We start from the raw sequence: 563,279 nt of genomic DNA, 5'->3' as shown, positions 1-563,279 counted from the left end.
CTTGTGTCGACTTATGTCGCTAAATGGAAAGCACCAATTAAGGTGCGGCCTCATTGACGCTAAAAAGTAGCGTCAACCATTGGTTGAACAATGAAGCAACTATACTTACCTCCTTGTTCAACCAATGGTTGACGCTACTTTTTAGCGTCAATGAGGCCGCACCTTTAAGGTGCAATTTCATTGACGCTAAAAAGTAGCGTCAACCATTGGTTGAACAAAGAAGTAAGTAGTTGCTTCTTTGTTCAACCAATGATTGACGCTACTTTTTAGCGTCAATGAAATTGCACCTTTACTATAGAGTTTTCGACTTGTCAAGTTGGGAGCGTCCCGTTTGACCACGTTGCGATTAACCACAACCAATTATATCGACCTGTGCCTAGGGTAACCAGCAACGATTAACCAATCAGAGAGTCCTATTTTGAATTGGCCAATTGGCGACGTGGTCAATCGGGTGCCACCCGTCAAGTTCAATCGCTCTGGATAGTTTACTAGATGTTATTTAGTGCGTTCGAAAATATGTTTGGTCGGTGTTGGGAAAAAAGATAAAGTTGGCAGTATTGAAAACTCCTAGTGCTGCATTTCGTTTCTCCTACTGGGACAAGTCGAAAACGTTGCTAGATTTTCCGATGTAACCCAGTGTTCCGATTAGGGATTCCGTGCGCGCGCATGTGCGGCTCTGCACTTGCGCGACCGTGAAAGTACAATGTAATTTCAAAAGTCACGCATGCGCAGAACCGCATATGCGCGCACACGGAATCCCTGATCGGACATTGATGTAACCCGACACTGATTGGTCGGATCTGAAAGTAGGAGCCAATCATGTCTTGCACCAGGCAGTCGGTAATTTGGCATTGCTGCGTCTGGTCTTGTAATTGAGCGTATCGTGTTTGACAAACCTATTCATGCAGCAACGAAAACGCTAAAATTTTAAAAAATTATAAAACGCGAATATAATAATTATTTTTTTCATCGCCCATCTGTACGAGGGACAATGTACTCGGCGAACATACGTACCGGCATCGCACGCGCGTTTTGCGTGGAATCACGCGCAGAGATACGCAATAATGCGAAATCGATCGAGACATGCCAGAAGGTTGTGAATCGGAATCCGCGAAATTTAGAACGACTGAGAATAGCGAGGAAACCCTCGGGATATAGTCTCGAGGAACCCGGGCGCACGTTTTGGCACAAGTAAGACAAACATCTCGATTCTCTTGTCAGATTGATAGAAACAATTCTGAGAATTTAATTGATTTATCAAAAGACCGAATGGAAATATTGATTAATATTAATTTGTAATGATTATGTACACGCGCAAATACATAGTTTATTTGTACATTATGTTATATGGATAGCATAATCGTCAGAGTATTCCAAATATCAGTGTGTAATCATCAGAGTTATCCCAAGTTTTATTTCAAGTATATACGCTCTTCGACTAATATGATAATAATTTTAATTAATTCTAATTATTTATCTCATTCGATTTATAGAGTGTATCTGACTAAGAAATCTCGTTACATTATTGCGGAAGTCCGCCACTTTGAAAATGGACCGGTCATTACAGCCTCCAGCACAGAATGGGCATTAAAGAAGCAGTTATATCGGTACAGATATTTGCTTGAATCTAGATCATCTGTTGTTTCTTCTCAGCCAGTTACGCCAATAAATAATAAGTGACTTATGAATGTTCTCAGGAGTGTCGATTGTTCAGCTTATATTAATGTGGGACGTGTATTAGCTCAACGTTGTTTGGAGGCTGGGATTTGTGAAATGCAAGTTGACTCTAAACTAAAAGTTGGAGAAAAATATAAATTATTCATTAATGAATTACAGAAGGCTAACATTTATCTGAATGAACCACTAGTATATAAATATCCTAATTCTTGGAGCAGAAATCGACCAGAGAAGCCATGGGAGATCCATGAATAATATATTATCCTTTTTCACACAATAATGTAAATAAATATAAGGAATAGTGTTTACTACACAAGTGGTGCAGTATATCCTTAACAGTGCTTCTTGTGAGAGGTATAATAAAATTAAACTTGATCTGTGTGATCTGTGTGTATATTATATTGTAGTATCTAAACCTCTGCAAGAAATGGCAAGTTTTGTACACTACAATATTTATAAGAGACATAAATAAATAATTATATCACTGTTAAAAAAAAGCCTAGCTACTAGAGATATAATGCTATTTAACTTGTAAATATCATATCATTATCTAAGGCAAGTACACTTTCCGTTATACATAATGATAAGATTTATAATATAAATGGAATGTTATTACATTTACTTATCATAGTGACTATACACAATAGAAAATTTAAGTTAGATACATGTACATATACAGATTGATACAGAAAGAATTCTGAAAATTTAATAAATTTATCAAAAGACAATATAAATATTGATAAATATTAATTATAATTAATGGATATTAATTTATAATGATTATATACACACGCAAATACATAGTTTATGCATTATTATGTATTATAATATATATAGAGGGTGTCCCATTTTAAAGTTTCTATTAGAATATCTCTTTAAGAAAGCATTTTAGGAAAAAATATTTCAGAAAAAAGTTGTAGGGTTTTAAAAGTTCTATTGTCATATAAGTTTTACTGGGAGTTCCATTTAAGAAAACAAAGTTGAACTCCATATGACCTCTTCCACTCAAGGTAAAACTGATATGACTATTCAATAGAACTTTTAAAACCCTACAATTTTTATTTGAAACATTTTTTCCTAAAATGCTCTCCTGAAGAAATATTCTAGTAAAAACTTTAAAAAAATGAGACACCTTGTATAATATATAATACATAGCTTATTATGTTATATGGGTAACATATGTATAATCATCAGAGTTATTCCCATGTCATTCTGTACATGTATACTTAGAAAAATAATTTTCGATTTTTCTTTTTAAGTGTCTAGACTATTGTTTTCTCGACGATATATTCCACATTAAAACTTAATTTTAGTATTTTTATCCATTGAAATCTACATAGAGTACTCGGTTATGCGCACTATTTCGCGAATCATTAAATTAAATTACATGCTCGAAACAAATAAATAAAAACGCAGTAAACATTTTAAATAATTTGTAACTAACATTCTAAAGTAAAATTATAAAGTTATATATATAAAATAAAAAAATTTATTTATATATTATGAGTGTGTTTGTATGTGGAATATATAACTGGATTGCTAGTAAATATTTATACGCATAAAAAGAAACAAAATAAAACAATAAATTAGAGATATACATTTGGATCCGCTATCATAAAATTTAAAATTTTGTGATTATTAATTTAATACAATTTACTGTTAAAAAATATTGCAGTCAGTTTGATGATATAAATCATTTGCATTCAATTTCTATTAACACATAATTAAAAGTCGAATTTTTTAATATTTACTTTAGTTTTTTATAGGCCGCAATTAGAACAATGAGGTAAATTAATAATAGGATACAAATAAACAAAAACTGATATTTTATAAAATTATTTTCTTGATTTAAAAACTAATTGCAGTAAAATAATGTTGCATGGACATTCATATATGAAGAAGTCATGAAGAAATAACTTTATTGTGGAATGCATATACAGGGTGAAGAAAAAGTATGAAAACTCTAAAAAATTTCGAAAAATGTAAAATGATTTAAAATGATATTTTATTGATTTTATCAATTTGACTTTGGTTAGCATTGTCAAGATTAGGATCACCTTGAATGTATAAAATTATATATATATATGCATCCCAGATCTATATAATATAGTTTTTTATAATGTATCATATAATATATATAAATATATATAATGTATATAATGTAAAATATATGTATATATATATGTAATTAAATATATATAAAATATATATATATATAAATATATATATATATATATATTTTATTATATAGTTTTTATAAATATAAAAAATATATAATACATTATATTAATGTATATATTTTTATATATAAATGTGTGTGTTATAGATATATAGAGAGTACTTTTAAAGAAAGAGTATAATATACAAAAATTCATTGACTGCACGAAACAATAATGCCACTGTTATGAGAATATGACACCGTTAATTACACGTATATATATATGTATATACCTTCGATAATACGAAGATAAGTCAAAAAAAGGATCATAAAAAAAAGAATAAATAGTAAGAAAGTAGCACTCTACTTGCAAGTATGGATATCGATATTTTTCACGCAAGTCTTGCATTCGACGTAACAACACCAGTGAAATTTACATTCGCATCTCTCCCTGATGGTCGACTTTTGTGTATTGTACCCTCTGCCACAACAAAGAAGATTGCAACCATCCATGCCGGAGGAAGTTCTATTGCATAGTCTGCCCTGTGTACCTATTATAAGATAATTTTCTATGAAAGGTATCACATCCAAAAAGTAATCTCAAAAATATTTTTTTTCGACATTAGCTGAACAAAAAAATTTAATTAAAAAATACAACATCCATGAGAAAGAAAGAGATACGACATCATTACCTAACGATCCTAAGGTATCATTTGGAAGGCAATAGTTTGGCGAGTCATCCAGATAGACCAAGTCATTGGCAGTAGGCACGGAAAATCTTGGATCGCGCATCGACAAGCGACCCCGCCGATTGACCTTGACCTCAGTTGCACCGTCATATTTGTCCAACAGAAAATCGCCTGAAAATATTAATTATATAATGCTATTTATACAGGTATCCAAAAACTGTTCTAAATAATGTTATTTGAAGTATGTGACCATGCATGATTATTTTGAATGATCTTTTAGATATTTTTGTGGTCGCAAAAAATATCGTAAGATGGTGATAAGAAGCGTTAATCGCACGCATCGAGACTTACCGATCTCGCGAAACGATGTGAGTTGCTGCCAGCAAGTAATCAGACTGCAGCTTCCGGAAACGCCATGACATTTGCACGTCACCTTGGACCTTTTGATGACGGCCTGCAGATGAACGACATATTAGTTTCGTGACACGGCGGCTTTAGTTGAGCGAATTCGTGTTAAAATTGCGAAAAATCGATAAGAGCACCTTCGTGCATTTAACGATGCGACATTTAAGAGACATTTCTCACACGTGTAGGCTAAGAAAAGAACGAACTTTACCCTGCGACCGGCTTCATTATTGTGTAAATTCATCAAGCTTCTGCCCTGTTCCCGGCTGCCTTTCTTAAAGCTACCTTCGCGCTCTCGCACGTCAACGAATGATTGCGTGAATCTGAAACACATGGACGACACATTTGTCGTTTACTTTTGATATTATTCGAGTATTCCACGCAAAAATTAAAGGTGAATAAAATAATAACTAGAGAAAAATCATGTAACTAATATGATGTTAATAATCTACATATTTTTGATCTTTATATCTATCGATGAATCGTTTATCTAATACGCGCACTTACTTGTAGCCGTACTCGAGATTATCCCCGCATCCGCCCCAGATCCAATCGCGATTCAAATCTCTGGGCCTGCTACTCCTGGAACAGCCACATGACGATAGTTGACCATCTCGGCAAGAGCGACTGATGGAGTAAACTACACCAGCAGCGGTGATGGCGTGAACAAATGCAGTTTCCCTACTCGCTGTAAACGAACAAATGCAATATATATGCGTATTTGATAAATTTAATTCAAAAAACAAATACATTTGGACGCTGATTATAATTCTCGAAAAAATAATCGAAGATTCTGACCTATTCTAAGTATCGGCCCAAACACGTTCTCGTCGTGAACGGTGGAACAATTCCACCTTCTGTCTCTGAACTGATGCTGACACTCTGCGATGCCGTATTTTGCACCTTTGGTCACGCTGGACATGTGATCCACGGATAATTGACAAAGCTTCCCTTGACCTTGAGACAATCCCCTCAAGCTGGTGCAGATCTCGGAGGCACTCGCGTCGAACGTCTCCATCGACTGCGCCGCTTCCAATTGTGGGAAGTGTCGTAGACCCAGATTTCTATCAAATTATATACAAAATAGAATCGTATAGTTTTATATCAGTATAGTTTTATAATATCGTATTAAAAAAGAACATCTCTACATATTTTTTTTCTTTTTTCAGAAAAAAATGCTGGCATAGCTTTCATCGCGGTTATTTTTCATAAAAGAAAAAGAAAAAACAAGTCTGATTTTATTGCGCAAAACTTTATCGATTCGCAAGCACGGATTTTGTTTCGACATGCCACACACAACGTGGGATCCCCAACTCCTGGGGATTTGTTACGCCGATTATACAAATTCGGTGCAGGATGAACCACGCTCGTGGGCACGGAGGCAACCCTTGGATTTTCTCCATAATGGCGGCATTTGTGAGTCAACCGAGCGAGATGATGGAACGGTACCGTCAAAGACAGAAGCCGAGGCCGGCGGGGTGAGATGTCGGAGGAAAGACCCACCAATCTGTAATTCGAAACGGGCGACCGTCGCGAGAGCATAGGTTCCAATAGCGTCTCCACCGCTCGATCGTTCTCCATATTTATTCCTGTGAGATTCATCGAGAAAAATCCCCGCGAAATCATTAGCGCGAATCATTCTCTCGCATCAGGCCGACTCTACATCTGTATATTTTATATATGTATATGAGATTTAATTAATTTGCGTAGCTTCTCTCTCATGGGAGCGATGAAAATATACATAGGGTGTCTTCGAAAAAGGCATCTTGTGTAAACTTAAGTATTGTGTGTGATATTCAGGTACAGTGTTTGCTGTAGATAATTTCAAAATTATCTAGATAAAGATAAAGATAAAAATCCGTAAATTTATCTTAGATGAAATAAAAATGATTTTGCTTTTACTTAATCTAGATAAAAGATGAGATAATTATTGCGATAATCTAGATAATTATCTAGATATTTTTGTTTATTTTAGAAGACTATAAATATTTGTAAAAAATGTGGCGCAGATTATAAATGGGATATTAAAATCATAAACACATATTCTTTCTCTTTTGCTAAAGAATATTTAAATAATAAGTAAAAAGGTATATAAATGATATGATAAATATTTATTTATTAATTTATATTTATAATATATTTATAATATATTAATAATATAATAATAATACATTTATAATATATTAATAATAATAATATAAAAAATATATTTTAGATATTTTAAGTAGATTTTTAGAAGCTTGCCTGGAAAACTTTTTTGCATAATGAAAACGTCATCTTAGACAATTTTTAGATAAGATGACATATATTTTTCATCTAAGATAAAGATAAAGATACTTTGTATTTCTTCATCTAGTTAAAGATAAAGATGATCCATTTCTTTATCTAGATGATTAGCTACATAATTTTATCTAGATACCAGCAAACACTGTTCATGTATAATTAGATAAGACCAAATTCTGAAGGCTAAGTTTCGAGAAGATAGACTCTTCCTCTATTATATTCCGTAGCTTCCATCCATACAGCACAGAACATTGCAGTAACATTCCGCCAATATTGCAATGTTACAACAATATTAATAACATCGCTGCAATATTCCGCGCTGTATGGGCATCGTCGGGACCAAACGACGGTCTTTCTCGATCGCAGTCCGACCGCGATTTACGCGGTAAGCCGCGACAACCTGTACGGCGACTCGGTGCAGCTCGGAGGACCTGTCCGAGCGTGACTCAGGTGAATACTTGCCGGGGTTGTCGGCAACGTGACGCGCCCGCTTGAGATGTATCAATAGCGTGCATTACTTGGAAATTTCTAGAATTAATAGTGCAATTAAAATTCACTTATTTGCACATGTACAAGCCAGCGTTAAAACTTAGCAAAAATTTCGTTGAAAATATTCGAGATATACGTGAAGATTTAAGATGCATGTAAATTTGCGACGAAAAGAGGGAGAAAATATTAGTGTCGTTAGTATCGAAAAAAAAGCCGTTCCGAGGTATCGTAAGCTGTCCCCAAGTATTACCGCGATCGAGCGAAGAGTCGTAAAAGCCCGCGCGAGCGTCTAGGGAGAGTGTGTAATAGACGACATTAATATTCTGGAACACGCTCCAGCGGCGATATATCATTGGCTTTACACTCCCCTAAAACAATGGCGCGGACAATCGCGAACCCGAGGGGGACGAGAGGGGGAATAGAAAGAACGATAATATTTCGACGGGGTACGGCCCACGCACGGGGGGCTCGCTCGCGTCGTGGGCCGCGGGTCCGAAAAATAATGCCCCGCGTCTCCGAAGAGATTGCAGCTACACGCGTCCATATATATATGGGGTGTCCCGAGACAATCGGCCGTAGACACGAGATAAACGAAATCGTGTATAAAAGACCGAGCCTAATAATCAAAGGACGATTGATTGAATCAATAAGATCCGCGTCGATATAAATATCTCGAAATGAATAATCCAATGTAATAATAATCCGATGTAATAATAATCCAATAATAATCCAATGAACATTATTTGTTACAATGACGTAATACGTGGTTTATAAGCGCATTCCGACGAAAGAGGATTTTCTCGCGAGAGAGATGCGGAGATAATAGAGGTGAATTCGACGCGAAGGAAGTCTGGAGCGACCCGGCTGGCTGACAAAGGAGCGCGGGCGTCCGGGACCATTCGGTGATTGGTCATGCTCACGCGGGGTAGAACACAGGGGCGAGAATGGCAATTCAAAGATTAGACACACTCTGAGCGAGGCGGGGTATAAACGACATGGGGAACGATCTCTTTCGCGGAGAGATTTTCGAGGGCACCCAAGATTCCCACGATATTGTGCCCATGCCCCGGTACAAAGGCTCATAAATTAGAAAACCCGTGAAAAATCGCCTGCTCTCGATTATCGCGTATCTTTGTAACGTATTCATTTAATTGATTTAGCTGATCACTCATTCGATCGACGCGTTAACGAAAAGTTTGCGAAACAATCGACAAGTATATAACTGAAGAAACATTTTTATGTAATTTTGATGAAGGCGAATCAGTCGCAAGATTATGCTTCACGATCCTCTTTAATGAGGAACGATTAAAAATAAAAATTATTTTCCAGATAAATGACTCGTCGGATAATTCGGGAAATTAAATTAGCCCTCAAATTCATTTATTTTAATACGCGACATAATCTCAATTATTCGAGCTGATATTGAAGATTACAGTGTAATAATGTGGATATAATCGAAAGTTCAGTGAAACCACGTTCGGATAATGGAGCTTCCACCGTAAGAACGATAACCACCCCACAGCCGTTAGTTTATCCTTTGATCGGCGATATGTAGGGCACCCCTTGTCCTTCGACGTCGGCTTATTTTAAGAATCACGCGAGCCTAATGAAAAAAATAGTCGTGTCCCGTCTAACTATAAATATGCGGGTGAGACCGCGTTTAACAACTCTTTAACTCGCGCGATTGAAGAAAGAAAAAAAAAGATCGTGATGCGAAGAGATACTCACATCCAGGTCCCCGGTACCGTGGAAGCGGTGGCGACGACGACGACGATCAACAATGATCGCAGTATCACTAGTAGACCATCGCCGCGTATCGTCATGTTTTCCCCCTGGAAGCAAAGAAAATGTTACAATCGAAAAAAAAATGTTACAATTTTGTTATGAATATTCGCAGAGCATGTGTGATCCTCAACAGCTTGCGCGTGCGTATTAATTGCTTCATTAGGAAAGATCGTTGTACTTTGGTACGCGGTAAATCGGGTTTAGCGGCGGAAAGGCAAAAAGAAGACGATGATAACGGCGAGACGGTGAAATCAAGGTTAAATCGATGCATCACGGCCGCTACAATTCACGACGGCGCGGGAAAAAATCGCCTTTTAATTAAACGCCTCGACTTGGCCGCAATTTGTGATTACATGTTTTGCTCCAGAGACTCGACAATTCGGAATATTTATGTGCGCATTTTAACGTGCAAAGAGGCAACGCGATAAAAATTAAAAATGTTACAATAACTTAATATTAATTATTAATATTATTATATTCATATTAATATTAATAATTAATATTATTATATTAATATTATTTTAATAGTGCGATAAATAATAATTCTTCTAGACTTAAAAGTGTTTGAATAAAAAAATATCTTTACATACAAGTTTCTCTAAAATTTAATTAAAAATAATCTAATAAAAAAGAGATTTAAAGCGTAATAAAAAATCTATATCTACGATTGGATCAATCGCTATCTGTTCATTGACAGTACATTTGATGATTTAGGACAGAGGGGATAATTTATACATGCTCGATTTGATCAGATTCAATAATGTACACAAAGATATCTCGACGAAGGAAGAGAGAACTCTCGTCCAGTTCTTCTCGGCGTCCAGATAAGACGTGTTTCAAAGACTAAAAGGCGCAACACACACAGAGTGTGACGCGGGTTAAGCGATAGACTTTGTCGAATCGTAACTCGACTCTGGGACTTGTATCAACAGTTTGTGCAACGTGAGAACATAGAATGGAGCGCCGCGTCCAGGTCTTCGCAAGGTGTAATGTCGAACCGATGTACCATAATCGTCCTGGACTCGGGTGTCTTTCCGTTCCGAGGTCAGCCCGTGGCGATGCTGGCACTGCTACCCACACGGGAACAGTGACGTAGCTGAAACGTGCGAGCCCGATGAGCAGAACTAATAAGATGCATTTACTTTCGTCTATTTTCGACAACATCAAGTGTCACGTCAAGTTACAACTGTATTGTAAATAATGATCGTAAACTCGAGCTCTCTCTTTAAGTAACGGTTTGCGGCAATAGCGTTACTTTAAAGCGTTTTAATTAAACCGAATGGTTCATATATTTGATTTAATACAGGATGTTTTTAAACATATGCGAAAAACTTTGGAGGATGATTCCTTGGATAATTTTTTGGAGAACAATTTTTATGTTTTAAATGGTATAATTTTCGAATAATAAAATGTTCAAGATTAAGAAAAATGAGATCTCGAAAAATATATTTTGACCAAAATTAAAGTCAATAAAATTATAAGAATTGTTAAAGTCAAACCTCCATAAGCCTATTCTCTTTCTTATTGATTAGCAAATACGTTCAAGAATATCAAGTATATGATGAATTTTACACGATGAAATTATGCGATTTTTAAAATTTTAAATATTTTAATCAATATACTGTATCTAAAGAAAAAAATCCAAAGGATTCAATTTTGAGAATCGAGAGGGTCAAGCTCGAGGTTCTGCTTCTTGAAACTTTAATACTCTGTATAACAACAATCGAGTCATTTAGAACATTGATGTACATAAACTTTTCTTCGAGAAATTATCCAAGGAATCATCTCTCGAAATTTTTCATACATGTTTGTAGAAAAACATCCTGCATATTTAAAAAATATTTCGAAATAATTTTTAAAAATTCCCTTTGACATTTATGAATCTTTTCTATATATGAGGGGGGGAAAGAGAAGAAACAACAAGGTTCTATTTCTCGAAACTTTAACACTCTGCATAAACTTTCCTTCAAAAAATTACCCAAGGAATCATCTTTCGAAATTTTTCGCACATGTTTATAGAGAAACATCCTGCATATTTAAAAAATATTTCGAAATGATAATTTTTAAAAATTCCCTTTGACATTTATGAATCTTTTCTATATATGAGGGGGAGAAAGAGAAGAAACAACAAGGTTCTATTTCTTGAAACTTTAACACTCTGCATAAACTTTCCTTCAAAAAATTACCCAAGGAATCATCTTTCGAAATTTTTCGCACATGTTTATAGAGAAACATTCTGCATATTTTAAAAATTTCGAAATGATAATTTTAAAAAATTCCCTTTGACATTTATGAATCTTTTCCACATATGAGAGAGAAGGAGAAGAAACACCAGGGTTCTTAAAACTTTAACACTCTGTATAGCATTGTCCCATACAGCACAGACCATTGTTGGTTTGCTGTATGGGACAATCGAGTCATTTAGAACATTGATGCATATAAACTTTCCTTCGAGAAATTACCCAAGGAATCATCTCGAAATTTTTCGCACATGTTTGTAGAGAAACATGTATATTTAAAATATATCTCGAAATGATAATTTTTAAAAATTCCTTTTGACATTTATGAACCTTTTTCACCTATGAGAGGAAAAGAGAAGAAATAACATAGTTCTTGAAGATAAATATCTTGTATAATTAAAAATATTTTGAAATGATAATTTTTCAAAATATTTCGAAATGATAATTTTTCAAAATTCCCTTTGACATTTACGATACTTTTCCACATATATGAGGGGAAAGGAGAAGAAACAACAGGGTTTCCTGTATTCATAAAATAACTCGCACCATAACACGGTAGCTATACACGTCCCTGCCCCGCGGAACTGGTATACACACGTATATACACGTGTGCACACGCGCGTGCTTATATAGAGTACATCGTCGTCTATCTAGCCCACGCGATCTGCGGGTCGGCGATATTAGTCGGCGTATAAAATGCATTTGTGATCACGGTGGGAATGTAAACGGCGCATTGGGAATCGTGGACCGGGCGCGAGTTATCAGCGTCCATAAAGTATCTCGCGCTAAAGGCTCGCGCTGAACAAGACACGACCAAGCGATATAAGATGCAATAAGCGCCGCGTGCGTTTGTTACGAAATGAGCTAATCGCCGATTCCGTATGACTGCACGCGCAGTTATAATGAGCGCGATATGCGAGAGGGAAGCGGATGGAGAAAGAGAGATATTTGATATTAGGTGCACATGCCTAACGATGTGCACTTGGCTACTCGAGCATTCGCTTGCATAATCCCTGAGACGGGAGCCGGCAACACATTGGCTGCCGAATCATAAAATGCGATCGTAACGCATGAAGGTACGCATAAGTATGAGGACTCGCGTTTAAAACAAACTTATTCAAGTAGACTCGCTTTTTATTAGCGAGAGATGCCGAATGATAGTCTTGGAGCAAGAAGAGGGAGGACAAAATTTGCGTATCATTTCAGAATCTCGGACGCGACGTGTGCCGATTAGAATCGTCGGTGTAGGCCCTTAATTGCACCTCCTAGATGAGACGAGGCGAGAAAGTCGCGTCAAACGATCCCCGAAGAGGCAATCGGCTCTAGATTTTCACGAAGAGCGCCAAGACGACGGCTCGAGCCCTCTTAACGAAGCTGGGAGCTAAGGACGGTATACACACTCGAGATACACGTACGCAGAAGAAAACGAGAGCCTACGAGGCCACGAGAGAGCGGCGAGAGAAAAGGACAGGAGGAGAGGGGGTGGGGGAGAAAGGGATCTCCGGCAGAAGAAGCTGCGGTAGAAAAGAGAGGACGAAGGGAGGCGGCGGAGGAAGAGGAAAGCAGAGAAGATGGAAGATCCGAGAGGATCTCTGGACCAGGGGAAGCAAGGGGTACGCACGGAGTACAGTGGGACCGGTCGACGATTGTCAATACAACCTGCACGAGGATACGACTTATACTAGAACAATCTAGCGAGGAACCGAGGAGAAAAACCAGTTAACTTTAGAAATGCAAACTGTTGGAGAAACCGTTCTGCTCTTCCTTTACCAGTACAAGTAATAACGACGAAGCTTTGTGTAAAGTGTAAGACTCTTTGTACTTTAACGTATAAAATATTATTATTATTATTACTTTTTGGGATATTCCTAAAATATCTGGATAATTTTTATCAGGGTATTTTTGTTCAAAATTACATCATTGATTCTATGATATTATATTTTCCAAAAATAATGGAAAATATATTTGCTAAAATCTCGGTCGATTAAATGAGCGAAAGCGACCGAGATGAGTGGAGAGTTCTCAAAAAGAATTACAACGACACTGAAGAGTAATTACGTACGTCAAGAGAGCGAGAGAGAGCCCCTTTTTTAAAGGAACATAAAAGGAATACAAAAGCCATTTCGTCGGACATTGTAATCGTTGATTATACTCATATTATACACTATACATGCGTAGGACACTATCCGGTACTCTCCATCCAATCGTAACTCATAACTTTTATGACGCTTTCGTAAAGATACCTTATTAACATATACAGCCGCGCTAATTTATCCCGAGAGAACTGACTTTTTAATTGGGAGGTATCAGAGAAACGACGTCTTACCTTCTCGAGAGGATTGTTATTACGAATATAACGGCAGTCATGATGCGTCTTATGAACTTATCAACTTAAAAGTTAAGCGACAATTTGATAATTTAATAATTTCAGCGCATATTTTGAACTTGAAGACCACGAGTGTAATAAAAGATTCTAGATGTATATTATAATATAATTTTAATTAAATAATGTAATGCAATTATAATTTTATCAAAGTTCAAAAATGGACTATTAATGGATTGAGACGACATATCAATTTTTTGCAATTTGTTTTCTAAATCAAGCAGTACAGAAATTTCTTAATGCATCAGGTTCATATGTAAGGGTGTTTCTTAATAAGTGTGAACAATTTTAGATTTTTTCTCAAATTTGAAACAAGTTAAAAAATGAAACAAATTTGAAACAAATTAAAAAATGAAATTACGTGGATATTTTCTACTAATAAAAAGGTTATTTATTAATATTTTTTTCAGCCTTCCGTATTAATGAAACTAGCAACCCCTATTCAATTTTTTATTAGAACTTTTTAATGGGCTGAAATATGATCATCTAAAAAAATATGCATTAAAAAGTTTGATTTATTTAAAAACTTGTTTATTTCCTTTATTTTTTTCATAAAATTAGTAGTTTTCAAGAAAAAAATAAAATACGTTATCGTGCACAACACGATGCTAAATAGCATAGGTTTCGAATTAGGAGAAGTTAAATTTTAAAATAAAAATAAAATTAGAGTAAATGTTGGGAAAATTGGGACAAAAATAAAATTATAATAAAAACCTAATTTTTACCCCATTTTTGGAGGAGTAAATGTAATTCCACAGGGAGGGATGCAAGAGTACATATTTATATGAAAAACCCCCCTTAATTTTCAACAAGGAATCTCCTAGAATTTTTCGCACTTATTAAGAAACACCCTGTCTATATAGTATGAGTATATATTTGATAACACAATCGAATTAATGCTCGATAATGAACAGAAAAAATCTAATAATGAACAGAATGAAATAAAACATTGCCGATTGATTTCAGGAACACGGAAATAAAAATCTGAACTATCTCCATCGAGTCCTCATTCGTTCGTGAAATCGAACGGTAATCGTTCCGATAATGGCAACTGCTCCGATTTAAGATAATGGAACAACACCCGGCCACATTGTCGATCGTGGCAAAGTCTGGATTGTGAACCGTCATTATCCCACGCGTCTCATCCCTAAACGCGAAGAAATGATCCTCGCTGATTACACCTCTCTTCGGAGCAAGTTGAATGCTCGTCGTCGTACGATGGAAAAGCAAATCGTCGATGATGCATCGCGTAAAATATCTCATCCGAGGACTATTTCCCGCTAAATGGACGGCGCGTAAATGATCGTAAAACGCGACGGTTTTAAAACGCACTCTTTTCACCTCGTTTAAAAGGCGTCGAGCAAAACTCGGAGCAGAGAGAAACGGCGGCTACCAACGTTGCGATGCGATATTATTCACCCGATAACGACCGGACCGCGTCATTAAACGCAACAATCTCGAAACGACGAGATTGAGTTTCTCTCGAGTTTTCCCGCATCTCATTGAATCGTCTTGATTTTTCAACAAACCGAAAAATATTAACTACTTTTGCAACAGGATTTATCTGCTCAATCTTGTAAAAAAAGCTTCCTTATCTTCCAGATATTTTCGTTCAAAATTCCAGGTAAAGAAATTATTTTCAATTTTACAATTTTCTAAAGCGAAATTTTTGATTGTGTGCGTTTTCCAATGTTTTTCATTCATATAAAAAATATAAAATTTCATTTAAAAATATAAAATTATAAATATAAAATTAAATATTTTTAAATTTAAAAAAATATAAAATCATTTAAATGTCAAGTGCAATTATAATTGAGTAACTTTCAAGATAAACATTTTTCGTTTGCTTAACATTTTTTCTTCATCAATAAAAATTATAATAAAAATATCTACTGTATATTTTATATTTTTTAAGACATTGAACATATAAATGGATTATAAATTTTTTCTAGTTTCTTAGGTCCCAATAAAAATCCACAAAAATTCTGATTTAAAAAAAAGTATCTGAAAACTTTATCTTCCATATCTTCCATATTTGCTTATAGAACAGATATTTTATCATCTAAAAGAACTATCAATGTCGATGTTACAAGATTCAAGGTACAACAAATCTTGGCGCGTTTACATTTGTATACTTGATATTCTAAAATGTATTACTGAATGTATTACTCTTGCGATTGCTCGAAAAATTATTTTTTTATCCCGTGAGAAATATTATAATTTGCAATTTCTACACAAAAGTGAGCGATACGCTTCCCGGAGCGTGCCTATTGTTCATGACAGTCGCGAAGTGGAGCAAAGTCGAGGCATAACGGAATGGTCATTTGCGAGATGAGCTACGGGCGAGTCGCGGCGAGCCGTTAAAAGGGGGCTGCTGCCTATTAATCTGCCGAGACATCGGTAAATCATTGCCGGTTCAACGACTATCAGGCGGAAATCCTCGGCTCGGCACGGTTTGGCATCTCGAATCGACTTTACAGACTCTACAGCTTACGATACAACGACGACGATGTATATTTATCTAATGCAATCATTCTCGAAGGAAGAGCACGAATTCTCACGTCAATTATATATCGGGTGTAACTAAACAAGAAAACATATTAGTTTTATAAAATTGGGTAGAAAATTTAGAACAGAAAAATTAGGATTGCACGAGATAGAAGACTAGTTTAGATATTGTCTTGTTTTGTCTCGAAATTTGATTAAGATTGTCAAGATTAAGATTGTCAAAATTGTCAATCTTGTTAATTATTTTTAAACAAAACGAAAATATATATATTTTTAAATTAAATGCGAAAAAAATATTATATTATACAAATTTGAAAAATTTTATTTATAATAAGAAATAAAAATATATTTATATTAATAAATTGATATATATAGAAAAAATTAAAATATACTAAATAAAATAAATAACAAAATTTTGCACAATTATATAACTTTTAATTCTCTGCAATAACATTATAAAAATTATGTGAAACATTTTAAACAGTTGTCCAATATTAGATAAAAATTGCTAATAAAATCGAGACAAAATTTTTGCTACAAAAATTCACTCAAGACAAGAGAATTAAATTTTCGAAAATTTTCAATACTAATATAATATTTTAACGAATATTGTCTATGTGTAACCCTATATTCGATAATGTTACAAAAATACACGTTTTACACGAGGACCTACTCTCTCACTGTCGCGTGTGTCATCGACGAGTGACGTGTTCCTTCGTCGAGCGTGAACATCAGACGGGGATGATTTCGAAGCACCCGAGGCCGAGAGATAGAAATAGGTACATCTAAAAATTATATACTTGATGCAACATGAAATTCAACTAGAAATCTCAAATATTCTGCGAACGATGGAAAGTGAAAGGATCGGTCCTTTCCTTAAAGTCGCGTCCGGGTCACGATCCGATTGCTCGGTTCGCGAACGATCGCGCCGATGAAACGCTTATCTCGACTTAGTAAGTCACCTTTATCGAGACCGCCACCGTACACCATCATCGTTTATATCGATTGCCCGCTAACGAGATCCTGTTACAATGCTTGACAGACCTGTATACGCGTGCAATTGTATTTAGATTTTTTATTATTTTTATTATTTTTTTATTATTTTTTATTTCATTATTTTATACATATTCTTAATTTAATTTTTTAATTCTTTTGATCTTTGGTAAATTTTGCAGAGTTTTGTGCGGCAGATTCTCCAAATATATTTACCATATTGTTATTATTAAAAATGTTATGCAGCGATTGAAACAATTAACGTGACAATTAAAATGCGACAATTATTTTCAATGTACGATAGATTTGAAGTAATCATGCAAAATTGAGGAGCACGATTTCTGGAATGAATTCGAGATAAATCGGTAACGAGAAAGCGTCGTGAACCGCCGCTCATCAATCGACGAATGGTCAATTATTCTAAATGTCACAGTGACCCCCGACACACAAGTTGCCGTTTAATTGAATAATTACTCACCGGAACGGAACGAGCCGTGGTCGTTAAGTATCCAAGATAATTGCGTCTCGGTTCAGTTCGACTCGGCGGGATGATCCTCGCTTATCGCTCCTCCCGATCCTACCGAATGCGAATCGATTATTGTCGTTCTTCCTTCCCTTGATTTTTTTCATCGAAAATCTCCGCGACAAGTCCTCGTCCCTTCCGCGAGTAGAGTCTCCGAAAACGTTCCTCTTCCTCTTGTTCCTCGCTTGACACGACGCGCCGTTTCACGTCTCATTTTGCGGCCCATAAGACCCACCGACTCGCATAATTAGTCCGCCCTATCTCTCGGATCCGACCGTGCGACCACTCTCGAGGATCTTTCTCCAGCGGAGAACGCGAAGCCAGGTTTCTTTCGCGGGGCGAAACCTGATCGCCTGGGCGAGCTGCTCGCGCTCCGGCGATTGCGATCTTGACGGAATAATTTCCGCCGCTGCTGGAGCCTCGTAAAAGAACCGCGCCGATTGGAAATGCCGCCGTTAATTCTCGTTTCAACCTCGAAGAAGAATCGACTTATTCGTGCCGTCCAATCGCCGAGATCAATCTCCGCGATCTCTTCAATGCATGGTCTTCCTCGCGTGAATCGTTGCTCCGAATGCTGATGAATTTATATCTCGCTGCTCGCGAATGCGCGACGCCCGTAAAACTGTTCTTGTTCCGTTCGGAAACCTGTCTCTCGATCAAACGTCCGAGATAAAAGCGAACCACCGACATACATCATTCGTTGGTCCCTCGAGCACTCGCTTTCGCGTTAAAGTTGTCAGCATTCGCACGATTTTTCTTCATAATAATACCGAGTTTCTTTTCAATCTACGATAGGACTGACCGGTGGCAGGAAGATGAAACTTTCTTCAGGTTAAATCTATCCGCGAATCGCCGGGGAACCCAAGATCACCTTTCCCGAATGATGTCGCAATTCTCTCTGGAGAGATGCTTTTTGCTCAGATATCCCCTCGAGGATCGCAGCAATAGTTGCGGTTCTTCACTAGGTATTCGGATGAGGAAGTCTGGTCCCGACGAGATCAGTTCTCGAAAAAAAAAGACGACAAGACTCTCGCTACACCTTTCACCGGGACACTTCCCGAGTCTCGTCCTGCGGCATCCTGTCGTCACGGGACGCGCGGCTCGTATCTCGGCGAGGAGAGGAGGTCGAGAAGATGTCGCTGAAGAGATGAAAATCTAACGACACTGAGCAGGATCTTCCCTCTGAAAGCGATCTCGTTGGAGAACGGCTGTTCCTCGTGTTATTGCGGGGGGTTCCCAGGAACGCTGCGAAACCGATCAGCGCGGCGTGTTGGTACAGAATGAACGCAGCAGGGTCCACGAGCCCATGGTCCCTCTCTTTTCGCTCTCCCTCTCCCCTCGTTCTATCATTCTTTCTCTCTCTCCCGCTCCCTCTGCTGTTTACGTACCCCTACTCTCCTTCTCTGTCTCTCCAAGCAGTGCCTCCCTCTTTCTCCTTGTTTCTCTCCCGCTATCATCCTCTCGCTCTCTCTTATCCACGGCTCTTTCTCTGGAGAGGGAACCCCTCGATGGTCGCACGAAAGCCGCCGGCTGCTTCTCTCCCCTGCTACTTTTCTGCCTTTCCGTTCGTCTCTCTTCCGTTGCTCCGCTCGCGCTTTTTCCTTCTCTCTCCTTTCCTTCTGGCCGCGCGGTGGCTGGTTCATTGGTTTCATCGGTGCATCGGCCCGGGCTCTTCGTATTCTTTTCTCTAATTATACCGTTACATGCAATCGTCCGTGTCAATTAGCAACTCCTTTCTTTCATTCCTCCTCTGCGCTTCTTTTTTCTCCTCCTGCCACTCGCCGTGCCCGCGGTATCCGGCGTGGCGTGCAACCCCTTCGAAGGGATCACTGCGAGAAGAAAAAGGGGGAGGCAGAGCGAAGGGTGGCAGCGTGCGCGATCGGACCCGCCAATTAATCCTTCGTATCCTTCGAGTCTGCCGCTCGTGTAACAAGACTACCACTCGACAGGCGACACCTCAAAATCGTAATCCTACAAAGATCAATCGAAATTAATATACGGCAAATATATATTCAAAGTATTTGTTATATAATTCTCTTTAATACAATTAATAAAAAGTAATTAATTAATAAAAATTTCAGGATTAAATACATATATAAATAACAAATGAAAATACAATTCGCGAGAGAATGTTGAGGAAAGAAATTTTATTTTCACCTTCCAAGTGAAAATTAATCGCTATATAATGTTGGAAATCAAACAAGTCAATTTTTTCTTTCAAAATTTGAAAGAATAAAATTCTTTCATTTCATGTGTAAAATTAATATAAGATTGTTTCTCTTCAATTTTTCAAAAAACTTATATCGTAAAACATCTTGTCCTTCCTATATATAATTATATATAATTATATAATTATATAATTATATAATATACATATAATATATAATATATATAATATATGTGTATAATATATATAATATATAACATATAATATTTAATACATATAAAATATAATTATAATTTATAATATATAATTATGTAATTATATAATATATTTGACACTGCATTCAATCATGAGCCATCGCGTCATTTTTTTATTCGTCTTTTTTTTACCAGTATTTCCCTCTCTCTCTCTCTCTCCCTTTCTCGTCCAGATTCGTGAAATGATATGAGTGTGGACAGAGGCACACATACATGGGCACTTAAGATAATCTAATAAAAAAATCATACTCTCGATGTTAATCTGACACGTGCTAAAATGTACGACGAGAAACAAACCCTTGACACGTTTGTCTTCCTCTTTCTTTTCTTTCCTCATTAAAAATGCAGCTGTTTCGTTCTATCGCCCGAAGATCGCATTCGATGTTTATGCACGATAAAGACCAAGGGACCGGGAACGGTTAACGCTAAATGCGCTAAAGGCGTACGGGGCCCTTGTAATCGGCATTTTACGCGCTGACGATAAACATCCAGCATTTATAATCCCCTGCTCGTTAGAGTCAGCGATGAAGAGATACGGCTTATTCATCTCAGCGCTTTGATATACCTTCTTCCCTTTAATTATACCGTTACGTGTGCAATCGCCCTCGTTAATTAACATCGGCTGCGCCTCCACCTTCAATTTGTATCTTGTACCGGAACCGCGCGTCGATCCTTTGGTGCGCGCTATCTTTTGAAGAAATCGTGCAATTTTTTCCCGTTGATCTCGAATCATCTCCGATTACATGTAATCTCAACATAATCGATAATTTTTCAAAAATCATGATCATAGCGTGCTATGCATTGAAAACTGAAATTTGACTAATCAAAACAAAAGGACAAACATTTTTTTGCCCTGATTGATCAACTTTCTTTATCTCTTAATTTTTGGCGCATAGTCTGATATGGGCTTTGCAGACGATGATTGCTTCATTTTTTAAATACGAACAGTAAAGATCTTTAAGGGATATTTTTATTAAATTTTTAAGAAAAATATCCTGATATTCCTGTATTTAAATTCAACTTGATTCTTTGTTTGCGATAAAATAAAATTATAAACTTACTCTTCATCAAGATTTTTTGCTTTATATACTTTGATATGCTTTATTTTTATTTCTAAAACATTCGCCAACAAGTTGGACATTATCTTTATCAATTTTGGGCAGAAATTGTCGCTTATAAATTTATTAATAATTTACAAGAATATTTTTTTATTAAATTCCTTCGAAAGCTTCCTTCTAATTAACAATATTTTCTTTTGATATAGAAGCTGCAAATATGTTTGTCGCGCTATTGTGATATTTTATCAAGATACTCATTAAGTACATTTGTCTCTCCGAGCGCGGTGATACGATAATCGCCACCGATTAATCTACCCCTCGTCTCTAATCAAAGGGACACGCGCACGATCGATCACCTTAATTACAGTAGATTCTGTTCCCTTTTCTCGACCACCGCTTAACCGGGTAACATTAATCGAAGGCTTTTTTACACGTCGAAACGTCCGAGAAAAATGTTAGATTCGATTCGATCGTTATCACGTTTCTTGTACATTTTTCTTCCCAGAACAAATCGTCTCTTTCCATTATTGTATGTTGGATACTTTTTATTAATCAAATATACAAGATATAAAAAAAAAATATTCATTTTGCACAAAGATTGAAGCAACAATCTTTTATCAACTTAAAAGTAGGCTACAATTATCGGTTAAATATAATACTAACTAGTAAAATATCAACGCGCATGTTTTTTTATTATAGATGTTTCTTTTTTATTATAGATTCATATAGATATTCCTTTTTCGATATTCGCCAATACAGAAAAGTTTACAATGTTTCCTCCATTAAATATCTTTTTCCATTATAAATGCTTTAATATAAATTTAATATAATCTTATAGATATATGAAATATCTTTACTTATTACACTAGTGATATATAATTTAGGAATTTAGGAATTTAACTTTGACAATTGTTTATTGCAATGAACAATTGTTTACTGCAATGAACAATTTGTTTACTGCAAGAATGACTTATTATAATGACTTACTATATGAGATATAATTTAATTACATAGAAAAAATGTACAATTGATTAACAAAGTGATTAAGTATCCTAAATTATACAATTCTTCGTACCTCAAAAAATCTCTTCAAATAAAAGATTTGCCCTACTGTCACACATACTAATACCATGGCTTCGAAAAATGCCCACACTACAACTCGAAAGTTTGTACTTTCGTTGATCGCTCTGTGATTGCGATCGCGAACCTAAAAAGGTAACATCTTATGAAATCTTTACTGTTCATATATATAAAATTTCTTTGTTCAAATACCTGCATATATTCCTGTTCATTCTTTACACCCCATAAACTGGTGCTCAAATCTTTAATCATGTCATCTAATTTTCCATGATTACTATCTCCTTCTTGAGCTTCCCCGACAGCATTTTCATCATTCTGTTTTCGATTTTCATCAATATCCATATTGAACATCACTACTTTCGGTGTCATTGTACTTTTTTGATTACTAAAGCAGTAGGTATAAACACCTGTGGTATGCGCAGCAAATGTATATTTTCCACTGCTCTCTCGCTCACCTTGATAAATTATTCTACCATCGGGACCAACTATCTTTACATCTATATCTAAGAATCCACCTTCTGCTATTTCAAACGTAAGACCTGTAAATATCACATATAAAATATATCCATTAATGTATTACAATTATAAATATATTATAATAATAATTTTGAAGAAATGATCAAAAATCTTAAATTGATAAAAACTATATTATCCTAAATATTTATTATTATTATATTTTCATATATCATTAAAACATAAACTGGAATAAAATCAAATCAAATGTATTATACAAAATATGTAGATAAATTTTAGAAAATTAAATAATAAAAATTATTTATTACAAAAGAATCAAAATCTGTCAAATGAATAATATGGATACATAATAATAAATGCATACACATATAAAACAAATAAAAATAAATACATACAAGAAATAAACATCAGCAAGAGTGTGTGTAAAAATTACCAGTGCTCGATAAGATAAACGACAAAATTAATTAAAATTATGCTGGTTTAAATTTTTGTCAAAAAAAAAAAAAAAAACAAGGAGAAACGCAATATGTAAGAACTAACCCATCTTGGTGCCGAAATCGACCTTATCAAAAAAACATTCCTCTGCATGCGCGTCCACAGTGATAAAGTAACAACGCGCGTTGACGATAAATATGACGAGGAACATGCAGAAAATGAGCCACTTCATTTTTTCTAACGGATGTTAATTATACAATCATAAAAATGACATATGCTTTCTCTCCTTTTCAATCAGTCACCACCTCACAGCGGCATGTTGCTACCACAGCGCCACGTATGCAATTCACCACGGATGCTGCGATCGGAGAGAAATCTGTGAGAGGCTGTTTTTCGTAGAACGTGTATGGGCTCCTGCACACAGGACGCGGCAACACTTGCCGTACGGCGGAAGCCGACGCGATACCCAATCAGCAGATACGTAACATCTACCGCGCATCAAAGTTGAACTCAATCCAACTTTTGTATTGGCTATCGCGTCGGCTTCCGCCGTACGGCAAGTTTTGCCGCGTCCTGTGTGCAGGAGCCCTAAGGGCCTATCCAGACAAACTTGCATAGGTGCATATGCATAACATAAGACCATATGGACCAATGAGCATCGAGTATTATGTTATGTAAGTCAATATAGCGATTTAATACTCGATGCTCATTGGTCCATATGGTCTTATGTTATGCATATGCACCTATGCAAGTTTGTCTGGATAGGCCCTTATTAAAGCTAAAATAACGTTGGTGCAACCGAGCCTTATAAGCTTTCTGATTGGCTACAAGCCACTTTTAAGGCCCAATTCCACGATCCAGTTAATCCGAGTTTAAGTAGTGAATGGATCAATCAGGACCCAGTTTAACGTATTAAACTCCGATTAACTCGAGTTGTGGAACTGGGCCTAAAAGCACTTTTATCGATAAAAGAGGATTCATAATATGGACCCTATAGTTCAATGCAGTTCCCATTCCAGGTTATATATAGTTCAGTGACTATACTGTATGTATGTACAATATATACATATATATCTACTTCTTATCTATATATGCATACATATGCATATATATCAATTCATCTGATAAAGCCAAAAGAAAATTAAGACAATTTTTTTTTATAAGTTACAATCTCTTGCAACGCGCAAAGAACAGTTTTTACGGCCAATAAAATTCTATAAATAGTAACTATGCGGGCGATTAGGGGTCTCTATAGTTGTTAGACAGATATATCGGACAAATTATTCAAGTACATTAACCATCAAGTTCATAATGATAGGTCGAAATTTGCCAGTATTTTTCACTTGGAGAAAAGGCTTGTCTCGATCGATTAAAAATTTACATTCTTCCTGTTGTCAATGTTTGGTTAATAATCTCTTATTGTAGGTATTCATTGAATGTATCTTTAATTTTTTTGTTTTTTCTCATATATATTCTTTATCTTTAACTTTTTGTTTTCAGATCGGCTCCGGTAAAACTCTCTTATGCTTCGTACGAATCGGTAAAGGAAAATGATCAAAATGCAGAACAACCTATTATAATAATGCACGGTCTCTTTGGCTCGAAAAGCAACTGGAATACGCTATCAAAATCAATTCATCGAAAAACCAAGCGCAAAGTAATTAGCTTTGGTATTTTATGAATTAAAATTTATAATTTTAAAATCAGGTGAAAATTTTTTGATATTTCTTTTGAAGGTACAATATATTTTTTTTACATTGTTAATTATATCTGCAAAAGATACAGCTATCTTATATATTTTGTACTTAAACAAATTAATATATAACAGGTCATAGTAGTAGATGCCAGAAATCATGGTGATTCTCCACATTCGTCAAACATGTCATACAAGGATATGGCGGAAGATGTAATCCATCTTTTGAATGATCTAGGCTTTGAAAAGGCTATTCTAGTTGGCCATAGTATGGGTGGCTCAGCCATGATGTATACAGCTTTAAATTTTCCACAACATGTTGAAAAATTAGCAGTTGTCGATATGTCTCCCGTAAAAACCAGTCCTAGTCTTATGGAGATAAAGAAAATCTTTAAAGCAATGGATTTAGTAACGGCAGATGGAAGTCCTACCTTATCAAAAGCACGTAAAATAGTGGACCAACAACTTGAAAAGTCTATTAAATCTAGCGCATTACGTCAGGTAATATTATCTTACCTCCCGTTTTAAGCTTAAAATAAAAGTCACATCTGTAGCACATTTTTTTATAGTTTTTAATAGCAAATTTGGTAGAAGAGGACTCGGGAAAGTACAAGTGGCGAGTGAATTTACCAGTATTGGAGCAAGTATTCTCAACTCAGATAGCTGTATTTCCCAAGATAGAGTCAAAGATCTATGAAAATCCGACGTTATTCATAGGTGGTGGAAACAGTGATTATATTCGAGTAGAAGATCATGACGCGATCAGGAAGCTATTCCCTTTAGCAGAATTTCATTATATAGATGGAGCAAATCATTGGGTTCACGCAGACAAACCTATCGAATTCGTCGATCTTTTAACGAATTTTATAAACCGTACAGTTTCGTGATGCTTGTAAATATATTTAAAAAAATAATCGTAAATTGTTTGTAAATATATACATGTATTTCAAATGAATTCCACGTTGCAGAACAATGTGAAAAATATTCAAACAATATGTAGTGTAAAAGTGAAAAGAAACCGTATATTATGCAATTGTGATCAAAAGCGCCATTAAGCGTCAAAAAGCGCCGTCATTAATTTCTCTCAGTTTTTCGCATATATTAATGTGAGAACTATATAGACTTTACTTAAAAAATTAGAGAGCAGACTTAATGGAATCAGATACAATTCCATTCCAAAGGCCATATATTAATATGTATTTGAATAATGACTCATTAATATATCAAGAAGAAATATTAGTCAATATATTCTATAAAACTACGTATTTTACCTCAATAGTAACTTATAAATAAATATTTTGCATAAAAAAAAAATAGGAACTATAATGTTTTTCAACAAATCAAACAGTTTTAGATTAAAGCACTTCTATTGCAACAACATTCGCGTATTCAGACTTAATTGCCAATCCGCGAAATTCTAAGCTCGTTTCTGTGCCGAAAGTGACAAAACGTCAAACACTAACCCAAGTGCAGTCTTGATCGTCATTATCTCGCTGTAACATGTGATGATGTGTATAATTCTATATACAAAATATCCCGCAGCACTATATACAAACATTCGTAAGAAGGTAAAGCACTGTAAACTGAATAGATAAGTCTTATACCGTTTGACGATTTTCGCAATAATAACAGAAATATTAAATATTGTCGGATGAATGGGAGAAACGTTCAAGTAGTCGTTCAAGCTATAGCACTGCTCGTGTCAGGTATTGTTTGTTCGCGACGAGAAGAAAGACAGCGCTCCGCTACCGATGGTTATATCGCTTATCCATCAGGGCGGCTGAGCGCTTCTCCCATTCGTCCGATTTTAATATTTAATATTTCTGTTATTATTGCGAAAATCGTAAAATGGTATAAGACTTTTCTCTTCAGTTTACTGCGCTCTATCTCCTCTGAACGTTTGTATATAGTCCGGCGAGACATCCTGTATATATACATATATATATATATATATATATATATCACTTGCAATAATATTAATCAACAAATCGCGCACACTACAATATATCATGTGTGTGTCCACCATTGTATGCATAGTCGGCCTTATTGTGCATCACAAGCTGATTGTCGACGAAATAAAATGAGTCGGATCGCGTTTCAAATGGATTCGCAATCATTTCAGAAACTGGAAAGATATATGCATTGTTTATCAAACATGAAATTTTTTGCTTATAGATGATTGAGTATATTATTGTTGATTTGCTGGAAACATTCTTCAACTCACCTAGTTCCGCAGGCAATGTCGGAAACTCGTAAATATGCTCGCATGTATTTTTGCTGTTTGGTATGCAAAATCCAAATTGGAAATCAAAGGTTTTCAGCAATCTATCTCGGAAAAAGTGTCGTTCTATCATTCGGAAATTATTGATTGGCTTAGGCCCTACGAGAAACTCGATTGTCGCTCCGACCGTTTTTAATTTGAGAAATTGTGGTGTGAATTGATATCGCACAAAACGTCCTGTGTTTGTATCCTCAGATCCGAGCTCTTCGCAATCTGGTTCTGGTTCTTGATGGACATCGCATTCTGATAGATATAAGTGATTAAAAATGATTATTTCGTATGTGCAACATTAACATTTAAATTTCGATTTGTATTTAATATTTATATTCACAATCACACATAAGATTGTTTAATCTTTCTCTTCTGAATTATATATGTTTTAGTTTATTAACTGTATTAACTGTACGTTGCATAAATAATTTTGATGAATAATGTTCATAAATAATGTTGATAAATAATTTCCTTTATACATTTAATTGATGGTTACAGTCATTATATATACATTACATTCATCAACATTTAAAAATTAGTATTAAATTATATAATTATAAATTTATTGAAAATATTAAATAATTAATTTATATAAATATAAAAATTAATTATAAACTTAATACCTAAGCTACATATATATATTACATACCACTAGCAGGAGGCTTTGTTATCTCAAACAATACAGCGCCAGTTTCTAAATCTCTAATCTGAAATCTTGTGAAGTCTATATCGTAGACATTGGCCTCCGGAGAGCAGAGATACTCTGGAAACAATTATCCATATGTGAAAATAATTCGTTATATATAAGAGATTACCCAGACAGCACGAAAAGGCCAAAAGATGTCTTAAAGATGTCTAAAGGACTTTAAGACGTTTTTAAGTCGTCTTTCAGATGTCTTTTGGACATGTGTGCTGTCTGGGTAGTAAGGTGCGACACAGTGTTTAATCGAACGGAAACAAATCGTTCGTACTATCTGTAATAGTAGGTAATCGTAGCACCATTTCTGGAGTCACCGGGCCACCCTCGATCCCGTCGACGGCGTTCTTCGGATCCACTGTTGACGAGGTGTACGACGCAATTGCCTCGTTCGACTTGTTTTCGCTGTCCACGCTCATAATTTATTCACGGGACCGAACATAAGAGAATCAAGTGCGACATTCGATTAAAACGACGATCAGAAATGGCAATCACGATTATGATTGTTAACAATGTCGATCGGCGAATGTCGTGATGTTATATTGCACGTCTACCGAGTCGTCGCCGGCACGTTTGTCGCGACAATCACTGTACGATTTATCATTTTATGTAGATCAGTCGTCATTATACGTATGTCACTTGGTGTTGGTTTGCGTCTCGCGTCTGCGACCGTTTCCAAGGTGTAAACATCCTGTGACAGGAAACTTATAGAGGCGGATTTCGACTGAAAAAAATGCCGTTGATGTTTTATGTACACTGCGCGACAACGATTCGTTCCATGGTCCCTCTCGCGAGGCAAGGGGAGCGTAGCTTCTAACCAATCAGCCATTGCCACGCTGCCAGCTAATTGGTCACTTCTACGCTCCCCTTGCTCCGCGAGAGAGGGGTCACGGAACGAATCGTTGTCGCACAGTGTACGTATATACTCGATAGATGATAGCTGTGTTCCGATATTGACTCCGGAAACTTGTCATCCTCATTTTGACTTTTTTTTAATCGTTTTGAAATCGTCTGAAGAAATATCCTTAGAAATTATCAAATATGGTTTTGGTTTTTATTTAAAAAAACAATTATCTCACAAACGTTTTGATTAGTATATTCGTGACTTACAAACAATTTTGCGTCAATTGACCCTCTACAAAATATATAATTTAAATAGAAATATTTAAATAGAAAAATATATAATTTAAATAGAAATATTTAAATAGAGAAATATATAATTTAAATAGAAATATTTATATAATTATTTAAATTTAAATGATAATTTAAATTTAAATAATAATTTAAATAGAATTGAAATTAAACGGAAGAGCTAACTTTACATCATTTCCCTAGAAATTACTAAATAAATGATTTTTGGCTTTTGTTTAAGGAACAACGATCTCACAAATGTTTTAATTAAGTTTAGTCATGACTCACAAATAATTCTGCATCGAGACCTTCTGCAGAACTTAAATAGAATTAAAATTAAAAACGATGACGCTGACTTAATGATGGCAGTTACTTTTATTTTTATTTTATAACGAAAGGTTGATCTCATATTTGAATTAATCTCAATATTATATTCTAATTATTTACAAACGAATCTAATAATTATCTAATCATTTACAAACTAATCACGAACGATAAAAAAAAAATCGAAAAGTCAAAATGGGGGTGCCAAATTTCCTTTGTTCCATCCTTCACTTCCCTAGGATTTCTATCTAGTGAAAAGTGAGCTAAACAATCTATTCTTATTTATGTATCTATGGCTACGACGCTATTAAACGTGGTGGATGGTGATGTGATTTCCTGTGGTTTTATATATTATGGTTCACTGCGATCATATGATTGCTTTACATTTGATAGTGACATAAGTCACGCGAAAATGATAAAAGAGAAATAATGTCCGATTTAATACGAAAACGCGTTGCTGTCTTATTTGTTATACGAAATGAAAATTAAGAGACACGATATGAAAAGTAAGAGATATGAGTTGTGAATAAAATAATTAGAAAGATCAAAGATACACACATGTTTATATAAAGTTCAAGTAGTTATGTACGTGTGGATAAATTACAGAACTCTTTTTAGCTGGAAGAAATGAATCGCATTTGCATTGCTAGGAATAATATTGCGCTGTAGCAAGGAATTTATATAATGACAAGTAGGTAACAAAAATTATGTATAATTCTTTGGGTACTTTATCTCCTATTTTGCTATAAACAAGATAGAATAATCGAATTTTGCTTTTTAGGCCATTAAATAGATGAGATACATCTAATGAAATCATAAGTGTTATGTTTTACACCTTGATTTATGCATCCAATTCTAAAACAATGTCGAGTATATTAATGCAACAGTTTGTCCAAAGACTGAAGTCGAGAAATGAGGAGGCACGTAACAAAGCGGCACGCGACTTGTGCCTGTACGTCAAGAGGGAACTGCGAGAAGCGTCGCAGGAGGAAATCACAGCCTTTATGGATGAATTTAATCATCACATATTTGAAATGGTGTCCGCCTCCGATATAAATGAGAAGAAGGGCGGTATATTAGCCATAGTTTGTCTTATAGGAGCAGACGTAGGTAATTTTAATACACGAACAGTACGATTTGCCAATTATCTTAGAAACTTGATACCTTCCAACGATGTGGGCGTTATGCAATTAGCCGCGAAGACTGTCGGAAAGTTAGCGCTAGTTTCGGGTACTTATACAGCCGAGTATGTCGAGTTTGAAGTGAAACGTGCCTTCGAATGGCTTGGTGCAGACAGACACGATGGTAGAAGACATGCTGCTGTGCTCGTGCTGAGAGAACTCGCCGTCTCTGTGCCAACATACTTTTTTCAACAAGTTACACCGTTTTTCGAATTGATATTTAACGCTATACATGATCCTAAACCGGCTATACGAGAAGGTGCTGTGGAAGCTTTGAGAGCAGCGTTGGTAGTCACTGCTCAGAGAGAAACTGCGAAACAAATGCACAAGTCTCAATGGTACAAACAGTGTTACGACGAAGTAGTAGATGGATTCGAAGAAGTTCATACGAAAGAGAAGGGCATTAACAGAGACGATAGGATACACGGCTCGTTATTGGTGTTAAACGAGTTGCTGAGATGTAGCAATGTTCAATGGGAAAGAAACTATGAGGCTTTAATGGAGAGATTAAATGGTTCTACGCAAAATGAAAATGATATTCTTTCTTTGATGCCACGCTTGAAGACAACGATAGTGTCGAAGTGGGCTAGGTCCAGTCAGAACGCCTCCACGTCCCAACACACATTATATCCGGCACACGAGTCGACTGTTTGCAGATGTTTAATGCAAGAGAGATTGGATGATATGTACAATGACATTATGAATCAAAAAATATCTAGAAGTCCGCACATTCAACATGCTCTTATGATGCTGTTGCCGAGACTTGCCGCTTTCAACAAGGAGAAATTTATAAGGGATCATCTGAAAGAATCCTTGGCATATCTTCTGCTGATCTTACGCAGTCGCGAGAAAGATCGCTATGCCGCTTTCACGTCAATTGGTTTTATAGCCGTAGCAGTGGAGGACGCGATAAATCCATACTTACCGAAGATCATGGAAGTGATCAAGAGTCTGCTACCGTCTAAGGAAACGCCGAGTAAGAAACGTACCTCCCTAGAACCCGCAGTATTTGTTTGTATCACTCTGCTCGGTCATGCAGTCAAACAGGTCATAGCTTCCGACGTTAGGGATTTATTGGAGCCCATGTTCCAAACTGGATTGAGTCCAATTTTGACCACGGCTCTCAGAGAACTGGCGCACAGTATCCCATCCCTGCAGGTAGATATATCTCAAGGTCTTTTGCGAATGTTATCTCAGGTTTTGATGCAAAAGCCATTGAGACATCCTGGAGCCCCGTGGACAGTGACCAGTCCCAATTCCACGGCAGATGACGTTTCGTCGACGGTACTCGCGCTAAAGACTTTAGGCACATTCAATTTTGATAATAATCCGCTGTTACAATTTGTAAAGAGATGCGCGGATCATTTTTTAACATCGGAACAGGCGGAAGTCCGATTGGAGGCTGTGAAAACGTGTTCCAGATTGTTGAGATTGACGCTGAATCAATCTGGTCCCACGGTAATCACTACTGTCTCCACTGTTCTTGGTAAATTGCTAGTGGTGGGAATAACCGACACCGATCCCGATGTTCGACTGTGGGTATTGGCATCATTGGACGATTCCTTTGACGTTCAATTGGCGCAAGCAGAGAATTTATCCGCGCTATTCATCGCTATGAACGACGAAATGTTCGAGATAAGAGAACTGGCGGTTCGTACTGTCGGGCGACTTAGCACGCTGAATCCCGCTTACGTTATGCCGTCGTTGAGAAAGACTCTGGTGCAATTTCTCACGGAATTGGAGCATTCGGGAATGGGTCGTAACAAGGAGCAAGCCGCCCGAATGTTGGATCACCTGGTCGTCACCGCGCCGAGACTCGTTCGACCGTACATGGAACCAATCTTAAAAGTTCTCGTTCCAAAGTTAAAGGAATCCGACCCGAACCCTGGAGTAATATTGGCCGTTCTACGTGCAATCGGTGATCTGGCGGAAGTCAACGGTGCCGAGATGCAACAATGGATGCCTGAACTCTCATCGATATTGCTGGAAATGTTGGTAGATGCCAGCTCGCCTGAGAAAAGAGGCGTGGCATTGTGGGTCTTTGGTCAGTTGGTCGGCAGTACCGGCCACGTAGTGAAACCATACATGCAATATCCGACCTTGCTGGACGTTCTTATCAATTTCCTCAAGACCGAACAACAACCAATCATCAGAAGAGAGACTATCCGAGTACTCGGATTGTTGGGCGCGTTGGATCCGTATAAACACAAGATGAATCTCGGGCAAATCGACTGCCAGTTAGACACGCTCAGCTCTATGGCAGATACCAAGAGCGATGTAGAGAATACTCAAGACTTGACCACTAGCGAAATGCTGGTGAATATGTCACCATCTACATTGGAGGAGTTTTATCCAGCGATTGCTATCACGACACTTATGCGAATTATTCGCGAACCAACCTTGTCTCAACATCATACTATGGTGGTACAAGCGGTGACCTTTATATTCAAGAGTCTCGGAATAAAATGCGTGCCATATATCTCGCAGGTGATGCCGAGCTTTCTGAATGTCGTGCATACGGCGGATATAAATTTTCGAGAATTCTTGTTTCAACAATTGGCCGTTCTCATTGCGATCGTGAAGCAACATATACGAAATTACTTGGACGATATATTCACCTTGATCAAAGAATTCTGGACCGTGAACAGCCCGTTACAGACTACACTGATACTCTTGGTCGAGCAGATTGCAGTGGCCCTGGGCGCAGAGTTCAAAATCTATCTGCCGCAACTGATGCCTCCGATACTGAGAGTACTGACACACGACACGAGCAAAGATCGCGCGGTGACGGTAAAATTGCTTCTGGCACTACAGACATTCGGAAATAATCTGGATAATTATCTGCACCTCGTTCTACCGCCAATCGTAAAGTTGTTTTACGCGAACGATTGTCCGATAGCCGTCAATAAGGTCGCTCTTGAGACGGTCGATCTCTTGGCAGATACGCTAGATTTCACGGATTTCGCATCGCGAATTGTTCACACTTTAGTGCGTACGTTAGATCAATGTCCGGAGCTAAGAAACACGGCCATGGACACGCTTTGCGCCGTCGTGATGCAGTTGGGCAAGAAGTATCAAATTTTCATTGTGTTGGTGCAGAAAGTTATGACAAAACACAAGATTGTCAATTCCCGATACGACATTCTAGTAGATAAGATCCTCACCGACACGACTGCGACGGACGGTGAAGATTTCTTGCTGATGAGACTGCGACACTCGCGCAATAAGAATCGCGAGCTCTCCTTGACGCCCTCGGAAACGACTACGATCAAAAAATTACATGTATCAGCTTCTAATTTGCAGAAAGCATGGACGGCGACGCGGCGAGTGTCCAAGGACGATTGGCTCGAGTGGCTGCGGTGCTTTTCCATTGGTCTGCTTAAAGAGTCCCCGTCTCCAGCTCTAAGATCTTGCTGGGCGTTGGCACAAACGTACGCCGTATTACCGCGAGATCTATTCAACGCAGCCTTCGTCTCATGCTGGACTGAATTAAACGAGAATTACCGGACAGAATTAATACAAACGCTGCATCAAGCATTAATGGTTCCCGATCTACCTACTGAAGTGACACAGACCATTTTGAATTTGGCCGAGTTCATGGAGCACTGCGATAAGGGCCCACTGCCGTTGGATAACAAGATTCTGGGGGATACAGCGATGCATTGTCGCGCGTACGCCAAGGCCTTGCACTATAAGGAAGACGAGTTTCACAAAAGCAGAAGCAGTAACGTATTCGAATCTCTGATCTCCATCAATAATAAGCTTCAACAGAAGGAAGCGGCCGAGGGCTTGTTGGAGTATGTGATGAATCAACACAGTCAACAGGATCTCAAAGTACAGATACGTTGGTACGAGAAACTTCACAACTGGGACAAAGCGCTGCAACTATACCAGGAACGTCTGGAGAGCGATTCTGCGGATGTAGAATCCATCTTGGGCGAGATGCGTTGTCTGGAGGCTCTCGGCGAGTGGGGCCAACTGCACGAAGTTGCAACGAAACAATGGTCGTCGAATCAATGCGATGACATCAAACAAAGAATGTCGAGAATGGCAGCGGCTGCCGCGTGGGGTTTAGGTCAGTGGGAAAGTATGCAAAAGTATGTCTCGCTAATACCAAAGGATAGTCAAGACGGAGCATTTTACAGAGCGGTATTGGCGATCCATGACGAGCAATACAATGTCGCGCATCAGCTCATCGATAGCGCAAGGGATCTATTGGATACCGAACTGACCGCTATGGCTGGTGAGAGCTATCAACGAGCGTACAATGCTATGGTGGAGGTACAAAAGTTGGCAGAATTGGAGGAAGTGATACAGTTCAAGCTTGTACCTGAACGCAGAACAGCTATCAAGGCCATGTGGTGGGAGAGACTTCAAGGTGGACAAAAAATAGTGGAGGACTGGCAGAAGATTATACAGGTCCATACGTTGGTGGTCTCGCCGCAGGATGACATGTACACGTGGCTCAAGTACGCCAGTCTCTGCCGAAAGAGCGGCAGTTTGATGCTGTGTCACAAAACATTGGTGATGTTGATGGGTACAGACCCATCCTTGACTCCAGATCAGCCGTTACCGACCACTCATCCCCAGGTGACTTTTGCTTACTGCAAGCACCTGTGGGTCGGGAATAAACGCGAGGAGGCTTACAATCAATTGCAGCGGTTCGTGCAAACTTATTTGCATCCAACGACGGCGGCAGTAACAACGAATCAAGATGACGAAAAGCAACACGAGAGCAAAAAGAGAGTGCTCGCCAGATGCTATCTCAAGCTTGGCGAGTGGGTGGAAGCCTTGCAGGGCATAAACGAGCGTTCTATTCCCGCGGTATTATCTTATTATGCCGCGGCAACTGAACATGATCCTACATGGTACAAGGCATGGCACGCCTTTGCCTATACCAATTATGAAACTGTACTGTTTTATAAGCATCAACAGGGCAACGATTCCACGCCCGCAGAAGCAGTTGTACCCGGGAACGGAACGCGCAATAATCTTTCGCAATATATATCTCAATTTACTGTGCCAGCTGTGGAAGGATTTTTCAGATCCATCAATTTGTCGGATGGCAATTCCCTGCAGGACACTCTCCGTCTGCTGACACTCTGGTTCGACTATGGTCAATGGCCGGAAGTATACGACGCTGTCGTCGAGGGTATAAGATTGATAGAAATAAACACTTGGCTGCAAGTAATCCCACAACTCATAGCCAGGATCGACACACCCAGAGCGTTAGTTGGCCGTTGCATACATCATCTTCTTATAGATATAGGAAAAACGCATCCTCAGGCTTTGGTTTATCCGTTGACGGTAGCTTCAAAGAGCGCTAGTCATGCGAGAAAAACCGCGGCTAATAAAATTTTGAAAAGCATGTGCGAACATAGTCCAACATTGGTCCAACAAGCCATGATGGCGAGCGATGAGCTCATCAGAGTCGCGATTTTATGGCACGAATTATGGCACGAAGGTTTGGAGGAGGCCAGTAGATTGTACTTTGGTGAAAGAAATGTCAGAGGCATGTTCGATACTCTGGAGCCGTTGCACGCTATGCTCGAAAGGGGGCCGCAGACTTTGAAAGAAACTTCCTTCAATCAAGCTTATGGAAGGGACTTGATGGAAGCGCAAGAATGGTGTCATAGATATAAAGCGTCACGAAACGTTCGAGATTTGAATCAAGCTTGGGATTTGTATTATCACGTATTTCGAAGGATATCTCGACAATTGCCGCAATTGACTAGTTTAGAATTGCAATACGTTAGTCCGAAATTGCTACTCTGTCGAGACTTGGAGTTGGCTGTACCAGGAAGTTACAGTCCTGGCCAGGCTATAGTGAGAATAGCCAGTATTCATAGCTCTATGCAAGTAATAACCAGCAAACAGAGACCAAGGAAGCTATGCATTAAAGGTTGGTTACAATTTAAAATTAAATTGCAATAGAAAAAATATATTTTTTTAATTAGAGAAATTTTCAAATAATATTAATATATTTTAATATATATATATATATTTTTTTTTGTAGGTAGCAACGGTAAGGATTACATGTTCTTATTAAAAGGTCATGAAGATTTAAGGCAAGATGAAAGAGTGATGCAATTATTTGGTCTAGTTAATACTCTCTTGTTGGGAGATCCGGATACTTTCCGAAGAAATCTTACTATTCAGGTAAGGTTTAATTTGAAATTGACATAAATGTAGATGTATTGTGCGAATTGTATAAGATTTTATATTAATTAGATTATATATGTTTAGAGATACGCCGTGATTCCATTATCCACAAACAGTGGATTAATCGGTTGGGTACCGTATTGCGATACTCTTCATACTCTTATTAGAGATTATAGAGAAAAGAAAAAGATATTACTCAATATCGAACATAGGATAATGTTGCGAGTAAGTATGATAAATTTTCTAAACTTTACAATTATACTATATATTTTATATTTATACTATAACTTTTTTTATGTTTTTAGATGGCACCTGACTATGATCATCTTATGCTCATGCAGAAGGTCGAGGTGTTTGAACACGCGCTCGAACATACACATGGAGACGACTTGGCGCGTCTTTTGTGGCTAAAATCGCCATCGAGCGAGATATGGTTCGATCGCAGAACAAATTACACGCGTTCTTTAGCCGTGATGTCTATGGTGGGATACATACTTGGTCTCGGCGATCGTCATCCTTCTAATCTAATGCTGGATCGTCTCAGCGGTAAGATATTACACATCGACTTCGGAGATTGCTTCGAGGTGGCGATGACGCGCGAAAAGTTCCCGGAAAAGATACCGTTCCGTCTGACGCGAATGCTGATTAACGCGATGGAAGTGACCGGCATCGAAGGAACGTACAGGAGAACCTGTGAATCCGTGATGTCTGTACTGCATCGAAACAAGGATAGTTTAATGGCAGTCCTGGAAGCGTTCGTGTACGACCCTCTTCTCAATTGGAGATTGATGGACAACGCAGTACCTAAGAGTAAACGATCGGACGCACAGAGCATGAGCGCGAGTAGCAGCCAGGAACAGGGCGATATGCTCGATTCTCTTACTGCTACGTTACCAAAGAAGGGTGTACCGTGTAGCATTGAAAATGGAGGTAAAGGTAAAGGCATTTTTTTCTAAATTCATTAACTTAGCATTGAGTCGAATGATAAATAATTAAATCGATCGTTTCTAAAGCTTTACGAATGCTTAAAATTTATACTTTTATATATAGATATTAATAAAAATTTGTTTCCAATTCAAAACATTGACAAAGAATGACATGTACATATATAAAAATCTTTTTGATTATAATTGATTTATAGAAATCCAAGCATTGTTGAAAGTAAATTGTAATAAAATTATTACACATGTCTGTCTTTCCCAAGTATATGTAGGCTCTGCTTTCAATATTTTTGCAGCTGATAATAATCAACCAGAAGCATTGAATAAGAAAGCCCTGACGATTATAACCAGAGTCAGAGATAAATTAACAGGACGCGATTTTTCGCACGAGGAAAGTCTCAGCGTTCGACGACAAGTCGATCTACTAATTCAGCAGGCTACAAATAATGAAAACCTTTGTCAGTGTTACATTGGATGGTACGTAATTATTTATAGTTATATATTTTTATAGTTATATATTTTTATTTATAGTTATATATTTTTATTATTTACAACATATGCATTTATTTTGTTTGATATATATGTGCATATAAATAATTTGTTCAGATCTTGTCTGATTTTATATAAAGAGAATTATGTATAAGTTATATAAAAAGCATGGACATATAAAGGTTTTAACATTACATATTGTTACAGGTGTCCATTTTGGTAAAAATGAGACAAAACTTCTAGTCAAGATGAAGTCTCATATGTAAGCAATTACCCGCTTTTGTATTTATAACTTTACAAAGTTATTAGATTTAATTCGATAATAATATGGGGTGTACATATATATTATTATATGATATATTATTATATATGATTTATATGTAATAAAATAACGATCATAGATATAACAAATATATATTAGCGTATCATATACGTTATAAACTTGATTAACAATCAATAATAATCTTAACAAATCATTTTTCTCTTTTTAAACGTCACAACAATAATACTTTTGTTTCAGTGCTACATCGTAATATATCATATTTTAAACAATCGATAAGTATATTTACGTCACTGTAAATAATACTTCGGCATCGATTAATTTCTTCGAAATAAAACATTAAATCATATATAACATAAGATTATATAATATTCGAATCGAGGAGCAGCATTAGAAAAATTTAGTCATAGCCTTTATGATGATCGAGCGTCACCTCCGAATAGAGATAGATTAGGAAGTTTTCGTGTCACTTGTGTGAAACGGCGAGAACGGGAACAATTCGCTCGTTTTAGTCCGTAGAACCTGTTTCATGTCGCTTCTCGTCAGGTAGATGGGTATGTTATCGCCGAAGAATTCGGAGATGACTTGCCTGCATACTCCGCACGGAGTGGTGAACTTGACGTTCTCCTGGTCGGCGACCACGGTCAACGCTGTGAATTTCTTCTTCCCCTCCGAGACAGCGTGAACGATCGCCGCGGTCTCGGCGCAGACAGACGCGGGGAATGACGCGTTCTCCACGTTGCAGCCCCGGGAGATGCTACCATCGGTGCATCGCACCGCGGCGCCGACCTTGAATTTGCTGTACGGCGAGTATGACTTCTCCCGCACCGCCGCGCTCTCCCTTATCAGCTCTTGAATGTCCTTGTCTGCAAAACATACGTGTTTGTCAAGTGAAGTGATTCTGGATTATCAACGCGAATCCAGAGGTCCGTGATTAATTTTAGAATTATTAAATTTAAAAAATAAATTTAGAATCGCAATATAAAATATAAATTTAGAATCGCAATATAAAATCATGTATAATATATATATATATATATATATATATATATATAATTTTTAAGAATATATAAGAATATATATTGTATATATAATTTTTAAGAGTAAGGAGATTTAAAAATGTTTTCTAATTTTTCTAATTTTTTAAAATTTCTTTATATCAAAAAGCGTTCTTCTTTTTCTCGCGGAGAGAATTTTGAGTAATCATTAATATAATTTAATAATGCGAAGTAATAATACGATTATCCCGCGCTTTGTGACTCATACGATTTGATTGGTAGCCGCTTTTTCGTGCGAAATATTGATTATATCGATATAACAATTATTCGCGTACATTCTCAAGATATAGATAAAAAAATACATGACATATAGATAAAAATATAGATAAAACATATAGATAAATATATATATATATAATATATATTAATATATATTATTTACATATATATTAATATACATAATAATATTCATAGATATTATAACTAACAATATTGGCTCATATCTTTGCACTTTGGTCAACTACATATGTTTGTGATTTAATTATATTTATATTGTGATAATCATGCATTGATAAGACTACTGATAAAATTGATAAAATCCTACCTTAATTTGCTGTTGAAATTATATAATACGCCTTCTTATCTACATTGATTCAATTATATATAATTTTTTTGTGAAGTAATAAACTTTGATGTATATGCAATTAATTGATATTATGTAATTTAGAAAACATTATTCAGTTTCCTTTGATTATTACCAAAAGATGATAACTTTTGTATTAAGTTTGCAAAGATATATCATTGTAAAAAAATTGACAAATATTTCTAAATGACATTATGAAATTTTTTATCAACTTTTTGGTATTTCTAAAAATTAAAAGTTTCATTAATTTTTATATAAATGCATTTAATTATTATTGATATCATTGTTAATATGTTAAATATTGTAATGATGTATTTCTTTCTCTTTCAATAAGTTATTTGCATAAATGACACAGTTCTGGTACAAACAAGCTACATATACAATAGAGTAATTTAAACAAAATAAGTACATACAATATAAAAAATAAATAATTTATAAATTATCAAACAAGCAATAAATTAAATCAAATTTTTCAGTAGCAGTCCTATAAGACCCAACATTTCTAGAATATTGTATAAATATTATTAACAGTTAATACCAGGAATATTGTCTAAATAATATTAATTTATAGGGAGGAATCGAAGACATTCAACGTGTTGAGATATAATTCTTTTCAGTCGCGTGCGATAAAAAAAACATGAATGCAATAATCGAAAACAAAGCGGTAAAAAATTAAAGAATATAAAATATGGATGACACAATGTTACGTGACGATCGGATTGAAATGCATCGACAATATGCGCCGACAATGACAAAAATAAGGATGACGAGAGTTGAAGAGAGAAACGAGAACGCGCTTGGACAAGTGGCTCGACTTTTGAAGAAACGAGCGTTTACCAAGCGTCGTGAAATCCACTATTTCTCCGGTATACATCCTGTCGAGAATCGTAAGATCCGCCAATCGGACTAATCAGGTCGAATACGAGCTCGATGAAGCCCTCGGCAACAATGACGTCTCACTCGACGCAACCTCGGAATCGCCGGTTTTTAGCATGTATTATTTGCCCACAAAGCTGCCAGATCTCGGCCGCAAGCAACATGCAACACCTTGTGGAGGGGATAACGGGGATGTGAGCGTAACGTACGGCGCATCTCCGAGCTCACACGTACGTTACGTTCACATCCCCGTTATCCCCTCCACAAGGTGTTGCATGTTGCTTGCGACGGAGATCCGGCAGCTTTGCTTGCCCACCAATTTCCTCCGTCTAACCTTACCTGGCCTAATTTTGATCTAACGTAACTCTAACGCTAATCACGTGAGACAGTCGAATTAAAAGCTTCGAATCTAACATTTACGCGATATAATTCAGCACGATAATAAACGCGATTGCTTGCAATCGTACCATCCGCCAATTATCTCTTCCATCTCTTCGTACTTGTTGATATTGTTGACCAATACATTTTTCAAAAAATACCACAGATGTTCGCGACAATCGAAAAGAATTGATCGATGTATTGCGCGGGAAAATTCAAAGTAGCTAAAGAGAAAAGAGAGGGGAAAAAAATAATAAAAGGAATAGAAGGAAAAGAAGCTAATATATAAATATTTTATAAATATTTAAGTATTTACGAGTTACTGTTCTATGAAATAATAATAACGCGAGCAAGGGAAAGCTTTTATACAAAAATTATTATCAATTCTTATATAAGAATTTTTTTCTTATTACAAATTTATTATTATAATTATATACCATGTGTTATATGTATGTATGCAGCAATTTTATTTTATTTTTTTTTTCCATTCAGATATCAATAAATTTTTAGCTCTAAATTCTATCACGCATAAATTCTAGATTGCCAATTGTCGAGAACTCGAAATTGATTTACATCGTGGATTTATCGCATTTCAAATTACAATAGAATGAGATCGCAAAATTTACGGCGAGATATAAATCGCTGAAAATGGATTTGTGTCACGTATCATTGCTCGCTGCGTATCAAATTATACGAGGAATTTGACTGTCCCGAATTATAGGTCGTCTAAAATGGACTTAACTCGCTTCCATCGATACGATATGCGACGCGGAGGAGGGGGGCGCGGAGGGGGAGGGAGGGTTGAGGAGAGGGGGAGAGAGAGAGAGGTAGAGAGCGCGTGGCGACACGCTTGTTGGTTGCTCAGCTGTTTTGAAGAGTCGAGGACGCAGCGAACGACTGGCCGTGACTCGGCGCCAGATCACTGCATTCACGTCCAAACGCAAACAGATGTGGAGTGACTGTCGTAATTTCTGACACATCTCGGCCGCGAGTGCTGTGTCGCGCGACGAGGAGCACGGTCTGTTTTTTTTTTCGCGTACACGCGCGCGACGAGTGCGACGAGTGCGAGAGTCCTCCTCGAGAGCCCCCGAGGTCTTGGATCGAGCTCCAGTTTTCTTGACAGAACGACGGACGGGATAAAGCGATCGCCATGAGCGAGCTGAGCCAGGAAGAGGTGAGAGCGCGAAATAAGGATCGTGCTTCCTTCCCAACGATTATTACTTACGCCGCGAAATCTGCGCGCTTTACAGCTGCCTGCCCGATTAATACGTCCCGTTGCCTCTCGACGAGAGTTTGCCTGCCTCCTTTTCCCTCCAATAGTTGAATATATGTTTGTCACGCGGGTGCAAAGAGTGTAACACTCGTGTATGTCACAGACGGGCCTTCGATTTGTTGTCATACCAGGAAGATCCAGTCTTTTCATAACTGCACTCTCTATATGTCTCTGCAATTTTTCTTTATCTTCGCTCCCCTCTCTCTCTCTCTCTCTCTCTCTTTGTCTCTTTGTCTCGCTCTTTTTATCTCTTCCGCGAAATCTTGGGCATATACCTTTTTTTTTCTTTATTTTGAACGCGAGGAAGGGTAACGTGATGCAGTCGAAAAGAACAGACTCATTGTTCTCATACTCGCTTTCTCGAAATCGGTTTTTCCTCGTCAAAAAAAAAATTGTTTATTTCGCATTGGTCGTAAATGAAATGGCCTACACGCGCGCATAAGGAAACTAATTATGTAATGAACGCGCGATATAAATCAACCTCTTACATTTTAATAAAGGAAACCTTTTACAGAGCATTCAACAACACATTTCAAGATCATATGATTTTATCATGGCAAATTTCACTTTTTAATAATTTCATCATTCTTCATCCTACCTTTCTCCATGAGATTATGTTCTCATATATATATTTATTCCTTTGTTGAAAAATTGCAATAGCATATATAAAAGTAATAATCTTGCATTTTTATTAGCAAGTCTATTACAATTTTTCATTTTATTCTCTTCAAGATTTATACTTATGCAATTAAAAAAAACAATTTCAAACGATTATATTTAAGATATGATATAGACTACATCTTGTTGTCTTCTTTGTCATAAACTGTTACATACTGATAAAAATAGCTCAACAAAGACAATGAGTGACTGTGCTTTTCCAATGTTTCAGGCATCTTCTGGCAGAGTTCTAAAAAGAGTACTCAGTTCTTTGTTTTACTTTATTCTAGATGAGGAGAAGGCGGTTAGCCCGCTTAGCGGGCTTAAACACTAATAATGTAGCTGCCACTTCATCCAATACTACTGCTCCAATTTCTCCAAGTACCCCAGGCCCATCGAAAACATTTGTAGAACCAATGATACCTCCATCTATTCAACAACAGCGCGCTGATATTCCAATGGAAGTGGAAGAAAGCAGCGATAAGCAGTATAATACTTCCGGACTAGACGTTGATTCTGGAATTGAAACTATGGAGGTTGAGGAATCCGATAGAAAAGATTCAATACCGAGATCACGTGTGAGTATTTTAATATTGAAAAAAAATATATAAATGAGTAGAAAAAACTTTTTGATACAATAAGAGAATAATTTATTATATATCTCTTATTTATTTCTACTTTTGTTACATTTTAGACAACAAGTTCTAGCATAGAAGTTACAACAGATCACATATATGTTGTCATATCACGTGTCTTATGCATATCGTGGAAAAGTCCTATAGAGGGAAGTATATTTCTGCCGCAAACAGCAGCGTACATGCAAACACAGAGACAACTGGATTTTAACGATATTATCAATCAGGCCTTGATGGAGGTTTTATGCATATTTTCGAGAGGAGAAGAAGATCCTTTAAAAGACATCACGGTAGACATGTCATCCGACCGTGAAGACAGTCCAAATAGCCAAGCGAGTCCTCTGTTAAGTCCTGTAGTGGCTCTTCCATCTTATCAATTACCAGCCATACCATTACCCATAGGCGACAAATCATCACAACCGAAAAGTTTAACTTATTTATTAGATTGTTATTCAAGAATTGCCATCGAAGAAAGAAATCACCCAAAGGTATGCGTTTACACATACACATAATACACTTAAAAATTAGACAAGATTTTGTTAAATCAATTAATTCTTATTTATATATTTTATAGCGATCCAGCGTACCTCCTCTTTCCGACGTATTGACGATTTTAAGAGCGCAATGTGTTCAGTATTCCAGCCTTGTTCTACAAGGGTTGGTCGGCATTTGCCAAGCTGCTGTTATACCTATGTGCACCACTCATCTTCTCTATCCGATATTATCCCAGACTTTACCTCGTGGTTATCTTCATGAGCTCGTGGCTAGGACACATACGAGTTCCAGCACATTCAATAAAATATTCACACCAGTCTTGCAAGGCCTGTATCTCGCGATGCAGCAAGCGAGCTTGGTCGGCAATACGCATAGAAGACCGATCGAGGCACTAGACGAACTAATTGAGATTCGCTGTGGACCAAGCGGCAATATACGCCCGATTTGTCGTCTGATCACGAATCAAATTCAATTCTTGCCTGATGTTATGACATCGGCAGCCGGTAGAGAGCTCACGAGGACCTCGTTCTTAGGACCGTTCCTTTCGGTATCGGTATTTGCCGAGGAGCAACCGAAAGTAGCGGAGAAATTCTTCAGTGGAAATCCTATCACGGACAAATCGGTGAATCTCACGCTACAACAAGAATTGGAAAGTACCAGAACGTCGTTGCACAAGATGTTCCACGCAATACTCGCGAATAGCAACTGTCGTGATGCCACTCTGGCATATTTGGCGGCGTTGTTACGTCACAACGAGAAACGCGCGCAAATACAGACGGAGGAATTCTCCTTGGCCGGGGATGGATTTATGTTGAATCTATTGTCAGTTTTACAAATGCTCTCTGTAAAGATCAAGCTGGACACGGTAGACCCGTTGTATCCGTTCCATCCCTCCAGTTTTGTCGAGATAAAAAACGACACAAGACTGAAACTCACTTCGCAAGAGGTCGCGGAATGGCAGAAACACTTGGAGAATACACATAAATGGACGGAACCGAAGTTTCCGACACAATGTTGGTTCCTCACGTTACATTGTCATCATATCGCGTTGTTACCGGCGTTGCAAAAATATCAGAGAAAATTGCGGGCCTTACGGGATTTACAAAAAATGCTCGACGAACTACAAGCCACAGAACCCCAATGGAAAGATAGTCCTTTTGCGGAACACAACAAAGACTTAATCAAACAATGGAAGCAACAATTGAAACGATTAGTTAAATCCAAATCGTGCGCGGATGCAGGTCTCATAGATCCAGTCTTATTGAGAAGATGCTTACATTTTTATATATCGGTCGCCGAGGTTCTGCTAAGTCTTCTGACACAGACTGCTCCAGGTAATCCTCTTCCCGAACTTCCGTTACCTCAGGAAGTTACATGCAAATTCACCGCATTACCAGAATGGTATGTGGAAGACATAGCAGAATTCTTGTTATTCACACTCCAGTAAGTTTTTATTAAATTATCAAATTTGATACAATTATACATAATACTGTGACTTATTAATAATCATAACTCTTTACATTTTTATTTGCAGATTTTGCCCTGGAGTAGTGGCAAGTAATATGGATAACTCACTTATCACTTGGCTACTCGTCGTTGTGTGTACGCCACATTGTATACGAAATCCGTATCTAATCGCAAAAATCATCGAGGTCCTCTTTGTAATAAATCCTAGTGTTCAGGTAAAGGACCTCTTGAAATATGTTCAGTCAATTTGACCGAAATCACTTTTTTTATATAAAATGTGTGAGGTCCTTTGTACATATGAAACAAACTCTCCTATATTTTGTATTACATTGTATTACATTACAGTCTTATATTTAACAGGGTAGAACAGAAACTCTTCACGATAAAGTCATGGCACATCCTATATCCAAGACATTTCTGGCGTCGTATCTCATGAAATTTTATACCGACGTTGAAACTACTGGCTCTAGTTCCGAATTTTATGACAAGTTTTCAATACGTTATCACATAAGTCTGATCTTAAAATCGATGTGGGATAGTCCGGTACATCGAGCATCTATCATCAATGAGAGCAATAACGGCAAGCAATTCGTCAAGTTTATCAATATGCTGATGAACGACACTACCTTCTTACTCGACGAGAGCCTGGAATCTCTGAAGCGCATACATGAGGTGCAGGAACTCATGTCTGATACTAGCGCATGGAGCGCGCTTTCACAGGAGCAACAGCAATCGAGAACGAGACAGCTGACGGCAGACGAGAGACAAGCCAGATCCTATCTTACGTTAGCCAAGGAAACAGTTGCCATGTTTCATTATTTGACAGTCGACATTAAGGAACCGTTTTTACGACCGGAATTAGTTGGACGATTGTGTGCCATGCTGAATTTTAATTTGCAACAGTTGTGCGGACCTAAGTGTAAAAATTTAAGAGTGAGGAAACCGCAAAAATATGGATGGCAACCGAGGACGTTACTTAGCCAATTGGTTGATATATATTTGCATCTTGACTGTGATAATTTCGCGGCTGCTTTAGCCAGTGACGAAGTGAGTGTGTCTTTTATAATATATCATACATATAACACATATAAATATACATCAAAAATTTATATTTGCAGCGTTCGTTCTGTAAGGAGTTGTTCACCGACGCTGCGAGCAGATTGGAGAGATCCGCTATCAAGACTACGACGGAAATCGAGAGGTTCATAGCTCTTGCTGAGCGTGCGGCGGTAATCGCGAGAGACAATCGCGCGCGTGATGCTGATTACGGCGATGCTCCTGAGGAATTTCGGGATCCATTAATGGACACTCTTATGGAAGATCCAGTCAAACTACCGTCTGGTATTGTTATGGACAAAGCAGTTATCATTAGACATTTACTCAATAGTGCCACGGATCCTTTCAGTCGGCAACCACTTAGCGAAGATATGCTTACGCCAAGTAAGTAATGTACTACTCATATTTTCTCTTTTCTGATAGATTTTTTTTAAATCTAAAAGTTGATAGAGTTTCATATGCATTTCGAATGTGTATATATATATATATATATATATATATATATATATATATATATATAATTTATAAAAATATTTGACATCAAATAACATAGTTTTTGATTGTTTTTTATAGTCTATCATTTTGTAATATTCTATACCAATTTTAAAATATGTATATAATTATTAGAAGTTTTGATCCACATAGCATGCATCTCAAATCGATGATTTTCGAAATTGCAGTGCTCGATCTGAAAGAAAGAATATCTATATGGAAACAACAAAAGAAAAAGCCAACAAATATATAAACGGTGCTAACGTGACAAGGATTATGCACTTATAAAAATAAGAATGTAGACAAGGAGAGAAAGAGATAAATAATCCAATATAATTGTCAATAATGCATGATACATTTTATTGTATCGATTGCCCGACAAATGTATTGATCCAGTGCAGTTGATGAATATAGTGCAATGATCTCGCTATTTTGTGCAACAATTGCGCTCAATAAATTTACAAGTTTTTATACAACAAAACATTAACAGACTGCAGCTAAGCGAACTGCCAATATTGCTCCAAATATAGAAACTTTAGAAACTTGTAAATAGTTTTGCTGGCTATATGTCAGTATCCAAAATTATACTATTCATAGATAAGCTTCTTTACTTTTTACGTCCTTTGATGTATGTGGCGGCGGGTAAGATATTTCGAGAGAATATTCCGCACGAAAATAATTACTATGAAATATATTATAAAATATAGTATAAACTAATATAAATAATTACTCTATATATACTTCCACAAACTCGATATTTAAAAATAAAACTACATTGACGTAAAATCTCTATGCAGATATAAGTTTTGTAATTCAATTATTTCAACAGTACTGCTACTTGAATATATCATACAACAAATCATTGGTGATGTTTAAAACAAAAAATAAGTCCATGGTAATTATTTAACAATTGACAATTTAAAATCATGGTTTGCATTCTTTTGTTAAAAAATATATGAAAAAAATCAATCTAAGAGTCGGTCATTTAATATATGTACAGATGTTACTAATTTCTTTTGGCTTTACATTGTAAAAAAGATTAAGTTCTTACATATAAATGTTATAGCAAATTTATGTTAGAGTGAACACACTTTGAGTTAAACTGATTGCTTTTAATATACCGGAAATATTATCTCATTTTGCATATATAATAAGACATAAGCATTTTTATTATATATTTCTATGGCCTAGCTGTTTTATTATACACATATATCGTATATACAAACACATTTTTTATTTCACTTGTTGATTTCTATCAATCAAATTATATATACATATCTTTTTTTATATATTATATGGTTAAAATTTTAAAATTTCTTCATTTCTAAATTTCATAAATCTTTGTACATATCATTCTCTAATTAATCATTATTTTATGTATCCTGTACAGATATGGATGTGTATAACATTCCAAAGAAATTACAATATTTAAAGAATAATATTTCAAAATTATACATTCTTTCTCTCTGCAAAAAATTCTAAACTTATAAAAATATTTGCCAATTGAAAAGATTTTTATATTTTGGCTTATGACTTGCAGTCTTTTTTTTAGAAATAATAGTTGCATTTATTTAGTGTCATTTATTTTAATTATAAATTTTCTGATTTAATATAGTGCCACAGTTTGTTACTTTGACAACATGAATATGTTTGGTTATTAATTGTAAATATAAATTTTATGTATATCACATTTCATGTATACATTACGCCAATTAATGATGCCATCCCCACATACAAATATTAATATTTAAAAAAATATAAATTAAACAGTTTTTTAAGTATCAAAATTATTTAATGTAATTATAAATTTTTAAATAATTGTATTTAAAGATATGATTATCATTCAATAAGAATTCTACATTATTTGTTATATTCTTTCATGCAATGCATCTTTCTATATAGGAAGACAAAAGACTAAATATTGAATTTAGGAAGGTCATATAGGATCAGAATTATATTAGGTAGCAATTTTTGGTACATTTTGTGAAATAATTAAATTAAAAAACAAAAATAGGACAATTTGAAATGTTTAATAAAGTATTAATAAAATAAAAATGTATACATATTTGTATATATAGATTCAAAAATAAATTTGTCCCTCTGATTGACATTTGATATTGTTTTCTATATGTATACTAATGTGTAACATAAATTTGTTCATGGGAAACTTATTTGAAATATAATACATTTGTAAATATTAAGATTAATGTAAAGTATAAAAATAAACAAAACTGATGCGAAAAAATGAAAGCATAAAATGATAAAACTTCTTTGGTAAGAGAAAACTTACTCGTTAATAATATAAGAAAATCATTTGTGAAACATACAATTAATGAAAATAGTATTTTTATTTCTATTTCATTTTTAAAAAAGTAGTTTTTTTATTACTATTTTTGTCAAATTAATCTACCACTCTCCTATATCTACCACATGTTTCTTCTGTTAATTTTGTCTTATGTTAATTTTAAGAAATATTATAATTTATTTCTTTCCTTCTCTCATCTTGAATCTCCTATGATAATCGGTATTAGACATTCTACCTTGTCCAATTGAACTAGCAATTGATTCCATGTCATCTCCGATAGCTTCATCATTGAGATTATCATAACGATGCATTAAACTACTTTGTCCAATGTTCATTGTGTTAATAAATGACTCTACGTGTCCTTTAATGAATCCATTGGTTTGGTTTCTTAATTTGGAGTTGAAAGAAATCTTTGATAAATTTTCCATTTCCTCTTGACTTTCAGAGAATACATCACTATTAATCTCACTTGTATACTTATATTTCTCTGATAACATATCATAAGTTCTTGCTGCATAAAATTCATACATTTATATTAGTGGCCAATATTTTTTAACGAATAAATTTACATACATATGATTTTTATAATAAAATTTCGAGCACACTTACGTGGAATATAACTTGCTTCAACAGTGTTTCTCATAGGGCATGTATTGATATGTTCTTCGATCTCGCTTTTGCTTAAGCGATGCGTTGCATTGTAAGGACAAAGGACCTTGTAATCCGGTGGGTAATTCTGTAAGAATTTTCGTATAATATCAATATGCGTTTCTACGCATAAAAAAGCATGAATGTAATTCATAAAATTCATTGTTACTTTTTCGCATTTTACAAGATGCCGCTGGAATTTCAATCTGGGTACAGTGTGATGTTTATTGTAAGGGCATCGAACAACATCGCTATCAGAACTAAACATTGTTTACGTGTATGTATATATATCGGTGTATATATGTATAATTATAAAAAAGAACACTCAATATGATATAAATAAAATAAATGTTATATTAAATTCTTGGCGCTTCTTGGCTTAGCTTGGTTGAAAATGTATATACGTAGCTCTAATCACCATCTTTAGAGAACCTCTAGAAAAGGGAGAGAGAGAGATGTCAAGTGTTCATAAAAACCAACCATGAAAATCTATTTAAAGGCCTTTGTACACTGCGCGACAATGATTCGTTCCACGATCCCTCTCGCGGGGCAAGGGGAGCGTAGAAGTGACCAATCAGCTGGCAGCGTGGCAGTGGCTGATTGGTTAGAGGCTACGCTCCCCTTGCCCCGCGAAAGGGATCATGGAACGAATCGTTGTCGCGCAGTGTACGTACAAAAATTTTAGTCGTAATCGTAAGGTCGTAAGAAAACTGACCAATCACAGTTGATTATTCTTTTAGCGCAGAAAGAATACTCGACTATGATTTGTCAGTTTTCTTACGACCTTACGGTTACGACTAAAATTTTTGTACGTGCAAAGGCCTTAAATGAAAATATCCATTTAAAAAAATAACGAATTGGTGTCTTTATTTTTAGTCACGTGATATCTTTTAACGCTGAAAAATGAATGTCAAGTGAAACTACCCTAAAAAGTAGCGTCAATGAAAAGGCCGCTTAAGAATTTCGACCATTGAGGATGACACATGCTGGTCCATCATTGGACAAAATGAAGAAAGAAAAAAAGGAGGAGAAACCGGAGCTTATTTATCAACATTATTTATCAGCATGATTTATCAGCCATTCCAGGTATAATATAATGTTACAAACTTATATAAATTAAAATAAATTCAAAAATTTTAAGAATAAATGGTATAAATGCAAGTAAAAACACTACAAATTTCTTACTTTCTAGGTTGTAGAAACGTCGAGGAATCTCAGTATTTAAATTAAATCGAATACAAGGGGCTGTTTTTTTAGCTGCACTGCTGCACTAGTGCAATTAGTTAGAGTGAAAGAAAGTATGTTTGTCTTTTTTTAATTTATTGCATTAGTGCAGCAGTGCATGTAAAAAGTACAGATCCAGGATCATATAGAGCACACGATAAACGCACAGAAGAAATAATAGCGAAACGATTAAAAATGGAAAAAGAGGAAGGTTTTCCAATTACAAGTCTGAGGCAGATCAATATTTTATTGGAGAGGCAACATCAGAACATTATCTGCGTTCAGCAGAAAAAGCTGCTTTGCAACTGTTGTAAAATTTGTAAGCCTGATTGGTGTATGCTCTTAATTTTGATTGAATCTAAGAGCATACATCAATTAGGCTCACGAATTTTATAACAGTTGTAAAGCAGCTTTTTCTGCTGAATGCATCTATTGTCACCAATTGTCACTGTTTGGGAAATAGTCCACGGTAACAATGTGAATAAGATTATTCATTGTTATGTGGAACATAATTTAAAATTTCTTATATAGAAACTATGAAGTAAAGAAAACAAGTTTTTATATCTAGTGAGTATATTCTCATATTACAGACCACACATCTAATGGATCATACATCTAATAGAAAAAAATTAATAATTAAAAAATTACGAAACAATAGTGCAAATAAAAAATAGAAAACAATTTTAACAATAATTTAACAATAATTTATCCAATGTTAAAGATTTATAATGATTGCAACAATGAGTATGTCTAAATATAAATTAGATAATACATTACTGTATTATTAAATATATAAATATCATATTATTTTTTTAGATGTATTTTTGCCAAGCTTCTAACAATGGAACTACTGTTTTCTGGACATTCAGAAATCAAACAATTGAACAAAATATTTAAAGAGCTGGAGGACTATTATGTATCTTGAATGAAGTGAAAATATGAAAAGTGAACAAATTTACTAAATGTTGACTAATGAAATTATAAATATTCTAATAAATTTGCACTTTTCACATTTTCACTCCTTTCGAGATACATAGATAGGTCTTCTGAGAAATCCAGAGAAAGAATTTGACCAAATTTTGTTAAATTATACATTCTGATTCAAAAGATAATGTTTTTTCATTATCTTGTAAACAATTTGAAACAAAGATTTAATTTATCATTGTCTGATTTAGGAATTAAATTATTGAACAGGTAAATAATTAGTCTTATATTAAAGAATAATATGAGCATTGAATATCTAAATAAGTCACATTTCAAGAATTATTATTGTTTTACAGATTTCTAACATATGACTCTCATTGCCAAACTGTGAAAAACATTCTCATTTATTTATACCTCCAGCTAATTAATCCGTAAATCTCTACATAGCTCGCAAAATCGGAATACAAAACTAGAAACGAAATTAGAACAATTAGACAACAGTGATAATGCTGATTTAAGCAACTCCTTTTTATATGGGTTTAATAGAAGGTAATAGAATACTGCTCATCAGAAATGATTTTCATTTGAAATTCTAATTGTGAGAAACTTTTTTCTCATTCTCTGTAAGATTTTCTTCTAAATAAATCTTTATATGATATACAATATATATATATATATATATATATATATATATATATATATATATATATTCCATATAATGTCTGAATGTTAATTTTTAATTATATATATTTTATTTGTATTATAGAAATTTTTTTTTACATTTTTGTACATATAAGTAGAATAATACAATCTTATTTTGCAAAATGAAATTTTTTGCACATTATCAAACAATATGAGTTATTTATTAAAATCAAAATAATAGATCTTTGTATTTTGTGATTAACAGTTACATATTTTGATATATATATATATATATATAATTTTTTTTTATCATAAAAAATATAATCCTAATATGACTTTTAAACGCTTTAAATCGTATAAATTAAGAGGAAGCAAATATTACATTTTGATAAAAATCTTAACTCTAAATAATATATAATAATATAATATATATTATGCACATTTTGCAATATTTTAATATATGTAATTATGTAAAGGAAAGATGTAAAATAGAAAAAAATTATGTTTTTATATTTTTATTAGTATTGTTTTTACATTTTGTATACGATTGGTATTTTTTTACATATATATATTTAGGACATTATTAACATAATTTTGATATTTTTTTAACTGCTGTGTTCTAATTAATTTTTGCCAATTTTACGACGAGCAAATTTTAAGCTTTGCGCTGTTATCTTTTAGAGTCAGATTACTTTCATTTCCCAGCATTGTGCATATTTTTCGGTAGACCCAGTAGCGAGTTTATAAGCTCGGAATTGCGTTTGGGATGACAAAATCGCGGAGCTGCCAACATCAATCTAGCCAATTGCAATTCACTATCCTAGAACAAAATATTGCAACGTATGTGAATTTTCGAATAATGAATGATGCATTATTATTTAATTTCTTTCGTAAGCCATATTATCGTTTAAAAAATTATATTTTTTTAGTTCTATATAAATTCTATATAAATCTATATTCTATATAAATCAATTCTTATAAAGCGCTTGATATATTTTTTATTATATTTAATTTTATTATATTTAATTTTGAAATATGATATGTACGATACATTGTGCTAATCAAGCGTTAAATATTTTTCAACTATTATTCCGGCTAAATTCTAACTTACCAAACCTCTACCATAGGGAAGATTCAGTTCTAGAAGATTTCTATCGACATCCTCGACACTCAATGCTTGTCCACAAACAATCCCGACAATAATAGCGATAGTGATGTAGTTAGCCATTGATAAATGCTGTATCAACAAGGATAAAAAAATATAAAATTTTATAATATAAATTACATGAAAATTATATTCCCTTTTATAGCATTTATCATAAAGTTGGAATATAATAAAGTTTTAAACTTTGTTATTATAAAAATTATAACGTATTCATTTGTTCTATTGTTTATTAATGATTATGCATTTCTTTGTCACCAAAATATTTTAATAATTACAATCCCTGTTTGTAAAATGTACAAAATATTATCAAAGAAAAATATAATTTTTCTTAACACTCATGAAACATACATTTAGTATGTTTCACAAAAATTTGTATAAATTATAAAATTATAATTTTTACTACAATATTTTCTCCATTTTTAATATGCATAGTCATTTAATTATAAAATGTAATACAATTTTATAATAATTTTTGTTTATTTGACAGAAACCGTAACACATAATAATGTTTAATATCTATACAAGAAAAAAAGAAATGTATGATTGCAACGAAAGAGAAAATTTAGTAGAAAATTTATCAGGTATAATATGAATATGCTTCGATTCCTATCGTATAATTTAATTTTATTGATTACTTACAATTATTGTTAATCTGCTGCAGTTGTCGATCGCACTAGCTAAATGTACCACGGTATATATCCACGAACACGATGTGAGTTTACGACCTGAAGACGCTGTTCTTTTATACCGCGACCATTCTTTGCTAAAATCTGCTTCTGACAGGTAAAGTGTAGGTTGACACTAGCTCTGCGAACGACAGGTGTCATTCCTCCTATTGGAGAAAAAGATTATCATGGAAATTGTTCGGAAATATTGTTTCGTTTATTAAATCATGTAAAAAAATTCTTCGCGAAGTATCCTGCGAATCCTACGTATCCTGCGTTTGATTATCTGAAGAATTACGAAAGTATTATCTATAATTTATGAGGTTTTTTTAGATATTCGTAGAATATAAGGTTTTTTTTTAAATATTTTTAAATATTAAATATTTTTTATAAATATATATTTATATATTATTTATAATAATGTAAAAGAGGGAAAAATTCGCACATATAAATTATGTGTACATATATATTTCCTATATCTTAATTATGGTAACACTTATATTATGCAGCGGATCCGAAAGATCCTCGTTGTATTTGCTTACACGTTAAATTGCTCGCACAACGCCCCGTTTATCAAGACAACTATCATTAAGGAAAAGCTACGAGCACCTGTCTCGTACTCGTTGTGAATGCGAGTCTCGTCAGGGTCAGTATCGTATTTAATCTCGCGAGATGCCTTCCGCGCGAGGAGACCCGACTTTGCGAAGGTTGTGCGGTTCTCGCTCTCGATCGGCCCGTCCTTTTTCAAAAAGCACTCGCGAAGATATATGTATATACATCATCTGGCTATTTGTATTACTCATTCGCAGAACGAGCGAGCGACATGTGTCAATGGACGAATGAATCGTGAGTCGCGACACATTGTCATCCTTCGAGAAAACGAACAGAGAAATACATCGCTTAGCTATTCGGGGGCGAAGAGAGAGAGGACAAAACCTGTCGGAGGATGTAGAATACAGTATGGTAAAAGAATAACGCTCATAATGAAAACACGAGCTCCTCTAAATAATACTATATTAAACGTCAAAATGTACACGTTGATTCGGTAATTAATTTTTTTTCTCTCTTTTTTTCTATAATTTATTATATAGAATTGATGCAATAATACATGATATTAAGTGATACATTTGTTTTTTATCGCGTCTTTCTTTAAAATACACACACAGGCACACATTTTTTTCTCGAAAATATCTATAAATAATTCATCTGGTAAATATAAAAACATTTCTTTCCATCTAATGTATTCTAAATTAAATATAAGAAATCAAAGCGAATTAATACATATTGTGCAAGCTAAATTAACACACGTTATTAATTTTTTTCTCGTTCTCAAGAAGTCAAATAAGAAGAAACAGAATAGAAAAGAGGGCAAAACGAATGGTAGAGCGAAGAAGAAGAGGAACGGATCAGCGATGCCTAAATCTTCGACTGTTCCTTGGGATGGGCGCCGAGGTCACTAACCGGCAACTATAAAAGCGGCCTGGGACCGGTGGCACGGCCTTGATTCTCTCTTAAGACCCTTAGTAGCCAACAGTGTCGATCAAGACCTGAAAGAATTGATCATCTTCGATGCCTTTGCGTCATTTTCTTTCCGCGATGGAGTCTGAAGATGAATGATGTAAAAGAACCGCTTTTTGGAATTTTGATTCGCCACCGATTGCGATTAATATTATGCGAAACCTTGTAGCAAGAAGTCAATCAGTTATGAACGAGGTGTAAGAGAAAAAAAAAGTACGTAATATTTTTTTAAATTGACAAAATTCAGATACGATGACTGATTTTTAATCGATATGCGAAATGAACCTCCGATAAATTGAAAGAAATCGACAACAGCATGTTAGATTTTTTACTCGTTTTATTTTATTATCATGAATCATCTTGTTATCGCCGGATCACTATATCACATTATCTGTTGTGTTTCGTAATGCTTGAGTGTTTTTTCAGTTTTTTCGGATGATTAAAGCGACATTTCATATTCGCCGTGATTGCTCATTTTCATCAATCCATTTGATTTATATTCGTTTCCAGAAGCCGTTTAAAAAATTATCATGTCATTCAGAGATAACATAGATATACATACATAAACAGCAATCGAATCCTAATGTATAGTTTTAAAAAGAGAGAAAGAGAAAGTGTCTCATGGCCTCTATTATCGTGAGAAATTTATTGCAGAATCAATCTATCATTTATTTACACATTAATAGGCTTCTCGTGTAACAATTTGTTGTGAAAAATCAGGAGATAATTATCCTGCGAGATGCATTAATGGCTGATTAACAAATGTGTTACTATGATGTAACACAATCTCTTTGTCAAATTTATGACGACAAATAAGCACTACGTAATCCGTCCTATTATTTTCTTGGAAATAGAATCAAAAATCTGCGCGAATATAAACTCTTAATGGTGTTTATAAATATGCGATGAAATAAAAAAAACAACCACTTTGATGTTAGTTAATAAGTGAATAGCCCACAGTTATAAATAATGAATATTTGAAAAAATAAATAATTACATGAATTTTTTATAGATAAGTTATAAATGTTTGCAGATAAAAGGCCATAAATTTATATCGCCAGAGAATCTCGTTTGTAGATAAAAAGCCATAAATTTATATCGAAAGCAGGAACCTCGAGTGAGATCGCTTATCAACAAATAATCCGTTAATTTCAATCAGCGTAGCTTTTAACGTAACATAGTTGGTATTATTATCGATATTTAAATTAAAAAGAGAGAGAGAGAGAAAGAGAACACAGAACTCATTTGCATCCCGACTCACAATCGGCTCTGTACAGATCGTGTTTCACCTCGCCCGCGGTAGAGGCCCATTAACGACCCATAGATTACGGGTTTCGATTTATTTCTTTTTTTTGCGTGGGCCCGTGACGCATAAAATTCAGATCTCTGCGCCATTAACGTTACTCCACCTCGCTACGAAATGGCATTGAACTCGATGCAGCATTTAAGCGCCACGTACCTCTTACCTGTAATCCTGATCTATTAATCGCACTTGAGAGACGAAATTTGAATGCGTCAAGAACCGAGCGTTGAATCTGTTTCAAACATACGAGCGTGCGGTAATGCAATTAACTTCGGGCCTGGGGACCGCTACGCTCGAATTTGAATACTCGTCTAACTCTCGGACGAGATCTTTGTTCTCTCGCTGAACTCTACTTTGAACTGTCGATGTATCGATTAAGCCGCTCGCCTTCTCGCTCATCTTTACAGCTTGCAACGGTACTATTCGGTCAAACATTCTCATCAAGTTTTCTCTTCTTCCTATCTTACATGTTACGTTGTACAAAGTGTCAATGATCCTTGGATCCCTCCCCGAAAATGTACAAACAATCTTTATTCAATTAATTTTTAATTAGCTGCGTAAGATAGTCCTTGTATTGAATGAAGAGATAACGTTTATTGCTTATTATTAATAACTTTTTTGTTGCAATTTTTTAAATATTCTTTAAATTGTTTAAAATAAATATGATTGCTCTTATTAAATTAATAATCATGTCGGATTATTAGCTTTTAATTTGGCGACTGTGATGTAGTATTACCTGGAACTGGAATGATAATTATTTAGCTAAAAATTGATAAATTTATTAATATATATTTTTTATTAATTGCAGTGAAAACAGCTACATCCTAATGTCTACATAATGCAGCGATAACAATCTTGCAGTCGAAGTTATTATTAAAACGCAAAAGACAGCCTGTCCCTTTCACCGACGATGCGAATTTTTTTCTTCAGAAAAGAGAAAACAAATGACCGATAGATCGACCACTCGTAAGTTCAAGGCGAATCCCGTTGCCACTCCCTAAGATAGGGTGCCTTATTTTTGGAAGTTCCCGAAGAGAAGGCTCGTTCAATTTGCGTAGACTTGTATCATTATTGTGAGTATAAGATTCTCCGGCGAGGAACTAACCGTATCTTCTCCCGTTTCCTTCCCCACGTTCTTTCATTTGCTAGCTGTAATATTTGTAAATGCAAAATCTCGCAACGTCTGTTGGTTCATATCGCGTAGGTTTCCCTTGAATCCCTTCTTAAATCCGCGTATCTATTACTATCTCGCGTGTGGGTAAATTGCAGAGATTCAGAAGGAAATATTACCATATATATGCAATGATCCGTTGATCGCTTCGTAAATCGTTTAAACAGACGATCCATTGGGATTGGGTTTAACCACACGTTGCGAACGACAATAACGTATATTTCTTATAGTATGCAATCGCTAATGATCCGTTTCGTCGACCATCAAGGACGTAAATTCTTGATTGACCGTATGCATTTCTTTCTTTCTTGTCGTTGTAACTTCTGTCATTGTCAGCTGTTTTCTGTCATCCATCATTTCGCGTCAAATTTCGATGCACTATTTCGATAGTAATGAATGTATGTTCGTTTTTTAATTATGTATATACAGTATATATAATTATGGAAGCTTTTATCTGTAAATATATAAGAGAGACTTCTTGATTAGAGTTGTTTTGATTAATAATTTAAAACAATTGTCAACATATGTTATGTGAAGAATCATACATAATGATGATAAAGTCTACAAATTTAATTCTTTAATTCGTACAAATTTAATTCTTAAAATTTAAGCTGTTGAAAGTTTGACGGAATGATTGATCTAATTGCACGACATTTTTTCTAATCTACATACATATATTTCTGTAACAAATACATATATGTATGTTGTTTTCAGATGTAATCCATGGATAGACAATGCATGTTTAGCGATAAGAAGCGGTGACACTTTAATTAAAAATATCATCGAGCGACGTCCTAAACAGATCCCTTGAGAGATCCCAGTACATCCCACATGGCAATTTATATCGCAAACGATCAAGAGGGTAGGAGCGCTCGAAACCGAAGAGAGATTTCGTCTTGGGCGTCCAAGTCCAGGGCGTTTACGTGTACGAAGTCGTGCTCCTCTTGTGGTCAAGGTCACCGCAGAGCGGGGGACTTAGTAGGCAGGATGTTGGACCCCCTTCCCCCGGAATGGAGGAGTAGGTATATATATGCGTCCTCACGCATCCGGAATACCAGATTGTTGGCCCTCTCCGTTGGCCGCTCCATCGGTGGTGGTGGTCTTTTAAAATTCATCGCGGTGTCCAAGGAGAGCACGCACCTGGAGGAGACCTAGAAAAAAGCCCTTGCGAATCGATCAGTGTGGTCAGATCGCGTGCCGTTAACAGGTGTCTTCATTCAGTCTAGTCCATCTTCTAGTGACAGTTTAATTTCGATACGCGTATCGGTGTAACGTAACAGAAAGAAAAAGGAAGGTCCGTTTTTGTAATATTTAGAATATTACAAACTGTGCATCACTTATTTCTTTTATTTAATAAATTTTTGCCATGATTTAATTTAAAAAGAAGAATTTTTGCCAATGTATACCCATAAAAATATAACATTATTCAGTCTATAGAATTGTAATTTAAGATAATTTATTAAAATAAGAGCATTAAAGAAAGATTTACATCGATAGCTGTTTGCCAAGTACAGTGCAAGCCTCGCACAATACAATACATCGTGAACCATTCGTATCGTATCGTCTCATCTTCCTATGACGGTATTCGCATTTATAATAAGTGTACGCACACATCAGCAAAAAATAATCGCAATACACATACATATATGCCATTGAGTCTTTATCTTCGAATAATTCAGATTAAACACGGTATAAAGAATTTCGAATTTATCATTGCTTCTTGAAACTCACGCATTTAAATTCGCGATAGAGAATCTAATATAGGAAAAGGCTAATTATAAATTCAGAAAATAAAAAGTTTCTAAAAAAACTATTTTGTTTCAAATAATAAAAATAAATACTTTATTATAAGTGTAATTGAAAATACATCTTATTTAAATTTTGCATTTGTTTTTAATTTTATTCAAAATTTTTATAAGTAAAATCGATAATCTTAAACTTGTTAATTTTAACTTGTTGCATGCCATATAAATTAAAAAGGACAATAAATAAAATATGCATGCGGACAGAAAGAATAATAAAGCAATATAAACAAGTAAGAAGTTCCCTTCAAGGCTGTCTTTTTTTGATTTCTTGTACTTGTCTCGAAACGAATGAGACGATCGAAATATCTTGAAGGCATAGTAAACAAACTGACGTACCTCAGTCGCATATGAAATGCACTCCAAAACACACTACTTCTAGTCTGAGTCCTCGCTACTTAAATCTGTGGTTGTGTCACTTAAATTCACATAAAAATAGCGGTATTTCGAGATCGCAGGGGGGGATTCTATATAAGCGTTTTCTCGAAGAGAAAGAAAGAAAAATATCAATGCTTATCATTTCAGCCAGTCATGGTGGCTTGGATTATCCTCTTGACGCTGGTGAGCTTATCGTCAGCTGTCCCTTCGAAACGACAAGTATCAATTGAAGAAATCCTGCCTTTCACACCATCACGGAATGAACAACGTGGTTCCGTTCGCTCGTTCCGGAGAGATGCCATCGAGAGGCCACCGACTCCGACATTCGATCGCCTGTCAAATTATTTTGATTATGGTAATGAGTTTGGCTCGCATAGATATCCTCTGCGTGATGCAGTCGAATCGTTACCAGCCAACGTCCTTTACGCTGAATCGAGTCACAAATTTCGAGATGACTTTGAGAGGTGAATATTTAATATTTTTTTTCACGATTAATTTTATGCAATCGTAATTTTTGCATATCAATTTTAATCCTTATATATAGTTGCATTAGGATTCTAATTTATTCTTTTTTATGATATTTTCTTCAGCATTCTTGATTAGGTCTCTTTTCCTTCTTTTAAATAATTTTTAGAGAAATCTCAAAAATTACCTATTAAATCTGATATTCTATTGAAATTTATTAAAATCATCTTTCTGAGGAATTTTTTTTGGATTTCTGTAATTTTTATTAGATGTATACATAAGGTATGTTTAAGAGTTAAAAATTTTTAAATTATTGGGGTTAAAAGACTTTTTTTGGATTTCATTTTTCTATATTTACTTTGATTTTACTTAACTTGAGTACTTTACTCATTGATATATATATATATATATATATATATATATATATATATAATAAAGAAAAAGAGAACATATCTTAATTTAATCTCTTACTAAATTTAATGTAAAATATAGTATATATGTATATATATATATATATATATATATATATATATGTATATTATATTTAGCGAAAACAGAAGATTACCTTTGAGAGATGCAGTGGAACATCGCGAATCACCTTTTATCAGTGTCGATGTGGATTACGAGTCGATTTGGATCGAACCTGTGGCACCGCCAATCCTGCGAGGAACGCAAAATTTTGAACCTAAAATTGTCTGCCGCTTTAATTCCAAAGCTGTTCATAGAACGGAACCGTTCTCTTTGCTTCCAGAAAATGTGCCAGATCACAAGTGTACTCATCTGATATACGATGCTGCCATTTTGGGTAAACAATTTTTTTAATATAGATATAAAAATGTATTTTATTTGTCAATATTTTCATTAATTATTAATTTTTTATTTTTTTATTATTTACAGAGAAAGACAATATCTTCCTTAGAGATCCATATGATCAAGGTAAAAATATTATACAGTTTTTATTAAAAAAATAGAAATAGTTATTCAAAATATATAAGTATTATTAGAGATAATAATGATATAATAATTAATTTTTTGTTATTCAATCTCAATTTAATCTCAATTTTAATTTTTTGTTATTTAATCTCAATTTAATCTTAATTATTAATTTTCATTATTTTATATTATTATGTAGACGGTTATAATGCTATTATAAAACTTCGTTCGCGGGATCCAACACTACGTGTGCTCATATCAATCACAAATCTGAATTTACACGACGGTCTATTCATCCAATATTTCTCCCACACGACTCTATTTCGGCAAAAGTCTATTCTCGAGTTCCTCGAGGAATATCCCTTCGATGGCATCGAGCTCGACTGGCCGGCTGCTGCCGAGGATTGGCAAAGCTTCAAGAGTATGCTCAAAATAATCGGCGCTTTATTGAGTAGAAAAGGATATACTTTGGCGGTGGCATTGAGACCGGAAGATCCTGTGGATCCAGAGCTCCTGTCAATCGTCGATTTGTTAATTTTAAGAAGCTGGCAAGATATGTCATTTTGTCAAGACAGCAGTTGCAAAATGAAAAATGAAATAATGGAGAAAATTGCCCTTCATCCGGGTCCCTTAAGTTTTGTCGCGCAAAATATGAGTGAATGGATCAGACAAGTCAGCATCGAACAAAGATCAAAGATCGTTCTCGCTTTACCAATCTTTGGTCAGGGATACACCCTGAAATATGATAATCTTACTGACACCGGCGCGCCCATTTTGGGACCTGGCAGAGAGGGTGATTATACTAAACAGCAAGATGGAAAATTAGCTTATTACGAGGTCAAGTATCACCGTTAAATAAAACTTGATAAAGATATTCGTCAAGTGAATTAAAAGAAAATGTTTCTATTCTCATAGATATGTGATAAATTGGAGAAAGGATTGTGGTTCTCAGGCAGGGATGAGGAAGGACCGTACATAAAGCGTGGCGATCAGTGGATCGGCTATGACGACCCTATATCGGTTAAAGTTAAAATAGCATATGTTCGGGCGACGGGACTTGGCGGGGTTGCCTTATGGTCGCTGGATCTAGACGATTTTCAAGTAATTAACGACAATAATTGTTTCTTTTCTTTTTGTTCAAACTTTCAATTCCGTTACAACTTTAGATTTTGATATATCACGCGATGAGAACGTTAATTAGAATTAATTAAAATTAAAAGACATAAAATAGGGAATAATTTTAATAATATCAATTTACAATATAAAGCTTTGCTTTATATCTTACTATTAATTATTTTATTTACTTTACAATTATATTTTTTTACTATTATTTATCATTTTTGGGATAAAAACTGGAGATTGAGTAAGAACATATATTACTTTATATGCTTCGTTTTTAGATTCTTTTTCGCTGCTTTAAATTTACCGTTGAGTGAATTTTATTTCTTAATGATGCGATCATTATTCAATATGAGATAAGCGATTTATCTTTCGCTTGTACAAGACGCGTCGTATTTTCTTAATGCGGTGTGAAAACTAAATACCAGTTTTGTGATTTATGTATTAGATCGCGATATGATAATATATACATATGTAATTTTGCAATGTAATACGTGTCGATATAAATGTATTTTTATCGCACAACTTGATAGGCTTTTATAGTAATGAATCAATAATTTGATTCATTGAATCCTTTTATTCGTGTTATTTTGAGATGTACAGGTTTTATTTAATATGCATAGATGTTATAAATTGATTCCAGGGTATTTGTGGAAATCCTTGGCCGATGCTAAACACAGCTGTGGAAGCTTTAGGATATTATAAGGATACGCTGGCAGTAAATTGTCTACATGAGTATTACCTCTTCGGAGTGGATCAAGAAGATTGTTCGAGATTTTATTCTTGCATCAAAGGTTTATAATAATTTCGTGTTAATCAAAAATCGTTAAAGCCGAATTTATGTCATTCAAAAATCTAGAAATTTGATGTTAATTTCTTTATTTCTAGGAAAGCTGCATCATGGTCACTGTGGACATAATCGGCATTTTAATTTACTCGAGGAACGCTGTCTGATGAATACTCCGGAGAAACTTTCGACATTGTACGGAAAAAAAACTTGCAAATTCAATGTTTTCGAACCAATCCGTCAAGACCTTTCATCAGGAATATCGTCGAAGCAGAAAAATATGTTGCTGCGACAGAAAGGACCAAGAGTGGTGTGTTATGTAACTTCTTGGGCTCTGTACCGTAAAGAAGATGGCAAATTTGTGCCGGAACATTTAGATTCACAGCTTTGCACCGACATTGTCTACGCTTTCGCCGGATTGAATCCTGAAACCTTACTGATGCAGTCATTCGATCCTTGGGCTGACATCGAAAATAGTGAGTGGTTTATCTGATATAATCGTTAATATATTTGGATATTATCTAAGATATTATAATCATCAATTTGTGAAATTTGCTTGAAATACAACTTTTTATCTCAAGTGAATTTTACAAATTATGGAATCTCTTTCAACATCTTCTTCTGCTTGCAATATTTCAATAAGAAACACGCGATTGAATAATTATTTGAATAATTCGTCCCAGATTTGTATCAACGAGTAACTTCTATCAGAGGATCGAGAATTTTACTAGCACTGGGCGGATGGACAGATAGTTCTGGCGATAAATATTCTCGATTGGTCAGCAATGACGCGGCTCGTCGTAAGTTTGTCGCGGCCACAGTGAATTATTTGAAAGAGCACAACTTTGATGGGCTGTCATTTGAGTGGAGTTATCCAAAGTGCTGGCAGAGCGATTGTAAAAAGGGTCCGGATTCTGACAAACCCAATTTGACCAAACTCATACAAGAACTAAGAGAGGAATTCGACAAACAGGAACCACCTCTTCTCTTAGCCATTGCGTTATCAGGATATAAGGAAGTTATCGATAGAGCATATGAAGTGCGCGAGATCTCGCGAGCCGTAGACTTCATGTCGGTTATGGCCTATGACTATCACGGCGCCTGGGAATCCAAATCAGGACATATAGCACCCTTGTTCGGCTCACCTAGTGATAGCAATCCTTATTATAATGTCGTAAGTTTGAATTTTATTTGTGCAAAAGTGCATATTATAAGTCCTGAAATATAACACAAGCCTGAATACAACACATTCGAAAATATTACAGAATTTTACCATGAGCTACCTCGTTAGGCTCGGTGCTGAAAAATCTAAACTTCTAGTCGGCATTCCATTGTACGGTCAATCTTACCGACTTTCTACTGCGAGCCAAGCTGGTTTGGGTGATCCTACGACCGGTCCCGGTAAGCCAGGAGAGTTCACCAAACAACCTGGAATGTTGGCTTATTATGAGATTTGCGATAGGATTAAACAGTATGGTTGGAAAACAAAACCCGGTGAGTATTCTTCTTCATCTGTGTGATTTTTATTTTGAATATTATATCGAAAAAATTTAAATCACACACGGACAAATGTTAAGAATTAATTTAATAATAAATATACGCTATATATGATTATCAAATCTTCAGGACCAAGTGCTCAGTTTGAGGATCAATGGGTAGGTTTCGAAGATCGAGAAAGTGTCTACGCTAAAGGTAAATATATAGCAGCTAACGGCTATGGTGGAGCTACAATGTGGACCGTTGACCTAGACGATTTTCAAAATCGTTGCTGCTCAGAGTCATATCCTCTATTGAAATCTATTAATCGTGCACTAGGTTCGTATTAAAATAGTCATTTTATTATTATTAATTGATATTATGTTATAATATTACTTCTTATATTATAAAAAAGTATTTTTTATATTAAAAAATACATATAAATATATAAAATTCTCTTTTTATATATATTAACTTCTTATATTAAATTATTCTCTTTTACATTGCATATTTTTTATTATTATATTATTATTATGTTATATTATTATATTTATTATATTTATTATATTATTATTCAATATTATATATATTAATATTATTTATTTAATTTCATATTTAATATTAGTAATTAATTTTATCATTACCACTGCTCCGATTAATACTATAGATCGTTTATCGACGCCAATCTCGGAAGACTGCCAACGTCCACCGCAACCGGTAACACCACAAGCACCAACATTGACCACTCATAGCGATGCTGCGAACAACGGTAATTCACATCATACTACGCCGATGACAACATCCAGCACTCAAACTACAACATGGCCCACATGGACGGAAAGACCAAGCACTGCCACCCAGCAGACGACCAAAACTACGTGGCCTATGTGGACATGGACCACTCAGAAACCATCTAGCAAGATTCCAGAGGAAACGACAAAACCTAGTTGGATACAAGAACCAAGTACAACCAGTAGCACTACGAGCTGGACTACATCGAGGTAAAGAAATCTTGGAAAAAGATTTTTACGTTTTTTTAGATAATTTTCCCAATTTTATTCTCTTCTTTCTTCTTGTTTCATTAAAAATAACTCGAAATGTTTAACATTTTTGTACAGTGGAAAAATATCGATATTTGCAGTACATAATAATTTTAAATGCGCTTAAGCTTTTACTTTTTCCTATTGAAAAAATTATTTTAATATTTTAATATTTTAAGAGCACCTACTACACGGCCTACCACGACAACTACCACAACACAGGAATCAATTATCACCACGCCAGGAACGACCTGCACTGACGGCGAATACTACAGTGATCCCGCGAGTTGCAGCAATTATTACAGATGCGTTCGCGGCGAGTTAAAGCGCGAGCAGTGCGCACCAGGGTTGCATTGGGACGCGAAACGACATCTCTGCGATTGGCCATCGGCAGCGAAATGTCAAACAGAAACTGGTTATTATGGCTACTACTTATTGAAGCTGTTTACCGAAATCTCATTAACTGGATACTTCATTTCTCTCTCTTTCTTCCTATATTTTTAATATTTCCTCTTTTTATCCTTTTCTTTCTTTATGAGAAAAGCGTTTTGCAATTAAACGGCTTGAATTAAATAACTTAGCGAGACAACGATGTGAACAATAATCAACATGATGATTGGCACCTTGGTGCAGGATCGCACACGATCGTCGAGAAAAATGAGTCGTACTTGATGAAATTAATGAGAAAATTAACTATAATTTTCATGACAACATACATATTTTTTATATTTTTAAAAAATAAGATACCGACTCTTTCTTCTCTTTCGGTAATTCGATAAACGAGCACATCAGTAGATATATAAATGCAAACCTGTTTGCGAATCGCGCGCGTGCAAATATCTTTGCGTATGCATACCTTCTTGTAACTGTCGCCTGCGGCCAAGAAGGCACTCTTGCATCCTCCCTCTTTATTAACTGCTGAAGAGAAGCGAAGATGCCCGATGCAGCGGCAAGGGTATAAACAGCACCGACTTGCTTGTTAGCGCTTTGTTCGTTGCTATCATCCGTGAAAACCATGGCTTTTCTATTTCAATGTCTTTACATAATATTGATTCTCTTTTCTTTAAACTGCATCGCACAGAGAGTGCATAAAATATCTCAACAAGGTGCCGATTAATATTTGATTAATTATAGTACGATTATAATATATAGCAATTCGTTTCACGAATTATTATGTCTTCCTTTCAGGTTCGACACACATATATACTTCGACAACAAATCGACGTCCTTTGTTAAGTTCAACCAGAAGACCACCTTCTTTCACAACCACCGTTAAAATCACGTCGACGATGACAACAACAACGACGACGCCAACAACAACGACGACGCCAACAACAACGACGCCAACAACGACCACAAAATTCACCACGTCAAAACCTATTATTTTCGTGACATCGACGCAAAAACCATTAAAACCATGCCAACACGGACAATACTACCCTTATCCGAATTCATGTACGAGCTTCCTAGTCTGCGTAAACGGCGAACTCGTCTCGCGACAATGCGGCCCGGGTTTAAACTGGAATGTTGAAAAGAACATGTGTGATTGGGCCTTTAAAAACCCCTGTGTCGAGACCTCACCTCATAAAAACGCTCTGCTTGTGGGAAAAGATAACGTAAGTAAATTATTATAATATTATAATAATTAAGAAATAATTAATAGTATTGATGAGTTAAATAAATGCTCGCTGAACATTAATAAACATCAGTAATCGCTCAGAAATTAATACACGTGCTCGTGCACGTTTCTAGTTTGTTATGTCTTTTCTCGATATATCCGGTTCATTCATCATTGCATCTCCGCGATTTCTATTTATCGCATGACAGTCTGAGATAATTGATATTGATATCGCAATATTATTATTGCAATTACTTTAGACCTGCATCTCCGGCAGCTACAGTAGCGTACCAGGTGACTGCGGAAGCTACCAAGCATGTCTTTGGGGTCATCAAGAAGTGTTTAGTTGCGCGCCAGGTTTACATTTCAACAAAGAGACCCGTATTTGTGACTGGCCGGCTCGGGCAAAATGCGCGAACGATGACAAGGAAGCCACCACGCAGATAACAATACCCACGACGAATTTACCAGTTCAACCATCTTCGACTTCGCAGAAACCGGTCACGCAACCTACGGCTACGGAACAAACACTCGTTACGTCAACCACGAGCCAGCCTACATCGACCCTGCCTTCTGCAATTATAGATCCTGACAAAGTGTCCCCTCTATCTGGCGACTTTAAAGTAGTGTGTTATTTTACTAATTGGTCGTGGTACCGTCGCGGAATTGGCCGTTATCTTCCGGAACATATCGATCACACCTTGTGCACACACATCGTGTACGGTTTCGCGGTGCTAGATTATTCCGAGCTAGTGATTAAAGCTCATGATTCTTGGGCGGATTACGACAATCGTTTCTACGAGCGGGTAGTGGCTTACAAGAAACGGGGTCTTAAAGTACTTCTCGCGTTAGGCGGCTGGAATGATTCGGCTGGTGACAAGTACAGTCGATTGATACACAGTCTGTCTGCCAGAAACAAGTTTATCGATCATGCTATTCAATTCATAGAGAAATACGGCTTTGATGGCTTGGATCTTGATTGGGAATATCCTGTTTGTTGGCAGGTGAATTTATTTTTATTTAGTTTAATAATATATGCAGCTCTCGAATTTTTATTCCTTATTATTTTCTTTTTAATGACTTCGGAAATATTTGATCAATTTTGAATAACATGTAAAAGAAAGTCAAATGTAAAATTTAAATTTAATTATGTAATCTAATTGCCTTTATAAATTTTATAAATTTTTGTGTAAAATGTATACAGCTTTAATATTATATAATATGTAAATTATAGACATATTTATAATTGTCTTTTATATAATTCTTTATTAATTTTTTTAAATTTTTACAACAGGTGGATTGCAACAAGGGCCCAGATTCGGACAAAGAAAGATTCGCGACTTTATTGCAGGAATTGAGCGCAAAGTTCAAACCGAAAGGACTTTTACTCTCAGCAGCAGTCTCGCCGAGCAAGAAGGTAATCGACAAGGGCTACGATGTGCCGGCGCTGGCCAGATATTTAGATTGGATCGCCGTTATGGCATACGATTATCACGGACAATGGGATAAAAAAACTGGTCATGTGGCGCCCATGTATTATCATCCAGACGATGACTACTCTTATTTCAACGTTAATTATTCTATCAATTACTGGATTTCGAAGGGTGCGCCACCCAAGAGTATCGTTATGGGTATGCCATTGTACGGACAGTCCTTCACAATTAACGATCCGAGAGCGGGAACTGGTCTGAATTCCCCCGCTAGCGCTGGAAATGCCGGTGAATTCACCAGAGCTGCAGGTTTTCTATCTTATTACGAGATCTGTGATCGCGTGCGCAATCGCGGCTGGACAGTAGTGCAGGATCAAGAATACAGAATGGGCCCATATGCTTACAAAGGCAGCCAATGGGTCGGTTTCGATGACCCAGAAATGATTCGGCGGAAAGCGCAATTCATACGCGACATGGGCTTAGGTGGAGGCATGGTATGGGCTTTAGATTTGGACGATTTTCGCGGACGATGCGGCAACGGACCTCATCCGCTAATGCACGTGATCCAACAAGTGTTGGCGAAACCGCGAAGCGACATGTACATATGGTCCGAAAATCAGAAGCCAACAACAACGACGATGTCGGTCACCATCAAACCCACACAAACGATACAACCGACTATGTCAGTAGATCATACTACGCTTAATACTCCCAGAAACGAATTGAAAGTCATTTGCTACTTTTGCAATTGGGCCTGGTATCGACAGGAGGGCGGTAGATTCATGCCAGAAGACATAGATCCCGACCTCTGCACCCATGTGCTTTACGGATTTGCTGTTCTCGATGGTAGCAGCTTGACAATTAAGTCTCACGATCCTTGGGCTGACATAGACAACAAGTTTTACGAAAGGGTGGCGGCATTCAAGTCGAAGGGCCTGAAAGTACTAATGGCATTGGGCGGTTGGAATGATTCAGCTGGCGATAAATACAGCAGACTTGTAAACTCACCTACTGCTAGACAGAAATTTGTTGCGCAAGCTTTGCACTTTATCGAAAAATATGGTTTTGAAGGCCTAGACTTAGACTGGGAATATCCAGTGTGCTGGCAAGTGGATTGCAACAAAGGCCCAGAGTCTGATAAAGAAGGTTTCAGCCAGCTGGTAAAAGAACTGAGCGATGAATTCAAGCCGAGGGGGCTGCTTCTGTCCGCAGCTGTCTCACCGAGTAAAAGGGTAATCGACGCAGGATATGATGTTCCTGTTTTGTCAAAATATTTAGACTGGATATCTGTAATGACCTATGATTTCCATGGGCAATGGGACAAAAAGACAGGTCACGTGGCACCGTTATATCATCTTCCAAGCGACTGGGAGCCAACATTTAATGCCGTAAGTTTTATTCAAAGAATTAGTGATTATATAAGAATTATAGATAAGATAATTATTCAAAAATTATTTGTTTGTTATGACTAGAATTTTTCGATCCATTATTGGATAGAGAAAGGTGCGAATCCACAGAAGCTAGTCATGGGCGCTCCATTATACGGACAATCATTTTCATTGGCGGAAATAAATGTGCACGGATTAAATGCGCCAACTTATGGTGGTGGTGAGGCTGGAGAGGCAACCAGAGCAAGAGGCTTCTTATCATATTATGAGGTCATATATTTTTCATGAAATATAAAATAAAAGTATATCGTAATAAATTTCAATTATATAAGAAATATATATAAGATATATATAAGAATTATATATAAGAAAATATCAGTTTTTTGGAGAATGTTTATTCCGGCAATAAATAAATATTTATTCTTCTGTTCTGATTATGACAGATATGCGAAAGAACATTAAAAAGAGGCTGGACGGTTATTCAAGACAAAGAAAGGAGAATCGGTCCTTATGCTTACAAAGGTGATCAATGGGTGAGCTTCGACGACGCTCAACAAATTAAATTAAAAGCAGAATTTATTAAGAAACTTGGTCTTGCTGGTGGGATGGTCTGGGCTTTAGACCTGGACGATTTTAAGAACAGATGTGGCTGCGAACCTAGCCCGCTATTGAGAACGATGAATCGAGTGTTGAGAAACTATCCGGAGGGCCCGCTGTGTCCTGTTACGGAAGGTAAATTTTTTAATATTATTTTTAAAAAATTGATCAACCTATAATTGCATATACATGGGGAAAATTTAGATGAGAGAGAGAGATTTTATGCAAAATTAATTAATAATTTTTTTTAAATATATAAATATTAATATTTTTCTCTCACAAATATTAATATTTTTTCTTATTTTATAGTATTTATAATTTTTCTCACGTAATGTTTTTGAAATGTCATCTCTTTGGATTCAGGTACGGAAACTATCATAATCGATATTGACCAGACTGATATGGAGTCTACAACTGTCAGTGAACGTCCGATATATGAATCTACAACGTCGCCGAGGCCAACGTATACACCATCAATCACAACAACGACAGTGACAACGACGATAGAATCAGATACGGACGACACCATTGAGATCGAAGCGAGTTCGCCACCACCGATTGATTGCGGAGGACTTTTGTTCCTACCGCACCAAAGCGATTGCACCAAATATTATTTATGTAACTTCGGCAAGATCTCGGAACAGTCCTGTCCAACTGGACTGTTTTGGAATAAAAACCGATGTGATTGGCCGGAGAATACCAAGTGTACTCAGACTGCTCAGCGTCAAGTATGTAGCACTACTAATAGAACGATGAGTCTTTAATCTGAGATATAAATAGCCGTTTTAATAAAATTTTAAACGATTAGTCGCAAAGTTTACTTTTTCTATTTTATAGATAAGCATGTCGCCAAGACTGACAACAGTCGAAAATGCGAGCGATAAGAAGGTGGTTTGCTATTATACTTCTTGGTCTTCGAAACGGATGAGCTTTGGCAAATTTTTGCCAGAGGACATCGATGGAGAACTGTGCACGCATATCGTTTATGCCTTTGCTACGCTAAATATCAAGGAGTCGGAAAATAGGAGAAATACACCGACATTTACATTGAATGTCGACGATTCTACTGATATTTATAGACACTTTCTCAATAAAGCAGCAGAAGTTAGAAAAAAAAACGGCGTTAAAATATTACTCGGTTTAGGAGGATGGAACGACTCGAAGGACAACAAGTACAGCAGGTTGGCTGATTCGTCAACGATTGGACAGTTTGCACAATATACGGCGCAATTTGTTCAGAAGCACGGTTTCGATGGTTTGCATCTTAATTGGCAATTTCCGGTATGCTGGCAGGTAAATCAAAACATATGTCTTCTTGTTCTTAGTATGTTTTCAACAATGTTCTTATTATGTATTTTAAGAAAGATTTTTAGAAATCTTGTTGATTATATAAAAACATATAATTATGAGAATAATGCCCGATCATGTCTACTGCTCTCAAATTGAATATCTATTGATTTATTCTTGCCTTTAATTTATATATTAAATAATTTAAGTGAAGCAATCGATAGTCAACTACTGTCTAATATTCTGAAGCTAATAAAAATTCTGAATTACATATAAGATGAAAAATACATATAATAATATTATCTTCTAATATAAAATATCTAACATATTTAAGAAATATTATAATTTTAATTTTAATTCAGGAAATATTGAGCAAACAAATATTTTAATGTACATGTAAAATTGTGTTTTCTTTTCTTGCAGGCCGATTGTAATAACGGTCTTCAGCGCGATAGTTTCAACTTTTATCGCCTGCTTCATAAATTCAACGAAACTTTTAAATCTAAAGAACTTCTATTATCCATCGAGGTCTCAGCGAGCAAGATCGTCATTGATAACGCTTATATCGCGATTCCGTCCTTGGTACAATATGTGGATTGGATCGGCATAATGACATACGACTATCATAACTCCTGGGAACGCGAAACCGGTCATGTTGCACCGCTCTATTATTATCCTAGCGATGATACGGTATTTCTAAACGTCAACTTTTCCGTGAGATACTGGCTCGACAAGGGTGTACCGGCCAATAAGATTATCATGGGTATTCCCGCTTACGGATCGAGCTTCACTTTGGCCGTACCGCAAAATTATACCGTTGCATCCCCAGGCTTCCATGCAGAAGTCTCCGGACCTGGAGAACCTGGAAAATTCACGAAATCGTCCGGTTTCCTAGCTTATTATGAAATATGTGATAATGTGAGAAATGATGGCTGGTCCGTGACGAAAGATCCGGAAGGACGTGTGGGACCCTACGCATCGAAACGCTATCAGTGGGTCAGTTATGACGATATATCCGATATAGCGAGAAAGGTACGTGTAACAAAGATTATATAATAACGCTGTTTGTGCACAAATTGCATAGATGTTACATGATCGCATTTATAAAATTCAAGTCGCATATATCTAATGATGAAATAGCGCAGTTGCAAATTCATAAAAATCCAATTTGTATTTTTTGCAACGTCATATTGCGCGTTTAAGTTAACATGACATACATATATATGTACTTTTAGGCCGATCTGATAAAAGAACTAAACCTTGGCGGCGGTATGATCTGGTCTATTGATCTGGACGACTTCAAAAACCTATGCGGCTGCGGAAAGTATCCATTGCTGACGACCCTGAATCGCAAACTCGGAAGAAGGCAGCCCGGTCACGCGACCGATTGCACTTGAACTGCATAAGAGCGATAACGTGTATATCAAAGAATGTTGTTTTTATCGCGGTCATGACCCTTTATTTGATAATGTCGAGTGATCTTTTTATCTCTACTCTACCATGGAGCATGGAGATTCTAATCAAAATATTTACTATCATGAATATATAAATGTTGTGATTTCCAGTGGCTGATTTTTCTTTTAGTTTAAAAAGTGACGTAAATCAGCTTCTTTTACGTTGCCTAATACTTGTAATAATCATAAATATTTCTCGGAATTCTCTATCGAATAAAGGGTTAATCGAATGCAATCAATAAATGCATTATCAAGTGACACAAGTTGCTCAATACGAATACGAAAAATCGTAGCGAACTCTTTCTCAAATATTGGACACTGAGAAAAAGTCATTTCGAGTGTCGCTTAAATCCATTGTAAAAGTGTGATATCCTAATATTACATATTCATGCTTATGTGTTATTTTATTTTCTATATAGAGAAAATCAATTAATCCAGCCAAATTTTCGGGTGATTACATAAAAATCTCGGACGATTCGCGATCGCGAAATTGAAAATTCTCACAATAAATATGATACTACGTACTATACTATACTAATGCATTATAAGACGTACGTATATGCTTAATAATGTATATTGTGACACTCTTCCGGATGACGTGAATGAAAGTTTCGTAAATAAAGAAAAATAAGAAGAACATATGCATCGAAGATTGTCTCTTTTTCTGGCATATGCATCTTCACGTCACCTGAGAAGATTAATCTAAGAAGATTATCGTTTTAGTGTAAGTCTTATAATTAAGATTTTTATCTCACACGCGTTTATTAAATACATGATTGATTTTCTCGAGATTAAAGATTTAAAAATTAGTGAAATATGACTGAAAAAACAATAAATTACATATGACTGTTGTTTATAAACAACATACATAATATTATGATACATCATGATATTGCACATATTCGATTCTTGATGCGAAAAATGTAATAAAATAGTTATAAACTGATTATAATTCAAGATCATACAAAATAAAGGATAGAACCGAGCAAATTTGCATCATACAAAATAAAAGGACAAAAATCGAAAAAATTGCATATTACATGATCGCCAATTTAAAGTAGAACCAAAGTTCTTCGATTGAATTATATATCATGGAAATGTGTAACATTTATTGCAATATTAAACGATACATTTTAAAAGATATCTGCGATCATTTCCAAGTATACTATTAAATTTTCGTACAATCGAGTCTTTCTATCATATAAATATTTTCCACGAATATTCGATAAATCTATGATCAATTGCTGCATTAATTTACCTCGAGCGCATGAAAGCCGTCTTTAATATATTAATCCTAAGTTCGAATCTCGCGATTTTAATTAATCGCTTTTTATATCCCTCAATGAAAAGTTAATGAAATATTTCTATTAGCAAATATGCAGATTATCGATGAACTATAAAAACAGAGCCGAACACGCAATTAAGCTTAGTGCGTATAATTTTAATAATTAAATAAAATCACATTTGCCACAAGATTCATTTATTTCTCTTACAATCCTTGTGTGGTATCATTATCTCTATGTCCCTGAAACTTGTGTTGCGCAATAAAATAAAAACGCACTTGCTTTTACATAACAATATTAATAATTATTTATTGCGAGTATTAATTATATACTTGATTCAATTTCCGCGCGTGTCTGTTTCTGAATTAGATTCAAAACACGTGTTACCAGTCTCGTAAATTCCTGTCTAAAACCGCCGACGAGGCCGACTGCTGCTGACGCCAACCGTTGCACACAACTGTGACAACATCGGTAATAATGTTTGTGCCAAAGGAGTGGAAAGAAATGCCGTTAGTCGGATCGCAGGTTGCGTCGATGTTAGTTGGTATTCGAGAGTCACGATTGTAGCGACTTTTGTTTACGCACCGAACGATGAAAGACTCGATGGAAGAAAATCAAGGTACGTGCGTCTACGTCGAAGTAAAATACAGGAATTTGGTGGAGAATCCCGAAAAATCGGAGTTTTTCCAAGAATTTCTGTACAAAATTATAAATTATAAAAAAGGACTCTCTCTCTCTCTCTCTCTCTCTCTCTTGACAATTATATATATGTTGGATATTTTAAAATTAAAAATCTCTTTCCAATTTATTTTAATCGATTCATATATGTGGCTAATGTATCAAGAATGGAATTTTAATATATATTATTGTATTAAGATATAGATTTGCTTGTATATAAATAATCTTTATATACACTTATAAATTATTTGAATTTTAATAATTTTATATTTAATTTTATTTATATTTAATTTTATATTATTTTTAAATAATCTTAATCTAAATAATCTTTATGTACTCTAAAATTATTACAAGATTCTCTTACCAGAATTGAAATTATAAATTCCAATTCTTATAAATTCCAGTTCTTTGCTCAAGTTTATTTAAAGCCCACTATGCGGTTTAACAAGTGTCACCATTCCTGTTTGCAATGATGCAGCGATAATGATAAAATGAAGGAAGCACCTTTTAATCGAAAAATAATGATAAAATGAAGTAGCCACCTATTAATCGAAAACTTTAATTGCATTAACGAAAAATATATTTCGATGAGAGCGGTTAATTTTGTTAGAAAAAATGGAATAATACAATTAAAAATAATTAAAATATCATCATCTGTTATATACGGATTATATAAGTATACATACTCATTTTATTTGTTGTTACAAATTTTGTTATTATTTTCACGTGTGTCCGTTCAAAAATTAATACTACATATGTCGCAATTTTTTGCGTGAAAAATATATTAATAAATGCTCGTCACGTCTGCACCGATATCAGCTATTAATATACATAACACACACACATATATATATTAATAAACGCAGCTGATATCAGCGCAGACGAGACAAGCGTTCCACCTGTTAGGAACTTTTTCACACAAAAATTATAACATAGTAGTAAAAATTGTAACATAGTAAAAATTGTAACATAGTATTAATTCTTGAATGGACACACGTGAAAATAACAATATTATATCTGTTTTTTATTTGTTATTTATCGATATATACTAACGAATTGTGCATTGCACACGAGTCGCATAGCTTCACCTAATCCAATATTTTTGCGATAATGAGGAGGCTTTATATATAAAAATAGGCGAGTTGTGTACGTGATAAAAGAGTAAACTTTGCGATTGGTCATTAAATACCTCCACTTTCTTTTATGCCCGCCATTGTTTGCATTTCCTGGAATGAAATAGGAAGAGAAAGAAATAAGTAGAAAATATAATTAAGAAATGCATTTGTGTACATGTGTGTTTATTTTGTGTGCATGTGTGTGTGCGCGATAATGGAAATGGAAATGTAAATTTCAACATTTTCTTGTTTCGTTTATTTTCATAAATTAGCATTAATTACATATATTCACAAGTCACACGAATGCTGATGAAACGCTCGTATGCATGAAAATATGATCATATAAAATGTCTAAAAAGAACAAAGTCTGATTTATCTAAATATATGTAAATTAGAAAAAATAGTCGTTTTGTTGACGAAACGACTATTTTTGCTCCTGGAATATTTCATCTTTTTTATCAAAATTAAATAAATTTCTTTTAACGCTATATTAAAAATTCTTTTGCGCTTAAAATATGTATATTTGAAATTCGGAAAAATACAAAAAAAAGAAGAAAAATAACGAGAGAAAAATAATAAAACCTAAAAAGATAGATTTGACAAACACATTCGACATTTTACATTCAGTGATTTCGTTTTATTTAAATTTAAATTCTCAATTTTTATTCGACTCATATTTTTAATTATTCCACCATGCAATTCCGATTAAAATTTTATTAGCGCATCTGTTTTCACCACAATATTTATTTACACAATGGAAAGTAAAATAAAATTTGTCATAATATTTTGAAAAATGCGTGAGAAATGACAGGTAAAGAAAAGCGAGTTCAATTTCGTATCCTTTATCTGTTTGTATTTTTTGTACATATATTATTTTTTCTATCACAATTGCAAAAGTACGAAAGAAAAATTATAAAATAAAAAAGATATACCTGCTCGTTCAAGCTTGGCAAATATATCGCGAAATATTCCGCCTGCGAAACTCTCGATTCAAGTTACCTCGAAGTCTTCGATTGATAAATAAATGAAAGGGGAAATCATAGATTCGTAAACGAACGAGATAGGTAGCTTTCCACGTAAAGTAAAACATCTGACTCAATGTCACTCGGTTTGGCAAATTTCCTAGGGCTTTAAAAATCCTCTATTCGATAGCCAATTGCATGGCATGTGGTGTCTACCTGCGTTTTCTCGCGGGAAGACTCCCCTTATTGATGTTGCATTCACCATGCATGAAAGATCATATGTCAACACCGCGTTTAATCTCTTGCATCACGATATCCTCGACCCCGGTCACCTCGACGCACATTATACGACATGACAATAGGTATAAACAAGCTCTTTTCTAGTCTGAGAAAGATGAATCACGTGCTCAGGTTCCTCGGAGAAGAGAAAAAAAAAAAGAAAATCGAAAGAGCACCCTGGAATTATTATTGATCGTCATTAACACAACTGAAGTTTGAAATTTCTCTTTTGTAGAAACCGATGTCTCCGCGCTGTGCATCGACGTGTCAAAGGTGAAATCATTGTCCGGAGAATCACGGAAATCCGTAAGTTTTTCCTTATTTTCGTTCATTGATTGAAGTGCGCATTTTAATTGGTTCTTGCAGTCGTTACTAGTTATTTTTGGATCCTAATCTAAAAAGATATGATATCTTTTATTTCTATTATTATTTCTTAATATTATGTATATATTTATTTTATTTTTTTTTTTTTCAAATTAAGATACTTTTTAATTTTTAAATATTATAGTCTTATTAAGAATTTATTTTTAATAATTCTTTCTAGATAGCTTACGAGATTACTGTTATGTTGACGACAATTGTTGAAAGTACAACAATATAATTAATCATATTATCAACATGACAGTAATATAATCAATCGATATGATTAATCATGCTTGGTTATCTAGGAGTGAAGGTTTCTAATATGACATTTTTTACATTATTAATTTGATTTTGTCATATTATATAATATGTCACAAAATCAAATTATTGGCAATTAACATCAATATTAACAAATTGAAAAAAATATAAGCTGTAAACTCATTTGAATACATATATATAAAATATCATATATTACATTATATTAGCAATTATTCCATTTAAATCTAACTTTATTCAATCGAAAAAATAATGCATATCTCAATTATCACGTATCATTTTCATCTTTAATGTAATTTTCTGTCTTTAATCATTTGCAGTCCTACCATTAAAGATGTGTGATTTGCTAATTTTTTTATGTATATATTTAAGTAATTTTGTTTAATATTATAATCTCTATAATAATCTTAAAAATGTTTTTTTCTCATTATATATTTTTCATTATATATTATACAATATTTTAACATACTAATAAAATATTTTTTCATTAATTTAAAATTTGTTTTGATCTATTAAAAACATTTAATAAAATTTTTAAGTCATTATACATAAGAAAATTCTCTAAATTATTGAGATATGCTATTAATATCTGCTAGAGATATGCATTTAATATCTCTTTTCAATAACAAAATTTTAAAAAAGTAACAGGATTTTTAGAGAAATATATGAAAGAAATATTTTAAGAAAATGTTGAGATTAAAATATTAAAATATTGCAAATAAGAGAATGTTTTGCTAATACAATATTTGTAATATCGATTTTATATCAATGCATGTTTTTTAATAGTAATAATTCTGCAAATAATAACTCAGAAAATATCATGTATATTTATAGGAGTATTATAATTTAGAATTGGAGATATTTTGACATATATATGCAAATACATATATACATACATACATACATACATACATACATACATACATACATACATACATACATACATACATACATACATACATACATACATACATATTACATACATAATTATGGTGCATTTAATTCTCAATTAAAAAACAAAGAATATTGTGGATATATATGTGAATATATGTGTACACACAAGTGTTTGAGTGCTCTAAGATAAACAACCTGAGAGTTATAACTGTATTCTCTATGATAAATTCATAATAATGCATGGTTGGCTATCTGAACAGTTTACAGGTATGCCCACGGTGTGTGGTTTTATTGAGTTTTGTTCCATCATTCCTGGCTTTCCCATGTTATCACTGATTGGTCTACGAGGGTGCAACACTTCATATTGCTTACGATGCTTAATTATATAAGCGGTATGGTCTTCTGTTTTTTTTCATATCATTATTTTTTAAGAGATTGGTGAAGACTCTTACCATTTATAGGTACAGATTAGATATCAGGTATAATCTCTATTTGATACTTACTGACGAAAATCCGAAATTATCGCGTGATTTTTTTGTATTTCTTTTTTTCTCTTCTTTTTTAATCTTATTCTACAAGATCAGCAAAAAGAAGTAAATATAGTTACAGTATTTGTTAAATTATTCTAAGATATTTGTTTCACAATATGGAAATAATTTAATGCATATTTACATTCTGCATTAAACAATTTTTTATTGTTATATAAAGCGGATGTCTGAAGATTCCACTGTGTAATTGGATCATGATATGAAACTGTCAGAATTCAGCTCTTCATCGCCATATTAAGAATTGTACCAACAGATGCTGCAAGTTATGTTCATCTGCAGATTATGTTGATATAACTCTTGTTATTAATTAAATTCATTCATTCATTTCTTGTGATTATTAAGCGTGTTAAGTATAACTCATTGGACATTAATAACATCTGCTATTTATAAGAATTAATAAAAATTTCTCCAAGTTATATTGTTTTTGTTACGCAAAACAAATATTTATTATACGTAATGAACCATTCACCTTTCGCTTAAAAGGGATAAGATAGATATGGACTTTTTTGTAATATAAATATTAATCTATATAATTTCTTTTATAGGATTGTAACAATGTGCGCTATGCCGATCCAGGAGGTTGGACCCCACTGCTGGTACTGGGTGGTGCCACTTGCTGTCTGGGATCAGCACTACCAGCAGGATATAACATAGGTGTTATGAACAATCCTGCTGATGTTTGTAACATTTCAATTTGTTGATTTCTATTGAGTATATAATAGTATCGGAAACTATTTATACTAACTATTTTTGGCTTGTAGCTTATGAAATCTTTCTGCAATGATAGCATCAGAGAGAACTATAATATACAATTGTCCAACCATGAGCTGCAAATACTCTGGTCCGCTATAGTATCCATCTTTCTAATCGGTGGTGTATCTGGATCTTTAATTGCTAGCTGGCTAAGTGATCGATATGGACGGAAAGGTGCGCTGATTATGGGCAATATATGCGGAATTGTAGGAGCTATCCTATTTTTGCTTGTACGAAGCGTGAACTCGGTCGAATTTTTCCTGATTGCTCGAGTGATCGTTGGTGAGTCAAAAAATTATAATTGAACTTTTTTTTGTTACTAGAAATTAATTGATGCGAGAATACAATATCTGTAGATTGAAATAATGCGAGAGTAAATATAAGAAAATAATTTATATAATAAATTTTTATAATATTTTTATAATAAATATATTTTTATAATTTTATAATTTATATAATAAATTTTATTTCTTTAATTTGAGTTGTGAGTGTTCAAGATTTAAGTCTTCTAAATGTCCATAGGACTTTCCGGCGGTCTAGCCACTTCCTTACTGCCGATGTACATGACAGAAATAGCACCTTTAAAGTTACGAGGTGCTGTCGGAGTTTTATGTCAATTAGGCATCACCTGCGGCGTACTGATGGGTCAAATTGCCGGATTAAAGACCGTCCTAGGTACTCCTGAATCGTGGCATATTATGTTAGCATCTTTCTCACCACTATGTATCGCTGCACTGTTAGTGACTATCGCTTTGCCAGAAAGTCCAAAGTATTTGTACATAATCAAAGGAGAACAGGGAAAGGCTCTTAAAGGTACATATAACTTTTATAAACGATTATTCGAGTAGATTTGTACGCAAGTATTCTGACTTTCCCATGAGAGTTTTTTTAAATTTTTTATTACTCCACCAAATTACCTGTAAGATGTTGAGTTTTCTGAATTTCAATTTCTTTTAGAACTCAAGCGTTTGCGCAATATGGATATAATGCTCTTGCAAAACGAGATCACCAGTTTGCAACAAGAACTGGCAATGAGATCGACAAGTGAGAAATGGAGTATCCAGCGCGTATTGAAAGAGCCGACTGTGAGACTGCCATTGTTCCTAGTGTGCCTAATGCAAGCCGGTCAGCAACTCTCCGGCATTAATGCAATTTTTTATTACTCGAATTCGATATTTCTTGAAGCTGGTCTTGGAATTACCGGTGCTCAATATGCGACTTTAGGCACAGGCGTCGCCAACATTCTCATGGCAATTATCTCTGTGCCAATAATGTCGTTTTTTAGTAGGAGGACAGTATTATTTCTGAGCTGTTACTTGTGCGCGGGATGCCTTACAGCCCTGTGTGTCTTTATTATACTAATCGTAAGTATATGGAAAATTATTTTTATTATATATTATAATTTTAACAATACAAATGGTAATTCAAAGCAATTTAAAATAATATGAAATTTCAATTTGGTGAGATAGTGTCTTAAAATGATTCGTCTCTTTACAGCACACAGCTTCGTTCATGCCAGTGTTTTGTACCATTGCGTTACTCGCATATGTCGTATTTTACGGTATCGGTCTCGGCCCGATACCCTTTTTCATCGGTTCCGAACTATTCGACGTTGGTCCTAGACCTGCCGCTATGTCGTTAGGCAGCGTATTTAATTGGGGAGGAAATTTCGTCGTCGGAATGTTATTTCCTTCATTACAAGCCGCGATTGGCCCGTATGTTTTCCTAATCTTCGCCGTAATCACATTGATTTTGGCGCAAGTCAATCGGTGCGTAGCTAAGCAATTGTATCGTAGATTAAACCCGCAATTTTTCTACTCATAATGCAATAAATTATTGTAAAATATTTATTTCAGAGTTTATCTACCTGAAACACAAGGTCGAAGCACGACGGATATAGCGGCAGTCATGACTCGAGGTTTTAAATCAAGACCGAATGCAATGCTGGCTACATAAATCTCTAACATATAATTTAAATATTTTTACGTAATGATTAGGTACTTTTTATATGGCTTTTTAACGGAATCGACAAACCATTAGCACAATGATGCGCGAATAATAATTCGCGCATTATTCTCACTCAGTCGCACGCTAAACAATTTGTAAATAATTCTTCCCGATACATATATAATATTTGGGTAAGAGCCAAGTATGCGCTTCGCAGGAAAATTTTATACTATTATACATGACTATTTGTGTATATTTGCGAATATTGGAATTAATGACGCAGAATGATATTCACATGTGATGAGACGATTAGAATATGTGGTTAAGATTTTTACATTTGTACATTTCAACATGTCTAATTATAAATTTTATATCGCAATCACGATATTAAAAGAAATCACTGCCGATATATGACATTCGATTTATTCCAAACAGATCTGCAATATTTAACATTCAGTGTTCTTGAAAAATTTTTTTTACAAAATTTTATTTCTACTATATATATATAAATTTAATTAATTTAATTATATAAAATTTACTTTTTCAAGTTACAAACTAACTCGATTGATTTCGTATTCTAAATTTGTTGTACAATTGATCTAATTTCTCGTAAAATACCAAGCATAAAACTGTATGCGGTGCTATTCTCAACCATGTTGGGAACGTTCCTTTGTATAGGCCAGTCAAACCCTCCGCGCGAAATATCTTGATGAGCGCGTCTCCGAGTCCTTTGTACAAGGTGCCCTTCCCGCTTGCGTCTGTCTCTATATTTAGATAACAATTTGCAGTTTAAAATTAATAATAAACGTATCAGCGTGCTTTGTAATGTTATTCAAATATTAATATAAATATAGTTAAAAATATAAATAGAATATTAATATAGATATACGCGATATACTAATTCTTCAACTTTTAAACATTTTCTCTCTCTATAATCAAATCTCTTTTATATTAAGATTCTAAAAGCTTTACGACTGCGGAATATTTATAGAAACACGTATTAAGATCGTATTTATAGTACACGCGTATACGTATTTATTTATAGTTGCGCATACCAAGTTATAAATATAGTTATTAATATAATGTTATTGTAATTTATGCAAATGCGAATGCGTTTTCTGATCGTCAGTATAATACGAAAAAGTATTTTATTAGTGGGTAAGAGATACGTAGAATCTATTTTGCGAATAGATTTTACGTTCTTTAGGAACAAATCTATGATTCGAGCGTTTTTACTATCTTGAGATTCTGCGTATTGTTCATTGACATAGTAGTAGTTGTACTTAAAACATAATCGTGGCCTTTGTTAATATAACACAATTTAAACACGCGAGTACTCTCGCGTAGTGTACTTACTTTGATTGTACAACCGCGTTGCCAGAACGTCAAACGGCTGCATGGCAACGGCTACGCAGCTGCCTCCGATCGCGGAGGCCAAAAAGGTCAACAATATCGGACGATCTGGAAATATCTGAGAGAAATTAAGAACGTCTCGTTGCCTCGAATATCACACTGGAGACCTACTCTTTAATCTCTTCTCTACCCAAGATTGGGATATCTTTTATCGTACATTTTTTATTCATGAAATTTGTAATATTGTCGAGGATTTCTCATGTGATCGTTCCCTTCCAGATGCTCGTCAAGTTGTTGCACGAGCGAGCAATGGAAAATTTTCTTTTTCCTCCAGTGTGAGGAAGATGATATTTAATAGCGATGTTACTTACATCCAGCGAGCGTAACCAGTCGAACGCTATTCCGAATGTGGTCAACTGCGTCGCCGAGCCGACGAACAGGCGCGGCAATCCGGCGTACCATCCTCGATACAGGCCCGCGACGCCGCCTTCCGCCCACAGAGACTTGTAAGCGTCCCATGATCCCGAGTGACTGTGCTGATAACCCACGGCAATGGATTTCGCGGATTGCGCTTGTAACTGCGTCTTGACCTATAAGATAATTAAACCATGTAATTCACATGTACAAACATGCGTCCTGATTAGCTACATTTTTAGACACAGGGATATTTATAATCCTATATATCTTTATTAAATCACTTTTTGCTATGTATATGTATCTGTCGATACTCCTGCGAGAGCCTTTGCGTCGTCTTTAATCATACTTTAAATTGTATACAATTAACATTGTTAATTGTACACCTTAATCTTTTATCTATTAATTAAGAACGTTATAGTTTTAGTGGAAGGGAAGAGGATTACCAAGTAGAATGGACTGCCGAGCGCGGCGCCAACGCAACCGGCGATGCCGGACACCAAGGCGGTCCGCAGGACATCGGTGTTGCCCTGTGCATCGACGATCAACTCGTACCTCTGTGCGGACTTGTAGGCGCCCAAACGAATACCGTTGAGCACGACTTGAAAGATGAGGGCAGGCACAAGACCGGCCTGCAAAGCGAGAGCACCCTCGTGCTTGGCTATGAGATACCCCACGTGCAGAGTGTTTTTGTATATCCTCTTGTACGAACCGCGCGCTTCCAGTTCACCCTGCAACTGCAATCGTACCTTCACCACGTCCACGGGATTCGTGAAGAAGCCGGCGCCTACAGCTGCCAAGCCGCCGATCGCGAATTCCACGCCCGGTCTGATAAACAAACAAAGAAGATTAATAGAATCATAAATGCGATAATTTAAAGTAAACATTACACACGCGATTTAATCTTATCTTTATTTTCATCGGTTTAGGAAAGTAGTTGTCCTAATAATGTTTAAGTATCAAAAAATTTATTCACATAATTTTTAACGCCATATAATTTTTATGTAATTATATTTACATAATTTTATATTATTTTATAGAATTATATGTAGATATTTATCTCATTATATTTTTTTATATTTATATATTTTTATTTATATAATTATATTTCTTTGTAATTTTTATATTTTTTATAATTTTATTTTCATGGAATTATTAACAATTGATTAATTTCATGGAATTATAATTATTAATATATATATTGATTAATTCATTTATTTAAGGAGACAATTTTATATAAAATAATGAATCATGATTTTTACAGGTCAAATATTTTTCATTCATTTGTCTTTGGATTTTCCGCGCGTTCATAATCAATTTTAGTTATCAACTTTACATACGGATCCAAATCAATCTTCCATAAATTTTTAATCACATTTATATTCTCGGAAAGCATCGGACATAGATACATACAATTATAAAAATACCTATTGCGTTGTTCACATATTATCACAATCTTAAAATAAAATAATCGGCCTTTAAATTATAAATCCATGAAATTAAACTTGAAATTAGAAATAAAAGATTTTTTTAAGTTTCGAATTTTTTTATATTTTTATTATGAAAACAGCGACTCTAAGTTGATCAAAAGGAGAATCTAAATAAATTTAATACACATCGCACTTTGCGTATTCACGTCGAGATTCGAGATGACTGGCCAGTTTTAATCTTCTCTTTCACAATTTCAACTACACTGGTTGGACAACCTTACCAGTTCCCATTCTTACGTAACAATCGTGTATCACGCGTCTCACCGGTGTAACGAGTTACAAGTTGGACAACAAACTGAGCCGAGAACAGCGAATGAACCGCGACGCTCGGAAGACTCGCACGCAAAACTCACGGTTTTCTATTGCTGTTGGACGTGGTGTTCATTTCTCGGAAGGAAACTGACAGAACGGATATCCAGCTTTTGCGCTATGTATACCACGCACGATCAACATCTGACATATATCGGACGCGGCGCCGGCGCGACGTCGAGCTCAAATCATGACTATGCTCTAACTCTGTCGAATCTTACATCATTTTCCCCATATGTCTGTCATGTGATTATTACTGATTACATACATTTATCGTTATTATATATTGTTATCATTGTTTGAATGAAATATCCATAATAATCTTGACATGTACAGATAAAGGCACTTTTTTAATGCTTTATGTATTTCTCAAGACAAAAAATATAAAACTATTTGAAGAAATAAGTCAATTCAGACAAAAGTTAATAGAAATTAAGCATTGAGACTATTTCATGAGATTGAGGAATTATTCCAATAGTTTTTAAACTTCATAAGCTTTTTAAACAATTATTTTTTTGTTAATTTAAAGAATAAATTATAGCTAATCTCTCTCAAATTTCTCTTTATATTACATTAAATATACATTTTATTTTAAATTTTTTGCAAACAAAATGAAATTATGTATTGAAAAAATTATGTATAGAAATTATGTATTGAAAATAATTTTCTTTTATTAATAATGTAGATGTAACAAGAATTTTACTAGGTAAAAATAACTTTTATTACATACTTTAATGCGATAAGATATATTGATGAGTCATAAATTTTATTAATTTGAAATTTTATCATTAGTGGATTGCTTTTCACAGCCTATTTGCAACTTTACAAATGCAATTATAGTTGAATTAAAATTAAATTTACTGTTATAATTAAGAAGTTATATACACTTTATACAAATGTAGGAAAAAAGATAATTCTGTATTCCTTGGAATAATCAATATGAATTTAGTTGTTTAATTTCAATTTTGAAACAATATTCTTATGCAACGGACAAACTTCCACCAGCTTTAGAGATCTTTGCAATTTCTTCCTTGAATTTTGCAATTGTTTCTTTTGCTAATGTTAATTTTTCTTTGAGATCTATCACTTCTAATCTTATCTTGTTGCGTGCTTCCAAAATGTCTTTCATTGTAGACTCTTTCTTTGCTTCGACTGTAAAAGTAAATATAAAAAATTTATTCAATTCATTCAATTATATTTAAAAATTATTGGAAATAATATATACTGTTATACAAACAGTCTGTATTATGCCGCCAAACGCCAAGTGTCATAGGTCTACTGGCATTTAACAAATGTTGCATCAACGCTGTTGGATCTTGAAAGACTATTTCTTCATAAAATTCAGAAACTAGACTTTCTTTTCCCAACTGTATCTCAGGTGTTGATTGAAACAATTTTAACACATGATATATTGTTACCTAAAATTATAGCATTTCTATTTAGTTGATGAAATAGTGATAGTTTACGAGGCATATTTTTCTAATCTCATGGTAAGCTTTTCACTTACGGGACGTTCATTCGGATCATGAAAATAGATCTTAATGACTATTTCGAATTCTCCCCAACCAGTTTCTGTTAATTCGTACGGTGGCTTGGTCACAATTCGATTAGGATTATTATAGCTCTCGTGTAGTTTAAAATGCACCTTCTTCACATAAACAGACATTTCCTCATTATGATATGGTTTGACATATACAGTCCATTGATGGGTATGACCATCCTCCTCTCTCTTTTTATCAAAGTAACGTGCCACATTGCCATAAACTATAGGCTTAACAATGGTAATTCCCTGTTGACAAACAACTAGTGATATAAAAATAACGTTAAATTAATTTCTCTATCATTCTTAAGTCCATATTCTGAATCCTCTTTTATCGATAAAAGGGCTTTTAAAAGTGGCTTGTAGCCAATCAGAAGGCTTATATGCCACTTTTATTATAAAAGAGGATTCAGAATATGGGCCTTAGCGTCAAAATGTCATAGGTTAAACCGTTAAAACGTTCCAATGAAAAGCTTGATCACCTTCATTCTACCACCAGAATCCGGACCGAATTCATTTGTAGATGCCATCATGTTCGATAGAATTGAAATCGCATATTTTTTAGACGAAGAGTTAATATATTAAAATAATTATATCTAATTCAAACAGCACATCTCTCTCTCGAGATTCCTTGAGCTCTCACACTCTCATGTTTGTTTTACTTTTTGAGCGCTCTCTGACGGACGATGAAACTACTAAAAATCAGAGGAATTACTTATCTTTATTAACAGAGGAATTACTTATATTTAAGAATATAAAACAAATATAGATTTTTATAGTATTTTATAGAATAATTAATATGTAGATACTTTAATATCAGTAATATATAATATAATTTTATTAGTGTATAAATATTACATATTAATATTTTAGAATTATGTGATGGCAAAAGTTCTTTTTTGCGAAAGAAAAAATTAAAAATACATAAGATGATGGATAATTTTGTTTCTCAAATTTTATTATTCAGGATATTTTTGCTCATAATAAGAAAGTTCTACTAATTTAGATTATATTAATATTTATTTTACATGTGTATTAAGAAAAAATGTATATATTTACAGAATGTATATATTTTCAGAATAACAAAAAGATCAGAATATCGAAAAATGTGAGTTGTACAAAAAAATTCAGATGTTTCAGATAAAAGTTGTAGGGCTTGAAATGATCTATTTACTGATCTTATCAGGTTGAACTTGAATGGCGTCGCCAAGATCAGAATAAGATAATCTTAAATTAATATTTTGGAAAGCTCTCGAGATAAGCTATAATAAGCAATAAAAAATAAGGAGTTCTGTTTAAAAAAATAAAGGTTACCTTCAAACGACTATCCAAAGTCAAATTGATAAGATCAGTAAATAAATCATTTCAAGCCCTACAACTTTTATCTGAAACATTTTTTTGTATAACTCATATTTTTCGAGATAATCCAGTGTCCCGACCTTTTTATTACATCCTGTATATTTATATAAAAATAGGACTGCAACAGAACAAATATATAATTTGTCGAATAGGTTTTAAATCAGTAGATGGATTCATAAAATTGTATTATTTATTATAAGTCAAGTTTCTCATTGATTAAGAGATACATACGTATCGGGCGTAATTGAAATTGATAGCTATTTAATATACGAGAGATTGCGACGCGTATAGATATATGACATACGTATATTAGATAAAACGGACTGAAAATTGTACGTATCCAGTAGTTTATTTGGAAGTGTATTATCGCACAATATACTTGTACTATACCTTGATAGTTTTTTTACATAGTCGAGTATTATTATCAACGTCACAGTTTTACAATATTTGGCTCGAATCGCTCTATGTATTCGATTGATTCAAAGATAATTCCAAAGAAATAATGTCTCAAACGATATATACGTATACAAAAGGATATTTGTTTTTTTTTAACTTCAAATTCGTAAACAATTCGTGCTTTGAAATATTCACCAGGCGCGAGAATAAGATGTCTCGGAATTATATTATGTGTATATATACACACATACGGTATATATTGTCTCGTGGATGTTTCCAGCAAGAGGCAAATACTTCAAAGCAAGCTCAAAGTACGCGTACGAGTTACGCTTACGTCGCATGCCAATAATAACAGTTCAGAAAAAATTCAATATCTGAACTAATATCACTTAAGAGAGATGCACGTCTACAGGTATATAATCGTCAAATTTTTCATCGACGATTACCTCGATATCACATTCTTGCTACTTACCTAGACACGCGCCAATCAAAAAATATAAAAATCACAAAATACTCGCGTACTTTCTCTCTCTTTCTCTTTCTTTCTTTTCCTGCAGAACTTGCATTGTCACACAGAATCTTCCATCTGTGCCTATTTGTTTCTCATAAGAGGATACAATTGTCAGTTGTGTTGATTAGCATCTCGTCTTTAGGTTGTCTGACACATAGGAAGAAAGGATTCGGATGTGCGTGCTGATTTGACGTACACGGAGGGGTAAGTGGCAGCCAGCTGCCGGAATCTATGTTCTGCTTCAGCGTTCCGGTATATCAACGTAGATAGATAGGAAATGGTTGCGCCATGCTTATATAAAAGCTTGTCGTTATCACGTGCGTAATACTTTCTCTTTTCCTCTGAATCGTTCCTCCAGATATCCCGGGATCTGAAAATTGAAAGTTTTACAATGGGCAGCTTTTTTAGCGTTCATTAATATGTTCCACAAAAGAAAATGATCTACTCATGTAGAGAAGAATATTATCTTCTATTGTAGATACACATGTTCTGTTATGTACAACTTTATTGCAAGATTTTATTGGCAAGCTAAAACAAAATTACATTGGTGCTACAGCTTTAAATTTTGATCTTTAATGAATAATTTTATGTTGCAATCTCATTATTACGTAATATCTGATGCGCAAGTATATTTAAATATATTGCATATTTTTTATAATATTTTTTATAAAATATTATTTTATCTTATCTTATCTTTAAATTTTATTTAATCCACACTTTATAAGCAAAATTTATTTCCTAAGATATTTTATCTTCTTCTTAAGCTGTCTTATAAGATAAGATACGTTCCTAAGATATTTTATAAGAAAAAAAGCATTAAAGGAACATTGTTATTTAGTTTTATCATCATTATTACAATTTACTTGTTACTGCTATTAATTGAATTGTAAAATGTTTAATAATCTTTGCATAATTCTGCAATTACATAGTAATAAGTAGAAATTAAATATAATTGCTGACTCACTGTGAGTAAACAAGCTTTAAACATATGTCATATCATGCTCTTTAACAAAATTATTCATGATGATTTAACAAAATCAATGCTTATACTATTCTGAAAAAAATGGCATAGTTAATTAGAAATACATATTAACAATTTTCTACTAAAAGTATGATTATAAACAATATTATTTAAAATTTAAAAGAGAATAGTGTTGCACAATTTACACAACATAATTTCATATAATATAATATATGAAATTTGAAGTATTAGTGTGCAAATGCATTGTGCTTATCTTACAATTAGATCTATATTAAAAAATGCATGCGTCGGATCTATAATTCATGAAAGCAATTTGATTTGGACGAGGATGTAGATGATTCTAGGATGACGTTTTGATTAGATATAAGAAAATGGTCCATTTTTCCACTACAGCTAATAGTATCAGGTACTCTGAGAACATCAAAACATAAGGAACGCATAAGAATTAAAATCTTTTATTGATACAGTGTGTTGGAGAAAGATTGGCAAGCAAAGGAGAGTATATTTGCTTCCGCGATCTCTTTTAGTAAGTAAAGCGAGGGTAGAAAAGTAAATCACAATTATTAGGATTTTACGATTATTTCTACCTTTGGTTTTGGCCGATGAGTGTCCACAGCTTCTATCGGTAATCGAATGTTTTCCACCTTACAACCGTAAGCGACTGGTGTTAATTTCATAATGGTGTGCAAAGGCACTTCCAAATACGGTAGTTCATCTGCAATGGAAGCAAAATAATTTGAGAAATTAATTATACATGACTTCCTTGGAAGAAAAAAAAGTTTGAGACATCTTACATATGCAGGTTTCCCGCATAAATCAATATCAGTGTTTTATATTAGAAATCATACAACGCCGATAACAAGATTTGACGAGTGAAAACAAACTATTCGAGAACGCGATGGCACAAATAATTACATTGTTATAATTCGTTTTTGCATGCATGAGTATTTATCATTTATTTTCTCGGCACGTTTCAATATGAAGGTCAAAAGTTGCGCGCAGCATCTCGTATATCAACATCTGAATTCTCGGAAGTGAGTCTATGAATCATACAAGTGTTAGCGATTATACTTGGTGGATTATACCGTTTTCTTTGCATGCATAAACGATAGGAAGGACAAGTTTCATGAAATATCTCGCAAAATATACTGACCTGCGCTTTTGTCCAGGAAATAAGCGAGCAAACATCGTAGAACGGCTTGATGACTTACGACCAAAACGTTACCCTGACGTTCCAATTCCATTATCACAGGCTCTAGCCGTGCAACAAGATCCTCGTAACTTTCCCCTCTCGGATACCGATATGAGAACTTGTTTTGATCTCTGGCAGCGAAATCGGTTGGATACTTCCCGGATATTTCTTCGTAAGTCATTTCCTCGCAAATACCCTGAGGTAATTCACAGAAAAACACAAAGGTAAGAAATTGATTGATTAAAACTAATTTATTCGATGCGCTTCAACTTACGGCATCAATCTCGTTGAGAGCCTTCCACCTTTCTTGCGGTGCCTCTACATCAGCCGCGGTCTGAATGGTCCTCTTCAGCCAGCTAGTCCAAACTCTTAAACCCTATAAATAAACGTACAAGTAAAAACACTTTGATAATATATATATGTGAAAGATTTTATTGCTTATATAACAAATTGTTATTTTCCTAGATGATATATCTTCGTATTGTCGAAAAAACTGGTACCACGTAAGACTCTAGAACGATCAGAATAAAAACACTCGACAAGGAAAAGAATATGATGATTATAAAATTATTTACACAAGTATAATATTAATAAATTAATAAAAAATATATGTTAAAAAATTCGCGGAAAGATTACCTGTATGTTTTGACCGGTAATGTATTCTGCCAGTGCCTTGCTATATTCATGTCCCCGCTCGGTCAAGTTCGAATCACCGCCTATCCTGCCCTCGAGGTTCATCAGGCTCTCACCGTGCCTGGTCAAGTAAATGGTGCGTGGCACAATATGAATGTTCATAAGATAGTAAACTATTCTACTTTGTATATGGCCTTCGTGCTTATGGACCAGCACCTTCTCGCCGGTGTTGTATATTTTCATAAACGACAGGTCGCTCTCGCGCTCCTCGTCCAACGGCTCGTACTGCTCCTGATAATGCTCGATTCGCAGCATGAAGTCGGCAAGTACATCCTCCTTCTTCATATTCGCGTAATCCGGACTGCTGACCTTCACCTGAATAGAAAAAATATCATGTTTAGATTCATGACTTGTCAGTACTAAAGCTTTTAATCTTCACGAAGAGGAATATTAGCGGCGCAATCTCTATCTTTGAAACATACTTCCATGATGTTCTGCTCGACGATCTCCGGGTCGTTGCACACCGACTCGACGAAGAAGAGCTTGAAGCCCTTGCGGACAACGATGTCTCGTATGAGCTGGCGTCTCTCGACCGTGGAGTTGGTGGCGTCGAAGACGGCCACTTCGCCATCGCTTCTCTCCAACCACCTGCAGACGTCGTTCAGAGCATCCTTGGCGCACTGCGTCCGGATCGCCATGGCTTTTATGTTATCGGGACGGAAAAACTCGTGGCATTGATAGGCCGTGGTGGCGTGTCGTCTGTATTCGCCCAAGTTGAAGACCTTGGTGCTGATGCCGATCCAGTTGAGGTATCGGCACAGTTTCTTGGATATGTAAGTCTTGCCACGAGCCGGCAAACCCACCATCGCGATCACGTGAGGCTTGTTCACGAAATTCGCACGTTCACCTGCAAAAAAAAGTATCGAAGCCTGATGAAATGCATCGAGATAGACGCGAATTGTCGCGGAATAGTCGTAATCGATGATGTAATACATGTCGTATCACGTGGATTCTCAATCTTTTAATCGACAGAGCGTCTCATCCGTTTGAAAATAGATTCAATGCATCGTATTGGTTTTAATGTCAATTTTCAACGCGCCAAATTCCACGCTCTGACGTGCAACCAGTGTTCATCAAGCGTATAATTATAATATTGTTTATCAATTTGCCTGCAATTAATCTGTATAATTTATCTATCAATCATTATCTGTATGATATATATGAATTTGATACAAGGCATATGCATTTTAAATTTGCAATTTTTTTCAAAAACGTTACATCGCGTTATAAATGACTTAAATTTGCGAAATGCGGTTCTTATAACTCTTTTACTAAACTGGATTTAATCAGGCACTAAAAGACTCGATAAACTGTTTTTCATTCTATTTGACGCTTTTTATCATAATTAAGTGAGACACGAGCATAATGTTTCATCGCTATTTCTATTTATCTTAATCGTATGTAGTTATTTCAGTCCCATCGAGGAAAATCTGACGCTGCGAGATATGTTTCGATAATGATAAGATATTCTGGAATATTTGCCTCAAGTGCTTCTGTTTCCTTCAAATTATCTCTGAAAAATTATTACATAAATAATTAGATATATAATATAATATTTATATAATATGTATATAACATTTATATAAATAATTAGAATTATCATTAAAAACGATATGTCATAGCTGTCTCGACGATAATCTATCAAAAAATAATCATATCGGAAGAATCCAAGCGCCCCCGCAACCGTACTTTTTTTTTTGCTAAGGTCGAGCCAAGATTGAATAGAGCGATATAATAATTTATGTCTGAACCAATAATCTTATCAGTGCCGGAATGTGTCGCTTTTGACGACATTGCTTCTCTTGACCGGATATCCATGTATTTTTTTTTATTTTATTTCGAAACACTTCTGTCGAATAGACTTGGCATTTTATCTATCTCGGAACAATTTAGCTATCTCGTTTCCTTGAACGCGATAATATTTATACGATAATATGCATTTATCGTACAATATTAAATGGCCGTGCACATAAATGCAAAAGAAACTGTTCTGGCTCTGTCACGTGCTCGGAAATAAAAGAGATTTTATTTTTATTAAACGACCATTGAAGGTTATTGCTGTGGAACAAACGGAGATAATTATCACGTGCGCGTCAGGTCTGCTTTGGTTCCGGCCGATTTAAAGTTTTTCCTCCGGAAGAATAACTTAATTTTATCGCTTTCATTTTTTTCCTCCTTGCTTAAACGCTTTATTATCTAAAGTAAGCAATGTATCGAGACATATTGAAGGAGGTGATTTAAAAAAAACAGATCTCCCTCTCTCTCCCATTCAGCACAGAACATTGCAGCAATATTGCAGCAATATTCTGTGCTGTATGGGTCTCTCCGACGAGAAATCGAATAGATTGATCTTTGAATTTTGGTTTTTCGTCACGATAATGAAATAAAAAAACGCCAGGTAAACAGGACTATCGGTCCTCGAGAGATAAATGTACGAAGCTCTTTCGCGTTTCGTTGGGAAATCCCGTACAGCGCAGAACATTGCAGCAATATATTGCGGTAATATTACAACAATAATAATAATATTGCCGCAATATTTTGAGCTGCACGGGGCCCCAGACATGCGCTTCCCGTTCGGAACTTTTCGCGGACGGAGCTCGGTGGAGATGCACGTATTAATCGTGTCAGGGAGAAGACACCCGGTACATTGACCGCGAGATCGAAGACCTTGAACTTCCTCCGAAACGCGCAACCACGAGCTCACGTTCGTCGCACGTGTCCGATCGCGCGAGATCGAGGGGGAGAAGGACAGGGGGGCGGGGGGGAAGACAGAGAGAGCGAGAGAGAGAGAGAGAGAAAGAGAGAGAGAGAAAGATTCCAATCGGGGATTCGCGCGCACAAGACTGAAAATACCTTACCTCGGATCGGGAACGGCTTCGTCTGAATGGTGTCCGACGTCGGCGGGGTGTAATGCATCTCGATTTCGGAGTCGGTCATCCTACGCGGGGACGATTGATGCGGCCGTCGAGATGGAGAAGAGAGAGAGAGAGAGAAAGAGGGAACGCCAGAGAGAATCGCGTGCGTCCACGCGCGAATCGCACGGACCGTGTCGACGTACTGGCGCTGGCGCCGCCGACAAGGAACGGGCACGAACGACGAAAGCACGGTGGCGAGACAACCGTCGCCGTCGCCGCCGTCGTAGATACGTCATCACCTATCGGAGCGGTGGGAACGGACGGGTGAAGAGGCGGGGCGGGGAGAGGCGGGGAGACGTCTGGCTCGGCCGGGGTGAGGTCCGCGGGAATCGGAGCTGTCAGCTGTCACATGGGGTCGTGCGCGCGCGCAACAGTCACTTGACAGTTGACGTGGTCGTCGCGACGATTAGGAGTCTGTCCTGGTCTGTCCACATCGCGATCAAGAACTATCCCATACGTTGCAGCAATATCGCAATGTTAATAATATTGCTGCGATATTCAGTGCTGTCTGGGATAATTTCGATGATTTGAGATTCGAATTTTTCCACGTCGAGGTATTTTCCAGGGTGACGGACTGACCTGTCATCGAAATGTCATCTCTTTCGAGTTTTCTTTCTAGTTTATTCCATCTCTAAAGAAAGGTGTAAGATTTTTTTATGGATCGAGAATAAGTATAATATTAATAAAATTCTATTCTCTATTTACTCTTTTGATATCTCTCTCTCTCGCTCTTGCAGATTTTAAAGATAATCGATCGATTATAAAGATAATCAGTGCAATGTTATAAGAAATGAATTCTCTCTCTCTAGTGATTTTAAAACATCTCTAGCGTTCCCCCAATCGCAGTCTAAGAAATCAGTCTTTCTATTGGATTTCAGATGTTGGAATCCAACGCGCTGATTGGTTGTCAGCTAAAAAGTTCTCGACAGCAGCCAATCAGCATATTTGATAAAATAGATTTGTAATATATATATGCACAGCAAATTTAGAGTAAGTTTACGTTCATGCAATAGAATATTTATGGGACGTGTACGATTGGCTAGAAGATTTCTAGAAGATTCTAGAACTGTAAAAAATCTGATAGCCAATCAGTACGTCCTACAAACATTTTGCCCCACGCATGCAATCGTGCCTTTAGGCTTATAACGCATTTCCGGTGGCGTCGAGGCATATATGCCATATATTTGTAGTGTGCGCCTCTTTCCTTCGTCAGTTGATCTCGAGACGGGTAGTATAGGTAAGTGATGTATTCCGCTTGGTGTTTCAAAAATCGCCAAATTAATTAATTATTCATACGATATGTCATTAAACGTACTGTTTCTTGCATGTTAAGTCAAAATATCGCGGCAATGAGCTATTTTTATTTCGACGATACCGGCAAGGTAACGATCGATCATGCATGCACACACACAAATATAAAAGCACGTTTGAGCGCGTAAAGGACGATTAAAATTATTCCTTTATGTTTATCTCTTTTAATTTTAATGATTATTTTTTCAAATAAAATTACACATGTAGATGGAATATTCCGGTAAATTCATTATATATATATATATATATATTTTTTTTTTACGGTAAATATATATTTAGCATGTGTACTAAATATATAATATTAAATATAAACAATACACTTGTACTGAATAAAATCAGCCTTTGTCACGTAACCGCATATTATGCAACAAATGCTAATCGCGTTTTGTATTTGATAAAAATAATCGCGAGAAGAGAACTGTATTCTTTCATTTTCGTAAACTATGCAAAAAGGATTCCTTTAATTATGGATATACTTTGTCTCGATGACGTGAAATAATGTGTAATGTTGAATTAATTAAATTCAGTTATTTCACTCTACAAAAAAAATAGATGCGAAAACAATTTTGGAACAATTCTATTGTAATCTTCATAAAAATCCACACGTGCTATCTTTAAGCAATTGTATAGGTTATGTTACACCAGATACCTATGCATGCGCTTACGTTTTTATTTATTTTTTTTCTATAAAAGTCTTCTCTCTTTCCTTAATATAATTATAGAATTTATATTTTTTTTAGATTTTAGATTTAATATTTTATAATATAATCGAGAATTATATTTAATACATTTGTCGCAGTAAAATTTTTAGCTACTTCTTAAATTTCAAGGCTTATTTTTCCCAAATTGCTTAATTTTTTTAGTGCTCATTAAACATATTTTAGAGGAATCTTATCTAAAACATTTCGGAAATAAATACGGTAACCCTCATGAAGGCTCAATGCCAAACTTCCGAAATATTACACAGAATAGAATTTTGGATGTTATATATGGTTTAAGAGCGCATTATTTAACCTTCTCGTCTCCTTCGACTCAACACGTGGATTGCGAATGATATATTTTCCTGCATTCGTTTCAGGATAAATCAAAAATGGATTTGCGTCGAGATAATAACGACACAATTGTTGATTTGTCGATAATTTTATCGATAATTAAATCGTATCGTGTGCGATGTGTGTTGCATAACGAAAAGGTGAAAACTAATCTGGTCTGTGAGACGAAAAGTTAAACGAATCTAATTTAAGCTTTCATTCATTTTCAGTGCCTCTAGAGAGCCTTCACGCTTCTCTTTATCAGTACGCGTTTAAATATAACCATATTTTTTAGTCATGGAATGCAATGATATTTTTGTGTGCGTTCAGATTCATTCTCTTCGTGATACATCATGATATAGACAGTATTTAATATTGATAACAATGTTTTAGGCAAGAAGGATCATCATTATCTTTCAAATCGTATCGCTTCCGTATTCTCTTTTTATGATAAAGCTAATTTTACTCATCGCTGAATTAATGTTGCTTATACAGGGCAATCTTTTCTCTTAAAAAAAAACCCCTTGTAGCTTACCTCGAGAGTTTTTCAAAACACTATAATAAAGTATTTCAAGTACTTTTCGAGTTACGAGACTTGAAATAATTTTTTAATTTACGTAAACTAAAATATCTAGTAAAATATTCATTTTTCGACTATTTTATCTTAATACTTTTATGTACAAAATAATGAGAGGAATCAATTGGTGTAAAGAAAACACATAATTGTTTCGAAGAAAAAATATGTAATTTGCAATTAATTTTTTTTATGTGTTTTCTTTACACCAATTAATTCCTCTCATTATTTTGTACATAAAAGTATTAAGATAAGATAATCGAAAAATAAATATTTTACTAGATATTTTATAGTTCATGTAAAAATTAAGAAATTATTTCAAGCCTCGTAAAGTACTTGATAAAAAAATACTTTATTATAGTGTTTTGAAAAGCTCTCGAGATAAGCTACAAGAGCTTTTTTGGGGAAGAGATTGCCTTGATTCTCTGTATATGAAAGAAGCGATTGTGTACTTGACAATTATTGAAACAAAATATACTTGTTAAATAAAATAATTTAGCAGCCGCAGATTTTTTCCGCGTTATTTGCAAGAATTATTAAACTGAATAAATTATAAATCAGTGACGCATTACATGAAATCAAAAAGCGAGATCGGTCGACTAATCTAGTTCAATAGTTCAAGTTTCGATATCTTTTATGACGCGAGAAAATAATTTTTTAATTATTGTTTATGGGTGAATATGTAGGTGAATACCCTCCTTTCATTAATATGCTGGAAAAACCGTCTTGGTACATAATTTAATCTTCATATATCTTCATTGATAAATATTTGTTGATTTTTTATACGATATGAGCTCACGCAAAGAGAGATTTAGATATTCATATAATAGCTTGTTTGGTACTTGACTTTATGTACATATTCTCGACAGTTGCTATTTTATCATGTTTTTATTCAACTATATTATACGTGATTATGTTTTTAAAAAATCATTAAAATTATTTATTTTAGAATTTATAAGAGAATAATTTTGATCAGATAATTTTAAGATACTATTCTTTTATACCTACTTTTTATATAATAATCATTTTGCTAAATGTACGTAGCATTCTCACATTTTTAATTATATGTAAAAAATGCTAAAAATTCAAAAATATCACGAGCGTCTTTATTTACAAAATAGGCATTTTATCTATTTATCTATTTATTATTTATTATCTGTTTAGAACAAATGTTTCGGCGTTGACGTCATGAATTTATTCGTGATGATAAAAATGTGTTTTACGTGAAGGATTTTTTTAGTTTGCTGTTATATTACACTTTGCAGTCTCGCTGCTTCGTTATATTTACGTGAAGGATTTTTTTAGTTTGCTGTTATATTACACTTTGCAGTCTCGCTGCTTCGTTATATTTCCTATGCATGGTAATATATGTATGTATCATTCAAAGTCGATGCCTAGGTTAAACTGAATTAAATGTGTTTTTCCACGTGACGCATCAATAAAAAGGAAATAGTACGTTTTTCATGACATTTATTCTTTACTTTGCGAAGAAAATAAAACAAAGTTGAAACTTAATTTTGAAGTATTTTTAATAAAATCGCGTGTGTGTTTCTTGAATAATTTGGTGATAAAATCAAGTGAGTTAACGAATAAATCTGTTTTTCTTTTTTCAGGACACAAACGAAATTGTATTAACGATGCATCCGACTCATTTTTTTCTATACGCTTACCGCTTATCAGTGACTCAGGTAAGACTTTTGGTTTTAATTAATTTAATTCACGCTCCCATCTATTTATTACAAATAAAAATTTTTTCCAAAATTTCTAGCAATTTTATCGAGAAGTTAGAATTTTGGAATGCAGTTCACAAAAAATTTTAATCTAATAATAAAATATAAATTAGAATATATGTAATACATATATACTTTATGTAATATAATGTAATTTTATATAATATTTTACATATTTCATACTATATTGTTTTATTTTACTATACATTATTTTTATTTCTTGCTTTTGTTTATGATTTCATTTTATATTTTTTAAAATTTATACATACATATATACATATATATATATATATATATGTGTGTGTGTGTGTGTGTGTGTGTGCGCGCGCGCGCGCGCGCGCATGTGTGTGTGTAGAGTATATATGTAGAGTAAATGGTAATTATAAAGCAAAATAAATATATAATTATTGTTATAAAAAAACAATATTTCGTGCGAAAAAAAAATTTCTCCCCTCAAATACATAACATTTTTATAACGTTTCTTGCTTTCAGAGAGGAGGCTCAGCAATCTATAAGAGCAGAAACCTTGATCGCGGCGCACAAACAACCGCGATCTTCCTCGCGACCATTGGACTCTCTATAAGTATGTTCTCCTTGAAGCAGATGCAATTGACGCACCAGCGCCGTTTGCGAGGAGTCTAAAAATTGGGATCGTAATAATAATTCGATCGAAATCAACTGTCATTTGATCAAAATCAACAGTCCATTTAAAACAAAATTCAATTACTCACGAAATATACACCTCCCTTTATTGTAAACGATGTCGTCCTAAAAGTAGCAAGATGTATGTCGAGTCGAGCTTTCCGCATATAAAACGAGAAGTTGCACGTATAAGGTCTTAGATTTTTAATGGATGTATTAGGCGAACTGAAGACATTTCGCAGCATGTTCCTTTCTTAGAACGTGATTGATAGATTCTTGCACGGGTCGAATCTAAAAGTTATGTCCTCGATTCGCAGACGCGCGCACAAGATGGTGCGCTTTAGTTACATTGAATTCAGCACTTGGTACAGGCATTTGGTGAATGCGATTGATGGCGATTTTATCTGAAAATGTGTTTGATGATTTTGAACAAGGGAAACGTTTACGCTGCCTGATGCAATACTTTTTTTTTGGATATTTGGGATGTTTTGTCACGTTAGGAAAGAGACGGTATTCTAGTCTTGTGAGCAAATAATGTCACTTGTAGATGTGGCTTTGCAAAAGACTATTTTCTTGATCCGAGAGAAGAACTTTCGTAACCGATATATTAGAAGATTGCGTTACTTTTCATCACGACTTATCCTAACTTATTTTAGTCATTTTCAAAATGGTTGTGCCTTTCGATGCATTTGTTGATGCAATGATGGTACCTCATTTGGCGATATACCGTATGCAATCTTTCTTTATATCGAACAAGATTATTCTAATGAGAAGTAATAGAATGTCGGAAAATATATTATTTAACTTGATTTCGTCAACGTTGATTACCACCAAATTTGCATAATTGATTAAAGTTTTTACTAAGATTATACAATTTTTATTTTTCTGTCTATAAAATTGCTTATCTACAATCGTCCATTATATTAAAAAAATTTTAGAACTCATTCTCAATTAATCAAAAGTTCTTCTCAACGAGATAGCAAACAAGCTCGATCCAAAGAGTTTCATGGAACAGACATCGATCTGTCCACGCTTCTAGTAACTAAAGATTTAATGTTATTAAGTAGATCAAATTGCAATTTAACGTACAGTTTATCGATCGAATATTGTTGATAATACTTCTTATTCCCTTTTCATTGTAAAATTACGATAAAAGAGGTATTATCGTCGTATAACAAGATATTATGTAGATTGCGGATATTACTCATGGATTTCCACATATGATTATCTGAAAAATAATTAAAAATTTCCATTTCTCTTTTTATTCTACCACTACTGCATGTTCACTAAATTAAAGAATTTTAATAAAAAACTTATTCCCAATTGATATCACTTTTGATCTTATATAACAAATTTACCGCACTATAATTGACAGAATCACATATGTGTGTATCATTATATAAATTTATATTTGTATAATCGTATTATGTGCCATCTCTGAGCATTTGTAAGATTAAATCATTTTTTAATAAAATATTGAATAAATTAACGAAGGCTTATCTTTAAATGCAAAATTTATGTTTAGATCTTGCAAAGAAAAAAAAAATTACGAAATATTATATAACAAGAAAGCAAAATCTATCTCTCTCTTAGATATATAACATCATGTAACGAGAATTATTAATATAAGAAAGTATTATTAATATAATTTAAATAATATAAAACGTTGGGAGATCTCTTTCCCTCTTTTGGTCTCTTAACGTGTACATTTATTTATAATTATTATACAGTCTCTCAGGCTCGATATTCCATTTCCCTATAACGTCTTGTTCATTCTCTCTTTCGCTCTTTCGTTTTCATTTCTCGTATTTTCATAAAAAGCCACGTCCATGTCGTAAAAAAAAAAACGAAAAAGAGAAACATGAAACAAGAGGCAAATTTTGATACGCGCTAGTGATATACAACTGTTTTCTCTTTGTATTTTTGTCGCACAAAATTGTTCATGCCTATTTCAATTCACAACATGGACACGACTATTCATACACACACATACACAAGAAATATATAAGTAGTTTATATATGTTTATATATAGAATTAAAAACCCGTGATCGTCGGGCCGCTCGATTCAAAGCTTTGTATGCGTGTTAAGTAGACGATGATATATATTACATTTTGGAACAGTTGATCCCGCCAAAGATACATGAAAAACGAACAAAAAAAAAGGATTCGCGAGAGAATGATCAAAATGTCTCTCTTTCTACTCACGATGATATACATTTGGTTTTGAGGAGGAGGAAAGGACTAGAATTCTCGAAATTTAACCTCCTGAAGAAGAAATTCAATTATCCGCCAATTCTGCTGTCTTATACAAGTAGAAACAATTTACAGAAGGCAAGTGGTTTATTTAAACGAGACACACCTTTGGCAACAAATGATCTTAATCTTGATAAGATTAAACGAAAGATACATCTCTAAGCAAAACAGTTTCTCTCGAGATATTATACTTACGTTGTATCTCTCTATCATCATTACATGACTCGTCAAATGAAAATGAAAACAATGGATCCAAGCGTGTACACGTGACGTGCTCCTTCTCGAAGCTGAGCGCGGCTCTCTATCACAGTTATCTCTCTCTTAAACAGTCCCCATACAACGAACGATATCATTGCACAATGATCGCTTGCCATCTGTAATATTGCGCGAAGGTAATTGATATGTCATAATATGCACACCCAGCAAACACCAAATAACAGTTGCATAACTGTTAATTATAATTTCTCAATCAACAATATAGCTGTTACATAACATGTAACAGCTATATTATTGAGTGAGAAATTATAATTAACAATTATATAAATTATATAAATATTACTTGGTGTTTGCAGGGTGTATTAAACTTTTATCACAAGTCACTTTTCAAATATTAGAAGAGGATTTTCGTGGATGAAAAGTGACCGGATAACGCTTCGAGTCATCCCGAGTACATTGATGCGATATTACAAATTGCGGGATTATGATGCGATAATATCGAATGATATGGCTTTAGCACGGGAATCTTGTTCCATCGAATATCTGAATAATCGAATAGAACACTAGTCGCAAGGAAAGAATAAGCGAGTCTTTTTCGGCTTTCCTAAATTTGTAATTATTCTTTTAAATATTCTAATGGCAGTCTATATATGTGCGAGGAGGTATCTGTCACAAGTTAGCTCTTGACAGTTATAAACGTGACATCAATTCCATAGTGTTCTTTATCTGTCACGAAATCGAAACCGGCTAAGGCTCGTTGAATGATGGCGCGAGCAAGGAGACTGTGTATGCTAATTTTTTGCAGAAATGAGAAAATAAACAATCAGACACTGGTATGATTCGAGCTGCCCAACGATTGAGATATTCGTAGTGGGCTTTCACGAATGTGCACTTTCTTCTCGCTTCCGTATAAAAAATACACTAGCACTTATAAATATTCACCTATCAATATTTTTTCATTCTTTTCAAGAGACAAAAAGATTTTAAAAAAGTTTTTTATCATAAAGTATATGGGTCAACACATAAAATAAATTTAATAAAATTGATTCATCTTGAGCTTCTCTGAAATAGAAATACCTGGAGTTGAAGAGAAGACTTTAAATTTTGTAAATTCTATCAGCAAGTGAATATTTATAAGCGGAATAAATCGATCATACGTGAGAATAAATTGTAAGAAAATAAACTTTGACTCTCTCCATTTTTTTAATAATTGTTCTCCGCGCTGTCAATCTAATGAATTTCGCGAATTTCGCAATGTCGAAAGATGTTCTGTGAAAGCCCAGCACGCTTATTTAAGGAATTAAACTACAAAGTACGCGATATAATCTAGATAATCACTCTCTTACTGTTCTTTCCTGTCTCTCTTTCATTCTCTTATTCTGTATACGCTTTTTCTTTCCTTCAATACTTTTTTTTTTTTTTTTTATCTCACTACAAGTCATACATCGCTTCTTCTCCTTTCGTATATATATAAATTCTTACTGGAGCGCAGGACTGGACAGCTCGAATACAAACGATTCAAACGATATGAATATCTTATTGTTAGATACAAAATATCTTGTTGATATTTCATATTCTGTATCCAATACACTCGAAAATACGCGTGATCTTGTTACTCAGCATATATGAGTATCTCACATATAATCCGATATTTAAAATTATTGTTAAAGTTACTTGCGTTATTTCCAAATATCATATATTTGTTTAAAATATTACGTCCAGCCCTGGCGACAATAGGTAACATAATGCAATTATTCCTTAACATTTATCTCGTTTTTTCACTCTCATCGAAAAGTTTGATCGACGTAAATTTACACATCGTCGTCATCACTTTAGCAATATATCTAAGATCATCAACACGTATCAACGCATTATTCACATAAAATAATGACTCGCAAAGTTAAAGTAATTCGCGATGCAAAATTCATGTCGCATATTTTATAATTAAAAAAAAAGAATCGCTTCTTACGTGTAAAATGGCATTCGCACAAAAAAAATCTTCGGCTAAAATTTACTACAAAAGAGATACGAATCGAACGGGATAACTGAGATCTTTGATTAATTGGGAAGCTATAACATGAAAATTATCAACACGACAAAATTAATATAATAATGTAATAATCTAAATATTATTTTGTAGATTTCATGTCATTTCATTAATAATTACTCCAACGCTTTCGATTTTAAAATAATTATGTGAATACAGAAATACTTGAAGTAATTAGTATACAGTAAATATCATTGTAATAAATATATGTCAAAGAAACAAGGTAAACGTAAACTATTAAACAAAAGTTTTTCTTTGAAATGTTCGTGTGAACGACATTTCCATTTCATGATAATTTAAGGATTTATCGCTATGCATTTTATATTCCTTATCGAAGATTATGATCGATTACTATAGCTGATAAGAAAACTTGAACGTGTTTCGCATAAGATATTCCTGTGTTACAATAACGCATTAATTTCACTATTTAAAGTCAGTTTTTATGGTCGATATCACTTTGAAATTATTATATATTATTATTTATATTAGCCTTTTGCTTTTTATTCCATTCGTTAGAATATGATAACTCGCCTTTCCACATTTGTTTCTTTGATAGACTTCATATCTTTAAAATGTTCAGAATTTCTTAACATAATTTGTGCATTTTTTTTAATCGTCAATTTCTTTCATGGATTTTTTTTTGTTCCTGAAGTTGTGCTTCGTTTTTTAAGATATTGAAAACCCATCAACAAAAATACAGAAAAATAGTAAATGTAAAAAAAAAAATTTAAAAAAAGAATTTAAAAATTCAAACTTTTATGACTTTTAAAATATTTATATTTTGAAAGACGAAATGTATGTGTATATATGTATATGAAAATGATTTATAGTAGTTTTTATTATTAATAATAATATAAGAGGATTGTAAATCAATCAATATAACAATATCTAAATAAGTATATGAATGGTAGAGTTTTGTCCGCAACAATAAGACAAAACTATAAGGATGAGTCTTATATGAAAAGGTGAGAAAAATATAAGAAGACATTTTAGTACAACCTCATAATTTGGGCAACAAATGAGGCTGGACGCGGTAGAACGAAATTCCTGGAAAAAAATAGTTATAAAATATTTTTACACAAAATATTTATACAAAACTAATCAATTGTTTGCATTTCCAGAATGTAATGAAATATTGCTATGCGCATCGACATGTAATCTACTTATTATAACACAAAGATGTCAAAATATTAGCATCAATGAAAATATATGTGGAAAGAGAAGAAATATTAGGAATAGTAAAGTTACGCATAGCTTAGAGAGGTCCTACTATACTTGCAACAGTTTAGATACACCAGTACCTTTATTGTTAAACAAAGCAAAATTTATTTCTCGAATCCAAAGAAATGTTAAAAGAGAGTATATATAAAAAAATACAACATAAATTAAATATATTAAATATATATATTAAATATATATATATATATATTAAAAGTTTCTTCATGCACATAAATCTTGCATTTTTTAAATGTTTACGTTTGTCATTAAAGAAAACATACATAACAATCAAATAAATGTACTCATTATGCTAAAATGTCATAAGCAATCGCATTAAATGTACATTCGAGAGTGAGTCATATAGAATACATTTTTAATTCACTAGAAAAAATATATATCATTGATATATATGTCAATTTGGCACGATTCCCACAACTTTGGCGCCATAATGTAAAAATAATGCCGATAGTATTTTTAGCGGAGAGTATCGGAAAAATATTTAAAGAATTCTACGACTAATAAATATCATTAATAAATAAAATTCTTGAAAAGTTCATGCCTAAACAGCATCTTTCTTCAAGTATTTTCAAAGTCGTAAAAAAAATCAAAAACATAGAAGTCAATCATTGTTCCATCTGATTTCAATATAAGGAAGGTCAAACGAAAACGTATAATATATACAGTTATGAAATTACATATTCATAATATATATTAGCGTTAATATTGTTTAAATATAATGTTTATAAACAATATTTATTGATCGTAGAATTTTTTAACTATTTTTCCATATTTTCCGCTAAAAATACTATTGAAATTTTACATTATGGCTTCAAAGATATGGGAATCTAACCGTCAATTTTATAAACACACAGATAACGTTATGTTACCACTGGAAAATCTTATGCACGCAATAAATTTTAAACCTTACTTTCTTACCGGTATATGCTATCATGCTATCGTGATCTTCCATAACAAATATGAAATGAGACATATATATATATACACATGTGTGCATGCACGCATATGTGTGTGTGTGTGTATGTACTTGGGTGTACTTTGAGCGAATATATAAAATATTCAAGTTCTTTCCAGATTCAAGTAGTAGTGAAATCTCAACACACACATGCATACACACACATACACACGCGCACATACATATAATATATTAATGTATATTATATCTCGTAAAGATCTGACGTATACTGTAATACAACGACTGTAATAGTTGTGTCTGCTTTAATAAGCAATAAAAATATGTAAAAGACTGAGCTCTGTATTAGCGCGGTACATATATACATATATTTATAATATATAAATATCACTCTCGTTTTTTTTTATTACTTATACACGAATCGACTAAACTCGGATTATGATCACCCTGGATATATCTTGTACGCCAATTGCGGTGCACATGCACGCGATATAAGTGAGCCGAGGCAAAGATCCGCGTCTTTTCGCGTCCTCACGTGTTTCCGTCTTCACATATTTCCTCCTTTCTCGATCACAATGAACTCTGTGTGTGTGTGTGTGTGTGTGTATGTGTGTACGCACGCGCGCGTCTGTGTATGTATATGTGTTAAAACCAAGCTTCAATATATTTACTATGATATTTATACTGTCGCGCGCCAGCGATCGTCGTCGTTTTTCAATTTCGCACTTTTTTGCTTGCGCGTTTACGCCGTGGTCGCCCCGTTGTTGCTCAATTGCACGGTATTTGAAAGAAAGCCACTGCTACGATGCGAAAAACTTGGTATCGTTGCGCCTGAACGTTTCTTTTTTCGCCAACTAGCGTCTTCGTATGGCAAGATTATATGCCTTTTTCTTTTCGTATGCGTCACTATGCAGTGTGTTTGTTCGAGAAAATGTAAACAAGTTATATTTTCGTGTATTGTACGACGAAAGGACAAGCCAATCGATGACGGCGACGACGACGACGACAACGCACAAAAGATACTCTCACGTGTTCCATCGCGAACGAACAATTTTGAGGAGGATGCAAAGACTTAGGACATCGAGGAGCAGGGTAAACGAGGTGAGCCCATTTGTGTGAGTACCCTGTCGAGCCATTGGAGCGGCCCGTTTAAATGCAGCTCGATCCAACAAGGGGTCGAGGTAACCGTTTGCCGGCGATATTCCGCACCCCAGCCCTTCACGAAGCTCATCCGGATCGTGCACATACGCGTCAGCTGGTACACTGCCTCGAAGCCTTGCGACACCGACTGTGATAGTAATGCCGCAAATTCCTGGTTGTTGAAGATCTTCAAATTACATCCTGAGAAGGAATAGATAAAATAAATTTGAATATTGTTCTGAGAACGATATGACAAACGAATGAATAAAGATTTAGTTCGAGCAGCAATTGCTTCGTTATTTTTCGTTGGGACGGCTTATGTAACTTGGGGTATTTTAAAGAATTTCAATTATTAATTTGCATCCAAGAGGGATTGAAAAATATATTGAAAAATGATGGAAAGAAAATATAGAAATTTAAATATGATTTATTAATTTTCAACCATCCTAATGCAATAGAATACGAAAAAGGAGATTCGAACTTTGAAATAATTCGCCAACATGCAGATAATTATAAAAAAATTATCTTCAACGATAAGAAAAAAATAAGAAGTAAATCGTGTACATCTCAGAAAGAATATCAATTAAAATAGAAAGAATATCAATAAAATGTCTTCCCTCACCTGGCGGTATTTTGCAAACGGTGGCCGGATGCCAGCCGTAACGTTGATTGCAATTGGGACTTTGCACAAAGATACTCGAATCGGATAAACATTCGGCAAATACCTCGCCGCCAATGTAGTAAAGCCTGACGCCTTTTCCGATATGTCGCCTGGTTTGCTCGACTACCGTATTGCGATTCACGTTGGACAACAAGCCGAGGCAGAAGCGCTCCGAGTTGCTTGGATCGGTGAAGCCGTCCACTGTTATACTCGGCTGCGATGCATGAAACGTTTCGCCCACTCTGGTATTCAACTCGTAGTAACTAATTGAACACCTGACAAAACAGTAAAACAGAAGTTGATAGAAGCGGCATAAATATGACGTGATAAAGAAGATTAAGAAAAAGGGATGAATGGCAATTAATTCATTTCCGTTCCTTGACATTTTTCTATCTTTATATCGATCTTATCCACAGTTATCTTGCATCAATATCAATCAGATTTATAAAAGGATCCTCTCTGGACGTTTTTACCATTAATTTTGTCTCGTGTATGAAATATGAGAGTAACAGTGTTTAGTCTTTCGCCATTTCTGAAGGGAAGGCGGTATGCAATGTTGTTCATTAATCATCCCTGGCACTCACCAAAACGCGGGCTCGCAATACATAACCGGCTGCGCGTCCACGGGACTGGGCGACAGGCGTGACAGAGACATGTTATCGTTATGGTCCATATTGTCGCCGTCCTCGCTGATATATCCCGGTGGCGGTGTATCCGCCGGTGGATCCATGGAACCCGGAGCAGGATGGGGCGAGCCCTGCACGCTTCCCAGGCTTCCGACACTCGCCGGACTCGTCGCCTGCATACTCTAAATAATCCGCGACATTGTTTATCATGTATTAGAATTCATAATAGAGAGTAATTCAGATCTCACATTTTAATTAATCGTCCGCATTTTATTGTAATCGGTGTATAAATAATTTACCCAGCTACTAACCTGCATTCCTTGGTAGGGATTATTTGGTTGCTGTTGCTGTTGCGGGGACTGCGGTATGCTCTGCTGTTGATTATGCTGGTGATTTAACGTCGCGTGGAAGCTCGTGTTCTCCGGCACGCTGACGCTAAGCTCCTCGAGGGAGGTGTTGTAGAGGACGGTGTTCTCGTCGCTGGCTAGATTGTGCCGCGGCACGAGAATGGCCGGCAAAACTGCAAAGTTTCGTGTGCCACGATAAAGTCACGCGATTCTACTAGCCTTGCTATGCTTATGATTGTAACGGCCGATTAACAGCCCTTTCCAGGGAAAGAGGAACGGAAATAGGGAGAGAAAGAGCGAGACAGAGAGAATGTAATTTAAGCAAACCGAATATATATGTACCGATGATCGCTATTTCTCTCTTATAAAGACAAGTTGACGTATGAATTTCACCTTCGCTATAAATATAAGTACAGGGTGTCCGCATTCAAGTCTTGTAAAAAATTTTCTAAAAATTTCTTGATATTCCAGGTATTTTTGTTCAAAATTCCAGATTAAAAGAATATTTTAAAAATTTCTTGGTGCAACACTTTCTAAGATAAGTTTTCTTTATTATATGCGTTTTTTAATGTAAAAAATTCTCTGAAAACTTCTTGATCTTCCTATTTTTGTTCAAAATTCCAGATTAAAAGAATATTTTAAAAATTTCTTGATACAACACTTTTTAAAATAAGTTTTTTTTATTGTATGCGTTTTTTAATGTTTCTCACATTTAAAGAAAAAATATAGACTTAAATTTCAAATGCTAGATTTGGAAATGTACTGAAGAAGTTTCGTAAACATTTTTATTAAAAATTACAATAAAGAATATATACTATATATTCAATATTTTGGCGAGACACTGAATATAAATAGAAATATGTATATTTATATTTTAAATCCTGAATTCACTTGGCTTGCCTTCTGCAATATAAGAGCAACATTATCAAAGAGAGAATTTTCTTAAAAGATAAAACTCCACGAGAATCCCCTAATTTTCAGATACAAAACAAATCTTCGAAAATTCCTTGTCCTTTTCTAAGGAGCGGACACCCTGTAAGTGATAACATCGTTTTTCGCACGTAAATTTTATTTAAATTAATCATATGCAAAAGGATGAAAGGTAAAAAATAAAGGAGCAATGCGTTTCAACGATGCAGATGGGCGTATTTATCTACCTGGCGTTTGTATTCGTTGATAATGGTAAGGATTCACGCAGACCTCGTCGCGTTTTTGGGTGAAGGCGTACTCGCAGTGCTCGATCGCCCTCAGCTCGTGGTGCGACTGCAAGTCCGGCCAACGCCAGAGCCGACAGTAAATCACGTGCGGGAGACCCTTGCCGCGGACACCTTGAACGCCGTTGTCGCCGACACCGCCCGGACTAGGCCTGCAAAGATTTTACAGATGTAAGTCACGCACTTTTGAAATTTAGTAAAAGAAGATTTTCAAAATCTCAGAGGTTCAAAGATCTAATCTAATGTATATTATTATTATTATTGACCGCTAATCCTTGCCTTTCGGCTTAGGATAGACTTCCTGTTCAATACATCGATCTTTACAACATTTATACTCATTTTATCATGTAATTAAATTATGAATTCAAAGTCTTTATTCCTTTATATCTTTAAAATCTTGAAACTTAAACTTTTATTTTATTTTAACTTTTAAAATTTGTGAGAGAGAGAGAGAGAGAGAACATAAAAACTTAAAATAACTAAAAATCTCATAAACTCAAAAGCTCTAAAAACTCAAAAAACGTAAAATCTTGCAAATTTAAAAACTCAAAAACTTAAAGTCTTTTAACTTTACATCACTTTATAGATTTCAATCTCAAAAAATCTGACATCTTTTTGCTTCGAAGCATCACACATATAAATTCCTAAAAAATTCTTTAATAAATTTATATAATTCATATATTTTAATTTATTAAAAGATCTCTCTTTTTTAAGCTTGGGAGATTATTTCTTCGACATTTTTATGCGTCTCTCTCTGTTTCTCTCTCTCTCTCTATTTGCGTCATGTCGTGCAACTGCATCCTGCGCCGGAAATGTCCGCGAGGAAGGAGAATCCAGGTGGAATTCGCTGCGTAAAGCCTTTAGGGCGGAGAAATTTCGCGAGATTACGTATTTCGCTGGTGTAAGGCGCGCAGACAAAACAAACTATATAGCACGTAGCCGATTGTAATAGTCTATTCAGCTTGTCAATATTATCCGGCGGGCGTACGTCGAATACATGAATGCCTTGCAACTACGGAATAATCAATGTGCCGTTCTGTAATTCGTGCGATAAGAAAGGAAATGTCGTGCATTCAGGACGAGGACGTGCGTCCTTCCTCGAGCGTAAAAAAGGAAAGAAATAGATTGAACAGATTAATTTATGAAAGACTCGAAAGACACATCTCTACTTATTTTTAAAAAAATGAATACAACGAAAATAAGATTTATACACCCAATTTCTCGAAATGCGGATAACGTCACGAAACGACCATTACATCAACTTCCGGGACGTTGATGTATTTCGATCGATATTGAGTTTAAAGCTCGAGCAACGCTCAATCATAGAGAGGGATAACTGTAAAAGTAACTATATTATTATGCGAATAAAAGGAAATCGTGGGCAAGAGAGAAAGATTGCGAGATCCTTTAAGCTGTATAAAATTAATGACAAGCCGCACGAGGACGAAGAGCGTACATATTTACGGAGAGGATAATCGCTGGTATTCTTCCGCACCATCGTGTGGAATTAAACGGTATTTAATTCTCTCGCAGGCTCACGATTCGCTGCTCATTCCTGTTTCGCGAAATTCCGCCAACCAAGGAACAACGACTAACGCGACTTTCGTAATTACGCTCGCGTAATTACGACTCGCGTGCTCATTAGGGGACCTCGAGGGATAAGAATTGTCACTTCCGGATCGCGGATTTACTACTATGATGGCGTCCGCCAAGTAAATCCTCTTTCTTTTCCGGATCGTCGAGAATGAAACACCGATAAAATATGCCAACGAAATTACATCGTCGTGCAAATATTTTCCGTTCGGCAGGAATGAAAATATGCGGAGTGTTTCGCCTCTAATCGAATCTCAATTTTCGCTAATCGTAATATTTGTCTTCCCCGAGCAAAATTTTTCGCTTGACGTGCGGAAATATAAAAAAAAATAGCGAAATTATATACATCAAATAATGACAAAAATTGAGAAATATTCCTCGTCTATTCGCCTCTCTCTCTCTAAGGTGACTGGAGGTGAGAAAAGACGGCGGAAATTATGCTTGGGAAAATTATAATAAGATTAGATGTGTAACATTTCCGTCGATGCATAATGTAGCCTTGAGCTCATCTCGTTTTCTATGTGTATGTGTATCTGCATCGCCTCTCGATCGTTCGTTCCCTGTTGCATTTTTTCTCTCTCTCTCTCGCTCGTTTTTTCCGCGTTTTTACACTCTCAATTATCGTTCTTGCATGACACCGCACTTTGTTATATAATAATTTAGGAACGTTCGCTCGAGATTTATATGATTGTCTTGTTATCGCTATCTTATCTGTTAATCGCAATAGAACATGTACCCGCCACGAAGATTTTACTATAGTCTATAAGATAAGATAAAGAACAATCGTGAATATTAGTACAATTAAAGAGTTTATTTTTACTTCTCTGGAACATATAAATCATATATATAAGACTCATCATATAATTTTTTATATAATTTTTTTTTATAATATATAATTTAAAAAAAATATTGATAGACAAATTTAAAAATAAATTTTACATTTATGAAATTAGAGAATATGAATTTAGAGAATATGAATTTAGAGAAAACATTACGAGAAAAATAGCTTTTTATTCCGTTGCTTTATTTCATTTTTTCAGATATACCAAGAGTAAGGGGCAAAAAGAAGAAAATAGATAGAATAAGCGCGATAAAAGCGTTTAAAGGTTAAGAAAAATCGAAAGAATCGAAGAATAGAAAGAATAAAAAGAATTCTTAGATTATCTATTCAACTATTCATTCGATGATGTAATAGCGCGTGTTCAATATCACGATTTCCTCGTCACCAAGTTTTGCGTTGCAACTGGTCAGTTTAACCACAATCATGTAATCATTACCGATCACAATTCTCCTTTCCAAGTATTTCTATATTTATTTTTTATATTCTTCCACGTACACACATATCAATATTTAATGTACAATACTTAAGAAAAGCTCTCCTCTTATCTTCTCGATCAACAAAGACATTATTATGTGATTGTATAGGACTCATGATATTAATTTTCATTTTTATATTAAATTTAAGTTATATTTTTAATTATTAAATTATATATTTAATTATTATATTTAATTTTAATTAAATTATTATATTTAATTTAATTTATTTTCATTATATTTTAATTTATTTTTAATATATTTATATTTTTTATTATATTCATATTTTTATTATATTTTTATTCCCTTTTAATGTTTTTGTGCCTTTCAACTTCGAGCCTTTCCTTTCTCTTCTCTCTTATATATAATTGATTTTCTTATATATAATTGATTTCTCTGATATATAATTGATTTTCTTATATATCGTGCTAAATAAATAATGATATAAATGAATAAACATAAATGAATAAATAAATGATGATGAATATATTATTTCCATCGAAATGCGCGCTCGCTTATTCGCACACGCGATAAATCGATTTAGCGATCGTGCGAACTGTAAATATCGAGATACTTTTCTTGCTTCCACGCAAAATAAACATTCCCGAAGCAATTTTCTCGGTCTCGTGAAAATTTGAAGAATCAATTATCAGGTAGCTCAAGGTTCTTCCCCCCCTAGGGTCATTTCGTATGTGTGTCTTGCTCCAAAGATTACAAGATTATTAATATATATCTCGATCACGCCATCATCTATCATCAAAACGAGATAAAATAGAAAATCCCGTTTTCAGAAGCTCATTCGTAAAAACGAGAGGAGGAAAAGTTTGCCAAGTATACACGGTGTATCTTAATAAGTGTGAAAAATTTAGGAGATGATTCTTTGTCGAAAATTAAGAGAGATTTTTCATATAAATATTAAAAAGTTCTAATAAAAAATTGAATGGGGCTTACTAGTTTCATCCTCTTATAACAATACAGGAGACTGCCAAAAATTTTAATAAATAATCTTTTTTATTAGTAGAAAATCCATCTAATTTCATTTCTTTAACTTGTTCCAAATTTGAGAAAAAAATAAAAACCTAATTTTTACCCTCATTTTTGGAGCAGTCTAACTCCATAGGAAGGGATGTAGGAGTATATGTTTATATGAAAAACCTCCCTTAATTTTCGACAAAGAATCATCTCCTAAAATTTTTCGCACTTATTAAGAAATATCCTGTATATCACGTATAACGAGCTCGAAAGGTCGTTATCAATAAATTTCATACACAAATAAAATTCGGGACATCCGAAATAATCCCATCTATTTTAATATACAAATTAGAGCCATGTGGATATCTTTATTTAAGCCTGCTTCTTTTCATAGACACGTAACGAATGCTCCAAAATTGTCCGTAACTTTATTTCTATTGCATTGTTGGTTTCGCACAGACCTTTTATATTCTCGTTATCCTCGAAACTGACGAAAACGAAATAGCATAATTCTCCGCTTCGCGACCTCAAGGAGATATAACTTATCGGGGCCGATTACGTTACGTTGGCTTGTCTTATCGATCCAGCCTTTTTTTCTAAGACCTCTTTCTTCCTCCGGTTCTCTTATCGGTCCGTTGCTGCCGGCTGTGCTGATAGTCTCCATTCCAACTCTACTCGCTTTATGCACGCCAAGAGAGTCTTCCAATCGAAAAGATGTCCGACTATTTAAATCTACAATTGCTATTGCTTAGTACTGTACTTTACTCTAGACAAATAATTAATGAAACATTCAAGTCTGTTTAATTATTCATTGTACATCATTTAAAAAAAAATAGATATAAAATAGATATATCGTATTAAACATTATTATATTATGCATATACTATTAATAATGATGTGTAAAATTTACATGCATCATAACTTTGCTTTAAATGAGAGCAAAAAATAAAAATTATATTTCTTACAACGTGTCCTTGTGTACTTGACAGCTTTTTATATCGATCAAGAGAGAGATCTCGATTTCTATTCCTGTAAATTTCTCGGCTTCTTGGACTTTTGACGTTCTGTTACAATGTGTAAGTGTCGATTATTCATGGAATCATGAAGTGCTCTCGTAAACTTGAATGTTGTTTAAAATTTTTAAAACGCATACTCGTGCAATGAATAAAACCAAAGATATCGCCCATCAAGATTTATTATTCAAGCATCTATCGAATGTCATATCATTAAATCGAATAAAATAGAGATTAATCCAACAATGTGATAACAATCTAATATTATCCATCGATTGATGAATGAAATTTCATACATACTTTCAGGATTCCAAGCATGCACGTATACGTCTTTATTAAGGTATATCTCAGATAAAATTGTACCGTTTCCATTCATCCAAAAAAAGATAGCTTCTCTCACACAATGAAATATTGACACACACGTCAATATATATGTATATATATATATATATATATATATATATATATATATATATATCGCGAGGAAACTAATGAAAAAGTTTTGTGTATCTCTGTATTTCTTCCATTTATTCTCCGCCAGGAAACGTATTATATGCGGACAGTTACAGGCGGAAAACGTTTGAGGAAAAACGTTTTTTGTCGTTAATAAAAATCGTTTGTATTGCTTTTCAATTCCCGGTAACTTTTCGATGTGCGCGAATTTTATGTGATAAAAAAATATATCGAAAATTCAAGAGATACCGAAAAACTGAAATGCAAAACAGATTAATTCGCTCTCTCCTCCTTCCATTTCCAGCGACTTGTCGTTAACGTTTACCATTGCAACGTGTAATTAAATGAAAAGTTTCATCGACAATCCGTAATAAAATTCGACGGATTCGTTATCTCGGTTCAAAGAGCATTTCTACTACTACTGTCAGAATGTAATGCGAAGCGTTTTTTAATTTTGTTCGTGTGTTCGTTTTCCATGCTTTTTGCTTGCCGACATTACGTTTAATAAACGACTATATATCGATGCAACCTTGTGTCTAAAACAACCAATATAACATTCTATGGCACGCGAGTAGAAGGAAGGAAACGACGTGTATTCAGATATAGGACATTCGTCTTTTTACCTTCAAGCCGCACATATATAATGAAATTGATTATTTCGTATTCAAGAAATCGAAAGACATCAAGAGAAAGACAGAGAGAAATATTGCGATTTAAATTAAAAGTTGTAATAAAATTTAAAACGAAAAGAAAAAACGTTTATACATAATTATATATAACTGTATATAATTAAGTAAGATCTATTTTTATTATCATTTATATGTTGTTATATCAATATTTTTATAATTATGCAGAATTATATTAGATTTTCTTTCCCGAATTAATTCGATATTTTTGCATAATTCGATATAGAGTTAGAAATATTTTAATATAATTATATTTTTTCTTAAAAACAACTGTTTGTTTTCTGTACACTAATTTATTTCTCTCATTATTTTGTACATAAAAATATCAAGGTAAGATAATCGAAAAATAAATATTTCACTAGATATTTTATGGTTTATGTAAAATTAAGAAATTATTTCCAGTCTCATAACTCGAAAAGTACTGAATGAAAAAATACTTTATTATAGTGTTTTGAAAAGCTCTCGAGGTAAGCTATAAAAATATGCAACGAAAAATGGGGGTTTCCATTTAAGAAATTGAAGGTGACCTTCATGTGATCTTTAAACGACTGTCCAAGGCCAAATAATTGCCACTATCTTATGCCCCTCTTGAAACTATACAACTTTTGTTTAAAATATTTTTTTCTAAAATCTCGTGGAATTAAGATATTTTGATCCGAAAGTTAAAATGAGACATCCTGTATATTTTTCTAATAATATGCAAGCTATAAAAGTTTAGTTTTACACGCGTCTTTTAAATTTCTTCGTTTTCTGACGAAATATTTCGCCTTAAAATTCTATTTTTTCTTGCTCCGATAGTTGGATTCTCCTTCCTTTCTTACTTTCTTATCATATTACAAAGTACTATGAAAGTTTTAAAGCACCTGTTCAATTTCGCGAAGAGTTCAACCAACAAGGCACGCGTAAAATTGTTCTTTTCTCCAAAATATAATCCACAATCGAATATATATATATATATATATATATATATATATATATATATATATAGAGGGAAAGTAAAATTATATCTCTTCGTTTCCCGACGATATATTTCACCTGAAAATTCCATTTTCTTTCCGTTCTTCCAACTTGTTCGTGATTCCTTTCACTGAAATCGACATAAAACAAGCAACCGGGATAATCAGTCGTAGTGTGAACGAAGTGCGAAATAAACTTTTACCGCGGATAATGCATTAACATCAGCATCGCTAATGCCATTATGCACGTTTTATACCGTTATTACGATGCGACCGCGACAATAGGATACGATCCTTTACGTAATTTCTATCTCTCCTTCGCAAATCACACCCTTCTCTTCTTACCAGGCGAGACACTCGGCGAAATCGGTGCCATTAATTTTCCCCACGAATTATTATCCGCGTCAATTGTCTTGCGTCAATCGACTAGCCTCGAGTGCCAGCAGCTAAGCGAATCGAGTTTTAACCAATCACGTTCTCCAAGCGATATTAGCTGTATTGGAAATGCCCTAAATTTCATTTAAACGAGAAAAAATAAAATTTCTTCTTTAATTATTTTTTTACACGTATTTAAAATATTTAAGACATTTAAAAAATATATTTAAATATTTAAGACATTTTCTTTGATTAAATAAAATTTTTTCTTTAATTAATTTTTTTTACACGTATTTAAAATATTTAAGACATTCAAAATATATATATTTAATTTTCCAACGTCTAAATACATATTTAATATCGGAGAGAAATATGTAGACCTATAATAAATAGATATGTTTAAGGGATATTAATAATCTTTTCGTCAAATTGTCTTACGCTTGAAAACAAGCGACAAATAATATATACAGGATGTCCCAAAACTCATAATCAATCTTTCAAAGACAGATTCCTGGGATCATCTGAAGACGATTTTTCCTCAATGAAAATGTCGAGGCACTAATAATTTTCGAATTATAAGTGATTGGAAATAAGGGGTTTTTAGTAAACTAAGCTTTGTAGAAATAAAATATTAACAAAGCCACATTCTTCGATTAATTTTAAATAGAGTTTACTTTAGTTGAGTTTTAATTTAAGGCTTAATTGCAAAGATATATGATGATAAAAATCGGGAACATGCAAAAAATAATGGTCTTCATCGACATTTTCGCTGAGGAAGAATCGTCTCCAAATGATCCCAGGAATCTGTCTTTGAAAGATTAATTATGAGTTTTGGGACACCCTGTATAAGAGACAATAGCTCCTAAGTCGTCGTGACGTAAAAGACTTTTTATAAAATTATAGACGCCATAAGAGCAAGCAAGACGAGCCACTTGGGTGACAAACCGGATAAATCCGCCGTCGATTGAAACTCGGCTCGCTACGATTTGCAAAGTGTGTCTGAAGAGAAGAGGTCGGTCGGGGAGAGAGGCAGGGAAGGGGGGAGAGATGTTTTAATTAATCTCTACAAGATTTTGCGACAAGGGTCGCGAGAAGGGTCATGCAAAGTCTCCACCTTGTCTCTCTTCGTCGATTTCTTTTTTGCGTCAAATTAAAAAAAAAATCTAGCATTGACACGTAGACCGAGAGATAGATCAAGGTGCGCTTTTTTTGTCTTCCAATCGGCCAATTAAATCGCGCGATACGAGATTTTTCTCGCGATATATGAAATATATACGTCAGCGATATTTTTTTCATTTTTTAAGTCAAGTTGAATAAGCAAGTTTGAATAAGCAAGTTTGATTAAGCAAGTTGAATATGACTGGATGAAACTTTAATATCGAATGGATTGACCTTAATAATGTTGAAGGCGAATTAGATTCTCGTCAATTATGTACATAAATAAATTATAAATTAAAAAAAAATTGAATAACGTGAAATTCGACGTGTCCCACTTTTGCGGATTTATTGTTAGACGAAATGACATTTGCGATTACATTTGATCGAAGAACGCATCGCACGTGCATAAATCGTAGAATCTTTCATTCATCTTTGACACACGATGCCGATAGATCGATATCCCCGACGTGCGCTTTCGGATGCATCGGATGCACGCGACGGGATATTTCAAGTTTTATTTCGGATAATGCGAAAATCGTGTTCAATGTCAATGCGAGAGGCTCAGATGGCCGTAAAGTACACGCTAAAATATGAAAATACGTCGGGAGACGGAATTTTATCTCTAACAATACTCGAAAATAGACGAGAATTAAAATAAAAAAAGGAGAAAAAAATGCAAACGTGTTTTTTTCGCAGTCGATGCTTTCTCGTGCAATTTTGCAAATTTGTATTTCCAGAATGATTTGTCCATCCGAGGGAGATGCAACAAATATCGATGGCTACCTTTTCCGAAGCGTATCGGAAACCTTAAAATTGCTGGCAGACGAGCCAAAATTATCAATTACCTCGAAACTTTGAAAATGGGGTGTCAATTTCACAGAGGTTTATTCCTGCGGTTCGGGGATAACGTCGTGGAAATGGAGGGGGTGGGTGCGGGGGTGGGAACTTAATTTATCTTCTAACGGGTATTGAATCAACGTCGCGAACTATACGAGAACACAATGCAAGTAATGCACATTTTGCATACGTGCATATAACGCACGTTATTTAGTAGACAATAATATAACGCGCATAATGTAACATATTCGAGAAGTGGAACAAAGTTTAATTTCCTCGATAGCGAAACATTCGCGGCGTTGTATTTTGTTGATTTTGCAAGCGAAGCGCACGTTACGTGCTCAGAAATACACGAGTCTCATTCATATAGCTTTACACACACGCACACACGCACACACACACTCGGAAAATCGAAATTAAATATTTTACAAAAACTCCATAAATTTTCGCTTAATATGCCAAGAGGAGGAGAAAAACACGGAAAGCAAGATATATATAAATTGAAAGTTTTTATAGATCATATGATGTTCAAAAGATACAAAAATTTTTAGTATATTTTAATTCCTTTTTTTTTTTAATTGAAGGATTTATTTAAGTAAAACCATCTTTTCGATCTTTAAAAGAATGGCAAATATATTACGCTTTAGAATTTTCTCACTCGTAGCTTTTTATATCTTTACGATCTTTATCTCGTCATAAAAAAATAGCATCTTAATTGAAAAGCTTCAATTTAATATATATAGTTTTAAAAAACTATTTTAATATAGCTTTATAAAACTATTTTACATTATATAATTATAACCAACGATAATTATTTTAATCGTCAAACATGTCTAGATACGTTGCTATATTTTTATCGCTTGGAGATTCACGTAATCAACGGGTTGATTAGGGGAGACACGCAAACAATAGCCGCGCATTATTATATCTCGATATGTATCGACACGGGAGTGCGTAAAACCGCGAAGTGCAACGAGGAGGATGAAACGCAGCGCACGCGTTTCAACCGAGAAGAATCTCTGCTGCTGTACGTCGTTGCAACGTGCAGGTAGTCAAATATATCGAAATCCGTGGGACGTGCTGACGCACTTCGCGCATTATCTGCACGCGCGCCTCGCTCGCACGTGCCCCGTTGTGCCCTCCCGGACATGTGCGCGATGGGCCGAGGATCGTTAGAAAGGTAGACATGCATGTGTACGTACACATGCACACACGTGCGATACAATCGCACGAAATTTCGTTTCCTCGTGGAACCCTATTGTCGCGATGTCCAATAACGCTGCTTTAAATACGCGCCATCGCATATCAATGGATATCGAGTGTTTCGATGATTTTACGCCCTTTTATTTATTCTTGTTTTTATTTCCAAAAAAATAAACGCGACCAGAGGGGTCAACGGGTCATTTCTCCCATATTTTGGAATTTTAAAATTGGAATTTAAGGAGAAATGAATACGAATTGGAGATGAGATTAATTATATTAAAATCTAAGTAAAAACCTAGTAAAGTTTCTTTATGTATAATGAAGAGATTAGGCAATGTATGAGGAAAAAAGTATGTCGTTATAGAGTTAATGGTCGCAAAAATGGAAATTGCTTAGCGGTTCCTAGTCTTCGAGTTGCATCAAGAGTCTAAGCCGACCGTGGTTAGTCGTGTTTCTTCCTAGCCTATAATCCTGTCCCCCCAAGCTATCTCGGTTTCGCGAAAAAAACGAGCTCTAGTAATAAATAATTTAATAAATTAATAACTTTAATAAATAATTTTATTCACACATCTATTATAATTATTTATTTTATTAAACCTGACATTTTGCGCGATCTAATATCATTAAAAAAAGACGCGAAATTTTATTCCCACAGGAAATGAACACGCTGCAACGTACATATATTTTTACGTCGTGCAAAGGAAGAAAAAAAACCTTAATAGGAACGCGATCGATAGACGCACGGTCGTAACAAAATAACTATATAATTGCGCGGAGAACATCAGCAAAAATCTTTTTTACGAACTCTATTCGCGATAAACGTTGATGAGCTCTGACTTGGCTCTTCACTCCCGAACAATTCGTCGCTTTTTGAGACGTAACGACGTACAAGGGTTCGACTCACGCACGTGTAGCACTTCACCGTGTTGGCTGCGGAACAAATTGCTGCGAAATCACTCGATCGCCTTATTTGACAGCTCGCCTCTTCTGACCCTTTCCCTTCCTGTCGTCTCGACCCAACATCTTCGCATCATCGGAAACACCAGTCGCAAGATCCTTGCGATTTTTTTCTTCCTCGCGCATTCAAGATTTTTTTTCACGGGTTTTTCTCACGCTCGTCCCTCGCGAAATCGCGACAGCTCGCGAAAAGTCTCGGAAGAGACGGAAACGCGCGCGTTCCGTTCGCGCGGCCTCGCGCGACTCGACTCGGTGAAAAGGATTCGCTCGCGGCTCTCCCTCTCCCGCTACCGGATATCCTTGGCCGAGGAGAGGCTCGTCATCGCGCCTCGGCCGGCCAGGACTACTAACTATTAATAAAGTTGTCATGCGGCACGCACGCCGCAATCGATTCCCGTATAATGGCTACGACTGTATAGATATATATACGATGTACACGAGTGAAGCGCCACATATATCATTCCGATGTGTACGGGATCCTTCGAGAGAGAGTCTGGATCTAATCCTCCTTAACGAGAATTGCTTAAAAATTCAGCCGAGAAATTAATCAAATCGTCGATGAATTCTAATTCAGTACTGAAGACTGCAAGATAGATCAAGACTTGGCCAATAAATATTGAAAATATGAAAAAGTAATAATAATAATAAATAATAATAAATAATAAATTTAAATAAATAAATAATAATAATAATTTAAATAAATAAATAATAATAATTTAAATAAACGAATAATAATCATAATAAATAAATTAATAATAATAATAAATAAATAATAATAATAAATAATAATAGTAATAATAAAAATAACAATAATAATAATTTAAATAAATAATAATAAATTTCCTCGTGTTCGAGGATTGGAAATGTCAAAGAAGAACAAAGGATTCTGACTTATCAAGTATATCTATATAAATTATCTTATGCTCGTTCGCAAGGATGCGTATACGTGACAGAACAGAATCCTTATTTATAATGAGACGATATATCGAATAATCTAATCGATTTGCAGTTATGATTATTTGCGTAGATGTGTAATTATTGTAATAATCTGTGCGCGGACACACGCGCAAATAAAACTTGTAATAATAATTACAAGTTATAATTTATAGATATTTTTTCAACCTCGAGTCCTAGTTAGATCGTAAGGAGATGCGTCGTGAAATAATATTAGATTTTTTTAAACAAAATCAATTTTTAATAATGCCTTTTGTAATAGAGATTTATATCAATGTACATGGAAATTAAATATTCTGCAATCATCAATAATTGGTGACAATTATAATGACATAAGCTCGTAATTATTCATATTTCATAATTATATTTCAAATTTAACGTTAACGTTCAGGATATACCAGTGAATATTTCATGTAATCAGTAATAATATAAAGTGTAATTGCAACAATTAAATACTGTGAGATACGATATTAATTTTGTATTATTGTGCTTTTCATATTCCCTGCACATTTTATAGTATATTCCGCAGGGATAAACGAAGCTACGTTTAATTTTTGCAAACGTATATGATACCGCTGGTATGTTTACTTGATTTAAAATTGAAGTTTTTTTGCGTGTATATAAGATAAAATAATAAATAATAAATACTACGTGATTTATCGATTAGGGAAATTCAGAGAAAATAAAAATCGTTAAAATCTATTACGCACTATTAGAAAATAGACAACGCAATTTGCAAAGAAACACATTTCACGAGATAAGATATCGCAGTTAAATATCTCGTCGCTATTAGTTGATTATCACTCCTTGTCTTGTTACGCTTTGTTTCGCGCAAAAAATAACGAAACTGACTACTAATCAAGATTCTTATCTCGATAATTGAGTTTGCGACAATTCCATTTTTTCACACTCCATGATCAGTTAGTAGGAGGGCATTTTACACCTGGCTAACTTCACCTGGCATCTTTTTTATTCCAACTGTCCATCATTTTACTACACGATAGTTTCATAATTATCTTTAATTAATCAAAACTCATATCTGCTGATCCGTAAAAAAATTCTTTATTTTTTAATTATCGGCTTATTTGTTCTTCTAAGAGTTTTAAATTAATATTAATTAGAATTATTAAATTTTTCATTGATTTTTCATTTATTTATGCAAAAAGTAGCTTTTTATTTTTTTAAATATTTTAAAAAGATTATTTTTTTACTTTATATAAAATTTTATTTAATAAAAGTAATAAAAAGTAATAAAAGTTTCTTTTCAAACAACTGAGGTAATGTCGATTAATTTTTCATTAATTTCTTGATTTGACAAAGCTGTGTATTTTCTGAATAATTCTCTTGTTAATATTTTCTCTTGTTAATATTTGTCTGTTGTTAATGATTTACTTTTTTGCCGGAAAGCTGAGGGAGAAAAAGCACGTATGATCGTTCGTCTGCAACACGAGGCCTGACGGAATTAAAACGACTGTTGCGTGAATTAATTACTATTTATCCCGTGACGTGAAACGAACTGGGAAAAGCGCGCTGAAGAGCCTGATCATTTATACGCTTCGTTGTCCCGAACAATGTACTAATATACCGCCCACTTACTTTTACAGGACAGTATCTCTCTCTCTGTTTGCGTTTGAAAAGCCTGACCAAGCGAATACAAATACAAATATCTGGTAAAGAGAAACTTTATTTAATTAATAGCCGTATTACTCTTGAATTTTATTAGAAATTATCTGGAAAGAACTTTAAAAAGATGTTTAATTAATAAGAAAAACGCACATTATTTAATTAATAATCGTAATTTAATGAATAATTAATATTTGAATTTTAAAAAATTATCTGTAAAAAAACTTTAAAAACATTAATTAGCGTCTTTTACAGCAGCTTTCCGGCACTCAGGATGCACCAGAGGATGGAAGATAATATTAATCGAATACTAGGAAAGAGCGCAATCGAGTTCGTTAAAACTTATTCACCGGGGATTAAAAGATTACTCGGCGCACGTGATTATTTCAACTTCGAAAACATTCTTAGAGAGCGAGGAAAAGAAAACACTTCGCGCTTCTCGTACACACGATTATAACATTTCGCGAGCGATTGATAAATGCCTCTTCGCCTACGCAACGACGAACGCATTTGGAGTTCCTTTGAATGCGAACTAAGGAGATCGCATTTGCGTCATCGTCGCACTCGGAACGATTCCTAATCGAATTGAATAGAACGAATCTTTATCGATAACAAGCATATGTATAGTACGCAATAATCACGTGCTGACATAAGATTTGAATTTTTTTCATTCGATGTATGTCGTTATAATATATTAATATAATATAAATATATTAAATATATTAAATATATTAATCAAATATACGCAATTAATTATATTAAATTGTGTTACTAATTTATTATTGCTATTATTGATATTTTATCAGTGCGCTGGTTCCGTCTGTTGTTAGTATACTATTGTCAAGTATTATCTTTTGTGCAAGGAAAAAGTATTATTATTATTATTATTAAATTTCTGTATACAAATGGAGGATGTACGAACAAATTCGATGGAATTAAACGTCAAAGATAGAAATTAAATGAATCGATGCTCCACTTTTGAGTGCTGAATTTAAGAAAATTAATTAGTAACATCTCGCAAAATCGCGGAGCAGACTAAAAATCATTCCTGAGTTATTATCGAGATTGGATATTTTATCAATGCGCTAGTTCCGTCTATTCTTAGTACACTATTGTCAAATACTGTATTTTGTAACAAAAACTAGTATTATTACTATTATTATTATTAGCATCAAATTTATTATTATTTATTTTTATCAAATTATTTCTATTACTATTATTATTATATTACTACTACTACTATCATTATTATTATTACTATTATTACTATTACTATTATTATTATATTACTACTACTACTATTATTATTATTACTATTACTATTACTATTATTATTGTCATAAATTATTATATTATTATTATTATCATTTCTACATAAACAAAGAATATACGAGCAAATTAAATGCTTGACGAAAACAATATTAAAAATAGAATTAAACTAGACATTGTTCTCCATTTTCGATTGAATTGAAGAAAATGAATTCGATCGCGCGAAAATCCCGGAGTAGAGACTGACACAAACTGAACAAACACATTCTCGAATTTTGATATTCCCCGTATCTTGTTATACTCACGAGAACGCAACTCGTAACCCTTGCTCGCGTGTTCCACATATGCTCCCCGCACGTGGCCGCGGGGGCGATGTTTACCTGTGGCCGCGTTATCGCCTCGACCGGCCTAAACGTGACGTTGTCTCACGCGCATCCATCCGTGGCCCATCGTAGATAGAGGAATATACGCGACGACCTCTCACGTGCGTGTCACGTACCGAGCATCTCGCCGCTTATCATCTCAATAGCAAACGCGCGCGTACACACACACGCACACACACATATATATATATATATATATATATATATATATATATTGTATATATATGTATATGAATCCCGGCACGCACGGGTTACGTGTGTGAGAGCGGCGATCTCTAATAAGAACGGACAAGTGCCAACGTCATACGCGCGATGAACGTGCGTCTTTACAGATGCGGGGCGACGCACACATAAACACGATGCACACACGCACACACACATGCGGGGCGCGTACGCGACCCGCGCGCGCGCGCGAGCTTTCTTTTCTTCTCCCGCTCATCTCGCTCCTTCTTTCTCTCTCATTCCCTATCGGAGGTGCTCTACCTCTCGCACGCTTTTCCTAAAAATTCTAAAAATTGCGTACAACGTATATCGCGAACGCCCCAGGTACGTCAGGTGCAGGTATTTGTGCAGGCATACCTCGGTATAGTGATGCACTTGGTGTTGCAACTTTGCGTAGTGATGGCCTTCTCGAGCTCCTCGAGGCCCGCCGACTTCTTGAGCTTCTTCACCAGGCTCTTAACGGCCTTCTCGCTCCATTTGTCCTCGCTCTCGGCCTTCTTCCAGCCCAGCAGCCGCTTGACGATAGGCGGGTTAAAGCTGGGCAACATCGAAGTCATCATTTGCCCTGAGACGAGCGCGCGCGACCCGCATCGGGGCCGCCGTTGCCGTCGCGGAACGCGTACGAATTCGTGACGTTACTTGACTTTCGGTTTCCCCCTCGACGAAGCCTGCTCCCCGGAGAAGTCTCGCGGATCGGCGACCGCGCCAAATACCGATCGCGACTCGCGACAACGAGATCGCTCTCTTTCTTTCTCTCTCTCTACCTTTCTTTCTCTCTTTCTCTCTCTCTTTCTTTCTCTGTTTCACGCAGACGGCGAAAATTTCACCACAGCCGCCATAGTGCGCCCTCGGCACCGCACTTCGTCACGACTCGTTCGACATCGGCAATCTCCGTGACGACGACCACGAAACGAGAAATACCTAGAGACGCATCCGTATCCGTGAAATCGTTGAAATTTGACGAAACAGCATAGTAACATTTTTTCAGCTTCTTTTAGGCCTGGTTCCACAACTCGAGTTAATCGGAGTTTAATACGTTAAACTGGGTCCTGATTGGTCCATTCACTACTTAAACTCGGATTAACTGGATTGTGGAACTGGGCCTTATTCCGGATAATCAAATTTTATAAAACAGCTTATTTAATATTGCCGCAATATTGCTGCTATGTAAGAACAATGGTCTGTGCTGTATGAGATGTCTTAAAATAAACACTTTCCATAAAAAAATAAAATAATAATTGTTAATAATAATATAACAATTTAATAAATAATTATGTAGATAATAAAAGTATTTTAAAATATATACTTTCCTAGAAAAATAAAATTACAATTGCTAATAATAATTTAATAAATAATCATGTAGAGAATGAAATAACATTTTTTAATAAATTTTTGTTAAAAATTTAAACATTTTAAATAATTTTAATTCTCCAAAATTGTGATATTTCAGATTTGAAGACAAAATTATATCGAAATATATTATATATATATATATATATATATATATATATATATATATATATATATATTTTACGAATTTTGTAAACAAAAAAGAAACAATAACTTTAACATTTGTAATTTTTTAAATATTTAACCAATTCCAACACTTTCAAAATTGCTAGCTTTTTATGAATCATCAATATGACAGTAAATTATTAGAAATGCTGTGAGATATGATTATAAATATAAAATTTTTCTTCCTTACGCATGCGCATTCGTATGATTCTCTCGACTGTACATGTACGAAAAAAAATGCTTAACCCCATTTATCTATCTATATTTAATAAATTTATGGTCTAATTTTAATTCTGATTGGCTGATCGGGATATCCAATGTGTTCGTAAAAATTAAATGTATGTAGTGACTTTCTAGTGACTAAACGCTGTTAAAATATACCGAACATTCCAGAACAGTGATGCGTTGAATGAATTCTCTTCTATAACTGAAAAGCGTGTATTACTCGTAATTTATCAAATATCTTAAAAAAGAAGTTGTTTGTGCGAAAAAACACAGTATTATATATCAAATTAGTATAATATAAAGTATAACATAAAGAAGGAAACATAAATTACGTTTTTGTGCAATTTAAGCGATATTAAGATACTTGTTATAAATAGAGAAACATGTTTATTTGATGATTATTACGATATTATTATTAGCCATAGTGATAATAGCTAGACTTTAGGATATATTTAAATATAGATGCCATGGCTTTTGAAGGTGAGGGAATCATTGTTTATATTGCCTTTTTCTAGTATTATTAGTATTATTCCAGACATTTTTTGTTTACTATTAAATATATACAAAAAAAATATTAAAAAATAAAATATAAAGACATCTAATGTCCAAATATATTTTTGTAATTTAGATATATCTATATTTTATACAATTTATATTCTCTTTATTCAATATATAATATTTAAATCACAGGATTAAAAAATATAGTACTTATGTAGTATATATTGTGTAGTATATTATGTAGTATATTATGTAGTATATATTATGTGGTATATATTATGTAATACATTATTTTGCATATTGGAGATTCTATAAATCTAGAATGTTTTTTTTTTTAAGACGAAAGAAGCGACTCGGAAGAAGAACAAGATAAGTCTAGAAGTGCTACTCCGGATTCACAAAAGTCAGGTAGTAATATAGCAAGAAGCAGATCGAAATCAAATTCTGCTAGTCCCAAATCTTCAGCAGCTAGGTAATAACTAATTTTGATCATACTTTATATTTAATCTTATATCTATATTTAATCTCTATATTTAATCTCTTTTATTTTTTTCTATTAACTACAACTAAATATTTTAGATCTAATCTGTCATCCCCAATACGGAATGGATCGCCAGCTTCTGTTCGTTCCAATGCAAGCTCTAGAAAATCTTATTCTAGATCACCATCCAGATCACCTTCACCAAGCAGATCTATTTCACCAGCGGGAAATAGAAAAAGCACATCAAGATCACGCTCTAAATCTCATTCTCCTGCACTTAGAGAAACGAGAAATAGCTCACAGTCACCAACGCATTCGCATCACTCTGCAAAATCAGGTTCAAGATCTCGAAGTTCTTCTCACTCTTCATCCAGAAGTTCTCGAGCAGCATCGAGGAATAATTCACGTTCTAGATCTAGATCAAATTCGATAAGACCCAATGACACTTCATCTAAGTGTGACTCGCCCAAAACAAACTTTCGATCATCTTCCAGGTCTCCTTCGCCCCAAGCAATTTCTAAATCGCGATCTCGTTCAAGATCATTTTCTCGATCGCGTTCTGGTTCCCCGAAAGTGTCGATCCATTCACGTTCTCGATCAGCTACTCCCAAGTCTTTCCAGTCAAGATCTCGTTCAAGATCTAGATCAGGTAGTCCAAAAGAAGCCAAAGCTGATTCAAGATCGAGATCAAGATCTCCAGCTGCATCGAAAAAGGGTTCTCGTTCACCTTCAGCATCGCCAAATCGATCACCAATCACTGCTAGACAATCGCGATCAAGATCAAAGTCACGTTCCGTAAATGGTTCCAGGCCAGGTTCTCCTGATTTAAGAAAAAGTTCTCGTTCTAGATCTCATTCCAATTCAATAGATAGAAAATCTAGATCTAGATCAAGATCTGCTTCCGGATCCAGGAAAACATCGACATCACCGTTGCAAGAGGGACGAGCTTTATCGCGTTCGAAATCTAGATCCTTATCGGGTTCAAGGAAAGGTTCTCGTTCGAGATCACGATCACGATCAGGATCGCACAAATCTGGATCGAGATGTAAATCGCGATCTGTGTCGGGATCACGTAAAGGTTCCGTATCTCCAGCACATTCGAGAAAAAATTCACGTTCTAGATCTAGATCCAGCTCGCGTTCCAGTAAATCAAGATCCCGTTCAGTTTCAAGAGCCTCTCGTTCGAGATCTCGCTCGGGTTCCAGAAAATCTGTATCAAGATCAAGATCAAGATCGCGATCTCGTTCAAGATCAAAGTCTGGCTCGAGATCGCGTTCAGGTTCACGTTCAAGGTCAAGATCAGGTTCCAGAAAATCTGTATCAAGATCGCGATCGCGGTCGAGATCACATTCTAGATCACATTCAAGATCAAGATCTAGATCGGCCGTTGGATCCAGACATTCATCACGTTCGAAATCCCGATCTAGATCGAGATCTAGGTCGGGTTCCGGATCTAGAAAATCTAGAAGTCCTAGTAGAGATTCGGAAGGAGTAGCTAAAAAACGAAATAGAGTATTATCAGATTCTGAAGAAGAGACTGATGAAGCTAGAATAAAGAAACGTACGAGACACGGGTTATCAGATTCTGAGCATGAAGATGAAAACGAAAAGAAAAAAGACAATGATGCACACGAAGAGGGAGTGGGTGAAAATCAGGAAAATAAACAATTACATGGTGAAATTATTAATGAGCAGCAGGATAACGAAGAGTCTGATGATGAAATTATTGGTGGTGGGATGTAAGCATATATATAAATCTATATCTAAATTTTTTTTGGTTTTTATATAATATTTAATTTAAAATTAATATTTTGTAATGCATGACAAGAGGTATAGCTTATTTCCAAAGTTTTTATTATTAAAAATAAAAAGCAAAGAAACAAAAATCGTCAAAAATAAGAAACATGAAAGCATAAAAACCAAAAAGTTTTTAAAGATTTTATGAAAACAATGAAATTAAATTTTTGATATTTTCAGAGATGATACATTGTCTGACTTCGACCGCATGTTAGCACGAAAAAAGGAAGGGCAATTCCGTAGACGTAAACGAAAAGACATTGGTATTATTAATGATAACGATGATATTATAGCGCAATTATTATCAGACATGAAGGATGCGGCTGAGGAGGATAGAAAATTGAATCAACAAAATAAACCTGCCACAAATAAAATTGCCATGTTATCAAAAGTATTGTCGCAATTGAAGAAACACGATTTACAATTGGCCTTTTTGGAACACAATGTACTAGCGGTTCTCACTGATTGGTTAGCGCCAATGCCTGACCGTTCCTTACCGTCTCTCAAAATCAGAGACAATCTCCTGAAATTATTATGGGAGGCAAGATTATATAAAATAAATTTTTGTATGCTAGATGAAAAGAATACTTTTAATATACTATTGCTTATTTATTTATTTATTTATTATATACTATAAATTTATAGTTTCCAAAAATCGATCAATCTTCGTTGAAGCAATCTGGTATTGGGAAGGCCGTAATGTATCTATATAAGCATCCAAAAGAAACAAAAGAGAACAAAGAGCGTGCTGGTAAATTGATAAATGAATGGGCGCGGCCTATTTTCAATTTATCTGCCGATTTTAAGGCATTATCAAAGGAAGAGAGAATGCAGAGGGACCTGGAGCAAACACCTCATAAACGAAGAAAAACCGAAGATGGAGGATCCTTTCAAAAATCGCAAGATATTAATAAGGCCTTAAAAGGAGATGCTAAGTACGTCATTGATGTATATAACAATTACTAATAATTGTTTATTTAGTGGTACATTAATTGTTATAAATAATTTTTTCTACTTTATATTTGCAGACCATTAAGACCAGGAGATCCTGGGTGGGTGGGAAGAGCTAGAGTTCCTAGACCATCTAATAAAGATTATGTTATACGACCTGACTGGAAATCAGACATTGACATTAGTAGGGTAGGTGCCTCTATTTATCTTCTTCTTTTCTCTTTTTTTCTGTTCTTCAGATTGCAAAGTGTATACAATGTTTAACATACATACAATATTACATTAAAACTTGTAATTTTAATATTTCAACAGATATACAAGCATTCTATAATTGCTATAAATCATAAGTACAAATGAGATTGATTTATATGTTTCATTTATAACATATACTTCTGATGAAATTATTCATTTTTAAGTTCATTTTTGTAAAATGTTTCATGTTATTATATCCAAATCTTTAATTACTGATTCTCTATATATAATTATCATATTTTGTTACTTTGCACAGAGTACTAAGAAGCAAATGAGTCGATTCGAGAGACATATGAAGAACTACATGGATACCAAGCGTATGAAATCAACGAGAAGAGCAGTCAATATATCTATAGAGGGTCGTAAAATGTCTTTATAATATCTATAAATTTCTTATAGTTTATACAAGGAAATAAAACTTGTAACAATATTTGTTATTTTCTAAATCGTGATTGTACGGGAAAAGTTATATGATCCAATTTAGACCCAATATGACCAGATTTAGATCTTGCACATGTCTTTCTAACTATTATCGTTACTTGTTTATTTGAAGACATAGAGAGAACGTTAGTATATAATAGCTTCATATTTTGTAGAAAGTTAATTGAAATTATGCAGTTTAATTTTAAGTTATGACAAAAAGAATTTTTGATTCCTATCAGATTGTATTGATTAATTTTTACAAAAGGAAGAAGAGAGACGTTATTCCCCAACAATGCATTGATAATGTGTTAAGTAATGTATTATTTGCAGCTTTTCTGTGTCTATAGAATCAAATAAAAGCAATGTATTTAAATCCACTTCTCATTCTCCAATTGACCGATATAATATTAATAATTAGATAATATATAATACATATCAAATTGTAAGTATATATGACCATAAGTTATATCAAATTTTTATTTTCTGCTGAATAATACATATTTAGTGTTACAATGTAAAACATTATTGTAACATAATATTTATAGGAAGTAAGTGCGCGGTTTTCGTACACTGAATAGCGGCATACGGCTTCTGTGATGGATTCGTTTAGGCAATGGAAATTTGATCTTGGAATCATGAAATTGTTTTACTTGAGGTCTGCGGCAATTTGCAGCCTTTACAATCTCCACCTTGATGATTTGTATGGAATGAGCTCGCGCGCGATGACGGGCGCCCATGTCCCTGTAACATTGTGTTACAGCTCCGCTGACAGAAAGATCCCTGTATTCCCTGTACATATTATGTGTACCGGATCGAGAATCGTATCTTAGCCAAATTCCGAAGTTTTTTATCTTTATAGGTGTCTTCTCTGGAATCTAAAATAATTTAAATCAGCCATGTGTAGTATACTTTTAAAAAGATAAACGCATGTTTACGATGACACATTGTGTATCACGAGACAAATACCTGTTTGAGAGATACTATTTCTCCGGTAGATTTCTTGAACTTTTTCAACTGACGCAAGAAGTACCAAAATCTGGATTTGGCCACTATAGCATCAGGCGCGAATATTCTCATTTTGTAGAGAGGAGTTGTTTTCTCCTTCTCGGTAGGAAGCTTGCGTCCTATCACTTCGAATTCCTTCAACTAAAAGAAAAATGAAAAACAAAATTATTATTTTCTAATTCGATTTATTTAGACTATATCTATGGTACAATATATAAATTTGCAGGTTATGTCATGTCGCATATCTAGATTTAATCTTTTATTTTTTATTCTTAGGTAAATTCTAGATAAACATTTGATGCTTTGAATGAGAGAAAATCAATTTTGTTTATAAAATTTATGTGAAATTTGCCAAAATCACTCACATCCCCCTTGGCCTTCATTGTAACACGTGGTTTCGTACGTCGCGTGTCAGAAACCAAAAGGATAAACCGGAAGAAGTAAAGACTGCCATCTTGTGTACAAACCAATCGCTGCTAAAAAATATACTTATTCTGCGCTTGCGCACTAAAGGCCTTTGCACGTACAAAAGTTTAAGGTGCCTTTCCTTGTAGCGAATTTTTTGCTGCGAATGGTATTTAGCGAGTAGCGAATAATTCTCCGTGAAATAGCGAATTATTCGTCGCGAATAGTAAATAGCATACGAATGAATGTCGAGGGTATCTGTTATTTTAAAAATACTGTTATTTTTGCATATACTAGAGTTAAACATTAATAAAAGATTTTGCATAAATTAATATCGTTAAGAAACTGTAAATAAAAAATCTATTTTATCTTCTATAAATGGAAGAAGATTTAATTATAATATTTTTAATAGCTAAATTAACAAAAGCATTTATAAAATAGAAACATGCAAAATAAATTCAATTTCTTATTATTCAACATTATTAAGTGATTTTGCATAAATTGATACCGTTAAAAAGCTGCTAATAAATTAAAAAATCTATTTCATCTTCTGTAATGGAAGAAGATTCAATTATATTTTTAATAGCTAAATTAACAAAAGCATTTATAAAATATAGAATCATGCAAAATAAATTTAATTTCTTATTATTCAACATTATTAAGTGACTTTGCATAAATTGATACCGTTAATAAATAAAAAAATCTATTTCATCTATTTTTGATATTTCGATTTCTTTATTAAAAAATAAATATTATTTTTAAACGACACTTTTTAATAAATTTCGATTTATATTTTGATTTGACAATTCGTTTATTCAAAATAAACGACTTTGATTAATTTTACACATATCTTATAGATAAATTTTGCTCGACTTATAATAAATATATGCTCGAATATAAATAAATATATAGATTAAATTATGTCGTCATGTTACAGGAAATTGTCCATGTCCACCCGGAAATCCCATACTAACGTACTCATAATAATAACAAACTCGCGATCCGGCAACTTGATGTGACTCCGAAAAACATTGCGCCTTATGACGTGCGAGAAATTACATTGTAAAGTTTCTGTAAGTAATATAACAGGAGCGAGGCTCGCGAGGATGATACATTATGATTCCTCGAAAACGCCCTGATCCATCTAACGTCAAACAATGACGGCATTGACATTGATGTTGCAAGTCCAGTATAGTAACGACGTATGAGTAACGACTGAGTCACTTCGTTGACAGCAGCTGGGAGATAACAATGGGACAATCTCAGGACACAATCCAAACTCTCGCTACTTCTCGCGTAATATTCGACGAGAAGGGTAACAATGGATTCACGATATGTGGCAGAGACATACCAGCCGAATTACTGGCCGAAATCTTTTGTCGCGCCGATCTTAAGACCCTGTTGAATTGCCAATTGGTATGTAAGCGGTGGTGGATAGTCATACAAAATTACATCTGGCGCAAGAAGGCGGAACTGACACTCGGCAAGCCGTTCCCACGCCACGAGGAGATGCCCTGGCATGTATTCTACTTGATATGTAAGAGGAAACCTTTCGAGAGGAACCTGTTAAAGAACCATTCCGGCGAGCAAAAGATGAAGCATTGGGAGATTTGCAGCAACGGCGGTGATTCTTGGATGGTCGAGCATCCGCCTGCCGGAGTGCCAGAAATGCCATTGACGATATTTGAGGGAAAACAAATCTGTTTTGTAACGTCTTACCACAGTTGTACCAAGAGACAATTGGTGGATTTAGTGGCCGAAGGATTACATCCGTATGTTTTGGATGTTCTGCAGCCACCTATAATGGTATCGTAATCATAAATTATGAATGATTTAATTCAAAATCCTCTAAATATAAAATTCCAAAAGAATAAAATACATAAAAGTTATATTGTATATATTATAGGTCAGCGAATGGTATAGTTGTCGATGGGATTGCCCAGCAGTGTATGAGGTCCATGTTGAATTATTAGCAAGTGAGGAAAAGGATAATAGAATCTTAGACAGGTTTCAATTTCGTGACACCATAGAAGGCGAAAGACAGAATCAATGGCTATATGTGAGTATTCAAAATAATTCATAGCTTTATTCAATGACCTTAAAGTCAACTTATCTTCAACTTGTAATGTTTTTATATGCTTTTTATGTGTGTGAATAGAAATCACATGTATTTGAAAACTATGGAGCTGGCTTGAGGAAGATTAACTTTTTGCATGGTGGAATGGACAAATCATTTTGGGCAGGACATTATGGTAGCAAAATGGCAGGTGCGTGTATCAGTGTAAAGATTCCTCCAGTTTCTACATATACTTATGATGATGAATCAGATACACCATCAATTTTAGATGAATAGAGATGTAAAATAATTATGTTATATTATTCTAAATAAAATTAATATACTAAATGTTAATGTATATATAAAATTTTATAAAAAAGAAATATTAATTAATAAAAATTAATTTTTGCATAGAATTTATCTGTTACAGATTATTAAATACCAATATGTAATGTATAAAATATAAATATTATGAATGTAATTGGAAAGCTATTTCGATCAAATTTTGCGGCGCAGAGTCTTGATGGCACACATACAATTCCTTTGGATGGGGACTCATATAGAGGCGTCCAATTACCCAAAATGTTGCATTTTCCCATTCAAATAGTACACCATGCTCTTTTACGGCAATTAAACTTCTGTTGATAGCAGTTTTTTCTATATCTTGATTCAACATTTTAAATCTCACTGTATTATGTAACAATCTGTGAATAACTTGTACACATTTATTGAAGTTGACAAGAATCCTATTGTCTTTTGATATACTTTGAATTGGTATCGATGATAATAGAATCCCTTCTACTGTGTCTAAGTGAACATAGTGATATAGATAATTCTTATCACCAGCAGTTAACTTTTTCGGTATCAAATATTCTACTTGATTTAATAAATTCTCTCGTATGTTGGATATATCCATTGTGAGTACGTGACTATCATTCTGTAACAACATCAACAGATATATCTGCTTTTGTATAATATATATGACAAATTTATTGTTCTTAATGCAATTTTGTTTAAATTACTTGAAAGTTATCAGCTGTTATTACTATTTTAACTGGAAAGATAATTACCTTATATATGTCAATATCCGAATCGCTATCATCGGAATATCTCGAGGCCGAATTGATCTTTTCTCTAGTTGCTCGTCTTCCAAGTATAGGCATTGCCTCGTCACTCATTTCACTAACTCCACCTGTTCCTTGACTGAGTGAATCCTCAGAAGTGTGTAAAGAATACACTAAATATAGAAACATAAAATAATTCCATTATAACATATATACTATTTTATATACATAATGTAAAAATTTACAAAAGGAGAGAAAATAAGTAAAATAAAGGAGAGAAAGTAAATTTTTGAATTAATTTTATATTATGCTTCTACGTGTATTGTAACTTACCAGAACCTGAGATCATAGGACTTTCTTCAGGACTACGTTTTTTCAAAATAGAAGGCAGTTCTTGTGGTTTTTTATTAATAGTAAGATTGACATTTTGCTTAGGCGGTATAATTTGCGTGTCGGATGATTTTATCAAACCAAGTAGATTCTCCGTTATACTAGACGACGCTTTTGTCATCGTGTGTTCCTCATATGGTATTACTTCCGGTCTGGCATTAGATGTAATCCATTTTGAGGCCAAGATTGTGACTCCTATTTTTTGTATATGCTTTAGCGTTTCTTGAGCTTCTTCTACATAAAATACATCCGGGCCTATTGCGTCATTGTACCTGGATGAGAATAATAAAGACTTAAGTAATAGTAATATCATATACATTATATATACACATATATATATATATATATATATATATATATATATACACATATATATATATATATATATATATATATATATATATATATATTTACCTTGCAGTACATCCTCCGGATTCCAACAGGACTGCTAATAAATCATGTCCGTATCCGACAACCAATAAAAACCATTTTCCATTAGGTATTAAAAATTGATCGCTACTGCCACCATCAATGATCCCACGATTGCAAGACGAAGGATAAATCTGCTTCCATAAAACGAGACATTTCACTTGTTCCTGATTCACTAGATTCAATAAACCATTGTGTCTCAGAAATGAATGCACATCGATCATGTCTTCATGAGATAAATGAGATCCCAAAAGATAGCATTTATGATAAATGCAACTCCCTAATATAGTATATAATCTCTGACAATCCATAGGATCTTCGTTCTACGAAAATATACGTGTTTATTAAACTTCCAATATAATATAAATAATTTTTAACATATGTATATCTTCTAAATTATTTAAATTATTCAATTTTAAATATACCCAATCTCTATAATCCATAGCTTCCATTTCACTTAATGCTGCATCTATTTGAATCTGCGCATCTCTCGGTAGCTGTATAAAACTTGCAACCGAGAAGGCGCTTCTGAATTTAAAATTTTCAATATTTTCTGTACTGTTTTCCGATTTTAATAAATTTTTTTTTGCGTCGGTATCTTTGAAAGAATCTTTGATATTTATTAATCTGTGTATAAATAGAATGAAGAAATGATCCAAGGAGGAGTGATTTTCCATAGGAGTAAAACACTTTGTCAATGATTGATAAGTAAATTCTAATGTTCTGACAATATCCTCCATAATTTTGACAGCTTCTTGAGAAGTACAACTAAAAGGTAGTAAGATTTACATTATAGATTCTTCATGTATCACATTTTTTTATACGATATATTATGTTCTCAATCAAAACTTACCATTCATCGGGCAAAGTTATTAAAAGCAATTCATCATCGCGAGATGTGTATACAACATGTGTTTCTTTTTCACCGATGCGGATAGTCGTGCTAGAAAATATAAGCTATTATCATTTTTTAATTTATAATATATATATTATATTATATGCAAATGTGTGTACCTGACAGGTTGTAGATTCACTATACTGGGTAATAAATGATTAAGAGTTATAAAAGCTCCCCTTGCAGTACATAAAGAAGAATTTACATTTTTAATTTCGGATCGTGGAAATGTGTACAATACACCTTGCAATTCTTGTCCAACTTCCGAGAGATCTGTAGTTTTTAAATATATTACGCCCAATGGATAATCCAACAACGATTCCATCAAGGAATTATTATTTTCTCTATTTACTAGATATTGGGCTAATATCGATTGCTAAAAGATATGATGTAATTGATAAATTTGTTTATCATAAATATCTCCTTATAACTGCTGCATTTATGTAAAGACTAATTACCTTTGGCTCATTTATTCTTGATAGTTTCCCAGCAACATCAACACCAGCTACTCTTTGCAGTTCTAATATTACCTGGAAAAATAAAAAATTTTAGAATTTTTAAAAAATTTAAGAGATGAAAAAAATACACAAATTTACAACTTAATAATATGTATTTAAAGATAATATGTATTTAAATATGTATTTAAATAATTGGATTTTTAACAAATTTATTAGGTTTTTATTGTCTTTTATTTATTAATCTTACATTTGATGGTGTGATGATTTCAGATAATATCTGATCTAGATTTTGAAAAGTAATATCGTTTGAATTAATTCTGCGTAACCAATCCCCAATTTTAATATTTTTATTCTTCATAGCTTCACCATCAGGTATAAATCCTGCTACCATAACTCTCACTTTATCCGAAAATGCCTTTGGTATGATACCAAAGTAAGCTTCGCATAAGGTTGCTCTTCTTCCCAACTTATGTCTTCTTTCAGGATCAATCCACAATGTAACTTTGCGAATTTCTCCTGCCTTATATGTTTAAAAACCATTTGTTTTTATGTTTTTGCAATATATTTTTCTTATTACCATCCAGTATTCTCATTACCTGGAAATCTCGAAATGTGACTTCCTTGCTTCCACTGCCATCTCCTTTTTCTTGTTCTACTGTGTTAGTTGACGCAGTGCTATTGTTAATCCTCTTATTTCTTGTGCTCCATCTCTTACTCTCCTTACGTCTAATCAGACGAAATAGTTTACCAGCTCTCGTACTACGACGACGTGTCAACTCAGGTTGAGGACTGTCATTCTTATCATCCAAAGTTGCATGATCAGACTCGAACAAACTCTCCTCTATGGATTCTATGTAAAATACTTCTCCATTGGGTCCAATTTCTGATTCCCATTCAACCGCAGAACTGCAATTATATCCCAAATTAGGAAGAGTATATCTTATCGAATCTTTGACAAATATACCTTAATCTAAACTTGTTAAGTTAAAATTTTGGTTTACCTGTCGGTATCCGAATAATACGATCCGGTGCTGGAACCGCTATCACTTGCCCACCAATCGTGATCATCTTCGTTGCAAGCATCCGTAGAGTACGATTGATTAGAATGTTTACATTTTGATTTTAATGGAACGCTCTTGTTTTCTATTTCGCTCATGATTTATTAAAAATTATTGTAACAAATGCAAATTTTACAATTTTGGAACTCTGTTGGAGTATTAAAAAATATTATACAATATCATACTTCTTTGTATCTCCAACATTATAATACATATGATTATTACTATTAATACATGTAATAATTATTATTAACTTCATGTGTATTCATTGTAACTTATTCATTGTAACTGTAGCAAGGTAGGCTCAAAGCTTGACTTTAACTACCTGAATGCACCTGTAGCATAAAAGCCTGAACATGGCTCACATAGGTAAAAGAAAGAGAGAGAAAGAGAAAAAGAGTGGGGATTCTACAAACACCTTTCATTTCAATATATAAAGGAGATTCATACAATATATGGATACAAATATAGTATATATAAAACTTAAATAAATTTATAAGGAATTCTATTAATAATTTTTCAAGATTAATGATAAGATAATGATAAATAAAAAATTTATTATTAGAAGAATTAGAAGAATTTATTAATTAGAAGATAACATAAAAAAATGAATTTTTATTTAATATATATAAAAAGAATTTATTTATTTCTATATCTATAATTATCATGCCAGATATTATATTCTGCGTAAAAAACATAATGTCCGCGTTATACAATTTGCAGATTCAATAATTCAATGTTAATAAGAGTTTCTTTATATTTTATTTAAGAATATTCATTTATGTCTAATTTCATTAATTGTACATGTAGCCGAATGTAAGCTGGAACTTTCTGATATCAAATGTTAACATTAATCTATATATTTTTATACAAAATAGATATGCGTCAAAGTTTTTATATCCAACAATGTGTTCGACGTCAATATTTCTCTTTACGTTACATACCCCAATCATACATATACAATTAATTATTGAAAATAAATACTGAAAAATAATCGCGTGCTTTGCAATACGTTAATTTTATCGAATCGATTGCTTCAGTCTAGACGCAACCGATTTTATGTCACTAGATTCTTTCTTTTTATGTGGATCCATTTGAAAGCATTTCCATAATCTCAGGGTTTCATCGGCACCGGCGCTAAGCACCGTAGTTCCATCCGGAGACATGGCCAAGTGCAAAACGCGACTCGTGTGCCCTATAAGATCCGTGACTTTTGTCATCGAAGGATATTTCCAAATTGTTACTTGATTTTGTGCATATCCATGTCCTGAGATAATCTCTTTATAATTTCCAGACCACAATAGAGCACAGACTTGAGATTTTGTGTCTATTGCATTTAAACAAGCACCTGCAATAAATAAAAAATCAACTTATAACTTTCTCATGTTATTCTATTTATTATCTTGTTTTATATATTCATTATTTTTCTTTTACTCATTAATATATCTCTGTTGGATTTACTATATTTTACATATACTATAATTTACAAAATGTGCTTTCAAATGTGCTTGCCTGTGCTGACATTCCAAAATCTAATAGTCCGGTCAGCGGTACCGCCACCACTTGCGAGAACGTTATTTTGCCAGGGGCACCAAGCAAGCGCTTTTACAGCAGCTTGATGCTGGTTAAAAGAATAAATAGGTTGAGAAGAATTTCGCCCGGTAATCGACTGCCAAATGTGCAACATGTTGTCGTTGCCACCGCTAGCCAAATACTGTCCATCGAGTGACCATTTTAAGCCACATACTTCCTGAGCGTGTGCGTTTATAGTCGAGATCAAGTGATCCCGTTGTCTAACATCGTGATGCACTATTTTACCTAATCTTTAAAATAATAAGAGAATTTTAATTATTAAAATAAGATCTAACTTCACAGTTACAATTTTAATTTCGATTATAATTCACTTCCACTACTTTAATGATATGCTTTAATGATATTTTCTAAGAGATTTTGAATACTTAATCTTGAAAATATTCATCATATCTATCAATATAATTAATGATTCTACAGAATCACTGTTGATTTTTACAAAAATTGATTTATTTTCGGAAATCGATCAATTATTTGGAATGTAATCTTCAAAACGACAGTCATGTATACTTATTTCATGTATTTCATCTGTATTACCTGGATCCACTTGTCAATATGTGAGAGTTCCAGGCGAGAGAACCGACTCTGGATGTGTGTCCGTTCATAACGCGCATTCTCCTCATCTGACTACAGTCCCATAGTTCTGTATTTCCTTCTGTGGTGCCTACTGCAAGGCACGGACCTTCTTGAATCCACGCAACGGAACATACATAATCATTTGCATCCAATTCGAATAATTGTTCTATGGTTCCAGTCCCAGCATTCCACAAATATACATCAGCACCCAACCCAACAGCCAAAATATTAGAGGTTGACCAGTCCACTAAATTTAAATCTATAAGACATCAAATCTTTATTCTTTAATTCTCTTTTGTATTAGATAAGAAATTCTGCACCAAACTACTTACAATAATCATCAATGATTTCTGGAGCATCTAATATCCTATCGGCAGCTTGCGGGATATATCTTGTGGAAGCTCTAGCACTAGCTGGTGTTTTAGTTTGACTATACAAAACTTTGAGAGGATTTTGATATCCCTCTGGTGGTGCTGGTGCTTTAACCTGATAAGATAAAACTCTTATATTATTTATATCACCTCCATGAAGATTTTCTCCCATGAGACGCTGCATCTCTCGTTTTGTAGGACTTATGTTTGCCTTATCTCCATTCTGTTCATTCTGTTGCTGAAGAATCTGGAATATAAAAAGAGAAGAAATCATAAATTCAGAACAAATGTATTACAATGTATTCAGAAATGTTCAAATTCAATCATTCAATACTTTTTTATACCTTATAATGGCTCAATTCAAAATTAGTTGTAGCTCTTGAAGGAATAAATCTATCACCACCATTAGGTGTTTTAGCTGGCGTAACACGACCTGTTTTATTAAGTGATTTAAAAATCTTATTCTGTTTATTATATTTGTTGCATAGAGATACTATCTTACTTGGAGATTTCCTTGTGCTTTTAGAGGGAGTTTTCTTGGTTTTGCAATCACTTCTCTTCGTCGGAGTTTTTCCTGTTGCACTACTCGTGAAAGAATTGCTTGTAATTTTCTTTGATGAATTCAAACTAAGATTGATACTGAAATATATGACATATATATATTAAAATAATATTTATTAATGAACAGAGTAAATAATTTTACATCTCCGAAAAAAATTTCGATATTCTATCAACGTAAACCATACCACCAACAAATCCACATTTACCTTAAATTCGACGTCTCCATGCATTTTTTCTGCCATCGCGGGGTGGGACCCTTGATGGTTTCGTCCATTCGAGTCAAATTGTTGAGTTCTTTCATAAATCTCAGATGCGACATGATTTATATGCGAGCAATCTCGAGTGTTATATTGCTGAAAAAAGTTGCATCAAAATAAAGCGAAAGTCGCAGAAGATGCCGTGGTCAATATATGAAAAAATATATTGAATAAAATTGCCGTACCTTTTCATGCACGTGCTTTTCCAGCAAATTTCCAACGTATGTGTCGCTTAGGGTCAAAGCTTCAAATATTCAGCGATTCCGAGGAAAACGTACGAAGCTTCAATTGTGATTTAAATGGCTTAGAGAAAGGGAAAGGGAGAAAGAAGAATTTTTAAAAAGATCGTTAGCTTTTAAACGCTGCCGTTTTTTCCTCTTCACAGATGTCACTGAATACCTCCGCGCGAATTTAAATACCTAAGGTCGAGTCTACAATAGATAATTTAAGCCTTAAGGTGCAATTTCATTGACACTAAAAAGTAGCGTCAATGAAATTGCACCTTTAAGCTTTAAGAAATTAACCAATCACAGCCGAGTTCTCTTCATACTTGACTGTGATTGGTTAATATCTTAAGCTTAAAGGCCTGACAAACTTGCATAGGTGCATATGCATAACATAAGACCATATGGACCAATGAGCATCGAGTATTAAGTCGCCATATTGACTTACATAACAATACTCGATGCTCATTGGTCCATATGGTCTTATGTTATGCATATGCACCTATGCAAGTTTGTCTGGATAGGCCCTTAAGGTGACATTGGCATTGTAGTTCATGTCCACGTTTTCCATGTCCATAGAGGGAGTATCGCTTTCAGGGATCACCTAAAAGCAGGCCATGACATCTCTCAGTCTTCTCTCTGATATAGCGTATGCACAGTGAGGCTAGGTTAAAATTGATTTCGTTAATCAATTATTTGTGTGGTTTGATGCAGGAAACGATGAAATTAGCTCCCACGTTCCTACGATAAAGTTTTGTAGAATTGCTCAAAATGACAGATTTATTCGACATCGCCAACCTTATAACAACTGTCGGCGTCGACGGCGTCAAGATCAAATCGGAGCCTGGATTACCCGAGAAATCGTCCAACGAGATTCTGACGGAGCTCTTCAGCACTTTTGATGCTCCAGATGACGGCGTCGCCTCGCCTGAAAATCAGCAAATCCCAAATGACATCAAATCCAAGTTGGATAAACTTTTAGCGAAAAAGAAAAAGAAAAAGCACAAGCACAAGGAGAAGAAGCACAAGAAAAGATCGAGACACAACTCCTCGGATAGCAACAGCGATGTAGAAGGTAATAATATATGTAATAATAATAATGTATGTATTCAGTATTACATATCACTGTAATTGTGTATCTCTGTTCACATCAGGCACCAAGAAAAAGAAGAAACATAAGAAGAAATCCAAACGAAGACGCGAATCTGTTTCGAGTAAGTCGTCAGACTCAGGTCAGACCAAAGTCAAATTGGCAAAATTTGATGATGATGACAATTTTGGAATTCTGAAAAACGATGAATCAAAGTTATTTGACATTATGTCAAAACAAGAGAGTATGAATGATATGACAAAATTTGAGGATCAGCTATCTATAAACAAAGATTCAAATATCATTGATAAAATTATGGATGGTTCTGCTAGTCCTTTATTACCACCTATATCAAAGAAAACGGATGATGAATCTGATGACCCAATAATACCTAAAGTTCTTGGTTTGTATATGTTAATTTGCTAATCTTTATAGTCTCTACTATTCATAATATCTATAAAAATTGATTTTTAATGTGTATTCAGTATTATTGGTAAAATAAGAATGTATAAAGAAAAACAAGAGCATATAATATAAATAATGTATTTTTTCATAAATAGAAAAGCCAAAGCAGTCTTCTCAAGGAAAAATATTAATAAAGGATCTCAAGAACAGTACTGTTTATAATGAAATGGTTAAAGCAATAGAAAATAAGCAAAAAGCAAAAGGACTAATGGAAGATGGCGAGTATATAATGGAAGATGGCGAGCTATCTGATAGTAGTAGCAATGACAATGGGACACTTACTCTAAGTCCTACTCCACCTCAAGACAGATCACCATCATTTAGCCCAAGTAGAGAAAAGATGAGGGACAAAATGTTTAGCCCATCAAGAAAATCAGTCTCTTCAAAAACTGATCTTAGATTGGTTTTGAAAAAAAAGGAGAAGAAAAGGTTAGAAATAATTAAAAAGTAAGATTTGTATGAACAATAATCTCACAAAAAAATCTCAATTACAGAGACATAAAAGAAAGGGATAGTAAAAGAAATAGGAGTTGTCATTCTCAAGATAGAAAAAGATCGAGATCACGAATGCGACACGATTCGCGTCGCAGTAGGAGTGGTGGAAGAGAAAAACAGAGAGGCAGAAGCAGAGAAAGGCGTGACAGTGATAAAAATTATGAAAAACGAGATTCGGGTAGGAGTAGAGAAAGATACAGACATAGAAGTCGCAGTGAAAACAGAAATAAAGATAAGCATGTGCGAGGCCGAAGTAGAAGCAGAGAAAGAAAGTTAGAGTTGCATTAAATTACCTGAGAATAAATAGTATACAGGGTATTCAGAAATTCAACCGACAAATTTTCAGAGATTGTCGAGCCATAAGAATTATTTTTTGCAAATAAACCTAGAGTCAGAATCTATGTTCATTTGCAAAAACTTCTGATTTTTATGATATCCTCGACAATCTCTGAAAATTTATCGGTTGAACATTCCGAACATTCTATATATTATTTGTATTACAATCTCGAATTTATATGATTAATTATTAAATTTTTATTAGGGAACGGATAGAGATTGATAAAAAGAAGTTATTAGAAATTGCCAGAAGAAATGCTATAAATATGATTAAGCAAGGAACTCTCCCACTAGCTCAGCAGGATAAAGCTATTGCTGCTATACAATCTGGTGGAAAAACCGTAGATGAACTTACAGGTAATTTTTTTCCATTTAATTTAAAATCTTATTATTATAGCAATTATTTTAACTATTATGTTAACTGTAATTGAATTATATATTTTATAGATTTTTGTAAATCATTGTCAAAATCTGAAGCATTAGGTGAATTATCCAGTATATCTTCTGAAGGTGAAGAAAGTGAATCTGAAAAGGGTTTTCATCATCCTTTTCTTCTAAAAGAAAGGCCTAGTTCTATTATAATGAATATTAGAGTTAGTATAAATTCATACATACCTTTTTTCATTGATTATCTCATTTCACAAATATGTATTTACAAAGATTTTATTTTTCTATTCAGGATGCAAAACAATTGCCAACAAAAACGTTCCAAGAAAAAACAGCCGAGACTTCGAATCAATTACGACTGCAATTTCCTGTTTCTAGTGGACAACATCATAGAAGGAGTGGTAAAGACGTTTTTAAAATATAGTTTATAATTTTGTTAAGTATATATTTTTAATGTATTTATTTGATATATTCATCTAATATATTGTTTTTAGAAAATGAATGGGTGCCTGTTACACCAAAGAAACCCGAACCAAAAAAAGTATTTGTACCGGCTTCTACAACAAACGAGCCACCAGCAATAATGCCACCACCTCCTGTATCAGAACAACCTCCTCCTGTGCAACCTGCACAAACTGTTTTTCCCTCAATAACAAAGGTAAACTAGAAGATCATATTACATGAAACACAATTAATTTTGAATGAAATAATTTTATAAACAACGATTTTAATGATTATAGACTGTGGATATTGGTTCCATAGTATCTGAAAGACTAGCAGCTATGAGAAAATTAACAGAAAATCCAAATGATGTGGTTGCTTTGAATGCAATGCATCGAGCACAAAATGAGGTAAAAGAAACATACAGAAATAATATAGAAATTGTTTTAAAATAGCATAATTTTCATATATATATATATACATATATATGTACATGTATGTGTGTCAAACTATTTATAATATTATAAATATATATATATATATATAATAGATAAGAACTTATATATAATAGATGAGAACTTGGGCTGAAAGTAAGCAGATACCAGGTCAGTTTACTGGTAGTACAGGAGTTAGAGTACTCACACCAGCTGAACTATCTTCAGGTTATCAAGCCTGGGCACGTAAGGTAAAATTATTATTATGTTTAATCTTATTTCACAAAGAACCTATTCCTTCTAATCATACCAAAATAATGCCAAAATCTCCTGATGCATTTTCAAATCAAATTTATTATATTCTGCAAAAATTTCTTTTATATATTTGTAAAATATGACATAACATTAATTAAATATATAATTTTAAAGTTGTTAATTGAAATTATTGTTAGAAACATAATATTTTGTTGTACTATGATATGTAAATGCATCTTAAATCCATTAGATTTCCTCTTTCTCTCTAAACAATGTGAAACAGGTCTAATATATATTATAATAATATAAATCAAGAATGAATTAAAAATATTTGACTATTATGTATGTTCAGAATTTTGACCTGACATTGTTTAGTAATACATTAACACTGATATTGCCTGTAACAAGTTTTCAGGCACAGTTTCTGCTATGATCAATAAAGAGTTAATGTTGATTTTAACGGAGACTGTGTTGTAGGCACAGACTATTTCTTATGTAGAAGTGGATTCTGTGCCTGCATGGAACACAGGAGCATTATTATATCAATATAAATCGCAGAATCTGCAGGATTATATTTAATTTTAGATAAGAATCCTGTTGTATGTGTAATAAATTTATCTCATTTTAAAAACAAAAGTATTATAATGAATAATATGACAAAAAAGTTTATATTTTACATATTAAACTAGAAAATATGTAATTGATAATAATAATTAGACCAAACTGATAATAATATTACATCAACCAATGAATTTTTGATATAGATTTTGAAGTATTGGGATAATGAGCTCTTGTGAGATTACTGCTAATTATCATCAGCTTCCTAGGATTTCATCAGAAGCCGATATATTGCCTCTTAATCATAAAGCTGGGATATTTAGCATTAGTCTGCATCCACCTGAGGGTTTGTTACAGGCACATAGCTACATCAGAAACGAAACAACTTCGGCAGCCTGATGCAGAGATTATTATTCACTTGGTAAGTATTCCTATGCAAGTTGTATAATAATACAGATTATTATATTTCTAACATTCTATATATATTTATATACAGATAATTTTAAATCACTAAAAAAACGTAATGGGATATATCCATCTTCTCATCTTGGGACTTTATTTAAAATGCCACATCTAATGTGCACGTTCTTCATAGCAATTATATTGAATATATTCCCAAAGAACGTGGACTATAACTTTCACAAAATTATATTTAGATATTGTATATATATTCATGCAAGGATGTAATAGATATGTTCTTTTACTTCAATAAACTATTTAGGATCAATTAGTATCAGCACAGCCTGTGTCAGGTGGAATGGGTATGGCATTGCTGCAAAAGATGGGTTGGCGACCAGGTGAGGGTCTTGGCAAAAACAAAGAAGGAGCCTTGGAACCGTTACAACTAGAAGTTAAACTGGACAAGCGAGGGCTAGTCTCCGAGCAAGATATCGGGCAGAAAATTGGCAAAACTGTAAAGCCTGTAGTGCCAGCTGTTAAAACATTGGAAGGTAATAATTTAAAACATATCTGATGACTTATGATATATTATTCATACTTTAGAGAAACAGAATGTATATTTTTATTTCTTTATGAAAGTAACATAAAGTATACTTTTGGTAAAAATGCGTATTTAAATTAAATATAACCATTTGCAACAATTTTATTCTAGGCAAACATCCAGTGTCACTTTTGGGTGAATATTGTTCCAAGAAAAAACTTGGAGCACCAGTTTATGAGCTATGTTTTGAATGTGGACCAGATCACAGAAAAAATTTCCTCTTCAAAGTGTGTAATGTTATTACAAGTTTTTACTCGTATTTCACAAGAATATATTTTAATTTATCAATATATTAATTTAATATATTATAGGTAAAAGTAAATGGCATCGAATATAAACCGAGTGTTGCAAGCCCTAACAAAAAACAAGCAAAAGCGGAAGCAGCACAAATATGTCTACAAAGTTTAGGTTTATTACCTTCTTAATATCATGCATTATAATGATTCAAAGAAATTGTAAATTAAACGCATATCTTCATTTTTCATCAAGAAAGTAACATATAATGCCTTACAAAGAATATAATTTTCTATATTGATACTCTAAGAATAATTTCGCACACAAAAAACTAAATAATAATTATTATTATTTACAATCAATCATTAAATTTATTAGTTTAATATTTAATGTTTACATTTTAGTGCAATAAAAATATGAAAATTAAACTTTCCAATTACATTAATGAAATTACAAATATAGTGCCAAAACAAGACATATTATAAATTATTAAAATATTCATTGCATCAGTATTTCAACAATTATACATATTGTAATATACTTTTATGATTCTATCTAAAGTTTTAGGATTTTAATAAGACAAGTCACTATTATGTTCGATATACATCTATATATTATCTATATATTATAAACAACCATGATTTATTTTAAAATATCAAGCTGCATGTTGTAAATAATAGAATTTTAAAAAAATTAATTGTATGAATTATTTTCTATATTATATTCCATATAACATATTCTTTTCTCTGAAAAATCTAGCAACGTTCTACACAATTCTACATTGCAACAAAAAGAAATTTGTGTGTGTGTGTGTATGAATTGCGCGCGTAATAGGGTTTGTTCTTTTTAGTTGCACTATTGCACTAGTGCAGTAAGTTTGAAAGAGATAAACATACTTTCTTTCACTCTAACTAATTGCACTAGTGCAGCTAAAAAAAAACAGGCCCATAGGCCGGTCTTATATTTAAATCATCTTAAGAACTCATTCAACCAATCAAATAGCTACAATGCAGCTATTGATTGGTGGAATGAGTTCTTAAGATGATCTTAAATGTAAGACCGGACTATGAAGGGAGCGTCCCATTTGACCACGTTGCGATTGACCACAGCCAATTATATCGACCTGTGCCTAGGGTAACCAGCAACGATTAACCAATCAGAGAGTCCTATTTTGAATTGGCCAATTGGCGACGTGGTCAATCGGGTGTCACCCACTATGAATACCGGCCATCGTCTGCTAGAATCTGCGCATGCGCGAGTTTTCTCGCGTTTGCCGTAAAGATAAACAAGCATCGCAATACGTCAACATGGCCTCGGTCTCGTTAAATACGCGGAGTAAAAAGCACTTTTTGGGTGTACCAGCACCTCTGGGATATGTTGCTGGTGTTGGCCGAGGGTAAATTTTTTCCATACATAATATATAATTATAAATATCCATGCAACTACCGAGTGTAATTATAATAATCCGAATGCAACATATAGTTAACCTCTCCTTTTCCTCACAGAGCTACAGGATTTACAACACGATCTGATATCGGTCCCGCTCGAGATGCTAATGACGTTTCGTAAGTAAAAAAATACACTCCTTGCAAGAATAACTTGATTAATGTGATATTTTTTTACAAGTCATTATCATTTGTATTTTGAATGTAGGGATGATAGACACGCTCCACCCACGAAACGTGCAAAGAAAAAGGAGGAGGAGGAAGAGGATGAAGAAGACTTAAATGATTCAAATTACGATGAATTTTCAGGATATGGAGGTTCTCTATTTAGTAAGGTGAGTAAAATTATTATTTTTTTTCTCATGAAATATTAGAAATAATAATATTTCAATAATATCAGGATCCTTATGATAAAGATGATGAAGAAGCAGATGCAATTTATGAAGCTATTGATAAACGTATGGATGAGAAACGTAAGGAATACAGAGAAAAACGGCTCAGGGAAGAACTGGAACGCTATCGTCAAGAACGTCCGAAAATTCAGCAGCAATTCTCAGACTTGAAGAGAGAATTGGTTAATGTATCTGAAGATGAATGGAGAAACGTCCCTGAAGTGGGAGATGCTAGAAATCGCAAACAGCGTAATCCAAGAGCAGAAAAATTTACCCCATTGCCAGACTCAGTCCTAGCAAGAAATTTAGGGGGTGAAACATCCACTAGTATTGATCCATCTAGTGGTTTGGCCTCCATGATGCCAGGTGTAGCGACACCAGGTATGTTAACTCCTACAGGAGATCTCGATCTCAGGAAGATTGGACAGGCCAGAAATACATTGATGAATGTCAAGCTGAATCAAGTTTCCGATTCAGTAGAGGGCCAAACTGTAGTTGATCCAAAAGGATATCTTACAGATTTGCAGAGCATGATACCTACTTATGGTGGTGACATAAAGTAAGTATGATTATTGCATATTTAATTTTAAAATTATATATTCTTATCACAATTTTCTTTTATTTTGATAGCGACATAAAAAAGGCCAGATTACTGTTAAAATCCGTCAGAGAGACCAATCCTAATCATCCCCCTGCGTGGATCGCGTCCGCGCGTTTAGAAGAGGTGACGGGAAAGGTTCAAGCAGCAAGAAATCTGATAATGAAAGGCTGCGAAGTAAATCCCACTTCTGAAGATCTATGGTTGGAAGCTGCGAGACTGCAGCCGCCAGATACGGCAAAGGCAGTGATAGCACAATCGGTGCGACATATTCCGACATCTGTTAGAATCTGGATAAAGGCCGCGGATTTGGAGATGGAGGTAAAAGCGAAAAGAAGAGTGTATCGAAAGGCTCTGGAACATATCCCGAATTCAGTGAGATTGTGGAAAGCGGCCGTCGAATTGGAGGAGCCCGAAGACGCACGTATCTTGCTTAGTCGTGCGGTTGAATGCTGTCCAACTAGTGTGGATTTATGGCTGGCTCTCGCAAGATTAGAGACCTATGATAATGCGAGAAAAGTCTTGAACAAGGCCCGAGAAAATATCCCGACAGATAGACAGATTTGGACCACCGCCGCGAAATTGGAAGAGGCAAACGGCAATAAGCACATGGTAGAGAAAATCATCGATCGCGCTATATCCTCGTTGAGCGCCAATGGGGTAGAGATCAACAGGGAACATTGGTTTAAGGAAGCTATGGAAGCTGAGAAAGCGGGAGCAGTGCATTGTTGTCAAGTTATCGTCAAAGCTATTATTAGTTTTGGAGTAGAAGAAGAGGATAGGAAGCATACATGGATGGAAGATGCGGAAACTGTAAGGCACAGTCTATTGTTTGTCTATCTAATAAAAATAATACAGATGAAAATTAATGTCTATACCAAATAAATATGTATATTTTGTTGCAGTGCGCTCAACAAGGAGCATTGGAATGCGCGAGAGCTGTTTATGCATATGCATTAACGACATTTCCTAGTAAGAAATCAATCTGGTTACGCGCGGCTTATTTCGAAAAGACATACGGTACACGAGAATCTTTGGAAGCTTTGCTACAAAGAGCAGTCGCTCATTGTCCCAAGAGTGAAGTGCTCTGGCTGATGGGTGCTAAATCCAAGTGGTTGGCTGTGAGTAGAGATTTACGTGTAAAACTTTAATTCTAATAGAGAATCTTTACTTATCTTTTTCCTTCAACCTCTTTTTTCATTTCAGGGCGATGTGCCAGCAGCCAGAGGTATCTTGTCTCTAGCGTTCCAAGCTAATCCAAATTCCGAAGAAATTTGGCTGGCGGCAGTGAAGCTCGAGTCCGAAAATTCAGAATACGAGAGAGCGCGACGTTTATTGGCCAAGGCTAGAGCATCCGCTCCGACGCCGAGAGTAATGATGAAAAGCGCTAAACTGGAATGGGCTCTTAATAATTTGGATGCGGCATTACGTTTACTGAAAGAAGCTCTCGACGCTTTCGATGACTTCCCTAAATTGTGGCTAATGAAGGGCCAAATTGAGGAACAGCAGGGTTATTTAGACAAAGCGATAGAGACATATAATCAAGCGGTGAGTGAATGATTTTTTTACTAACTTAAGATACACAAATGTATACATAAGAAAAGTATCATCTTCTTTTATATTCATACAGATCAAGAAATGTCCAAATTCGATACCCTTATGGCGTCTGCTGGCGCAATTGGAGCACAGGAAGAACCAAGTGACTAAGGCACGTTCAGTTTTGGAGAAAGCTCGGCTCAAGAATCCTAAAAATGCAGAATTATGGTTAGAAGCTGTACGGAATGAATTAAAAAGCGGCGGCGCGCGCGATATGGCAAATACGCTAATGGCTAAGGCGTTACAAGAATGCCCTACCTCGGGTCTCCTTTGGGCGGAGGCAATTTTCATGGAACCACGACCTCAACGAAAAACTAAGAGTGTAGATGCTCTTAAAAAATGCGAACACGATCCACACGTTCTTCTAGCAGTATCAAAGTGAGTTAACGTCTATTTGAAATATATAAAAATTTATATCAACAATTATATAGAATAAAAACAAGAATTGCAAAGATTATGCAAATGTAATTAATCTGTTACAGATTATTTTGGTGTGAACATAAGATTTCAAAATGCAGAGATTGGTTTAATCGAACGGTAAAGATAGATCCGGATTTAGGAGACGCGTGGGCGTATTTCTACAAGTTTGAATTACTAAATGGCACCGAAGAACAGCAAGAAGATGTAAAGAAGAGATGCATTGTCGCGGAGCCTCATCATGGTGAAAATTGGTGTAAGGTTTCCAAAAATATAGTAAACTGGTGTCTGAGTATAGATCAGATCCTAGTATTGGTTGCAAAAGAATTGCCCATTCCCATATAAAATAATATAAATAATTACTTTTGACATCAATTAAAAACGATTACAAAATATTCATTAATGTATGTTAGTAATGGGTAAGTTTGTAAATAAAGCTCAGAGAATCGATTAATTTTAATATTTGTATATTTGTTTTTTCATATTATATGTTAAAAGAATATGTTTATAATAGATTAATGCCATATATAAAAAAATATATATTTATTAATATTCTGTAACATGATTAAATATTGCAACATTTTATCAATGCACATAGAATTATTATTTTATTTATGATTATATATATTTCTGACACATGAGAATATGTACATAGAAAAATTAGAAATTGTATAGTCATATATGATCTATATATATTGGATGAAGAATTATTTAATATAATAATATATATAATTAATATCTATTTACATCTATAATTAATTAATTAAAAAAATATTTATATATTGAATAGAGATATATTGAATCATTATCTCGCATGACATCAACATAATAGCGTTTTCGAATGGTCGGGTTTGATTCGACGATTCGACCTATGAATGTATGGTTACATTCTTCAGAAGAATGGCTGTGATTGGTCAATGATGTCTAGTAAAGTACCCCGGGTCGGATAATCTAAACATCGACATCCAATAGGAGAGTTGGTTTTCTAGAAATAAAATAAAAGTGTCACTAGTTATCTAGTGACTCTACATCTAGTGACTAGTTATCTAGTCACTAATTTCTATTGGATATTACTCTACCTATAGGTTGACTGGTAAAGCCGATCTTGAATATTGCATAATCAGTGGCTGAAGATAGGGGAAAAAAAAGAGAGAAAAATGCAGAAACGTAGACCAGAAACAGCGCCATCATCGCGGTCAGTTCCGTCCAGTTCCGTCGGTTCTACAGGCGCGGCGCGATCTCCTAATTTGATTATCACGATCCCCCTGCACCTGGGTGTCCGCGTTCGTGTCCGAGCGTGACCGAAGCAACGCCGAAGTAGAGCCCCGTCCCGATAATCGGCATTCCCGCCGATCGCGCGCGCGTCCCGCGATGGCGTCCGCCAAGAGAAAGCAGGACGAGAGGAACCTGAAGACGCTGCGGGAATTCGTTTCGCAGCCGGGCAACAAGCAATGCTTCGATTGCAACCAGCGCGGGCCGACTTACGTCAACATGACGATCGGCTCGTTCGTCTGCACTTCTTGCTCTGGTATGCTGTAAGTAACTCTCTGCCAGCTCTCGCTTCGGGGTCACCCTTTCGGAGGAGAAGCGTTTCCCTCTGGTCCCGGTCGAGTCCGAGGCCAGACGTGCCCTCTCCTTCCTCGTCGAGCCTGCACTCGGAATCCGGGACACCGTGTTGCGTACTCGATTGTACCCCATCCTCGCGTCACCGAGCGTGTGTGACATTGAGCTGACAAATGTCAACGGCTCGATGGGAAGAGGGAAGTAACATCGCAGTTGTCATCCCAGGGCTTTAACTCTGATTCGAGTTTCCCCGCAAAAAGGAGCAAACTGGAACGGCCTAAACACAATGGCCAAGTCTTACGGGATCGAGCGCGATAGCGAAATGGTCGAGTCAGCATTCAAATTGTTGAAATCGCGAGTCGGTTTGTCTATAGCGTTCGTTTCGCGTTCTAAATCGTAGTCCTGGCCACTGTTGATGTAGGAGCTATAAATAGAAAGAGAGGGAGAAAATTTTCTGACCGTCAAACGCGATCGACGATATACGTGCGATCCTTGGAGAGAGAGTCTCTTATGTAGGACATATATAGTCTTTATACGAAAATCGCTTTGGGCGACGTACACGTGTATAAGCTTCTTTACATTTCATTATATATTGTTGCGATGCGGAGAAGAATAAAGAGAAAGAGAGAGAGAGAAAAGATGAGAATGCTCTCGCTCCAGTGAGTCATCGCGCTAAAGGTCCGCGTATCCACCAGTCAGGAAGTTGTCGCTATCAGCAGCCGTTGACGTTCTCTCTTTGTGCGTAATCTTAAGTTTATCAATGGTCAAAACGTTACACACACGCATCAATCCGTGCGTGAATCGCGCGAGAGCGGAAAACATGAAATGTATCATTTTTCTTTCTCTCTTTCTTTCTGTCTCTTTATTTTTTCTTTTTTCATTTTTTCCTTTTATCTCTAGAAGAAATCAAGATCGTTGATCGCGTGATACGAATGCGATTATCGACTCGCGCTCTTAATCGGCGCGTCGCACGAGGTGGTCGCACGCGTCCGCGCGCGCGCGCGCACGTGCGAATTTTTAAATCTCGTTACTGCATCGGCTTTAAGTAGGTATGCGTCCTACGCCGCAGAGGCACGCGAGCCGTTATTACGCGTCACGAAATATTTTAATCATTTGGAACGTTAAGGGAATTATAGAATTAAATTATATATATATATATATATATATATATATATATATATGTATATATATAAAATAGAGAATTGTAAGCTGAACAACGTTGGGATCAATTTTATGTCGCAGTTAATTAAACGCGAGCATGCGCTCATGGATTTTCCGTATATTCCTTTCCCTTCTTTTCGTCTTTTTTTTTCTTTGCATATTTTTTCTAATAAATTCAGATGAGATTTAAATAAAAAAATTATGTATGTATGTATATATATATATATATATATATATATATATATATATATATATAAAATAGAGGATTATGGGCTGAACAAAGTTTGGATCAATTTTATTGTCGCAATGGTAATTAAATGCGGGCATGCGCTCATCGATTTTCCATATATTTCTTTCTCTTTTTTTCGTATATTTTTTCTAATAAATTTAAATGATTTAGATAATAAGAAAATTATATATATATATATATATATATATATATATATATATTATATATATATATATTATATATAACATCAGATATGAAGTACTTGACATTTTGAAATCTTTAAGAATTTTTTTTTCTAATTTTAAATCAAGATTATCACGGTACAAAAATATCTTCGTAAGAAAAATATTGTCGGGAATTTAATTGAAAAATTATAGATACTCAGAGTTGGATGAAAGCATTATTGCTTTCTGTATACATATTACATCAGACATGTGAAATACGTGACGTTTTCAAGGCTTTAAAATCTTTAAAGATCTTTTTATAATTATTCAGATCATTGTAAAGATTATTATAAAAACATATTTATATATTACTATAAAATAAAATATTTTTATATTATTATAAAAATATATTTTTATTAAAAATATTACCGAAAATTTAATTAAAAATTATTATATATTGCATATTCATAATTAGTTGAAATCATGTTGCTATTGTGTATGATTATATTTACATGGGTGTGTTTGTCCATTTAAAATTCTTATTCGTGATATCACGACGAGAAATCTACGATCTCTACAAGTTCTTCTTTGTATTTTTCAGACGAGGCTTGACTCCACCTCATAGAGTGAAATCAATTTCCATGGCAACATTCAGTCAGGAAGAAATAGATTTTATAAAAGAGCACGGTAACGACTATTGCCGAAGAGTATGGCTAGGCCTAATGAACATGAACCCACCGCAAAACTTGGACACCAAGGACGAACAAAAGATGAAGGACCTAATGAGTGCCAAGTACGAGCTCAAGAGATATTACCTGGACCCGTCGATCGCGAATCAAAATAATACAACGCAACAAAAATCATCTTCGAGCAACAGTAGCAGTATCCCGAGAGTCCCAAACTCGGGGACGCTGCCTGCGCCAGTCAGTCAGAAATCAATCGATAATGCGGAATCGAGAAACAACTTGAACAACTCCAATAATTTCTCCACGGATTTCGTCGCCGATTTCAGCAAGGTTCCTTCCGATCCCTTTTGTCCTGCGACAACCAATCACTTTAGCCAGCAGCCGATCGCGCCGCAGCCGACCTTCTTCGCCAACTTTGACAATAATCCAATCTTCAATAATTCGAATAGTGAGTATAATTGGCGTTATTTTCTTGTCGGAATCGAATTTAAATCGATCGTTTAATCTGATCAAACGCTTGTCTTATAATGAACAATTTTATTATTGAGGTGTGGAAACGTCCGCAATGTTTAATCAGGTCGGTTCCACGATGAATGGGGCGCACGCGCCACCCTCCGAGGATCGTTACGCGGCACTCAAAGACTTAGACTCGCTGATGAAGCAAACGCAATTGAAAGAGGAGACGGCAGGAATGCAATCTACGTGGAATGCAAATAATACAAATGGTGAATATTACCTTGCGACAAGAAATAAAACGCTGAGTAAAGTTTCAATCAATTATCATCAATTTGTACACTTAACATTATATAATCGGCTTCGAAGAATATAAAAACTAATTAATTGCAGCATCGAACGCTACGTGGAGTATAGGAGTAGGTAATAATCATCATGTCATTTCGAACCCGTTCACGGGTGGAGATTTATGGCGGCCGTCTGCGAACGTAATCAACAATAATAATACTCAATCCGTCGATAATTCTCTGTGTAATTCTGCGAATCCGTTTAAATCAACTCAGTTTGCTGTAAATAATGGTAAGGGTTTTAACATAATAAAACACGCATGTACATACGCATTTTTTTACGTTAAAATTCCGTTAAAAATACAAATGCTACATAACTTTTATGTAGCGAGTTTATTAACGTGTGTATGTTTATTTAATATGTTTCGTACAATTTTCTATACATTTTTTATATTTAATTTGTAAAATATGCACTTCATTTTTAAAGCAAAAATAGCTTGGAGATCAAAAGGCATTAGAGATAAGAAATGCCGTGTGTTACAAAGTTATATCCCTGTCATTGCAAAGTAATTTTAGTTTTGCAGTTTTAGTTTTTGATTTAATAAACTTGAAAAATAAATTTTCAGATTCACAATGGACAACTACAGCTAGTAACAGGGATGTACTCCAATTGAGTCAACTTATGACACCGTTAGCAAACAAAGTATGGCAACCGACAGTTCCAGCCTATCATGCGAATCCATTCATGGTAAATGAGTTTAATAAAAAAATCAAGAAATTTTCATTCCATATATTCATATCCATTTTTGGTTTCAGGTGGGCACGGGAGTAAGTAATATGACGAGGAATTCAAACAATCCTTTCTTATGATTATGTACGCTAATAAGCTTTTAACGGAGTTACGAACAAACTAAATGCAAAACTAAAATATTTTAGATTTAGGCAAATTGTTATATATATATATATATATATATATATATATATATATATATATGTATATATATGTATATATATATATATACACATTTATATATATGTATGTACATATGTATACATATATATATCTATGTGACCTTATTGGCAATTAGTGCCATTAACTTCTATCCCCAGGAGCACCAATCTCATCTCTATATAAATAAAATAATACTTTTATTTATGAATATAATATACACGTTAATAAAGAGATTAATATTTGTTACTAAATGCGTAAATATTACTTATTGTAGCAGTAGTTTTTTCACTCCAGTTTCCTGAGAGATACTTTCAAATAAACTAGACAAATTTTTTTCTTTTTGAGTATTATTCCTAAAAATAGAAATATATATCTAGAAAAAAAATGTAAAAAAAAAAATAAAATGATTATCATAATATAATCTTAGTCCTAAGAGAGAAATGTATATTACAGATATCTGTTATATCAAAAATGAATAATGAAAGTAAAATCGAGGATATATTCTATCTCTTTTTTTATGCACACTTACATACAGTTTATTTACTTAAAAACTTCTAATAAATACAAAATCACAAATGAACACTTAGTCTTTGTTATAATTGAATACCGATAGATCTAGAGTAAGGATCGACTTAATCGTTTCATAATTGCATGATAATTAATTATTACTTGATCATTACACTTGCGCAGTCTATATTATATGCAGTTGTAATATATTATTAATTGTAATAACATGGTCGGTTCGCGTATTACAATTACATATGAATATAAAGATATAAGCCTTGTTGTGTTGTCAATTAGTTTCACATAGTTGCCATATTTATGTTTCCTTGTTCGTTTGCTGAGTAGTCTGGAAGCTCCGAGGAGAATGTGTGTGTAAAAGATTCACTTAGAGTAATAAATTATATTTATATATAGATATATGTCACTGTATAAATGGAAAAAACAATCGAGAAACACTAATATATGAGTGTAGACCAATTATATTAATTGTTATGTATAAACGTACGAGATGTGTATGATGATATTGATATTACTAGGCAGGCGTCGCGTATCTTAGCGATACATCTGAAAGCGCATGGACTGTCTTCTTCTTCTTCTTCATGGCACGAATTCATCTAGCAACCGTTGCTACTGGCATTGCCTTTTGGTAATGGGCGTACCAAGTACAACTTTTCACCTTGCTTATTGGTGTAAATTGGCGCCCTCTGGTAATGATCTACAAGCTGGTCTAATGTGTGGAATTTCCTTTGACCGATGCAATATAGCGCTCCTTCCACGTGTACCCTAAAGTGCTTATTACGTCCTGGTGCTTTCAAGGATACCGAATAATCGCCCATCTAAAAATTGACAATAATGAGCAAGCTTATAATGGGAAACAATCTCATATGTTTTTATTACATATATATTTTATATTTTTATATTATATCCATTCTTTATGGGGTATAATAAACTAGAGCAATTATATTTCTAAATTTTTAGTAAATTTCCAAACATTAAATTTTCCTTATACAAATATTCTTTAAGCAGAACTTGACTTTTAATTATTTATACATAAAGTAGCAAAATAAGATAAATAGAAGGACACAATGTAAATATACACAGATTAGCTCTTAAAATGTAAACTTTCGACTGGGATATAATTTATTTCGGCAAGACGTTACTAGAGTTGACTTAAACGTGAAATATTTTGATTTAAAATATTTCATTTGCGACAACAATCGCATTCATCTTTTACTCACGTTGGTTTCGCTATCCCTGATTAGGAAATCTCCATCGTGGCCATGTTGATTGAGCAGTGTATCGCATTGCGAACGTGTAATACTACCATAGTACCAGGGTTTACCGACGAGATGCGGCCGATCACCTGGATCCGGCCTCCGTTCGAGGGAATCTCCTTGACTTATCTCACTGCTCGTCATACCGCGTTCGCGATACGGTTGCGTCAAGTATTCGCTGAGCTCTTGAAGATAATTGCGCGGCACCAATCCGACCTGGCCCTGGCTGTTTCTCGCCTTGTACCATTCCGGATCCGCCGGTGGACGATCGAGGATCTCGAGACGGTCGCCTTTCTCGAACGATAACTCCTGATCATTGTTGGACGAGAACGAATAAAGAGCCACCACGATATCGAGTACATTCTCGGCCATCGCATACGTGTGCAGCGTGTCGTCGGCATCGCCCTCCTCCTGGGTGTAATTCGACGGAAACCAGCCAGCTTGGGTGCCGCTTTGGCCTCGCCACCAACCATCGTTGCTCTTCTCGAGTATCAAAATTCTAGTGCCCTTCACGAGGGATAGCTCGTCAGCTTGCTGTGCCTGATAATTATACTTGACAACCGCGGTGCCGATCGCTTCGCTCGGATCGGCCGGTAGACGTCGCGCCATGATGGGTGACTCAACCGCACGAGACGGCGAGTTACTGGATGGCAATGTCTTAGAGCCGGAACCCTTCTTAACTTTCTTCTTAATACTGTCGAACAACGAAGGCTTCTCCTTCTTAACATAGTTGCTCGGCACGTATCCCGCCTGTCCCCTCGCACTTTGCACTCGCCACCAATGTTTCGAATCGTCCAGTAATAGATAACGATCATTCTTACGTAAATCTAGTTCCTGGGCGCCCTGTGCACCGTAATCATATTTGGCGACAACGTAACATACGTCGTCTTGACTCGTCTTGCCTGAAATATATCATGATTATTATAACACATATTGGTAAAAAAGCTGCATGAGTAAGAAATCATTGTGTTCAATTAATTTCTTCTCTTCTTAACGCCAATAATATGTATAAATTCAATCATCACTTTCATTGCGCCTTATTTCATTTATATAATTTGTAAATATTAAGAATAATTTATATGTATTGTATAACTTAGTGAAATCATTATAACAAAAGATCATCAGGTTGATGTACTACTTTTGATAACAGAAGAAATAAAATCAAACTTACTATTCTTAATTTCATCACTCTACTTACACACACACACACATACACGCACAAGTACTATAATTGTTTGTATAGAAACAGTAACATGTACTTTATAATTTTATGTAACAAATATCACGATCGATATAAAATCAATAATTTATACAGTAATCAATTATGTAAATTAAGTATAAAATTAGATGCAAATGAATAAAAGTCTCGATATGTCTTTCGAAAAGTTTGTAAAATATGCATAGGACTAAAATTATAAATTTATAAAATATATACATGAATTAAAAATTAAACAAATTATCATCAAGGTAATAGACTTATATAGACCTGATGAACTTTATCGATACCTTGAATAAAAAGAAATTTACATACAAAGCAAAGCATACGAAAAAATAAAACGTACCATGCTTCATGGCTGCCATGTGCGAAAAAATAAATACATATATATGTATATATGTATGTATATATATATATATATGTATATATATGATGTGTATATATATATATATAGATATATATATACGACGATATATTATATATATATGTATTTAAATTTATATGTACAGCTGAGAGTGTGGCGTGAGTAGCTGCTACTCACGTACTACTTCAATAAATCTTAAGTCTTGTACAGAGTCGATGGCGTGAGTGCAGCAGGCATTGATTACTTTATTTTTGCTTTTTTTTGTTCAGTGCTGATGCACCTGCTGATTTCTTTGGTCAGAATCCATTGTTCTCAAGGGTAGCGCAAGCAAGTGCATTACCAACACTTTGGAAAAAATAAAATAACAGTCATTAGCATAAGATTATTAGACAAGTTTGATAAAATTTTATTTTTTTATCATATTATATTTAAAATACATGTTAATATGCACATTAATAGAGTGAGATCATTTAACTTTTCACAGAATGTAACATTTGTAAGTTTTATAAAGATCCATAATAATTCTATGATTTCACTTATATTAGTAACAAATATTCAGAGATATTTGAATGTGAAGTCACATAGTGAATATTAAACAGATTTCTATTTTGATAAAAATGACAAAAATAATGACAGATTGTTACACTAAGCGACTCACCCTATATATATGCCTATTTATTTCTCAAAAATCTTTATCTCCCTAAATGTGCAATATATTTCACGATTGGAATAATAATAACATTTGTTTGTGATAAATATATATTCTAATACCAAAATTAGTTGAACTTATATACATAACTCAAATTAATAATTAATAACATTGAAAACCAACTGGGAAACTATCATTAAGCAATGCATAAATCAATAGCTACATCTTAGTGCTTATCTTTCATTCATAAATTAAATAAGTTAATGTAAAGATATCCTTTATACAAAGTACATGTGATCTGTATTCTAGTATTATATTACATATATGCATGCAATATAACAAATATACAACTACATATATATACAACTCAAGCTAAATATAATCTGCGTGAAAAATATGTAACTCATATACTTGTCAATATTCAGTAAAACTTTTGTAAGAGCTTTATTGAAGCAAACCTGTCATGAGCAATCAATTAAGATTTAGAATACAAGTGCATTTCTTGGACTAAATAAAAGTACACTCGTATACACAATAATGTGAACATTTCCCGGCCTCCTTCTCCTCTTTTCTATCTTGTACGTCGAGAAAATTTTCTCAATATCCCGAGAGGAAGATGTACGATCCAAACAATTTAATATCGATTGAGAGAGGAGAAAGCAATTCGGCATCGAAAAAAAAACCAAATGTCCTATATAAGACTGAGTGCATGAAATAAACCGATGACGCTAAAACCCCAGCTGACTCGAATTTTGTCCCTCGTAAACACCGGACACATAATCCAAGAAAACGCGACGAAGAGACTCGAGGAAAAATATGAAATCATCGGTGCGAATACGAGGCTCGTGTCGCATATGCGCATATCGAAGTCACTTCCACGTTCGTGTCAACGAAAGCGCCGGCGATTCTCTCGGAAAGGGACAATACCGCCGAGCGAAATTCATAGACATGGCACAAATGACTCTAAGCGAACGAGCGATCGCTGCTCTAAAAGGCTCGTCTGCTCCTCTCTCTCTCTCTTTCTCTCCCTCTCTCTCGAGAGAAAGAGAAACAGGCGAGAGACGTGACACAACCTATGCGCTACGGATCGTGCGAGGAGCGCAAAAAGCGGGGAAACGTACACATACGAGGGTCGGCCGGACTTACCGATTTTTAAACTTGACATATTCCTGCATAAAGCTTTTGGGATCTTACGTCGTTACAGGGCTTGTTTTCCCCCACCCCGAGCCGCAGCCATGAACGACCGGAGCGGTACCTACGTACCGGGGGGGCTCGTGTGCGTTTCTCCGTCACTCTCTCTTTCTCACTCTCTATCTCTCTCTCTCTTTCTCTATTACTGACAGAAGCGGGGGAATCAGGAAAGCAGGAAAGCGCCACGTTCCATCCGCCTTCGATCGTGCTCGTTGTCGGCGAGAAGAGGCGACCGCGCACCAAGAGACCATGCACCGGGTGGCCCACGAGCGATCGGATGGTGTATCGCACGCGGATCACCGCCCTTGCAACTCGCGCGAGAGCAGACCCGAACCCGAAGCGTTCACGGCACTGATTTGCGGCCGCGCGACCCCTCCCGCACGAAGGACAGACCCACCCTTAGGCCGAAGATGCATGTATGTATGTGTGCGTATGCATGTACCGGGGGTACGCGGCGTATCCATCGGTTGGCGTCACGAGCCCTCCGTCCGGCCGGGCCGCCCGCCGCGCCATCTCGCGACGAGGACTCGATACTCTTTCGGGTAGAGACCCTCTAATAAGAGACTGGTCATCGAGGGACCACTTTTGATTGGTCCGCCATTTTTAGGTAATTCACATTCAAATTTTAATTGCTCTATTTTGAATATAAATGATATTTATTAATAATAAATATTATGGATAAATGGTGAAATTTTAATAATGATCTATATATATAATATTCATTATTATAACAATGAAATTTTAATTATAATAATGAATATTATATATAGATAATATAAGAAAATATATATATATATATATATATATAAATTATAATAATAAATTTTATTTAAATTTAAATATTAATAATATTAAGATTATAAATAATAATAATTAAATTATAATGATAAATTTTATTTTATTTAATTATTAAGTATGACAAATTATTTTGACACATATTTTTTAGAAAAATTTTAAAATTAGTATTTTTAAATATTTCTATAGTAATATAAATATTATAGAAATACTAAAAACTAATTTTTTTTAAATTTTATAAATAATGTATGTCAAAATAATTTTTTCGAGTACATTCGGCGTTCTTCCTTTCCGTCGTTTTCCCCTTTTTTTCCGATGCCATCTAGGTACTCGGGATATACACCGTGACTGTTTGTTCCGCATCGTTGGCAGCTCTGCCGTCAGTGCTGCCCCCCGCGGAAAGATAAATTTGAATTCGAGATAACAGGTAACGTATCGTCCGATTTGTTTTTCACCTGTTGCGCTCGCCGGATTTTCGCGTGTGACAGTTTGTTCGTTCTCAGAATGATTGACGCGGCTGACGTTTCGACGGAGGATGGAAAAGGTGAGGAAACTGTCATCTGAAGTCTCGTTTCGTTATATTAATAGTAAATATGTATCTCCGCGTTCTCTTGTGCGAACAAATCACGGAATCTCTATAAATACTCGTTAGTTTCCGAGGGTCAGTAAATATTATAAATAAATTAATAAATTTTACACTTATGCACGTATAATTAATTATAATATGCACGTGTATGTATGTGTGTGTTGGCTATTTAGAAATAGCAGAGATAAATAGTGCTTTGGCACAAACATTTCTGTGACATTGACATTACAAAGAGACAATTTAAATGGACGATCCATATTTATCTTGTATGATGTATTCTGAATACTTACGTTTGCACAAATGCATTTTAGAAGAGGATGTGGGAAAATCTGTGGAGAAGATAGATGAACAACGCAGAAAAACACTGGCATACGAGTATCTCTGTTATCTGGAAGGAGCAAAGAAGTAATATATTAGTACAATAAAGATATATTTTAAGTATAATTTTTCTAAAGTAAAATGAAATGAGTAATTAAATGAAAATTTCCATTTGCAGATGGATGGAAGCTTGCTTGAGAGAATCGCTACCACCGACAACTGAGTTGGAGGAAAATCTCCGTAATGGAGTATATCTGGCTAAGCTCGCTCATTTTATTGCACCTAATGTTTTATCATTGAATAAAATCTATGATATTGAACAGCGTAGATACAAAGCTGTAGGATTACAATTTCGTCACACTGATAATATAAATCATTTTCTGAAATGCTTGGCATCTATGCAGTTACCATTGGTATGTAATATTTAATATATAAAGACCATATAAGTAGAGAGTTTAACATTATTAGTATAATACAAATATATATTCTGCTTATATTGATATATTTATTGATGTAATTGCCTTTTACAGACATTCTTACCGGAAACAACAGATATATATGACAAGAAGAATATGCCACGAGTGATATATTGCCTTCATGCCCTTAGCACACATTTATTTAAATTGGGAAAAGCACCACCAATGCAAGATTTGTATGGAAAAGTAAATTTCTCTGGTATGTATTCTCTTCTTTGTTCTCTGCAATATTATTTAGAAAATCCAAGGATATTAACACAAAATAAATACTAAATTGTGTGAAAGACAAGAAGATATTTATAATTATATTCTTATATAATTTTATAACAATTATTGTTTTTTTTTTTAGATGAAGAAATAGATGCAGTCAGTAAAGAATTGCAGAAATATGGCATTCAACTACCTCCTTTCCAAAAAATAGGAGGTTTATTGACAAACAGTATTGCTACAGACACAGCTGCTCTTCATGCTGCTGTGATTGCAATTAATCAAGTTCTAATAGATAATGTAAGCTCGTTTTATTTTATTTATAAAGTAATTCTTTTATACAAAATAAATTGCATGATATCAATTAATTTGTATTTCCAGGATAATGATAAAGTTCTCTACACACTTCAAAGTGCAGAGGCACAATTAAATAACATCAAACCTGTTTATATCAAAGAATATATCGAAGCATTATTGGCTGCTAAAATTGCAAAAACAGAGACATCGCTAAACAGAGTATGTGATTGTACACTTGCATAATTTTATATGTTTATATTCACATTTAATACTTTTTATTAATCTTTCATTAATTTCTCTATTGTTGCAATGCTACTCAGTCCCTCAATGACAGTTATGTAGCAGATGTATATGATGAGCTATTAACACAAGCAGAAATACAAGGACACATTAATTATGTGAATGGTGAATAAATATTATGAGATTTAAATTTTGATAATTATTGCAAAATTGTATTTGACTTAGTTTGTTATGATAAAATATATTTCAGCTTCCTGTGCCCTGAAAGTCATTATTTCATCTGTATTGCATAATGATGCTGACTTAATAGCTGCTTTAAGGGCACTAGTATTACCCTTTAAGGTATAGGAAGATTATATTGTATATTTTCGAATATAACTATATTTGTATACAGACCTTTAATTAATGTTATAAGTATTATTTCGCAGAATATAGCTTCTGAGAATGTTGAAGATTACAAGGAACAACTCATGCTGGTATTGAGGGAAGAGCCGTGCAATGACATATGTGCATCTGAAAATATTCAATACTGGATGGATACATTTCAGAGTGCGATTGACAAAGGAAACGAAAACGCGCAGCGACGCCGCAAACGTTAATATTATTTAACAAAATTTCTATAAATAATTTCTTTTAAATGGATATTGAATAGAATCCCAATTTATATTACAGGAGAAAACACTGTAAAACTGCTGAACATGGCTTTAGAATCTGCAGATCAAGAGAAGTTTTATGAAATTTTGCAAAGTCCATATTTGGAAATATCTCATTACATTGACGAATATGCGTTTCCATTGTATTATCAGGAGATGAAAGACGATCGTATAGAATCTCATGTAAGTTTATACATATGTAATCTTTCTTAGAAATAAGCAGTGCAAAAATCTTATGCAATATGAAATTACATTTATTTTATATGAAAAGCTTCTATTTTTTTTTTTGTTAATTGTTTTAAATCTATTTAATTACAAATTAAGTATTGATTAATTTTTTGTCCACAATTGAGCGAATACAGAATATTAAGAAGCTCATATAATAAATTAATTTATGTATTTAAAAGTGTTTCAATTTTGATTTTTTGTAAAATCTAAAAATTCGAAAATTGAAATCATTTTTCTCAAAATTCAACAATATAAATAAATACTATTATTTTTTTATTTATACTGTGATGGCAATTAAATTTTCCACTAATAATAACGATTTTGTTTCTGACAGACTGATCTCACTTATAATGACATAGTGACTAGTGTACGTTTGCTACCCCTTATAGCTGCTATTACCAAAGCAGTAGACATGGAAAATCCAGATTTCGTGTATGAGAAGCTGTCGAATCCTGATGTATATTTGCCTGTAAGTATACATAAAACTATTATTATCTTTACTAATATATATTGAAACAAGCTATATTTTAACATAGTACTATAATGTCACAGGGATTGGACGAATTTAATAAGATAAAATATGCTCAGACACTAGCGACGCTTCGGCAGGTAAAGCTTAAGACGTTCCAAGAATGTTCTTTATTAACATATAGCGATATTCAACAATGTATCTATTCAGTGAATACAGAATGCGACGAGGATTTCGAAGGTACAATAAAAATATTGCACTAATGATATATATGCGACAACATTTTTATATATTAATAGAAATTAATATAACTTTCTTTGAACAGTTATAAAGATTTTACAGCAGATAAATCAAGCTGTAGCAGCAAACGATCATGAGACCATGATGAGAGCCTTGGAAATGATAACCGATAAGTGTAATATACCCAAATTTTCGCACGATCCTTTTCTTTGTTTGAATAGGTTGAAGAAACGTTTAATTGAAAAGAAATCTGATGGATCTGAATTATGGTTGGATGATATTGAAACTGTAGCAAAGACAGTTGCATCAGAAATGGAACAAATCGAAAACAGTACGTCGAAATCGATCACAATCGTCGATTACTAAATTTATCATGTAATAGATAGACATTATTTTAATTTATTTGATTATATATATTTATAGTGACTAAATTTCTGTACAATATCAACACTTATGTACAAGACGATAATATGACTGAAGCTCTTGAGTGCTGCAAAAATTTTGATGGGATTAAAAATTTTAAAGATCTTTCCAAAGAATATCAAAAGAGATGTTTTCTAGCATTGCAACAATTACAAAAGCGGAAGGTATAGGATACTTTTTTTTTATAGAAAATACAATATATATTTTAATACATAATTATAATACTACTAAATATATTTTAATCATAGCACAATATGTATAATTGTCCATACACGACCAACGAGAAAAATGAAATCTTGAAAGATAAAAATTATGCATGTTATTATCCTGCAGATATTAAGAAAATTCATCATCTCACCATAAATGACATAAATGTATGTATGTGTTCTTTCTGAGTTTTATGCTTAATTAAAAATATACATCGCTAATAATCCTCCGTTTTATGCTTATAGGAAACAATTGAATCTATTATAATGGAAACAGGTCAGAAAAATTATACGGCATATGATGAAAAATTATTTATTAGACTTCAAGCTGGGATTAGAGGATATTTATTACGTAAAAAGATTGTTGACAGATATGCTTATATTAATGATAATATAAGAAGTATAATCATGATACAAGCATGGTGGAGAGGCATCAGACAACGTAAACAATATCATAAATTGCTGAAAGAAAAAGAATTAAATGCATTACATCACAATCAATTATTAAGTGCAAAAACGAATCATAAAAATAATAAATTACATCAGAATAAGTTATCAAATATTAAAGAAAATAATAAAAATGATAAATTAAATCGATATAAGAAACAGGTATATAACCACATTCAATATAGAAACACAGACTTTTCTTAGAATTTAATTTTTGACCAAGTATTTTAATAAATTGCATTTGTTATCATAAATTACAATTTATTTTTATAAAATGCTTTTAAATTATAGGAAGACAAAATAATAAAGATACAAGCTTTATGGCGTGGCCGAGCATCCAGAAAAGCTTTTCACTCGTTACTGCGCTCAGAGAAACCGTCATTTCCTGTAGTCAGGCATTTTTCGACAGTATTAGGTTTCAGTGCAGAGGATTACGACAAGGATCTAGAATTACAAGTATATTTTCACATTAATTATACATATTACTGTATTAAATTTGCTTTCATGACTGTTTGTTTTAGAAATTGAAACACGAGGTCGTTCAATGTATAAGGCACAATCAGAATTTATCAGAGCATTTGAATAACATGTATATTAAAATAGGATTATTAATACAGAACAGAATAGCATTACAGGTATATTTCCTCCAGAATCAGGTCCATTTAATCAATTATATAATCAGAATTTTAACTAAAACATCTTCCATATATTTATGTAGGATGTAGTAGCGCATGGAAAGAGTCTGGATACTCTTGCGAAAGAACAAAACGTGAACAAAAATCAAAACACATGCGATCCCGCCGCAACACCACAGAAGGGTCTTAAATCGTTAACGAAAGAAGGTCGTAAGATGTTGGAGGGTTATCAACATCTGTTTTATGCATTGCAAACAAATCCGCAATATTTGTCCAAGCTGTTATATTTACCGCCTAGTAACAAATCCAACAAATTATTCTTGAAGAACATTATTTGGACACTATTTAATTTTGGGTCGAACACAAGAGAAGACTATTTGTTATTGAAACTCTTCGGTTATGCATTGAAGGAGGAAATCAAGTGCAATTGTCATCAGCCTTCCGACGTATTGACTGGCAAGCCGCTGGTTCGCGAGATGGTGGTTAACTATGCGAAACAGTTTAATGGTCAGGCATCATTGAAGCAAATTGTTGGTCCATTGATCGAGAAGGTTTTGGAGGAAAAGGATTTATGTATGGAGACAAATCCAGTAGATATATACAAACTCTGGCGAAATCAGCTGGAAATGGAGTCTGGCAAGTCTCTGGATATGCCTCACACGGTGTCTCAGGAGCAGGCGCTGAAACATATCCCGGTCCAGGAATTGCTCACAAGAGCGATAAATCAATTGAAAAAGATCTCTCTCGAGTTTCTCAACAGAATAACAAAGTCCCGTGATTTGATCCCTTATGGGATGTTATATGTATCAAAGATCCTCTACGGTTCACTGATGGAGAAGTTTCCGTTTGCTCCCGAAAAAGATATCTTGAAGGCTGTTGGTAATTTGATTTATTACCATTTCATTAATGCTGCAATTGTAGCGCCGGATACCTTCGATATCGTTACGTTGCCGGTTGATAGATCCTTGTCCTCCTGCCAAAGGAAGAATCTAGCCAGTATAGCTAAGGTATTGCAATTCTCCACTTCGAAGAAGGGTTTCGGTGAGGAGGCACCGCACTTGGAATGTTTGAACCCCTTTATAATTGCCTGCCATGAAAAATTTAAAGACTTCTTTCGATATTGTTGTCAAGTGGAGGATCTCGAGGACCACTTCAACATTCATGAATATACGGAGGCCACACTTATACAAAGTCCAGAGATATGCGTATCTTTGCAGGAAATATGCGAAATACACGCCTTGATGTTGAGATACGAAGACATGATAGCGCCGGATCCATCCGATTCTTTGCACGATTTGTTGGATGATCTTGGTCCGGTACCGACTGTAGCATCGTTACTAGGAATATCTAATGCAGTGTACGAGACAAATTTAGCGCGATATAGTAAGCAAGAAGTATGCCTGGTATTGACGAATAAATTTCAAGTACCACGAAATGACGACACGAATCTGAACAATCTCTTCGTGAAGACAAAAGAGTTGCTCGTCTCGGTTATTTCATTTTTAAAAAAATCAACTCTGATAGAATCTTTGGAGATCACTTCTTCTCCAATGTGCGCGAGATTCGATCATTCATCCATGTCGGCGACATTTCGTGAGAGTTCGTCTATAAATGATTGCAAGATGCAATTGCGTGCATATCTCAACAAACTCGAGCTAGAAGGATGGGTAACTCGCGCGGACGGTTATCAAACAATCGTGACCGCGATAGCGAGGGATATTTGCAACAAGAACAAGTATCGCGTCGCAAGAGACAAGGAATTGCAGACGCTGCGCGCAACCAAGATGCGATTGGATGAGAAGACGAGATATTATCAGGAGCAAGTCGAATTCTATAACGAGTACATAAGAGGTTGCCTTCAGAATCTGCACAGAGGGAAGAGTTCACTTCGCGCATATCGAGCGATGCAGAAGGATACTCATACTTTGAGCAAACTGCGAACCAAAATGATGGTCAAGTATTCTGCCTGGAAGCTGCAAGAGAAGGGCGTGCTGATGGAAATCGATCAGACACTGAGTCCAACGGAAATGAAAAACGTAATATTTGAGATAAGCCCGACAGAGCGCAACGGCGTTTTCTCTGTGCGCTGCAAGTTTATGGGGGTTGAGATGGAAAAGCTCGACATTAGTATACAAGAATTGCTCGAGTTGCAATACGAGGGTCGCTCCTGCATGGATATGTTTGGCAGAGCGAAAGTCAACGTAAACCTACTCTTGTATTTATTAAATCGGAAATTTTATGGCAAGAAAAATTGAAGGAATTACTTTCATCGTCGGCGCGTCCTTCTGTAACATCGCCAAAATTCAGAAGAAAACGCGCATTAAAACGTGCAATTAATTGCCAGCACGTGTTCAGAATGCGGGGATAGTATTTTATCATCATGACAAATAATTAAAAGTATTCTTTTATATTTCCAGATTATTTCCGTGGTCGTCAATACACTTTAATACGCAAAATATATACATATAATATGTGAGATATAGAAGTTTATATGATAAGTTTTATTTTTCCATCAAAATGAGGCAATTCAAATTGTTTCCTCTTCGCGATTCTGCGAGCACAAGTGTTATTTACGATGAATAGAATAAGAGAAATTGATATATTTTATAATTTTATATATCTTCTAGATATTATTTGAAAGATATATATATATATATATTAGCTTATCACACCGTTTGTATCTATTTTTTATTTCACGCGATGTTTTTCTATTAATCGAATAGTTTATGAACACTGCTAATGTGGTATTTTTATAGAATAATTTCACAAATCATATAAATTCTTTATATAATGTGTGTCTCTCTTTTTAAGAGCAATCTATCTAGTCTGTGACACAGCATGCATTTTGTAAATAATTGTATACGTGAATGTTCAAAATATCGATACAAAATCGAATATTCACAAATACAGTTATAGTATTCGAAATATCAATGCAACGGAAATTTGACAATGATTGTTTAACATCATGTATATAGAGTCTGAGTAAATTTATTCAACTCTTGATTGTGAGTATGTGACTCTGCAATGTAGATGTAAGAAGCTATTATTTCAAATTAAACTTTTGATCGATATTGTAATATACGGTTTTAAGTCTTGGCAATAGAGAAAGAATAAGTTATTAATTGTAATAAATATGCGTTTTATGCTTTATTTTAACCATATTACGCGTATTTTTTCCATATGAATTTGAATTCGATTATTAATCAAAATATTTGAACAAACATTCAAAGATAATTAAAAATTAATGGAGAATAATTTAGCTTGTTAATACATATATCGACAGACAATAAATTAGTATTAATTTTAAATAATAGATAGAGAGCTACTAAAAAAACCTACAATTTCTCTAAAGATGCTATTTATGTAAAAAAACTTTAAAAGTTTAAAATTTTTTTCAAAAAAATAACATGCTGTAATTCAATGTTTTTTAACGAAATAGTTTTTAAATTTCTATAAATAAAACAAATTCTTTTTTAATTCTTTTTTAATTTTGATTTATATCTTCGTCATTTATCAACAGATGTCTAATGTCAACTAGTACGTGTATTTCAAGTGCATAAAGTGCAAGTGAAGATACCTCTCTAGTCGATAACTAAAGATCTATTCGTGATGTTTACACCTTCTACACTTAAATTCGTCGCTCTAGTATATTTTCAATAGCAAACAAACACGAATTAATACAAAAATGTCCGAGACCTCTGCTTAGCGGAAAGTTTACATCGATATTTTTGTTACAGACAAACTAAAACTCTTTGGCAGCTTCTTTCTCATTGCACATAGGTTTTTATTTATTTTTAAATTCAAAGCTGGTGAGTAAAAATCTCGTTATTAATACAGATGTACAAAAAGCAAAGCAGATTGCGTAAAATTGGTTAGGGAGAACAAAAGCGCTCGCTTAAAATTGTATGTTTTCACGTTAAGAACGAACAAGGTTGTTTGAAATGTACTTTCAGATTTTTTTACTCCGAATTATGCATAGTTATTTTTTCCCTATTATGACATAAAGTTTTTAAATGCTAACATACGAGATAATCGTTATTGATTGGAAACATTTAAAAAAACATACAAAAATACATACAGATACATATGTTGCATATCTTTGACTAAATAAGTAACTAAATTTTTTAAACTAAATGTATTCTTTAATTTAAAAAAAGTTTTAAGTATGCGAAATAATTGTTATACATGATGTTTTTTCTGATTATGATTTACATATTGAAATTGTGGATTATTTACATATTAAAAGTTTTATTTAGAAAGGATGTGTTAACCTGTTCATTTATTTAAGAAATATTTATTCATCATTTACATGTGTCAATATGAAATATAATATTCTTGAATATTTTTGATGTTGAAAAATTACTGTACTTATGCATATATTTATTATTTCAAAATAAAATCTTTTAAGATATATATAACTAATATATGCATGCAAATTTAATATTTTAGAGAATGGCTAGCTCAACAGCTGTAAGTATAGAAAATAATTCAACTAAAAATGGTAGCACAGATATGGAAGTACAACTTAAAGAACGAGCTGAAAGGAATCGTCAGAGAGCACTTTTGTTAAAAAAATCTAAAATCGTAACTCATCCATATGCAAGGTAATATACATCAAACATATGACAGAATTATCATATGATAGTATAATAGAACCGTTTTTCTTTTTCAACAAGTTCTTTATAAAAATTTTATATAAAATTAATTTATTATCTTCAAAAAAGTATGTTTGAACAATATTCTTATTGTAATTAATTACATGGTAATTAGTAACATGGTTGCTATAGAGAAAATAGTGAGTCTATAAAAGGAAGATTACTAAAAGTTCAAGGGCAGCGTGTTATTGATAGCGGTGGAGGTTTCCTGATAGAAGAAAATGATGAATTGGAACAACAATTGGTATTTACATTATATAAATATGTATATCTTTGTACATGATCATACATCATTCTTGTAGTGCTTATAATATTGCATATTTAATTAGCTAAAAATTAGAACCGAGCCAGAACCTGTTATTGGTAAATTTAACGAGTGTGAAGAATGTCAACAAAAATTTGGGGATTCGTATCTTTTGCAAACGTTTGATCTGGCTGTTTGTGATAATTGCAGGTAAGATAATAGAGAATATTTAAGAGAGACGGAGATAAATAATTCTCTTAAATCATAACTACTTTTTCTGCATATCTATTAATAATCCCCAAAAATCGTAATTATTATATCATTGTTCTAGAGATAAAGAGGGAAAGCATTCTTTAATAACCAAGACAGAAGCTAAACAAGAGTACTTACTGAAGGATTGTGATCTCGATAAGCGAGAGCCAGTGCTGAAATATATCATACGAAAGAATCCTCACAATGTGAATTGGGGCGAGATGAAGTTGTATCTTCATTTGCAAATAGAGCAAAGGGCTTTAGAAGTCTGGGGTTCAGAAGAGAACCTGCTAAAAGAAAAAGAAATCCGCGATATAAAACGGGAGGGAGCCAAGATTAAAAAATTCAACAAAAAGGTACCTTATCCTTATGGATTATGAGATTTTAATGTATATTACATCTTTTTATGCTAAAAAAAGGTTTATCTTTCATGGAAATAAAGATCAAGCAGCTGCGAATGCAAGTGAGAAGCTCATTATACGATAAGACGACAAAAGCATCTCATACTCATAAGTTTGGGGAGGATACATACAATGAAGAGGATGATACGTATACACATACTTGTACAACGTGCGGTTATGAAGAAACATACGAAAAAATGTGAACATTCGAATATTGTACGCTATAGAGAGTTTGCGAATTAATGTATATTTAATCAATTTATACAAAGATATCATTTTTCGAATACGAACTTATAGAATAAGTCTCTCAAAATCAATTTTTCTTTCGAAAACTTGTTTACGGCTGTGCATGTGATATTTATATCTTATTGAGGAATATTTGATTCATACATTTCTTATTTTACAAAATAAAGTTCAATAAAGCAGTTTATCTTACATACAATTATGTTTTTTTTTACCATTAAGAATTTTTATTACATGCTTTATGAACATCAAGATAATTAATATTTTTCAAGTTAATTTTTTTTACACTTCATCAAGTCACCTATGCATATTCATCAAATTTTTAAATTAGTTTTCCAACGAACAATCAATTTTTTTCACAAATTACAATATATATTAAATAAGTTATTTTGTAATGATTTTGTATAAAATAGGAAAAAAAAACATTCAACATTACTATAAATGAAAGTAAAATATATAATTTTCTTACATTTAAACATTTTCTATATATTTATTAAACACAATTTTACTTGTTTTTTTCTTCAATGAGTAAGTTGATGTATAATTTGTAAGATTTCAATATCGAAACCAAAAAGTAATAAATTAGAGCATTAAATAATTAATTTTTATGTACTATCCCGATAAAATATTATAAATTATGATTATTATAAAGTATAACGAGTTACAATAAATCAGAAAATGGGTCAAGTTGTTAGAAATCTGGTCAAACATTTGAAAAATGTTGATTGAGAAAATACAGAGTTAGTAATATTGCACATAAAACAAGAAATAAAGAACATTATGATATTAATTAGGATCTTTTAATTAAAGAATCTTTTCTTATACAAAGCGATAGTTATATCCTTCTGGCTTTTGAAAATTTGTAATATATATTTTTTTGAAGATTCCAATATATATATATATATATATATATATATATATATATATATATATATATAATTTATTTTTTCTTTTTTTTTAAACTTAAAGTAAAGAACGAATTTCTTTAAAATTACATCGCAAATGGATACAACAATATAGTAGAATATTCTAAATTAATTTAAAAAGTTTTATATGATTTGTTATATAAAATATCATTTATTAATAAAACAATATCATATTCAAACAAAATTCGATAATTTTTTTGATACACAAAAAATAAATCTTATTGTACACAGATTTTTGTATATTATCTATAATATTATTTATAATATATAGAAGTCTGTGTATAGAAGATAATATATAGAAGTTTATGTATAGAAGTCTTCGTATTCATAATAGCTTCTTTATTGTACACTATGTTTAAAGTTTATTCATAATTATTGTATATGATTAATTTCTTCTTGTTTTACAAATGATTTTCGACACATATTTGTCATTTTTTTATGTTAATATTATAATACAAAGTGTGAAATCTTAAAATTAAATCTTAGGAGTAGATTTTAAATAGATCTCTTTTTAATACAAAGCAATGACCTTTCATAACAAAGATTTAATGATTATGTACATCTTGGAAGCTTATAGGTTCTAATGAAAAATTAATAAAAAAGAAGATATCGTTTCGAAAATTGTATTTATCTTGTCTATCATATATATTATCATATATATATATATATATATATATATATATATATATATATATATATATTTATCTATCATATAAATTATATAATTGAACATATAATTCTTAATTAAGTATTTGATAACATTCGGTGTATAACATAACACATATATTAAACACAATAATTAAATTTACGAGGTATTTAAAGTAAGAAGCCTACAGATTCAGTTCTTTTCAGCGCATTTCTACTTTATTAGTTTTAATGATTGCATAAAAACCATTATTTCGTACATATCGACTTTAGATCTTTATTTTCTTGAAACAGTCGCGCGCGTTACATCTTTACTTATGCACATCTTTACACGCATAAAAATATAATAATTACGCATAACTTATCTAACAATTCTATCTAATTCTATCTAATTATATCTATTTCCAGTTTTTCAATTTTCTCTCATGTATTTGAATTTTTTTTTATATTTTATATTTCCTCTATTAACTTTATTAATCAAAATTCTATGCTACTTTTCAGAAGACATTACTTAAGCGATACTTGCGACGTTATATCAAAGGTTAGTATTTGAATTAAATTTTATTTAATTCTCTTATTCTCTTTGTCTTGCTATTCATTATCGCAATATAAGTGAATATAACTGAGCATGTTTGGTTCTTCAAGTAAAAGTCGAAATAATAATTCAAGAAAAGTCTGAAGATAGACGATTTACGTAACTTTTAATCGAGACCCAAAACAGCTTGGAAAATATGTTATCGTTATTGTACAAATCTTTGAAGTCTATCAAGATAAATATGATCTCGTTTGGGATCCTACATTATATACAATGAAATGAATGATTTGAAAATTTCAATTGAAGCATTATTATAATATAAAAATAATAAATATATGCAATTTTTTTATATAATTGATTTTTCTATATATATATATCTCTTTTAGCTTTTACGATCGGTTTTTCAAATTGTATATTTTATTCATGATTAAATTTTGAATTTTGAATTCACTGGAGATTTCGAAATATAATTAGAAGATTATTATTTACATTAAATCATTTAGAGTTGATCATCTTTATCGGAACACTGACATTTCTCTTTTCACACATAAACATACATACAAACATACATATATACATACATACGTACATACATACATACGTACATACATACGTACATACATACATACATACATACATACACACACACATATATATACATATATATACATATATATATATATATATATATATATATATATATATATATATTGTATATGTATGTAATATAATAGATATTACAATATGTATATATGCATATGTATATATGTATATATACATATTATAATATCTATTATAGTTCGACCTACATCTTATCGTGTACAGCAGAACATGCATTCTTAAATAATTTCTTTGGGATACTAATGAGGCAGATGCGAAACAATGCGCGGATCATAGTTTGTTTTAGTTTGAAATTACGGGAACACACAGTCTACTTAACGTTAAGATTTATGGGCGAAGTCAGTGCAAAGATCTTGCGACGATGATAAAACACTTGGCACAGTTAATCTTACACCGTTGTCATTTCTGTGAGTTGTAGTCACCGAGGATTTTACATCGTTATTATTACTGTGAGTTGTAGTTATCGAGTCATTAACTTGTATGTTTGACCTGGAAACAGAGGAAAATATGCAACTCATTTGCGAAACAAGATTTGAAGAAATTAGTAATAATTCTATATTTACAACAGATAAAAAGAAAAGGAAGGGCATATATTTAGTATTTCACTAATAAATTAACCTATAGTTGCGTTCAAAATCCAATAGTTCATTTTATCATCTAACTTTTGTATTAAACTTCTCTATTAATGTTGTCGAATTTGAAAAACATTGTTGACGCCTGTAAAAAGACTTCTAAGACGAGAAATGAGACAAAATTTTGTATTACAATAATCTTAATAACTCAAAAACTAATTAAACATTTAACAATAAAACATTCCCGGACCTATGTTGATTAACTTTTTTTTATTCTCTAAGCATGAGGAATCCATTCCTGAAATTTTGCCCACTTATGAAACACCCTACATAATATCTCGGGTAGATAATCATAATCGGTAATAGTAATCGGCTTTGCCGGCAAAAATCGGCTATACCGCATTTCAATTCCTATATTCTATAAACTACATACCTGTTATGCTTTAAATGGCTCTTGACCAATTGTCCAGCTGCTAATGCGGCTATTAAGGATAACTCGCCAGCTAGTACAGTAGCGCAAATGATTCGGGCGAGTTTGCTGGCATTCTCACCAGGTTCCTCAAGATGCGCGCCTTTTACTCCCAACATCGCTAAACATGCGCCTTGTGCTGGCAGACCAGTACCACCGCCCACCGTGCCGATCTCTATGCTGGGCATCGTGCAGGATACGTACAGATCTTGACCCTCGGGACCCGACGGTTCCATCAACGTCATGCAGTTACTGCTACCAACAGTCTGTGCAGGATCTTGCCCGGTAGCGATAAAGATCGCGGTAACGACATTAGCGGCATGAGCGTTGAAACCGCCTATACTACCTGCCATGGCAGAGCCGATCATATTTTTGCTGATGTTGACGTCGACCATTGAATGCACCGACGTTTTTAACACCTTAGTCACGATATCCGCGGGTACGGTCGCTTCGCATACCACACTTTTGCCTCTACCTTCTATCCAATTTACAGCTGCGGGTTTCTTGTCCGTGCAAAAGTTCCCGCTGAGGGAGACTATCTCCATGTCCGGAAAGTAAGTCTGCACCGTATGCAAGGATTTCTCTGTACCTTTTGACAACATGTTCATACCCATTGCATCACCAGTTTTAGCGACAAAACGTATAAACAAATGTCGGCCCGCAATTAGCACATGGATCTTCGTCAAACGAGCGAAGCGACTGGTCTGATCAAAGCTCCTCTTCATCTCCTGAAAGTTCTCTGATTGTTGCATCCATATCATCGCTTCACTTGCGCGTACAATGTTTGGGAATCGCACCACCGGTCCGCGCGTCATGCCATCAGCAACTATGCGACTGGTCACGCCGCATTTGATGAGTGCGCGGCTACCACGATTCGTGGATGCTACTAGACAACCCTCAGTCGTAGCCATCGGGACATAATATAGTTGACCATCTATCAGTAATGGCCCGGCGATACCAACTGGCACCGGCAAATAACCGATTACGTTCTCACAACAAGAACCCAGTACTTTATTATAATCGTAATTCTTGTATGGCAAATCGTCCATCTCTTTGGTGAACTTGCCGGCGGCGTTTATAATAAGACGTCTGATGCCAACACCGCGTTCCATGTCTCCTACTGCTTTTTCCAACTGATACGCAGCTATGTGCTTGTGTTTTACTAGTTGTATCACCTCTTCGTCCGTTAACGCGTTAGCTCCGAGCTGCAAATGAAAACGTGAAAACGTTGAAATGAATAATAAATTTGATCTGTAATGAATAAGTAAATGAAGATGCACTGCAAACTACTTTTAACATTTTGAGTTGCTTATATTTATTATAATGAAATAAAGGCCTGTTAGATAAAATCAATAAAAATTAATTAAAAGGCTTCAAGGATCAACGCAATAGTGAAATATATGCAAAAATAGAACGCAGCGTTTGTGGTGTTTAAATTAAATAAACATTTTCATATTTATTAAATTATTTCAATTTAATAAATATGAAAATGTTTATTTAATTTAAACACCACAAACGCTGCGTTTCAATCCAATTCGAATCCTTTTCAATGTCGAATAACAAAGTGAGTAATAAACATAAAAATAAAAATAAAATTAACAGTAATTGGTAAAATGTAAATAAGATTCGAAAAAACGCAAACCAAAATAAATGGTAATTAAAAAGTTAAAAAAGTCGGAAGCAAAAATATGCAAAATAATGGATAATTCAAACAAAATTGTTGGTGTTTAAATTAAATAAACATTTTCATATGGTTTATTAAATTAAAATAACCGTTCTATTTTTGTATATATTTCACCATTGCGTTGGTCCTTGAAGCCTTTTAATTAATTTTTATTACTCATCTTTTTTTCCCCAGCAAAATAGTGCATTCAGTCAGCATTACAGAATTATATGATATAATAATAATAATATGAGAGAATATAAAAATATTATTCTCTTACCTCAGACTTATATATTTCGAGACAGTCTTCTATACTTCTAGGAACTTTAAATCTTTGCAGTAATAAATCTTTCTCGTCAATCGACTCGTCGTGATACGTCATATCAGTTTGCACCTCCCTGTCAATACATTCGACATTGGTATCGTTGTCGACCTCGATCCATCCGCCGCCCACGCCAGATAAAGGAAAGATCGGCTGTTGGATCGTCGATAGCGTTGGAATGCCGAATCGTTGTTGCAGCGACATGTTCATAGTTGTAGTATCTGGACTGTTAGAGCCATCATGAATTTCTCTTTCTTCCGCTGTCCCTTCTGTTTCTTCCTCCTGGAATCTTAATCGTCTAGCAACTATGTCGCTTCTATCTTCGCAAAAGATGAACTTTATGGTCAGCGCCAGTAACAGAATTAATATCACAACGTATTCTGCACTGGGCAACAACCAACTCATCAGAGATTCATCTTCTGTGGAGTTTTCGTTATGATCGGAACCGTTTAACACATTTGAATTTGCGGATGTCGTCGTCATTTCCGCCATGTATTCACCTTTCTCAGCCTTAAGAGACCAGCGGCTGTAACACAAGATAGTAACAAGATATATTAATTAGTACATAATTCAATTTAAATAATTATATATATATATATATATATATATATATATATATATATAATCACATATATAAAAAAATAAATTCTTTTTATAAAATTCTTTTCATAAAATAAAATAACAAAATTGCATGATCATGTCATTTAATGCATAGTTAGTTACGAAAATGTAGAAATTTACCATTATATATTCCTATATTATTTTTGTCCATCCAATATGAAAATTGTAAATAAAATTCTAAAGAAATGACAATTAAAATTATATAGATGATATTGTAAATATTTGTAATTAAAATTATTAAAAATTTGAGATAAAAACTATTTTATATGTACCACGATTAGTAATTACATTATGTTAATCACATTATTAATTAATTATAGTAAATAAATAAAAACAACTATTTTTTAATTGAAATCAACACGAAGTGATCACAACAACGTCTTTTCTTAAACTAAAATATCAATCTGACGAATAATAACGGAAAGAAACGTAAAGCATTCATCACTTCTTCTCCACAGTACCACTTATTTTTGGACTCTCATTTTACTTTGTATAGACGCTTGTCGATCTTATGTATACATCTTTTTATTATTAACATTCATGAAATATTAAAATGCATAAACACGTCATCATTCATACACACTGCATATGACAGCGTAACATTTGTACCATTTGTATATGTATTGTAACATTTGCTACAACATTTAGAAAAATAGATTGCATAATTAATTATGTAAAATATTATTGTACCGCATAAAAAGTATCATTATTATAAAAAGTATAATTATTATGAAAAAGTACAATTATTATGAAAAATAAACAGACTTATTTTTTTCTTTTTGTGCCGGTGCAAAAAATGTAGAATTGCAAGAAATTAGAATTGTATTAGTACACATATAATTATACACATATAATATAATATAATTAGTACATACGAAAATATGAGATTTTATTCTTTCAACGCAATTTTTATAAGTCTTATGTTTACAATTTCGTTGGCACCAAACAAAGAATTTAACAAATGCCCTTTTGCCCAAAAACATGATAAATAATAATACTCATATGTCGGTGCTATTGATTTCATTGTATCTCCACACAAATATTCATTTAAAATTTAACGAGAAAACAGATGAAAGTATTTGTGACATTTCCGGGTAAGCAAGCTCACATTTTATTCATACCGACAACTCTTTGAAGACGTTCAAACTTTGGATAAGATCCACCCACGGAAAGTTTCATTGAAATAGACTTTTCATTGAATAGAGATGTATATGTATGCTAACGTAGCAGATGAACCTGACCCCCAAAGTCCAAATTAACCATTACAAACGCGACAAAAGCAACGCAAACATAAAAAAGAAATGGGGTCAGATTTTATGATAGCTTCTTCTGCCACGGTTTCCTGCTTCGCCGAGTGTATATATACATATATATATATACGACATTACATTGTTGTATATACACAGTCGCCTTTTTAAAGTTTTTAAAGCTCGTGCATTGAGGATTGAAAAAAATCATTCATTGCATTTCATTTTAGTCAGATATAATGTATAAATGTACCTATTGGCGTGCACTATAAATAGACCACCTATCATGATCATCTTGACTCGTTCCACTACGGGATTCGGCTTCTGATCTTCTTCGTTTAACGACTGCATTATGAATATCCTGTCTGCGCCCAGTCGGCCCATATTGTTATTTCGAGAAAGCTATAAGAGCAAAAAGAAAAAAAATGAGATGTCCTTTTTCATATGTGAGACAAAATAGTTTCTATCGTTTGTATAATTTCGGATAATTTGCCTTTGATCTGATTTTGAAATCTTTTTTCAAACCTTAATAATACTTTTAATCTAAATCTTTTTGTAAATTTTTATATTTAAATATATAAACTTGATATTTGTTAAAATTTTGAATATCAGGAAAATTTATTGTATATAAAAATTAAAATTAATAGTTAGGAATTTGGCTTAAATAAATTTTGATTTAATTATAAAAATTAACATTTATATTAATATATATTTTGCAATTATTTTTCATTTCATTGGATTTTTGTCGAATAATGAGCGTAGTTCATTGGATTTTTGTCGAATAATGAGTGAGTAGTTTACAAATCTCTTTTATAAAGCTCTTCAATTTTACAATATTACGTTTTCTGCGTTTAAAATGGGGTACGTATATACATACGGAATGATTTAGAGAAAAATTCCAAACAAAGAAGAGAATATAATTTCGATATATATAGAGAGAATTCTTTCTTAAAATCGAAAAATCTTCAAATCAAACTATATTTACCTCTAATATAAGTGACAAACATGCCGGATAAAATGTCATAAAGACGATATAGTTGACTATCACCCCAAGACACGCGATGGTGCAAAGAATTTCCAATCTCCTGACACCTGATAGAGATCCTATACTAATCAGAAGGGTTTCCACAAGAGTGTCCAAGGTGATGGTCGGTCCCAGCAAAGACATACCACGTGCAATGTTCGCTTTAACTTCTTCTTGATTTCGCGAGTTTAGTGCGCATTGCGCCAACGTTGCAGCCTTGGAAAGGTCAATGAGAAGTAGAAAGAAGAATAAGGCGTCTCTGAAAAAAAATAATGTTGCATACAATCATGAAGATGCGTTATATTTATCTTATGTAAAGAGAGATATATATGATAAGTACATGATAATACTCACTTCAAATCCGCGACGTCGCTGCGGCTGAAATTTACCACGCTGGTAGTAAATACCACGCTAGAAAATACACTAAATAGGCCGGCGATACCTACAATAGAAAAATCTGTTGAATATGACGTATGTCTCCGACGAGTGAGTCATATGCAAAACATGACGTTATTGTTATCTCGTAGGAAGCGAGCGAATCGATCATGCGCATTAGAAAATTTTATTAATTTTTAGTTTGATTGAAACTACTAATTCGAAACAATTACTACAAAATAAATGAATTGTTTTTCTTTGGAAGAACAGAAAATTGATTTCTATTAATTTAATATTTCAAATATTTCAAATATATCTAATATTTCAATATAAATATAAAAATAGATTATTATAAAATATTTTAATTAAAATATTTTACAAATATTTTGATGACATATTTGCAATAAAATATTTCACAATAATTTTTTTATATAATATATAATATGTATACATACATACATACATACATACATACATACATATATACATACATACATATATATATATATATATGTATATATATATATATATATATATATATATATATATATATATATATACAGAGTGTTCGATAACAAAGGGGACAAAATTTAAGGAGATTTTTCATGATAAAGGCAAAAATAAAAAATAAGAAAATTTCGATAGAGGCTTCCTTTTTTAGTTGTAAATATTGGAAAATTCGCATAAAAGGTGTCTCAACGATAATTCCGGTTTCGAGCATACGTTACGTCGATCGCATTATGTATGATCATATTACATAGAGTCGTCAAAATATGACCGTGATATATAAGTAGAATCTTATCTCATAACAGCTGATATAAAAATCTACGACATCCGGCGCAATAAGCTTGTGTAAAGAAAAATATTATCTGATCTTTATAACTAAAAAAAGGAAGTCTGTCGAAATTTTCTTATTCTAATTTTCGTCTTATCATAAAGAATTAAAGTCGTCATAAAGAATTCGTTTATCATAAAGAATCACTCCTTAAATTTTGACCCCTTTGTTGCCGAACACTCTATTTATAAAATAAATTACTAATATATAAATTAATAAAAAAAATAATAAATTAATAAATTTATTATTTATCGCGGGATATTGTTGTGGCGCGATTCCGTTACGAATTAAAACGTCAGCAAATTAGCGTGCGCGGAATCACGTTAATTATGTGCAATTAAGTATTAACTCGCGTGTGCGAATTCAGTAATCGAATTCGAATAATTGAATGCGCGATGCGGAGAACTGTATGCTATCACTTTCCACGAGACTTTCACTGGTCGCAACGCCGAAGGCTTTCACGGATTGCTTGGGAAGATCCGGTTTAAGAATGATCCTGATATGCATAATTGTATTACGTTATTTTCTCTCGCGAATTTCAGTCTCTAACATATGGAAATTTGACTGGCGTAAAATAAACGAAAGAACGTTTGTAAAATGAAATAATTAAAGAAATAAAAAATTAAAGTTCAATCAAAGTTCGTTAACACACTTAAATTAAATCTCCGTATTTATAATTATATAGATGTATGTAAAATTTAATTATACAAATTGTATACATATTATTAGCATTCTACAGATTAATTCATTTTAATAATAATTTAATAGACGTGAAAATAATAGGAAGAATTTTATATAAGTATAGTATATTTTTATCTTTACCTAAAATGTATTTAGATCCCATTCTTTGTAAATTGCGGAAATGATAATAAGTGAATAGTATCGCCAAGCAACGTATTATCGTCATCAATACAATGTCTGCTGCTTTTAGGTCCTGCTGGATAACATACACATACATTATAAATTTTCTCTATTAAAATCATAAAAACAGTAGTTCACATAAAATTATTATATTAACAACTTCGTCAAAAATATATATCTTTAACTAATAATTTTTTAATACAATATTTAATATACTCTATAAATATACTCTATAAATTATATAATCAATGCACACTACAACTTATATTCAATATAATTTAATATTTCTATTAATTTCGAATCAAGTATAAAAATAAGTTTGGTATAAAAGGAAGATACAAGAATGATCGAAACCTAGGAAATACTTACCGTGGTGTTGCATTTGTTGTGCGTACAATGCATGGCATCGGATAGGCCTTCTTCGTTCGCCCGTCCAATTCCGGTCTCCATGTTGAGCATGCATGCAGTCAAAGTGAAGGTCGCCACGATCACCTCCAAGGGATGAGTGGCGCAGAACCGGCCGTGCAACTCGAATATAGACGTTAACATTATGTCTCCTTTTGTTTTGCCGTGCAAAACCTGCAACATATTTTTATAATACTTTAAGTGTCTACTCAAACCTTGTAAAAAAATTCTCAATATTTTTACTTAAAATTCTAGGTAAAAAAGAATATCTTACAAATTTCTTGGTAAATTTTTTATTATATGCATTTGTTAATGTTTTTCACTTATACAGAAAAACACAGAGTCGTTTAAGTTTCAAGTAGATTAAATAATTTGCAAATATATTAAAAAAAATCTGAATAAATTAAATCTGAATAAATTATCATAAAATAAACTTTGTTTACTTGCATAACATGTTTTTATTACTAAAAATTACAATAAAAAATACACTAAAAATTACAATATAAAATATACTAAATATTAAATAGTTTTTTAAGACATTGAACATATAAATCGACTACATATAAGTCGACTACATTTTTTCAATAATCCTTTGATTATTCGACTAGCGATATTAAGATATTTATTAATATAAATAAATATATGTATATATATATATATGTATATATGTATATATAAATATATGTATATATATATATATATATATATATATATATATATAATTCTAAAAGGGCCAATTTCTTTTACAAGTGCTGTAAAATGAATATCTTTTATTCAGACTGAATCCCAGTAAAATTCCATAAATTATATATATGTAATATTTATAATATGTAATATTATATATGTAATATTTATTTAAAAAATAATTCATTTAAATAATTCATTTAAATAAGTTGATTGTGAAAATACTTTCGAAATAGAAAAGTATATGCATAACCATGCGCGATTTACATGTAGCGTGAAGATGATAAAGTTTGGGGAAAGTGATTGTTATGTCACTTCTCGCAAATGTCATATAATAAATGTCGTATGTATAATTATCGAATTAACAATTATTTATCTATCTAACTCTCTATCACCTATACGTACATATATATTTTATATTTAGATTATTTTATATTTACATTTTATATTTAGATTATAAATATTCAATTTTAAAGATTTTGAAATTATTTAATGCGACATCTTCAAATTACTGTGAACATACATGGTCTGGCTGTAAAGTTTTAGGACTATCTCTACCAAAAATAAGGAAGTCGTTATATCTTTAATATTATTATTTATTTTCCAATATATATTTCTTCTAATCCTACATAGAACTTGGCGCGTTCTTCCAGGTTGTATAAGGCGTTCTAAAAATCCGGAACTAGAACGCTATTTAATTGTCTTTTAATGTTCGTTGCTTTGAATCTGCTTTACAAAATTTGCTTCGTCAGATCGGTTTCCTGTTGACTTTAGTTTAAATTTGAAGGAGAAAGAAAATAGTCAGCTGAGGCCAAATTGGGAGAGATGACAAGGAGAGGAGATAATAAAGCAGTCATGTTTTTAGCTGTTAAAAAAGTGATCATAGCGTTATGCATCAGGGCGTTGTCGTGGAGCAGAAATCAATTATCATTCCTTTTCGTCTCAGGTCGCACATGGCTGATTCTTGTAAGCAACTTTTCCACGGTTTATAAAATTCAATTAATTGTTGTCCCTTGGAACAAATTCTGTGTTGATCATGCCTTTTGCATCAAAAAAAGCAATGAGCATTCTTTTAGAATCAGAATATCAGTTCTTAGTGAATTTTTTCCAACTCATACTGCTTTTTTTGTTTCTATAGTAATTTTACCCGATTTTATACAAAACTTGATCGCGTATCGTTGCTTGATAAACACTTCCATGGTAAAACAAATTCGTCACATAAAACAAGTTCGAATATAAACTGTACTGAATTAATATTGAAAACTTAATAGTGGCGTAGTTAAAGATTAAGATGAAAGATTTCAAGTGGCGAAAGATAAGTTCTGGTATTTGAATTACATTAAATATAATTTAATTAATTTAATTTAACTTATTTATCTTTAATCATTGTGATTTAATTAATTCTATCTATGAAAAAATAATTAATTTTATATAAAAAGAATGTTGTGTGTGTATATATATACACACATGCTCTGATACGAAAAACATTGTAATTGTACAATTAAATAAAAGCTATGCAGAAAAAATCTAAAAAAAATTTTAGGAGATATCTTCCTTTTATAGAATAATTTTGTTTTTCCTAAAAAATCTGCCGTTTATCTGTTATGAGAGATATTAAATAGATACAAAACAACAATCGTAATGCTATTTTAGAAAAATGTTCGAAAATATAACGATATAAAATGAAAAAAAAATCTTGACTGAAAATATCTGTATATAAATATATAAAGTATACTACATACTTTTGATTGATATTCTCGAATTTATAAATTAAATCGAAATTGGCAAATACGAGCCAGGTAGCTAGAGCGCAGGAGAGAAACAACACTTCTTCCTTTCTGATTACTCGTTCATTGAAAAATAAAAATAAAACCGCACTGTAATTCTTATTTACTAATTTCAATTTAATTTTTAATTATTTGAGCCAAATTTCAAATTATTTAATCTCCAATTAATACTCTGACGATTAATCCTTTCATACCCTCAGCACATACATGTGCCACCTACGAAAAAAATCATAACTTTTAAATAAACAATCTTATCGACTTTTACCTTGGCTTATTTTAAAGAAAGTTCTGACAGTCTCAATTCTGAATATCTATATCCAATATTGTCAAATAATTCGTGATCATATAATGCGAAAATTTTCATTTGTCGAAAATACATTTTGTTCTATTGCTAAATGATTTTTTCTCGAAAGTTGAATAATCGAGGTGTTACCTTCTTTCACCGATGTATGTTCGACTGTAAAAAATTCACTGCGCGTTAATGCTATTGCAACATCCCATCCGCTCCTGAATATATACTCGAACAATTTGCTTCTCTTACGCTTTCTAGTCGAGCTACATTGGTTACTAAAAAAAATTGCTCGAAAAAAATCGAATAGATTTTATTTCGCTTTATAAATGTCGAAATGTCAATTAAGGTAAATTTCCGAAGTTAATAAGATTGTAAATATTTCACACATGTATAGGATATCCCTTTTAATGATGAATTATTGTCAAGTTCTAGGGTCAAGCTTTGTATATACTCATAAAACAGGATAGCTTTTTATGCATAGGGTAAATATTATCGGCATTCAAGAAAAAAAAAATTAATTCACTGGCATGGGACTTGAAATATCTGTCAAGGTCGGTGACTTTCCAAGAGTCGAGTACTCGTAAGTATATCTACGCATTCTATACCCAACACTGTATTTTCTTACTGTCTCTAACAGATGCTATCTTAAATAAACACCTATTCTTACAAGAGCTCTTAAGTAAACCCTTCGATTATAATTTCCAAACCCTTTGAAAATGCTTTTATGAAACGAAATATTTGCGGGACACCATAATGAATTGTTGAGCAATTGCTTAAAAAAATACTTGGGTAATAATCTAAATTATTCTCTTAAAATTATGTACCATAATATTTTATTTAAAAAATTTACAACTAAAAATGATCATCATTATATTTTAAATATTAATAACAATATTATTATACTATTGTTATTTTATTTATAAGAAAAAATTAATTTTAACCTTTATTTCTTATACGAGGGTCATTTCTGCTTTCATAGCGATGCACTTTAAGCTTCATATATTTGCAATAAAAATTACTAAAACAAATTTTGCAAATTATCATTTTAGCTTTTATTTAGAAAAAGATCAAAAAAGGCGTTTGAATTGTTTCAAATTTTTTGAACTTTTAAAAAATAAAAATGAATTCCCTGTACATTTCCAACGTGCTAAAAATAACAATACGATGTAAGAGTTAAATTAACACTATTTCCTCGAAAACTTTTTACTTTTATAAAATGGTAAATTTTGTTAATAACAGTTTGATTTAATATGTATATTAATATATATGTGTATAATATATATGTGTATATTAACACATTTATGTATTATATTAATAAATTTATTTTAGAATTTCGGTTGGTGAAATTGTCATATGCAATATTTCTTTTATTTTCTTTAATACGCGAGGGGCAGTGACCTGTGAAAGAATAATGGTACCGATCTAACAATGGCAAATGATTTACGATAAATCACTCGACTGTAGGAAGGACATGCCAGGTTAAACAGCGCACATCACCAATCGTTGAAAAATGTAATGCTCTTGAATCGTATGCATCGATAAGTATGCAGGAATATATCAGTCTGGAATTTTTTTGAATGGATATATGAGTTTCAATATTTTCGGTTGAATAATATTATACAATTTATTGAAATTCGACTCTTACGCATAAAAAACTATGAGGAAAAACAAGAAATTGGCCAACAATTGGCAACAATAATTTATAAATATTCCTCAAAAGTAAAAAGGTAAAAAAGATAAATATTCCTCAAAAGTAAAAAGGTAAAAAAGATCCAGGTTTTTCCTTTTTTGTAACAAAATATGAAATTATTCTCGCACTTTAAAACGAGTCACACACATAATATTCTTATAAAAATTGTCATTAATATCTATTATTCAACGTTTGTAATAATTCATTACTTTAAATAATATTATCGTTCATAATAAATATTTATCTTATTCTATCATTAGCATATATATCTATTGCATAAACAGCATATCTTCATCATGCAAATAAGAAATAACCTGACTGATGTAAATCGTCTCAATTATATAGCTCAAGAATTATACAAAAAAAATATATTTTTTCATATACAAAGAAAAATATGTTTGTTCTTACATAAGTATACAATGTTTTTCTTGATCGAATTAGATAAAATGAAATCATATAAACAAGTTTTTCTTAATTAACGCAATACGATCTCATTTCAAGATTTCCATGTTTGTTGAAACTAAAAATTTTCAAAACAAAAATATTTTCTTTTTCTGTGTATCGACATCTCGGTTAAGATTCTCTGACAAAAAATTAGCATTCTTTTTAATTTAATTTCTTCCAATATCGCAATCGAGAGAGAAAGTGCGCGATGTGTTTCGGGCATCCTGTGCACATCCCATTCTCCTTTTTTCGTATTTTGTATCTCTGTCGATTTTCGTCAACTATGCTATGCATTTGAAAATAAAGTGTCTACATTTTTCCAAACGCATCGAGGACGTGTCGCTACTTTCTTTATTTCTTCAAGGAACGTTCATTTCTCTTCACGTATTAATACAACTTCGGTCGCGTCGCTTCCTCGTGTTGTGTTCATTTTTTCCATACTCTAACGTTTCTCTCTCGAACCGAGTAACCATCAAGTAAATGAAATTTACTTTCTTCATCGATATATAATGTGTTTCAAGATTTGAAGAAGAATCTGCTATTCCTTTCTTATATCAAATTGATTGATGCTACAGCGGCTAATAAATAATGTATTAAAGATCGACTCGCAATGCGAAATGTGTATAAGTGATTCAAAGGCGTATCTTTGGATCGTAATGAAAGTTCTATGAATCTCACATGTGTGTGCGTGTTTAAGAGAGAAGCGGATAATATATTAAAATAGCATATGTTCAGTAAACTTTTAGCGAGCTTTTCTAATAGATTGGCGCACAGAAAAAAGAACATTTTTGTTTTGAAAATATCTTTAATTTCATCATGAAAATTTTAAAATAAGATTGATATTGCGTTAGCTGAAGAAAACTTACTTGAAATGAGATTGTATTGCGTCAACTGAAGATAAAAATTTGCTTCATTTTATATAGTTCAAAATTATATTTTATATGTATTTATGTAAATTTTATAGAATATATTTTTCTTAATTGAGCTATAAAACGACTTCATTCAAACAAGTTTTCTTCAATTGATGCAATATCAATCTCATTTTAAGATTTCCATGTTGAATTAAAGATATTTTCAAAATGCTCTTTTTTTCTGTGCGCAAAATTTAAGTTTTAAACTTGAACTCAAAGAGACGTATCTTTTTATAAGATACTTATTTGTTTGCACAAATTCAAAAAGAATGTTACATCACAAATTGTAAAATTTCCATTAATACTAATTTTGCAAATTGTCTAATTAATTTCCAAACCTTCATGATTAACTTGGTAATTATAAAAGCTAATAACATCATTTTTTTCGACTTGTGTATATTAGATCAGTTATATAATTTCAGAAGTGATCATTGGATCTTAACGAGAAAGCGACGTTTTTAACTACAAATGGATGATACTCGAGAAAAAAATAAAATTAAAATGTTTCTTATGCCATGATAAATTTTTTGCATCTTTTTCCGTCATATTTTTATTAATAGTATTATTAATGAGTATTAATTAAAAAAGGAGTTGTTTTATTATTATAAGCTCTTTTTCTATTCATTAATTAAAGATCCACTATATAACTTAAAAAATCTCTCAAGAGAAAAAAATTAAATATAATTATTCATCATACTACATACTTTTATTTTTTTCCATGATAAATTTTTAGCATCTTTTGTCATCATTTTTCATTATTTTTTCATAATTTTTTTATTAATAGTATTATTAATGGTTATTAATTGATAAAGAGAGTCGTTCCATTATTAATTATTATATTTATTATTATAAGCTCCTTTTCTACTTATTAATTTAATTAAAGATTTATCCTTTACATAATTTAAAATTATCTCTTAAGAAAGAAAAATTAAATATAATTATTCATCATATTACATACTTTCATTTTCTTATAAAATGTTTTTATTGTCTAATTTCAATTTAAAGTAAATATCCAAATTAATTATAAAAGTTACAACGTAAAATGCTGCAAAAACAGATACTTAAAAATTTTGTACTGTCCAAATAAAACTGTAACATACATTTAAATTTTAATTGGAGCTACATCTAACATTAAAATTAAGAAATCTAAATGAATGGTGCGACATCAAACTTTTTCTAAAAAAAATTATCTTCGCATGCGAATATTTTCATTTAGTTTTGATTTAACGGAATTTTTCTTATTGGATATATGGTTTAATTCATAATTTGATTAAATTTCTTATTTAATTATTAAAGATAAACTGCATTAAGTTGCTGATATAAAAACTGATTTCTCTCTAATTTCTATTTTTAGGTATAAGAACATATCAATTTTATTTCTGGAAGTATCGGATGATAGGCAATAGTTTTGCTTTGCAAAATAAAATTAATTTTAATAAATGTTTAATTATCATTTAAATGATTAATTATATATATATATATATATATATATATATATATATTTATATATTAACACAACCTTAAATGAATAAACAATTTAAAAGAATAAAATTGATTTCCCTTCATACCATATCTTTTTAATAATGTATCGAGTAATATATCGAGTAATGTATCGAGTAATGTATCGAGTAATATATTTTTAACAATGTATCGAATAATATATACGATATTATACGTACAATTTATATTAGAATATTGATTAAAACAGATGTGTTTGAAAATATCGGATAAATATCAATCAGGAAATATATCAAATAGAATAGAATAATAATCACAATAAAATTCAACATACCCGATTTGAAAATAGATGTTTGTGAAATTGATATTGATGATGTGAACAAATGATGAAACTTCACGCAGGTATCGTTATAGTAGCTATTTGACGATGTCAAAAAATTAGTTTCAGTTTTTAGAAATGCTTTTCCTCGTTTCCTTGTTTCTCAGAATTTTCCTTTTATGATCTTTCGCGTTAACGAGAGATTAGCACCGCACACATCAACATTCTTCTAAATATATCAGAACAATGCTCATGTGTAAGGGAGCACGCAAATATATCAACGAGACGAATAATCGTCAGATATATAAATCCAATAAACAATTTAACGTATATACATGTATATGAAGAAAATAAAATAGATAATAAAATATTAATCACCGGCAATAAACACGTGGTAAGATTGATCGATAGTTCGTTGCTCTGAGATTTGACGTTCTGTGTGCGGGACGCTCACACCCCCTCCGTATGACACGACGCGCGCCGATCGACTGACTGTGGTTCGCCGCGAGCGGCACTTTTTACTTGTCGCTGCCGGCGCTGCCTCCTCGGCCATTTCCGTCAGTGCTCGACCGCGTTCGCCGAATTGTACTCGGTCGCGTTCGGTTGTGTTCGAACCTCTAGCGCGCGTATCTAAAGCTGGTGGAACAATCTACGAATTTTAAAAGAATACTAAAAATTCTGACAGCACTCTTCCTAATTCTACAGTTATTAATAAAAATTAAAAAAAGTTCCTTTATATTATATTGTCATAAGAGCCAACGCGCGGTAGTTGGAGCGCAGAGAAGCAACAATACTTTTTTCTTTTTTCAATATTAGTTTATTAAAAAACATTATAATAACAAAAAGCGAATGTTTCGAATCATCTTTTGATCCTTCTTCCGCTGACGTCGTCATCATGACGAACGATTCGAATTGGATGCAATTTAGGGTCATCTATACATCGAAAATAAATTCGTTTAATATAACGCGTCACTATCTGTAATATACAGGGTGTCCCATTTTAAAAGTTGACCCTCATAACTTTTTTAATTTTGATTGTAGAAAAAAATGTTTTAGACAAAAGTTGTATAGTTTTAAGGGGCACATAAGACGGTCACCTACGTCGAGAATAAATTCGTTTAATGAGAAGAAGAATCAAAAGGTGATCCGAAACGTTCGCTTTTTGTATTATAATGTGTTTTTTAATAAACTAATATTGAAAAAAGAAAGAAGTGTTGTTGCTTCTCTGCGTACCGCACCTTGGCTCTTATAACATTTTCTTTTTGATTTCTTGATTACTTGAGCCAAGTCTCTAATTATTAAATATTATATTGTATTAAATGAAATATATTATATTATATTAAAAAATAGAAATCAAAACAAACTTCTAAAGGGAAACGAATATTACCATTTTTGGCAAAAGTTCCCAATAGATTTGTTCAAGTTCAGTTCATGTGCAATTTTAGATCGATATTCCAACAATTAATAATTTTTAATATCCTCGATCAACACGACATTTAACGAAAATGTGTCGTGCTGATAATTTTCCACAGTTTTAACGATAATTTTTGACAGTTCTATAAGAATATGTTTTAGAAAAATTTTTATGCGGAATTCTGATTGTTTACTATTTTTTAAACAATTTTTTATAATTACGTCCAGCACGACACTTATTGAAAGAGAAATGTTTTATTCATGTATACACACTCACAGATTTCGAACTCTGTATAAAAATGTTTTTAATAAATAGAACTTTTATAGAACTATCAAAAACTATCATTAGAGCTGCAAACCTCACCAGCACGACGCATTTTCATTGTGTCCGTGCTAGGCAAGAATATTAAAAAGTCTTTAAAAATGTACAATTGCTGAAATATCGATCTAACATTGAATATATGAGCTGAACTTGAAGAGAACTATCGAGAACTTTTGCCAAAAATGATAATATACAGATAATATACAAAATGATAATATAATAACAGCGCGTTCTGGTAGGTGCAAATAATACTTTAATATGAAATTTATCGCATTTGGACCAATAATAACTAAACATTTACATCAAGCTATTCATGCATGATTGTCGGGGCTCGCACATGAAATTGCATAAATGCATAAACATAATATAAGACCGTGAACCAACGAGGATCGAAGATCTCATGTTATGTTATGTAAATTTTATCGACTTAATGTCAATGCTCATTTATTCGGGCTTATGTTATGTTTATGCAGTTATGTAATTTCATGTGAAGCCTCTTAATTCGAAAAGGAACCGGCAACATTATTTTGGAATTGTGCCCACACACGTCTGTTTAACAATTCCAAATGCAATTTATAAAAAATTGTAGACATAATTTCAGAACAAATATTGTCGGTTCCTGCTCTAACTAACAATCATGAGACTGTCGTGCTGGATAATTGTCAAAAATTGTTTAGAAAATAGTAAATAGTTGGAACTCTTTATAAAAATGTTTCTAAAACATAACTCTTATAGAACTACCGGAAACTATCGTTAGAACTGCGGAAAATTATCAACACGACACATTTTTATTAAATGTTTTTATGTCGTGTTGGATGAAGATCTTAAAAATTATTAATTGTCGAAATATCGATCTAAAATTGCATGTATGCACTAAACTTGAATAGAACTATCGGAAACTTTTGCGAAAAATAATAATATTCAACGCGTTTTGGTTTAGAAGGAAGGATGTCGTGCTAGATTCGCGAAGTTAGCATATCTTTTCGATCTTGAATTTTTTAATATAAGGAATGCGAAATCCTTTTTGATTTTTATCAGAAACTATAGAACTATGAAAATGCTATTAGAACTCTTAGTTTTTTTTTAATTTGTAGATGCTTCACAGACATCTAGATTAATTTCGTATCCTTAAATATCTCTAGGCGTATTTTTATTCCAAAAATATTCAGAGACCTATCATTTTTAATATACTTTGATGCATGTTTCTTGTTAAAACATTCCGAGCATGTAATGTAAAATTCTAAAACGCACATTTGATCCAACTAACACGAGACAATGAGATATATATCATATGAGATAATGAGATATATAATCGGCTAGAAAAGAAAATTTGCAATATGTTTCTAATAGTTTACATAAATAATTGACGACTTTGTTTACACTTGTTTAGACTTTGCATTTCTATTCTAACCATAATTTATCCTGCTATAGTTTTAAATACCAATAATTACATATATAATGGTGTTTTCTATTGAAATGCAATAGATAAACTTATCTAGTAACATAAAAATGTAATCTAAAATATATTTGTTTCACATTTAAAATACCAGGAATCGCGCAATGATATTAACATAAATATAAATTTGCAGATAATTAAAATATTATCTTAGAATATATTTTTAAGATTAGAATATATTTTTGGAATTAAATAAATAATGTATTCAAAAAATGCAAATTTCTAGCTCGAAACTTGTTCTTTTTTCATTATATAGCAATTTTTAACAAGATATTGTTACTCATTTGACTTCGGTATATTTTATTTATATACTATTGAGAAAAAATTCGAAATTAATATATTTATTTTGAAGATTATAGAAAAAATTCATAATTCTTATGTCATAATTGAATTGTAACATATATTTTTATATATTTTTTTTAAGTACTTTACCTGCCGTTTTAAACATTTCAATCTACACATTATAATCTGCTTTTTTAATACTTTAAATGTTAACTTAATTTAAATGTTTAAATTAAATTCATCTTAAATTATTACTTAGTATTTAAATTAAATATTTTAATATTTTAAAAAGCAGATATATCGAAATATGTAAAAAACAGATATATTCAATATAACATAAGAGTTGTGAATTTTTTTCGAAACCAATCGATGTGTATCTGTCATGAAAGTCGATCGCACTTTAGTAAAGGTTGATTAGGCTTGACATATGCGATTTACCACAAAGTACCGACATTCGATCGTCACGGTTAGCATGGGCTTTTGCAATTTGCAAGCACCGTTAGAAAAGTAGAAACATAATCGAGCGTTGACAGAAACACGTGCAATTTTTTAGTTTGCTCAAAAAAGTTGGAAAAAATATACAATGTCGACCGAAGCATCAGATCAAATTTAAAAAATTTCATTTAAAATATCAGACAAAAAAGATAAATTTCATAAAAATCAAAAATCTTGAAAATCAAACGACGGAAAAATTCACTTAGAGACATGAATTTGCACGTCTCATTCTGCAATCATGCAAATTACACGTGTGTTCTCTTTAATCTAATCTCAAATTTTTAAATTGAATCGAAAATCAATTTCATCCTGTCTGCATTTATGCATATCATGCGGATCCAAGTACTTTCGCACGCTGTACTTCTTATTTTTGATTTTATCTCGGCTTTCCAGATTGTGTGTTCGCTCGATGATCGAAATTCGTTTTGTGAATATACTCTACAAGAGAAAAACACTTCAAATCTCTTGAAAACTTTCTCATACACATATGCTTTCGCGCTTCTACGAGGATTCGGGCGCTCTTCTCAGTTTGCCCTTCTCAGAATCCGTAATTTGTTTTGAACAGATAATGAAATACTTTCCCCATGATACGCATGTGCGTCACTTAAACTGTCTTTTCAATAGAGGATATTGCTTATGATGCATTGCTTCAGATAATTAGAGGAACACTCTAACTACGTATGACGTATACGCGAGTAACGTATATGATGCATATTCTATCTAATAGATATTAAATTTTTAACATCCCTTGTGATATTTGAATGTTTAATAAATATGCAATGTTTCAATTTTCCTTAAGTGTTAACATTCGATCAATTTCTCGTCCGGTAATCCATTTGCAAAATTAAAAATATGCTATCCTTTAATTCGATTCGAATAATCGAAAGTATTCAATATGCATATTAATATATTTGACTACCTAATATTATTAATAAAATATGTATAAAATTTGTTGCAACATTGCTAGAAACGGATATATGTTTGTATATTATGTATTAATAGATAATAATTTTTTTTTATATAATTTTTATTTATATCGATCGAAAAATATGAAAAGGAAAATTTTTTCAAATGAAGATGTTTAATATGAGAACAAATGTTTACGAGGTACAAATGTTAACGATATTCTTTGTTTTACACCACTAGTGTTCTCAGAATTCATTCTTAGCGAAGAATTTTCTGCTTGCCACTGCGTCTTTACAAAATTCAGATACACATTTCGATGCAATAACATCGAAAAAAACGTGTCAATTTATTATTACTCTTTTTTAAATTATGATATTTTTCTACCTTCTCTCTTTAATAAAAAAATATACTGATAATAACAAAGGCACATATCACCCATGCCCTCCCAAGGCTAAAAAAATCGACAACATTGTAACAGTGTTTGTTTGTTTCATTCAAGTACTACGTACGATCGTAAAATGCAGCATGGTAATGGAAAGCGAGAGAAATCCGTCGTCGTACAAATAACGAATAAAATCAGCGACCATTTTGCACGTTTACACAATGATTGCGGAACTTATATTCGGCGGACATGCATCCTCGAAAACGCTGTTCTCGATCAATTTCTTGTTTAAACAATGTTATCGAATAAACAATGTAATCACCGACGTCGGAAAAGATATTGCGTGTGTAGATTGTCTATAATGTCTCGTTACTCGTGCGTTCCAAGTAGAAATCGCTACTTCGCTTTCTACCGCGTTGTATATCACGATACTATCGGACGTCGCGCGCTGCAAATAATTCTTTATATGTACGCACGATTTATGTTACTGTAAAAATAATAATGTTGTTATAGTAAGATGCCTGCTCAAATTTCGTAAAAAAAAATTTCCAGATTTTTCAGATATTTTATTCAAAATTTTAGATAAAGAGAATTTTTTTAAAGATTTTTTTACGCAGCTTTATAAAACAAGCAGCTTTAATTTTTTTATTGTATACGTATTTTGTATGCGTGTTTTAAATGCTTTTCATCCGTACGAAGAAAAAAGAGAGCCATTTATATTTCAAAGTTAAATTTAAAAATGTACTATGAAAATGCTAATTAGCTCTTGATAATATTTAAAGATAAATATTTTTCGTATACAACACTTATATGTATTGCATATTCAATAACATAATATTTTGTAATAATATGTAATACATATTCTACAAAATGTAATACATATTCTACAAAATGTAATACATATTCTACAATATATATTGTAAAAAATACGCATATATATTGTAAAAAATATTGCAAATTCTATATTCTATTAAGACATTAAATATATGATATAAGATATAAATAAAAAGATAGACATATATATTTATAACATATTTTAAATACATATAATTCACAAAATTAAAACTAAACTAACAGTCAATCAATAAATTGCCAATTTCTTTCAATATAAGAGCAAAATGATTAAAAAATGGTTTTTTAAATAATTTCCTTAATTCTAATAAAATTTAACGAGTATTCTCTGATTTTTTCGGATATAAAAAAAATTCATGAAAATTTCAAGTTCTCCATTTCCAAGGGAAATAGGTATCCCATATATCTAATCGTCGCACAAGTCTGGAGAGAATTACAAAATTCCCAAATAGCAAGCATACGTCATTTTAACGTTTCAAATTGGTCATTCACTTCTATTCTTGACGTCACGAATTGACGTTAAGTGACGTCAAGTGACGTCAAGTGACGTTAAGTGACGTTAAATGATGGATTCTTGACGTCATAACATGTACCGCATTTTGACGTCATAAAATGTACTATATTTTGATGTCTTTTTCTTAGCATAATAATATATAATAGTGTTATCGAATAAAGCACTCTCTAAAAGTGAATCTAAAAGTGTATTATCACTGAAAAACAGTAAATAGCCACTGATTACAGCAGTTGTAAGTACAGCACTGTAAATCAGTGATATTTTATTGAAAGAATCAGTTAATAATTTTGATTATTTCAATCAGTAATATCTCAGTAATATTTCTCAATATCAGTAATATTTCTTTCGTTATTGCCAGTAATATTAAACTACAATTCATCTCTCTATCTATTTCATAAATATAATATAAATATAATAAATATAAAAATAAATAAATATATATAGATATAAATAAATATATATAAAATTAAATAAATATATATAGATATAAATAAATATATATAAAATTAAATAAATATATATAAAATTTTATTTTATTTATATTAATTTAATTACATGTATATTGAACTTGTTATTTTAAAAAGATAACAAACGAATAATTTTCATTAAATAGCCAGACATTTATTTGTCCGACTTATAAGATCGATTTAATCTCTGAAGCCTCTCTATTGAGATTGTATCAGAAATTAAATCGAAGTAATATTTCTAATTTTATCTGTCACTCTTTGTGAACTTTATATAATTTTTATGACTAAAATTAAATACGAAAGAGATAGCGATTATAGCAGTAAACAAACGAACTAGCAATTACTGTGAAGCTTTTACAGTGAATTTTACTTTAATAATTGTTAAAGTCTGATCGCGAAAGTCATGTTATATAAAAAATTTTAAAAGATTTTTTTATGGGATCAATGTACTAATGACATTAATAATAAAATAATCACTTCATAACTGAAAAATGATGTCAAAATAATGTTATATCAAGATATATCAATATAAAGTCAACAAATGTAACAAATCAGTCATTTTGATGACATATGACCAAAAATGACCAGGAACATCAAAATAATGTGTGCTTGCTACCTAGATTGAACTATTCAGCGAGACTGCAGAGAAAATATTATTACAGATAATAACAACTTGTTTCGCAATCAGTCTCACTTAGATGCTAAAATTAAATCAATGAGAAAGAGAAAAATGTGCTCTTGTTCGCCAAATCTATCTATAATCGTTTTTCTCGATCTCAAAAATTTCATAAATCATTAATGCATTTCTACAGTAAGTTTACGTTTCGTACGTGCCATCTATTCACGTTCATTCTTATGTTCTTTGAAGCCGAATATATTTTTGTCGGAAATTTCTGCTTCGTCGAGCATTTGATTGGAATATAAGTAGGAAGTCATAATAAAGCGAATGAAAGTATATAGATACGTTTGATGAAATCACAATTGTTCGTGCTGCTCGTGTCATCATTCATTCCGATCATTCGCTGCTCTCTTTTTTAGATTATATATTAACGATGCAGTACGTCATTGTATAATTTCGATTGTAAAAAAATAATAATTCAATTGTTTGTGGTGATCATTTCGCAATCATTTTCAAAAGAAAAAGATGTTAATTTTTAACTTTTATCGTAAACAAATCTTTATAATTTTTTTTTACTCTGAGAACAAACGTCATATATTGACAATCGTTCTAAAGAGTAAAAAAGATTATAAAATTTTATTGTCAATTGTTTTAAAGGAGCAAAAAAGATTATAAAATTGGAATGCTTATAATAAAAGTTAAAAACACCTTTTTCTGTTTAAAGTAATTCGAAGATATACTGATGACATTAATATATTAATATAATTTATATAACTTATATTACAAATATATTTAAAATCAATTTTGCAAGTCATGGTTCAAAGTATTTACAAGTCATGGTCAAAAGTATTTATAATTTTCATTTTTAATTTTAATTTATTCTATCAGATTATTTATGGTTTAAAAATAATATATTTCAAGATATATTAAAAAAATTCCTGAAGATATATTCATTAAATATAAATTTAAAAAAATTATTGTTAATTAATATTGATTTTCTGGTTGATTCTTTTTATCAATCATTTCTTTAACTTAAAAATTGAAATTGTAAAGAAACCTATTTAGTTTTCTTTATAATTTTTTTTTATTTATGTATTTATATATTCGTTATTTATGTATTTATATATAAGTTTTGATAACATCTTATATATCTATTTAAGTTTTTCATGAGCAACATCTACATAGATAAATATATATCACAAATTGCTGAATTAAGTAAGTTGATTACATAAAACGCATCTGATTTCTTTAAAGATTACATGTATTATATATTATTACTAAAATATTTAAATTTATAAAACTTTTTCAGGGATTTTCCAGATATTTTTGTTCACATTTTCGAGCAAAGTTAGAATATATTGAAATTAAAATTTAAAATTAATTTAATCCTTTTTTAATCGTATTAGATTTTTATCTACTATATATATTTATTATATTATTATCTACTATAAATATTTTTTTATTCGTATTTTACTCGATATTGAAAAAATTCAAAACTTCCCAAAGTTTCAAACATTTAAAAAAAGAGATTAACATGGCTAATCGGCGGATTCCTGAGCGTTCATAAAATAAAGGAAATATTGAATAAAATAAAATAAATATTTAAACAAAAATTCTCCAAGAAAAAATCTATCCTGCATATTTCTTGATTTTTTCAGATGAAAAAATTCTCTGGCAATTTTAGATTCTGTCAGATTTTTTCATTTAATGTGAAAAGACATAAAATATCACAAAATTACTATTTTGATGTTTTCAAAAGTCTGCAGTTTTTAAAATAATTGTATATGAGCAATGCCGATGTATGTTGTAATCATAAATTATAATCATTATTTATATTCAATATTACTTGTTAAATATTTCGCTTTTTTTCGCTTTTATTTAGTTTATATATATTTGAGGGAGATAAATCACTTATGTATTCTGAAATCGTTATTATACGTGTGCGTATTTAATTTAAATAGTGACAGGGAAAAAATAGCTAAACGTAAATGTCAAACAAATCAAGCTGATAAATTTATCCGTTGTACACGAAAATTACTCAATTTTGTGCAATCAATTCTTTCCGTGAAAATAAGGAGAAAGAAACGTTACATACTTGAATGTTACATCGAGATAAAGGTCAGAGTAATAAAATGTAATAAGTGCATTATAGAGGAAACAATCAATGTATACATGTATGTACAATGTCAAAATAAAAATTTGTATACGTGAAAATACTATACATCTTCCAAAAGTCCAAGAACAATCAAATATCTCAAAAACAAAAAATTTTTGAAAAAAATGTTTCAGACAAAAGTTTCAAGATTTTAAAAGTTCTATTGAATGGTCCCCGGGTAGATTGTCATGATGAGTCCCTAGTCAAGCCCGAATGAAGGAGGAGGGCGCCAATCTTAGGCTAACAATCCAGTTCCGTAAAAAACTACTTGTTGAGAAGACCAAAGAAAATGTAGCTGAACAGTCATAGCGGCAACGATTTGGCAAGAATAGGGACGAATGATTTAGTAGTAACGCGTTGGAAGAAGGATGTCGAGCGAAATCTGTGCTGTTTGCAGATTTCCAACTAGAGACGGAAGACTTGACACTAAGGCCGGAATTCATATCCGATCTTATATTTAAGATTGTCTTAAGCTTTCATTCCACCAATCAATGGCTGCATTGTAGCTATTTGATTGGTTAAATGAATTCTTAAGATGATCTTAAATATAAGACCGGACTATGAATTCCGGCCTAAAGATTCCTGGGAGCGTATTCCATGACAAGCCAAGACCCATTCCGGGTTTTAGCGCTATAATGATGATGATTAAATGGTTATATCTGTTTTATCTTGAGTGGAGAGATCAAAGTCATTTGACAAAGTCAATTCGACTTTGTTTTTTTTAAATAGAACTCCCTATTTTTCATTGCATAAGCTTAAAGAGCTTTCAAAGTACTATAAGAAAGTATTTTTTTTGTTAATTTCTTATTTTTACAAACCATAAAATATCTATAAAATCTCATATATCTAAAATATCATAAACCGTAAAATACTCATTTTTCGATAATATTACCTCAATACTTTTATGCACAAAATAATGAAACGAATCAATTGGTGTCCACATAGTAACAAACCACATAATTATTTTCAGAAAAATATCTATAACTGTTAATGCAAATTACATACTTTTTTTAAAACTAGAATTTTTTTTCTTGAAACTATAATTTAAGCTCGTTACATAATAAAACTTTTTTTCACGGGAAGAATTATGCGAAATTTATATATATACATACACATTATCATATAGTAAATTTATCTAATATAATGATTACGAACAAAATTAAAATGATTATATAATTTAGGATCAGTCTCCTTCATCCATGTGTGTGTAAGACGTTAACATTCTTGCAATGCAGTGCGATTTCTTCCGCAAGACGCATGCAGCATACTTATTGGATGCAAAAAAATTTCATGGAAATCCCAGAGCGAGAACGAGAGAAAAAATTCTAAGAAAAGATTTGGGCCGCGGATGACGCAACATATTCTCATATTCACTTCATATTGACAATAATGGAGTGATTCACTTGTGTACTGACGTCGTTAGATCATAGCCTGTGCACGTAAATGATTTAACGTAAATGATAACACGAAAACAGGGTTAAATGGTAGTAAATTTGTTTCTGGTCATATTTATGTATCGCTTCCTTCGTAACAAAAATAAAAGTCGCGTTAAAAAAATTTCACAGGTCATTGTTATTTTTCCAATATCCCGGTTCTTTCTATCACTATTTAAATAGCATGAATTTATATACCTAGATATTTATTGCATCTTAAATTAGTTGATTAATTTTTATTTTTAATTATTTTGGTTATATTTTTTTCGTGTAAATTCCTAAACACAGAGTTTTTTGTACCTTTATCATCGGTTTAAACGTTGTCTTTTCATTTACGCATACGTGACGAAAGTGTGTTTGCCCAATTGCTTCCCGTCACACTTTCTAGAGAACACAAATTAGTAACGTACCATTAAAGTTATGCATGAAAAATATATGTATATGCGTATGTAATCGAATCGGTGAGCAGCGTAATAATAGATGCGATACGTTCAACGAAATTTCTATTGTTAGTTAACACGTGACTAGACTCATATCTAGAATCGGTTATTATGGTCACTTCAAACATCACGAAAATTGCAGAGCTACGAATTAATTCAAGCACGAACTGTTGAAATTTGTTTGATGGAAACATAATAAAGATGAATAAACATGAATAAAGATAAATTAATTAACTTCATTACTTTGTAAAATAAAATTTCGAGAAAAAAACCAATTATACAATTATCAATTTCAATCTTTGTTAATAAAATAAAAATAATAAAAACTGTTCCAAATAAATTTATGCGTGTGCAATGACATTTAATAAATAAAATGATTTCAAAAAATCAAAAAACATATATATATATATATATATATATATATCATGTAGAAAATCATGTAGAAAAATGTCAGAAAGCTGCACGATGATACTTGCATCATTATTAATCATTACATAATTATTAATCATTAAGACGCGAGAAAAAATTATTTTTAAATTTGAGCGTCATGCCACTAGTAAGTGACGAATCTAAATTTGTATCAGGAAGGCTCGAAAAAGGAAATGCGAATGCGCTTCGAGAGATACCTGTCAAAATATGCACCTATCGAAAAATTTAAAAAACTATAACCGTGCGAACATATTTCGCGTTTGCCGCACGCATTAGCGCGTGAATCATATCTTTACAAAATGCATAAAGTGGATAAATGGACCCTCTGATGACCCGTATCACACATATATCATTCGCAAGAACATAACCTATATAAGTGAAAGCGAGCATGTCATAGATAACTTACTGTTTAATACGGTAAATGCGGATGATACCACCAAGAAGACATCGTCCTCGCCACCCCTTTGATACATTGATTAAATTAACCTTTATATCATTTCGGCGTCACTCGATTACACCTTTGTTGCACGCACACTACTACATAATGCAGAACCAATGCAGACGATGGACTATGTGGTGCACTGGTGCACAGCTTCCTCGCGACATCTGCAGGACATTTTGGAAATACGTTGCGTTATTTATTGACCGCGAATCTCTGTTGTACCGAATATAATTACCTTTGTCACAATTGATCTCGATTTTAAATCACTCGCAGGTGATTAATAATGTCATAATTCTATCTTCAATTGCACATAATTATATATCTCTAGTCCATGAAAAATTTGCTTCGATCAAAAGGCCGTATTTAAAAATTATAAATTACACATTCATTGTCATTTTTAAAATTTTTTTACACCAATGATCATTTTCTGAAAAATTGTATGATCCTTTTTTTTATATAATCTAAAAGTGAAATAAAATATTATTTATAAAATATTTGAGGTAATATATGTAGAAAAAAAAACTGCAGTATTGTCAATTACTGATATGATAATTTTTCATTATTTAATATTAATTCAAATATATTTAAAATATTAAAATTGAAATATACACATATATATATATATATATATATATATATATATATATATCCATAAGATCCAAAAAGATTGCAAAAACATTGCATGGAAACATTGCAATGCAATGTTAATACAAGCTTCTGTGTTATATAGGTAAATATAAATTCATGAAAAGTAAATATATATATATATATATATATTCGTATATATAATAGTAAATATATCATACAGTTGTAAGACTGAAAGAATCATTGCAATTATAATAACAAAATAAGAAGTTGAGAATATTTATATTGTTATACTTATATATTATACACATTATATTACTGTAGCATTTCATACGTATATATATCCAATTATATATGTGTAATTATGTATAAAACTCGTGTATTATAGCGAATGGAATATCACAGAAAACTAAACGTCGTTATAGTAACGTATACTTTTAATTATGAATGGTAGCCGATTTTTGTACTTCACCAGAATGTCTGGCATGATTCATCATCGACTCTACGCGATTCGCTGTCTCACGCACGACATCGGATATCTCGTCCGGCAAATGATCCAATGTTGGGATATGTGCTGATAATCGTTTATAGACAGAATCTCTGTTGCCATCTTTTTTGTGTCGTCTCTGTTCCTCATACTTGAGCTGTTGCTTGAAGAATATCGCATTTTTTATAAACTCCAGAGTATTCTCAAAGCTTTTCCCAGCACCTTGCATGGTCTTGATGGCACTGACAGCATATTCCACATCGTAGCATCTGCCTAGTAATTGTTGTTGCAATGCTAACACTTCCACTCGTTTCTCCACCATTGGCGGCAACGCTTTCCTCACATGTTCCTGTAGCCTGTAAAAAGCGAGTGACGGCTCGTTGGCGACAATGTGCATGTTCTCTGATATGCGTTCAGTCGCTGTAACACAAAACAAAATAAATATATCAAAAAGAGCATGTAAAGTAAATTTAAAAATTTTCTAAATACAATGCTAACCTTTTTTAACTTTTGTCTCCAATTCTTGATCAGGTTGATATACTTTTGCCGCCATTATTTCTACTGTTGTATTAAATAATGCCACAATTTTAAGCGTTACAGAGGATTAATTTGACATTTTATAACATAAAAATTACTTCAATTTATCAATCGCCGGTATTTTTGTCACATTCCTCTCAAATATATTATATTTCTTCTTTTTATAATACAGTGCATTATTCTCCCCTTCTTTTATCCCAATTGTTTTTCTGATTCTGATAAATTCAAGCTTTAAACACAGATGAAAATATCGTTTCGTACTTTCCTTTCGCATGAATCAAACAGCTGTCACGACGATCAGCTGATCGTTGACAGCTTTGGCTACGTTCCAGCTGACGATCGTAACACTCGCGAGTAGTATCTCTGTCTTTGGTTAACTTTCGATGAACAACAAGGATGAAATAATCTCAAGAACATTGCGATGGCCAAGTGGAACATAATCTTTGATGGTTACCGCCATCTCGGCTTTTACAGCGCGTACCGGAAATAGCGGTATGTGTACGCGGATTTATCATTCGTGTCGGAAACGTGGCAGCGAATGGAGCGCTGTTGGCACTTATCGCGTGTATTTCCCCTTCTCCCGAGCTTTTTCATATGGATTCGAGAAACACGAGACACGATTTTGTACGTCGAAGATTGTGAAGACGAGTGACGATAATAATCATCGCGGTCACATCGGGCATTCCTCGTACAAAAAAACGTGAGTTTTTCATTTATTTCTCATACAATTGTAAACATATTCTCACATTCGTGGTACGTAAATACAAGTGCTTTTCTGTGAACTGGGCAAATCACTTGGTAATGTAATTTTCAAAATTGATGGATAAATTAACATAAGGTTGACATAAAGTAACGATTATAAATTAACCGGTCGATTCATATGCGTTAATAGTGTCGTATAACGAAAATTGATAATGAGTAATAATTAATGAAGTCTTTTTTAATCTTGCAGAAAATGAAGTGGCACATCTTACTTGCAGCTTTCGCTATGTTATGCATAGCTGCATATGCAGAGGAGGAGGAAAAGGCCGCTAGATTATTAGTCTCTAAACAGATACTCAACAAATATCTAGTAGAAAATATGGATATAGTTATTAAGGTAAAGAAAAATATTATTATATCATATAAGTATTGTATCTCTCATATTTGACATTTCAAATATTCATAGAAAGTATCTTATTAATATTCTTTTAATTCCTTCAAATATTTATAGAAAGTATCTTATTAATATTCTTTTAATGACTTTTCTATAATAGAGATTTTTTGTATCATTAAAATATATTACACATACTCAATGGTTATTCTATATCCTTCATTGAAACATTGGATAAATCTTTTTTTATAAAAACAAAATTTACAGTATACTATTTACAATACTGGTAATGTGGCTGCATCTGAAGTCGAGATCACGGATAATTCATTTCACCCAGACCACTTTACTCACGTGAGCGGCGAATTAAATGCTAGGATCGATAATGTGCCACCTTACACAAATGTGAGCCACACTGTGGTTGTGAGGCCACGTAAATCTGGATATTTCAATTTTACCTCGGCTGAAGTTTTGTATCGCCGCTTTCAAGAGGCTCCTAGATTACAAGTGGCTGTAAGCAGCGAACCTGGCGAAGGACTCATTGTGGCATACAGAGACTATGATAAGCAGTTTTCATCTCATGTGGTAAGTACAATGTACATTGCAAGTACAGATTCTTATAATGAAGGATTATAAAATTCTGTGAAGGAATAATAACTATTCTTCTAACTATTCTTACTTTAAATTTGAAAGAAAAAAAATTTATTAGAAAGTAATAAAGTAGAAAACTTTTATATATTGCAGTATATGTATAGATTATATGTTCTAGATGATTTACATTTCTATATTTTATTCTTCATCATTTTATAAGCCTTGATTCTTAACTTTATTTCCTTTCCATTAAGATTATTATAAATTATTTCTACATTATATAGAGCGCTTGTCACATATACATGTATATATATATAGTTGCATTGTTTTCTTTGTAACTTACAATAATTATATTCGATAGAAAATCTTATGCAATCTAAATTAAATAGATCCATCCATTTTTTCATTTATGTACCTTAATTAAAAAGTCATTTTGTCAACATAATCATGTTCTGTTGTATCTCGTTGTAGGTCGATTGGGCCGCATTCGCTGTAATGACTCTACCTTCTCTGCTTATTCCATTTGCCTTATGGTACTCGAGTAAATGTAAATACGAGAAATTATTGAAGAACACAAAGAAGCACTAATCATATTTTAAATATTAGTTTTTTTCAAGAATACTTCTAGGTTATTTTATATAAATTATATAAATTTTCCCATGTCATTGTAAGGAACACGACTGTTTCGCGCTACGTACATCTACTTTTGTAATAAATGCTATTGTTTATCAAAAATCGCGTTTTTTTAATTCAACATGAAATATATCCTTAATTATTAGACTATACATGTATCCTATGAATATTCATATATCACAGTTTCTAATAGAATATATGTAAAAAAATAAGATTTTTCTAAGATGACGTGTACGTCAAACAATAATGAGTTTACTGTTATTTTATTTATAAAATAAACAAAAATATAGCTTTTTGTAGGACTAGAAACTGTACATATCATTACTAAAATGAACGTGGCACACTTAAATTGTATACTGTGATAATGTTAACAAACGGATAATTACAAATACAAATAATTATATTCGTATTATACGCACGCACGCATAATTATTACTGAATCATACAATTATATATGTACATCGTATGTATATCGTCACTGTACATATATATATGTATATACAATATTATTGTATTATCATACAATATTATACAATACTAATATATATGTAGATATTATATAATCTGCTGCACTAAGCAACAATACAAATTTTATGAAAAATTGAAAAATTTCTTTTTTACGAGAAGCCAAAAAATTTGTATAATTTTGTATAATAAATAAACGATTTTTTATAACAAAACAATAGTTTTGATTTTAAGGCACGATTTTGCGACGATTGCGCATTTATTACGAATGAAGATAATTTAACTGAAATATCAAATCTTACGTGTAATCGTCAGCCGTTTTATGTTTTAATGAATGTAACAAATTAAGTATTTTAATTGAAATATTGAACGTTTCTTAATATCGGAGCAGACGTTTTTTTAACGAATCTTTGTCGATAATTTAACTATCTAGTATATATTCGTTTTTACGCCAAATAGTATAATACTATTCGATTCTTTCATATATCTCTTCTTTTTACGTATAGCATGTCGAAAAAACGCGGATTCATGTTTTAATGAATCTAACGAATTAAGTATTCTAATTGAAATATTGAACATTTCTTAATATCGGTGCAAATATTTTTTTAACGAATCTTTGTCAATAATTTAAACATTTAATATACATTCGTTTTATGCCGAATAGCATAATACTATTTGATTCTTTCTGGCATATACGTCCTTCTAGCGTATGCCGAAGGCGTGCCGAAACAACGCGGATCACCGTAAACAGGCGATTCGAATGCTGAGAATGGTCTCAATGGCGAAGTTGACGGTCTGCCAGTCGAAGTGGGAGTCGTACATGGACCACTAATCGTCTTCTTCAACATTGGTGGAGATTTATCAGCTGTAAAAAGAACATATTGTCATTGTTACAAATATTGTAAAGATACTAAAGCAAACATTGGATAGAGTTAAGTGCGCATTTGAAAAAACACATACCAAAAATGCTTCTGTTCCTGACTGCTAAATCAATACTCGCCACTCTATGTTTCCACACTGAAAAACATACAAATCACGTTATTAATATTGATATTTTTTACTAAATTAATCATATACGAATTGAAGAATTTAATCTTACTATAGAAAATTGTAATCACAATAATAGCGAACGTTCCGAGTGTATATCTGTGGAAATATATATAATTCACCCATTGCACTCCAGACATAGGGATAAAGTGATATCTCGACACGCGAATATGCAGCTAAAAAGAAATAATATCATAATAATAATTATATCTTTGCGATATAAAAAATATATTTATAAATATATACGTGCAGCGTTTACTTACAGATACATTTTGTTTGGTCAAATCATTTGCAATGAACACTCTTTGTCCTTGAATTTCATCCTGATTATTCATTAAACGTAGTTTATATTGTATTGTAGATTTGAAGACATATTGTTGCGAGATGACAACTACACCATCTGGTACATCAATCTAATGAAAAAAAATAATATCTCATAAAATACACAGAGACGAGACACAAATTTTAAGTTTTTCTTAACAAGCATAATCTCGATTAAAAATGAGAAATGAGATTACAAGATTTACCAATAATTGTTGTATAAGGCATTATTTAATTATGTACAAGCTTTAGCAAAGTAAATACATGCTTTCACATAAAAATTACTTACAGTGAGATGTTGTAACACTGATGGCAATCCATATACTTCAAACGTCGTTAATGGCGCGCTGTGACTTTGAGCGGTAACGAATACGATTTCCTTGGCATCAACATATACAGGTGGTAAATAAATGAGTTCTAAAGCCACCGATTCGATATCTCGACTTCGAGCACTAATTTGGATACGGCTATCTAATACACTAGCAGCTATAGTAGGAGAGGCCATCGATACGATGTCGCAGTAATAAAAGCCTGATGATGAGAGAAAGAGAGATAAAGTTATTATAACCGTTGCTTATTTTTTATTACTATAAAAATAATTGAACAACCAACCTGTCACGATATCGAAACGTGGCTTCACGAGGAACAGATCACGTACGTCGAACGACAAAGACGAGACAAATTGCACGTTGCATGTATAGGGAAACGCGTTCAACGCGAATGATGATAATGTACGGCAACCACCTAGACCTCTCGCCAACACATTATTCTCCTTGATCTCCTCATCTTTGTTCTTCAACACGAGCGGTACGCTAAAAACTTCTGTACCAGTGATATTCCTTCCTCTCAGAGGAACGATAGATACCTATATGTGTAAAAAAATCAATGTTACAATTTCTTTTTTCTCTTTCATACGTAAAAAAAACATAATGTTTCAAAACTATTATACTTTTCTGTCATTTATAATTACCCGTGAAATTGGTAAAATATTGACTTCTATCTCACTCTGCACGTGCGTTGCGAGGCTGTGCTTTATAATGGCCTGACCGACATTTCGCGCACGACCTATACCAGTGATAGGATCCACCAATAATACTTCAGGCGCGGATGACTGCCAATATCCCGGATCCCCGTCGGCCGAGAGAAGCGGCATAGAAAAGCATACTACATCGCCAACGGTCAAAGTCGTCCTTGTCGGGAACACGACGTCGCCGATCATCATGTGAACGTAATCGAACATTCCGTTAGGATATTTCTCGTTAAAGACTTTTACAATCAGCTCGCCATTCTCCAGGAAATTCGCGGTGATGATGCTGTCGCTCGACGTGGAGAACGATGCTAAATCGGCGCGATTCAGCGTAGCCTTGACATTGACCTCGGCGGCGTGAAATCTATTCCCTACATTATCGTAGTACTCGACGATGTACTCCAGTTTCATTCCCTTCGGTAACATATTCAGCTCCTCGCCGTTCCGTATACGCAGCTTGGACTTCAAAGAGAGCATCATGTAGTGAATAGGCTTGACCTCGACGAGAACCGTCAACGACTGTCTCAAGCTGTACGCTTCCGTATTCGTAACGGTGACGATCGTATCTCGACCGAGATTCTCGCCGGATCTCACGACTCCATTTTTGTCCACGGTCACGGTGGACTTGGAGGTGGACGTTAAGGCGCGTGATGCGACATTTTCCGTGAATCTATCATCATGGGTACTTGACAGAATCTCGTAAGTTGTCGTACCATGTTTGTCCCGATTCGTTTGCAGTCGCAGGGCGGAATTCGGCGACATTAATATCGGCGAGCTCGCCGTTGCTGGGTCAATCAAGCGCAATTCCTCAAAGATCTCGATCTTTACAAACGTGGTGTAAGTGATGTCGCTCTTGCTGGAAAGTACGTTGCACGGTACGGTGACATTCAGGTGGATCGTCGCCACGCCCGGATTCACGGCACGTGCCCTCAGGGACACTTGATTCTGATATCGGACGTTGATGCCGGTTCCTTCGTACATGTTGTGTAAAGTAAGCAGACTAGGATCGCTCGACGACCAGGCGAAGCTCAACGGCAGATGCATAGAACCGATGATGAGCGGCGTCAAATAATCGGGAATACCAAACGCCCAAATGGGAAACATCGCTCCCACTTTCACTCGGTTCACAGGAGTTGAGATCTTCACTCCCTCGAGATGTAGTACATGTATGTCGGCGCGAGCCTCCGAATAGACTACCACGTTGCCCTTGGCGTCAAGTCCGATGGCGCGGACGCGAATCCGCGTCCGACCCGCCGACTTCCCCTCGAGGATCCCGTTGTGAGGATCGACGCGTAGAATATCGCCGCTTTCCGTCGAATATTCAATCTCGGCGTTTGGCGGACCGCCGATGGTCTGCAGCTGATAAATGGTGCCGATTAATATCGTCAGATTTCTCGGTTGTATTCGAAGCGGCAGAAACACCTGCACGGTGATTGTTTCGCTTCGTATTTCGCGATCGCCTTTCTTCACGAAGGTCAGCTGACTCTCGCCCTCTGATACACCATGAATTTTGTAGAATATTTGCTCGTAAGGCGCAGTAACCTGTTCGTTGACGGGCAACTGCTCGACCAAGATGTACTCGTTGTCGAGCTCTACGCGAAAATCTAGCGCGTCAAGAGACGGCAGCCTCACGACGTGGTCGTTGGTATCGTACAGCCTCAGTGTGGCTGTCACGCACTTTCCCTTCTCGATCTTATTGACGATTTCGACTTCAATCGTCGCAAGTTGTTGCACCTCCAAGTACACCTCCGCCGTTTTCGAGGGTAGGCAGAGGTCTACCAACGTCATGTGAAGCACGCCTGGTCTCCTCGGCGTCACGCTAATCGTTCTTGTCGCGTCCATGTACCGGACATCCGCTATTTCCTTTGAACTGAGGACGAATTCATAATAACCAGAGCCTTGGCTGACTTGCAAGTACGATTTCATGCTTGAATCATTCAGAATCATCAATTTGTTGGGGCTAACGATAGTGTCATTCACCAGAACTGTCTCTATAGAAGCCTCTATCAGCGGAGTCTCCACCCCACCTCTCTCGTTTTCAATGGAAAACGGTGGCCATTCCGGTGTGATCTTGAATCTATTAAGAACGAATTTTTGATAACCAGTGACAGTTGCGAATATCGTAAGAGTACCGTGATGCTTCTTGAAGATGATATTCTGATAGTGAGCCTTTGGCAAAACCACATTCGCATCCGTCCAAATCTCCTCTATCGTGCCGGAGGGATATTCCACGAGGCCACTACCAGATGGCTTCAGGTTCCACTCGACGTTCAAGCTCGTGATATTGTCAAATTGCTTGCCGTCCTCGTCCTTGACGATTACGGAGATTGTTAGGAGTTTGTCACTGTGTGCGATTATCTTATCTGTACTTTGGCTAATCGGACAGTTTTCATTGTCCATGAATGTCGGCCGCAAATAGATGTATCTAGGCTTGCCGCAAACAATTACGATTGTTCCCGACGCGTGAGTACGTCGACAGTTTGCAAGCAAAGGCACATTCGATACCGTATATGTCAGCGTCGTTTCGCCCAATGCCTTGCAAATTACCTTGAAGACAGCTCTATCGAATGGCTCGTTTAACGAATCCTCGTACTCCGCTACTTCGACAATCTGCTCATTTGAGAGATGTATCTCCCGCGAATAATCTTGAGATTTATTCGTCCATGGGAGCGGTCCGCCTTTAAACACCACGTTCCTCGAGGATCCCACGGACAGTAGAGTTTCCTTACTGTCCGGATGTATCGCTACGAGAGGCTCATATGCTGATATAGTAACATTATCCATCAATAAACGATCGATCGCATTATTGTCGTTCATATTGTAGGCCACGGTCACGTCAGACGTCCCGATACAGCGATAATTGACAACAGTTATCACGGCACACGCAGCACCAATTGGCTGCACGTTTTTATCGTATGTCCGTACAAAATTCTCATCCGGAATATAAATCTCGAAATTGACATCCTTGCAATCGCTGAAGGGTATTTCTTTAACATCGGTCCCGTTGATCAGTTTCCCGAATAACGCGACATGCAGGTGAATCGGCTCTCCTATAGCCGCTTCCATGTTATATTCGATAATTTTCAATCTCGAAGGAGATAATACATATATCTTTGCTGTGTCCCTATTGTATTGATTCCTCGCCATCGCGACAGCCACTTCCGCTGTACCCGCCGATAGTATTCTAATACCGCCGTTTTGTGAGACAGTAACTATTGATGGTTGTCTGCTGGACCAGACATATGAGCCATCTCCTCCATTCGCTCTTAACATTATATCAAACCTAGAATAAGAAATAATAATAAAGTAAAGGCCACTTTTTCTGCTGTAATTTACAATTACAAATTAACAGTTTTAGAAATATATTTATTAAATAAGCATTTTTTAAATATTAATGTTTGAACAATATCAAAGTATTAGCTCACCTGGATTTGTTAACGACGTCCCATGGAACAGCTAAGACTCGAGGTTGAATTACAACCGGTGTATGTATCGTGAGTTCGGTTTTAGTAGATGGTTGCAGTACGAACTCGATCCTCTTCCCACGTTTGTCGATTATACCTCGCAACGTCGCTTCCACGATCGTTATTCCGCAAGTGATTGGTACTACGACGGCATAAGTGCCATTTTGCGTGATCGATTTTGGTTCCAAATACTGCTCGTCAATTTTGATGGAAACTTCCACACCCTTCCCAATATGAAATTTGTGATCTTTGTTATCATATAGATCAACAATAATTTCGTGAGTGTGACCTAATACTAATCCCCAGTTTCTGTTTGGCAGAACAGAAAGAGAAATATAAGCCACCTCTTGTACGTTAACTGTAGCGGAAGGTAGAATGACGGGATATTCCTCGCGAACATTCTTATCATGTAAGTATACCTTCGTACGACCAGTATTAACACCATAAGCGAAATCACGATCGCTATCAATCTCCAATATATCGAAATTCTCGGCTTCCAGGTAATACTGGTTCGAGGGCAGACTAATTTCCTCCAAACGTCCTTGACGAGTATGCATTATTTTGTATTTAAAGGTGTCATAAGTCATTATCGTTATTTCCGACGGAATAATGATTAAATTAGCAATGACAATTAGTTCAAGTTCTATAGAAGGAACGTGCTTGTATTCAGAATGTGGCAATTTAACAGATACTTTGGCAGTACCAGTCCTAACACCTTCTATCAGAACAATATGACCCCTCTTGCCGATACTATCTAATGCAGCTACACTAGCGGGTCTTTCATATTGCGACTCTTCATATGTCATAAAGCGTAGCACATTACTTGATTTGTTATCAGATAATATACGTTTGTCAGCATCACCAATAGCCCATAGAAATTCTATACCAGCTAGAGTTGTAAATTCATTTCCCTGTTCATCATAAGCTCGTACCTCGAATGCTTCAGGTATATCTTCAATGTATAATTCTTTGGTGGTAGTAGTGAGATTTAAGGAAAAAATTGCATCCACTATAACATCGCATCTTAGAAAGTGACGGGTACTGACATCTTCTGCCAAAACAATCACGGTATTCCTCGTTAACTCTCTCGTTATGGTTTGAATCAGCACCGCTGATGAACATGTTCTGTCAAAATTCTCATTTATGGGAATCAGTTGTATAACATCCAGACGTGAGGTTGACCTGAGGATGATATAAATGAAAAGTTGTGATATTAATAAAATAATTTCAAAGTAATCTTCTCGCAACACGTAATTTATTGTTCGTAAACATGTATATTTTACTAAAGTGACTTGAAAATTCTCGAAAACGCAAGCATTTGGAATTAATCGATGGGGTTATGGTGTCACCGGTAACGTACCATGAAGAATAAAAAATTTACACTCCCTAACTAAGATAAAGACCTCGTACAAGCTTCGCACGATGAAAATCTAGCGATGGTGAGTCGCAGCATCGCTCGTTAACGTATAAAGAAAAAATAATTACCATTTATAGCAACCACCATCGGTCACCTCCAGAGTGAAATTTACCGCAAAGTTGTTGAAGACGGGTAACAAAACTCGGGGCACATTTAGTTTATGTGTCGCAGAAGTTGTTGCGGAGCGAATTAGAGTGATGAAGCCGACGAGTAACACGATTCTCGCGAATGTTTTCGTTTCGAGAAGCATGTTGTCCGCGTGTTGGCGCAATTTTGTGGTCGCTGGCCGCTGGTCACTCTTGAACCACATGACATTTTCAAATGGTCGGGTTTAATTCATCCGGGATAATTTATTAGACGTTATGGACCAATCACAGCCATTCTTCTGAAGAATAAATAGTTACATTCTTCAAAAGAATAGCTGGGATTGGTCAATGACGTCTAGTAAACTATTCCGGAGCCATTAAAAAAAAACGCCAATAGAATTGTTTCAAATGTGAGAAACATCGATGTATCGACCGAATGGGAGTGTCTCGTTTGACCACGTTGCGATTGACCACAGCCAATTATATCGACCTGTGCCTAGGGTAACCAGCAACGATTAACCAACCAGGGAGTTCTATTTTGAATTGGCCAATTGGCGACGTGGTCAATCGGGTGCCACCCGACCGAATGTATGCCTATCGATATTCTATGGCTTGAAATAATTGTGTTGCATAAATGACAAATAACAAATAGAAATGAAAAATAAATAATTCAATTATTTCGCTGTTAAAATTTATAAATAAAACATTTCCTGAATGATATATATATGAATCGCTTTTTTATTGCTGAATATTTGATGAGAAATGTTTTTAGTCCAGATGACATAAAATAAAAGGAGACAGAAATCCACTCAAGAATATATGCGTCTTTTTCTAATTTTGACTTTTATAAAATAGTGGATTTTGTTCTTTTCTTGCACCAACATTATTTTGGATTTAAACGAGACTTAAATATATGTCTATCTTTATCTTTCTTTCTAAATAAATAGAGGGCATTTTCCAGCTAGCGACACAGTGAATCATTTCATCCTTGTTTACATTCGGCAACCAACAAAGATGAAATGATAAGGTGCAATTTCATTGTCGCTAAAAAGTAGCGTCAACCATTGGTTAAACAATGAAGGTGCAATTTCATTGACGCTAAAAAGTAGCGTCAACCATTGGTTCTTTGTTCAACCAATGGTTGACGCTACTTTTTAGCGTCAATGAAATTGCACCTTGAAGCAACTACTTAAAGGTGCCTTTACATGGGAGCGTTTTAGCGTCGAGCGTTAAAGCGTCAAAAAGTGTGACATGCGCAGTGTGCCTAGTGATTTGTTGAAACGCTGGAGCAGTCAGTAAATCATCTAAATTGCGGAATATTATCAAATATTATCATTATTATCAATATTATCAATATTATCATTATTATCAAATATTATCAATAAAATGTCAGTTAATTATCGTTATCATCAATGATTACACAGGCCCACAAAAAAAAGTGAAGTTTAATGTCCATAAAAGAAACCATTGTATTCCTAAGTAATTTTTCCCGCTGAATCCGAATCTGAAATCGGTTTGACCGTATCACGTCAAGTTTAAGGTCATTTCAAGGTCAAATTGCGAAAAAATCACATGCGTAAAAGAACAATGTGTATGTCTATATTTTTGGGGTCGCTGAATTCGAATCCGTAGTCCGTTTGGTCCGACAAGGTTCAGATCAAAGTCAGTTCAAGGTCAAATGTATTAATTTTGCTTAAAATGAATTTTTGACTGCAGATTCTGAAAGAACGGAAAATTTTACGTTCACATATGTATTTTAATTTTTTTTTTTTTGTATCATAACATATCAAGACAAACAGCCACAACACTTATGATCTTTTGCTTTTTCTCACTCTTTTGTCTTCAAATGATCTGTGTACGGGAACACGGATGCGCACTCACATGCACATATTTACAAAAAAAGATGTACGCAAACGTACACAGACGTATACAAAAATGCGTGTATGCTTGAAAGAGCCAACGCAAGGCTGTACATATATTTCCATTAAGAAATCTCAATAATTCACTCACAGCACAGTGAGGACGATTGCGAGCCCGCTTGCTCGCCGAAACTCATCGCCGATACTCGGGTTCTGAATCCCTGGATCGTAACCGATTTCTGTGTGCCTACCATGACGGCAAAGTAAAGTCTTCATATCTGCCGAATTTATCTCTGAGGTACACCGATTTACTTGCAGTTTTTATGATTTTAGTGGTAGTCATCTGGTGGTCGACTACCAAACTTACACTTGGAACACTTCCCGAGTAGTAACTTAACTTATTTCCTATGATGAAAAGAGAAAGTACTGTGGATGGAAAGAAGAGAAAGCGAAATCCACTACACAGATCATTTGAAGACAAAAGAGTGAGAAAAAGCAAAAGATCATAAGTGTTGTGGCTGTTTGTCTTGATATATTATGATACAAAAAAAAAAATTAAAATACATATGTGAACGTAAAATTTTCCGTTCTTTCAGATTCTGCAGTCAAAAATTCATTTTAAGCAAAATTAACACATTTGACCTTGAACTGACCTTGATCTGAACCTTGTCGGACCAAACGGACTACGGATTCGAATTCAGCGACCCCAAAAATATAGACATACACATTGTTCTTTTACGCATGCGATTTTTTCGCAATTTGACCTTGAAATGACCTTAAACTCGACGTGATACGGTCAAACCGATTTCAGATTCGGATTCAGCGGGAAAAATTACTTAGGAATACAATGGTTTCTTTTATGGACATTAAACTTCACTTTTTTTTGTGGGCCTGTGTTATTAGAATGCAGCAGCATTATTAATCATGAATATAAGAAACAAAAAAAAGTTACGTGCACACTCCACACGTTATATCCTATACAAAGAATACATTGTAATAAATAATATTCATGTTGTATTTAGAAAACATATATTTATGCCAATTATTCCTTCTGTTTGGTTATGTTGTAATATGCTACTAATCGCGCAATTCTATAATATATATTGTATAATGATATCTATTATATCTATTATATCTATTATATTTATTATATATTATATATATTAATACATTTTCTATTAAGAATATACAATCTACTTACCTCTACCGTATTTATTAAAATTTTGTTACTAGACATTGTTTTAGCGGTTTTAGCGTCAAGATGCTGGAATCTGCCTGTTCAGAATTATGCGCAAGGGTGCTGCGCACGTGTTTTTGACGCTCGACGCTTGACGCTAAACGCTTCCATCTAAAGACGCCTTAAGGTGCGGCCTCATTGACGCTAAAAAGTAGCGTCAACCATTGGTTGAACAAAGAGGTAAGTATACTTACCTCTTTGTTCAACCAATGGTTGACGCTACTTTTTAGCGTCAATGAGGCCGCACCTTTACTTCTTTGTTCAACCAATGGTTGACGCTACTTTTTAGCGTCAATGAAATTGCACCTATACACTGTCCTCTGTATCGCTAGCTGAAAAACGCCCAGAGACAGTCGCATACTTAAGTTTCACTCGAGGCAAAAATAATAAATATATTATAGAGTTCAATACGAAATGAAATTGTTCAAGCGTATCTCATGACATCACACGTCACACGTGGTACATACGATGCCATCTATGCTTGCACACGTACACATATGCGTATAACACTAGTTCGACGTATACGTGATTAGCGGCCAATGTCGCCATGATTTATTTGGCTTGACATCCGTGATACGACGTTTCGTCGCGATGCTTCCACCTTCCGATGGCGTTCATTGACGGCGGTTATGAGAATTGCGGAAAGGAACGAGCGAGGAGATTGTTCGCGATGCGAGATCAGTGTTCTCGTCGTGAGCATGGGCGTCTAATACGCGTGACAGTGTTATCGGTGTACATACCTGTATATAACGTAGATTTTTCATTTCCCCGCAATGCGTACCTGATTTAATTAGCACGCTTGATCGCTGTATGCTTGTCAAATCCACGTCGAAATATACGCGCGATGTCCTCTCTGCGGAAGAAGGCGAACAAAAAGTCAATGACCAGGAAAAGCGAAAGCCTTGTAGGAGGTTAAGTACGCTCTTATTACGTATATATGCGTATTATACGCATTTAAGTAAATCCATATATCGTTGCAAAATTAACGTCAGATAATGAGCGATAAATAACACTTTATGATACATTATGATACATTATACACGGCTGTAAATTGTAAACGCATTTATTCATATTAATTAAATAAAATTTGGTAAAATTATGTAAAGGATATGTCATATATATGCATGTAAATATTAATTTATATATATTATGAAATTTTGAAACAGGAGCCGGATAAATGTTTAACACGAAAGTAATTTATGAAATTAATTTTTGAAAATTCACTTTTATCTTTTATCAGGAAATTTATCAGAGTATAAATAATATTTATAGTTAGATTCAATGATATAGTAGTATAATTATTCAGAACAAGGACTATTCTGTTGATTAAAAAATTAGAATTTATTCTATTTATAAATAAATTACTTTATATATAAATATATCACAGGTTTATAATTTTGTATTTATAATTATTTTAATATTTGACAGCGTAGATGTGACCATTGATGACTTTGCTAATACTTTACGAATTCGTGCAAGACTCAAGAAATCGATTACAAATGTCTCCAATGAAGGTTAGAGAACAATCTGATTTATTTTTTATCTCTACACTATTGTTGAGAAAAAGCATACATATAAAGATTATAGCTATTTGAAATTAATCTCAGTATATTGCATTCTCTTGCTTCTCCAATATGATAAACATATATTTATTTTATTACATAAATTTTATTTAGTGAAACAAGAAGCAACGATACAATTGGAAAAATCTACATGGGACAATATGGACGAGGAGAATTTATTGCAAGATAATCTAATAGAAAGCGATCACAAAGGTGAGTATAATAAATGTGATAAGTGTGTTACAATAAATGCATATAGTAAATTACATTAATTTTTTTTTTAGCTGTGTCTGGTAATGCAAGAAGGAATAGAAGAAAGTTAAAATGTCAAGAGGCTAAAGATAAAGAGGAAGGTAAATAAAATATTTTGTAATACTAAAAAAAAGAGAATTTCTGAGACATGAATATGAATATATATACATCATTTGCAATATATAAAATATGAGATATAATATTTTACATGATAAATTTTCAATAAATATAAATTTCATCTTTGTAACAAAAATTTTATTTGTTGAAAAGGGATTGATTATCCATTGGACATATGGTTTATTATCTCAGAATATATACGACCTGAAGCAGTAGGAAAGTTTGCACGGATTTGCAAAAGTTCTCGCTATGTTACCACCACTGCAAAATTTTGGTTTCATTTATATAAATCGTAAGTTTTTTTTATTATCTACCATTTTATAACATTGAATTAATCGTATTATTTATCACATGCAATATTAATACATATGTAATATATTTAATATTTGATATTTGATATTTATTTAATATACTTGATTTAATTATAATTACGTTAATATGATTTAATTATAATTACGTTAAAATGTAGCAGTATATTATGCAACAATATAATGATTACTCTTTGCTATTTTAGATATTACAAATTTGTACCAAATTTACCTGAACATTTGCAGCCACAATGTATGAGATTACATGGATTAAGAGCTTATGTTATCAGGGCATTACATTACAGTTATTTTACATCATTGTTGCAACGGGAAGTAGACAATATGTCTTATTTACGACAAGAGGAACCACATTCTCTCGTGAAAAGAAAATGCATTCTTATGTGGCACAAAGTAAGTTGTGAATAATTCTCAAGTCACACTTATTCTCTAAGTAAATGTCGTATTTTTCGTACGTATTTTTTTACATGTATCTTTAATTATTAAGTTTTTAAATATTTTTAATTATTAATTTTGTAACTATATTGGATTTAGTTCTTTTTACTTTCCACTTTGTAATAAATTTAAACATTCAGGAAGGAAAAGTACGATGGTATTTCTACTTTAAACTGAAGGAAATTTCCAAAACACGTAATAATCCATTAAAACAAAATATACAACAATGTGATACTGAATTTCTCGAAATGTTGGAAGATGTGGCCGTTAATCCTGAAGAGGGTTGCAAAGTGCTTAGGGTGTGTGGCATTGTAAAATTTATATTTGTACTATAAAATCTCGAATAGAAAATATTTTTTATTCGTAATAATATAATAACTAAGTATTTTTTATTCATAATATAATTTTAATATATTTAACAATTTATAGGTAACTTGCTTAAAATATAGTATGTTACCGCCGGTAATTGGATTAGTTTTACAAACAGTGTCTATGAATTTAATGCCTGGCTTTAGAGAACACCGACTTCAACTTGGATTCGGAACGTCGGATGTTCCTAGTACATTAACGAACCAAGTAATACTTCGTGATGTTACCGAATACCGCATCTTAGATTGGTGGGATCCCACCTATCCTCATCAGGACGCGAATTACACAATCGAATTATTGACAAGTGACTCTTGGGATTAGAGCTTATTGTACAGATTGTTCTTATATTTTGTGTATGGAAAAATAGAGAAACTTTTAAATTTTGTAAGACAAATATATCTCAACATGATGAATGCAAAACAGTTCAAATTGACATCTTTTCTCTTCCCTAATACGTTATTTACGTAAATAATTTTATTATTATAACAATGATACAAGAAACAAATAATGCAAAAATCACATAAAACTTTTTATATATATAATGTAGGGAAAATAGTTACTAAATAGGGATAAAATGAAGTCTTTTTAGAAATATAAATAATAAATATTCAATCAATTAAAACTTGATTATAACAGTTCAGATTTGAGACATCTTGACTTTAAAACTTTCACGCTTAGAGAGATTTATAATTTATGAAATAACAAGATATTTAAGTCATTGTTGATCAGCATATTTTGATACAATTAAATTATTATGAAAATCTTATTTCTTAACAGCTGCTTCTACAGCATCCATCAATTCTTGCAAATGATGTATGTTGGTTATCGAGATATTAAGATCTTTGATCTAAAAGATCAAATGAGACATGGAAATTTATTTTAACAAAAATGTGGGCATATATTTATGATTTCCTTACCATGTTTGCATATCCATCCACATCCACCTTAAGTTGAATACGTATCTTCTCGTCGTCGCTAATACCCTGTGATTCTGAAGGCAGAATTCCAGTAGATTTATCACGAATCTTTTTCAATCTTCGTAAACTTTCTTCAGTCTTTTGTACAGACGTCAATACATCAGTAACAAATAACAAATAGCTAAAATAAAAATTAATATTAATATTGTACCATTCAATATTTTTGTTTATATAAATTATAGTTTATATGTATATAGTTTTTACATCTTTCCAAATCTATTCCACAATATTATATTAAAATAATTTATTATTATTTACCTTTCCGTTAGTGAAGACAAAGTTAACTCCAACCAAAGAATAACAATTTCAGGAATGATTTTGTTATAATCTATATGGAAATTAGTAAGTGGAACTATTGCACTCTTTACATAAGAACAAGGTTTAGTTGGCACATCTCGCTTTGTCCTTCTAAACAATCTAGGAATGTCACTAACTTGTTTCAAATATGTTACACATTGCTCTGAAAGCTCATTCACGATTTCTTTTGTAACTAAAGGCAACAAATTTGCTAAATTTTTGGCTGTTTCACCTAGAGAATCTGTAATACATATAAATTGATAAAATCAATTAAATAATTATAATATTTTATGATATATCATTTTTCACGTATTTGTTATGCAATATTATACCTTCTAATAATTTTGATATAGTAACATTATCATTTTTAATTTTTGATTGCACCATTTGTAGAAAAGATGGCAATGCATTTATCAGTTTATTTATATCAGTGTACAGATATACTAGAAAATTTAATCTTGTAGAATGCTCTGAGTCATTTGAATTGTTGGTTTCATTTATTATTGGCCATACCTTTAATTAAAATAAAGTTGGAGTTATTTTTTCTATATATATTTTTTTTATCTAATTCTCAATTTGCATTATAAAAATCGTCAAATATATAAATATTAATAAAATATAAAATAAATGTATAAAGAAACTTACTTGTTTCATTGCACTTTGACACCAAGTTTGATACCTTGAGCATATTTGAAGACTGAGTTTCCAAAACCTAGTAATAATAACAATGCATTAGTTTTATAAGAAAACATTTTAAGATTGCAATAAAAAAATTATTATTACAAAGAAATACTCACTTGTGGAATAATTGATATAAATAAATATTTTCTGCCCAAATCCTTAGCAGATTATCCCAAACCACATTAGTCGCATGAAGCGAAAAATTTTCTTGTGCCAAGGAAATCAAACTACCTGTGATTGAATCTGGTGACACTGGCTCAACTAATACTGTCTCTACGTGACCAGCTATCTCTTGAAATCGAATTTGAAAATATACTGGCAAATTCCATTTCTTAAGAAAACTTTTATACTGTGGATGATTCCTCAATGTCATTAAGATTTCAGATGTAATGCACTCTGCTTCCAACTTTGTTAAAAATTCCAATGTAGCTGTATATCTCTAAAATTTTTGCAGAAACTTGAAACATCTTTTTTTATCTTTTTAAATATTTTTAATATATCTTTTTGTATTTTAAATTATAGTAATTTTTATATATTTCCAAATTATTAGTTTTACTTACTTTATGAAATAACACTGGATCTCCTGGAGCAAAAATAGACTTTATATATTGCTCAATCTTTTCTTCAACTTCGGCCCAAAAGCTATTTACTAGAAAATTAAATCCTTTCACAGATATTCTGCAACAATTTATTAAGAAAATTTATGTATTTATAAATATAAATTAATGATATATTGAACCATATAAACAATATAAATACCTTTCAGGATGTAATGTGATATCTAATAATTGTTTTAATTCCACATTTAAAATATTTAATAATTTATGATAAATACTTTGCAGACCAAGTGGATCAGATTGAAGATTCTCCTCATTAACAATATTGTAAATTAATGGCCTTACAAGTTCATGCCTTACCAATTCTTCAGCATTTGTTATTTTATCAAGGGTAAGATAAATTCTGAGGCAACGGATTGCCAAATTTGAATTCTTTTCATGTATGCATGCTAAGAATAACTCATTCAAACAATTTAGATACAAGTTTTCCAATTCTATACTTTCCTATTGTGAAATAATGATTTTAAAGTGATTAAGTTGATTCATTTGGGGCACTTAATTGCCATTTTTTTCTACAAAAAATACATACTTTTCCTTGATCAATTGAAATGTCCAATTTACATCTAGACATGTGAAATTTTAACTGATTCAATTCGATTGCAGCTTGCTCCAAAATGTCGATTTTTGTAGGATTTTCCATGAATGTTTTCATAGACAATATAGAAGAAAGCTTCTTGAGTGACTTGTATACATGTTGTAAACTATACAAACTTTGTTTACGTTCTCTTATCTTCAAATTGTTGTTTAAATTAGTTGAAATGGATACAATTTCATCATCCAAAGCTTGTCGTACTTGCTGCCAATAAAAAAAATCGATTGCATATTGTAATTTCATATTGCAGCTATATATAAAATAAAATTTTTATAATTATCTTACTGTAGAACACATTTTATTAAATTTTTAATCTTATATTTTTTCCAAATATAATTTTCCATTTTACCATAACTTCTTCTCTCAATTGTCCAAGTGGCGCTTGCAAATCATTGATGGCTTTATCCAGCCCGATTAAATTACTGGATAGATTTACAAAATCCGTATAATCCCTATTAATTAAATCAATCATAGCAGATCTCAGTAATTTCAAGTATACACCAAGATCGTCACGCATTGTCTCCAGTTTATCATTTTTTCTGTGATCTTGTAAAAAATTATCTACATCAAAATTATCCTATAAACAGAGTATAAAGACATAATAAAAAAGAATATTAATATCTATCTCTTCCAAAACTATATATAAAAGTAAAAAACTTTGACAAACCTGTATAAAATCAAGCTCAGAGAAACATAAATCCTTTGGTGCTTTTGGCAAAGTGGCATTATTTATAGACATAATTATATATATTTATGTATTTGCAGTCGAATAATAAATTCCTTTCGTTTCTCAATATTCCAAGATTTGTCGTCAATTCTTATTGTGACGTGCAACACTTGACATCTCGATTAAGGCCTGATCCATATAATACCACAGTATAAGGCTGCGTTCCGAAATAAACTGAAAATCAATAGTATACGTGACGTAAACTGATTGGTTAATCTATTTTACCATATGAGTAAAATTTTTGAACACATTCGACGCATCGAAGATTGAATCGTTTGGGATTAATACCAATCAAAATTTTGTCCAGTAATCACATGTTTTCTCACAATTCCCCACCTGTGGACACTGTGGGTCTGTCCTTTTCAGCTGTACTGCTGCACTAGTGCAATAAGTTAGAAAGAGACAAACATACTTTCTTTCACTCTAACTAATTGCACTAGTGCAGCAGTGCAGCTGAAAAGAACAGACCGTGTGTAAACAGTTTTTTCTTAACCTAAGATAAAGCGCAGAAAAACAAAACGATTTATTTGATTTATTAGACAGTTTTCTTCGAATTTTCCCAAAGACTGAGTAAATTTATCGATCGGAGATATCCGGAAGATTTCTTTTCGAGAAACGCCTGCGATAAATAAAAATGAGCGTAAACGAAGATTGGGATGTGGAACAACACAAAGTGGAATACGAATCCGACGAACACTGGGAATTGAGACGTAATTTCTTGTTGGCTCACAAAAACAAGTTCTCGGAAGATGCGCTTGTTTGTTTAGCTCAAGTCTTTGTTAACGTTGAACTATTAGGATGCAGGTATAGATACCAATACTGTTTGTGTTTCACCGCGATATTTAATAAACTGCTGTATATTTGTCTCTTTAGAGTAGAATATATCACAGTATAAATTTAATTAGAAATATATAAAAATATCACAATATAAATTTAGAATCCAAATTTTGCATCTTATATGTATGTATATATATATATATATATATATATATATATATATATATATATAAATTTCTTAGATATCCACAAGAAACAATGGATTTAGTAAAAGAATTATCAGAGAATATCGCAGCAAAGTATAGAGAAAAGCAAAAGAAAAAGTTACAAAGAACATTTGTGGAAGCTTCACAAGCAGCTAGCTCTAAGGTTAAAGGTATAAAAAAAAATTGTGAGTTGTACCATTTTTTTTTAATCTTTCCAATGTTCTATTATTTACAGTATATTTTATGTGTTATATTTAAGGGAACTTTTTATATGTTTATATAATGCATATATCTTGACAAATGCATAACTATGTTTCATAATGGGTATAATAATCTTGAATTTTTGTTTTTTATGTAGGATGCGTTGCTAGTACATCTACTGTCACAGAAGAACGTATATTAAGTACACCTAATAATATATCAAATACAACCAAGCATATAGATCAACTTCATCAAAACTGTAACTCCAAAAAGAGATCATTTCGTAATATAAATAAATCAGGAAAATTAAGTACAACCAATTGCAACTATGAATCTTGCGAAAAATCTAATATCAAAAGGTCATTTCCTAAAAAATTAAAAACAGAGAAAAATATACTGAGAGATAATCCATATAGAGATATTATTTTATGGGAAAGATCAGATGACATACCACAAAGTACACTAGGAAATTCAGCCAGTATATCTGGTGTTAACCTTGACTGGAAATATTCTATGACGGAAGGAATCTGGTGAGGTTTCTTGTAATAAAGAAATTGCTAAGATATGGTAATTAAAATTTGTAAATTTATAGTCGCAAACACATCATAAGATATTTCTTGATTTCTATTTTAGGGAATGTTCCATTTACATCAATTCAAAAAAAGTTGCATGTTACACCAATTCCAATAAAAAAACTGCCAAAAATGAAGCAGCCATTGCTGCATTAAACGAATTACGAAAGCATTGCTATACTATTAAGGTAAAGGATAAAATGTACTTAACTAAAATTAACTTAAGGATAAAATGAAATTTACTGGAATATAGAGATATTTATGAATATATGTTACATATTTTCGTGTTGTTTATATATTTATTCTATAATAAATAATGATTAGAAATAATAGAATATGAAACATTTTTAAATATCTAACATTTTAAAATGTCATTAAATTTTATACATTTTAAAATTCAGGTTAAACAAAACTTAGACTCTAAATCGAACGTAACTGTAACGACAAAAGAAATGAAGCCGCAAGAATGCATGCCTGACAACGATTGGAAAGCATCCAGTAGTTGTATCGGAGAAGAGTTAATGAGAAGAATGGGTTGGACTGGTGGTGGTCTCGGAAAATCGGAGCAGGGTGTTATAGAACCCATGTCTGCAATGTTAGTATACACATGTGTAACAATACTTCAGATGGCAATACACATGTGTAACAATACTTCATGGCAAACAACAGTCACGGTCACTATTAACACATAATAGAATGCAGAGAATATCCTTTATTAATTTCTAGAAAAATTTTACATTTTTTATTGCTTTTTCTTTTTTTATTTTTACACATATTTAATATCTTTTATTTTTAGAGTAAAACCACAAATAAGCCGAAAAGGTCTCGGCTTGAAATCCAATTCGTGCACAGCGAACGAAATGAAAGCGAAATGTCGGAATTTGTTTAAAGATTTTTTGCAGACCGATATGCAAAACGATATTGTGTTCTTAGATTTTACCAATGAGGAAAGATCGGTGATCCATCAGTATGTATAGCTTAAGTTACATGAAAATTCGCAAAAAGCTTTACTTAAGAGAGGAAGTTTTTGATATAAAAAGATTTTAATTTATTCCAGAATTGCACGAACAATGGGCCTTAAATCGCGTAGCTACGGTTCTACAGATCAACGGAAACTGATAGTTTCGCGTAAAATCGATGTACGAACTTTAGTTAGAGAATTAAAGAGCCTCGGTGGAATCACTGAAAAGTACGAATTAATGGAACCGACTGACGAAAAATTCATCTCGTCCACTTCAATGGACAGTTGAGCGAAATATTGTTTTATGTTTAAATAATATCTTCTGTGACATACTGATGTAGCAACTTGGACTGTTAAATAAATAGAGAATTTTTTCAGAAGTCTTTCTGAAAAATTAATATTTTATTAATATTTAATTAATATTTAAATAATCCAAAAACAAGCTATTTTTTAAGTAATCGCTTCAATCGATACTCTTAGCACACGATCCGAAATATCGCGATTCGTTCAACTACTATTCACAAATACATTTGTGCCGAATAAAAAGCAAATGCATGTATACAGATCAGAATCCCGCACATTATACATTGCTGATAAAATAGTATAAATAAATCCATAAATGCAAGATATAGTGAAACGTAATCTTTTTAAATAGTCGATACACAGGCGCTAAGTATCTGCAAAGATTCGTGACTATTCGTATATCTAGCTTGAATAATATTAATGCAATATACATTACATTCGCACGCACAATGAAATCATGATGCATGTGGCATGGTGTTTATATATAATTTGAAGTCTAACAGTTAAAACTGAAGAAATGTTTCGCTTTATTAATAGTCACTATCGCGCGACAAAATATTTAAGAACGCTGTATTCAATAAATAGAAAAAGAGTACATAAAAGATTGAACAAGCAGAAAAGGGGAAGAATTAATTACTTATTACAGTATAACGTCGCAATTTGCCGTATAATAAGAAAACACTTTGGCAGTAGAACAATTAAAAAATCAAAAAGTAACGTATATATATATGTGTATATGTATAGATAATATGACAGTGCGTGACACATTTTAATATATTATCACATGATTAAATCTCGACAATTAAAGTGGTCATTTTTATACGTATATGTCTTGTATCTATACATATGTTATATATATATATATATATATATATATATATATATGTATATATATATATATATATATATATATATATATATAAAATATGTGTTGATACACGCTGCGTATATTATTCCATCAGTTTGAAATGACAAGGTTGAAGATTTTACACACTGTATATAATATTACTTATATAATATTACTTTAGTTTATTGATTAACTTAACTTTAAGAGAGCGCAATGTGTATATAATAATTATATAACGCAAAATACGCACATATTATAAGTCATAAGACTAATAAAACAATAACGAATAAAACAATATATACAATATGTATACATATATGTGTATGTATAATCGCATATACATACTTGCAAAAAAACCACATATCCTTCTCACATTAATCAATTAATCGTGCGATTATTGCGCGCGCGCATAATTTCCGAGTGAGATATTTTCGCAAGAGCAGCTGTCGCAACATTTCGATACAGTTTCCAAGAAATGACAGGGAAGAATTTTCCATTTAATTATTTTCTCTCCCGTTAATATATAATTTCCAGGTTTTATTATACTTTATATTATATTACTTTTTTGTAGAGAGAATGTTTCAATAAATCAAGTATGAGGAGACTTTAATTTGTCAAATTGGAAATTGGGTCAATTACATATGGCGTAGAATCTACGTATACTTTCAAATGTGGTGCACAGTTAAATAATTACGTTATGGAATTATATTATTAGATATTCCAGTATTCTCGATATAAATTATACATTCTACGCATACAGATTAATATCGTCGTATCCTCGTATAAGACAAGGAAATATAACATGTTATAATCTCTATATGCAATACAAAAAAAATCATGTTTTTGCATTTCTTTTATAATCCAGCTGTCGATATTTGTTTTTGAACTTTTTGTTAGGATAATAATGTTAAAAAGATACATAGTAAGATAACAAACAACAATATATATTTATTAACCGAAATGCTATGGACGGATCGACGATTTTTTTCTGGAACGATTAAAATATTATTTTAATTGTAATTGTTGCTTTTTAAATTAAGATTAAGTAAACGGTCTATACACAAAAAGCTTCAACAAGATTAATTTTGATTAAATGAACTTAAAATTGCTATTCTTAAGAAATAATATATATTTTAAAATTAATTAAAATAAAATAAAATCTAATTACTTCATAATAAAAGTATTAATTTTTATAAATACTTGCTAATTATTTGCTTTAAAAAAAAGGCATATATCGCTAGACATATATTGGCTAAATATATTTAATTAAATTACGAGAAACTCAGGATATTATTAATATAAAGATTGATGAAGAAGTTCTTATATAAATATAAGAATAGAAAATAATTAGAAAATCTGAATAACAATTGTTTTTTTGAAACACATCCGCAATAAAAATTTAATATAGATTTATAGAATAAATTTCTATTAATTTTTCTCGCTCACAGTATCAGAAAAATTACAAAATCATCAAAATTTTGTAATTCATCTTTGTTTATTCTTCATAAGAAAGAGAATGTAAACAAAAGTGTGAAAATATAAATGAAATAAATAAAGAATAGCAGAAGAAAAAGAGTACGACCTCTTATCATTCCAAGACGATGGATAACGCGCCTTCGAAAAATGGTATATTTACGTATATGTATATCAGAGGTTGCATTGTGTCGGAATTCCGGTCTGCTTTTCTCGGAAGGGAGAAATAGATTTGACCTTATAACTTACGATTCGAAATTGGGGCCAAAGAGTCAAGGCACGAAGCGGAGAGGCGGAGAGAGTGAGAGTGAAAGAGAGAAAGAACTACAGAGAGAGAGAAAGAGAGAGAGAGAGAAGTATCGCGGCGCGCCATGACCCCTCGGCCTGATATTCCGCTCGATTGTTCACTAACACATACAAGTTCCCTCGGATTTTGCCCTCGGTCCAGGCCCTACTTTGGACCGTAATTGACATCTGGAGGGAATATTACACTTTTTTTCTTCTTTATATACCAAAATATTATCTACCATCTGATAAAAGTGATTTCTTTGTTGATATGTATTTTCGCTATGTATATATAGTATATATATCTTTAAATTCGCTTACATTATATTAATTAGAAGATATGTCTTAATTATTTTCTATTAGAAGATACGCTTAAGAAATAAATACGTCATTAATCATCTCGACGGCTATTCTCTCGAGGTAAATAAAGCCTCGTCAGACTCGCACCCGTCTGCCATTTCTCGATTGTCACGAATGGTAAAATTTTATAAGTATATATATATATATAAATTTATAACTCGTAATGTATACGTGTTAATTTACTCTCTTCAAAGTGAAAGAAAAGCGCGACGGAAAGCGCTACCTCGAGAGAATCTGCGGTACATTGTTATACTTTATTATATATAATATATATATTTTTTTAATATATATATATAATTTTTATTGATATGTATGTGTATTGATATGTATCGTGTTGCCGTAATGAAAATATCAATAATCGTTAGCATTATATATATAATATATATCTTGCTTTGTTTCCTGTAGTGAATAAAATACGCGTCATACCCTGAAAGAACGCGACGCGATGCTCCATATTTCTTCTTTTGTACCCATTTTCTCTTTAAAACGCACACGTTCGACACTGTCGTGTGATTTTACGTTACGACTACGTGACGTTCGATTGCACTGAGAAAAATTAAGAGCATCTAAATCCTTAGATTCGAAAGATGATATTTTCACCGCATGTTTGACACATTAAATACTACTTGCGTCATTTCGTCTTACACTCGAATGCCACCTTGATCAAGGCAAAAATTTCACCCGTCAAATGCGGTGAAAATATAAATCGAAGAGTTTCTCGATATGACATTTATCTATGCTATAATTTTATTTCTTTTTATATACTTGATATGTTATAGAGTTGCGTCGTGAAACTTATCGCGAATAGAAGCGATTTTTGCGATAATAAAGCTAAGTTAAAAAATATACACATAAAGAGAGAACATCGACTTAAATCAATATACTGTTCCAGCAGTAATCGTCTAAATTCGAATAAAATCGTCTATCATCTCTTAATACATACTACTCTATAATTAATATAACAAAAAATTCACAGCATGTTCGTTTGGTTTAAAAGTACGTTAGAAAGGTATCTCGAGAGAATAATAATCGTTGCGTGAAATTTCTTTACGATGCGCAGAAATAACTGTAAGAATATATATAAATCTCTAAGTGCGACTTCTCCCCCGCTCTCGCCTCTCTAGCTCACCATCAAGAAACGCAACTTCAATAACAATACACAGAGAAAAATATCATTCTACTGTCAAGAAAAGCGATTACTCAGTTTATTTTTCTTTTTTAAATTTAAGTAATAGTTTTTTTCAACAAGAATATATTCTTAATAATAGTTTTAAAATACTTATCACAAGTGTTAAAAAAATCTCATTGTCATGAATAAAACACTTATCACAAGTGTTAAAAAAATCTCATTGTCATGTACTCAAAAGAAGAATTTATTTTCTCTTTAAAAATATTGTAAAGTTGTGTCAAAAAAAATCGAACTTATTTTATATATTAAGCAAACCAAATTTATGTTTTAATTTAATATCCTTGATTAAAATACCGCAATTACTAAAATTCAGAATATATTCAATTAAATTTAATGTGGTGAATTTATGATATATTTGCAGATATAAACTTATGATATATACTTAAAATAAATAATATTTACTTGAATGCAGTATACATTTTTCTCTGTGTAGGTTCGATAGTTGTGTAATTTTTAAAAAATAACTATATTAAATTATATACAATGAGCTATTATAACATTGGATTTCTAAAGAATTTATTCTATTAAGAATTTTGTTCCACATAATCTTCTTCAAAGAAGAGTGATGCAATTTTCATAAAAAACCACTTTGCCATCTCTGAACGCAATTATTTTCCTCTTACAAAGTTTCTTCTGTGAAATTTAAAGATGGCAATCTCGTCGCAAATGTTTCAGAAGCGGCTTATTAAATTTCAGAAGATTACATTAATAAATGGGATTAAATTTAGACAAGAAACTTTTCTACTAATTCATTAATATTTCAAGTGATAATTTTGGAAAGAGAAAAGAAGAGCTGTATATAACGTGACTTGTGTAAATTTTAAGTAATTTAAATGTACAATAAATTAAATAATTATATGGCTACCAATCACGAACGATTCGCCACACATCACTTATGTAAGATGATGTATGTGCTAGCAATATCGAAGATAAAGTTAGAATAAAACCGGGGCATACAGCAGCACATATGCATCAGTTATAGTGTAGTCGTTATAAACAACATGAGGAAGCTCAATATTTTAAAAATAGGTCAACTGAAAGAGAGCTTATTATTCGGTTTATATGAAAAAAATTACGTTGCGCAACCAATAATAAAAGAAGAGAGTAAACGTTAAAAGCTTCCGAAACATTCACGAAAATTTTAACACGTGATATTATTATTAATAATGTAGAAAACAGTAGAAAAAAGGTAAGATAAAAATATTGCAAATTGTAAATAAGTTAACATAGTATTTTTTCAGTGCTGGTATTTTCATGCAGATTTGCGTAAAATTGCAATACTCAACACTAATAAAAAATCGCAATGATAAACCCTCCATAAGCGTACACGATATGACGATTGGTTACTAACCATGTCTCTTAATAATTATATTCTTTCCTAAACAAATTGATAATAACGCGATTATAACGCGAGTATAACAAGATTAGAGTTATCTATGATTGCCATACAAAATATGCGAAACGAAGATCTGCCTGATCGCTCGTCACGCAAATCATCTCGATGATCATCTCGATGCTCGGTGATTGCGTTCATCACGTTGAAGCAAGAGCAGAGGATTCGCGAGAGAAATAGGGGAAGAAAGAAAAGTAACGGTCTACATTCTGCATGCGAGAACTCGTGAAAAAAAGAGGTGTTCACGAAAAGAACGAGATTTAGGCTTCATCAAACAAAGGGTCTGCTGATGCGACGACAACGGCGGCGACTCGTCATCGACGGTGGCGGATGTGATTGTCGTTCAATCGAGAAAGCCCGTTTTAACGAGCTTCTCAAGGAAGAATTTGACGTCGCCCAGCTCGGAGTCCTTGATACCGATCGATTTCAGCATACCCAAGTCGCCGTTCTCCACTGCCATGAAGACTGAGCGCAGATGCTCGAGATCCGAGCGCATCAGGTGCAACGCTGCGCCAAAATCCTCGATCGTTTGCGATTCTGACGGCCGAAATAGATTGTTAAAAACCAGATTGCAAAACTAAATAGCAAATTCGAGAGTAAAATAATAATAAAAGAAATGAGGACACGAGTTTTTCTGGACATAAGCTCGGAAAGTTTGTGTATATCTGATTTGTCATACGATTTAAACGAAGTGTATTAAACCGATCATTAATTTTAATACGACGGTTCTTGCTTGTTTTAGATTTCTAATACATAGTCTAAATTTATATTATATTATTACCTTCATAACGACGTTAAGACTTAATGACGAAGAGCAAGTCGAATAATTTGATATCTTATTTGTACTAAACAAGTCTTGCGTTGTAAAATTCTTACTCTTATTTGACCTAATATTTTATTTAATTGCGAAAACTTACCAGACAGCGCGATGGCCACTTTTTCCACACCACCGAGAGGCTTCAGCGTATCACGCGCTTTATTTCCGAACAGCTTCTCCAAATAATTGGGACCGTGGCTTGCCAGCAGAGACTGCAGAAAAGTGGCGGTTTCTTCTACGGGTGGTCGTTTGGCTGCAACAGAGAAGTTAAATATAAAAAAAAGAATAAATAAACAATAAATAGAGTTAAAATAAATAGAGTTTTTACAATAACTTATCCTCATAAACATTGTAATTAAAATTAATATAATTTTCTTTACACCTCGGAAAAGAGACAAGGAAGCAATTATATCTTAATTAATCGATACTTACAAGACCGGTCCATAGAAAGAGAAAAGCAGGTGCGATAATAACTCTCGGTGTAAACGCACCGAACGAGTACAGTAATCCCCCCCTTATTATGATGTTCGGTGCAGCTGCACGGAACATCATCAGGTGCATCAATACCGAGCGGTAGTGTTTATACAACGAGATACATTGATATTGTGTTTGCAACATAATATAATGTTTACAACAATATAATGTTTATAATTTGTTGTTGTATAATTTGTAACATAATATGATGATCAGTATTTAAACAGAGATTATTTATATCTAAATTTATATTATTTATATTTAAAAAATTAAATATTAAAAATTAAATATTAAAAATATTTATATAAGTATATATTTAGTATTTTTATATAAATTATCTTTTATATACAACATAATATAATAGATATTTAGATTAAATCGCATAATAATTCTACGTGAAAAAATCACGAATGGAATGAATATACATATAAAGAAAAATCAGATATTGTTCATATTATTATTGGCACGAGCTAATTTATTTACTTTAACAAAAAATTGAATAAAAAAAGCTGCAAAAAAATTGAATAAAAAAATTTAACTTCTTATGCGTGTAATTAAATTGGCTTACTCATTGCTTAATATTGCGCATTGATTCAATTAAATTAATTATCTCACCTGCGGTACACAATCTGGAGTCCTCGTCGTATCCGTCTTGACAATCGGGTGCGCCGTCACAAAGATACTGTATCGAGATGCAGAGACCGTCGCCCGGACACTTGAAGGGTTCGTACGGGTGACAAGCATCTGAAAAGTATACACAGATAAAGGCATCTGGATCTGAGCAACGAGAGAAAAATCTAACGCATACATTTTCCGAGCAAAATCCGAGACGAAAATAGAAACGCGTGCGTATATACACGGGGTGATTTAATTACCCGCGGAAATGAAAGTTCAAAAGGGCGCGACATGTTCTCATCGGTGTCGCGCGATTAAATTACGACGACAAAGCTAGGGATCTCTGAAACGGAATAATGCGTTAGCACCCTTTTGCACGAGAAGCTTTCGAGATAATTGGAAGGACATGCAATCGCATTAAATTATAGAGATTAGGATCGATTAATGGTCATAATAAATCGTCACAATTTTACTCTTACATTTTTTTACAACTGGCCAAATCTTTTCATCAATTTTTTTTATATAAAAAAATTAATTTTCTCGTATTTCTTTCTATTTAATCAAAATAAAAAAAAAACGTGCACGTTTTAAAATAAAATTAGATTTCATGAAAGCTTTTCAAAAACGTAAACGTAAACGATCGTATGTCTCCTAAGGAAATAAAAGAGTCTTAAAGGGTCTTTTTCTTGGGAATCCTATTTCCGTGGAGGTCACAAGTACGGATATATTACATATAAAAAATCCAGCAAAAAGGAACTCTCATCTCTGATAATTTCAAGAGGGAATATATTCTGTAATATTACGTGAGACCTTTTTTTATCTCTTTGTATATACGTGTATACTATATATACGTATATACTATATATACGTATATCCTATTCAACGAAGTAAATATTGTAACGTTTAATTTTTAATATCCGTACATTTGTCTCTTAATTCGTATTTTTATTTAAAAAAAGAATCCTGTTTTATCGAAAAAAAGAAAATAATTTTTCATCTCAATTGCTGTGTTGATAAAAAAAAATGTCAATTGCATATGCTATCGCCAGCAGGTACTTAACAATCGATTGTGTAATATTGTGTCACATTTGTTATATATACATGATCGCCCACGCGATAATTTCAACGCACTGAAACGCAATTTGTAAAATACGAATGACGTCATACTCACTCAAAGCCCCTACGGTCAATTTTGTGTGTGTGTGACCGTATATTTGATTAATTCAATATCCCTCCACCAAACATAAAAACCTACATCGAACCGTCATATGTGCCGATGTAGCTCCATTTCAACGCTGTTAAATTATTCTGTGTGAATATATTACAAGAGTTTTTTTCTCAAATGTTTACATAAAACGCCTACGCATTCATAATCCGAAAAAATACTTTTTCAAAAATTTGTCGCATCAAACATATCAAAAAATGCTATTGCATTTTTTAGAAGCATTAAATATTCTCGACAGCACCAGAAAAATAAAAGATATTAAATTATGCAAGTATTTATAATTCTTTTCACGTGTTTAGATGAGACAGTTACGTACTTTAATAAGCGCTTAACAATATTACAGGTAAATATTTCAGCGATCAACAAGAAGCGTTGATTCCCCAGAGAGGATATATGTAGTCATTACTCCTATGGGATCAATTCTCGATGTTTATTTCGAATAAAATGGTCGTAGAGGGAATATTTAAAACAATTTATCACGTAAATATATACTTTTTACAGCTAACGAATATTTATGACGATAGATATGAGAAATTTTTAATATCGATGATTATCACATCGCTTAGACTTCCCCCTAGATGCATTTTATTTGAATAAGTAAATTTATTAATACTTTGTATCTTGTTTCTCAGTTTTTCACATTTGATACGAATTTCAATTAATGTTTTCTTTGATAAAAGCATGTCTGAATTTATTTTTCAGAGATGATTTGTATTTTGCTCTTTCAGTTACAATTATTTTGTTCAAAAATAAATAAAAGATAGAAAAATATAAAAAATATTTAAAATATTGCCTGAATTTTTCAAAATGAAATTTCTCTTCATTTTATTCCTTTTTTATTTTTAATTTTTCTTTTATTTTAATTAAAATAAATTTGCCGTAGAAAAAGAAACTCGATAATAAAAAAGTAAATAATTTATTTTTGATAAGATTCAAAAAATATATTTTTTATTTCTTATTTCTCATTTGATCACCGATAAAATGGTGAATTTCCGCAAATTAAAAATTCCAAAAAAATAGAGAAGGGTATAGATAAATATGAAAGATAAGAACTCTTTATCAGAACAGAATGTCGTATGAATCTTGACACGTTTGACTCGCTTCGCGACAATTCCGACCCTGGATGACAGGGACATTGAATAAAAAAAAACGCGTTTTTCTAAATGTCATCAGCGAATATAAATGCGACTATATACGACTCGGTATGCCAAGTACGCGCGTTATTGACCGTCCGTGTAACTATATCCGCCAGAGAGCACACTCCCACATGGTCGGGAGTTTCAGCGAAACATAGTTCTGTCATATAATCGTGCCCTCCGCACCCGTCAACTTTAATAGCTGTTAGGAGGAGCGTGATAACGCAAAAGGGACAATATCGTTTCCTAGAAGCTTCCTTTACTTCGTATCCCTATAAACGCCGTGCGTGGGCATGATATAAAATATTTATCCATTGAAGTATGTAAGCTAAAGCTTCTACATGACATATGCTTCTAACTCCTTTGCCTCATTTTATTTTTTTAAAATAATCTCTGACATGATCTTCAGTTAATCTCAAATGAACTTTACATAATTACAGAATTTTCATTTATAAAACGGTGTTTAGTTACATTAATAACGTAACGCTAAAAATTAAATTTTGCTATAAATAAATCTCCTTGATTTTCGCGAAAAAAATTATATCATCAAGAAATTATATTATTTAAATAATGATAAAGAGAAGTGAAACAGTCTATATATAATCTGGCAAGAGCGAAGAAATTAAACAGATTTATAAATAAGTTTTCTCTGTTAAAAAACTCAATTTATTTCATTTATATATCTATTTAATAATCTTGTTGTTTTCTCAATTAGAGAATTTCATAATCACGCAAGCTACAAATTAAATTTCTCATAATCTTACGTAAAACATTTCTGCAGTTACAATTACAGTAGTAGATATCATGTTTGAGTAGATAGGGATAAAGATATGGTACACATTCACGAGTCTTATATCTACAAGATACTATTTATATTATTTGTTTGTATGTATATCATTGATAATTACAATTTGTCGTTGTTAGAAAGCTGAGACGATTAAAGAAGCTTTGTTAAATACTAATATGATATGTACTATTGTAACTGTAGAAATGTTTTACGTAAGAGTATGAGAAAATTAATTTGTAGTTTGCGTGATTATAAAATTCTCTAATGTGTATTTCTAAAAATATATATATGTGTATATATATATATATATATATATATATATATATATATATTTTTTAGCATCATAGGCAGATTTTTCGTAAAATATTTTTGATGAAATTTTTATTTTAATTTTAGGCAAGATATTAAAATGAAAAGCTGGCATAAAAACATCTAAGAATAATTAATAAAAATTGATAATATTTGATCATTTCTTTTGTAACTTCATGTATATATAATATATATTGTAACGTTTATATATATAATAAAAAGATGAAAAATGAAATTTTATAAAAACATGCACATATTGATATATCGATTATATTAGTAAGACATAAAATAAACTATACAGAGATAGAAAGAAATATTTTCAAAGTATAAAATGTAAATTTTTCACATGAAATTGTATAAATTTTTTACGATAAAGAAAGATTATAATAGATGTTTATAAGTTTGGAAAATCTAATGTGTATGTGTGTATTTTATTTTCATTTAAACATTCTCTCTTTGCAAAAATAAAAATTTGCGTATTAAATTTCATTCGTAATTGAAGTTTCATCAAAATATTTCTGTCTATATAAATGTATTCCATTTCCATGTTTTTTAAAAAGGCAATTTTAAAGACCTATGTTTTTTTAAAAGATCTGATTTAAATTTTGTATTTATATCATTATATATGCGTGATTTCCCTTTCGCGCTCTCATCTAGAACTCTTTTGTCGCTAGCGCGGATCTCGGAGTCGTGCTTTTTCGAAGTCTGCGACGTCTGCGAGACTTCTACATGCCATCATCGTCGTCTCTGTGATGTCTCTCCTTTTCGTTCCTGCTGTCAATCTCATTGATGATCACTTACCCGAGCGTTTCGTGTTGATGTGGCCGTAGAAGCGGCTGAGGTCGATCGCCATGATGGCGCGCGGAAAAGCGGCGCAAGCCGTCAGGGCGATGCCAAGTGCAACCGCGCCGTTGCAGAATCTCCGTACCATACTCTCTCTTCACGGATGCTCGATGAGTGCTCGATGCGACTTCCGCTCCGACTTGCTGCTGGCGAGTCCCTGCGCGTGTCCGAATTCCCTTTTTCTCACCAGGACCTCTTCTTTCTAAGAAACTCTAAATTCCTCCTCGCGAACGCGAACGAAGAGGGTGATGTATCGTCACCCTGCGAGAATCACCTACTCGCTCGCTTGCCCGCTGGTACCTGTGCACCACCAAGGTTCGAGGTTCGTAACTCCTCGGGGAGGGTGGCTCGTGCAAGGTTCCTCGCCCCGAGAGGACTCCGCTTCGGTTATACGCGTGTGGGGATGAGAATGTTACGGCGGGGTCGCTCCCACCACTTGATCTCACCCTTTCTTCGGAATCTTTCCGAACAGGATTTCCCTCTTTCTTTCGCTCGCCAAGTCTCTCTCTCTCGAACTGTTTCCCCTTGGTCCGCTCACCCTTCCTGCTCTCGCCACTTCCTTTTTCTTCTTATGCCCGTAAGGGAAGAGACACCCCGCTGGCGCGTGACAGTGGGTGCACAGCCACACTGCGAACGCACCTGCTACGTACACTCGTCGAGCGGCAGATCTCACCTGAGGCGCTGGCTCATGGAGGGGGTGTATGTGGGAGGCCAGCCGGCCAATCGGGCAGCGCGAGATCGCGACTCTACCCTGGAACACCCACGCTCGCTCGGTCACATCGATTTCAACCTCTCATTATTCAATGGCGTAATGAAAGCTATGTGTATAAATCGACTATATTTTTACCTTTTCCGTCCCATGTTTTATCGTTTTATTAAATTTTAACGTAACTCGCCGCTATTTCTCTCTTTCTCGCTTCACAAGCAAAATGACATATGTTATCTTTATCCGATGTTCCGCAATTCGTCGTTATGCTCATATCACACAAGCGGCTCACGGCTGCGACTATGACTCAAAAAAAATAGGTCGAAAGCTAAATGGCAGTCGTCAGTCGCTGACCATTGCTTTCTGATTAGTTCTAAAATTTGTAATATTCTCGTTAACTAACTATTGCTCTATGATATTCAAAACTGATTTAAAAAATGAAAGACGAGCAAATACCACGTGTTTTCGAGAAAACTCTGATATTCAAATCATATGTTTATTCCTTCTGTCAAATAATTTGCGCGGCAATCACAAAAGGCGCTACTATCCACAAATTAGTTTGCGAATGCTGCCGGCTACAGCCGGCGCTCATCTTTGCGACTCACATCCTGGATGTGGGTTATAGCCGGCGTTAGAAGCGAAAGAGTTAAATAAATTATGAAATATTTTATAATATTTTAGCTTTTGCTGCATTTTCTACTTAAATATGTATATATATATATATAAAATATAAATTTATATATATATATATATATATATATATATATATAAATTTTTTAAATTTGGAAAATCTACATAATATAAAAGCAGCATTTTTTCATTATAATTTCTACAGAATGCATATTCAATTAAAGTTGTTGAAAATATAGAAAAGAAATATACCATGCATTTATCGCAATCACAAATTTATCAGAAACACTTCAAATAAACATTGAATACGGTGAAATAAACACTGCAAATAAACTCCAGATAAACAAATGTTGACATTAGTATTTACATTAATAAGAAATGTGACATATTATAACAAAACCGCGTCAAAACATAAATCGTTAATTGAACAATCTTTAAATATTGTGTATATTAAATATTGTCCTGACATGATGATAGATCAAATCGAAAATGGATTAATCCTCAGGGATCAATATGTTCCACATTTAATATAAAAAATTTTATGCAATGTAGATAGTGAAACACTATTAAGTTGTCAAGCGGTGCAATGCGAAACAATGGAAAGAAATGACAAAGAAATACAAAATTACATATGGCACAAAAAGACAAAACTAAAATTTGGGAAATTTGCATTCAATAAAAATATACCATGGAGTGCTTTATATCTGATCTGCAAAATGGATCCTTTATAGAGAAATTTAGTAAGAAATTCGTCCGGTAAACTTGGACATAAATATTGGAACAATTCTTTCATAAACTGGAAAAGAAAATTAATAATTGAAAAGTCTCCAATAGATATTTCACCAATACCTAATATCCTTGAAGGAGAAGAATCCACTTGTTTCGTCATCATGTTCTATGTCAAAGTACCAAGATATAGATCTCATTAAAAAGGACTGCATCCATATATTCTAGATAAGTTACAACCAGATATTATTGTGTGTTAATTCCCTAACAACACACATGTCCAAAAAATGTCCAGAGGTCATCGAGAGGGATACGGTCGATAAAAAAAATTGACATTTATGTACCGATCAATTTATTATACAGTCGATAATCTCCCGCATGATAAAAAGATTGACACACGAAATAAAACTCACCCTGTATATATAAATATATATATAAATATATATATATATATATATATATATATATATATATATATAATATAAGAAGTATTATGTAAATCATAATAATAAATTTTATTTTAATTAAAATATCAATATTATAAATAATAATAATTATAATGATATAAAATTATAATGATAAATTTTATTTTATTTAAATAATAAATATGAAAAATTATTTTATCATCAGAGGGTCATTATTAGAAAGTCTAATCTACTCATTCAATATCTCTCTCTTTCTCTACAGCGGGCGCTCGCCTGTCGCGATGCAGTCCATTTTATAAGTCGATGATGTATGTATATCAGTGGTGTATACGTGGGATAAGGATGCGTCTGGTTTGACGATCGCAATGCAATCTGAAATCATGGAAGATTTAAAGCTAAAATTTCTCGGCCTCATTAATAAACAGGTAAGCCGTTTGTTTACAAATGTCACAATAGCAAATATGATGGCGCATTATTTGTATTTTGCTGTATTATTCAGTAGTTAAATTAGGTTATGTGACACAGTGTATGTGCGATTGAATTTGACATTTCGTTGTCAAATAGTGTCACGTGTCGCTTCTCTTCGCTTTTTTTTGCTTTTCGCTGAAGGAAATCATTGCCAATAAAATGATAATTCTAGAGACGCGTGATATTTCAAAATTTGGTTTATGTCATAATAATATATATAATATATGTATACATATACATATAATTCAATTGTACGTGTATTTTAGAAAATATTTGATAAGTTTCGATAAATTTGTATACGCATTCATAATTATTAGAAGATTAAACATTAGAGAAAATAAAATTTAACTTGAAGATGATTTTTTTTATCATTGAGGGATGATATAATTTATAATGATTCATCTTTTTTAGAATGCAACTAAAGTGCCACTTATGGGCTTAAATCCTGATTTACTTAATCCACCTGATTCAGAAAAATGTGAAGATCTCCGTTCGGAGGCTGATCAGTCAACAGAGAGCGAGCCTGTACCAGATCAAGATATATTAGAGTCCATCGAGGATGTTTATTTCAATACCGATGGTAGTTTTGATCCATCGCGCTATGAATTAGAGAAATTGCCAATGATATTACATTCCAAGGAGATTGAAAAATGTTGCAAGAAACTCGAACAACAACATCAAGTTGTTTCCAAGAAAGTATTGCAACTTATTTTAGATAAACAGAGTGCTTGTACTACAGAATTTGATAAAATTCAGCAGCTGCAGGAACAATTACGAGATGTTCTAGAAATATGTAAAAAAGGAAGAGAAGATCTGGAAATAGCCAAAACGCAATTTACAACAGCAAGTTTAGGCATGTTAGCTAATTATCAGAGACGACAAGTAGTCCAAGAACTGCTAGCTAATTTGAATACTATAAAGACACTGGTAAGTTAATTTATTTATTTTTGTTATTTTTTTTATGTTTTAAAAGCGTATGATCTTCATAAAATTATAAATTCTAACATTATATGATGAATGAAACGAAAAGAATATTTTTGCTTACATTTAATTACTATGTTATTAGCAATGCACGGGAGATCGTCTGCAGGAACTTCTAAATGAAGGCAATTTTCCTGGAGCTATATCGCTTCTTTTGGAATGTCAAAGTGCTGCTCAAACTTATAAACATTTTCACTGTATCAATGCATTGAGTGGAAAGCTGCAAGATATCTTGGAGCAAGCAGAAAGGGCCTTAGATAGTACACTTTTTGAAATGTGTACTAAATTCGATGTCGCTGTATATTCCTCCATTCAAGAAGCATATACTTTATTAGGAAAGACACAATCTGCCATAGATCAATTGCATATGCATTTTAGTGTTGTTATTCATAACACCGCGTTCGCTGTTATTCATTCTTACGCGGGAGGCGACGTGAAGAGACAATATAAACAATTGTGTCAGGATGTGCCTCGCGACAAATATATAATTTGCCTCACAGAGTTGTGCAAATCACTATGGACAATATTGAGTTCATATTATCTCGTTGTAAATTGGCATAATACACAAGAAGATAAACCAGAACATAAATCTGATATTAAGAATTTAGAGGAAACTTTCAGCAAACAATACATTAAACAGAAATTAGAGAATAGTATGATTCGAGTATGGCATGACGTAGAAATGAAGATATCAATATATCTGACAAATGCTGATTTAACAGACATCAAATTTGAACAATTTGTTCAGGTGTTGAGCATAGTAAATAGGTAAAAACTTAATAAACGATAAAATTGTACCATTTGCCAATAAATAATAAAATATCTTTTAATTATAATTATAATTTAAAATATCTGTTAATTGCAGATTGATGGAGATTGGGGAAGAACTTTGCTTCAAATCAGAAAATTTGCAGGAATCTATAAGAAAGCAGTCCTTATCTTACTTTTCTCATTACCATACGTCTCGTTTGGATGAATTGAGAATATTTTTGGAAAATGATGGTTGGGAATTGTGTCCTGTGAAATCTAATTTCATGGCTACTCAATTATTGGAGTTTCGTAGTTTGAAACCTTCGCTCAATAACTGCAAAACATGGAACAGTTTAGATAGCTCAAACTTAAGTGACAGCGATAATTCATCAGGAGTCGACTTACAGAAATATTTGGAGGGCGGTTCCTCACCATTCACATTAGGATTGGATGATACTGTGGATGAAGATATTTTAATAAACGATGATGTATGAAAATCATTTATATATATATGACATTTTTAATATATTTTTAAAAATCTATATTACTGATCGTTCACGTATTTTTTTTTTTCTTATTTAGGTCAATTTACCTGCGTATTTTTCGGACGAGTCCGATGATGATATTCCAGATGAGCTGAAGCACGAATACGTCGATGAGCCAGATCATGCAAGAGTTAATAAAAAGAAGTGCAAACTCAAACAGTCTGGACCAATGGTCACAAACACGACATTAAGTATATTGAGGGTATGCGGCAAATATCTACAGATGTCGAGACTTTTACGATCGATCGCGGTCACTGTCATACAGAGTATGATACAGTTTTTCGAGTTATGCTTCTATACAGTACATTTGTTCTTTACATCGGATCTTGTGAGTTTGCATTTATGATTTTTATTGTACTTGCATATTGTACTAGATAATGTGATTTGAAAATATGTCTCTCTTTTAGCAAATCAATGGTGATTCTTTGTACAGTCCAAAATTAAAATTATCTTTGACACGAATCAGAGAAAGTCTGATTATTTCTGAGAACGATACGATAGAAGAAAATAGTAATGGGAATTGTGATAAAGTAAGACAACCACAGCTTTCGTCCATCGTGAATTTGTCGCAGCCTGAGAAACTTTACGGATTAACGGAACGTATAGTAGCTGTCGAATCTCTGATATTTTTAGGACAACAATATGAAGGCTTAAGACCTTATTTAGAGCATCTCATTGTCAACAGTCCTCAAAGAGGATTTTTACATCAATTTTACATGCAAACGATAGCATCTACCGCGGATCTGAGAAAGCCAGTTTATATGGCAGTAGCATCGCAGGCGTTTGATGTTGCAAACATCTTGAATTTAATGAACAAAGTCAATTGGGAAGTGACAGACGTCATGTCTCAACATAGCAATTATATTGATGCACTAATTCAAGTATGTTGATCTCTGTGAAACTAAAATGCATATGAACTACATTTGTGATGCTAAAAATGGTTGATTTTTAGGAAATATGTACTTTGAATGAAAGGCTTAATGTTATTGGAACATACATTCCTTTAAATGTAGAAGTATGTAATGCGGTATGGGAAAATGTGGCTCACTTAATTACACATACTTTAGTAGAAGGGTAAGAGAATCTGTTACTACATTTTTAAGTATATTTGCATTAATAATATTGTAAAATCTATTTCTATTGATGGAAATTTAATGTTGCTACTTTAGGTTTTCCCATGCTAAAAAGTGTTCAAATGGCGGTAGAGCTCTAATGCAACTCGATTTCACGCAACTAAAGTCAAAATTTGAAAAAATGACATCGTTGCGACCTATGCCACACAGAGAGTACGTTGAATTGTACATTAAAGCGTATTATCTTCCTGAAAATAATTTCGAAGAATGGATTAAAGAACATAAGGTATCGAAATTTGTTGTAATACTATAAATGTGTAATACTAACAAGGATATTTTCTTTTCCATGTACGATGCTAATATAAATTGTTTTTTGTAGGAATATTCAGTTAAACATTTAGTCGGACTGATATCGGCGACGTGTCAAAACAATAAGAAAACTCGACAGCGGTTGATAGCGCTTGCGGAAGAGCAACGATCTAGTAGATAGCATCCAATTATTTATTACAGATCTGTCCAAGGTTATGTTGAAATAGGTAGTATTTAAGGTATTTATCAAATAGGAAAAACGAGAAATAGAGAAACGATAATAGCCTGTTGTTGATTGTACAGTAGAACGAATTTTTTAAGTACGTTATGATCGGATACTCTCGTGTTTAAATGCATCGAATCAAGATCTTCGAGTCGCGGTCAAACGAGTCATATTTGAACCAAGCAAGTCATATTTTAATATATTTATGAACTATTATGTATATATGTGAATCTCTCATATAGTTCTAAGAAAAGCTTTTATAATTACTAACTATTAGCTTTACTGTAAATATTACAAATATTTTAACATATATATACATATATATGATATTTTAGAATCTATATAGTTAAACCAAAAAACCGTAAAAATTGATATTAAAATGCGCGTATAAACATTCGGCTTATTTTTAATATATTAAGTATGTCTTGAATGCGAAAACGCGCAAAGATTTTATGAATCTCATGAACCTATAAGTTTATAATTAAATTAAAGTATCAACATCAAACACTAAAATCGATTACTATGAATCTACAATTAAAAATTCAACGCCATTGATTTTACATTTGTGATGTTTTTACTTATGATCTGTCATTGAGCTGTTTTTACTTATGTCATATCATTATATTATTTTTAGAAAAAAAAAAACTTTACTTTTTTTTTATGTGAAAATATTATATTTCAGTGATTTTCTCCTGTTCATCTATTTTAAGAATTTTCGATTTTACATAGCTTCCCATATTTTTCTAAAAAGGTAGAGTATATATTAAATATATGTATGTGTGTGCGTGTGTGTATATGTGTGTGTATATAACGTAATATTTTCTTTTTTGCATATCCCGTTATATCTTATACATTTCATATATTAATTTTTTTTAAATTAATATTTTCGAAGCTAAAGAGAAGAATTTGGAAGATAATGTGATTAATATTCTATTCACAAATAATCATATTGGCTGTTGAATATAATAAAACCATGACTTCCCACTGAGTAATTTTAATAATCTTATTTATTTTATTAATTCCAATATCTTTTTATGCAAACTTTGAGGATAAAGTATCAAAACACAGTAAAATATTTTTATATAATTTCTTTGAATATATAGCTACGAATTATTATCATAAGCAGATATGTGTATTTAATATATATATGTATATAGCTAGCAAAAGTAATCATTTTGATTTAAATTGATGTCAAAATGACAATTTTTGCTATCTATGTATGTGTGTATACACACACATGTTAGAAAATGCATAATTTAAAGTGATTTTTATTATACAAATGATGGTATAATATACAGTTACATATATACTTTCTAGTTTCGTCGATTCTCGATTTCGTAAAAATTGCTATTATATTTATATTGCATTATATATTTCATATACATACACTATAAACCAAAAAGCTCCTGGTGCACCAGCAAATTTTCTTAATCCAAATCATCTTAATGCCCAACAATTCTTTGTGTAAAATCTGTTTTTTTATATATCTTAAAGAGATAATTTAACAAAAATTTTTGAAGTATTAACAGAATTGTTATATAATTGCATATAGTTTTCTGATAACATTCAAGAAATATGTAATTAACAATATAATATACATTGTACACACACTATAAACTTTATTTTAATGCTAGGTATGTATAGTAAATATGTAAATTAACCCAGCAATGTTAATTTCCTTATTGTTGAGTTGTTCTTCCTTTTGTCTAAAAAGTGGCTATTTTGTTTTTTAAAACTCATTTCGAACTTTATTCTCACGATTGGTGCATAAGGAATTCTCTGGCTAACAGCGTTGATCCATGTATAATAAAGCGTCGCGATTCACGTTGTGTATTATTTCTTATATTCCGAAGCGATTTTCTTTAACAAGTCTAATTTCTTTGTGGCCCCTGATAAGATGTAGTTAACAAATGTTACTAGTTTTATATAAATGGAAAATCTTTGAATATATTTTAATTAAACGGATACACATAAATAAAAGAGATGTTATTAAAAATTTTTTCATATCGAATAAAAATCTACTGCTATCTTTCGATGGCAATATAATTTATGATATCTACACATGACGTAATATTAAATTTTTAAGAAATTTTGTAGGGAACAGCCACACACACACATCTATATTTTAAATTTAATTTTAAATATAAATTCCTTTCTTCTATGTAAAGAATATATCATAACAAAACTATTTGCTGAACAGAAATTTAAAACTATATACTTATATATACTTTATAGAATCCGGTTTTGTAATCTGTTTTTTATCATTCTTTTCGCTATTTTCTCTGAGAAATCAAGAGAAACGAATTTAAAGTTATATTTAAGTTATTATATATATAAAGTATATATTTAAGTTATTATTATTTAAAGTATATATTTAAGTTATATATAATTCACTATAGTAACAAGATTACATAGTAATTACTTCTATGAATTAGTCATATGTAAACTTTTTTCTAATGCTGTAAAATTCTCGTTATGTTCAGTCTTTGAACTGATATTAATGAGGCAAAATACTCTATAATTCGTAAATTTCTGATTTATTGTTAATATTATGAAGTGAAGTCGTTCTCATTTTTAATAAGCAGAAGAAATGTATCTTTATATATAGCACTTATTCTCTCTTTTCCTATATTTTTCTTCTAAAACGTATCTGTTTGAAAAACGAATCTTATCTGTGAATTGTTTCTTTCCTGTCAATACTGAAGCAAAATCATAAATTTTTTGTTGTCACAAAATTTTCAGTTTCTTTTATTTTTATTTTTATTTTTTTTTTGTAAACTGTTAATGCGGAAGCATGGAAAAAAATCACATAAAACGCTCGACATCAACTTGGAATATATCAAACATATTTATGTACAAAAAACTTTGTCAATTAATATCATAACATTACATTTCTTTAATAATGAGAAAGCGGCTTCTGTTAAAGCCAATGGTAAAACGTAACAATTTATCATACTTGCATTTAAAAGAATATAGATATATATATTTTTTTTTATATAGTTAGTACACAATAATGTAATGACATTGCTATTTGAAACATTGTTAAAAAATGCAGAGATGAGATGAGATTGTACAAATACATGGCCATAGGATGCTAATTAATATAGCTAATACATTCTGAAAAACAGTACTTTCGTCTGATTATGATTTTTACACAGATGATGTGTTCAACTTCGCGCCCATCCATCTCAAGTGAAATACTTAATATTAATGGTACGGATGATGAAAGTTTTATGCAAACGCTTACGTTTGAAAAGTTTGCAGTCAAGAAAAAAAATCCATGATTATTATATAACGAAAACATTCTCTATAATAGTCTAATTCGCTAATATATCGTGGAATGTTTAAACAAGATGTCAATGTTAATTTATGATGTCTCTTGTTATTATTTACTTGAAACTCAATTTGATTTAATAATTATACAACACTTTGAACACTTGTAAACTTCTATTATGAATCAATTACGAATCTGAAGTATATTCTTACTAATCTTACACTATATAGATTATGCTATAAGAAATGAAACAGTCACAGAAACACTTATCTCATTCGTAAAATGCCGTTTAATGGTCTGATTGTTGCGACCTAATACTATAATATGCTTTATTATCCGATACTCACTTAACAGTAAAAAATATTGGCAGATTCAATGTTGTTACGCTCTTTTTGTAACATTTTCTTCTTTTTTTGGTTTTTGAGCTCACAATATCAGTAAACCGATAACTTCATGTTGCACTACTTTTTAAATTTTGCGGCTTGTGCGTTAAGAACGCCGGTTACGTTAGACACATCTTTGCATTTTTCAAATAAAATATCGTTAAAAAAAATCGTTTATATCCAACGTGATCGAAAGAAACAGAAAGAAAGTATAAAAATTAAAATGTTTATCAAGTTGGAAGACTTATGTCAAAAACCAATGAATTACGAGCACTTTTTCGGCACAAAAGTATAAATAATAATAGATGTTTACTGGTAGAATAATTTCGCTGCACTATATAAAGTCTCAATATAGATGCTGCAAATTTACTCATGTATTATATTCATGGATTATGCATACGAATATTATATAATACATGTTAAATAGCATTTTGACAACAAGATATTGCAAAGTCAAAAATCTACTTGTGATCTGTTAAAAACTTGAGATGTTCTCCATTTGAGACACTGAACTCCTCTCAGAGAACAATTATACAGATATCAGATAAGATCCCGCAAAGGTAAGTTATACAGTATACTAATCCTTGTGAATCTGTGAACCCCTTAATATCATAACTAGATATTTTTCTTGTAAATTTTCTTTATCTTGACAATTTATGTGTTGCGTGTGAAACACGTGTGTAAATATGTTACATATACAGAACGATGTTAAACCCGTGTCATGTAACCCTATTCAGTATAATTATTTCCACAGACTGGGATAAATAGCTAGTAATAAAGGTCTCGTCCCTTGGTACTTGAGTTTACAATAAATTACTATTCACCTAGTATCGATATTATTGGAACACACCATTAATAGTTGTCTTTATATTGTTTTTTTTTTTTGCTTTTGCACCTGCAATAACTTTGCTCGTGAAAAACATTTCGTCAAACCTATCATTGTCAGATGTTTGTCTTGACGGAGCCTCCACATGACAAATTAAAATAAAAATACAAAGCAAACGTGTATTCTCCATATATATATATATATAGCTAATTTGTGAAAAATAAATATTTGCTCATAATTTATGATTACTGGTTAACCACGTAAGGCCTTCATAAAGCCCGTCTCCCGTTGTGGCACAAGATGGCTGAACGTACCAATTTCTATCTCGTATCCTAGTTAATCCCAGTTTCTCTTGTATTTCATGCGGTTTCATTGCTAAATAAACAAATATAGACAAAAGTTTATATATTGCGCTAAATTACACAAAAGTATCTGTAGCACATATAATACATATTTGAAAAATAGATGTAGATGATTTTTACATAATTGTGAATCTGTTATGTTACTTACCATCAGGAAGATCTTGTTTATTAGCAAAAATTAAGATAATCGCGTCACGCATTTCTCTATCATTTATGATTCGATGGAGCTCTTGGCGAGCTTCGTCGATTCTATCTCGGTCCGCACAATCTACTACAAAAATAAGTCCTTGCGTCCCTGTGTAATAATGACGCCATAACGGACGTATTTTATCTTGGCCACCCACATCCTAAACACAAAGAATGTATCTCATTTGAAGAGAGCAAACGATTGGTTAAAATTAATTTTTTAAATATCTTGGTAATCTTTGTACATTATCATGATGAACAAGCAAGAATTTGAGACTTACCCACACATTAAATTTAACATTCTTATAGGTAACTGTTTCTACATTGAATCCTACAGTTGGTATAGTTGTCACAGACTGTCCTAGTTTAAGTTTATACAATATTGCTGTATAATTTAATTAAGGAAATAGATTTATATAGGAAAGACATATGAATTACATAATACGTGACAAACTGTTTCACTTATAACGGTCTATTGGTTATAAATTACGTAAGAGCTTTGTATGATGTAAAGAAAAAAAAGGTGGTTGCAGTGATTAAAAAGACAAGCTTACATCATTAAAAAAATATAAGAATCGCGTTTGTATAAAAAGGATACTTGTTTTTCCTGCAGCATCCAATCCTAACATGAGAATACGCATCTCCTTGTTGCCAAAAATTTTTGACAACAACTTGCCCATTTTGCCAGCTGCGTTCTAGGCACCTGGCACCTGTATTTCAGAAAATGCATGGTTTTTATACTTACTTTAATAAATCTCAATCTGTCAAGTTTAGCTAGCATGTGCTGTCATTCTGTCACAAATGTCTCAGACACGAGTTGTAGAGTATCTCTTTGTTAATTACTACAAATAGATACGTATCTCAGAAGATTGCATCTCGATAAGCTACATGTCAAGCATGTGTCACTCATTGCTATAATGCAATTATCTTGAAAATCGCGATGAGATAATAATAAAGATGTGTATCGCGCGCGCGCGCGCGCATGTGTGTATGTGTTTTTAATGCATTATTATCGACATTCTTGTTTACGATGCAATAATAATATCAACAATTTATCATATGCTAGAGATTTCGTTGAGATCCCAGATGCGATAAAGCCGGCGATAACCGGTTCGTCGCGGAGAAAAAAAAAAAGCTCGCCGTAATCGTGTCAACGAAGCTTGGCGGAAATGAAGTACACGCGCACACATACGGACACATAGGCACGCACACCCACACGAAACGTGTCCATCCATTTAAAGGCTGCGTTTAAATCCCACGCCTTATCTCCGTCCTTATCGGTCCGCGGCATCGATCGACGATTACCTCAATTATATCTTAACCCTCCGCTACGAATCTCTCATCGCGATCGGCCAGGTGCTGCGGACGACTCGGTCAAACGCGGATAAATAGAGACGATGCGGCGGCCAACCACTTCCCTTAACCTATCCGCGAACATTATCGGCCGCCGCCGCCGCTGTCGCCGCCGACGTGTGCACAGGGTGTAGTCCTCGTGCGGTGTGTTTGTTCGTTTTAACTGCACTCTTCGCGTTCAAAATAGACCTCCGCGGATCGCCTCGGTTGCACTCCTCGCGCTTTCTCTTCTCCGGGACTCGAGGGAGCGAGCGGAGGAACAAAGTATATACGTTACGTTGCGAATTTTTCCGGTAACCGAGAGAGGAATAATCGACTCCACGTCCCCTCGCAACGCCTATGTCATACATTTAAATTCAGAGAACTGTCACTTGCGCCTTCGTCTGTTAATTGCACTTTCGGTATTTCAAATAAAATTATAGAATACGATTGGATTACGGAGAAAGGGAGGAACTGAAACGAACCTGTTTGAAAATATACGCGGAAGTGCAACAAAAGTGCGGCTTGAAACACACATACCCCGCGATTAGAGGGAGAGAAACGGTCCGAGGTGTAGACGGTGCAAGAGAAGTGTACCGCGGGTACGTACACACTGTGGTCGTGTTGTGTCGCGTCGTGCCGCGCGAATTCGTGTGAAAGGGGAGAAAAGGCGTGTTCGCGTGTGGGCGACGAAAGGGACAGGCCTCTGTCGCCGATTCCCCGACATTGGCAGGAGCCGCGCTACATCCGTTGAAATGAACGCATCCGTAAAAGAACCGGGGAACGAATCGTCCACGACGACGCTCGACGGGGTCGCCTCGTCGACCCCCGACGCCGACAACCGACTCGATCGTCGCTTGCCGGGGAGAGGCACGCGCAGCAACTCACCGAGAAACATCTACGGAGCAGAGCGAGTACTTTACTGCTGACGGTACCGCGCGGACACATCACAACACTTCACGTAGGTCTGCACCGTCGTCGAAGAGGGAGAGGTACCGCCTGGACATCATCGTGAAATTTCAGTTATTTCATTGCCGCGACGGCATCATCATCGTTGTCACGTCCCTTCGTAAGTCACGGCGCGTGCCACGCGACTCCAGCGCCACCGCGCGTCGCCGAGGCTTACTAAAGCATTGGATCTTTCAAACTACTGTTGGTATTGTAGGTCTCTTCCTTTCGCATTCTTGCATTTTTTAAGTGTTTAAATAAAATATAAACAATTTGTGTACAGAGTAAATTGAGATATAATATCGGGAAAAAGGATGTTCGATAAAACATCATAAAATAAATTTGATCGATTTCTTTTTTTTTTGTAAAAATATTGTATGTTATATTTGTTAATTCTTATATTTATAATTACTTTTAATCTTCTGAAAGAGAAAAGTGTAAAAAGTACGATTGAAATATTTTCCATCTGTTTGCTTTAATTAAAATACAAGATTTAAAAAAACCATAAAATAAGTGAAATGAGAAAATAGGAAAGATAATTAAAATCAATAGATCTGTTTGGATGTAACGTTATAATAAATGTGTAAAGAAACATCTTAGCATGTTTAAATAAGTATATATTATTTTTCTCCAAGTATTTAATACTCATTATCTTGCAATGTATACATCATGATAATGACAGACTTATCAGTTTCCTTTTGTAAAGATTAAAATCGATATGTATATAACCGAGTATGAGAGAATATAAGATTATTTAAAAAACTAAAAATGAAATAATGTATAAGATATAAGAATAAATAAGAAAATTATATTTCAACTCTTGCTTGTCAACTAAAAACATGTAACTTTTAATTAATTTCTTTACGCATACATTTATTATGGTTTTTCTCCTTAAAAGTTAAAAATATTCTTAATTATTTTCGATGTAGAAATAAACATATATAAAGAAAGAAAAAAAGAGGACCGGAAAGAGAGAGAGAGAGAGAGCGAGAGGAAGAGAGATAAACGGAACGATTCATTATCATTAATCGCGTTATCGCTAATTTTGCTATATTCGAGATACTCTCCAGCCAAATAATTTATCAATATTACGACTAATTTATATATTGTTTCTCATAGAAAAAAATATCGATTCTCTATTATTTCTTTTCTCTCGTACGATTCGAGTAAAGAAATATTTATCGATTTATGTACGCATCTTCGCGTACGTTCGCGAATCGATTCATATCAAATGTACAAAAATCGAAATCAAAATCGCGACAGAAATGCATGTTCAAAACTGCATTATTCTACTAAACATCCAGAGGAGAGAGAGGTAGAGAGGGGAAACCGGTATAATTCCAGTTTCTCCGAAATGTGGAATGTCGCTGCTAAACGAAGACTCGAACAAAGTCGCTCGGAAATTCTTGCCCGCGCGAACGTTGCTCTCGACTCAAGGTCGTTGGCTCTCACGTCGCAACCTTTTACCTTTCGCGTTTGCCGGCGCCGGAAGTAGGGCGGGAAATTTTCGGTCCACGCGTATACAAGCATAAATAATAGTCCTACATCGTGCGAATTTCACAGGAGGAATTCCTAATCAGCATCGCTTTACGAGTCATCTCTTTTGTTTAGCTCAACTATCGATGGGATAAAGGACGAATGACGTCCAGGTTATCGTCGTGGAAGAGATGACTTTTCTCAGCTATGGCCGGCGACAGCTTGTTGTGTGGCACGGTGGCCAAGAAGAGGAGAATTGTGCATGTAGAGGAGTCCGACTGGGCGGGAGGGGTCGATAAGAGAAATCGAATCGGGCTACGTGGAGTCGTGAAAGTGAAGGTGAACGTCACCGTTATACCTGCGAGACAGGCCGATCGAGCCCGATGAATACCTGTTGCTCTTTGCTGGTATCCCCCCGTCATCCGATCGTTCTTTTCCTCGCTCGCTCGCTCGCGTCGTCGACGCACACCGCTGCATCGAGGAATTTATTTATGGATTTACACGCCAGACGATAAGTGTGACACCCGATAAGGAGATAATTGTATACATTTCGTTCGCAAGTGTCAAGCGCAGATCGTCGACGATTATGGAAGGTCTGAGGGAGAAACTGAACGAGTACCATCAGGTACATCTGCTTAGATTTTGGGAGGAGTTGACGGACGAGGATAGAAACCAACTGGAGAATGATATAGAAGAGTTGGATCTGCAAGAGACTACTGCGTACTTTAAGAAAGCTGTGGAATCCTCCCAGCACATCGGTCAAGGTATGCTGGATGACAAGGTACGACCGATCGACGAGGCAAAGATCGCTTCTGTTAAGACTTCGACGAAGGAAGAACTCAAAAGATACGAAGAACTAGGTTTGACAGAAGTCGTTGAGAATCGTGTCGCTGTATTATTGATGGCAGGTGGACAGGGCACACGTTTAGGAGTGACCTATCCCAAGGGAATATACGATGTCGACTTGCCATCTCATAAAACTCTCTTTCAATTGCAAGCAGAAAGGATACTTCGTTTGCAAAATATAGCAGAACAACGTTGTGGAAAACGTGGAGAGATAACTTGGTATGTGGTAAAAATTCTTATTTGCTAATAAGTATAATGTATTGTTAGAGAAAAAAGAATGAAAAAAAATATCAAACTTCATTTTATTTTATTTTTTTGTTTCAGGTACATCCTTACTAGCGATGCTACTCATGATACCACTGTTGCATATCTACGTCAACACGATTACTTTGGTTTAAAAGAAAAAAATGTCAGAGCTTTTAAACAAGGCATGTTGCCTTGTTTTACTTTCGATGGAAATATTATTTTGGATGCCAAGCATCGGGTTTCTAAAGCACCTGATGGTAACGGAGGATTGTATCGCGCATTGAAGAATCACAAAATACTGGACGATATGATACAGCGTCGTATCCGAAGTATCCATGCACATTCCGTGGATAATATCATGGTAAAAGTAGCGGATCCTATATTTATAGGATACTGCTTGCTCTCCGAAACGGATTGCGGAGTCAAAGTTATTGAAAAATCTTCTCCTTCTGAAGCGGTTGGCGTAGTTTGCAAGGTACATATACTTCTATATATATCTTTTTTGTGTTTTAGATTAAATTTATATACTTGTATAAATATTTTGTGTAATTCAACATTTTTATCTTGATTAATGTAGGTGGAAAATCATTATCAAGTAGTAGAATACAGTGAGATAACGAAGGAGACCGCGGAACTTCGTCACGACAATGGACAACTGGTATACAATGCCGCCAACATATGCAATCACTATTTTACGATTGATTTTCTAAAAGATATTGTATACTTTCACGAGAAAGATTTGATTCTACACGTGGCGAAGAAAAAGATTCCATACATCAACGATGAAGGGGAAAGGATCACTCCGAAAATTCCGAACGGCATCAAAATAGAGAAATTTGTATTTGATGTATTTCCTTTCGCAAAGAATTTCGCGGTATGGCAAGGAACTCGCGAGGAAGAATTCAGCCCGTTGAAAAATTCAAATTCCGCCGGTCAAGATTGCTCGAGCACTGCTCGCACTGATCTGCTCAATCTACATAAAAAATGGTTATTAGACGCAGGCGCGAAAGAGGTTGACGATAACGTCGAGATCTCTCCTTTACTCTCATACGCGGGGGAGAATTTATATGAAATAGCGAACAATCAATCTTTCGCAGGACCGCAAGTTCTCGAATATTGAAAACGAATGAAAAAGATTCCGCCGATCTATCGTAACGAGTTATATTGGAAACAATATTTACATTCCTGTGATGAAATAAAATTATGAAATAAGATGAAATAAGATAAACATAAGTATATCGTTTATAATAATTATATTTTATTATAACATTAGTTTTGAGATCTATATACAATTTGCAAACTTTCAAAATTAAATCATATTTACAATGATGGAGCTGGTTACTATCTGGATCAAAGAAAATGATGTAAATAAGCATTATATTAATAATGCATTATGTATATCGAATTTCCGGCTGATATAAATTCAAATACATATAATCGGTGATAATCTCGCAATATTATAAATGATACAGATATATATATATATATATATATATATATATATATATATATATCATTTTTATATACTGTTATGTATGTTAAATAAAAATTGAATATACACAAGTTTTTAATTATTAGAGAATCTTAAATTATGATTAGATTAGCAATTTTCATTTTTATTACCAAACCTAAATATTTTGAGAATAAAGAACCTTCCATCCAAACAATTACCTTTATCAAAAAATCACTTACAAAATGCATATTTTAGAATTAATATTTTGAATAATTTAAAGAAATAAAGTTCTGAATTTTTTAATAAATAGATCATTATAAATGGAATAGATACTGCAATTAGAAAATTTTAAACTTGAAAGTGAAAGACATTAATGCTGCGCTATATATATGAAATTTTTAAATGTACTATTCGATTATATTTATATTTTTCCATTAAAAATTTTATGCAAGTTATGCATCGGATAAAGGATATGAATAATAATATTCCTATAAATGCAATTATAAAAATATACTGAGATATTATATTGATATAATTCACAAAGATATTTGTCTCAATAAAAAAAAATATTTTATAATTAAAAGAAAATTCTAAAATGTTTTTGAAAGAAATATAGGAGTTTATCGTTAAAAAATTTTTATATAGAAAAGTTAAAACTAGACTATATGAGCGCATGTCTCTATAATATAAAAACTCGTTATTTTGAATCGAAGTACACACATCTTTTCATAAACACAAAGTCGTCTTCATGTACAAGAATAATGACCGATCTCTCGTGGTATACGTATACTTTTTAAATTTCATTTTATAAACATTGTGTTGGTTCTAGATTATTAATCATGAACCGTCAAGAATTAATAAACAAATATTATACTGATCTAGAATATGGTATAAATAAAAATGTGAGTATATAAATATAAATGAAAATATAAATATATATGAATATAAATATATTATATTATTAATAAGATTTATATAAAATATCATATTATTATTAAAATCAAAAAAAGAAGATCTCTATATAAAAAAGAGAAGGAAATAGTACTTATGTTAGATACTAAGTAGTACTGTGATAAAGATAGTACTTTTTTTAGGAAGCAATAAATAAAATACGCGATTTGACTTCGGAATTAAAAATTCTCGATGCCAATAATTTTGCAAATAGGTAAATTAAATATATAAATTTAAGATGCAAATAATATAATAAAAATGTAAAAGATACTTTTTTCTCATTTTTATCATGTTTAATGTATATGTGTCTATTTTTTTATGTGTTTGCAGACTCAGCAAAACGGCATCAATAATACAACAAAATTTTCGTCTTTTTGTATCCATCTGTGAACATAAAGATATAGTTACTAGTATTATTGATTATTTAAAATATTTTAGTGTGCAAATTATACATATGATGAAGGGTATGTTTAACAATATTCTTGCAAAAACAAAGATATTGATATTACATTCTTTATATTTTTATCATCATTTTTTATTTTTATACTTATAAGTAACTATAGGGGAATACATATAAAAATTTATTTTCTAGGCGAATTCGATGACAAAAATGAAATAATTGAATTATTAATTCTTACAATTTATAATATGAATTTAGTACCAGAAATGATATTATTTTTGGAAAAAGCTCTTGTGTAATTATTCAATGCAAAATTTTTTTACTGTGTTTAAAAATATAATTAATAATTTATTTTATCATATTAAAATGATAATTGATATTTTATGTATATTATTCTTTTAGCGAAGATTCGGACGCAGAACACATTACAGAGATCAGAAAATTACAGAACACATTACAGAGATCAGAACATTACTGTTATAACAGAATACATTACAGTTATAATATTCAAATTTTAGGTAAGAAAACTATAGTTAAAATATAATTATATTAAAATTATTGCTTTTTTTAATATTTTCAAAAACATTCGAGTATTAAAAAATTAATATTTTTATAATTATTGCTTAAGTATTAGTAGCTTTTGTCTAATATTTTGAAATTTTATTTATAGATCAAAATATTGAAATGATACTTCTTGAAGAATCAGATTTGTATGCAATCATCTACTATTTAAAAATGAGAAATATTGTGTCTTCTTTAAAAAAAATTTGGGTCCAAGAATCAATAAAACAAGTTTTTCAATGGCATATAAAGAAATATCTTGGACATTTAAATATTCCCATTTGTACATTTCAATCAAAGCAAGAATTACTTATGTCAGAAATTATTTCTACCGAAATAAAATTACTTTCCATATGGTCAGAAGATATTGTAGATGCAAGAAATTTTGCAATGTCCTTCAAGGTACGTCATTTAAATTATAAAAATCATGATGTTTCCATAATGTGATTATTAAAACAACATTTACTTTTAATAGAGACATGTTATTTTCATAAATACACATATGAATTTTTGCGCTGGGATCTTATTACCATACACAAAACCATTTTGCTATTACAAAATCGGCTTTATATCTGAAGATGAAACAAATGCAAAGTACGTAAAATACAAAGCAGATAAAAGTTATATTTATTATAATTTATTTTATAATGGCATGTGGAAGAAACCTGTGAAAAATATGTATTATATGCATAATAATTTTTTCTTGGCAAATGCAACAAGGTACAAATAGACATACTCTTCTGATTTTATTATGTAATAATTTTTGAATTTAAAAAATTAATTAACAATTAGTTTAAAAATTTAACTTAATTGTTTAATTTATTGTAGTGAAGATTTTGAGAAATGTTTAAACTCAGCTACACAAGGATTTAAAGTTTGGAATGCTATGCCTGTCAGTAATAGAATGTATGTATTACACCATCTTGTATCAACATTAGAAGCCCAAGGGTACGTGTAAATTATTAAAAAGTTTTTCTATATTTATATTATTTATATTTCTATTTTCCAATTTTTATTTATTATTTTTGTTATAATTGTTTTCTTTTTTTTTAGTGAATCTTTATTAGCGAATGTAGTATCAAAATGGTTAAAATTGCCATATTATTGTATAAATCAATTGACTCGTCATGAAACTGATCAATTTGAAGTAACAAAAATTCGTGAATCAAGAGGTGTTATTATTCTTGAAGAAAAAGAGAAAATGACTATGTTTCGTGAATTAACACAAAGTTTAATTACTGGCAATTCTGTTATTGTGATATGTAATCCAGATGTGTGTACTCTAACACATTATTGTGACATGTTTTCAACAGCTATGATACCACCGGGTGCTATAAATCTCTTGTCAAGTAATGTCATAGTGGACATTAAATATAATAATCTTGCAGATTTAAAGCCAGAAGAAGTATATGCACATCTCACTCTAAACAAGCATATTGTAATCTGCCTTAAATAGCATAGCATGTATCTCAATATTCACGAGTTATAGTATGATTTTTTATAGAAATGCGTATATAAGTTGTAAACACATGTTCATGCGTATTTTTTAATTATTGTATATTAAATATATTTATTTAAATTTTAGAATAATATGATTCTCTCTCTTTCAATCTAATAATTAATTTTTTGATATGAATTTATAGTCAAATAATATATGTATAATTTTCCATCTTTCTATAACTATATATTATGATATCCTTTAATTCTATAAAAGAATGTTTGTTATGATTGTTAATTAATGTCAAAATTATAAATGTTGTTTGCATCAATACTGTATAATTTATATTTTAATCTTTTACATGCGATATAATTAATAAATAAAGTACTAATTACAGTGCATCATGATTAAATAATACAATGATAAATATAAAATAAAAATATTTAAACAATAGCTATGATGAATAAATTTAAATACAGCTAGTGCTTTAGACTTTTAAAAGTTTAGAGCAGCGGAAGGTTTCAAAGAGGTTTGATAAAAATTTTCAAATTGTACTGTTTCAAATTGTATTTAATTTTGAAGACAATAATACGATTCATTATATAAATAACAATAATATAAATTTGTTTTTTAACAAAAGGAAAACTGTTTTATGAATTATATATTTTAGCACATAATAAATAAAAATGCAGTAGCAAAATATTTCCGTATCATTTCTTTAAAAAATACATAGGTATCTAAAGAAAATAAATGAATTTCCGTAAAAAGAATGTTATAGATTGTTTACATTCTTCTTTTAATCTTTAGCAGTTAATCTTTAGAGTTTATTTTAGTAATATCATATGGAAAAATTATTTTAAAATGCTTTTCATAATTACCGGTTTGTTATTTTGTATCAAAATACATATTTTTTTGCACAAGCACAAAGTCATCTTTTATTTACCATATACTGTTTAGAGATAATGTAGACAATTTCTCAAAGGCATATACTTTTTTAATTTTATTTATTGTAAAATACTATTAAAAATTTAATAATGGATATTAGCATATACGAGCGAGTGAAAACAATAAATGATTGTTATACTTATTTAGAATATAAAGACAACAGAAAAGTAAGTACAAATATGAATAATAAAAATGTAATATATGTATGTATGTAATATATTAGTAAAAAGTTATAAGATTTTTAATATTAATATGGAGATAACAATGTATTTTTGTATTTTTTAAATAAATCCTATTTTTTATTTATATATTTTTAGGAAGCATTGAGAAAAATATCCACTTTATCCAAAGAATTAAAATTTGAAGATTTTCATGACTTTTCATATAGGTAAATAAATTTAAGCTGTAAATAATGATAAAATGTAATAGTGAAAAAAAAATATAAAAGTTACTTTTATCTTCATTACATTTTTTGTGTTTATAGATTTTTTGAAACAGCAACATTAATAAAAAAGAATTTGAGAATTTTTATGGCAGCTTGCGAACATGTAGATGTAATTACCACTATTGTTGATTACTTTATTCATTTTGCTGTGACTTTTAAACTTGATAATGAATCTGGTACGTATATTATATAGTAATAATATTGCAAATACGATTTTAAGAATCTATTGATAATACATGTTATTTGCATTTTTATCATAATTATTTTATATCATAATTTTTTTACAACAAATGGCACTCATTATATATGAAATTTTTTCTTCTCCAGGAATACGTAATAATAATGAAAAAGTCATATTAATAATGCTTACAATCTATAATATGTATAAGGAACATGTAATTCAACAATTTTTGGAAGCTGCAATAATGTAATTATTTTTTGCAAATATTTTTACATTAAATTAATAGATATTGAATTAGTCATTATAATATTAAAACTAATATTATATTCTAAACTAATATTATTATTTTACATATTATTTTTACATTTTAGCAAAAAATCACAAGTACAGATATATAATAATTATAAAAAACTTATACGTAAGAAAAATATTTATATTTAAGATATAATTTAAAATTATATTTTAATTTTATATTTTTTATAATTAATCACTTCACTTACAATTTAGGACCAAATATTAAAATGATAGTTTTGGAGGATTCTGATTTGTATGCAGTTATTAAATGTCTGAAGATGAAAAACATTTTGTTTCAATTAGATACAATTTGGGTACAAGAATCAATAAAACAGACTTTTGCGTGGTATTTAAAGAAATATTTTAGATATTGGCAGATAAAATTTTATACATTTCGATCAAAAGAATTACCTACATTAAATACAACTAAATATATATGTACTATACATATAGTTTCCATATGGTCAGAAGATATTATAGCTGCAAAAAATTTAGCAGAATCTTTAAATGTACATTATTATAATATAAGATTATTGTAAGTACCTATAATATTGCCAAATCATTTTTTAAAATAATGTTTATTTTTAACAGCATGACGTTTTATTTATAAACTCTTACATGGATTTTTGTCCTGGTATCGTGCTTCCATATAAAAATATATACCTCAAATCATTACCTGAATTTTTCAATTTACAAGTAGAGAACAAACAAATATGTACAGATCCAATTAATCCAACTATGCATAAAGGTATAATAATTGATCTGTTTTATGATGGCATATGGCAAAAACCTATGGAAAATACATATTGGATACATGATAACATTTTATTGGCAAATGCAACTCGGTATAAACTCGTATACTTATCTATAACAAGCTTTATATTCCAAAACATTTAACAAAATATATTTAATTATTTAATTTATTATAGTGGAGATATTATGAAGTGTATTGATTCAGCTACAGAAGGATTCAAAATTTGGAGTAATATGTCTAGTGATTTAAGAATGCAATTATTAGTTAAGTTTGCAAACATGTTAGAATGCAATGGGTATGATAAATAATTCTATAATGTCTTATTTTTTATATATTTATGTGTTCATATTTTATTTTGATACTCTTTTATAATTCTGTTTTTTTATTAGTCAATTTTCACAGACCAAAATAATATTAAATTGGATAAAGTTGCCATATATTTGTGGAAGTCTAATACATTGCTTTCAAACTGAAAGATTTGAAGTAATAAAAACTCGTAAGCCACGAGGTATTGTTATTCTTAAGGAAAAAGATGAAAGTATTTTGTATCGCGAATTAACACAAAGTTTAATTATTGGAAATTCTGTCATTGTGATATGTAATCCAGATTTATGCATTTTGGCACCGTATTGTGACATGTTTAAAATGTCTGGAATACCTCCGGGTGTTATAAATCTCTTGTCAAGTGAAAACATCAACTTTAGATACAATATAATTAATAACTCAACAGTAAATGAAACCTATGAAGCTCTTACTGACGTCAAGCATATTATAGTTTCTCGTAAATAATTCTTATAATGTATTTCTTGTAATGTGTTCTAGTGCTTATGATACAACTTATAGATATATATACAATTTATATACGTAGGCATAAAAATTCCTCTATATATTTTAACATTATAATTTTAGAAAGATTTGATTTCTCTAGTTATTAAGTTTTTTAATGAATTTTTTTTACTAATTCTTATGTTACATCTCCTAATTCAATATTGTAAAAGATAGTATGTTATGATTGTTGATTAATAATGGCAAAATTAACTAACTAAATAACTATAACTATACTGATATAAATTATAACTATACTGATTAAATTAATGTTGTATAATTTATGTAATTTTCTGCCTTACATGTCACAATTAATCGTAATTAAAAGATCAAAAACAATTAAAACACAACTAAAACATAAAACACAAATTTATGAAATAAAAACAGTTAATCAACAATGATAAATGAATATCTACAAACAATGCGATTTTTGAAATTCCAATCCGAACATTAAAGACATCTTTTTTTAAAACTAATTTTAAAATTTTAATTTGTAGAACAAAAATGAACATGCTTTCATCATATAAATTATCGTTGTACTGTTGATATATTTTTTTACAATCTTTAGTGCACTTCTTATTTTACTAATATTATGAAAATATTATTAGTTTTAAAATGTCTTGCATAATCACCAATTTGTTGTGTGTTGTACCAAAATATATATTTTTTTACACAAATATAAGGTCGTCTTTCTGTATTTGTAATCATTATTTTGCAAAGGCAATACGCGTGTAGCCTCTCTCAATCTCTCGTAGCATATATATAATTCTTTTTATGAAATATTATTGTAATCGGATTAATAATAATGCATGAGCGTGTGAAAACTATAAACAAATATTATGTTAATCTAGAATACGATACAATATATATTAACAAGAAAAAAGTGAGTATATGAATGTGAATAATGTATGCACTATTAAAATTAATTATAGCAAGTTATAAAATTTAACATTAATATTAAGAACAAAGAGCGCGAAAATTTTAACTATATTTTAACTATTTTTTATACATATTTTTAGGAAGCACTAGAAAAAATATCCGCTTTATCTAAACAATTAAATTTTAAAAATTGTGACGAAATGTCATATAGGTAAATGAATACTTTTAATTTTAAACTGAAATAATGTAATACAATGTAAAACAAATGTAACAAATGTAAAAATGTTTTTATTTTTGTCTATAATCTATGTATATATCTGATTTTTCATGTTTGTAGATTTTTTCATACAGCATCGCTAATAGAAAAGTATTTGAATCTTTTCAAGTCAGTTTGCGAACATGTAGATATAATTACCACTATTCTTGATTACCTCTATTATTTTGGTGCGTGTTTTATGCTCAATTTTAATTATGGTATGTTTAATAATATCTTTACAATTGCAAGTTTCAGAATTATATCGATATTATAAGTTATTTGTGTGAATCTCTTTCATAATTTTATATTTTTATTTTATTTATAAATAGTAATGTGTTAGATATAACAAATTATATGCGAAATTATTTTGTTTTTAGATGGATACAAACCATCAATTGTGTCAATAATGCTTACATTCTACAGTATGTATGCAGAAGATGCAATAAGCTTATTTTTGGAAACTGCCATTATGTAATTATACTTTATAAAAACTCTTCTACTGTATTATATATTAACGTTTCTATTATATTATATTAATTAATATTTGATTATTACATTAAAATTGATATTTTAGATATTTTATTTTAGTTTATTAATGATAATTATTATAATATTAGATTATTATTACATATAATAGTTATTATACTTATTATAATATAGTTTATTACGTAGTTATATTATAAATATTATGTTATTTTTATATTTTAGTCGGGAATCACAAAAGAAGATTTATTATAATTATAAAGACATTGCAGGTAAGGAAAACATTTATGAAAGATGTAATTTAAAACAATATTTTCTTATTTTAATTAATTACTTCAATATTTATAGTGCAGCATTTTGAAATGATACTTCTCGAAGATTCAGATTTGTATGCAGTTACTAATTGTTTGAAGCTTAGAAGAGTTTTGTCCGATTTAAGTAAAATTTGGATCCAAGAATCAATAGTACAGACGTTTAAATGGCATTTTCAGAAATGTTTTGGAAGTTTGAATATTCCTATTCATATATTTCAATCAAAGCAAGAATTACTCGCATTCAATACATTTAAAAGCAATATGAATATGACTGAAATGAATATAGTGTCTATATGGTCAGAAGATATTGTAGCTGCAAAAACTTTAGCAGAATCCTTAAATGTATATTTATTAAAATTATGTAATATAACATGCTATTATATTGCTAAATTGTGCTATTAAAATGCTATTTCCTTTCAACAGCAAGATGTTGTATTTATAAATACACATATGGATTTTTGTTCTGGTATCATATTGCCATATATAGATAAATATGTCAAATCATTAGATAAGTCTCTGAATTTACATCAAGTGGATAAATATATGTGTGTGAATCCAATAGATCGAACAGCGCATGAAGGTTTAATATATGATCTGTTTTATAATGGCAAGTGGCAAACTCCTACTAATGATACATATTGGATACATAACGAAATTTTATTGGCAAATGCAACTTAGTACGTGTATTTCTCTAGTTTTATTCTGTAATAATTTTCTGATTATAATAGTTTAACGAAATTATATTAAATTTATAATCATTTCATTTATTATAGCGAAGATATCACAAAGTGCGCTATTTCAGCTATAGATGGATTCAATACTTGGAGTACTATGTCTGCTAAATCTAGAATGAAAATATTATCTAATTTTGTAAATATATTAGAGTGCAATGGGTATGTTAAATTATTATATAATGTTTTATTTCTTGTGTGTTCTCTTGATATTCTTTTTTAATTTTGTCCTTTTTTTAGCAAATTTACAGTGAGCACAATAATATTCTACTGGATAAAAATGTCATATATTTGTGGAAGTAAAAAACAATATTATCAGAATGAAAGATTTGAAGTAATAAAAGCTCATAAGCCACAAGGTACTGTTATTCTTAAGGAGAAAGATGAAATTACTTTCTTCTGCGAATTAACACAAAGTTTAATTATTGGCAATTCTGTCATAGTGATATGTGACCCAGATTTATGTACTCTGGCACCATATTGTGACATGTTTAAAATATCTGGAATTCCTCCGGGTGTTATAAATCTCTTGTCAAGTGAAAACACTAACTTTAGATACGATGTAATTAAGGATTCAACAGTAAGTAAAGTACATAGCGATCTTACTATAATCAAGCATATTATAATTTCTCGTAAATAATTTTAACAAAATGTGATATATGCTCTAATGTTTATAATGAATCTATGTGGATATATACTCAGGTATAAGCATGCTAGTATATTTATTTCAATATTATAATTATACAATAGTATCTGTTTTTAGTTTAAAAAAATTAATCTTTTAAAATTCTTTTAAAATAAAACTGTAAAGTGTCAGATAACTTTTTCTGCCGATTTCTATATTATAATATTCTTTCTACTCAATGTTATAAAAATAATAAAGATTTTATATCATGATAATAAAAATTATGTTATTTATTCATTATGTCAGATTGTGTGATTATAAAATTGTCAAGATTATAAATATGCTAATTAGATTAGCATTGTATAATTTGTTGTTTTAACCCTATATTTCACATGTATCACGTTAAAAATACACAATTGAAATTTAACGTAATTGTCGATGCACAAATAGCTTTATTTAGAAACAGTTAAATCTAACCTTATTTAATCGAAATTCACAAAACGCGCACTTCCACACTTGAAAACGGACGATGTGCAATTGCGATAGTTGACCATAGAACATATAAAATAGATATACGGTATACCTATTCCAAAAAAGGTGAAAGGTTTGTAATAAAAAAGATTCGTTCAACGTTCAACGTTCGATAGCCAATAAAAATCGTATTCGATTATATTATGTGTTCTTGTTCGAAAGTTCATAATGGAATTATAATTATCAGAATAGCTAGAATAACTTTCAGTGCGCGTTATATAAAAAATGTAAGATTTAAGAAAAAAATTATTGAAGGGAAATGAAAAGTTACTATTAATGTATTATAATATTTATGATATCATTTAATTATAAAAGCCGCAAAAAATATGTATCGTTTGAAAAAAATTGGATTTTTATATATATTTGTTCCTTTTTATATATCTTGTTTCTATAGTACTATTTTAAATATATCCATGATATACGTTTTATTAAAATATTTCGAATTAACGTGACCATTAATAAATAACATACAGTCACAAATTATTTCTCTACGGGGCATCTCCGACATCTTGATATTATTTCAAATATGGGAAACTTTCATATATTAAATGAGAAAATTATCGCAATTAATTTACTATATAATTCAATCATTTCCATTAAATATTTCCACGTCAACTAAAATGTATTTCGAAATTCATTTGAAACCGCGCTGCGATTACATGCGCGCGCAGACGCGCATGCGCGCGCGTGTGCGACCGTCATGTTTACTTCATGAAAATACGTGACGCGCGCGAAAGGACGAAGGGGCCGAGGACTTGGAGCGACGATTCCTGCGTCGATCGACTTCTTGCCGCGTTATCGTCATGTCGATCAGGCCGCTTTGGCCCGATTTGCGACCGCGGGCGACCGATCCGCTGTGGTTCAACGCCGACCGACCGTGTGACGACGAGACCGAAGTCGCCGCTCTCGAAGCGGAGCACCAGGCCTGGGTAAGTGTGCGAATAGATCGAGGATGTATTGTCCTTGTTCACGTTTCTTCACGTTTCCTCGTTTTTCCAGAGAGATCATGTGCGGGTGCAAGGGTACGAGCACATCCCAATCGGGAAGACAGTGAGCGACGTAAGTTAACCTAACCTAAACTGAATTAACTGTCATTGACCATGCATTATTTTCGCCCTTTACATTGATAATGTACGTTTAGTTCTGTCATCTCTAGTGTCCTATTCTGATGGATTGTTTTTTTTTTTTATTTTTATTAAGTATATAGTCTGTATTTCTATAGTATTGGGTTTTGATTATTGAATTTATATTAAATTATTTAATATTCTCAATTTATAATTTTTACGCGAATAATAGATGGACGAAAGATAAATTAATGTACATTGTAGCGTAAAAAAGATGATTATTAGGATTCTCTGACTATTAATTTCTTATTTATTTTTTATCCTTCTGATGTAGACATGAATATCATATATTTAATAAAAAAATATTATTGGAAAAATTAGTGCTATATAAAGTATATACATGTATATACTGTGTCATAGAAATATAAGAATCATTTCTTCCATTGATTTTTGTATTTTTTTACAAAAATATTACAACATAATTAAAATTTCATAAATTACTCCATATATGAGAGGTATTTCACATATTAATTTATATTTCTGTAAAAAAATTTCTCTTTACAGTGGAGATTTTTAATTTTATAAATAAACTCTTTTTTAAAGTTGAAATTACAAAATTATAAAATGTCACGACAATCCAGAGTAACAAAGAAGTAATACATGTAATGAAAGAAACGATTCGAAAGAGAGAATGTATCAATAGAAATTTTTTTTATTAAAAGAAAAAAGAAGAGATTTATATATATATATATATATATATATATATATATATATATAAATAAATTTTGTTTACCAGGATATCTGTCGCATATATCCTGATAAATTGCGCCATCATGCGACTTTAATCCGCACGTAGTTGCTGTACAGCTGATACAGCTTGTGTTTTTTTACCATCAGTAGGAACTCATCTATTTTGTTTTAAGACAATCGAGATATTCTAATTAAATTTTTAATTGACGATAATTAAAAATATTTAGATATATTCTATTATAACGAAATATATATATATATATTTTTTTTTTATAATTATATTTATATATTTATATATTTATATATTTATATATTTATATATTTATATATTTATATATTTATATATTTATATATTTATATTTATATTTATATATTGTAAGGATTACAAAAGAAAAAGAGAGAGAAAGAAAGTATCGATATTATATTCCTTATTGTCTTTCATTTTTCCTAGTAAACAAAATTTATATTTCAAACACTTCATATATCACATATGTATATAGACATTTCCAGATTGAACGCACCATGTATCATGGTAAAAAAATCTAACATTGCCTTTTTTATTAAATATATATAATAAAATATTTTATAAAATTATTTATTTTATATAACTATTTTTTAATTTTTTAATGTTTTAGTATCGAAAACTTAATAGATCAAATTGTCGAGCATAGTTTTAAACTACGATACATAGAAACCTACACATATTCGATATTCAACCCGGAACGGCTTAAAACTGAAATGAAACATATTAATGATATGCAGAGAAAGCGCATAATATTAATATATCGATTTTCTCGCATGAATGAAAAATTTAGTTCAGAGGATCAGAGGGGGAGGAAGAGGAGGAGGAGGAGGAAGAGGGCGAGGGTGAAGAGGAAGACGAATCGGACACCCACGAGGAGGAGGAGGAGGAGCTCGATGAGATTGACATGGAAGTCAGTTATTCTCATCATCCGCAGAGGTCCAGCCCGACAGATACGGTGACCGCTCCCGTGTCCATCAGGATGGTCAACGCATCGAACTTGACCCGTTATTCTTAACTTAATATTTTCACGTGTCAAACGTATCACTTAATTACTTAATTATCTGCTAATCTCTATATAACTATGGCGACATCGCGTTCTATTTCTAATTCTATCATAAATTATTTATTAGAATCATATTAGAGTCATGTCGATCGATAACATGAATAAAGGCCTAGTATTTGTTCCTTTTTTTATTCTCTCTTTCTCTCTTCGACGACAGGGAAAATCCGTCGCTTTTCTCTGAATTTATTTTTATCGTCGATTCCGTCGTTGGGCAAACAGTGAGCATTCCGAAATTGAAACTCTCGCTCGCTCGCTCGCACTTAGGCTTAGGTCAAGAACCTGACGTGCGACTATAAGCCGACGTCGATTCTAAGCGGTGCAAATTCCATCGTGACGTTGGAAATTGCACGACCAGCGAATTTGACGTTTGCGGCAGACATCTGGAGGCGTCTTCTCGCGGACCTCGCGGACCGAGGCATCCTCTTCCAGACCCAACAAACGGTCACCAAAGTAGTATTACCGCGGACAGTAATGTCTTCATTCCTTGTATACGTCGAGAGTCTCTCTCTCGAGAGGAGAGAAGCGACTCGCGCTTCGTCCGGAGCGGTCGAACAAAAGCGCCCGTCCTTTTCCTTTTCCTTCGCGATCCCGTCTCTCCTTCTCCTTCTATCTTTCTCTTTCTTCGGAACGGACCGACAAAGTCGCCTCGTTCTCTCTCTCTTTCTCTTTTACTGGCGAGGAGCTGTGGAATCGCGTCGTGCTCGACCGGGACACTTTCAGTACGCTCCCCGTGTACCCACCTATACTAGGTATAAGTACACGCGAGAATGTATTATATACCTTTATACAAGGTGTTCAGAAATACGCACTTGAAGGCACTGTAAAGTGATAGCTTCCGTAATAATTTTTTTTTAATACAAACGTTTAAACTCTGGCTAATTCTAATTTACAATTGAACACTCGGATGATTATTTTATTAATTGTTCGTCCTAAGATACAATTATTCATGCGTTTCACTCAAGCAGCCTATCTTAAATATGTATACGCGAGAGAGAAAGAGAGAGAGAGAGATTGACGGGTATTTGATTATTTTATTTTTTATCATTTTTGCTACAGTATTTTGAAAAGCAAATCTTTCTGGATATCTATACATACATGATTGTTATATATAGTTTTCTATATATATATATATATATATATATATATATATATATATATGTACAAATTTTTATATAAAAAATATATATATGCATTTTTATATACATGTACATACAATATACACGTATACACAATGCGCCAGCTCTCCCGGCGTGTAACTGAAGTAAAGCCAGGTTGGTGCCCCCGCTAGGGTGAACGAACGGGTACGCTCAGGCAAAAGCGAACCCGTGTGCCTCCTCCTCCACCACCATCGCCACCTCCTTCTCCACTAGCAACAACGTTCTCCTCTTCCTCCCCGTTAAACGGAGATCGTCACCGTGGACTCTCGCGAGACGAGAAAAAAATGCGAAAATTGCTTGCTCGTAATAAGAATTTCGCATTCGGAATCTCGCGATCTGCGGCATTTCGATACCGTACGTCATACGCGCTTGCATATTAAATTATTGAAGCGATATAGCGATATCGATCTACTCTATTCGACTTGCTCGTGCCAACGCGCGATAAAGTCTCGCGTCGGTAATTCAAATAATCCAACATGATCGCATATCGCGCTGTGATATGCGTTTCTATGAATCCTGTATATGTGTAATAAAATTTGATTACTTTGCTTAATTTGTTTATTTTCTCATCTTAAGCTCGCATTGTCTCTAATCATAGGTAATCGAGAAAACTGTGCATTCTTCGATATACAGTTAAATAAATTTGAAGTACTCGTGAAGTACTCGTGAAGAATTAAAATATTAATCGAATAAATGCAATATATGAAAAATTGTACTGATAAAATTATATATATGCTATTCCAAACGAGAATTACGAATTTTTGTTTAATATAGCATAATACCATATTTTTTTAAATCGTGGATTTCTTTCGGAATTGAAAGCGATGAAATAAACCGTAAGGACATCTTCCAATTGTTGCATGCAAAAATATTATAATTTCACTTTTATTGATCCAAACTGTTTTCTTCCATTTAATTGTTCTTCTGTAATATGAATTTTCCATTTAATTTTGAAAAAATATTCTAATCTCCATGATAAGGTAATAGTTGAAAACGGATCGAATATTTTTCGAAACAGTTATGTAATATCACGAATTATATTAATCGTATTATTGAAGTAATTATATCATAAATCAAGGCAAATAGACGTGATAGATAGTAGAAAAATCCTACATATATGCTATGACTAATATTAAATCAATATTTAATCTTGCTTATTTATATAATAAATATTTAATATTATTTAATTTATTTTATCATTTGGAGTTTTTAAGAATTTAATAAGAATTTAATAAAAATCTATTCTTCTTACTATATATTAGCAACAAAGAAATATGTTGTTATTTAGTTTTTATAAATATTTTTATAGGATTAAAATATTCTACAATTTGTTTCGAATGATATATATTTTCAAAAGACATACAACACTCACACAGTTATATGTACATAAAGTGTAAGCGCATTTTCATTTGGCATTCAGAACACGCGCATAAATTCCGGGATTTATGAATCACAAGTTTGGTGCGGATCGTAATACCGTCTGGATTTATGAATTAATACCGGTCATATTACATCTATAAATCTTAGCGTTTAGACAGAGACGCAATTGTTCGCGCAAATTATCTGACTATCTCGCGATTCGTTGGTAGATTATCAACGGTCTTTATCACTTTTCAATAAATTTTTTTCGTTTCTTGTATCTCAATCTTTTCGCGCAATATTCATCTCAACAATATTCGTGAAATAATATAGGATTTTATTGCATTATTTCCTCGAAATTGAAGAAGCATATAATTGTTGATGAGAATTAATAAATTTTATAGATACGGAAACTCATACCAAACAAATAATCGATAGACAAATTACAAGAAAACTAAAACTTTTGTCAATATATGCCCACATAGTTAAGCATAAATATACAGAAATATTTCGGGATATCTTATCCTCTGCCAGTAGCGAGACCTTCGACGAAAAAATTATCTAATAATAATGATCTACAATACCTAAATCATTATCATGATTCTGTAAATATTGGTTTTATAACAATCAGTAATAATAAATATTTGACAAGTAATTTAAGTGACTTCAGTGGTTGACATTGATCGATTATTTCATCTATAGGCGAGATATATTTGAATTTTGTTAATTTAATTATTCATGGAAAAAAGAGAATTTTGAACTACTGCACGTGATTTACATGTATCAATTTGATTTACTGACCTACATAGATTAATCTAAATTTATGTTTAAAGTCTTTGAGCGATATGTTTCTTCATTTTCCCGAATTTTTCCAGCGAAAAGTGTCACATGGAGAACATTCTTAAAATTACATTTGTCATATCGACACATAATTAATGTAACGATAATTTTATAGTTAACAAATTTTATAAAAGACATCAATCTTTCGCGGTGTTTTGTGAATAATACAGTCATCAATTATTATTATCAATTATTATATAAGTTATTCTAAGTTGTTTTATTTATCATTTCTTTTAATTATTAAAAAAGTTTTCTTATTTGCTTGCTTTTAGTTAAGAAAATATATATAACAAACAAAAATTTTATATACAAACTTTTTAACGTGCATTATTATATTTATGAAAACTAAATAAACGGATCAAAAAAATAAAATAAAGTCAAAGTACTGTAGAACAATGAAAATTGAAAGGAATGTTAAAGTCGCACATAAATATCCTTTTACTTATTGTTCGTTTTTAATCAATTGTTGACATTTCTTTGACAATGAAAAGGATCCGAAGGAGATCAAAACGTCTGTCGACGGATTTTATATCATATAGTTTTCTGTGTGTATACTTTGTAGACATTTATGATTTCTCTACTATTATGTTATTTTAATATATCCAAGTACACTATTATTACGCATAATATCATCAGTGTTTCTGATTCTTATTATTAGCCTTACTCATTCATTATTGGAATACATTTAAAAATCAATAAATTTAATATCAATAATAAAATAATCTCTCGGTGTAAAAGGAAAAATAACTTTCAATTGCGCTCATACAGCGTGATCGTTTTTTTACATATTGAAGTTTGATCACGCTGATTTATCGTGTCACGTGAGAAATCAATCGTCACGCCGGATTGATTTCTCTCTCTCCCTCCTTTCTCTCTCTCTCTCTCTCTCTCTCTCTCTCTCTCTCTCTCTCTCTCTTTCACAGAATGGCGATTACGCCAATCTTCAGGAGCAGAGCTCTCTCGGCTTAGTTAAACACCCTAACCTGCCTCAAAAGATGCTGTGCAGCGTAAGAGATAATAAATCCTGGTTAGCTCTCGTGACAACGACTATGGCGATGGAGACGGTGCTCGCTGAAGGAACAAGAGACCGCTGCGACCGAGGCCAAGAAACTCTGAGAATAATAAATTGTATTTATTAAGAACTCCGACTGACGTCTTTTAAAAAACGTATATACATGTATGTGCATGATGTTTCATGATAAGCGTATTTCATATATATGACGAATGTTTCCGGAGAGAGAATTCAAATAATTCTTCTGCAACAGATATGAATGATTCTTCGTCGATTAAAAAAAAGAGATAATTTTTCTGGCCAATTAATAATATAAGAATTAGAATAGATAGCGAGATCGGCGAGGTCGCATCTCGATGATGCGATTGCTGTAGCGAGAAGATATCGCGGAAGATGGAAGAAAGTTGGAGGAACGAAGAGAGGAAGAAACGGAACATGACGAGCCGAGAAGGGTGGACGACCAAAGGTTAGGGGAAAGAAGAAAGGAGGGAAGTTGTAGAACAGAGGGGGGAAAGGGGAGGGAACGAAAGGGCGTGTGTAGCGAAGGAGGAGAAAGAATGGGTAGAATCGATCTCCCGTACGCCAAGAGAGCGAAGGAGGATGCTGTGCATCGGACAAGCAAGGGAGAAAAATGGCATATGCGAGAGCCGAGTCTGCATCGTAATAAGAGAGAGAAAAAGAGAGAGAGAGAGAGAAAGAGAGATGAAGGGGTCATGATGCGAGATGATCGGAAAGTGCGTAAAGTCGGACGAGGAACTAGCGGCCCCGCAGGCATGCAACAATGCTGCTGATTTCGATGAGACGGCCGGCGATTACGTAAGTCAGCGCTGAAGAAAGTAGGAAAAAGTAGACGAGCCGCGCGAGTGAAAAGGGAAAAACACAAACCGGTAGCGTGAAAGAGAAGAGAGAGAAAGAGAGAGAGAGAGAGAAAGAGATAGAATCACAATGGAGAGGGAGAGATCGGAGCAGCATTCAGGTGGGGGAGATATCGGGGATCTTGTATCTTTCATTAATTATTCTATTAAATTAATTAAATTTTTGTGAATTGCTTTGGATAATAATTCTATATTTATATACATTTTATTTTATTTTTCTTGTATCTTTTATTAATTATTCTAATTAAATTAATTAAATTTTTGTTAATTGTTTTGGATAATAATTCTATATTTACATACATTTTATTTAATTTTATTATTGAAAAGCTGAAAACTATCCACGTTCTACTGATATATTCTCTTGGTGTTTTGTTAATTATTTTGAATAATAATTTTATATTTATACATACATTTTATTTAATTATTTAATTTGATTATTATTGTAATTAACTTGAGAAACTGAAAATTATTCACGTTCTGTTGATATATCCTCTTGGTGAAAATGCTCAAACTGATCTCAAATTGATATCTTTTGTTTCAATGATAAAGATATTGATAGTAATTTTATAAACAAGCATATGTTTTTGACAATTGACGAGACACGTACGATAATTTAGATACGATATAAATGATCCAATATCTTACATATAAACGACATTTTAATTTCTTATTTATATTCATCGCATTATGTACATATATTAACTATATTTACATCATATTGTTCTAATCTTTTGTTGCAGGAATTCTCTCGTCAGGACATTTTCATACATAAACGTAACGATACAATTGAAAGAAGTATGGAGCGGCATTTGATAATTTTTAATCGAAATATTTGCAACATGTTTATTTATTGTATACGTGAAATTGAAAAAGCAACCGAGAAAAGAGAGAGAGAGAGAGGAAACGAGACAAACCCACCATCCCGACGGTGCGACGACGACTGACGCGAGCCGCGAGCGCACGAGAAACGAGAGCGGCGATGCCGGGTGCCGGGCCGGGATTGCCGGGCCGCGCGCGACGGAGAGCGGCGATTGGCTGACGCGGGCGCGACAAGGACGGCGCGAGCAGGAAGAGCGAGAAGTTGGCGGACTTTGGGGAGCGCTCGCGCGTACGCTCGGCGCTCAGTCGAACGCGCGATTACAGGCACGCGAGACGCGTACGGACGGACTCTCCTCTCTCTCTCTCTCTCTCTCTCTCTTCTCGTCTATCGGAAGCCTCCCCCGAGGGAGTAACCGCGAGTCGGCTCCCCGTAACACGGTGACCACGTGTCGGCGAGAGTGCGCGACACCGAAAACGCGACAGATACATCGGCGCGTCCGAGGCGTCATCGAGTGTGCCGATCGCCTTCCGCGAGGCTCGTGTCTTCCGCGACACGACAGCCCACGCGTGTGTCGCGCGTGGCGGCCCTTCACCTTCCCCGGCGAACGCGGATCGGATCGAGAAGCCCTCGTCGTTTTCCCCTGCGACGCTTGGGCAGGAAATAAGCAAGTGTGGGTGTAGGTGCATTTGTCAGGTGGTGACTTGAAGTGAGTTGCGATTCGAGAGGCGTCGGTGACTGCTGGCCATCGTGCATCGACGACGTCACCAGGAGGACCGTTTTCTCGGATCGGAGCAACGTTCAGATGTCACGGGCGCGTCGTCGAAAGTCGGTGAGTGAACCCTTCTACGTATGTTTTCTTTAATATACGCCCGTAACAGAGAAATGTGCGATGGGATGTCGCGATTCGCCGACTTGCACGCCATTTCCCGTAGAATCTCTCTCTTTTTTTTTTCTTCTCGCGTCGACGAGAATAGTGGATAGTGTTACCGCGGGAGAGGTGGATCGGTGCTCGCTGCCCCTGCCAGGCGAGGGAGAAGGGTAGAGAGGAGGAGGAAGAGGATATTAGGTTTCTCGCCTCTTATGGCTTTCGCGGTAACCGAAAAAAAAATCGTAGTTTAGCGAACGAGCTGAAAAGCCGCGCGTGCTTTTAGGCGAAACCGGTGAAATCGGGGCGGAGAGGGATCGTTGACCCTGCGAATCCGGACCGACTAACATAAGACTCGAGTCGACGCGGCTGACGAAAGTTTTGGGCCGAAAGTCGCGGAAAAAACGAGCGCCGACCCGATTTTTCGCGAACTCGAGCCTGGCGTTTTGCGATAATCCGATCTCAACCGATTACTCGAAATTCCTCAATAATTATATCTTATCGATATGGAGATTCTGTCAACTGTGTGGGGACAAGACTAACGTATATATCTAATCGATGAATCGATGTAAGATAGAAAATTTTAAATAGTGACAAGATAATCTATTTTTTTAGTTTGTTTCATTACTAAATTTGGAGAGTCACTTATCTCACCCTACATCTCGACATTCTTTATATCAGTAACTTCCTTTTATCACGTTCTCCGAGATCTATTTACTCCGCGAGAGTGGTATCCCCTTCCTTTTTACTCTCGCAGATTTTCTGTGATTTATAGGATTTTCTCTTTACACCGTGAAACGCATCAGCTGCCGTTTGACAGTTGGCGTGATTTACAGTGCTACACTTTACAACAGCGGTTAGTCGGTAAAGTTTTAATCGTTGGAGCGTGAGTTATCGCAGGGCGGGAGAAAGTAGCCGAGAAAGAGTCGAAATTGAAGCCGATTACGCTAAAGTCCAGTCCAGTCCACAGCCGCGAGCTCGCACGGCTGAGCGCTCTAAATGCACGGCCACGTCGCGGCCGCCCGCGTATTTACGGAGCACCGCGGAAATCATAACTCGAAGACACCACACGCGCAATCGAGGAGAAAGTGAGTCTCTTCGTATATCGGCGGATCGTAGCTACGCGTTGCGAAAATAAATACGCGATCGCCCTCTGCCTCCCGTACGTTTCCTCAAGTTCGCGTCAATCTTGATTTTGTGTATTTGCGAATCTTCCCCCTTTCTCTCTTATACAATTACACGCGCATTAGTCGCGATTGATTGGCTGTTGGAAATTTATTTTTCTCGAAATTTCCTGTCGAGGTGGAAGATTGAAAAATTTCGCAAAATACTTTTCTATTTTTTTATACAAATTTTCACCACACCAATTTTTTATCACTTTTGATACTGATGCAAAGTATCAAATACTTACATTGTGATTCATATTATTTGTATCTAATTATAACACGAACAGAGATTTGTGCTCGTGACATTGAAAGATATTTGCATATCTTAAGGAAAAATTTTGGCCAATAAATATTCATGCATTCACACAAATGTACAAAAATAAATGCACGTAAATTTTAATCTCTTTGTAAAAATACATGTACATATATTACACGATGAAATGTAAAATTTCGGCGATAAGAACGAAAAATACGTCGACATCTTATCATTCGACTTGACGTTTCGACCTGTTCCTCTCCTCATCCGCAAAGATATCGAAAGAAAATTATGCGACGCGTTACGCGAGATGTACGGGAGGTGAGAGAAAGAAAGGGAGAAAGTGAAAGAGAAAGAGAGAGAGAGAGAGAGAGAGAGAGAGAGGGAGGGAGAGGAAGAGAGAGGGCAAGATCTACTTTGAGGGGAAAAAAAAAGGAAACGAGGCGAGCGCGCGAAATTTTTCCACGTTGCGGGATAAAAGGCACCGCCGATTATTATGGGGGGAATTATCGCGTCCATTGTGTGTCGGGCCCAGGTCCCAGGTTCGCGATAGAGAGCGAACAAGTGGGTAATGCTGTACTCGCTGTTTGCGCCGGCCCTGCGGGGTCTCTGACCGACCGTCCGCGCCTCTCAACTCGACTCGCTTGTCGTCCACGGTCTACCTATGGCTCAAGTCAGGTCTCTCTCTCTCCTTTTCTTTCTCGTTTTCGACTTTCCACGCGAGCCCGTGTGCGATTTTTCTTTTTAAATCGACGGAAAACAATGATCGAACGAGTTAGAGGTCACTAAAATCCATAAACGATATCTTGCTGATGTAAGCGAAATTTACATTTATTTACGAGTGATATCACGTTACATATGTAATTTAATATATACATGATACGATGTGTCGATACATAATTTGTGATATAAAATATCGCATCGTTTGATATAATATTTATATTATGGTCGATTTATCGATTATTAAATTAGGTAGCCAAATATAGCCAAGATATTACTATTTATGTATGTTTCACTATTTAATAATTAATATCTTGATTCGTTCTCGCGCGAGGGTATTCTTACGGACTAATATCCCGTAATACTTTCTTTCTGCTGGACTTATGCAACAAAGTTGCATCTGCTTCGATGGACGGAGCTGCACATGCTTTCTAAATACGTGCGCATCCATTTTTTTTTTAGAATAGAAAATACGTTCCTTTCATCGTGATGAAATTTTGAAACTTCCGATAAATTATTAAGCATAAGCTGCACGAAATGAAATTTTTAAATGCAGTGAGCTATTTGGATCGAAATTTTCTCTGAAGTTCTTTCTTCTTACCCGATATTTCATTCCAGAAAAATATTGTTCTCGTATATATTATATCTATAGACAGATAAATTATATATAATAATGTCCGTATTTCCATTATTCTCCATATAGGAAGATATATAGAGCCAAAGAGGATATTTCTGTATTATATTATTATAATATATTATTACATAAGATCTGTTCCATACAATACTGCGTGGACTCGTTGTATCTTTAAAACAACTTGAGATTTAAAAAAAATGTCATAAGATAAAATAAATAGTTATGTGAAATTAATGCAAATACCAGAAATTGTGAGTGCAAAAAAAAACAAAATTTTTTGGGAATTTTAGGTAAAAAAATTTTGTAATTTTATACACGTATATATAAATTGTAAAAAGTTGTATTTTTTGCAGTATTATAAAATCCATATAAATATTTAATTTATATATATTTTAATGTAATAAATACACACATTACGTTATGTACATGTAATATACATTTACAATGTACTTTTATTCACACATATTTTTTTAAAGATAAAATATTTCCTAACTAATAGAATTTTTCTATTAGCATACATAGGTCCTGCGCACAACACGATATTATATTATTTATACTCAGTCAGTTGCGATCTTTCTAATTAAATAGGTTGATAAAATAACAAAGCATTTCATTGATTTATGAAACACATCAGAGCTTATATCTTCGCAACGCGGAATCGTTAGTAATAGTAGCGAAGCTATTTATTTCGCGTGTAGGGAGGCAGATTCTCGTGCACCCTGCAATTTCAGAAAATTACCAATTAGCGTGAGCGCGTTGTGTTCCAGACTTATACGCGTAATCCGACTAGGCGCTTCCTTTTTGCATAAACAATCGGTTGCACGTATAACATACATCGCCATCGATTACCGGGACACGAGTCGACTACGTGAGCGGGCTTTTCTACTTGTCCGATAATTCGCGCTATCTACTACTAGACGACCTGCAACCTACGACTGACGATTGTGTAGGTGCAGATGGGCGTTGGTGAACTTTCCCGATAAGAGCGTCTTGACCGAGAAAACTCGAGAGGCTCAATTTGCTCCATCGCAAATCTAATCTTTTACCACTGAGATAGGAGTATAAATATTGTCTCTCAAGCGTTTCACAAATCCAAGATTTCCAAATCGCTTAACGCCACACAATTACTCTATCATTTAATATCTGTCGCTTTTTCTGTCATGTATTCTTTATACAAAAAGACCAGATAAATTCCGAAAGTCGATAAAAATAATTTTTTAATAAATGCAGAGTAGACATGCGACAAGAGATGATATGATTTTCGCGAAAGAGAAGCGAAGAAATGTTTCTCCATGAATTTAATAATTTGCGGGATTCATAATTATGCTCGTTTTTTTATATATTTTTATAAATTTCCGCGGTTGAGAATGGTCGCGGGAGAAGCGAGGCAACGCGATGATCGCTCGCAGGGCGATGACCCCCGCGCGAAATGTTCGAATCGCGCGAATTTTCTCAACGCGAGCAAAAAGCGAACCTTACGGACACCCGGTATTTTGCGGTGTAACGCGCGCACGTGCACCGCGACGCGCGGCCCGTGTACGTGAACGAACGCACACGACGTCGTAGCCAGTGAACCGAGCATTATAGTGCCCTGCAAGAAGAAACGCCGGGCTTGGTGCATTGACCGCGGTTGACCACACGTCATCGAATGAGTGACGTCACGCGGGCTCCACTGCACGAAAGCTACGTCACAGTCGGATCCGCGAAGACGCGTCTTCGAAAATCTCGATTTTTAAACCACTTCTTTCCGCCCGTTGTCTTTTACTCGTGAGCGAGACACGCTGCTTAATCCTTAATTACGTAATATCTTATATATGTATTCTTGCGGCGAGTTCTGCGCGCTTTCTTCGGATGTCAGTTTTTGCACATCTTTTTTCCAAATTCTGCATCATTGCATTAGGTATATAATTTACATCGTAAGAATAAATATTTTACTTATTTTTCTAAATAAAAAAATAATATTATAATATAAATTTATTATTCAGAAAATAATTTATATAATAATACAAATTATTTTCTAAATAATAAATTGACTCCTTAAGAAAATCTTCAATTCACAAAAATTCATATTAAATATTTTTTTACTTATTAAAATTATGCGACATATAATTAAGAAGATAAATCGGAAAGAATATTCTAGATGCAACAGATACATCTAATTACGATTGTAAGCGTCTGAAAACAGAGACATGTCATATGAGGGAGTTTCAAAATTAATATCACACGGGACGAAAATGATGGAAGGGAAGGAGGATATCAAAGGAAGCATGTGACCTATGGAACCCTAAACGTAGGGTTGAATCCTCTTTTTTTCTCCCGGCTGCGTAACCTCCGATTTATCACGGTCGACCGCGGGCTATGCGCGAATAGAACGCAGGATTAGATAACGAACGGGCGTAGGTGGACCCCCGAGATTTTCCCAGTAGACGAGTAAGCCGCCCGGTGTGTAACCTGCGCGAGAGAGCATAATAGCGTGGTTATACATAGAGCTCGGTGGTGCCCGGCTGTATCCAACTATCTACCTACCTACCTACCTTCGCGAGAGAGCGCGAGAGTTCGTTCCCTCGGACGAGTAAATCAAGCCGCTGGCCCGCGAAGAGCTGAATGCCTCGCGCCAAGAATGGATCGATTGTTTCGCAAAATACGCCCTGCTTTCATTTTCGAGACCACGATATTGTGAAATGTACCGCGTTTTTCAGTTGTTGAATGATTAACGACCGCGTTTTTAATCCGTTTAATCGGACTTTATCGCGAGATAATTGTTGTGTCTTTCGATATTTGTCAGGGATGTCAGATCGCGCGAGGATTACTATCGTAATTGCCATCGAGGCTACTCGAATCGCTCTTCGATCGGAAACGCCTGGCGAACTAAGAGCCGCTCGGGTCGAGATGCAGGCCCCCTTTGTAAGCGATTGCAACGGCCATCGGCGTGCAAGGAGCAAACGGAGCTACGAGAAAGTATCCGGCAACTTTCTCCGGTGAGTTTAGTTTGCACCACGGGTCACCAGGCACGGACATTAAGAGCGAATGCTCGCTCGCCTCGCGATGCAAGCACGAGAGAATGCGAGGTACCGATCGGTGTTGTTGCGCCACGGGGGAAATTCAAAGTTTTCCTCCCTCTTCTCTCTTACTATCACTATTTTTCCCTGTACGCCCTACTACGACGGTCTTGATCCTTCGTGCTTAACGAGATATGCATCCCGTGAGAGAAATAAACCGACAAAGACGTTTGAACGTTCTGAAGTACGGAATCTGTGAAAGTTTTACGAAAGAGATAAGTGAAAAGTGTACGAATAAATAGTATAAAATAAATTATTCGTCATTTATTAAAAAATTGATCGAAGACATTAATGTTATAACAATTATTGTTATTGTTTTCTAGCGATTTGCGATTATATTAAATTCATAATCGCTCATTTGTGTCTAATTTAATTATGCATGTTTTGATATTTGTAACTATTAATCGATTCTATTATATACTGTCTCATTATTATTATATTATATTAGTTTTGATATTTTATTTTTTACTGTTTTTTGAGATAAATTATTTTTTGATGTTTTATTTTCTTTCTAGAACAATGATTTTATTGAGGGAAAATTACTTAAATTATTTTTAAAGACATTTTTTATTAAACATTTTGTGTCATGATTGGTTTTTCTAGAGAGATATTATATTACTAGAAATTAAAAGTTGAATAATTCGAAAAAGTCCACGCAATAAAAGATATATGATAATTATAATTATATAAAATTACGAGGAGAAAATTAGATAATATCGTAAAAGAGTAAATACACACATATTTGCATTTTTACATATTCAATATAGTAAACATATTCAATATAGTGAAAAATAGAAAAATATGGGAAATGTTTTTGATATTTGCACATATTTTTTTCGTCTATTTTATATCGATGACGCAAGATGTAATTAATCGTGTACGTGAAGAACGTATTCGATCGACCTCGGAGGTGTTCATCCGTCTTCCTTTTAAGATTGCGCTAAACAGATCGTTACGTATGCAAGGCTGGATAATAATGTCACCGAGCCGAAATTGTCCCCTCCCCCTTCTATCTCCTCTTCTTCGTATTCATTGCCGCGTGTTAGGCAATCGCTACTAGAGTCCCGGCTTTTAACATTGACCCGATTACTGGCCAGTGGCCCCTGTCGCACACTTTTCTGACTCACCGAAATGTCGCGGTGTTAATAACCAAAACGACGTCTGACATTGGTCCATTATGCGTACGTTAAACCGGCCAAGTCGGTAAATCGAAAGAAAAGAGAAGGCGGTTTTCTGAAGGCGAAAAGTGAGAGTGCGTTTCCTTCCCTCTTCGTCCCTTACTTCTTTTCCTTTCGACGGGATATCTTCGGAGCTTTGCACGTAATCGATCCTCGTCGCTAATCATGGTCGGCGGATGAGAGCTCAACTTCAGCGAAACGCAATTTAACACCTCTCTCATGGGAGCGTTATTCAAACATTTCTAATAATGAGCCGCGAATTTGCTAAAAATTTCATTATGAAACGTAAAGAAAACACTTTGACATGTTTTGTCTGCCATACGAAGAAGGTTGAATATTTTTAGTACAAAGTCGAATTATTTTTCTTTCCAAATTAAAAGTTATCTATTTTATTTATATAATTCGTTTCGTTTATACTCTTGAAAAAGAAAAATTATAAAATGATAATTATATTTAAATTATTTTGTTTGCTTGTACTATTTATATTAAAATACATTTAATACTTTATTTTTGTCAAATTTAAAAGATATTTTATCACATATCGTGTGTTTATGAAAAACAATATAAAAATATTTATAAATTTTTTATATCATACATTTTTTTTACATTAATCATAAGAAGGCAAAATATTTTCATCCTGCATAAAATAATTTATATAACAAATACACAGTAATATTTTCAGAATTTCGCGATATTGTTTTAAAAAGCATTAACTAATTTTCAGCTGTTGTAGCTGTCAAATAACAAAAAACAATTTTATATAATAATACACACACCCATACTTTTACACATACATTACTTGGAAAACGATGTTACCGTTAAATTTTGTCGATATGGCAAATCAATGTGTTTAAATTACAAGCAAATACACCTCTTTGTCATTCAATCAATAATAACACAAATTTGCACGTTCGCATATGAAACAGCTTATTGCGGAGCTGGTTTACAAATTTTATACAAAAAGTCTTTATGCAAGTCAATTGAATTAAATTATAATGCACTTTGATACTTGTTTATCAACTACGCATAGTTTACGAATTATAATCTTGACAATAAATGTGAAAATTACAAGCATAAAATTGCGATCGTTATTCGGCGACGATCGAAACTTTCATTTCAGTGCAAACGAGACAGGATTTTAACAGAGCTTTTACACCGAAAAGCTGTTTGTCAGCATAAATTCTACATCCTATACATTTTTTGCATTGTGTAAAATTTTTTGTAAAATTTTTGGCTAATTTTAAAATATAAGATGAATTTGAAAAAAAAGAAACATTATCTTACAATTATAAAAAAATTTGTTTTATCCCTTGAAAGAAAAGTTTCACGAATCGTAATTATTTAAATATCTTTTGATGAGGCCGAACTATTTGCGACAAGATGATATAGGAGGATTCCTGCTTCTTTGGTGTAGAGAAAATTGAGACGATATGCTAGTCATATTCATATACGACAATAATACTCGACAATAATACTACGCTTTACATCATGCTAGAGTCTATTATTTTTATCACTTAACCGTTATATTTAGATATTCTCGTACGAAGAGCGTCGAACCGTTATGACTTATCCCTACGCCTTCGCCGCTGAAGAATCGATTAAAGTCACGCAAAACTTTCGTCAGGAAGCTTTCGTCGTTTAACAGTACGCTCGTTTTTATACAGAAATTTCTTCGAATGAATTATTATTACATTTTGAAATATGTCTATATGATATGGGATACATACAGCGAATGTGATAGATGGTAATTTTTACAATAAAATTATTTCAAAATAGATAAAGAAAATAAAAAAAAAATATCAGATATAAATACACAGATAAGTGCACTGTAGTTACAAAATTCTTAAAATTTTACTTGTACGGTTGTGCAATTGTTGGAAGAAAAATAATATATTTTCATATAAACACAACGATAAATGCATATTTATAGATGAGACATATGTACGTCATTAGAATCACTAGAATCTATCCGAGCTTATTATCCGCTTGCTTTGTTTATCCTGTGACGCGATGACTGCTTTTTATTGATTTTTAATCATCGATGTTAACATATCGGATATGTTTGCGATGTCTCTCTCCGATAATATCAGTACCTTGTCACTTGGCCAGGTGAAAAGGCAAATTACGACCGAGTTTCGCGTGTAAAAGTACGCAACCTCGCGTGTCATCGTCGAAAAACCATGCGTGATTTTTTTACTCGTAGTATAAAACTTTTATTTCTGATTAAAAAAGGAGATTCTTCATGATAAAAAAAATAGGAAAAAAACGTTTTACATTAATTTAATCAATTTACATTAGGCACTTTTTACATAAATTAATCCATAAATACGTATTTCTTTGAGCTCTTGATTTCTAAATCGAAAACGAAAATATGAAAATTTAATGCGATATTATGTTTCGTTCAACTATTCAAGTAACATTTATTTTTCTCCTGCCGCGTTGACACGATACATATAAATAATCGTCGAATCCAAGGAGGACAGGGACATGAGGAAACGTGGAAGTTACCGAATTTGCGGCAGACTTATGTTGGTAGAGAGAGGAGAGAGACCGCGGCCGCAGTGAAAGTTGGTCTCACTCGCGATGAAACGCTTCAGAGTGCATTCGTGTGTATTTAAGTACATGTACGTGCGATTTGGCTGTGTGTCGTGGGTTTACCACAAGCGTAAACTACGTAAATTATCAGGTCGCGCAATTCTTTATTCGAGTCCGAATGTTACATCGTGCGGAGCGATGAGAGAGATCGATAGGGAGTACAATAAAAAATTTTGTCACTCGGTTATCATAAATCTTGGCATCTCGCAGCCAATTTTGAAAGTGGTCAGTAGGTCGAATTTTAAGGACCTTTTTTCTAAGATTAATTATATACAAGAATTATTTTCTATATATCTTTTTAGATGGATCATTTTGTAAATAATTATAGATCATTTCTTGTAATTATAAATGTAAATTTAAGATTGTCTATTTAATTGTCGATATATTCAATAATATAGTAAATAATTGCCTCAAATTAATTTAATTTTGAGATTTTATTAATATTATGAAAAGATTCACCCAAATGTCAAGTTTTATGATAAATTTTATTGGACTTTACAACTGTGTTTTTAACAAAGTTTTATCGGATATGCATAAAATATTGTCTCTGAAGGACAACGAGATACTTTACATTAAAGTAAGCAAACACACACATACACACATAATTTACAAATCGCCAATTTAGCGACGGGATTAAATTGCATGCATCTTCACGGATAAAAAAAAATATTATTTTTTTATAGAGAAGTGGTGTTGAACAGCAAATCTCGTATAACAAGCGAATTTACTGAAGCTCATTTTCCGAGTTTTCATTACCAAGATATAATTAGAACATGTATACGCGGACGAATATAAAGTTGCGTTATTACATTCGTTCTCTTCGGGATCGTTAACGAGTTTTATATCCACATTAATTCAAATTTTAGTATTTATAAATAATACATGGTATAATGATTAGTAACGAATGAACACGACATTTGTCCCGAGATGGAGTAAAACTTTCTCTCAACCTTTTCAATATCCATATCCATATATAGAATGCATGTCTTGATCAATTTTTCAAATTTATTTAATAGATTAAATTTCGTTGAAGATTAAATAAATTATAATAAAATTAATAAAACAGAATATAATTTTTTGTGATGATATATACAATAAATAAAATCTGCGTAAATTATAATAATTTGAATCACGAAAATATATATGAATCTTGTAAACATCGACAAATATAAACAGGTAAATGTAAATCGATAAATAAAATCTCCAAAGCCTAATTAATTTATTTTGAATCCGAGAATTGTGTTTTCAATTTCTGATGCCGAACTTGAAATTTTCATCACTTGGTGCTCGTCTGTCGATTGATTACGTCATCGACGAGAGTGACGGATTATATCGCGTTGGGCTATCGTAAAGTCGGCGGTGCTCTTAAAAATAGACGAAAGGAAGCGTCTCTCGAAGATGACGGTCGAATCGGCAAATTCGCCGCTTCAGGGTCGCTCATGACCACGGTACGATTACGGGTATCTCTCCTCCGTCTCGCTCCCCTTTCTCTCGCGCGCTCTCAAGTTCAGTTCTCTCGACCACCGAAAGAGCGGGCCCCCCAAATATTTATGTCACGGCGAAGCCGGTCGAGCCTTGGTTGGGTGCCGCGGGCAGCTCTCGATATCGATGTATTGGCTCGGAAATCTTAGAAATTTCGATCCCCGAAGGTCGATCCGGGACTTCCTAAATCAGTTGGATGACGCCTCTCGCGGAAGAGGTTTGTCCTCGCGGAACAAGCAAGGATCTCGGGAAGGTTCCTTTTTGTCGCCCACGACTCGGGCGTCCCCCAAACTTTCGCACTTTATAATTCTTCACAGAAATTCGGAGCTTTCAACATTTGATGATCGGAAATAAAAAGCTTTCGACGAAAGTTTTATATATCTCGCGAAGTAGTAAAAATTATATTTATGCTTCGAGTCATTTCACGTAGGGACTTGAAGTTTAGATTTTAATAGTTTGAAAGTAGTTTAAACAAGTTTGGAAAATTATAATTAAAATATCAAAATCCATGCTCCAGGAAATTACAATTAAAATATCAAAATCCATGCCAGGAAATTACAATTAAAATATCAACATCCATTTTCTCGTTTGCGAGAAATTCGCGATTTTTAAGTAATTGGCGTGCGATCGCGAAAATGGAAGCGCGGCCGAAGCAGGAAGCGTTCGACGACCTCGGCGGGAAATCGCGGAAAACGTGCGAAAGTCGGCGAGACGAGAACGGTTACGCGGCAGTCGATTGAGAAAGAAAGAAAACACTTGCACTTTCGTTAGAAAGTCTCGCGAATCCGCTCCACAGCAATCACTTCGGCCACCTGCGTCTGCGTGGTTGTATTTAATAACGTCGAGACGGAGCTCGTCCATCTTGGATTAAAGTGTCATCATCGCTCGGTGATTACCCAATAGCCCTAAAATCCCTCCGCCCCCTCGCGAAACTAGTTTTTCGGCTTCTCGAAAAAATTGCACGCCATTGGATCTTCGTAGATGATTAATCTTACGATTTAGAAAGAGAAAAGGAGGAATTGCAATTTGTATCAAGATATCGTTGAACACGTGTAACGAATTATTTATAGAGAATGATTTTGCCGAGTAACGTGGATAATGGAGTTGGCCGATCGGCATTGATTTATTTACCTTTTTTTAAATATAGATACTCTCCTCGCCATATGATGATATGCTAATATATGCAGATAAGAGTTCAGAGAGAGTTTACTGCATATCAAACGTTAGACGGTGATGAGTGATACGTAATAGGCAATGGAACGTTGGATACTTTTATAAATTATATTTATATTTTTGTTTATATATGTCTTTTGTTCTTTTGTAATTTGAATTTTTTTTTAAATATCAAATTTTTATCTAGTCATTTTCTACATTAAATTTTGACAAAATGATTAAAGTTGAAGAAAGAGTCTAAAATATGTACAAAAAATCATCAAACAATTTAATATATTTAGATTGATTTTTCTAAAATAGATTTTTTTTTAAGAATTGTCTCTCTTTACTTTTTGTTCTGTATTATTACGAAAAAGATGGACTTCTTCCTTCTCGGTGTAAATATTCATTACGTTCTTTTTTCACATTCAATATGCAAATTTTAATGCTTCGTTTCTTTTATACGTCAGTCTGATCTTAATGCAAAATGCATTAGACATCAAGAAGTCCGGTAAAAATCGGTGAATCGCGTCATACGTCATGCACGTTGGCGTGACTACAAACGATCATTAATTATTCTTTAATCTAACGTTCACAGACGCATCATATTATTAGCGATATGTGATAACGAGTTGATAGCGTCGCTGCGTAGCTAACGCGAGAAAACGCATTTTCCATTTAATTCCATCACGAGCGTCAAGCTCCTTATTGTCGCTCCTCGTTAAATATTTCTCGAGAAAATTAGAAAAATATGCCGTGCGTGACTAAAGTATAATATGCAAAAAAACTTAAAAATTTCGAAATTTCCATGAAATGTATTAAAGTATAAACGATGCCGCAAAAATCTTTCATTCTAAAATAAATATAACTATCTATTATATTTACTGCAAAAAGGCGCAAAATTTTTATAAACTTGAAACCGTTATAAATACACTGACAAGAAATTAATCAACCTTGGAAAGGAAAAAATTTCTCTGTAAAATATTTCGATAAATCTGGAACACACACACACACACACACACACACACACACACACACACACACACACACACACATATGGTCGACGTATCTCAGACTTGATTTACGCTACTTTCGAAGCAAACGAAACAATCTCAGATTCGCGACTCGTCCGTAATTATCATCGTGTATTCGGGTCGAAAGTCACCATTATAAAAGCTACCATTTAAATGGCGAAAACACGTGTTGGAGGAGGGGGAGGGGGATGGACGCGTCCTTTTATATCACGCCTAGTCGTATACGTCGACTCCGTCACGTTGTGCGTAGGTACGCGTGTGTCGCGTGCACGTTATCGGATCGTCGTCGGAATATAGAACACGTTTTACATACACACGTGACACACGCACACGCACACACGTTCATCGAGATGCGCGACGCGCGCACGTACCTCGCATTGTCTTCCTGGCACGCTTTTAGGATGGAAAAACGCATCGCATCGAGAGCCACTGTCCTTTCGTCGACCTCCCATTGTTGCCGCGACCCGTTAAAATTACGATTAAAAACTGTACGCGCGGTGTTATTATGTGACACAAAGTTACGAAATTGCGATAAGATTGTGCGAAACGCGTGGCAATTATCGTACTTTTCTCGATAAATTTGAAAATAATTTTTAGCAAACACTTCCAGGAATTTCGTCACGCATTTCTGTTGACAGTTTTTTTCGATTTTCCATAATATAAGCACACGCTACATACGTCGCATAATCGACTTAATCCGCGATCACGAGAATAGAATCGCGAATCCGCATTTCGCGTTAAATTAACGAAGATGCCGGATAATTGATGGGACGAAAATGGTAGGAGGAGTCGATTCGACGCAATTTCGCGATGTGTGGAATACGCGTGTATACACGCGATACACACATGTAAACACGCGCGAGTGTGCGTGCACGCGACTCGATGGCCGTGGCTATGGCCTTACGATTCCCCCTCCCTTCCCTCCCCCTCCCGTCGACGGAATCGCGCGCGCAGTACGGTACGGACGCGGGAAGTGGTGGGAGGGAGAGAAGGCGAGAGAGGCTCGCAGTAGCAACGGAGACGGCGAGGCTCGTGCGTGCGAGCGAGCGAGCGAGCGAACGAGCGAGCGAGCGAGAGAGAGAGAGAGAGAGAGAAAGAGAGAGAAGCGGAATCCGCGCGGACGGGGACGGGCGAGGAAGAGAGAGGGGCAGCGTGTGTCGCGAGCGTGTCTAACCTAGGATAGTGGCGTTTAGTGGTGGCTAGGCTAGGCAAACCGAGGCTCCGTCCCGTTCAGTGTTTCCGCGCGCGCTTCCCCGGTCGAAGCTCCTCTCGTCTCGTCTCGTCTCTTCTCGTCTCGTGCGCGTCCAGTCTCGCGTGACAGGTCATCGCGGTTGCGTTGCTCCTTTTGCGAAAAACGATAAACGCGGGAAAACCACCAGAGGTGATCGAGAGATTTTTTTTTTTTACGCCTTCCCCGAGAGGACGTGCCGCGTCCCGCCCGAGGCGCCCCGTGTAAACAAAAACGGAGCAATTGTTTATTTGGGTTTGTGCGTGTTGGATCAAGCTTCAGTGTGCGGAACAATTTGCAGCGTCGTTTGATTTTATTATTACGTGTGGCTCGTGATGTACAGAATGAAACAGTGGTTTTGATTCGCTGAAGGATTTTAATCGCGATCGCTAAACTTCCTGGGACTAGGTATTACGAGACGAAGAAAGTTGCGAGAAGAAAGTGAGAAAGAAGTTTCTTTTTTTCGGAACTGTCTTTTTAAATACGCTTTCGAAGTTCGAGCTTTCGAAATAAACCTTAATCGTCGATGATTTATGGATTTTTCATAACTTGGTGTATCGTCTTCAAGCACGAGTGATTTCGAGAGACGCAGAATTTTTCCGGTTCACTCGTAATCTTCTCGACTGATTATCCGCGAGCGATATTCATCTCGGCGTCTAGTCGCTTTCCTTTCGTGAAAAAAAAAGGGAAATTTCCCGAGACGCGTACGTGTGCGTGGGTGGACGCGCGGTCGCGTGCGTGCGTCGTGCACGCGCGTACACAAGTCGCGTGGGCTGTCGCAATTCGTTCCGATAAATAATCGCGGGGATCGACACGCCTTCTCTTCTCTTTCCTTCTCATTTCCTCGAAAAAGGAAAATTATCGCGAGGCTGGAAAAATTAGCGAGGGAACTTGCTCGGTGAATACAGTGCCAGTGCGGAAGAAATCAAGTGTGCGAAACAGACCTCGGAGACGATTGCGTGTGCTTGGCTTCCTTCCTTCCTTCCTTTCTTTGGAGCTCCGCGGAACAGAACGGAGGTAAGCGGCAGCTTTTTTCAGCGATTTTGTATCAATTTTTTTTTTGTTAACGTAGACTTTTGTTTCACAATTTCGGAATTTTGATTTTCGATGACAGATCTCTCGACGAGGCTTTGCAGCCGATTTTTCAATAAAAAGACTGTCGAGACAATTTGAATAATTGTTTTAAAAAAGTATTGTTTTTTTCTCAGTTTTTTCCCCAGCAGAGTTTAATTTTATTTGTTCTTTTTTTTATGATAGGAAAAATAATAAAAGAGAAAACCGAGGAAAAAACTATATAAGTCAAAAATTGATTCGATATATATTAAACAAAACTTTAAATAGAATAATTAATAATTATAAAAGTAATTAAAACTTAATAATTATATAAATAAAAAAACCGATATACTTTCCTCAAACAATTAAAGGATAATTATCGACTAGTACTTTAGAAAAAATTCGATTAGGGTTGTCAATTGTCAATAGATTTATCAATCCTCCGATTTTAGCCCGGAGAAAGTCTTTGAATTTAAAAATCTCCAAATATTTATGTGTGTGTGTGTGTGTGTGTGTGACAAGAATTATTATTTTCAGAAAAATAATACATATATTCAAGAATATATCATTGATAAAAAAAGTTAATAGTGACATTTTTTATATTGTATTTTTTATTTTATTATGTTTATTTTTTTTTAATTTTCTAACAATGTAATTTTTAGTTTCACATTTTCTAAAAAAACAATATATTTACTTAATTCGAGGAAAGATTGGGAATATAATGTACGTCTATTCTCTCTTTTCCTTCTTCGTGCTTTTCTGGAACGATGATCTTTCCGGATTTGATAAGATTGATAAGATTGCGGCAGCAATCCTCTTAATCTCGGACTCGAATCTTCGGGTAAAAGGTTAAGCCGAGTGCGGCCGTGACAGTTAAAAGCGCGTGCAAGCGACGAAGCGTCTTCTTCGCCCACGCGCGTTACAGTCGTCGCGTGCGTGGGACCCGCAGACACGCAGCGAAATAGCAAAGGAGGGATTTGATACAGCAGCCTCCGCGATCGAATGGCCGGGGCAGCGCGCGTGTCAAGTTAATAGACAACCTAACCTTTTCGCCGAGCGAGAAAATCAAGCGTCGAGCTCGCGACGTGTCGGGAAAATGAACGGCTTTCTCGTGCCCGGCGGTAATCGATCATATGATCGAGGAAGTGATCGCGGGAGCATTATGCAAAGTATTGATTTACGTAAAGATCGCCGGGAGTAACACCCTTCAATGTATGTTTGCCCATACACAGAAAAAAGTAAGCGTCAAATCAAAACTTATATACTTAAACTAACGCGTTTATTGTTTCGTACATACGCAATAATTTATAATCTTCTTAGAAGAATTTAATAATTTTAAATTTCAACAATATTATAGTCTTATTTTAATATTGTAATTGTCAAGAATATATAATTATTTAATTCTACTTTAAGAAGATTATAATCTTTGATTTAAAAATGTTAGTTTCCATCTAATATTGTTTCTTTTCCATTCAAGAAAATTAAATCTTAAATCGTAAAAATATATTTTTCTTGATTGAACTATATAAAATGACTTTATTTAAGCAAGCAATTATATTTTTCTTTAATTAACGTAATATAATCGCATTTCAAAATTTCCATGTTAAAACTAAATATATTTTCAAAACAAGAATGACCTTTCGCGATTTGACGTTTTGCATCGAAGAGAATTTAATGGTGATTTTACTCATTCGCGATCAAGGTTTTTTCAAGAGACGATTAAAGATCAATTTGGAATAATTAATATTGTGGAATTATATATACCGGGTGTTTGCTCGCATTTGAGAAAGTTGTTAATAAAATAGAGTTAAATAAATAATTAATAAATATATATTTGCGATGTAAGAGCACGCGAAAAAAACGTGATAACTGTAAATTTACGTTCGAATAGATTCCCGCATTCGCTCGCATGATTTGCTCTCGAGAGAGATTCGACTATATTTTATACAAGTATTTTCAGCCTAGGCCAATCTTCGGCCCTCGAGCGGTTCTCCCGCTCCTTTCCGATTTGTTTGTAGTCTCTGCGGCTCTGTTGGCTCAAACGCAGAGAAAACTCTCGTAGATCTCTAATATACTTAAAATATTTGTAGTAAATTTGCCCACACGTGCGTCTTTTTCTATCTCGATTCAACATTTCGTTTTTAGTCTTCCTTTTTTATTTATACATTTGATACCTTCAAAAAAGATTCGTCTTTTTTATAACAATTAAAAAAATTGCGATTTTGTTGACATGAATTGAAAATTAAAAGAAATTTTTTTTACTGAAAGATTATCGTGGATTGTAAGAAATATAAATAATTCTCGCCTCGATTTGGAGGAAGATCATCACAATTATTATCATTATTTTGTGGAAGGAAAAATGTTTTATTTATATTGAACATAACTTGAATAAGATTAAAATTGTTATTGGAAAAAAATTAAAGATTAGGGAGTTATATTCAATATGGACATTTTTGTAGACACATTAACGCGGCACGATGTCATATAAATTCTAGTATATTTTACTCTCCCAGTCCTTGCTTTCTCGCTCTCCTCATTAAGCGGTTACGTGGCGACCTTCGTGGCGCCCAGGTCCAAGGGCCAAAACTGTCTGCTGTACATTCAGCCGGTATATGTTCGATAAATATTGCCATGGCGCGAACCATAAGGGCCCCGTATATGCGTAAGAGGCCTTGAGGCCACGTGGACTCTACCGTCACGGTCGATTCCGAAAGATCAAACATCGGTGATCGTCGTCTGCGTAAATTAAAAATTATATCTCGAAATATAAAAGAGAAAAAAAAACAAAGAACGACACGTCGAGAGAAAATGCTCGCATTGAAGAGAAAAAAATTGATTGAAAAGTTAAAATATACAGCTTTTCTAACATTTTGGAAAAATTTGATTCAGAGAGAAATGCATGTATATATTTTGTTTCCTTCTTCAAAATTCGGATTTAAATATTTGGTTAAAAAGTTTGCTTGAAAACTTTTCCGTAGAATTGCTTTAGAAATTTAATTTTCAAAATTCTCTTTTTTCATCAATCAAGTTATGTCAAAATCGTTTCATATGTCTTTTTTTTCTCGTAAGATTTGTGTTTTATTCTTCCGGAAAAAAGAATTAGCACTCGTAATCGGGGAGATAACTCGGTGCTCGGCCGCGTCGTATTTTCGTCTTTATATACCTTGGCAGCGAAATGCACGTATCATACGACCCTGAAAGGCTCGACGCCATATGAATGTTTAACCGTCATTGAGTTTGATCGCGCGCAAATCCTATTCCGCGTTTCGCGCGCTCATCGGATAGCGCGGATAATGTGTTGATAGTTAATGACAGTGCTCGTCGATCGCGAAGTATATTTTCTCGTACACGTGGAAACAAATCGTTGTGCCACGTCCCTGAAAGCGGCACCACGTGGATTGCCTCGTGTTTACCTTCGCGAGAAGTCAAATTAGAACTACGCATCATATTTATATTCATGGCACACGCTTGCATACGTGAAAAGTTTACGTCGCACCCACGTGTTTCTTCAATGATAAATTATTGTTTGGTGGTAAAATATGGGAAACTAAGCTGGGAAGATAACTTTTAGTATTTATTATAATAGGATTGAAACATAAAAAAATATAACATAAATGTATGTCATTATCTCGGGATTATAGAATATGTATTTTTTTTTTCGCATCATAATAATAATCTTTACAAAAATGAAACTTGTTGAATGATATTGAGATTTTTATCTTTTATATCATTGTTTTTACATCACTATTTTAAGCTAAAATTTGAATATTATTAATAAAAATGTCTTTTTTTTTCTTTACGAAAGAATGCTGTAACGGTATAATTAATCTTCGTTATTTCCGTACCATCTCATTGATCGCGCATTTGGCCTTCGGAGATGTGTCTGTGTTTACGTTTTCTTCACGATCGTAACAGTACACGCGACATGGTCGAAAATAATTTTCGCGTTGCGACTTCGTCATGGAATGATTATTTTTCGACCACGAGGCGCGATCATCAATGTTTTGCTTATTTTTGAAACGGGCGTGTAGCTGACATATATCATCGAATCTTTTTTTAATATCTCGATAAAATTTCTGTAATATTGAACGACCTCTTTAACGAATCAACATTCTAATTTCATACTCGTCAAATATAAAAACAGATAAATACAAACGATTTATTTAGGGAAATTTTGTAGCCATTATTTTGACAAAAAATAATATTAAGGAAGAATTCAATTTGATCAGAAAGGATTGATCGTTTTTGCGAGAAGCTTTCGAGAAATGGAGCACACATGCGTACGCATACATACAGACGTGTGCCACGCACCTGCTCGATCCTCGAAGACATAAGGACGAGAGGAGCGAGCCGCCGAACCTTGAGGAAGGCTGCTGGTAAAAGTAAATGACCTTACGAAGGCGAAACATGAAAAAAGAGACAGGGCGCGCAGGCGGCACATGTGTGTGAAGTATGTATATGTGCGACCTATCCTCCGGGTCTACGAACCCAAATTGGGCCGGAGCCTTGACTCTCGAGTACAATTCGCGTGTTCGTCTCTCTTCCCACCTTCGCCGAATATCCGCTCTGGAAGTCACCTTCCTCCTGATAGCAGGGAGACAACCGGCTGTTGCAGACGCGTGTGCATAGGGTGACCCTTGTTCAGGGCACGGGGGCCATGGCAAATGCGGTCATGGTCAAGGATCGGTGCACGAGCCGACCGGGGAAAGTTTTCTGCATCGATCTGATCTCTTTTCGGGTGGTCTTAGGTCTCGGGGAGAGATGATTTTGCTGAGATGCGCGATATCGTTCATATTAAAGTTATTGAAAATTATTGAAGGTGACTAGATCTCGCGCTTCATTCCGGTCTTTATGCGACATGATTCATCAAAGGTGTCGGGTTTTTTTTGTTAAAGATGAGGTAGGATTCATATTTATGATATGCAATAGAATGATAATTTATTGTGATCTAGGAGCATAAAGGTCCTCTTTTCTGTGACATTTTACACGTAGCCTCCAAATGTAAAATATATGAAAACATATGCACATACGTAAATGACATACGATTCAATAAGAATTTTGCGCAAACAATCATGTTTTCTACAGCATATGTGTTCCGATAGTAAATTAACTCGCGAATATATTTTGTCATGGAAATTAAATTGCTTCGTAAACTTATTTCTCGGTTGATAAATGATATCAAATAATTAAACTGTTTATTTAAAAAAAGTTTAAAATGTCTTCCTCTCAAAATATACAGACATCCTTTCTATTCAGATGAATCACACTCGCAATAATGCTTTACATTATGCGTAATTGCCGACATGCGTGCGACAAATAATCAACCTTCGCGCGAAGCCTGCATCTTTTTGAAACAACTCGCTAAATTATATATTGAACGAGCTCTTAATATATTGATTGGTGAGCATTTCATGATGATGTTGTTATTGGCAGCTCGATTACGACGACATGTTTCTCGTCGTCATCGACGTTCGCTTTTGTTGAATTTTGCACGATATGTACACAACAAGTCGCATAAAATTATGATGAATCGAGTGTTATTGTTGCGATCGATTAAACAATTGCAGCCGCGGCTGACTTTGGCTTACCTTGGAACGGTTTACCTGTGAAACGCGCAAGTTTCACGTTAAGGATTCCGGATTTTGAAATACGCCGAGTGCAAACGCACCGCCCGTCATCGTCGCAATGGAAATATTTATGAAGGCAAGGCTCGAGGCTAATGAATGATGCGCCATTTAAATGATAAATGCAGCCTTTCATTTTTCAAATAAGCGTGTACATTAGAGGCTTATTCATTCGCGGCAATGTTTTTCTCTCGATTTGGAAAAGTGCATACGCGAGATTCTATTTTTAAAGCAGATGGAAAAAAAGTTAAATACAAAAAAGACACAATATTCAAAATGCTGAATAATATTTGAATAATTGCGTTTCGCTTGATCGAGGAAGCAGAAAAGTGAAGAGACGACAATTAAGTCGTTGTATACTCGTGCGAGATATAAAATGCATTACGGTCTTGTTTGCAATAATCAATCATGTATATACGTTCGCGTTTCCACGGACGTGAAGTAAGATATGCGCGGAATCGATACGTAGTAATCACCAGGAGAAACGAAGGTAACGGCAGATCGTTAGCGCGCGCGGATAACATTGACACAAATTTAACGGCAGTCAAGCGTCGTCGTTTTGGACCCGCAAAAAATGAAGTACACGGAAATTCGACGGACGGGAAATCTCTGTCGCGAATCGATCGACGTCGCAAATCGCGACAGAAGATGCGCGGGACGAATATAATGTCACTGTCACGCGAGAAGTCACAGCAGAATAAAGACAGAAGGTTACGCGGATTTCCAGAAGGCTATTGTTACACAGAAAAAAAGACATTCTTGTGAAAATATCTTTAATTTTAACATGGAAATCTTGAAATGAGATTATATTGCGTTAAATAAAAATATAATTGCTTGCTTGAATGAAGCCATTTTATATAGTTTAATCAAGAAAAATATATTTTTATGATTTAATTTTCTTGAATGGAAAGGAAACAATGTTAGATAGAAAATAACATGTTTAAATCAAAGATTATTTTCTTAAAGTAGAATTAAATAATTATATATTCTTGAGACGATCATTACAATATTAAAATAAGACTATAATATTGTTGAAATTTAAAAGTATTAAATTCTTCTGAGAAGGTTATAAGTTGTTGCGTATATACGAAACAATGAACGTGTTAGTTTAAGTATATAACTTTTGGTTTGACGCTTATTTTTTTCTGTGTAATGTTATCTCTATATCACCTTCATTTTAATTCTTTTCGCTCGCGAAAAGCGCTCAAAATCCGCGCGAATAAAAAATTAGAATATCAAAAAATTAATTAGTCTAAAAAATTTCGGCGTAAAATATCAGAATAAAATATAATTTTAGCGCTAAAGAAATTTTCTCTAAATTTTTTAAAGTATGGTCTTCGAACATATCGTAAAATTGAGAAATAAAAAGAATTGTACGATTTATTAAAATTTTTATTATGAAAAGTTTATTTCCCCGTATCAACTTTTATCGATCACGTGTACTAAATGAAATTAAGTGGTTGCATGAAATATTCGGACCATTCTGCGTTAGATCTTGATTTTACGAATAATTAGATTGATTAAAGAATATTTAACTATGTAATATTGTAAATATTTAATGAAATAATTTCTCCTCTATATCCTTTATTGTTAGAAAAAAATGAAAGAGATTAGAAAAGATATAATATTTGAGCACATTTATCTCTATTTTCTTATCTCTTCCTCGTTCCTTCTTTTACCACCATCAACTAATTGGGTTAGGGTCGTTAATCGATCTCGAGTTTGCCTCGAAACACCAACGCTCGCAAAAGAATCGCGAGGACCATTGATCTCCTTGATCCGAAACCGGTTGCTAAAGCGGCGTCGTATTAGGATATGCAAAAGAGACGCGAAAAAAAGATGCATATCCGACATTTGTTGGAGTAGTATTTTGCCATAAATTGCCTACATTGAATACTTTTGAATACATTTCGATTATTTAATGGATAACTTTAAAAAATTTAGCAGAGAGAGAGAGAGAGGATATGAATAATTAAAATATATAATTTTAACTTTTTTATTAAGAATTGAAAGAGAAAATCAATTCATATCAAAATCAAGTCACATATTAAATTCTCTTTAATTGTGAGACGGAAATCGGGAAATCAATTCGCATTTTAATTAAATTTTATTGCGATATAATAATTTGATTTGCACTACTAGATTTTGTCTTTGTTGAAGAATCTCTCTCTTATTTATCCGAGGAGAGAAGCGGCGATATAAATTTAGATTCCTAATGTATTTTTTATATCATTAATATTTTTACGAGACAAATGTGGCGTGTGATAAGCGATTAATTGACTCGATTGATTGGACAGCCAAAAGACTTGGATATATCGATTGGCTCTCGCGAATAGATGAATCAGAGTCTCGTTTAATCGTTGCAATTTCGCGATGGATAGCATGATTCTAGGATTGATTAACCACGAGATTTCGGATTTGCGATATTGATTGATTTCACTCTTGCTCGTGGACCCCCGCGGTTCGCGATAATTGGATCCCTGGTCGACTTTCTCGCTGCATCTCGTATGCATTTCTAGTTGCAACATCGTCGGCATCTTAGATGAGGAAAAAGAGAAAGAGAGAAAGAGAATCGTTGAAATACTTAATTATAAAAAAAAAATCGATACTCGCGGGATACTTTTCTCGCGATTAACTTTACGCAGTTCATTCACTACGTCCGAGTGTCGAGAATTAACAGCATCTAATTGCATCTTTGAGTAATCGTGGCTGTACTTTGCAACCTCGGCTAAAAACCGTTACATTCTTCTCGACTCGCGTGTCTTGCCTTCATTAGAATTTCTCGAGTCGTCAGAACATAAATATATTTCTGCTGTGATCAATGCTTTTGGCTAATAAAATTGCGACCATTCTTTTCAGATTTATTGTGCATTTTTACGTAAACTTTGCAAGACATAATTATATTGTAATTATATATAATTCAAATGCGCAGGATTGAAATGAAGGAAGTTAGGTAATCAAAGTTATCCTCTTAGCTTTTTAATTTTTTTTAATTTTTAATTTTTTAATTTTAAATTAAATTACATTGTATAATCTTATAGATATAAATATTTGTTTATTCTATTACTTATTATTATTCAGTAGTTTGATTCGGATTAATTCAGATTAATTTTTTTTTATTTTAAATAAATAAATTCTAGTTTCTTTCGTCGAAAATAGAAATCGAAAACTAGACGCCAATCGGCAGGGCTTATTGTATTCTTAACAAATTTCAAGACTTCTTTATATAACAACGTATAGGAAGAAATATTCTCATATATTTGTCACGTGCCGGTCAAGCAGGAATTTTCCAAGGAGCATTGCTTCGCCTAATTTCTCGCGTTGCGCGTTTTCATTATTGCATTACTCAGAGTGCAGTGGCTGACGTCAACGACCTTCGATGATTCTGTCTCTCCTCGAGCGAATCTCGCACGATCTTCTTACGAAAAAACTTGGTTGACTTTAGAGCGCTGTATTCCACCGAGCGGAACAAACTGCCATATTTTATACCATTGTTTGCTATAGTACGTGAATCAAAAGAGAAAATATATGCAAAGCTTCTTTGTGCTGATAAAACTTAATTAATTTCGAAATGCAATTATCCACTATACATCTCGAAATTGTTTAATCTACTTTCAAATTTCATCTTCATTCAGATGTTTTTGGCTCCTGTACGTTGTATAAACAAAATTCTGGTTACAGTTTTTAGTTATGGTTTTGTCTGTATACTCATATTTGAACAAATTATTTAGCAAAACTAAGAAAGAAAAAATATATACGATTATTCAATAAAATCATAACTAAAAGTATGAATTGTCTTTAATCTTGATATGTCAAAATAATTGACGACATTAACAAATAAAAATTTTCTATACTATATTATTGTCAAAATTTTTTTTTAATTTGTCAATTTGTTTAATTACAGCAATTTGGTATAATTACTGTACAAAACAAATGAATATGCTTTTTATTGAACATATCTCATAAATATATAAATACGATTATTTAACAAAACCATAATTAAAAGCATGAGTCGTACTTAATAATCTTGACACATCAAATTAATTGGCGACACTAACAAATAAATTTTTTTATACTATATTTTATTATTGTCAAAATTTTTTTTAAATTTATTAATTTGTTTGATTATAGCAATTTGGTATAATTACTATACAAAACAAATATGCTCTTTATTGAACATATCTCACATCTGTGTGAGCTATTATTTCACATAAATGCTTTCACTATGAAATACAATATGGTGATTCGGTCTGCTATACATAGTGCTCTTAGTCGACGTTAGTCTCGTCTATTCTCGACTGTTGACCAGTCGGGAACATGACAACGACGGATTTTCACGCCCGGCGTAGTCAGCTTCTGTAGAGGAGACGGCGATTGTAAAACGCGTCTTTATATACGGCTTTGCGTTATTGAAGCTTATCGAACGCATTGAAAAGCGATTGTCGTCGCCTTCAAGGAAGTCGTCTGCTTTGTCATAGCTATTGCGTACGATTCGATTGCACGCATATTCCAAATAATACAATGATCGAGAGAAATTTCTCTTCGTTAGCGTCATATTTCCCGTGAAATTTTCGAAATAATCCGCAATTATTAATCTCCATCGATTGTTGTAAAACACGAAGACTATTAATATCGAATGATTGAATTATTACTTCTATTTCTTGTTAAATTTTCTGTATTATTGTATTATTGGAAACGTATCTTTGGACATATGTACCTTTTATAGAGTTTTTAACACATTACAAATTTATGTTATTGGATTTTTTAAAAATAAAAATTTAGATACGAGTGTGTGGGTTTTTTATATTGCTTTTGATGCACGTTTGCGGGCTGGATGTTTGTGAGCCGCGCAAACAGAACGAATGCAGTCGAGGGATGCATTTGTCATAAATTATTTACAAGGCAAGGCGACGATGGCCACTCACCCTGGGTAATGTCCCGCGAGAGACAAAAACCAAGCAAATTCCAGACCACGGATTTTAACAGATGGCGGCTCTTGGCTTCCAGCCGGGCGTGATTGTTGATTTCTTTTACGCGTGGCTCCTGCGCGTCCTCCCCTTTTTTCTAAGAGTTACCTCAAAAACAACTTTTCGTATGAAAGCCAATGTTATTTGCATTTGAAATGTATGCTAGAAATATCAGGATATTAAAGTTTGCTCGATTGAATATTGATGAGAACCTTGCAAATCCATTAATAGAAATGATAGAAATGATTATTAATACATAATTTTTTAATTAAAGAATTAATTCAAATTTATTTTCTTAAATTAACTCTTAATTTGTTGACTTGGTATGTATTGCGTATATCTGTTATCTTGAACAGTTTATGATTTTTAAAGTTTCCGCAGTAAAAGATGTTCACAGACCGTGAGAATTGCGTGCGTATGCGTTTTTTCTTTTATACTAGGACGGGAGATCTCGGCGGTGATGGGCCAGAAATTTGCGGCGATATATTACGATTCCGAAAAAGGACGTTGAATTCGAGAAGGAGTTCTGCGCACGTTCGAATAATCGAGACAGAGATCCTCGCCTTGCCCGGGGCACGAATCAAGGCCCTTCTTCGTTCGCGAAGGTCCCCGAGACGCGCATGACTCAACCTTATTATTATTGTTAGTCTTGTGTACACGCACACCTACGTACGCTACGTATGCGAAGATGCGTGTGCTCTACTGGTTACATGCGTACGAGCTTCGACTAGGAAGTGCAAATCGCGACAGCCAACATACTATTCGCGATGAACTCAACATTCCCATCTCGTCAGGGACGTTTGAGCGGTTATTTTCAACACTTCGCTTAGCGCGAGTGTAAGTTCATCTCCGACTGATGCGTTTTGGAGAAATTGAGATTATGGAATGAACATATGATATATTATAGAAATAAAAATGATTAACCAGGATTATTTTTCATTTTTTCATCCGCCCGTTGCAACGTGATTTTTTAACGAGAGCTGTTTTCGCCAAAAAATTCTGTGTCCTTTTAAAAAATAATCCCAATTTGTATGCATCTTTCAATTCATTATTACATTTATTGAAACGAGAATTTTAAATTTTGCAATATTTGCACATTTTATCCATATATTATACATATATTTTTTTAAAAATACTGTTACAATGTTGTAAGTTTACACATCTTTCCGGGTTAAAAAGTTTGTTATTCAGTGAGGAATGTGCATATATGGCGTTTTCCTTCGGTGGGGCGAGAACTGTGGCTCTTGGTGGATCATAATTGCGTCGTTAAAACACGTGCGTTATGCACGCGACGTACTCGTTATCGCGCGACACTCGCTGTAATTTGCGATTTTATCTCGCGTAACGTCATTACGTCGTATTCGCGAAGAGCGCATCGTATTGGCGAGGGATTTCTTTGTAAGAAACGTTGAAGGATACCAAGATTGGCAAAATTCCACATTTTTTCGGATAAAATCCATATTAGTGGTCAAAATTGACATTTTCCGAAAAAATTCTTTTTTCAAAATTCTTTTTTTAAAAGTATTAAAATAATAAATAGAAAAACTTATTCGATATTTATCAATTGACAGAACGTTTTCTAACTTAGTTTTATCTAAAATGAAAATCCACAATCGACGTATTAAATAGAATAGGTTTTTGATTACAAGATGTTCAAGAAACGCAAAGTTATAAATAAATTTAAATATGTATTGATGAAAATTTTTAATTCTGTTTTTATTACACACACATTCGCATTAAACTAAAAATTAATATAAAATTTAATAATTTATATCCTCAAAATTTTTGTCCCAAAAATTCACGTATTAATTTGAATAAAAAAAACTTTATTATTATATATTGGTTTCACTTTTTAAAATATTCTATAGTGATTAGTATGATTTACCAATTAAAACAATTAAAGACCGAAATTTATCATGTTTTTTTCCATTCACTAGACTTTTCCGGTCAACTCTGAAGAAAATGCATACACACAAATAGTGCTGCAACGATGTCGTTTTCTGAGAAAGAGAGAGTGTTCTGTTGGTTTATAAAATTACGCACGCGATAATTGCCAATTATCGCGCAAATTCAAAGGCAATATGATTTAATATTTTTTACACTATCAGTTCAATTAATCTCGTTGCAGACTTAAAGACTTTGCGACGTGCATTTCAACAATCGAAAATGATTCTTGATGAAACTGTCGATATTATTTGTTTTATTTATTCAAACTTTAGCTCACAAATTAATAATTCAACATTTTGAATTTCTATTAAAACAGAAAATCCAAATTGCACGATTAAAGTTTTCTGATCATTTAACTAAACTCTTTTTATTCGCGAAAATAAATATATTTTCTAATCATCTCAACAGCAGTATATTTTTCAACTTGATAATTTTCGAAAAAAAAAAAAAAAAAAAAAAAAAAAAAAATACATATCCGTGTTTACGAGTCGTCTATTTCGCGAAACTCTGAATCTCGCTGTGGACCGACCTCGAGAGTTTCTACGATCGTCATTACGCCTCCAAGGCGCTTACTCGTCGGCCCTGGATCGGCGTTCTATCACATATAGAATCTACCGCTTCTAGTGTAAGAGAGAGGAAGAGGAAGACGGAGAGAGATAACGCGAGTTGGTTCGATAGAAAAAGAAAGATAGCACGGATAAACTATTCTGTCCGCCGAAGGAGCACGCATACAAAACAGCGGCCAATTATCGCGCACGGACAATGCGTTCCAAGGTCCACGAATCTTAATCGCGTATCGCTCGTGTATCTCTTAATGACGCCGTTTTACAGAGACGTCTCTCCTCGGTATGGTTTTCAATAAAACTGGGGGAGGAGGAGGGAGAGGGGAATCGCCCTTTTCGGAGCCTGATTGCGACGTCGTACGATAATCGTGTGCTTTTACGAGATACTTTCCCCTGATACGGTTTTATCCTGGAGCCATCCTCGTCCGCTTTCCACCGACTTTCCGGAGATGCGAGCCCAGATATCCACTCCAAGAGTCGTCGCAAAATTCGAAGATCGAAAGAATGACGTGGAGACTTTTAGAATTAATGAACGTAGAAACGCATGAGAGCATCTCGTGATTTCAAAAGATACAAAAGCGGAAGATTTTTGCGATTTGCGAATCGAGGAATGATAAATTGTCTTCCCGCAAAGCAGCTTTCATATGCAAATTACGTCTCCCCTTGTACATTATGATTTTTTTTTTTAAATAAAAACAGGACTGTCGTACGTAAAATTACCATTACCATCAGCATTTCTGCAAGAAAGCACCGAGAGAAATGCCATTACGTGTTGTTCGACGATCCGGTATAGGCGATGCTGCGGGGACCTCCGTCCGTCTGTCCGTCTTCTGTCGTCGGTAGCGAGATTCCCGCGCTTACTCGAGGGCTCCGGCTAAGGTTATGGTTTGCTCTAGGAGTGCATTAACCCCTGTCGGATCGCGAGAGCACACCGTAGAAGAAGCGCAGAAGAACCGTCGCGGGCTCGAGATGCGGGGCGGGGAGAGGGGGGGCTGGGGACGGGATGAAGCGAATGGAAAGAAGCGAGGGGGGAGGGGGCGAGGGAGGCTCGCGGCGGCGTGGTTGCGATCGTCGAGGCGAGCGCTTTTACGTGAGAGACGGAGACGCGAGAGAGGAAATCGCGAAGCGGCTCGAGGGGGGGCGAGGGGGAAGGGGGCGAGCGGACTTTCTCCGGAGAGCGAAAGTGAGAGGGCCCCCCGGGAACGCGCGTTCGTTCCCCCGGCCGCTCGCGAGGGGCCGGGGGGAGGGTGGGCGAGGGGGAGATATTCGTGCTTTCACCGTGCCCCGTGCCCGCGAGATGCACTTTTCCGCGACGCAGAAGCGAAGGCGCGCGCACGCGATTTCGCGACCGGAAAAATATACGATTTTAGAATAATTAATGGAGCAATGGCCGCGCGCGAAGCGACGAGGAAACGCGGCCTCTGATATTCCTGGGAGATATTCCGCGTTGAATCTTACATTAGGGATGCGCTTGCCCTTCGTCGCTCTCTTTTAAGGTGAGGAGAGGAGGGGAAAATTGATAGTGCTGCGAGTTGCACGAGACGCAATTATGAAAGAATAGCGGTGCAACGCGGTGGTGCACGCTATAGTCGACGTGTCGTCTCAACGCCATTCTTGACAATAATACTCGCGTGTGTAAACACGCGAAAGTTGAATGAACCTTAAATACACGCGGTTATTAATACTTTTACAAAGTCAGACTGTCGACTTTAAAGTTTGATTATAAAGGATAAATTTCTTCTAATACTTTATTAAAGAATTATGACTATTGTTATAAAATTCTGTTGTCTCGCAAAAAGTCTGTTCAAATTAAACGATAAATTTTGTTACATCTTTTTGAGACTTGAGATTCTTAAATTTATAATCGTTTGCAACTCGAAAGAATTATTGCGACCTGGACATTTTTGTTAAAAATTGTAGAAAATTATAGAAAAATTGGTTCTGTTGGTCAAATCGTGGACCAGAGTTTGTGAGGAAAAAATTGAGATTTATAATATATGTTAATCTCGATATTTCTTTCCGACCATGAAACAGTCAGCATCCTTCTCGGATTGGCCTTTAGTATTTGCGCTCGAGAGAAAGTGCGCCATGCTTAGGACAAGTCCCGCATTAACATATACATATATATACTCACAATCAGTAATTCACAGCGTGTTATTATATCTCAAGTTTCACTGCATATCAGTTTTATATAATTTTCTCCCTAGATAAGCATTATCACAGCAATGCTCGCAAAAGAATTAAATAGCCCAAAGATAAATGCACACATTATTTAAAAATGGCAAATTTACAAATCACTCTTATCGATCGCGATTAAAATTACAATTTCTCTTCTAATTTGACCAATGAAAATCCCTGTGTAAAACCGTTTCGTTCGAGAGTTCTTTAAAAATTCCCGGAAATTTTCTACGATCGCGCGAAATTAATTCGACGAAGAGTATCGATCCTGCCCCCCTCTCGGTAATTGCGAACAACGAATATTAATCATTCACGACGTGCCGTTTTCATTCGTCCGTCGACGAGGCACGTCTCCTCGGTACCGTAAGTCAACCATCGAGACTTTCTTATTCCTCGCGACACGCATTCCGCTTCATTCCACCGAGGGGCGAGGAGGGGAAGGGGACATTTACGAGGGCGACGAGCGCTAGAAGGGAAAAACCAGTCCCTCGTCGCGGTGCGTGAGTTAGTCACGGTGGAAAGGCGCGACGCCGGACAATCGCGAATTAACTTTCTTCGCCGCCTTCGACTTCCTCGTTCGATGCTCGCACCGCGGATTAGAGCGGATTCTTTATCGGCTCTTACTCCGCCCGAAGGCCGCGTCGACTATGCAGATTGATCTCTTCCTCCTCGTTCTTTTTTTTTTCATCTCGACGTTCCTTTCTTTTCCCTTTTTTTCACTCCTGCGAATTATATCCTTATATCCGCGTCGCGAGAAAGTCTCCAGGTGTCCTCCAGGTTTTGATTCTTCGTATAATTTCAAGGGCGCGAAATTCCTTTTGACGTAATCACGTGTAATAATGTAATGCATACGATATTTCTCTGTATATGGGTGTTATTGAAAATTAATTATAGCAGGAAGAGAAATGGGAACGTGAAATTTTATCATGTGTATTTTTGAAAAATGTAACAATTTTTTTATTTAAAATATTATATAAACGTAGCATCGGGAAAAGAGGAAGCGAGGAATTAAAAACTCGTGAAAATTTCGGTTACGCAGATCAAATGTTTGCTATTCGATTATTGTATTTCGAGATGAAAAAATCGTTGTACACTTTTCAGAGGATTCCAAGCGAATAAACTTTTTATCGTGAAACATTTTCACACAATACTCGTAATACTTTAGTTATTTATTTCGTTAGATAAATAACGGATGATGGATGACGGAAAAACTATCGTTGTATTAGCTATACAATTGAGTGCTGCACGTGCTTGGAAACAATCCTTAAGGCGATGGTCAATTGATTTTGACGATTATAGCGACTTGCTCTCCCCTCAGTAGCATCTGTGGCACGTGTCTCTCCAAGGTCTCCATCTTTCGCTCCTTCCTTATCACCGTCTTAGGGATACCGTTTGCCGCCTCTACCTTGACTGCATCAGCACCTGAATCAAAAATGCAATGTCGAGTCCTCGATATGTATGTATTTCCGATATGATGTATAATTCTTTCTCTTAGCTAACGGGACAACTACTTTAGAAATTCAACATGCAAATGCGAATAAATTGTTGCCAGTTTGCTTGAAAAAATAACGACAATTGTAATGGGTTTCAATTTGATTTAAATCAAATTCTGATTGTTTATTGCATGATGAAAATGTATTTATCATTTTGTCAGGTATATGTATCGTTAAGAGCTTATAATTTTCCATCATATTTTCATTTTTTTCATAAATCCCCGAAAATGTAAATAGAGATGATCACATTTTCAAGGCAATCTAATAAGATTTCCAAAATTGATGTTAAATATGATATTACAAATTGAGATGAACATTAATTTTGAATTGCAAATGTTCAAAACATTCTATAATAAACTTATTTTTTTGGATAATTTAAAACTCTCAGCACCTCTTAATAACGAGTTTATCGTCCACTGCATAAGCAATTCCTGATAAAAGTTTCAAGTTTGGAATACGACGGATATTAACCAGAAATGTGTCGGAAGTGCGTATTTGATGTTGTGGAAAAGGACGGAACGAAAATGTCACTGAGGTCACGAGGAAAGTCTGGGAAGGTTGTTTATATGCCAGCACGTGCCCGCAAAAGTGTGCGTGGACCGTGAGGGCGGCAGGAGGGGAGGAGGGGGAGGGAGATTGTGGGGAACGGAGGAAACGGAAGGGCCACGAGAGGGTCGGAAGGGGGCTGGTGGTAGAAAGGCAAGCACGAGGAGCCAACAGGACACGTGTACATCGATCCTATAGGCGGCTGTTCTCCAAAGTCGCCCGTCCCTTCACCCTCCCACCCTGCTACGTCGTATCAACGACCTCCGCGACCCTTCGCGATATCCCGAAGTACGTCAGTAGGCCAACTAACCCTGAACTCGGCGCGCTGAAAGAGAAAAAGAGAGCAGAGCATACGAGCGCCCGCCCGTGGCGTCGTTTTTCAGATCGCCATAAATGCGGCGCAGGAAAGAGTTTGAGCTATTTGCCACGTGTTTCTCCACGTGTTACCACGCAATACGTTATCGCACCTTTCTTCATTTAACCTCCTCCAGAAATAATTTGTTTAAATTATAAGCGAAGAAATATATTAATAATAAATTAATCCTCAATCCTAGGTATCGGAAAGAGATCTAATTGAGGAGAAAATGTAAAGCTTTACGTTTATAGAGAAATGTTTCTTTAATTGCGTCAGATGAAATAAAACATGTGGTTAAAAGAGAATTTTCTCATAAATTTTTGGAATTTGATATTTTTTTAATTATATAAATCTCGTAATATTACAGAAGCGTTTATTTATTTATTACGAGATTTATGATATTTCTTATGAGACTTCATCATTATTAAAATAATTTCAAGGTAGACATGTTGCAGACATCTTATTTAAAGTACACTCCAAGTATGTTTTTCATAATATTTTTTATATGCATCATATTGTTACTGAAGAGATTAATTGTTTATTCATTCTTGTTTTGACATCGGGAAAACAATCATCGAGTATCTCGCATGTATTGTGAATCGTATATATCGTGTATACGATAAGCAAGAGCGATATAATCGCGCACGTTCAAATTTTTATCAAAGTACTTTCGTTAAATTAACCCTAAATATCGTATTCTTTTTTTAATGTAATCCGATTATTTGATCAAATCATCGATCAAAATCCGAACGATCTCGGCATGCGTTGACGAGAAATGCATCTATACATATGATGGCAGATGTATCTGATAAAAATTGTTAGATTTTGAATAGGGTTGATAGCCATTTTGGCGATTTCTTCAAAAAAATAAACGCATACGATACGTAACCCAGAGAAATGTAATTATTAAAAAAACTCTAATTTGTTTGCAAAATTAGACTACATTTTTAAAGAAATTGAGAAAAAAATTTATTCAGCGGATGACATTTTAATTGGAATTTCTTAAAAAAATTGAAATTACAATTTTTACCCCTGAATAAGTGCTGGTAGATAATAGCAATCATTTTCGTTAAATAAAAAATTTTGTTTGAATATTTAAGATTAAAAATTTTGTCAGGTGACATTTTATTTATAAAATATCAGTTTCATTACATGTATCGGTTACCTTTCGATTCTTCCTACCTACGGATTAAGGAGCCGGCAAATTTTCAATTTCTTGTACATACAAACGAAACGTTTGATATAAAAGTTGGCATGTTTGACACGGTCGGTGCGAGTGAATGAAACGAGAAGGCGAAGGTTGGAGGGCACGTGGCAAAGAGAAGAGAAAAAAGGGAAGAGGAAGAGGAAAATTGTTAGGCCAGACGCGAAGGAGCACAGGGGAAGCGTCGCGTGGGAGTCGACGCAAAGTGGGAGTGAGAGAGAGAGAGAGAGAGAGAGAGACGAAGCAAAGTCGGAGGCAAAGAAAAGGGAGAGAGAAGAAGGAGAAGCGCGCCGGAGAAAGATGTAAGAGAGAAGGAACACGAGCGCGGAAGCGTGCACGCGAGAGGGCACCCCCCTCCCCCTCCCGCTTTTACGTCGAGCGCGGGGGGCTCTCCTCCTCGAAGGCGCGTATCGAACGCGCGCGCGGCGACCACTATAATGTAGTCAAGGTCGGTCCTTGCTCCTGCCGCAAAGCGGCGGCGACCTTAGTGGGATATATTATCCCCCTTCGCGCGCGCGATACGACGACCCTTCCTTCTCTTCTGCTCTCCGCTCTCGGCTACCGCCCTTTTGCCGCGCGGTGTAAATAAAGACGAGCGGATCACACGCGCGCGCTCTCAGGGTTCGTTAAACTCTATCGATTTGCGCGGCGAGAGGAACGAGATATCCCACGGATTAAAAGTGAATCGGTCTTGTCGCAAGTGAAATGTTATTCTCTCGTAAAAAGGCGGCGATCCCCGAGGGCCGTGAAAAAAATTGGCTCCTTGACTCGAAGGAATAGATGAAATATTGCATCTTCAAGTTTTGCGCACTTATTGCATCCTCAATTTGGTATATAAAGGTATATAAAGCATATATTGTACAGACGGATATTTTGTAAATAAATTGTTATCAATGTTATATAAAAATCCTGCATAAGTAGTATTTTTGAGAAGATTTCTAAGAATAATTTACACTTTGCATTTTACTCTTGATGAGATATTTATTTTGAATCGAGCTAATCTGATACCTTTCGACAAAGGTAAATTTAATCATGTTAGTTGATTAAATGATAAAGATTCAGACCAAACATTAGGGTACAAACGAGATTCAAAATAAAAATATAAAGGAGCACAAGTCATGACTTCTGCAGTATAGTATATATGTGTATAAGAAAAAATAATGGTAAAAAAGAAATAACTCTAAAAACTTTGACAAGCCGCAAGGATAATCAATCGGCCGACTCCTTTCCGAATCTCATACTTATATCAAAATTGCATATTTCTTTCGGATATAAATAAAAAATCGGTAACATATCGTTATATTCGTATCATTTTGAAAATTTCGCGATATTTGTTTTTACATTTTCCTTTTTGAAAGTTTTTGAAAACAGATTTAATCGTATGAAAAAAGATACACACTAATTTTATTTTGTCTGTCTCATCCTTGAAAAAATCTAGATTAAAAAATTCATTTAAATTCTACAAGCGTTTTCTGTAATAATTGTGAAGATTATAACTCTGTGTCATCTCAACAATCGAGTATCAAAGTCAATATCAAGTTGATATGCATTAGATTATTATAAAAACATGAAACATATTTTACATTAATATATGACTATTACATAAAACACATAACAAGATTGTTATAGTCACTTCCATTATAATTATATCGGAATAAATTATTATAATTGTAAGGTAATCAGCAATCACGAAACAATGTAACAGAAACTAGAGTTGATGTCATGTTATATGTCATTTTTTTTTAATAAGTACTAAATTCAACAGAATTGTATATAAATTCTGTCGAAAAAAATTTATTCGAAATTATATGAAAGCTATTATTAAGGATATTATTATTAACTTTTACAACTTAATTCGTAAAATTTTTTAAATCAACTTTCTCGTAATTAATGAAATATTTCGATATACTTGATAAAGAATAATCGATTCTTAATTGTTTAAAGAATCTTTAATTGCAACGAAATGCAACGAATTGCATTGGAAATGTGGGTCATTTATATATATAATGATCGATTTTATGAGTAATAACATTTCTCCTAATCCATTAACGGCAAACATCTCATCATATCGAAAAAAAATTCGATATTATGAAAATAAAATAATTTTCATAATGATGTTCTACAAAAAAACTCCATATAGATAAATTATCTCTAATTAATGATTTCTGTGAGGTTTTCTATGCAGAAAATAAAAACTATCGCGCGTAATTTAATTAAAAGTCTTTAATATATAACGAGAGGTCACTATGGCAATCATTGTACATTTCATTAAAAATGTATTGAAATAATACTAGCAATATAAAAAAAGTAATAGGCATTAGAAATACTTTTTAATTCTGCGGCAATATTGATAATAAAATAATATAACAATAGGAATACTAACAATACAAAAGCAATATAATTAGCATTAAATGTTAGTAATAAAATGTATTATCAAAAATGGCAATCACTGTACATTTTTAAAGTAGTGATTGACCCCTCGTATAATGTGACTCTTGATTGATTATTCGAGATTTTAATGAGATGATCGTACCGAGAACGGGCGCTTTCCTCTTGACTTTGCGGGACCAGACCTCGTAGCAGTCCTCCAGCGCGAGGTTCCAGTGCTTATCGAAGGCGACCACGTATGCCTCCACGTGTCCCCTTATGCCGCGCGCGTTCCTGGTGTAGACCTTCGACAAAGAACGACCGATTATTCCTTTTAGAATCGCGAGTCCCCGAGTGTTACGTGCGACTCGTTTCTTCCAGGTAAAGCCGCGCACTACGACGAGAAGAGACGGCGTGATTGGCATTCTTTCTTCACTTTCGATTACCATATCGAAACGAGAAAGTAGTAGAATCGAATGTGAATCGCGTAGACAAGATAAAGCAAACGTTGTTAACAGGGAATAAAAGCATCAAGGAGCATTTGTCTGATTTTTCTATGCTAAATTGTTTCTACCTGACTCATCAAATTCAATGCATATCACTTACAATTAGATCGATAATATATTTTCATATGAATCATGTGTATAGGTCACGTAATCATAATCGAATGAATCCGCAAAAGAGCGTGATCGGGGAAGGGGAAGAGGATTCTTTTGCATCATTGCGATTTTTTATATATTCAATGAAGTATTTATGCAAATTGCGGTAGAATCAGTTTATTTCTTTTTTATATCTCATCATATATATATGAAATGTGTGATGTATTTATTAAACTTCTGTGCGGTTAACTAATGATATGATTCAAATACATGTAAATATAATTAGTTATTCTCCTTCAACGCTTCACAATGATTATTAATATTACCAGTAAATTTAATAGTATAAAGCTGTACAACTAATATTTGACTTTCGATGTTTGTCCGGCTTAAATTGGGATTTGCTTGGAAAATTCAGATTGTATCGTCGAATCAAGGAACTATATAATTTAGCAATGTTTATTGTGGACGATAGACAATATTATTAATTTACAATTTATTTATTATTAATTTATTTATTAATAATTAAAATTTATTATTAATTTATGTATTATTAATTAAAAATTATTATTAATTTATTTATTATTAATTAAAATTTATTTATTATTAAATATCGCGCCGGTTATTAAGGATTCGTGTTATTATATTGAGAAAACTCGTTGCTTGTCGCATAGATGTGGTTGCAGGAGACAATATAGCGGTCTAATACGCGGAAGTGCGAATCGACGAGGCAAGGCCCCCTTCAATGCCTTTCGTAGACGTATGTACGGTCGGCTTTGTCGTAATGAAAACCAATTGAGAGTCTCACGGACTATGTGTCATCACGAGCTATTGAATGAATGTCGTCGACGTCTACGAATTAGCGGAAATCGATCCCAGAACTCCTCAAGATCGCCAACGAGGAATTTGGTCCTTGCAGAGTTCCAAGATTACATAATTTGCCCGTTATCCGTCGATCTTTCTACGCTTTTGGAAACTAAACCGAGTCTAATATGTTTTACCTCATCAAAATAATTTTATTAAATTTTTAATGAAACTATTATTAATTATTGGAATATGAAAATATATCTCGGAACATCGTTAGTTACGGGTATGATAAATCGTAGAAAGAATGTAGGGATTAGAACTTGTCATTGCTTCGGAACTGCAGCAATTTTGCGCTTGATGTGTCAGGATTTTCTTGACCGTGGATCCAAGGATTTCGTCGCGATCGAAAGATCGCGGCAATGAGATTATCGAGGGCGATTCAGGTAGAAACGTCAATGTAACACGTGGATTCAATTAGACCGGAAAACTGTGCGAGTAATGGAAAACAAAACTGATTTAATTGCTCGGGATTATCGAGTCGATTAAATTATTTCTAATTCTAAATTATTTCGCAAATTTTTTTCCCCAAAATTATGTACAATATCTACAAATTCGTTTCGATCATCCGCTTTTAACGGTTTTACTGTTGCGTAAAATTTACTTTTCGAAATAAAAGCACAAAGCTGTTAAATGTAATTCATTTTTCCTTAGCGTATATGAGAATAATAAATCTCGAGGACATTAATCATCCAATTGTTTGATCAACGTAATCAAACATCGTAATTTTTTCCCAACGCACTCGTCCGTGAGATGAGTTCGAATGACTTGATGATTAAAAAAAAAAAAAGAATAACAATTGTGTGCTTTCCTCAGCAATTTGAAGAGTCGAAGGCCGAGTAATCGATCTAAGCCTAAGATAAAAATCTTCTTTCCGGATACGTTCGAAGGTCGTGAAAGATTAGGATCTACCGACGGAGAATAGCGATTCGAGGAGTATCTCGAAGAGACGACGACGAAAGTTGATGATTGCGATTAATTTAGGTTCGGTTTCGTCTCGCGGAAGGAGACTAATCGAAAACTCCATTCTCCTCGTTGAAGATATCCGATGCGGAGCGCTTCCGCAGGAAGAGAGCCTAATTAAATCAATTTGACTTTTATTTTCCATTATGCCGTCTCATTGTCCTATTATTAACCGTCCTTAGCGCGAGGCGGCAATCATTAAGCGCGCAGCGCCGCGGGAAATCATCACGGGCGCGATTAGATAAGTATGATGATGATTTATCAGCGTGCCCATCGCACGGCCGCGACTTTCCACAGTTATATGCGTTCGCTTCCGGATTTCGAAGATGTTCCGAATGTATTGCCGAATATAAAATTAGATTCTCCAGATTGCACCAGATATCTAAAAACTATCCTGTCTTCGAGAGAATATCGATTTCATCATTTTCAAGAAATATCAAAATTGTAATCATAAAATATTAATTTTAGAGAAGTCCTATTGGGCTGCACATGTAAAGCATCGTACTATAGCAGCTTCAAAATCATCTCGGGAAAACGAAATATCAAAATTGTAATCATAAAATAATAATTTTCGAGAAATATTAAAATTATAATCATAAAATATTAAATTAAAAATAATTAATAAAAATAATTATTAAAAATAAATAAAAAAAATTAATTTTCGAGAAATCGTATCGAGTTGCACATGTAAACATCGTACTTATGGCAGCTTCAAAATCATCTCAGGAAAACGAAAATAAAGGGAAAGTTTTACTAATTAATTTTTCTCTCATTAATTAAAAAAAAATTGTCGGAATTTTACAAGATTTCATCTGCAACGAGTTAATAATTTTCGGAAAAATGTACTCGAGCTTTGTGCTCTCTTAAGAAGGTTAATCGTGTTATGCTGTAAGAAGTGAGCTTTAGGGTGGCAGCGTGACCCTTTTTGGCGGCCGCGATATTATCTCGCGTCGAATTGTTTGTCACACGATGACGGTATCTCAGGGACACATGTAAGTAAAGACGACGAGAACGCCCGTTTGGTCGCCATGGTTACGTGTGTTGACCCGAGGGTTTTTCCCTCCTCCGTCGAGTCGCGACACTCGGCGAAGGGAGGATCTCGCCCTTCCAGCACCCCCGCGAAGGGTTCGCGTACATGTCACTCGACTGCGAAAGTGTGTCAGCCATGTATGCCTGCACGCATAACACCGGGGGTCGAAGGGGAAGAAAAATACGGGAACGACGCGACCACTTTTAGGATTGCTTTTTTATTCTCGGCAATGATATAAAAGATTAGGGAAGGAAAAGTTTTCATTAGGAAAAGTTAGGAATTCGCGATGAACAATATTTATTTTAAGACTGATAGTATTTAAAAACAGTACTTTGTTTAAAAAAACGCAAAAATGTGCAAAAAAAATTGAAAAACGATGCAAGCCTTCAAATTATTATTGTTATTATAATTTCTCAGGTATAACAAATTTTTTGCACAATTTTTCTTTTGAAGGATTCTTTGGAATAGAGAAAAGATTAGTTTTTAATACAAAATTATTGAAAAATATATAAAATATGGAAATTTGCATCTTAAGAATCTGCACTTTCTTTACATATGATTATAAATATAAATGGATTTCTTATGAAAAAGATCGGTGTGACCTACCCTAATCCGAATTTTGTTCTCCATGCATCCGTGAAGCATTCCTAGTGGACCAATGGTATTTTGCATTTTTGTAAGTACATTCTTCGATTCGTGTCTTTTACGGAGCACTGGTTCTGCAAACAGTCAATCAATTTGGGTATTTTAATGAATGATTAACATTCCTAAGGAGAATATACGTATATAAAACCTATTTAATTTCACACATATACATATGTATGATTAAAAATGTACGATAATTTATTGTTAATTTTCGAAAACAAGATTAATTGAATCAAAAAGGGAATTTCTTCGCTTTTAAGTTGATTTCGGAATATCGAATTTTAATCACGATATCAAGTTTAATTATTCAATCATGAATCGCAAGTCAGTATTTTTCGTATATCTAATAAAAAAATCACAGGATTGGAATATTGTTTCTTGAATCCATCTCATAAAAATCATTTCTATAAACTAAATTTAAAAGAAATGAAAATAACCTTAATGGATCAATGTAAACTTTTTTACAACATGCATGTATATTAATAATTAATGTGTATGATAAAAATAAATATATGAGGTCCGATCGATACTTGTAGTAAAGTATCAAAGGTAAAAGTACTCGGCGCGATATAAAGCAAAAAGTGCACTCTTGCCCAACTTCCCCTATTGTTAATAATAAATTATTAGTTTAATAATAAATATAATGAGTAACTGTATCGCACTGCGAGTTATACCACACTTGAATAGTCCCGAGAAGCTATTCGGAGTCTCGAGCCAGGTTACGATGGACTTTTACGAGTCGCTACAACACCGCGCTAATAAGAATTTATGCGGCTCTTTCGTGTCTCGCGGACTCGCTCGACAAATCATCGCGCGAGGAGCGGAGAGCCCGATAGCATCGCGTTCGCGTCGTTTGTTCCTCCATTTCTTGCTCCTTTTTTCTTGCCGTGACGGAGAGACTTTACGCGGTCACGAGAGCTTCATTAACCACGCCGTTGTATCCGCGTATGTACTTATACGCGGTGATGCGAAGCTTTTCCTTCTCGCTAACGTAAATCAACGAGACCCACGTGACAAGTGTAATTACAATTTAATTCGCTATCGAAAAAAACAAAATTAAAAATTAACGAGTTTTTTGCTTTAATTTTTTATCGCATCGTGCATTTTTCTTCACCATTTTTCTTCGTGCTTAACGTATTATTAATTGTAAACTTGATACTTGTGTTCTTATAGTTGAGTTAAAATAGTCGTCGTTATTACAATATTATCGTTTGCAAATTTATTTTTCTGATGAATGAGTTAAAAAATTAAAAAAAATAATAAATTGATTGAGAAATCATGTTCTTCCATATCTATTTATATCCCTGAAGCTTAACTCGTTTGTTTTCAATCTTCGCGATTATCCTTTCCTGGAGATTTTTAAATGAAAAAACACTAATCTCAATTCTCTCGAAAGCTGAATTCTAAATTTCTGAATTTTGTTCAAAAATGTGATATAATATGCAAGGTATTTTTAAAAATTAAACGATCAAACTTTGCTAGTAAATTTTATAAGAAATAAAAAAAATGTTATATAAATATAGATTCAAAAATAATTTATTATATTATATTGAAAAAAAGAAGATTTATTTAATTTTCCATTTTTAAATATCGTTTCTCGTTTCTAAAGCAAGATTGACATTGATGGAGATTGAAATTAACATATTCTAATTTTATATCTATTTTGTAATGAACGCATCATTGATCCAGCCTATCAATTCCTGTCAAAATCGATTCTCGTACAGTACACTATTATGTTCGGTATGGTATATTATCGTTTTCTACAGAAAAGTCCAGTTGTATAAGATCTGGGATCTCAAGGGATCAAACAATCGGTAAACAGATTAGATAAATATCGTCGATCCACTCTTATCTAATCGAAACATGTTCACAATCCTCTATTCGCGTTTAATACCTACGTTATAAACCTTTTTAAGGCGTTTCCGATTCTAATAACAATATATCTATTATCTAATATTTATCTACATTTATATAATATTTATATACATTTTATATAATATTCAATTATATAATTAATATTAAATTTTATAATTTAATATTAATTATAAATTTTAATATTTATATAATTTATATATAATATTTATATACGTTTATATAATATTTTTATACAATTTATACAATATTTTATACATCATATATTTTTATTTACATTTTATTTCAACTTTTTCTATTCTCTATTTTCTTAAAAATAGAGAATGTGCCGACAAAATTTGATTGTTAAACTTTGAAACGCCTTGCAAGAGCGTCGATCTAACTTTGCGACCGGGGGGCTGAGGGGGGGGGGAGAGGTCTCGGCGGAGCCGGTCCTGACGTCGTCGCGCGAAGTTACGTAAAAGCCTCGACGCGGCGAGTGCACTTATTTTCTCCGCGCGCGCGCGCGCGCGCGTGCACTCGCGCGCACGCGACGCTCGACATTCGCCGACTTGGCGAGAGAGCGATGCATAAAGCGAGATAGACGGTGCCAATTGGCTTTCTCCGATAACTTTCATGCCACCTAAAGGCCGCTCGCTCCGCTTCTTTTCCACCTTTCTTTGTTCCTTTCCGCGTGCACTTTCACTATCACCGCGATCCAATTGCGCCGCAACAGGAGGATCTCTCGAAGCGTTTCACGCTCGCCCGTTAATTAAGTCGCCAACGATCGCGTCACGAGCGACCATTATTTCCTCATCAGATAGCAATTCTCTCAGAAAACAATCGCTTCCGAGATTATCCGTGATCCCAGACGCGAATCTTTCACGATTGATCTTCCCGGGGGAAGCGGAAACTGAGCGCATTCCGCGAAGCGTATTCCGAGAGACATCTTGTCGTTAAACGGAAAGAAGTATAATTTAGCGCTAAACGAAGAGGGAGCGCTTCATTTCGTCTGTAGCGATAGATAAATCGGGCCCATCTCGGAGAGAGAGAGAATCGAGAAGAGGCGGAGGAACAAGCGCACTCGCGTCTACCTTGGACCTTCCGGCTGTTTTTCCTCCGTTCTTACGCGAGCTCTCCTTCGTCGCGGAAGATAGAGCCCGGAGAGAACGTTCACGTTTGCGTGAACCGCGTGCAGGGAACCGTTAGGATCGCAACCGCGCGCGGCCGCGAGGGGAGGAACGCGAAACGGTGACTTTATCGTCCCTTCTTCTGGGTAGGGTGAGCCACGTAGGTGTCCGCCGTGTGTTCCGTATCTCCTCTGCCGCACGTTCGTTAACCCCTTAAGACGGCGGATGCTCGGACTAGCTCGTATCTACAAGGTGCTCGACAATCGCGATTTTTTGCTGGATCTAAGACGGTTTATCAACGCGAAGAAATACACTGAGAAAAAAGTCTGATTGCATTAATTAAAATTCTGGTAGATTCAACCAGTATGTTAGAAAATGAACGAAGCAGATTCTCGTAGGAATTACCAGGTGAATCTGATTAATTTTTTCCTGTTAAATTTACCAAATTTTCTGGTTAATAAACTCACCAGCACCGAGTCGTTTAAAATTTTTTCCATCTAATCTCAAAAGTCTGTTTAATATTCTGAATTCCAACACGATTATTGCATAAATTCAATCCAAATTATTGAATAAATTATTTTAACTTTAGTTGGTTAGAAATTAAACTGATAAACAGTGATGCAAGAAGAGGATCCAGCTCAAACACACACACTCAGAGAGCTAGCGTCCTCTTTTTAGCACTACTGCTCGTAAGAGAAAAAAAATGTACTTTGGATTAACGTTAATATTAGTTTTTTATATAAAATTTCTTGTTACATTAATTTCTTTGCTTGCCACTCTTAACTTAACTCGTATTCAATATTTGCCATGAAATGTATACATTTCATGGCAAATATTGAATACGAGTTAAGTTAAAAGTGGCAAAGAAAGAAATTAATGTAACAAGAAATTTTATAGATCCAACCAGAAAATATTAACCAAATCCTTATAGTAAAATCTATTAAACGTTCCAGTTATAAAAACTCGAGTCTTATCATGATAACTAGAAATTCTTGTTTGATTTAAATGCCTTTAATCATATACATCTTGTGGTACAATCAAACGATTTTTCTCAGTGTACGATTAGTCGGATTAGACGGATTGGTCGTGATTAGGAGAGGTATAAATTTTGATTGCTTTTTATTTCAAAAATGGAGTTTGTATTTTTTTTAACAAGGATATGTATGACATAATTTATGTGCGCTGATTCATTCTATTTATTATATATATTGTTAAATTTTTCAAGTTTACTTTTATTTGATTATGTTCTTATTAAGGAACACAAATTTACCAATTTCTCAATATTGCGCAAATCATTTTTGGAATTAGAAGGTCGTAAAGTCTGAATGCTGTAACGTGTCCAATTTCATCATTATAAAACATCAATTAAAAGCGAACGATATTTATATTATTTTAAGTGGAAAAGGCAACATAGCCTTCGTTACATTGTTCGTCATCACTTGTTAAATCTTTTAACGTATTTAAATTTCAAGCGCATAATATTTATGTCGCGAATATTTTGGTTGCGTGGATTGAAAAATTATCGCGTTATTAAAATTCATACTCGTGATTACAAGGATAATGATTTTTCGCCCTCATAATATCGATTTTGAAACAAGTAAACCTTCGCGAATTCTTCCAGATGAAAAAGAAGGGGTCGCCGCTTTCAAAATCGTATTATTATAATTTGCGCAAAGCTCATTTTCACAATAAATGCGACCTTCGCGAAACGTCATCACGCGAAACATCAGCAATTAATATTGGATGTTAATGATTTACGAAATGTATAAGGACAGGATCCTTCCTGTTTGTATAAGATTTACATTGTTATCTGTTCTTTGAAAAGACATATGGTTATTGATATTCAAATTGCGCAAACATATCGATGAAACATATTTTGGCGAGCCTCGTTCGAATGTTAATTTGCGATCGCAGTTTGCAATACACCTTCAAGTCGAACGAAATCCAATTTCAGTCGGCTTGTTATAAAGTTTACATACACACAGAGAGAGGAAACGTGAGAATTTTGAAACACTAGGCAAATTGGAATTCTGTCACCGACGTTAATAATCACCACAATTTCTCAGCAGATACAAACGAGGTAAATAATTTATTCGATTTGTCATATTTATTGACGTTTTAATATCCAGTGTTACATTTATACGAAATGTCGATAAAACACACGTGTAATGTACATAAGAGTGCTTTAAAATAAGATTCTATTTCAGTAAATAGATTCCATTTCATTTCCGAGCTCTGCTTGAAATTATTTAAAAAATAAAATAATGTAACTTGTGAAGAATATAAAGTTATGTAAATAGAACGACTTAAAATTAAATTATTTCTTTTCAATATTATCTTTTACGAAAAAATAACTCTTCATATTTTGATCACCATCATTAATTAATTTAAGACTTATTTTTTGCTGGAAAACTTTGCGGAAGTAAAGAATATTCTCAGTCTGCAGGAGGTTAAAAAAAATTGTAAATTATTTTTAGGAATATTTTTTTATTAAATTAAACATGTTATTGCACACAGGATAGAATATTTTATATATATATTCTTTTATATTCTTATATATTCTTATATATTTTTTTATATTCTTATATATTCTTTTATATTAATACTTATATATTCTTTTTATCTTTATTCTCAATCTGCAGGAAGTTAAAAAGCACTGCATCTGCAATTTATTAGATTTTTTCGCGATAAGTGAATGAAAAGAAAAAAAAATGATTTTGGCAAATCAAGTTTTAGAGATGCAATCTTGGTGTTTGTTTTTCGAGAGCGAAAAAAAGCTTAATATAAATAAAGATTAAATTAAATACCAAGGTATTCAATGTGTTGCAACTTTGATAAATACACAAGAGAATTCAATTAAGAATTTTGGCAGATACATATTATTTTAACGCACACGTACGCAGACTTTTCTCTTTTATTTATCGAACACACGTTATAGGAGAGATTCTCTCTCTTGGTCGGCGACCAAACGTGCGCGCTCGAGATTTTCCGGCCTCTCGATCGCGTTTGCGACGCGCGCAAAAAGGGCCCCGCGAACATCTGTAGGACGTGTCGTGTCTCGCGTGTTGTTCACCTGCGAAAATGTTCGCGCGCGATGCGTGCAGTTCGGGTCCAAAGAGGCGAGCCGCCCGGTCCGAGGAGTCAACCTGGGTCGCAGGTGGGTAGTGATGGCTCCTCCATCGGGGGAGAACGAGGGGCCGGGGCCTCTCTTTCCTGTCGAAAGCGGCGGACGAAATATCGCGGGGAAGATTGGCGGGGAGTTCGCGGTGCCGAGTAGCGGCGTGGCTTGTACCCGCGGATGATCCCCAGGTTGAGTCGCGCTGGGTTCAACGTCCTGTCGGGCAGCGCACCCGAGAGCCGTGGCAGGCAGGCAGGCAGGCAGGCGAGCAGCCACCAGACCTCTCCGCATATATATACACGTACACGGGCGCGCGCACACATTTCTGCGAGATCGCACACGGTCGCGCGCTCCGCCGTTGCGTATATACGTCGCCCGCGAATATACGGGGTGTCCCGTACGTAACGTCCCAGTATGTACTCGGCAGTGAGAGACATTAACGGGCCCGAGTAGGAGAAATGCAGGTTGGATCGTCGAGATCCAACGACGATGATATGAATTTTCAATTTCCTCTCGGAGGAAACTTGACTTGATAGTAATCTTTCCAGAGTTTTCTCGTCGCAGGATTTTTCGAATCTGAAACGCGAGCTCCAAATTATTACCTTGTGTATAAAGTCTTAGAACGTGCCGCGTTTGGAGAAACATGAAATCCGATTGAATTATCGCCGGAAAGGAAATCGAGATTGTCTAAATTTCTCGAGATATTTGTAATCGAGAGAAAGTGCCTGATTTTGCAGGCCACACGGTATACTGGAACACGGCGAAAAGTGCGCTAGCTGGCTCGCCGCGCACTTTGCTTTACGCCAACTAGCCGTAGGTACTGTTACTTTTGCGACGAGGCCCTTCGGTTCCCTTCCTCTCTTCTCCTCTCCTCTCCTCTCCTCCTCCGATCCACACGATGTTCCTTTTCTCGCGAATATTCACAGCCAAGAAAGTCACTGATGGTCACGTGATTATTCGGAACTTGTTTTCGAGGGACGATTACGACAGTTTGGCGAGATTGTTTCTTTTTTCATCTGTCAAAATGGCAATTCAGATATGAAAGAAAAAAAAAATGGAGAAAAAAGCAACATCCAATACTCGATATTTTTCGGATATTTTAAACGTAGCTTTTGATCAAACTTGTAACGTAAAGCAAATGAACATTTTTTCTCTTAATAATAAAAAAATATGGAAAATATACAATTCAACGTGATATTTATATTAAAATTCTCAAAGATTGTCCGTTGGTGTAACTTTGAAGAATATTATAATCTACTTGTAAAAAATAATGTTTACCTAATTCTTTGAATCTTTAATCAGGATTTTATTATACAACACTTGCAGTTTTAAATTTCTATAATGTTGAACTGTACGAGAAGCTTTTCAATTCGACTGAAAATCTCAAATAAGATAGATTGAGTTTCATTTTTATGCTTGGCGTATACGTTGAATAATTAAATGAATCGAATAATAAAATACGAGGAGAGGAGATTGCGTTTGTAGGAAGACAAGTTGAGACTCGAGCGAATCTTTCCTGGCCTTTCTCGATCGAAGAAAGGAGAAATCACTCTTACCCCGGGAAGGTCGGATGACGCGCGTGGGAGGCAGCGGGGGGGGGGGGTGGGAGTCGTTACACGAGATCTATCGATCCCAGGTTTCCGATATCGATCGATCCGGCCGGTTCCGAGCGATCGGAAATTGCTGTCTCTGAATTTTCCTTTCGACAAGCGATCGCGCTTTGCGCCCGCGCGCAAATTTGACAGATGTCAGCTGTTCAGAGGACGCTGCTCTCCCCGTAATTGACACGCAATCTCGCTCGTTTTCTCTCGCCTCCCGCGCGTTTTACGACCGGTCCTTATTAAGCTCAGCCTTTTACGCGATCCGGTGAACCGTAATTATCGCGCGATCGTAAGATACTCGAAGGCGCAGCGGAAACCTTTCCCGCGAACCTCGGCGAATTGCGCCGCGAATAATCTCGGCCGCATCATCTCTCCTTCTTGTCTCCCCGAGCATTCGCGAATCTTAACGATCTTTCCTGACTTTGCCCAAGCATCGAGTTTCATTGCCGTCGTATTTTTACCAGAGTGTAAAAGTATAATGAAAACCACGTGCGCGACGTAAAGCAAACATATAAATACAGAGTATTTTATATTTTCACGGGAAGGAATCTTTTTGTCTCGACTATTACTATGAAATGATAAAAAAAAAATAAGAATTTTCTGCAAATACATGGTCGACGAGAGAAGAGATTGAGGTACGAAATGCAGCAAGATCGGTGAATCCGATCACGTTTCTCCGAATCCGGCGGTAAAACGAGGCTGTAAAATGCGGTGACATTCTAAATTTTAAAGGGCGGGAGCGCGCCGAGAGCTGCTCGATTCGGCCTCGTGCTCGATAGTCATCTGTTACGTTGGGATAGGTCGCGAGGTACGGCGATGCACACGAACGCGGTGCCGAGAAATTGGATCGTCCACTGTACCGGGTGGCGCGCGGAACAGGGACTCGGGAAGCCCCCCGGGAGTCGATCTCGCGCGCGCGGGAAACCGGAAGCGATCGAAGCGGACCCCCTCCTCCTCTTCCGCGAAGCTTGATGAGCCGAGACGAGCGAGGAGCCGTCTCTATCTCGAAGTGGCGGACAAATGGGAGCGGGAACCGGTGAAAAAGGAGGGCGAGGGCGAGGGAAAGGGGGGTGGAATATGGGAAAAAAGGCGCGCGCGCGCGCTGTCGCGCAAATGTTGCGCAATACCGCGCGAGAGAATCGCCGAGAGAAAACATCGACGAGTATTCCGTTACTCGGGGCGAACGGCTGCCGTCGTTGCCTCGCATCGTGTTGGTGCCATAAGCGAGAGTAGGCGCGTGCACGCGCGTGCATGTGTGCACGTGTACGTGTTCTTGGTCGGCGGACTCGGTCTGCCGCTAGAGAGCGAAATTCGCTTCCGGATACTAAGATACTTGGAGGAACCTCTTTTTCTTCTCCTCATCATCGTCGTCGTCGTCGTCGTTTCGTTCGTGTCACAGTCATATGTGTGTCACGTTACGATAGGTCGGGAAGACTTGGTCGCGAGAGGCTGAAACTTGATCGAGATGCACGGGTGAGGTCTATTCAGAGGAGAAGAGGAGGGGAAATCTTAATAATCAAGTACTTTTAAAACAAGCTTAAATCCCGCAGATTTTATGAAAAAAAAAAAAATTCTGGATTCTATACAAATCCTATCGAGTCTCATTCATATTTGAAAATTTAGAATTTTTGTGAATCATCCATACAGCACGGAATATTGCAGCGATATTTAACATCGTTGCCGCAATATCGCTGCAATTTTCCGGGTATCTTGACGAGGTTTTATCCACGAATTTCCAATTCCACAAACCATCGACGGACGCGACAATCGCCCGAATACTTGCCCGTACCAAGTAGATTGATAGAGGGAGCGTTGACGAAGCAACGCCCACGACACAAACCAACAAGAATCCCGCGATATCCGACGCGTTAGCGTAGCCGTGATGGATCGCGGCACCTCTAGCCTCACGCACGCCGCGTTCTCGTTCGCCGGCGCGTGTCCGCGATTGGGAAAAATCGCGGTTCCGGCGGAACGTGTTCGAGGAGGGCCCCGAAGCCGGCGCGGAGAGGTTCGCCGCGGCAGCGAGGTCGATGTCCGGGCGCAACAAGTGCGCTCTCGAGATGCTCTCTCTCTCTCTCCCCCCCTTCCCTCCCCCTCCCTCTCTGCCCCCCGTCCCCCGTCTTTGGCGTTCGCGATCGGCTTCGATAAAGCCGCGCGCGACTTTCGACGAGCTCTTTCTCTCGCCGCGACCACCGAGTGATGGTCGACCTCCGAAATGCGCTCTCGCTCGCTCGTGCACGGATTTAGAGGCGACCGTAAACGAGAGCGCCGGAAGCCGAACGACCTTTTTGAGGTTGCGCCGCGGCGCGCCAAGTTTTCTCGCTCGAGAGAGACGGAGAGAGACGGAGAGAGAGAGAGAGAGAGAGAGAGGGAGAGAAGCCAGCCAGTCCGACGCGCGTAGCGATGCTCAAGTGCGACGGAATCTTTTTTTGCCCCTCGTATCGCGAACGTCGACATGTCTCGCACTTTTTCGTCTCTTTGCGAGCGCGCATTCCGTATGCCGATCGATGACGAGAGCAATCGCGACGAAATGCTGATGAAAAATAGCCTCGACGAGGGTACGAAGCTGCTGAGGAGATAACTATGTAAAATGTATACAAGTACGATTTTAACAGAGAGGCTGCAGTGTGTATTGCAGGAAGTCGGATGTGTATTTTCGATACGAGTTTCTGAAATTATACGAGCTTCAAATGTTCTCTCTAAAGATTCTTCTAAAAGAAAAACGATATTTTAGGTCGAATAATTATAATATATTTTTATTACATAATTTATAATAATGTAAATGTTTATAAATTATAATATATAAATTATAATTTTTATTATAATTAATAATATGTTAATAATATTTTTATATATATTTTATATATATTAATGATATTTTTATTATAATTAATAATATTGTATAATTTTGAGGATCTTTTTAATTTTAAGAGACAGACACCATCTTAAAAAGACACCGCATTAAAAAAATTATAGAGCGACTTAATTCCCGTCTCTCCGGAGACGACGGTCAGTCGTTGCCAAAAGGCATCGATATTCGGACACTATCGGACATAATCGCGAGCATCCCTAGACGCGTCGCGGAGCCTCGAGTTGAGCGCAAGAGGTCGACGTCCGGGCGCGCAACAAGTGCCGCGCTACGTACACGTACACGCACACACGTTCGCACACATTATTGCCTCCTCTCCCCTCTCTACACACACACACACACACACACACACACACACACACACACACAGCAGCCCACCACCCATCTCGCTCGCTCGCATAATCGCATGACCACCGCAGCGCCCCCCCTCCCCACCCCCTCGAGAGGAGGCATCCCTCCCTCTCTGTCTCTCGCTTCCTTTGCTTCTCTTTGCGCGACCGAGGGAAGGAGGGAAACGACGAGAGAAGATTCGAATAGAGGTGTGGAATAATAAAAGAGAGAGAGAGAGAGAGAAAGAATTGGCGTGACCGTGCACCTCTCCTCGCACGCACCCCACGTCGTCGGTAAATATAAAACTGCACTGGGTCAGGGATCCGTGATTTATCGGCTGCCTCGTGTAATTGGCCGCCGGCCAATAGATGTATGCCTCCCCCCCCGGGGTGTGTGCGTTGCGAGAGCCCGGGGCCGAGAAGACGCTACTTGCGTGCCGTCCAGCATCATCTCTCCTCCCCCCCACCCCCCACCCCGCTCATCCGCGCCGCTCATTTCCGTGCAATAATCTCAAGCATCGATTACATTTCCATCTTCGTTTCTGGAATCGGTTATTCGATCGGAACTCTAACGACGAAAGAAGCGTTTTATTATTATAGCGCGTTGCGATGAATATCAATTCGTGCGAATCGGCCGTGATTATGAGATTTTCTCAAGGAGATGGAACTTTTCGATTTGTTGCAGCAATTATCGCGTTAATTTCCTCCCAAGATTCTAACGTGAACGTGAATATCAAGGATGTAACTTTAGTGCGTGCGTTTAATAATGATGGAAGAATTTTAATCTTTAATGATTTGACACGCAAGAAACGATATTTTGTACATTTAGCGAGAATGCCTTTTATATTCTGGGCTTTATAAGTGACAATATATTATTTCGAATTTTCCTTACCGTGCTATTAGCCCGGATATATGTAGAGACTTCAAAGAATTATTACCTCAAAGAAAGAAAAAAATACGTGCTCATATGGTACTTACATAGCACGTAACTTTTTATAAAACAAGTTCATAGATCGATAATAAATTATACTTTCTCTCTTTCTTTTTTCTTCGCTCTTATTTTCTAAACGCGATCAAAATATTTTCTGGCCATACACGTTCGACTTTTTTGTTATTGTGAAAATTTACAGCGATTTTCCGTATTCCTGATGCATTAAATATCGAAAATAGAAGTAGTTTTTCACCAATTGAAAAATATGAGCGAGATTTAAAAATGCGCGAAGATAAGATGCCAACAATAAATGCGAATTAGATTCTAGATGAAATCTCGTAAAAAATTCCCCTTCATCGGGAAAGTTGACCGAAAAATTTCTCGAAATGTCTCTCCCGCGGATTTCGTCCTACAAAGTAAATTCGAAATAATATCCTCTCGTATACAGGGTTGGGCAAAAGTCCGGAAACGGTCAAATATCTCGAAAAGGATCAACTATAGCGAAAAATTGTAAATAGCAAAGTTGTAGGGCTTAAAAAAATGTACCTAATGATGACTAAAAATTTTACTTTGAGTGGAGGACGAAGATCATATAAAAGTCAAATTGAATTTTTTAAATGGAACTGCCTACTTTTTATTGCATATTCTTGTAGCTTATCTCGAGAGCTTTCCAAAACATTATAATTAAGTACCTTTTTATTAAGTACTTTTTGAGTTATAAGGCTTGAAATAATTTCTTAATTTTACATAAACCATAAAATATCTAGTAAACCATTCATTTTTTGATTATCTTACCTTGATACTTTTATGTACAAAATAATGAGAGGAATCAATTGGTGTAAAGAAAACATATAGTTGTTGCATGGAATTGTTAATTGCAAATTACATATTTTTTCTTAGAAACAACTATGTGTTTTCTTTACACCAATTGATTCCTCTCATTATTTTGTACATAAAAGTATGAAGGTAAGATAATCGAAAAATGAATGGTTTACTAGATATTTTATGGTTTATGTAAAATTAAGAAATTATTTCAAGCCTTATAACTCAAAAAGTACTTAATAAAAAGGTACTTAATTATAGTGTTTTCGAAAGCTCTCGAGATAAGCTACAAGAATATGTAATGAAAAATAGGGGGTTCCATTTAAAAAATTCAATTTGACTTTTATATGATCTTCGTCCTCCACTCAAAGTAAAATTTTTAGTCATCATTAGGTACATTTTTTTAAGCCCTACAACTTTGCTATTTACAATTTTTCGCTATAGTTGATCCTTTTCGAGATATTTGACCGTTTCCGGACTTTTGCCCAACCCTGTATAAAGTTACCACAATATAAAAGATATTCTCTCCAAATAAATAAAATATCGTTTCTTGCGTGTCAAATCATTCAAGACTAAAATCGTCTTGCTTAATCGTTATTAAACGTGCAAGTTATACTTTTGCAATTCGTTTTGCGTGGATCTTAAAATCAAAATTAATTCGTAATTCGTAAGAAGGCAAGATTCGCAACGTTTTCGCATGATTGTTAAAGCGAGAGAGAGAGAAGGACAGACGGGGAAGGAAAGTGCAGCCCTTCTTCCTCTTTCTCTCTTTTTTTTCCCGGCAGGAGTACTCGACGTTGTAGACATCGCGCGGGGAAGTACGCGGGAAGGAAATATAACCGTGGAAGAGACGAAACAATAGGAAGCCGCCGACGGTCTCGGTCTCTCGTAGCGCGAGAAAACGATTGACGCACACTTTCGCGGAGGTCAAATTCCACGCGCGACTAATGCAGCCGCCGACTAATGTTGCGACGACCTTCGTGGTATTTGTCAGGCCGTAAATAAAGCGCGCGCCGGTATCTGGAATATACGAAGAGCTGGCGGATGTGATGGACAAGCGAGCCATTGGTAGGCGCGAAGACGTCGAACGATAAATTTCATTTTCGACACGGATCCTCCCCCCCCCCCCCCGGAGAATCCCGAGATCTGCGCGAGTCTCATAACAATTCAATATTGCAATGTTGGGATGTCTCTCGATCGCGAGATATCCGATTTTTCGAATACGATGAGCTCTAGAATTCGCAAGTTCGATGACAGGTTTCTCAATAATTTGGAGTAAACTGTTCTTTAGCGAAAGTATTATTTTTTTTTGCATAAAAATAGTATCGTCTTATTTTTCTACTTCGGTGAATGAAATCCTGTGTGTCAATTTTTTCAAAATTAATCAGATTGATTGGAGCAATTGAAAAAGTGTCGATAAGGGGATTTGCGGACTTGCGGCCATTAATTAATGTCAACGGCTTAATTGAAATTCGATATCGCGACGCCAACTTGTATGAATGAAGCCCTCCAGAAGCTGTACGATTGCACGCGATCGCCATCTGTCGCGAGACGCGCGAAAACTGCGAGTAAAATTGAGAGGCTCGAGCGATCCCTCGGAATTTTCTTACCTTGATGCGGTAAAAATCTCCGCCTCGAGGATGGTCCCGGGACGGTCGATTTGCTACTCTGAAATAGAAATAGAAGATGCGAGAATCGAACGAGTCTCGTTTGACATTACTTTCATTAGGAGCCCGAGAGATTATTTTTCTCTTTCATGATTAAAAATTTCACGATTTCAGATTTTTTATTCCACGAAGAAATTTTATTCCACGACTCAATTCATGATTACGCAGGTGCTAATTTTATTTTAATTTATATTCCATTAAACGCATTTTTCGGCTTATTTTGAATTACACAAATTTTACACAACGAATACTCATCTCCAGAGAGATTCTATATATAATTTCTAACTTTCTGGGATCTCTCTCAAAGATACTAGAATATATTCTAGGTATCCTGCACGTTACAGATTTAGTTGAACGGCTTTCAGGGATAGAGTCTATTCCTAAACCCAAGTTTCAAGTATCCTAGTTTCTACACGTTTCAGCTTTAACGAGTCTCAAAGTCTACGTGGCATTAAATTAGGTTATGTGAGGTTAGATTATTGCTCGGGCTCTTTTATGCTTTTTATAAATATTGATTTCGATTTCTAATGATTCATTGAATAATGTCGCGAGTTTTTCATATTTTAACACGTTTTGCATTTCGATTGATTGATTTATCGGAGATGTCGGCTCCCGCGGATGCGGGGTAGATATGACACATCGCGAGCACGTGGCGGGATACGCACTTTCGTCGACACGTGGATGCCCTTCAATACGGCCTCGAATTTCGAAACATTGTCGTAGGTCGGCGCCGAGGACACTAGTCGTGTTTTAGACGAATACAACGCTTTCAACGGATCGAACTTGTCACTTCCCGCATCCAAGCTCTCGTCCGACGTGTCGCTCTCGTCTGCCATCGATAAGATTACGCGGTTCACTGTCTGCACTTTGGCTCGAGTCGATAAAAGCCTACTGTGCATTTTATAAAATTAGTCCATTTTTTTTTGGGGCGTTTGAAAAAAAGAGCAAATGATGCAAAGCGACAAGCACAGAATATTGCAGCAATATTATTAAGGATGTTTTATACCTATTTTCAAACTATTGAGTATTTAAGGAAAATTGTACAGAATGTCCTTAGGTGTCTAGAATCTTCAGTATAATTTTTAAATCGATTCACTAAAGCGAATTCTCAAGTTATAAGGATTTTAATTTGCACCGAATTAACATGTGTTCTTATGGGAAACGTATAACCATGTCGATTCAAATGACAAAAACACGTGGAAATAATATTCAGAATTTGTTTAAAATTGGCAAAAGTTTAGACAGGAGGAAATATTTGGTCAAATAATATTATACGGGTACTAACTGGTTAAAAAGATATTAAATATAATTCAATAAAGTTAGCCATGTATCCGTCACAAGGCGAAATTCTCTGCCAAAAAGTTAATCATTTCGATTAACAAAATTCGGAATATTTCAGAGTAAAAACGCAATAAATATTAAAAAATACATCTCTGCACTGTAGCTAATTGTAAGATCAAATTGTAATATTCCACACAATTTCTCAAAATACACCAAAAGTCGATATTTATCAATATTGATTTTCAGGTACTTTTTGCTGGGATTGTACATACAAAATATCCTTAATGTTGTTATAAATTAGTATTGTTGAATCGCGTGAGGGATACGCGCGACTTCCTCGATTAGAAGAGGGGGGGGGGGGGAGAGAAAAATATATCCTTTTTTCTCGGTTTATTAACGCGTCGCGATAATATTAGCCGAGAGAGAAGAGGATGTTAACCTCTCCCCGCGCGGTGAAAACTTTCTTTCGCGGTTGCGAGTTACGTAAATGCGGCCGAGTAGAAGGTGCATAGAAATGCAACGGGGGCAGGGGGGAGAGAGGGGTCGCGGGAGGGGGAGGAGCGCGAGGTTACGCGCACAGGAAGTGAAACAGAAGCCAGAAAGAAAGTTCGCTCTCGGTGTTTTCACTTTCATGGAAATTGCCCGCACCCCTCCTCTTCCCTTCCCCCCCTCATCAGCCCTCTCTCTCTCTCGCTCTTTCTGCTGGCATTATGCGAATTAGCTACGAATCATCATCCGCTGCTCGCATCGATGAACAGCTGCCCCCTTCCCCTCCCCCTCCAAGAATCAAGCCTTTCTCACAAACCGGAACTTTTATTTAAAAAATGTTTTTTTTTTGCCTTAATATTTCTTCTCAGATCTGTCGTTTTTTCAATTCCTGATTATTTATATTTCCTGATTATATTAAATATCGCCCAAGTGCCTAAGTCTTCTGTCTTTTGATTTTGAGAAGCTATCTCTTGCTTTATAAAGATGTTGGAATTTTTTTTTTAATGTTATCGCACCCCGATGCATAGCGTGATTGTGACGGATCCGCAATATGAGAGATTCTTGCATTTCTCTTCTATCTTTCTACATATTACGTCTTGTATAACTTTATGCGGGTATACACAGGTGGTAAGAGAAAGTAACATTATCATCGAGTTACGTTTTTTTTCAGTCAAGTTTAAATTAGATTCCAAATGAAAGTACGAACTCCCGATGTACCGGAAGTCATTACGAGATCTCGGTTTCGCGACTAATTAATCGTTTTACTGAAAAAAAAAATCTTAATTTATCAAGAGAAAATGTGTGCCCGTAAGACATGTATCTGAATTATTATAGACATGTAACACACGCTTCTTGGGAACTTTAGATATGTATCATTTTCAGGGTTGGGTAAGTTTATATATTTTTTAAACTAAATTAAATTAAAGTTAATGAGTTAAAAAATCAATTTAGTTATGTTAAAAGTTATACAAATAAAAAATTAACTCAATAAAAATTACGTTAAGATTAAATTAACGTTAGTTAAGATAAAAGTTAAAATTTTGAAAAGCATTATTTCACTTTATATTAAATTAGATTGTAATTTTGAAATTAGATTACTCTAAATAATAATAATATGAATCATCAAATAAATTTGGGGGGAAAGTTAATAAGTTTAAGTTTATGTGTTTTAAAAATAACTAGTTAAAGTTAAAAGTTAAGTTGAGTTAAAAATTATTAACTTTTTAACTTTTTTTTTAATTTTTAACTAATCAACTAGTTAGTATCCAACCCTGATTATTTTATATCGCAAAGAAATATAAATTTATTCTGCTTGTAATATTTATTCTTCTTTAAACTTGAAGGAGTGTTATAATTATGCGCGTTCTTTTTTCTTTCGAAAATTTAACACATTTTATTTCATTTCCAGGCAAACGACAACGCGTAGGAAAAAGCAAGAGTCGTCCGGGCGCGGCTTGAAACGAAAGGAGAGGAGTCCCGGAGAGGTGGTTTTAGATGTTAGAAGGCGCGGGGGTGGCTAAAGTGGCCCCGCCGCCGGGTCCCGATGCCGGTCCCCGTATCGCAAACGCCTACATTGACCTCCACCCTCGTACCCAAGGAGGAATCAAACATGCCTTTCATAGACGACGAGCTGTTCTGGTACTCTGACAATGACGGAAAAATGGATCTGACCCAGTGCCTTCAGGTAAATCTAGCTTAATTTGCCTTTATATGATACAATCTCTCCTCCTTTCTCTCTCTTGAGGAAAACAATCTTAATTTATTAAATAAAAAAAAATCTTAATTCCTCAACTTTTAAATTTGTCAAGAGAAAATGTGTGTTTACAAGAACTGCATTTAAATTGTAGATATATAATGCACATATCTTGGGAACTTTAGATATACATCATTTTTATATCACAAGAAAGTATTTATTATTTTAAATTACAAAGAGTTGGAGAGTCTCTTAAGTGAGAGAAAGAGAGATTAATCGAGATATTTTTTCCTTTCATTATTCTTGAACTCTCCGTATGCACAGAGAAAAATGTATACTGTATTCAAGAAAATATTATTTGTTTTAAGTATATCATAAGTCTCTATATCCGCAAATATATCATAAGTTTACCACAAGCATTAAATTTAATTGAATATATTCTGAATTTTAGTAAGTGCAATATTTTAATCAAGAATATTAAATTAAAACGAAAATTTGATTTGCTTACTACAAGAGTTGACGTAAACTAAGTTTGATTTTTCTTTGATACAACTTGACAATATTCTTGAAGAAAAAATAAATTCTTCTTTTGAGTACATGATAATGAGATTTTCTTCATTTGTGATGAGCATATTTTAAGATTGTTATCAAGAATATATTCTTTGTTGAAGAAAACTATTACTTAAAAAAAGAAAAATAAACTGAGTAATCGCTTTTTTGGCAGTAGAATGATATTTTTCTTCGTTTGCTTTCAGCAGAGCAACACGGGCCAATCGGTAGAATTTTCGCCGATAGAGTTGAGTGCTCTGGTAGGAACGCCGGCGGCTTCGAATGTGCCGGCAGAGGAGGGCGCGGACATGTCCGGGATCACAGGGGAGGAACTGTTCGATCCCATGGATTTGCTGCGGGAATTCGATGCGGAGCCCAGCCAACCCACCTCCACCACGACCCTTTCCTCCTACAGGCGACAAAGGCACAACATCGCCGCCTTGAATCCTTTATTAGCGGGTAAATTGCGTTTATATGACATTATATTTGGTTTTTTTATTTATTTTTTTTATTTATACGACACACGTGCGAATCCGCCTTGACGTCGCTAGCGGGTAAATTGGATTTATATGACATTATATTTGTTTTTTTCTACGACATATGTGCTAATCGGGCTTTGACGTTGCTGTGCAGAAAAATTGGCAGCCCCGTCGACGCAAACGTCTTCGACGTCCATCCCTTACGCTTCGAGGGCGGAAATCAAGACGGAGAACATTCAACCAGAGCCGAGTAAAGGTAAGATCGCCTACTTCCCTCGGTTCGCTTCCCTCTTTAACATACGTCGATATGGCAGAAAAATATGTCGATAACGCGAGTCTTTTACTTTATCGACAGTAGTTTTGCGGAAGGTAAAATGCGTCTGCGAATTTCTTCTTTATCGACAACGGGTACAATCCTCTACTTTCGAGAAGTTGTTTGCTGTTTCGGTCGGGCAGATCGCTTCACACGTCACTCGCGTACCGGAAATTCAAATCGCTCGCGATTTGAGGGGGGAAACCGGCCAAGGTCCCGCGAAACGCGCGTCTATATCCGCGTTAGCGATAATAATATTTACGCGCGCGTGTTTTCGCGTGCAGTGACTCGAGAAAAAAAAAGAACGAGCGCGAATGTGTGTGCGATGGCTCAATTCGTACATTTTACAGTCGTGTCATAATGTCGCGCCAACGCGGTTTCGCCCTCGTTTCGCGATTTTGATGCTCGACATGGAAACGGAAAAGTGTCCCATTCTTGCGGATATCGAACTTAATCGCCTGTGAATCTGGAATTTGCGTATCCCATACGAATAGTCTTCGAGATGTGATATCCTTCAAGGACAACTTAACTTCTCGTCGGACTTCGATTCGCGGATGTTGAATTTTCAAGCAAGGTAACGAGATTAACTTTACAATATCATTGTTGCAAAATGTAGCTTTTTAATATAATTGAACTCTTTAATTGTTGGATACTTTTACTTTTACTTTTTTTTATATCTTTTAGAAGACATCTGAAGTTTAAAGCAGATAAAAAAATAATTGATGGAAAGTCGAGGAAGTTTTCATTGTTTTAACATGTTGAGTAAATTATCTTTTAAAAAACATCATTTTTATGGATGTCATCAATGGAAAATAAACATATTCGTTCGATATTGATATATCGAACGAATTTCTTCGTATACTTCTAAATGATAAGATTAATAAATAAATTAAATAAATAAAATTACATAAATCCGAGATACAGAGAAAGAATCGAATAGGTGGATCGTAGATTTTATTAATTTTAGATTCACTCTGTAAGAATCTGATTTCTGCTTAAAAATAATAAATATAATAAAGATTTCAAATAAAAAATAAATTCCGAATCTCGCGTGATAAATTTAAAGATTTTTCAAACTTGGAGGAACGTAAATAAAAATGATGTAACGTCCATTGCATATAAATATTGAAAACGAGATACTCGATATTGAAATATTTACGATCTCTGTTGTTCAAAAATGTGTGCGCAGAATCGTTTTGCAAAATCTCTTGTGGTAAAAATTTAAGTTAAATATTTCTAGAATTTGGAGAGATGTAAATAAAAAATGATGATATGTAGTAACGTCCATTGCATATAAATATTGAAAACAAGATACTCGATATCGAAATATCTGCGGTCTTTGTTGTTTAGAAATTTTGGCGCAGAATCGTTTTGCAAAATAATGCTAAATCTCGCGTGGTAAAAATTTAATTTAAAGATCTTTAAAACTTGGAGGGATGTAAATAAAAAAGATGACATGTAGTAACGTCCATTACATATAAATATTAAAAATAAGATATTCGATATCTAAATGTCTGCGGTCTTTCTTGTTTAGAAATTTTGCGCAGAATCGTTTTGCAAAATAATGCTAAATCTCGCGTGATAAAAATTTAATTTAAAGATCTTTAAAACTTGGAGGGATGTAAATAAAAAAGATGACACGTAATAACGTTCATTGCATATAAATATTAAAAATAAGATATTCGAAATCTAAATGTCTGCGGTCTTTCTTATTTAGAAATTTTGCGCAGAATCGTTTTGCAAAATAATGCTAAATCTCGCGTGATAAAAATTTAATTTAAAGATCTCTAAAACTTGGAGGGATGTGAATAAAAATGATGACACGTAGTAACGTTCATTGCGTACAAATATTAAAAATATTAAAAATAAGATACTCGATATCGAAATATCTGCGGCCTTTCTTGTTTAGAAATTTTGGCGCAGAATCGTTTTGCACCTGGACAATTCGCATCGAATTTCTCGCTGTTCGAATCTCTTCGACGCGGGCTTTTCGACGAGGCAGAGTATCATCGCGTTGTAATTTCGTCCTGACCGCAGCCCGCGACGAGTAATTACGAGCCGTTAGAACACGAATTGAAGTGGGTGCTCATCGTTGTTCTTTTCACATTTTTAGAAAGCGGTTGGAAAGTGAGAAACGAAACTTTCTAACAAAACTATTACAAATATAGCTCGAAATCTGCTTTGCGCGCACCCTATAATGTTGCATTAGATATTAAATATTAAATTGCAATATAAAGTGCGCAACGATGCGGCAACATTGTTTTCCATCCTGAAATAATGTTTTTTTTTTCTTTTCGCGAAAACAAAATTGTACTTTATCATCATTTGTTTCTCGTAGAACGATCTTTCATAAAAAACCGAGGTACAATCGGAATTTGAGAAATTTTTACTCGAGAATTATCGATTCGAATCATCCTCTTATTCGATGAAAAATTATGATAAAAGTGAATTTTCGATTCGAAAATATCAATGTTACTATTTCGCGCGAAGATCGAAAGACATGCAAAAAAATTCAAAATTCCAAAATGCGAGGGGACATCCGAGAATCATGCAAGGTGCGAAACTAAATTTCTACCTCTATTAAAGTATCGAGAATCTGCGTTTAACGTACATGTTGATTCTAAGCTTCTTACGTGAAAATTGACTGGTAATCGGGACGCGCGAAAGCGGAGAGATTAATTGAGATTAATTGAGATTAATTGAGGAAAAAATGTCCCGTGCTATCCGGCGGATTTCGATCGCGATACCTAGTGAACTCGTTGAGCGAGGAAAGCGAGCGCATAATGCGTACACGCTAATTTTCTGGCGCTAGCATCACTTTCACCGGCTACCCGGTGCGTAACGCGCGCAAAAAAAAAGCGGATTTTTACGGGGGACGCGCTTATTACACGCTCGATCGAGCGGATGAACGGATGGAGATTTTCACGCGAAGACGCCTCAATTTACTAGCATTTCGGTGCCGCTCTTTCTTTCTCGGGAAAATGCCCATGCAGCACAGACCATTGTTGTTACATTGCAGCAATATTGCCGCGATATTGCCGCGATATAATCGCAATATTGCCGGGTGACATCCCTTTGGAAACGACGAGGATGGACGGACGCGAGCTCACTCGCGACAAAACAAAAGTAGGACAAAGGAAAGTAATCTCTCGCGCATTAAACGTCGGAACGCGAGCAACTATATAATTCACTTTCGACTCGTTCCGTTACTGGAGCAACTATGGTGCAGCATGCACATTTCTTTCGCAACTTTCGCGATTTGTCGGATCGCGATCGATGCGGAACGACAAAGTTTGGAGCCAGGTACCTCGCGGTAACGAGATCTCGTAGCCGCGATTTTATCAGAGATCTCGCGTTTTATAAAGATTCAATATGTATCTCGGATTTATTTTGAAAAAATATCTGATCTCCGGATTTAATTTTAAATTGTTCGCGTAGATTCGATAAATTTGACGTCGCCTCTCGAAAAATTTTCGATTTTGTTTCCCACGATGCGAGATCTTCGGTAGATTCTGGTAGAAGGAGAATCTTGAGATCTACGGAGCTTAGCGTTTGCGCGAACGCCACGCGGTATAAGTCCCGAATCCCCGGGATTCTATCGCCTGGCGGATTCTACACACCCGCCGTTGGGGAATCCGTCGGGATTCTGAGCGGCGCTCCGGTAGCCTTCTCGAATCCGGGGATACCGCGGATTCCCGCTCCCGAAACGGCCCTCGTCGCGTCCTCGCGTCGGAAACGATCCGGGGAATGGAATTCGTCTCTCTCGATAACGCGCGCGGGACGCGCAAGTGCATCCATCCCCCTCGTCCTCTCCTCGGTTTCCCTCCACCCGTTGCATCCAGCTGTCCTCCGCCCGTTCGCTGCACTTGTCGCTACCCTCGTTCCCTTGACCCTCCCCAAACACATAAATTCTCTCGCCCCCTCCCTCGCTTCCCCGTCGTTCCGTCTGCTACCGCGCTCGGTTGGAGCCCCACGGAAATAGACTCGAGATCCGCGCGAGAACCGACTTTCTTCGTTTCCTCGCTCGAGCGAAACGAGCGCGACGATATCGCGTCGCATCGAGAATTCGCGATCGATTATTTTCGTTCGCGCGATCTTTAATTAATTGTGCTCGATCGATGTCGAACACACGTATTGCCCGTGCTACGTGAATTCCGAACAATTCCGATGAATGTTTTAATTAACGTGGCTGAGCATTAGCGCGAATATAATTCATAAAAGCGCCACGTTTTATTAAATAAGGAGAAGAGATGCTACATTTCTATAGGTTGTCTCCAAATTGTCTCCATCTTTCGTCTCGTTCTTCCTAAGAATTTTAAAAAATATACAAAAATATATACAAAAATATATATATACAAAAAAATATATACAAAATATATACAAAAAATATATACAAAATATTTAAAGAAATATATACAGAATATTTTAAAAAATATTTAAAGTATCTTAGATCACCCTCGCGAACGATCTAAGATACTTTGTAGCACTTGACGTGTTTGAGGTAATCATAATACGCTCTTTCTTTTAACGAGCGTAAAATACATATATATCGTTGATATTATCGGACATTCAACAGGAATTGTTTAATGTACTCCCCGGTATCACGTGTTAAGTAATCGCGTGGGAACGGACGGGGTGGAGATTAATCGCGAATCCGAGGGACTAGTGGGTCCGAGTAATTCTATGCTAATTGCTCGCGGTACTTTAACTCTTTAAACGCCCTCCTGATCGAGCCGATAACTCGTTTTCGAGCGATTCCACTTTCCGCGCGACCTTTTACGCTTTTCTGGGTTTCGCTCGTCGGGGCTTTACTTTGCTCGAGATGCCGGTTGCGTGCTCCGGCAAATCCCACGCGACGTTGCACTTGCCACACTTTTGCTGGAATTCGTCAGCGCGATCACTGCACAACTTTCTTGCCAACTTTTACCAAAGGAAGTCTCTCATCCTGCAACTCTACGATATTACAATTTATTCCGATATCGATGCTCCGCTTGGTTTAGTCCCGATTCATCTCGATGATAATCGAATAAAGGGTGATATGTGCGATATTTATCCAAGTAAAAATGTAATGTTTCGACAGGAACATATCATTTCGGGTTAGACGCGTATTTTTGCAAGTACGAAAAAATTTTCTTTACTCGATTATCTTGTCTAAACTATTAATATCTTAAAAAAAAAAAGAAAAAAAAAATACGACGTAAATAGTTTTGAGGAACGTGTCAAGAGTACACATCATCGCGATGTATTGAAAATATTTATATAATATTTATATAATATAATATTTATATAATAAATAAATATTTATATAATAAATAAATATTTATATAATATTTATATAATAAATATATAAACAATAAAAATAGAATAAAAATAGAATCATATCTTCTAGATATTTTTAGCTCATCATCGAAAAAGAAGGGAGATGCGGAGGAAAAATTTTTCAATTACTCAAGCTTGTAATTTTTCCTTCCTAAAAAATACACACGCTTCTTTAGATTCGCGAGACACGCAACTGCGTTACACGGAATCGCGTGTAACGAGTCGACTCGGAGGGACCCCGGGCCGGTTGGGTAATCGGCTTCCTCGTATTGCCACACGCCGCGTCGGTGCCACAAGGCGCACTTGTGCGAATCTTTCTCTCTTTTTTTCCCCCCTTCTCTCCCTTTGTCCGTATCGTTTGAAAGTGAATTCAAGATGGCCACTTTGAGAGAGCCCGCGCGGCGCGTACGCACTCGCGTGCGTGCGTACGTGCGTGTGCGTCGGTGATGGTGCGGAGCCGCGTACAACGAGAGTGTTGACATTTTCTGCAATCAGGTCAGGGCCCTCCTTGCCGAGTGTGCGTCGGCATTACCTGTATGTATCCTTCCTTAAGGCGAATTCGCACGCGGATGTAAACAGGCGCTCCGCGTCTCGAAAGGCGATCTTTATCTATCCCCTCTCCCTCCTTGACGCCCTACCTCTTCTCATCTTCTCATCTTGATTTTTTTCGATAAATTCAAACTAACATCGCTTAGAGAGAACTAATATATATTTCATATCTTAACGGATTTCGATAAAGTATTCAATCATAAAACTTTGTATTTTCTCTGTCTCATTTCACTTAATCTCGGGGCGAGATAAGAGAGATAAGCGAGGAAAACCGTCGTTATATTTTGTAACTATGTTTTTCTCCTCTACTTGTGATATCATTGTAATTTAGCGTAAAAAACATAAGTAGTATGTATTAGGAAAAGATAAACTGATAAATCGTTCGAATCGATAGAATCTCTACAAGTTAACGAGCTCGAGAAGCACTTATCAGGGCAGGAGTGAATCCGATGAGTGAACCACCTGTTGAAAATCGATCGCTGTCTGTGCAAACACACCGCTCTGTTACTAGGGAAACCGAAGCTATTTCGAGAGATGATTTTTTTTTTCGCGCTGCTCATGTTGCGATTGCGACAGATAACATTTCTCTTTGATACCTTTGATCTAACACGGGTAATTCCGTCGATCGGCCCGTTGATCAAACGGTGATTACGTAATATCGGAGAGCCAAACGATGCTACCTGCGTCGAAATATCGAGACTCAAATTGGGGCCCATTTCAGATGAACAAACAGCATTCCAATTATTAACGCATAAAAGATTCGTAACCTGTGTAACGTTCACCCACGTATCGATTATCCACGTTGGTTTAAGCTTAACGCATACGCAAATGCGATATCACAAGATACAAAATTTAAATTGAAGAATAAAGAGATTTTTAAGCGTGGCTTTAATTATATTTAATTATATTATTTAATTATTTTATTAATTATATTATTTAATTATATTATTATATTATATTATATTATTTATATATTATATTTAATTATATTTATTCGTCGAGCGGAGAGAGAGAGAATTAAAAATCCATCTCGGAAAACTTTTTGTGAAATTAACGACCCGGGGGATGAAGATCAGTCTTTTGACACGTACGAAAACATCGGCGGCGGTGTTTGGATCTTTCCACATCTCGTCTCGGGTTGACGTTGACGAGCGGGGACAAGTGCGGGGAGGAGCCTCGGCTCGTTGAGAAGGGGTTGACAAAAAATGTTGGGGAGTTAACGGGAACACGTGCAGCGGTATCGCTTTTTCAGGGAGTCGTATGCGTCGTGGGCTTTTTAGAAAGCCCGGGGTTGTGTTTACACTGTGAACTTCCTCGGCAGTCCCCTTTTTCGGCGGCTGTCAAAGGCCACCCCTTCCGGCGCGGTCGAGAAATTCTCGTAATCGACGTTAAACGACGCGTCAAGAATCGAGCTCGAGAAACGTCGGAAGTTGGTGAAAAATGCGAATTATTAACCGTACCGATAAGAGAACGATATTTTCGTCGAGATACGTCTATCTGTTTTATTTATTGCTCAAATATGCGGAATCGCAATTGCGGATTCGTAAGACGCGTTTCGAGATTTTTTATCGGGAATGCAAAAGACGTTTAAATCGCATAATCGGAAGCAATGTTAGTCAACCGATAAGAATAATATTTCCATTCTATTGTCGTCTCGTCGCGACTCTTCTTCTATTTAATACGTAAATAAAAAATTTCGCGAATCTTATCTTTGTGTTACAAAGAACTGAGTAGGCGATAATGAAGGCACATGTATCTTCATTTTTTTAAATTTTCGCACAGAAAAATTATACATCGGTCCGCGAAATGTATCGATCGATTATCATCAATTTGATTTTAACGAAATTTGAGCGCAAATATTATACAAGAGATCTCTATTTATGTCTCGAGATATTTTTTTCTATTGCGTATAAAATGAAAAGTAATAAAAATTCTTACTCGGATGTGATGATCAACCCTCAAAAAATTTTTTCTAAAAAAAATAAAACTTGAAAAAATAATTTTAAACGCTAAAAAATAAAATATCAAAACGAAATAATTACTATGAATACTTAATTATATAAGTATTAATAATTACTTAAGTATTCATAATTACTATGAATACTTGAGAGCAATTTGTAAATTTGATATTATATTTGCCATCAGATCAATCTTACATTGTAGAAATATTATAAATTCTCCCTAAGAAATTAAAACGCATTTTATTTTTATTTTTCTTTCTTACTCGAATATGATCGATATTCCGTCTCATTGAGACAAAATATCCGTCTAATCATCGCACGAGCGGAGAGATATCTCTCTTCGGTCGGGTGGGTCTCGTCGCGTGCGAAAGATACGCGAAAAACCCATCGCGTTTATCAGATCGCGCAAAGTTGAAGTGGATGGTGGCTCTCTCGCGGAAGTCTCCAAGGCCCGTCCATTGTGTCGATATATCGCTCTTGCTTTCCTCTTTCTTCGTTTTAAAAATAAGACTCGCGGTGCAGTCGACAATGCGTGCCGGTGCGCCTCGCTAATAATTAAGTCACGAAGGACGAGACGGTAACCTTAATTCCCACGAACATCGCGCTTCGTAGTAGTAGTAGTAGTAGTAGTAGTAGGCGTCTTCGTCGTCGTTCCGACTTCTGTCCGGTGTTTTCTCAGTAAAAATGCATTTCCGCGACGCGGTCTCACCGACTCCTTGTCGTTGCACGCTCGCTTTTCACAAGGGAGAGAGTGCAGTGGGCAGGAAGCGGAAAGCGGGGACGAGGGAGAAGGAAATTTGTTATGCCCAAGGACTAATTTCTCGCTTCTCTTCCCAGACGCATATATTTACTTGAAAGACACACGCACCTGTTCGTGGACGAGTCCCGAATAGCCGCGGCGGGAACGGAAGCTTGGAATCTTGGGATTTAATCGACACGAATCGTCGAGATTATCCTTACATTCGATTCGAATTGATGTTAAACTCTTTGCGAGACGTATCTAAATTTCTATCTACATTTCTTAATCCAATTAAGAAACCAAATAAATCGAAAAGTCTACCGTGTGGACGGCGCTTTAAGAGCCTCCTTTTATTCTCGGAGGTTTTCCTACGCGTTGATAGGTAAACAGTTTCGCAAGAGTCGCGCGGGAATTTCCTTATACACGAGTCAACGCGCAGAAGAAGTTGCATATGCGTGCTGTGTCTCGAAATTGGGTTACGGTTAGCGCGAGTGATCGATTCATGCGTAGATCGCGATCAGAAGCGACTACGGGTGCTTTCATAAGCACGCTTTTCCGCTGTTTTAAAATTCTAATTATGTTTCTCTACAGCAATTATTCGTCTATTAATATATTTCTCGATTAATATTCACTAGTCGTTGACGTGAAAAATTGCGTGAACCCAAAAATCACGAGTTTTCTCGTCGAAGATCGAAGATTATTAATTTCAAAATTTTGCAAGTTCTCACAAAAATCCCAACTATCATAATGTTTGAAAATTTATGTATCTTTTTACACAATTAATTCTCTAGGAATTTTCTAAGCATACAATTAATTTTAAAACATCCGACTTTGAAAGTGAAAAAAATGGGTAGAATTATTTATTAATTTATTATTTATTTGCAGTAATTTCCAGTTTGTACAAAAATCCGTTAATTTTCCATCACGATTTTCCACAAAGTCAAATACGCATAATCGGAAGATTATCAACGTCTCGGGCATGGAAACGAGACTATGCGCACTCTTGTTCTCCAGTATCAATTTCGGACGTTAGCGACTTTTGGTACACCCCGTATAATGGCCTCACCGATTATTGACTCCGTCGCGGAATGTAGGTCAGGTGTGTATGACCGCCGCGAATTATCTTTCCTCTTCTCTCTCTCGATTTAACGGACGGCGCGAATGTTGCGCGACGATAAAGTCAATAAGTATCGTCGATACTAATCCGCGCGAATTACGACAATGGCATCGATCGTCGCGACGCAACGATTCGGTTGACCCGGTAGCGCCTGGGGAAAATCCTGGCGGTTCTTTATGCGTCGATCATTCGCGGTTTTTCTTTCCGATTCGCCCGGGTCCACGATATGCTAATGATCAGGATTTCCCAGATCGGCAGATGCGTCTCTCATGTCGAGTGCCACGTGTAGGAATGCATTACGTATTCCTTTGGTATTATTTTGGACCGCGAGTCAATATCGTCGATATCGATCGTACGGTATCATTTAATTATTTTACGCGCAAAATTAATTATTAAAGACATAAAAAAATTGAAGATTTTTATAATAAATAACAGAGATAATATTGAACTTGTCGTTATATTGGCTAGGAAAAACAGGTGGAAAAAAAGTTAAGAGACTCGGCTATATCGCAATCGCGTCGATGTAACGACACCATTCTGTGCTAATCTCGTCGAAATGTCTGCACGGTGTTGGCTGCATCATTAACGAGATAATATAAGCACGCTTGAAATCGATTTTATCGGCAACGGTTAACACACGGGAATGTTTGATTGCGAAACTGATTAAAGTCGAAAATATTTACGAGCTTCTCTCGCGGGACGAGCGCGATTCTTGGCGATTTTGTAGCAACGCGAAACGAGTTTCTATCCTCGGCATCCCTCTGGGAACGCAGTTCTGTAGAAAAAGATATGAAATTTTGCAAAGTTACGACGAGAGTTTCGCAGACGCGACGAAAAGTGCGGGGAGAGAGAGAGAGAGAGAGAAGAAGAAGAAGAAGATAAAAGAGGTCTCGCTCGCAAATTCGGTGAGATGACGAGATGTACACGCGCTTATATCGCGGTATCACCGCTCGCCGGGGGCGATCGTGGGGCAGGGGGAGGGAGGAAGAGAGGAAGAAATACGTGTACGACGGCAACGCAACAGTTTAGAGTGAAGTGTTACGTCAGTGAAAGTGTTATGCCAATGTGGGCCGAGGCTAACCTGTGGAACCCTGTCTCCGCGCATATGTGAATTGCGTTTGTGTATACGCGAAACACACTCGATATAACGTATGCAGGTACACAGGTACACAGGTCCAGCGCGTATCGATGGCTCCCCCGCTCCCCCCCACCCTCCCTCTCGCCTTCGAATGTGTAATCGAGATCGAATCGGAATAGGAACACGCGCAGGAAGTCTCGCATTCGAGGAAATTCCTCGCCTGTTCGAGTTGGGCGAATGCCACTGGTATTACTCCGTGATTACTGAAAACAAGGTGGATTATCGAGACGGCAAATTGATTGATTTGCTCCGCGTCGAAAACAAAGTATCGAGAAAAGTTGACGAGATGATTTTGGGAGATAATTGTGTTAAAATAATACAAGGTTGTGAAATAATGTATTTTCTTCTTCTCATTAAGCATTTAATTTCTTTGCTCTCTCGTATTCTACAATATATATATAATACATATTTTTAGATTTTCGGTTAAATATTTTTTTGTATACGTATTGTGAGATCTTTCGAGGATTAATGTAAGAGAAATAAATTTAATTAATTAAATTTTACTAGAATTAAATTAATTCTTCGAAATTACCGATAATTATCTTAATGTACAATTGCGAATGGATATAATATTTTGTAAACATCATTCGAGATATCTCTTTTCGTAAGTTTTTATAAGAAAAGTAAGTAAGAAAAATATTTATATCTAATAGAGGGTTGATGCGCTCATTATAATTATGTCGCAGATTGCGTTCATTTCCCCGATTAACCGACTATTCACGTGTATTGTTAGATATTGTCTGATGACGTCTTTTCTCGGGTATGCCAAGTTCTAACGATATAATGGAATGTAATTCCTCCGTACGTGGGACGGATCGATTGCACGATGCAATTGAAACAGGATGCAAATCCTCGTCGCGTGTTCCTGTTCTTCTTCATTAACATTAGAATGCTTAGGATCTATCGGATGAAATCGTTAGATATGGGAGATACATATTTCGACATTAATAATTTTTTTACGTGATTTCGGGGATATAAATAGCTAAAAATATTTTACTTTTTGGCTAATTTGATTAGTGAAATTTTATAAACATAATTATGTTATTAATTGCAAATAATCTTTTAAAATTTTGCAAGCAAAATAATTTTTTAGAAAATATATTATAATACAATGCAGCAACTGTAAATCATGATACACACATACATAAAAGTTTAATATAGAAACAACCATTGTTCGATTTATATTTTAATGACCGAGTGATGTATGGAAAAATTCGAAATTGTGTCAACTTTCGATTAGAGAGATAAACATGTGTTTGGATATGAGTAAGTATTTATGTGTAATCTTGTTATAACAACGCGCATCTTATCTTGTAATTATAACATTAATTGTGCTCTCTGTTCTCGTTTTTTTTATCTGCCGAGAGGTAAAATCACCTGCGTTCGCTATTCGAAAAGTAACTTTTTTAAAATATGGACTAAAGTTTCTAAAGAGACGTAATCGATCACCTGATTTCTCTGCGAAAAGTTTCGCGATGTATACTTTCCGAAATATGTATCTCAACTATTCTTGATAAAAGACACGAATGTGTGTGTGTGTGTGTGTGTGTGTGTGTGTGTGTGTGTGTGTGTGTGTGTGTGTTCTCGCTAGCGCTCACAAATTTCTATAAAATGATTCTAATAAGACCTACCAAATATTCTCTGCATAATTCTTGAAAAGGTAGAATTGAATCGTTTATTAGATAGGCTTAATCAGATATTTAAAAGATTTTTTTTCTTCAATCAATATATATTGGTTGAATCAAGGTTCATTAAATTCTTTGATAAAGCATTTTATTAGGATTTTTTAAGGAAAATTTTTTTTTAAATACATTACTATTTCTATCATATTTATAGTGAATATATTTACAAAATTAACATATATTTTATACATAATTTTTAGGACGATCATAAATGTAAAATTATGAAAATTGGTTTTTCTATCTTTTTTTTTCTTAAATTATTTTTTCAAGAATTTTTTATTTGATTTCACTATTTCATCGTAATAATCTTGTTATCTTTAATATCATTTTTCTAAGATTATACATGTTCTTTTTCATCAGAAGCACGTCGTTATAAAACTTACCATTATAAAGAATTGAAAAAGTTGGAATCAAATAAATTTAACCGTTGTGTGTGGTCCATCGCGTGGACACAAAGATAAGTGTTCTCTTTTCCATGATAACGTTGACTTATATAACTCATCATCTATAAATCAATGTCATTTGTAATTCTGCACAGATAAAGAAACTTGCTCATGTTTAAAAAACATGACAACAATGCCAACTATAAAAACGCGATTTACCATTCTCGAGAAAACGAATAATTAATTGTCATGGCAATAATTTTTCGATGATAAAAAAGTGTTTCTCTCTCAAAAATAAATTGACTTTTCGACTTAATATAAAAAGTAATGTTGGATTGTTTGAAGAATGCAATAGATATATTAAAATGAAAAGATATTTTTTTCTCTGACTGTTTATAAAAATAATTATGATATAAAATAGAGAAAATTTATGCGTGTCAATATGATTGATGTACAAATTAATAATTTGAAAAAAAATTTTATCTGTAAATAAAAAAAGCTCTATCTAATAAAAAATATTAATTTATTTCATTTCATTTAGTACAACAAAATTTAGAATGTAAAACACTATTGTTTTAAACAACAATAAGTTCCAAAAACATAATATTATTAAAATTATAATATTATAGCGTCAATAATTAATATCATCACGAATCTGAGACACAAGAAATTAAATATTTTTTCCTGAAATGACTATGTGTTTTTCAAATTAACATACAAGAGACATTCCATAGAAAATGTATTTTTTTAATGATTAATGGATTTTGTAAATTTATCGATAACAATTCGGATATCTCTCTAAAATATTTCGAGCGTCGCTGACATTTCGCGACGACGGTGAAATATGATTTAAAATAATCTAAAAAAATAATAGAGTTCAGACGCGATCGTACATTTTTCATATATACGATATATAACATCATGTCCGAGTTTGCTCGCAAAATCATGAGAGCTATCGCATCTTTAAAATAATCTGTACAATATTTCGGCGATGATTGTCTCGCGAAATTTCTTCGCGCGCAATTTTCTTATCGTTGTTCTTTGTCAGCGTATTGGAATTCAACGCATCGTCATCTCTTCTCATCGCAATAAATTGCGTGATAAATCGTATATCGCGACTCGCCGCGACGTTTATTCTCCCTTTCACGATGTCCCAGTGACGTTAATACGATGATCATTATTCGTCTTAAACTTACGACAATACGTTCTGCAGAATACATCTCGTTGCTTTACGGCTTGTTAGAATTGTAATTTCGTAACATTCTTTACAATTATACTAATAATATCGATCTTATTTTTATGTTATTAACGATGGGATTTGTAACTTTTTTATTTTCTCTATAATTTTCAAAGTAGATAATTTTCAGTTGTGACTTGGCGAGTATAAACGGACGTCTCTAACATCTTAAATTACTCGAAACGTTTGCTCCATTTTATTCATGCAATTCCGCAGTCCGTTGTAAGAACGAGCACGAAACCCGAAGCCAATCGCAATCGGGCGGATTTTCCATTCTTCATCGTTCCTCGCTAAAGTCGGGCAGCCGAGCGCCTCTAATTAAATGCGGGTGTATAATGATAAGTATCGCGAGAAGAAGGAAAAGCCTCTGGTCGAGATATGAGAAACACGAGGGAAACTGACGGGCAGGAAGTTGGCTTCGTGTCACGAATCCGTCGTTGTTTGCGTTTTCTACATCGTCCCTCGCGAAAACAAAGTGGTTAGTTAAATAACAACCTTGCATGGCGACGGCACCGTCATGGTCGGATCCCGTGTGTTACTCACGCCCTTGAAGGGTCCGCGACTCGCGGCGGAGGGAGGGGAGGGAGCCCGCGGATGCACACCCGCGATCTAGATCCCACCGTTGATGGTTTGGAGAATTTTCCACTTTTTTTTTTCCTCTTTTTCCTTTTTCGCAGCCGCTTTCCATAATCGGCGGAAATGCGCGTTTACGCGATGTGTTTCGCGAACTTTTTACTTTTATCGTTACTCCGTTTCCCGGATGTGCGCGTGTGTGCGTGTGCTCTCTTCGAAAAGCTACCGCGAGTGATTTTCCATCACGTGAAAAATTTGTTGTATCGAGAAACGCGAAATATGTAGAACGGAATGCGATCTGGCGCCAGATCGATTTTCGCAAAATTGCTAATTGACCATTGCTGTATTTAATTTTTCATACAATTGAGATTGTCGTTGCAGGATTAGACAAACGTTTAAATTTATCAAATTTTGAAATTATTAATTATAATTTATAATTTTAAAAATCAATTTATCGTACTATCAGGTGACAGATTACAATCACTTGCGCTGAAGAATGCAACATATTTCTCGCTAATTTGCAAGGAATTTCTTCGGTGCCCTTTGCTAGTATTCGTAATAGGATGAGAAACGATAGAAGCAAAATTGATTCGACGAGTGTTATCGAAGAAACGAAATCGCGTGAGATTGAGATTGAGAAAAATAATTTATTATAGAAGAACCCATGGGGGAGAGATCGCGCATCACGTGCTGCAAGAGCCACACATCTTTGGAAAGAGAAAGAGAGAAAGAAAAAGAGCGATTGTATCTTGATTACAGAAAATATATTTTTATCGTTGCATCGTTCTCAGCGACAGTGCTCCGGTGGCACGATGAAATAATTCCCACGCGATGATACGGGCTAGATGAATTAAAAACGCGAGCTGAACATTAGAGTCGCTCCGTTACTTGTTGAGGAAACGTGAAAAATTAATCGGGTCATGAATTTACAATCAACTCTCGCGCGCGCGCAACAATCTTTTGCGTATCATAAATAATTAAGTTAAAGAATGAAGAAAAGAATTTTTTTAAATCATCTTAATGAAGGAATTAGAAAAAGAGAAAATTTTGACAAACCACTCTTCCGCCTCATCAGAAATATAATCGTACATTGAGAAAAATCGTTTGATTGTATCAACAAGACGTATATGATTAAAGACATTTTGGTTAAATCAAACAAGAATTTCTAGTTATCATGATAAGATTTGATTTTTTATAACTAGAACGTTTAGTAGATTTTATTACAAGGATTTAACTTAACTAGTATTCAATATTTGAAATGTATATAAAGAACTAGTATTAACGTTAAATCCAAAGTATATTTTTTTTCTCTTACGAGCAGTAGTGCCAGAAAGAGGACGCTAGCTCTCTAATTGTTTGAGCTGCATCCTCTTCTTGCATCACTGTTTATCAGTTTAATTTCCAACAAACTGAATTTAAAATAATTTATTCGATAATCTGGATTGAATTTATCCAATAATCTTGTTAAAATTCAGAATATTAAATAGACCTTCGAGATTAGATGGAAAAAATTTTGGACGACTTGATGCTGGCGAGTTTAGTGTTATTAACCAGAAAATTTGGTAAATTTAACAGGAAGAAATTAATCAGATACATCTGGTAATTCCTACAAGAATTCGGGTTCGTCCATTTTCCAACAGACATACTGGTTGAATCTACAGAATTCTAATTAATGCAACCAGATTTTTTTCTCAGTGTATTGAATTCTTGCACAAGAAATTTTTTATCGATCCGCGAATCATGTTATCGTTAATATCACGAGTAATTTTCGAGTGTACGAGGCATTTTTTTCTCTTTTCTTCTTTTACATATCGCTATTATTTCGATCGCGGCGGAAAGACTTCGTCACCTGTCGATGTGCGGTCGCGTGAATAATTTTGATTCCGGTTATTTCGACGGTTCTCTCGCATACATTATAAATGAACGTGCAGACAGAAGACGTCTCCTCTTCCGCGATCGATCCAGCGACTCGCGTAAGCTCCGTCAGTGTGTAAAAATTATTTCTGACCTACGGTGAGAAGCACACATGTATGTCTATGATGGTATTCGCGACGTAAAAATTAGGTCATCAGACAGCGTCGCCCGAAATCCGATAATTGTCTGAAAAGGTGTAATTCGCTCGCGCAATTTGGCGCCGTTGGTCGTTGGTTGGTGCAAAATATTCTCGCAACGATCGTGCTTATTTCAAGAATAACCGATAATTTCGAGTCGTCTGCGCAGCCAATCTGCGACAGCGAAGCTCGCGCGACAAGAAAACCTATAACGTATTTACCGAAATCGGACCGCGCGGTCTCTGCAAATAGCGAGAACCGCGAATATCGGTCGTTGTTGGAAATTGACGAGGTCAGACTACGAAATTGAAACACGACGCTCCATTATATCGCGCAAGCTCGACAATTTTTTTTTCATTTCGTTTCCCGCGACTCTCGTTCCGTTGTACATTATTAACGATAATACTTTGCATTCTATGCTTTTGCAATCCTTTGCGTGGCAATTGCGCCAGCCAAGTTTGCTCGCATTTTAATGTATTAAAGTCATTAAGCCATTTTTGTTATCTTGGAATATCCCATGGAAAAAAGGATCCGATTGCATTTGTTTGTGCATCTCTTAATGATCGTTATCTCTTATTGACATTGTTTCGTTATGACAATTTTTTTTTTAAAGATAATTATATCAACTGATTTTTGCAAGACTTGATACGTAATGGATTGTATTTATAATGTTATTTTTGCGACATAATGTAAAGTTAGCGAAGCTGTAGGATGCAAAAGGCTACAGCGTAGGTCCGCCGACTTTGAATTGACGCAATATCGTGTCTTGGAAAATTATCGTCTACTTTTATATATATAAAATCTTGGAATTTCTCGATAAATTTATTCATGATTTATTTATTTCGCATGATTTCGATCGTATAAATCGCGAGAATTTGATGAAGTCGCGATGAAGAAATTGTGATAAAATACCCGAGAATTCTACGGTCACCGGAATTAATGAAACACGGTAGCGAGTGGCGTTTAATAGCAGAATTAATTCATCGGTGAAATGCACAACACGTCCTTCACCTAGAAACAAATAATATTAGCATAAGCGTGCGCGCGCCTCGGTAAACAGGTACGTCGCTAAATAATCCAAGCAATTAAATGCCTGTTTAACGCGCAATTCTTGTTCCAGCAGTTACAAAGATACATTGAAATTTGTGTTGCTGAATTAATTAAATCATCGTTCGATTAAATGCCGTTTTTCGCATTATCTATGCATCGCTCATTCCAACGTTTGCTCAAAAAAGGAAAAATAAATATCGATTATGTCCTTTTTTTCGTCTTATAAAAAAATTTATAAAATGCATAATTAAATTTATGTATACCGTTTTTATTTTATTTCACTAGTGTTATTGCAAACGATAAATCTTTCCCTTCAAACGTATAATAATTATTTTCGATTATTCAAACATTATCGATGATTTTATATTTAGTTTTGATATTTTATTTTTTAATATTTTTTAAGGAAAATTATTTGTTGAGGTTTTGTTTTTTAGAAAAATGATTTTGTGAGGGAAAATTACTGTAAATTATTTTTAAGGACTTTTTTTATCAAACATTTTTGTTGCATACAAGGTAGACTATTTTTTTATGTATTTGGCGAATTTTAATTATCTTCACATAATAATTATTCAAACATTATCGATTGACGTCAAACATCGATGATACTTTAACCGAACGACCGCTTGCTTTTTCCGGAATCTCTTGTACTTGGGAATAATACGCTGTTTCTATCGCTCTCGAATGTTTCTCGCGCATCTTTATATTCCGCAAAATTTCTCTGTTGAACTGTCGTCGATCATCCAGCGACAGCAACCACGTGGAAGGAGAATCGTTTCGAGGACGCCGCGAAAACGCGCGAGTCGCCGTGTTTGGCGAATCCACGACAGTCGCTCATGAAAAGTGCAACAGGAGTTTGCGTAGCCGCGGGCAAAAAAAACTCGTCACCCGATATAGAGAATTCGCGAGGGGGAACCGTCCCGGCGTATTTTCGTCAACGGCCATCGGAAAAAAAATCGATGAGACTCATCAAAGAGCCTTTTGTAGGATTAAAAATATTGCGTGTAGCAATTCTTAAGAACACGTCGAGAAATTTTATTTTCGCTATTTCTGGCGAAAAATAGGCGATATTTTAATTTCATCGATCCACTGTTAATTATCGAGGAATTTCGAGTCATATTAAATGAGAAAAAAATTTATTATTGATTTGATTCTACGATTCGCGAATTTTACTCGCGCGCGAAAAGTCTTTCATTTTCACTCGTTCGTGTTAAGATTTTTGTCTTGAATTAAGAAATTTAAGTTAATTTATTTCTAAATTGACAATTTAAATGATCAATTATTTGAATAGCTGAATAAGAATAAAAAAAGAGGATAGCTTAATGAAATTTCTAATGCACAGATTTTTAATTATTAGATTTTTAATTATTAGATTTTTAATTATTATATAGAACGTTGCTCGATTTCGTGGATGTTCGTTTTTAGCGTGAATCCGATATGTAACGCGGACAAGTTAACCTGTGTCATTCTTGGAAAAGTTTACAAAGATCTCGCCTCTTCACGAAAAGAGAGACGAGTGACGAGCGATAAATGATAGATGAAAGACCGATGAAAGAAAATTTTCCGAGGGAAAGCGCACTGGGGCGAAAAGCAAAAACGGAAAAGATCTAATGAGCTGTTTCCGTTCGGGCGATATCAAGTCGCAGAAATCGCGCGCGAGCGCGAGAAAGATGAGAAGAACAGAACAGTGTCCGAGTATATTCCGTGTCCTAGAAATTAAATCCCTTAATGTGTTATACGAAGAAACATATAGAGATGTATATAAAAGAAAAATATAAATTTCTAAAAAAAAATTAAAATAAAAGAGAATAATCGTGTTATGGTGACGAGTGATTAATTAATGCAATTAAGTGAATCATCGCTCAAGCATTCAATAATTTTTTTTTATTACATACTGGTATATATTTCTAGTTTTTAACATAAAATGCAAGTGCTTTAGTCCAGTAGATTACCCTGTGCTGGGACAGACAGAGAGGCTGTCACGATTCGACGTGTAGGAAGGAACTTTGTAAATTGGGTCGCTTCGGAGACACGTCGCAGATTATGCGGCTTGTTGTTACACCGGCTCCTCCAACAGTAACCGTTTCTCCTTCTCTTTTTCCGCGTTTGTCTGTTTGCGCGTCTTTTTCTCTCGCGCGTTTGTTCCGAGAGAAATAAAAAGGGAGAGAGAGAAAGAGAGAGAGTGAGAGTTCGATCGTTCTTTCGCGCTCGCTCGCATCAACGGGAGTTCGCCTAGACCCAGATGTTGAATCGCTACGAGTCTCCGTAAAACGAAAGTGAATAATGCACAACCGCGACGAGTGGTCGCTGCAACAGTATTCGTAGCCTGTTCCAGAATCGTTGTATTTTTATCAATCATCATGGACTCGATTTCCACACACTTTAATAATAATATATTTTTTTTACATAATAATTATAAAAGATAATAATTAACACTATATAAATAAATGAATAAAAAAATGCAAATGAACGCGCTTTATTTGATTTTCCATCTAGAATGTATATTTGAAAAATATCATTAATCCAAGTATCACGAGAATCGAGAAAATAAATGAGAATCTAAATTAAATCCAGCTACAGAGTGATAGTTAGAAACTGATATACAGATACGATTTTTTTTCGTAATTTCCTTTTTCTCGCGACTCTCTTCCTTTCTCTATCTATCTATCATCTATCTATCTTTCTCGTCCTCTCGATCAGTGTATGAGTCTATTAGCATCGAACACGCACGTCTAGTAAAGCCTTGACACAGTGCGTGTCGGGCATTGCATAGCGGAAAGCGCAATTTATTTATCGAGGTTTATCGAGGCGATTTCGTGTTTCAAGACGTCGGAGAAATTTTGTGATATCACACGCATTTCGATATGTAAAATATCTGAACGGGAAACAGTGTAAAATAAGAATCATTTTATCATCCCGAAAACAAAATTTCAGTTTTTATCATACGCATTCAAGCAAAAGCTTTTTATCAACACGTGAATGTTCGCAATCTGCGAGCTGTTCTTCTCCTCTTTTACGCAACGATTAAATTATCTACATACTTGCAAAAATATATAAAAAATATCTTGATGTAAGTAAATATATAAATAACATTATATTATTTTTACAATTATTTCTTAGAATTCAAGTAATTATTTAGAATTTTTCTAACTTACATTTTTTCCAGAAATATTCATCTTGATTCATTAGTAATCCGTTTTAATTTCAATATAAATAAACAGAAACTGTAAAGGCAGTTATGTGTGTATGTGAAAATAGAAAAAATATATTTCGTTTTTTGAGAGGGAGAATCTCACGAGCACAAATTTCGGTTACTTTATATCTTTGAAAAAAAAAATAATGCAATATTCAACGATTTTTTCTCGATGTAATCTTATCGCTTAATCGTGCCGATTAACGTCATAGCATAAACATACGAATTCCGCATTGGGAAATTGCTTACGAAAGGAGGTCAAATTTGCGCAAATCCATTAATTATTTAACGCTTCCGGTTTAGGCACGCAATTGTTTTCTCACGTAATTGCATGTAACAGTAGCTTTTATCGAGCTTGCTCAATAAAACAAAAATTGCTGATTAAATGTATTACACATTTCACTTATCGAATATAGAATGATGGGAGATAGAATATTACATCAAATAAGTTTATGAAATCATATTTTAAAGTCAATCTATATCGTAAGGTCACAAAAGAATAAAATATTACATTTTTTAAAAATATATGTATAATATTTTTATTAAAATATATATATAGAAGAAAATATCAAGTCTGATAAAAAAATTTTTAAAAGAGACATATATATAAATTATTAGTTGGGGAAAAGCAAGAATTATTTAAATCTTTTGCATAAATAATATATATATATATATATATATATATATATATTATTAGATATAGACTTACAATATCGATTGAGATTTTTTTTTATTCATTAGATGTAATTTCAATGTAGCATTCTTTTTTTGGCAAAAAAAATTACGATATGCTTCCATCGAGACACATATGACGTAATTCCAGCGGTTCCATCGATTGATCGGTGGCAAACGACGCACACTTGCGCAAATATTCGTTACGTCACGTTAAATCTTTCAATCATCAATCGCTAATTTCGCCAAGATTTTCATATTACTTCGATATTTCTGTCGTCATTTTATTAATGATTCATGCATTAGTAACAACGTTACGATGCACGTACATCGCTAAGTGCGACAAATAAACGTTTAGTTTAGAACGGTATAAAATATTGACTGGCTTTCGATGAAATCAATTATCTCGAGATTTTGTCTTGATTAAACTTTTACGTTCTTACTCTGAATATCATCTAAAAATATATCTAAAATAATATAATCCTACACGTCTTGGGGAACGATTCAATTAAATTTTTAATACAAAGTATTTAAAAACAGTTAGTTATTTTAGTCGTTATCAACAAGATTTTACTTGCAACTCAAATCTCTAATTAATTTCTTAAATTATATATTTTTTTTTTATATCATACTTATTTTTTGCTCTCTTCTTCAGACGAACAATGGCATGGTTCTTTGTCGTTGTTATTTTTATTCTCTAAAAACATATTAATAAAAATATAATTTTTCTATTTATAATTTATTTAATACATACTTTTTTATTTATATATTAAATTGGTTATTTAAAAAGCGTATATTATAATCATAAAAAGTAGTCGTGAATGAATAAGTAGATATACGTATTGCGAAAAATTTGCATATTTTACGGTTATACGAGTATTATGTTTACGATGATGCTGGAATATTGCTCTCTCACGAGAGATGTGACGGTACAATTGTCAGCCATTGCGTAACTAGCAACATACGCGAACCAGGATTAGATCGTGAAATACATATAAATGTATATACATTCTTATTTTAATAATACATTCTTATTTTAATCGGTAGAAACACCGATGACCTCACCGATGGCCTCACCGATGACACGCAAAATTTCTCGTTTTCAAGTTGAATTATTGCCACCCGAAAAAGCAAGGTATGATTAATATGTGCATGGACGCTGCCAAAGAGGTCGCAATCGTAGTCTCGATCTTCTTTCTTCCCTTTCGCCCGCTTTTTTCCATATTTTCAGTAAACGAGAAAAAGATTCGTCCAAAAAAATGTCGTTCTAAATGAATCCGCGCTCTCAGATTTACGATAAATTCGAGAACATTTCACGACGCCTGTCTTAGTCTGTCGTCATTATTTTGGCCAAATTTGGATAATGTATATGACGGGGTCAATTTGATTCCGATAAAGAGAAAAAAACTTTATAATTCATATCAATAGATTGAAAAAAAGCGCATGTTAACTCTATCTTTCACTACTTGTAGATATCACCTCGGTATCGCGTAGTCAGAATTCGAAATGAGCTTGAGGAACATGATCTACGGAGGTCATCTTAAGTTTATCTTTCGTCGTTGATTGGCATTTCATTATCCCAAACTTGAGCTCTCGTAAGATATTTTCCTTTCCGACTATCATAATTTATTATATAATTGCGTATTATTAAAATTATCTCGTGTCCTTGTCTTAATACATTTAATTGTCAAACTCTTCAAAGCAACTAAAAATTCAGTTAAAAAGAAACGCAATATTAAGTGTCAATATCGTGGATATGAAAGTTCCAAAATACATTTATTTATGATTACAATATTCAGGCTTAAAATATCCATGTCTATTTTAGCTATTTAAAGAGTTAACAATATGGCCGATTTCTGAAAAAAATTGCTTTCGAAGCGCGTACATTTCCGGCGCAATTCTCTCTCTCTTCCTCTCTCTTTCAAAGCAACATTACTTTTATACGTCGTTTCGGACGAGATGCGTCAAGGACGATGCGTAAGTCATGCGTGATGCGTGTTATAAAATGCGTGGACCACCACCGTACCGGGAAATCCTGGAGGACGCGAGTCCCCTCCCCCGGACTCGACCCAGATTCTCGGCAAAAGGAAAGGAAGAAGAGGGAAGGAGCGAGCCGTACACGGTTCGATAAGAATATTAAGGACCGACGTGACCCGAGCTCATCTCGCGGAAGGCGCGATGTCTCTGATCTATATAGATCGTACATCAAAATCAGACGAAGAGACGAGAGGTGTTATTTTTATAAAATCGGATTTGCGATTTGGTTCAGGTTTAGATACCAGCCGGCGCGAATTTCGACGTGTCTTCGATAGCACGATGACCTATTTGCGATATCTGACACTTTCCAATAATCCGAATTAGCGTTCCAGACGACACGAGCATAATTTTATGAATTCAGCGAATGACACGTCTAACAATAAATATATGTATATATCAAGTGGACAGTCGCGATTAGATTATCGATCGACGTACCTTATCTCCCAGGTAGATCAAGAGAGAAGATAAAAGAGTTTAACATTCCTTCGAGAAGAATTTATTTAAGTAAATAATTTTGATGGGAAAAAATAGTCACGTATGCTGAATATGTGACGTTTACATTAATTGATCTAGATCACGAATGCCAGGAGGAATGATAAAAAGCATAAATTCATGAAAAAAACTTTATTTAAAAGACAGATATAAATTTACACAAATATTTAAAGAATTTTAATAACGCCAATAACATTGTATGCTTGGCAGGTTTATTTTTGTCGAATTGAAAATTGGAGCTTAGAGGCATAAATCGAAAGTTAAAGACTGGTTGTTGAGATTCGAGGATTTTGAGAGATTGAGAAACACGGGAGTCATAAGTTGAAAGTTAACACACATAAGAAATTTAACATCGACATTTTATATCGTGTATACTCTCGTTCGCTCGATAAATTTCGATGATTTTTCCAATATCGATGATATTGATAAAATCGAAAAAAAAAAAATGTTTTTTTTTCTTCGAAAGATGTGGAACCCCTGAAAAGATCAGCGAGGTAGAATCGAGTCTCGTTACGCCTCGATGGCAATAGAAACGTCGCGACCTTTTTCGCGTACCTCGCGGATTGGATGAGGAAACGGAATTCTCTGTGTTGCGACACATATTTGCGGAGCCCGGGCGGGCCGATCGGGAAGGGTGAGGAGGCGGGGGGGGGGGAAGAGGGGGAACAGATTTGCCGACGACGATAACGACGCAGAAGTCTCTTTCGTAAAATCCTGCTCGGGCATTCGCTCTCTTACTTCATTCTGCGCATTCCGGCTTGCGAAACTTTACCTCGCAAGCCCGGCGTTGGATAATGTAAGATTTCTGCGATTTGACTTCGATTACCGTTTTCGTCTCTTCCTTCTTGAGGCTCGTTTTCATTTCGGCGCTAAAGGCTATTTTTTTTTATTTCGAAATATTTACACTAAAAAAATATGTAACAGAAAATTAATAAAAGTCTATTTCTCTTTAGTATGATATAATAAATTTGTACTTGTCGTTAAAATTCTTTAAATTTCTATTTTGTAAGAATTTTTTACTTTATATATTTTTTTATTATTAGATAAATTAATTTTATGATAAAAAATGTCAAATAAAATAAGAGTCAACGATCATCAGATTCATCTAATTAATTGCTTCTACAGACGATTACGTGCGCGAAGTAGTAATGTTTTGCCAAAATATGTTGATAACGTATGAACATAAACGTGCGCTTTGCGAAAAAGGAAAAACTACATTAATCATTCTCGTTGGTGCATTTACTCCGTAAAAAAAGTTTCGAGGGGTCGGAAGCACTCGTTGCGATTCACACTCGGATTCTCGGACCGACAATGAGAGATCGCGCGGGGAGGGCCCCAACCCTTTCGGCCGAGTGTCCGAGGGGGCGGGCTTGTTGTTTTCGCTCCGAGTGATCTCTCCGAGTGAGCGCGACGCATCGGAGAACGTATATACGCGATCGATCGAGACTCACTCAGACATGCTAATTCGGTTCGAGAACAGAAACAACAATCCCCTGGCGTCCGCGTCCTCGATCGCCCCCTTATTTCTCACTCCCCCGATGGAGAAGTTCGTGCAACTTTCATCGCGCGGCGCAACTTCGCGAAATTATCCGGGGACCAAGTCCGTGCCGCCCACACGTGCATCCCACGTGTCTCTCGCACGACACGTCCGTGTCCGCCCCACGGTCGCGAGACCATTTAAAAAACAAAAAAAAAAGAAAAAAAAAGAAAGAAGAGAGAAACGATGAGATGCGCACGCGAAACCGGGACGGTGGCAAAAGTTTCCAGTCGCGTCGACGCTCCGACGTGGCCGATTATCGTCGTCGTATGTTTCCACTTAATAACGAAACTTGTGCCGTCCGGGAGGAACTCTCGCATTACGTGGAAACAGTTACGATGTATCTCTCTTTCTCTCTCTATCTCTTTCCTTTTCCCCTCGCAGCAGTGCCAGGATAATGACGCGATTTCAGAGCCGTTGATACTCGAGGGTGGCGGCCTTCTAATTCCGAGAAATCATTATTTTGTAACATGTCGAAACTCTTATTATACTTCCATAACATGTTTTCATTTTTATATTACTAATTGTTCTCCTGTGATTTTATTCTTTTCTTGTTTTCAATTACGTGAACATACAAAAGACACATATTCTTAAAATATATATTTTAATGTTTAAAATTTAATGTATAATTTGTGTCTTTGAGATGATAAGTCTAATATTGCCGAATTTGGATTAATATCACAAATATTGTATAAAAAAATATTAAATAGGAAACGCATAAATCTCTTTTATTTGCCATTAATTTCAAGTTTATTATGTGAAGAAGATGCATGCATGTTATCGTTTGAGAAGCAAGCAATCAATATTAATCCGATATTATTATTCGAGAATAGTATAGATTGATTTTTTTTATTTGTGACATATATATTTAGTATTAACGATGACTTTGTAGGTTTTTGTCAGATTTCTGCTCAAGAGGAAGCTGATTTAAATATGTCAAATGGCGACATTTTTGAGAAAGATGTCGAAGATGACGAGCGACTATTTTCTATATTTAATGATAATTTATTATACATCCTATATATTTTATTGTAAAAATGACGGATATCTCCATTCGTTCTGAAAGAAAAGCGCAGTTATTTTTAACTTCTCCGTCACTGCAATAAGCGTAGCCGAGCGAAAGAACAACGAAGGGTTCCCATATTCCCAAGTTTATATTTTGACTGTCAGTTAGCTCGCGTCGTTACCAGGGAGATCGATGGGCAATACGCAGACCCAAGAGAGAAAGAGAGGGAGAGCGCACAGGGGGTTGGTGTGTGAGGTAGGCCATGATGGGGAAGCAAGGGTGGGCTTTGGCCGAGAGGTAATGGCGCAGAAAAAATTCGTGACCTACTTTCCGGACACAAAGAAAAGCGCGAGCAGGTGTATGCAGGTGCTTTAATAATAAAAAATGAACGAGGAGGAAAAGGAAAAATAGAGAAATCAACTTGTCCGCGGAATTTATTCATCCCTCGCCTCTCTTTCGGCGCTTATAGCAATTCCATAACTAACTTGGCGCAAAGTTGCTGCGCGCGACCGGACTTTCTCCCTCTCGCTTTTCGGTTGATTAGGGGATCCAGGTTTTGCCATTAGAGTCCATGGATTTTTCACGAGCATCTTTCGCCGAAAAGGAAGACGATCGGCCACCGGTGATGTCTCTTATACTTTACCGTACCCAAGTTTCGGAGGTTGTACACCTTCCATCGCTCCGCGTCACCTTTCCTCTCGTCTTCGCTCCCTCTTGGGGTGGGTCTTCGAAGGTCGTCTGGGGCGATCTTATCGATTGCCTCGTACCTTACCAACCACGCCGGACCTCGATTTACTTCGGAGCGCTTGAACACAGTTGCTAATATAATCTCTTGATAAACGAAGGTTCTCTACTCTCTCCCTCCTTTCTCCTCTTTCATTGTAAAATTGAATACGAGACTAAATTCAAATTTTCGAAATTCAAAGAAGCTATTAGGATGATAAACTAGAAGTTAAATTTTAGTATCACTCTGTGATAAAAGAAGCAGCAAGCTGAAAATATAAAATTATATTGCCTAACCTAAATTATATTTCATTATATTGCTTATTTTGCTATGATGGAATAATCGATATGAGCGAATTTTATTCGATCGGCCTTCGAGATGCGCGCGTAACGTTTTCGTTCAACTTGTCGTCGACTCTGATGACACACACTCTCTCCGATTCATTTCGCAACCGTATTCATTTTCTATTGCCAATCCGCGTTGAAACGAAACTCGTCGACATTTACAATTCAAGAGTTTAGGGAGGATTCCGCAATTGTACATCGTAGACCGAAATTTGCATCATTTCTCACTCGAAATTTGTGTACAAGAAGAAACGAAAGGACATCCTCTGTTTCGATTGTATTTTATCTTTGAAACTGCTCGTAACAGCCACGTTTTCGCCCGCGTCTTCCGTTATCGATTTTGCCTCGTTCCCTAATTTGTTTCGCAAGTATGGTCTTCGACTGGAGGGGTGCGCTGACATCCCGCAACACGAATGATGGAAGCGATAGCGTCAGAGCGAGAGAGTTAACGGAGAGGACAATCCAGCTCATTAAGGTGCGCTATATATTGCACGTACCGTGCAGCTTGTGTAGTCGATTAGGTGCGTTGAAATGACAAAGTTTTAAAAATAACCGTTTCTTTTTCTGGATGGACATTTGTAGCACACGGTAAACTATAAATATACGATAGACGAAGGTTATTATAGACCAAGTAAGTGAGATCATCAGAAATGGCAAACAAAGAACAAAATTAAGTAATGAAAATTAAGTAGAGAAAGCACACAAAAAATTACAATTTTATTTACAGATATTTACAGATATGTAAAAATATAAATCGATGCAAATAATTGTTCGAGGAAAAGCACATAGAGCAATGAAATAGAGTATAAAGTTAATGAATAATGTGACAGTTAAGGAAACATACACGCGTATTACGTCATAACATTACCGTGAGCGGCATTATATTTTGGCTATGTAATGTATAAAATATAATTTTACTTAAGCGAAAAGAATTTTATATAAAATTTTATATAAAATTATTTAAAAAAAAAATAATTTTATATAAAATTATATAAAAAATAATATTATATAAACGATAATTATTGACTTAAATAAAATATATAATATAAATATAATATTATATAAAAAATATTAATATTATATAATATTATATAATATTATATATAAATATAATATTATATAAAAAAAATAATTTTATATAAAATTATTTTTTATAAAAAATTTTATAGTAGATTATTTAATTAATTTGAGATTGATTTATTTTCCACTTATCGTGTGTCTTGCAACTTTTCATTCTTTAATATTGTATTATGATAATGAGCTCTTGCGCAGTTGCACTAAATTGAAGTTCAAAAATTTTATAATATCATCCGTCTGTATAATTCTAAAGTCTATAGAATCCTTTAATACGTGCGAAGATTCTTTTCAGTTATATAGCATCCCACATACATCCCTATCTTTTTCTGGAGGCTAATTCCGAACATTTGCATGTTTCTTCAACTATTATTATCTAATTGTTATTATAATTGTCGGACGATGATTATTCTAACGTTTATTCTTTCGTATATTTCTCTTTCTTCATTATATCCTGCGGTGATTACGTCAAGTATTCTTGCGACCCTTTGGCTTTCATTCGGTCGACTGCCATTGGTGCGTCATAATCGATTACGGGGATTTAAATAGATTTTCGAGGTCCAAGGGATGGATTCGGATGCGAGCGCAACCTTTTAGAGGGAAGGAAAAGGGCATGTCCCGCTGGCGACAAATTTATATATTGAGCCTTGAATAATTAGCGAGCTCCACTCGTTATATTATTGAATATTATATAATTGAATACTAATCACTGTCAGCAACTGTCACTATCGTTTTAGCGACAAAATTTTATTTAAGTCAATAATTATCGTTCTATTTGTGAAATTTGTTAGTTAAATTTTAATTTATAAAATATGATTATGTAATATTCTTACAAGTATTTTATTATATATAAGAAAAAAGAAAGAAAAATATATGTAAGATATATAGAAGAAAAAAAGAAAAATATGCTAAATTATAGAAAAGATTTTGGTTCACATTGTGAAAAAACCTGATATTATCATATAGATTAGTCTCTCTGCACTCGAACAATGACGCGATGAAACGTTGAAAATATCATAAATATCACAAAAATATCATAAATATCAATTTCTTAAAATTTCGAAATCCAGCATAATCAAAAATGCTATTTCTTCTATTGGGCAATGAATGTCAATATGAAATGATATATAATTCGTTAATTAAAACATGAAGATTTCAAATATACGTAATTTTGTTTAGAAATTAAATAATTAAAGTTGTGGTTTTTCTATTACATGAACCTTAAAATACCATTTTCACGGAGATATAAATGTATTCTCTTTATTTATTCTAATTCTTTTTGATTCTAAAATTGGGTAATTTTCAGCTAATATTTTCCTTAACTTTACTTAAATGATTCGTTTGGATAATTTGCATTTGAAATATGTTTGCCACCGCTTATCTTGAAACCATTTATGTATCTTGAAGAAGTCTCCGGTCATAACGTTAACGCGACGACGATGAAATTGGCTGAATAAATCTTGAGATAAAGCGAACGCGTAACAGCTGTGAAAAAACGTAAAGACGGGAAGGTCGACCAAGTCAGACGGCTCCATTGCGTTTTTACGTGGGCGCGCATAACGGAGCACTCGGAGCTCTCGGGGTCGACGATCGTGCCGGGGCTGTCGAGTTCGTCTCCCGGGGGAAGGGCATAATACCGACAACTCTGGGCTAGAGAGCCCGGAGAGCTGCCGGAAAACAATTTGAAACTCGTCGTCGGGATTGGCGAGGTTTGGTTGGGCGGGTCGAAAAATCGATGGCGCGACCTTCGTGAACGGAAAACAACCCCCGGGATCGGTTTTTTGCGCGTGGATTACCCGTCAAACACCGTAAGCCCGCCGAAATCGAGTCGAGAATAACGAGGACATCGCCCGCCACGATTATCTCGCATCTCGCATCTCTCTCTCTCTCTCTCTCCTCTCTCTCTCTCTCTCTTGTAGCGATTTCTCGGAAATTGAAAGAAAATGAGTTCGAAGGGTATAGTTATACTTTTAATATCATTTTAATGTTACACGATTAAAGTTGCTAATCGTTGCTTATGTAAAGAGAAATTTTATTAAAAAATTAAAATAAAGAGAATTTTTAACATTCCAAACATGCCTCAGTAGCAAATTTACTTTAGAAGATGGAAATAATTTATGATTATTTTAGAAATCTTTTTCAAATCTTACAAGAATGTTTATGTAGAAAATTTACAATAATTTAATTTTAAGATTGTTTCATTGCATTTTATATATTTTTCTAAATGTAAAATTTGTTTCTATTAAATTATCGTGATTACATTCCATGTTGCAACGTTGAAATTTCGATATATATTTGTGATGATTGAATTGAATATGACACCTGCTCGATAAGTGTGTGGGTGTATCTCCCTCTCAAGTGCTTTTTTCATGTATCAATTTTCCGCACAAAAGTCACAGAGCTTTATCGAGACTTATGATTCTGGTTTCATTTTTGAATTTGACATCGATACCCAAAAATGCGATAGGGTCAAACAAGTTAGTTTTCTCGAGTTTTGAATTAAAGAGGATACTTCGAATCCTAAGGAAAGCATTTTTTTTATCGCAAAGAGAATTTCTTCGATTCTTATTGCAGCATCTTGTTTACATTTCGAAAAATTGACCGACACTCGAGCACAGGAAACTCTCAAGCGATATAATTCTTTTACGAATTCGATCGATCTCTTCGTCGAAATGACGACTTTCGTTTTATCTCCGGGCGATAAATCGCGATCCGGAGGAAAAATTGCGAGCGGCTTCTCGGAGAGGAAGTAAGACTTTAAGGCGATGCTCGAGACGAGTGCTCGTCGACGTAGATCGATGCTGCCGGGGAAGGTGACCTCGAAGGTTGACGGAGGATCTTCCGTCCAGACGACATTATTTCAGAGCCCGGGTTTTACTTTCACCGGAGCACCGTGAACTCTCGGAGATGTGATGTGTGGGTTCGGGGGAGGGGAAGAAGGGAGTTCGTCTAGACTCCAATCCCTCTCGCACCCCGATCCTCATCACCGTGAAATGAGAGAGAGAGGGATTTTATCGAGGAAAACAGCATATATACGTCTCGCGAGCCCTGCGAGGCGCTTTATGTATTAATCGAAAAAATTATACATAATGTTTCCCTTCGACATGAAACGATATTGTCGGGAAGCATCGACTTCCCTATTCCATTTCCGTTTAAGGTTGGCTGTTGAAACGAGATCCGCCGTACGTTCGGCGTCGCTCTTCCCTCTCTGAATAATTAATATGTTTATTATGCCGTTTCCGCGAAATTTCATGGACGCGTCTCGATTCCGAGAAATAATTTGAAAAAACCTGGTTGAAAAATTTCTCTTGTCTTACTCAATCAACTGCGTTTCATTGACACAAAAAATGAGGATCTAATTTATAATTATTAAAAAAAGACTATATTTTATACATGGAATTTTTGATGCATTTTTTTTTTTATTAGATTAAACATGAAGAGAGATACCTAATATAATCTATTGTACATTTTTACAAATTTAAATTTCTTACATAGTCGCACGCATACAATTCAAAACTACTGTACGTACGTTATTTATTCATTGCTTTATGCAAGCCGTTCAATTAATCCTGACATGGATTGATCGAAAAACACACTGTCCTAATCTACGCCATCGAAACATTACCGAATCATCGCTTTGGGTAGGTAGGTTTCAAGCTCCCATGACTTTTCTCTTTTTCTTAATCTTCCTCCCCTTTGTGGAGCCGCCGCTGATGGTAGAAGGAAATAGTCGCGAGGAAACCGTCTAGACGACTCACCTTCAACTAGTCAGCCAGAGGCGGGGTGCAAGCCCGAGAGGAAGAGGAAGGGAAGGGGGACGAGGAGGGGGAGGGAGAGAGGTAGTAGAAACCCGACGTTATGACTCGCGTCGGAGAGAAAGTTGCGTGAATGGGGTGCGACGGGGTAGCGGGGGTGGCAGTTGCGGCGGCGGCGGTGGCGCCCGAAGGCGAAAGGGAGAACGCGGGGGTGGGGAACAGTGAAAGTCCTGGCGCTCGATAAACCGTCACCCCGCCGATCCGCGCCAAGGTCATGGCCGTGGCCTCCACCCCCGCGACATCGTCTCGCCGACTCGCAGGGACCGTCGAACGATTATCAGAACGATACGGAATCGCCGGCGTCTGACTGCCGCGGCGGGGGTGAGGTAGGGGGGAGGGGGCGAGCGTGCGAGACGCGCCTTTAAGTTTTCGCCCCCGTGGCCGGCGGGGTCAAAGGTCGCCGGAAAAATGTTCCGTGAAGGTCGACTCGCGGAATCCTTAATCCAATGAACTCTCCTTCCCCTTGTTAACTCTTCTTATTCGAGAACACGTTCGTTTATTGTTATCGCCGATCTCCATCTGAACATTTTCACGCTTAACTATCTGCTACTTGAATTTTCCAACTTTCCTGAAAGTTATCTCTAAATGTATGGTATAATTTATTTATTTTTTTTTCAATCTCTTCGAAAATTTAAATAAATGTTTTATTTGGAGAAGAGAATTTAAATTAAAATAAAATAAGTATTTTGATTTACCTTTAAATTCTCTTATCGTTGCTGTCATTTTATTAAAGATTAATTATACACTGATTAATTATATTTTTTTCAAGCATTTTATATTCCATCATTTGTAGAATGATTTAATTTTTATATAATGAACTATTTTCTATATTTTCTCTCATGAATTTTGATTTCGATTATTATATCATATTTCTTGATTATCTAGTTCCCTTCTAGTTATACATTTTATATGTTCGTACGTGATAATATCTCTTTATTGTCCAAGCGGTTAGGACAAATGTCCTATAAACATGGAAAATGAAACAGGAGTCTTACGATAAGGATAACTGTAAAAATTCAACATTAGATCATTTGTCAAGATTCCTCGACATCTCAAAGTCAGTCCACTAATTAAGAGAAAGAGAGAGAAAGAAAAGTGACAATTTATCCTGAAATTATGAAACGGAATGCTTAGTAATCTAGAAAATCCAGTTACGAATAACATCTCGCAAGCTTTCATTATTATTACAATATGCCACTATTTCCTTTCTTGATACGCCTTTGCTCGAGTTGGAAGCAACGCGATAAATCGGAATTCGCGCGAAAATGCGAGAAACGTACCGGCAACTTGGCGATAACGATAACGATTATCCACGACTTACCTGACGTATTTGCGCTTGTCGCGAATTTTTCTTCTCTACGTCAGCGATTGAAGAGGGGCTAATGCGAAAGTGACGTTTATATTCAATGCCAGACGTGAACGAATCGTAAATATAGTGAACGAAGAAGTGTTGGTTTCTGCGCATCACGTTGCGATATAACAAAATAACAGCACGATTGGAAAATAGGACGTGCTGCTATTCACGGAAAACTAATTGAAATTTTATTAAAGTCTATAGTATCACGTGACCAATAATATAAATAAATGATTCGCCGCTTCATGGAAAAGAGCAATTTTTCGTTTGCAGTTTCGGGAAATTAAGCAAATATTTTTTATCACATGATAAAATTACAACATATTTATAGCATAAAAAATAATATTTTTATTTAAACTATACTTTCTTTCTCGAAAAAAAATATTTATTATTTTTTTCGAATCGGCAATTTGTTTATGAATTAATTAATATGGAAACTACCACGATACGAATAATAATAAAAATATGAGAAACCTGTCGATGGGGTCGTCACGAGTCGCGGATCAGGATACGGGCCCGGAATTTCGCCTGGAATTTTCGCGAAACGCGGAGAGATGGTAGAACAGGAGCCTTCGTAGTCATGGCGACTGCCGGGTTTCACCGGTTGATCGATCCGCCACGGTCAAGGTCATCCACAAAACCACAAAGCGGTCGTTCCGCCGGCGGACACACCCCCGTAGACGAAGGCTTCTCACCCATTCCCGTTTGTGCGATTAGACAATAATCGGGGCGAGGTAAGAGTAGAATTCTCCTCGGTTTCTCACAGGAAAAATGCCGCTGCAATGCCGCGAACATAGAGATTGGAAACGATTCTCCCCACTTCTTGGAAAAATCTCGCTAACTTGTAAGTCTTCAAAATGAAGATGAATTTTATTTTCTCCGAAAGATCGAATTTTATTATGATTATTGTCGAATTTTTTTCAGCGAGAAAATCAGTTTTGATCACAAAATGCGATTGTGCCATATCTTTAATAAAAAGAATAATTAGCTACTCGTATCACTTGTTGCCTTCCTCCAGCTTTCGGATATATATTGGCACTTTTATTCTATTTATTTTATATTATATTTCTTATATTTTATTTTATATTATTTCTTATATTTTTTATTGTCAAAAATCTATTACATATACACACGAATACATATCATTTTTATGAATTGTATTATACATTCATTGAGAGGGAAACACATGTATCGACTTTTATTGAATGCATGCTGGAAATATCAAATTAAATATTGAAAATAATGTATAAATATTTTCAAAGTAAAATTTTCGAAATTTTAGTATATTTTCCATTTATATATATTTCATTTATTATTATTTATATATAATTATTTTTATATATAATTTATATATATATATATATATATATATATATATATTTCCATTTATTATTAATTTTATCCATTTATTTTTATCCTTATTTTTCTTTTATACGGTACGCAGGATGTTGTTTGGGTAGAAAATCCAGCACGTATCATCGCGCGCATATTCGTTTGATCGATCGTTCAATTAATTGGACGCGACTCGCCTAACTGAGAGTGTCGGTTTGCAAATCAAGCTGCGTTCAACCAAACTGACGTAATGTTATGCAAAATTCAGAGCTGAAATGCGATGAACATTGGATTTTTCGATAATTAATTAATATAAATAAAAGAAATGCAAGAACATATTTTATTCATTAATATGTTAATTGTATTTATTGCCCTGATTTTTTTTATATATCCATAATATCAAAGTATTATGTGATTTTTATTGATACGATAGTGCAATTTTACAATTTGGATGTTTTTATTTTTTGTTATTGATAATGTTGGATATAATAATATTGATAATATTGATAATATTGGGTATGCGTTGGGTCTCTTTGAGATATTAGATTATCTAGATTTTTTCTTTCAGTATTTTTTTTCTTTTCTTCAATATTCCTTCAATATTCTTACACAATACAGAAACTGAATATTTGTATAAATATAACTTGTTGTTTGATAATTTTCATATTTTACGTTTTATAATGCTTATCAAATATTTGCATCAACTTTCATTAATTTGTTGTTTCTAGAAAGCAGCTCTTTTTCGTTCAATTATCGGTAACGATGATTTAAAATGTACGTAGAAATTATCGATGGTAATCATCTCGATATACGTTGGATATAAGTTGGAAATCGAGTAATTGTCGTATTAAATTGAAACGTTTCGACTGCGATAAAGCAACGTCTCGTGAAAGACGCTTTGCCTAACCTACCTTAACAGCCTAGGACGGCAACATTGATGAGGAAATAAGGGGGAGACACTAGCAAGGGGTGAAATAATACGTTTGCTGTCGCTTAAACGCTCGTCATGGACATGGGAGAGATAATGAAATTTATATTACGTGATCCGATTGTACAATCTTGATGAACCTAATTAAAATTGAGCGTCACGCACCTATTTATAGCAGTATTAATAAAGCCAAATTCAACTTTTCTATTCTCGAAACTCAGATATAATGTATTTGTTTGACATATATGTACTCAGTTTTTTCAAATAATTATTTTCAATAAATTATTTTTTCAAATAATTAATTTATAAAAAAATGTTTCCAATAAAAGTTATTTTGTTTAAATAAAGTGAAGTTTTCAAGAATTCGTTCGTAAATTCATATTGTATTGATAATGTTGATTATTATATGTATATTATTCTGACTTAGCTAAAATTAGCTAAAATTTTAGAATCACGTGATAAATATAGGATCCGATATAAATACACGTACGATAAATAATTTCAACTTTATTCGCTACACGAAACTATACCGACGTTCTACAGAGTCCGTGCTGCACGAAAACCGCGTGAGTAATTGCCAAGTAAAAAATTAAAATTGCATGGAAGGGCTCGAAACGGGGCAATGTCTCTTCGTTGTTTCGCTTCGCCAAGTTTTCCTAGTACGCATATACTTTTTCCGATACACGAATAGGTACAAATGCGTATATACAGGAAACTCTAGAGAATTTATAAGCTTTATTTTTCATTTACTTCAACTGCTACTCTCTTTACGATAGAAGATTACGTAAGAAATTGGAAAACGTTTACGGCGAATCCTATAAATTGTAATTTTTTCCTATTATTACGTTTTGAATTTTTCGAATAATGATATAATAATCATTTACTTGAGAAATATCAAATGCTAGACTCTATTTGTTCACTTTCGATACTGAAATAATTTATGCAAATTACTCGCCCCGAATACGTGGCCGTCTCAATGAACCTATCAAAAGGACATCGCGAGGTAACCGTCCGTTTCCATGGCCTTTACGTAAAGCAAGCGAGGGGTGGGGAAGTGGAAAGAATGAGGGAGAGAATGAGGGTGCGAGAGCGATGAGAGAGAGAGAGGAGCGGGAGAGAGAAAGAGATTGGCAGATCTGAAAGGTCGAAGGAATCGGGAGAAAGAGAGAGAAAAGGAGACGGAGGGTCACTTCGAAGCTCTATAGGTAGGTTCAAGGACGACCACGCCCTGTCTGCCATACTACCCTCCGAACTAACCACCCCCCTTCCGACCGATGGGAACCGCTCCGCGGTTCGCAAACCGCTTGGAAACAACCCCTAAATTTCAGGGTCGCGTCTTTCGATTGGCGAAGGATCTTCTTGTTTGTCGTGCAATTCGCGCGTAAACGAACGGACCATGTACCCGTGAAAAATATATAGGGTATATCAGACATCATGCGCATTCTACGAGAAATTGCGAACGCGATGTTTCTCGTCAGAAAATTCATCAAAATTTTTAATACAAATATACCGGAATCGAATTTTGCGAAAAAAAAATAGAATGCTGCTTGAAATGCTCTTCGATTTTATTAAAAAGCATGCCTTTTGTTTTTCTTTTTTTTTTGCTCCAGTTTAATTAGAATTTTTTTTCTTTCCTTCTCAAACATATTTTTCGCAACATCCGAATATAGTGATATTCGGATCCAATGAATAGGGATGATATCGAGATATCCAGATATCATATACGTTTTGCTGAAACTGCTGATGCTATTTAGCTTCGATTTATGCACTATTTTCCATCGTTCGTCATCTAATACGAACAACATAGATCGACTTTCACGCTAGTACGTTGTTCTACATTTTTTGTCGACTTTCCATCGCGGTGAAGTATAAACTTTCTACAGATGATTCAGGAAAGTGCATTCAATCATCGTAGGACGATGCAAATGCAACTTCTTCCTGAAATCGTAACAATTTAATTATAAAATATTTTGTGCGTTTATGAAAGTGTGAAACTGAGGGCTGTTCTATAGAGAGAGATTTTAAATGTCATGTTTTTTCAATATACGTAATCCGAATTATCTGCTTTTATCCTTTTAACTTTTAGCATGAAAAGGATTTAAAGCATTTATCGGTAAATATATTTTTCAATACTTTTGAATAACAAATTGAATTTTGCGAATTTTGGGAAACTGGGACATTTATATTCCCAATGATTCACAATGAAATAAATCTTTGCGTTTTTACTTTTTATGGGCTCTCAATAGAATTTTTTCAACATTCCATGAACCGAAAGTTAATTAAATACTCGTTGTTTATTGTACGAGATAATTCATATTTAAAATATATTGTGAAAAAATATCTCCATAGTTAAATAAATTTCTTTCTCTCAAATATAATATTTCAATTTACATGTAATATTATTTTGCGTATTGATCGTTGCAATTCAAGTAGATTTTTTGGCTCGAAAATCCTTGTCGCAGCTTATATTAGTACAATAATTTATTATTAGGAGACTTTGACACTTTCAATCTTTCTTGCTTAAGTCAAACCTGTAAACGCGATTATAAAAAATTGCGATTTAAAAAATTGTTTCAGAAGATTATGTATTGGTGTCGACAAAGGACGTTGCATTTCTTGGCAACTTCCGTGAATTCATCGAGGCATAGGTGCTGGTATGCATATACATCGATGCACGTGCAATTGTCGAACTCACGAACGGCTTATGCTATCGCTGTCTCTTAAAGTGTAACGACACCGCTTGCTCTTTAGGGGTCGATACCAGACTCGAGTTCGATAAACTCGCACCTATGGAAAAATTACTCGATTAAGTCTGGCATTATCGAGGGAGAGCAAGGACTGCATTCTTTATATCCTCCCTTATTGAGATAAAGAACTCTCCGCCTTTTTACAAAATTATAAACATGAATAAAGAATAATATCTCTCTATTGCAAGATATCATCTCTCGCTTACTTACTTAGCGGAGGATAATCTGGTATCTTGAAGGGCCAATTTTGCACAATACATGCAAGGCCCATTATAGTTAATATTTGCAATCGTAGAACCTCGGTATCTCGCGGAAATTGTTCGCAAGCTTGTTTCGTGTATCTCTTCGCGTCTAATACGGTTCGGCGAAATTGACGATTTCGTTTCGAGCGAGTTTTGAGCGAGTATAAATGAAATCGCTTAAGTCGATTAAGGAGTAAAAAGCCGAGGACTCTCTTGCGATATACTTTTCTCGTTTCGCTCGTTCGCTCGCGAGTGAAACGAGCTTTCCGCACGTCGTTCCGCGGTGAAAACGTCCCATTGCGATTATTGGCGACGACAAAAGTGGCGCACCGGACGACGAGATATCGATAAAGATGCGGTACGGTGTGTTAAACGTAATTGCAACGTGATCGGAGTAACTCGTATCCTACCGTGTTTCAGGATTGATAAAACCAGATAAGAGATACATGTTGTCGATCACGTAAAATAAATTAAATAAATTAATTAAATTAAATTAAATGAATAAATTAAATAAATAAATTAAATTAATAATTAAAAATTTTATTATGTGGCTGTATATTTCAAGAATATTAATATTATTATCCGATAATGGTATGGCAATATTGCCAAAAGTTGAAAAAATTTTAAAAGTGCAATCCTTGTAAAAATTGGCGTAAGATCCAAAAATAGAAAATCCAGAAATATCTTATAAATTTAATCGATATGGTAACCTGAAACTTGTCGATGTGTAAAGAAAGAAGAATGTACCTTAATGTCGCTTAAAGAATTTAAAATCTTGTTCGAAAAATGTCTCTGCCTTGTTGCCTTTATATCGGGACCTACGTCGACGAGATAAACTTCAGGGCGCGGACGCTTGTTTTTCGGGAGATTCTTATTCCGTACTTCCTGTTTGCACCCGCTATCAGCTGACGAGATGACGGGTTTTATCGCCCGTTATCGCGTACGTTTATTTTCACTTTTCGCCACGCCCACGTCGTCTCGACGACGACGACGACGATGAAGAGGACGACTATCCCGGAAATCGCGTGCTAGGGACAGACATTTCCGCGTCCGTCGAACCTCCATTTCTCCATTTTCTCTCGCTGTCTTCTAGAGGAGGTCTACGTGCGGATTTGCTCGTTTCGACGCGATTTCGACCGCCAGGCGTTGCCAGTCGTCCCGACCGTATCTCCGTCGAGCATGTAAAGTGCATCGCGTGGAGGGCTGACCTTCGACCTTCGCAGAGATAGGTGCTACAGCTATTATCGCTCACTCCCAGAAAGTACGAGGAAAGAGACAAGGCGGAGTCGGCGGAACGATTAAAAAGCGTGCGGTCCAAATAAAAAAAAAAAAAATTGCGTGCGTAGTGTCAGATAAAGACCGATTATTGAGGCTACGAGAGTGACGCGCGAGTAAGGGTTATATGCTTGGCAACGGAATATTTTTACTGTTTTACGCTCAGATTTTTTTTCCTCTCTTTTATCGCGATATTGATATTTTGAAGCTTTCGCGTAAATATGTAGGATCCAAAACATAAATAAATGCGATCGATTTATCGTGATATAATTACATAATTTCTTATTTACGGATGTAAAACTTGTCTTAAATTTTGAAGATTTTTATAAGTTTCTTTTAGTTTATTTTGATATTATTCTTATAATTACTCCGTTTTTTATAAGCCTTGTTATTATTCCTAACTTTATATTTATAATAATTTTTTTTAATTTGTATACGCTTATATAAAATATTTCTCATTTCTACTTATGAAAGATCTTAAGAAAATTTGGCTGTTTTTAAGATTTGAATATCTTGTATATCCTTTGAATATCTTGTATAATTTGTTATTCAGGATACACGAGACCGGGATTTTATCTCGAGACGCGAAGATAATTCAAAGACAGGAGGTTTCTTTACTTATATTTCATTGCGAAAGAATTAATGAAGCGCGAGAGTATTCGATATCTGACTGGGCCTTGCCGCGATCTTATTGGTTCCGCGAAGTTGCTCAACTGACCGCGTGCACTCGGGTAGAGAATAGCTCGGACCGGCTTTATAGTGTGTCGATCCGGATCTTTGTATGCGAAATCCCGCGGCAAAATTACAACGCCCGCGATGTAGGAACGTCCCGGGTATCCGCAAGGATGTATGCGCAGCGCTAAACGAGATAGAGAGAGAGAGAAGAAAAGAAGGAGCGAGCGAGAGCGAGAGAGGGAGAGGGAGAGGGAGAGAAAGAGCTCCGTCCGGTTTCCGAACGGTGAGAGGAAGGGAGGACGGCAGGGCCGAGACCCTGACCCTCGACAATCCGCCCCTACGCACTCGTCCTCGGCCCCTCTTCCACAGGAATTGCGTCAGAGCCCTGTGCCAATTAGTCGAACACGGCCCTCGCGCATCGGGAGGGTTCGCCGCTGCTAAAAATCTCGGAAAATTCCTCGTAACGACGGACCGGGCAAAATATATTTGACCCGGGAAAAGAAGGGGGCGAGTTTACGAGGATATAATCTTGGATCTCGCTTTGCTCATTCTTCAAATGTTAATCTCGCAATTAAACTTTCGCGGTCGACTCGAGTATCTATAACCGCTCGTTAATTTTCCCGGACGTCATTGTCTGTTAAAAACGGACGCGAATTAACAATCGTTTCGCGCAAGATTTATTTATAAGATTTTATTACCGTGTGACGTCACACACTCGTTTTATTTTTCACCGATCAATTTTGGGCAGAACGATTCTCGCGAAACGCTTTTTCCGGGAGAGCACATTATCGTGCTTGATTCGTTAATTAACTCGTGCTGAGTTATAATTGTACCTCGAGGAATCGTTGTAGGAGTGAGCTTCCTGGGACGATCGATAAAATGTTTAATGATTGGTATTCGAGACACTTCTTTTCAACGCCTGTAACTATTTTGTCTTATAAATGAGTCGGACTCTCTTTATAGATGTGTAAATTTTGCTTTTACTCTCTCGGAAAAAATAGAAATAATTGCAAATGAAATTTTAATTGTTCATGGTTATTTAAGGTAATTTTTTCTAATGAATAATTGGAAGAGTCCAATTAAATCTCGATAGCTTTTGAAAGATGTAAAGTATACAAAAAAAGACATGAAAGATTTATTTTTTTAATACTTAAATTTATAGCTATTTTTTGCACGTTTTAACATTCGATCCGACTTTCGAGTCTGGCGGGATTTATATGTAACAGTAGAGTCGATTTATTAAAAGTAGGACACGTCTACAACTTTAACTGTTGTTATAAAATTTACAACGTTTAAAATTAATAGTAGTTTTCAAAAGGGGATACCTGCTGAACTTTTATTTAAAGAAAAAGTGAAAAAAATATTTATAATATTTATTAATAAAAATAATCTACATACTTTAAAATTCTAATAAGATTAAGATAATGCAATTTATCTCTAAAATCAATAATGATTTTATTATTTTTGTTATTCGCATTAAAGTATTATTTATCCGATGAATTATGTAAAGACGAGAATTTCGAGAATTATCTAAAGATGTAAATGTAATATTCTGTAGAGAGAGACACTGACATTTATGAGGAACGCTTAATTTGTTTACGATTCGCTTAATTCGTTTACGATTCGATTCTTTCTCGACGATTTCTGAATCATATTTTTTTTTAAAATAGATAAAATAGTGAAATACGAATAAAAACTACATTTATCATATTTTTATGGGATTATAAATATTTAATGGAATAATTTTTTGCAATTAGAATCTTATTTAAAATATTTACTTTATTTTACGAGCGAAAAAAAGTAAGTAATATTTCAAATATGCATCTTTCGTTAGATTTCAAGAAAGATCAAAATACTACTTCATTTATATGGAACTATTTAAATAATTTGTACATTCGAAATGTTCGAAGTGTTTTTCTCGTTTTTCCAAGAGAATAATAATGAAATAACGATGTGACAGTGTCCGAAATACATCAGGGGAGAGGAAGAAACAGGTGGGCGCGAGTCCACCTACTTCTCTTAGTAAGTGTCAGGTCATCGGATCATGTCGTTTCCACTTCGTCTTCTTCCATGTCTCGGAATTTAAGAATCAGTGGTGGGCAAGGAAGCGATGGTGAGCGGGCGGGGCAGAGGAAGGGCAGGGAAGACGACACGTCGGCTCCGGACCATTTTTTGCGGGACTGGCCTCGATAGGACGCCGCTCCTGACGAGGGTTCGCGTGCTGTCCCGGCAAAAGGACTTCGGAGCGTTCACCGAAAGGCGAAAAGGAGAAGGGGGAGAAAGAAGGAGGATGGAAAATAGCGAGAGAGGTCCTGCGAGAACCATACCCGCGTGTCGACGAGGGCGAAAAGGTGGGGAAGGCTGTTTGTCGGCGGGACGGATGTCTAGATTGGGGTAGGACACGCCTGGAAGGACGTTCCGAGGACGAAGACAAAGGGGGGTAGAGGGGTAGGTCAGCACCCACCAACGCTATTCTTGCGGAATCGATATACCTTCGATTTTCTGCGACATGTATCCCCGGGTGAGAGCTTCCTACGCCTTCTCTCGAGGCCTTCTGACCACGCCTCGAGGGACGGGGAGAGGTGAGGTAAAAAAAATGTCACGCGCACGCACCCTTCCTGCGGTGGCCGAAACTCGGCTCGAGGTCCGAACATCGTTGCTCGATAGGGTGCGAGCCATCCTCGACTTTGTGAGTGGCTTTTTTCGTCGGAAACCCGGGAGGAAACGATTTCGAAAAAATGTTGGTCCTTTATTACATTATTAATCCTTTATTACATTATTAATGACGGCTAATGGCACGAAATCCAGGATGGGATTGAAAATTGGGAAAAATTTATTTAAAAAGAGAAATATTTATTTTACCTCAGGGATAACTTGGTATTAATTTATTTTCTGTAGTCTAACACGAGGGATGCTTATTGTTAGCTAATAATGAACAATGAATAGATGCAATAAAAATCCTGATTTATTATTATTTAATCTTTAATAAAATTAATAATTTAACCTTAATTTTTTCAACTAAATTCTTTTTCATGTTTATTAGATAGAAATAAAAGTACATGAAACTTTTAGATATATATCTAAGTTTCTACGCTTATCGAGAGCAAAGAATGTAATATTTACAAACAATTTTTTATTCTAAAGAAAAAAATGATGGATCTAGGAAAAAAATAAGATATATTTGCAGCAACTGTTATCATTAAACTCCACGCATTCCGTTATGTTTTAAATCTTAATTCTGCATGCGTATCCAATGCGATTGCGGGTATTAATTACGTAACTGCGATAATCAATATCGTCATCAGAATCATCACGAGACCGAAAATATATTTATACTGTAGGAACATTAATATCATCGTGATTCGAATCAATGTCCGATATCGAATAACACTTTCAGATGCAACACACATGTGGATAACGTAATTATTGTCAAACTATATTGTTTAATAATTATAAATAATTATAAATTGAAGATATCTTCTCTATAAATAAGAGAAGTGTGAAGATAGATAAATTATGGGATATCGTCCTCATTCGAGATCGATTTATATCCGTTTACGATAAGATAAAAAATCAGTGCATCAATCAAAGCGTATAAAAGCGACGATAGCAAGAAAATTAATACAAATCGGGAGAATTTTCTTCAAGAGTACCCGCGGAACGCTAAATTCCGTCTCGATTTCGCGGCAATTCACGCTCGCGTCTGCGATCGGGGGGAATGGCTGGTGTTTACGCGCTCACGTAACACGCCCGAATGATTTATGTGCATTCGGGTGCATCGATTGCACCGGCTAAGACTCGCCGATAATGCCGTATCTCCCGCTTTCTTCCAACTTTGTCGAAATCCGAGCGATCGAAAGTGAGGCGGGGGGAGGGGCAGGGAGACAATGGGAGAGGGAGAGGGGGACAGAATCACGCGAGGCTTCGTTCAATTAACTCCTAATCGTACGTTGCACCGCGAGAGTACGGCTGTAAAAGCGTCACGCGCTCGTAAAAGCGTCAGCCGGTACACAAAACAAGTACACGTACGTAAGAATGGCTCGTACGTGCATAAGGGGCGCACACACGTACGTGCGCAAACGCATTTAACGTATGGGAGCAGCAGCCGCCTTGAAGACTAAGGTACATCAGTCAAGAGGGTGGAATGACGTCGTACGTTTTAAATACAACGCCCGAGGTATTATGGACGTGACAATCAGGAAGCATGTAAAAATATTCACGCACACGGAGAAGAGTGACGTAATCTTGACTTTATGTCCACGTATCGGACAAGATTATATCTTTGGCCTTTTTTTTACGCGACCTCTTTAACATTATCGTGTGTCGCTAAGATATAAATTACCCATTATGCACGGGTATAGCGATTCTACGATGATATGAAGATATCGGTATGTTTTTTAAGGCGAGAAAAATACAAGATAATTTTATGTAATAAGCAAATTAATATTTTTATAGAAATTCATTTTGCGAAAATTTTAATAGTATTTTGATATAAATTTATTTCACAAAAATTAAAAGAATATTTTTTTATTATACATTTATTTCCCGCATCTTGGTATTTCATGCTACCTCGATGCTGCGAGTTGAATATCGACGATAATTAAATTTCTGGCGCACGCAGCCTCTCATTAAAATATTGCGCGATCGAATACGATTCTAAAACGAATGATGATACAAGACTGAAATGTGACAGGTAATCGCGCGTTGGAGGGAATGGAAATGTATGTGTTGGTTTTCTCGCGATGAGAAAAAAAAAACGCGTGCGCGAAAATCGTCGAAGCGACTCTTGAATGTCGGAGAGGGAGAGGGGGGAAAAGAAGAAAAGTGTGACATTCCTTCCGTTTCGCGGAGAACAACTTTCTCGTTGTCGTCGCGCGTGTCTTGTGTGTCACGCCGATCGATCGAGGACCGATCGATGTGGGAGACGCGCGTTTTCCTTTTCCGCGATAAAAGCGGCGCAGAAAAGTCCCGTCGCTCGCGACGGAAGGAGGAGGCTGCGACGAGGATAAGGAATCGCTTTCGATACAGGCTCTCGCTATTTTTACGTTCTCGAAGAACGTGTCACACACACACACGCACGCGCGCACGCACATATATGTCTTTCTCGAGGGCGCAGGTAGATGCACGCAGTCGAGCGGCTGAGGAGGGCGATTGGGGGAGGCGCGGGGGGGCGAGGGGGAACGGCAGTTGCATCGAGTAAGCGCGATGCAACGCGGAGAGAAGGAAGGTGGGAGGCAGGGAGGAGGGGGGTGGGGAATGTTGCGGGGGGCACCGAGAGTAGGAAAATTCAGGTCGCGCCTTGACATACTTGCACTTACCACGTGCATCGGCCGAGCGGCACATGCGCATCGCCGTCGTTGCACCGCTCCTCTCGTGGCGCGATTGGCATCGCGCGGAACTGTCGAAACCGCCGAATAATGCACCGGGGCCGAAGCCCTCGTCCTCCCATTATCGCGATATTTGCGAAATTATCCCGATCGCGATGCGAATTCCCCGTAATTATCTTCTCTCAAAATACACGGAGAGGAGAAGCTATTATACCCGTGTATACTGAAATTTAATTACGTTATATAATCTATCGCGGCTATAATTAGGACTCGTCGAGTTTCGTGTATGGAGAATTTCCATTTTATCCAATCTTCGTTAGCGGATGAATGTCATTGTGCGTTGGCGAAATCTTGAATGTCATATAGAGATAAAAAATTATCATTATTTTGTTACAATTATATTATAATTATTTAAAATAATTATAAAATTGTTTGAAATAATGATGAAATAGTTATCGGGAAATTATTCGAAAATAGCCTTTGAAATTGGAGATATAGATATTTACGTAATTAATTTTTCCAATTGTGTAATTAATTTTGGATTGATAAATAATATTAATGTAATAAAAAAAGATTTAATCATATACATACATTATTTAAGATACGAATTATTTAATTAAATTGACGAATCGGAAAAAACTATCTATTTCTCTCTAGAGACTCAAATAGTATCGATCGAAATAATATTTCTTTCAGTATATTCGCGAATGTGCAAAAGGCGAAAGTGACGCGGTATATCTTCGTGTTCCTCTTATCAGAACGCGATAGTCTCGCAATTATCGAAGTTGCATGAATTGCAGGCAGTCGCGATTACTCCGCAAATATGCGGGATATTACGAAGAAAACGGCGATTACGATTCGATGGTCGCTGCTTTATGCGACCCGAATTCGCCGTTTAAAATAACGTCGAAATCTGTCTGCGGATAAATGTTGCATTATGCCGTCGTGTCGACGTAATTCGTCGTAAATTCCTCGTAAATTCCTCGTAAATTCAGCCATTGTACTTTCGATCTAAAAAATGTACGGACGAAAAAATGGATGCGGGATGGTCCTGCGATGAAATGTATGGCGCATGACGTGACACGTTTCCGTCGAGAATATCGAGGTTACAGCATCTCGGTCTATCCATTCGTCCGTTCTTGTTTGTTTGTTTGACACACGTCGACGGACACGAAAACGCCTTATGGGGGAGAAAGGTGACGAACGTGTCAAAAGTTTATCGGACTTATTGTTGGGATCAAGCGTACAATTCCTCGCGTCTGTGAACCGTAAGGTCGAAATTTACTTTTTAAACTCACAATCGAATCTTTACGTACTTTTCTTCCAGTGCTTTTAAAGAATTCTGGATATTGTATTTGCTACTTGAATATTTTAGAAATAAAGAATGCTTATTCTCTTATTACAGCAACGATGCACGATTAACGCATAACCGCGCGAGCGCAAGTGTCATGTTTTGAATCGGATGGTTATCTGTCAGATAAGTGAAAGTGGCATGTAATGAATGAAGAAACGGATCATTGTATGTATAATTAGTACTAATAATATTAAGAGCAAAACGAAAATGACGGAAGAAATATTAGATGTCTGAGATGTAAAGCGTCCTAAATTGCTTTTAGCACAGGTATTATAGATAGAATCTGTGTGTAATCGTTCCAATGCCGAGTTACTATCTATAATTATGACTTGCTTAATCTGAAATTAATTATCGATGTAGATTTTGAAACATACAAAAAAACCTATTTTTCGATTAATCTTAAAATTACTTTCTATAAATTAATATGTGGCTTATATAATTATAAAATATTTCGTAGATCGATTGTCAATATAACATAACGATAAATTTTTTAAAGATCACTATTTATAGCTGAAAAATATCTTCTAATTCACATCTTCTTACTGTTAATTTATGTGATACGAAATTCAGGCTTCACTTGAACCTCCATTTTTCGTAGATTTCGGTAGAAGTGCGATGAGGGCAAACGCCGTGAAAGAAGATGGATCCATCTTCATCGTAAAGAAATGTTCTTGATTTGTACTCGGTAGAATTATAAGTCGAGTTTTCTCGCCAAAAACGCAATTTCGCAGCCGCATTCTCGCTTAGAATTCTACTTTTTCTCTTGTTTTCCATGCTTTTCGAGTCGATCACTTCGAATTCTACCTTTTGTCAAAAATATCTATCGATCATCGTAATCTTCTCGAATCAAACACGAAGAACAAAGAAACAAGGGCAAATGATCGACAGATCGATGTGAGAGCTAAAAGCGATGAAAGAATGATTTACCGTTATTAACAACGAAGGAGAAAGAATCTTATATTTAAGGAAATTTATTTATTCTACGAAATATTTCTTATATTATAGAAAATAAAACTTACATACGTTGGGAGATAAAAAGAAATGTATGAAAATTAAATTTCGAAATTAGAAATAAACGAAAGCGCAACAAATTCTGCAAGAAATTTTCTTACATTATTATTATTATATAAATAACGTAAATATAATGTAAATATAAAAAATAATAATGCTTATATAAATAATTATTTATTATATTATTAATAGAGTTTCTAACATAAAAAATTAGATCTTAAAACATAAATTTACACTATTTAATATGGTAAATTGACAATAATGGTCATCTGATTGTCTTGACTATTATTATACTAATTAACAAAGGAAAAATGAATTTAATTGATTTTTTTCTATTTTATTCTTAAATTTTTTATTGCAAAAAAATTTTTTTAAACGAAGAAACACTTAATCATTGGCCATACATATTTAAACCAAATATGACCGAATATCTAATATCTTAATAAATCAGTAATATGGTCTCTTACCCTACCTGAAACAATAGCCAGACATTAGCTCGCGAGAGGATTCTCGTCTCGAAGGGACGGGGAGGAGAGGACGGGGAGGGGGGGGAATAACGAAGACGGACAACGATAGATCGGTGCGTGAGACGGGCTTAAAGCGACGCAACGATGCAAACCCGACTCGCCGGCCTATCTAGGCCAGGGCTAGCGTGGCGAACGAGCTCGCTCGCTCGTTCGCTCGCTCGTGCGCGAAGAGCGCGCCTGCTCGTATGCAGTTCTGCTTCGTGTTTACCTGCCTGCTGCACTTGTGCGTGTGCACGCGCACATGTGTAATCGCCTCGCAAACTCCGAAACGTCGACGGAAGAGCAGGTGAGAGCGAGGGGTCGGAGGGGGGTGGCGATGGCGGCGGCGGTCGTGGTAGTTTCGCGCGGCTGGACCGCGTATCTACTTAGCACTATCTCCTTAAGCGGATGAAACGCACACGCATATATTGCATGCACGCGACGCACGCGAGACCCGCCGATCTCGATCTCACTTTCGATCCGCCGTAGATCCGCCGCCATCCTTGCGATCACCTGCATCAACGGTGTGCCACTTTATCGCCGGCTTCAACGAGGCGAGGAAGCGCGAGATTTCGTTCGATACATTTATCTTCGGATGATTAGAATCGAACAAATACATGTCAAGTAGTCCTCTCTCTCTCTCTCTTAATAATAAATTAATAATAAGTACTAAATAATAAATTTTTAACAATAAATTTGTTTCGACTCCGCTTTCCACAAGGCGACTCGACATACGAGAAAACAGCGTGGAATGGAGCAATATGAGCAATATGCATAAATTCGTGTCATCGCGACACTTGGCGACAGATAATTGGCGTCGACGGAATTAAGCCAATGTAATAAAATTCAATGACGAGAGGGAAAAAAGGAATCGCAAAGATACGTAGAAAATAACAATGGGGAGTGAAGGAACACTATCGCGACACTGTTCGCGTCAAACGATTAAAGTGGAGTGGAGTCGACGAACTTGATGAAAAAATTACGAAAGAGAGTCTCCCCGCGCGCGGTTTTATTATTAGACGACGCGAGCCGCCTTGACACTCTGGCTCTCCATTGACACGTATCACGAATACGTAACGCGGATGCGGGGCTTGAATTTAATTTGAGGGAGGATTTTTAAGGAGGGGAAGGAAAAAGTGACGGAGGGTCCAACGGGAATGTTTTTGCGATTCGTTTCAAGCGATGACGAATTACAATAATGCGAGTCTCGACGAAAATTATCACGTCGACGCAACTTTCCGCAAAGCTTCGTTTAGCAGAGGACGTCACGAATATTCACGATGTAACGCGAAATTTCCTAGTATCGCGGGACGGTATTGTTTGCGCCCGCGATTCGCGCGAATCGCTCGGGTGTATTTGCAGTTAACGATCGATCGACCCAGAGAACCCGATGCAGATAATCGGCTTCGCTCGCGACGAGGCAGGCAGGCCTGCATTTCTTGCACGCACGCATTTCTCGTCGAGTAAACAATAATTCGCGCCCGCGCGAGTTGTCGGCCGTCGAGGCGAAGTAATGGGAGCTCGAAGCAGGAAATAAAACCTGACTCACATTTAATTGCTTTCAGCATGTGTCCCTCTTGTACGACTGCACGAAGCATAAATTTTTAAATTTTAAATTTTGAACGGAGGAATTAATTTTGAATTAATTTTATTCCGGTTTCGGAATTTCGTATCTTATCTACGCATTTTATTTATTTTTTTTAAATTTTAAATTATATCCATTTCTTCATAATCTTTTTATCGTAATAAGAGCATCCTAAGAAAATTATTATTCCGAAAAATTTTATCGGATAGATAAAGGAATAAATAAATTCTGTTTTGCTGGCAAAAGAGAGCGTCGTTCATTTCGACAGACGAGCCTGTTGCATCGCGTTAATGTGTTTGCGATTTCCTGACGAGAATCTTTTTTCGGTTGGACTTTGGACGATGACGCAAATAGCAAGATATTTAGACGAAAATAATAGTGGAGGTAGACGTGCGGTAGGTCAGCGAGCGGCACGAATGTCGAAAAGTTCAAGCAAATAGTCCCGTCGATCGTCATTATTTGAGTACACGTGGATGACAACGCGCGGTTTTGCTCTCAAATGGAAGCGTTTAAACGTATCATTTCCTCTTGCATAAGACTCAAAAGTGCGAAAAAGGTCACGGAATTAAAAAAAAAAAAAATTATAACACGATCCGAGCTCTCTTTGTTTTTAAATTCGCACGCTCTATTCCGTTGAAAAATTACGCATTTATAATTCCTCGCTCGGACACTTTCGGAGTCTTTCTCTGTTTTTAAAACTCCGGGTATACCGACGTAGTCCTTCCACAAGCCAAAGCTGATTTCCGTATCTCAAATGTCATGAGAGGTCATTTTTAGATCCAAACTATTTTCAACAGAGGGATGAGAGAAAAAAAGAATTCCCGACGATTTCGATGATATGAGCTACTCTTTCCTTGTCGCGCCCAGGAGCGACGCTGATAAACCTCGGGTCCGTCTCCTCCGATCCTTTCCGGGCTCGGCGGCGTCGCCTCTCTTTGTCCGGCCCGGCCGTGTGTATCCTTACTTTACTCGCGTGTTGCACCAGGTCTCCGGAGCTATCTCTCTCCGGTTCGCGAGTGTTGCAGTTGCAGTCGCACGCACGGCGGGGGGGTGGGAGAGGGGGCGCGGGACGCAGGCCTTGGGAGAGTTCGCTGCACCTCCCGTCCGTCTGTCCGTCCGTCTCTCTGTCCTGCCTCCTCCCTCCCTTCCGCGTGCTCCCCCGCGCCTCCCGCGCTGTCCACCTTCCTCGTCTACCCTTCTCCCTTCCTCCTCCTCGTCCTCGACGACTACTTCCCCTTTCCAAGTCGCCGCTAGCTTCGCACATGGACACACGTGGTCGTGTGCGTTTGCATAGACGCGTGTGCGCGTCTCTCCTCTGCCGCTGCCTCTTCTTCCCCTTTATTCTCCGCGAGAAAAGGAGATACGACACGATCTTTGGGCAGCGCGACTCTCGAGAGACGACGGATTCCTTGTCGGGAATGTAGAATTAGCGTCACGAGTATAGATAGCTCTTCCTCTCGCTACCGGAATTATCACGTGCTTTTTATAACCGAGTTAATTGACACGTGTAGCTCTGCGACAAAAACAGGCAGGATGATTTAAGCTGTGCATAGAAGAATTGAAACATTTGAATGAATACGTCAGAATGGGTTTGAATTCTTGAAGCACATCGCGTGGAAAAAAGTCATAATTCCCTGGAAAGCTCTCTGCATGTTTTACGTTTGTCTCTCTCGAGTTGATTAAATCGCGAACAAAGCAGGAAGCTTCGAAAGAAACGTCTTCCATCGACGTTTTCAGAGCAGAGCGGATTCGTCTCACTTTCGATCGCGATCCCTGCTCGTCTCCTCCCGCTCGCGAATCGAATGGCGATATTCGACGTCTCTTGTCTCGAAGCCGACGAACAACGAGACCGGAGAGAACGAAAGTGCAACCATGTTGCGTTTACGGCTATAAGCATGGAGCTGTGCCAAGCTGCGTGTACAGTCGATGCGGGTAACTCTCTCTGGTAGACACAATAAACGTTTCTCGAAGGTATGTCTCGTGACAAGAGGGCCGAGTGTTCCGCAAAAAGAGTTTGCCGGGAGGAAGCCGGGAAGGTCGATAGAGATCGACGACTTCCGATGCGACGAGATAATGTTCGACCGAGAGATATCTCGTCGCGATGTTTAATTAATTAGATCACCGCACAAAGAGCATATCAGAGAGAGAAAGAAAAGCGGAAAATTTTGCGTCTCTCTGTCAAAGATAAAATGATTTATATAATAGATTTAAAATAATCTACTATATAGATATCTGTGCATTTTGGTTTTTGTCAATAGATTGAAAATAATTTATAACTGGAAAAAAGCTATACGAGAAATGGGATTACAATGTTGAGGATTATAAGTGATGGAGATTGAATTATTATCATCAATTAAAAACAAAAAAGTTTTCATAAGTTTCAATAATCTGCTTAATTAAATTACATTGGCAAAAGTTATTCTTCAATAAATTAATTTGGGAAAAGATATATATATTTCCATTCAGTAGCATTTATATATAATTAAATTTTGTGCTCCAAACGTTTCGTCGAAAATTTTTTGCGTTCCGAAAAATATTGTGCACTTTTCTTAAATTTTTAGGGAATTACGAAAATGTGTGGACATAGATAAAATAAAATAATACATGATATAAATGAAAGTGACATAATACATAACGTCGGTTTTCACGAAATCACTTTTATTATCAAGAATAAAAGTGCAAATCTCTGAAATGGAAAACCGATTGAAAATGAGAGGTAGAAGCGAGGGCAAAATTTCAACTTTGACGAGGAAAATTGCGAGTATATGAAATCTGTCCAGAGATCATCGAGAGATACACTGGCGAGATGGATCTCGCGCGATGACACGATTCCGATCCCGACCGCTAATCAACCGACCGAAGACGAAGGCGAGAGCGGGGGAGGGGAAGGGGGAGGGACGCAGCGTAACCGAGAAAGAAGAATTGCAAAAGGCGTATTTAGCAACGAGCAGCGGGAAGGAGGAGGAAGAAGAAGCGGAGGCCCTCCCGGTCGTTCCGGCCGCGTGCGACCGGAGCGCGTTGTAGACACAATAAAAGGGGAACGTTTTAAACAATAACTTCGCGGGCGGACGTGCGTGTGGGAGAGAGAAAGGTGCACGTGCGTGCGTGCGTGTTGTTCTCGCTGGAATACGGATCGCGGACCTTGGAAGCCGTTCGTAGCGGATCGAGAGAATCTTTCCGGTTCTCGCGGACGTGAGCCGAGGGGATTCTTCTTCTTCTTGTTCTCCTCCTTCTCCTATTTCGCCCGCTTCTTCCTCCTCCTCCCGCGCCCTGTCCTTCTCCTCGCCCATCTCGTCGCTTGCTCTCCCTCTGCTTCTTCTTCTTCTTCTTCTTCTTCTTCGACGTGTGTCCTTGGAAAGTCGCATGCACGGGACTGCTTCACGGTTTCTGGCACCATCTCGTAACTGCTCGTCGAACACGCGCCACGCTTCGCGGGACGCGCGGGACGAAGGGCCTTATCCGTGCAAAGCAGCACCGAGAATTCCCGGATTCCTGGATGAAGGACGATGACGATGATACAGACGTGACTGTTTGAATTATATTGCGAAAATTCATTTACGAGAGCCGCAACTTCGTTTTTACGCGCGAAAATATATTCCGAGGTCCATTCGGCTTGCGTTTCGCAATCAATTATTACCATCGTCGCTTTAATATTAAGGTTTATCGCTCCATGAAATTCAATGTGCGAAGATGTCGGGGAACGTTTGCGTAAATAATTTTTACTCCCGCGGAAAGAAAGGAAAAATACGAAAGAGATTTTGTTTTCATCGAAAAATGAAAACGTCGGCATGAACATTTTCCGGCCGTTGTTATGTGGAACGCGACGGCGATTTCGCCGGCGATTTTTCTTTCTCGCGCGTATGCTCGCTTGCTTCGGGTTGTGATTTTCACAGGAGGAAAACGAGGCGAGTGGCGCGCGCGCTTGCCTCGGCGGATCCGCCACCCTCGTGTCCTTGAAGAGTCTCGGATCACGAGAGGAGGCCTCCTTCACGGTTTCTGGCACCTTCGGGCACATCCGCCGCGCGCATTTTACTCCTCTTCCATCCAATGCTAATCCAGAGACAATCAAATTTAACGAGCTATCGATCGTTTTCTCTTCATTGATTATCCAATATTACCGCAAATCAATAGTTCCCAATAGCTGATTAGGTTTCGCTCGTAATCTCGCGACGATAATTAAAAAATTGTAATTAAAATTCGCACTCGATATCGAAGAGATATTTAATGGCATAGAATTATCGCGCGAGAAATCTGTGCATTTTGGTTTTTGTTTGCGATATTATCTTGTTAGATGTTACTTTTAGACTTGGGATTATTACGAGAACATTGGAAATCTTTAATAATGTCCAGCGCAAAATCTTAAATTTACCCTTTTGCTTCGAGTGATTTGAAGCGATGAGGAGGCAAAAAGAAGGAGAGGAAATCATCCGCATCGGGGAGAAACGTCGAGGAAAAGTGCGCGTTAGTCTCGGACTGAATCACCGGCTAATATCTCTTCCTCCTCTCTTTTCACCTTCCCGCAAGAATAGCGAAAAATTAAAGGCGCTTCCACGCCGACGAGTCTAACGAATCACGCAATATTTAGAGAAATTCTCAGTGTATTGCCTATTAATCCTTAATTGTAACGGTCGATTACTCGTTATCTTACTAGGGAATCTATTCAATATGTAACATTTATATTTAATATAATATTTAATATTTAATATTAATATTTAATATATTAATTATTATAATATTTAATATTTAATATTCTCGCGAATTAATTGCATTTTTTTGCAAATTATTTTAGTATTAAAAATTGCCATAAAAAAATCTAGATTTGTCTCATGCTTGCGTAATGATTAATTTCCTGAAATAACGCGGGAATAATAAAATTTCTTTTAATTTGAAAGATATAAAGAATTTTTCTGGCATTGCATCGATAAATAATCTATCGGCCATTTTGCGTAATCGATTGTCGAGATTTATTTCTGTAGATACGCAAATATTTCGCAATATTGATAGATCTATCGCTGGGGTGAGATTTTTTTCCGCAAAACACATTTCTCTCTCGTGCGGCGAGAGTAGCTGGACGCGTTGCAATTATCGGAAGGTGCATGCATGTTGGCGGTTCGTGTTAATTCTTTCTAAGCCGTTTAATCGAATCGCCACGCTAGATATTAATTGCGGGACGACGAGAAGAGAACGGGACGGGATGCACTTTCTTCGCCGCGGTGCACGCGCATCGTTAATTAACGCGTTCGTTAAAACATCTTTCTCCGCCGCCGCGATCTCGTGTGTCCACGAAAGCCCATGAATTTCTGAGATTTTCGCGATAACGCGTTTTATTTCTTTTCTCCGACTCGATGATTACGACACGGTACATTTACATGTTTCTGGAAAGACACATTTTATGTGAAAGCTTATTTGGTAATTTATTTGGGAAATTAAGAAAATATAACAGTGTGTAAGGAAATAAAAAAAACTGTCAAAAATTCTCGATACAATTTAAATTATAAGTAGAAATTATTTTTTTCTGTTTAGAGTTTTTCATTAATATTAAGGGATTGCCATCAATGAAACTTGTTTGCGCTTCGAAGAGTCAAGAGCAATGAATAAATGATAAAGTTTGGTGCAGCGAGACAATAAGAGATCGAGATGACAATTGGAAAGGTTGACGGCGTTCGACGTAGAAAGTCGAAGAAAGAGAACGTGACGCTTACATGCAGAAAATTGAACGGCAAACTAGTACTACCATAATGTTTGCGATAAATAATTAGCGGACACGTCACGCGCGTACGCGGCTTTGTATGTAATCCATGTGATTAGTCTCGTTGGCCGTCAATTATGGATAACCAAGTAAATATAGGTCCAAAAAAATGAACGAACAATTAAATAAATCAGTAAATAAATAAAAATAATGGAGGAGAGGAGATGGAAATGGCGCAAATAGCGGAGTAATAGCCGAAGAAATAAAGAAAGCGTAGGATTTATCTTTCGAAAGAGAGAGATTATAACCTTTCCACATCTCTGAAGAAAATAGGCAAAGTATAATTGTGTGTTGATTAAAGTATCCTTTCCTCGAGTTGCATGCTACCAACTTTTTCACGCATAAAAATAGAAAAAATATACTTGTTTTCATGTACGTTAAATTAAAAAAAGATATATTTTTTAATGGTAATAATATTAGAATTATTTAAATTAAAGAAAAAAATATATCAACTTTATTATACTGATTAATATTCAAAAATTTCAGTTTATGTTAAAAGCGCAATTATTTTATTTGCAGAGGAATTTTAAAGAAAGATTTATGCAGTACATTTGCTGCATTATCTTATCTTTGTAGAATGAAATGATGAGATACCTTTATTGTATTGTCTAAATTTAAAAAAAAATATTAGAAATGAATCTTGTGAAATTTTTTAGCAGAATCGATATATCCTTTTGGATGTGCTTAAGACTAATCGAGATTCACTATCGTGTTTCTGGGTCACTCGGTCATATATTACCGAATTAGCCGGTGAAAAATAAGTATGGCCATTCTTCCGCAGCGTTTTATTAAAGCCGAGCGTATCATTCGCAAATGCGTAACATGCGTCATTTTATAGTAAAATCCAGAAAAACATTTTCCAATTTTATCGAAACTTTCGAGAAATGTTGTATAAATTTAAAATCATCGTATAATAATTTACATTTTTTATAATAAATAAAATAACAGAGACGTGATGATGTATTATTTATTATGAAAGTAGATTTTCGCATCCAAAAGTAATATTTTAAACTATTGTTACGTAAAATGATCGAAAACCCAGTGTGCTATTTCTTTGCAAATAATGTTCGAGATTTAACACGAGCACAGTTGTAAAGAATGATATTTTTAGAATATTTGAAATTTGAAGTTATTCATAAACTCTGAGAGGCGCGAATGTGTTCGCGAAATGTTTTCAACATTGTAAAACTTTCAATTTCGATCGGAACACAAACGTGTCGGCATCAAGTGGTTATTGACGCGCGATAAAATAATAGGGTAAATAACACAATTTCCACAGTTCTCCATTGTTTTAAATATTCTGTCCTACGCAATATATGAAAAACTTGTCAAAATCTACCATCTGTTATTAAACAATACAATGAGTCATATAAAATGCATAGTGACGGATTGGAAATCGCAGTTTTCCTGGATCGGGCGTTTTGTTTTGCGATTGACGAAAGAGTTACGAGATTTTCTCTCCCGGGGTCGGCAACGTCGGCCGTTTTTGCGCTAAAATAACTCCGGTCCCTCGTCGACGTGGTGGCTCTGCCCCACGGAGGAACGACAAATCGAGGATACTAACGTCAGTGTCTCGTTCTCTACCCGCGTGCAAGACTCTTTAATGCAGATGTCTCCCGCCATCGCAGCGCAGAAATTCATTTCACGTCGTAAAAACTCATATGTCGGCCTTTCAAACGATTCCGCTTCTGATAATTGCACGAGATAAGTTTGCCGAAAAGTCCAGGAGTGTTTTCAAAAGTTCATTTACATTTTATTTCGCTTTTAATTCAGCTTTAATTGTGCAGATACTTAATGTCAAATATAATTTAAAAAATTACTTTCTTAATACATTTCACATACAGGGTGTTTCTTAATAAGTAAAAATTTTAGGAGATGATTCTTTGTCGAAAATTAAGGGGGGTTTTTCATATAAACATATTCTTTTCTACATCCCTCCCTGTAGAGTTACACTTCTCCAAAAATGGAGATAAAAATTAGGTTTCTATTTTTTATTATAATTTTGTTTTTGTTCCAATTTTTCCAACATTTATTCTAATTTTATTTTTATTTTAAAATTTAAAACTTCTCGTAATTCGAAACCTATTATATTTCGTGCTGTGCACGATAACATATTTTTTTTTTTTTTGAAAACTACTGATTTTATGAAAAAAAAAATAAAAAAAGTAAAAAAGTTTCTAAGTAAATCAAACTTTTTAATGCATATTTTTAGACAATCATATTCCGGCCTATTAAAAAGTTCTAATAAAAAATTAAATAGAATTGCTAGTTTCATCCCCTTATAACAATACGGGAGGCTAAAAAAATATTAATAAATAAGAAAATACCCACCTAATTTCATTTCTTTAAGTTGTTCCAAATATGAGACAAAAATAAAAATTGAAACATCCTGTATATGATATATGATATATTCTATTCTTATTAATAAAATATCGATATGAAAGCGCTAAAAAAGTGTTTTCTAGGAATCTTCGATAAGTAAAATTATTGAGACATCCGGCATATCGAATTGAAAATCGAATGGATTGCGATAACGCACATCGAATGTTGGCCGATCTTTATAATGTAAGGGCAATTCGTCACGATCTCTTGCGTCCATATGGCATTTAACGACTATACAAGCTCCACACAAACTGCGATAAAACTTTGAAACTATCTATCGTGTCCGGTACTCGCGACTCGATCGATGAATTTACCTGGGGAAGACACTGCGCCGACAAGTATCGGAAAATGTCACTTGTTCTTTAGCTTTCTTATGAAGCAAGATTTCTTCTCGTCAATTGCGATGCAATACTTTTAGATTTACACATTGTATTATTCGTGTCTTGTTTTTCTTACTTTAAACCTTTAACATCAAACACTCAAGAAAATGGATGTTTTCAAATCTTTCATCAATCTTCGAAATCAATGCTAATAATTATGTGTATATATTTTTAAATGCATCAATCAATCATTTATGATTCTTCAGATCCGTGCATTTAGTAAGAGACAAAAGCTCTTCGTAGAAAAAATCTAATATTTATTTTATTTAATGAACTTTTATATCAATAATATTAAATTAATAAACGACTTTTTGTATTCGTCGAAATAATACAAAATAAAATTTTCGTTCTTGATACAAGTGGCGCTTTTATTTATGGCAACAACATGAGTGGTTGGAATTGGATCTTTATTTAAAAAATTGATCGCTCTACTAAATTTTCCAGGTTGCCACAAAATCGTTTATACCTATTGATCGTTATAGTTTCTCTGAGACGCGCGATATTTTAGACTTATTGTCCTGAAATTCGAATCTTAATTAGATAAAAAGTTGTGTAAAAATAATAAAATAATATAGAAATATTTCAAAATTACGTGTGAAAATTATTTACAAGGATACAAATCAGCTGATTGTGGTTGGAATAAATTTTTCCATCCATTTATCAACTATAATTTCATCTCTCTATTTTATCTTTAGTTCTTCAGCATTCAAATTTCAGCATTCAATTTAATGCGATTTATTCGCCCACTTGTACATCTTTCGTTTTTTTTACGGAGAGCAGAATTGCGGTGCCGACGAGGACTTGTTTGGACGTCGCGCGACGTCATCGACGAGGAGCAGCGTTCTCGTTGAGGAAATCCTTTGACAATGACGCGATGCGTTCTGGGAAGCGAGCGCTTCTTTCGTTGTCTCCGGTTATGTACCCCTCCCCTCGGGGGCAGCGAGATCGCATAGTCGGAGAGCCAATAATTCTGCGATCTCTATCGCAATCTATCGAGCACCTCGATATAGCGCGCTTCGAGGCCTGCCAAGCCTTCCTTGCAACGAATACGCGAGGCCTCGGTGTCTCTCGAGAACGATAGATAGTCGACCGATAAGTAGCCGCTGATAATCCGAATATTATACATATAGGATCGTCGTCGCCACGTGAAATCAAATCCGTTCGGAAACCTAGAGTATGATAAATGGATTGCAATTTTTACATTTTAAATTATTTATATTTTTATTTTTTAAATCATTATATTCTTAATTTTTAAATTATTTATATTTTTAATTTTTAAATCATTTATTATATTCTCAATTTTTAAATTATTTATATTTTTAATTTTTAGATTATTTATTATTAATTTTTAAATTATTTATATTTATATTTATATTTTTTATATTTTTGATTTTTAAATTATTATTTAATGGAAGAAATAATATGATTGCGCGCAAGAGGCATCCTCGAAGAATCTATTTATAATTCGAAGCAATTCATTGAAGTAATAGCAACGAATATGCGAAAATTAATTCAATTTATATCGCCATGTATGTTCAATTGTGTTATTCTTCTCGGAAAGGAACGTTGGGTTGATTTTTCTCTCTCTCTTGTACACAAAGAGAAGGGATCGAGAGGCACAGCGCCTACGCACGGCCGCCTTTTCGGTGAAGGAAAGGTGAGTCGACCGGCGTGGCGCGAGTTACGAAACGTCACCGCTTCGAAATTCGATTCGCGTATCGCCGCTCGAGAGCGAGCAGTCGCAGTTGCACCTGTGTTTACCGGCTGTAGCGCGCGGCCGAGACTCCGGATTGGAAGGAAGAGAGTTCCTTCTCCCGGCGACCTCGGCCACGCACGTTCACCTATACCGCGAAGCGTCGCGAGCTAGCATTCCCGTGCGTGCACGAGCCCCCCCTCCCCGCGAGACGGACGGACGGACGGACGGACGAACCAGCGCGTCAAGGCGGAAACAATGTCAGGGGCCCTGTCGTGGGCCGAGAGAGCCACGCGATCGAATTTTCCGCCGTTTCCCCTCGTATAGAAGAGCGAGATGACGAGCTTTCTCGTGGAAAGTTGAGCGACTCCATCGTAGAGATTGACGCTTTGACAATCTCGGAGTTGATCTTTCGATTTAATACGAATATCTTGGTCCCAAAGATAAAAATTGATTAATCGAGATTCTTTGACAGTTCTAGCTTACTGTGATGATATTTTGATAATTTCCGCAGATATAAAATTGCATTTATGCTGCCTATATACACTATTTGTTACATTAGCAAAATTATCATTCATTACATCAACTATTATATATCCATCATATATTTGTCCCGATATTATTTCGCGCGAGCTCAAAGCTCCAGAGCGCGATAGTTACTCGCCCCGCTAGTTTCATTCCGGCTTATTTTGAGATCCAAAACTACTCGTATTTCTCGACGATCGAAGGTTAATGTCACGCGAGGCACGGGTGCGTCAGCAGCCCGTTGCGAGCTTTCGGCGTCCTATCCCAATAGACGGAAAAATATCTTTCCCTGCGCGAGAGACGAAAGAACGGGGGGCAGAGGGAGAGAGAGAGAGAGAGAGAGAGAGGAGGAAAAAAGGAGCAAGAGAGACATTTATTATTAGAGGCCAGCGGGACCAGGCTGTCGTTGCCTCCGCAGGGAGGGTGTCACGGGATCCGACATTGCGGTAGGCTACGCATATCCCGCGCGTTGCTTGCGTCGCGCCGCATGTGTAATGGTACCGTGTCGTTGACGAATACGTGCGACAGCCGTCGCGCCGCATCGCCGACTGGTGCCTCTCTCGGCGAAGCGCGGACGGACGAACGGCGCGCCGAGCGCGGCCGAAGACGGCCGAGCGGGCGATCGGGCGTCCCGAAGGGAGCTCGGTGGCAAGGCGCGAGGCGGGGCGGGGCGGGGCGGGGTGCGGCGCGGTGCGGCGCGACGCGACGCGGCGACGTGCGCGAGCGAGAGCGAGTCCGGCGCGCGGAGTCGGAGTGTGAGAGCCTGGAGAGAAGTAGTGAGTGAACGCGCGCGAGAGTCTGGACTAGCGGGCTACCCCGGTTCCGAGTCAGTCAGTGTGCCACCGGCGACCGTAGCCTCGGTGCAGGAGAACGCGGTTACGCTCCGGCAGGTCGATCGCGTCTCCGTCTCTCCTCAATTTTTTTTCTCTCTCTTTCTCTCTCTCTCTCTCTCCCTCTTTGGAGAGCGAACGAGTATCGCAAGGTAGCAGATTACGCGATTAAAAAGTAATAGTGACGAGTAATAGTGATCGAGCGAGTGGACGGTAACCGAGTCCGGAGCCTCTTCCTCTTGGCGCGCGATAGCTTTTTCCGGCTGTCATCGTCGAGGCTGACTTTTACCGCGTCGGCGAACGTTTCGCGAGAGGTGAGAGCGAGTGAACGGGTCGAGTCCGCGGAAACGCGGACGCGCACCTCGCGGAAAAGCGAGCGGGATTCGAATCGACGTTGAAAGATACGGGCTTGTTTTCGCGCGAGGATCCCTCTCCGTCCGTTTTTCCCTCGCGAAACCGCGCGCTCGTTTCCACAGTCGCGTTCCACCCCGGCTCGGCGACAGACCTTCGATAAGCCGGAAGTGAGACGCCTCGTCTTTCATCGGTCTCGAGAGCAGGGAGGACAAGCACCTCGCGAGAAGACGACAAGAACCGAGGGTTCGAGGTACGATTCGAAGGACACGGGGAATCTCTCCGGCAAAAGTGCAATGTCGTAAAATCGTCGTCGTCGCTTCGGAAAGTGCGGGATAACACACGTTTCGCGAAAGGATTACGAGATGCCGTACCAAGTGTCCTGGTAGTGTAGCGCGCGGGGAGGATCTATCGAAGGGATTCGGGAAGAGGAGGAGGAGGAGGAGGAAGAGCAAGAGCGTCGAGTCTCTTGACAGTCCCGAGGAATCATGCTCGAGGATCAGCCGCTGGATCTGAGCGTCCGCGTCGGCGACTACGCGGAGCTCGCCAGGGAGGACCGGGACGACGGACAGGATCAGCGGGAGCGCAAGGACCTGTCCGCGGACGATTACGGGAACCGCGCGGCCGCGGCCGCGCTCAGGCTGCGCGGATGCTTCGCCGAGTCCGAGTACGGCCAGGAGCAGGAGCAGGAGCGGGACGACCGCACCTGCTCCGAGGACTCGGACGACTCGTGCTCCGACAACAACCAGAAGAACGGCGGCGCGAGGTCGCGCTCCAGGCCGCCCGGCACCAAACCCTACAAGAAGAACCTCATGAAACGATACCGTAAGTCGAGACTCGATCACGCGCGTTTCTTATCGTTGCCGGAAATGTTTCCTCTTAGCTCTCGAGTTTCTTTCTTGCTCTTAGATATTTTTTACATTTTTTTGTAAGAGTAAATTAATTAGCTTTATTTAATCTTCGGAAAACAAAGGCTGACGTTTTCCCCAAAATTTTGAATCTTGTGTATTAGAAAAGGATTTTCTTCTAGTTTCACTTTGGATCGCGCGAAGATGAAATATTATCGCGGAAATGTCTAGGGAAATTTATCTCGATTCGCTCGGCGAAAGGGATTTATCTCGAGATTATCACTCATATGTCGACAGATACCTTGGTACATAATAATCGCGACATATTGGTCGTCTATACTTGGTCGCTTATCTAACGGTAAAAATTTCCTCAGGTTATCGTTCGTACAACAATTCATACGCAATTCACGACCGTCACATGTGTCATTCATCAATGTGTCATTTCTACGATAAGGTGACTAATGTGTCATCGCGACTCGATTTAGCGCACATTTTTCAGTCGCTAATTTCGAATCGAACAAAATCTGAGGATTAAAGATCATCAGCTGATCACAAGTGACAAAGGGCACGCTCCTCCCCGAGAGTGATCAGCTGACCCTTATTAATCTACTAATAATATCAAGGAGTTGCTTTATCTTTTTCCTTTTCTCCTCTCCGCATATATGGTGTCGTAAAAAGAAATTCCTGCGTCTACTTTGCTCGATGAAACGCAATTCGTGTCGCGTATGATCCGTCATACGGTGCGCACGCATATGCGTCGGGCCAGTGCGTAATTTCGGCCGATAAAAATATTACGCAAGCCGCCGCCGCCGCCGAAGGTCGTTTCGCGAAACGGCGGCGGTGGAATCATGATATTCGTCGACCCGTTTCACGTAATCGGGCCTCACAATCGTTATCGCGAAGTCTCCTCTCTCTCTTGCACCCAGTCAGATAATACCTTGTGACCTGCCCCAACCCCAACAAAATTAAAGCCTCTCGCGTATCGCTCGTACGATTCGTTCGATCTCTCTCGGCTCGATCGAAATTCGACATTGCTGCTTGGATACACCGGATATCGTTTTACAAACAAGTTTCGGAAAAATAAAAACTTCTCGACTGATCGCGATCGTGTGTTTTCGGATGCTGCTTTAGTTTCCTGTTAGCTTTTTTAATAATATTTAATAATATAATAGAGTTGGAGGAGAATTTAATCGTTTCTCAACAATTTTGAAAGTAAATTTTTACCTAACCGATTAATTTCTGCCTGTTTAAATAAAATTGTTGAAATGATATGATTACGTTTTTCTTCTCTTTCTAATTTTAATATTATACATTTTTAAAACAAAGTCTCTCTCTCTCTTTCCCTCTCTATATGAAATTAAATGACGATAGAGATTTTATTTTCTTTGTTTACATTTTATAAATTTTATTCTCAATAAATCTTGCATTTTTAATCTTTTATTACATAAAAATTATTATTATTAATCTTGATATTGTAGGATGGAAATATCGATTTGAAATTATTTTAAAAATCAAATAATCGAAAACTGGTTATTTTACAAATATGAAATACATGTACATTTAATTTGTGTATTTACTTTTTAAGCGATAATGCAACAACTCCTTCAATTACATTTAATATCTGATTTTGCTTAAGTCTCCTAGCTATTAATATTATCATGCGATATATTAATGCATCGTCTTATTCTCTGTTATATTTCTCGTGTTACATTTTTATATTATTTTATCGCGTCTTGAATTTTATTGGCTTGTTCTTTCGCGTGCCTTTAGAAAATCTCATTTTGAGATTTTTATAATTTTATTATGAAACACTTTCTTAACGAAAAATTTCTGCGGAAACGATGCAGCAACGGAAAATATGATATAATGGCAATATAACAGAAACATTCTTAACCCTTTCGAAAACTGACCAGAATAACAAAGAGCTTAACAATAACTTGCCTGCTAATATACTGGTACTTTCTCTGACTTTTTGTTTTGTTAATAAAAGTTTTTTAAAGAAGGGGAAATAATACTTTATTTTCCAACATATTTTACCCTTAGTGTCATCTTTTCAAACGTCACTGTAAGAAAGATTGCTGAAAAATATACTTTTTTCGGCAGAAGATGAAAAAGAAAAGAAAGGGTGAAATTTGTCAACCTAATCATCTCGAAGCTGAGTCGCTCTATTAATCTTATAAAAGCGCGATTAATAAAGCCGACAATCATCGAGCTGGCAGAGTTTTAATAGTCGATTTAAAAAAAAGCATTCTATCACGTATCCGAAGAAAAAAAAAAGAAAGCATCCGGATGCTTAAACGTGACTTTTTATTACTCATCGTTTTTTTATATGCAGCATCAGGAAAAAAATTAGAGATCCTTTTTAGAAAAAGTACCGTTTTCTTTAACCCTTTTCCTGTCGCCTTCCCAAACCCTTTGGGCCTGAAACGACGAACGAAAATCGAGAATACAAACAACGCGTCATCGTTTCTCGCTCTCGTTACAATCCATTCGAGAAAATCATCGGAGAAAGTCAAGAAAACTGACAAAATAAAGAAAATGACAAAGGAAATAGATATAAAATACAGACAAAAATATAATAATTTGAGCTTTCTTTCTGTTTTTCTGACCGGCTTTTTTGATAGCTTTTCTATCTTTTCTTCTATTCTTGCTAGCAAGGCCTTTCAAATGTCAGGTTACCAAAATTACAAATGGTGTTTATAGCGGTAGCTCGAACCATTTCCGTTACAAAGTCGTTAGCTTCCGACTGTCCACACACTCTACTACATTGTTTGATTTTCACAGTCATTTTTTGGAGTTATAGTATTTTTTCTTTTCGATAATTCTTTGAAGGCTTTCGATAATTCTTTGAAGGCTTTCACAAGTAACCAGTACAAATTAGAAATTTGTATCTATACTTGTAACTAAAATAATTTTCGACTCAAAGTCATTATTTTCGATTACACCCTTTTCATTGTTCGACATCCAGGATAATTTTATTTTATCATAATATGCTTATTTTTCTCTCTCCCTCTCTCTTTTTCGATAATTCTTTATTTTCACAAATTCTTTTATTGTCAAAAAATTTTTTAATATAATACTAGATAATTTCGATTAAAATTTAAGTTCGCAGGAAAATATCTAACAAATGTACAAGAATAAGGTAAAGTAAAGTAAAATGCATAAAAAGAAGAGACGAATCACATAAAGATTTTAAAAGGAGTATGCTAGGAATTGTCTAATGGGATAATTGCATATAGCGTTCTCTCTCTCTCTCTTTCTGTCTCTCTTCTTCTACAATTTTAATCTTCAGAGAGAGAAAGAGAGAGAGAAGGAATACAAGGGAAGATTAATCGCATGTGCCGTCGAGGTCGTCTCGGCAGTTTCCGCGAAAGTCATCGCATACTTCCTGCTCTGGTTAGCGAACTCTGGTCAACAATCATCGCACCGATTCTCCGAAATGTAACGCGCGTTATCAGATAAAATCGTTATCGCGCGCGTAAGAAGTGTGCCAACGTGCAGAGAGAGAAAGAGAGAGAGAGAGGAAGGGAGAAGAATGGCAGAAATTATTTTATTGCGTCGAGTGTGAGGTTCTCGAGCGAGATAAGTCGGCCACGTAATCAGATAAAGTGAAATTATGAATTGTCTCTAGATGATGAAATTATGTGAAAGCATATAATTATAACGTCGCGTCCGATTTCGATCAATTAATTGAAAAGCGGCGTTTATCGATTCGTATTTTCGATATATATTCAAGTATCGCTTTAATCTTAAATTCTTTTTAGCATTTTAATTTGCAACTATGTATGTATAAAATTGCTTATATACACATTTTTATTGTAGCGTTTGACATATTAATAGATATACATATACGTATACACGTGTATTATAAATATAGGGTGTTCCCAGACTTAAGACTTGATAAAAATATTCAAACTACTGACTACTGTCGAAGACACAATCGCGCTCACTGCAGAATCCTATTTTTTATTTTATATCGATCCCTCAATCGATATAAAAAAAAATCTATGTTCCTGAGCACAGGAGAACGTAACGCGCCGATTGGTAATCTTTAACCTTTTGTAGCGCCGAAACTACATCTTCCTCAACATTGCGGTATTAAGATTTTCGTCTCCAAATGATCTCAGAAATCTGCTATTAACGGCTGATTCGTTAAGTCTGGGACACCCTGTATATATCTATTTATGCAAATGAAATAGCGTTGCAAATATTGTCACGCGACATTAGCATCGACATTAACATAATTGCGACATAATTGCAAAGTTAGAGTCGTGTGGATTTGGAAAATCATTTGAATGTCTGAATAGATTTTTAAATTTTTCTCGATGCATCGGCAAATGCATAATAATTTACGCTCGCTGTCTATCGCCTTGCATTTTAATGCCGTAACGCGCAACGTGTTATGAATATGGATGCTCATTAACAGCGACTTGCAAGATTCTCGAAACAATCTCGGCATCGATCGGTTTCACTTGTTACCCTTCATTCTTCACGAACGAGCGCATTGTTAAAAATCTGGCCGGTTGTTTTCCTTGGGAGAGGAAAATAGCATCGCATGCGAAGATAGGATAGAGACGCGGGAGAATAAAACGAATAATATTTGTAGTAAGAGAGGTGGAAGAGGAGGGGAACGAGGAAAGTCGGAAGGTAAATAACTCCGATCTTTAAATCACTCTAAGCGCGAATTTGCGCTCCTTCGCTCTCTTCCCCCTTGCTCTTCTCTCCCCTTCTCGATCTCGCGAGAGGAAGACGGATTACTTCCGGTTGCGCTTCTCTCTCGGAACATACGAGCGGCTCGGCGAGTTAATCAGGAAATGAAGATGCTTCGATCGCCTCCTTGGGGGGAAACGCCGCGTCTGTCGAGCGTAGGGTTAATCAGGGACTTGCGCTCACGGGGGTTGCTCCATCTCCTTTCTTGCCGCCTTCGTCCCGCCTTTTTTTCTTGGCGGATTACGGTACGAGAAAAAAGAAAACGAGAGTCTGGACACGCCCTGAAGAGCGCCGGATGATGTCGTTAACCTGGGAGAGTCTCGAGTCCGAGGGACGTGCGTTCACGTTTGTCGCTTTATTTATGAAGGGATTTCCTTCAATTCTTCGGTTACCACATCGTCAGATTTGCTCCTCGGATCATTTCTAAAGCAATTATCCAATTGTACAATATCGCGGATGAGATACGTAAATATAGTCGTTTATTGAACACGGTAAGATTGAAGATATCTGATATTCATCGGGACTATGATTGATGAAGAATATCCGCGCTGCAGATGATGAAACGCAACGGTCGTCGGCGTTTGTATTTAAATAGCTAATGGTTCGAAGAAACGCGCGGGCTCATTGTGATTCAGGATATTGGTCCGCCAAGGAAGGAAGGAAGGAAGGACTCGCTTCCTGTCTGCTCGCACCCTCTCGTAGCAGCAGCAGCTTGCTTTTTCCATTCCTTTCCGATCGCTCTACGAATCTCTAGGTCCCATTTTATTCGCACGACGATGTGCGATTTCACTTTTCACGAATCAAGGTATTAGAGGTTCTACAAATCGACGTGTTCCGATCTAGTTTTTATATTATAATATATACTTGAGTGAGATACGAATGCGTTCTATATTCAAGTATTTTTTTTTATTCCTTCAAGTCGCAGAATAATAGTAGTCGGTTCACTTTCGAAAATTAAATATGCTGGTTTGACGAAAAGTACGAGTTTTTTTTGTATCATTTATATACATAAGATATTTTAATTGGGCACGCACAAGTTATTTTCTCGAGGATGTACGCTAGTTATTAGATTGTATTCTAAAATCATTACATCGAAAAATGATATTTGCATTTGTGCAATGATAAAGTATGACTAACTAGACCGAGATTTGTGAATCATCGATTATAAGCGATTGCGAGGTGAAAGTTGCCGATTTGAAACAGAGAGTTGCAAGATGTAGGGATGTGAAGAGTTGAAAATTGTTAGGAGAATTTATATTCTTTTATCCATACATGTATAAATTTATTTTCTATAACATCAGTATCAATTTATTTATTAATTAAAATCGTATTCATTTAAATCACTTACATCTTGAATCGTGCATTTCATGGCGTGTACGTCATCTGATAGTTGAATAATTTGAAATCATAAAACTACCGGCGCGTAGCCTTCACAACCGTAAGAAGTAACACATCCGTTAATATAGCTCTTTTGAATCACGAGAACGAGGGACGTCAACAGGATGTCAATATCGAGCGCGGATCTCTCTCAAGTGCAATTTTAAAATTATCCCCGAATGCGCTCGCGAAACTGACCTACATCCTGCGAGCGGACCCCCTCGCGGCCGCTCTTTGCACGCTTAATTTCCCTCGCGCCGCCCTCATTTCTTCTTCCTTTTTTTTCCGCGCGCCTCCTCTTTTTCTTTCCTTTTCGCTCGCCAAAAAAACCTCGTGGGCTTCTCTGCTTTTTCTCGACTCGCAAGATTCAGACCCTTGCACCTTTCGCACCCTTTTTATTCCGCTTCCCGACTCGCGCCACCACCGATCGTCTTTACAACCTCCGCCAAGATTTTTTTTTTTTTATAGTCATCGAGAGGGAAAAGCAACGCCGATCCGACGCCAGCCTTTTTTTTCCTCCTCCTTGAAACCAAGAACTTCTTCCTGCGTCTTTGACCAAGAAGAGGGACGATGATTACCCTCGTTCGCCCTTTTCTCGGTCCACCCTTTTACCCCGTGAGCGGTCTCACGCCTCACGAATTTCCGCTCCGTCCGGCCGGGATCGATTTCTCGCGGCATTTTCCACGCCGATCGGCCCGGAAGAGAGTGTGCCCACGAGAATAGGAGCGGCGGGTGCCGAGATGGGGGAAGAGAGAGAGTGAGATGCCGCGGGGACGGCGGGGTGAGAGGCGGGGTGACAAGCGTGCGCGCGCGCGCGCGCGCGGAGGGGGTGAAGGACGACGTGCTGTAGGCGGTCGCGATAGGAAAACTAGGGTAGACTGTCCTTGTGCTCTCGGGTGGTTATTGGAACGTTGGCACAGCGACGCTTACCTTCGTCTACCGGGTGTCCCGTTCGCGCGATCCTTCGCCGCGCTCCTTTATCATTCACGAAAACGCGACCTGGTTTCCTTTCGAAGGAAAAATTTCATTGGCGATAGTAGCCCGATTTTTCGTGGTTTTTTAGATATATAAATTTATATATATTATATTCCACTCGAGCACAGAAAGAGTACGTCCTCAGAGTTACGTAAAGTTTCAGTTTTGAAAGTAAATTTTTACTTTCAATTGTGTTGCTTTCTTTTATATATAATACACATCACAAAAATAATTGTACATTTTTAACGTAATTTTAACATGTAATATATTTTTAATATTTATAATTCTATTTTTAAAATTTTCTATTTTTTTATTACTTGAAACTTTCTTACTTCAAAGTTTGAGACTCAAATCATACGTCGAGTAAAATATACATATTTGAGGATTATGATTAATGGATTAGTGTTTGAGATTTAGGATAAAGTTTATAGTCGGTTCTTCGGCTTCTATCCTTTCTATAATCTGGAGAAAACAAGTGGAAATGTTGAAGTATAAACTTTATGTTTGCACTTGGAGGAACAAGACGCGCGTCTTGATTCTGCTGAGCGGAACTCTTTACGCCTCTCGAATCATTGAAATTCGATACTCGTGCGGAGGAAGCCGTAAAAACGTTTTAGGAACGTGGGATATTCGGAATATATCGGCCGTGTATACATACATAAACCGGGTGTTCTAAGACAGCTGCATGATATCGCGGCACCATTGTATTCCCGATTAATTCAGCTCAATATTTTCGAAATCAAGCGATTGCGCAAGAGAAAGATCTCAAATATAATTAATGCATATTATATAATTTCATATTAATTTTAATTTATTACCTTTTTTAATATATTTACCAAAATATTTAATATCAAAAATTGAAAAACGGCTTTCGATTATATTTTTATTAACAGAAATTGATTTTATGTCATAATCATCTGTAAATATTGTGATTTTGCCAATACTGTGTACTTTTGATAGCGCTAATTTTTGAAGAATGGAGGCAAAGTGCTCACCTTAATAAGAGAAACGTCGCGATCAAGATTTATTCATTTCGATTAAATCGCTCGAGGGTGAAACGCGCGCGATTTGCATCACGATAAGATGCACCATCATCACATAATGCGGCGATAAAAACCATACAAGTAAGAATAGATATTCGCGTATTCGAGAATATATATCTGATCGCGAGCTAAACGTTTGATGGATCGATCGATGGACGATATCGGGGAGCTTGTAAGATACTTTTCACCCGATCGATCTCGCACAATCGGGTATCACGATCGTTATTGGCGAAGCGCCTAATTAACGGTGCTATCGTCGCTCGATAGGGACACCCTGTAGAGCGATCGATATCTCCCACAAGCGGCGCATTAATTATCAACTGGCGGCTGCAATCACGACTGGAAAATAATCAGTCGACGCGGCCGCGCAATTAATTTCCAGCTCGCATCAAATTTTACATGCCGATTGATCGACAGGGAAGTAATGGCGCGTCGGGAATATAAAACGAACGGCACGCACTCGACTGTGCGAGCGGGTTGCATGAATTTGCGATCTATTTTTCACAGAACATGTTTCCGATATCTATCCCTGGCGGGTATGAATTTGTTACGAAGGGTTTTTTTAGTGAATCGGCTTGCTGGAATTAATTTACCGAAAATTACAAGTGGGAATTTGCGCTAGATGCGAGCTCGCGATTTCGCGAGCGTTTACAAAATCAAGTTTTTGCGTATCAGTGAATCAACAGAAATGTTGGAAAACTATTTTGGCTGTAACGAGGGAGTTTTGTTTTACCTGAAAAAAATTCTTTCGCTGTTGTGATAATTTTTGCAAACGCTAAATTTATTATTGAGGAATTTTGTTGGAGTAATTATTGGGGAAAATTAAGAATGTGTTGGGGTAATTATTGGGGAAAATTAAGAATGTGAAAACCTTACCGATGCACAATTGCAATTTCGATTTTAAGATTGTATATTATATACATTAAAATATTTAGTGCTATTCAACTTCTTTATATATCTTTTCTCTTGTCAAGATATTTAAAGTTATAAACTTCTAAATTTGGAACTTGCTTTATATTTAACTTTTATTCTTGAAACAGACAATTTCGCAGTTATAAATATTATATATTAGTTATATATATTATTACAGTTATACATATATTATTCAAAAAAAGAGATTTAGAAAAAAAAAATTAAAATTTTCAAATTGAAATTTTAGAAGAAACGCTTCGCTGATGATAAGAGATATCATTCAACCTATATTTATTAGAAATACACGCGTTGTCAAAATTGACGCATGTTCACCGACAGTTGTTGATTGGTGTCAAAATTCTCGAGAGTCAGAGAACCGAGTCGACGACGACAAAAAACGACGGAACGAAAAGGGACACCCGTTATAGATAGAGAGTGGAGAGACGGGGAGCTCTACGTGTGTACGCAAACGGTGCATAGAGGAAGAGCAACGCGCGTCGTTGAATGCACCAGCCCTGACCTACATAGTAGAGCGTATTGTGAGCTAGGTGAGCCTACGCTAGAGCCGCCTAGACCATTATAGCAACGAGACGTAGGGTATAGTCCTCCCCCTTCCTTCCCTCCCGCCTCGCCTTTCGCGGAGAGACGCGCAAACCGTGTTAATCGCGCTCGCGCTTTTTGTTCGGTTTCTGAAATCTGACCGGAAAGGGGAACAAGGGGATGACGGAGGATATAAAGGGTGCTCCGTTACGCTGATGCAACTCGAGTTTTGCTCGCGTTGTACGGAAAAAGGGGAGAGGAAGGGATTCAAAAGTGTATGCAATTATTGTGGCATAAATATGACATTTCTGTCGTGACGAGGCATTTTTTTTTTCTTTTTCTTCATGCTTGCAAGCTAGACACAGATTAACACGCGGTCAGCATCAGTGATATAAATTTCTAGGCTATTTATAGCTTATGTGTAATCATAAGGCACGTGGATTATCAGACTAAATATTATTACATTTTATTCTACATTATCTTACAACAGATAATTTTTATAAAAATAGCCATCTATCTGCGAGATGGAGAGTACACAGAAAAAAATAAGTGTCAAATCAAAACTTATACTTCAACTAACGCGTTATTATTTCGTATATACGCAACAATTTATAATCTTCATAGAAGAATAATTTAATAATTTTAAACTTCAACAATTATAGTCTTATTTTAAGATTGTAATTGCCACCTCAAGAATATATAATTATTTGATTCTACTTAAAGAAAATTATAATCTTTGATTTAAAAATGTTTTTTTCTCTCTAACATTATTTCTTTTCCATTCAAGAAAATTAAATCTTAAATCATAAGAATATATTTTTCTTGATTGAACGATATAAAATGGCTTCATTCAAATAAGCAATTATATTTTTCCATAATTAATGCAACATAATCTCATTTCAAGATTTTCATGTTAAAACTAAATAATATATTTTCAAAACGAGAATGTTCTTTTTTTCTGTGTACGTTTTCGGAGCAACAAGTTTCGTTCACTCCTTTTCTAAAAATTGCCGAATGGAATTGACTCGGTCATCACTCCACAATGGTTTTATGGCGGAGGAATATTATATCTAACCATGGCCCACTGTCACAATTACTCTCTATGTCACCGGCTGACCCGCTCATTTACTCGATTCGTATTCATGCGCGCACCACCGGCTGATGCATTTGACAAGTAAGAGAGAGAGAGAGAGAGAGATAGATAGAGAAAGAGAGAGAGAGAGAGACCCAACGGGCGATAATATCGCTCGTGCCCGCGTTATTATATCATCATCGGCGACGGTGCCGCGGCACGATTAACATTATGCAATACGCGCGTTTTATACGGGATGGCCGTTACGTGCCGCTCGTGGCGTTGCACAATGCAACGAGAATACGTACTATTTTTCAATCCAAAGCGAGTACAATATCTCCCGTTGGTGCTCGCTCGCGAGAGAACGACGCAACGTCGTCGTCGACGTTCCCGCCGCTTGTCCTTGACACCCTTTTCCCGCATCCTCCTTCTCGCTTTACGCGCGCGAATTAAACGACCTCGACCGGCAATTCGCGAACTGGTCGCCGGTAATCTTTTTGGCGGATTGTCGCAATCGGTTCCCCGACGCGAGTGTCATCGATTCCCGGAGGCGGAGGAAGAACTCGTTCAGAGAGAAAAAAGGAAAGTTCTCGTCGAATACCGCGACGAGGTAACGTTCCAATCGGGTTGCGCAATTAAGAAATTAGATTCCTACGTCGTTAGATTACATAATGAGTCCTTTGCGAGAAACAACTGGACTTTGAAGCTACGATGAGGTGTCCACCGCGTCTTCCTTCGACTCGAGTTAATTGGCTCTGCCGATTAATCCAACTTCTCCATCGGGTGGAGATATATTTTTTACACCCAAGAGAATTCTCGCTGGAAGAGAAAACGCAAAAGAGACGTTCACGTTGCACATAATAACGTCTGACTCTTCTTCCAAATAGGTATCATTTCGTATATAAGCAACGCAATTTTAATTAAAATTCATGTTGATTTGAAATTATTATATCGTGTAGCAAACATATTGATATATAATATATATTTGATAAAATAATTTTATTTAATCCGAACAGAGGCAACCGCGAAAATATCTCTCAACTGTGTTTCAGATGAGAAAAGAGCTTTTATTTAAATAAAATGACAACTTTTCATGTTTTATGAAAGACTCAATATTTTTCCAAAAGAGAAAATAGTAAAAACAAAAATGTAAATTAATGTATAAAAATATAATTAAAAGTGTAAAAAAATACTTATTATATTATTTAAGTGCAATTAAAGGGATTTTTTTATTAAACATTTTATAATTAAACAACATGGAATAATAAAAGAGAGAGAAGGAAAGAAAAACAAAAAGAGAATTGTGCTTCAGCTTTGAAAAGAAATCCTTATAGATTTTCTTCAACATTTAGTCATCAAACAGTTGATCGAACTTTCCTAGTAGTATTGTAGCATTGTATTGTTTGTTCAAAAGAAGCGAAAGTTGAAAAGAATTGGCAATTATATATCCGTAAAAAAAAGAATTTCTTTCAAGAAAACTGTGCCAGATTGTTCAAAAAAAAAAAGAATATACGGTGAAGGAACATTTCTATTGCGAAGGAGGATGGGGAAAGCGACGGAAGAGAAGAAAGAAAGCAGGCAGCGAACGAGATAAGTGTCTAAGGGTTCGTAGGCCATGTGGCGTTACCCATCTCGCCCTCGGTACCTGAATTCCAGACGATACCGTTAGATGCGTGTCGATCACGATCCCGAGAGAATGAAATAACCCAGTTTCTCGCGATCCTACGCGCGCGCTTTTAACGGTACTTGCCGGAGAGCCCCCGATTTTACGCCCTAATGAGAGGGGAAGGGTTGCCCACCCCCGTGAGAAAAGAATTCATCCGACCGTCGCGAAACCCCCCCTGTAAAACACACGCGCCCACTCAGGTATCTTTCTTTTTTCCTCTCTCGATCCTTTTTCTCCCATTTCCTTTTACGCAAGACATTGTTGCGGTAATGGGAGTCTGTTTGAATGTGGGTCTCTCCTTCGCTTTGTATTCAACATGTCAATGTTAAAAGGCACCACAGGAAGCCATGTAGCTTCCGTATCTTTTAAATTTATTAAAGTTTATTTATCTCAAATATTTTCTAAAGCGAGTTATAACTTTTAATATTACAGAAAATGCATCGGGAACGTACAAGAATTCAATTAATCTTGAGCATTTTCTGTACAAGGGAAAATATTTTTATCGGTATTTTTTAAAATTGAAAATTTCGAATAGGGGTCTTTGAAATCGTTTAAAAAAAAAAATAGGTATACCCGTTAACCGTATGTTGAAATGAAAAAAAATATCTGCGTGAGTGTCTATCTGCTCTAATTTTATTTCGCCTATTTTTTGTAAAAATCTTTCACTATCTCACCATGCTGTTACGAAAGAACTATTTGTGTTCAATTTTTTCTTCCTGTCTTTCTTCTTCTCTTTTTCTTCTGTACCAATTTTTTTTTATCCGCCGAAGGAAATGGGCGTAAGCGCTTCATTCAGATGTAGAGCTCGTCTTCTGGAGATGATTCTCCAGAACAATAGGGAACTATTCAGTCCGGAAAATGGGTCATGGTCGGCATATCGTCGTTTCCATCTTTTTAAAAGAGGAAGGAAAGTGTCACCTGTAGCAGCGTCAGTTCGAATATAGGTCACGGTTCGATGACTACGACTCTCTCGAATTTCACAATGTCATCGTCACCAACCCTATATTACAATAAGGATAATAATCGTAGCAGGAATATAACAAAGATCTTATACAACGATCTGTAGAAAATTGCAAATGTTTCTTTCTCGCCTTCGGTATCGGTTACGTTGAAAGAAATTTCAATCGATTTGTAAAAAGATCCAAATGTAAGACACGTGTTGCTCCCAAATGGACATACAGAATGCGTGGGTGCGAGTGGCATAAATTAGAGGCGATGCTGACGGAAAGGAGATTAATTAAATGCATGGATCTGTTGAGAATTCAAATGTGTGTGCGGCCTGAAGGTAAAAATTGCGAAAAGCGAGAATGTCGAGAACACACACCGGCTCTTCTCTTTGTGCGCGCTAACCGGGTTTCTCTTTCGCGCGAAACACCTACACGCGTCTGTTGTACTGTCAGATACATACATCCATGCGCGCGCGCGCGCGCCTTGGAGCACTCTCGGTTTCGTTGGAGGAGGTCGAAGTGGGTCGCTCACACAAGCACGGCGTGTCGTTTCCGCTATCGAAACTTCCGGCTTTGGCAATCCGTTAATGTGAGAGACGCTAACGCCGTATAATGGCGCCTTCGCGCAGTCGAGTCGGGCCGGCAAATTAATTAATTAAGAACCCTAATTAGGGACAGACTTATCAATCGGCCTCAAGTCCGCTATTGTTCGGAAATATTAAAATACTGTCGTTAGATTACATTTTAAAATATTGAAATAATATACAAATAAAAATAAAAAAGGAACTATTTATGGATATCGTGCTATTTATAGAAAACATTATCGCAAATTATGTATAATAATCATTTGCTATTTTTGTACGAACATTTTTAAAAGTTAAGGAAAATTAAAGGAATAAATTAACAGAGTAAAATATGTAATGAGGTATGATATGTAATACTGAATAAAAATAGAAGAGAATTTATTTTACGATTAAAATTTGACAAATTTATATCAAATAGTTTGATATTAAAAAATTATAAGTTGTTATAGTAGCGATCAAGATTTAAGATTTCAATTTCTAGTGTTCATAATAATTACATTATATTTAATTAATTCAATCCGTCGATTAAAATATTAGCAATTCAATCATTTAAATGAATAGCAAATGAAAAAATATTGTAAAATTATTATGCGATATAGAAATGGATTTTTTGAATTTTTTTCGAATATATTAACTCGCAGAGAGATTGAATAGAATAAAAATGTATTGCATAATAACTATTGCGTAATAAATATTCTATAAATATTCGATAATGTTTATAAAATATTTTATTTTATCGCACGACGTATTTCTCCTAATTTTTCTACAATTTAATGTTTACGCGAACCGGATTCCGTAAACGTTGAATCGATACCGCTTGTAAGTCAACACGCTTGTAATGCCTTAACGACCTCGATTACGCGTGATATTGTATTCGTCAATATCGATCGCGCGCTATCGTGATGGAATAGCTCACTTTTGTTTCTGCGCACCATTGTAACAATCACGCTTCTCTTTCCGGCTATTATAATATCGCTGCATTATATATATTTTCCTTATCCATCATTTATTCGCTGACGCACAGAAATCGTGCGATCGATGTAATTCTTTCGTTTCCATAATGGACTTTTGGTAAACAAATTATAAATCGCGCATCAACTTTTACAGGCATTTCAATAAATTTCAATAAGGTTACTAAAAATACGGTTATAGAACTGGAAAAATATTGAGCTTAAATACACACATTTTTTTAACAATTTTTTCTTTTAATAATTACACGCTAAAGGAGCCTGGCAAAACTTTATCACACGTTTTGGAATTACGTGTAATTAAATTTTTCGCAACTCCTTTCTCCGCCGTACAATTTTTCCATAAATGATAGATGTGGCTTGTATCATTTCCGTTCAACAGCTCATTTAACTTGGCACGGGAAGGATTTAGCGAACTTGCTAGTATGAATAACGCGTCTCATCAATATACATAGCGATAAATGATGGCTAAATTACGTAATGACATATGCCGATGTTCGATAATTGTGCGCCATGTGATTAATTTTGTGCCGATGATACAGCACGCGGAAGCACGAGTGGATCGATCCCGCTTTATAATCGCAATCTACTATACGCATACTTCAATCGACACGTATAATCGGTGACAAAAATAATCTTGCGTATCGCTTTATGAAATAATGCGTTCTCTATCGAGCAAGAGACAGACAATTGTAAAAATTTTATTTTTATATCTTTATCCATTTATTCTAGAATTTATTTGGATCAATTATACGTAGATTTATTTATTTATTTCATTATTATTATATATATTATATATATTTCATTATTATATATATTTAAAATTTTTTTGATCCTTGGTATAATTGTAAAAATGTTTGTTTTGTTTGCGAGTTACATTTTCAGAAAAGGTGATAAAATTGGGAGAATTACATTCCTAGGATGAGAAATCTATTAAATGAAAATATATTTTTTTACGATTTCATAAATTTTCCATTTTCTTTCCGGAATGTGTTCTTTGCGAATGCACCTGCTGCACGTTGAATATATGCGTTTCTCGCAGAATGGAATGACGGCCGGTTATGCTCTGTTAACACCCACGGCAGTTCCATTCCCGGAGGAAACACTTAGTTAGCAATCGATATATCAACAATATTCGCGCGCTCCATGTAACTCTCGTAATATATCGCATTATGCAGCTATCTTAGAAATTTTACTATACAATATTTATTAAATTGGGGCAAGTTGTCAATATTTAAGACAAAAAGTTAAGAAGTGAAAAGAAAGAAAATTCGAATCATATTGTATAATTATAATATCATGCCAAAAATTAGAAAATTAAAAAAAAAGAAAATTACAATAATTAATCTTGCACTTATTTATCAACGCGATAAATTTCCGTACGAAATATTGAACAATAAAATCGAGAAAAGAGCCAGTTAAATGTCACGCGTTTCTAAATCTAGTACATTTCACATACATTCGCTAAATATACATTATTCGGTTACGAAATATTCTCGTATTATTGTGAGGCAAAACAGGTGTGTTGGTTCGAACGGAGATCGATCGATGTCATAATATCTCCGGGACTGTTTTCGGTTTTCGCATGATCGCCGTGGGCGAGAGACGGCGAATCCGGATCCCGGAACGTGCGAAATAACGCGCTCGCCTCCTTTCTCGACGTGACACAAGGTGGGAAATGTGTCCTCGCTGGCACACATGTACGAGGCGTACGTACCTACTCTCGCACGCGCGCACACATACGCACCTAAGAGTGCCGCTTCTCGACGGCGTGTCGGACGCACGTGATGTCACATAGAAAGAGAGAGTCGTTACCGTTACGCAATGCCGGCCACGCCGCACCGGGACACGCGTCTGCGCGTGCGCGCCTGCGAGAAAGTTGCGTGGCCCGGCCAAACGCTGACCTTACGTACTGTTCGCACATGTATGTACACCTACACATATGCGCTCGCACAAATGTTCCCTAGATCCGTTTCGTTCGATATGATTTTTGAATAATTTCGAGCGACATGTGATAACGATAAGTGTGCTTTTTTTCTTCATTTTAACCGCAAGAAAATGTACTTTATCATTTTTATTAAGTTAGCTTATCAAATGCCAAATCCAAATGATTCTTTTGAACGCATGCAGATATCTGAAAATGCTTCTGATTTTACAACTCTGTCTATTTTCGATATTATTTATGAGAAGTGCTAACAAATATTACATATGCAAATAATTCTTTGAGTAGAATTTTGACGCGAAAACATTTTATGCGAAATAATAATTGTATAATTTGTTCTAAAAGAACGTATGTAAAGTGTTACAAATATAAAATAAGGTCGGTCAATTTGATTTTTAAACTAATATAAAATGATAAAGTGATAAATACTTATTTGAATATGAATACTTAAAGAGAGAGTCGATGAGTATATTTAAAATTGATGATGCTGAATATTTGCTGGCCAGTATTTCCTTCCGTTGCTCTAAGAATAATTTCGCGGTTGATTTTAATGCTTCGTTTAAAGTAATTAAAACCGCGCGATGCGTATTAATTTCTAATCAGATCAAATAGAACTTGACAAGCGAGCGAAACTTGTCTCGGGCTTTTAGAAACTATGAAAACCGGAACGTGGTAATGGTGATTGCGGTGAAACCTTGCTGATGCGTCGATACCAGCGGAAGTCGGCTTCTGGTTCTTATGGGTGAAACGAGCAGGAAGCGCACGGAAGGTGAAAACGCCGTGAAAACTGTATATCCCGTTGATCGAGTTGAAACGAGCGATCGATGCGACTAGACACCCACCCCCTCTGTCGAATTCGAGGGCGCGAGTCAATGCCAAGTAAGGTCACTCTACTCGTTTCCGGCAGGGGAGTAAAATTTATCTCCCATTCGCGAGAAGCTGCGAGCCTCTCTTAAGATTTATCTCGGTCAATCGTTTCAAGACGTGATGAAATCGGAAAGAAACTACGTCTCTTGACCCGCTGAGATAAAAATCCCGTCACTTTCTGACTTTCAGAGACACGATGGTTAAAACTAATCGCAACTAATAATAAGATAAGAGTAAACTTTTGACGTTTCGACTTCAACCATGACCGTCCCTCTCTTATGTTCGCGGAAGTAGACGGCAGCGAATAACAAAAGATCGTTGAGAGTCGATTAAATCTTCACGCGTGACTCGCGCACGTGATGAAAATGCGAGACGACACATTCGGCTGTCCGTTGTGCCTGCAAAGGAATGCAGCAATAAAGTGAAGCGACGAGGTATTTTCGAACAATAGCGGGCCTAACTTCCGGGAGCCTTGAAACCGTTTGGAAGATATTTTATTTATTTTCTTTCGCGGTAGGTCTCTAAAAATAAATCCCGCGCATATGTCTTGTCAGTGACTCTCAGAAAATTTCGAATAAAAAAAACAAATGATTTACGTTTAATATCAATCTCTTGTAGCGACACGCTTCCTTAAGAAGAAGAAGAAGAATGAATGGACGATTTGAATGAGATAACGATATATAAGATTGAATTCAATAATAAATTATATAATTAAAAAAAACGATATCCAATTGACTTGACTTGTTGCGATGCTAAAATGCAATCACGATTTCGAATCGATTCACGAATCTCGGGCCACTATGGCATCATAATCCCATCGATTCGTACGTGAATGACTTTCGTAAGCACTTGTAACGTAATATTAAATATGTCAAAGCTGGCCTAAAATTTCAGCAACTATGGCAATTTTGCCAAAATAACGCGATATTTTTATCGGTGTTAAAATCGAGTCGATAATTTTTTAATTTTTGCGCAATGGATATTAAATTTTCTGTTGCGATTACATGACGCGACAATTGGAGGGAAAAAAATGTTGCATTCCTCGTTCCGCGGCGCCTCACAAATAACTCGCATCCGCGATTATTGTAATGTTGCGGCTCTTACGAAGCCGCAAGGATGTGCAATTTGTATAGCGGAGGTGAATATTATTCATGGGAATACCGGTCTCTGTAATCTGCTGTACCGCGACGCGCATTAAATGCCAGTTTTTCTACGATTTCATGCGTGATCTTTAAGCGGTCCTCTCCAATTTACACACATTGCATCAATACGGCGATGCGTTCTTATGTGGATATCGAAAGTGAAAATTTTTACTTTGCAAACTTGTTTAGTCTAGCGTTACCTGCACTTTAATATTACCTGCTCTTAATTCAAGTTGGTACAAAAGTTGTGATAGATCGCAGAAAATTACTAGATAATATTATAACAAAATTTACAATGATCGATAAAAACTACTGTGAGCAACTTACGATGCTTTAAAAAAACTCATAATAGATAAAAATTGAGTAACATAAATCGTTATCGTGTTTGATATATTGTACGATTAAAATAAATGTCTGATGGAAATTTATTTCGACCGATTATTTTCTTAATCTATCGTAACTCCAAACAAGTTACAAGACATCCGCATGGTTGCATAACGACACAATCCTCGCCGACCTTCCGAGAGCGAGGAGACGAACTCGTCTCTCGGATCCTCTTCAAGAGTTTGAGCTCGCGAGGAAAATTAATCGATCGGATCGGTCGCTGCCATTTTCTACGGTGAATTTTTCGGGTCCGCTGCCGCGAGAAATTGCTTAATGAAGCCGCGCCGCATGAAAGGAAGGTAGAAACGTTGCAGTGGGTCAAGGAGAGACGCCGGCTTTCACTTCCTCTCGACGTGAGCTCCTCGAGAGAGAGACCGCCTCCCGAGTCGCGGTCTTTTTTTCCTTCTCCTTCTGCGTTTTTCCTTCCCCTCCGTGAGAATATTTATCCGCCTATGATTACGTTCGATTATTTCGATCGACGGGTAGATGCGTTTACGGTAAAATCTTAATGAACGCTTCCCCCAAATTGATCCACTTAACCTGGACCTGAACGAGGGATCCGCGATATAATGCACGGGTCACGATAAGCCGCTTGTATCTCGTATAGCATTATTTCTCATTCATTAATGAGGAGTCGGTGCTTCGCTTTTTGTAAAGCAGCGAGCAAAAATTATGCGTTTTAATTTCTGAGATAAAGCGAATCGTTAACTCCCTCGTTAAGTTTTGATATTTATTATTACAAAACCCTTCTTAATATTACCGATATATTTCATCACAACGAAAATCGGATGGTTATTATCTCCCGAGTGATTATTATCTTGAGATAAATATCGTTAGAACGCGAGGCAACTCGACTTTGTTGTATAAATAAAGTTGAGGCAAAGCGCGAAGAAGGTAAAGAAAAAGTTGCGTAAAGAATAAACGATATTTTGTCGTTCGTTTAATTCATTCAATGTATTCCTTTAGCTTAGAGAAAGATTAACATTTCTAATATCGCTCGTTATTTAATCGATGTTATCGCGTTGTCTGTTGCAGTGGATACCAGGGAAGTCCAGCCGCACGACACGGGCGAGAAGGAACAATTAGGCCTCGCGAGCGTGAAAGTAGAGCCGGGATCCACCAGTGCGACTACCACCAGTAGCACCCGTCTGCTCCATGGCATCCTCTCCCAGCATCCCCAGCAGCACAGCCTGGGGCTGCAGAACGGATATGGCCGACACTTGGCCGGTCACGCTCAAATGGGCCAGCCGCCTTACACTACTGCCGCCACGAGTACGCCAGGTAAAGCATTCGAAAACATTGATGAGATTTCTGGAGTACTGGCAGTTTATAGATTGCAGCAGATTTTCAATCGATTATGATTATGATATAATTTAGAATATAATAAAAAGAATATAGGTTTGGAAAGAGGATAATGAGAAAAAGAGCTTCGATAAATTTCTGAACGAACATAAATGACATAATAGAAAAACAAACATGATGATAGATTTATAATAGAAAAAATATATACGACGATTAAAGAAACATAAAACAAAGAAAGTAACATACATAGTCGCAATTTTTAGAAAATGTAACATCTCTTCAAGAGATACGTTTTAGAAATTAATCGATGTCGATTCTTAAACAGTCTTGAAACGAGCAATTTAGAGAAAATTGACATGTCATTAAAAGCACGTGTCATGTTTTTTCTCTTGTCTTAAGGATGTTTTGTATATTTCAGAATATTGAGAATTTAATGAAAATTGTACAGAATGTCCTTACATATGTTTAGAATCTTCAGTACAATTTTTAAATTGATTCACTAAGGTGTTCACAAATTATAAGAATTTTAATTTGCATCGAATTAATATGTGTTCTTATATGGGAAACGTATAACCACGTCGATTCAAATGACAAAAACACATGGAAATAATATTCAGAATTTGTTTAAAATTTGCAAAAGTTTAGATACAGGGGAAATATTTGGTCAAATAATATTATACAAGTATTAACTGGTTAAAAAGATATTAAATATAATTTAATAAAGTTAGCCATGTATCTGTCACAAGGCAAAATTCTCTGCCAAAAGTTAATCATTTCGATTAACAAAATTCGGAATATTTCAGTAAAAACGCAATAAATATTAAAAAATACATCTCTGCACTGTAGCTAAGATCAAATTGTAATATTCTACTCTTCACAATTTCTTACTCAAAATACACCAAAAGTGGATATATTCATCAATATTGATTTTCAGCTACTTTTTGCTGGGATTGTACATACAAAACATCCTTAAGCTTGAATGTAACAATATACAATGCATCTAAAAAAATTTCACAGATATTTGCATTGCGAAAAAATATTACATTCGATCTGAAGAAAATAACTAGTCTGATTTCTTGCGGATAATTGATATTTATGTAAAATAAAACGATTTTCGTTAAGATGATTTCCATTAATTGGATCACGATAAATCGAGGCGCGAGAGCTCTCTTGTAAATAACTTATTATCGAAGCGACAATCGCGGATTATTCGAACGTTTCGTCGGATAATTGCATCGTCGATCGGTCGTCCTACTATTCGCTAAGTAACCGAAAAGTAGAACAATCAGACAATCGTTACAGCGGTTAAGGAGAGGTGAGAAAACTGATCGGCGCGATTTCTTCAGAACAATTATAATCGCAACACGCGACGCGGAAAGCAATAAACGAAAACAAAGTAAACATTTCCGCGTTTGTAGCCTGAAATTGGGATTAGTGGAGCAACGTCGATTTCACAAAAGTTGCAACGATGCAACCAACAAAAGCGCTCACTGTTGCATTTCGCCAGGAATTCGGGCATAAATCGATTCTTAAAATACTCGATCCGGGTCGTTGCATAAAGCAGCGATCGATCGAATTCGCGAATATCGGTTTGCATAACGCGACGATGACGATGACGGTGACGATGACGAGACGACGACGATGATGAGAGAGGGAGGACAGGAGCGAAAGGGAGCAATGACTCGTGCAGAACCCTTTAGGACCCGTTCGAGACGGTTAGCCGCGCCGAGAGGGAGGGGAGGAGGAGGGGAACCGTGGGAAGAGCGAGCGATATGCATACCCAATGACCGGATGACCTTCGCCCGTTGCATAAAGATGCCTTTAATTGACGGCGCGCGCGAGAACACGTTCGATAAAGCCGAGCGAGCGAGCGAACGAGCTCTCCGGACATCTCGATGGGACATCTAATTTGTTTAAAGCGACGCGCGGCTTTAATTTAGAGTCTATCGAACCGGTCGCGATCGGCTCACTGCATAATAAGAATCATGATTCGATAATTGCGACATATTTAGTGTAAATTATTCAATTCAGTTGTAGATTGATGAGGATTATATCGAAATTTTTGTAATAAAACACGCTCTTAGGATACTTTGGAAGAAGAAAAAGGCAAATTATATTGAAAGAAATATGCAGGAAAAATAAAAAGGAGAAAATTAAAAGTGAAATAATTTTATACAAGAATGATTGATAAACCCACGGCTATTTTTTATGATAATAATTTTAAAATAATATTTAGAAACAAAAATAAATACGTTTCCTTTTTCTTACGACATAAATATTCTTTTAGCCTTGATGCATAGAACTTGTTTAACGAAGTAATAATTTCGCGATAACGCGAGACTCTTTTTTTCAACACGCGATAGTCGAGCGCCTTTCATTTATCGTGCTCTTTTGCGTGAAACGGTCTCGTCGGGAGATTAATCGACGATGTCGCGCTTTATCGCCAGCCCTAAACTCCGCCGGCTATTTATCACAGAGGACGCGTCCCCTTCCTTTGTTTCATGCCGTCGTCGACCGGAAGCAGGAAGCGGATCACTGCCAGCAAGCCCAGCGGACAGCGGAGTCAGCGATGTCGAGTCCAGCACATCCTCCGGTGGCAACGAGGACGCGAATCTCTTACTAAAAGCCAGGCTCAATCCTAATTCGTCCCTCCAGCCAGGTCTGGCATCTCATCACTCTCATCTGTCATCCGGTGAGCTCGATCTTTATCTTACGCTTATCGACCGTTCACTGAGAAAAAAATCTGGTTGAATTAATTAGAAATCTGGTAGATTCAATTAGTATGTCTGTTGGAAAATGGACGAATCAGAATTCCTTTAGGAATTATCAGAGTACGATTAATTTCTTCCTGTTAAATTTACCAAATTCTCTTGATAATAATATTAAATTTACAAAAATATTAAATTTACAAAAAAATGGCATCACTCTGTCCATGTTTAGTTGATATAACAAAAAGTATTATAGATCCAACTAGAAAATGCTAACCAAATCTTTGTAGTAAAGTCTATTAAATGTTCTAGTTATAAAAAATCGAGTCTTATTTTAACTTTAATAACTAGAAGTTCTGCTTGGTTTAACCAAAATGCCTTCTATCAGATACGTCTTGTTGATGCAATCAGACAATTTTTCTCAGTGTTGACATGCTTTTAACGTATGTATTCGAGATAAATAATTGTAAGGAATTTTAGTTAAAGCATAATTGCCCTTATCTTTCTAAAGATCTCTTATTAATCTCGTATACATAATAGAATCATTAAGAATATTTTTCATAATAGATTCTCCAACGACTTTATAAATTTCTCATCGCGATCTATTTCTCTAGAAAAAGTATAATTGGAAGTCTGATATTAAAGCCAAAGACAGAGATTTCTATTTAAAATGTTAATTTAAATTGATAAAATTTAAGACATTCGAAAATGCGATTACAAATCTTCCGCGTCTGGCGAGATGAAATATTGACGAGAGATCAAAGCTAAATTCGTACGACAAGTTTTTCGAGGGAACACGTACTTTTTTATCGAACGTCTGTATCGATTGCTCGACAGCAGCACTCGGCAGGACGGCCTGCCACAGCCCCGGGGTTTACCCGTCGACAGCGACCTTTCTGCCGCCCTCGTATCATCCGCATCAGCATCATCCCTCCCAGTATCATCCGCATCGGGGGAGCTCGCCGCATCATCAGCACAGCAACCACACCATGGGTTCGACGATGGGGCCGCCCCACCATCACCACCATCACCATCAAACGCAGAGTCTACAGCACTTGCATTACCGTCAGCCACCCTCGCGTAAGTTTGGACTCTCCATTTTTTATGATTACGTGTCGTTGTACACAATTGGCAATTTTCCGCGAATATTCGGCTTCTCTTAATGGTACTTTTAACTGATTACGAACAATAGGTAAAATAATGACAATAATACTTCTTAGGCGACTCGGTTAAATTTTCGGGTTTTCAGTTGTAAAAATGTATATTCAAAATATACAGTAAAATAACGCGCGCTTGATTTGTTTAACAGATCTTGAAATTTCGAAATGTCACTTCTTTTATGGATAGAGCGATCGGAATAGATTCTCTTTAGCGATTTACGGATTCGGATTAGATTTACAACAAGGCGGGCCTTTTCTTCGACCTCATTTTTATCGGTAATTTCGACGATAACGTATGTATCTTCGTCCTCATCGCGATCGATCGACGGTCGAAGGGAGGGGAAGAAAGCGTTTGAAGCAGTGATTTCGCGTCGGTATCTCGCGTCTGGCATCTGAAAGCTGAATCGTCGTGACGATTCTCGGTAGCCCGAGTTTATTTCGACTCGGTAGAGATATCGATTCGATATCGCCTCGACCAACCAGACGCGATGACGATATCGAATCGATAGCTCTACCGAGTCGAAATAAACTCGGGCTACCGAGTCCGGAATATTCCCGCTTTTGACGGATTAGCGAGCATAAATGTAAAAGACACGAATACTGTGAGAACGGTTTAGCGATACCGCATCATGGTTTTAATCCTCAAAACGTCAGTCTTTCGTCGAACATGGTGATATAAGCCGCTTTAGTTTATTTTTTTGGCGAATGTATGCCGAAGGGGACTGTGACAAAAAAAAAGTATTACCGCTACCGATTCGGTGACTAGGTGAATATTTATATACCTTCGTTGAATATGTCAAACGGCTTGTAAAAGCTGATTGACGTGAGACATGATGCGAGAAAAACTTGAAAACGGCCGATTTTTTCGTATCCAATTTGGCGAAACGCGCTGCAGCTCGCCAATAAAATAATTGTGAGATGCGCAAATGTCTATTAATATTATACATGTTTCATTTTTAATATATTTGGAAACAGTTCTATTTCTTCTCATTTTCAAAATAGCAAAGATCTTTAAATATTTATATATTTATATCTTACCAATTGTATACAATTTTAAACATACAAAGTGATTGACACTTTTAATTCCTCGCCAGAATAGAATAATCCGATATACACAGTTCTCCTCTTATTAAACAAAGAAGCTCTGTACAATACCCACCCCCAGATGCAAGACCAACTGACGTCAAAAAATCCTAGATACACCGCAAAATTAAAGTAATTAAAGCAAACAAAATTAGTCCGTCGGAAAGATCTTCTCCGAGAAAGATAGTCTTTTTGATGAAAAGAGACAACAATTATTTAACCCGCGTGTCGCGATTTCAAAGGCCTGTGTGATCGTGGAACAGAAGTTGGAGCGAGTTTCTTGAACGAGAGCGCGAAGCGAGAAGGCAGGAAACGACGTCAGCCGCGATCTAGTCGAGGCTGAAACGAAATCGCGAGCGGAGAACTCGCGGCAGATGCCAAGTGAAAGGATTCGCTTTGTCGTCGCGCGGGAAAACGTTGAAAAGTGCAACTCGCGAGCGTCGCCGTCGCCGTCATCTCCGATGCACGGCTTCGTCTCGTTCTCGTGACCCACTTGCCGTTCTCTGATTCGATGGCCCAGATTCGCTTCCTGCTGCTGCTGCTGGAAGCATTTCCGTCTACGCTTTCGCGTCTTACGATCGCGCGCAGTTTTCTCTTTCGATGCCTGTGATTGTCGAGAGCCATCGTTTTTCTTCGCGAGATACAGTCATGGGATTAGATATTCTTCCATTTTTATTTACATCAAATTTAATTCGTTCAAAGTATATCTTTTTAAAGGAAACTTTTTAGTAAAGTACAATATTCAATTTTAAGCATAATAATTTAATTTATATAGGGCGTCTATCTATTCGCTGGAAAATCTGGAATTGTTATGAATTTTTTTTTATATCTGGAAGAATCAGGGAATTTTCATGAACTTAAATTTTTTGAAAAATTTTACTTGTATCGTAAACAATCGACAAATGAAATAAATTATGTGTGCGTTTAAAATATATTACAAATATATTTTAAACATATATCTGTCTCTGTTTATACTTAATAATTTAGCAAAATATTGAAAATACAGTGCATATTTTTTTATTGTAATTTTTAGTGAGACGAAAATGAATATGTTATCTTACGAAAGCAGGAAATATGTGTGTTTATCTTGTGAAAGTTACGTCAGTTTTTTTCATACATTTGCAAATCTAATACTAGAAACTTAAGTAGCTCTGTATTTTTCCTTTCGTATGTGAATGAAAAATATTAGAAAACATACTTTAGAAAAGTATAAGAAAATCTCTTTAAAATATCCTTTTCTGAAATATTAAGCAAGTTGTCGATTCTAAAAATCGAGGACGCGAGCGGAATAATACTTAGCGGATACCGAATATTCGCGCGACGCTAGTTTTTATTTGCGATTTATTTGCACGTTAAGGTGTCGCGAAAATTAATTATGTACGCAAACGATGTGTCAATACGCGTCGAGGGCCGGTATAATTAATTAGAACGCGATCGGCCGATCGGAAGATTACTCGGCTGCGATTTCGCAAAATCTCTTCATTTTCGCCATTAAACCGGTTCGATTCGAGGCAGCAGCTGATCTCGACATCTGGCGCCGCGTGATTCTAAGAGACACGGCCGCTCTCGGATATCGGCGCCAAGGTTGATTTCTTGACGAGCTCAGGTCGCGGTGGAAAGTGCCGAGGCTTTACAAATTGCGGTGAAATTCTCGGCGTGCGAGCGCCGAGTATCAATTATAGCCGCGAAAAGAAGAGAAAAGAGAAGCGCGCGCCGAACGGAAGCGGCAGGATTGCGTTTTATTATCGTCGTAGGCTGCAATTCCCGCCGCGTCGGTCGACAATGAGATCGAACTTTCCCTAATTGAAAATATCCCGCGCACGAGATGCCTTTAACCTCCTTTTTACGACGTCGGCGGAAATGATTGCCGTGCATCTCCGCCTGTACCTTTAAATGCCACTTCTGGCTGCGCCGAGATCGATGTTTACCTCTCTGCGAATTGCAATCATTCGAAATATATATTTACGCTAATAAGTGGATCTTGATAAAAATTTGCGGTTCGAAGTAACGAAGTCTTTCTTTTTAATAAATGCTATTAATAATCAGCAATTAATTTATAAAACTTAATTTAAAAAATGCCTTGAAGATAGAAATGAAGCATAGAATTTTAATATTTGTGTAAAATTTTTTTTAATATATTATTCTCTTCGAGATTAAATGAAAAATTATATAAATTGCCGTGGAAAATGTTATAGTCTCTCTCTCTCTCTCTCTCTCTCTCTCTCTGTTTCTCCCATATTTATGTTAATTTTCTCATCTGACAATAAGAGAAACACTTTAGTTTCTTTCTTATATGAAAATATCCTTATTCTGAAAATTCGAAATTATCTCGTTCGTGATTGAATGAAACAGAAAAAGAGAAAATTTATCGATAATCAAAAGATGCAGGAGTAAAACTACGTAATAAAGAAACTTTTTCGAATAAAATAAATTTTGAAAATTCGAAGCTTGCGCTTTACTTTACTCGCATACTTGAGGGCATATATTTTTCCATTTTTTCCTCTTTTCGCGAGAAAGGAGGACGCCGCTATATAAAGTTTGGGAAAGTAAAGGACAAAAGTGCCGTAACGACACTGCGCCTCGAATCGCCGCGCCGAGTAAAAGTGTGCCAGATTGTATAATCGAACGTGAATAAGCAAAATGTTACGCCATAGCGATTTGGTAACGTCGCCGGCCCCCTCCCTCCCCTTCTTCCCTTCCCGTCCGTCGGGCACGGCCGTGTTCCCATTGCGGTAGGCGAAACGATTCGCGCGGGCGGCGATGGTGGACAGGAGAAAATTCAACCTGTTAAGGACAGAGAGGGAGGAAATAATATTCCAAGTAAAAAAAAAATATTGACTATATTTCCTGATTAATGTAAAATATAATAATTTTATTGAACGACTAGACGATTGATTAATTAAAATATTAATTTTACGAGTCGGAAGTAAATATTTCAGACACGTATAAAAAAGTTGGAAATAAGAGACAATTAATGAGATGCTTAATTTAGTTGCGACAAAAATTAGTTTAATTGTAGATTTAAACGAAAGAGATTGTTGATAAAATTCAACGCGAGGAGCGTTCCAGATTTATATTTGACTTAAAATTTTCGATCAGCTGATTTGCATCTGTGCAGAAACACTGTGCTTAAATTCGCGTTGTTCTCGAGAAGAAATAACGATAACTATAGCTGATAGGAATAAACTGTGGTTTAATGGAATTCTATTCATGCTGATGAGAGAATCCCTCTTTCTCTCTCTCTTTCTCTCCCTCTCGAAAGCGAGAGCTTATGCGACGCGCTGCCGCGTCGAATAAATCTCTTCGGGATTCGGAACCGGCCACTGCACCGCGAGAATTTACGCGCTGCCAAAATTGCAATTTTCCGCGATTTCGCCGTAGCCAATTGGCCATCGGCCTCCTTTATCTAGATCACTGTACCGCACAAATGTTGCGTAACTCGCCGGTAAACGAGATGATGCACGACTCGAAAACGAGCTCGCGCTGTTTTCAGCTTTCAACTTTCTCCTCGACCAACTTGGAATCTTTATGCTCTTTGAAAAAAAGGAATCTGTACGCATACAATTACTCGCAATTATTCGCGGATTACGCGCGCGGGTATTGATCCATTAAATCGATAGCTTGCTGGTTCACGCCGGATTTGTTTATTCGGTCGACCGATCGATGAGCATGAAAGACCGCGTAGGAAGATCACCGTTTGCGTAGAAGTGGAAAACAGTCAGGGATGCTCATCGAGCGAACTGTTGGCCTATTCGTATACATCGTTTTCAGCCGTGTGTCGTGTACGGACCGGAATAGTAACTCGGGGAAAGAATAGCCTAGCGCGCCGCTATTTCCGGCCGGATCATCATCGCTCGAGCCGTGATTCGTCCATTAGCACCTCTCGGCGAATGTGTGAAAGACCCTTTAAAACACGCCGGGAACGAAAGCGAAGGAACGCGAGGCGCGCGTTGGCAAACCGCGGTGGCACAAATTTTGACGCTGACGACGCGTCAAGCGAAAGTGTTACAAGGTTCCGCGAATAGCGATAGAATGTTAATAAGTTAAGACGGTTTTGGTTCCTGCGTTTCGGTTTGTTTCAGTGTGTAACCTCGCTCGAAAAATATTCGAAAATTTTCCAAAATCTCCCGAATGAGATACATGTTGTTAGATTCTTAAGAATGATTTGCATATTTAATGTCCTAGTTTTATCGTCGAATATATTTCCTTTCCGTTTCATAAACGATGCAGGACAGCTTGAAGTTTATTCGCGGGGATTATATTTTGTCACGAATATAATGTGTGAAGAAATGGATATCGAACTTCGAATAAATTGCATTGTTCGAATTAAAAATTTCTGCAATATTCAGAAAAAAAGAACACTTTTAAACGAGATTTAGCACACATTTTATATAAATGTCACATTTCTAAGGTTTACGATCCTTTGATTCGCATCATTCGTCCGTACGTGTATTGTGTCAAGGACAAAGCCGATTTTTATACGAACGCATGAATATCAATTACATTCTGGAACTTAACACTTGACATCAAAATGGCCTGCGAATACATTAGCATTTGATTATCAAAAAGTGCCGTCGAAATATTTCAAGCTTTTTTGAAAACAATGACAAATGGTCTAGTATGCAAAACTGTTACGTTTCAATTGAGGAAATGATCGTTTGACAACTTACTAGATGTATTAGCATAAAAGGTCACGACTGTTTTTAATTTAAAGAAGCGCAACTTTTTTTCAAAAATAAGAAAGAGTGTTCTGTCTTGTTATCATAAAGAAAAAAAATTCTTAAAAAGATGTTCCTATTCTATAAAATAAATGCGCTTGCGATAGTTTTATAAAGAATAAGACTTGTGCATACAAGCACATGCAAAATTTAATTTTAACATACACAATTGTATTTAATTACTATGTCACTTGTTATATGTCGTCCTTATAATTTTATCATCTCTTTTCGCGATTATATTCGCTATTATTACATTATAACATCGAATAACGCTAAAAAACGATGTTAAGGATGTAAAGAAATTTCATTGAATGATTTTTTTACTTTTCTTTCATATTTTGCCTTATACTTTTTTTTGCGCGAAAAACGAATGTATTTGGGATCCGTGCCATCGGGGCATGTCCTGGTTGCCCTAGATCAAGTCCTGAGATATTTTTAAAAGATTGCCAGACGTAATTCGCGTAATACGCAAGATGCGCGCGGACAAAGAGGGAAGCAACGAGGGGACGAACGCACAAAGAGAAGCTGAGGAAGTGACTTTTTACCGCGGGAAATTTTGAGGGAAAAAATAGAACTCGACGCCAACGAATAACAGTCGCTTGCGAAAGAGCTGACATCCGGTTAGGGAGATTACAGAAAAATTTCCGCCTGCAGCTTTGCTCGAAAAATCGCAAAACACGGATGGAACAAAGTTGGATGATGCAATTATTGATCCATGTTTTTTCGATGTGAATAGTTAAATAATTTAATAAATAACTGAATGATTATTGCAACATAAGATTTGTAGGATTCTCCGAGATTATTTTCAGTCATTGGAGAAAAATATTTGTTCGAAGATGCACTTTTTATCTTCTCGCTTCGAGAAACGATCGGTTGTTACGAAGATTATCGATGGAAAGTATTATTGATTTAAAAAGCGTATAATTTATCGCACTGATAACTTAATTATAATTGCTATCCATGTATATCAGCGCCGGCGAAGAGTTATCGCAACATCAAAAATTTGCGATAATATTGACGCAGTAAATATAAACCTATCTCTCTATTTACGTGTATGTTTATCAGGCGGTGATTTAATAACACGGTTTACATAATCTTGACGAAATTATCTTCCGTATTACGATGTTTACATTCAGGAGAATGTGTATTATATATCAGATTATGTATATCTGATATGCAATTTTCGATTTGTAATCGTAACAATCAAGATTTCGTAAAATTAATCTTCGCAGATTGCTTGTTTTGCCTATCAAACTTGAAGGGAATATTCGATTTAAGCGCACGCGTTGCATTCCTCTCGAACGGCATCTCGCCGGACGGAAATAATAATCTTTTCACAATTGCTCCATGTAAATTAAGCCACTTACACAGCTGTCGGTTATCAGCCAGCGTAAAAGTAGCGCTAGCGTATCGTCCAAGTATTTTTCTACCTCGGTTTACCTTCGCGATTGGAATCTTGTTTGGTAAAAGCAATCGATGATAAGCGAGATAAAGCCGAGAAAGGCCATCGCCACTGCCACGTATGATCGATCATTTTTATGATTTCGCTATCTGCGAACAAGCGCCTTCAATGGCGAAAGTGAGTCTCGAGCACAGCGAGTTCAAAGCTCTTGGTCAATATGTACCGACGCTTTTCCCGTTTTTTTAACAGAGTTAAAATTTCTCGTTCTATTCTTAGTACTATTGTGCGATATATGCTTCGAAGCGTCGAATTTTTCCCTCGATTCGTCGAAAGGAACAAACTTTTTCTCAAAGGAACGTGACAAGAAAATTGTTATCGAAATCATATCGTGTTATCTTCCCGCGCTTCTTTTCATTATTTTACCACCACATGTCGAAAAAAGTTTATAAATAAAATAAATGCAGAGATTTGTCGAAAAAGATTCTTAAGTTTTTGATTTTTTTTTTTTAAATTAACGAGAATGACTAGAACGCCTCAGTGTATTTGAAGAATCCTGATTCGGGCATCGCGAAACTCCCTTTGTCTTAAAGAGCGAGGACATTTTTTTAAAATTTGAGTGAAATTGTTGGAAGAAATGGAGGGAGTTTTCGGGGGGGGAGGAAAGAATTTCATAAAGCGTACGCATTTCCGGCGCCGCGGACAGCCTTATGTAACATGCTTTGCATAGCGGCGAGCAAAAATAAAGGAACGTGATGCAGAGTGGATTCTGATGACGAAGGCTAGACTGGGTCTAGGTCTAGGTCAACTAGGCGCAGCCTCACATGTTGCGCTTCGTGCGATAATATTGTATATTTTCTGATCGGTATCCTTCGTCGATGAAATCGCGATACACAACGCGGAATATAAATGCATTTTATTCCGATTACCATTCGTTTAAATTTTAATTAATTTACATATTTTATGCGCGGTGAAAAAGGGGGATTTTTGCGTTTATCAATTACTAATATTAAAATAGCAGTCTTATTATATAAAAATGTAATAAATAAATTATAATTACTATTAATAAAAAATGTATTATAAAAAATTTTCAATAATAATACGTTTAATAACATCTTTCTTTAGTCATATAAAATGATGTATAATTGTAAGCTATTTTTTTATAGTTATATTTAGAAATAAATAATCGTACGCATCCATCTGAGTCGGATGTGAAAGTGCGAGTCTGTTTCCCGAAAAAGATGCGCGTTTCACCGCGAAGAGAGGAAAAGCGCGGGCAAGTGCGAGAGGAATAGAACGAGTTTCTAGGTCTAGGTGTAGGTCTAGGTCGACTAGGAAGAGGCGCGATGGTCCACTTCCTGACCGAGGACAACAATCCGGCTTTTCTCTCGGGAATGCTCGCGCGAAATAGCACCAATCGCTCGAGCGAGACACGAAACAATAGAACCGTGTCGGCGATGTCGGTACATTTCATGGACGTCGGTTTCCATTCCATCGGAAGAAACAGAATTCGCGTTGCCGCGATTGTCGCAATAATTGATAACGAGTCGAATACGGAATCGAATTTTAGCCTTTTATTTTACATACAAGACCTTAATTCAATTTATTTTTTTTTTACGAAATAAATAACTTCAAATGATACATGATGGTTCTGCTTAATTTCGGTAACATGCTCGATTCTCGTATTGCCTCGAGAATCGCGGATTCGTCGATTTTAGCATAAAAATCGAAAGTCGGCTGGTGCATTTGCATCGTTAACATGAAATTCTCATGACTTGCTGATTAACGGCATCCGTAGACGTATTCCGGAAGTACGAGCAGTATCGAATTTTTTCTTGTAGGCCACGGCATGTTTCGCAAATTGCACGCGAGGCAGAAAATAACGGGTCGCCGTGAACGCAATCGACAAACGAGTCGCGCATGCAAGCTCTCGTTTGTACATTTTTTTTTTTTGATTAAAGGAATTTTGCAATATTGCTTGTCAAATTTAAATTTAATAGTTTGCAATCAAATACATTTTTTCCTCTCATTTGCATCGCTTGCATTAACGTTGTGTTTAGATTGAACATATTTTTTGAATTCTCTTCCAATGCACTCCCTATCATAATTATTGTCTGTGTGTCGTGAAACATTAATTTCGTAAAAATTTAAATCTGATGATTCGTCGTAAATTGTCCCCCAATAAAGTTATGCACGAAGCGATGATCAGCTTCGCGCTGATATCGCGCAATCCAATAATAAGTTCAGGAGTGTTTCTTTAAATAGCGTCGCTAGGTCTGTTAAATATTTACGAGGAAGTTAAACCTTCACGTGAAATTCGCAATTGTTATCGCGAGGAAGGTTACGGAATTAAATAGTTCGACGCGAATTCGCTTTGCATTCATATCTCTTTATGTAAATCGCTTGCCAAATAGCTCCCACAAAAATTATTTTTGCATTACGTAGAGTAAAATTCATGGGAATATTCGTTACACTTCGTATCGATTGCACCTTCTTGGTCAAATCTTTGATATCTCCAAGTGAAAAAGACAAAGCAATAAACAGAGCAATCTTTCAGCTTACTCTGCAAAATCGCGCAGTCACAAAGGAATAGATTATCGCATGCATACTAACTGCACGAAATAATTCGAGGTTGCATTTCTCGCAAGTGTTGCCCATGTTGTCTTGCGAAAGAAACTTTTAATTAGAACATTGGCAATAATCAAAAATTATTTATTTGGAAAGAATTCATTGCTATAAATCGGCGAAATATATAAAAGATAACTTTGTAGAAGAGGACAATTTTAATTCAATGCGTCTACTCGGAAATCTGTTATTTGCAAAAGTTTCCTGTTAGAGACTTACAATTCAAGGTAATCCATGTATCGCGCGTAAGATTATTTTACACATTTAATTGGAATTTTTTCTTCATCAAGCTTGCCTTTTTATTCTTAAAACAGAGCCAAAAATTATATTAAAAAAATGCAAATTAAGATTGCAAATAAAATGAAACTCAGGATCGCCGAGGGGGGGATTTAAATCGTCCAATTTTCACGCGTGAAAATCACAGATGAAGGAGCACACGTTATAATTCGCACGTGCAAGGTATGCGCGAGAGATAAGATTCTCGCGCGTTCCGTCTTTCGGCGTCACCCTGTAGAGGAGGAAAGCGGTAGGAGGACGGAGGAGAGCACTCGGATAGGCGCATAGGCTGCGGCCAGGCGTTGGCTGACAGAGGAGCGCGTCCTTCCTGGGTCTCTGCCCCTACCGGGGACCGACGTATGTGTATTGTAGTATTGTATATTTGCAGTGTACATATTATCGGAGCGTGCGCTCCTCCTCGTGTACACTTGTGCCGTCCGTGTGTATATATGTATGGGTGTGCGTGTGTGTGTGTGTGTGTGTGTATAACGCAGTCGCCGTCGCCGCCGGCAAAAATGCATAGCGCTGTTGCACCAGACGGTTCTCAACCGCCCGAGCTCTGTTTGACTTTAGGGCATTTCTTCTGGAAATGCAAGGAAAACAAAAAACCCACACGCATTCCATCGCGCTCGCAAAACGCATGTGTAATTTGATCTTGAAGGTGAGAGATCGATAATTCAAGTGCGCTTTAAATCCAACGGATTATTCAGCGTGAAATGTAACTCGATTACTAGTGTTTAGCTTCGGGGCCTTTCTTCCGGATGACGCGATTCTTCCAGAAAGAGATGGCTGGGAAAAATAATTTAATTAAATAATTGAATTAAAATAATTTAAAAATATTTTCGAAATCGAAATATTAAATTTTGAAAACTAAAAATCGATAATTTAATCAAACGGTAAAAATCCAGAAAATTATTTAAATCAAAGTTTAATTGTTAAATTCTCGGAAGAGGTGAATCGACGAGATATCGGGATGTCGTAAACTCCGGGTGTGCATGAATCGTCGCGCATAATCGCGCCAAATAAGAAGAAGCACGTTTCGCGCGGAATTATTCTCGGGACAGAGATACCGCGCGACGTTCAATGGATTCAGTTCAACGACGATAGAGATAATCGGCGAGTGAAGGATGGGTGAGGAAGGAAGGAACGGGAGAGAAAGAGCGACGCGTTCGAGTAAACGACTCCTCAAGGTTTTCCCATCGTTTCCCGATGACTATCGGAGCGCGTCGTTATCGGGAATAACGCGTCTTTCGATCTTTCCGGTTCGCCTCTCGCGCGATGTCGCGAAATATTTTCGAAATTTATCGGCGGCCCGTGCCCACGCGATGACAACAATCGAAGATGTTCCGAGTGCAAGGACCAGACGAGGCCGTGCTATTTCCAAATGTCATAGTAACTCGCGAAAAACAAGACGCTTTGAAATTCTATTTTCGCTTTACTGTATCGGCGAGGCTACAACAATGCACTTTTACGGTTGCATTCGCGAGGTATCTTAATTATTTTGCAGATAAAAAAAAAGTTATATTTAGATTTTTTAATTTGTCTTGGTATAGGTCATAAATGTATGTAAATTTAGATAATTACTGAAGATAAATGCGACATTGCAGTAATTATGATCAAATCAATAAAATTATTAAAATTTGCGGTTATTTATTCGAATAATAGCGCTATTAACTTTATCATTATCGAGCATTATATTATATTATATTTGTCAATTTATTATAATCTTATTCCATCAATTAATAATATACATAAATATGTATATTTATGCAATGTTTCTCTCTCTCTCTCTCTCCCTTTCTCGAATTAATTTATTTTATTTTCGGTAATACTATTAATATTAAAATAAATATTAAAATAAATATCTTATCGAGAAAAAGCAAGTGTCGATAACAATATTATCGCGAAATGTCGCAATGAAAAGTTTTATGTTTTTTTCAATTTTCTTATGACAGTTTCTCCAGCCTAGACAATCGAATTTTCTCTTTAACGAGATCTTTTTATCGCTGAGGCCTCGATAGGAAAATTGAGACGAGCGATCGCTACGTTTTGATACTCGCGTTGACGTCCGTATCTCGCGGGTTTCCTGCCGCTGAAAATAGAATCCTTCGGGCATTTAAACGCGGCTTTCGGTAGCGAGGAGGAAGCGCGAGAGAGACGAAAATAATTTCCTCGCGCTTTCGACTTTCAATTTCGACCGGCGGTCCTTTCTTCCCGCGGCGGCACCGACAAACGTTCCCCGAAATCGATGCCAAATAAACAGAATCGAACGTCAAAATGTTAAACTCCGGACGGAACAGCGGTCATGAAAACACAGATGTAGTGTCGCAACTGAATCAAATCTTTCTCCGGTTAAAGAGAGCGACCGTTTTTACGTGAGATACAAGTACGCAAGTGTTTTGCGTAAGAAAATTTTCAAATAGAAAATCACAATTTTTTCCATCGCGTCTTGAAACTCTGCCAAGCAATTATCTTCAATTCCTGCGCTAATAGTGGAAAGATTCCTCGATCCAATTTATATGTAACAAATAATTATAATTATATATCTATCGGAAAAATATATAATTATATATAAAATAAATATTACAAATATATAATTAATATATAAAAATATAATTAATATATATAAAATATATAATTAATATATAAATATTTAAAAAATATACAATTAATATATAAAATAAATATTAAAAATATACAATTAACGTATAAGAGTAAAAACACAAAATTGTTGGAAAAAAAAATGAAAATATGAAAACAGTATTCTGGTGACACATTTTCGAAACGAGTAGATCGTCTGCCTCGGAGGCTCCTCTTCCTCGGCTCTATCGTCCATTCTCGACCCTCGAAATTCCTCTGACCGACGTGCTCGTCGCCTACGTATGATGAGCGTCACTTTCTTTATTCCTATTATGCTAGCTCACGCATGGGTCTCCGCGTGTCTGCACGCACATCATGGCTGTATGCACACGTGCATACACGTAACTCCGCTGCGCGAGGTTGCTGATGGAGGAAGGGAGGGTGGAGGGCCGGAGAAAGAGACAGAGAGAGAGAGAGAGAAAAAAAGAGAGAGAGAGAGAAACGCGACGCAGCTAGAGTATATCGTGCGGGTATAACGCCGAAGGCGCGTATCGGCGGTTCCAGCGAGGTATAGACGGTGACCTTGTCGCCGGCAATTCACCCCGTCTGACCCCCCTCTCCTTCTCCTCCCCTCCATCCCGGCGGCGCGGTACCCTCCTCTTCCTCCTTCTCCTCTTCTTCGTCGGCACCGCTCCTCTCCCCGCCGTCTTCCGACATCGCGCATTTCGTCTCGTGTTCTTCCCTTCTCCGTCCAACCGCTGGCTCCTCGGGGTAGCGTGGCGCGATCGCTCCCTACACCCTGCCCGGCAACCTATACCCCTCCCCCCCCCCCGCGCCCTCCTCCCTGGGAGCGCGCGTAGACGGACACGATGTGCTTCGATGTCCTTCGTCTTCGTCGCGCTTCTCGAGAAAGACGTAGCTGCATCCACCTCCAGCTTCCTCCACTCGCTCTCTTTGTCTTCCCCCCCTCCCCCTCGCATCTTCGTTTTCGCGCATTACTCGTATATCGCGTGCAGACTCTTCTCGTTCTATCTTCCCTTGCCCTAGACTCGCCTCTGTTGTCCCTCCCTCTCTCTCTCCTCGTTTCTTTCCCTCGCTCGTGCTTGATGAAGTACGTCCGTCTCCGCCGAGTTCCTCGCTTCGCTCCGTTTATGACGAAGTTACTACTCCTGTCTCGCGCTTCTTCTTTGTGCATAAAGCATTACTAGATTTATCTTCCAGTTTATCTTCCAATTACCTTCCGCTTTTTTTCTCTCAGTCAAACGACGTAGCCAAATTTTCGTTTTCCTTTAATTGTTCTTGTATCATTCTTGTAGTACCGGTTTTTTCAAGTCATCTCTCATACTTTCAGAAATGAAAGTTATGTTACAAAATTGAAAGATAATATCCACGTTTCGAAGAAATGGATTCAAGATGCTCTGATGCGGTAAAACTTTCAATCTTTCCTCTTTTTGTTTGCTATAACGACCGCGTTTTGCTCGCACATGTTTGCGAAAACCTTCTCCATCATCGTCGTTTCCTCTTGCGCACCAAAGTTAAAAATTTTCTCTTTTCACCACAATGTGAGAGATGTAGAGGTACACTTCTCGTTCATCGTAAGATGGAGGAAAGAAATAGAAAAAAGAAACGTATACATGTATAAGAGCGTATATTTTATCTTATGCACTCTTACATTTGTTCTAGTTTTGGAAATGATGGAAAGATACTTTATGTTCCACAAATTGTCTCTGCGTATTTGCGTGTGTTTCTGCATGAATCGAGTAACAACAACAATAATTGATGATGATTTATAATTTCTAAATTAATATAATAATCTTTTATTTTGGTGAAGCTACTTTTTATTAATTTATCACTTTTGTAGAAATAAATCTGTAAGAGTTATCTCTAAATAAGTGACATTAACATAATGGACGATTAAATTTCTGAAAAAAAAAAGACGGAATTAAATTTGCGGTAACGATACGCTGTGCACTTGGTCTTTCTTCTTCTTTCTCTCTTGCTCCAATACTCATTATCTACTACGTGTCTCTGTCGCACTTCCTGTTTCGCAAATTATACACTAATGTCCCACATATCCGTTCGCAGTCGGTCATATGTCTGCTAAACTGTAAAGTCGAGATCAATTCACGGTTATTACGTAGCAACGTAAAAAAAGAATAAGATGCATATATATATATTTTTTCCATTTTTTTTACGTTACTGCGTATAATATACACTTACATACACGTATTGCTAAACTTTTGTCGAGTAAACTACATGTAATAAATAAAATAAAATAAAATAAAATAAAAATAAATAAATATTTCAATACAATTTAATTTATTAATTTTACTTATATGATTTGAGAAATATTCTCACACGCAAGACAGCCAACATAGCTCGAAAATAACACCTGCCAAGAAAGTACCATAAATAATGTTGTAAATGATAAATGATCTTTCTTATAGAGAGTAAAACTTTTAAGAGTACCTTTGAAAAAGTTTTTTGAGGAGGAACTTTTGGACACCTCGTATCTCGTCCTGGACTATTTTTCTTCGTGATTTTTTTCATAATTAACTCCTAACTTTTCTGACCGAATTAATTTAACGTTTCTCTTTCATGTATCGAGCGCGTATCTTTTGCATAATACCGTTCGATACAACCGCTCACCGAAGTTACGTCCTGCTCGAGAGCAGTCGAGAGGCAATTACATAATCCCAAGAGGGAGGTACGGCTTGGAAAAAACAAAGGGAGCAATTTCCAGGATACGGAGCCGACCGGCAACTTCCCCGATCCTCCCCGCACGAGTGTAAAGTACGGAGCCGAAAGTTGACAATTCCAAATGATTCATTTCCGTCGCACTCGACAGGGAGCGACTCCCTCTCTCTCCATTTATCTCTCTCTCTCTCTCTCTCCGTCTCTCTTTCATCTAGAGCGCTCGGCTGCGAATTCGTGCGCGAATTTGCGCGCTTACCGTCCGTCTATAAATATAACGCGACCCGCTGCGTGCACGCACGCACGCACGCACGCACGCCCGCCCGCGCGCGCGCGCGCGCACGCACGTTGCATCGAGGCGTGCGCGGCTGCATCACCGGTGCATACTGCACGCGACGTCGCGGGCAGCCTAGACCTAGACCCACTGAGCTAGCCTAGATCCGCGGGCATATGCGCCCGCGAGTGGGGTGGGGGCGGGGGAGAGACGGGACGGGAGGGCAGAAACCCCGGCGACGGTGAGGAGAGGGAGGAGGGGGGAGAGAGCGGCCCGAGCCGTTTCTAGTACTATCGGAGAAAGTGAACGGGCGTGGCGGCGGCTTCGCACGCGAAACTCTTCCTGTCGTGCGCGATGCGCGCCTTCCTCCCTCCCCCGCCGTTCGATTCGATTTCTATTATCTACTTGACACGAGATACCGGACGCGTATGTATGCGTGCGCGAGCGATATCATGACACGTGACACGCGGGTTCCTCGCGTCACCCCTAATAATGAATAAATGATCTCCCTTCGGTTTCCCTGCGAAGCGAGCCGTTACGCGAAAAGGTATTACCGCTCCAACTTTGAGTCGATAAAAAGTATCGTTGACGAAAGTTGCGCCGCTTTCCTACATTATTTATTCACACGCGTTGCAAGAAAGTGTAAAAACTCTAAATATATATTTACTACCTATGTATTTTCCTCGTCTCATTAATTTTTCATTTTTGCATAGCGTCTTGCTTCTGTACTTTTGCGCGAAAATTAACTTTGCTATTTAATGTCGATCAAGCTAAAGCTATTTATTTTATTTTCTGTGCAAAATATTTCATGCGCGAGTTTAAATATTCGCAGGAGGAAGATTCGATCGACAATACTTGACACGCGCATGAAAATATTGGAAAAACAGCTTCGACTCTTTGAGGCATCGCGTGTTACGTGAAACTTTTCCATCTTTATTTTCAGAGTTTTCCTCTTCGAATCGAGCCCCTCCATGAAAAAAGATTGATAATTGCGCTCGAAGGGATTAAGCAAAAATTTTCGTAAAACTAAATTTACCTCCACGCGATATATCGTTTAGCATACTCGTTTCTCTCGTCGACATCGATGTGTATTACATCATCCATGAGTAACAAAGCGGGATATACTCTTGCAGCACTCGATACCGCAACCTTTTATATTCGGAGCCACCGCATTATAAGCTGTCGACCCACATTTGTACATACATATGTACGCACGCACACACACACACACACACACACACTCTCTCTCTCTCTCTCTTCCCCCCCCTCTCTCGTGATTTGCATAAACTCGCGTTAGACCGCGCGAATCGGAATCCTGCTGCTCTTCGTTGCAACGAGACCTGCGCGACCTTGCGAGCCCGACATGTATGTTATATCGGATAAACGCGTTCCCTCTGGTGAACGCATCCCTTCCTCGTGACTTTTTCCATGCGAATCTGGTACATATTTCCGATATACAAAGTGCTTTGGAAAATAAGTTTCGAGGGTCTCTCGGGAAATACACAAAATATGAAAGACTAAAAATCCGATATCTAGTTTTCGTACTCGACCAATTTATTCCGAAACAAAACTCGGGTTATTCATTAACAGTGAATATTTTCAAAAAATTTAAAAAATCCATTAATCTAGACATAAATATTTAAGATACTTGGAAGTAAAAATAATTTCTTTAGCTCACATTTTTATATAAAATTATCTAAAGTATCGACAGCCTACTTTCATTATGGATATAATAATTCTGCAATTGTATTTGTAAATTTGGTATACGTGTATCTCTTTTTGTCTCTCGAGAGGCTCCTTGATGGCGCGTGCGTTATCACATTGTAAGAGGTAATAATATGCCATATACATATATACCACGCCTCTCGATGACGGAAGGCTCTCTCTTATCGCGGCTTTTGCGGTGACAGAAGACGCGGAATGATTTTCACGTCGCCTCACTTCGCATCTCGCGTTACGTAACGGACGAGATAGGCGCAATTCGCGGTAGAACACAAGCGGCATTGATTCTGGGCCATATGGCAGGGGATTGTTGACTTATTTACATTTTCATTGCAACCGTTATCTTATTATTGTAGCGCTTGATAAGCGTCTACTCCGAGTGTCAACGGCGCTGACCCAAATCAGCTGACGCTGATTCGAGGCCGGGGAATATCATCTCAATCAGGTCTTATGCTTTTGGCAAAATTACCAAGAGAGGTTATCTATCGCGATAAAAAGAGAGAGAGGAAATCGGATTCTTGATGGAATCGCCTCGTTACTCGAGAGGATGCGAATAATGCTTATCGAATAATTTCTTTTTCTTTTTTTTATTTTTACGCAACGCATGTACTCGATACTCTCTCGCAGCACGTAATGATCCTGACCCTCTGTCGGCGGAATTATTTCCCTTCCGAGAGAGAGAACATTGACTCGCGGCTGAATTACTAATAGAAGCTAACTTAGCAACTCGTGTTTATCTCATGGTTGAGACTACTTCGATTGTGTCTTTAAGAATGATCACTTTCGACTCGATGTCAACATAATTGCGTCTCCTTCGAGCTAAATAATTAAGAAGCTAAATTTTATTTCGCTAAGTAAAAAGTACAAGTTCAAGAAAGAACTTTCATAGAAATAAATAAACGATACGATTTCGTTTTATTTTATCCAAAAAAAGTCGCAAAGAATTAAACTCTTAGTTTAATAATGAATTTATCAAGTTGAATCGTCGTATATTTATTTACAAAAATTCCCGAGGATAATATTCTGAAAAACAAGCTTTCTCGAAAGAGAGTCGCGAAAACTTTTGCCATTTTGATTTTCCCCCTAAAATCGCAAGCTCACACGCACATACGTGTGCATGAGTGTTCGATTCACGCAGGTGTTGGTTCGCCCACGTACGAGAGATCTTTTCCCTCTTTGTAACCGAATACTCAGGTACCTTGACGTGACGCAACGCATCAGTGGGCTCTTTCTTGTTCAAGCGATATAAATCCAGACTTATCCGAAATTATGCGCAAAAATGGAAGAGACGCGTCTTTGCCGAATAATTCGCCTTCTCATTGGCCTGCAGAATTAACAGTCTCGTAAATACACTCGCGGACGCTCATCTCTCCGTATTTCAAGGCCGTATTTCAGACAGACCGAATTCAGATATCTCCCTCTCTCTCTTTTTCTCGCCGATTAATAGTCTCGCATCTTCCTCTTTGACAGGAGGAGGGGGAGACGCGAGATGCCACCTTCGGCCTCTAAATTCGGTATCATCCGACCGTTAATAAACACCGTCGTATTCCGTACCGCGCGATCGCACCCGATCCTCCCTCTCATTCTCCCGTTGCATTACCCCTCCTCCTCCTCCTCTGGCCTCGCAAGAAGCGCGAACGGCAAGAGTGCGCGCTATGGTCACTGACCTCGCACACATCGCGTTGTCTGCGACGACGGAAGAGAGCTTCGTGCATTCTTACCGTTCGCTCTCGCCGTCATCTTTCAATCTCTCTTTCTCTCCCTCCCCCCCCCTGCGTCTGTCGAAAAGAAATAATGCGCGCGACAGATCGATGCACAATGCGAGTGATAAGCTAACTCTCCGCAAGACGCAGCACTGCCCTAGTGAGACCTCTCTGAGATTAGATTACACGACAAGAGTCTATTATCTTTTGTACAATTGTAATTTTTTAATTACTGATTAATTTAATTTTTTAATCATTTGATTATCAATTGGATTTATTTTCGCGTCCGATAATTGATTCTCTTTCTGCGGAATTTTTTTCTTTTATTTTGCGTCTTCGAATTTTAGCACGACTGCAACTGCCTCGTAACGCGCCTTAATTTGGGGGGACTCGCACCACGAGTTCCGCAAACTCGACTCACGCGTCACATTTCGCGAGGACATCGCCGAGGACACGCATCGTTCCTGCATAAGTCATTCGACAATGCTGACGCATTATTATGCCTACACCTGTCGCTCTTTCCACCCGTATCGTCGTTGCATCGTCGAGTCCTCCTCGCGTCTTCCAAAATAAGTGACATGACATTAGGCAGCATGCGACATTGCATTGTGCGTAACTGTATTTCGCGTGCCTTCTTATTCTCGTTGCTTATTATACGAGAGAAAATATCAAAAATGTTTGGTTACTGATATAAAATAAAAATCAATCTCTATAAATATTTAGTAAGGCAATTTTAATCTATATTACACATTTCCAAAATTCTAAAATCTCCTTAAATCGCGCGTCTCTCCTCATCTGTCAAAATTGTTCTCTCCTGCGATTCTCTTCCGCCTACATCTGTCGTTCTTTCCACTCGTATCGTCGTTGCATCCTCCTCGCGTCTTCCAAAATAAGTAACATGACATTATGCGGCATATGACATTACATTGTGCGTAACTGTATTTCGCGTGCCTTCTTATTTCATTGCTTATTATACGAGAGAAAATATCAAAAATATTTGATTACTGATATAAAATAAAAATCAATCTCTATAAATATTCAGTAAGGCAATTTTAATCTCTATATTATATTTCCAAAATTCTAAAGTCTCCTTAAATCGCGCGTCTTTCCTCATCTGTCAAAGTTGCTCTCTCCTGCGATTCTCTTCTACCCACACCTGTCGCTCTTTCCATTCGTATCGTCGTTGCATCGTCGACTCCTCCTCGTGTCTTCCAAAATAAGTGACATGACATTAGGCAGCATACGACATTGCATTGTGCGTAATTGTATTTCGCATGCCTTCTTATTCTCGTTGCTTATTATACGAGAGAAAATATCAAAAATATTTGATTACTGATATAAAATAAAAATCAATCTCTATAAATATTCAGTAAGGCAATTTTAATCTCTATATTATATTTCCAAAATTCTAAAGTCTCCTTAAATCGCGCGTCTCTCCTCATCTGTCAAAGTTGCTCTCTCCTGCGATTCTCTTCCGCCCACACCTGTCGCTCTTTCCATTCGTATCGTCGTTGCATCGTCGACTCCTCCTCGTGTCTTCCAAAATAAGTGACATGACATTAGGCAGCATATGAGATTGCATTGTGCGTAACTGTATTTCGCGTGCCTTCTTATTCTCGTTGCTTATTATACGAAAGAAAATATCAAAAATATTTGGTTACTGATATAAAATAAAAATCAATCTCTATAAATATTCAGTGAGGCAATTTTAATTTCTGTATTACACATTTCCAAAATTCTAAAGTCTCCCTAAATCGCGCGTTTCCTTCTCATCTGTCAAGCACAAAGCTCTCTCTTACGACTTTCTTCCGGTCGCGGCGCGGTTGATCTTGAGCGCGGTATCGAGACTTCCGGATACCGGGAGGGCGATAGAGTTGTCTGGCGTGATAGGCGCGCGGCAGGAAACCGACAATAAGAATCCCATCGACCGATCGACGAACCCGCTGGGGAAACCTATTCCGCAAACGATGCACGCGTCGACGATGCGGAGCGTTATAAATCGTGCGCAGATCTACGCATCTCGGCGCGAACGAAAATGCACACCTTTTATCGATGTTCCCTAGTCTGGAATGGCATTTCGTAAACGTTCGTCCGCAAAAATTTTCGGCTCTGCCATTTAAATCACGAATCTAATGAAATTATATCTTCCCTTTCCAAAATTTTCTCCGAAAAAATATTGTCGCTCTACAAAGCTTACACGGTAATTTAGAAACTTCCTGTACGCGTTCGTTGAATGAGTAATTCTGCACAGTGTTTACAACTCGATATGGAAAAGCCTCCGCTTCTCATTTCGTCAGAATCATAAAAATAACCATTCTGGAGGCGTGAATAAAAATAAAAAAAAATAAAATACATAATGACATAAAGTTATTACGAAATAAGGAGAGCGACTTTGTGCCGCTAATAACCTTGGCATCCTTAAGTCTTTTACCACGATATTTTACGATCGACTCGCGAAAGTTTTCAAACGAGACGAGAAGCGAAACAAGACTCGTACTCCAGAAATGATATACGCTCTTGTCGCCGATATTTTCAACTCGCTGACTCGCTTCTTTATCTGTCTCCGACAACAACGCTTCTTCTCGCGATTCTCGATGATGCAGATGTTTTAATTCTGCGATACAACCGTATCCTTTTATCGCTCCTGATAAACGTCGGCAAAGGTCGCAGAGGTCAAGATCATTGTATTAAATTTGGCAGTGATAGTGGCGAGAAAATATCAATCTCTTCGATGAGGAATAATCGAGTATCTATACTACCAATATTCCGACAATTCTTTCTCGGAAATTTCGATCGTGTTTGCTCTCAGAAATGAATTATAAAGATCGATAATAATAAAAAAAATACTTGGGGAAATAAGGAAAAAAAACCAGAAAAAATATACAGGGTGTTTAAGTGGTAACAATTAGTTTTTGAATTATTAAGACAATGTTTTCCAGGCCGCCGAACTTGAAAAACATTGTTAATATATAATGCCCGTAAAGGGACTTCTAAGACGAAAAATGAGACAAAATTTTGTATTATAAATATCTTAATAACTCAAAAACTAATCATTTTCGAACCTATGATGATTAATTTTTTTTTTCTTCTCTAAGCATGAGGAATCCATTCCTGAAATTTTGCCCACCACTTATGAAACACCCTGTATACATATAATACTTGGTGGATAGTCTTGATTCTTTTCCGGATGATGGATAGCTCGTTAGCGGAATTACTGGAATTGACATTTCCTTAGGATTTCGTCATCGCTACCGCGATAGCGCGTCTTTCCTAACGTTAACGTCATCTCTCGCGTCAAGCGGAACGTCTTTACTGCTCGTCGTGGAATCGACGCGGTCGGCGGATTCGCACGAAACCCACACGCGTTTCGCCAACATTTTATAGGCAGTCAAGGTGGTGGTCGCGCGAAAAAAGATGCCCGGAACGTAAATCTCTTCTTCTTCTCTCTTTGTTTTTTTCGGTCTGTCTCTCTCTCTCTCTCTCTCTTCCGATCGCTTGTCTTTCGCATGACCGACACTTCGTGGAAAACAGAAACCGCGAGAGAAGTATACGCGTACCACCCACGCCTCCGTCGACAAGGAAAAGAGCGTTGCTCATCGCGATGCGAACCTAATTCGAGATACAAAGTTCCGTTTCCCGACTTGGAACTTCCGTCTCGAAAAGCATTTACGTAACGATCAAGAGAGAACTTTCCTTTTCGACGAGAAACATTCGGTAAATTGTCTCAAGGCGCGAAACGACGAATTATTAATGAGATTATTCTTTGAATCTAGGTGATATCGATATGATCCAGATGGATCTCAAAAGATGATATTAATAAAAAGAAATGTGAGAAAAAAATCGAGAATGTGCTCGAAAATTTTCGCGAATGCGAAAAGAAATTTAAGAATAAAATTTTAGATCTTTTTAAATATAATCTCTTTATTTTATCTTTTCCTGGAAACGAAAAATAATTGTAATGATAAATTAGTAGATGGGTGGACGCAAATATAAAAATTTCGCGCATCTTAAAAATTAATAGCGTGCTAATCGCTAGACGGAAGTTGCAAATCTAGAGGCTGCGAAGAACAGAGGCGTGTTTTACACGATACATCGTCGAGTTTAGAGTTAAAGCGGAGTCTTTCCTCAGCTATCAATCTCCCTGCATCCTTCTCAGCCGCTCCTTATCCTTTTCCGAATGCCGAGAGAGAGAGAGAGAGAGAGAGAGAGAGAGAGAGAGAGAGAGAAACGCAGAGATGAGAGGAGAGGAGAAGGAAAAGTAAAACGGAGGTAGAAGGAGCGACGACGATGGTGCACGTGCACGTGCATGCGGAGAACTCGCAATTTGAACGGGTTTCGGGGTTAAAGATAGTAGCCCGAGGCAGTAGGGTAACATAATAGGCAGGGACTTGGTCTAACGAGAGGAAAGAGAGAAAGAGTCTGAGGAGGATGGAGGACGAGAGGGCACGTCACGATGTCGAGACGTCGAGTAGGGAGATGCTGAAGGAAGTGCAAGGATAGGAAGGCGAGAAAAGAAGCGAGAAAGGGGGAGAGAGAGAGGGAGAGAAAGAGAAAAGGATGAAAGACCGAGAGACACGGAGATCGGCGGGATAGAGAGCGAAAGGGAAGTTGGGACGCGGAAAGCGAAGAGAAGAGGGAACGGAGGGACGAGCGAGACTCGGATACGTATGCGAACGTGCATGTGTGCAATGCGGTGCATCGGACTAGCCGGTCGCGAATGGAGGCGGAGGAGGAGAGAGAAGGAGGAGAAGGATAGAGCGGTTAAGTTAGTCTGTCGGTCAGTGACTGCCTGACTTTCCCGGCGCAGCTGAAGGTCAACTCTCCCCTTCCCTCGATCTCATCCTCTTCCTCCTCCGCTGCCTCTTCTTCTTCTTCTTCCTCCTACCCGTTCCATCGCTCGTCGACGACCACCACCACCGATAACCACCACTACCACCGCCGCTATCGGCGTCGCTCCGCTATCACCGACACTGCCCGGCCCATCTTCACCCTGCCCTTCCGCCATCCCCTTCCTCCCTCCCTCCCCCCGGCCTCCTCTCCTCTTCCTCTTGTCTCTCTTCCGTGCGCCAACACGCCGAGCTATGTCGGAACCATAATCCACGATCGCGCTTTGTTTATGCCGGACGAGCACTTTCGGTGGCCCCTATATTCCGATGCTGCATCCCTCGTCTCTCTCTCTCTCCCCCCGTCCCTCCCCTTCCGCCTTCCTCGTCCGTTCCGCGCGCATCTCCCTTTCTCCCTCGCGAACGGGGCGCTCTCCCCTCCCTCTCCCCTTGGACTACGTGTAACTCGTGCACTTAGATGCACGCGGAATTCCGCCTCTCGAAATCCTGGTACGTGAGAACTCGCGTCACGCGCGAGAGTAACTCGCCGAGATCGAAGGAGCCGGAGGGACCAATTTCCTCACCGATAGAATTCTAACTTTTAGATAGAAAATTAACTCCTCGCTTTTTTCTTGAAGGCTCTGTGAAATGTATCCGTTGCTTAGAAACGCGGATAAATATTTCACATTATTTTTACACTCGAATAAAGTAATTATTATTTAATAATATTAATAATTTAATAATATTAATATTAATAATTTTACAATTATATATAAGATCGCGATAGTGCGAATTGAAATTATACATACTTTGCGCGAAGCTACTTGTCGGAGATGCGGACAAAAACAAAGATGCAAAAAAGATGTTTGTATTTTAAAAAATATATGATTATTAACCGCTTTAATTGGTCTATTAATGTAACAGGATTGGCGCTATGATATGCGATAATTTCTCGAGTTGACTCCTGCGCGAGTAGGTTGACAGTGCACTTAATTATTCCACGACGCAACGATACACGTCTACAAATGCTTCAATTTATTCAGGCTCTACCGAATAATATATGACACATGATACTCGTGTTAAATGCCGGTGCTGTTATCGATAATTAAATATTAAATGATTGAAATTCGTTGGACGATATAAAAACTAATTAGTACGCAGGGGAGAGAGCCCAGAATTCTCGAGATTGTTAATATTTCAAGTTCGCCGGTATACATATATATTCCCAGAAGATAAACATCAAAACTGCCGCGTCCAGACTTCAGCGAGGTTTTCAGGGAAGAGGCTGCAAGCTGTGGGAAAGAAAGAGAGGCGAGACATCATTACCGAAAATATTCAAATATCGATGCTCCGATAGCGTTAGCTTAGACAAGGCGAGCCGAGCCGTGCCGAGCCGAGCCGCAGGCCGTCGAAAACGAAGGCGAAGGAAGATCTCTCTCGCGCGCGCGACTTCCCAGCCAATTATCCGGGACCGTCACTACGTGAGAATGCGCTCTAGGTCTCGCTCTTTCTTTCTCGTTCCTCCCCGTCTCTCCCTCTTTCTCCTTCCGCAGCATCTCTCTTCTACCGCGAGCTCGCTTTTAGCGCAACCGCTTTTTTTACCGCTCGTTCCGTCGAATCGTACGTCCCTGGATATCCCCACCGTCGGCCGAGCCGCCTCCCGCTGCTCTTCTCGGCTCATCGCGCTTTTTTTTCCCCTCTTTTTCTCTCTCTCTCTCTCCTCATCTACCCCGTCCTATACCCTTCTCGCTATACTTGTACTTCCGGCCCGCGCGCGAGAGAGAAGGAGCGAGCGGCCAGCGCGAAATCCTCCGCAAAATAAACGAGCCTCGCGTCGCAGCCGCAACGCGCCTACCCTTCCGTGTATTTTTAACTATCGACTCGCACCGAGTCCCTCGACTAAACTTCCTGCCGACGTTGTCAGGAAGGAACGCGGCGCGACGAGGAAATGCGACTCTCTCGAGCCGCGCGCTTCCCTTTTATCCATCTTCGCGTTGGCCTCTCTCCCCCTCGAGACGCGGACTCTTGCGAAATACTCGTTAAATATAGAAATTAATAACGCGTCCCACTCTAATTATTCCGAGGGCGATCGAGTGCAATTTTCATGAGCGCGAAGTTGGACGCGAAATAACGATCTCTCTTTATACATATGTATGCTTCGGAATTACTAATCAGATGTGTAAGTTTATTAAAGTCAAATTTAATCGCTTTCGTATGATGGAAACTTTTCCATTGAGACGTAGCACGCTCGATAATTATGCGAAAAGTGCTTGGATTAATAAACTTATAGGTATCTTACGAAGGTACTTTAGTTCTAGAAGATTGTGTACGCATTGATTAATTCTCTTGTAATTTTTCTAAAATACATTAATTTATAATTAACATATAAAAAAGATTTTTTGCCTCGCGATAGAAATCGATCTTCCCCGAGAGCTTATTTGAAACAACTCGGTAATTAAGTTTCATCTTAAACCTCTAATCTCTTTCCTTCGTCCTCCACCTTGTTTTTCGAGCAGTGGAATGCCGCTTAAGTAGAAGATTAATACGGCCTCGAGGACGCATTAGACTGTCGTTTTATTGTTGCGGAACATCGCAACAATGTCGAGCGAAACTCGAATTTAAATTCGACCAATGATCGCCTTAAGTCGACCTCAGACTTTGCTTTGTAGTGCAATCGATGTGGTAACGGTGGTGATCAAATTCTGCGCCATCATTCATGGGGAGAAAGGGAGCGACGAATAATAACGAGACCGATGTCTCTTTAAATTCTTCGCTTTTTCCGTCCCCGAATATTTTAGACTCTGAACAACAACCGGACCTTTACTCCACATGGTGGCGAAAGAAAACAGCAATGAATTTAAACCGTGACGCTTTACATTACAAAATCTACACTTTTTAATTCGTGGATAAATATCGCACAGAAAAAAAATAAGTGTCAAATCAAAACTTGTATACTTAAACTAACTCGTTCATTGTTTCGTATATACGCAACAATTTATAATCTTTTTAGAAGAATTTAATAATTTTAAATTTTAACAATATTATAGTCTTATTTTAATATTGTAATTGTCACCTTAAGGATATACAATTATTTAATTCTACTTTAAGAAAATTATAAGTAACTTTAAGAAAATTATAAGTAATTATAAGTAATTATCTTTGCTTTAAAAATGTTATTTTCTATCTAACATTGTTTCTTTTCCATTCAAGAAAATTAAATCTTAAATCACAAGAATATATTTTTCTTGATTGAATTATATAAAATGGCTTCATTCAAGTAAGCAATTATAGTTTTCTTTAATTAACGCAATATAATCTCATTTCAAAATTTCCATGTTAAAACTAAATATATTTTCAAAACAAGAATATCTTTTTTTTCTGTACATGTGTGTGTATATATCATCGTCTTTAATTTTCAAACTTCAAATTATTGAAATTATCGATATTTTTCATTGTATCCCTCTTAATTCCTCAATCTTGGAACTAATCTAATTCCTGTATTTTGTCACTCGTCCTTTTCGATTATCAATCTCCTCGATCCTCAGGAACTTCTACGCATTCGTCTTTTGCGAGAACTCAGGCCCGCTTTAGAATTTGATCGCGCGCTTAAATCGTAGATAGATGCATCGCGCACGCCTGTCTCTCGAGTTACGCGCTTGAATCGATCCTAGAGAGGCCACCTAGACTTCTAGGAATCTCTCTATCCGGTCTTCGCGCGCACCAGACTCATCGGCTGGCGATGCGTCGTCTCTAGCGGTGCTTTCCTCGCGCTATACAACGCTCGTGGTATAGGTCAGTGAAGTAGGAGCGGTTCCCCCACCCCGCGGCGACTCCTAGACAACGGGTCTACGATTGACTCATCTAGCCAGTCATACCGCGCGTAAACACGATCCGCTCCAGCTGTTCTCGCACTCTCGGGCCTCTACCGCCTTCCTCTCTCGTTTCCTCTCTCTCTCTTTCTCTCTGTTTTCGTTTCTCTCGCGCGCTCCATCGCTTCGTGAATACACTTCTCGAGAACAACGGGGTGCGTTCTTCATATATTTTTGGAGTCACCTCGAAATCTTCTGGCTATCCTCTCCTCTTTCGTCGTCTCCTCTTTCGTCTTTTTCTCGCTCTCCCTCTTCTCTTCTTCTCGAAATTTTTGCTCGGTTTTTCCTGTACTATTTATACCGCGGCTCTCGATTATTGAAATCTTGTCCGTCTCTCTTTCTTTCCGCGTGTTATGTTATATCCATATATTACGAATTAGAGAGAGATACCTTGGGGAATTTATGTGTTACCGCGTCTGAAAGGGAAATCGAATAAATATCTCTTTGTTGTATATCGTCGTAAAATATTGTCGCTTTTAATAGCTTTAATACATTCCTCGCTTTATACAACTAATCCGCTATTACTTTCTACGTATAAAGTTTGATTTCATTGTTTCCAGGAATTTTTTTTATTTATAACACGAGTACACTTATTTCATATCTATCCATTTCGTGTAATTCTCAAGGTATCCTTCGAAGTACTTTATGCCATACAAAATATCGCATCGAGCCATTATTTCGTACATGTGATCGCTTGTATACTTTTCCGCTGCATCTCTCGGGGAAGATATCGCTTCACAGAACGCTAAATATTTTTCCATCTCTCTCTTTCTCTCGTCTCATCGCTTCAAACCAGAAAACCTCGAATAGAACCCCAAGAATCGTTCAACCGCGCGGGGTCTCTCCACGGAACTGCAACGCACAACGCGAGAGTAGGATGCAAGCGCGCGGAGAGAGAGAGGTCGGGAGCGAGAGAGAGAGAGAGAGTGAGAGCCGACGCGACGGCGGGGGAAGGGTGACCGCGGGGCAAAGGGAGGGGAGGGAGAATGCGCGAGGGGGCCGGAGAACGAGTTCCGATTTTAGCGCAGTCGCGGCGGCCTCAGAACGAGCGGCGCTATTATGCACTAGTAGCTTGATGGCGTCACCCGTGCAACCTTGGCTCGGGTCAGTCCTCTATCATACTGCAGGCAGAGTTCCCCCGATTCCCTCCCCCCTCCCCCCGGCCGCTCCCCCTCCCTCCTCTCTCTCTCCTCCGTCTCGTTCTCCCGTGCTTCGCTCGACTCCGCTTAACCCTCTCTCTCTCTTTCTCTCTCTCTCTTGCTCGTCGTCTCTTTATCTCGGCCCGTCTCCTCTTCCTCTCGGGCCAGTGGCGTAAGGGAAACGTTTCTCCTGCCTCGCCAGCAGCCTCGAAACTTTTGCTCTCTTGCAGCATAATATAGTACGTCAAATGTGAGGGAATTTTTTTTTTCTTACGAGAGAGAGAATCACGCGAGACGAGGCACTGGTATGCCTCGCGTCTCATCCAACCGATATAAAGAATGCGAGATTTTATCCCTCGGCGGCTTTAAAACTTTCCTTTTTCGCGGCGCACAATGTGGTACAATGTTGTTTATATATGTATTTTTTATTTAGGAAGAAACGGATCCTCATTTGACATACGTGCATGCATATATTATATATAAATATATAAAAAAAAAAAATATATATATATATATATATATATATATATATATATTCTTTGTATTTATATTTACGTGCGTGTGTGTTAAATGTCGAGAATTCTTTTTTCCTATAAAAGCGACACACGCGGTATCTACGCATCCGAGTGACGTAAAAGATGCGAGATTTATTCAGAGAAACTTATCTTTTCGAAACTTTCGCTCTCGGCCATAATCTGCGATATCTTTTCGCGAATGCTCATTGTTTGCTCTATAAAATCCACAGCCTTCGCGCAATAAAGTCAATCGTTTTCCGTATCGTAAGAAATATTATATTTATAGCAAAGTAGCTTACAAACCAGTTTTTATTTGTTTGCAATAAACTCTAGTCGTTCTCGATGCACTGCACGTATAATGTCAGAAAATTCATCAAAACTTTCGTCATTTATCGTTTAATGCCCCTTCTCTTTTTTAAGTATTCAAAATATTTAATGTATAAAATTCAGAAATCTTTTTTCACGCTAATCTCTCGAAATATTAGATTAATATTTTCAAGGAAAATAAAATGGGTATAAATATAAGTATATATATCGTAAAGATTGATGTATTGAACGGGAAGTCTATCCTAAGCCGAAATGCAAGGATTAATGGATAATAAATAATAATAAAATAATAAATAATATTTTCAAGGACAGTCATATTTCCAAAACATATGACAATAATTTCCCTTGCGATCGACGTCGAAATATACAAGTAGATTCACGTAATAAAGCTATCTAGTCTCGTACAATTTTTCTACACAAGAGACGCTTTTATTTATTATTTATTTATTTCTATTTATTAAATTTTCAAAAGAATAAATTACCGAAGGCTGATTGTTTTTTGGAGGAGACAAAGAGACAAATTGCGCTTCGGAGCGAGACTCGCGAATCTCATCCTCGGAGAGGAACATCCGACGCCGTTGTCCCTACGCCCATGAGAGAACGCACGGCCCTATGCTCGCGGCATAAACTCAGATCGTGTGCACTCGCACTGTGTCTGTATACGATCGTAGCGATCGACGTTACGCGCCGATCTACTCCCCATCGAGCCGCACATGTCGCGAACAACAACGCGAATTTTCAGCTTCTCGCGGCAACGCTCGTCGTAAACAGAATCTCCCTCAACTTTTAAGGGGGGAGGGAGAGACGGGGGGGATGAATGATTTAGAGTTGGAGCAAACGTGGGAAACAGGTTGGCGATATCCAAAGTGTCGGGCTTGTGGATCAAATGGGTGACGTTGAACGACGGAGGTATCGACGACAACGATTTCCCTCTTTCGCCTCGTCAACGACGAAGCTATTAATACTTGATTGCACGCTTCATTCAACTGCGACGTATCGTACTTAAGCCGCGCGACGTGAAAATCTAACTCGATAAACGCCGACTCCGACCATGCGCCGCGAATCGAGATAATAGCGCTACTTTGTGGCGAGAATTTATTCGATATACGATTCAAGCGTGTCTCTCCAAGGGTTCCTCCTCGCAGAGTAGACTTGTTTTGTAGGATGCTGAAGTCATCTCCCAATGTTGCAAAGAATATTGATTCTTTCGTATAAATGAACGCGATAAAGCATAGGTTCCATCTCACACAGCACAGAATATTGCAGCGATATTATTAATGTTGTTGTAACATTGCAATATTGCCGCAATATTACTGCAATATTTTTTGCTGTATGGGATATGTTACAGAGATGCCGCGAGATGTAATTAAGGATGTTTTGTATCTATTTTCAAAATATTGAGAATTTACTGAAAATTGTACAGAGTGTTCTTACATATGTTTAGAATCTTCAGTACAATTTTTAAATCGATTCGCTAAAGCGTTCGCAAGTTATAAGGATTTTAATTTGCACCGAATTAACATGTGTTCTTATGGGAAACGTATAACCACGTCGATTCAAGTGACAAAAACACATGAAATAATATTCAGAATTTGTTTAAGATTTGCAAAAGTTTAGATACAGAGGAAATATTTGGTCAAATAATATTATACAAGTATTAACTGGTTAAGAAGATATTAAATATAATTTAAATTTAAATTATTTTAAATATATTTTAAATTATATTTAATATCTTCTAATGAAGTTACCATGTATCCATGTCACAAGGCGAAATTCTCTGCCAAAAGTTAATCATTTCGATTAACAAAATTCGGAATATTTCAGTAAAAACGCAATAAAAAATACATCTCTGCACTGTAGTTAAGATCAAATTGTAATATTTCACACAATTTCTTATACTCAAAATATACCAAAAGTAGATATTCGTCAATATTGATTTTCAGCTACTTTTTGCTGGGATTGTACATACAAAACATCCTTAAATGCTTACAAGATATCAAGTAAATTAATTATATCAAGCTCGTAATTAAATATCTACGCGAAAGATTAATAGTTGTAAATTATATAGATAAAACTTAGTATAAATAACATGGAGATTTTTTCTGACCGCGGGTCTTTTTTCTTTTCCAGTGTCCGAGAGCTACAACAACTATGTGAACTCCATGTATGGCGGAGGCGGCCAATTCGCGACCCCCTGCACCCCGAGCCCGCCGCGGGGACCCGGCGGCGTGCCCACCAGCGTGATCCAAGCGGCCACCAGCTCGGTCTCGGACGACCTCTATCTTCTCGAGCTGGGCTTCCCGCCGCGCTCGAAGAAAAGTAAACTGAAGAAGCCGCGTCAAGGTGAGGGCGGCGGCGCCGCGGTGAAGCGGAAATCGCGCGAGGGCTCGACCACGTACCTGTGGGAGTTCCTCCTCAAGCTACTGCAGGACCGGGAATACTGTCCGCGCTACATCAAGTGGACGAATCGCGAGCGGGGCGTCTTCAAGCTGGTCGACAGCAAGGCGGTCTCGCGTCTTTGGGGCCTGCACAAGAACAAACCGGACATGAATTACGAGACGATGGGGAGGGCTCTGCGCTACTACTATCAGCGTGGTATTCTCGCAAAGGTGGACGGCCAGCGGTTGGTCTATCAGTTCGTCGAGGTGCCGAAGGACATCGTCGAGATCGATTGTACAGGCGCATGAAACAGGGAGCCGGCCCGTCCCGCGGTGGACGAGGAAAAGGAGCTGCTGCTGCGGCGGCAACGCGGCGTCTCGACGCGAACTCGACGTCGATCGTCGTTACCGTCATCGCTGCTGATGTTGCGGCGTCACGGGCCCGTCGTGGGATTTCATCCACGCGAAAAAACGCCGTCCAGCGATTCTTCCCGCCGAGACGCGCCAATCTGGCACACCCCTCAGACGTTGTAAAATGCATTTTTCCCTCTCCCTCTCACTTCATATATCTTTCTCTCTCTCTCTCTCCCTCTCTTTCTTCTTCTCTTCTTCTGTCTCTCCCACCTTGCTTCTCTATTTTTCTCTCTACACGTGTCCTTCTTTCTATACTTCTCTCTTTCCCTCTGGCTTTGTTTGTTCCTTGTATTATACCTATGTAAATGTATATTAAGGCGCCGGATGACGCGACGTCGTCGGAGGTGGTCCCGACCCAGTACCTCGTCCTCCTCCTGCGGTCCGTTTCTTTCTCGTGTGTCCGAATATCGCGTAGGATCGAGACGGGATCGGCATCGTGTGATTGGCGGCGCCCAAATCGTTGAAATTTGTACAAAATTTAGTTTTTAAAGCGTCGAGAAGAGGAAACTAAAGATTTTATCTCGGGATGTACCTTTTTTTGTGGAAGGACGCCGTGGACAAATTACTTAAGCGTGAAACATCGGAAAAAAGGAAAATTGTACATTCGAAAAATATATATAAATTATTTATTGTATATTAGACGTTTATATATGTGTGTTACCTAAGGAATTTGTTATGCGCGTTATATCCATGTAAATGGTAAACGTACGAAAACGGAGGAAAGTTTAGAGAAACAAAAAAACAAAAATGTAACGAAATGAGGGCTGTGAATGGATGATGGTAGCGAGAGGAGAGGAAAAGAGACGAGAAACGAGCACGGCGAAAGAATGAGAGGCAGCGTCTCTCGATAGCGTTTCACGGAGCGAGCTCAGGGAGGGGTACACATTATATTTTTTTAAGTATAAGCGGAAGGGATTGGCCCTTTCGATTCGTGAGCCGAGGGGCTCAACAACGCAAGGTGCTGGCTAATATACATACATACACACATACACACACACCGAGGTCCAACAATATTTAGCAAACCTAGTGTTACTGATTCGTATAAAGATTATCGAGACAGACATTATATTATATCTCTGTGTATATAGATATAAAGAATTTACCTTTAGTAAGAAAAATTATATATTATATTGAATATATTATATATATTATATAAATATATATATTATATGTTATGTAGTAAAAATGGAGCAAAGTTAAATGTATCTCTATGAGATTTGTCGTCACACCCGGCGACACGCGTAGGGAGCTTAACCGTCTCGTGCGCCCGCGACGTCTCTCCCTCGAAATCGTTCTACTCTTTACCGTTTCCCCCCGATGTTAGATCGGGGATGAATTTTATACATTTGAGGACGCGTTTGCCGATCGCGTTCGGCCCCCTCTTTTTAGTCGCAGTCATCGCAACGCACACATACATTGCTCTGGTCTCGCATGCTCAGACTGATCGGAGACGTCGCACGTACAACAGAGAGGAAGCCCACCCGGGGCGCGTAATAATAAAGCGCGTAACCCTAGAGTAAAATTTAACTTATTGGCGCCCCGGGACGCGTGACGCGCGCGAATGCGAGTGTATCCTACGTAGCCCTAAGTTTTTGTACATAAAGAGGAATCGTCGCAAAGAGATATATATGTTTAAGGGAGAAAGAATGTTGCCGGTTATCCTCGCGAGAATTATCCGCGAGAGAAAGAATACGACGAGGAAGGTGAAAGGAAAGGAAACGAAGAGTTGTACAGATCACGCGCGATGGTAAAACGTAACGCGTGTCACAGGCCGATTTTGCATTACAGCCTCGGGATATTTCGATGAAACGAAAAAAAGATATACAGTACATATTTGAACAGTGATCCAGTGCTGCCAATAATGCCTGTAAACGGTCCCTTCGGCATTTATCGCTCGAATCGGAGTCTTTTCGAGTCGAGTGCGCGGTGCTAGTTAGATTGATCAACGTTTCGGGGGACACCAGACATACCGATGATACAAAGCAAATTGCCTTCTCGTATTAACAAAGACGTGTTGCCTTCTAACAAAAAAAAGATGCATATAAAAAGTTCTAGCGATTTGTATCGTAAACCGTCACTTTGTCCAGGTACTTAAACCTCTTTACATACCTAGCATCGTTTTATGAAGAATTAAATTTTGTAATTTTATCAGAGTTCTTTGGAGTACGTGGCGCGACTTTTATCGTACTTTGAATACAATGTATTGGCGGGAAATAGTAATAACATTAATAATATTATTAATATAATAATAATGATAAAAGAACAAGATATATCAGAGAGTACAATAGACAAAAAAAGTACCTATAGTATACCACTTCTATACATGATACAGACACTTATAAACAATGAATGGACACTATACAACAGAAATCCTATTTTTAGGTAAATTAAATTTATATATATACATAACGATCCACACACTACACACTCTTTACGAGATATTTTAACAAATAAGACTTTATTGTAATAGAGATAAATACATAATTATTTACCTGTAAAATACGAAAACACGATGGATTGACTGTAAGGAACTCTAATGTAACGTTCTGTGATTCGTTGTTTGTAGGTGAAATTTAATAAAAAAGATTATTGTATCATAATATATATATATATACATATATATATATACATATATTTGTGTGATTTTTTAATTTCCTATTCCAGAAAATATTTCTAAATTTTCTAATTTTAATCGATTTAATTTTTTATTTCTTTGCACGAGCAATTTTAGTGATATTAGTTTGCGCAACTATATTTTGTAGAATTATAAATATAATGCTTTTTTTTATGCTTGGATATTAATATGCATAATATTTCAGAAATATAGCAAATACAACATATAAAAACAAACTTTTATCACCATTAATTAATTCTTCAAATGCTTATGATATGCGCATTAAAACTTTTTGATTTTACTTACAGAAAGTGCAATGGAGTATCGAGTACTCATTGTGAGATTGTTTGTTCCATCCTATTATCAAATATCTAACACATGTTCTACAGTAAGGAACCCAAGCCAAATAATTTATTTGACGAACAAGTACAGCTATTAAACTTTTATATTACTTTAATTCGTTTCAACTTGAATTTTATTTTCTCTTTCTTATGATCTTTATATAAATATAATGTAATTACCTACAAATGTGCTATCATTTTTGTGTCCTTACATTGGTGCAGAAACAGCATTACAAGTACTATATATTTACAGATATAATATCTGTATAACAAAAAAAGCATCAAAAGTAGAAATGGTAGAAAAAGGCTAATATTGTAGGCCAGCATAAATATCAATCAAATTATTCCACTACTCTGTCTCATTAGATTTGCAATTTTCTTTTATGATATTATAAATAAGATAAGGATTTAGGCATGTCCCAAATAAATTTATACAATCTTATATATGTAATATTGTACATAATATCGCAGTAATAAGATACAATTCTGGCAATGTAGTGATTTTTGGATTCTACTGAAAATAATTTAATTTGATTTATTTTTGAGAATAGCGCGCAATACTTAAGAGTAAATTATTTTTATGCCATATATTACCTGCATAAAATTCCACGCACAGTATCATATTGTCTGTGATACATGAAAAGCTTCATCGATGAAATAATGTGGTTGAATACGATTGAGATATAAGAAAAGTAATATAGTACTTGTAATGAATAACGTTAATAATATAATTGTTGTTAACGTTAATAATATAATTGTTATAATATGTGAAATACATAAATATTTTGTATTTTAGTTTCATGTAATTGAGATACGGCACTCATGATTACTTTGAAACTGTGTCCACAAATATCATTTAACTTCAATAGCTGCACATTCGTCATATTAACATTATTACGTTAATGCATCATAACATCAGCTTGTTTTGATTAATTTAATCTAACCTAATCAATTATACTACATGCTCCTCATTAAACTGTACATCGAACATTTAATACGATTAATATACTACGTAATAAAATGTATTACATTAATGATTAAATAATATTATTTTTAAAAGCATGGTAAAATCCACGCAGCATATGCTCGTGTTTACATCGACATCTGAAGACAGAGGTAAGGTTAGGTTAGGTTAGGTTAAATCGAAAAATTTATCGTTTGACGATTGGCATCCCTACAAGATCCCTGTGCAAGCACTGCGCGCGTATACAAGATAAACTTCAAATCGCTTCTAGCCTAACCATCTTCACGCGATAGACTTTATTTGAATTGCATCGCGTCGCATCGAATTATGACGCGGCGCCGATTTGCCCGAACTTAATTCGAGACATCGCGATGCTGTATAAGCGTCGAATGAACACGAATTGTCACGCAAATATGATAAATCAAATCGACTCACTGGCTGTTCCACAGGCCGCTCCATTCGCTCGCCTCGGGATGTCGCATTCCGATCTTGATGCACACAAACTCACACGATATCATCAACGCGAACGTGCGACACTTTATTCGGCACTCCCGATACTCGCTCGCATCCGATAATCATCATCAAAGACGCGAATAACGCGACGCGACTTCGCTCCACCTTCGCGAAGACGCCATCACTGAATACTATCAAAAACAGCTGTTGCGCGCTTCCATCGACGTATTATGAAAGTCGCGCGATCATCCTTGGACACTCTCAACGCTCGTTCACTCGCGATATTCGTTTAATTACGGTTAAAAGACGCGAAAAATGCAGATGTACGACGATCCGCGTAACTGCGCGTGACTCCGCTTCACTTATGACGTATGCAATGAGACGTAACTAACATGGCGGCCGACCGGTGCGCATTCGTTTCTGCGCATGATCATTACTGCGCTCGACGTTCGCGCGATTTTTGAATATTTTCTATTTTGAATTATTAATTTGCGCAGTTTTGATTAATAGCACATAATAATAAATATATAAAGATAGAATCAATTAAGCATATTGGTCATATATGTAGATTTGCCCGAGAAAGAGAGAAAAAATTGAAATATTTTTAGTAAAGGAAATATCTACTTGCAGATATCTATTTGTAGTCTTGTTTTTCTTTTCTTCTTTCGCGCGGTTTTCTTCGCGATGCGTTTAATCATCGCAAATTTAAATCAAAGAGAAACAATCGATTAGTAAATTAGATTACAATAGAAATGCAAAGAAAGAAAATTATCATGTCTAAAATAATAATTTAATTTGAAATACAAAATTAAAAAAGTTTCTAAGAGCGCAGTAAAACAATTAAATAGTAGACAATATTCAGAAATCAAAGTCGCGCGAAAAAGTTGAGCCCAATAATAGCCATATGAAATCTCTGATAATGATAGATAATTACATATATATCTCGTAAAATGTGACGCAACAGTTATTTATAACTGGATCGAGTAGCCGGCCGATTGTGTCATCGCCACTATTGGCGCGGAATTTGACTGATCGTTTATTCGGCCACCCGAACGTTTCCGACCTTCTCCGAGAACGCACGAAGTGTGAAATCCGGTGGGACAGTCGGGCCGTGGAACGTCAATCGCGGCGAACGAGGTGGAACGAATTTTCACGCGAACTATACGAATCCTTCGACTGCCGTTTCTTTCGCATTATCGACCAGACGACCTGTCAGTGGCTGCGCATAAGTTCGACGATCTGTCAGTGGCTGCGCGAAACGTCAATTATCGATTCCGACGACGGAATTGATCCTGCCACACCCCACAGTGGCCATTTTGTACACGAGTAGTCGGTGGGCTACTTCGTCCAGCCATGGACCAGATTACGCCTAAGGAGGTGAAGATTCTTGAGAATCCTGAGGACATCCAGGAGAGACGAGAGCAGGTTCTGGGACGATATGCCAACTTCAAGGCAGAGGCGCGCAACAAGCGGGACAAGCTCGAGGACTCCCGTCGCTTTCAAGTACGTTTCTTCCACTTGGTCCTCGATGATCGACATATAATTTTCTGACGTTTGACAGCTGACGTCCCGACACTCATTTTTGCTCATTGATTTTCAGTATTTTAAGCGAGATGCGGACGAACTCGAGGGATGGATCTACGAGAAACTCCAGGCGGCATCGGACGAAAGTTACAAGGATCCGACCAATCTACAGGCAAAGATTCAGAAGCATCAGGCCTTCGAAGCAGAAGTTGCTGCTCATTCAAACGCTATTGTGCTGCTCGATAATACCGGTTCTGAAATGATTGCGCAACATCATTTTGCTAGCGATGTAATTCGCAAAAGATTGGGTACGTCAAGTACTAGAGATATTAATTTATCTTATCGATTATTTGAATATATTGTAAAAATATATACTATCTATCAAATATACTGTCAAGTTTTTATTTATTTGCAAAAATATGAATTTAATATTTACAACTAGATTTTTATACAAACTATAAATTATTTTCAAATTGTTGCGTCCTTAAATAATGCTTTGGTATAATATTTTTAATAGAAAAAGCTCATTTTTATTGAATATGTGGTAAATTGATTTGTTTATATCTAATGTAATATACCTAATTATTTAAAGAGGAACTACATCGCCTATGGGAGTTACTGTTGTCCCGCTTGGCTGACAAGGGTCTGAAGTTACAGCAGGCTTTAGTTCTCGTACAGTTCATTCGTCAGTGTGACGAGGTGATGTTTTGGATTCATGACAAGGAAGCTTTTGTAACAACCGATGAGTTTGGACATGATTTGGAGCACGTAGAAGTGCTGCAAAGGAAATTTGACGAGTTCCAAAAGGACATGGCCAGTCAGGAGTACAGAGTCACAGAGGTGAACGAGCTGGCAGATAAATTGCTGTTAGATGGACATCCCGAACGCGATACCATTCTACGCAGAAAGGAAGAACTCAACGAATCTTGGCAAAGACTAAAGCAATTGGCCACTCTACGACAGGAGAAGCTCTTCGGGGCTCACGAGATTCAGAGATTCAATCGCGACGCCGATGAAACCATGGCTTGGATCGCGGAGAAGGATGTTGTTCTATCGTCTGATGATTTCGGTCGAGATCTCGCCAGTGTCCAGACGTTACAACGAAAGCACGAAGGTATCGAACGCGATTTGGCTGCTTTAGAAGATAAAGTATATACACTGGGCGCAGAAGCCGATCGTCTCGCCGCCATACATGAAGCCGACCACTCCAAGCAGATTCAAGCTAAACGCGCCGAGATCTTGCAGTCGTGGGAAAGTCTTACCGCAAAAGCGAAAGAGCGACGTCTCAAGCTCAACGAATCCTATTATCTGCATCGCTTCTTAGCTGATTATCGTGACTTGGTGTCATGGATGAATGACATGCGAGCCATCATTTCTGCGGACGAACTAGCTAAAGATGTAGCGGGCGCTGAAGCTTTGGTCGACAGACATCAGGAACACAAAGGAGAAATCGATGCTAGAGCCGACAGCTTCGATGCAACCACATTGGCTGGTAATACATTGTTGGAGAAAAAGCATTACGCTGCCGAGGAAGTGGCGCGGAAATTAAACTCCCTCGCCGATGATAAGTCATCCCTCTTGAGTCTATGGGAGAAGAGGCGCATCTTGTATGAACAATGCGTGGATTTACAATTGTTCTATAGAGATACCGAGCAAGCTGACGCGTGGATGGCGAAACAGGAAGCGTTTCTCGCCAATGAAGATCTAGGAGATTCCCTCGACAGTGTAGAGGCGCTCATTAAGAAACACGAAGACTTTGACAAATCCTTGGCGGCTCAGGAGGAGAAAATCAAAGTGCTTGACGACTTCGCTGGAAAATTAATCGAGGGCGAGCATTATGCTGCGGACGATGTGGCGCAACGGCGGCAACTATTACTGGAGAGAAGAGCCATTCTTCTCGAAAAATCGGCTCAGAGACGCCGTCGTCTGGAGGATGCGTACAAACTACAACAGTTCGAGAGGGACTGCGACGAAACCAAAGGCTGGGTTAACGAGAAGCTCAAATTCGCTACCGACGACAGTTATTTAGATCCAACAAATTTGAACGGTAAGGTTCAGAAACATCAAAATTTCGAACAAGAATTGAACGCGAACAAGACACGTATGGAAGAGATGGTAGCTACTGGCCAGGAGTTGATCGAAAGCGATCACTATGCCAGTGATCGCATACGCACTCGTACAGATGAGATTGTGACATTATGGGAAAGTTTGGCGCGGGCAACTGAGAAGAAAGGCGCGAAATTACAGGAGGCTTCCCAGCAGCAACAATTCAATCGAACGGTAGAAGACATTGAACTGTGGCTTTCGGAAGTAGAAGGACAACTCATGTCGGAAGATTATGGCAAAGATCTAACTAGCGTTCAAAACTTGCAGAAAAAACACGCGCTCCTAGAAGCCGATGTGGGCTCTCATGCCGACAGGATAGACAGTATTACTCAAGCAGCCGAGCAATTCGTCAACTCGGGCCACTTTGATGCCGACAACATTAGAACTAAGCAGGAGCAATTGCAAGCTAGATACAGCGCCTTACAACGTCCCATGAGTTTGAGAAAGCAACGACTTTTGGACTCCCTTCAAGTGCAACAGTTGTTTAGAGATATCGAGGACGAGGAAGCGTGGATTCGCGAGAAAGAACCAGTCGCGGCGTCTACTAATCGCGGCCGTGATCTAATTGGCGTACAAAACCTCCAGAAGAAACATCAAGCTGTTCTAGCCGAGATTAATAATCACGAGCCGAGAGTAGCCGCGGTATGCCAAGCGGGTTCAACGATGTTGCAAGAGGGACACTTTGCCGCTGAAGAGATCAATCAACGATTGGCGGCTTTGGACGAACACTGGGGACAGCTGAAAGACAAGGCTCGGCAACGTAAGAACGACCTGGACGACTCGTTGCAGGCGCATCAATACTTTGCCGATGCGAACGAAGCTGAATCGTGGATGAAGGAGAAACGTCCTATAGTGATGAACGGCGATTACGGCAAGGACGAAGATAGCTCTGAAGCTCTTCTAAAGAAGCACGAGGCCTTGGTCAGCGATTTGGAAGCGTTTGCGAGCACCATCGCGGCACTGAGAGATCAAGCTGCGGCGTGCAGACAGCAAGAGACTCCTACAATCGACATCACCGGTAAGGAATGCGTCGTCGCTCTTTACGATTATACCGAGAAGTCTCCTAGAGAAGTATCTATGAAGAAGGGCGACACTCTGACTCTTCTCAACTCCAACAACAAAGACTGGTGGAAAGTCGAAGTAAACGATCGTCAAGGTTTCGTACCAGCGGCATACGTGAAGCGTGTGGAGCCTGAGGCGGGTCTTAGCGCGTCCCAGCAGAACTTGGCTAGAGAGCAGAGTTCAATCGCCGCACGACAAGCGCAGATTCAGGGACAGTACGATGATCTTTTGCGTTTGGCACGCGAACGTCAAAATAAGCTCAACGAAACGGCCAAAGCTTACGTGTTGGTGAGAGAGGCCGCGGAATTGGCCACTTGGATTAAAGACAAGGAAAATCACGCACAAGTGCAGGACGTGGGCGAAGATTTGGAACAGGTGGAAGTAATGCAGAAAAAGTTCGACGATTTTCAAGCCGATCTTAAAGCGAATGAGGTGCGTTTGGCTGAGATGAATGAAATTGCCGTACAACTGATGAGTCTTGGGCAGACGGAAGCGGCATTGAAAATTCAGACGCAGATTCAAGATTTGAATGAGAAATGGACCAGTCTGCAAACCCTCACCGCGGAACGTGCCAATCAACTGGGTTCTGCTCATGAAGTGCAACGATTCCATCGCGATGTTGACGAAACCAAAGATTGGATTCGCGAGAAAGACGCAGCGCTGAATAACGACGATCTAGGCAAGGATTTGCGTAGCGTTCAGGCTCTGCAGCGTAAGCACGAAGGTCTGGAGAGAGATTTGGCAGCTCTGGGAGATAAAATCAAGCAACTCGACGAAACAGCTAATCGCTTAATGCAATCGCATCCGGAAACTGCCGAGCAAACGTATGCCAAACAGAAGGAGATCAACGAAGAATGGACTCAACTGACAGCCAAAGCGAACAGTAGAAAGGAAAAGCTTCTCGATTCGTATGATCTGCAACGATTCCTCAGCGATTATCGCGATCTAATGGCATGGATTAATTCAATGATGGGCTTGGTTGCTTCCGAGGAACTCGCATCAGATGTCACGGGCGCCGAGGCGTTGCTCGAACGTCACCAGGTAAAATATATATTCTCCATCGCAGCATCGAATACAATCATACATCACTCATCTGCCGAATCGTTTACGAGTCATTTAAATTATAGAATCACAGAGCAGAGATAGACGCGCGATACGGCATACTTCCAGAGGTATATAAGAACGTTTGAGCATGTATCGAGGAAGTCGCGGATTTGCTGGCGAGAATGTCTAAAATTAATCTTCGCGCCTCGTTGATGATGTTTTGTTCTTTTTTTTCTTTTACGAGAGGAAGCTGCCGATGTTTTCTGCAATAAAAGTACTGCCTATTAACAGTTTGAATATTTTCGATGCTTCTCGCGTAATTGCTGCCTTTCTGCTTATCGTAATATCTACTGCCGAATGGATTTGATCGTACATAACAAACAGGATTGCATATTGACACAAAAAACCCGAAAACATGAGCCACGTATGATTTTACTTTAATAAATCTTTTTCATTTTTTTGCAGGAGCATCGAATGGAGATAGACGCCAGAGCGGGTACTTTCCAAGCGTTCGAATTGTTCGGCCAACAGCTATTGCAATCTAGCCACTACGCCAGTGTGGAAATATTGGAAAAACTCGAGTCCATGGCTGAGGCGCGACAAGAGCTGGAGAAGGCCTGGATTCAACGGCGTATGCAGCTTGATCAGAACCTCGAGCTGCAATTGTTCTGCAGGGATTGCGAGCAGGCGGATAATTGGATGAGCGCACGAGAAGCTTTCCTTAGCAGCGCGGATGCGGTAGACAGCAGCGACAATGTCGAAGCTCTCATCAAGAAACATGAAGATTTCGACAAGGCGATTAATGCGCACGAAGAGAAGATTGCTACTTTGCAAACTCTAGCCGATCAGCTGATCGCCGCGGAACATTACGCCGCTAAACCTATCGACGAAAGACGTTGCCAAGTATTGGATCGCTGGCGGCATTTAAAGGACGCTCTTATTGAGAAACGCTCTAAGCTAGGCGAATCTCAGACCTTGCAACAGTTTTCCCGTGACGCTGATGAGATGGAAAATTGGATCGCCGAGAAACTTCAACTGGCTACCGAGGAGAATTACAAGGATCCCGCCAATATACAGTCGAAGCATCAGAAACATCAGGCTTTCGAGGCCGAATTAGCCGCGAACGCGGACCGAATTCAATCCGTGCTCGCTATGGGAGGTAATCTGATCGAGAAGCATCAGTGTGCCGGCTCGGAGGATGCGGTTCAAAAGAGACTGGCGTCCATCGCTGACCAGTGGGAATATCTCACGCAGAAAACTACGGAGAAGTCCATGAAATTGAAGGAAGCTAATAAGCAACGTACTTATATCGCTGCCGTGAAAGATCTCGATTTCTGGCTCGGAGAAGTCGAGAGTTTGCTCACGTCTGAAGACGCCGGCAAAGACCTGGCCTCAGTGCAGAATCTCATGAAAAAGCATCAACTTGTTGAAGCAGACATACAAGCGCACGAAGAAAGGATCAAAGATATGAATGCGCAAGCCGATTCGTTGATTGAGAGCGGTCAGTTTGATGCCGCTGGTATTCAGGAAAAACGGCAAAGCATAAACGAGCGTTACGAGCGAATAAGAAATCTAGCCGCGCATAGACAGGCGAGACTTAATGAGGCCAACACTCTTCATCAATTCTTCCGTGATATCGCCGACGAAGAATCTTGGATTAAGGAAAAGAAGCTTCTCGTTGGATCGGATGACTATGGCCGTGATCTTACTGGCGTGCAGAACTTGAAGAAGAAACATAAGAGATTAGAAGCTGAACTCGGTAGCCACGAACCGGCCATACAAGCTGTTCAAGAAGCGGGAGAGAAATTGATGGATGTTTCAAATCTAGGAGTACCCGAAATCGAGCAACGTTTAAAACTACTCAATCAAGCGTGGGCCGAATTGAAGCAATTAGCTGCCACTAGAGGACAAAAGTTGGACGAATCCTTAACGTATCAGCAGTTCCTCGCCAAAGTCGAAGAAGAAGAAGCATGGATTACGGAGAAGCAACAATTACTCTCCGTTGAAGATTACGGCGATACAATGGCTGCTGTTCAAGGTCTCTTGAAAAAGCATGATGCATTTGAAACTGACTTCGCGGCTCATGGTGAACGTTGCAAGGATATTTGCGAGGCTGGCGAGACACTAATCAAAGCTGGCAATCATCGAGCGGATGCTATTGGTCAACGATGCGCGCAGCTGCGTAACAAATTAGAGCAACTTGGAGCTCTCGCAGCCCGCAGGAAGACGCGGTTGAACGATAATTCAGCATACTTGCAGTTCATGTGGAAGGCCGATGTAGTCGAATCATGGATCGCCGACAAGGAAACTCACGTGCGTTCCGAGGAATTCGGCCGAGATCTGTCTACTGTACAGACTCTACTGACGAAACAAGAGACTTTCGATGCCGGTCTCCATGCATTTGAGCACGAAGGTATTCAGAACATCACTTCATTGAAAGAAATGCTCGTTGATTCCGGCCACGATCAGACACCCAGTATACAAAAACGTCATGCCGATGTCATCGCTCGTTGGCAGAAATTGTTGGCCGATTCTGATGCGAGGAAACAGCGTTTGCTGAGAATGCAGGATCAATTTAGACAAATCGAGGAGTTGTATCTGACGTTTGCGAAAAAGGCATCCGCTTTTAATTCTTGGTTCGAGAACGCCGAGGAGGACTTGACGGATCCGGTGCGTTGCAACAGTATCGAAGAGATTCGCGCTCTTCGCGAGGCACACGCACAATTCCAAGCCAGTTTGTCCTCGGCTGAAGCTGATTTCCAAGCCTTGGCCGCTCTCGATAGACAAATCAAGAACTTCAACGTGGGACCCAATCCGTATACATGGTTCACGATGGAGGCTTTGGAGGATACTTGGCGTAATTTGCAGAAGATAATTAAAGAACGTGATGTTGAACTCGCAAAGGAAGCACAGCGACAGGAAGAGAATGATAAATTACGTAAGGAATTCGCCAAGCACGCCAATGCCTTCCATCAATGGCTCGCGGAAACAAGGTTTGCATCGGTTTTGAAAAAAAATATTTATCCACTTTTCTTTAAATAAAAATATGTAAATTATCTTCTTTCTTAGAACATCCATGATGGAAGGATCCGGATCTCTAGAACAGCAACTGGAAGCTACCAAGGTTTGTGTAATTGAAACAGATATTTAAATTATAAAAATTAAATTAGAAAAACACATGTATCATCATTATGGTTATATTACATATAAATTATATTATATACATTAAATTAAATTTATAGCGAAAAACTCAAGAAGTGCGCGCACGTCGTCAAGATTTGAAAAAGATCGAAGATCTGGGAGCTATTCTTGAGGAGCATCTAATTCTGGACAATCGTTATACGGAGCATAGTACCGTGGGATTGGCACAACAGTGGGACCAATTGGATCAATTAGGGATGCGCATGCAACACAATTTGGAACAGCAGATACAAGCCCGAAATCAATCCGGTGTGTCTGAAGATGCACTCAAAGAATTCTCTATGATGTTCAAACACTTTGACAAGGATAAGAGCGGCCGTCTAAATCATCAAGAATTTAAATCGTGCCTGAGAGCTTTGGGTTATGATCTGCCCATGATGGAAGAAGGACAACCTGATCCAGAATTCGAGAACATATTAGGTTTTGTTTATTTTAATTCTCTGTTATTTCTGAGATGTATTATTTTAGATATCAATTTTTAATATAAATGTTAATATTCACAGACATCGTAGATCCTAATAGAGATGGCTACGTATCATTGCAAGAATACATGGCGTTTATGATCAGCAAGGAAACAGAGAATGTGCAAAGTTCGGAGGAAATAGAGAACGCTTTCCGAGCCATCACCGCAGCAGATCGACCATATGTCACGAAGGAGGAATTATATGCTGTAAGTACAAATATATTGCAGAGTATTCAGAAATATGAATTATACATCCATTCCCATAATAATTTACTAAATATTTATATTTTTATTTCTTTAGAACCTCACAAAAGAGATGGCCGACTATTGCGTCGCTCGTATGAAACCTTATGTAGATCCAAAATCGGAACGACCGATAACAGCAGCGTTGGATTATATAGAATTTACACGCACTCTTTTCCAAAATTAATTATGCATTCATATATATGCATGTTATATTAGTATTTTCCCAAGCTTATTAAATTATAACCGCGCGTGAACAATATAAAGTTATTGCACATTTTTTTTTTTTAAGACCGTGCTTGATTAATGTCTTTATATATTAATCTATATATTATTATATAGAGCATTTGCATTAGATTAACATTTAACTTTATTAGATCAACTAGCTGATATAGTGAATATGTTTATATATTTTCGTTGGTTTAATAAAAAAAAAGCAAAATTTCTTCTAATATATACACTTTAAATATATTTAACGCCTACATTTTTAAAAATATATTCACAATTGGATATATATATGAAATTTAAGATCTTAAATTTTTTCCATATCAGTTAGTCTTGGTTTAATACTTTTCCATGTTATTCTTCGAAATAAATGCCTTTAATATATTATTGCGTTCGTTTTTATTCAATAAAAACCTCTAAAATGTGCAAGTTCTTAAGTTTTCGTATAAATATTTCTACATTGATATATTCAAAATTTTTTTTTTGTTTTAGTATAATAAATTTAATAAAAATATAAAATAAATATTACAGAGAAATTTTTTTGTATCTTATTGAGCAACTGGATTTACAACCATTTGAGATTTTTCTTGAATTATTTGTTCAGCGCGATACACTTTCCAACATATTAAATAATCTCTCGCTACTTTGAACAAAGTATAATAATTTATAATCAATAACAGAGTCATCGAAAGTATTTGATACCACTCGGTTATCCGTAATAAAATAAGTAGTTGAACGCCCACCAATAACAACTGCAGTCCCAATAGTGAACATAGCAACATTGTTGGATTATTGAATAAGGCCTATGCGAGAAAGATGTATAACAATTAGTATATCAAGTGTATAATAATTTTCATTATTTATGGCAATAACATAAGATCGTACATGGAATCTATAGTGATTTAGATTACCCGGTTCCGCTGCTGTACATAAACCTTCGGAACGATAAATTTCACGATTATGCCTTACGATCGATCCGTGCGGCCACAATACCGTATCATTCCACGGTTGGGCGTATATGTGATTATTTCGGTTTTCTATTTTAACCCATCGGCCTAAGTGCAGCGCTGCCCTGTGCAGTACATCGCAATATCTAGAAATCAACGAACAATGTTCATATATTCTCGAATATTGAATTCGGTTAGAGAAATAGCTCTTACGGCTGAGTGTATTCACCTGACAGGATAAGACTGAGCAAAGCATGCGCTTATCCGTCCGAGCCAGAATAAAATTACGTGCTGCACCACCCATGGTATATTGAAATGTAAGTGCGGAGGTACGAAGATGATGGGCGCGATTCCGCAAACGTATGCACTACCGGAGGATGAGAACAAAGCTCGCTTTAATCGTCGGTTGAAATCAGATCTCAAGGTGAATACTTCCGCCCGGATGGCCGACGCATTTAGCGAGCAATTGTGTAAAGGTTTATCTGCGCGCGAGAAAAGTGACATCATAAACTTTAAAAATTATCATTAAACTTTTAATTAATAATAGATGAAGTGTGTGATTGAAATGTGATAGATACTTGCCTAATAGATATTTCGTTTTACGTTCTTCCTTTCCACATGAGAATGTTGAAGAAATATCGAAAAATGGCGCTGCGCTTATTCCAAACATGACAAAATATACTGACAAACTTCTGAAACAAATGGATATTATAAGCAATATGTCTCTAGTTTGAATTACAATAATATATATAAATGTTAACAATAATAAATAATAAAGATAATGAGACATTATTTAATATATTAATATATAATGGTAAAAAAAGAAACACACGGATAACACAAGTAAAAGATCTTCATAGAGTTATGCCTCTCAGCCATGTGATACAGACACCAACACAGTATGCTCATCACAGTAATTAATAGAGATATTCTGAAATAATTATATAAATATTAAAATACCTTAATAAAATTTCGCACACATTTCATTAAATATAAGTTACCCCATAATGAATCATAATACAATACCTCATAATCTTTTGGATTGCAGGTAACCATCGAACTGGCAATAACGTATCAATGAATTGCCGTAACAATGTATAAACAAATCTACGTGCCATCATCGTAAAAATAAATATCAGCAGATAAGGATCTATCAAATAAAAATTCTGAAACAGAATTTAGGGTAATTTTAATTATCTCAATATATTATAATCTGTATCTTCTTTAGAATTATTATTTATAAAAATGTCGGTGCCTATATAATTTTCTGTATGCAAAAGTATCATACTATAACGTACCATACTATAATTATTGTACGAATGTGGTAACCACCATACAGTTCTGTACAGATTCAGCAGTTGCAGACAAGCTGCAATGATTGAGATGGCCAAGGATAAAGCTTCAAAGGTCAATTGTCCGTCGACCGGTACTACGGGTATGGGAACGTGCTTTGGTGCCAGAGATTTTCCGCCGTAAATCTCATCGATCCTTCTGTCATCAACGCCACTTCCGACCGCTCTTTCTCCGCTGTTACTCCTTCCATTGATATTTGCAGATCCAGCGTAATTATTGCTGGATCTGCCATTCGGGCCAGCTCGACCGGCAGCGTTTCGTCTGCCACCAGGCATGTTTCATGTGCATTTATTCCTTATGACATTCGAAAGACACGAGCTTCCTTATCCCAATGAATTTTGCACATGACAAACGCAAAGATAATCTTTAGTTGCAAGAAGCGTATTCTATCAAGGACAGTATTTTCTCTCCGGTTGTAATTTTTCTGACATTCATTTTGTATATGTCACTGTAAACAAAACAAACACACGATGATAAATATGATGCAAGATATCTCGAGAGTTCACGTTTATACCGGATATTCAACTCGAGCTACTTGGATCTTCTTTGACGAAAGTACTCGATTTCTTCAATGCTTTTCCAAAGGCAAAAACTGAAAAGATTGCTCGATTGAAATGTTGACAACAAGAGCCACGAACAACTGTTTTTTTTTCAAGGTTAAGAAATTCACGCAGCAAGATAAGCGCATGCGCCATCTACTGATATATGTATCCACATGTGTTGTAATGTCATTTTTTTCTCGTAAAATTGGAGCTTTTCTCCTGAATAGAATTGTTATTAGAAATTGTCAACAAAAGGTATTATTCTCCTAAACAATCTAAATTAAGAATATCAATCTATCTGAAATTCATTTCACTTTACTATTTTTTTTTTAATAAATAATCGCGATGTACGTATTAACTAACCTTGCATTTAATGTTGTCAAAAATATTGTTATTAATAATCCTTTGCACAAGTATTTTTATATTTTTATAAATTTCTATATATTGATTAAATAAAAACAAATAATAAAATTACTAAAGGAATACATATCAACAAGTTAATCTAAGTTTGATTTGTCTAAAGTTAATCTAAATTTGATTAATCTAAATTTTATTGTTTTGAAATTGCACAGATATAATTCGTTCAAGCATGGCTCATCGAGTCCTTCGAAAATATCCTAGAACGACGATAAATCGTGTCCAGAAAATAGTGCAAAAGTTTGAGTATCTACTAGTAATGGACTTTGAAGCTACATGTGACAAGCAAGTAACGCTTCAACCTCAGGAAATTATAGAATTACCATGCGTAGCACTGTCTACTAGCGATTGGAAGTTGAAGGATACATTTCACGCCTATATTAGACCTAGGGTCTATCCTAAGCTCACACCATTCTGCATAGAATTGACAGGAATTATGCAGGAGATGGTAGACGATCAACCTTGCTTCGCGGATGTATTCTCAAAGTTTCGCAAGTGGTTAATCGAAGGAGGATATTTTGATAGATCTGATAAAAGTTCGTTCGTAACATGTGGCAATTGGGACTTAAAAACGATGTTACCGAATCAATGTAACTTGGACAATATTACATTACCAGATGAATTCAAGCAATGGATAGAATTGAAGCATACATTTTGCGACTCTACTGGATATTATCCAAGAAGTTTAAAAGATATGCTTACGCGATTAGATCTTTCAATGCAAGGGCGTTTACATTCGGGCATTGATGATGTGAAAAATATGGTTTCCATCATACAAGCTTTAAAAGAAAGATATAACACGCAATTTAAAATTACTTCATCATTAACAAATTCTGCATTAGATTTAAGCAATCGTAAACAAAGCGAAGTAAGAAGAATATAAACAAATAAAACAAAGAAAACACATAGTTTGTTAAAAATTAAGTTTACATTAATAAAATATCGTTTTGCATATAAAATTCATTAATTACATTAAATATAAATAAATATTCTGATTATAAAACTGTGTATCTAATGTATCTCTAATTCATGATTGTCTTATGACTTTAATTAACACATCTTGTTTATTATTCTCTGTATAAATCTCAAGTTTAGTTTGCATATTACGTTCTATCCTCTGCGAACATTGTATTTTTAAGGAATATCTTCGTCTGCTTGGTAACATTCCTTCTGTGGGAATAACGCTGAGATAATTTGAATTTAACAGATTGGTCTGGAATGGCTCGGCCGTTTTAAACGAGCTAAAAATAGTCACAGTTGCTTCGGTCTCTACTGGAGGACGAAGAACGACAGTGGACGGAGTTACAGTGAATTGCTCTCCTAGCAATCTGGAACATTTAGTTTCATATTCTGCCACAGATCTATGTGATAAAATATAATTTTAATCAGAAATTTTTCTAAGCTAATATTAAAAAATATAAAGATTCCCCCCCCCCCTCTATATATATATATATATATATATATATATATATATATATATATATTTATTTGATTTTGTATATAATAATAATATACTAAAATAATATACAAATAAATAAAAAAAAATCTTACTGAGAAGTAAAACAACTTGCTCCATCTGCTTCATCCATATGAGTAGTGTCACTTAAGGTATAATACATCTGTGATTCATCAGCATCGTAAACTGGTAAAGTATCATCAGCACATGCTTCCACGGTAAGCATTATTTCATCTTGATGAACTCCAGTGCAAAGATCATTTAAATTTTGCTATTTAAATATTTGTTGTTATTAATACATGAATAATAATAGAAAACACATTAAAAGCTATATACTTACAATGGAATCATAAATCGATAAACCAATAGGTACTTGTTCCCCAACGAAGTTTTTACATATAGATTGTACAATATTTTTAAATGCCTCATTTTCATTTTCAGTTGGATTATTTGATTCCATTATTTTATTAGACAATCTGGGGGAAAAAAACAAAGTATTTGTTTGTCAGCGATTAAAAATTAATTAGTAATACGAGTCGAGCATCGATGTTATGACACATTTATTTATTTATTATACAAAAAAGTATAAAACAAATAAAAATAAAGTTTTTTTAATTTTTAATTTTTATTTGTTTTATGCTTTTTTGTATAATAAATAAATAAATGTGTCATAACATCGACGCTTGACTCGTATTGTTATTGAAACTAATTTGTTAATTTTATATTTCGAATCTTACCTTTATTATTTGTAAAAATTAATGCTAACTTGATTAAATATTTAAATAAATACTAATTTGATTATTAGATACATTCGCTCATCTACCTGCGTATTCGCCAACGGGTCGGTTCATCCCCATAAGTAACGTTTACTGTTGCAACATGGGACACTTCCGAATGTTGTAACATCGCGAAATCTTCTTTTTTAGGATAGAATTCTATTAATACTTGTCGAGTTTCTTTAGGCTTGAGAATCAATTCTTTGGGGTTTACATGCCAAGAATTCATTGTTGGAGAAATAACTGAAATATATATCCACACACATATATGTATTTATAACTTATTTAAAATATATAATATGTAATATAAATATGTTAATAATTATCAAAATAGAGAAGAAATTAATTTATTCAAACCTTTTGGTATAACTTTGATTTTAGCAAATGAATATAAGTCTCCGATATTTTGTAACGTAATATCTGCAGTCAAGACTGTAGTTTCAGAACACAAAGTACCAAGTGATTTTCCCATCTTCCCATTTGCATCTTTGAATATATTCGAAATTTTTATCTTGCTATACCCGCCATATCCATATAAAGGTATCTGTGATAATTAAAATTATTTAATAATCTTTTTTAAATTTGTTAAAATGTTCCATAAAAATTGTATGCATACTTTTTTGTGTTGCTGAGAATCACTACCATCTCTTGTATAATGTTTAATAGTGATTTTTCCAATTACTGGACCTGTATGATACGGACTAAAATTAACAGCAAGTGTTTTAAGCTCTTGACGTTGCAATGCTAATATCATACTTGTATTGAGAGTTTGTCTATCACCAAGAAACTATAACATAGATATTTGCATTGATTAAGATTTTCAATTTTTAATTGTAACATAAATATTCGCATTGATTAAGAGTTTCAATCATAATTCTTCATAGATTTAGATAATACCTTAAAACTTTTATTGTCATCCCATATGTCTATCTGAATTTTAATCTTATTATTACTTATGTTACGGATTTTAAATTCTTTAATTTCATTCTTTCCTGTTTTTACACTATTCCATATTAAGGCAGCATGTGTCGACTTGACTGGAATTATATTTCCTGCTACAGTTACACCAGATACTGTACTAATTGGTGAATTTCTATCGCTAGGTCCGGATCTACATATAAATTCAAACTTGTCATAAATTATTATTTAAATTCAAACTTGTCATAAATTATTACTTAAATTCAAACTTGTCATAAATTATTACTGAAATTCAAACTTGTCATAAATTATTACTTATTACAATGATGAGTTAGTTAGATAATTACATAGAAATACAAACTGACCTATTAGAAGTTACACTTTGTGGCGACGTTGCTGGACTTAGAGATACAGCATTACTGGGTGTGTGGCAGCGTAAATAATTTTCTTTTTCTGATTCTGGCGATATTTGTTCGGTACTTATCACATAAAGATAAACATTATTACCGGTGATTAATTTAACCATTGCACATCTGTACAGAAAAATATGTAATGACAGAATGAGTAAAAAATAAATTTATAATATTAAGAAACTGAAATCGTCACCTTTCGTTATCTGAAGAGCTTGTATCTGAAACTTGTGATTTATATACAATTAAGAATGAGTTTTTTTCTCCAATTTGTAAAAATATATTATCTGGTTCTATAGAAAAATTCTGTGCTGAGTTTGAATATTCTTCAATAGGCACGATAGTAGCGAATACGTGCGTTGCTACATTCCCCGAATTTATAACATTTAGCAATTTGCCTTGCTGTCTTGAAACGATTATAGGTACCTCTGTGTCAACGATTTGAATTTTACAGATACCCATCTGTGCATAAAGGGGCACTTTTTTCTGGAATAGGATGGTGTCATCGCATGGTACATGTATAATTAGTATACTCTTCCAATGTTGCAATTGTTTTTGTGAGACATCTATTTAACAAAAATGTCACGTATCTTCAATAAGTACTCACATAAGATATACACACTCTATGTGAAGAAGACACTTACCTATCAATGTAGATTGTTCACATTTTATATTAATGGTAAATTTCTCATGAGGTTTTAATATTAGATTAGTAAGTTCGTCGTGAGATTCATTTAGCTTTATGGACTTATCAAACGTACCATCAATGCTAAACATTTTCGGTCCATCCTAATAATGATTAAGAATATAATAATAAAGTTTCTATTGTTTCAACTATATATGTGCGTTGTGCGTGTGTATATATATTAATATTTTTAATATAATATAATCTCACATGTAATATAGAAAGCTTAATAGGCACATCAATACTGTTTTTATTATGAAATATTATTGGTAGAATTTTTGCTGAATCTTTTATAATATATTGAAAATCCAGTTCCTCTTTATGAGAATCACATATAATCTCAAGTTCAAGTTGTTCTGGGTTAACACAGATCATGTGCTTCATGTACCATTTCGATTTTGTTACCATATCTGTTAAGATTATATTTAATGCTACAAATATTTGTTCACACATTTGTATTACTTTCACTTTAATCTGTAAGTAGTAGTTAAATATTAATATATAATTATTGATAAATAGTAGAAAATTTTTATGTTTATGCACTTATTATTAACTATCAAAATATACTTTTGAGGATTGCTCTCCATTAGGCTCTATTAAGATTTCATCTTGAGGTATATTCAATTCAATACTCTGCATATCTCCTAATACTTCTTTTAATGTTAAAGAATATGTAATCCATCTATCCCCATGATTTAGGAGTTCAATATTAACTTCACTTATCATGCCAATTATACAATTGCACAATCGTTCTGTATTCTTTCCGATAACAATATTACCTGCAAAAAATCGAAAAAAATTGTCGTAGATTATTTTTTTAGATTATTTTTTTTAGAAAAGAAAGTCGGTTTTAATAAGTAAATTAATTATACTGTATAAATTAAGTTCCGTTTCTGTATTTATATTCATAGAAAATGATGGACCCATTATATTTTTAGAATGTTCTTTTATCGGTTCGTTTCTTTGTATATTTAAATCATTGTAACTCTCATCGTAACTTCCTAAATCCTTTTTAAATGACAATAAAGTAAATTTGTCATTAAATGAGAATTTGGAATTTTGTAACAATGTAACATCTAATCCTGATATTCCTATACACACATATATATATATACATGTGTGTGTGTATGTGGGTGTTAAAAATATCATGTTAAATTTCTTTTACAGTAAAATATTTATGGATATCTATATTAAATTCCTATATATATATTAAAATATTATGTTTGTGACAAAGTTAACAATATAATATTTATAAAATGTTAACAATATAATATTTATAAAATGTAAACTTCTAAATTAAATATCAAGAAATCACAATTTACAAACCTGCACCTTGATTAAATAAAGTTGCATTTTTATCACTTGCTTCTTCTTTTAATATTTTTTCTTTATGTATATTCGTAAAAGATTCGGCTACATTCATATTTTTATTTGAAATAAATGATAATATCCTTGAGTGCTCTTGTTTCACATTAACAGTTTCATTTTTAACACTTTCACTTCTAATTTCATCTTTAGTTTTACTGTCTAGTGATAATTTTGTTGGAAGATTCTCTGGAATATCTTGATCAAATTTATTAGAATTCCCAGCAGGTATTGCTAGCATAGACTTTCTATTAGAAGGCAACATGAAAGTTTCTTCTATTGCATCCTTCTTCTTTTTCTGTGCCATTAAAATCTGATCAACTAAACGCCGCGGCGTGCCACTATCAACGTTTTGTAAAGTATTAAGAATAGTGCTTAGACTTATGATATTAGTTTTATTCATATCCTTTGTTGCATTTGTGACAAATTCCTCCTTTGATTCCGTTGACAATGTTACATTTGCTGCAATATGTTTTTTTGTACACAATATGTTGGTATTTACGAAAAAATTTAATATATAAAATAAAAATAGTAATTAAATAGTAATTATACCATTTGTCAAAACAGTCGACTCAACTAGTGATTCCAAATTGCCTTTTTTTATGGAACTTTCCAAAGTAAGATCAAAATTTGGTTTTACTTGTTTATTATTTCCCAATACTGCTAGATCAGCAGATTTACGTTCAAAATATTGGCCAATAGATAATTTTCTTCCAGCACAAGATCTGTGATTTAAACATTTATCATTGCATATATTTTAGCAAAATTGAATAAAATAACTGTACAACATACTCTACTGATAAATCTAATTGTCCAATGACACCAGAAAAGGAAGTGAGATCTAATTTCTGCATTTCTGTATTTGTAAGTGGCATACAATATGTACGATCTTGTTGCCAACGAACTTCATCAATTGATAATTGTTCAGCCACCTTTGATCCAGACAAAAATTCTTCATTATTGAGCTGTTCCATTATCTTGTTATTGACTTGCATCATTATGTCATCTGTACTGAAGTTAATACCACTGAAAGATTTACTTGAAAGAGATTGTTCCTTTGCACTATTGTGGACACCAGATGAGCGCGCCGTGATTTCATTAGGATCAAAAGCAACCTGAAACTTATGTCTTTTAAAATGTGTTTTGATTATAAAATAAAATTCTTAAATTACAAACACTTACATTAGTCATACTGACTTCATTCATCAAGCGGTTAGTGTTGCATTCTTGATCCAATTCAAGCGTGCAAGGCTCTTTTGGCAAAGTAAAATTTGAAACAGATAAATGATCTGTTATATTTTGTATATTGGCATTATTTTCCTTATTCATATCTAAAATAATTACGTATAATTATAATCTTAAAAATTCATATAAATAAATTTTCTATATCTCTTTTTTTCTATTTACCTACGGTTAGAGAAGAGTTTTTTGTGTCGCTGCACTTTTGAAGAAGCCTTCTGGCTTCACATTCAAGCTCTGCATCGATATTGTGATTCTGATTGAATTTCTGCACACTTTCTGTAGTACTCATATTTGTGAGACCTGTCAATAATATCACTTGTTTATTATATTAACATTATTCATATATACTTTAAATGATAGATAGTTCAGTTTTAAGAACTGATCAATAGTTGACAGCTTCTAGATTTGATTTCAATCCTATGTTTTAAAAAAGTTTAAAGCAAGATAATGGCAAAAAGAAAAATTTTTTAGAAAGAAAGAACGAAGATTAAAAGAATTAAAAGCTTAAAGCAAAAGATTAAAGCAGAACATATTTTGAAAAAAATATCTAAATGTGGCAAATAACAAAATACTTCTGATAATAATTAAACATACAAAAGTACAGTATGTCAATATTCTTTAAATTGTAAAGTTCTTAGCACAAGATCATATATATTTATATATACCTGATATATCACCCAGAAGACCTAACGAAGAATTCTGTTCATTATGCGCCAGCTTTTCATACGATACATTTTGACCATCTTTGCGATGCTTGTCATTAAATTTGCTCTCCAACCTGAAATAAGATATCTCTAGAATTAATTGTCCTGTAAAACATTGCTTAAGGTTAACTAAAGTTTGAATGACTTGTCCCTGTGTAAAATATGATGCTTCAAAAAAAGAGATTCAAAAAGATTCTCAATCAAACGTCAGTTTTAAGCGAACGCTTTGTAAAAATTCGCCAAGAAAAAGGACCGCTCGAGAAAACTTACGGGCTTTTTCTTCGAACGGTCGACGACGCTTGAGGCTGAGGGGTATTTAATATCGTCTCATTAAACCCACCAGGTCCCTTGATCGGCGTAAACATCGACATCGTCAAATCCTTTGTTTCTCGCGCTGGAAATTCCAGCTTGGAACGCGGTAATGGTCAATGAAAAAGAGTCGAGGAACGAACGAGTCGACAATTTTTCAACACATCCGGATCGTTCGCGTAACCCTCGGCCGAACCTCGTTCCCGAAGGTTAAACAACGACAGTTGAATCGATTTTGCGATTTAAATTTGAAAAATCTCGGACGTCATCGACGATTGGATACGCGCTCGAAGGTCGCTACGTAATTTACGACGCACGTAGAGAGAAATGCTATGAGGAACAAACGAAGACGACGAAAACAAATACAGGACGGACATATATGGCACAAGTCCCGAAAAACATTGGAGACATGTTCGTTATTTTCTTATGATAAATTTCTTGTGAAACGAAAATAATTAATCCACCCCGAAAACTGACAAACCTCACGTGCACGATTGCGCGGTTCGTTGAACGCTCATCTAAACGCTTCTAGTGTACGGTAAAGTTGAAAATCGAGCACCGAAAGATGTATATTGGATATCGTAAGTATTGTACAGATAGAAATTGCAGAGATATGAATAAGCTAAATCATAATAAATCGTAGAAAGAGGGAAGAAAAAGAGAAAAAGAATCTTTAATATTCCAAATATTTAGATATTTTCGCGTCTTTAATGTAAAAAATAAATGGATAAGAAGTTGAAGTTTATCTTCTTAATAATTCAGAATAAATCAGAAGTTTATCTTTTTAATAATTCAGAATATTAATTTCAATATGATTAATCTGCAAAGTTTGAATTTTTACTCTTTAAAGTTGAAAATTGTTTACAATGTTTTATCAAATACTTTGGCTATGAAAATAATTTGTTAAATATTATAATTCTTTTTACTTTTTCTCATTCAAATTTTATAATACTTGTAAACGTTATTGACTTCTTTTATAATTGTAATAATTGTTAAACTATCAGCTTATCAAAATTTCATCTTAATGCCAATATATAAATAGAAATATACGTGCTCTATCTTTATCCGCATATGATAAATTCTTTTATCTATACATGATAAGTAAAAATAAATAAACTAGATAGTGGAATACATAGAATGGTTGAATATCCCTAACAAAGATATTAAAAAATTCGATATCGTTCCTCTCTCTCTTTCCCTTTATCAGAGAGGTTATATATTTATTTTTTTTTTCATAATGTCGTAAACACATACTTTATAATAATTTAGCCACTACTATCATTAAATATCGTTATTGAAATATGTGACGATTTAAAATATGTATATAACGATTTTTTCTCCGGAAGAGGAACAAATACGTGCATTATTACACGACCTTGTTATTCTATAGTAATTGAGTCATTTAACGACATGTGTTTGTGTAAAAATCATGGTTTGTATTGTTTTCATTTTTTGTGTAAAATAAATTTTTTCTATAAAATCTGGAAATACTGATATTAATGAACAATTTTTTTTCTTGCCTTATATTCTTCTCTAACATAACTTATAATAACGTTATGTTATTATTCCAAAGACAATATGTACAATTCTAATTTTAATTATATTTAATGCTGTGATATGTAATATCATTATATAATTTTGAAAAATAATAAGTTTAATTTAATCTTTGAATTTTTTTATATATTATTAATTTATATAAATAATAGGACATAAAATATTTTCCATGTAACATGTTCTTTCAAATTACTATAAATTATTGTCTTCAGATATATATTTATATTTATATTTTATATACAGGTAATTAGTTAATGAATGACGATGGCATATCTTGATAAAAATAATGAAACATCTAAAGGTGCAAAAATGAAGCAGGATGAACAATATCAAATTCCAAAGGACAAAAATGTAACAAAGACTGGCTTAGATATATTATACACATCTCAAGTAGATCGCAATGTAACTGATGAAAATCTAGAAATGAAAATATTATCATTGAAACATTTATTAGAAAAAGATCCAAAAGCTGCTGATTTGAAATGGTCTCTTTTCGTGGCAGCATCTAATACTTATCGTTATGACAGTTGTTTGAAGCCATTTCCGCCTATGTATATTAAGAATGAATGCAAGGATATTGAAGCTTTGGTATGTTAAAGATTCAATATCTGATATTTGTGTGTAATATGCAAAAATTACAAATTAATTAATATATCATTTTCTTTCTACAGAGGAGAGCTATAGAGTCAGTACCTTCTTTACCTTTGATATACAAAGAACTTAATGAAGCTAGCGTATATGAGAATTATAGTGAAATGATAGAATTATTATATTGGGTGTTGATACGATTAAGAGATCCACACATCAAGAGCGTGCAAAAAGAAAATGTAAGTTTGCGTATTAATATTTATGACAAAAAAATTCCAAAAAGATATAATGTATGACATAAGATCTTAGATAAATTCTTGTATTACAGTATGATTCAATATTGAAGAAAGTGCCATTGGAGATGCCAGTTACACCTCCAAATCTTATATTTCAAGTGGCAAGTGCAAAACAATCTACAATAGAAGAAAAATGGAAATCAAGTGCTACAAATTATTCGACGCTTTATGCGTATCATGGCAGCCGTTTGGAAAATTTCCATTCCATTGTGCATTATGGTTTACAACAAAATATGTGCAAAGTATAATAATGCTGATATTATTAAATTGAAATAATGTTTCTCGTCCTATAAATATTTTTTCTCTATAATGAAAATTATATGAAATTAGCAGATATTTTTAAATGATGCTATTTTTTTAGAGATCACAATTTGGCAAAGGAATATATCTTTCAAGTGAATTAGGAGTGAGTCTACCCTATAGTCCTGTAGGTTATGGATGGGGAGGCAGTCTTCTTGGAAGTGAAATAAGTTGTATAGCTCTTTGTGAGCTTATTGATCATCCTGATATAAAGAGAGGAGATTCAAGTAAGCATACAATATATTTATGAATGAACAGTGTATTAAAATTTAAAAGATAAATTGTTACAATTATATTTTAGGAGATAGTGCGCAAAATAGATTGATTGATTCCGTTGGTGGAAAAATACCAGACAAATATTTCATAGTAACAAATAGTGATTTAGTAAGGATACGCTATCTACTTGTTTATACCCAAAATCTCCATACAACTAGGTATATAACATTATATAACGTTATATAACATTAGTTACATATTTAAATTTTATTTGATTATACAATCATTATTATATTATTTCAGTACTACTGACAATTCAGGATTACTGGCATGGTTCAAGCAACATAAATTACTAACGTTTGTGCTCGGCTACGTCGTGCTGTTAGCTTCGGTTGGATTAACACAGAATAAACAAGTAGAGAAGTATTACAGGTTATTTATCCAAAAAGCAGGATTCGAATAAAAAACTGAGCATTGCAATATTGATTTTGAAATAAACAAAGATTATAAATATATTCTCAAAAAAGGTTTTATGTGCTAATATTTCCTTAATATTAAAGAAAGGAATATTTTTTATCCTTGTATTTAATAGACAAAATATTATACAAAGTGTTTTCATGATTTTTAATTTTGAAATTTATAGCTTTTTATATATCAATTAATGAACATCTATTGATGCATAATGAATAATGTTATCTTTTATATATATATTTTTAAATAATTTAAATATATATATATATTTAAATATTTTTAAATTATATATTTTTAATATATACATATATATATATATATATATATATATATATATATATATATATAAAATTGAGAGAGTAAATATTCTATATCATATATAAAAATTTATATATGCATATGCACACACATATATTATATACATTACATTATTATGAAATATTATTTCTATAATTGTTTAATACCGTGAAAGTATAATAGGAAAGTTCTCAGTAACTAAATAGTCATCTTCAAATAAAATGATTAGGTTTACCTCAAATTCTGAAAAGAAATTGCACACATAGATTTATATAGTTTAAATTTTTTAACAAAGCAGGTATAACGAAATATTCTTACCAACTTTGAAATTGCTTGTGCTCAAAGTAGGACATGTAAATAATCTTGGAAATATCATGTAAATTGGAATAGCAAGATTTGTGCAAGCATTGCCTTCGCCAATTTGTATATTTTGTATCTCTGTAGCTGAAAAATGTAGTCTTATAAATTTTTCTCAATTTTTACATGGATTAATTATTCTTACCGTCTCTAGAGTATCCTTCTGCACATCCACAGGTTTCTACCCTCACCAATTGTAATTCTATAGATTTTATAACAGCCTCGCAGTGTTCAATCACTACCTACAAACATATATAGTAATATATTACAGTACAATATTACAAATAAAATAATATGAAAAAAAGTTATCTATATATACTTCTCCTGTCAGAGGTTCAGAGAGTTTGCAATACAGAGAGTCTAATCTCCCTGAAATACAAAATTTTGGCACATTAGGTCTATCCCTAGCATTTTGCAGAGATTCTGGCATTATTTTAAAGAACACAATTTTACTGTGTTCTTTTTCTACTTTGCTGCTTGGTTTATCTTCTACTATAAACTCCAGTGACTTGCTCACATCTTTCGCGAGAAAGCTTCTTTTTATATCACAGCGTATCAAGTACTGTATATTTACAAAAACACCATGATATGTTTCATAAAGAGATTTACTTCCTCTTGGTTTTAATGGTAATTCAAATGGTATTTCTGTTTTGCCATTTGGAATCTTCCCAGATGGAGCAACATCCAATGTATATTGTACCAATTGTATTGGCTAAAAAGATAATTACAATTTTTTAGAATCTATAGACCTATACTTCAGAAAAAATTATATCTATAAAAAATTAAAAATTTACAATACTTATATAGTTTTAGATCGTTTTTATGCTGTATTATTTATAGCATTGTACAATGTGCAAAAATCGACATAAACACAATAAAATGCTTTAATTCGAGATTTATAAAATAATAATTGTGCAAGATAAAGATGCAACACATTCAGGATTTATTAAATTTGTTATAAAAAAGATATGTATCACTAACCTTAACTGAATTATAAAATGCCTCGAATATACCCACATTCTTTGAGCTAAGCTGCAAGTTCACCGAGCCTTCCATAGTGAGAAATATGCCATCGTGCTTTACGTCCGAATTGCTCTTTAACAATATCAGACCAGCAACCACTTCCTACAACATAAATCACAATATAATTTCAGACCTAAATACCGAGTGGAAAAAATAATACTTCTATGATGAACGACTAACCCCCTCGTAATATATTTTGCTCGCACGTTTTAATTTTATATCTATATTGATAGACATGATTTTCCCGGTTTCCGTGACACTTGAATTATACAGCTGTCAAATAAATCAGCTGTTAACATCATCTGTCAATCTGTCAACACATCACATGTTATCAAGTAAATTCTGAATTTGGCCGAATTAATAACAAGCTGTTCAAGCAACAGGCAATACTTCAGGCAATGTTGCAATCATCTAAATCAGCTGTTGTAACAAAATTTTGACAGATTATTCAATCAAAATAAAATGTATAATTGTAAGACAAACTTGGCGTAATTTCCTTCCATATATGATATAGTATAACCTATATATATTTGCGGGTGTAGTTTTGATTGTACTAGAGAACCTCTAGGAGAGAGAATGGACAACTGATCATGTGACATGTGATCAAGCTTTTTCATGATTGGCTGGCAGAAAATGTATCAATTTTAGCTATTGCGACGCCAATGCAAAATATGATACACACAAATAGGTTAATAATGTGTGTCATGTGTGTCCTATTTGTGTGTCATCATATTTTGCATTGGCGTCGCAATAGCTAAAATTGATACATTTTCTGCCAGCCAATCATGAAAAAGCTTGATCAGTTGTCCATTCTCTCTCCTAGAGGTTCTCTAGATTGTACTTTTGTTGTGTTTATTTTCTAGAGGGTCTGTTCTTTTCAGCTGCACTGCTGCACTAGTGCAATTAGTTAGAGTGAAAGAAAGCATGTTTGTCTCTTTCTAACTTATTGCACTGCACTTAGTGCAGCAGTGCAGCTGAAAAGAACAGACCCCTAGTGTTGTATGTGTATTTCTAAATCATTTCATTAAAATTCTGCCTTTATATATCTACGAGTTTTCATTAAATCAGATTACAAACTTTTGTATTATAAAAGTATATGTTATATTATATTATATATTAATTTATTGATCTTTATATATAACTGGATATGACATAAAACGAAAAAACTATAAATTCTCAAAATAAAATTCAAAATTGTGAACTCTATGTATAATAAATGCGTTCCACTTGACAGAATTTTCGCTTTAAAATATAAGATTCTTCGCTCTGATTGGTCCAATATTTTGAAACAAAAAAAGTTCCGCCAAAATATAAATATAGCCCACAAGTTTAATAACTCCTAATATTTTATTGATGACAGTTTCTGAGCTTTTTCTTTTTCTTTTTTTAAGAATTCAAGAGACTATGTTGAAGGAAAATCTGAGTCACAAATATTAGTTATGCCATACTCTATTGTTTCAATTTAAATAGAGATTATTAAAATATATATTAAATATTATTAAAATATAAATAATCTTCATAAATAGATAAGTATTGACTGTATTCTAAATTTATATTCTGCCCAAAATTAACAGTATACTATAAGAGCGGAGGTACAAATTTTTGTATTTTCTTGCCTATATTCCAAAATTCGCTGCCAGCTCTGAAAATATATAATATACGTAACGTGAACTACAGATTTTCAGCGCTGGCAGTGAATTTTGGAACACGCCCTTTAAGGTACAATTTCATTGACGCTAAGAAGTAGCGTCAACCATTGGTTGAACAATGAAGCAACTACTTACTTCTTTATTCAACCAATGGTTGACGCTACTTTTTAGCGTCAATGAAATTGCACCTTTAGTCCCGATCTACAATAGGTAATTTAAACTCTAAGCCTTAAGAAATTGACCAATTACAGTCGAGTATTCTCTTCATACTTGACTGTGATTGGTCAATCTCCTAAGGCTTAAAGCTTAAATTGCCTATTGTAGACCCGGCCTTATGCATAGCTTTTTGGACCAATCAATTTCCTGGTTGTGCAAAAATTTGCGCACTCGACCTAAGTCTGTGATCTATAGTATACGTGACATAAACTATAGATTTTCAGTACTGAAGGCAATGAATATCAGAACACAGTCTATGGCTCGGGCATAGAATCGACCATCACGATTTGCTGCACATGCAGTTATATCTATATACGTAAAATTCTCTGATTTACCCCTCTGACCTCCCCGAAGCGCCTACGAGCAAACAAATTCAAATCGAAGGAAGACGTTATAAGAGCCTCCGAATTTTGTGACCTGTGTTGCTTACTTCTCGAAGGAAACGACGGTATATTATATTAGCGTCGCGAAAATAGCGATTTCCTTTACGTAATTGACGATGGCGACGAGAAATCGAACCGCAGTTACGGTGAGTAAATAATTTATACATAATTAGGGAAGATATTTAAATATATTTTCTATAACCGAGGTCGTCCTTTGGCGGTCATTGATATAGAGACATCTTTAAATGTCCTTCGCGTTCTTTTAAACGTGCTTGCCACGTTTCGATGAGCCACTTCGATTTCTTCAGCATCCCAACAATGATTCTTTTATTTTTCCGAAACATAAAAGTTCTTCTTTTGCGATTTCTTCTTTGGATATTTCTTCCCTTTTTCGCGCGTCTTTCATCATCCGCGAATGAGATATACATGGAACATTCATGAACAAAGAAGATTAAATTCAAGCATTAATAATATTCTGTCGTTTTATATTAAAATTTTGTTTTAATAAAAATGTATAAATGATAATTATATACAAATATGACGCAATTCCTATAATTTCATAATGATTTTCTTTCTCACAAATATATGTTATTTCATCTTCCTATACCAAAAATGATAGCTTTATCTTGTGTAAAATATTGATTAAAATAGAAATATAAATAATTGTTGATTTAATATGGAAAATACATACATATATATCCTTCTATATTAACAATCCTCTAAGTAACAATCGTGAGAATATTGTATTTCAAATATATAAATTTAACTTCTAGTTTTTCTTCTATGTTATAGATAAACCATCAAACAAATCAGGAAAATATTAAAAATATAAAACCTTCAGTTGTACCAGTGAATTTAAAAAGAGCAGCACTAGGTGAAATAAGTAACAAAGTTAATACATTGAGAGGTGCACAGCCCATAGATAGGACTAGCTTATTGCAAAAGAAAAAGATTGTAATACCAAAGCGACAAGCTGTGAAACCAAAAGTGTCTGAGAAGCCAGTGCAAATTGTACAGCCAGTTATATCTGACATCGCTAAAATAGATAATGGCTCTAATACAGCTGCCATATCAACAACTCCCCTTAGTCAAAAGCGAAGAGGGAGAAAGTCATTTTCAACAGACCTATTAAAATTTGAAGATATTGACGAAGAAGATAAAGGAAATCCTGTTTTAGTTTCCATCTATACCAACGATATACATGAATATTTAAGGACATTAGAAAGACAAACTCCTATTACAAAAGGATTTCTATCGGGTCAAGAAGTCACGCCCAAAATGAGGAGTGTACTTGTAGATTGGTTAATCGAAGTACATCAACAATTTCGATTAATGCAAGAGACATTATATCTCACGGTCGCAATTATCGATCGTTTTCTACAGGTAAAAATAACATTACTAATATGTTACAATAATAATAGTGCATTTATTCTTTTAGTTAAAAAATATGATGTTTTTTAATCTTTTATGTTATATTTCAATAGTATACCTTTTATTTTTTACAGGCTTTCAGAACCATAGACAGAAAGAAATTACAGCTGGTAGGTGTGGCAGCTATGTTTATCGCTAGCAAATATGAAGAAATGTATTCGCCGGATATAAGTGACTTTGTATACATCACAGACCAGGCATATACTAAATTAGATATATTGGAAATGGAATTGGTTATAGTGAAAACCCTAGATTACTCGTTTGGTCGCCCATTACCACTGCATTTTCTTCGAAGATACAGCAAAGCTGGGAAGGTTATACATTTTTGAGGCATTTAAATTTTCATTTGTGTTATCACAAATGATATATTGTGGTAGATAATATATTATAATTTTCTAAATCATATCTTATGTTTTAAGGCACTTCCTATACATCATACAATGGCTAAATACTTTCTTGAACAAAGCTTAGTCCATTATGAAATGTGCCATTATCCACCTAGTCTCATTGCTGCAGCAGCAATCTATCTAGCATTTTTGTAAGAAATATAATGTTTTTCTTTTCATTGTCATTTTAAAATATCAATGATTAATGAACAATAATTATTTTTTTACAGAATTATTGGTAATGATGAGGAAGACGAAGATAAACATATCTGGACAGATACTCTAGTATATTACAGCACCTATTCTAAGGACGATGTGTTACCTGCAGTGAGTGATATAGCTGCCATAATAATTAAAGCAGAAACAAACAAACATCAAGCTGTAAGAAAGAAGTACGTCCATGTAAAGCATATGAAAATTAGTGTTCGACCGGAGCTTAAGTCGCCAATTATGCTTGCCATTGCAGCAAGAAGTAATGAAACAGATTTATAACAGAATAGAATTATATATATATTTGTGACATTTTTTATTATGATAATGAGATATATTTTCAATAAGATATTTGTATGTCATATTAAATGTATCAAACATATAATGAATCTAATCATGGACGTTGTAGTTTATGAAAGAGAAGAGTGCCAGGCAGAAAAAGAGAAAAAAAGAGAAAGTTAAACTGCGTCCTTCAAAAGCTAAAATAAAGAACTTTATCACAAAGTGATGAATATTGTATGAATTAAATATTTGACACAAATTTCTTATTGAGTCTATTCTCGTTCAGTTGAAGCATATTAACGAAAAACAGGACGTATTTAGAGATTTATATATACAAAAGTTTGTTAAGATTAGCATGAAAATTTAGTCAGGTATCACTGATGGATTTTATTTTGGACTGAGATAGTTAAACTAGGTAAGCAGAAATCATACAATGAATCTTTTTATAATGAAATATTAAATAAAGCTTTTAGTTTTTATTCATAGCTGATTATAAAAATATTTTAATTTTGATATACGTCCTACACATACACACAGATACTTTTTAATGTCACCATATAAAAATATATAAGTATTACAAACATATATATTTCATTTTGTATGTTTTTATATTCATATTTTTTCTCAAGTACAGTCTTTCTTAATTAATAGGGAAACCATTTAAGTTTTTTGCTTGCTATTGAAATATAAATTGCATAAAAGTTATGTACAAAATCAGAAATAAAAAAAATTTTTGGAGATTGAAATTTTTATCAATATGGTGATATAAAGTTTATACTTTAATTATATATGTTATACTACTATATGTCCCCTATAATATGTATATAAAATAATTATTGTAAAAGTATATTCGCCTGAGGAAATATGAAATTTTATATCGTTAGTTAAGTAATCTAAATTTTAACAATCTAAATTAAAAATGTTTAATATATGACAAAATTTCAAAATTAAATATCCAAATAGCCACTATATATATGTATTTAGGCTTTATTAGTTAGAAATTATAACATCATAATGATATGTTACTAATAACTATACACATATCTTTGTAAATAAATAACTAAATTAATACATGTTTGCATTAATTAATTTATAGTACCTTAATTTCACTTACTATACAATAATTACACTCACCTTATATACACTTATAATATTTAAATTATACATATAAGATTTACTAACTAAATTTTTTATTTATTCAATTGGCGATTAATTCATCAGATCAATGTTCGTTTTCGTTAATTGGATAGAATTATTAATTTTGTTATATATTTGTCAGGTGAAAAGAAAGATTAGATTAAAAACGCCGAATTATAAAAAAATTTTATTGAAGGTAATTTTCTGCTAGCTAATATAATCGCCGATTCCGATTAAATTAATCGAAATTTATTAATATAATCGTTATTCTAAAACTCCTACTCTTTCATTGATATCATATTGAATTATGACGTTAAAAATGTGATTTTTTTTCTTTCGAAAAAAAAATATATTCTTTCGAGTTATACAAGTGATTCTTTAAATTTAATATTTATTATATATTTATTTAAATTCTTTTATTTCTCTCTTTGCTAAAAAATATTTATTAAGAAAAAAAGAAGAGAATAAAAGTTTAAATACATATTTGATAAAAATGTTTAAAAAATACTTAGAACACAAGATGTTGCATCAGTTTCAGGCGGATGCGTTATATATCGTTCTGAAAAATAAAAACAAAATACATAACACACAAAGAATGCAATGAATATCGTTTTAATATATTGCATGAGCACTTACCCACTAATTTAATAGGCGCAGTAATTTCTTGAATTTGTGCCGGTGTATAAATTGTCATTTTTTCCTGTCAATAAAAGATGTAGAGAGCACGATTTTCATGAATCGTTAAAGAATATTTTTAATAATTACTCACAATTTCGGCTAAACTCGTAGGGGCTGATTTGTCCCAAATTTCTGATTTACTATTCTCTATCAATTGAAGCAAATTTTTTATTTCAATGTCGAGTTTTTCCGCGCATTCATCCAATTCGAAACGTACCAATACCTGGATAAGTTGAAACCATTCGTCTATAAATGAAAAAGATATTATTAATTAAATATTCGGCCCAATAATTAAATCTGCTTAATAATGCCCTATTACTGTAACATTATTTATCATATATATTTACGAACACACCTTTATTTTTATACACAGTAGTAATAATCTGGTAAAGGACGTGTATTAAACCTAAATCTTCAAATTTACTGCCCTCCTTTAAACTTAAAAGTTTCCTCTCTTGTTTTCTACGATTTTTATTTGATCGGTAGCTTCTTCTAAAAAAAAAAAAGAAAAGATACATTTATATATATCTTATTTTATCAAAATTATGAAACTATAATAGAGAAGTATGTACCTGGAAGCTATAGAAGTCCGTGATTTTTTACTTGAAACAGAACCCGCAATGCTACTTGTTTCACTAAGGGAATCTATAATTTCTTTGCCGAATACCGATTCGTCATGACAAGTCGATTCGTCAAACGGTCGTGTTTGTCTCGCATTTATTTCTGTTCTTATTAATGCAAGACGTGACTTATGTCTGAGAAAATCCTCCTTACATTTATCCAATTGCAACATTACATGCTCTGCGTGTTCCATCACTGCAGGTATAATGTGTGTCTCTGTAAAAGTTATGATTCAAATATATATATGTATTTAAATTTTGAATTTTTGAAAATTATCTTTTACACAAATTACAAATTTTAAAAGTTTAATTTTATACAAGTTATAATTTATGTATTAGATATTAAGCTTACTCTTATTAATCACTAACCACGTAGATTTAGACGTTGTACATCATATGTTGTTCTTATGGCACGTTTCCAAATTTTTCCCTCGCACAATAATGCAACAGCTTCATCAACATCATTTAAGTAATCTTTTAGTATTGTAGCTGCAGCCTCAAAATTTCGCTCTGCTTTTAAACGCTTTACTAATAGTTCATAAAGATCATGTAAATCTCTAGAACTGAAGAAATTACTTTAATTTTGACATGGTATAAAGCAATGATTATTATTTTTATACGTACATTATTCTGCCATCAGCATTGATTGCATCAATGCTGATGGCAGAATAATGTACGTATAAAAATAAAAAATTTCTTACCTTAATTTCATTTCTCTCGATACCGCGATTGCATCCTGCCAACTGTCACCTAATGTACTAAATGCTTTTAAAGCTCTATCGAGATCGCCACTTTTATAAAACATCATACCGGCTTCTTGATATTTTGTTTTGCTCAGTAAAAATTCTCCATAAGCTCTAGCAATCTTTTTATACTCCATACTACCTTTCTTAAACAATTTCATTGCTTTTAAGTATAGTTTCTGATTATGTACTAAATTAAAGCATTCCTCAAATTTAGACGAATCTCTGGATATATGTTCGAGAGCTGATTCATAACGCTTAAGGTGCATATCAATGGAATACTTCATATAATCGTCATTTAGTTTTCTTAAACTATTTAAAAATGGAATATATTCCTTGGGATCTTTCGATGATTTAGAGGCTACAAACATTGTCATTTCGAAATCATACATACCTAATGCGGTATCGTATAAAATATCGATATTTACAAAATGTAACAAATATTTCAGTGCATCTTCGGCAGATGTGGGAGAAGGAAATTGTGTTGACTTTTGTGAATCCTCCAGAATCTTGACTTGTTTCACTTTACCAAGTGCTTTTTCTAATCCTTGTTTTTCATGATTTTTCACTAAGCTCACCAATATTGGTTGTATCAAATTAATCGCATTATGTCGTCTCTCCATAATATCTCTCAATAATTTACAAATCTCGTTTACTTTGTTAACTGTGGTTTCGTTATTCCCCGATGTTGCGTTTGATCGTACAGAACGGTTCGGATAACAATTCGCGTACATCGTGTTAGTAACGTCTTCATTTTGCAATTCTGATAGAAACAGGCTTAACCAATCTGGTTTCGCAATTTCTTCTACAAACTTTTCTGCGTTATCCATAAATAATCTCGGATCGTGATCGTACATTAAATTCAAGTTTATACGCTGTTTCCTCATTATATCAAACGCTGTTCGATAATTACAGTTGTCGAGATGAGATTTTAATATATGTAATGATAATGCCCTTGGTTCTATACATTCTAAATTTCCTCTCGGCATCTGCAAAATTGTCTTTGAATCTTGAGGTAGCGCTGCTATTATATAAGAATCTTTCTCCACTCGTCTGATATAGATATCTATAATGATACATTAAAAAATTAGAGAATGGACTAAAATATAGTATATATATATATATATATATATATATATATATATATATACATAAAATAAAATAAAAATTACAAGGATGTAGCAATTCACCTGTAAAAGATATCTCGTTACTGCCATTTTCCCAAGGCTTAACAGTTAAATCATGTTTACTTAACTGTTCTATGCCACTCTTGTTTAAGGGAACACAAATCAATGTGTGTTGCTGTGTTGTGAGAAGCAAGAAATCGGAATGTACATAAAAACTTGTAATGTTCTTAGCAATTTCCTTTCCATCAATCGAGAAACAATTTGTGCAAGACAGAGCAATGATAACATCTTTTGAGTCAATTTTTATAACTTCCACTTGATAACATAGCTCTCTTAAGAGTACATCTGTTGGAATAAGTTCTTCTACATTTTTGATATATTTGAATACAGTCCGATCTACTACTATGTAAGCCGTATCTGCATCGGGAGAAGGAATGATATATTCTATCGAATTATCTACGGCATAAAATTTCCTATAGAAAGAAATTTAAGTTCATGTATAGCCTCATTAGATATATACAATTTTATGTAGATCTTATGATATAATTCAAGAAAAAACTAAACTACGTACCGCCTCAGTAAAATATCATTTTCTTTAGAATGTATTTCATCTAGAGACAAAACGCACAAGAAATTATGTTTATCCATAGTTATAGAAAACAATATAACATCTTCTGCAAGCCATAAGAAATGATGTGTGGCATACACACATTTATCAATTTCTGTTATGTCTGAAATTAAACAATCAATATCGTATGACTGGAAAGCTTCGTATTCTATTGAAGAAGAATCCTATAAAATATATTAACAATAAATTATATATTGCGAGTAAATTTTATATATATTAGATTATATTATTATTTCGGTACGATAATTACTGTTATTTGTTTGAAAAGCGTCAATCTGTTATCACACGATATAGTGCAGAACATATTACTGTTTATCAAAGATGTATTATCATTGATGCTAGGAGCAAAGGCAATAGCATTTACTGATTCTTGAATCTGTAAAGATTGATGTGCCATTGGCGGTGGGACAATTCCGTCTCTGAAACCAGTAACTAGCGTTTTTTTTCCATCAATAACGGCAATCACGGTATTGTCGTCTACAGTTTTGCCTCGACTATGATTCACGCACCAATTAAAAGAGCAAAACATAATTTCTTTCAATGTCAGAAGAATTAGTTCTTTTTGATCGTATCTTCCTGTAGTGCTCCATGTTGCATATATCAGTGGGTTGTCTGTAGAGAAAACAATGGTCTGTTTGAGGTACCAATGACAATTATTCTCTGTCCATAATTGCAGTATCGTATGATTGGACATTCCTTCGCAAATAACAGCTAGAACATCTGAATTTGGTGACCAAAGTAAATCTTTCACCTGCAAAATATTCATTCAGAAAAAATTACACAAGGCAATCTTGAGAAATTACATCTTTCAATATTTAATGTACCTTTACTTCTCCTGGTGCAAACGAAAGCGGAAAATCCGTGTATTTAAGGCCATTTTTTTCAAATAGTGCAACTACATGTTTATTGGCCAATCTTTGGGTTGTGGCAATTAGATTTCCCAATGGATGCCAAGCCAAGCATTCTTCCAATCCGTTAGTTGGTTCGCTAGTGTAGCATAAGGTACCCTCTCGATCGAATACTTTAAACTGTCGAATTTTCGTTTGGATATGCAGGAAACTGATGGCAAATAGAGAACCGTCCCCGCGCCAAGTGATTCGAGGACGACCGTCATCCAATTCGTTTGCATTCAGTTCTTCTGCTTTAGCTTTAGCTGCTGCTTTTCCTACGGAACCATGAAACTGAGTCTCTTTTTTGCCCCAACCAACAGTAACAAATTGCTTCTCTCCAAAGTCTTTTGCATATAAATCTACCTATAACATTATACAGATGTTAGATAATTTCACAATTATAAAATTATATCAGCTATATACATTGTAACTTGTAATTTTATACATTAAGTAAAATTTAACAAACTTTGCAAAGATACAGAATACATTACCTCTGATAATACTTGAAAATCAGATACCATAGTGATCACAATTCCTTTACGTGTTACAACTGTAATGATCTCATTATCTGGACTAAGTTTCATACACTCTAAGTAATCGTCAAATGTGGTTACTTTTTGTATAAAACTGACTCGATCTGATATATCCAATCTGACAATAGCACCAGATTCATATGCGCAATACAACTCCTGCATCGTAATGCAATATTCAAATCCAACAACCTTGGAGTTTTCATATCCGGGTAAATTTATAATATTAGTAATATTACTGTTATCCTCCATTGATATTATATAGATTCGATTATTAAATAAAACGTATACACTGAGATCGTTTGGATCGATCGCACAATGTATACATTGCTCAGGTTCATGAACATTTTCCTCAGCATTATCTTTTATAAATTCGACGCTCCGGCGTCGTAGCTGATGAACCGCCAAGTTCCTCATGCTTTTCGACGGCGTCACACGTGCATCTAATTATGCTACAATCTTCAATCTAAAAAAATACATATTTTAACGATATAATTTACAACTCAAAAATTATAGAAAAACGTGAGATATTTTGTGAGACACGAAATACGTAAGAATCAATTTTGTATCATTTTATATACAACACGTGAAACTAACCTGTTCAAGGAATCACAGGTATGCGAGCTGATGCAAGAATAAAATGACCCGCCATGTTCCGAAATTGCCGAACTGCCAGTTTACTGCCAGCATTGAAAATATATAGGCCGGTATTCATAGGCCGGTATTCATAGTCCGATCTTATATTTGAGATCGTCTTAAGTTCGAGCTTGAAATGCTACGCAGCTATTTGATTGGTTGAATGAGGTCTTAAGTCAATCTCCAAGCAGACTTAAGACGATCTTAAATATAAGATCGGACTATGAATACCGGCCTTTCTTTCACTCTAAGGCCGGTATTCATAGTCCGATCTTATATTTGAGATCGTCTTAGGCCCATTCTACATTGAGTCGTAAATCGTAAGTCGTAGGCAAATTGACCAATCATGGTTGATTATTTCAAAAATAATCAACCATGATTGGTCAATTTGCCTACGACTTACGACTTACGATTCATTGTAGAATGGGCCTTAAGTTCGAGCTTGAAATGCTACGCAGCTATTTGATTGGTTGAATGAGGTCTTAAGTCAACCTCCAAGCAGACTTAAGACGATCTTAAATATAAGATCGGACTATGAATACCGGCCTAACTAATTGCACTAGTGCAGCAGTGCAGCTAAAAAGAACAGGCCAAGGCGAATCCACAACGCAAGATGACGTCATCGCCAGTAGTTCGCGTCCGCTCCGCGACGCGGCGCGCGAGCGGTCCGTTGCCGCACGGTAGTCTAGTATCCCGCGACTTCGTGGCCCTCGGTGGTGTCGGCGACGACGATCTCCGGACGACCGACGATTAAAAATAGCAGGCGGCAGGCGGTGACTGTCACGGTTCCGTGCGCCTCGCGAGATCGAACTTGACTCGCGCGCGAGTGGTAAGTCCGAGTGATCGACCGACTAATTGACCGCCGGACGGACGGACCGATCGACGGACTGACGGACGGACGGACGGACGAGCGATCAGCAGCGCCATCGGCAGCGCGATAAGATGAAGCGGCTGTGAAGAGGCCACCGCGACCAGGCAACCGACCAACCACCGTAGCCGCGCGACGCGAGGTTCACGCGGGTGGAAATTAAATTAGCGCTCCTCTGACCGAGTTTGTACGCCGCGGGTCACCCCGTGGATCCCACCGGCCGGTTTCCCCGAGTGTCGGCTGCCAGGCCGACGACAGCCGACGACGGCGGCGGTGGCGGTGGTGGCTGGCTAGTGCGAGCTAGCGCGGTAGATCGTGGTGGCGTTAACCGTTGGAGGATCGACGTCGACGAGAAGGAGACGGCCCGAGGCTTCTGGAAGAGCCGCGAGGAAAACTGCCAGGCTACTCGTACGAGAGAACGCGATTTACAGCGGATTTACAGAGAGAGAGAGAGATCGTACGTATCGCGGATACGTGTCGACCTGTACGATGCCAATGGTGCATCTCGCATCGCCGATAACGACCCGGAGAGCCCATCCTGCCCTCTGTCCCCGGATGAGTTCCGCGACTTCCTTTGTTTATGCGGATATCGCGGGTCTGTGTGCGCGCTCCGCTCTCGAGGGGAGAGAAAAAAAATTGCCAGTCAAAGATCCTATTCTGTTTTTTTTGCGTTCGTCTCGAATTTGTCGCCCGCCAAGGGATCCAAGGCCACCTCGAGACTCCGTCGACCAGCGAATCCATCTGCTGGGGTTCACACTTGGACCCGCACGAATATTCGCTTACGCGCGAAGCCGCGTGCGCGCGCGCGCGCGCACCTATCACACACGCGCGTGACGCGTGTCATATGTGTGTGTGTGTACGTGCTCGCTCGGTGCGGCAAACTGTCATCAGCGCTGTCAATTCACAGCCGATCGCCGTTCGTCCGTTCGCCCCGACGAATGAGTGTTTGAAAAAGAGATTATTGATCTCCGTCTCTTTCTCTCTCTTTTCACGATATATATTAAGGTATCCGAATATCCGGTTTATAGATCGCGATGCGAAATGACTGCACGGCGCGGCCATGCAGCATTGTGTTTTGTGTAGAAAGAAAGGGTGGGAGAAACGGAGAGAGAGAAAGAAAATTCTCGATGTGGTATGCGAGAGATGCTAACGATGTTGCTCGAGACGATTTTTTACGTCAACATGTCTATTCTCGTTTGCAGTTTAACACGAATGAGTCTGTAACAAAAAAAAGCAAGGTTGCATCTGTTAATGTGGCTATCTCTTTCTGGGCAGATTACACAAATATTTCGTTAAAGTATTAAAAATATACATAATATAAAATGTAATTCACACACACATTGTTACTATTTTCTATGAAAATCGAAATTTGTATCGTAAATTATATCGGAGAAAGAAAAGTGCTTTTTTGAATTATATGTGAATTGTTTAGATATTGATAATAGAAAAAAAAAATGGAATGCATTGTTTCATTGTTGATAATTTTTGCTAAAAATTTTCTAAAATTAAAAGTTTTTTATAAAACTTTTAAAAATGAAAGGGATGGCAAAGCACACATTTTAATTTTTTGACTTCAGACAAACTTTTCTGTAAGAGATGTTAATTTAAAAAATATTTTTGCCAAAACATTTTGTGTATTTTGTATGTTTTGTGTCAGTGTAAAGTTAATCTTTAATAAATTTGCATATTTTCTTCCACAGATTTTTGCATAAACAATGGCAGCGTTACCACGAAGGATCATTAAAGAAACTCAAAGATTAATGCAAGAACCAGTTCCTGGTATAAGTGCTGTACCAGACGATACAAATGCTAGGTATTTTCACGTAATAGTAACGGGACCTGAGGATTCGCCATTTGAAGGCGGACTGTTTAAGCTTGAATTGTTCCTACCTGAAGATTATCCAATGTCTGCACCTAAAGTTAGATTCATTACAAAAATATATCATCCAAATATAGACAGGTAAAGAGAAAAAAATCATAATATATTTATTTTAATTATCATTAATTATACAGATATACAAATTTTGTCTTCATTGAGTAATTTCTAACTATTCTAAAAATAATTTTATTTTTTATCCATTGCATGAATTGCAAAAACAAATAAGGTGTCTCTGATAAATATAAATTTTTCTCTTTAACAATAGACTATACAAATAATGAAAGTTGCTTATATATATTTATATATTAAAATTATAATGGTTGAAATAAGAGTGACAGAGACAAATAGTTTGTTTTCTTGAGATATATTGTTTAAAAAAAATGCAATTATATTCTATTTTATCTGCAGATTGGGCAGGATTTGTCTCGATATTCTCAAAGACAAGTGGAGTCCTGCACTTCAAATCAGAACAGTTTTGCTGTCTATACAGGCACTTTTAAGCGCGCCGAATCCCGATGATCCTTTGGCAAATGATGTAGCTGAACTTTGGAAAGTCAACGAAAGCGAGGCGATACGTAATGCCAAAGAATGGACTCGAAGATACGCTATGGACAACTGATCTCAGCCTTGTCAGATCGCCCACGACAAAGCAAAGCGACGTTATTCCTACCTTTCCCAGACTTTTGATCACCATACCCGCACCAATTGCGTATCCGGCACCTGTGTCCACAATTTTGCTATAAAAATAAAAGTTTTGTAAGAGTAAAACAGAATGGATATTTTCTATATTGTGGGGAAAATGCGAGGCACTGTTGAATTTATTCAGTCGTTCATTAAGGAATATCTTCGGAAATATCTTTCTACATTGAAATGTTGCAAATCTCTCTATAAGAGAGCAGGAACAAGTTTCCCTCTGTGAGAAGATGCGATGGGATATGTTACAGTATAATTTGAAATCTATAAATTTGAAATTGTATTAAGCAAAAATATGCTATATACAAATCTCATATTGCTACGAAATCTTTTGTGCAATTTATAATTTATCCTTTTTTTCTTTCTTATTCCTAATGTATATTATTTAAAAGAATTGAAAGATTTGTTATTTAATATACAGATTTTCTTCAAATTTTGTATATATTAACTGGTTATATAAGTATATTTCTCTCTCTCTTTGTCTAACATAGATTTAAATATTATTGAATAGAACATATTTAGAATAAAGAGAGAGAGAGAGAGGGAATGACACAAAATCGATATATAAAAGTAATGTAACTATTATTTATGACATGTCTTATAGATAATATATTAAAAAATTACAAACGTTTTTTTCAATCTATATAAACTTGAATTTCTAATTATTTTATATGAAGATATATACAATACTATGAAATTTGGATTTTATAGTATTTTAGTTTTTTTTAAATATAAAAAATTATATTCTAATACTTTTGGTTTTACTCAGAGAAGTTTAACTACATAAATGAATAGAAATCTTCCATTATTATGTTAGTACTAATTGCCAATTAACCACTTAATGTATAAATATAAGTAGAAAAAAAATCTTTGTGTATTTTACAATAATTAAATTCTACTTATTGAGATACGAGTACGCGTAATATAAAATCTGTGCACAGAGAAAATAAGAATTTCTATATATAAGATTAATTGTTTTATGAAGAATGCTTATATGAATGGTGTAAAATACATAGGAAAATATATGCATAAATACTTTCGATTTAATAATTAAAATTAGCAATTGTAATAATATGTGCAAAAGATATCTAAATTGATATATATTGCAAATAAATAAATAAATAGCAGAATAGTAGAACCATACAATATCTTCGTAACAAAATATGTGGCAAAGGAATAATATATATATTGATAGAAATCTATATTTAATATATTCTTGTCATATTGAATGCATTGGCTCAATAAAATATAAAAGTAATATCAGTTTAAAGTTTATATCTAATGCATTATATTGCGATAAATATGAATAAAAATATATAACCAGTTAGTATATCTTACGAAAAAGGAAGACTACCTTTTTTAACAATTATTTCAACAGGGAGATTTTGTAATTTAAGGACACGGGGATAGATTAAAATAATTGTAGATAATCTGCAATAATAAAGAGATTATTATTAAGAGTTTGGGATATATAGAATAATTATTGTATGCATTATTACATGTGTACCACTTACATGCAAAAGCTAATATGGCATAATTAATATGCATAAAACAATTAAGATCGAGAGAAATTTTAATGTAACATACGATTAATTTTTAATGTACATTTCATTACGTTCATCATCAATTAACTACGTTTTTATCTCACGAACATGTTAATATTTCTCTTTACTCGTTTACTTATATCATTCACGGAAATATTTTAACATACATTTCGATTGATTAAAAATAAATTTTTACTTTAGATAAGTTATTACGTTACTAAATTACATGGAAAAATTAATAATAAAGTACTAACAAAAAAATTATTAAAATTGATTTTTTTTTTAATAAAAACATTTATAGGCTTTTATATATATATATATATATATATATATATATATATATATATATGTGTGTGTGTGTGTGTGTGTGTGTGTGTGTGTGTGTGTGTGTGTGTGTAAATGATATAAATCTCATACTTTTATTGTAAAAAAAATGTATTGGTAAGAATTTTGATATACTTTTCATAAAAATATCAACATTAACTCATAAGCATTAATGCTATAAAATAATAAAAAAAAGCTCATTAGGACATTTTATGAGAGAAAGAGTAATTTTTTATCGGTGCTTTTCATGATATTAATAGTTTAGATTAATTTTAGATCGCTTCTATGAAATCGCTTACAATCTATATATATCTTACTGCTTCATGTGTCACGCGAATCAATATTTTGAAGAAATAAAACCTTTAACAGAAAGACAGAAAGGAAATCGGAAAAAATGTATTGTTTTCATCGACATATCATTGTGCAAGAAATCCAAAATATATATAAATACATAACTACGTTTAAACTTGAATTCAAAATTACATTTTATTGTATCTTAGTATGGACTAGCATATACCATATACACATTCAATATAGCTCACTTATAATTTATAACTTATTATACACTCACAAACATTGATAAAGACAGTCATGATATCTTGTAGCATGTTTCATGACTGGTGAAGCTACAGCGCAAGCTCTATATATAAGTATATATATACATATACATATACATGTACATATATATATATATATATATATATATATATGTATATAATATATATATACACACACATACGTGTGTAAGATATAATTATTTTTATTTATTACGAGAAAATGGCTGGTTTCAATTATTTCATAACGAGATTTTGGGAATTTTGTATCTGTCATTCGTACTGACTTTGCATGATCATTATTCATTATTTTATAAGGCTTAATGATATATAAAACACACATGCTTTGTTATCTCTCAACTAAATATATATCATAAATCAGGCATATATTATCCGCCATGCCTTCATTAAAGGACGACCATGATCGTACAAATATCGTACAATGCTTGGAAATAATTGCATGGCGAAACTCTTATTTAACAATTGTATAGATATACTTATTTAAATTTAAAGAGAAAACAAGTTTACTACACATCTCTTCTTACATTCGTTCATATATAATTCAACAATAGTTATAGAAAAGTTAGAAAAGGAAAAGATTGCATAGGAAAAAATTTAGATGAGTAGAGAATATCAACAGATAATATTAAACAAATTTAATACCACTTTATGCTTAAAAAATACTTTGATATAAGCCACACTTTAATAATTTATATACTCTTAAAGAACCAAAATAAGAAGTAAAACTTAAAATTTGGAAATAAAATATTATAATTTAATAATACATTATATTTCTAAAAAATAAACAAATAATGAATGGTCAGATTCACAGCATATAGGTTGTGGATATTATTATTAAAATGTGGCTAAACACATTCACACAGTCAGGGTGGCTTACGATGGCTGAGTATTAACTTATTATGTATGTATATATGTATACATATATATATATATATATATATATATATATACACATATTCATATATATACTTTTCTGTATTTATATTTATATATATATTCATCTTATTCTTAGCATAATGACTAGATAAGTTTCAGCCACCCAATATATAACATCTTGTGTTTGATCCCATATATTATAATCATATCTCTCTGTTGCTCATCGAATATATGGTTAAAATTTCTATGCCAAAATTCATTATCCTAGCATATATATGATCATGATTTATTCTAAATTTACTCTGATGATCTTTCGGCAAAGGATAAAAGACCTTTTGCATATTCATTTAAATATTTGCCGAGAAAGAATGAAGATCTTCTAGCCCACAATGATATATCGGTTCCTCATGATATGCAGTATCGTATAATATGCTTGGCTGTATCCTCTTCAATCAAGTAATCGAGAATTATCATATATATTTATACATACGTATATATTTCACGAGACATTTCTCACGTAACTATCCTCTCGAGGTTTTCCACGCGCAGCGTTGACTTGCATTGGTGTACATTACAACTATTCTCTTTTGTTCTTTTATACATTTTATGTATCAAGTATTATAGCAACGAAAAGAACTTTATATACATGCTTTCTTATCCATATCTACCTTCCAGTGAATTGTTCCGTACGAAATGTCGCATATATTTATGGCAAATTAGAGATCTCTGAAAATATATCAGTATAATCGAAGGAGAGAACTCTGATTTAAAAATTTAGATAATACAAAAACTCATATCTGTTATACATACATATATATATATATAAAATGGAAAAATGACCGTAACATGTTTTTAATCTTTCAAAAAATTAAATACTAATTTATTTATTAGAATATTAGTATTTTCTGTCGTGTGTTTGGATAAAAAAAAGTATGGCTTTTTTTACAATACACATATGTATTATGACACTATGTGAACACATAAATTCCATGACTTATATAGCATATTTAGTGATGAAGAATTCAGAACTTAGAAAATATAATGCACTTAAATTGATGAAAATATGTGTAATTAATACACCGGGTCGAAAAATTACTATCAAAACTGAAAATTATTTCCATTTTCAAAAAGAAGATGCAAACAATTTTTAGTTAATTTATTTTTGATATAAAGTTATAATACAGTTTAACATGATTTGCTTGTCTCGAAAAAGTCAATTTTTTTTATCTATGTTAAAAAATTAGACACTTTTTTACAAATAATTGCGCGTTCGCTTTGACTTATAACAAGTTCTGAACTCTATTTTTTAAATAGCCTATATCTTAATGATATCAGAAGTGAAGACAATACACAAGCTTGATTTTCTTGCAAATCAGAATATGCCATTTTCAAGTAGTCGCATACACATATTCACAGACAAAATCTGAATAATTTTTGTAAAAAATTATACATACTTTGCTGTTTTGTTTCACCTTACTACTTAATGTACTTTGGCATTGAAATTTTATCAGACATCAGGAATCTCAAAATTTGTATCATTGCACACTTCTTGATATTTGAAGCAGAATAGTTTGAAGGTGAGAAATCTTCAGCAAAAATAGATAAAACTTAGATTATTGTGGCATATAGTATTTATATAGAAGACGAATGCATTTTCTTTCGTTTTTTTCTTTATACCAGTATGAATTTGGCGAGAGTTGAGTTTTTGAAATGGATGATTGTACCTTATTGGGTAACACATAGAAGTCAGTCTGTATATTTTAGAAGAAATTTTCCATTGACAAAGTCAAGAATAGAGCTAGAATTCACTTTGTATGCCTATGCAATGAGAGAAGCTATATTAAATTGAATACAATTTACATATATTACATGTAACTATTATAGATGTTATATTGAAGTGAAGACTTACTGCAAGCTGATATGAATAAGATGCGCGTCTATATATATAAGCCTTTTTTTAATTATTACTATAATTATTTTTATGAATTGCGCTTTTCTGCAGATTCTTGCGAAAAATAAATGAATTGAAGGAAATTTTATTCTATAAAATTGAACATTACATTATCCATAATCGAAAGTTCATTAATAATAATGTATTTCTTGTTCATTTTTCATCAATTTTTCAGGAATTTGCAAAATAAGATTGCTTAAAATTATATTTACTTCTCAAATTGACGCGTCACGATAACGTGTCGAATTTTTGAAAGATATATAATAGGAAATAAAAAAATTGTCATAATTATTTATTTAAAAAGCTTATATCTTGAACTGTAATTAAAAATTCAGCGAACTTTAAGTCAACAATTCAATGAAGATATCGAGTTTTTATTTTAAAACGAGTGAGAGAGATTAATTAAAAAAGTTTCTAAAATATCAAAAGAGAGATAGATATAAAAAAAGAGAATGCAAAATTCAAAAATTTAGAAATCCCTATCCTAAAGTGTTTAAATTGAGTGAAATCTTATATCTATAAAATCTAGGATTCTTAAATACACAGCCATTTCTCAATATTTATCAATATATGATCAAAGAAGCAAATGATCAATGCAACTTATTGAAGACGAGATAATTTTTTACAATCTTGTAGTTTACTGCAATTGCGAAAAACAAAGACAAGTCATGTACTTTTCCGAAAAATGTATAACAACGTAATTATATGCTCATTAAGGAATTGTTACATTTACAGTAATTTTTGAAGTAAATAAAACTAGAGTTTTTTTTAATGTGTCCAATTTTTCGTGGACGGCAATCAGTTACGAGGATTATTATATGTATCAATGTATTTCAAATGTCGAAAAATAATAGGCGTTTTCCAGCAAGTGAAACAAAAGACAGTTACATTGCTTAACACAATAAAATGCTAAGTACAACCGTGTAAAATGTCCCAATGTTGTAAGAAATCTCATAGGTACTATTTAAATTGTGGCAACATCTTTGAAAATATAAGATAAAATATATAATATATAAAATAAAATATATAAAAAAATATGTAAAATTATCACTTCTCTTCAAAATAAATTGTAATTCTTTAAATTTGTTTACAAAAATCGTACAATATATCATAACCATGTTTTAACAATAGAGATCCTTTAATATATTATAAAGTCAAAACCGTCTTCTGAAGAGATTTTCAGAAATTAAACATACACTGATTGTTCCAACAAGAACTTTACACAGTGTTACACACTGTGTAATTTAGCGTGTCCTAGCTGGAAAACACCCAATATTATACAATGAATGTACTATGTTATAGTTTCGATACAGCCGAGTATTATAGAATAGAGATACATAGGCATACAAGATCCACTTGGTGGATCATTTTTTTCTCTTTTTCAATATAACACACAAATCACTTGCGAAAAATCACCTTAATATCTTGTAAAACGAATTACTCGTTAAGAAAAATCTTGCTTATTGCGCTCTTCTATATAATTACTATATCGTTATTTATTACGAGATTTACGCATCCCAAGTTTACTATGATAGATAATAATTTTAGTACAAATTAATTAACATCATTGGGCATCAAGCCGCAAATATTCGCCGGCCTTTTAAAGATAAAAAAGATTAAATAAAACATTTCAGCCCTTAAAGTATCTCCCACATGAGAGATAGAGAGGGAGATCCTTTTTATAAATATTACTATGTCATTAAACTACGTAATATACAGTTCCAGCCCTGCTCTAGCTGTTGGTAAAGAGCTTTGTGCTATTTATAATCATGTGCAACTGCATCACCTATCTTCCTTGGCGCGAATAATGCGATTCTCTGTAACACAGAGTATATGTTGTATACTAAAAATCTAAAAGAGAAATATTTTTCTATCGTCTTACTCGATTGTATAAGTCAAAATTATGACAATTTTGTCGCAATTTTTATATATATATATATATATATATATATATATATATATATAACATTCAGACATGTAATATGCGCCGATATTATGTATATAAGAAATATTGAAAAAGATATCTCTCTCGCTAAATTTCAGGAAAACATATTTATGTTATAGAGAATCTCATTCATTAGTACTATATATATATATCTTACGATAATCATATAAATTATGCTTGAGTAAATATTTAGTAACATTTCTGCGACGTACCTATGTAATCTTGTTTACTAAGCAGGAGCTGGTGAATGTATCGAATTGTCCCAATAAGAATCGAAACACAAAGCATAGATTTGCGTAGAATAATCTGTACAGTAAAAGTAGAGCGAATAGTGTACGGTAGTGGATGGCGGATGTATTGTCTGTTCACTACGCATCAGCCAGGCAACTGAACGCTTTTATATATACACCGGTGACTCCTGGCCGGTTAATAATCTAAACATCGACGTGGGCATCGTTTTCATCAAAATCTAGAAAAGAACAAGATATTTCGTAATTCTTTTTTTTTTTATCAAACAAAAATTATACACAACGTACAGTCGTTTTACATACCTCTCCCACTGATGTAGCCAGAAGATTAACAATCTTTTCATGCGGTACAGCGACAACGCTCTGATTATTGATCTCAATTATCCTATGACCGACTCGAACCCCACCCCGTTCGGCGATACCGCCTCTCAATAGACTACATATCACTCCGTTCTGTACACTAAATCCTAACTGATACTTTGTGTCGGGTCTCTTGATTTTCACTTCGACAACCGGTGCACACGGTACGACAGTTAGTTTAACAACTGTCTGATTCTTCGAGTTCTTTATGTAAGTCTGACACGTAGACAAAGGCAAGCCGACCAATGATACACCGTTAATTGCTATTATCTGATCACCAATATTAAGCTGTCCACAACGAGCAGCGGCACCAGCCGGAGCGAGATTTGCTATGACTACGGTTGGCAGCATCGAACCCCATCCAGATTCAACGATTACAACACCGAGGATCTCTCCCTTCGCTTTTGGTACCACTACCTGGAAGCGTAAAATATATTGTCATATCAAACTTGTTTTTTTTTTTACAAAATATAATATTGATTTCGCTATAATTATAAAATTTTGTTTGAATATTTATAAGTTATTTAAGGATAAATTGGAGCAAAATGATAACAATGCAGTCTCTCTATTTTAAGTCGTTAAAAAATATAAATTTTTAAAATAGAATTAGTAAAAAAAGAATGAAAGAATTTGAAAATTACTTCTTTCTGCATTTCTTTCTTTGCAAACATCTGCAACTCGTCGCCGAATATCTCTTGAGAATTGAGCACTTCTTGGTAATCCATTTCCTTAACGAAACTATGATCTTCTATCCCGTTCGCCTTTAGGAACTCCATGTAAGCTACTTGGAACGCTTGTCCGATACTTTGTGCTATAAATTGAGCTTCCTCACTTTCGAAAACGTGACAGATCATCTTCGGAGTACGATTAATTTTCGGTACTTCTTCCATTTCGTGCGGCACAAAGCGTCGTCGCGCCATTAATACCACCAGGTCGCCAATATCCGCGATGTATGAAATAGTGCGCAATGCGTGATCCATCATGATCTCTTTCAAATCGGTATTGAGAACCATAATTTTTTCTGTCGATATGAAGAGATCTACTTCCGTACTTGGCTGAGTGTCACCATCCGGTGCCTGAAAATAATATATTACAGCGTTATTTGTAGAAATATCTTAAATAATTTATATACATATATATATACATACATATATATATATATATATATATATATATATATATATATATATATGTTTTCACATACGAGAATATATATACGTACCAATGCCTATCGAGAGGAAGCAGCATGTGTAACAGAGTAGAGAGTAATTAATTATAAATTGTTCGAATACAATATATTATGTAACAGATTATAAACACATATACGCAGCGCGCTTAATAAAGTAAGTAAATAGTGCACTGTAGTGTAAACCGTATAAGCATAATCATTAACGACGCTATTACAAACCTGAGAGTTTGAGAGAAAGATATAGAGATAAACGATTATACAATCCCCCTAACTTTGGCGCAACATCTAACTTGCAAGAGATTTGGTCGCTATGATTTATAAAGATCGTGTGCATTGTGTGTAATACGCAGATAATGTGAGTTTTTAAGTAACTGAAAAGTGCAATTATACGGGGAATTGTTGTGAATCTTGGTCGAGTAAAGTAAAGTTCAATTCAAGAGACGAAAAGGCCGGTAAAACTTGATGCGCAGTGTCGGATTATAAATCAATAGGGGGATAAAACGCGGGCGGGGTTCGAACGACTGTTCTTTCAAGAGTCAAAGGACAGTCGGTCGCGGACATTACAGCAAGGAATAATTATCTTGGGACATGAAGGGCAATGAGGGCGGACCTTTATCTTTGTCACAGCCTCCTCCACCATGTGGTTCTTAAGGCGCTTACGCCGTTTACGTCCCCCTTCCTCTTCCACCTCCACCGACCCGAGAAATTGTAGTCTGAAAACGGTTGTGGGCCCCAAGCAGCCACTGATCGGGGCCAGTTTCGGCTGGTGGGCCCCAAGCGCGTGCGACTCGGACTGGCCCCCACCAGAAGCGCTCCCTATAAGTTCTTCGCTCGAGTCGCACTCGTCCTCCTCTAGGCTTCCTTGCGAGGCAATGCTGCAGCGACCATACCCATGCTGCCCCCCATAGTTTAAGAGCGTTGCCTGCATCGGCCCATCATCCTTCCGTTATGTACGCGCCAAACAAACAAACAAACAAAGGCTCTGCTAGTCACACCTTGCCACGCACCACCAACAGAACGAGAGGCAAAAAGCCAATAAGTTCATCAGTTCTCGAGTTGCTAACGTACGGCTTGTTTTTGTTTTTCTTTACTTCTCTCCTATGCACAGTGACTCATGCTTCTGTGTCCTCTATCTGTATCTATCGAGTCAAATCATTCACATATACATATAAATGCAGCAGAGCTCGATGGCGTGTACATACACTTTTGCGACCTTTATTATGCATTCATTTTACCCTCGAACAAGCGCATCACGGTGTCTAGAAGCTGTGCAACGTGCAAGCGTATGTTACAGGTAACGATAAGGTCGACGAATGAATACACGCGGCAATTGCAATTAACAAAACATATATAAAATATCGTTTATACATACATATAATTGGCTGTATCAATCTTTAGATGTTTATCTAGCAACTCCTAATTCGAAGCCTGAGCTCTGTTATCGCAAAAAACTAATCCAGTTTTTTCAATTAACATCGATTATACCGTATCGAAAAATCAAAGAGATATAAGCAATCGAGATAAGAATATAGAATTATCATTATCAAGATAAGAATATAAAGTTATCATTTTCGACGATAATAATTAATTTCAATTCAAAGTATGTCTTTTCAGAAGCGAATGCAGAGATCTAGATGCAAGCATAAGACAAGTTTCTTTGCCAGTGCTGATAAAAAGCATTAAATAAACATAAATTAATTATATGACTTTTAGAAAGCTTCATCATAATATAATAATAATGTGTATTAATCATTTGAGAGATAAATTTTTCATATAAACGTTTTAATCTTTGCATGTCCCTTTATTATTATACTATTGCATATATATAATGGAGCACAGAGTTCACAATCTTGCAATTAATAATAAATTGCCATGCATATACTATTAAAAGAAATGATTGACAATTTCTGTTCTCACCATCACTCAGACATTTTAAAAGAGTTAGAAATTATTTTCGAGAGAGCGTGCTCAATTATAAAAAGACATCATTTTCAGACACCTTAACTTCTGCACAGAGTGTAACTAAAATATTTTTACAATGATGAAAATTACAAAAACATTTTCATTTCTGGTCTACTCAACTATGTAACTATATTTTATATCATGTGATAAGATATCATAGAAAAATCTTTAATTATCTATATTTTTGTAAACTCTAATTAAACGAACGAAGGTACAACGCGTCGTTAATCTTATAGGATTACTGTCATAAAATAACATGGTATCGTTGTGTCAATATATATGTCTTTCAAATTCCAAGTTTATCTTCTTTCCCAACAGAAATTTGCTTAAGCTTTGCCTGTTATATTTTACACTTAAATTTCATTTCTAGTTTTTTTCTTCTCTATTGAGATGTTATAATGATTTATCTTCAATCTGAGGTAAAATATAAAAATGTATAGTTATTGAGTAGACCAATATCTTTCGCGAATACAGATTTCTTGTGCGTGAAATATATCGATCAAGAATCTACAGGAAAGCGGATATAGCAAGCGGATAGCAGAGAGAAATATATATATAAATATATATATATATATATATTCGCAAAGAGAGAGAGAGAGAAAGAAAGATTGACAGATACACAGAAATCACATCAAAGTTACACTGAGAAGATGACAGTGTTCGGTGGTCAGGTGGTGGTGGTGGTGGTGTTGGTGATGTGAGGAAGGGGGGCGCTACACTGAAACATTCAGGCCTTTTTGCACAACGGCCAGTTCACAGTTATATTAAGATTAATTGTATCAGATAGTCGAAATCAGCATTCAGATTCTTCTAAAAGGAGAAGCGTTTTAAGAGCGATGGCAACTTTTCGTGATCATCTCATAAAAAAATCATTTCATCATTATGCAAGGAAAAATAACACATATAATCTTGTGATATGTATCTAAATGCTGACGTTTAATTGCTTATGAGCAGAACCTAAGAGTAGGAGGAAAGAATTTACTGTTTCATACTGCTCGCTTAATACTGACAGTTTCTTTGGAAGATTGCTTAATCACAAATTATAAATTATAAAAACGTAAATTAAAAAAAAAGATAGCGCAGAGCTTATATCAGTTAAAATATGCAATGCCGAAAAACGGAAAATGTAGGTATTATAAACACGATCTGTGTATTATTTTGTAAGGATAATATCTCAGTAACTGTAAAACGTTGGAACACGCATCTACAAAATTAAAAAACTTACAAACGATGCGACTTAATGGACAGTGTGTACTCTTTCCTACAGAAAACTCTCAGGTTTAACTAATCATTTAAGATTCCAGCATTTTAACGATTTGAGGTAAATTAAGGATCTCAAAGCAATGGCAACTGAAATACTTGGCAAAGACACACTAGTTTAATGCGCGTAAATTTCTTAAAACATTTATATCATAATATTTTCTAACTATAGTTCTTCAATTTGCGTCTGCACATTAAAAAATATTGCAATCTTGAAAATCCTCAAAAAGTTAAAAATCTTAACATTGAAATACATATTATATTGCAGATGAGAATATTGCACTGTTGGTCACTACAAATTAAGTAGCAAATCAAAATAAAGCATTCAGAGCATGCTGCTAATTTTATCGTTATTATCATCATCGTTATTATTATTATTCGTAGTTTAATTCTAATAGGTTTTTGGAGAAACGATTTTACATTTTCTAAGAGATTTTTTTAATGCACGAGACTCTTTTGCTTTGACCGTCGCGTTAAAAAATTAATAATTAGACACAAATTAACAATTTCTAATCGATATATAAATTCTAATATATCTGTATTCGAGACTATAATATAATGCATCTTTCAAACTTAATGCTACTGATCTAAACAAAACACAACATATCATTTACTATACGTGGATGCATTACCTATCAGATATATCGCTCGATGCTTACTTAATTAGTAGTTACTCTGCTCTTTAGAACAAACATTATAGAAAAATAATGTACATATGTATAACTTTTAAGTAACTTATACATCACAATTAATATAACTCATTATGTACATACTCGATGATCTTTGTTTTTTTTTTCGACGTTTCACATATCTTTAGAAAAAATAAGTTATCTCATATATATATTCTTTATATATATATATATATATATATATATATATATATATATATATATAATTTACATACGAAATATTACGATTATGTTTTGTTATATTATATACACATATCTCTATATAAAATCCATATATAGATGTTCGTCTGTATATGTATGTGTGTGTACACACACACACACACACATAACTCTCGTAAATGTTATACAGAATATCCCATATAAGATTCTTATAAAACAAACAACTTTTTCTTTTGGCACAATTTTCGAAATTGTTCAAGATACTTATTTTTTTAATATGCCTGCAATATACTTATTATATCTTGTATAATATACTTATTATATCTTGACTCTTCGTGTCTAAGAGATTCTTTGTATAAAAATTTTTATAATTCCTTTATAATTAAATTTAACATTCATATTTTTATAATAAAAACACATAAGATTGAGATATTAAAAAATTAAATATCTCCAGCATAATGTTTCTGGAAAATGTGTCAAAGAAAACATGCTTATTTTTTTACAAGGAATATAATAATGTGTATCTCTGTGGGACATCCTATACAACATTAATTCACAAGGAAAGAAAAGTTTGAGATAATGAATGGAAAATAGAAAAGAATGCGTTCTCGCATATGTACCTTTATTCTGGAAACTGCTTCCTCCGCCTGACACATTCGAGTCGATTTCGTCGGTTGACCCTCGCATACCAATTGCGTGGATCCCAAATACCTTGCACGGAATAGGACACCTTCGATCAATACTGATGGATCGTCCAATAAATCTGAAAGCGCCACAGACACGAACCATTTAGTATTTTTCCCGTTTCTCTCGCAATTTATTCTGCCGAAAGTGATTAGGCGCTTGGAAGAACATTCAGGCAATTTAACAGAAGACATGGATATATCCAATATTATACTCTTTGATCCTTGATTATTCGACTCTTCAGTTAATATTAGATTCTTCATACTATGCGCGTAAAAAAGCGCATAAAAAGTTTGATATTTTACAATTTTCCGATTCTTGATAAAAATGGACCTTGAGCTTCTCACTTTTATTGTATTCACGCACACTTTTATTATATTTATCATATATCCACTTTTATTATATACTCATATATTGTGTCTAATTAAAAGGTGAATTTATTGTACACATGTAAGTGCGACAAATATACGCTTGAAATGCGAAGTCACTTTATATTCATTGAATATTACGTCTCGTAAAAGCTTATAAACACTTATGTGAGCAAGGTTTTGAAATTATCTACTTCTTCACCAGACTCCCCACTTAAGACACTTTAGGTGAGAAAAGGCCAAGCATAAAAAAGATCATAACTTCCGAATCCTTGATAATAAAACTTTCGAATAGTGCTTATCAATACAGTTGCCGATCTTATCAAGAAACACAAATAAAATGTAATTCTTTCATCTGAGCGTACTTCTCAAGTCTACGAGCAATATTTACAGATATTTACTTATGTACACGAAGATAGTTTCATCAAAATATATATCATGCATATGAGATATTATTAGATATGAATAGGTTGAAGACCTTGAATTAAAGCAAAAGGTGTAAGTGTAAAAGTGTTAAGATATTATATATATATAAATATATATATATATATATATATATATATATATATAATTAATAATAATAATAATAAATTATGTTAAACAAAAGTTTATTAATAGCAATAATAAAATATAATTAAATATTTTAGTTTTTTTTGTTTCAAAATATATACAGATATAAAACAAATACCTACCATACAAGAGTAATTAGAAGATCCAAGTTTATACATAAATGCATGCAAAAGAAAGAAATATTATATTAGTATCATAATTATTAATATTCGTAATAATTAGAAAGTCGTTACAGAGTATTGGAAAAAGAATTGTATTAATAACAATATATGACAGTACCTTCCTTATTTCTACTCTTCTTTTTTCCTTCCTTATCCTGAAAACAAAATAATTATAATGCATTTTTGCATGATAATACAAATAAGACTTTGATAGCTATAGTGACAAATTTTATAGATATATAATATATATAATCATTTAAGCAATAGAATATAAATATATATATATATATATATATATATATATATATATGTGTGTGTGTATGTTAATCATGCAATAACTGTTACATAATAAAGGCAATAAATATAATACGTTAACACGTTCATATTTATTATAAATAAAAATTATTCATTATGAATAAAACTATAAATGAATTATAAATGAATTATGAAATAGAAAAAGCAATAGTAATGGTATTAGTAATAGTAGTTAACTGAGCACTAAACATCATTGACTTTCATTCTTTTCCAATTGATTCCAATTGATTTTATAAATCAATTAAAAGAATTACTTTGTTTCTCATAAAGCATAGAAAAAAATTATATAAAGTATTTCATTATTATTGTATTTTATTTGTCAAGAAAAGATTATTCAATATGCTATTTCTATAAAGACGGGATTGAGGCTATTTCTGTTGTAAATCAAAAGAAGCATAATAAGCGGAAGCTGCGAAAAAAAGATAAAACAATCAGATAACAAAAAAAAATACCCTCTCTTTTGAAAAAAATCAGCTTAAATATTTTTATCAATTATTTATCAAGTATTATTAAATATATTTAATTTTTTTATTATTATATAAAAGATTATCTTTTCATTTACTAAAATGTGTATATTATCAATAATATTTTAATAGCTATCAATCGTACCTATGTATTATCACACTAAATAACGTACTTAAAAGATTGACATGTGACATAAATTATATTTAAGCTGATTAGAATATGTATCTCATTTAGCAACAGAAAGATAGCACATCGTCATGCACCAATATTTCATCACAAAGAGCACCTAGAGAGATATAGATATCTACAATCTTTAAGTAAGAACAAATATTCCGTGTTAGCATTTGAAAGGGCACCTTTTTCACCTTGTTGTTGGATTCCTTGAGACTCTGAGGGGATGAAGGGGAGTTTTTGACTGGGGTCTTCTGCGGACTCGACGTGGGTTGCGCGGGAGTGGCTACTTCGCACTCGTTAGAAGACGACGATTGTATAACGGATACTACGGGAGGTGGGGAGATCGAGGTAGACGTCGAGGGTACGGGCTCGGAAGGTGCTAGCGTTTCTATTGGGGCGACACTCAAGGTTTTGGGAGGGGTTTGCTTTGGTGTTGCGACTTTCGCATTCATTGGCGGTAACATTGTCCTAGTTTTAGGCTTCCTCCACCCCTGTGTAACACCAAGACGATATTAATTGAACACCAATACCAATTAGATAGCACAAAATATACAGGAAATGCACGTTATTCGTATCCTTTTTCGCCTAAATTTAAATGCATCGCCATCACCTCGACATTACCTATTAGGAGAAGTTTCAGTGTACGCATATATTGTTATAAATGTGCGTTATAATTGTTGTTTAATAAAAAGGTTATAAAAGTCTAATGAGTCAAAGAAGGATGTTTTTTAACATTATGTAAAATTTATTTAAATGACTAGATGAATAAAGTGTTTCTTTTTTATTAAAAAATATATATTTTTATATTAAAAACAAAATTAAAATAAAAAATTACTGAAAATATTAAAATAAAAGAATAATAATGCATTCTAAATAATCGTGCAAGAATCTGCATATTGAAAAATATATATTTATTTTAAATATTTATATATATATATATATATATATATATATATATATATATGTAGATTCTTGTAGGATTATTTAGACCGGATTATTGTTCTTTTGTTTTAATATTTTCAGTAATTTTTAGCAATTTTTGTTTGAAAAAAATTTTTACATATTGTTAAAAAATATACCATTTTTCGATTTGCATTAGACTCCTAAATCTCTTAAGCATTAGAAAAAAGAGAAATCCATTGATATAACAATAATTAATAAAAGCGATACGCAATAAAATGAGATTGCATACAATCAAATATTATGTGCCCACCTTATCATCATAAAATCCTTGATCATCCGTCCTTTGTTGTCCGAGCAATCGATCTGTTTCGAGATCGGTATCTGCTTCCTCTTCATCCGGACATTCCTCGATCTCCACATCGGCTTCATCGCCTATGCGACGCGCATCGGATTCTTCGCTATTATTTTCCATGCAGATTCTCCGCCTGTCGTCCATTATACTGCATCTTAGTTAGATGCGTTTAATGCGCGAAATAATGAGATATCCCAAAGGGTATCTCAAACGAACATATTTAGCGTCGTAAAAGGGAGGGACATTTTAGCAAGCAAGAATACCGAAGCGAAATATCGGACAGATTGGACAACACAATTGGAATATCTTTTTTCCGTATAAAACAAAACGTAAGATACCTTGGTATCCATATCGGACTGACGCTCGGTTCCGGTGGATCTTCGGACGGAGATTTCACAGGGAGAGTTTTAGTCCTTTGCAGTGCCATTCTGATGTCTTTGATGGCCGCTTCCACTTCGCCACAGTTTACCTCCAAGGTTACGCTTTGTCGTCCCTGAGGTGCCGGCGGCGGTGGCGTGCCCAGTGGATCCAATCCATCGAGCTGCAACTCGTTTGTATCGTATGAATTCTCCTTTTTCGCGATAAATAGATCGGGGGACGATGAAGTCTTCAACGTGTGTAAAATATCCTTTGTTACATTCAGACCAACATCTTTCCCGGAGTCGTTCTCGTTCATGCCTAACATGTCGTTACGAGTTCTTTGAATAATTTCTTTTTCTATTTCGTTTATCTGTCGTTTCATGAGCATCACAGTAGGATTATTGTTATCAGTATCGCTCGCATGACCGCTGGACAGACCGTCTTCCAATACTGGCATGCTAGTGTATATTCTCAGAGAATCCGAGTTATTCCCCAAATCGCCGACCGATCCGAGAAGGCCACTTGCTGGCATTAATTCGTTATCCATCATCATGAGAGACACCTCGCTGTCCAAATCTCCGCAATTGCTATCGCAATCGGTTGTCTCAGGGCTCAGCGTGAAATTACGTGAGTGTCCTACTTGCAAACCGACCTCGGTCTCTCCAAGATCTTCACTGCTACCAGTACCTACTGAGAGGTCTAGAAAATTGTTTTCGTGCTCACCTGTCTAAAAAAAGCAAAACAAAATTCAGTTGTATGTTTATCCCAAAGTGTGATTCGCGTTTCAAATATTTAGTAAAGTTCACAAATGACGTGTATACAAGAACTATTCATATATATAAATACAGATTTATATTTAGAATTCAACTGACAGAAATATAATTTCAAAACATTAGGGCTTAATGCTGGCATTTTAAAGTTATACAACACACTATTTGCATATATTTGTATTCATTATTTATATTTATTGTTTTATTTGTATTCATTATTTATATTTATTGTTTATTACGCGCAAATTTCTAATATAAATAAATATTATTAATTTCATGCAAAATTTTAACATGATAGAAGAGAAAAGAAGCAACTTAATAAATTTTGCAACAAGAGGAAAAGAAATAAACCTCAAGGTAATATTTCTTATTTTATATCTTTATGCTTACATTTTGGGGAAATTCTGTCCGTTGCTTTTTAGGAGATTCATGTACCATAACCTCCTCTGTTACTGGTGGACCACTAGCTAATCGCTGACCAACATATGCACTTCCTCCTTGCCTTCGTAATTCATAATCAAGATCCTTGTGTGTGACGAAAAATAATTACTTATATTGAAAAATTGTATGCATTTTAATACATTTCTATATTTTTGATTATAAATTACTTGATAGAAATTCTTGCATATATTTTTTTCAGTTATCTTCTTGACATAGAAATTTAATAAGTATAAGTAAATATTTGTAAACTTTTATTTTAACAAAACTTACTTGAAAAGGAAAGGATTCTATATTGTTTTCCTTTTCTTTCGTTGGTGCCGGACATTTGAAGAATTCTTCTAGTACTTTTCGCGTTTCAGAAAATTCATATAGATAGTCGAAGGTACTACCTCCTGGCGTGACAAGACTGCTTATATTATCAGCAGGTAAAGTCGATGGTTTTAAAGAATCCTCTTCTTCTTCTTCCGCCTTTGGTGATGGAGTTGAAGGATCAACAGGCTGATCTTCAATGCTAGTATTTTCTATCACAGTCTTATCTATAACAATTTCTCCAGAAGTATCTTCCTTCTAGGGAGAAGAGAGAAAATCGATAGATTAAACAAATTCCAGCTAATTATATATACAATATTTATATATACAATATTTTGATAATATATATTTTTTACTTCATTGTGATTTGGTGTTGTTGGTAATACTCTTTGTGGAAAACCAGGTCTTGGTGTCATATACATTGAAGGCGACGATAATAAGCTAGGAAGTTGTGTATTTTCGCGAACTCCATAACGCCTCGGGCTACCAGAATATTGAGCAATTGGTAATTCACCAATGACTCTCGCAACTTTATGGTTACGTTCCGGAGATGGGGAATCTGCCTCGCAATCGCTCGCCGGAGTAACAACCTGCAAAAGTTGAAACGCAAAAGATTTGTAAAAATCCTTCAGTTATATATACAATTATATCGCATATTACTTTGAAAAATTCTGAAGTATTGCGGTGATATGCTGTCGTAGGACTAGGAGTACTTCCAACACTAGAACTCGGTGGTTCCGGTGCGATACGACCTCTTTGAGAATCGTCCGTCTCCAAGTCCACACTCGTTGCCGTAATTTGGTTCGTATTGCTCGACGCCAAATCTAATCGTAGCCCTTGCCAGTTGTCATCGATATCGTCGAAAACCACAACTTCACCATCGCTGACAATTGCCATACTTCTCGCAGGTGTGTTGTGATTTGATTGATAATCTATGCAACTCTTTGGTAATCCATAGTCCAAATCAGTAATACTTTTTGGTATGGTATATTCTACATTATTGCTATTCAAAATCGAATCGTAATTAATTATACGATTGCTACGGTTGCTCTTAGGTGAGTCGTAATCCAAAATGGATTTTGCAGCGTTGCGTCGCACAGAATGTACCTCAGAGGCAAACACAGTTTCTGTCACTTCTCGATTTGCACGTTGCTTTCTAGTTTCACCACATCTGAAAACTCATAACAATTAGTAATAGTAATTACGCAGAGATAGAAAACTTTTAATGTAATGTAATGTAGAATTAGTTTTCATCTAAAAACTTTTACAGCTACTTTATTGGAGGAAATTTAATTACCGGCTTCGTAGTTCCCATATGGTCTGTGTGCTTGGGGACTTGTTATTCTTTTTAACAGACAACTTATTATCAGTTTGAATGTCTTCGTTATTTATAGAATTTGATGCAGCCAGAAATCTTGATTTTCTAGCTGCTACCTTTCCTCGGCTTTGTGAGAATACTTCTCGACCACCAGCAATTTCTATAATTCTGTAGGACAATACAAGAGTTGTTACATATGTTTGAAATCGTTTCTATGATTCTATAGAACAATAGAGAGTTACATTTTCCTAGAATCTCATCTTACATAAATTTAATACATATGTTACTCTGTAATATTCGTATGTAAGTTTAATATTATACTCTTATAGAAATTATTTATTTTGAAAATGGAGACACAGAGCAGAAATATTGAAAAAGATTTCGGCCTTTCGAATCTAGCGTAGCTCAAAATTTATCCAATATCATTTTCAAAGTAGGTAGCTTATACACTTATACTTTGTATAAAAAAACATTTTACATAAATTCATTTATATTGGATCGATAGAACTACAACTTTGTGATACGGCGAGTTATAAATCTCGATGAGAGTTATAAATCTTGAAGGAAATCAACGAAGACGATGTTTGCGCAACGTATCACATTTCCAATGAGAATAAATTCCGTCTTATCGCGTAACAAGATAGCGAGCTCAGGCGCGAATAAAACTGCGAGTGACAGGCGAGTTAACCCCCAAAATTGACGCGTGGGACCCCATACAAATTCACGCACCGTTCGTCTTTAATGCCTCCCGTCGATGCGAAAACATCTTTACGCGCGTGCGATTCATCGACCTTCGAGCCTTGGACGGACCTGGAATGCTTTATTGAAAAATATTCATCGAGCCAACCGACAGACAGCCACGACGGCGAGACGTGTATCCGCGAGAAAATTCGGCGCGACTTTTAAGCCTAAGTAATTCCCGTGGCGTCCATCTGGACGCGCTCCCGTCGTCTTTCAAGGCGGGAGAAGCCCCGATCTTATCAAAGACTCTTCAAAACATGGACCTCTCGCGCCTTCCCTCTTATTTCCATGAAAATGTTTATGTTAGAATTTTTGCATTCGTTATATTTCATGCTATCTAAAAATGCATTTCTTAATCTGACAAAGGCCGGGAATTATCAAGATTGCGGCACTCATTCCCAATCTTATCTCGTCGATTTGTAAAACCAAGATCGAACGGAGCAATGCCGCATTGAAATTCAATAACTTCTTCCTACATCCCGGATTGTGCAGTGAATCTGAAATATTTGAGATGGAAATATATTTCAAATTCTACTATGACAATACAGGCGGTGTAAAATATAACTCGTACAAATTTAAATACAAAAACAATCGATCACTCTGGATATTCCGATCGTACCGAAGAATTAAACTAGATTTATGCATATTGATTTTTTTTTAATCATATATCTCTTTGAAATTATCGAATTTTTCGTCTGGCCATATTCATTCTACCAAAAATGTATTTTTCAATCTGCGACTGACAGAGACTTTACCAGGAAATTATTAAACCATCGCTTCATCTATTCCTGACTTTATCTCATTGATTTGTAAAACCAAGATCGAACGAGATAATATCGCATTGAAATTCAATAGCTTCTTCCTATGTTCCAGATTATAAATTGCAATAAATTTAAGATATTTGAGATGGGAATATGAATTTCTCAAATTCTGCTAGACAGACACAGATTTGTGTAAAAAAATATAAATAACTCAGTAGTTTAGATACAATCGATCGCTTAAGATACTCCAAATGTATAGAAGAATTAGAATTTATTTAGTATATTGTGATGTCTTTTAATTGGAAAAATCTCTTGGAAATTATCTAATTCAAAGTATACTGTACTAACAAGTTTTCATCTTATCATTCGTGCCCCATTAAAAAATGCACCTCTCAAATGTGACAGAGGTCGAGATCTAACGGAATTATCAAGCGATTGCTTTACCCACTTTCAATCTTATCTCCTTGATTCGTAAAACCAAAATCGAATAAAGCAATGCCGCATTGAAATTCAATAACTTCCTCTCACATCCCGGATTTTGTAGTGAATGCATGATATTTGAGATGGAAATATAAATCTCAAATGCTAAGACACAGACTGTGTAAAATATAATATTCATATAAGTTTAAATACAAAGCAAGCCGATTGCTTCGATCGTGCGAAGAGTCGCGTGGAAAATTTATTTTGTATTGTGATTATTTTTAATCAGATATCTCTTCGAAATTATTGAGCATCCACTCTCGGTTTATGCTTGAGCAAATCTAGATCGAACGTCGAATGGCTGAAAATAAACAGTAGATATCTATACATATTTGCACATTTACTTACTGATATGTCGATAAGCGCCAATCAATTAACGATTAATATAATGATAGCCCAAGTGGAATAATTTCTCATGACTTTTATTCGTGACAATTTTCAAAATACTTTTATTTGAAACGATGAAAGTGCAACGCTCTAAAACTGTTAAACTCAATTTTTAGGAAATTTTTTAATGGATAAACCGCAATCAAATCATCTTCGTTTCATAAGCTTTGTTTCATAATAGCTTTGTTTTACGGAGGAATAAAATTTGAAAGGATGTATTGTACATATTGTCATCACATAAATGTCAGATTGGTCGCTCTTAAGTCACGATTATTCTAGCTATTCCTGAAGAAGAGATGCACGTGTGGCTTTTGAAAGCACGTGAAGAGTCGCGCGATGTTATCAAGGACGACGAAAACGTTTCCGTTGAGCGAAATCTCTCGCATGTAGAAAGAAAAAGTAGAAAAATGTTTACTACGGACGAATTATACTGCTGCGAGCATATTGACTCGTTTGCTGTATATCGGACGACTCGCATGACATATTAAAGGTAGCGATGTAGAGAGAGAAGCTGATATTTGAATGACATTTCCTCTCCCGAGTATTAAGCTTGAAATTAACGCCCCGTTGAATATACACAGACAACTGTGTCAGGTTGTGAAACCTGTGGAGTTGTATCGGCTATGAAAACTGGACGCTCGTGTGTCCACGCGCGTAATGTGTTATAGATACATAAAGATCCAAACGTCACACAAATGGACTTTCATCGTCGATGAATGTTCCCGTCCTATAAACGTGCAATCCGCTCGAATTTAATACCGCCAGTAGAAAACGTAATACATTTTTGCGTGTACACAGGTGATCGTATATCACGACTTTACAGCCTGTATTGATTTTTATGCAATTTAGCCGTTCGACTCAATATTCTCTTCGACTCGCACCCTCTAATTAACTTTAATTTCTATTTTAACTCGCTTCTGCTTTACATATTAAAATTGTGTGACCTATTTCAAACTTTTATCAATAGCTCGTTATTATTTGTACATATTATATATTATATATTATATTATATATTGTATTATATTATATATATTATATTTATTATATATATTATATATATTATATATATATATATATATTATATATATTATATATATGTATATGTATATAATAATTTATATACATAATATTACTTCTATAATAATATTAATATATTTCTTACGTTATCTAAATTTTTTAAGAGGAAAAATTAAGCAAATATTTAGAAATTACAAACATTAATCGTGTATTTTATTTTGCAACAATTAAGTATTTTTCAAATTAAAAAATACTTTCTTGAAAAAAATTAAAATTTTTTTTTTGTGTATTAATTTTTCTTGCATTATAGCAAAACATTTTTAGAGTTTATATACATATAATGATTAATTCAATTTTTCATATTTGACAATTTTCATAAACAATAATATAATAATATACTAATCGTAGAAACTGTAAAGATATAAAGTAACTTTTTTAGTAGTAGTGTTTAAAATCACACAAAGATAATTTTCATTAAAACCTTAAATGCATGATTTATATTCATAATTAATTTAAAAAAGAGAAAAATTTTAATCGTAGAAAAATTCTTCAGTAATTAAAATCTTGGGCAAATTTTTAAAATCACATTCTACAGTAATTTTTAAATTTAAATTTAATTAAATTTAACTTTAATTTATCTTAGGTCTATCAAAGTGAAGAGATTGCTATATTCATATACAAAATAACTTTTCGTTGAGTAAATACATAAATAAGTAAATTGACGAATCAGTACTTTCTTAGAAATCTAATTAAATTAATAAAAAAAAAGAAAATTTTAATCGTAGAAAAATTCTCCAATAATTAAGAGAGACCCAAGATCTTGGTCAAATTTTTGAAATCACATTCTACAATAACTTTAATTTATCTCAGATCTATTAAAGTAGAAAGATTATTCATATATAAAGTATCTTTTCGTTGAATAAATACATAAATGAGTAAATTGACGAAAGTCAATACTTTCTTATAAATCTAATTAAATCTCTGCAGGATATCCGTTACCTCGAATCCCGAAGCTTATAGCTGGGGCCTCCCTTCGCCGAGGTGAGGATGTACACGGGACTCTCCTCCGGCCCGCTGTCATCCTGCTGCGATTGTCCCTGATGATCGCTACCCGGCAGACTCCCATATTGCGGCGCATCCTCGCTGCGTCCCGACGCCGAGGACGAGCTTGACGAAAGCGGCTTCGTGGCGTGCGGCAGCTGGCCCTCGACCGTGAAACCGGGCACCACGCTCGCCGTCCTACGGGACAGCGAACCTGATTTTTTTCTGCCATTCGCTCGTTTCCTATACCTACGAACGTAACTTGGCACGTTTAACAATCGGCAACCGGTGTTAAAAGAAATATAACTTTTATAGAAAATAATTACACATTATTAACAAAAATTTTTGGGCTATGCGGTGAAAATAACGTGCGTATTGTCATCATAATTAAGGAATGTGAATGAGCACGGCTATGATGTAATTTCACCTCTTGAAAAATTATCCGAATGCGGAGTTGTATTAATGGGAATTTTATGTGAATTTTACTACTCTCAAAAAACCAACGTATATTCGCCAAATTTAATTATTCTTTTACATTCCGCTCATAATGTGCAGCTTTTTATCTTCATTCCGCACGTCTGTTCCATTTTAGTTCCTCAATTAAGTAATTAGCTACCCACATTACACCACGTGTCATGTTAAGCAAAATAATAGAGAAATGAGTGACAATAAAACTCTTTCACATACGCATCCTCTTACATCTATAATAACATCGTTCATTATAAAAATAAAATCATTAAAAATAATAATAGAAAAACCGCTGGAAACTAGTTGCGTAATCATTTCACGATCTCCATTAAACTCTTTCTACCTCTGTTAAGAATATATCCTTAAAATACGAAATCGAGAGGCAAAAGAGACACACTCTGCGTATTTCGGAATCGTCCGGATCTGAATCATCGAGAGAAGGAAGGTACGTCGTTCTCCTCGCAGTTCTTTAGAGACATCCTGAATTAACCCGATCCTGCGCTTCGTCCAGTAAGTGGGTTTAACTTGCCTGTCGGAGATGTCACGCTCGAGGTCGATCATGTCGTCCGATATCGCGGAGACGCTCGTCGACGTGGAGGCGATGGTGACAGCGGCGGCGGCGGCGGCTGTTGCGGTTGTCGCGGCGGTGGCGGTGATGATAGCGGCGGCCTCCGTCTGGCAGGGGCTGTCATGCGGCTGCTGGCTGCTCTGCGTGGAGGCCCCCGGGGGTGGGCCGCCCCTAGGCCGGCATTTCGGAAAGAGTCGGTTCAAGTCGGCGTTCTCCAAGATCAGGCTTGTCATCGCCACGGCGCGTTCATGTCTCGCAGCAGGATGTCCATTCTAACTACGGACATAGAGAAGAATGTGTTAAATAGCCAGAAACTTTTGTCACGCAATATTACACTGTCACCGAGTAATTTTCAACTGGACGGAAATTCTTCTTTTAACGTCTCGCGTTTCTATACGAGTTTGTTCCCTGTCACCTGTATTACATGAAATGATACGCGTGTGATAAGTTTCCTTCTCTGGAGACTGAATGATATTTTCTCAAAGTGATATCTTGCGTGATACGCGAGTATCTCCTTAATCTGTGATCCATTGATAAAAAGGTTTAGATAAATTGTGTTTTATAAAAATAATATATGATATAAATTTGTCTTAGTTTATTTTAGCTAGATTTATCAATGTACAATTTTGGAAATAAAAAAAAATATATATATATACATTTTTAATCTATCAATTTTTTTTAAAAATACATCTTGAGTGGAGTCGCAATATCTAATTAGAACAGATCTGAAATAAATCTGCACTCTATTTACGTCATTCAGCTCATATCTTAAAATATACATCGCACCATTTGCGTATAATTGTGCAAAAACGAACTTACTTAAATAAATGTTTCCGAAATTAAGAAAAATACGATTTAGTGGCGCATAAAGTTTTATCTTGTTGCAATGTTTTGCTCGAAATTGTTTTACCACTATATTATTGTAAATAAATAAACAAATACTTTTAAAACATCAAACTTTCAGTAAATAGGAGTAATCAATAAATATAAAAATCAATATATATAACTAAAATAATCCAAATAATTCATATTCGTATTTATTTCTCAATTTCTGCAGTGAACCTTGATCGATGCAATTAATAAAAGATTAAGAGATGTTGTATTCGAGATTGAATTTGATACACTCCAAGTAAAATATATAAAAATCTTGCTGCTTTGTTCGTTTTCATCTGATCTCGCTCTAACGACTCTTTAATAACCTTGCAAATCATGATATTTATAATATATACGCTGTGATGTATAATATATATGATTTATTCTGTTTGAGAAATATCTCCCGGGTAAAGAAGAATTGCTTTCGAATAATCTAAAGGGGTCATCGTCGGGATGTGCATCGCCGTTATTTCGAGCCTCGCTCTCTTATGTGTACGGATGAAAAATCTCGCTCTCTTCCGTTTGCTCTAACGAGGTCGTAGTCGCGCTAAAATAACGTTCTTGCCGTTCAACCGCGACCGCCACTCGTGTCCGCGACACTGCGAAAGTGTTATACTACATACGCCATCGTGTTCGCAGGGGTTGGGCGGGGTTGACTGGGGGTGAGGAGGTGAGGTCAAGTCAGTGGTGTACACGAGAGCATGCAGACACCGTCATACATTCCAACACGAGTCGTTGAATAAATCGACTACTTTCTTACGCTTCGCGCTCAAAGTTATCGAGATAAACTACCGAGTTTACGAGATGTTACGACACATATTGTCATGTAAAAGATTATCGCGACAAATATCGATATCAATTTTTAGAAATTAAAAGAAATTAATATATCACTGAAAAAGCGCGGACAAGTGTCCATAGGCTTATGGCCTAAAATTGTCTCAACTCGAAATTGAACTTTATTTTTCAGATTAAGATCAACTTTATGACACGATAACGAATATGTTAATTTCCAGATGGATCGAATTGTTGTTTAATTTTCATATTTATAAAAATTTTAATTTTTATCCTTATAAAAAATACTTATTTTGCCGGCCACTTTCTCTGGGACGATAATTCATCATAAACTTTAGTTTAAGTCAAAAATGAAGTTCAATCTTGAGTTGAGAAAATTTTGAGCAATAGCTCACACTCTTTTTGGGATGAATCAAAATTTAGAAAATTAATTCTTTATATAAAATATATACAGGGTGTCCCAGTTATCTTCCGTCATCTTTCAAAGACAGATTCCTGGGATCATCTTGAAATGATCGTCTTGAAATGATCCCAGGAATCTGTCTTTGAAAGATGACGGAAGATAACTGGGACACCCTGTATATGAGATCGAATTATAAAATTATTCGCAAGAAACTTTAAAGGGTTATCGTTCCTTAAGCATAGAAAATATTGAAAATGCGATAAATTATCATGAAAGTTATTAATAATATTAATAATATTAATTGTAAAATATTTTCTTCTTTATCAATGATGTTATAATATATTAAATTTCTTGCAAAAATATTTACACACACACTTATCTTTAATAATCTATTTGATTTTATTTTACAACAAATATTAAAAAATCTTGCTATTTTTTTCTTTCATATTTATTATCCGAGGATGTTTGCATTCTATAAAAATACTAGTCAAAGGAAGAATTTTCGAAAAGATCGACGCATTATTTATACCTATTTGAGTATTCTTTCATTTGACAGCAAGTTCGCGAATAGGAGTGTGTTTGTATGTGTGTGTTTGTATTAGGCCAAGCAACTTTCGGCGGAGTTTCTTCCTCTCATGGAATTTGCAAACGGTTATTCCGAAACTCGAGTTATTACCCGGCCGTTATGCACAACCAACCAGCCACCGCGCGCCGCGAACTTTCCTACAGCGAATTTATTGTTATGCAGTAACTCCGATCTGTAAGCGAAGTCTCGTCGGGTACGCGCGCGATGAACTTTACGCTTTTAATTAACACCACTTTTCCCGCACGGTACTTATGGAAATTCCATGCAGACGCGACGACTGTCTCCGCTGCAGGGAGTTATGTTAACTCGAGTCCGTCTTGAGAGAATCCGAGGGAAACGTTATGCGTTTTAAGTCCTTACATAGGAGAATTGCGAATTCAATTTGAAAGATAGTGAGTAAACAAGAATACTTCGGGATTCGAAGTCGCACCGTTTGAAGTTTGTTCCTCGGGAAAATCTCGACGACGGAGTGTTGCTCTTATAAATATATATTTTATTTTTCGACAAGAGAATTCCGAGGATTATTCGTCCGTCTCGCGTATTTTGACGAGTATCGAAAATAGAATACGTCAAAATTGTGTTGAATTCGATCATTGGTTGGAAGCAAAAATAGGCAAACTAATATTTGAAATAGAAAATAGAAGTAAATATTTAGAAAGCTTTCATTCCAATACAAGTATTAAATAAATGATCAGGTATAAAATTAATAATTAATTAGTATCTTCCAAATTTTATTTGAAATATCTAATTATTTTTGCAAATTTGAAATATAAATATTTTTATTTGCATTTAAATATTATATTATTTCAAATGCATTTCTCAGACTTTTTACAAACTTTAAGCAATATCAATTAAATTATTCCTTTTTTATAATATATTTAAATAGTAATATTGCACATTTACATACTATTTTTACAAAATTATATTCAATCTATATTTCATGTAATATACTTTCTTAAATTTCTTATTGTGATATTATTTCGTTATTTCTGCTCCCAATTGATAATCGAATATATTTTGCTAAAACGAAATCTTTTAAAATAATATTTAAAAATAATAAAATTAAATTATTTAAAAATGATTAAATAATTTTTTAAATAAAACTAATATTTAAACTAAGCTATTTAAACGATTATATATTACACGTAAAGTGTGTGTATCCGATTGGCAGCATTGATTGGAAGTCTATCGCAATAGATGCTCAATTTTCGACAACGTATCTTGATTTATGATACCGAAGGCAATAGGGTCAGATACGTGTATATGTGTATGAGTCATTCGCCATGCGGCTTTTAATTCATGGGTGATGCATGAGTCAGCGCTGAATTACGGGATAAAAGAGCGAATGACCGCTCGTGTATTCGTTAGTACTACATTATATCCCCGCGACATATCGACTTCGTTGCGGAAGCACGTAGCTTGTGCAAGGAACGCGGCACCGTTTCCAGGCGGACACAGTCGCGTTATTAGTTTCGCATAACTGAACTCGATTTATCCTTTCGCATTCACGCTGTATATATCGCGTATATCCCACAATAATTTAAGTCTTAAGCCTTAAGAAACTCTGATCAATCACAGTCAAGTATGAAAAAAATACTCGACTCTCATTGGTCAATTTCTTAAGGTTTAAGGCTTAAAATATCACTCAGACTCGTTTTTATCCTATAGATTTTTCACATGATCACTTGCACAAACCGACAAAAATGTCAAACCGTTTCATATAAAACGTACTCCCACGTGGTTTGCAAATTTTCCCATCGAATGCAGAAGAGAAATTTACATAATGTAATAGAAAATATTGTTATTAAAATGCATTAACATATATAATGTAAATTATAATATAAATTATATATACGTTCAGGGAAACGTTTTTGCGAATACACGCGAACATGTAATAGGAAAGATGACCCTCTGTCACAGGTTTCTCGAAATATTAATTTCTATGATGAAGTGCCTGACATATTACGTTCAATCTCATCAATTTTCTTTTATGAGGTATACCTTATGGTATCGCATTAAATTATTACGATCAAATTATTACATCAGAAGACGTATAATTTGATTAGAGAGATCAGACTTAAATAATGATCAAAGAATTGTTGGAGAGAAAAAAATGAAGGCATACATATATCTTTATAGATAACGTTGTTGTGAATAAAGCATGATTTTTTATGTAAATAACTGTGAAACTTTTTTTTACAATGCGATAATAAAATGCACGAAAGAATATGATTCGTCATGCGATGTCTGCATTCTATACGAATTTTCGCGAGACTTGGAAAAAGGAAGGAAACTGGCTCCTCCTTGGACGACGTTGCGAAACAATCGGAATTGCAAAAGCACGCGAACAGTGTACGTTGGCCCAAATAGCGTGTAATTCGTGCCATAGAATCTAGACTTTATGCATGTTAGATCTTGAGGGAATGAGAACATTCCGTTCTCCGACAGTGATAAAAGTATGCTCGCTTACTTGGCACGGAAACGAATCGCGACGACGTTACCAGCCTCTCGTGTAACAATGGGACCTCGATGAATCATATATGATGGGACATGTGATCACCTACTAGAATGGAGGGAAGATTACACCTGTAGAGCTGACTTTACACGGAGACAAACGTCCATAATCTCGTCCGTACATCTAGCGCCTGATCATCTTCTATTGTGCTTAATCACGCGTCAAGAGATTATTGTATTCGTAACGTAAAACTTTGACATATTCTTATGTTCGCTTGTTCAGCTATTTCGATACACTTTTAGAGACTGCTACAATGACAAAAAAAAACTGGTAATTTTATAAAATAGAGGAATCGTGGTTGAATAGTTCCACTTAAATTTATGGACCAATAGTTGCCGTAATAAAGATTCAAAGCGAAACGCGTACAGGTAGCTTAAAAATACGAGAATGGACTCTCTACAGTTTCCTTTTCTCGTTCCCCCATTTTCAACGTGGTTTACTGTAGCCATTAATCTACGACCTACCGTTTAACGCAGGTTTAGAAACTGGTCGGGGACAATGGCATACGTATAGACCGGCTGTCCCAGTAACTCTTCGCGATTTCCATTGAAGCTACAGCGAATATCGACTTGCTCCTGTTTTCGAACTCTATCACAGGCGCTTTCTATTGGACAACAAATTTCTCATAGTTCTTAAAGAGTATTCGTTCGAATAAAAACGAGTGCGTACTTTTTCGGAAGAGATTCCGACCGAAATGAAATAAAATATTTTGCACGAACTTCACGTATGACATTAAAGATGTTAGAAAAAAAAGGAGATATTTAATAGAAAAGTAAAAAAAATATGATAAAATTCTAATTGAAGCTTTTTTACATTGCACACAATTATGTATTTTACATGATCTAAAAAGTACCACGTGATAGAATTAGATGTGAAATTAAAATCAACTCGACATAAATTTCTTTAACATAAATTTCAAAGATATAAATACATAACATTCAAGATTAAAATTTTAACGGAATTAATTTGAGTTGTGGTGATTAAGATATTTAATTATTTCCTATTCATCAAAATAGAAAAAAATAAACATAATAAATAATCAAATATAAAAGTGCAATATTTCTTCAATATAAATGTAAATAAATATAATAAATATAAATATAAAATAAAAACTAAATTAAAAATAAATATAAAATTTATTGATGATTATCGTGAATGAAATGTAAATGCGAGTACGAGAGGTTAATTTTAAGGAAAGAAGACCATACTTTTTAAATTGATCAAAAATTACGTTCTCGGATATTTATTTCCACGGTATTCAAGACTGTTTTCTTAGCTATCGACAAAAATATCACAACTCGATAACGAAATTAATAGCTTCCATAGAATAAGAAGAGTGCTGATAAAACGCCCTAAACTTACAATCTTATTATTAGATTTATACATGGAAGGATATTTTTATACAGATTTATTCCCTGGTACCTTTAAAAATGTTTTAGGGATTTGATTGCCGTTTTTTCAAAAAATCTAATTGCGCGAGGAGAAGGAACAGGCAACGCAAAATGCTTAATCCCGTTAATATAATTCCGCCTACATTGTTGGAATGAAGAGGAGCTTAGCCGACCTGCGAAATATCAGCCGCATGAGCGACCGCAGGTAGCCCGGGCGTTTTGTGCGCTGCCACTCTTCGTGACAAAGGTAAAATTATTTTCGCCCAGGTCGGTCGGTTGGTTGGTTAGTCGGCTTGGGAGCTACTGCAGGGTGAAACCGGTGTCGGGCTCGCTCGCGTGGGACATTACCGCGGTATATCGCGCATGTATAAGCGTGTAAGGGAGCGAGAGGGCAGAGGGCCGTTGGGGGCGCACCGAGGGTGGTCGAACGCGAGGAAACGAGAGGGTGACCGGGAGCGAAAGAGAGCGGTAAAGGGAAAAAGAGAGAGAAAGAGAGATAGAGACCGAGGACGAGAGAGTGGGAACGGGAGGGTGGGAACGAGAGGGTCTGGTCTGTGCTTCGCTGAGCGTGGAATCAATAGGGGGTCACTGGCACCAACAGATACAATCGGCACATTTTGAATCCCGCCGCGCTGCGCCGCGACGTATGTTGAGCGTTCGTCTCGTGCTCTTTAGAAAAAAAAATAAAAAAATAAAAAAATAAAACAAAAAAGGAGAAAGAAACGCGAACGGGATCGTTTTTAGACCGACCTTTGGGGGAGAAGGATCCTTTTTCCCTTTTCGCGACGATGGCGCGCGCAAAGAGGCATCCGACCGAAGTGTCGTGGCCTCCGATCGATTGTCTCGTGCCGCAAATTCGTCTGCGTTTTGGGTATCTCCCTCGGATAACCGTGCTGCAGGCCAAGTTTGTTCCCGAGACCTTCTATAAGCCTTCTATAACGACCGTCGTCGATTACGGGGAGGAATCGCCAACCCTTTTAGACGATGGCGACTCCACTTGCTGTCTCATTTTATAAATCTGCGGAAGCTTTAATGTCAGATCGATGATGAAGAATATAAATTGGCAGTTCACGTTTTAGGATTTAATCGATAAATGTTCATTTTCGACGCTGATTCGATTTGAAACTCATCAGCAATAAACTTGGAAATAGCGCTATATATTATTACGAAACTCACTCAGCGTCTTTAAAATATTCTCTACTCTGTAATAATAAATGGTAATCGCGATCTGGTATTGTAAATTATAAAATGCATAATTTTAAAAATTTTTGCGAATTAATAGGCACATTCGCGTTTCGAGAGCGACAATGGGAATGCAATCGACATTATAAAATATTGATAATTAGAAAAGCATCGACATATTCAAGATATCGGTGTAAAATAATGACATTTTCCAAGATGTCGATAGACTAAAGTATTGATATTTTCCCATATTCAACATGTCGACATATCTGTTACATGTTTGAGTCGCGTGGAGCCTCGGAGGATGTAAATTCGTAAGCGTTTGGTTTCGTGCCAATATACGATATGTTTTAATTTATGTTACTTTAGCAACGTAGATACATTCTCTTGCTGGCTATCCGAAGACCGTAATTACGACAATCGCATTAACCTTATTTTCGACTCTAAGATATATATGAATTACAATTGCGATGTACAATACAAGGAGAAGATGGAGGAGTGGCTTGTTTTTGTAAAACTAACATGGATTGTTAGTCATCCATCGTACATTAATCAGCCATCCATTTACCGATTTCCTTGTCGAGCTGGAAATCGATTAGCTTTCACTAAAAATTAAACATCATCATCACTTCTGTCATAACTTTTAATTCTTGAAGCGAGATTTCAATTTAGTCTCGAGTTAAAATTGAAATTTCACTCTCAAAGTGAAGCTTTTATGCTCGCTTTGCTCTTTCGTGTAATAACATGCGTACCTTATTCCGTTGTAAAGACAACAGTTGTACGAGAGCTAAACAGCAATAAAATTTAATTAGTGTATGTTTTCCGATTGCACAAATTAAATTGAAATATTACAAACTGATAATCAACCGGCTTTTCTTGATGAACGCTCATTGTTGTTTATCATCATGTTTATTTATTCTTTCTTTTACGACTATCGCATATTCTGTAATATTTTTTAATATAAAAACTTGCGATACAAAAACGCGATCGAATGTACCATTCTTTTTTTTTTTTTATAAAAAATTGAAATTTCTCGTTAAAAGAACTGGGAGCTTTGGGAAGAATATGTTGTTCCCTTTTTACAAAAATCAAAACCACCCGTGTTACACTCAATTTTATTCTCTGTATAGAGAACCGAATATCTGTACATCGTCCTCTTTTTACAAAAGCCGAATTTATGCAATATCGAATAAGTGAAGCTATACAGCTTGACGTGTAGGACGCAGTTTTGCATCGTAGTTTTTCCTTATTACACGATCTCAATCTCGATTCTCCGCATCCTGCGATTTCGTAAAAAGCCGTGGTTGGCTCCTTGGATTTCCACAAATCCAATGAATTTCAAATAATCCCGCTTCTCATGGCCACTTAAGATTATTGACATTCGCCGTGGCAACGTTTGAAGTGCCCGACGCGTTTCCATAATCCGATTCAATTAAAAAGAGGACGCTGAAGAAGGACGGGATGGAAGGGAGGCAGGGGGAGAAAGAGAGACAGTTCGGTGAATCGGATCAATTCCGCGATCGTGCGAGGCGAATGGTCTATAATTTTATGCTCGTTATCCCAAAGGAGAACTTTGATTTATCAAAGGGAAAGAGTTCGCGAGGAAGAAAAAGAATCGTAATTAGTCAACTCGACAATCAAAGATAGACTTTGGACGGTTTCATTTGCGCTAATTCAGTAAAACAATATGAATTATTAACATCTGGAGTTTTTTTAACGTCTATTTATGTCTCTGCCGGGGAATTTCGTAGCTATTATTTCTGTAAACGAATATATTAAAAATATTTATTTCAAATATATTGATGGTTATTACAAGGATGGTTATTACAATTGTCGGGTATTTTTTTAAAGGTAACAAAATTTTCCAGATTTCAAGTTTCAATCTTAATTGTTTTTTTTTTTCACTAACTACTTCGTAATTAATAAACTTTAATTTTCTTTTAATATTTAAGTACTTCGGCTATTTATAATCTTGAGCAAAATTTCCGTTTTGAAAAAGAAAGAGGTAGAATCTAATTAAAATAGGTAATTCATTATACCTAAACCGGATGTCAAGTCTGGCCGTTTCGTAATAACTATTGAGTCAACTCGTAAATTTTATAGAATCTCATCGAGTATCGGACCTTCGCTAATAATGCTACGGATCTAATGGATTTAATTTAAAAGATCGCGCCTCACAGAGAAAAAGAGAGAGAAAGCACTTGACAGATATATTGTTGGATCGCGACGAATTATGGGCACGCTTCATATGCAGCACGTAAGATATTGCCGACAGTCGGGTACAAATTAAAGGAATAAATAATCATGAAGGAGAGAAAAAGAGATAATATATATATATATAGAGAGAGGGGGAGGGAGGGGGAGGGGGAGGAGAGAGAGAGAGAGAGAGAAAGAAGAGAAAAAGGAAAAAAATAAGAAAAAAAATTTGAGTCGAACCTACTAAATTGTCGACCTACTGACTTCTTTCTCACATTTAATTCGAGAGAACATATCTGCGACTTTTCTTTTTGACAGAATAATTATCTATATTTAATTTTTAATAAATCTTATGAATATATAGATAACCAAATTTTGATATAAAATATACAAAAATACATTTTTCTCAATTAGTTTATTTTTTATTCCGTCATTTTTTATAGGAGATTATTCAAGAGTGACCGAGAGATAAGAAAACTTGTCAAGTATGCATTTCTATTTTTATAAAATGTACCCTCTAGAAAAATGCTTACAATTAATCTAGAAATATATTTTTGCTACTTAATAAAATAAGAACATGTATTAATAATATGATATACTTGTTAATGTTAATTCTTGAAGTTTGGATATTTTATTTGTTTAGGAATTATATTGATATAAAATGTGGTATATATACTGAATACAAATATGTATTTCATTCAAATATTGATCATCAAGTATCAAATATATAATAATTGTTTTTAATTAAACGTAAGTAATAATAATATTACATAATATTATATAATATTACAGAAGATTAAGTTATTTTTTTCGAGAAGGAAGAAAATTTATCTTGAAAAAGCTATCATCCGAAAAAGCTATTAGCCCATTTTCTTTTCCACAAATAGATATATCCCCTCTCTTTTAGAAATATATTCCTTGCATCGATTTTGCCATTTAAAGCAGCGTTAAGGAGAAATTGGACGGATCAGTTATGTCGAAAGTTAACAAATCTAACGTACCGAGAATCATGAATTTGATATTGAGCAAAGCACTTTTAGCCTTATAAAATTACTAATTAAATTGTGAACTAATTAAATATCGTGACGCAGTCACTATTTTTATAATGACTGCACAATTTTGATTGTACGACTCAAAAATTCACGAAAATAAAAACTTTAATTTATGAAGATATAAGAATAATTTAATTATCATATATTTATAATAAATTTTAATACATGTATTTTTATAATAAATTTTAATTTATATATCTTTTATATTATATAGATAATAATTTATATATTTTTTATATTAATTAGAACACTTAAATTACTTTGCCAATTTTTCTACTAAAAAAAGCTATCATTTTCATAATTTTCTGCGATTTGCAAATATCAGTTCAGTTTCTCTTTAAGTGGGAAACACGCGCGGAACAAAGTTTCCAGATTTAAAAGACAACCCGATACTTTACACACTCGTAACGCACGACTTGTAATAGCGTTGTGGTAGTTATACACTCTCCTTGAGTTTCTCGTTTGTCATTCGGCTCGCCGCCATCGTCAACGGTCAACAGATCGATACAACCGGCGGTCTCTTTGGAAAAACTAAATTCAAACCATGTAAATGTCGGTTACTCGTCGTCGACGTTACACGCCACGATGCGCCAATCGATCGATCCGGAATCTCAATGGACGGATAAACGCTCTCCTATTTTTAGCGCCCGAATTTCGCGCTGGATTTCAGGTCGAGCTTCGCGTCGACACGTTGACGATCAAACGAACCAACTTCTTGCCACTTAATTATCGCACATATTGATACGGTGACTTTACGGCGGCGCCTTTTTTCCCCCCATTTTCCTCTCGTTACGAGAATATAACCATTTGAAATTGGATTCTATCCAGAAGCGAAATTAGATTATTGCCGTATCGAAAGATTTTTTGCAATCTTCTGGAGACACGATAAATTCAAATCAAATATTTTCAATAATCATTTTTTACATGCAACGTCAATTATCTCCCATTCGATTCCATTATCATCTTACTAAAGTCAATTATTATATAATGACTGATGTGTGTTGTGTGTGTGTGTGTGTTGTTGTGATCTGTACTTAATGATATATATTTATATTCAAAATATAGCAATTCAATATTCACGCGATTTGCGTTAATACAAATGTCTGTTAAATTTTGCGTAATTCAGGATATATTGAAATTTCCCATAAAACTAATAATTGGCTTTAATAGAAATCTTGTACAAAATTAAAATGTACATATGAAGGCAAAAAGAGAGAAAGAGAGAGAGAGAGAAAGAGAGAGTGGTGAAATTATTTGACTGCAATCGATTTTATTCATTTACACAAATGTCGCATTCGCAAATTCGGTATTGACGCAGACAATCAGCCAATTATAAATTCCAACAAAACTCGAACCTACTACATTACAATTATTAATGTCTATTATCTCAGCGCTAAAATTCTCCCCTTTCCCATGTCCCACCCTCGATTATGGCCGCGTGTGAGTTAATACGTTAACACGTCCCTGGCCATATCGAACATCGATACGAGGCTGATGATTCACATCTACGAATCGTGGGGAGAATACGACGAGACATCCCCCTAGCCCTATTCTCATATTGCGTTTACGCTTCAGCGAGCGGAAACACCTCGAGAGCATCGAAATAAAAAGCCGAAGGATTTTAATCACTTGGCCGTTCGTATTCTTTTTATTCGGATAATATACAGTCGACGAAACTGGAGAGAAACACCATGGTTTTTGTCCAAACGGTTTGAATTCTTAATTCTAGTTTTTGTTAGAAAATGTCTTAAATTTTGTACGTGTGTTCCTTTCTTTATATTTTATCTATATATTCTTTATATATACATTTTTTATCTATATAGTCTTTAAATTATAAAAACTTATCAAAAAGAGAACGATGTATTGGAACAAACACGTAAAATAATCTCTTATATTGACGATAGAAACATACGACGATATGTTGTAAAAATTGAAAGAGAGAGAAAGGGTACTCAAAATCCCAAGTGACATATAAAATATGGTGATAAAAGAGGAATCTCGGGAAATAGAAAAAAAAATCTCCCTCTGTATTAAAAAAATGTATTAAATGTATTAAAAAAAAAAGTCTTTTTTAATTTTATCTTTTAATATTTTCATACATAACGATATGTTATTTCTCGTATTTTTGTAGCATCAAGAATTGAGTTTATCGAAAATGTAGCTAGCTTTTAAATGTAACTGCTTTATTTGTACGAATATAATCTTTACACACAGTAAAAACACGCGATTATTTATATCCAACGAGCGGAGAAGCATGCGAATAAACTCGTTGAAACAAAGGGTAAGATATTAAACGACGTCGCGGTATTAATTCTGTCGAGCATATTTTTCCGTGAAATTGTGATTTTTCGTGTTATAACCTTCGAAACGGCGCCGGAGCCCGACATAAGGTAAAAAAAATATAATAGCAGATTATAAAACGGTGCTATAAATTACTATAAACCACTGTTCGCATAAAAATTGAAAGAGAGAGAGAAAGGGTACTCAAAATCCCAAGTGACATATAAAATATGGATATAAAAGAGGAATCTCGGGAAATAGAAAAAAAAAAATCTCCCTCTGTGCATATATTAAAAAAAAAAACATCTTTTTTAATTTTATCTTTTAATATTTTCATTTGCAGATTTTTATCTCTCACAGATTTTTGCGCGAGAGAATCTGCGAGAATCCAAGGGGATACTATTTGCCGATATCCTCATTTTTCCGCGTGTTAATTTTTCTTATTATACGCACTTTGCATCTGTACGCGATGTCCGAATCGAGAGAAGCAGCGGATTAAACGTCTCTCGTGACCGTTTTTAGCGCATCGTAACGTGTATTGTTAGTCCGTCGCATCTTGTCGACGTTATTGACAATGCCCGATGCATGCAGCATCCGCTTTAGTGGCGCGATACAGCGACGCCACCCCAGCTCCATCCCCAACGGCCCTGTCCTATCTACCATTGCGTATTTTTAGCGGTAACATACAAAGTGAAGCTCAATCTCTCTCTCTCTCTCTTTCCTCCCTTTTTCTCTCCTTTTCCCTCTCTCCCTTCTCCCTCTCTCTTTCTCTCTCTTTCCTCCCTCTCTCTCTATCTTTTATCTATCAACCTGCCTATCTATCTATCTATCTCAGTCTATCTTTTAGCGCGACACGCTTCTAACGATGTTTTTCCGCGGAAAAATGCAAAGCCGATGCAAACTAGATGCAGAGAGTCTCCCGCGATACTTGTCCGCCATTCCGAACCAGGTCGGGGTCAAACTAGGAATGCGAAATTTTTACGATAACTTGCCTCTTCTTCTTTCTAGAGCTCTTATACAGTATATGCACATTTCGCGTACTGAGAAAAAATCTGCATTAATCAGAAATCTGGTAGATTCAACCAGTATATTGGAAAATGGATGAATCAGAATTCCTTTAGGAATTACTAGATGAGTAATTTCTTCCTGTTAAATTTACCAATTTTCTTGCTGGAGCTCTTATACAGTATATGCATATTTCGCGTACTGAGAAAAAATCTGGTTGATTAATCAGAAATCTGGTAGATTCAACCAGTATATTGGAAAATGAATGACTCAGAATTCCTTTAGGAATTACCAGATGAGTAATTTCTTCCTGTTAAATTTACCAATTTTCTTGATAATAATATTAAATTTAAAAAAATGGCATCTGTGTTTACATTTAGTTAACATAACAAGAAGTTTTATAAATCCAATTAGAAAATACTAATCAAATCCTAGTCTATTAAATGTTCTAGTTATAAAAAATCGAATTATAAAAAATCGCTATCCTAATAACTAGATATTCTACTTGGTAATCAAAATACCTTCTATCATATATTATCTTGTTGGCACAATCAAACGATTTTTCTCAGTGCGAATATAATAAAAAATTGTCTATTGTATTTATACGATTTCTATTTTTGTCCGTGCAAGCTGCTCCGTTTTTGTCGGTGTAGATCTCTTCCTTACAAAGGACATATTGTAATACCGAGAATCTAGTACTTTTCAAAGGTGAAGCGTTTGAAAGTCAGATAATCGTAATGGCTAAAGTTTGCGCATTTCGATAATACAAACGGCAAATGACATCGTCCCTTTTTCCAATATCGATACGATAAGATCGCAATGATACAGAACGGATACCCGAGTAAATGCATCGAACGTGCAATAACATTTTTCGTGAAGCTATTTCAGGTGAAACGCTATCGCGCGAGAGGAAAAATCGACGACACGAGACGTCTCTCTTACCGCTGTCCCGTGTCTTCTATGAGAGTTTCCCTTTACTCACGGTGAAGAATTAATGGAAAGAATTCACGAGCGGTTAAAACCCGAGGGGAGGACGACAGTAAGGGACAGCTCGAGGTGATCATTTATTTTACTGCTTCTGAAATACGAATCGCTCCGCGGAGATAAAACGAACGCTCGAGGCGCCCTTAAGATCGGGGCCTTTTTTCGCGCGGACGTTAAGATGGACGAGATTAGAGACGTATACGACTCTCGTAGAGGTGAACGCACTCCTTCGCTTGCGATATAGATATAGTCGGGATATAATTCGCCCTGCTCGAGTTACTCGAAAATTCACGAACGCCTGATATTCCATGAGCGGCTGTCGGCAACACGCCGCAAAAAACAGCTATGTCGAGGAGAATCGACAGGAAGTCACTCCGACGAATGTCGAATATTTCAAATCAGCGATCGGTCGTGAAAATGCTGCATTTTTCTTCCCCCTCTCAAAGTTTCAAATGTTCTCCAGTAGCGATATATTTTACTCGAATCCTTTCGTAAGCCGTTTAGCCGACTGCAGTTTTATTGTACGTATATACGTGCGATGCTGTATACCTGTTGGAAAATTTGACGTCAAAATTAAGTCCTTCGAAAAAGTTGAGGTATTTTCATCATTTATCGTTAACGGAATGTCGTACAAAAGGATTTTGTTCCCCCCCGGTAGTGATCCTCATTAATCTCACTGACGGATTTTGTTCTCCAATTAAAACTCTCCGTTAGACGCAACATTTGCGAATTTTATTCGCTCCGAAATCTGTTCTCTAATGTGTTAAATCCGCGCGTGTATATTCAGCCTGATGAAACAAGAGAAAGCAGCGTAGTAGTTAAATAGTTAAAGATTCAGGTCGCTCTACGCGAAAGATAATGAGACTTATGTATGTTAATGTTACGTGCTTCGTACAAGACATACGATATAATTCAAGAAATTATTGAGTAATTTTAAAAGAATTATAAGAATAGATATTTAATTTCAAAGATTTACAAATAAAGTCGAGAATGACAATTGATCGTTTGACAAAACTTTTTCATTCATGTAAAAGTATTCTTACAATCATGCAAAATAATAACATTATTACCGCCTCGAAGCACAGTGGATTTAATTATAATATAAAATCTCAGATTCTTTATTTCAATTTGCATTCTTTATATTATGCAAAAAATATAAAAAGACTCGATTATATTCATTAAAAATGAATGCCTGATCTCAAAATAATTAACAAACCGCGGATACGATATATATGATTGTATGTATTTTGAAGAAACTACGTGCATTTGAAAGAGAGAAAGATAGCGAGGGATGGGAAAGGATTATAACATTCTCGATGAAGCAATCGCGTCGACAGCAATTAAATCCAGTCTTCATAAACCCTCATGTCCGATTAACTACACGTACCTAAAGAGGGAATGATGAGTATTTTCGATCCGCTTTTTTCTTCTTATATAATCTCCATACATAATTTGTAATTCAATTCAGATTCAAAGATGACTGTTCTTTGGAAAGTCGGATCGTATCGATTATTTGAGAAAATAAAAGATATAACTTATTGAATTGGATCGGAATCTCATTCAATCGACAAGACGAAAATTTAATAAAGAATCAAACTTTAAAATTTGGATCAATCAAGAAATATGTTTTATACAGAGAGTGTCTCTTATGTAAATTGAGTACAGATCAATATTTCTTGTAAAAAAAAGAGCATGTTTTTCTTTTGGCAAAATTTTCTGCCAAATGCATCTCTATCGACATACCTTACTTTATTATACCGTATTTTATTATGGTACAACACAGTACTAATTTGCTTTTTCTTGCTTTTTTTATAAAATATTGGTAATTCGGTTAAGACTAATATTTACATTTTCACGACAAAACGCTTGAGGATATTTTATTCGAATTGAAACAAGATTCTCTCTGACAGCGAGTGTACTTTCCAATTCTAATAAAACAGAGTTTGTGTAGTTTTTAGTTTCTTCTCATTATTCCTGTGTTTTATCATCGTGTGTTATTCATACGACAAATATTTCATCTGCTTTAGGATACAATATTCTATTGGCGTATTCAAAAAAATGAGATATCTCGAAAAAAACGATAAATTTTCGAAGATTTATAGAAATCAAAGAAAAAGACACTTTTTGAAAACTCACTCACAAATCATCCCCTGTGTATCTTACTCAAAGTCCGCGCTTGTGCCAATTAATCGCACCCTCTCTCGACAATCGCTCTCGGCAGATTCAGGTCGTTTCTATCTGGAACACTATCCGATAGAAGATGAAGCGAGGCGTCGTTATTGCGTTTTACGACACTGTTACATGTCCATGTTTCATGTCCCGGTTGTCCGACATCGCGACTCGCTAATCGTTTGCAACTAGTTACCAACATTTGCATCGCGAAACTTCTTCGTAGACGCTCGTCGACTTGCGAGACCTGTGTCTATGAATGAGAAACGACACGGAAAAACTTGCGTGAACTCCCATGTATGTGTGTGTGTGTGTGTGTGTGTGTGTGTGTTTGTATAAGTGTACTCGGTTGGCCGATCGTTGCATGTTGCGGGCGCCTTGGAATCGGGAACGGAAAATCGATCGGTCATTTGTGTATGTGTGTGTGTGTGTGTGTACTCGCATGCGTGCATATAGGGTGTTTCTTAATAAGTGCAAATAATTTTAGAAGATGATTCTTTGTCGAAAATTAAGGGGGTTTTTCATATAAACATATACTCCTACATCCCTCCCTGTGAAGTTACACTCTTCCGAAAATAGAGGTAAAATTTAGGTTTTTAGATTTTTATTATAATTTGTTTTGTTCCAATTTTTCCAACATTTACTCTAATTTTATTTTTCTTTTAAAATTTAACTTCTCGTAATTCGAAACCCATGCCGTTTAGCATCGTGCACGATAACATATTTTTTTCTTGAAAACTACTGATTTTATGAAAAAAAAAAAAAGAAATAAAAAGGTTTCTAAATAAATCAAACTTTTTAATGCATATTTTTAGATCATATTCTGGCTCATTGAAAAGTTCTAATAAAAAATTAAATAGAGGTTGCTAGTTTCATCCCCTTATGATAATACGAAAGGCTGAAAAAATATTAATAAATAATCTTTTTACTAGTAGAAAATATCCACCTAATTTCATTCCTTTAACTTCGAAATTTGAGAAAATAATAATGCCCATGTAGAAGTATATGTTTATATGAGAAACCTTCCTTAAATTTTCGACAAAGAATCATCTCCTAAAATTTTTCGCACTTATTAAGAAACACCCTGTATACATATGCATGTTCGAATCCTTTTCTGTTCACTTGCCCCGAAGGACGACGGGCGAAACATCGTCGAGAAACGGATGTATCCGCGATGAAGTCGGAAGCGGAGAGAAAGCTAGCAGTGGAAATCGAGTAGCGCATGTCTTACCCGAGGGAGAGAAAATCGAGCAAAAGGCTGCTCGATTCGCTTCCCCCTCGACGCTTTGCGTATCGTTCGCTTCGAGTATTCGATCCGGGCTTACAGGAAGGCAAGCTTAGCGACTTTTTGTCAATCTCATTTGAGGAGGATTAGTAGAAAGGGTAAACGAATAAAGAGCGACCGCTCGACTCTGCATATTCAACGTAACGTGGAGTTTACGCACAACCCCCGGTAGGGGATGCTAAGTCAAACAGCGAGTAATTTGCTTATCTTGCTTGATAAAGGAGAAGATAAACGAGTAACGCGCTACTTGCTTCTCTATTAGCTTCGTACGCCCCCGCAAAGTTATAATATCGGATTAACCAGCCGGAGAATCAAAAAGTCTGGGAGAGGCAAAACAAGTTTCTTCCACTTGGCTTTCGTATTAACTTTACGATAAGAAAAGTATCGTGTTATTCGAATTAATCCGCCTTTCTACTGACTTTGCGTAATAAAAAGATTCGACATTAAATTGGGAAAAATGGCTACGTGAAGCTGATAGACAGGCGTATCGAGCAACACAGTTACTCGCTTATCTTTTTTATTCCTCATCATGCTCCTCCAAGGGGAAATAAACGAGTAATTCGCTTCTTCGACGTCCCGTATTCACGACATGACGCTCGATTTACTTTGGCAAAGTAAAGGGGCGGATGAAACCAAGCAGCAAATTATTCGCTTACCTTCTCTCTTATCGTTTTGCTGAAGACTCAAGCAAGGTAGTAACTTGCCACTCGACTCATTTCGCTGGTCTCCTAACTTCGATATTGTTACTCGGATGAAATCTCGCTCCGACTTTAATTGCCAGACGAAAACACTGTCAAGTGGGAGCCACGTCGATCGAATCCGTTAGGGAAAAATTATTTTTATCCTAAAAAAAATACACATGACGTAGATGACACGATGTGGATGACGTATCGCTTATGAACGAGAGAGGGAAAAAAAATCGCGTTAATTAATCGATCGCGATACGTGAAAAAGTAGATTCTCCGATTACCGATCCTGAACGTTTGTCTACAGTATTTCGGAAACCGGAGCACGACCCGGAGCGAAATCAAGACGCGATCGAATTTCGCGAAGAGATTCAAACTCGCTCGTCCTCCTATGACGCATTCGTACAGAATCCCGACGACACGGCGCATGCACCGGGAAAACCACCAGGCAGGCGTTCATCCCCGACGATATAATATTATACATCCGCGATACGTGTGACGTCGAATAAACGCTCACGCACCGGATGCCGTATCCCCGTCACCGTTCAAACCACACGCACTCACTCCTGCAACTAATATCGTACGCGAGACGCGAGCGGAACCCGACTCTCGGACGCGATAAGGCGCGATGACGCGCGTCCCCCGCGTCCCCCCGTCGCCCCGCGCCGCGGGGGTGATCCCGACGATCAATCGCGCGCGGGAGACAGACTCGACGTGGGCCGAGCGTCGACGAGACGGCCCACGTTTTCAAACGCAATGACCGAGCGTCGCTCGAGAATCCCCCCTCCCGCAAAAGATCCCCGCGAGAAAGAGATGGAAAATGATCGGCGAACGTCGAGGATCGCCCCCGAGGGGCGAGTTACGTTGCGGACGATCTCGAAGGGGTAAAGGAAGGGAGAGGGGACGGTAGGTTGCCTCCGATACGGGGGGCACGCGTACGTTCTCGGTTGCTCCTGGTAGCTTTTCTCGACTCGATGTGGCATCGGGGCGGCAGGCGGACGGATCGATTCGCGGACTCGCGTGTCTCGTCTCGTCTCGAGAAATCCTTAAACGCGGCGGCCACCACCTCGCTCGCGCTCCACCTCCCCGTTTCCGCTGCCGTCTCACCGCCGTTCGTCCCTTACGTTCGTTCCTCGAGAGCCATTCTCGAAAGCGAAAGAGAGAGAGACAGAGAGAGAGAGAAAGAGAGAGGGAGAAAAAGGGGTAAACGTCATTGGTGATAATTACCTTTTTGTCGCGTCGCGTTCAAGGCATGCACTGGTCACTGTATTAAGGCACGGCGTGCACTGTGTCCCAATCCTCGGGTCCCGCAAAACTAGCCGCGATAATTCGGAAGCCGCGAGCGCGAGTCGTACTACGGGGTGCACCGAGGGTGGCCGGGTACTGAACAGCCAGATGGCGCTCGCGCCCGCGCGCCACCCCTATCTTCTCGGAACCATCGTCGCGCCACCACTCGGTGAGGATTACCCTCTTCCCTCCCCCCGCCCCGCCCCCCTAACCCAGCGCGGTTGCCGAGAAATTTTCGCCGCGTCCGCGAGGAGGGCGCTCGATACGGCGTTTCGATTTCTGTCACGGGGTGTAAGAAGTATAGATTGCTCGTAAACGAATCGAACGGAAAGATAAGATTGTATTTTTCTTTCTGTCAGAAATGCATAGACGATGCAAAAAAATCTTATTCCGTATAAAAATATTATTCTTCGAATTCGGAATTGTGTGAAAATTAAGAAGCGTCGATAAGATTTTAATATTAGATTTAAATTTGATGTAAATTTTTCGCAAATTAATGTTTTAATCTCCCTTTCCAGCTCATTTTTTGTCAAAAATAAATAAATAAATATATATATATATATATATATTCTTAAATATCTTAATTATATATATAAATTAATTATTTATTAATTAATTAATTTTTACTATAAATTTATTATAAATTTTATTATAAATTTATAAATTAATTTTTATTATAATTAATTATTTATTAAATTTTAAATAAATAAATATATATATATATTTAAAAATAAATCCAGCAAATACCAAGTAACAGTTATATAACTGTTAGTTGTAATTTTCCATTCCACGATATAACAGTTACATAACATCTGTATGTAACTGTTATATTGTTAAATGGAAAATTACAACTAACAGTTATATAAATATTACTTGGTGTTTGCTGGGAATAAATATACATATATTCTTAAACTGACAATTATATATAACAATTGGATTTATTACAATTTTTTATAATAAAAAAATGAAATATATATATATATATATATATATATATATATATATATATATATATATATATAATCTTAAATCGCGCATTTCGATTTATTGTAAAATATGTTAAACAATAACATGTTATTGCAATGACATTTCAGAGTAACATTTAAGTTTTACTTTATTTTAATAACAAATCATTACAACGGATATTAAATATTAAAATAAAGAAATATTATATGGTATATATTTGAATGGCGTACCTGAAGATCAACAAGACATCCGAGAACTCGATCATTTCTCTTCGTTTAATAAATGATCTATGCTTAATATCAAGCAACATTTTCCACAGCACTTCTCGACATGATATTGCAACGCGGATGATAGAATAAAACACTTTTTTCAATAAATCTTCGCGAAAAATACTGTATATGCGCGCAATTGTTCATCGAGAAAACATCCATCGGTTTCCATGACGACAAATCTATAGATATAAAAAGTATAGATGGACCCTCATCCAGGTTGTATTTGATTGGCGCTTTGATGCGCGGGAAACATTGTTGATTGGCCAATCGGGGCAAAGGAATCTTTGGCCAATCAAACGCTTCCATCACTCGTTAGAGAGAAGCCAATCTATTACTTTTATATCTATGGATGTCAAATAAATATTTTTATTTTTGTGATAAATGCGCGTAATTTTTATTCGGATTTATTATTAAAAAATGTTTGTAATCCGTCATATTCTGGGTTCTGGAAAAAGTGCTGTGAAAATTTTTGTGTTTGATATTAAATGTACATAGAATTTATTAAATGAAGACAAATGTGAGTAGAATTCCTGATGTCCCGCTGATTTTTAGGTTAGTCAAAAAGAAGTGCGTTATTTAAACTCATTTATTGTATATTGCATAATTTTGTTACTTTATCATTTAATATTCGTCATAATAATTTTTGCTCTCTATCAAAATAAATATAAAACTATCAAAATAAAATTTTACTTTGAAATGTTGTATTTATAATATATTGTTATCAAAGTTTATGAGTCGAATTTATTTAGTGTATCTGTTCTTAAATAAAATAGAAGAGAAAATATACGTAATCTGAAAAATGAATATAATTTAATATTACTATTTAAATAATAAAGTCCTTCACGTATCTCAAAAGCAATCGTCATCCGAAGACATTTTAATGTCATCCGAAGACATTTTAATGTCAAAATTAATTAATTATAACAATTTATTTTTAATAAGGACATTATAGCGTTTTTTATTTTTTAAACTCATTTTGCGAGTAATAAATTCAAGATTATTAGAGCGATTTTATTTAGTAAACTAAGTCATTTTTGTAAAGATAATAAATTTTAATTTTATCAATAACAAGTAATAAATAAATAAATTTATAATCACTTACTTGATGATTGATGCGATATCGTCATTTGATGCCATTCTGGATCTTCTCCTCTTTCCTCGTTTTTTCCTCGTTGCTGTTTCATGGCACTCACTCGCGAAAACACGATTAATTACGATTCACGAGCGCACTAATAATTTGGCAAAACACGATAATCACGCAATATTATTGCTTTGTAATAATTAATAGCGCGTTCAATTTTATTACAAAACAATTTACACGAAGACACAATTTTAAAAAATCGCTGAAATCGCGATACTTTTATATATCGTATAGAATCGTAAGAATTAATTAAACGGAATTTAATAACCGCTAATTCTAATAATCGTAAGAAATGTTTGCATTCCGAAGAATATAACGTAATACGGAGCAATTCGAGCTGTGGCCTTCCCGACCGAATCGAGCCACGCGAATGACAGCGAATGACAACAAGGCCAAAGTCAAGACCAAGGCGCTCGAAGTAAACAACAATGTGTCATACGCCACACGAAACAAATTATATCAAAAACATTACATTATATATATAAAATACTGAACATACATGTAATAATTATTTCGTTATTGCTACGAAATATTTAACGAATTATAACGAGATTTTAATTTCTAATCGATTATATTAATAATCTAATATATGATATCTTAATAATATCTTAATAATAATGATATCTTAGTAATATATGATGTCTTTTTGTTACTTTAATCGCTTGATCCTGCAATTCGTGCATTATTATTTGATTGTTTTCTCAATCCAAAAGTAATAAAATCTAACTTTTAAATCAACGGAAAATTCAAAGCGCGATGTCAAAATTATTTTCGCAATTTGAATATTGATTTCAAATTGTCTTTTTGATTTCAAGTATTTAAAGAATCATCGTAGTAATATATATAATTTATATTAATATATATTATAATTAATATATATAATATTTATAATTTTTACTCTCGTCGTTTCAACTATTGAAAATGTACTTGAAATGTTTAAATCATACAAAAGTAATTGCTTTAATAAATAGCCATTGCTTCGTTTAATAATATGTATTTAATATATATTTCGTTTAATAATATATATTTACAAAATCGTAAATCGCGAGAATTAATGTCACGCAGATTATGTCTAATTGTTCATAGAAAATGATTTTGCATATGATATCCAGTACTTATTATACTTCATTTATTTTTCGAAATACTACGAATAATTATCAACTAGCAATTAACTAGCATATGACGTTACGTTTATACAAAATATGTTCTATACGTATTATATATTTATCGGGTCAGCCCGAGTAATATGCTGCTTGAGCAACATGAGCTATTTTTTAAATTGCTCCTCCGCCTTTTACTTTTGATCTTTTCACTGTCTATTTTTCTTCCATCGACGACAATATATTCAATCACGCGGACTATAAAATTTGAAGGATGAGTATGATGCAATTATGTACAGAAAGGTATAAAATCTTGTATATTTAAAGAGTAATTTCTCGTATATGCTTCAGTTTATTTTATCGTTTTCAGGTAAATGGATATAGAGAGAATAACTGACCACAAAAATAGCTTTCTAATTAACATCAGTATTGGATGAAACAATTGTAATGGTTTATAATATCACGGAATGCATGCAATACATTATTAATGTAACGACATCGATACGTGGCAGCTGATGGTCTCTCGATTGAAAAGAGATTTGAAAAAAATGATACAATTTTATTTAGCTACAGGTGAACATTGCTTGCAAGATGAATATCCTAACAGCACTGTTGTGAAACTTTAATTCATTAATTATTTGACAAGCTTGTAATCGCTTGTTATAAATAAAACTAACATGCATTGAAATTTATTAAGAAACTTGGCATGCAGTATTACGATAATCGTAAACTCATCATCGTATATTCAAATGACACAAGGAGAATCTGGTAAGTTGTAAAAATTACGATAATTATTTACGCTAACGTATTACATTCTACTGTATGAAATCAATTTAATATCAATATATAATTTCCTAAGTTTCTAGAAATAATTACATGTTACTCGAAATATTTAGTTTATATTTTACGCTTATATTTCATTTCTTAAAATATAAAACTAAAAAGAATGAGATTTTTATTATTATTAAAAAAATTAAATTTATTATTGACGTAATTTTCTTAAAAAAGAAAAATTTTTTTATTCATTGCAAAGATTAGATATTCTTTTTTTTCATTGGATACTATAATTTCTTATCACATCATATAAAAATTTCTTTTTCTGTAGAATCTTCTAATTTATTTCTTACAAAGAAAAAATATTTCACTTTTTAATCGTAAATAGAATATCAAAAATAACATTAAATATGCTGCTATTTATCTTTTATCACAAAGATT

General features: G+C 34.9%; 54 protein-coding genes and 1 long non-coding RNA gene across 116 annotated transcripts; 29 read left to right on the top strand and 26 right to left on the bottom strand.

The window, feature by feature from the left end:
* The first annotated feature begins 861 nt into the window (after positions 1–861).
* Positions 862–2,052, top strand: LOC105256940 (39S ribosomal protein L18, mitochondrial). The gene is made up of 3 exons (XM_011267235.3): positions 862–1,191; positions 1,494–1,607; positions 1,698–2,052. Exons 1-3 carry the CDS (start codon positions 992–994, stop codon positions 1,930–1,932), a joined length of 549 nt encoding a protein of 182 aa, XP_011265537.1. The 5' UTR covers positions 862–991; the 3' UTR covers positions 1,933–2,052.
* A 1,952-nt stretch (positions 2,053–4,004) lies between these two features.
* LOC105256941 (protein Wnt-5b) lies at positions 4,005–20,104 on the bottom strand. The gene is made up of 8 exons (XM_011267236.3): positions 18,089–20,104; positions 9,430–9,533; positions 5,728–5,993; positions 5,437–5,617; positions 5,141–5,252; positions 4,876–4,978; positions 4,528–4,695; positions 4,005–4,386 (listed from the first exon to the last, which is right to left on the bottom strand). Exons 2-8 carry the CDS (start codon positions 9,522–9,524, stop codon positions 4,199–4,201), a joined length of 1,113 nt encoding a protein of 370 aa, XP_011265538.1. The 5' UTR covers positions 9,525–9,533; positions 18,089–20,104; the 3' UTR covers positions 4,005–4,198.
* On the top strand, positions 4,549–5,862 carry LOC112638044. Its single transcript, XR_003122871.1, has 4 exons — positions 4,549–4,730; positions 4,805–5,323; positions 5,443–5,619; positions 5,738–5,862. It is a non-coding gene; the product is annotated as an uncharacterized LOC112638044 (long non-coding RNA).
* A 2,365-nt stretch (positions 20,105–22,469) lies between the features above and the next one.
* On the bottom strand, positions 22,470–23,949 carry LOC105256942 (transmembrane emp24 domain-containing protein 2). The gene is made up of 3 exons (XM_011267237.3): positions 23,707–23,949; positions 22,885–23,231; positions 22,470–22,819 (listed from the first exon to the last, which is right to left on the bottom strand). The coding sequence occupies exons 1-3, from the start codon at positions 23,831–23,833 to the stop codon at positions 22,670–22,672; spliced, it is 624 nt and encodes a 207-aa protein (XP_011265539.1). The 5' UTR covers positions 23,834–23,949; the 3' UTR covers positions 22,470–22,669.
* Positions 23,950–24,484: 535 nt separating this feature from the next.
* Positions 24,485–26,284, top strand: LOC105256943 (protein ABHD11). Of its 3 annotated transcripts, none has more exons than XM_025408995.1 (4): positions 24,485–24,646; positions 25,102–25,258; positions 25,430–25,795; positions 25,864–26,284. In XM_025408995.1, the coding sequence occupies exons 1-4, from the start codon at positions 24,603–24,605 to the stop codon at positions 26,179–26,181; spliced, it is 885 nt and encodes a 294-aa protein (XP_025264780.1). In that variant the 5' UTR covers positions 24,485–24,602; the 3' UTR covers positions 26,182–26,284. The 3 variants fall into 3 exon arrangements, with proteins under 3 accessions (XP_025264780.1, XP_025264781.1, XP_011265541.2); XM_025408996.1 differs by having other exon boundaries at positions 24,492–24,650; XM_011267239.3 differs by lacking the exon at positions 24,485–24,646 and adding an exon at positions 24,700–25,022.
* Positions 26,285–26,642: 358 nt separating this feature from the next.
* Positions 26,643–28,961, bottom strand: LOC105256944 (protein unc-119 homolog). The gene is made up of 4 exons (XM_011267242.3): positions 28,538–28,961; positions 28,216–28,329; positions 27,519–27,818; positions 26,643–27,419 (listed from the first exon to the last, which is right to left on the bottom strand). Exons 1-4 carry the CDS (start codon positions 28,680–28,682, stop codon positions 27,292–27,294), a joined length of 687 nt encoding a protein of 228 aa, XP_011265544.1. The 5' UTR covers positions 28,683–28,961; the 3' UTR covers positions 26,643–27,291.
* A 1,064-nt stretch (positions 28,962–30,025) lies between these two features.
* Positions 30,026–38,722, top strand: LOC105256945 (serine/threonine-protein kinase mTOR). Of its 3 annotated transcripts, XM_011267244.2 has the most exons (8): positions 30,026–30,224; positions 30,337–30,409; positions 30,500–36,801; positions 36,916–37,058; positions 37,146–37,286; positions 37,367–37,997; positions 38,299–38,479; positions 38,699–38,722. In XM_011267244.2, exons 3-8 carry the CDS (start codon positions 30,543–30,545, stop codon positions 38,712–38,714), a joined length of 7,371 nt encoding a protein of 2,456 aa, XP_011265546.1. In that variant the 5' UTR covers positions 30,026–30,224; positions 30,337–30,409; positions 30,500–30,542; the 3' UTR covers positions 38,715–38,722. The 3 variants fall into 3 exon arrangements, with proteins under 3 accessions (XP_011265546.1, XP_011265547.1, XP_011265545.1); XM_011267245.2 differs by having other exon boundaries at positions 30,026–30,409; positions 37,367–37,991; XM_011267243.2 differs by having other exon boundaries at positions 30,026–30,409.
* Positions 38,723–38,888: 166 nt separating this feature from the next.
* Positions 38,889–41,470, bottom strand: LOC105256947 (cytidine deaminase). The gene is made up of 2 exons (XM_011267247.3): positions 41,250–41,470; positions 38,889–39,637 (listed from the first exon to the last, which is right to left on the bottom strand). The coding sequence occupies exons 1-2, from the start codon at positions 41,284–41,286 to the stop codon at positions 39,222–39,224; spliced, it is 453 nt and encodes a 150-aa protein (XP_011265549.1). The 5' UTR covers positions 41,287–41,470; the 3' UTR covers positions 38,889–39,221.
* Positions 41,471–42,512: 1,042 nt separating this feature from the next.
* Positions 42,513–48,918, top strand: LOC105256946 (ubiquitin conjugation factor E4 B). Its single transcript, XM_011267246.3, has 8 exons — positions 42,513–42,840; positions 43,887–44,174; positions 44,291–44,719; positions 44,806–46,169; positions 46,261–46,408; positions 46,554–47,240; positions 47,312–47,633; positions 47,930–48,918. Exons 1-8 carry the CDS (start codon positions 42,817–42,819, stop codon positions 47,992–47,994), a joined length of 3,327 nt encoding a protein of 1,108 aa, XP_011265548.1. The 5' UTR covers positions 42,513–42,816; the 3' UTR covers positions 47,995–48,918.
* Positions 48,919–50,116: 1,198 nt separating this feature from the next.
* LOC105256949 lies at positions 50,117–51,140 on the bottom strand. The gene is made up of 3 exons (XM_011267248.3): positions 50,864–51,140; positions 50,656–50,782; positions 50,117–50,557 (listed from the first exon to the last, which is right to left on the bottom strand). Exons 1-3 carry the CDS (start codon positions 50,960–50,962, stop codon positions 50,223–50,225), a joined length of 561 nt encoding a protein of 186 aa, XP_011265550.1. The 5' UTR covers positions 50,963–51,140; the 3' UTR covers positions 50,117–50,222.
* A 2,992-nt stretch (positions 51,141–54,132) lies between these two features.
* LOC105256952 (pigment-dispersing hormone peptides-like) lies at positions 54,133–55,473 on the bottom strand. Of its 2 annotated transcripts, XM_011267257.2 has the most exons (3): positions 55,289–55,473; positions 54,596–54,721; positions 54,133–54,304 (listed from the first exon to the last, which is right to left on the bottom strand). In XM_011267257.2, the coding sequence occupies exons 2-3, from the start codon at positions 54,710–54,712 to the stop codon at positions 54,179–54,181; spliced, it is 243 nt and encodes an 80-aa protein (XP_011265559.1). In that variant the 5' UTR covers positions 54,713–54,721; positions 55,289–55,473; the 3' UTR covers positions 54,133–54,178. The 2 variants fall into 2 exon arrangements, with proteins under 2 accessions (XP_011265559.1, XP_025264791.1); XM_025409006.1 differs by lacking the exon at positions 55,289–55,473 and having other exon boundaries at positions 54,596–54,733.
* Positions 55,342–76,221, top strand: LOC105256951 (probable chitinase 10). Of its 8 annotated transcripts, XM_011267253.2 has the most exons (27): positions 55,398–55,432; positions 55,824–55,960; positions 56,124–56,277; positions 56,649–57,045; positions 58,944–59,208; positions 60,021–60,513; positions 61,634–61,950; positions 62,500–62,756; positions 62,849–62,887; positions 63,084–63,721; positions 63,800–63,985; positions 64,647–64,797; positions 64,892–65,266; positions 65,474–65,964; positions 66,056–66,284; positions 66,417–66,605; positions 66,934–67,267; positions 67,486–67,721; positions 68,495–68,922; positions 69,185–69,928; positions 70,219–71,742; positions 71,827–72,012; positions 72,186–72,474; positions 72,703–73,067; positions 73,177–73,632; positions 74,050–74,658; positions 74,862–76,221. In XM_011267253.2, exons 7-27 carry the CDS (start codon positions 61,640–61,642, stop codon positions 75,021–75,023), a joined length of 8,199 nt encoding a protein of 2,732 aa, XP_011265555.2. In that variant the 5' UTR covers positions 55,398–55,432; positions 55,824–55,960; positions 56,124–56,277; positions 56,649–57,045; positions 58,944–59,208; positions 60,021–60,513; positions 61,634–61,639; the 3' UTR covers positions 75,024–76,221. The 8 variants fall into 8 exon arrangements, with proteins under 8 accessions (XP_025264785.1, XP_025264784.1, XP_011265554.2 ...); XM_025409000.1 differs by lacking the exon at positions 55,824–55,960 and having other exon boundaries at positions 55,342–55,432; positions 58,944–59,101; XM_025408999.1 differs by lacking the exon at positions 55,824–55,960 and having other exon boundaries at positions 55,342–55,432; positions 60,021–60,328.
* A 622-nt stretch (positions 76,222–76,843) lies between these two features.
* Positions 76,844–84,522, top strand: LOC105256953 (solute carrier family 2, facilitated glucose transporter member 5). Of its 3 annotated transcripts, XM_025409003.1 has the most exons (9): positions 79,374–79,480; positions 79,633–79,703; positions 81,191–81,322; positions 82,024–82,155; positions 82,240–82,513; positions 82,754–83,044; positions 83,189–83,595; positions 83,729–84,000; positions 84,088–84,521. In XM_025409003.1, exons 4-9 carry the CDS (start codon positions 82,138–82,140, stop codon positions 84,185–84,187), a joined length of 1,362 nt encoding a protein of 453 aa, XP_025264788.1. In that variant the 5' UTR covers positions 79,374–79,480; positions 79,633–79,703; positions 81,191–81,322; positions 82,024–82,137; the 3' UTR covers positions 84,188–84,521. The 3 variants fall into 3 exon arrangements, with proteins under 3 accessions (XP_011265560.1, XP_025264788.1, XP_011265561.1); XM_011267258.3 differs by lacking the exons at positions 79,374–79,480; positions 81,191–81,322 and adding an exon at positions 76,844–76,982 and having other exon boundaries at positions 84,088–84,522; XM_011267259.3 differs by lacking the exon at positions 81,191–81,322 and having other exon boundaries at positions 84,088–84,522.
* A 65-nt stretch (positions 84,523–84,587) lies between these two features.
* On the bottom strand, positions 84,588–87,950 carry LOC105257010 (solute carrier family 25 member 35). Its single transcript, XM_025409005.1, has 5 exons — positions 87,789–87,950; positions 86,392–86,773; positions 85,903–86,121; positions 85,535–85,649; positions 84,588–84,942 (listed from the first exon to the last, which is right to left on the bottom strand). The coding sequence occupies exons 1-5, from the start codon at positions 87,818–87,820 to the stop codon at positions 84,734–84,736; spliced, it is 957 nt and encodes a 318-aa protein (XP_025264790.1). The 5' UTR covers positions 87,821–87,950; the 3' UTR covers positions 84,588–84,733.
* A 539-nt stretch (positions 87,951–88,489) lies between these two features.
* Positions 88,490–89,960, bottom strand: LOC105256955 (YEATS domain-containing protein 4). The gene is made up of 4 exons (XM_011267260.3): positions 89,767–89,960; positions 89,252–89,533; positions 88,982–89,162; positions 88,490–88,896 (listed from the first exon to the last, which is right to left on the bottom strand). The coding sequence occupies exons 1-4, from the start codon at positions 89,815–89,817 to the stop codon at positions 88,724–88,726; spliced, it is 687 nt and encodes a 228-aa protein (XP_011265562.1). The 5' UTR covers positions 89,818–89,960; the 3' UTR covers positions 88,490–88,723.
* Positions 89,961–90,819: 859 nt separating this feature from the next.
* LOC105256956 (6-phosphofructo-2-kinase/fructose-2,6-bisphosphatase) lies at positions 90,820–97,354 on the bottom strand. Of its 2 annotated transcripts, none has more exons than XM_011267261.3 (7): positions 97,276–97,354; positions 94,840–95,264; positions 94,361–94,732; positions 93,999–94,100; positions 93,686–93,920; positions 93,120–93,247; positions 90,820–91,920 (listed from the first exon to the last, which is right to left on the bottom strand). In XM_011267261.3, exons 1-7 carry the CDS (start codon positions 97,352–97,354, stop codon positions 91,864–91,866), a joined length of 1,398 nt encoding a protein of 465 aa, XP_011265563.1. In that variant the 3' UTR covers positions 90,820–91,863. The 2 variants fall into 2 exon arrangements, with proteins under 2 accessions (XP_011265563.1, XP_011265564.1); XM_011267262.3 differs by lacking the exon at positions 90,820–91,920 and adding an exon at positions 92,766–92,943.
* Positions 97,355–109,300: 11,946 nt separating this feature from the next.
* LOC105256957 (mothers against decapentaplegic homolog 3) lies at positions 109,301–130,117 on the bottom strand. Its single transcript, XM_011267263.3, has 6 exons — positions 129,600–130,117; positions 113,218–113,426; positions 112,025–112,233; positions 111,672–111,895; positions 111,049–111,362; positions 109,301–110,627 (listed from the first exon to the last, which is right to left on the bottom strand). Exons 1-6 carry the CDS (start codon positions 129,800–129,802, stop codon positions 110,359–110,361), a joined length of 1,428 nt encoding a protein of 475 aa, XP_011265565.1. The 5' UTR covers positions 129,803–130,117; the 3' UTR covers positions 109,301–110,358.
* A 1,050-nt stretch (positions 130,118–131,167) lies between these two features.
* LOC105256958 (protein IWS1 homolog) lies at positions 131,168–135,719 on the top strand. The gene is made up of 7 exons (XM_011267265.3): positions 131,168–131,462; positions 131,820–131,952; positions 132,060–133,700; positions 133,939–134,299; positions 134,404–134,693; positions 134,787–134,898; positions 135,218–135,719. The coding sequence occupies exons 1-7, from the start codon at positions 131,450–131,452 to the stop codon at positions 135,338–135,340; spliced, it is 2,673 nt and encodes an 890-aa protein (XP_011265567.2). The 5' UTR covers positions 131,168–131,449; the 3' UTR covers positions 135,341–135,719.
* A 128-nt stretch (positions 135,720–135,847) lies between these two features.
* On the bottom strand, positions 135,848–136,864 carry LOC105256959 (60S ribosomal protein L18a). The gene is made up of 3 exons (XM_011267266.2): positions 136,755–136,864; positions 136,351–136,530; positions 135,848–136,259 (listed from the first exon to the last, which is right to left on the bottom strand). Exons 1-3 carry the CDS (start codon positions 136,770–136,772, stop codon positions 135,924–135,926), a joined length of 534 nt encoding a protein of 177 aa, XP_011265568.1. The 5' UTR covers positions 136,773–136,864; the 3' UTR covers positions 135,848–135,923.
* An 880-nt stretch (positions 136,865–137,744) lies between these two features.
* On the top strand, positions 137,745–139,183 carry LOC105256960 (F-box only protein 6). Its single transcript, XM_011267267.3, has 3 exons — positions 137,745–138,600; positions 138,701–138,853; positions 138,953–139,183. The coding sequence occupies exons 1-3, from the start codon at positions 138,046–138,048 to the stop codon at positions 139,145–139,147; spliced, it is 903 nt and encodes a 300-aa protein (XP_011265569.1). The 5' UTR covers positions 137,745–138,045; the 3' UTR covers positions 139,148–139,183.
* Positions 139,184–139,283: 100 nt separating this feature from the next.
* LOC105256961 (protein inturned) lies at positions 139,284–143,604 on the bottom strand. The gene is made up of 11 exons (XM_011267268.2): positions 143,088–143,604; positions 142,683–142,992; positions 142,334–142,606; positions 142,087–142,158; positions 141,748–142,004; positions 141,587–141,676; positions 141,159–141,501; positions 140,719–141,056; positions 140,248–140,576; positions 139,921–140,087; positions 139,284–139,787 (listed from the first exon to the last, which is right to left on the bottom strand). Exons 1-11 carry the CDS (start codon positions 143,240–143,242, stop codon positions 139,320–139,322), a joined length of 2,802 nt encoding a protein of 933 aa, XP_011265570.1. The 5' UTR covers positions 143,243–143,604; the 3' UTR covers positions 139,284–139,319.
* Positions 143,605–143,816: 212 nt separating this feature from the next.
* Positions 143,817–146,890, bottom strand: LOC105256962 (cell division cycle protein 20 homolog). Its single transcript, XM_011267269.3, has 8 exons — positions 146,685–146,890; positions 146,449–146,595; positions 146,184–146,320; positions 146,026–146,114; positions 145,643–145,928; positions 145,272–145,569; positions 144,657–144,967; positions 143,817–144,492 (listed from the first exon to the last, which is right to left on the bottom strand). Exons 2-8 carry the CDS (start codon positions 146,559–146,561, stop codon positions 144,164–144,166), a joined length of 1,563 nt encoding a protein of 520 aa, XP_011265571.1. The 5' UTR covers positions 146,562–146,595; positions 146,685–146,890; the 3' UTR covers positions 143,817–144,163.
* A 476-nt stretch (positions 146,891–147,366) lies between these two features.
* On the top strand, positions 147,367–152,753 carry LOC105256963 (protein SON). 4 transcript variants are annotated; one of them, XM_011267270.3, is made up of 13 exons: positions 147,367–147,798; positions 147,878–148,216; positions 148,374–148,707; positions 148,773–149,045; positions 149,315–149,466; positions 149,557–149,702; positions 149,789–149,897; positions 149,991–150,154; positions 150,237–150,347; positions 150,509–150,622; positions 151,906–152,134; positions 152,296–152,411; positions 152,496–152,753. In XM_011267270.3, the coding sequence occupies exons 1-13, from the start codon at positions 147,495–147,497 to the stop codon at positions 152,607–152,609; spliced, it is 2,505 nt and encodes an 834-aa protein (XP_011265572.1). In that variant the 5' UTR covers positions 147,367–147,494; the 3' UTR covers positions 152,610–152,753. The 4 variants fall into 4 exon arrangements, with proteins under 4 accessions (XP_011265572.1, XP_011265573.1, XP_011265575.1 ...); XM_011267271.3 differs by lacking the exon at positions 150,509–150,622; XM_011267273.2 differs by lacking the exons at positions 152,296–152,411; positions 152,496–152,753 and adding an exon at positions 151,542–151,605 and having other exon boundaries at positions 151,906–152,091.
* A 945-nt stretch (positions 152,754–153,698) lies between these two features.
* LOC105256964 (pre-mRNA-processing factor 6) lies at positions 153,699–157,326 on the top strand. Its single transcript, XM_011267274.3, has 9 exons — positions 153,699–153,814; positions 153,924–153,983; positions 154,072–154,198; positions 154,264–154,814; positions 154,886–155,666; positions 155,759–155,974; positions 156,060–156,401; positions 156,484–156,827; positions 156,932–157,326. Exons 1-9 carry the CDS (start codon positions 153,726–153,728, stop codon positions 157,209–157,211), a joined length of 2,790 nt encoding a protein of 929 aa, XP_011265576.1. The 5' UTR covers positions 153,699–153,725; the 3' UTR covers positions 157,212–157,326.
* Positions 157,327–158,037: 711 nt separating this feature from the next.
* LOC105256965 (arf-GAP domain and FG repeat-containing protein 1) lies at positions 158,038–162,376 on the top strand. 2 transcript variants are annotated; one of them, XM_011267275.3, is made up of 6 exons: positions 158,038–158,401; positions 160,585–161,117; positions 161,218–161,394; positions 161,516–161,701; positions 162,036–162,157; positions 162,226–162,376. In XM_011267275.3, exons 1-6 carry the CDS (start codon positions 158,238–158,240, stop codon positions 162,277–162,279), a joined length of 1,236 nt encoding a protein of 411 aa, XP_011265577.2. In that variant the 5' UTR covers positions 158,038–158,237; the 3' UTR covers positions 162,280–162,376. The 2 variants fall into 2 exon arrangements, with proteins under 2 accessions (XP_011265577.2, XP_011265578.2); XM_011267276.2 differs by having other exon boundaries at positions 158,039–158,394.
* Positions 162,377–162,840: 464 nt separating this feature from the next.
* On the bottom strand, positions 162,841–167,962 carry LOC105256967 (cytoplasmic protein NCK1). 3 transcript variants are annotated; one of them, XR_003122866.1, is made up of 5 exons: positions 167,515–167,962; positions 165,702–166,064; positions 164,104–165,041; positions 163,371–163,701; positions 162,841–163,249 (listed from the first exon to the last, which is right to left on the bottom strand). XR_003122866.1 is itself a non-coding variant. In XM_025408902.1 (4 exons), exons 2-4 carry the CDS (start codon positions 165,718–165,720, stop codon positions 163,480–163,482), a joined length of 1,179 nt encoding a protein of 392 aa, XP_025264687.1. In that variant the 5' UTR covers positions 165,721–166,064; positions 167,515–167,962; the 3' UTR covers positions 162,841–163,479. The 3 variants fall into 3 exon arrangements, 2 of the variants coding, with proteins under 2 accessions (XP_025264687.1, XP_011265583.1); XM_025408902.1 differs by having other exon boundaries at positions 162,841–163,701; XM_011267281.3 differs by lacking the exon at positions 165,702–166,064 and having other exon boundaries at positions 162,841–163,701.
* Positions 167,963–168,080: 118 nt separating this feature from the next.
* Positions 168,081–176,938, top strand: LOC105256966 (ras GTPase-activating-like protein IQGAP1). 2 transcript variants are annotated; one of them, XM_025408901.1, is made up of 21 exons: positions 168,081–168,166; positions 168,681–168,781; positions 168,858–168,898; positions 169,252–169,345; positions 169,437–169,671; positions 169,789–169,933; positions 170,084–170,241; positions 170,323–170,457; positions 170,559–170,643; positions 170,729–170,820; positions 170,907–171,072; positions 171,151–171,314; positions 171,694–171,828; positions 171,912–172,068; positions 172,154–172,399; positions 172,492–172,655; positions 172,740–172,865; positions 172,944–173,306; positions 173,436–173,600; positions 173,666–173,779; positions 173,863–176,938. In XM_025408901.1, exons 3-21 carry the CDS (start codon positions 168,859–168,861, stop codon positions 176,032–176,034), a joined length of 4,956 nt encoding a protein of 1,651 aa, XP_025264686.1. In that variant the 5' UTR covers positions 168,081–168,166; positions 168,681–168,781; position 168,858; the 3' UTR covers positions 176,035–176,938. The 2 variants fall into 2 exon arrangements, with proteins under 2 accessions (XP_025264686.1, XP_011265580.1); XM_011267278.3 differs by lacking the exon at positions 168,081–168,166 and having other exon boundaries at positions 168,618–168,781.
* A 377-nt stretch (positions 176,939–177,315) lies between these two features.
* Positions 177,316–179,766, top strand: LOC105256969 (DNA repair protein complementing XP-A cells homolog). Its single transcript, XM_011267282.3, has 6 exons — positions 177,316–177,588; positions 178,229–178,383; positions 178,567–178,678; positions 178,764–178,888; positions 179,010–179,286; positions 179,373–179,766. The coding sequence occupies exons 2-6, from the start codon at positions 178,232–178,234 to the stop codon at positions 179,532–179,534; spliced, it is 828 nt and encodes a 275-aa protein (XP_011265584.2). The 5' UTR covers positions 177,316–177,588; positions 178,229–178,231; the 3' UTR covers positions 179,535–179,766.
* A 2,687-nt stretch (positions 179,767–182,453) lies between these two features.
* Positions 182,454–211,033, bottom strand: LOC105256970 (3-hydroxy-3-methylglutaryl-coenzyme A reductase). Of its 4 annotated transcripts, XM_025408973.1 has the most exons (10): positions 198,659–198,781; positions 198,296–198,378; positions 190,660–190,869; positions 190,252–190,366; positions 188,574–188,661; positions 188,181–188,478; positions 187,449–187,597; positions 185,286–185,853; positions 183,307–184,547; positions 182,454–182,790 (listed from the first exon to the last, which is right to left on the bottom strand). In XM_025408973.1, the coding sequence occupies exons 3-10, from the start codon at positions 190,837–190,839 to the stop codon at positions 182,622–182,624; spliced, it is 2,808 nt and encodes a 935-aa protein (XP_025264758.1). In that variant the 5' UTR covers positions 190,840–190,869; positions 198,296–198,378; positions 198,659–198,781; the 3' UTR covers positions 182,454–182,621. The 4 variants fall into 4 exon arrangements, with proteins under 4 accessions (XP_025264758.1, XP_011265585.1, XP_011265589.1 ...); XM_011267283.3 differs by lacking the exons at positions 198,296–198,378; positions 198,659–198,781 and adding an exon at positions 210,852–211,033; XM_011267287.3 differs by lacking the exons at positions 198,296–198,378; positions 198,659–198,781 and adding an exon at positions 210,852–211,033 and having other exon boundaries at positions 190,252–190,363.
* Positions 211,034–211,780: 747 nt separating this feature from the next.
* On the bottom strand, positions 211,781–212,886 carry LOC105256971 (BLOC-1-related complex subunit 8 homolog). Its single transcript, XM_011267288.3, has 2 exons — positions 212,458–212,886; positions 211,781–212,379 (listed from the first exon to the last, which is right to left on the bottom strand). Exons 1-2 carry the CDS (start codon positions 212,510–212,512, stop codon positions 211,910–211,912), a joined length of 525 nt encoding a protein of 174 aa, XP_011265590.1. The 5' UTR covers positions 212,513–212,886; the 3' UTR covers positions 211,781–211,909.
* A 135-nt stretch (positions 212,887–213,021) lies between these two features.
* Positions 213,022–214,860, top strand: LOC105256972 (translocon-associated protein subunit beta). 2 transcript variants are annotated; one of them, XM_011267290.3, is made up of 4 exons: positions 213,022–213,196; positions 213,449–213,595; positions 213,857–214,171; positions 214,649–214,859. In XM_011267290.3, exons 2-4 carry the CDS (start codon positions 213,452–213,454, stop codon positions 214,763–214,765), a joined length of 576 nt encoding a protein of 191 aa, XP_011265592.1. In that variant the 5' UTR covers positions 213,022–213,196; positions 213,449–213,451; the 3' UTR covers positions 214,766–214,859. The 2 variants fall into 2 exon arrangements, with proteins under 2 accessions (XP_011265592.1, XP_011265593.1); XM_011267291.3 differs by lacking the exon at positions 213,022–213,196 and adding an exon at positions 213,233–213,294 and having other exon boundaries at positions 214,649–214,860.
* A 599-nt stretch (positions 214,861–215,459) lies between these two features.
* LOC105256973 (nuclear pore membrane glycoprotein 210) lies at positions 215,460–222,858 on the bottom strand. Its single transcript, XM_011267292.3, has 9 exons — positions 222,620–222,858; positions 221,096–222,316; positions 217,614–220,953; positions 217,256–217,508; positions 216,933–217,174; positions 216,586–216,735; positions 216,375–216,498; positions 216,236–216,292; positions 215,460–216,140 (listed from the first exon to the last, which is right to left on the bottom strand). Exons 1-9 carry the CDS (start codon positions 222,799–222,801, stop codon positions 215,947–215,949), a joined length of 5,763 nt encoding a protein of 1,920 aa, XP_011265594.1. The 5' UTR covers positions 222,802–222,858; the 3' UTR covers positions 215,460–215,946.
* Positions 222,859–226,126: 3,268 nt separating this feature from the next.
* LOC105256975 (transmembrane protein 183) lies at positions 226,127–229,217 on the top strand. Its single transcript, XM_011267293.3, has 8 exons — positions 226,127–226,644; positions 227,167–227,247; positions 227,410–227,508; positions 227,580–227,648; positions 227,818–227,956; positions 228,179–228,383; positions 228,566–228,724; positions 228,855–229,217. The coding sequence occupies exons 1-8, from the start codon at positions 226,578–226,580 to the stop codon at positions 229,113–229,115; spliced, it is 1,080 nt and encodes a 359-aa protein (XP_011265595.1). The 5' UTR covers positions 226,127–226,577; the 3' UTR covers positions 229,116–229,217.
* Positions 229,218–229,330: 113 nt separating this feature from the next.
* Positions 229,331–232,824, bottom strand: LOC105256976 (conserved oligomeric Golgi complex subunit 2). Its single transcript, XM_011267294.3, has 11 exons — positions 232,626–232,824; positions 232,308–232,535; positions 231,896–232,162; positions 231,509–231,810; positions 231,310–231,427; positions 230,866–231,188; positions 230,714–230,780; positions 230,401–230,581; positions 230,030–230,309; positions 229,712–229,892; positions 229,331–229,641 (listed from the first exon to the last, which is right to left on the bottom strand). The coding sequence occupies exons 1-11, from the start codon at positions 232,695–232,697 to the stop codon at positions 229,558–229,560; spliced, it is 2,103 nt and encodes a 700-aa protein (XP_011265596.2). The 5' UTR covers positions 232,698–232,824; the 3' UTR covers positions 229,331–229,557.
* A 307-nt stretch (positions 232,825–233,131) lies between these two features.
* On the top strand, positions 233,132–235,807 carry LOC105256977 (NF-kappa-B-repressing factor). The gene is made up of 7 exons (XM_011267295.3): positions 233,132–233,489; positions 233,705–233,838; positions 234,027–234,399; positions 234,503–234,629; positions 234,843–235,036; positions 235,238–235,408; positions 235,499–235,807. Exons 1-7 carry the CDS (start codon positions 233,320–233,322, stop codon positions 235,689–235,691), a joined length of 1,362 nt encoding a protein of 453 aa, XP_011265597.1. The 5' UTR covers positions 233,132–233,319; the 3' UTR covers positions 235,692–235,807.
* Positions 235,808–240,319: 4,512 nt separating this feature from the next.
* LOC105256978 (IDLSRF-like peptide) lies at positions 240,320–248,156 on the bottom strand. Its single transcript, XM_011267297.3, has 4 exons — positions 247,417–248,156; positions 243,159–243,287; positions 242,170–242,322; positions 240,320–241,789 (listed from the first exon to the last, which is right to left on the bottom strand). The coding sequence occupies exons 1-4, from the start codon at positions 247,544–247,546 to the stop codon at positions 241,596–241,598; spliced, it is 606 nt and encodes a 201-aa protein (XP_011265599.1). The 5' UTR covers positions 247,547–248,156; the 3' UTR covers positions 240,320–241,595.
* A 2,077-nt stretch (positions 248,157–250,233) lies between these two features.
* Positions 250,234–254,586, top strand: LOC105256979 (syndetin). Its single transcript, XM_011267298.3, has 9 exons — positions 250,234–250,370; positions 250,825–251,340; positions 251,480–252,162; positions 252,260–252,632; positions 252,727–253,017; positions 253,097–253,570; positions 253,642–253,763; positions 253,859–254,048; positions 254,142–254,586. Exons 1-9 carry the CDS (start codon positions 250,311–250,313, stop codon positions 254,250–254,252), a joined length of 2,820 nt encoding a protein of 939 aa, XP_011265600.1. The 5' UTR covers positions 250,234–250,310; the 3' UTR covers positions 254,253–254,586.
* Positions 254,587–258,307: 3,721 nt separating this feature from the next.
* On the bottom strand, positions 258,308–261,726 carry LOC105256982 (ADP-ribosylation factor 6). 2 transcript variants are annotated; one of them, XM_011267305.3, is made up of 5 exons: positions 261,546–261,726; positions 259,924–260,035; positions 259,607–259,710; positions 259,288–259,486; positions 258,308–259,152 (listed from the first exon to the last, which is right to left on the bottom strand). In XM_011267305.3, exons 2-5 carry the CDS (start codon positions 260,003–260,005, stop codon positions 259,010–259,012), a joined length of 528 nt encoding a protein of 175 aa, XP_011265607.1. In that variant the 5' UTR covers positions 260,006–260,035; positions 261,546–261,726; the 3' UTR covers positions 258,308–259,009. The 2 variants fall into 2 exon arrangements, with proteins under 2 accessions (XP_011265607.1, XP_011265606.1); XM_011267304.3 differs by lacking the exon at positions 261,546–261,726 and adding an exon at positions 260,631–260,809.
* Positions 261,505–265,602, top strand: LOC105256980 (UDP-N-acetylhexosamine pyrophosphorylase). 4 transcript variants are annotated; one of them, XM_025408936.1, is made up of 4 exons: positions 261,505–261,618; positions 263,217–264,146; positions 264,252–264,648; positions 264,751–265,602. In XM_025408936.1, exons 2-4 carry the CDS (start codon positions 263,668–263,670, stop codon positions 265,291–265,293), a joined length of 1,419 nt encoding a protein of 472 aa, XP_025264721.1. In that variant the 5' UTR covers positions 261,505–261,618; positions 263,217–263,667; the 3' UTR covers positions 265,294–265,602. The 4 variants fall into 4 exon arrangements, with proteins under 4 accessions (XP_025264721.1, XP_025264720.1, XP_025264719.1 ...); XM_025408935.1 differs by having other exon boundaries at positions 261,569–261,649; XM_025408934.1 differs by having other exon boundaries at positions 261,599–261,726.
* A 1,646-nt stretch (positions 265,603–267,248) lies between these two features.
* LOC105256984 lies at positions 267,249–269,068 on the top strand. The gene is made up of 6 exons (XM_020029293.2): positions 267,249–267,272; positions 267,380–267,495; positions 267,648–267,940; positions 268,014–268,258; positions 268,367–268,486; positions 268,592–269,068. The coding sequence occupies exons 3-6, from the start codon at positions 267,662–267,664 to the stop codon at positions 268,992–268,994; spliced, it is 1,047 nt and encodes a 348-aa protein (XP_019884852.2). The 5' UTR covers positions 267,249–267,272; positions 267,380–267,495; positions 267,648–267,661; the 3' UTR covers positions 268,995–269,068.
* A 942-nt stretch (positions 269,069–270,010) lies between these two features.
* Positions 270,011–272,448, top strand: LOC112638042. Its single transcript, XM_025408946.1, has 9 exons — positions 270,011–270,088; positions 270,239–270,309; positions 270,406–270,542; positions 270,733–270,785; positions 270,919–270,931; positions 271,055–271,350; positions 271,433–271,686; positions 271,771–271,890; positions 271,985–272,448. The coding sequence occupies exons 1-9, from the start codon at positions 270,011–270,013 to the stop codon at positions 272,382–272,384; spliced, it is 1,422 nt and encodes a 473-aa protein (XP_025264731.1). The 3' UTR covers positions 272,385–272,448.
* Positions 272,449–274,400: 1,952 nt separating this feature from the next.
* On the top strand, positions 274,401–275,723 carry LOC112638041. Its single transcript, XM_025408945.1, has 5 exons — positions 274,401–274,694; positions 274,776–275,029; positions 275,126–275,245; positions 275,324–275,442; positions 275,527–275,723. Exons 1-5 carry the CDS (start codon positions 274,401–274,403, stop codon positions 275,721–275,723), a joined length of 984 nt encoding a protein of 327 aa, XP_025264730.1.
* Positions 275,724–276,924: 1,201 nt separating this feature from the next.
* Positions 276,925–279,267, top strand: LOC105256985 (anaphase-promoting complex subunit 15). The gene is made up of 3 exons (XM_011267307.3): positions 276,925–277,168; positions 277,239–277,298; positions 278,869–279,267. The coding sequence occupies exons 1-3, from the start codon at positions 277,043–277,045 to the stop codon at positions 279,091–279,093; spliced, it is 411 nt and encodes a 136-aa protein (XP_011265609.1). The 5' UTR covers positions 276,925–277,042; the 3' UTR covers positions 279,094–279,267.
* Positions 279,268–285,286: 6,019 nt separating this feature from the next.
* LOC105256986 (ecdysone-induced protein 74EF) lies at positions 285,287–468,929 on the top strand. Of its 6 annotated transcripts, none has more exons than XM_011267311.3 (8): positions 285,287–286,033; positions 344,465–344,740; positions 345,505–345,757; positions 345,932–346,033; positions 430,039–430,284; positions 432,830–432,997; positions 433,851–434,093; positions 466,051–468,929. In XM_011267311.3, exons 2-8 carry the CDS (start codon positions 344,600–344,602, stop codon positions 466,605–466,607), a joined length of 1,710 nt encoding a protein of 569 aa, XP_011265613.1. In that variant the 5' UTR covers positions 285,287–286,033; positions 344,465–344,599; the 3' UTR covers positions 466,608–468,929. The 6 variants fall into 6 exon arrangements, with proteins under 6 accessions (XP_011265613.1, XP_011265612.1, XP_011265614.1 ...); XM_011267310.3 differs by lacking the exon at positions 285,287–286,033 and adding an exon at positions 300,426–301,590; XM_011267312.3 differs by lacking the exon at positions 285,287–286,033 and adding an exon at positions 331,874–332,029 and having other exon boundaries at positions 345,508–345,757.
* Positions 317,948–342,137, bottom strand: LOC105256987 (U7 snRNA-associated Sm-like protein LSm11). Its single transcript, XM_011267315.2, has 5 exons — positions 341,952–342,137; positions 341,230–341,287; positions 326,930–327,042; positions 323,037–323,175; positions 317,948–318,327 (listed from the first exon to the last, which is right to left on the bottom strand). Exons 1-5 carry the CDS (start codon positions 342,120–342,122, stop codon positions 318,182–318,184), a joined length of 627 nt encoding a protein of 208 aa, XP_011265617.1. The 5' UTR covers positions 342,123–342,137; the 3' UTR covers positions 317,948–318,181.
* Positions 468,930–472,437: 3,508 nt separating the features above from the next.
* Positions 472,438–481,025, top strand: LOC105256989 (spectrin alpha chain). Its single transcript, XM_011267316.3, has 8 exons — positions 472,438–472,587; positions 472,685–472,916; positions 473,201–476,817; positions 477,286–479,813; positions 479,890–479,944; positions 480,063–480,441; positions 480,525–480,691; positions 480,786–481,025. The coding sequence occupies exons 1-8, from the start codon at positions 472,438–472,440 to the stop codon at positions 480,912–480,914; spliced, it is 7,257 nt and encodes a 2,418-aa protein (XP_011265618.1). The 3' UTR covers positions 480,915–481,025.
* A 442-nt stretch (positions 481,026–481,467) lies between these two features.
* On the bottom strand, positions 481,468–483,928 carry LOC105256993 (transmembrane protein 39A). 3 transcript variants are annotated; one of them, XM_011267319.3, is made up of 8 exons: positions 483,767–483,928; positions 483,198–483,700; positions 482,926–483,065; positions 482,732–482,830; positions 482,482–482,591; positions 482,129–482,381; positions 481,838–482,045; positions 481,468–481,755 (listed from the first exon to the last, which is right to left on the bottom strand). In XM_011267319.3, exons 2-8 carry the CDS (start codon positions 483,525–483,527, stop codon positions 481,501–481,503), a joined length of 1,395 nt encoding a protein of 464 aa, XP_011265621.1. In that variant the 5' UTR covers positions 483,528–483,700; positions 483,767–483,928; the 3' UTR covers positions 481,468–481,500. The 3 variants fall into 3 exon arrangements, with proteins under 3 accessions (XP_011265621.1, XP_011265622.1, XP_011265623.1); XM_011267320.3 differs by having other exon boundaries at positions 481,469–481,755; positions 482,482–482,588; XM_011267321.3 differs by having other exon boundaries at positions 481,568–481,755; positions 481,864–482,045; positions 483,767–483,926.
* A 30-nt stretch (positions 483,929–483,958) lies between these two features.
* On the top strand, positions 483,959–485,137 carry LOC105256992 (ERI1 exoribonuclease 3). The gene is made up of 2 exons (XM_011267318.3): positions 483,959–484,049; positions 484,367–485,137. The coding sequence occupies exon 2, from the start codon at positions 484,384–484,386 to the stop codon at positions 485,092–485,094; it is 711 nt and encodes a 236-aa protein (XP_011265620.1). The 5' UTR covers positions 483,959–484,049; positions 484,367–484,383; the 3' UTR covers positions 485,095–485,137.
* Positions 485,138–485,159: 22 nt separating this feature from the next.
* Positions 485,160–492,377, bottom strand: LOC105256990. The gene is made up of 20 exons (XM_025408978.1): positions 492,038–492,377; positions 491,729–491,841; positions 491,229–491,363; positions 491,004–491,152; positions 490,614–490,936; positions 490,374–490,546; positions 489,783–490,283; positions 489,329–489,547; positions 489,024–489,235; positions 488,667–488,930; positions 488,416–488,560; positions 487,968–488,337; positions 487,727–487,894; positions 487,341–487,554; positions 487,060–487,230; positions 486,801–486,987; positions 486,491–486,686; positions 486,008–486,143; positions 485,763–485,938; positions 485,160–485,572 (listed from the first exon to the last, which is right to left on the bottom strand). Exons 1-20 carry the CDS (start codon positions 492,136–492,138, stop codon positions 485,239–485,241), a joined length of 4,287 nt encoding a protein of 1,428 aa, XP_025264763.1. The 5' UTR covers positions 492,139–492,377; the 3' UTR covers positions 485,160–485,238.
* A 100-nt stretch (positions 492,378–492,477) lies between these two features.
* LOC105256994 (mono [ADP-ribose] polymerase PARP16) lies at positions 492,478–495,611 on the top strand. Of its 2 annotated transcripts, none has more exons than XM_011267324.3 (7): positions 492,478–492,657; positions 493,874–494,218; positions 494,302–494,457; positions 494,547–494,756; positions 494,876–495,041; positions 495,116–495,248; positions 495,334–495,611. In XM_011267324.3, exons 2-7 carry the CDS (start codon positions 493,889–493,891, stop codon positions 495,491–495,493), a joined length of 1,155 nt encoding a protein of 384 aa, XP_011265626.1. In that variant the 5' UTR covers positions 492,478–492,657; positions 493,874–493,888; the 3' UTR covers positions 495,494–495,611. The 2 variants fall into 2 exon arrangements, with proteins under 2 accessions (XP_011265626.1, XP_011265625.1); XM_011267323.3 differs by lacking the exon at positions 492,478–492,657 and adding an exon at positions 493,309–493,508.
* A 248-nt stretch (positions 495,612–495,859) lies between these two features.
* LOC105256995 (Down syndrome critical region protein 3 homolog) lies at positions 495,860–497,748 on the bottom strand. Of its 3 annotated transcripts, XM_011267326.3 has the most exons (7): positions 497,569–497,748; positions 497,359–497,488; positions 497,137–497,280; positions 496,475–496,867; positions 496,301–496,397; positions 496,117–496,242; positions 495,860–496,041 (listed from the first exon to the last, which is right to left on the bottom strand). In XM_011267326.3, the coding sequence occupies exons 2-7, from the start codon at positions 497,413–497,415 to the stop codon at positions 495,959–495,961; spliced, it is 900 nt and encodes a 299-aa protein (XP_011265628.1). In that variant the 5' UTR covers positions 497,416–497,488; positions 497,569–497,748; the 3' UTR covers positions 495,860–495,958. The 3 variants fall into 3 exon arrangements, with proteins under 3 accessions (XP_011265628.1, XP_011265627.1, XP_011265629.1); XM_011267325.3 differs by having other exon boundaries at positions 497,359–497,748; XM_011267327.3 differs by having other exon boundaries at positions 496,117–496,236; positions 497,359–497,748.
* Positions 497,749–499,372: 1,624 nt separating this feature from the next.
* LOC105256996 (G2/mitotic-specific cyclin-B) lies at positions 499,373–502,195 on the top strand. Its single transcript, XM_011267328.3, has 6 exons — positions 499,373–499,572; positions 500,219–500,809; positions 500,932–501,171; positions 501,277–501,395; positions 501,474–501,715; positions 501,863–502,195. The coding sequence occupies exons 1-6, from the start codon at positions 499,543–499,545 to the stop codon at positions 501,913–501,915; spliced, it is 1,275 nt and encodes a 424-aa protein (XP_011265630.2). The 5' UTR covers positions 499,373–499,542; the 3' UTR covers positions 501,916–502,195.
* Positions 502,196–503,342: 1,147 nt separating this feature from the next.
* On the bottom strand, positions 503,343–508,816 carry LOC105256997 (elongator complex protein 1). 2 transcript variants are annotated; one of them, XM_011267329.3, is made up of 13 exons: positions 508,686–508,816; positions 508,050–508,554; positions 507,493–507,921; positions 506,919–507,419; positions 506,612–506,832; positions 506,104–506,513; positions 504,872–505,979; positions 504,540–504,733; positions 504,123–504,387; positions 503,906–504,042; positions 503,642–503,796; positions 503,509–503,572; positions 503,343–503,431 (listed from the first exon to the last, which is right to left on the bottom strand). In XM_011267329.3, the coding sequence occupies exons 2-13, from the start codon at positions 508,503–508,505 to the stop codon at positions 503,370–503,372; spliced, it is 4,002 nt and encodes a 1,333-aa protein (XP_011265631.2). In that variant the 5' UTR covers positions 508,506–508,554; positions 508,686–508,816; the 3' UTR covers positions 503,343–503,369. The 2 variants fall into 2 exon arrangements, with proteins under 2 accessions (XP_011265631.2, XP_011265632.2); XM_011267330.3 differs by lacking the exons at positions 503,343–503,431; positions 503,509–503,572; positions 503,642–503,796; positions 503,906–504,042 and having other exon boundaries at positions 504,250–504,387; positions 504,523–504,733.
* A 556-nt stretch (positions 508,817–509,372) lies between these two features.
* Positions 509,373–512,491, top strand: LOC105256999 (ubiquitin-conjugating enzyme E2 N). 4 transcript variants are annotated; one of them, XM_011267333.3, is made up of 3 exons: positions 509,373–509,553; positions 511,293–511,552; positions 511,880–512,491. In XM_011267333.3, exons 2-3 carry the CDS (start codon positions 511,308–511,310, stop codon positions 512,088–512,090), a joined length of 456 nt encoding a protein of 151 aa, XP_011265635.1. In that variant the 5' UTR covers positions 509,373–509,553; positions 511,293–511,307; the 3' UTR covers positions 512,091–512,491. The 4 variants fall into 4 exon arrangements, with proteins under 4 accessions (XP_011265635.1, XP_011265634.1, XP_011265633.1 ...); XM_011267332.3 differs by having other exon boundaries at positions 509,404–510,000; XM_011267331.3 differs by having other exon boundaries at positions 509,405–510,049.
* Positions 512,492–518,482: 5,991 nt separating this feature from the next.
* On the bottom strand, positions 518,483–561,114 carry LOC105257000. Of its 18 annotated transcripts, none has more exons than XM_025408907.1 (20): positions 560,926–561,114; positions 557,269–557,456; positions 537,861–538,175; positions 536,822–537,112; positions 532,416–532,604; positions 531,779–532,289; positions 531,475–531,708; positions 531,080–531,376; positions 530,759–530,893; positions 529,577–530,325; positions 529,197–529,386; positions 528,166–528,474; positions 527,148–527,184; positions 525,867–526,009; positions 521,787–522,116; positions 521,210–521,215; positions 520,629–521,063; positions 519,931–520,404; positions 519,592–519,848; positions 518,483–519,251 (listed from the first exon to the last, which is right to left on the bottom strand). In XM_025408907.1, exons 3-19 carry the CDS (start codon positions 538,130–538,132, stop codon positions 519,777–519,779), a joined length of 4,674 nt encoding a protein of 1,557 aa, XP_025264692.1. In that variant the 5' UTR covers positions 538,133–538,175; positions 557,269–557,456; positions 560,926–561,114; the 3' UTR covers positions 518,483–519,251; positions 519,592–519,776. The 18 variants fall into 18 exon arrangements, with proteins under 18 accessions (XP_025264692.1, XP_025264690.1, XP_025264693.1 ...); XM_025408905.1 differs by lacking the exon at positions 560,926–561,114 and adding an exon at positions 558,526–558,686; XM_025408908.1 differs by lacking the exon at positions 560,926–561,114 and adding an exon at positions 558,526–558,686 and having other exon boundaries at positions 537,861–538,171.
* Positions 561,115–563,279: the final 2,165 nt, after the last annotated feature.

This window comes from Camponotus floridanus, unplaced genomic scaffold (assembly GCF_003227725.1).
Source record: "Camponotus floridanus strain SB8 unplaced genomic scaffold, Cflo_v7.5 scaffold24, whole genome shotgun sequence".
NCBI lineage: Eukaryota > Metazoa > Arthropoda > Insecta > Hymenoptera > Formicidae > Camponotus > Camponotus floridanus.
The sequence above is the reverse complement of the archived record's forward strand: the minus strand, read 5'-3'. Positions and strand labels throughout refer to the sequence as shown.

Excerpts from the sequence above, each read along its gene's own strand:
- LOC105256940 (XM_011267235.3), top strand. The coding sequence starts at position 992 with ATGTACTCGGCGAACATACGTACCGGCATCGCACGCGCGTTTTGCGTG. Across the intron at positions 1,192-1,493 it reads GGGCGCACGTTTTGGCACAA|AGTGTATCTGACTAAGAAAT; the intron begins GTAAGACAAACA and ends TTCGATTTATAG. Across the intron at positions 1,608-1,697 it reads TTAAAGAAGCAGTTATATCG|GAGTGTCGATTGTTCAGCTT; the intron begins GTACAGATATTT and ends GAATGTTCTCAG.
- LOC105256941 (XM_011267236.3), bottom strand. The coding sequence starts at position 9,524 with ATGACGATACGCGGCGATGGTCTACTAGTGATACTGCGATCATTGTTG. Across the intron at positions 5,253-5,436 it reads AATCTCGAGTACGGCTACAA|ATTCACGCAATCATTCGTTG; the intron begins GTAAGTGCGCGT and ends CATGTGTTTCAG. Across the intron at positions 4,387-4,527 it reads TGATACCTTAGGATCGTTAG|GTACACAGGGCAGACTATGC; the intron begins GTAATGATGTCG and ends ATCTTATAATAG.
- LOC105256942 (XM_011267237.3), bottom strand. The coding sequence starts at position 23,833 with ATGAAGTGGCTCATTTTCTGCATGTTCCTCGTCATATTTATCGTCAAC. Across the intron at positions 23,232-23,706 it reads CGATTTCGGCACCAAGATGG|GTCTTACGTTTGAAATAGCA; the intron begins GTTAGTTCTTAC and ends TGATATTTACAG. Across the intron at positions 22,820-22,884 it reads ATGAACAGGAATATATGCAG|GTTCGCGATCGCAATCACAG; the intron begins GTATTTGAACAA and ends TTACCTTTTTAG.
- LOC105256943 (XM_011267239.3), top strand. The coding sequence starts at position 24,913 with ATGATAGGTCGAAATTTGCCAGTATTTTTCACTTGGAGAAAAGGCTTG. Across the intron at positions 25,023-25,101 it reads TTGGTTAATAATCTCTTATT|ATCGGCTCCGGTAAAACTCT; the intron begins GTAGGTATTCAT and ends TTTTGTTTTCAG. Across the intron at positions 25,796-25,863 it reads AATCTAGCGCATTACGTCAG|TTTTTAATAGCAAATTTGGT; the intron begins GTAATATTATCT and ends ATTTTTTTATAG.
- LOC105256944 (XM_011267242.3), bottom strand. The coding sequence starts at position 28,682 with ATGAGCGTGGACAGCGAAAACAAGTCGAACGAGGCAATTGCGTCGTAC. Across the intron at positions 27,819-28,215 it reads AACAAAGCCTCCTGCTAGTG|AATGCGATGTCCATCAAGAA; the intron begins GTATGTAATATA and ends TATATCTATCAG. Across the intron at positions 27,420-27,518 it reads GACATTGCCTGCGGAACTAG|TTTCTGAAATGATTGCGAAT; the intron begins GTGAGTTGAAGA and ends ATATCTTTCCAG.
- LOC105256945 (XM_011267244.2), top strand. The coding sequence starts at position 30,543 with ATGTTTTACACCTTGATTTATGCATCCAATTCTAAAACAATGTCGAGT. Across the intron at positions 36,802-36,915 it reads AAGGAAGCTATGCATTAAAG|GTAGCAACGGTAAGGATTAC; the intron begins GTTGGTTACAAT and ends TTTTTTTTGTAG. Across the intron at positions 37,059-37,145 it reads GAAGAAATCTTACTATTCAG|AGATACGCCGTGATTCCATT; the intron begins GTAAGGTTTAAT and ends ATATATGTTTAG.
- LOC105256947 (XM_011267247.3), bottom strand. The coding sequence starts at position 41,286 with ATGTATACCGGAGAAATAGTGGATTTCACGACGCTTG. Across the intron at positions 39,638-41,249 it reads AGTGGATTTCACGACGCTTG|ACAAGGACATTCAAGAGCTG; the intron begins GTAAACGCTCGT and ends TATGTTTTGCAG.
- LOC105256946 (XM_011267246.3), top strand. The coding sequence starts at position 42,817 with ATGAGCGAGCTGAGCCAGGAAGAG. Across the intron at positions 46,170-46,260 it reads TTCTTGTTATTCACACTCCA|ATTTTGCCCTGGAGTAGTGG; the intron begins GTAAGTTTTTAT and ends TTTTATTTGCAG. Across the intron at positions 47,241-47,311 it reads CTGCTTTAGCCAGTGACGAA|CGTTCGTTCTGTAAGGAGTT; the intron begins GTGAGTGTGTCT and ends TTATATTTGCAG.
- LOC105256949 (XM_011267248.3), bottom strand. The coding sequence starts at position 50,962 with ATGTTTAGTTCTGATAGCGATGTTGTTCGATGCCCTTACAATAAACAT. Across the intron at positions 50,783-50,863 it reads ATCTTGTAAAATGCGAAAAA|AATTACCCACCGGATTACAA; the intron begins GTAACAATGAAT and ends AAATTCTTACAG. Across the intron at positions 50,558-50,655 it reads TGAAGCAAGTTATATTCCAC|CAAGAACTTATGATATGTTA; the intron begins GTAAGTGTGCTC and ends AATTTTATGCAG.
- LOC105256952 (XM_011267257.2), bottom strand. The coding sequence starts at position 54,712 with ATGGCTAACTACATCACTATCGCTATTATTGTCGGGATTGTTTGTGGA. Across the intron at positions 54,305-54,595 it reads TTCCCTATGGTAGAGGTTTG|GATAGTGAATTGCAATTGGC; the intron begins GTAAGTTAGAAT and ends ATTTTGTTCTAG.
- LOC105256951 (XM_025409000.1), top strand. The coding sequence starts at position 61,640 with ATGGTGGCTTGGATTATCCTCTTGACGCTGGTGAGCTTATCGTCAGCT. Across the intron at positions 62,757-62,848 it reads ATACGATGCTGCCATTTTGG|AGAAAGACAATATCTTCCTT; the intron begins GTAAACAATTTT and ends TATTATTTACAG. Across the intron at positions 72,475-72,702 it reads GCTGTGTCCTGTTACGGAAG|GTACGGAAACTATCATAATC; the intron begins GTAAATTTTTTA and ends CTTTGGATTCAG.
- LOC105256953 (XM_011267258.3), top strand. The coding sequence starts at position 76,955 with ATGAAAGACTCGATGGAAGAAAATCAAG. Across the intron at positions 83,045-83,188 it reads ACAGGGAAAGGCTCTTAAAG|AACTCAAGCGTTTGCGCAAT; the intron begins GTACATATAACT and ends AATTTCTTTTAG. Across the intron at positions 84,001-84,087 it reads ATTTTGGCGCAAGTCAATCG|AGTTTATCTACCTGAAACAC; the intron begins GTGCGTAGCTAA and ends TATTTATTTCAG.
- LOC105257010 (XM_025409005.1), bottom strand. The coding sequence starts at position 87,820 with ATGAACACCACGTCCAACAGCAATAGAAAACC. Across the intron at positions 86,774-87,788 it reads TCCAACAGCAATAGAAAACC|ACCGGGCGTGGAATTCGCGA; the intron begins GTGAGTTTTGCG and ends TTTGTTTATCAG. Across the intron at positions 84,943-85,534 it reads AACGCGGTTGTACAATCAAA|AGACAGACGCAAGCGGGAAG; the intron begins GTAAGTACACTA and ends ATCTAAATATAG.
- LOC105256955 (XM_011267260.3), bottom strand. The coding sequence starts at position 89,817 with ATGATGGCATCTACAAATGAATTCGGTCCGGATTCTGGTGGTAGAATG. Across the intron at positions 89,534-89,766 it reads ATTCTGGTGGTAGAATGAAG|GGAATTACCATTGTTAAGCC; the intron begins GTGATCAAGCTT and ends GTTTGTCAACAG. Across the intron at positions 88,897-88,981 it reads TTGGCGGCATAATACAGACT|TCGAAGCAAAGAAAGAGTCT; the intron begins GTTTGTATAACA and ends TTACTTTTACAG.
- LOC105256956 (XM_011267261.3), bottom strand. The coding sequence starts at position 97,354 with ATGACCGACTCCGAAATCGAGATGCATTACACCCCGCCGACGTCGGAC. Across the intron at positions 94,733-94,839 it reads TCGAGCAGAACATCATGGAA|GTGAAGGTCAGCAGTCCGGA; the intron begins GTATGTTTCAAA and ends TTTTCTATTCAG. Across the intron at positions 91,921-93,119 it reads CTCATCGGCCAAAACCAAAG|ATCCCGGGATATCTGGAGGA; the intron begins GTAGAAATAATC and ends TTCAATTTTCAG.
- LOC105256957 (XM_011267263.3), bottom strand. The coding sequence starts at position 129,802 with ATGATGACTTCGATGTTGCCCAGCTTTAACCCGCCTATCGTCAAGCGG. Across the intron at positions 113,427-129,599 it reads AAGTGCATCACTATACCGAG|GCCTAGTCCGGGCGGTGTCG; the intron begins GTATGCCTGCAC and ends AAATCTTTGCAG. Across the intron at positions 111,896-112,024 it reads ATCCCTACCAAGGAATGCAG|AGTATGCAGGCGACGAGTCC; the intron begins GTTAGTAGCTGG and ends CGGATTATTTAG.
- LOC105256958 (XM_011267265.3), top strand. Across the intron at positions 133,701-133,938 it reads GAAATTATTGGTGGTGGGAT|AGATGATACATTGTCTGACT; the intron begins GTAAGCATATAT and ends TGATATTTTCAG. Across the intron at positions 134,694-134,786 it reads GCCTTAAAAGGAGATGCTAA|ACCATTAAGACCAGGAGATC; the intron begins GTACGTCATTGA and ends TTATATTTGCAG.
- LOC105256959 (XM_011267266.2), bottom strand. Across the intron at positions 136,260-136,350 it reads AAATAGTATCTCTCAAACAG|ATTCCAGAGAAGACACCTAT; the intron begins GTATTTGTCTCG and ends AAATTATTTTAG.
- LOC105256960 (XM_011267267.3), top strand. The coding sequence starts at position 138,046 with ATGGGACAATCTCAGGACACAATCCAAACTCTCGCTACTTCTCGCGTA. Across the intron at positions 138,601-138,700 it reads TTCTGCAGCCACCTATAATG|GTCAGCGAATGGTATAGTTG; the intron begins GTATCGTAATCA and ends TATATATTATAG. Across the intron at positions 138,854-138,952 it reads GACAGAATCAATGGCTATAT|AAATCACATGTATTTGAAAA; the intron begins GTGAGTATTCAA and ends GTGTGTGAATAG.
- LOC105256961 (XM_011267268.2), bottom strand. The coding sequence starts at position 143,242 with ATGAGCGAAATAGAAAACAAGAGCGTTCCATTAAAATCAAAATGTAAA. Across the intron at positions 142,159-142,333 it reads AAATCATCACACCATCAAAT|GTAATATTAGAACTGCAAAG; the intron begins GTAAGATTAATA and ends TTATTTTTCCAG. Across the intron at positions 139,788-139,920 it reads CGGATATTGACATATATAAG|AATGATAGTCACGTACTCAC; the intron begins GTAATTATCTTT and ends ATGTTGTTACAG.
- LOC105256962 (XM_011267269.3), bottom strand. The coding sequence starts at position 146,561 with ATGTCGCATCTGAGATTTATGAAAGAACTCAACAATTTGACTCGAATG. Across the intron at positions 146,115-146,183 it reads AAGCACAAGGAAATCTCCAA|GTCGTGTTACGCCAGCTAAA; the intron begins GTAAGATAGTAT and ends TTAATAAAACAG. Across the intron at positions 144,968-145,271 it reads ATATTGACAAGTGGATCCAG|ATTAGGTAAAATAGTGCATC; the intron begins GTAATACAGATG and ends ATTATTTTAAAG.
- LOC105256963 (XM_011267270.3), top strand. The coding sequence starts at position 147,495 with ATGACAGATTTATTCGACATCGCCAACCTTATAACAACTGTCGGCGTC. Across the intron at positions 149,898-149,990 it reads ACAACATCATAGAAGGAGTG|AAAATGAATGGGTGCCTGTT; the intron begins GTAAAGACGTTT and ends TATTGTTTTTAG. Across the intron at positions 152,135-152,295 it reads AGCTGTTAAAACATTGGAAG|GCAAACATCCAGTGTCACTT; the intron begins GTAATAATTTAA and ends ATTTTATTCTAG.
- LOC105256964 (XM_011267274.3), top strand. The coding sequence starts at position 153,726 with ATGGCCTCGGTCTCGTTAAATACGCGGAGTAAAAAGCACTTTTTGGGT. Across the intron at positions 156,402-156,483 it reads TAGAGACATATAATCAAGCG|ATCAAGAAATGTCCAAATTC; the intron begins GTGAGTGAATGA and ends ATATTCATACAG. Across the intron at positions 156,828-156,931 it reads GTTCTTCTAGCAGTATCAAA|ATTATTTTGGTGTGAACATA; the intron begins GTGAGTTAACGT and ends AATCTGTTACAG.
- LOC105256965 (XM_011267275.3), top strand. The coding sequence starts at position 158,238 with ATGGCGTCCGCCAAGAGAAAGCAGGACGAGAGGAACCTGAAGACGCTG. Across the intron at positions 161,702-162,035 it reads TCAGTTTGCTGTAAATAATG|ATTCACAATGGACAACTACA; the intron begins GTAAGGGTTTTA and ends ATAAATTTTCAG. Across the intron at positions 162,158-162,225 it reads ATCATGCGAATCCATTCATG|GTGGGCACGGGAGTAAGTAA; the intron begins GTAAATGAGTTT and ends TTTTGGTTTCAG.
- LOC105256967 (XM_025408902.1), bottom strand. Across the intron at positions 163,702-164,103 it reads TCAGGGATAGCGAAACCAAC|ATGGGCGATTATTCGGTATC; the intron begins GTGAGTAAAAGA and ends GTCAATTTTTAG.
- LOC105256966 (XM_025408901.1), top strand. The coding sequence starts at position 168,859 with ATGATTGACGCGGCTGACGTTTCGACGGAGGATGGAAAAG. Across the intron at positions 168,899-169,251 it reads TTCGACGGAGGATGGAAAAG|AAGAGGATGTGGGAAAATCT; the intron begins GTGAGGAAACTG and ends AATGCATTTTAG. Across the intron at positions 169,672-169,788 it reads CATCTATGCAGTTACCATTG|ACATTCTTACCGGAAACAAC; the intron begins GTATGTAATATT and ends TGCCTTTTACAG.
- LOC105256969 (XM_011267282.3), top strand. The coding sequence starts at position 178,232 with ATGGCTAGCTCAACAGCTGTAAGTATAGAAAATAATTCAACTAAAAAT. Across the intron at positions 178,384-178,566 it reads GTAACTCATCCATATGCAAG|AGAAAATAGTGAGTCTATAA; the intron begins GTAATATACATC and ends TGGTTGCTATAG. Across the intron at positions 179,287-179,372 it reads TTAAAAAATTCAACAAAAAG|ATCAAGCAGCTGCGAATGCA; the intron begins GTACCTTATCCT and ends ATGGAAATAAAG.
- LOC105256970 (XM_011267283.3), bottom strand. The coding sequence starts at position 190,839 with ATGTTAACGTCTATATTCGAGTTGCACGGCCGGTTCTGCGCCACTCAT. Across the intron at positions 188,662-190,251 it reads GGGATCTAAATACATTTTAG|GTATCGCCGGCCTATTTAGT; the intron begins GTAAAGATAAAA and ends TTTCTATTGTAG. Across the intron at positions 188,479-188,573 it reads AGCGACGTCGCGGATTTGAA|AGACGCCTTATTCTTCTTTC; the intron begins GTGAGTATTATC and ends ATTTTTTTTCAG.
- LOC105256971 (XM_011267288.3), bottom strand. The coding sequence starts at position 212,512 with ATGGCGGCAAAAGTATATCAACCTGATCAAGAATTGGAGACAAAAGTT. Across the intron at positions 212,380-212,457 it reads GGAGACAAAAGTTAAAAAAG|CGACTGAACGCATATCAGAG; the intron begins GTTAGCATTGTA and ends TTTGTGTTACAG.
- LOC105256972 (XM_011267291.3), top strand. The coding sequence starts at position 213,452 with ATGAAGTGGCACATCTTACTTGCAGCTTTCGCTATGTTATGCATAGCT. Across the intron at positions 213,596-213,856 it reads ATATGGATATAGTTATTAAG|TATACTATTTACAATACTGG; the intron begins GTAAAGAAAAAT and ends CAAAATTTACAG. Across the intron at positions 214,172-214,648 it reads AGCAGTTTTCATCTCATGTG|GTCGATTGGGCCGCATTCGC; the intron begins GTAAGTACAATG and ends ATCTCGTTGTAG.
- LOC105256973 (XM_011267292.3), bottom strand. The coding sequence starts at position 222,801 with ATGCTTCTCGAAACGAAAACATTCGCGAGAATCGTGTTACTCGTCGGC. Across the intron at positions 222,317-222,619 it reads GATGGTGGTTGCTATAAATG|GTCAACCTCACGTCTGGATG; the intron begins GTAATTATTTTT and ends TATCATCCTCAG. Across the intron at positions 217,175-217,255 it reads ACGTTTCGATATCGTGACAG|GCTTTTATTACTGCGACATC; the intron begins GTTGGTTGTTCA and ends TCTCATCATCAG.
- LOC105256975 (XM_011267293.3), top strand. The coding sequence starts at position 226,578 with ATGTCCTCTCTGCGGAAGAAGGCGAACAAAAAGTCAATGACCAGGAAA. Across the intron at positions 226,645-227,166 it reads AAGCGAAAGCCTTGTAGGAG|ATGTGACCATTGATGACTTT; the intron begins GTTAAGTACGCT and ends TTGACAGCGTAG. Across the intron at positions 228,384-228,565 it reads GCATTCTTATGTGGCACAAA|GAAGGAAAAGTACGATGGTA; the intron begins GTAAGTTGTGAA and ends TTAAACATTCAG.
- LOC105256976 (XM_011267294.3), bottom strand. The coding sequence starts at position 232,697 with ATGTCTATAAATAATGCCACTTTGCCAAAAGCACCAAAGGATTTATGT. Across the intron at positions 231,428-231,508 it reads ATCACATTACATCCTGAAAG|AATATCTGTGAAAGGATTTA; the intron begins GTATTTATATTG and ends AAATTGTTGCAG. Across the intron at positions 229,642-229,711 it reads TGGATGGATATGCAAACATG|ATCAAAGATCTTAATATCTC; the intron begins GTAAGGAAATCA and ends TTGATCTTTTAG.
- LOC105256977 (XM_011267295.3), top strand. The coding sequence starts at position 233,320 with ATGAGCGTAAACGAAGATTGGGATGTGGAACAACACAAAGTGGAATAC. Across the intron at positions 233,490-233,704 it reads GTTGAACTATTAGGATGCAG|ATATCCACAAGAAACAATGG; the intron begins GTATAGATACCA and ends TAAATTTCTTAG. Across the intron at positions 234,400-234,502 it reads TCTATGACGGAAGGAATCTG|GGAATGTTCCATTTACATCA; the intron begins GTGAGGTTTCTT and ends TTTCTATTTTAG.
- LOC105256978 (XM_011267297.3), bottom strand. The coding sequence starts at position 247,546 with ATGGTACGGAGATTCTGCAACGGCGCGGTTGCACTTGGCATCGCCCTG. Across the intron at positions 242,323-243,158 it reads CTCCAGATTGTGTACCGCAG|CCAAACGACCACCCGTAGAA; the intron begins GTGAGATAATTA and ends TCTCTGTTGCAG. Across the intron at positions 241,790-242,169 it reads AGTGGCCATCGCGCTGTCTG|AATCGCAAACGATCGAGGAT; the intron begins GTAAGTTTTCGC and ends TTCGGCCGTCAG.
- LOC105256979 (XM_011267298.3), top strand. The coding sequence starts at position 250,311 with ATGCAATCTGAAATCATGGAAGATTTAAAGCTAAAATTTCTCGGCCTC. Across the intron at positions 251,341-251,479 it reads TGAATACTATAAAGACACTG|CAATGCACGGGAGATCGTCT; the intron begins GTAAGTTAATTT and ends CTATGTTATTAG. Across the intron at positions 252,633-252,726 it reads ATATTTTAATAAACGATGAT|GTCAATTTACCTGCGTATTT; the intron begins GTATGAAAATCA and ends TTTCTTATTTAG.
- LOC105256982 (XM_011267305.3), bottom strand. The coding sequence starts at position 260,005 with ATGGGCAAGTTGTTGTCAAAAATTTTTGGCAACAAGGAGATGCGTATT. Across the intron at positions 259,711-259,923 it reads GGATGCTGCAGGAAAAACAA|CAATATTGTATAAACTTAAA; the intron begins GTATCCTTTTTA and ends TAAATTATACAG. Across the intron at positions 259,487-259,606 it reads ATGTTAAATTTAATGTGTGG|GATGTGGGTGGCCAAGATAA; the intron begins GTAAGTCTCAAA and ends CTTTGTGTTTAG.
- LOC105256980 (XM_025408936.1), top strand. The coding sequence starts at position 263,668 with ATGGAAGGTCTGAGGGAGAAACTGAACGAGTACCATCAGGTACATCTG. Across the intron at positions 264,147-264,251 it reads AAACGTGGAGAGATAACTTG|GTACATCCTTACTAGCGATG; the intron begins GTATGTGGTAAA and ends TTTTTGTTTCAG. Across the intron at positions 264,649-264,750 it reads CGGTTGGCGTAGTTTGCAAG|GTGGAAAATCATTATCAAGT; the intron begins GTACATATACTT and ends TGATTAATGTAG.
- LOC105256984 (XM_020029293.2), top strand. The coding sequence starts at position 267,662 with ATGATACTTCTTGAAGAATCAGATTTGTATGCAATCATCTACTATTTA. Across the intron at positions 268,259-268,366 it reads TTCTTGGCAAATGCAACAAG|TGAAGATTTTGAGAAATGTT; the intron begins GTACAAATAGAC and ends AATTTATTGTAG. Across the intron at positions 268,487-268,591 it reads TCAACATTAGAAGCCCAAGG|TGAATCTTTATTAGCGAATG; the intron begins GTACGTGTAAAT and ends CTTTTTTTTTAG.
- LOC112638042 (XM_025408946.1), top strand. The coding sequence starts at position 270,011 with ATGGATATTAGCATATACGAGCGAGTGAAAACAATAAATGATTGTTAT. Across the intron at positions 270,310-270,405 it reads TTTCATGACTTTTCATATAG|ATTTTTTGAAACAGCAACAT; the intron begins GTAAATAAATTT and ends TTGTGTTTATAG. Across the intron at positions 271,891-271,984 it reads AACATGTTAGAATGCAATGG|TCAATTTTCACAGACCAAAA; the intron begins GTATGATAAATA and ends TTTTTTTATTAG.
- LOC112638041 (XM_025408945.1), top strand. The coding sequence starts at position 274,401 with ATGATACTTCTCGAAGATTCAGATTTGTATGCAGTTACTAATTGTTTG. Across the intron at positions 275,030-275,125 it reads TTATTGGCAAATGCAACTTA|CGAAGATATCACAAAGTGCG; the intron begins GTACGTGTATTT and ends CATTTATTATAG. Across the intron at positions 275,246-275,323 it reads AATATATTAGAGTGCAATGG|CAAATTTACAGTGAGCACAA; the intron begins GTATGTTAAATT and ends TCCTTTTTTTAG.
- LOC105256985 (XM_011267307.3), top strand. The coding sequence starts at position 277,043 with ATGTCGATCAGGCCGCTTTGGCCCGATTTGCGACCGCGGGCGACCGAT. Across the intron at positions 277,169-277,238 it reads AAGCGGAGCACCAGGCCTGG|AGAGATCATGTGCGGGTGCA; the intron begins GTAAGTGTGCGA and ends TCGTTTTTCCAG. Across the intron at positions 277,299-278,868 it reads TCGGGAAGACAGTGAGCGAC|TTCAGAGGATCAGAGGGGGA; the intron begins GTAAGTTAACCT and ends TGAAAAATTTAG.
- LOC105256987 (XM_011267315.2), bottom strand. The coding sequence starts at position 342,122 with ATGGCAGACGAGAGCGACACGTCGGACGAGAGCTTGGATGCGGGAAGT. Across the intron at positions 341,288-341,951 it reads GCATCCACGTGTCGACGAAA|AGTAGCAAATCGACCGTCCC; the intron begins GTGCGTATCCCG and ends TTTCTATTTCAG. Across the intron at positions 318,328-323,036 it reads GAGGAAAGCGCCCGTTCTCG|GTGCTGATGCAGTCAAGGTA; the intron begins GTACGATCATCT and ends TTTTTGATTCAG.
- LOC105256986 (XM_011267311.3), top strand. The coding sequence starts at position 344,600 with ATGCCGGTCCCCGTATCGCAAACGCCTACATTGACCTCCACCCTCGTA. Across the intron at positions 345,758-345,931 it reads CTTGAATCCTTTATTAGCGG|AAAAATTGGCAGCCCCGTCG; the intron begins GTAAATTGCGTT and ends GTTGCTGTGCAG. Across the intron at positions 432,998-433,850 it reads TCACTCTCATCTGTCATCCG|CAGCACTCGGCAGGACGGCC; the intron begins GTGAGCTCGATC and ends ATTGCTCGACAG.
- LOC105256989 (XM_011267316.3), top strand. The coding sequence starts at position 472,438 with ATGGACCAGATTACGCCTAAGGAGGTGAAGATTCTTGAGAATCCTGAG. Across the intron at positions 479,814-479,889 it reads CAATGGCTCGCGGAAACAAG|AACATCCATGATGGAAGGAT; the intron begins GTTTGCATCGGT and ends CTTCTTTCTTAG. Across the intron at positions 480,692-480,785 it reads CGAAGGAGGAATTATATGCT|AACCTCACAAAAGAGATGGC; the intron begins GTAAGTACAAAT and ends TTATTTCTTTAG.
- LOC105256993 (XM_011267319.3), bottom strand. The coding sequence starts at position 483,527 with ATGCCTGGTGGCAGACGAAACGCTGCCGGTCGAGCTGGCCCGAATGGC. Across the intron at positions 482,046-482,128 it reads GCTCAGTCTTATCCTGTCAG|ATATTGCGATGTACTGCACA; the intron begins GTGAATACACTC and ends GTTGATTTCTAG. Across the intron at positions 481,756-481,837 it reads TAAATCACTATAGATTCCAT|GCCTTATTCAATAATCCAAC; the intron begins GTACGATCTTAT and ends TTTCTCGCATAG.
- LOC105256992 (XM_011267318.3), top strand. The coding sequence starts at position 484,384 with ATGGCTCATCGAGTCCTTCGAAAATATCCTAGAACGACGATAAATCGT.
- LOC105256990 (XM_025408978.1), bottom strand. The coding sequence starts at position 492,138 with ATGTCGATGTTTACGCCGATCAAGGGACCTGGTGGGTTTAATGAGACG. Across the intron at positions 490,547-490,613 it reads CAATTAGATTTATCAGTAGA|ATCTTGTGCTGGAAGAAAAT; the intron begins GTATGTTGTACA and ends TTTAAATCACAG. Across the intron at positions 485,573-485,762 it reads GCAAGTTGTTTTACTTCTCA|ATCTGTGGCAGAATATGAAA; the intron begins GTAAGATTTTTT and ends TTTATCACATAG.
- LOC105256994 (XM_011267324.3), top strand. The coding sequence starts at position 493,889 with ATGACGATGGCATATCTTGATAAAAATAATGAAACATCTAAAGGTGCA. Across the intron at positions 495,042-495,115 it reads TATAAAGAGAGGAGATTCAA|GAGATAGTGCGCAAAATAGA; the intron begins GTAAGCATACAA and ends ATTATATTTTAG. Across the intron at positions 495,249-495,333 it reads CAAAATCTCCATACAACTAG|TACTACTGACAATTCAGGAT; the intron begins GTATATAACATT and ends ATATTATTTCAG.
- LOC105256995 (XM_011267325.3), bottom strand. The coding sequence starts at position 497,415 with ATGTCTATCAATATAGATATAAAATTAAAACGTGCGAGCAAAATATAT. Across the intron at positions 497,281-497,358 it reads GCAAAATATATTACGAGGGG|GAAGTGGTTGCTGGTCTGAT; the intron begins GTTAGTCGTTCA and ends TTTATGTTGTAG. Across the intron at positions 496,868-497,136 it reads CATTTTATAATTCAGTTAAG|CCAATACAATTGGTACAATA; the intron begins GTTAGTGATACA and ends TTATCTTTTTAG.
- LOC105256996 (XM_011267328.3), top strand. The coding sequence starts at position 499,543 with ATGGCGACGAGAAATCGAACCGCAGTTACG. Across the intron at positions 501,172-501,276 it reads GATACAGCAAAGCTGGGAAG|GCACTTCCTATACATCATAC; the intron begins GTTATACATTTT and ends TTATGTTTTAAG. Across the intron at positions 501,716-501,862 it reads GCTTGCCATTGCAGCAAGAA|TTTATGAAAGAGAAGAGTGC; the intron begins GTAATGAAACAG and ends TGGACGTTGTAG.
- LOC105256997 (XM_011267329.3), bottom strand. The coding sequence starts at position 508,505 with ATGAGGAACTTGGCGGTTCATCAGCTACGACGCCGGAGCGTCGAATTT. Across the intron at positions 507,922-508,049 it reads ATTTTCAAGTATTATCAGAG|GTAGATTTATATGCAAAAGA; the intron begins GTAATGTATTCT and ends ATAATGTTATAG. Across the intron at positions 503,432-503,508 it reads TGCGCCTATTAAATTAGTGG|AACGATATATAACGCATCCG; the intron begins GTAAGTGCTCAT and ends TTTATTTTTCAG.
- LOC105256999 (XM_011267333.3), top strand. The coding sequence starts at position 511,308 with ATGGCAGCGTTACCACGAAGGATCATTAAAGAAACTCAAAGATTAATG. Across the intron at positions 511,553-511,879 it reads TATCATCCAAATATAGACAG|ATTGGGCAGGATTTGTCTCG; the intron begins GTAAAGAGAAAA and ends TTTTATCTGCAG.
- LOC105257000 (XM_025408907.1), bottom strand. The coding sequence starts at position 538,132 with ATGACAAGCCTGATCTTGGAGAACGCCGACTTGAACCGACTCTTTCCG. Across the intron at positions 530,894-531,079 it reads TAGAATCCTTTCCTTTTCAA|GATCTTGATTATGAATTACG; the intron begins GTAAGTTTTGTT and ends GTCACACACAAG. Across the intron at positions 520,405-520,628 it reads AGAAAGAAATGCAGAAAGAA|GTAGTGGTACCAAAAGCGAA; the intron begins GTAATTTTCAAA and ends TTACGCTTCCAG.